The sequence below is a fragment of the Triticum urartu genome, chromosome 1A (assembly GCF_056163025.1).
Source record: "Triticum urartu cultivar PI428250 chromosome 1A, HENAU_Tu73, whole genome shotgun sequence".
Classification (NCBI taxonomy): Eukaryota; Viridiplantae; Streptophyta; class Magnoliopsida; order Poales; family Poaceae; genus Triticum; species Triticum urartu.
This window is the reverse complement of record NC_141873.1, coordinates 546,497,845-547,074,560: the sequence shown is the minus strand read 5'-3', so window position 1 is coordinate 547,074,560 and position 576,716 is coordinate 546,497,845. Positions and strand designations below refer to the sequence as shown.

Genomic DNA, 576,716 nt, shown 5'->3' with positions numbered 1-576,716 from the left:
ACCGACGACGGAGCACAAGCACGCCATTGCCAAACGCCTGGGCTTGAAGTAGACACATCCATCCAGATCCATCGTCACAGAAGGCCCCTGCCTCCTCGCCTGGCTCGAGGCGCCGCACCGGTGAGCGATGGACATGCTCACCCACTAGTAGAAAACAGGGCTTTGGTCCAGGCCGGGTCAGCCCATTAGTCCCGGTTCAGTCCAGAACCGGGACCAATATGGGCATTGGTCCCGGTTTGTGAGCCCAGGGGGCCAGCCGGGCCACGTGGGCCATTGGTCCTGGTTCATCTGGACCTTTTGGTCCCGGTTGGTGGGATGAACCGGGACCAATGGGCCTCGCTCCTGGCCCACCACCATTGGTCCCGGTTGGTGGCTTGAACCGGGACCAAAGGCTCCCCTTTAGTCCCAGCTCAAGTCACCAACCGGGACCAATGAGGTGCCTATATATACCCCTCGCTCGCGAGCAGAGCACCCCAGTGCTCTGTTTTTCTCTGGCCGAGGGGGAGAGGGCTTGGTGGTGCTCTAGCTCACCTCCTATGCACACAAGGTGTTCAATGGAATGCCCGAGCCACACTACTTAAGATTTCTTCTCTCCAAGCTGCATTTTTCATAATATTTGTCTAGGTTTAGCGGTCCGTCACGCCCTGTCCCCGTCTTCACCGCCGTTGATCACCCGCGCCGAGCTCATCGCCGGCACCACCGTGGTGAGCCTCTTGTTCTTATCTTCTTTCTGAAAGGAAAAATATTCTTACTTGTATGTTTACATAGATACTTGTATTATTTTCTTACTTTTATTATTGCATCTTATATAGTGCGATGGTTTTGGTATCCGCCCCCGTCGGCCCTCGTCCTATCTATGATTCGGATGTGGTATATATATTGTCTTTATAACTATTGGTTCATTTATTGTTTATGAAAATTATGCCGACCAACGTGACATAGATTTTATTTATGTAGGATGTATGTGAATCAGAAATGCCAACCGACCCTATTGTTGAGAGGTTAAATTTAGTTGAAGAAGAAAACAATTTGTTGAAGGAAAAAATAAAAAAAAAATTGAGGAGGAGAAGATGATATTGGAGTTGCATGTTACGGATGTCGTCGATGATCACAAGATCAAGATGGATGCAATGCGCTTGAAGATTAGAAAGATTAGAAAATATGCCATTCATACCGAGGTTTGGTATCATTATGCCGTTGGATCAATTGTTACCTTGGTTGCGATTATGATGGCATTTGTTTTCGCATTGAAATGTTTTACATAGTTTCAATGTATGGTTTAATTAATTAGATGCTCTGGAGAGCTATATGTTGTTAGATGAGAACTATGTATGCACTTCGGTTTTAATGTGATGATGAACTTCTATTAATTTGGACACTTAATTATATATAATGCACGCAGATGAACCGGCAATGGATGTACGGTGACAGACACACCCGCGAGTACATTAAGGGCGTGCATGAGTTTCTCGATGCGGCTGAGGCAAACAAGCAGAATGGTTTTATGTGTTGTCCATGCACTGAATGTGGGAATACGAGGTCTTACTCTAACCGGAAAATCCTTCACTCCCACCTGCTTTACAAGGGTTTCATGCCACACTATAATGTTTGGACGAGGCACGGAGAAATAGGGGTTATGATGGAAGACGGCGAAGAAGAAGAGTACGATGACAACTATGTGCCCCCTGAATACGGTGATGCTGCAACGGGGGGAGCTGGTGAAGATCAAGAGGAACCAGACGATGTGCCCAATGATGCTGCAACGGGTGAAGCTGCTAAAGATCAAGAGGAACCAGACGATGTGCCCGATGATGATGATCTCCACCGGGTCATTGTCGATGCAAGGACGCAATGCGAAAGTCAAAAGGAGAAGCTGAAGTTCAATCGCATGTTAGAGGATCACAAAAAAGGGTTATACCCCAATTGCGAAGATGGCAACACAAAGCTCGGTACCATACTGGAATTGCTGCAGTGGAAGGCAGAGAATGCTGTGGCTGACAAAGGATTTGACAAGCTACTGAAAATATTGAAGAAGAAGCTTCCAAAGGATAACGAATTGCCCGACAGTACACACGCAGCAAAGAAGGTCGTATGCCCTCTAGGATTGGAGGTGGAGAAGATACATGCATGCCCTAATGACTGCGTCCTCTACCGCGGTGCATACAAGGATCTGAACGCATGCCCGGTATGCGGTGCATTGCGGTATAAGATCAGACGAGATGACCCTGGTGATGTTGACGGCGAGCCCCTCAGGAAGAGGGTTCCTGCGAAGGTGATGTGGTATGCTCCTATAATACCACGGTTGAAACGTCTGTTCAGAAACGAAGAGCATGCCAAGTTGATGCGATGGCACAGTGAGAACCGAAAGAAAGATGGGAAGTTGAGAGCACCCGCTGACGGGTCGCAGTGGAGAAAAATTGAGAGAACGTACTGGGATGAGTTTGCAAAGGACCCAAGGAATGTATGGTTTGCTTTAAGCGCGGATGGCATTAATCCTTTCGGGGAGCAGAGCAGCAATCACAGCACCTGGCCCGTGACTCTATGTATGTATAACCTTCCTCTTTGGATGTGCATGAAGCGGAAGTTCATTATGATGCCAGTTCTCATCCAAGGCCCTAAGCAACCCGGCAACGAAATTGATGTGTACCTAAGGCCATTAGTTGAAGAACTTTTACAGATGTGGAATGGAAACGGTGTACGTACGTGGGATGAGCACAGACAGGAGGAATTTAACCTTAAGGCATTGCTTTTCGTGACCATCAACGATTGGTCCGCTCTCAATAACCTTTCAGGACAGACAAACAAAGAATACCACGCATGCACGCACTGTTTAGATGACACTGAAAGTATATACCTGGACAAATGCAGGAAGAATGTGTACCTGGGTTATGGGAGTCCTCTTTTTTTCTTCTTCTTCTCTTCTTCTCTTTTTTTCTTCTTCTTCCTCTTTATTTTATCAGAAACGAGGGTCGTCGAGGGTCAGGGTCGCCGAACGGTAGAGGAAACCCTAAATAGAAAGTATCATCGGTGTGAGATACATGTGGTCGTCGGTGTCGGACACTACATCCACGTCCCACAAGTGGCGCGGGCTTCGACGCCCACGTCACTTGTGGGACGTGGATGTAGTGTCTGACACCGACGGCCACATGTATCTCACACCCACGATACTTGCTATTTAGGGTTTCCTCTATCGCTCGGTGACCCTCGACGACCCTCGTTCCCGATAAAAAAAAGAGGAAGAAGAAGAAAAAAAAGAGGAGAAGAAAGAATAGAGGAGTCGAGAAGAAAGAATAGAGGAGTTCTTACTCCTCTATTCTTTCTTCTCCTCTTTTTTTTCTTCTTCCTCTTCTTTTTTTATCCTTGAAGTGTTGTCGAGGCCACCCCAAACCCTAGAGAAGCAGCGTCGAGGCCACCCCAAACCCTAGAGAAGCAGCGTCGAGGCCACTAATTAATATTAGTTCTACGTTTTTGCCACTAATATATCCATCTGTTATGTTTGAATAATAATTGACATGTTGTCAATATTTGTAGAAACTATGGACACCGCCCGAGACGAAGTACAAGAAGAGTTGTTGGGGGACATAATCGCACGAGGAAGTGATGCCATCTGCTCGTTGTTTCTCAACGACACCGATGGTCTGGAAGCAGCTGGCTATGATTATGATGGCTCCGGTGACCTAATGCTGGTGCAAGAAGGAGACCGTGAGGACGGCTCCGGTGACCCAATGCCGGTACAAGAAGGAGACCGTGATGACGTCTCCGGTGACCGAACCGAGTCCGGCCAGGTATATATATTAGTTAAGCTTCTGCTGACTAGCTAATTGATGCATTCATTGTTTTGGTATGTACACATATTAATTAAGTCTTTGTTCTTTTTTCTAGCCCTCTGGATCGAGCACAACTTCGGTAAAGAGACGAGGCCCGAAGAAAAAGGTGAGCTCAGATGAAAAGTTTGAGATCATAGCAATCGCGTCTGACGGCCAACCGATTGAACCCCTCCGGACAAAGAGCGCATTTGTTGCTCAGTGTGGGGTTTTGGTTAGGGACAAGATCCCGATCAGCATCCAGCAATGGTTTAAGCCAGCTACAGAAGACCCTGAGGTGTCTTATGTCAATGATATGCAGAAAAATGATCTTTGGACCGAGATGAAGTCAAATTTCACCCTACCGGCAGAGGATAATCCAGAGAAGCCAGTTAAAGAGCAATTAATCAAGTCTTTTGCTCTTAAGAGGATGGCAGAACTATTCAGGAGGTGGAAGAAAGAGCTGAATAAGTTTGTCGAAAATAATGAGACACCAGAATTCAAGGGCAGATATGAGAAGATCAGAGATCACTGGCCCGCATTTGTGGCCCACAAGACATCGTAAAAGAGTAAGAAGATGTCGGCGACAAACAAGCAAAATACTGCGAAGAAGAAGCATCACCATCGCACGGGGTCAGGTGGCTACCTCGTAGCCCGGCCTAAGTGGGCCAAGACTGAGAATGATCTGGTTGATAAAGGGATCGAACCAGAGACAATTAACTGGCCAGACCGTTGCCGGACTTGGTTCTTCGGGGCTGGCGGAACCTTGGACCCTGTAACAGGGAAGTGCATTTGGACGAACGATCAAATGGACATACCAGTCAGGAAGCTTCAGTAGTATATCGAAGCAGCGCAGCAAGGGACGTTCTTTCCCGACAGAGAGAACGACGAGCTCACAATGGCCCTCGGGAATCCTGAGCACCCTGGACGGACACGAGGCACGCCAGGCTCCATTCCGTGGAAGGTTGGGTTTCCAGACGCAGGCGGTTACAAATCCTATGAGAGGAGAAAAAAAGTGCAGCAGACCCAAATGCAGGCGCTGCAAGCAAGGGTACAAGCGATAGAGGAACAAGAAGCAAATCGCAGCAAACGTACTACCGAAGCTTCCCCCGAAGCCACCCCGCCATCTCAGCGGAGAAGCAGCGTGGCTTCCACCGAGCTGCTTCAGCCGGAGCATGCCTTGACGGCTCCTGCCAGCTATCCCATGGATGCTATCACGGAGTCTCAAAATTGCCACCTTATGACGCAATGGATGAATTTGAAGGTCAAGGCGGCTGTTGGCTCTGTTTATCCTACTGAACCCGGCGCAACTTTTCACTGCCGGCCGATTCTAGAAGGATATGCTAGGGTGATGGTGGATGAAATAACGGAGGGATTTGAGGACCTCCAGCTTGACCACCCTACCGGTGAAGGGGAGACTAGGCTGGGGCCTGCTCTGAAGACTCCATGCCTATGGCGGAAGGAGCTCATCAACCTTCCGAACTGAACGCCTCCGCCTCCTCCTCCTCCTCCGGCAAGTCAGGGCAATCCGCCTCCTCCACTGCCTCCTCCTCCGGTGAGTCAGGGCACTCCGCCTCCTCCTCCGGCGAGTGACGATCAGGGCACTCGACCGGCTCCTTCTCCAGCGCGTGGCGGCACTCCGCCTCCTTCTCCGCCTGCGCCGACGCGCCCGAGCAGCCAGCCTCCTCCTTCTCCGCCTCGTCAGCAAGGGCGGAAGAGACCTGCCGCCGCTCCGGCTGCTCCAGCGCGTCGTAGTCCTTCTCCTCCGCCTCGTAAGCAAGTAAAGAAGACAACCGCTTCGTCTGCTCGGCCGGCGTCTAGCAGTACAGCCAGAGGCGAGAGGAAATACAGATTTGGTCCTTCTCTGAAGATTCCACAGAAGTTACCATACGAGAGGACCCCGGAGGAGAACGCCGAGATCGCACGAGAAGAAGTGAGGAACTACTTTGAAGGGGTGAAAGCAAAGAAACATCCACCTTCGGAGGAGAAGGTAGATCCGGTGAAAGCGAAGCGCACTCTGGCTGCCCTGACAAAACCACCCAAGTCTCCGCCGAAAGGAAACTATGAGCGCATTATTGGAAAGGAATTTGCCGAAGCGGAGCGGTCGGGAAGTACTGTCAGTGATCAAAGGCTGAAAGAACGATGAGCTGGGAAACAAATTGCCCAGCTCGGCGAACAAGCGAAGAAATCGTGCCCCGCGCTCAAGGTGCCTAGCGACAACGTCGCTAATGATCTGAGGATGGTGCCCGGTTATAGCAATCTTGGCGATTACCTGCCCGATGATGTACATTATGATTTCATGGAGGTGCAGATACAAAGATACGAGTATGGGAAGCCTCTCGTCAAAGATGAAAGATCTCTATCAACGATGATGCGAAGATTGCATGATTGGTACTTGAAAATCTGCAGAGACTCTGGGGGGAGGAGTACTTTGTATGTGAAAGTTAAAAAGGAGCATGACCTCGTTGGAATTGAACTGTTGCCTGTTCCATTTGAGGAGTTCTTTCAGTTTTTCAGTCAATTGGCCCTCGATAAAACAACGGTCGCCTGCTACTGTCTGTAAGTAGTACTACATCTGTCATTAAGTCTCTCTATATAGCTCAGCTCTTTCATTGCATGTATTTATAATCATCCTCACTATATTATGCAGATTGAAGATCGCCGAATTGAAGAAAAGACAAGTCGGTGATATTGGGTTCATTAACACATATCTCATAGATGCAACTCAAGTTAAATTTCATGCCGCAGCTACCGAGGCCAACTTGCTACGATCGTTGGTAATAAATGAAAACAAAGATATAATACTCTTTCCTTACAACTTCAAGTGAGTGTTACTGTCTTGTGCGTATTTGGTTTCCCTTATATATTAGTCAAGGTTATAGTAATGTAATTGATGAGTTATGCATGCGTGTGCCGTTTCCACTATATTCTCCTAGAGATTAAGCTTGAGCAGGGACTAGTAACCGTCTTAGACTCAAGATGAAAAGATCCCCATGACTATGCAGACATGACTCAAATACTTGAGAAGTAAGTTAAATCGATCATTATCCACCATATCAACAACTTTGTTCATTTCCTGATATATCAAGTAATTGTTTTCTTTGTACGGCAGGGTATGGAGAAAATTCACTAGAAAAGCTCCAGGACTGCCGAAGGAGCTGCAATTTAGACACCCGAAAGTAAGTACTATAGTAGCATGTTCCGCGCATCTACTAGTGATTCAAGCGCTAGTTTCATCAATACCATTTGGCATTCTTGCTTATCAGTTTGATTGACCTCTATTTCTTCTAAAGTGGTTGTGGCAGGAACAAGGGAATGATTTCTGTGGATACTACGTTTGCGAGTCCATCCGCCACACGACCTGTGAGCGGGGCTACACTGACGAACAATATGAAGTACGTAAATAACAACATTCATAATTTTATTTTATTACCATCATTTGTGTTGAGTTTCATTCATTCATTCATATATATATATATATATATATATATATATATATATATATATGTATTGACCCCCTTCTTTAAATTAGATGTTTTGGAAGCGGGATGAACTCCTAGTACCAGCTCGCATGCGAGCAATTCAAGAGGAATTGGCGGCATTCTTTCTTGACCACGTGATCGCTGAAGACGGAGAATACTATGTGGACCCTGAGTCCGTATGATTATATTTGTAAGAGATAATTATTGTATATATGTAGCCGGTAGTGTCGGATAGATATACGAGAACTTGTTGTTCGACCAATCTCTCGGAGAAGGAGAGGTGGTCGATATCACTTCTCTCTGTATGCATATATGTTCATGACGATCTTCTGTTTCCTTCGTTTGCTTACTAGCTAGCTAGCGTGTCTAGTCCTCTCTATATGTATGTATAGTACGTAGCGTCGACCAAGCACAGACATAAGAGAGGACACTTCTCTCTATTAATTATAGCTAGCTAACACAATATATGAAACACCTAAATTAACCCCCCAAACCCCCCTTTCAAAACAAAAACAAAAACCCCAGCCACAGAAATGCTGACGCGTGGATGCTTATTGGTCCCGGTTGGTGCCACCAACCGGGACCAAAGGGTCTCCTGCCTGGGCTCCGCGCACAGGCCACGTGGAGGCCCATCTGTCCCGGTTCTGGATTGAACCGGGACTAAAGGGACAGGGCATTAGTACCGACCCTTTAGTCCCGGTTCCAGAACCGGGACAAAAGGCCCTTACGAACCGGGACAACAGGCCCTTTTTCTACCAGTGACCCTAGAACCTACATGAATGGCATCGCAGGAAACCACAGGGGCGGAACCAGGCGTTCCCAGCCTGCCGATGACGACTTACCTGAAACAGAGCAGCGCCAAATGCAAGAGTCCAGGCATGAAACCGGGGCGAGCTGTCGGCATGCACAAATGGGCAGCAGCAAGGGCCAAAACCAAATCTTCGGCTCGCTCGACGAGCAGAAGGGCAGCCACCGGAGGAGGGGAACCCTATCCCCTCCCGTCCTAGAGAGTCCACGGGCACCGGAAGAGCCCTGCAGCCCAACGAAGAGCACCAAACCAGCTTGACCACACACCAAGGGGGACACCGCCGCCGCTGGAGACACACTGCCGCCACTGACACACTCCACCTACACCACAACGAACCCCACAACCCATCTTTGTTCCCAAAACAGCGCCTTCAAGAAGGTTACGGCGCCCTGGGCGTCGCCGCTGCCCAACAATGTTGAGGATTTCACCCGGGAGACAAAGGGGAAGGGGGTAGGGGGGCAGGACCTGACCGGCGCCTCCAGGAAGGTGAGCGGCGCCCGCGGGCGTCGCCGCCGTCGCAACCGACACGGCTGGCTAGGGGTTTCCCCTAGTCCTGTAGCCCCATCGCCCACTCCCACCCGCAGAAGAGCGCAGTCCCATGACGAAACAGGGCGGATCTGAGGGGGGAGGCGCTCGTTGGGGAAGAGGGGAATGGAGGCGGCCAGATCTGACGTGACAGGAGACGAATCCGCCGCCGCCGCGCGCCGGCCCGCATCCACCGGGGCTCTCGCCGCCCGCACGGCCGAGAAAACACCGACCCGCGCCCACACCACCGGGAGCCGAAGCCGGCGACGCCACACCTGCCGGGGCCGCCACTACTAGGGAAAAGGCTAGCAGCAGCGCGGGTTTTAGGTGTATCAGTAGCGCGGGTACCGGCGCTACTAATAAGGCGCTACAGCTAATAATTAGTAGTAGCGTGGGAGGAACCCGCGCTACTACTAACTTTGTTAGTAGTAGCGTGTGCCACCCACGCTACTGCTACTGCTATTACAGACTCATGCTACTACTAATCAAGTAGTAGTAGCGTGCCTACAATACCAACGCTACTAGTATCCTAAATACTAGTAGGGCACTTTTTTCCCAACGCTACTAGTAGCAAATTAGGAATTAAAAAAAATAGATGCAGTATTCATGAATGGAGATCAGAGACACGTCCAGTGCAAAATAAATTTCACAGAACCATCTTAACACTTGTAGTGTTCATGGATGCATCATTCAACATCTGAACTCGAAGAGATCACGAGGACACACACAACCATCATCAAAAGGTTGGTACCTTCCCTAGCGTTTCACCACCAACCTAACCAAACCACTTCTCTAGATGTATGTACAAAGCGTCGAGGTCCTCCACCTTGAGGAACTCCGAACGGTGGCGTCGTCCTCCACCTCAGTGACGTCCGGACGGTGGCGTCGAGGTCCTCCAACCCGGGGACCTCCTGCATCGCAATCACCTGGACGATAATCTGTATGACGCGGTCGCGGGGCTTCACGGTGAAGTCTGCCTCCGAGTAGTTGAAGAGCACGACTCCCATCGGGCTGCAGTAGTCCTCGTCGATCACCCTGCACCCAGTCGAGAAAGTGAAAACTTGTTAGTTAGCTCCTGCTTGCAGGGTTCACGGAAGGGTCCGGCCACTTCCAAAGACGATAATAAGATACAATAACTATGTCCAGGCTTGGCAGATTGAAAATAAATTAAAAGAGAAATGTATTCAAGATAATAACACACAATAATTAGATTGAAAACAAAGAAAGCACCTGCGCACGCTGCCCTTGCCCCCGGTCACTGGCTATATCCCAGTCTCGCACGTCCTCAGCTAGGATTTCATGGTTGTTGAACCTTTTTGCTCTACAGGGAAGCATTATGGACAAGACCAAAGATAGTTTAAGAGACAGACAATCCCAGTTCGCCACAGGATATCATTTCAGCTTTAAATTACTGAAAATATCTTAATACAGCCGAACATGTGTTCACCTTTCTGATCTGCAGCAGCTTCACCTGCATCATATTTGGTTACACCTTCTGCCTCAGCCACACCATTGACAACATCATGACGCTGTCATTTGCAGGTGCAAGAAAACCATCAGATGAATCACAGTATGTACAGTATGAGCAGTGCAAAATAGAAACATCTCTTGTCCTAATTTACCAGTTAGCATCATGGTACATGTGAGAGTTGATTGCAACAGTCACAGGGATCAAAAGGAACAACAGAATAAAACAGTAAAGCATAAATCATATGGACACACAGAACTAAACGAGCAAGGCTGTTCATTTAGGTTCAGAGGCAATCAACAAGATTACTAGTGAGGCGTGGCCCTCTCGCATTTCCACTGATTAACACAACTGGCTAAGACGACGACGCGCACAGAGCAGCCTAGGCCCTCTCGCCACGGATGCGGCGTGCGAACTGCAGAACAAAGTCTTGGTACTGTGCATATTCACTAAAGGTTAAACATTTTTTTTACTGAAATCCCAGCTGCAGAACAAAGAAAGCACCTACTGCTGGTAGCAAAACCAATATGTTTATGAGGAATATATAGATGTTTCAAATCAAAAGACCAAGTAGAATAGATAAATTTAGTCAGGAATCTGTTGTAGCATGGCAAACCCCTTGTTTCTAAATAACATGTATGCTAGTCTGTAGAGCTAGGTCACTGGGATTATTACTATGGTTTGTATGCTGGTTCACTTTCCATGAATTTCCCTCTAATTCAGCTTATCGACGGATGATTTTTTTAAGAGAAAACTAACTTTACATATACGTCACACATAGAAAAGGTCATATGCCATAAGGTTTTTCTGTTAATTAGTGCTATCGCAAGAAAACTTAAATGGGAATGTACAAAAAGTAAAAAAAAATCCTGCAAGTCATAATATGGCTAGTGTGTACGTACTGGAACTGAACCACTTTGAATAATAAAAGCATCAGCGGGCAAAGACCAGAAGATCAGAATCTATTGTCTCTAAGGGCTTAGATCTCAAAGAATATATAAGATGCGTATGTAAAATATGGCAAAAGGGGAACATACCATGCATGGAGTCACTGTTATGAAATTTCAGTTATCTCACCAGTCCGCTGTAGTTTTTCCACTCGGCAGCGTCCACCGTCCACGTAGTTTCTCCACTCGGCAACGTCCCCCGACGGCGGCGGCCTCCTGATTTGCTACAACCTGCCATCGGTATGCCTCCTCCGCTGCATCGTCCATCACTCATCTATGAGAAATAAATTAGATGTTGGATCTTCATATGTTCAGAAAGGTTAATTGAGGTAGGTAGAAAGAAACCTACTGAAGGCTGCTGGAATGCAGTTTTGTTTTTTATGCTAAACCTGTAGTAACATATATACTGTTGGAGTTTAATGTGGCATATACTGGTGAGTCCTTTTATACAGAGATTGAATAATTTCAGTGCCATTAGATGGTAGAGAGAAGAGTGGAGTGAGCATGAGTAGTGAGTTCGTACGAGTTGAGACACATGCATGACTATGTACCTTAATTTCATTAATTAACGAGCAGGTTAATTTGTAGTATGATCTGCTTGATGGCTAATCAACACCGTTAACAGAATTGATGTGTGCTCTGAATTCTGATATATATCCTATGGCCAAACTATTATTACGAGTACTATATATGAGCTGCTCATCTTGGGCTGATAAATCTATAAAGCGCTCAAGCTCATTTGTCTATCAGAGTATACAGGCTACTTCGCCTGTGAACTTAAGAACTCCATAAAGCTGACATCAGAGTACATATATCCTATCAGAGTGAAATTGCATGCTGGCTGGCATTGGGCAGGAACTGCTCCTAGTTGCTTGCGGCCATATGATTTGGTAAGAAACTCTTTCCAGCTGAGACCAGCATAATGCATGGCAAAAAACACATAGTGCATATCAAATTCATTCATGCAGACAACAGCAACATAATATGCATATGCGTTTTATGTGAAATTGCAGTTGGACGAACCAGAGAGACTAGAGAGCTATGCTGACAATTGAGTACTAAACCGTAAAATAAGACGAACACTGCCAAATTCGATCTGTTGCGTCCACCCACATCCCACAAAAAACTTGTCTTGGCACACTAAGCATTCCCCAAAGAAGGGTTTTTAGCTGCTGTCAAGTCCTTACCACAACACAAAGTCTAGCTGCCAGTGGTCTTGTACAAAGCTACTACAAAGTAACTTACAGGGATCCTTTCTGCTTTGTAGTAGTACTTGAGGTCAAAAGGGTCAGCAAACCCAAAATCATAGTCACCTAAAAACTAATCCAATCAGAAATTCAGAAATTACCATAGTGCTAAATCCGCTAAGCCGTAGAAACATGACAATCAATCAAATAACGTCCCTCTCTCAGATCTCACCAACCTCTCTCAGATCTAACCGGTAGTTTGAGACAGAACAACAGCTATAGGAGCAACATGGCACGAGACAAAACGAAAACGGAAGGGCGTCTCCGGATCTGCGCACCTGTGATGAGGTTCATGTCGGAGGGGATGATGCACTCGTCGTAGCCGGTGTCATCGTCCTGGCCGGTCTCGGCGGGCAGGCGCGTGCCGTGGCCGCTGTAGTGGAAGAAGAGGGAGTCCCCGGGCCGCGCGTCGGCGATGAGGCGCGCGAGCTCGCGGCGGATGTTGGCGCCCGTGGGCTGCTGCTGCCGCGGCGCGGCCGGGTCGGCGTCGGAGAGGACGCGGATGGCGGCGCCGTCATCGTCGAAGCCGAAGCGGTCGACGAGGGGAGGAAGGGATATTGCTGGATCAGGGTGTGGGGGGAGGGAGGGGCGCGCTTGGGGGAGCGTTGCGCGCGGCCGGTGCTCGCCGGAACCGGCCGGCGTGGGTGGGGGCGGTGGCGAGGAGATCGTGGGGAGAGGAGCTGGGCTGGATCGTGAGGAGATCGTGAGTTCCTGAGAGAGTCTTTTCGGGATGAGAGAGAGAGAGAGGGAGTGGTGGGGTGGGAGTGGATCGGGCCAGCCGGGGTGGGGTGGGAGTGGACACGATTAGTAATAGCGTGGAGGTCATACCAGCGCTATAGCTATGTACGTAGTAGTAGCGCAGGTTTTATACCGCTCGCTACTACTATGGCCTGTACCGGGGGCATTGATGGAGATCACTTAGTAGCAGCGTGGGTTTATAACCTTCGCTACTACTATCAAGTTAGTAGTAGCGCGGGTTTTATACCCCTCGCTACTACTAATTAGCAGTAGCGCCCTTTTTTAGACCTCGCTGCTGATAAGCTTTTGTGTATAAGGTTTTTCCTAGTAGTGCGCCGCCCCGGATCCAAAGGCCCCCCGCGGGCGGCGAGGCGGCGAGGGCCCCGCCGCCGCCTTCATCAGCAGCGCGCCGAGCTTGCCCGGCAGCAGCTGCCTCAGGCGGCGGCGAGGGAAGGGCGAGGAGGGGAGGGGGACGGCGGGGCTAGGGTTTGCGCCCCTCGGGTCGCCCAAGCGGGGCGACACGAGGGAGGGGAGGGGGGGCTGGAGAAGCTTGAGCTGCCCTGTATAGAAATCTCTGTCAGGAATCCTTCTCAGCTTAACAATGTAAACTTGGATTGCATTCTTCTTCTCTGCCATGCTCGTGCCATGCTTCCATCCATTGCAGGAAATGTTGAGAGGCTTACCATGCGCTCTTTTGATGAGGTACGCCCTCTAGTACTATATATATAGTCAACAATTGTATATTTGGATGTATATACCAGTTTTATGCTGGAAAAAACAGACACATAGTTAATCTTGGGATTTTTCCTTCTTCAGAATGTCAACATTCCAGTGCTGCCGTCCAAACTCCCTTGCCTCAGACACTTGGAAATCATACTCGTATCAGAAATGGCCATGTCCCCAAGCCAATACATTTTATCTCTAGTTTCTTTTCTTGATGCTTCTCCTGCCTTGGATACTTTTATCCTGCGTGTAAGTTGATATCCATATCTCCCAGAACTATATATGTCACTATGTTGATGTATCACGCTTGGCAATGACCTACGGAAACTATGGAACGAATGTTTATGTTACATATGTATATGTAGGTACGACATTCCATATGGTACTATCCTTTCATTATAGACCATAGGGGGTGATGATGATGAAGATGACAATCATGGTGACGGTGATGGCGATGATGATGATGATGATGATGATGATGATGACGATGATGATGACGATGATGATGATGATGATGATGGTGACAATGACGATTGTGGTGGTGGTGATGATGATAATTACGACGATAGTGATAGTGATGACCATTACGACATATATCCAAGATGGAAGACAGCGTGTCAGCATGACGACCTCAAGCGGGTGACAATCACGGGCTTCCATCCCTCCCTGCTCGAGCTCACCATCCACATCCTCAAGAACGCGCCTTCGCTCGAGCGTTTGACGTTGGACACAACATACGGCTACGATAGGAGGGTGGATGACATTGGCAAGTGCCCCGCCTCAACGAAGATTGGAGGATGCTTGTGGATGAGCAATATGGCTATCGCATAAGCTCATATAGCTGTGGAGGTCATCCGCAGATGCATTGCAGAGAGGGTTCCCTCATATGTTGAGTTCAAGGTTCTCGAACCCTGCAGCCGATGCCATACCGGCAACCGCCGGCGTTAGATTGCTACATGTTTGGTTCATCATCATATTCTTTATTTGAGACAGTTCTGTCGTACTGTATCACATGTTTTGTCTACCGAATAGCATGTTTACTGCTAAAAGTGTGTCACCACAATGTTGAACTATGTAGTATTTCCAGCTTGGAAGATCTTTCTTGTGGTTGGCTTGCTGATGCCATTGTTTACTCCTGTGATTGGTTTGTGAGTGCAAAAAACAGAATAAAAAATGCTGTCATTGATAACTCCGGCAACTTCAAGTGCAAAATAAGAGGAGGGGGGGGGGGGGGGGGCATTCGCCACGGGAATACCTACCACTATACTAGAACGACTTTGGCTTCTTAATTAATGGGTCATTTGACATCGTAATAATGATATCGGATTTGCTATTTAATTAATGGGTCATTTACATTTATGCCCCTAATTTGTGCCAACTCTCAGGTTTACCCCTAAAAAACCGCGTGCTCAAATTTGCCACTGTTTCATTTGGTGCGTTTATAGAAATACCCTTTCATAAATTTTCCGTCCAGTCAAAGGCCATTGACCGTTAGAAGCGCTTATAGAAAAATTGGACGGTCAAAGGACTTTGACTAGACGGAAAATGTACGGAAGGGTATTTCTACAAGCACACCAAACATAACATGGGAAAATTTGAGCACATGATTTTTTTAGTGGTAAAACTGGGAGCGAGTGCAAATTAGGGGCATAAATGTAATATCCCTTAATGAATCATATAGTGAAAAATGTATGCAACATTTTTATGTTGAAAGAAACACATGATTGATCTTTGGGTTTGTCATTCCTTAGGATGACAATATGCCAAACCCAAAGATCAATGTCGCAAATCAGACTCGCCACCTTAAGAAGTTGCAAATCAAACTCGTCCGATCAATGTCGGCCTTCCACACAAGCTATGATGTCTTCTGTTCAGTTTCTTTTCTTGATGCCTCTCCTCTCATGGATGTGTTTATCTTGCGTGTATCACTGTCCACATCTCTTGGAGCTATCCACCAATTAGTGGGTTACACTTGTTTATCAGACCAAATGACGCTAATGATAAATATTGATTATACATATGTATGTATATGCAGTTAGGGCACTGTGCCCTTATGTCCGATCTCGACGTTAGAGATGACGACGGTGACTATGTGAGGCGAAAACTGGAGCGTCAGTATGACCGCCTTAGGCATATGAGGATCATGGGCTTTTGTGCATCCAAGAGCTTGGTGGAGCTCACGACCCACATTATTTGAGAGTGCACCTTCACTCAAGCGTCTGACGTTGGAAACGACCTACGGCTACGATACGAGGTCGGGTACCACCGGCGAATGCCCCTCCGCAACAAAGATTAGCTAATCCTCTCCTTTGACTGATATGAATCTTGCAGGAGCTCGTAAAGCCATGGAGGCTGTGGGTAGGTACATTGGGAGAGTTCCATCTACTGTTTTATTCAAGGTCCCGAAGCCATGTAATGTATGTCATTCGAGTGACCAGTAAATACTACTCCCTCTGTTTCAAAATAAGTGTTGCGGACCTTAGTTCAAAACTGCGACACTTATTATTGATCAGAGCGAGTACTTACCAATGTGGTTCATTTTGGATTAGAAATAGTCCGAATTGTGTCACATGTCTAATTTTTGCACTAGTGACAACACATTTTTTTTGTCTATAGCACAGATGGAAGATATGTAATTTATTCATGGTATTTGCATAAAACTAAAACTTTGAACTCTTCAAACCTTCATATCTAGATTGTAATATTTTTGCCTTTATTAGCTGCATGCATAGCTTTTATCAAGTGCAACAAAAGAATGCGAAAAGTGTTGGAAATATGAGAAATTTACCGAATGATTTTATTAACAAAAATACTAGATATAGCATGACTAATATAGGAGAGATAAAACAAGTCATGCTACGGGATGGGGTGTATCTCTCTGGAGAGGAGTATAGGCACAGAAGAAGCAAGCGGACAGGCAGCAACGGAAGGTGAAACGAAGAGAGGGAGACGAAGTGAATAGCCGGTAGCTCATTCCCGCAATCCGCGGCGGGCTGCAGCGGGCGGAGGAGGAGGAGCGCGCGTGATGTCCCTCTTGTTCTCATGCTCATACATGTGGAGAAACAACCTCCCTTATAAGGAGGTCCAACTCCCACCAAACTAGCAATATGGGACTAAACTTTGGTTCCACCTCTTGCCTTGCACGAATGGGCTGCGTGAGCCTCTAGGATTTATTAAAAATTTCTGAAATTGTTATTGGGCTGGCCCAAAATATAGACAAAATTCCAGCAAAAAGGCCTTGTCAGGAATTGGGGCCGGGTTAGGCGAGAATACTTACAACTTATACTACAATGACTTTGTTGTTAGTGCGATGACGAAGCTATTTACTACCAAGTTTAATCTTGGCAAGTAAAATATTAATGGTAAAAGTCATATCCGTTCGAATTAGAGACATGAAACAAGAAATGAAGATGAGAACTACCCCTGTTTCTGGCGAAAACACTAACATTATCTAAACTTGGGAAGCGAGATCGCTAGAGGTATGTGCTCAGTTTGTCTCATGAGGCAGCTGCAACTTCAATTTAGTCTCTTCGCCTCTCATGTTGCCCTCTTCGTTCCGCATAGACACTTGGCCTCTTGAAAAGATTGACAAGATTCTCATGTCCGACATTACGGACGAAGGATTATGGCTCTTCCTCTCATGTGTCAACAGTTTCAAAAGACAAGTGGGATCAACTCGCGGATACATGAAATAATTAAGTTCTAGTTTTAGTAGTAAGCATATGAGTGTGCAAAGATGTTGCTTTATACCGTGTTATATTGAACAGTCGTAAGCATTGGGACATGGATTTGGTTACAGCAAGAAAGCACAATTACTTCAGTTACAGCAAGTGAAGCTAAAGCTTTAGAACATGATTATTACAACAAGAAAGCACAAATGATCAGTGACATGTTATAAGTGAATAACATGATGCTTATGCTTAGGCAGGGAACATGTGGACGCACAAAATTATTGCGCCTATAGGTTGCATTTCCATGACCTATTGATGAACTGCAAGTGCAAGTACCTAAATAAGTAGCATTGGAACATAATTTAGTTACATATATCAGGCAAACCGTCTTAGAGAAAATAGGAAGGTGATATGCAACTGAATATTTTGAAGGGACTGGATCCTCCTATATTTCTCCTGCTGCTAGTGGTCATTTTTTTTTTCGAAAAGAGGGTCACCCCGGCCTCTGCATCAGAACGATGCATACGGCCATCTTATTAAATAGATAAGGTTGTAACAAGATCTCAAAGTCTCCAACTGAAACAAAAGCTCACTCAGAGCCAAATAGGCTAGAAATACAAACTAGCCAAATCAGGGACGCCACAACCGGCTGCTAGTGGTCATGACAGGGTATGGTATAGATAGAGATTCGATAGGAATTTGGATGCTAATTACCAAGATATGGGATGAAGAAATTGCTCGGTTTGCTCGACAGTTTGAACCTTTGCCCGATTACTGCACTTGCCATGCATGATGAAAACCGTGTGAATTCTAACTGATATGTTACTTATTTTTGACTGGTTTCTGAAGAACGTCAGTTTGGCGAACAAGATACAAAGTGAGAAAAAACAAATCGTAGTTGCCGGGGATCAAACCCGGGTCACCCGCACGACAGACCATACCATCTGCAATCTATAATCCTTGATCTTCGACTTTGTCAGATCCGTCGGGTGGCAAGAACGAGCTCCCTGATCCTGGTGAAAGAGACAAACTGTGCCTCGGTAATAAGGGCATCTTCAGCCGCGCCCACAACAGGGCCCTCCAGGCTACTTTTTCGGCGCCGGCGCCGAAAAAACGGTCCAGTCGCGCTCCCAGGACGCCGAAAATCGCCGGTTCGGACATTTTTTCCGCCCGGCGGTCATAGGCTGAACCCGGCGCGCTGGGGGGCAGTTGGGGGCTCCGGCGCTAGGAAAAAGCACGCCTGGCCCACACCGACAGGGGAAAAGTCAAGGTTTTCTTCCCCCGGCTCGCCTCGCACCCCCCCCCCCCGCGCGCGCCCTCAGCCACCACTAGTTATATCCCGGTGACGGCCGCCGCCCTACTCCGCTAGATAGCCATTCCCCGCCGGAAAATAGCAGCGCTTCGCCGCGGCAGCCCCTCCCACAGCAGCTGGGCGTTTCCGGCCGCGGAGGCACGGTTTAACGGCGGGTACACGCCCACCGAGCGCAAGGTGTTCGGCGTTTTGCCTGCCTCGGCGATGGACTCGGATGAGGAGGAAGAGCTCGCCGCGCTGCTGGAGGAGGAAGCCGCGGCCGACGTCCAGGAAGAAGAGCATCTCATGGTGCTCGCCGCCCTCGCCCAGTTGCTGGCGAGCAATGAAAAGCCGCGGCGAGGTGGCTCGGCGCCGGTGCGGATGAAAGCAAAGAACCGACATCGTCTCCAAGGCTACTGCATGCTCTACTCCGACTACTTTGCCGATGCTCCACTTCATGGCGAGAGAACATTTCGACGCCGTTATCGGATGAGCTGAAAGCTCTTCCTCAGGATTGTGAATTCCATCCGGGAGTTCGACAACTACTTCAAGTGCAAGATGGATTGCACTGGCGCTCTTGGATTCACCTCCATCCAGAAGTGCATGACAGCGATGAGGATGCTTGCATATGGAGCTCCCAGTGATTCACTCAACGACTATGGGCGCATGGCCGAGTCCACCAGCATAGAGTGTTTCTACAAGTTCTGTCGGGCAGTGGTGGCAGTGTTTGGGCCACAATACTTGAGAACACCCAATGCGGAAGACACTGCTCGGATCCTAGCCCAGAATGCAGCAAGAGGATTTCCTGGGATGCTTGAAAGAATCGACTGCATGCATTGGAAATGGAAGAATTGCCCATCTGGTTGGCAGGGGATGTACAAAGGCGCCAAAGGCGGTTGCAGTGTGGTGCTTGAGGCGGTAGCCACACAGGACCTCTGGATTTGGCACTCCTTCTTTGGTATGCCAGGAACTCACAATGACATTAATGTGCTGCAGTGCTCTCCTATTTTTGCCAAGCTTGTTGAGGGCCATTCTCCTCCAGTGAACTTCGAGATCAATGGGCACCAATACAACAAGGGGTACTATCTAGCTGACGGCATCTATCTGAGATGGTCGACATTTGTGAAGACGATCTCAAACCCTGTGGCAGGAGGCAAGAATGCCTGGTTTGCGAAGCTTCAGGAGGCTTGCATGAAGGATGTCGAGCGGGCATTTGGTGTGCTCCAATCTCGATTTGCTGTTGTTCGGTACCCCGCTCAGACCTGGTCCAAAGATCAAATGTGGGAGATTATTGTTGGAAATATGCCCTAGAGGCAATAATAAATTGGTTATTATTATATTTCCTAGTTCATGATAATCGTTTATTATCCATGCTATAATTGTATTGATAGGAAACTCAGATACATGTGTGGATACATAGACAACACCATGTCCCTAGTAAGCCTCTAGTTGACTAGCTCGTTGATCAATAGATGGTTACGGTTTCCTAACCATGGACATTGGATGTCGTTGATAACGGGATCACATCCTTAGGAGAATGATGTGATGGACAAGACCCAATCCTAAGCCTAGCACAAAGATCGTGTAGTTCGTATGCTAAAGCTTTTCTAATGTCAAGTATCATTTCCTTAGACCATGAGATTGTGCAACTCCCGGATACCGTAGGAATGCTTTGGGTGTATCAAACGTCACAACGTAACTGGGTGACTATAAAGGTGCACTACAGGTATCTCCGAAAGTGTCTGTTGGGTTGGCACGAATCGAGACTGGGATTTGTCACTCCGTGTAAACGGAGAGGTATCTCTGGGCCCACTCGGTAGGACATCATCATATGCGCAATGTGACCAAGGAGTTGATCACGGGATGATGTGTTACGGAACGAGTAAAGAGACTTGCCGGTAACGAGATTGAACAAGGTATAGGGATACCGACGATCGAATCTCGGGCAAGTACAATACCGCTAGACAAAGGGAATTGTATACGGGATTGATTGAGTCCTTGACATCGTGGTTCATCTGATGAGATCATCGTGGAACATGTGGGAGCCAACATGGGTATCCAGATCCCGCTGTTGGTTATTGACCGGAGAACGTCTCGGTCATGTCTGCATGTCTCCCGAACCCGTAGGGTCTACACACTTAAGGTTCGATGACGCTAGGGTTATAAAGGAAGCTTGTATGTGGTTACCGAATGTTGTTCGGAGTCCCGGATGAGATCCCGAATGTCACGAGGAGTTCTGGAATGGTCCGGAGGTAAAGATTTATATATAGGAAGTCCTGTTTCGGCCATCGGGACAAGTTTCGGGGTCATCGGTATTGTACCGGGACCACCGGAAGGGTCCCGGGGGCCCACCGGGTGGGGCCACCTGCCCCCGGGGGCCACATGGGCTGTAGGGGGTGCGCCTTGGCCTACATGGGCCAAGGGCACCAGCCCCAAGAGGCCCATGCGCCTGGGGAAACCCTAAAGGAAGAGTCCCAGAAGGGGAAGGCACCTCCTAGGTGCCTTGGGGGGGAAGGACTCCTCCCCTGGCCGCCGCCCCCTAGGAGATTGGATCTCCTAGGGCTGGCGCATCCCCCCTTTGGGATCCCTATATATAGTGAGGGTAGGAGGGCCTCTTGAGACACACCTTTGCCTTTGGTGCAGCCCTCCCTCTCTCCCAAGTTCTTCTCCTCTCCCGTGGTGCTTGGCGAAGCCCTGTAGGATTGCCACGCTCCTCCACCACCACCATGCCGTTGTGCTGCTGTTGGATGTAGTCTTCCTCAACCTCTCCCTCTCTCCTTGCTGGATCAAGGTGTGGGAGACGTCACCGGGCTGTACGTGTGTTGAACGCGGAGGTGCCGTGCGGTCGGCACTTGGTCATCGGTAATTTGAATCACGACGAGTACGACTCCATCAACCCCGTTCAGTTGAACGCTTCCGCTTAGCGATCTACAAGGGTATGTAGATGCACTCTCCTTCCCCTCGTTGCTAGTCTCTCCATAGATAGATCTTGGTGACACGTAGGAAAATTTTGAATTTCTGCTACGTTCCCCAACAGTGGTATCAGAGCTAGGTCTCTGCGTAGTTTCTATGCACGAGTAGAACACAAAGTAGTTGTGGGCGTTGATTTTGTTCAATATGCTTACCGTTACTAGTCCAATCTTGATTCGGCGGCATCGTGGGATGAAGCGGCCCGGACCGACCTTACACGTACTCTTACGTGAGACTGGTTCCACCGACTGACATGCACTAGTTGCATAAGGTGGCTAGCGGGTGTCTGTCTCTCCCACTTTAGTCGGATCGGATTCGATGAAAAGGGTCCTTATGAAGGGTAAATAGCAATTGGCATATCACGTTGTGGTTTTGCGTAGGTAAGAAACGTTCTTGCTAGAAACCCATAGCAGCCACGTAAAACATGCAAACAACAATTAGAGGACGTCTAACTTGTTTTTGCAGGGTATGCTATGTGATGTGATATGGCCAAAAGGATGTGATGAATGATATATGTGATGTATGAGATTGATCATGTTCTTGTAATAGATGATCATGGAGCCCCAAGATGGAGATCAAAGGAGCTATATGATATTGGCCATATCATGTCACTATTATTTGATTGCATGTGATGTTTATCATGTTTATACATCTTATTTGCTTAGAACGACGGTAGTAAATAAGATGATCCCTTACAACAGTTTCAAGAAGTGTTCTCCCCTAACTGTGCACCGTTGCTACAGTTCGTCGTTTCTAAGCACCACGTGTTGATCGGGTGTGATGGATCCTTACGTTCACATACAACGGGTGTAAGACAGTTTTACACATGCAAAAACACTTAGGGTTAACTTGACGAGCCTAGCATGTACAGACATGGCCTCGGAACACAGAAGACCGAAAGGTCGAGCATGAGTCGTATAGAAGATACGATCAACATGAAGATGTTCACCGACGTTGACTAGTCCATCTCATGTGTTGATCGGACACGGCCTAGTTGACTCGGATCATGTAATCACTTAGATGACTAGAGGGATGTCTATCTGAGTGGGAGTTCATAAGATGAACTTAATTATCCTGAACATAGTCAAAAAGGATTTTGCAAATTATGTCGTAGCTCGCGTTTCAGTTCTACTGTTTAGATATGTTCCTAGAGAAAAATTAGTTGAAAGTTGATAGTAGCAATTATGCGGACTAGGTCCGTAAACTGAGGATTGTCCTCATTGCTTCTTAGAAGGCTTATGTCCTTAATGCACCGCTCAGTGTGCTAAACCTCGAACGTTGTCTGTGGATGTTGCGAATATCTGACATACACGTTTTGATAACTACATGATAGTTCAGTTAAACGGTTTAGAGTTGGGGCACCAAAGACGTTTTTGAAACGTCACGAAACATATGAGATGTTTTGAGGGCTGAAATTGGAATTTCAGGCTCGTGCCCACGTCAAGAGGTATAAGACCTCCGGTGATTTTCTTAACCTGCAAACTAAGGAGAAAATCTCAATTGTTGAGCTTGTGCTCGGATTGTCTGAGTACAACAATCATTTGAATCAAGTGGGAGTTGATCTTCCAGATAAGATAATGATGTTTCTCTGAAGTCATTACCACCAAGCTGCTAGAGCTTCGTGATGAACTATAATATATCAGGGACATGTATGATGATCCTTGAGATGTTCTTGATGTTTGACACCCCAAAAGTAGAAATCAAGAAGGAGCATCAATTGTTGATGGTTGGTGAAACCACTAGTTTCAAGAAGGGCAAGGGCACGAAGGGATACTTCATAAAACGGCAATTCAGTTGCTGCTCTAGTGAAGAAACCCAAGGTTGAACCCAAACCCGAGACTAAGTGCTTCTGTAATAAAGGGAACAGCCACTGGAGCAGAATTACCCTAGATACTTGGTAGATTAGAAGGCTGGCAAGGTCGATAGAAGTATATTGGATATACATTATGTTAATGTGTACTTTACTAGTACTCCTAGTAGCACTAGGGTATTAGATACCGGTTCGGTTGCTAAGTGTTAGTAACTCGAAATAAAAGCTACGGAATAAATGGAGACTAGCTAAAGGTGAGCTGACGATATGTGTTGGAAGTGTTCTCAATGTTTATATGATCAAGCATCGCACGCTCCCTCTACCATCGAGATTGGTGTTTGCGTTGAGCATAGACATGATTGGATTATGTCTATCGCAATACGGTTATTCATTTAAGGAGAATAATGGTTACTCTGTTTATTTGAATAATACCTTCAATGGTCTTACACCTAAAATGAATGGTTTATTGAATCTCGATCGTAGTGATACACATGTTCATGCCAAAAGATAGTAATGATAGTACCACCTACTTGTGGCACTGCCACGTAAGTCATATCGGTATAAAACGCATGAAGAAGATCCATGTTGATGGATCTTTGGGCTCACTCGTTTTTTGAAAAGTTTGGGACATGCGAACCATGTCTATTGGTATATATGCACGAAGAAACTCCATGCAAATGGACCGTTTTGTATTCGCTTGATTTTGAATCACTTGAGACATGCAAATCATACCACATGGGCAAGATGACTGAAAGCCTCGTTTTCAGTAAAATGGAACAAGAAAGCAACTTGTTGGAAGTAATACATTTTTGATGTGTGCAGTCCAATGAGTGCTGAGGCATGTAGTGGATATCGTTATGTTCTTACTTCACAGATGATTTGAGTAGATGTTGAATATATTTACTTGATGAATCACGAGTCTGAATTATTGAAAGGTTCAAGTAATTTCAGGGTGAAGTTGAAAGATCGTCGTGACAAGAGGATAAAATATCTATGATATGATCATAGAGATGAATATCTGAATTACGAGTTTGGCACAGAATTAAGACATTGTGGAAATTGTTTCACAACTAATACAGCCTGGAACACCATAGTGTGATGATGTGTCCGAACATCATAACTGCACCCTATTGGATATGATGCATACCATGATGTCTCTTATCAAATTACCACAATAGTTTATGGGTTAGGCATTAGAGACAACCACATTCACTTTAAATAGGGCACCACGTAATTCCGATGAGATGACACCGTATGAACTATGGTTAAGAGAAACCTAAGCTGTCATTTCTTAAAAGTTTGGGACTGCGACGCTTATGTGAAAAAGTTTCAGGCTGATAAGCTCGAACCCGAAGCGGATAAATGCATCTTCATAGGACACCCGAAATAGTTGGGTATACCTCCTGTCTCAGATTCGAAAGCAATAAGGGATTGTTTCTAGAATCGGGTCCTTTCTCGAGGAAAAGTTTCTCTCAAAAGAATTGAGTGGGAGGATGGTGGAGACTTGATGAGGTTATTGAACTGTTACTTCAACTAGTGTATAGCAGGGCACAAAGAGTTGTTCCTGTGGCACCTACACCAATTGAAGTGGAAGCTTATGATAGTGATCATGAAACTTCAGATCAAGTCACTACCAAACATCGTAGGATGACAAGGATGCGTACTACTTCAGAGTGGTACGTAATCCTGTCTTGGAAGTCATGTTGCTAGACAACAATGAACCTACGAGCTATGGAGAAGCGATGGTGGGCCCGGATTCCGATAAATGGCTCAAGGCCATATAATCCGAGAGAGGATCCATATATGAAAACAAAGTGTAGACTTTGGAAGAACTACTTGATGGTCGTAAGGCTGTTAGGTACATATAGATTTTAAAAGGAAGACGGACAATGATGGTAAGTATCACCGTTAAGAAAGCTCGACTTGTCGTTAAGATATTTTCCGACAAGTTCAAGGAGTTGACTACGGTGAGACTTTCTCACTCGTAGCGATGCTAAGAGTCCGTTGGAATTATATTAGCGATTACTGCATTATTTATGAAATCTTGCAGATAGGATGTCAAAACATTGTTTCCTCGACGATTTTCTTGAGGAAAGGTTGTATGTGATACAACCGGAAGGTTTTGTCAATCCTGAAAGATGCTAATAAGTATGCAAAGCTCCAGCAATCCTTCTGAGGACTGGAGTAAGCATCTCGAAGTTGGAATGTATGCTTTGATGAGATGATCAAAGATTTTGGGTGTATACAAAGTTTATGAGAAACTGATATTTCCAAAGAAGTGAGTGGGAGCACTATAGAATTTCTGATAAGTATATGTTGACATATTGTTGATCAGAAATGATGTAGAATTTCTAGAAAGCATGGAGGGTTATTTGGAAAGTGTTTTTCAATGGAAAGCCTGGATTAAGCTACTTGAACATTGAGCATCAAGATCTATAAGGATAGATCAAAACGCTTAATGGTACTTTCAAATGAGCACATACCTTGACATGATCTTGAAGGTGTTCAAGATGGATCAGTCAAAGAAGGAGTTCTTGCCTGAGTTATAAGGTATGAAGTTAAGACTTAAAGCTCGACCACGGCAGAATAGAGAGAAAAGACGAAGGTCGTCCCCTATGCTTAAGACGTAGGCTCTACAGTATGCTATGTTGTGTACCGCACCTGAAGTGTGCCTTGCCATGAGTCAGTCAAGGGGTACAAGAGTGATCCATGAATGGATCACAGGACAGCGGTCAAAGTTATCCTTAGTAACTAGTGGACTAAGGAAGTTTCTCGGTTATGGAGGTGGTAAAAAGAGTTCATCGTAAAGGGTTACGTCGATGCAAGCTTAACACCTATCCGGATAGCTCTGAGTAGAGATACCGGATGCATATAATGGAGCAACAATTTAGAATAGCTCCAAGTAGAACAGTTATTTGGAATAGCTCCAAATAGAGCGTGGTAGCTACATCTAGGAGATGACATAGAGATTTGTAAAGCACACACGGATCTGAAAGGTTCGGACCCGTTGACTAAAACCTCTCTCACAAGCAACATGATCAAACCTAAAACTCATTGAGTGTTAATCACATAGTGATGTGAACTAGACTACTGACTCTAGTAAACTCTTGGGTGTTAGTCACATGGCGATGTGACCTGTGAGTGTTAATCACATGGCGATGTGAACTAGATTATTGACTCTAGTGCAAGTGGGAGACTGTTGGAAATATGCCCTAGAGGCAATAATAAATTGGTTATTATTATATTTCCTAGTTCATGATAATCGTTTATTATCCATGCTATAATTGTAGATAGGAAACTCAGATACATGTGTGGATACATAGACAACACCATGTCCCTAGTAAGCCTCTAGTTGACTAGCTCGTTGATCAATAGATGGTTACGGTTTCCTCACCATGGACATTGGATGTCGTTGATAACGGGATCACATCATTATGAGAATGATGTGATGGACAAGACCCAATCCTACGCCTAGCACAAAGATCGTGTAGTTCGTATGCTAAAGCTTTTCTAATGTCAAGTATCATTTCCTTAGACCATGAGATTGTGCAACTCCCGGATACCGTAGGAATGCTTTGGGTGTATCAAACGTCACAACGTAACTGGGTGACTATAAAGGTGCACTACAGGTATCTCCGAAAGTGTCTGTTGGGTTGGCACGAATCGAGACTGGGATTTGTCACTCCGTGTAAACGGAGAGGTATCTCTGGGCCCACTCGGTAGGACATCATCATATGCGCAATGTGACCAAGGAGTTGATCACGGGATGATGTGTTACGGAACGAGTAAAGAGACTTGCCGGTAACGAGATTGAACAAGGTATAGGGATACCAACGATCGAATCTCGGGCAAGTACAATATCGCTAGACAAAGGGAATTGTATACGGGATTGATTGAGTCCTTGACATCGTGGTTCATCCGATGAGATCATCGTGGAACATGTGGGAGCCAACATGGGTATCCAGATCCTGCTGTTGGTTATTGACCAGAGAACGTCTCGGTCATGTCTGCATGTCTCCCGAACCCGTAGGGTCTACACACTTAAGGTTCGATGACGCTAGGGTTATAAAGGAAGCTTGTATGTGGTTACCGAATGTTGTTTGGAGTCCCGGATGAGATCCCGAACGTCACGAGGAGTTCCGGAATGGTCCGGAGGTAAAGATTTATATATAGGAAGTCCTGTTTCGGCCATCGGGACAAGTTTCGGGGTCATCGGTATTGTACCGGGACCACCGGAAGGGTCCCGGGGGCCCACCGGGTGGGGCCACCTGCCCCCGGGGGCCACATGGGCTGTAGGGGGTGCGCCTTGGCCTACATGGGCCAAGGGCACTATCCCCAAGAGGCCCATGCGCCTGGGGAAACCCTAAAGGAAGAGTCCCAGAAGGGGAAGGCACCTCCTAGGTGCCTTGGGGGGGGAAGGACTCCTCCCCTGGCCGCCGCTCCCTAGGAGATTGGATCTTCTAGGGCTGGCGCACCCCCCCTTTGGGATCCCTATATATAGTGAGGGTAGGAGGGCCTCTTGAGACACACCTTTGCCTTTGGTGCAGCCCTCCCTCTCTCCCAAGTCCTTCTCCTCTCCCGTGGTGCTTGGCGAAGCCCTGCAGGATTGCCACGCTCCTCCACCACCACCATGCCGTTGTGCTGCTGTTGGATGTAGTCTTCCTCAACCTCTCCCTCTCTCCTTGCTGGATCAAGGCGTGGGAGACGTCACCGGGCTGTACATGTGTTGAACGCGGAGGTGCCGTGCGTTCGGCACTTGGTCATCGGTGATTTGAATCACGACGAGTACGACTCCATCAACCCCGTTCAGTTGAACGCTTCCGCTTAGCGATCTACAAGGGTATGTAGATGCACTCTCCTTCCCCTCGTTGCTAGTCTCTCCATAGATAGATCTTGGTGACACGTAGGAAAATTTTGAATTTCTGCAACGTTCCCCAACAATTATGACTTGCTGTGTCATCTTGCACAACATGATCATTGAGAGCGAGCAAGAAGACCCAGTGTTTGACACTGAACCATACTACAGGCAGGGTCCTCTAGCCGAAGTTGATCACCAGCTACCGGCAACTTGGACTGCCTATCTCAGTATGCGTCGGGAGATCCGAGACCCACAGGTGCATCATCAACTGCAGAAAGATCTGATTAAGCACCTATGGAGGCTCAAGGGGGACGCCGTGTGATGAAATACGAGTTTTATTTGTTAAACTATATAATTTGTGTTGAACTATTTGTTGTTGTACTATTTTGTTGAAGTATTTGATTTTTCTGCGATGAAATATGTGATAAGAAATAATTGTGTTGATAATTGAACGCCGAGACACGGCGAAACCACGTCGAATATGGGCCTATTCTCGCCCATATGGCCCCTTTATTTGCCGACATTGGGCTGCAAAGTGGGCCAATTTCGGCGCCTGGAGACGAGCTGGCGGCGACGACTGGGCGCAAAACCACCCCAGCGCCGATTGTATCGCCGGCTCGCCCAGGGGGCGATTTTTATGCGTCCTGGGGGGGCCAACGGCTGGAGATGCCCTAAGTCTATATAGTCCTCTCATCCACTTCTCATTCGTCATCCCACCTCTGGCAGAGAGGTTCTTTCTGGCAGCCATCTTGTAGAGCTCCAACTCGATGTCTTGATGACGCAGTATAGAAATATAGATACAGCAAAATGTAATAGGATGATCTTGGATCATAACACGGGGTCTGGTTTTAAATGGATGGAAATGCTGGTCGGTCTTGTCCTCAGCTGGATTACTGTATCCGCAATGCATCTGTGTTGTTTGTCACTGAAAATTGAAGAAGAAAAAACGAAAAAAACAACGTACCGCCGTTGCCGGGGATCGAACCCGGGTCACCCGCGTGACAGGCGGGAATACTTACTATACTACAACGACCTTTGATGCTAATTTAATTGGCTGCAAATATACGTGACCTGGGAATAATGTGAGAGCCCAAAGTACGTAAACTCATGTCCGTATTGGAGCTCGATTAGGAAGGGAGATTGGATCATTTGCCACACTTTATTTGAGGAGTTGATGATTTGTCCTGCTTTAGTTAGAGTTAGATCATTTGCTCCATTGTTCTTTAATCTTTCCATCATTTGCCCTAATTTCTGTTTTAATGAATTCTTTATTTGTTTAATTCAGAAAATTAATGCAGAATGACCTTTATGCCCCTCTACCTGGTTGAACTATGACCACTGCTCGTCATGTTTTCTGTTCTCCTCGTACGCTGGGAGGAAAGGAGGGGGCCGGGGGGCAAGCTACAACCAGGGGCCCTGTTCCCGACGGACGAGACTTGCCTACTCCCTCGGCGTGTGTCCATTCGTGCTCCTGCATACGTGGCATGATTTGATTGGAACAAAATAAGACCCAGCCCCACCCCTTTAAAATCAGGGGGAGATAATTAGATTAGAAAGAAAAAAAAGAAAAAAAAACAGTCGGGATGAAGTGGGAGTACGGATGAGAGCATGAAGAGGGAGCAGGCAAGCCGGATCTGTTCCCGACACGGCGACTCACCGTGTACTCTCCGGCAAAGCCGCAAAGGGCAAACACTACATGCAAAGCTGACTCAACCGATGCTTTTCATAGGCAGGGCAAGTCATGTAGAAGCTGGCTTTGAAGCAGCTAGGCAGGTGGATGGATTTTCTTGGAGGCTACTCACGTAGCTCACGTACGTATGCGACCCGCCGGCGGAGGAACGGACAGGACACTCACGCGAAAACACAGAACACCGATCCAGTTATCTTATTTGTCTGATCTGATACTCCCTATTTGGTTACAAGGGGATACATAGGATGTACGTAATAGCTAGCTTCATGTCCAAGCCGGACATGGACACGCGTGGTTAATTCCAACAGAGTTGCTGCTGGAGTGTACGGGAGCAGCGGCGGCGCTGACCTCGAGCTGGAGCTGGAGACAGGCGCAGCGTAATCTCGAGCTGGAGCAAGAGGCAGATCAGTGATGGCCTGAACGACGATTCCGGTGACCAAGGTGACTACAGCGACTCCGGCGAGCAGGGCATGGCACGGCAGCTTCAACTCCAACTAACACAAGGAACACAAGGACGGGATACAAGTATATATATAGCCGAAACGGAACCGCCGCCAGAGACGGCGAAAACATTGGCATATATATAGCCGAAACTTCCCAGGCTCCCACGCTATATAGATCGCGATGTCCAACTCCCCTTCTCGTCGGCACCTCCCACCACGCTATAGGTCTGCGTCAACGGCAAAGTATTTTCTACCTTTCCTTGTTCAAGTAGCTTTTTTTTTGCGAGCGTTGTTCAAGTAGCTTGGGTTCATGAGAATTCATAGTTCTATATTGCAAAGTTCGAGTTGCATAAGGAAAAGTGATGCTACATGCTTACAAGCTCCTGTTATTATTGCAGACAATTTACCGGAGGCTTCGTCTGCTGAAACATATAGTGCATCTCGCCAACAACAAGGTGCCCGAAATATGAGACCAGGGCCTGTTTTTGAGCAACTACCAGAGGTATATCTTCTTGCTGGCGACCAGATCCCGAGAAAAACTGCTATCACATGAATATATGGTGCATCTAGACCTAGGAATTTTGCTTGCTTTTCGTGCTATAATATAAGATCTCAATGTGATGTCAAGTAAATTGTAACCATGCTTGTTTCCATAGGAACCATTCATCGTCGAATCGCAACAAATTGTTATACTTATACATGTACTCCCTCGTTTCACCTCAAAAAAAAAAAATGTACTCCCTCGTTTCACCTCAAAAAAAAATGTACTCCCTCGTTGCCATATTAGATCGATGATCTTTTTTAGCTGTATGCATGAACTGTAAACTACATGCACAAATTAGCAAGTTGTGTAAATATGATTTTGTTGTTTCTATGTCAACTACGTACTAGCTAAAGTTAGCTGCTAGCTACAATCTAATTGTTGAGCTTGTGAACCTCAATTTTGCAGGAAATTCTACATTATATACACTCCCTCTTGACAGTGCAAGATGCAGCTCGTGCTGCATGCGTGTCTCACGGATTTCTACATGCCTGGAGACGCTATTCCCACCTTAAACTCAACGAACATACGCTTGGGTTTGCTGATAAGACAGTTGAAGAACATGAAACCTATATCATAAAAAAGTTGACCAAATTCTTGAAAACCATCACAACAATAGGGTTAAGGTGGAGACACTCAAACCTAAACTTATACATGGCTCTTATGGCTACATCAAAGCTTCCGGCCTCGACAGGTGGCTCCAAATCACCGTCAAGTCTGGGATAAAAAAACTTGACTTGTCAATACCTTTACAAATCAAGGAAGAATACAACTTCCCGTGTGCCGTCTTGTCAGATGAGGCAGCTGCAAGTTCAATCCAGTCTCTCCACCTCCTCGGCTGTGCTTTTATTCCCACGTCGTCACTTGGTCTCTTGAGAAGATTGACATGTTTACATTTGTTTTCTGTCCGCGTTACAGAGGAAGGATTACGGTTCTTGCTCTCAAAATCTTCTGTCCTAGAGAAGTTGGACATGTCCTTTTGCAGGGGGATAACTTGCTTGCGAATAGCTTTCACGTCGCAGCAACTCAAATACCTTAGTTTGATACATTGCACAGGGCTACAGTCAGTACAGATCGATGCCCCAAAACTTTGCTCCTTTCGCTCTGACGAGATTGGGATCCTGACAGAAATGTGTTTGAGAAATTCTTCTCAACTTAAGAATGTAGATTTGTCGAGCATTTTTTTCTCTGATGCTCGTGCCAGACTTCCATCCATTATACCTAATGTTGAGACTCTTACCCTGCACTCACGACAGGTATATGTTTCTAATTTTAACATCTTAATGACCAAACCATATCGATATATTTAAGTATACAATGTACATTAGAATGTGTGTGATTGTAACATCCTGATTTTTTTCGAGAGTTCATTTTTTTTAAAGCCAAGGGATGTTGCAACGTAATCTTTAATTATATATTTTGGAGATTGCTCAAATTAATACCAAGTTGTTTGGAATTAATTTAGCACATGTCAGGTGGAAAATATTTTCCGTAATATCCTGAGTCGATTTATTCGTTCGTAATATTTCATTTAAGTTTTTTTTATTACTTTGATTTCTTGGATTCTTGAAGACTTTTTAGTTGTCTTTGTTTCGGTTCCTCTTGTAGCAATCCTAGTAAAAGAAATCAATATTATATTATATTGATTTTCTTTTCTTCTCTTTTCTTTAGTTTCTCTTTCTTTTATTGGTCCTTGAACAATACGTGCATCCTAGCCTAGCCCTTGTTGGCCTATTGCACGTATGCACCAAAATTGGTCACACACATTCACGTATGCACTGGGCCATCTCTTCTCTTTGTTTTTTTTTTGTGTCCAGCCACCAAAGAGACTTGGCCCAAGGCCCAACCAGCAGGCCAGCGGCCCAGCCGAGTGAGCGACCGAGCGGACGGCTCGGCTCTTCTCCTTCCTCCCGCACACGTGCACGTACATGTTACATAGAAGAAACCTCCATGGTTGCCTCTTCTTTTCCCTTCAAATCCCATTAATCCCTTCACCGTTTTCATTCGTCATCAACACAAGATCTACTCCCCACTCAACGACGAGTCCGTTCAGTCTAATGGCTCCACTCATGATGCGCTTAATCTCATGCAAGTAACTGACGAAGTTATTGGCCCAACAATGGCATTCACCTCCTGATCTCTCTCCTCCGGCTACCATTCGGCAGACCCTTCGCGTCACGACGTGCGCCAGGAGCACCTCTATAAAAGCCCCATCATCCCATCCTCCAATTCCTTTCCAATCACTCGTAATCCACCCCGCAATACAGCCCCATCTCTACTGTTCTTCGACTACCATCGCCTAAGGTGAGCATCCTAGTCCAATTCCTCCCATCAACAGAATCCCCTTGCCAAAGCCTTCCTCCTAGACATCATTTCCCAGTCGTTGGCAATCATTGGCCGCGCGCACAATGGAGCCGTGCCGCTGCTCTATTCGGGACTAACGTCGACGTCACCCGCCGATCGTCTGTTATGTCCATCCGTGTCCTTGTGCCTTCTCGTCACTAGGAGCATCACTCACCACCATCTCTTCATCACCGGAGTTCGGACGACGACGACGCGCACCGGCGCTCGCTCGCTCAACACCACCGGTTCCATCTCCAACGACTACTCGGTGACCCAAAACCAATGCTAAACCCATAGGCTGTTTCGATGATGCTAGGAACGAGTTAATTATTTTGTTTGAATAGATGTTTAATTGTGTTATTTTTTTATTAAGTGTGTATGATGTTTTATATAAGTAATCATGCAAAATTGTTTATGTCTTATTGTCATGTCCGTAGCATGCTTAGGGTTTGTCCTAAATATTGTTGAGTGATTCTAGGATATATTAGAATTGGTCATAGAATTTCTAGAACTAGTTGTACAATTATTATTTTTGATGCATGTTAGTGAAGTGCGATAATTTTTATTTGTTCATAGACATAGTATATGCATGCGTACTTTCTAAATAATATTGTCATGCGTAGCAATATTTATGTTCCAGTTTAGTTTCGGAACGATTGTAGAATTATTGTTTAAATTAGTTTGATTGAGTCTAGGTGGTGTTGTGAGTTATATCATGTGCATGATTTTTGTTACAAGAGTTGATCATGCTATGACTAGATTATTGTTGATCCATTTGCTTCAAATGTATCTAGATTATTTTAATTATATGCTACATGATTTGAGTCTATTATGTTTTAGCATTTCTTTAGGATCGTGCTATTGTTTGATGTTTTGTAACTTAACAAGTTTGTTTAGGAAGTAGCTTGGTTGACTTTTAAGACGCTTGTTGTTAAATTCTATAGTTGATGTTTTAACCAACTATAGTATAATTAAGACTTTTAAGACGCTTGTTTGTTTAGGAAAGGAAACATAGTATCATTGAGAGTCCTCGTCGAACTCCCACTTGAGCTCAAGCGCGTCACCTGGAACGGAATCATCAGGCCCTGCATCTGGTTTAATAGTAATCTGTGAGCCACAGGGACTCAGCAATCTCGCACCTTCACGATCAAGACTATTTAAGCTTATAGGTAGGGCAAGGTAAAATATGTGGAGCTGCAGCAAGCGACTAGCATATATGGTGGCTAACCTGTTCGCAAAAGAGAGCGAGAAGAGAAGGCAAAGCGCGAACCCATAACTAAAGAGGGCAACCTGCGGCAAGCATTACTACAACACCGTGTCCACTTCCCGGACTCCGCCAAGAAGAGGCCATCACGGTAACACACTCAGTTGATTCATTTTAATTAAGTTAAGGTTCAAGTTATCTACAACCGGACATTAACAAATTCCCATCTGCCCATAACCGTGGGCACAGCTTTCGAAAGTTCAACCCTGCAGGGTAGTCCCAACTTAGCCCATGACAAGTTCTCACGGTCAACGAAGGAATAGACCTCCTCCCGAGACGTTCCGATCAGACTCGGTATCTCGGTTCTTCAAGACACTTCGACAGGTTAAAACAACACCAGCAACACCGCCCGAATGTGCCGACAAATACCGATAGGAGCTGCACATATCTCGTTCTCAGGGCACACTCAGATGAGCGCTCCATACAACTAAAACCAAACCTCGAGTTTCCCCGAGGGGGCGCTGCACAGGACTCTAGTTTGGACCAACACTCAGAGGAGCACTGGCCCAGGGGGGGCTAAAATAAGATGACCCTCGGGCTCCGGAAACCCAAGGGAAAAAGAGGCTAGGTGGCAAATGGTAAAACCAAGGTTGGGCATTGGTGGAAAAGCTTTAATCAAGGTGAACTATCAAGGGGTTCCCATTATAACCCAACCGCGTAAGGAACGCAAAATCCGGGAACATAACACCGATATGACGGAAACTAGGGCGGCAAGAGTGGAACAAAACACTAGGCGAGAGGCCGAGCCTTCCACCCTTTACCAAGTATATAGATGCATTAAGATAACAAGATAATATAATGATATCCCAACAAGTAAATAATGTTCCAACAAGGAACGGTCTCCAATCTTCACCTGCAACTAGCAACGCTATAAGAGGGGCTAAGCAAAGCGGTAACATAGCCAATCAACGGTTTGCTAGGACATGGTGGGTTAGAGGTTTGACATGGAAATTTGGGAGGCTTGAAAGCAAGTGGTAGGCATCGTAGCATTGGCATAGCAAAAGAGCGAGCATCTAGCAAAGCAAAGATAATAGTGATTTCGAGGGTATGATCATCTTGCCTGCAAAGTTGTCAGAGTTGACTGGATCCTCGAAAGCAAACTCAACGGGCTCCTCGTTAGCGAACTCGTCTCCCGGCTCTACCCAAACAAGACAAACAAGCAACAAGGGCACAATCAACCACGTGCAAAGCTCAAACGATATGATGCAAAGATGATATGCTATGCGGGATGCGATGCGGGATGTATATGCAAGATTTGACAAGGAATGGATGAACCTGGCCTCAACTTGGGAATCCAAGTGTGCCACTGGGAAGATGAGATGAAATCGCTTGAAAACGATATAAAGAACGCCGGAATCGGAGTTATGGTTTGGAAATGGCAAGCGATTCAAATATGACCACGTTGTGCGATTTACAGCAAGTAGCCATCTAAATGCAATGAGATGAACATGCTACAGCATTCAAACATGACAACAAAATACATGGCAGGGATGCATTCATGATGCTTAACAAAAGTCTAGCACTGAGCTACGGCCAATTCATCCATTAACAGATTCAAACAAGCATGGCAAAAATGCATATGGAAAACAGATCTCAGACTTAGTGAAATTAACACTTGTCTGGAATTTAAGATCAGATAGCACTCTTCAGAGCAACAAAACTACATGCTACAGGACCTGAACATGGCAAAGTAAAGCATGGCATGGAGCTACTCAAAGAGCTTAACAAAAGTCCCTTAGTGACCTTGAGACAAAAGGGATCAGAAAATACAATTGCAAGCATGTGAACATGGCAAAAACATAATCAGTTCTCATACTTGGTGAAAACTGGAGCATGCTGAAACAGATATCAAGTAGGCATGTTTACGAGCTCGATGCACTCACTACGGAGCAAGTCATGACAAACTAAGCATACACCCATCAAGAATACACAAAATGCAATCTATACATGGCAAGAACAATAGCATAGCATGCACGGATCAACTACAACATCCTCGGCAAAATCGCTAACAAGTAGACAATCTGCCTAGATTCACGAAGTAGCAAAAGTAGAGCTCGATTGACTCAAGCTAGGTTGCTCCATAATTGCAAACAAAGACATGGATGGATAGAGCACTATAAGATTAACAAAACATCCGTAATGATCATCCTCAAAATAGGCACGGATCACTAGGAAACAATATGAACATATGGCCATATGAGATAAACAGGTCAAGGACTTAATGGAAATGCTAAGTCTGAAATCCGCATTACCAAGTGCCTCACTTTGCAAGCCCGTGCTAGTCACCACACACATCACAAAAATACATGGGTTGCACCTCTGGAAAGATGGAAAAACCCTTAACAAAATATATGTAGAGCACCAGGGCATATCATGCACACAATAATCATGGCAAAAATGACAAATATCTAAATAGAGTAGCAGATCTGACAATTATCTCAAGTAGCACTCTTCTAACAGCATTTCGGGCATCAAGATGAACTCAAATGAAAATGATGCAATGGAATGAAATGATGTACTCTGTGAGACGAACATTTTGATATGCTATATGCCCAAAACGGAGCTCCGGATGCGGAGTTACGTCATGATGAACCTGAGCACTTGAAACTGGGAATTTTGGGGACTTGGGAATAATATACCCTCTGAAAAACAGATCTAGGGTTTGGCATGGAAACCGAGGCACTCGCCGGAGCTTCACCGGAGGAGGGCGCGGGGCGGCGCCGGGAAGGTCGGAGGAGGCGGATCCGGCCGGATCCCGCCGGATCCGGACGCGGCGGGGCCGGAGGAGCAGCGGGCCGACGAGGGGCGGCGATCGCGGCGAGGTTGGGCGGCGGGAGATGGACGGAGGCGGCCCGACACGTCGACGGGGACGAGGTTCATCGATGGCGGCGCGGCGGAGCGACCGGCCGGCGCGGGCGGCGCGCGGCAGCTCCTCGGGCGGCGCAGGCGCGAGGACGCGGCCCGGGAGGCGGCGACGAGGGCCCGCCCCGGGCTTCGGCGGGCCAGCGGCGGGGTTGCGGCCGGGCCAACGGGGGTGTGACATGTGGCGGCGGTGGCTAGCCGGACATGTCCGACTCGGCGCGGATGTTGTCCGGCGGCGCGAGGAGGAAGATGGTTAGCGTTCATCCGCGAATTTCGGGAGGGAAGCACATATTTATAGGTAGAGGGAGTTAGGAGAGTCCAAATGAGGTGCGGTTTTCGGCCACGCGATCGTGATCGAACGCTCTAGATGATGGAGAAGGTTTAGGTGGGTTTTGGGCCAAATTGGAGGGGTGTTGGGCTGCAACACACACGAGGCCTTTTCAGTCCCTCGGTTAACCGTTGGAGTATCAAACGAAGTCCAAATGGTACGAAACTTGACAGGCAGTCTACCGGTAGTAAATCAAGGCCGCTTGGCAAGTCTCGGTCCAATCCGGAAATGTTTAATCCCCACACATGAAAGAAAGGTAGAAATGACCACCGGAGGAGAACGAAGCGCCGGAATGCAAAACGGACAACGGGGAAAATGCTCGAATGCATGAGATGAGCACGTATGCAAATGCAATGCACATGGTGACATGATATGAGATGCATGACAACGATAAAAACACACGGAGACAAAAACCCAAACCCAAGAAAATAAAATAACTTAAGGCCGGAAACGACAAGAGTTGGAGTACAAATTGGGTAAGTTACATCCGGGGTGTTACACATGTTGAGTACGTAATGAACTCATGGCAATGAGGGCGTCGACTATGACTATTATGATGATCCTGAGGAGTGAGGACACATTGACTACATCGACTGCCTGTGGCTGAGATGGAGTCGCTACATATTTATATATTCCGCTGTGTTTCTGCTTGTAATAAATGTCATGAGACATTTCACTATGTATGCCTTGTGGCAAGAGTTATTAAACTTATACTTATTTTATTGTTCTGCAATGATACCATTTTCGCTATGTTGTCAAGTGGATCCTGGATTGACAAATATACACAGGAGGGTCTGGAAATAATTTTCGGGTTCTCACAGAAGTGGTATCAGAGCCGATGTCGACCTGGTAGCGTGGCCTTAGTTAGAAATGGACAGCCTTAGAAATTATTTTATAAAATATTATTTTATAAATTTTCTAGTATTTCTCTTCTACTTTCTCTTATTAAATTGTGTATTGATTCTCTTCTTATTCAAATATGTAGATGGTGATATCATCCTCACGCCGGATTGAGCAGTTTGGCAACCTCGGTCTTCAATTTCGGGACATGCTCACATGCTTAGGCTTCAACAAGGATCCAGAGGTTTCCGGACACTCGTACCGCATGATCGGGGGCGAGGAATGTTTCAAGGTCAACTTGGTGGTGTATCCGAGGATGGAAGAACAGACCAGCAGTTACCGATACACATATGATGGAGAAGACTTCTTTGATGCTGTCATTGGAGTGGTTCATCAAGCGATGCATCGGATAGCCGGACTTCATCAGGATGAGCTGAGGCACACCCCGTTCCGGTACTTCACTTTCCGCATTGGGGACGGAGCGATTCAACAGAACTTGGGGTACATGGAGGAGGATGATCCCACGATCATTCGTATGGCTTCACTTACCCTTGGACTTGAGCAAAACTTTGCTATGACTACGACTATGCTCGAGGAGAACCGTCAGCGCTTAGAGTATTACCAGGAGCGTGTGGAGATACTTGAGGAGAGATTGGTGGAGGCGAACACTTCCTTAGCCGCTGCCCATGAAGCACGGGAGGCCGCTGAGGCAGTTGCAGAGCAGGGTATCATCTCGACGAACGCTATGCTTGCCGTGGAGAATGGTGACCAACAGGAAAATGCCACCAGAGGACGCTACACCTCCTCCACGCCAGAGGCTTCATCCACGCATCAAGATAACGCGGACGAAGAAGAGCGCTCTAGCGAAGAAGCGTCGCCTGACACATCGCGCCATTGCACCTTCAGCACCGCCTGCACCTCCAGCACCACCGACTCGCGAGCAGCAGCTCGACGACACTGAGGAGGAGACTGAGCCTGAGGAGAGAGTTCCTGCTACGCCAGAGGGGACCGCATCACCACCATCCGGGCTTCACTTTGCATCAGCACCTACCCACCAGTATGATGGAGATCTCAGCGAGTAGATGGACTATAGGAACCATGAGCGATATCTTTGATGATGCGAGTGAACGTTATTTATTTTCATGTTTGCTATGTCCATGGTAGACTATACCGATATATGTGGTATAGCTACTATGTTGTCCAGTACTTTCATGCTTGAGTGTTTTAATTGGAGTTTTATCTGGAGTTCAGTTGCCGGTTTTATTTGTTCATTTGTTATCATATTGGGTTTATGGGTTAGATATTTCCCTCTCTTCTATTCTAACACCGGAAGGCCAACAGGATGGATGCTAATCGCGGAGGTCGTGGCCATGGAGCACGCGGACGTGGTCGTGGTCGTGGACGTGGACGCGGTCGTGGACCAGGTTTTGGGGAACATGTCTTTGAAGAAAACTTTGAGGAGGGACATGTCCATGATACCGACTCTGACTTTGGAGGAGATGATGTGCCACCACCACCGCTGCCACCCAATATGGCACAGGTGATGTTGATGCAAACACAGATACTTCAGCAGCTTGCAGCCAATGTTGCAAATCAGAATCAGGGTCAACCACCACAGTTGGGATTTGCTAAGTTCATGAGGGCAAAACCGCCAACTTTTGAGGGATCAGCAGACCCACTTGACGCTAATGATTGGTTGAAGGACATCAGGAAGACTCTCAACTTGGCCAATTGCATCGTGGAAAATCATGTCAAGTTTGCGGCACACCAGCTCAAGGGTGTGGCTGCAGATTGGTGGGAGAATTATTGTGAAGCTCATGAGGATGCCCAAACTATCACTTGGAATGAGTTTGCAGAAGCTTTCCGCACCGCACATAGTCCTGCCGGCATCATGGAGCTGAAGAGGGATGAGTTCCGAGCTCTTACTCAAGGAAAGATGACAGTGTCGGAATATCTTAGTCGTTTCACGCAGTTGGCACGTTATGGAAGGGCAGATATTCCAACTGAAGCTGACAAGACTGCCAAGTTTTTGAAGGGGCTAAACCCTGGGTTGAAGGACAGGCTGGTATCTCATGATTTCCTTACCTTTCGAGCACTTGTCAACAAGGCTATACTCCAGGAGAACTCAAGGAGGGAGTTAGAGGAGCACCGCAAGCGTAGAGCACCACAGAATCACCATGGGGCAGGTAGCTCCCGACAGAAGATTAGTCATCATCCTGGCTATCGTGCACAGTATGTCAAGCCATCAAGGCCCAACAACACCTATCAGCCAAATGCATATAAGACTCCACAAGCTGAAGTGGGAGGTAATCATGCTAATACAGCTGGAAAGGCATGCTTCAGTTGTGGGCAAGAGGGTCACTTTGCTGTTGCATGTCCCAACAAGAACACTGGTCCCACTCCAGTGAAGTTCAATTTGGGTTCTGCAGCTAGGACACCCTCAGCTGGACGTGGCCGAGGCATTCTCAATACACCAGGGGGTGCACCTCATGCATCAGGACGTGGAAGGGTCAATCATGTCACCATCGAGCAGGCTCAAGAGTCACCAGATGTTGTTCTTGGTATGTTCCCGATCAACTCATATTATGGTTCGGTACTTTTTGATACTGGAGCTTCTCATTCGTTCATTTCAAGGAGTTTTGCTGAAAAACATCATTTTCGAACTGAGGGTTTGAACTTGCAAATGGTAGTGCAATCACCTGGGGGTATTTTAAGGACTGGGCAGAAGTGTCCTAAAGTGGTTATAGTTATAGAAGGGGTAGAGTTCCTAGCAAATCTTATCTTGATAGACTCCAAAGGCTTGGATATCATTTTAGGAATGAATTGGTTGAGGAAACATAAGGCATTTGTAGATTGTGCTAGGACCTCTGTTACATTAACAAGCACTGAAGGGGCCACTGTGGAATACCAAGCTAGGATTGCACCTCAACCCGAGGTTGATTGCATGTTGAACAAAGTGAAGGAGTTAACTTTGGAGGATGTTCCAGTGGTGAAGGAATATCCAGATGTCTTTCCGGATGAATTGCCTGGATTGCCACCAGACCGTGAGATTGAGTTTGTCATTGAGTTAATACCGGGCACCGCTCCTATTGCGAAGAGACCTTATAAGATGACAGTGAATGAATTAGCCGAGTTGAAGAAGCAAATTCAGGAGTTAGAAGAGAAGGGTTACATTAGGCCGAGCACATCACCATGGGGCGCACCTGTGTTATTTGTGAAAAAGAAAGATGGTACCATGCGCATGTGTGTGGATTACCGAGAGCTGAATGCAGCAACTATTAAGAATAAGTATCCCCTGCCAAGGATTAATGACTTGTTCGAACAGTTGAAGGGAGCACGTGTGTTTTCCAAAATAGATCTCCGATCGGGATACCACCAGTTGAAGATTCGCCCGCAAGATGTTCCAAAGACCGCCTTTGTTACTCGATATGGTCTCTATGAGTTTTTGGTAATGTCTTTTGGACTCACGAATGCACCAGCTTACTTCATGTATCTCATGAACAGCGTATTCATGGATTGCTTGGATAAGTTTGTTGTAGTGTTCATTGACGATGTTTTGATCTATTCCCGGAGTGAAGAAGAGCACAAGAAACACCTTCGAGTGGTTTTGGAGAGGCTAAGGGCTCATCAACTCTATGCCAAGTTTAGTAAGTGTGAATTCTGGTTAAAACAAGTGGACTTTCTAGGACATGCCATCTCAGCCGAAGGAGTTGCCATGGATCCAGCAAAAGTGGAATCAGTACTCAGTTGGAAGCAACCCAAGAATGTGTCAGAAATACGCAGTTTCCTTGGACTAGCCGGGTATTACCGTCGGTTCATTGAAGATTTTTCCCGAATAGCTAGACCTATGACTCAGTTGTTAAAGAAGGATAAAAAATTTGAGTGGTCAGAAGCTTGTGAAGCGAGTTTCCAGGAACTCAAGAGGAGGTTGAAAACTGGTCCAGTATTGGTATTGCTAGATATTCAGCAAGATTTTGAGGTTTATTGCGATGCTTCTCAACAGGTTTTGGGATGTGTGCTTATGCAACAAGGAAAGGTTGTAGTTTATTCATCGAGACAGCTACGCCCTCATGAGGTTAACTATCCCACACATGATTTAGAATTAGCCGCCGTAGTGCATGCCTTGAAAACTTGGAGGCACTACCTTATCGGAAATAGGTGTGAGATATACTCGGATCATAAGAGTTTGAAATACATTTTCACACAACCGGATTTGAATCTTAGACAGAGAAGGTGGCTAGATTTGATCAAGGACTATAATCTGAACATTAACTACCATCCTGGTAAAGCCAATGTCGTAGCTGATGCACTGAGCAGGAAGGTTTATCTCAACAATGTGATGATTCAGAAGGAAGCGCCAGAACTTTATGAGGAAATTCGAAAGATGAATCTGTATGTGAGCCTTGCTGAAAATGGTGAAATGTTAGAGGTCAAGTTAGTCTCCAAGATCAAGTGCGAGAAGCGCAAAAATATGACAAGGGCATTGAAGAGATTCGAGAGAAAATCAAATTGGGTGAAGCACCCGACTATAGAGAGGATGAGAGTGGAAGCATATGGTTTCGAGACCGTTTGTTGGTGCCAGACCAAAAGGATATCAAGGACACGATCATGAAGGAAGCTCATGAGTCAGCATACTCAATACACCCTGGAAGTACAAAGATGTATAATGATCTTCGGGGTAGTTTTTGGTGGTCGAGTATGAAGCGAGAAATCGCTGAGTATGTTTCACAGTGTGACGTATGTCGAAGGGTTAAGGCGGAGCATCAGAAACCCGCGGGACTACTACAACCACTTAAGGTTCCAGTGTGGAAATGGGAAGAAATTGGAATGGACTTTATCACAGGCCTTCCAAGGACATCTTCTGAATTTGATTCTATTTGGGTCATAGTGGACAGATTGACCAAGTCATCTCATTTCATTCCAGTAAAGACTGCCTATGGTGGAGAGAAGCTCGCAGAATTGTATATGGCAAGAATCATTTATGCACATGGAGTTCCTAAGAGGATAGTGTCAGATCGAGGTACTCAGTTTACCTCGCGGTTTTGGAAGAAAATACATGAAGTTCTGGGAACTCAGTTGGATTTCAGTACAGCGTATCACCCACAGACTGATGGACAAACGGAACGGGTAAACTAAATTCTTGAAGACATGCTTCGAGCTTGTGTTTGACTTATCAACGTAGTTGGGATAAGAGTCTTCCTTATGCTGAGTTTTCTTATAACAACAGTTATCAAGCAAGTATAAAGATGGCTCGTTTTGAGGCTTTATATGGACAAAAGTGTCGTACACCTCTTAACTGGCATGAAGTAGGTGAAAACCAAGTGTTTGGACCTGACACGTTGGAAGAGGCGGACAAGCAAGTGAAAATGACTCAAGAAAGGTTGAAGGCAGCCCAGTCTAGACAGAAGGCTTATTCGAATAAGCGTCGTCATGACATATCATTCAAGATAGGAGATGATGTGTACCTGAAGGTATCTCCACTACGTGGAATGCGTCGATTTGGAATCAAGGGTAAGCTAGCGCCCCGCTACATTGGTCCGTGTGGGATTACCGCTCGATGTGGAGAATGGTGACCAACAGGAAAATGCCACCAGAGGACCCTACACCTCCTCCATGCCAGAGGCTTCATCCACGCATCAAGATAACGCGGATGAAGAAGAGGGCTCTAGCGAAGAAGCGTCGCCTGACACATCGCGCCGTTGCACCTTCAGCACCGCCTGCACCTCCAGCACCACCGACTCGCGAGCAGCAGCTCGACGACGCTGAGGAGGAGACTGAGCCTGAGGAGAGAGTTCCTGCTACGCCAGAGGGGACCGCATCACCACCATCCGGGCTTCACTTTGCATCAACACCTACCCACCAGTACGATGGAGATCTCAGCGAGTAGATGGACTATAGGAACCATGAGCGATATCTTTGATGATGCGAGTGAACGTTATTTATTTTCATGTTTGCTATGTCCATGGTAGACTATACCGATATATGTGGTATAGCTACTATGTTGTCCAGTACTTTCATGCTTGAGTGTTTTAATTGGAGTTTTATCTGGAGTTCAGTTGCCGGTTTTATTTGTTCATTTGTTATCATATTGGGTTTATGGGTTAGATATTTCCCTCTCTTCTATTCTAACACCGGAAGGCCAACAGGATGGATGCTAATCGCGGAGGTCGTGGCCATGGAGCACGCGGACGTGGTCGCGGTCGTGGACGTGGACCAGGTTTTGGGGAACATGTCTTTGAAGAAAACTTTGAGGAGGGACATGTCCATGATACCGACTCTGACTCTGGAGGAGATGATGTGCCACCACCACCGCCTCCACCCAATATGGCACAGATGATGTTGATGCAAACACAGATACTTTAGCAGCTTGCAGCCAATGTTGCGAATCAGAATCAGGGTCAACCACCACAGTCGGGATTTGCTGAGTTCATGAGGGCAAAACCGCCAACTTTTGAGGGATCAGCAGACCTACTTGACGCTGATGATTGGTTGAAGGACATCAGGAAGACTCTCAACTTGGCCAATTGCATCGTGGAAAATCGTGTCAAGTTTGCGGCACACCAGCTCAAGGGTGTGGCTGCAGATTGGTGGGAGAATTATTGTGAAGCTCATGAGGATGCCCAAACTATCACTTGGAATGAGTTTGCAGAAGCTTTCCGCACCGCACATATTCCTGCCGGCATCATGGAGCTGAAGAGGGATGAGTTCCGAGCTCTTACTCAAGGAAAGATGACAGTGTCGGAATATCTTAGTCGTTTCACGCAGCTGGCACGTTATGGAAGGGTAGATATTCCAACTGAAGCTGACAAGACTGCCAAGTTTTTGAAGGGGCTGAACCCTGGGTTGAAGGACAGGCTGGTATCTCATGATTTCCTTACCTTTCAAGCACTTGTCAACAAGGCTATACTCCAGGAGAACTCAAGGAGGGAGTTAGAGGAGCACTGCACGCGTAGAGCACCACAGAATCACCATGGGGCAGGTAGCTCCCGACAGAAGATTGGTCATCATCCTGGCTATCATGCACAGTATGTCAAGCCATCAAGGCCCAACAACACCTATCAGCCAAATGCATATAAGACTCCACGAGCTGAAGTGGGAGGTAATCATGCTAATACAGCTGGAAAGGCATGCTTTAGTTGTGGGCAAGAGGGTCACTTTGCTGTTGCATGTCTCAACAAGAACACTGGTCCCACTCCAGTGAAGTTCAATTTGGGTTCTGCAGCTAGGACACCCGCAGCTGGACGTGGCCGAGGCATTCTCAACACACCAGGGGGTGCACCTCATGCATCAGGACGTGGAAGGGTCAATCATGTCACCATCGAGCAGGCTCAAGAGTCACCAGATGTTGTTCTTGGTATGTTCCCGATCAACTCATATTACGGTTCAGTACTTTTTGATACTGGAACTTCTCATTCGTTCATTTCAAGGAGTTTTGCTGAAAACATCATTTTCGAACTGAGGGTTTGAACTTGCAAATGGTAGTGCAATCACCTGGGGGTATTTTAAGGACTGGGCAGAAGTGTCCTAAAGTGGTTATAGTTATAGAAGGGGTAGAGTTCCTAGCAAATCTTATCTTGATAGACTCCAAAGGCTTGGATATCATTTTAGGAATGAATTGGTTAAGGAAACATAAGGCATTTGTAGATTGTGCTAGGACCTCTGTTACATTAACAAGCACTGAAGGGGCCACTGTGGAATACCAAGCTAGGATTGCACTTCAAGCCAAGGTTGATTGCATGCTGAACAAAGTGAAGGAGTTAACTTTGGAGGAATTTCCAGTGGTGATGGAATATCCAGATGTCTTTCCGGATGAATTGCCTGGATTGCCACCAGACCGTGAGATTGAGTTTGTCATTGAGTTAATACCGGGCACCGCTCCTATTGCGAAGAGACCTTATAAGATGACAGCGAATGAATTAGCCGAGTTGAAGAAGCAAATTCAGGAGTTAGAAGAGAAGGGTTACATTAGGCCGAGCACATCACCATGGGGCGCACCTGTGTTATTTGTGAAAAAGAAAGATGGTAGCATGCGCATGTGTGTGGATTGCCGAGAGCTGAATGCAGCAACTATTAAGAATAAGTATCCCCTGCCAAGGATTAATGACTTGTTCGAACAGTTGAAGGGAGCACGTGTGTTTTCCAAAATAGATCTCCGATCGGGATACCACTAGTTGAAGATTCGCCCGCAAGATGTTCCAAAGACCGCCTTTGTTACTCGATATGGTCTCTATGAGTTTTTGGTAATGTCTTTTGGACTCACGAATGCACCAGCTTACTTCATCTATCTCATGAACTGCGTATTCATGGATTGCTTGGATAAGTTTGTTGTAGTGTTCATTGACGATGTTTTGATCTATTCCCGAAGTGAAGCACGAGAAACACCTTCGAGTGGTTTTGGAGAGGCTAAGGGCTCATCAACTCTATGCCAAGTTTAGTAAGTGTGAATTCTGGTTAAAACAAGTGGACTTTCTAGGACATGTCATCTCAGCCGAAGGAGTTGCCATGGATCCAGCAAAAGTGGAATCAGTACTCAGTTGGAAGCAACCCAAGAATGTGTCAGAAATACGCAGTTTCCTTGGACTAGCCGGGTATTACCGTCAGTTCATTGAAGATTTTTCCCGAATAGCTAGACCTATGACTCAGTTGTTAAAGAAGGATAAAAAATTTGAGTGGTCAGAAGCTTGTGAAGCGAGTTTCCAAGAACTCAAGAGGAGGTTGACAACTGGTCCAGTATTGGTATTGCCAGATATTCAGCAAGATTTTGAGGTTTATTGCGATGCTTCTCAACAGGGTTTGGGATGTGTGCTTATGCAACAAGGAAAGGTTGTAGCTTATTCATCGAGACAGCTACGCCCTCATGAGGTTAACTATCCCACACATGATTTAGAATTAGCCGCCGTAGTGCATGCCTTGAAAACTTGGAGGCACTACCTTATCGGAAATAGGTGTGAGATATACTCGGATCATAAGAGTTTGAAATACATTTTCACACAACCGGATTTGAATCTTAGACAGAGAAGGTGGCTAGATTTGATCAAGGACTATAATCTGAACATTAACTACCATCCTGGTAAAGCCAATGTCGTAGCTGATGCACTGAGCAGGAAGGTTTATCTCAACAATGTGATGATTCAGAAGGAAGCGCCAGAACTTTATGAGGAAATTCGAAAGATGAATCTGTATGTGAGCCTTGCTGAAAATGGTGAAATGTTAGAGGTCAAGTTTACTCTCCAAGATCAAGTGCGAGAAGCGCAAAAAGGTGACAAGGGCATTGAAGAGATTCGAGAGAAAATCAAATTGGGTGAAGCACCCTACTATAGAGAGGATGAGAGTGGAAGCATATGGTTTCGAGACCGTTTGTTGGTGCCAGACCAAAAGGATATCAAGGACACAATCATGAAGGAAGCTCATGAGTCAGCATACTCAATACACCGTGGAAGTACAAAGATGTATAATGATCTTTGGGGTAGTTTTTGGTGGTCGAGTATGAAGCGAGAAATCGCTGAGTATGTTTCACGGTGTGACGTATGTCGAAGGGTCAAGGCGGAGCATCAGAAACCTGCGGGACTACTACAACCACTTAAGGTTCCAGTGTGGAAATGGGAAGAAATTGGAATGGACTTTATCACAGGCCTTCCAAGGACATCTTCTGGATTTGATTCTATTTGGGTCATAGTGGACAGATTGACCAAGTCATCTCATTTCATTCTAGTATATGGCAAGAATCATTTGTGCACATGGAGTTCCTAAGAGGATAGTGTCAGATCGAGGTACTCAGTTTTGTTGGAAATATGCCCTAGAGGCAATAATAAATTGATTATTATTATATTATTTCCTTGTTCATGATAATCGTTTATTATCCATGCTATAATTGTATTGATAGGAAACTCAGATACATGTGTGGATACATAGACAACACCATGTCCCTAGTAAGCCTCTAGTTGACTAGCTCGTTGATCAATAGATGGTTACGGTTTCCTGACCATGGACATTGGATGTCATTGATAACGGGATCACATCATTAGGAGAATGATGTGATGGACAAGACCCAATCCTAAGCATAGCACTAGATCGTGTAGTTCGTATGCTAAAGCTTTTCTAATGTCAAGTATCATTTCCTTAGACCATTAGATTGTGCAACTCCCGGATACCGTAGGAATGCTTTGGGTGTATCAAACGTCACAACGTAACTGGGTGACTATAAAGGTGCACTACAGGTATCTCCGAAAGTGTCTGTTGGGTTGGCACAAATCGAGACTGGGATTTGTCACTCCGTGTAAGCGGAGAGGTATCTCTGGGCCCACTCGGTAGGACATCATCATAATGTGCACAATGTGATCAAGGAGTTGATCACGGGATGATGTGTTACGGAACGAGTAAAGAGACTTGTCGGTAACGAGATTGAACAAGGTATCGGGATACCGACGATCGAATCTCGGGCAAGTACAATACCGCTAGACAAAGGGAATTGTATACGGGATTGATTAAGTCCTTGACATCGTGGTTCATCCGATGAGATCATCGTGGAACATGTGGGAGCCAACATGGGTATCCAGATCCCGCTGTTGGTTATTGACCGGAGAACGTCTCGGTCATGTCTGCATGTCTCCCGAACCCGTAGGGTCTACACACTTAAGGTTCGATGACGCTAGGGTTATAAAGGAAGCTTGTATGTGGTTACCGAATGTTGTTCGGAGTCCCGGATGAGATCCCGGACGTCACGAGGAGTTCCGGAATGGTCCGGAGGTAAAGATTTATATATAGGAAGTCCTGTTTCGGCCATCGGGACAAGTTTCGGGGTCATCGGTATTGTACCGGGACCACCGGAAGGGTCCTGGGGGCCCACCGGGTGGGGCCACCTGCCCCCGGGGGCCCATGGGCTGAAGTGGGAAGGGATCCAGCCCAAAGTGGGCTGGGGCGCCACTTCCCTTATGGCCCATGCGCCTAGGGTGAAGGGGGAACCCTAAGGAAGAGTCCCAAGGAGGGAAGGCACCTCCTAGGTGCCTTGGGGGGGAGGGAAACCTCCCCTGGCCGCCGCCCCCTAGGAGATTGGATCTCCTAGGGCTGGCGCACCCCCCCCCCTTGGGCTCCCTATATATAGTGAGGGTAGGAGGGCCTCTTGAGACACCCCTTATGCCTTTGGTGCAGCCCCTCTCTCTCTCCTAAGTCCTTCTCCTCTCCCGTGGTGCTTGGCGAAGCCCTGCAGGATTGCCACGCTCCTCCACCACCACCACGCCGTTGTGCTGCTGCTGGATGGAGTCTTCCTCAACCTCTCCCTCTCTCCTTGCTGGATCAAGGCATGGGAGACGTCACCGGGCTGTACGTGTGTTGAACGCGGAGGTGCCATCCGTTCGGCACTTGGTCATCGGTGATTTGGATCACGACGAGTACGACTCCATCAACCCCGTTCACTTGAACGCTTCCGCTTAGCGATCTACAAGGGTATGTAGATGCACTCTCCTTCCCTTCGTTGCTAGTCTCTCCATAGATAGATCTTGGTGACACGTAGGAAAATTTTGAATTTCTGCTACGTTCCCCAACAGTGGCATCATGAGCTAGGTCTATGCGTAGTTTCTATGCACGAGTAGAACACAAAGTAGTTGTGGGCGTTGATTTTGTTCAATATGCTTGCCGTTACTAGTCTTATCTTGATTCGGCGGCATCGTGGGATGAAGCGGCCCGGACCGACCTTACACGTACTCTTACGTGAGACTGGTTCCACCGACTGACATGCACTAGATGCATAAGGTGGCTAGCGGGTGTCTGTCTCTCCTACTTTAGTCGGATCGGATTCGATGAAAAGGGTCCTTATGAAGGGTAAATAGCAATTGGCATATCACGTTGTGGGTTTTGCGTAGGTAAGAAACGTTCTTGCTAGAAACCCATAGCAGCCACGTAAAACATGCAAACAACAATTAGAGGACGTCTAACTTGTTTTTGCAAGGTATGCTATGTGATGTGATATGGCCAAAGGATGTGATGAATGATATATGTGATGTATGAGATGATCATGTTCTTGTAATAGGAATCACGACTTGCATGTCGATGAGTATGACAACCGGCAGGAGCCATAGGAGTTGTCTTAATTTATCTATGACCTGCGTGTCAACATAAACGTCATGTAATTACTTTACTTTATTGCTAACCGTTAGCTATAGTAGTAGAAGTAATAGTTGACGAGACAACTTCAAGAAGACACGATGATGGAGATCATGATGATGGAGATCATGGTGTCATGCCGGTGACGATGATGATCATGGAGCCCCGAAGATGGAGATCAAAAGGAGCAATATGATATTGGCCATATCATGTCACTATTTGATTGCATGTGATGTTTATCATGTTTATGCATCTTGTTTACTTAGAACGACGGTAGTAAATAAGATGATCCCTCATTAAAATTTCAAGAAAGTGTTCCCCCTAACTGTGCACCGTTGCGAAAGTTCGTTGTTTCAAAGCACCACGTGATGATCGGGTGTTAGATTCTTACGTTCACATACAACGGGTTTTCACGAACCTAGCATGTACAGACATGGCCTCGGAACACATGCAAACACTTAGGTTGACTTGATGAGCCTAGCATGTACAGACATGGCCTCGGAACACAGAAGACCGAAAGGTCGAGCATGAGTCGTATGGTAGATACGATCAACATGAAGATGTTCATCGATGTTGACTAGTCCGTCTCACGTGATGATCGGACACGGCCTAGTTGACTCGGATCATGTCATCACTTAGATGACTAGAGGGATGTCTATCTGAGTGGGAGTTCATAAGATGAACTTAATTATCCTGAACATAGTCAAAAGGATTTTTGCAAATTATGTCGTAGCTCACGCTATAGTTCTACTGTTTAGATATGTTCCTAGAGAAAATTTAGTTGAAAGTTGATAGTAGCAATTATGCGGACTAGGTCCGTAAACTGAGGATTGTCCTCATTGCTTCTTAGAAGGCTTATGTCCTTAATGCACCGCTCAGTGTGCTGAACCTCGAACGTTGTCTGTGGATGTTGCGAACATCTACATACACGTTTCGATAACTACATGATAGTTCAGTTAAACGGTTTAGAGTTGAGGCACCGAAGACGTTTTTGAAACGTCGCGAAACATATGAGATGTTTTGAGGGCTGAAATTGGGATTTCAGGCTCGTGCCCACGTCAAGAGGTATAAGACCTCCGACGATTTTCTTAATCTACAAACTAAGGAGAAAAGCTCAATTGTTGAGCTTGTGCTCAGATTGTCTGAGTACAACAATCATTTGAATCGAGTGGGAGTTGATCTTCCAGATGAGATAGTGATGTTTCTCCGAAGTTATTACCACCAAGCTGCTTGAGCTTCGTGATGAACTATAATATATCAGGGACATATATGATGATCCTTGAGATATTCGCGATGTTTGACACCACAAAAGTAGAAATCAAGAAGGAGCATCAATTGTTGATGGTTGGTGAAACCACTAGTTTCAAGGAGGGCAAGGGCAAAAGGGATGCTTCATGAAACGGCAAATCAGCTGCTGCTCTAGTGAAGAAACCCAAGGTTCAACCCAAACCCGAGACTAAGTGCTTCTGTAATAAGGGGAACAACCACTGGAGCAGAATTACCCTAGATACTTGGTAGATGAGAAGGCTGGCAAGGTCGATAGAAGTATATTGGATATACATTGTGTTGATGTGTACTTTACTAGTACTCCTAGTAGCACCAGGGTATTAGATACCGGTTCGGTTGCTAAGTGTTAGTAACTCGAAATAAAAGCTACGGAATAAATGGAGACTAGCTAAAGGTGAGCTGACGATATGTGTTGGAAGTGTTTCCAAGGTTGATATGATCAAGCATCGCACGCTCCCTCTACCATCGAGATTGGTATTAAAACATAAATAATTGTTATTTGGTGTTTGCGTTGAGCATAGACATGATTGGATTATGTCTATCGCAATGCAGTTATTCATTTAAGGAGAATAATGGTTACTCTGTTTATTTGAATAATACCTTCAATGGTCTTACACCTAAAATGAATGGTTCATTGAATCTCGATCGTAGTGATACACATGTTCATGCCAAAAGATAGTAATGATAGTACCACCTACTTGTGGCACTGCCACATAAGTCATATCGGTATAAAACGCATGAAGAAGCTCCATGTTGATGGATCTTTGGACTCACTCATTTTTGAAAGGATTGAGACATGCGAACCATGTTTGTTGGTAGATATGCATGAAGAAACTCTATACAGATGGATCGTTTGGACTCACTTGATTTTGAATCACTTGAGACATGCAAATCATACCACATGGGAAAGATGACTGAAAGCCTCGCTTTCAGTAAAATGGAACTAGAAAGCAACTTGTTGGAAGTAATACATTTTGATGTGTGCAGTCCAATGAGTGCTGAGGCATGTAGTGGATATCGTTATGTTCTTACTTCACAGATGACTTGAGTAGATGTTGAGTATATTTACTTGATGAATCACGAGTCTGAATTATTGAAAGGTTCAAGTAATTTCAGGGTGAAGTTGAAAGATCATCGTGACAAGAGGATAAAAGATCTATGATATGATCATAGAGATGAATATCTGAATTACGAGTTTGGCACAGAATTAAGACATTGTGGAAATTGTTTCACAACTAATACAGCCTGGAACACCATAGTGTGATGGTGTGTTCGAACATCATAACTGCACCCTATTGGATATGATGCATACCATGATGTCTCTTATCGAATTACCACGATAGTTTATGGGTTAGGCATTAAAGACAACCACATTCACTTTAAATAGGGCACCACGTAATTCCGATGAGATGACACCGTATGAACTATGGTTTAGAGAAACCTAAGCTGTCATTTCTTAAAAGTTTGGGGCTGCGACGCTTATGTGAAAAAGTTTCAGGCTGATAAGCTCGAACCCAAAGCGGATAAATGCATCTTCATAGGACACCCAAAACAGTTGGGTATACCTCCTGTCTCAGATCCGAAAGCAATAAGGGATTGTTTCTAGAATCGGGTCCTTTCTCGAGGAAAAGTTTCTCTCGAAAGAATTGAGTGGGAGGATGGTGGAGACTTGATGAGGTTATTGAACCGTCTCTTCAACTAGTGTGTGGCAGGGCACAGGAAGTTGTTCCTGTGGCACCTACACCAATTGAAGTGGAAGCTTATGATAGTGATCATGAAACTTCAGATCAAGTCACTACCAAACCTCGTGGGATGACAAGGATGCGTACTACTTCAGAGTGGTACGTAATCCTGTCTTGGAAGTCATGTTGCTAGACAACAATGAACCTACGAGCTATGGAGAAGCGATGGTGGGCCTGGATTCCGATAAATGGCTCGAGGGCCATAAAATCCGAGAGAGGATCCATGTATGAAAACAAAGTGTAGACTTTGGCAGAACAGCTCGATGGTCGTAAGGCTGTTGAGTGCAGATGGATTTTAAAAGGAAGACGGACAATGATGGTAAATGTCACCATTAAGAAAGCTCGACTTGTCGTTAAGATGTTTTCGACAAGTTCAAGGAGTTGACTACGATGAGACTTTCTCACTCGTAGCGAAGCTAAGAGTCTGTTGGAATTATATTAGCGATTACTGCATTATTTATGAAATCTTGCAGATAGGATATCAAAACATTGTTTCCTCGACGAGTTTTGAGGAAAGGTTGTATGTGATACAACCGGAAGGTTTTGTCAATCCTGAAAGATGCTAATAAGTGTGCAAAGCTCCAGTAATCCTTATAAGAACTGGAGTAAGCATCTCGGAGTTGGAATGTACGCTTTGATGATGATCAAAGATTTTGGGTTTATACAAAGTTTGTGAGAAACTTATATTTCCAAAGAAGTGAGTGGGAGCACTGTAGAATTTCTGATGAGTATATGTTGTTGACATATTATGGATCAGAAATGACGTAGAATTTCTGGAAAGCATATAGGGTTATTTGGAAAGTGTTTTTCAATGGAAAACCTGGATTAAGCTACTTGAGCATTGAGCATCAAGATCTATAAGGATAGATCAAAACGCTTAATGGTACTTTCAAATGAGCACATACCTTGACATGATCTTGAAGGTGTTCAAGATGGATCAGTCAAAGAAGGAGTTCTTGCCTGAGTTGTAAGGTATGAAGTTAAGACTTAAAGCTCGGCCATGGCAGAATAGAGAGAAAGGACGAAGGTCGTCCCCTATGCTTAAGACGTAGGCTCTACAGTATGCTATGCTGTGTACCGCACCTGAAGTGTGCCTTGCCATGAGTCAGTCAAGGGGTACAAGAGTGATCCAAGAATGGATCACAGGACAGCGGTCAAAGTTATCCTTAGTAACTAGTGGACTAAGGAATTTTCTCGATTATGGAGGTGGTAAAAGAGTTCGTCGTAAAGGGTTACGTCGATGCAAGCTTAACACCTATCCGGATAGCTCTGAGTAGAGATGCCGGATACGTATAATGGAGCAACAATTTAGAATAGCTCCAAGTAGAACAGTTATTTGGATTAGCTCCAAATAGAACGTGGTAGCTACATCTAGTAGATGACATAGAGATTTGTAAAGCACACACGGATCTGAAAGGTTCAGACCCGTTGACTAAAACCTCTCTCAAAAGCAACATGATCAAACCTAGAACTCATTGAGTGTTAATCACATAGTGATGTGAACTAGACTACTAACTCTAGTAAACTCTTGGGTGTTAGTCACATGGCGATGTGACCTGTGAATGTTAATCACATGGCGATGTGAACTAGATTATTGACTCTAGTGCAAGTGGGAGACTGTTGGAAATATGCCCTAGAGGCAATAATAAATTGATTATTATTATATTATTTCCTTGTTCATGATAATCGTTTATTATCCATGCTATAATTGTATTGATAGGAAACTCAGATACATGTGTGGATACATAGACAACACCATGTCCCTAGTAAGCCTCTAGTTGACTAGCTCGTTAATCAATAGATGGTTACGGTTTCCTGACCATGGACATTGGATGTCATTGATAACGGGATCACATCATTAGGAGAATGATGTGATGGACAAGACCCAATCCTAAGCATAGCACTAGATCGTGTAGTTCGTATGCTAAAGCTTTTCTAATGTCAAGTATCATTTCCTTAGACCATTAGATTGTGCAACTCCCGGATACCGTAGGAATGCTTTGGGTGTATCAAACGTCACAACGTAACTGGGTGACTATAAAGGTGCACTACAGGTATCTCCGAAAGTGTCTGTTGGGTTGGCACAAATCGAGACTGGGATTTGTCACTCCGTGTAAGCGGAGAGGTATCTCTGGGCCCACTCGGTAGGACATCATCATAATGTGCACAATGTGATCAAGGAGTTGATCACGGGATGATGTGTTACGGAACGAGTAAAGAGACTTGTCGGTAACGAGATTGAACAAGGTATCGGGATACCGACGATCGAATCTTGGGCAAGTACAATACCGCTAGACAAAGGGAATTGTATACGGGATTGATTGAGTCCTTGACATCGTGGTTCATCCGATGAGATCATCGTGGAACATGTGGGAGCCAACATGGGTATCCAGATCCCGCTGTTGGTTATTGACCGGAGAACGTCTCGGTCATGTCTGCATGTCTCCCGAACCCGTAGGGTCTACACACTTAAGGTTCGATGACGCTAGGGTTATAAAGGAAGCTTGTATGTGGTTACCGAATGTTGTTCGGAGTACCGGATGAGATCCCGGACGTCACGAGGAGTTCCGGAATGGTCCGGAGGTAAAGATTTATATATAGGAAGTCCTGTTTCGGCCATCGGGACAAGTTTCGGGGTCATCGGTATTGTACCGGGACCACCGGAAGGGTCCCGGGGGCCCACCGGGTGGGGCCAGCTGCCCCCCGGGGCCCATGGGCTGAAGTGGGAAGGGATCCAGCCCAAAGTGGGCTGGGGCGCCACTTCCCTTATGGCCCATGCGCCTAGGGTGAAGGGGGAACCCTAAGGAAGAGTCCCAAGGAGGGAAGGCACCTCCTAGGTGCCTTGGGGGGGAGGGAAACCTCCCCGGGCCGCCGCCCCCTAGGAGATTGGATCTCCTAGGGCTGGTGCACCCCCCCCTTGGGCTCCCTATATATAGTGAGGGTAGGAGGGCCTCTTGAGACACCCCTTATGCCTTTGGTGCAGCCCCTCCCTCTCTCCTAAGTCCTTCTCCTCTCCCGTGGTGCTTGGCGAAGCCCTGCAGGATTGCCACGCTCCTCCACCACCACCACGCCGTTGTGCTGCTGCTGGATGGAGTCTTCCTCAACCTCTCCCTCTCTCCTTGCTGGATCAAGGCATGGGAGACGTCACCGGGTTTTACGTGTGTTGAACGCGGAGGTGCCGTCCGTTCGGCACTTGGTCATCGGTGATTTGGATCACGACGAGTATGACTCCATCAACCCCGTTCACTTGAACGCTTCCGCTTAGCGATCTACAAGGGTATGTAGATGCACTCTCCTTCCCCTCGTTGCTAGTCTCTCCATAGATAGATCTTGGTGACACGTAGGAAAAATTTGAATTTCTGCTACGTTCCCCAACAAGTTTACCTCGCGGTTTTGGAAGAAAATACATGAAGTTCTGGGAGCTCAGTTGGATTTCAGTACAGCGTATCACCCATAGACTGATGGACAAACGGAACGGGTAAACCAAATTCTTGAAGACATGCTTCGAGCTTGTGCTTTGACTTATCAACGTAGTTGGGATAAGAGTCTTCCTTATGCTGAGTTTTCTTATAACAACAGTTATCAAGCAAGTATAAAGATGGCTCCTTTTGAGGCTTTATATGGACAAAAGTGCCGTACACCTCTTAACTGGCATGAAGTAGGTGAAAACCAAGTGTTTGGACCTGACAAGTTGGAAGAGGCGGACAAGCAAGTGAAAATGACTCAAGAAAGGTTGAAGGCAGCCCAGTCTAGACAGAAGGCTTATTCGGATAAACGTCGTCATGACATATCATTCAAGATAGGAGATGATGTGTACCTGAAGGTATCTCCACTACGTGGAATGCGTCGATTTGGAATCAAGGGTAAGCTAGCGCCCCGCTACATTGGTCCGTTTGGGATTACCGCTCGACGTGGAGAGGTAGCCTATCAGTTGGCACTCCCAGAGAAGTTGTCAAATGTGCACAATGTTTTCCATGTGTCATAGTTGAAGAATTGTTTTAAGAAACCCGAGGAAGAGGTGCAGAAGACTTCACTTGACAACATAGAAGTCAAAGATGACCTGACATATGAAGAATATCCTATCAAGATTCTTGATGAGCAGTTGCGTACAACTAGGAGAAAGGTGATCAAACTTTGCAAGGTGCAGTGGAGCAATCACACTGAGAAGGAAGCAACTTGGGAGCGAGAAGACGACCTCAGGGAGGAGTTCCCAAATCTTTTCTCTTAGCTCTGAATCTCGGGGTCGAGATTCCTTGTAAGGGGGGTAGAGTTGTAACATCCTGATTTTTTTTCGAGAATTCATTTTTTTTAAAGCCAAGGGATGTTGCAACGTAATCTTTAATTATATATTTTGGAGATTTCTCAAATTAATACCAAGTTGTTTGGAATTAATTTAGCACATGTTAGTTGGAAAATATTTTCCGTAATATCCTGAGTCGATTTATTCGTTCGTAATATTTCATTTAAGTTTTTTTTGTTACTTTGATTTCTTGGATTCTTGAAGACTTTTTAGTTGTCTTTGTTTCGGTTCCTCTTGTAGCAATCCTAGTAAAAGAAATCAATATTATATTATATTGATTTTCTTTTCTTCTCTCTTCTTTAGTTTCTCTTTCTGTTATTGGTCCTTGAACAATACGTGCATCCTAGCCTAGCCGTTGTTGGCCTATTGCACGTATGCACCAAAATTGGTCACACACATTCACGTATGCACTGGGCCATCTCTTCTCTTTGTTTTTTTTGTGTCCAGCCACCAAAGAGACTTGGCCCAAGGCCCAACCACCAGGCCAGCGGCCCAGCCGAGTGAGCGAGCGAACGGACGGCTCGGCTCTTCTCCTTCCTCCCGCACGCGTGCACGTGCATGTTACAGAGAAGAAACCTCCATGGTTGCCTCTTCTTTTCCCTTCAAATCCCATTAATCCCTTCACCGTTTCCATTCATCATCAACACAAGATTTACTCCCCACTCAACGACGAGTCCGTTCAGTCTAATGGCTCCACTCATGATGCGCTTAATCTCGTGCAAGTAACTGACGAAGTTATTGGCCCAACAATGGCATTCACCTCCTGATCTCTCTCCTCCGGCTACCATTCGGCAGACCCTTCGCGTCACGACGTGCGCCAAGAGCACCTCTATAAAAGCCCCATCATCCCATCCTCCAATTCCTTTCCAATCACTCGTAATCCACCCCGCAATACAGCCCCATCTCTACTGTTCTTCGACTACCGTCACCTAAGGTGAGCATCCTAGTCCAATTCCTCCCACCAACAGAATCCCCTTGCCAAAGCCTACCTCCTAGACATCATTTCCCAGTCGTTGGCAATCATTCGCCGCGCGCACAATGTAGCCGTGCCGCTGCTCTATTCGGGACTAACGTCGATGTCACCCGCCGATTGTCCGTTATGTCCATCCGTGTGCCGGTGCCTTCTTGTCACTAGGAGCATCACTCACCACCATCTCTTCATCACCGGAGTTCGGACGACGACGACGCGCACCGGCGCTCGCTCGCTCAACACCACCGGTTCCATCTCCAACGACTACTCGGTGACCCAAAACCAATGCTAAACCCATAGGATGTTTCGATGATGCTAGGAACGAGTTAATTGTTTTGTTTGAATAGATGTTTAATTGTGTTATTTTTTTTATTAAGTGTGTATGATGTTTTATATAAGTAATCATGCAAAATTGTTTATGTCTTATTGTCATGTCCGTAGCATGCTTAGGGTTTGTCCTAAATATTGTTGAGTGATTCTAGGATATATTAGAATTGGTCATAGAATTTCTAGAACTAGTTGTACAATTATTATTTTTGATGCATGTTAGTGAAGTGTGATAATTTTTATTTGTTCATAGACATAGTATATGCATGCGTACTTTCTAAATAATATTGTCATGCATAGCAATATTTATGTTCCAGTTTAGTTTCGGAACGATTGTAGAATTATTGTTTAAATTAGTTTGATTGAGTCTAGGTGGTGTTGTGAGTTATATCATGTGCATGATTTTTGTTACAACAATTGATCATGCTATGACTAGATTATTGTTGATCCATTTTCTTCAAATGTATCTAGATTATTTTAATTATATGCTACATGATTTGAGTCTATTATGTTTTAGCATTTCTTTAGGATCGTGCTATTGTTTGATGTTTTGTAACTTAACAAGTTTGTTTAGGAAGTAGCTTGGTTGACTTTTAAGACGCTTGTTGTTAAATTCTATAGTTGATGTTTTAACCATTAGAAATATTTAGATTTTATCTAAATATTGATTTGTGGGTAAATTTGTATTGCCATGCTATGTTGAGTCATGTCGTTCAAATGCATAGGATAGTTATTTTTTTGTGTTTGTGTCACGCCAGTCATTATTTTGTCTTTTCTTTATAGTTAGCCGAAGTATTTGTATTGGGCACTATTAAAGTTCAGTTAGCGTATTGCTATTTAGAACGTTAGACATGATGGTCGAGTTTTACTTAGTCCGGATAAACCTATACCCAACCAATCCATTCAATCCCTCTACTCATCATCAATCGATCTACCTCCTTCGAAATCTCCATATCCATCCACATCTTTCGACCAATCCTTCCTATTTTGTTATTTCATTGGATGTTATTGGATTTTATTGCTTGTTATTTATCGTGCTTCGCCGTTACTACGAGTAGGAGGCGACGGTACGGGAGAGGAGCACTACGAGGAAGAAGGAAACGGGGAACTCGACAACGAAGGCATGCCTCCTTCTTTGATCATACTTATCCTATGGTTTGGAAAATTGCATTGAGTTTTATTGTTGCTATGTGCATGCTATTTTAATTCTCGTAGCTAGCATGTCAATTGACACATTACCCTGATCTGCTTGTCGCCTATTTACTTGACACCTGAGTAGAAGTATATAATTCCGGTAGAGTAGAAATGCTTAGCCATGCTTATCACCCTGTAGGTGCCTTGTTGAATGACCTCCGAGTCATTGAAAGTTGAAACTTAATGCTAAGCTAGGCCAGTTGGCCCTTGTTGACCTTCTCTATCCTCTTCTACTCTGCGTGAAACTTACCATCTGAATACTGGTGCGGGCGACAGCTGAATCAAGGATTGAAGGAGCGATTGGCTGCCCTTCACAAGTTGAAGGGGGCAATCAGTCGTCCGTGCCGCATAAGGCCTAATAAGTCTTGGATTTGAAGATTGTGATAACAGTACAGCCACATGCTATATGGTCACTGGCTTGGTCAAGTAAGCTAGTCAGCCTTAGGTGTCGATGTCGCCGTACCGCAGATGGGATAGCTGCCTTGCGAGGAGTATCCTTGGCACAGATGGGGGGACCGGTTTGAGGACATACTCTCAGTTCCGTGCGCCAGACCCGGTGGGCATGTCACATCTTTGGGGGATCTAGTCCAAAGACCTCGTCACAATCCCCCTGCCGGTACACCAAATGGAGTACTATACCAGCGGCCACTGGTGGCAACAAGTCGGGATTGTGTCGTGTGGGTAAAGTGTACAACCTCTGCAGAGTGTAAAACTATTCGAATAGCCGTGTCCACGGTCATGGACGACACATGAATCTTTCTTGACGTACAGGACCTGTCTTGCTTATTCCCTCTTTGCCCCTATTCTTGAAACCTATGAAGGACGTGGGTTGATCGAGGATCCTCACTTGATGAAAGTTGTTCTAAAGATAAACATGTTTTCATCTAAAATTGCTTTTACCCAACTGCTTTATTTGTTAAACAAAATTAGCTTTACGCAAATGAGCCATACGGCCTTCCTTTGAAGCCACATGTAGTTATTAGGTCCTTCCCCGTGGGAGGCATGTTGAGTACGTAATGTACTCATGGCAATGAGGGCGTCGACTACGACTATTATGATGATCCTGAGGAGTGAGGACACGTTGACTACATCGACTGCCTGTGGCTGAGATGGAGTCACTACGTATTTATATATTCCGCTGTGTTTCTGGTTGTAATAAATGTCATGAGACATTTCACTATGTATGCCTTGTGGCAAGAGTTATTAAACTTATACTTATTTTATTGTTCTGCAATGATACCATTTTCGCTGTGTTGTCAAGTTGATCCTGGATTGACAAATATACACAGGAGGGTCTGGAAATAATTTTCGGGTTCTCACAGAAGTGGTATCAGAGCCGACGTCGACCTAGTAACGTGGCCTTAGTTAGAAATGGAAAGCCTAAGAAATTATTTTATAAAATATTATTTTATAAATTTTCTAGTATTTCTCTTCTATTTTCTCTTATTAAATTGTGTACTGATTCTCTTCTTATTCAAATATGTAGATGGTGATATCATCCTCACGCCGGATTGAGCAGTTTGGCAACCTCGGTCTTCAATTTCGGGACATGCTCACATGCTTAGGCTTCAACAAGGATCCAGAGGTTTCCGGACACTCGTACCGCATGATCGGGGGCGAGGAACGTTTCAAGGTCAACTTGGTGGTGTATCCGAGGATGGAAGAACAGACCAGCAGTTACCGATACACATATGATGGAGAAGACTTCTTTGATGCTGTCATTGGAGTGGTTCATCAGGCGATGCATCGGATAGCCGGACTTCATCAGGATGAGCTGAGGCACACCCCGTTCCGGTACTTCACTTTCCGCATTGGGGACGGAGCGATTCAGCAGAACTTGGGGTACATGGAGGAGGATGATCCCACGATCATTCGTATGGCTTCACTTACCCTTGGACTTGAGCAAAACCTTGCTATGACTACGACTATGCTGGAGGATAACCGTCAGCGCTTAGAGTATTACCAGGAGCGAGTGGAGATACTTGAGGAGAGATTGGTGGAGGCGAACACTTCCTTAGCCGCTGCCCATGAAGCACGGGAGGCCGCTGAGGCAGTTGCAGAGCAGGGTATCATCTCGACGAACGCTATGCTTGCCGTGGAGAATGGTGACCAACAGGAAAATGCCACCAGAGGACCCTACACCTCCTCCACGCCAGAGGCTTCATCCATGCATCAAGATAACGCGGACGAAGAAGAGCGCTCTAGCGAAGAAGCGTCGCCTGACACATCGCGCCATTGCACCTTCAGCACCGCCTGCACCTCCAGCACCACCGACTCACGAGCAGCAGATCGACGACACTGAGGAGGAGACTGAGCCTGAGGAGAGAGTTCCTGCTATGCCAGAGGGGACCGCATCACCACCATCCGGGCATCACTTTGCATCAGCACCTACCCACCAGTACGATGGAGATCTCAGCGAGTAGATGGACTATATGAACCATGAGTGATATCTTTGATGATGCGAGTGAACGTTATTTATTTTCATGTTTGCTATGTCCATGGTAGACTATACCGATATATGTGGTATAGCTACTATGTTGTCCAGTACTTTCATGCTTGAGTGTTTTAATTGGAGTTTTATCTAGAGTTCAGTTGCTGGTTTTATTTGTTCATTTGTTATCATATTGGGTTTATGGGTTAGATATTTCCCTCTCTTCTATTCTAACACCGGAAGGCCAACAGGATGGATGCTAATCGCGGAGGTCGTGGCCATGGAGCACGCGGACGTGGTCGCGGTCGTGGACGTGGACGTAGTCGTGGACCAGGTTTTGGGGAACATGTCTTTAAAGAAAACTTTGAGGAGGGACATGTCCATGATACCGACTCTGACTCTGGAGGAGATGATGTGCCACCACCACCGCCTCCACCCAATATGGCACAGATGATGTTGATGCAAACACAGATACTTCAGCAGCTTGCAGCCAATGTTGCGAATCAGAATCACGGTCAACCACCACAGTCGGGATTTGCTGAGTTCAAGAGGGCAAAACTGTGACGCCCCCGATTTGACCGTACACTAATCATGCACGCAAATGTGTACTATCAAGATCAAGGACTCACGGGAAGATATCACAACACAACTCTACAAATAAAATAAGTCATACAAGCATCATATTACAAGCCAGGGGCCTCGAGGGCTCGAATACAAGAGCTCGATCATAGACGAGTCAGCGGAAGCAACAATATCTGAGTACAGACATAAGTTAAACAAGTTTGCCTTAAGAAGGCTAGCACAAACTGGGATACAGATCGAAAGAGGCGCAGGCCTCCTGCCTGGGATCCTCCTAACTACTCCTGGTCGTCATCAGCGGGCAGCATGTAGTAGTAGGCACCTCCGGTGTAGTAGGAGTCGTCGTCGACGATGGCGTCTGGATCCTGGGCTCCAACATCTGGTTGCGACAACCAGGTAGAAGGGATAGGGGGAAAAGAGGAAGAAAGCAACCGTGAGTACTCATCCAAAGTACTCGCAAGCAAGGAGCTACACTACATATGTATGCATTGGTATCAACTGGAATAAGGCTATCATATGTGGACTGAACTGCAGAATGCCGGAATAAGAGGGGGATAGCTAGTCCTTTCAAAGACTACGCTTCTAGCAGCCTCCGTCTTGCAGCATGTAGAAGAGAGTAGACTGAAGTCCTCCAAGTTTGTAATCCTAACCGATATCCTCCCCTCGTCGCCCTGTGAGAGAGCGACCACCGGTTGTATCTGGCACTTGGAAGGGTGTGTTTTATTAAGTATCCAGTTCTAGTTGTCATAAGGTCAAGGTACAACTCCAAGTCGTCCTGTTACCGAAGATCACGGCTATTCGAATAGATTAACTTCCCTGCAAGGGTGCACCACATAACCCAACACGCTCGATCCCATTTGGCCGGACACACTTTCCTGGGTCATGCCCGGCCTCGGAAGATCAACACGTCGCAGCCCTACCTAGGCACAACAGAGAGGTCAGCACGCCGGTCTAAACCTAAGCGCCCAGGGGTCTGGACCCATCGCCCTTAGCACACCTGCATGTTGCGAACGCGGCCAGAAGCGAAACTAGCCCCCTTAATACAAGAGCAGGCTTACGGTCCAATCCGGCGCGCGCCACTCAGTCGCTGATGTCACGAAGGCTTCGGCTGATACCACGACGTCGAGTGCCCATAACTGTCCCCGCGTAGATGGTTAGTGCGTATAGGCCAGTAGCCAGACTCAGATCAAATACCAAGATCTCGTTAAACGTGTTATTCTGAAATAACCACGGACGCCGACCAGGGCCAGGCCCACCTCTCTCCTAGGTGGTCTCAACCTGCCCTGTCGCCCCGCCTCAAAGTAACAGTCGGGGGCCGTCGGGAACCCAGGCCCACCTCTACCGGGATGGAGCCACCTGCCCCTTCAGCCCCCATCTCCGAACAGTATCATAAGTAATGTAACTGTGTAAAGTATATAGTATATGCCCGTGATCACCTCCCGAAGTGATCACGGCCCAGTAGTATAGCATGGCAGACGGACAAGAGTGTAGGGCCACTGATGGAACACTAGCATCCTATACTAAGCAGTAGGATAGCAGGTAATGGTAACAACAGTAGTAGCAAGGACAGGCTATGCATCAGGATAGGAATAACGGAAAGCAGTAACATGCTACACTACACTAATGCAAGCAGTATAGAGAAGAGTAGGCGATATCTGGTGATCAAAGGGGGGGCTTGCCTGATTGCTCTGGCAAGAGAGAGGGGTCGTCAGCTCCGTAGTCGTACTGGGTAGCAGCGGCGTCAGTCTCGGTGTCTAGCGAGAGAAGAGGGGGAAGAAACAATAAATATAATGTAAACAAATGCATGACGATGCATGACATGACAAAGCGTGATGCTAGGTGTGCCCTAACGCGGTACGAGGTGATACCGGTGAAGGGGGGAAACATTCGGGAAAGAATCCCCGGTGTTTCGCGTTTTCGGGCAAAGGAGCCGGAGGGGGAAAATTGCGAGTTTGATATGTTAGGGGTGTGTGGCGGATGAACGGGCTGCGTATCCGGGTTCGTCTCGTCGTTCTGAGCAACTTTCATGTTGAAAATATTTTAATCCGAGTTACGGATTATTTTATATTAATTTATAAAGATTTAATCATTATTGGAATTATTTTATTAATTTAATTAGAAAAGCTATTATGATGTCAGCGTGATGTCATCATGAAGTCAGCAGGGTCAAAGGGGGACTAGATCAAATTGACGTGTGGGCCCCATTCGTCATAGGCTCAGACTAACTAATCAGTGTTAATTAGATTAATTACTAGATTAGGTTAACCCATTTAATTAGTTTAGTTAAACATGATTAATTAACTTAATTAATTTAGTTAGTTAATTAATTAATTAGTTAACATTTCTATTTACTTATTATTTATCTATTTATATTTATTTTTAACTCTATTTTTTATCGTTCTGGGGCGGGCCCGTTCGTCATAGGCCCCAGGGGGCCATCGCGGTTCGGGCTAACGGGCGAAGCGGCATGGGGAGACCGGTTGGACATCTGCCCGGAAGGGGACGAGGTCACGACCATCGCCGGTGGCAGCCTCAGGGCGAGTGGCCGCCGGCAACTGTGGGCAGGGGAACGGGCGGTGCAGGGCAGGGCGGCCGGGAAGCGGAGCGGTAGGTGGGCACGACGCGGCGAGCAGAAGGCGGGCCCGGCGCGCTAGCAGCGAGCGGAGGCGGGGCGAAATGGCGACGTGGGCGAGCGCGTGCGGGCGTAGTGCAGCAGCAGTCCGCGGGAGCGGGCGCGCGATGGCGCTGCAGGGGCAGGGGCGGTGCCGGGGGCGCGCGCGGGGGGTCGAGCGGGCTCGGCCGGGGCCGCGATGGCCGCGAGCAGGAGCCCGGGCGGCGGCGACTGCGCTAGCGGCAGAGACGGCGAGCACGGCGGGGAGGGAAAAAGAGGCTGGGGTTGGCCTCACCGTGATTCATTGGGAACGGGGCAGCGGGGGTCGGGGTGGTGGTCGGAGACGTCGGCGTCGACGTAGACGAAGCAGACAGGCGAGGGAGCGCTCCGGGGAGGCCGGAGTCGGTGGCGGCGTGCGGCGGCCCGAGGTGGAAGCTGAGCACGAGGCGGCGTCGTTGGGGCGGCCCCCCTCCCGATCCAGCGGAATCGGGCAGAGGAGGGCGGAGGAGCGCGGCGTCTGGGATGGCGGCCGATGACGGGGCTTGAGGCGGCGGTGGCGTCCGGCGAGGGCCACGAGCGACGAAGGTGGGGCGGGCGTGAGCACCCCGATCCCGATCTGGATCGGGGGAGGGAGGAGAGAGACGTGGGAGAGAGTGGGGGGATCGTGCGGGGTGTGCGCTAGGGTTCCGGTAGGTGGATGGATAAGGGAGCGGGGGTGGACTGGCCGGTTGGCCCTTGCCAGGTTGGGCCGGCCTGGTGGTGTGGCCGACTGGGCCGGCTGGATCGAGGCCTAGTGGGGGGGGGAAGCGGGGGTTCTTTCCCTTTTATTTTAACTTTGTTATATTTTATATTTCTGTTTTACTGTTCTTACTTTAGTTTCCTTTTGAATTTGGTTTTATAAACTACACCACTGGTTCCTAATTTAGTTTTAATAAGTATGGCAGTGCCCCATAAGTTTTTGGCAATAAAACAAATAGTTTAATATTTTATCAAATTGAAAAGGGTAGTTAGTTAAATGTTTTGCTGGTGTTTTAAATATTTTTGTGCACTTAAACCTTTTATAAAATTGTGGTTTCTCCACTATTATTATCCATGATTTATTCGACACATTTTGGACATTTTAGTTTTAATGTTTGAAAACTTTTATTGTTTGCCTGATTTGAATTTTGAATTTGGAATCGGTTTCGAACTAACTCGAGCTTATCAACAGTAACCGAGTTGACGTGGCACCATTAGCAGAGGTTTACTGTAGCTTGATTATCCGGGCGTCACAAAAACCGCCAACTGTAGAGAAGATTCGAAAGATGAATCTGTATGTGAGCCTTCCTGAAAATGGTGAAATGTTAGAGGTCAAGTTTAATCTCCAAGATCAAGTGCGAGAAGCGCAAAAAGATGACAAGGGCATTGAAGAGATTCGAGAGAAAATCAAATTGGGTGAAGTACCCGACTATAGAGAGGATGAGAGTGGAAGCATATGGTTTCGAGACCGTTTGTTGGTGCCAGACCAAAAGGATATCAAGGACACGATCATGAAGGAAGCTCATGAGTCAGCATACTCAATACACCCTGGAAGTACAAAGATGTATAATGATCTTCGGGGTAGTTTTTGGTGGTCGAGTATGAAGCGAGAAATCGCTGAGTATGTTTCACAGTGTGACGTATGTCGAAGGGTCAAGGCGGAGTATCAGAAACCCGCGGGACTACTACAACCACTTAAGGTTCCAGTGTGGAAATGGGAAGAAATTGGAATGGACTTTATCACAGGCCTTCCAAGGACATCTTCTGGATTTGATTCTATTTGGGTCACAGTGGACAGATTGACCAGGTCATCTGATTTCATTCCAGTAAAGACTACCTATGGTGGAGAGAAGCTCGCAGAATTGTATATGGCAAGAATCATTTGTGCACATGGAGTTCCTAAGAGGATAGTGTCAGATCGAGGTACTCAGTTTACCTCGCGGTTTTGGAAGAAAATACATGAAGTTCTGGGAACTCAGTTGGATTTCAGTACAGCGTATCACCCACAGACTGATGGACAAACGGAACGGGTAAACCAAATTCTTGAAGACATGCTTCGAGCTTGTGCTTTGACTTATGAACGTAGTTGGGATAAGAGTCTTCCTTATGCTGAGTTTTCTTATAACAACAGTTATCAAGCAAGTATAAAGATGGCTCCTTTTGAGGCTTTATATGGACAAAAGTGTCGTACACCTCTTAACTGGCATGAAGTAGGTGAAAACCAAGTGTTTGGACCTGACACGTTGGAAGAGGCGGACAAACAAGTGAAAATGATTCAAGAAAGGTTGAAGGCAGCCCAGTCTAGACAGAAGGCTTATTCGGATAAACGGCGTCATGACATATCATTCAAGATAGGAGATGATGTGTACCTGAAGGTATCTCCACTACGTGGAATGCGTCGATTTGGAATCAAGGGTAAGCTAGCGCCCCGCTACATTGGTCCATTTGGGATTACCGCTCGACGTGGAGAGGTAGCCTATCAGTTGGCACTCCTAGAGAAGTTGTCAAATGTGCACAATGTTTTCCATGTGTCACAGTTGAAGAAGTGTTTTAAGAAACCCGAGGAAGAGGTGCAGAAGACTTCACTTGACAACATAGAAGTCAAAGATGACCTGACATATGAAGAATATCCTATCAAGATTCTTGATGAGCAGTTGCGTACAACTAGGAGAAAGGTGATCAAACTTTGCAAGGTGCAGTGGAGCAATCACACTGAGAAGGAAGCAACTTGGGAGCGAGAAGACGACCTCAGGGAGGAGTTCCCAAATCTTTTCTCTTAGCTCTGAATCTCGGGGTCGAGATTCCTTGTAAGGGGGGTAGAGTTGTAACATCCTGATTTTTTTTCGAGAGTTCATTTTTTTAAAGCCAAGGTATGTTGCAACGTAATCTTTAATTATATATTTTGGAGATTGCTCAAATTAATACCAAGTTGTTTGGAATTAATTTAGCACATGTTAGGTGGAAAATATTTTCCATAATATCCTGAGTCGATTTATTCGTTCAGAATATTTCATTTAAGTTTTTTTTGTTACTTTGATTTATTGGATTCTTGAAGACTTTTTAGTTGTCTTTGTTTCGGTTCCTCTTGTAGCAATCCTAGTAAAAGAAATCAATATTATATTATATTGATTTTCTTTTCTTCTCTCTACTTTAGTTTCTCTTTCTTTTATTGGTCCTTGAACAATACGTGCATCCTAGCCTAGCCGTTGTTGGCCTATTGCACGTATGCATCAAAATTGGTCACACACATTCACGTATGCACTGGGCCATCTCTTCTCTTTGTTTTTTTGTGTCCAGCCACCAAAGAGACTTGGCCCAAGGCCCAACAAGCAGGCCAGCGGCCCAGCCGAGTGAGCGAGCGAGCGGACGGCTCGGCTCTTCTCCTTCCTCCCGCACGCGTGCACGTACATGTTACAGAGAAGAAACCTCCATGGTTGCCTCTTCTTTTCCCTTCAAATCCCATTAATCCCTTCACCATTCAACGACGAGTCCGTTCAGTCTAATGGCTCCACTCATGATGCGCTTAATCTCATGCAAGTAGCTGACGAAGTTATTGGCCCAACAATGGCATTCACCTCCTGATCTCTCTCCTCCGGCTACCATTCGGCAGACCCTTCGCGTCACGACGTGCGCCAAGAGCACCTCTATAAAAGCCCCATCATCCCATCCTCCAATTCCTTTCCAATCACTCCTAATCCACCCCGCAATACAGCCCCATCTCTACTGTTCTTCGACTACTGTCGCCTAAGGTGAGCAGCCTAGTCCAATTCCTCCTACCAACAGAATCCCCTTGCCAAAGCCTACCTCCTAGACATCATTTCCCAGTCGTTGGCAATCATTGGCCGCGAGCACAATGGAGCCGTGCCACTGCTCTATTCGGGACTAACGTCGACGTCACCCGCCGATCGTCAGTTATGTCCATCCGTGTCCCGGTGCCTTCTCATCACTAGGAGCATCACTCACCACCATCTCTTCATCACCGGAGTTCGGACGATGACCACGACGCGCACCGGCGCTCGCTCGCTCAACACCACCGGTTCCATCTCCAACGACTACTCGGTGACCCAAAACCAATGCTAAACCCATAGGCTGTTTCGATGATGCTAGGAACGAGTTAATTGTTTTGTTTGAATAGATGTTTAATTGTGTTATTTTTTTATTAAGTGTGTATGATGTTTTATACAAGTAATCATGCAAAATTGTTTATGTCTTATTGTCATGTCCGTAGCATGCTTAGGGTTTGTCCTAAATATTGTTGAGTGATTCTAGGATATATTAGAATTGGTCATAGAATTTCTAGAACTAGTTGTACAATTATTATTTTTGATGCATGTTAGTGAAGTGCGATAATTTTTATTTGTTCATAGACATAGTATATGCATGCGTACTTTCTAAATAATATTGTCATGCGTAGCAATATTTATGTTCCAGTTTAGTTTCGGAATGATTGTAGAATTATTGTTTAAATTAGTTTGATTGAGTCTAGGTGGTGTTGTGAGTTATATCATGTGCATGATTTTTGTTACAAGAGTTGATCATGCTATGACTAGATTATTGTTGATCCATTTGCTTCAAATGTATCTAGATTATTTTAATTATATGCTACATGATTTGAATCTATTATGTTTTAGCATTTCTTTAGGATCGTGCTATTGTTTGATGTTTTGTAACTTAACGAGTTTGTTTAGGAAGTAGCTTGGTTGACTTTTAAGACACTTGTTGTTAAATTCTATAGTTGATGTTTTAACCATTATAATTGATTTGTGGGTAAATTTGTATTGCCATGCTATGTTGAGTCGTGTCGTTCAAATGCATAGGATAGTTATTGTTTTGTGTTTGTGTCACGTCAGTCATTATTTTGTCTTTTCTTTATAGTTAGCCGAAGTATTTGTATTGGGCACTATTAAAGTTCAGTTAGCGTATTGCTATTTAGAACGTTAGACATGATGGCCGAGTTTTACTTAGTCCGGATAAACCTATACCCAACCAATCCATTCAATCCCTCTACTCATCATCAATCGATCTACCTCCTTCGAAATCTCCATATCCATCCACATCTTTCTACCAATCCTTCCTATTTTGTTATTTCATTGGATGTTATTGGATTTTATTGCTTGTTATTTATTGTGCTTCGCCGTTACTACGAGTAGGAGGCGACGGTACGGGAGAGGAGCACTACGAGGAAGAAGGAAACGGGGAACTCGACAACGAAGGCATGCCTCCTTCTTTGATCATACTTATCCTATGGTTTGCAAAATTGCATTGAGCTTTATTGTTGCTATGTGCATGCTATTTTAATTCTCGTAGCTAGCATGTCAATTGACACATTACCCTGATCTGCTTGTCGCCTATTTACTTGACACCTGAGTAGAAGTATATAATTCCGGTAGAGTAGAAATGCTTAGCCATGCTTATCACCCTGTAGGTGCCTTGTTGAATGACCTCCGAGTCATTGACAGTTGAAACTTAATGCTGAGCTAGGCCAGTTGGCCCTTGTTGACCTTCTCTATCCTCTTCTACTCTGCGTGAAACTTACCATATGAATACTGGTGCGGGCGACAGCTGAATCAAGGATTGAAGGAGTGATTGGCTGCCCTTCACAAGTTGAAGGGGGCAATCAGTCGTCCGTGCCGCATAAGGCCTAATAAGTCTTGGATTTGAAGATTGTGATAACAGTACAGCCACATGCTATATGGGCACTGGCTTGGTCAAGTAAGCTAGTCAGCCTTAGGTGTCGATGTCGCCGTACCGCAGATGGGATAGCTGCCTTGCGAGGAGTATCCTCGGCACAGATGGGGGGACCGGTTTGAGGACGTACTCTCAGTTCCGTGCGCTAGACCCGGTGGGCATGTCACCTCTTTGGGGGATCTAGTCCAAAGACCTCGTCACAATCCCCCTGCCGGTACACCAAATGGAGTACTATACTAGCGGCCACTGGTGGCAACAAGTCGGGATTGTGTCGTGTGGGTAAAGTGTACAACCTCTGCAGAGTGTAAAACTATTCGAATAGCCGTGTCCACGGTCATGGACGACACATGAATCTTTCTTGACGTACAGGACCTGTCTTGCTTATTCCCTCTTTGCCCCTATTCTTGAAACCTATGAAGGACGTGGGTTGATCGAGGATCCTCACTTGATGAAAGTTGTTCTGAAGATAAACATGTTTTCATCTAAAATTGATTTTATCCAACTGCTTTATTTGTTAAACAAAATTAGCTTTACGCAAATGAGTCATACAGCCTTCCTTTGAAGCCACATGTAGTTATTAGGTCCTTCCCCGTGGGAGGCATGTTGAGTACGTAATGTACTCATGGCAATACTTTTGTTGAACAACAGAGATCTATGAAGACGAGGGCCTCGACTACGACTATTATGATGATCCTGAGGAGTGAGGACACATTGACTACATCGACTGCCTGTGGCTGAGATGGAGTCGCTACGTATTTATATATTCCGCTGTGTTTCTGGTTGTAATAAATGTCATGAGACATTTCACTATGTATGCCTTGTGGCAAGAGTTATTAAACTTATACTTATTTTATTGTTCTGCAATGATACCATTTTCGTTGTGTTGTCAAGTTGATCCTGGATTGACAAATATACACAAGAGGGTCTGGAAATAATTTCCGGGTTCTCACAGTGATTATGTATACAACCCATTTTAATTAATATTGGGGTTCGTCCTTATTCAGATTGTCAACACCCCATTTCCAATGCTGCCCTCCAAGTTCCCCTACCTCAAGAACCTGGAAATCAGACTCCATCCAGCAACAATGCCATTCCCTCCAAGCCATGACATATTTTCTTTGATTTCTTTTCTTGACGCTTCTCCGGTCCTGGATTCTTTCATTCTTCGGGTAAGTCACTATTCATAACACTCAAAGCTATCTACGACAAATAGTGTGTTACACTTTTTTTATTGCAACAATGGCACTACATGCAGGTAGAGCGGGATGCGATTACACCCGATCTCATTTCTGGAGAGGATGATGTGTATACTAGACAAAAGCTAGAGTACCGACTTGACCGTCTCAGGAAGGTGTTGATCACAGGGTTCTCTCCATCCCGGAGCCTGGTCGAGCTCACGATCCACATCCTTGAGAGTGCAGCTTCCCTCGAGCGTCTGACATTGGACATGACCTACGGCTATGATAGGAGGTGGGGTACCTTTGGCAAATGCCCTGCCTCAACAAAGAATGGCCTATGTTTGTCGATGAGCAAGAAAGATCTCGCGGGAGCTCATAGAGGGGTGGAGATTGCTGGTCAGTACATCGCGGGGAGAGTTCCATCCAATGTTCAGTTCGAGGTCCTAGGGCCTTGCACCCGATGCCATAGTGTCGAGCGATAGATGCGGTTAACAATGAGGTTGGTCTCGGATTATAGAATTTTTCATGTGTTTCATGTCGGTATCGCGAAACAATACGCATTTTTTGATAGCACAATCGAGTTGGCTTAGTGCTGCCTCTGATTGTGACTAGTTGCCTTCATCAAGTGGCAAAGGGTTGGCTTACTGTTTCCTTTGTGACTGCCAGAAGCTTTGATCAACCGGCAACGGGGAAAAAGACAGGTGGAGTGGCAAAGCCGCGAAAGGTTGTCTTACTGCTGCCTCTAGCTGTGACTATATGCCTGCATTGCTTTGGTTAACTGTTGGCAAAAGGTTGGTTTACACCATTATGACAGTTGGAAGCTGCTCGCATTGCTTTGATCAATTAACTGAGAAAGCACAACAAAATAATATGGCAAAATATGCCATTGCCGGGGATCGAATCCGGGTCACCCGCATGACAATACTAAAACGACATCTTTTTACAATCAATACCAGATATATTTATAGTAGCAAATTGTACATGATAGAGATACATGAGCTGACTACAGCGATTACAAAATAAAGTCTAAAAGAAACGAGCAAATCTTCGATATCTTCAAACTCTTCCTTCTTCCATGACACAATCTTATAATTTTCTGAAGGCAGCCGTAAGAACATAACAAAAGTATCAAACCACAGACCTATAAATACCAACAAGGGTTCTCCCATTGTTTTAATTTGGGCCACAATGCCAAGGCTGCGATGCATGCACGCCATCAATAAAGTAATCAACCAATATCGGCAAGAGTACCAAAACCAGTATTCCAGGGACAAAAAACCGAACAACCAGGTCGATGTCGCTGGGATCTGAGAGTAAGAATCACCATTGTCGAGGAAGTAGCAATCGAGACAGATATTACGAGGACAATCCTCCTCGCGGCGACCATGAGAAAAAAAATCCAAAATCGATCTAATGAAGCAAGATCTGAAGGACCATACCTAGACAAATTTAATCTTCCAACGCCATTATTGAAGTCCTGGTGCTCGCATTATTCCTGGATTTATTTCAGACCACCAGATCTTCAACAAGGTGGAAATTCTCGTATTTCGTATGTACATGTTCATGCGGCTCGGATTCCGGCGATGCGCTTTCAGTGGAAGGAGACGTTCTCATCGACAACGAGGCGCTTATGGCGACTTCGTAAATCTCAAGATGATATGTCGGCTCAGTCTCTGAAAGATACTCATAGGGGTAGAGTGTGCGTGTGTGCGTTCATAGGGGTGAGTGTATGCATGTATGTATGAGCGCTTACATCTGTACTATGTTAAAACAAACCATCATTGAAGTCGGGAAAAAGATATCGTCGTTGAACGAAAGGACGAAGATTATTTATTGTAGACGATGCCATCTTCAATGAAGAAAACGACTACCAAAACCCTAAATCAATCTAATGAAAACACTACTATTATTAAAAACTCCACTCCTAGATCGGGTTCCCCACCCCTTCCGACACCGGCAAGGCCGGCCGGAGGAGGGGAAACCGATCTATGGTGGAGGTGGAGGTGGTGACATGGTTGAAGGATTCGATTGGTGCATTTACAAGTTTCTTAATAAAAAACGAGTCACCCTTTCCCAAATAAAAAGAAAAAAAGAATTAAACTTCTTCACATTCCATTGCGTGCCCAAGTGATCCCACACAACTTGAGCAGGAATGTCTCTGATGGACTCCACGGCTAGGCATAGATCGCAGCCGGCATGTGAGGGGGGTGGGGAGGGGGGGGGGGGGCATGGCGTAATGCTAAACATACAAAGAGTTACACGCAATTACACGCTGATTAAGATTCTTTCTTTCTAACTAACCACTCCTTTCCTGATATTCATGGGATGGACCCCTCCTCCCCCTTAACCTCCAATCACAACCCATCTGTTTGTAAAATCCATGTAAACTTATGTATGCGTAGCATTACTCGGGGGATATGACAGTCCAGCTTTTCTAACCATGTTATCCATGTTCCACAAGGTCACTTAAAAATTGTAGTAGTTTGTTGGAGGCGTAGCATACTAATTACGTGATTAGCACCGTAGCGACTCAATTTGCTAAAATGTAGTGTCTTCTTTCCTAATACTTCCTGCGTTTCTTTTTAGTCCGCATATAAGGTTTGGTCAAAGTCAAACTTTGTAGAGTTTGATTAACTTTATATTAAAAATATAAACATTCACAACATGAAATCCATATTACTAGATGCACCATGAAACGTATTTTCATACTATATATTTTTAGTATTGTAGATGTTCATACTTTTTTATATAAATTTGGTCAAACTTTGTGTAGTTTGACTTAGATCAAATCTTATATGCGGAGTAAAAAGAAACGGAGGGAGTACATTATAACGACACTGTAATGGCGAAATAGCGTGCTATTTTTTTTGTTAGATCTATTGCACTATCCATCCATTGCTCTCATAGCCGCTCATGTAACTGAATGTTGTTATTCAGGCCGAAATGCATAAAATAGAGAATGCATTGCCTGCAATAGTACAAGTCGTAAACCATCGACTCACTTTGCTCATTCCCTTTGTTTCAAATCCCTGAAACCACGGATCGGCCACGGTAACGCGGATCCGTCCATGCATAGACGTATGAAGGGCCGGAGTCGTGGAGCCTTCATCGAGCAAAAAGTACTTGATCCAAGTGGTAGATTACCAGCACGATCATGCATGGAGCACATCATACTTTCATCTCTACTGCATCGGTATAACGCACTGTGAAAAGTCTGAGCAGATAAATTGATATTAAGGGAAGAAATATCTGGATCAATGATTTTTTAAAAGAAATTTGTCAGAAAGGTTGAGTAGTTCTGAGATTTGTCAAGATTCAAATAGAAAACATAACACCCTCACGTTGTGATAACTAAATTTCTCAGTTGAGTCGTCTACTGAAGGATATGCATGCCCTAGTTCTGCATTCCACGAGCATTTTCGGATCAGGATATTTTCAGGCTGTATTTCGTCTAGTAAATAGATGGTCTATTAACGCATAGTATGTACCACCAGTGATCCATAGAATTTCCATCAAAGTAAAGCTAACGATGTTAACTTTGGACGAACTTTGTATTGGTTGGCTTGCTGCACCCATCGCCAACTCCTGCAGTTGTGCAAAAACAAGAACAAAAACGAAAAAAGAATACAAGTCGTAAACCATCGACTCACTTTGCTCATTCCCTTTGTTTCAAATCCCTGAAACCACGGATCGGCCACGGTAACGCGGATCCGTCCATGCATAGACGTATGAAGGGCCGGAGTCGTGGAGCCTTCATCGAGCAAAAAGTACTTGATCCAAGTGGTAGATTACCAGCACGATCATGCATGGAGCACATCATACTTTCATCTCTACTGCATCGGTATAACGCACTGTGAAAAGTCTGAGCAGATAAATTGATATTAAGGGAAGAAATATCTGGATCAATGATTTTTTAAAAGAAATTTGTCAGAAAGGTTGAGTAGTTCTGAGATTTGTCAAGATTCAAATAGAAAACATAACACCCTCACGTTGTGATAACTAAATTTCTCAGTTGAGTCGTCTACTGAAGGATATGCATGCCCTAGTTCTGCATTCCACGAGCATTTTCGGATCAGGATATTTTCAGGCTGTATTTCGTCTAGTAAATAGATGGTCTATTAACGCATAGTATGTACCACCAGTGATCCATAGAATTTCCATCAAAGTAAAGCTAACGATGTTAACTTTGGACGAACTTTGTATTGGTTGGCTTGCTGCACCCATCGCCAACTCCTGCAGTTGTGCAAAAACAAGAACAAAAACGAAAAAAGAAAGTGAAGCGCCGTTGCCGGGGATCGAACCCGGGTCACCCGCGTGACAGGCGGGAATACTTACCACTATACTACAACGACTTTAATGGCGCTTTTATTAATTAGCGAAATTTATGTAATCAGGTTACATTGTTAAAACTCAAAGTGTATAAACGCACGGCCGTGTTGGGGGCTTGGGAGCTCGATCGAGCAGGAAACCGAACCGCCGCCGTTTCCGGCGAAAACTTCCTTAGCGCTCCCGCAAGATGGCCATGTCCAACTCCCCTTCTCGTCGGCACCTCCCACCCGAGCTTTCACCGTCTCCGTCCACGGCGATCCATGACGCCATACGCCCCACGCTCCCTGCTACTCCTCCCGCAAGTACGTCTCCGTCCGTACTCTCCAACCCATCTCGATCGGTTCTTCTGCTAGATGTTGAAGCAGCAGATCTAGTTCTTGAGAATTCATACTTCTCTATTGCAAAATTTAAGCAGCATGCGAAAAAGTGATACTACATATTTACTACTACTATCTCCACCAAATTGCAGATAGTGGGCCAGAGGCTTCGTCGGCTGGAGCAAATAGTGCATCTCGCCAACAACAAGGCCATATTTCTCAAGGTGCACGAAATATGAGAAGACGACCTGGTTTTGAGCAACTCCCAGAGGTATACGTTCTTGCTGGCAGTGGAAACGTCTATCACATGATCCCCAAAAAATTTCTTGTCACATCAATATATGATGTATCTACCATCGCAAAATATATATATATATATGATGTATCTAGCCCTTGGAATTTTGCTTGCTTTTGCTAATAATTTCACAATGCGATATCGCGTGAATTGTAACCATCCATGCTTGTTTCCATAAGAATCACAGTTCATCGTAAATCGCAAGTTTGCAACAATAGTTATAAGTGTACCCTCTCAGCCCCATATTAGTGTACTTATTACTTAGCTGTGTTGATGAACTACTCTAATTGATTCTAGGTCTTGATGCAAACTAGATGCACAAATTAGCAAGCTATATAAATACAATTTTGTTGTTTATATTATAGTCAACTACAAACTATAGTTAGCTAACTGTTGAATTTGTCAACCTCGATTCTGCAGGACATTCTACATTCTATACACTCCCTCTTGACAGTTCAGGATGCTGCTCGTGTCGCATGCGCGTCTCGTGGATTTCTACGTGCCTAGAGGTGCTATTCCCACATTAAACTAAATGTACATACACTTGGATTGGCTGATAAGACAACCAAAGAACAAGAAACCTATATCATTCAAAAAGTTGACCAAATACTTGAAAACCATCACAAGAATGGGGTTAAGGTGGAGACACTTAAATTTAGACTTGCCGCTTATCGCAACATCAAAGCCTCCAGCCTCGACAGGTGGCTCCAAATCACTGCCAAGTGTGGGATAAAAAAACTTGACTTGTCAATGCCTTTACGCGTGAGGGGAGAATACAACTTCATGTGTGCCGTCTTGTCTGATGAGGCAGCTGCAAGTTCAATCCAGTCTCTCCGCCTCTACAACTGCGCTTTTCATCCAACGTCGTCACTTGGCCTCTTGAGAAGATTGACATGTTTACATTTGTGTATTCTCCATGTTACAGAGGAAGGGTTAGGGATTTTGCTCTCAAAATCCTTTGCCCTGGAGGAGTTGGACATCTCCTTTTGTAGGCGGATAATTTGCTTGCGAATAGATTGCGCGTTGCAGCATCTCAAATACATTAGTTTGATACATTGCATACGGATGCAGTCAGTACAAATCGATGCCCCAAATCTCTGCTCCTTTCGCTCTGATGGGATTGGGATCCTGACAGCTGTGAGAAATTCTTCTCAACTTAAAAATGTGGATTTGACAAGCATTCTTCTATCAGATGCTCGCGCCAGGCTGCCATCCATCATACGCAATGTTCAAAGTCTTTCCCTGCGCTCATACTATGGAGAGGTATATGGCTTTAGCATCTTAATGACCAAATTACATTGACATACTTAAGTATGCACTGAACAACTATTGTATGTATACAACAACATTTTGATTAATCTTGGGGTTTCTCCTTATTCAGAATGCCAATATTACAATTCCAATGTTGCCCTCCAAGTTACCCCACCTCAAGAAACTGGAAATCATACTCCATCGAGAAGCAATTCTCTTCCTTGACATATTCTCTTTGGTCTCTTTTCTTGATGCTGCTCCTGTTCTAGATTCTTTCATTTTGCGGGTAAGTCAATATCCACAACACTCCAAGCTATCTATGACAAATAGTGTGTTACACTTTTCACTGAAACAATGACACTAATGTATGTGCAGGTTGAGAATGGTGCTAGTACGCCGCATCTCGTTTCTGAAGACGACTATGAGTATTCTAGACGAAAGCTAGAGTACCGATATGACTGCCTCAGGCAGGTGCTGATCACGGGATTCTATCCATCCAAGGGCCTGGTCGAGCTCACGATCCACATCCTCAAGAGCGCGCCTTTCCTGAAACGTCTAACGCTAGACACGACCAACGGCTGTGATAGAAGGTTTGTTACCGTTGACAGATGCCCCACCTCCACAAAGAGTGGTCAGTACCAGTCGATGAGCAAGACAGATGTCGTGGGAGCTTGTAGAGCCGTGGAGGTTGCGGGCAGGTGCATCACACGGAGAGTTCCAACACATGTTCAGTTTGAGGTCCTAGAGCCCTGTAGTCACTGCCATAATGTCGACACGTAGATACTGGTCACCAATGTGGTTAGTTTCAGATTTTGAGAGAATTACATATGTATTCACATGTTTCATGTCATTAGCACAATAGTTTGGGTTAGCAGAAACGAGTGTATTCATAGGAATAAAACTTGACACAGTTAATCTGTGCGATGAACGGAGAGATTTATAGGAAAGAGAAGACGACTTATTCACCCGATCGCGCCGCCTACGTGTGAGCAGACCTACCGGCGACCGCGCCGGGGCGGCCTTGGGTCGTAGGTCACGGTAACACCGATCCGGCGATGCTATACCTAGGCCAAGATCGTGGACCACAGCAGCATGTATGCAGCAAAACCTGAAGCAGCGGATTACCAGCAACGTCATATAGAGCACATCATACTTCATCTCTACTTCTAGTGTAGTGTTGTAGCGAGCTTGCTGGCTACACTTCTTTTTTGGTACAAGCGTGCTGGCTACGGTGAAGGATCCATGAACTCTAAAAAGTCCTAGCAAACAAATTAAAAGTTGAGCAAAATGCAGGGGGGTTATTTCTTTAGAAATGATTGCAGAAAAGAAATTTTCTCACGACTCATTTAGGACAGCAAAACCGAGCGTAATCCAACCCTCTGCATCCTCAATCATGAGCTGTTAGATTTCGTGTCAGGAACGTCTATGTCCGTCGGATCTAAGTCTAGGCCTCGAACTAGCCCAACTGTCTTAATGGGCTGCGATTCCCGTAGTTTTTTTTACCTAAATCATAAGGGCCTCTCTGCCGCCGCTGCCACTCTTGAAGACGAGGCGGGCTGGGAGCATGTGGGTCATGGGCGCCGGTCCGGCGGAGGCACTCCCCTCGAGCCGTTGCGAGAAGGGCTCGAGCGTGGCCTCGCCTTCAAGCTTGGGCTCGAGGAAGGTGCTACCGTTGCCTTGTGCGTGGCCACCAAGTGAGTGCATGCCACAGGCCATTCAGATGTATTCGCTGTCGTCGCCCTGGTCATAGGGAGAGATTCTGTTGTGCTCGCTCTCCGGTTGCTCCAGATCGCTCTCCGGTTGCTCGAGATTGCTCTCCGATCGCTCACGTTGGCTCGTCGGTCACTCGCGCTCCATGCCAGCGGAGCAGCTCCCCGCCCGTCCAGGCTTGTGCTTCGCTGACTAGGAGTTGGGCAGAGGTCGTGGGCCGCTCGTCATTGCGTGTATCGGTGCCGCCAAGGTCCCAATCTGGGTGTTGTAAGGATTCCAATGTCAGTGTCTTTTTGGACTCTACTTTGGAATCCCAGCTTGCCTTGCTTCGTACGGAGCTTCTTCAGAAGATTGAGTTGTTTCGCACTGAGCTTCACGACGCATTTGCCAAACTTCAGGTTGTGTCGGTTGTGCCTTTGTTGCCCGAGCTCCCGGTTGGTTCCATTGAGGAGGCTGAATGCTTCTTCAGAGATTTTTCTCCTCGTGCTCTACATGTGACGTCGTCTTCCCCAGGGAGTGGGGTCATCTCCGAGGTCGTGGCTCCAATTCTGCAGATTATACCTGAGTTGCAGGAGCTTTGTGGGGAATCATCTATAGTGTTACCGATGGAGCTGGGCTCATTGGAGTCCTTGGTGGTGGCCATGACACCCTCGCTACCTCAACCGCCCGCCTTTGCGGACAATGGAGACTTGGTTGGTTCTATCACTGCCTCATCTATGGCCATTGGGCATGTGGTGTCTTTGAGTGGAGAGGTTGATGAGACATGTGTGTTGACACCTAACTCTGAGGCTCTGTCATGTGAACAAGTGGAGACGCCTGAGTCCATCGTGTCAGCGATACCTGTGACTGATGATGTTAAGGCGGTTGGTACATTGGCGCCCGATCCTTCTGAGTCCAACCAACCGCTCACCCCTATGGCGTGTGGAGGTTCCGATGTTGCGGGCACCCACTCGCACGTGATTGTTGGGCAGGTTTCTGTGCGTGACAAGGTTAATGAGATTCTCTTCCAGATAGAGCTTCATAGCTTGCTCAAACGTTTTGGAGAGGATGAGCCCTGGATCTGGCAAGGCGATTGTGGAGGAGGCTCTTAGGAGCAAAAGAAAAAAGAGTAGCGCCACAGAAAAGGCGTCCGCAGCTACTTGATGGATGGTTATCAGTCTCCTGGGTTGTCCTTATGGCCTGACTTGTCTTCATTGATTTGGTTGTGCGCGTGGTCTTCGGTCGAGTTACTCTTGTTGGGGTGTCTTTGCGATGTATTGATGGTCGTTAGGTGTTCGGTTTGGTTGTCAGGTTGCATGCTCTGAGAGTAGTCTACGTGTGGTTGGTCGGTATCGGTTTTCGCCCGGTTTTCCGTTAATTAACTGAGAAATTCTTTTCTACTTAATTAATCGATGAGGCAAATCTTTCGCCTCCGTTTTGAAAAAAAGTGCCACATGTGTGGCATGAAGAACTCCAGCCCGAATGCTTTATCTACCATTAGATCACTGCGTACGGATCTTGGCGGGGGGAGGGGGGCGCCACGTCACTTTTTCTGTCATTCCATGGGACGGCCAAAGTGAGCGAACGATTTCTCGACGCACTATGCTTTTTTCCCTGTTACCCACAGGGACACACACACCTCACTATCTCTCTCATTCCCCCTCCCTCCCCGCCGACCACCCACTTCCCCCGATGTCTTTCCTGGCAATTCCCGGAGAGGCGGAGACGGCGATGCGGTGACAGCCCATGGATCCGGTGTTGACTACGCGTTGGGGATCTGGCAACTTGAGGAGCACACAGCGGTGGTGCTAGAGAGGAGCCACGACGGGGAGGTGGCCGAACCTGCGGATTTGGTGGTGGCCGGTGTTGCGCAACGGCGTTGGTTGAGTATGCGCGGTGGATGGGTCACCGGTGCTGCCGAACAGCGGCGGCGGCGTGCCGGCTTCTTCCTACCCGCAACCATGGCGAGATGGTAGTCGGGGGTCTAACTATGTGCGTGGCGGCCATGTGAGATTGTGCCGCACTATCGCTGCTGCGGCAACCTCCATGGATTCGTCGATTCGCAACGCGGTGGCGAGGTATTGGCTCAAGAAGTGTGCCGCGGCGGCGGTGGAGAGGAGCGGTTGTTTTGGGAGTTGTGCATGGAGGTGCTGCCGCAGGGAGCGAGCGGCAGCGGTGTAGAGCAGTTGCGCCTGGTCTAGTGGGAGCTTGGCAGGGACTTATTGGCGGGGTGAGCGTGTGGCGGTGCTGGCGGAGAGGAGACGTGGCATCCCATTGCTACTTATGATAGGCGTTGGGATTCCCCGAAGAGAAGGGCTAAGTAGTGTACTAGCAAAAAAATGAGATTCTCTTCCAGATAGAGCTTCACAGCTTGCTCAAACGTTTGGAGAGGATGAGCCCTGGATCTGGCAAGGCGATTGTGGAGGAGGCTCTTAGGAGCAAAGGAAAGAAGAGTGGCGCCACAGAAAAGGCGTCCACAGCTACTTGATGGATGGTTATCAGTCTCCTGGGTTGTCCTTATGGCCTGACTTGTCTTCGTTGATTTGGTTGTGCGCGTGGTCTTCGGCCGAGTTACTCTTGTTGGGGTGTCTTTGCGATGTATTGATGGTCGTTAGGTGTTCGGTTTGGTTGTCAGGTTGCATGCTTTGAGAGTAGTCTACGTGTGGTTGGTCTGTATCGGTTTTCGCCCGGTTTTCCATTAATTAACTGGGCAATTCTTTTCTGCTTAATTAATCGATAAGGCAAATCTTTCGCCTCCATTTCAAAAAAAAGTGCCACATGTGTGGCATGAAGAACTCCAGCCCGAACGCTTTATCTACCATTAGATCACTGAGTACGGATCTTGGCGGGGGGAAGGGGGCGCCACGTCACTTTTTCTGTCATTCCATGGGATGGCCAAAGTGAGCGAACGATTTCTCGACGCACTATGCTTTTTTCCCTGTTACCCACAGGGACACACACACCTCACTATCTCTCTCATTCCCCCTCCCTCCCCGCCGACCACCCACTTCCCCCGGTGTCTTTCCTGGCAATTCCCGGAGAGGCGGAGACGGCGATGCGGTGACAGCCCATGGATCCGGTGTTGACTACGCGTTGGGGATCTGGCAACTTGAGGAGCACACAGCGGTGGTGCTAGAGAGGAGCCACGACGGGGAGGTGGCCGAACCTGCGGATTTGGTGGTGGCCGGTGTTGCGCAACGGCGTTGGTTGAGTATGCGCGGTGGATGGGTCACCGGTGCTGCCGAACGGCGGCGGTGGCGTGCTGGCTTCTTCCTACCCGCAACCATGGTGAGATGCTAGTCGGGGGTCTAACTATGTGCGTGGCGGCCATGTGAGATTGTGCCGCACTATCGCTGCTGCGGCAACCTCCGTGGATTCGTCGATTCGCAACGCGGTGGCGAGGTATTGGCTCAAGAAGTGTGCCGCGGCGGCGGTGGAGAGGAGCGGTTGTTTTGGGAGTTGTGCATGGAGGTGCTGCCGCAAGGAGCGAGCGGCAGCGGTGTAGAGCAGTTGCGCCTGGTCTAGTGGGAGCTTGGCAGGGACTTATTGGTGGGATGAGCGTGTGGCGGTGCTGGCGGAGAGGAGACGTGGCATCCCATTGCTACTTATGATAGGCGTTGGGATTCCCTGAAGAGAAGGGCTAAGTAGTGTACTAGCAAAAAAAATATTTTTTCCGAGATAAGAACCTAGGTTTAGAATCAATAGAAGACGCCACTTAGACAAGATAAATGGTACTTGCACACACACACACAAACAAAAAAATGCTTGTACCCAACGACAACAAAGAAGTTGTCAATCTCGTTGTTCTCGTCAATTGTAAGGATTAAATCTGGTAGTGATAAATAGATAGAATAAAAAGTAAAATAAAAATAAATAAATTGCGGCAAGGTATTTTTAGGGTTTTAGTAAATATATAAAGTGAATGGACCGGGGCAATAGTGTTAACCAGCGACCCCATCTGTTTTTGAAGCATCGTGGGCCGCTTGTGCAATCAAACCGGAAAATATTGGTCAAACTCGCCGGTTTTTGCAAAACCGGTGAACCAGGCGGCTTTTAGAAAAACTCATCAATCCACTTCTTTTTTCATGACAAGCTAGGGGTAAAAAGGGAAAAGAGGAAAACACCATGCTTTGTAGGGTTTCGGCCAAAACACTTGATTAGTTAGCTCGTTTCTCTCGTCTCCTCTCACCTAATTGGGCGCCGCCGCCACCCCAGCCCAACGCCCGCATCGCTTCCCTGCCCCAGCTTGGTCACGTCACCGCTTTCTTTGTCCCTCGCCACCCTGGCCGCCCCTCCCATCTCCCGTTGTCCCGCACCAGTGTGACACCACTGCTGACGGCAGGGGACGCCACCGCCTGGTCCAAGGCCTCCATCTGCTCCAGTCCAGCCGTCCCATAGGCCCGCTAGAGGACCAGGATCAGCACTTCCTCTGTTCCAAACGAGCACGACCAGGACGCTCGTGGCCTGATTACATGTTTTCTATCTATTGATTGGTGTATTTATTGCTAAAATATATATTATTTTAGGTCTTAAAAAACTGATAATCGAACTGGTGAACTAGCAGTCCGACCGGTAAAAACCTGAACCGGTTGCCTCACCGGTTCGATTACGAGTTCAGTTTTTTAAACTATGCTTTCATTAAATATGTATGGAGAAAATGTTTCCGATGTATAGAAACAAATATAACATGTATGGAAAAAATTGATCATGTAATTAAAAATGTAATCAAGATGTATACAAACAAATACAACATGTGTGAAAAAAGTGATCATCCATTTAAAAATATTAATCAAGCATTTTAAAAAAGTTAATATTGTATTTGAAAATTCTTAATCAAGCATTCCTGTTTTTTTCTAAACGTGTATATATAAATGTTTCTGATGTTTACAGAAATTTTGAATGTGTACTGAAAATTGAGAGAAGACGAAAAATAAAATGAAACGAAGAAGCAAGAAAATCAAGAAAGAAACAAAAAAAAGAAATGAAGAAAAACAAAAAAATCAATGAAAAACAAGGAAACAATGAAGATAACCAATGAAAAAACAAAGAGAACACAAAAACCGAAGAAAAATCGTGAAGAAACAAAGAAATCTAGTAAGAACCGTGAAAAGGATTTTGAAAAAAATGAAAATCAAAGAAAAATGTAAAGACAAACAAAAGAATACAAAAAAAATAAAAATAAACTGGGGAAACCAACGAACATCGCGAACGCAATTTAAATCCAGCGAACGGAAAAAATAACAAATATGAGCCGGCCCAGTACCTACAAGTGGGAGTGCATCCTTCAATGATACGGACGGAGCACTCCTACTAAGCGACTTATAGTTGGCACGGTCTCGCTCGAGGGGCACTCCAGAAAATCCTATTCGCCGCTCGCTGCGTCAAACTGTCGAGCGATCGCACAGGGGCAGCGCAGCGAGCGACAGAAATTGGCTGGCCCACACAAAATGCGTCCAAACCGGTTTTGGGAACCATCCAGAAGGTTCCCTGAACCGGGTTTTTTTTCTGTATCATTTTTATCTAGTTCTTTTTCGGCTTTCTATTGTTTTTTTATTTCTCTTTTTTTCGTTTCTGTTTCTTTTTCATTTTTTCGTTTTTTGTTTCTTGTTTCACTTTCTTTTTCAAGTTTACTTTTTTTTCAGAATATGTTCTTGGTTTTACAAAATGTTTATGAATTTCTTTTTTATTTCCTTTCCTTTTCTTCTCTTCCTTTAAAAAAATCAAAAATTTAAATTTTGTTCGTGCTTCCAAGAAATGTTCAGTTTTTGAACAACTGTTCTCAAAATTCAAAATTTGTTCTCGTTACACAAAAAAGTACAAAACTTCTAAAATTCAGAAAATGTACTGAATTTCAATTTTTTGTTCACATGTTCAAAAAATGTTCGCGCTTCCAAATTTGTTCGGGATTTTTAAATATTTCTCTCCGTTTCAAAAGTTGTTTTCAAGATTCAAAAAATGTTCATGCTTTAAAAAATTGTTCGGACTTCCAATTTTGTTCACATTTTCCAAAAAAAATTCATGCTTCCAAATTTATTCGGGATTTTTCAAAATTGTTCTCTATTTCAAAAAAAATTCTCGAGTTTAGAAAAAGTTTGTGCTTTAAAAAATTGTTCGCGCTTCCAAATTTGTTTGGGAGTTTTCAAAATTTGTTCTCAAGATTCAAAAAATGTTCGTGCTTTAAAAATTGTTCGCGCTTCCAAATTTGTTCTCCATTTCTAAATTTGTTCTGAAGATTCAAAAAATGTTTGTGCTTCAAATTTGTCTTCAAGATTCAGAACATTGTGTACAAAAAATATACACTTTTTTGTACAGAATATGTTCCTGTGTACAAAGTATGTTTAGAAATGAAAAAAATGGTCGCACTTTTCAAAATATACACTTTCAGAAAAAATCTACAATTTCTTTTAAGATGTTCACTACAGTGTGTAATTCTGGTTGTACGGTTGTACTAAGTTATTATAAGTGCGTGTTTGTTTGCTAGTAGAAGGAATGCTAGTCAGGTGGAGTGGCTGGGAGCATGCGCTTCGAATTTGTAGGTCGCAGGTTCGAATTTCCATCGCGTTTCCCTTCCCCATTTTTTTTTCTTTTCTTACCACCGGTACAGCACGATGGGCCGGCCCAGTCAGGCTGCGCCCCTGTGCGCGGCGACGACATTTTGACGCAAAGCGCGTCCAATAGGAGCTCCCGGGCACTCCTATGTCTGGCTATAGCGAGACCTAGGAACCCTCGCATCGAACCGAGTGCGAGATGGGCAGACCCAGCCACGCGGGAGGCCACTATCTCTTTTTTTGTCTTTCAAGTTTTTTGTTTTTTGTTTTTATTCTTTGCTTATTTTCGCTTATAATTCAAATATTGTAAATAAATATATTACCAAAAAGACTTTACATAAAGTATTTCAAAAAAATAACCAAGCATTTGAAAAATGTTAAATATGTATACAAAAAATGGTTCTCATGTATACGAAAATGTATACTAAAAATCTACCATGTGAGTACAGAAGTTGATCGTGTGTTTCAAAATGTTAATCTAAGCATCTGAAAAAAAACAATTATTTGAAAAAAAAATGAAGCATTAGAAAAATGTTAAATGTGTATAAAAATGTTGACCATGTATTCAAAAAATGTTAAACCACCATTTGAAAAAGAAAATGTTTATTGAAAAAGTGTTGACCATATATTCAAAAAATGTCAAGTGTGTATAGAAAAACTCTTGACCATGTATTACAAAAATGTTAAAGTTGCATTTAAAAAATTGTTAATCAAGCATTTTAAAAAATGTTAAATCTGTAGAGAAAAAGTGTTGACCATGTATTCAAGAAAATGTTAATCTAGTATTTTTAAAATGTTCATCAACCATTTGAAAAATGTTAAACGTGTATTTAAAAATGTATTAGATATATACCAAAAATGTGTATAAAATGTGAAACCCGAGATAAAACAAAGAAAACCGATACAAAATGAGAAACAAACAAACAAAACCGAAGAAAAATGGAGAAAACCAGCAAAAACCTAGAAAGAAATAAAGAAAACTGAAGAAAAAACAAAAAACTAGTAAAAACAGGCAAACAAAAACCGGCGATAAAACAAAAACGAAAAAACCCAGAAAAACCAACAGAGAACCCATAAAAACCCTGATATTTAGACAAAAGAGCATGTCTCTATTAGACAACGCTATTTCAACAGAGCATGTCTTGTTTGTTATACTACTATATTTTTAGGCATCCGCACAACCTGGAGGAGCTTTGTTTTAAGAACCGGAACATCTATGGTGTGCTTTTGTCTAAAATCCGTGAACAAGTAGAGCAATGGCCGACCCTGCATTACCATATGGAAAGAATTCTACTCCCTCCGTTCCTAAATATAAGTCTTTGTAGAGACTTCACTATAGACCACATACGGATGTATGTAGATGCATTTTAGAGTATAGATTCACTCATTTTGCTCCGTATATGACCCATAGTGAAATTTCTCCAAAGACTTATATTTAGGAACGGAGGGAGTAGATGGTAATACTTTTGCCACGGAGACATCCTGGAATTAAAAGGCTAATAATTGACTAATATCATGCGAGGTTCTAATATATCAATGACTAATATACTCTAGATATCTTATTGCGGGCGTCCTAGACTAGAAAACTTCTGTCCATGAGTATCCATTAGTATTTCCAGTGTATTTCTGAATTTTCTCACTATGGACTTGCCACTTTATACCTTCAGGATTCCTGTAATTTTTCAAGATGACTTGGCATAGTTAACTGGAGATGTTCCGTCATTCAAACATGCTGATGGCCAAGCAAAATATTCAGGTATACTGGAAACATCCATAGCTAGATGCCTATACCTTACAGGCACACTTTACTGTAGTAAGATGCTTATATGCAAAAGTATTAAAACTTGATATACCCAGACTATCGTAATTCATGCTTGTCTGTGCCTTCTAGGTAATATGCCCAACATGCTTCTGCATGAGAATGGCTATGGCAAGTAAGCATGAACAATATATATGTCCCTTTGATTAAATTTGGGCAATTTGAGGTGTGCCTGCTGGTTATGCAAAAAAGATAAATCTGTCTAGCAATTGTGTTCTATTGATGTGGTTATTTTTAGAAAAGGAGCAGGACCCCCGGCCTCTGCATTCTATTGATGTGGCAAAGCCTTAATCAGTCTTTGCTGTATACTCCGAAGATTTACAGCTAGATGAAGCTGGAACATTAAGGTACTTGAGTAAGATTCATAAGGATCATCAGCTATTCATGCAAGAGAAAGTCATGATCCATCTCACTTGCATGCCTGTAGGCTGGAGACGAGTCATGTTTGGTCGCACATGGGAGCTGTTCTTGTGAACGTGGGAGATGAGATTGTCGCCAAGCTGCCGAGGAAGGAGCGGGTGACATTTGTACCTAAACGGTATCGAGTTTTGTATGTTTTTTTTATCTCCTATGGTATTCCGATTACGAGTCACATTACCAATTATTCGACAATTATAGTTTTGATATTTTAGTTCCATCTCAATCATTCATTTCTGCCTGATCAGCCATGAACGTGCAACTACTTTTTTAAAGTTTGGATCAAAAAATTGTTTGCAAATAGAGGTTAGTGAAGCCTTTTCTTGGCCTCGGCAGACCTGCACCCCACACGCGCCCGACATGAGCTATAACTATTCTACATATTATGAGACATTTAATTTTGTGTGCTGCGTGTAGGCTATTCATCTAGGACATGGATTCCTTTCAAAATGTATAGTTTGGCCAGATTTCTTTACACTGAGGGGCTTAAATTCTCTGGATATTTCTCACTGTTGGGTTTGTATAGTTGCTATCCTCGATCATGATAATTGATGGTATATTTTGTGGCATAGAGATTGAGTAGTGAATGGGCTATATGTTTTTCCTTTTAAAGTCGTTGTTGTTTTGTAGAGGAACCCTATTTTCTCAATGTACGAGATATATAGACATATATGAAAATGATCATGTACAATTTTCTTCATCATAATAGCTTGAGTTTGTTACAAAGTATAGACTCTCAAAATTGGTATGAAGCCATGCCATTATATTGTACTACTTTCTTCATGTTACATGCTTACATGTCTAAAGGGATTTGTTAAAACATACCATGTACCATTTTATTTTTAGGTGGTACAATCTGTTTTTTTGGCTGCAGAGAAATGTTTTAATATACTATAACTTTGAGAGTTACATATCTCTAGCTTGTGCGTAGGATGACCAAATACTGCAGAGGAACTTTTTAATCGATGATGGGAATTCATTTTAATTTATGATCCTTGAAAATATATGAGAATATCTTTAGCACGTCATAGGAAAAACAATTTGAAAGAAAGTTGTGGTGAAATTGGCTATCATAATGTGAACTTGCTTATTTTAATCCTAATGGCATATGTGAATTAAATGTTTTGTGTCATTTGTTAATGCTTGCCTTGAGGAAGTTATGTAAATTGGTGCTTACGTATCTCAATGTGGCTGAAAAAAAACTATTTGTAAGATCAAGTGGATTGTAGTGTCTTTCGATATCAACATATCATGATTGAGTAGTGAATGGGATAAATGACGACCTACCGCGACTTTGTTGGCCACACCCATCCCCGCCTCCCAATCACTCCAAAGGAACACGGCCCTGCCGCCCTCTCCTTCCACTGGATCTCAGCCACAATGACCGGCCGCCGCAGGACACTGGCCTATCCCACGCCGCTGCCAGCCGTCTGGACGCTGCGCTGGAGTCTCTCGTGGTCGCTGGGAGCTGGGGTGCATTCCTCCACAACGCCGTGATCCAGGGCTTCGTCGACGCGGGCCTCCCGGCCGGGGGGCACTCTGGCCGCCTACCGCGGCATGCTGGACACTGAGAGGGTGTTTGACGGAGCGCCGGCCAGGGACATCGTCACATACAACTCCATGGTGGACGAGTACATGCCCAGAGGTCTCTTGGGGCGATGGCTCTATACTACTTTAGGGTGATGCACGAGTTGCAGCATGCCGGAGTTGGGATTATTCGCCGCCCTTGACGCTTGCTTCCTGGAATAGGCGTTGATGCAAGGGCATTGGCTGGAGCGAGACGTCAAGGTCGGCACCTCTCTTCTTGACATGTACTACAAGTGTGTGTCGTTGCTTCTAATGAAGGTGGCGAAGATGATTGAGGAGGTGGAGGGGACGCTCGGCATGCCGCCGGAGTATATCTCCAACGCACTCCTTGAGCTGGATCATGACCTACACGGAGACATCCATCCCAAGCTCAAGATGCTCATGAGTTACATCGACAACCTCCCACCAGTGTGAACCGTGAAGATCCCATTCCCTATTTCATCCAATCCAATCTTTATGGTAGTTCTAACATTTGTGTTCTAGGATTTTTTGATGAAACAACATGGTACCGAAAGCGATGTGTTATTTTGATGAGTTGGTCGGGGTTCTCGTTTGTCAAGCTTTGGTAACAGGCATAGTGTGATGTACTAAACAATTTATAGCAGGGATAGTCACTCCAGATTATTCCGATTTGTTCATCGTCGAACTTATCCTCTCAAACTACATCAATAGAAGTTTATCTCTGTTTTCCCTCTACCACAGAACATCTTTTTTCTAGATATTTTTGTCTCTTTGTCTTGACTTAGGATCCTTATGATGCATTCAAAGAGAGTCTATCAGTGAGATAATATTTAGCCACAAAACAACTTCCTCCTGCATGGACTTAGAAGCCAGGAAACTCAGAGTTCTGACCAATCGTATGATGCATTCAAGCCAGGAAACTTTTTCGCCTGCTTCTTTTTTGAGTTTTGAGTTATCCTTTATTTCCATGCTTATGTCATCTCTTTGATATTTGTCTCTTTCTAAAATGAGAAACAAGGGCTTTATGTCATTTTCCTTTTCCATTAATGGATTTCACACAACTCTTTGTTGTTCCTTTTCAGAGAGTGTTTTCCTCGGATGATATTATCTGACCCATGTTTTCTTTGTCAATGACAAATTGGTAAGAATTTTACATTTCAATGTCTTTTTTTTGTACATCATGGTTACAATTTGCGGTTAAACAACAATTAATTATTTTTTATTCAACTAAAAGTAACACTATTTTATTGTGACATGAATGCGTATAGTTCAACTAAATTTGTCCCAGTACTTGAAATAGCTGATGTTCAAGTTGTCAGGTAGTATTGATTTTCAGGATTTATACATCAAAGGTTTTAAAACATTACTACATTCCATAGCAAGTATAATGTTATGCATAGAAAGAATAATGAAACTAATTAGATGAGTTCCCGTGTCACTAATTTGTGATCAGATTTCATTGTTCAGGTTCTGGTTTCATTTGTTGAGTTATTTTAATTTCTTTTCATGCGAGCAATGAAAACACTTTATGACTGGTACTACGTAAAAACTTTAATACGTTGGTTGTGGAATCATGGTGGTGATTTGGATTTCTTCACTAAATTCTGATAGACTTCCATTTTGGGGGATATCTGTTTTGACTCCATGTGCTATATTTTGTTACCGAATGGAAAATACAATGTCTTACTCTTGATATAAATAGACATGAGACTTATTGAGAATTTTATCTGCAGCGTGTGTTCTCATACTTTTCACATGAAATCTTGAAGTAAAGTAGAACCAATGCTATGCGGATGGCAGCGGTGGCTCGGAGAAGAGAATAAGCGGGGGTGCGAGGAGTGATGTGGACTGCGGAACGGAAGGAAGAGGAGGGAAGTTGCGCCCATGAACTATGCCCATAGCTTGATGTCAAACTTCATTGCAACTCTTGTTAGATCCTAGAGAATTAGTATGGGGCCCCTTCAGGAATTTACAATTACCCCATTAATGAGTTTTAGTTAATCAATATTCCAGGTTTCATTGTGCCTCGGTTTCCTCTTGGGACGTTGGCCCCGAGGTGCGAACTCTGTCACCCATGTCGATATAAGGAGCCCGTGACTTAGATCTTTTCCGAGTTATCTCTCACATGACCCGATGAAGTAAACGAGAAGGTGGTGCATGTTGTGCGCGGAAAGGCAATGAATAGGAAGGACAATTGTGCCGGCAACAACAACAAACGAGTAGGGTGGGTGGGATGGGCAGGTCAAATCTAAGAGTCAGTGGTGTTAGTCCTCCGGTGGCTGCCGCACTCAGAGTAGGAAAGTGCTATGGTGGGTAGCAGGCCGCGCGCTGTGGTGATCGCCCTCGGTGTGACGGTGTGCACTCCTTGGCATCGAGAATCGACCTGGGATGGCCTTGTTATGGAGATCGATGGCGCAACAGCGCGACTGTGCTTGACACGACTCGGCTGTGGTAGAAGATCAAGCCCAACGACTATGGCATTTTCCCACCTCCTCGCCAAGCCACACAACTATTCCCGAGGTCATCCAACCCACATACAAACAGGCCAGCTGTGGATGGAACTAATAGAGAACTGTGCGCCCTTCTTCACGCCCCGTTCGGATCAGGCTGCCGAGGATGCCAAACCCATGGGTGCGCTAGCACTGTGCCGAGGCGTGGACGCAAGAGGTTGTCGGGGAGAGGAGGCGGGCCACGCCGTGGCGAGGAGAGGAGGGACGAGCGAAACCATGGAGGGGAGGGAGGCAATGTGGAGAGGAGGCATGTGATTCACCATGGTGTGGAGGGGAGGGGTAAGGGATGCCGTGGAGGGGAGGTAGTGGGGAGATGAAGGGTGTGATTCACCATGGCATGGAGGGAAGGTGCCGAGGAGAGAGATGGTGGCGGCGACGCGTGGTGGGGAGATGACATGTGTCGACACATAGTGGCTGACTGGCTGTGCAGGGAGAGCGGGAGGCGGTTGTGCATTGAGTGAGTGAGAGAAGTGGCTGCTTTTTTATTCTCCAAGAAAAGAAGAAAGGAGCATATGCTATGCAGTGACATAAATGTGTCATAGCCTAACAAGTCATCTTTAGAGAAAATACCATCTAAATTATCTATATGTACCTACAATTTATAAAAACTAGATGATGCCCCGCGCGTTGCAGCGGGCCTAGTAGTGCAAATACTATGTATGAACAATATAGCATCATGACAAAGAGAGTATGTCTTAGCCTTTCCTTCAAGATTTGCATTCCTGGTCCCTTTTTGATCAAGTTGATAGTTATTGTACGATGAAAGGTACATAGAGCAAAACTTGGGATGATATGTGGCAATAGGAATCACATAAGGGGGTGGTTTGGTTGGTATTCTACTTGCCATCCTGGTGTCTCCTATTCTAAACTACTTGAACTACTAATGTAGGGGGCATATGTTCATGTCAATGTCTACCCAAATCACATTCAAATATATCTGAAAGTCACACCAAATTCTGATATAAATAGAGAGGGAGGACGAAGGCAAAAATTGGGATAAACGATGAAACAAATGTTGTGGCCATAGCATATCGATCAACAAAGACAACTCTTTTGGCCCCATCTAGTAATGTTCTTCAATACAGAAGTGATGCCACATTTATCAGAGAACAGCCCATATGTGCGAAACTTTGTGATATTAATATAAGAAAGGTCAAATCAGCTGATGAAAGATTTCACTGTATCTTATTCTTTTAGCTCATGCAAACCTGACAGAAATGAGCAGCTTGAAGCCTTAATCACAGAACAATCTCTATGTAAGCTGAAACAACCCGACAAATGCTTCCATCTCCATAATATTCATTTACCTCAATCATCCAATAAAAGATCACTCACCGCATTTTTAGTCAACTAACTGATGTCTAGAATAAATGTGAAGCATGGAGTAAAAATAAAATGGTGTTGAGAAAGAAAGAGATCAATTGTACCTAGGCTCAAATCAGCTCACAAAAGACTTCTCTCCACATTATTCTTCAGTTATCCCAAGACTGGATTTAAATAGCGGCTGCAAAGGAACTCCTAGTAGCTCAATAAAAATCCAATTAACTAAGTCTCCTTAGAGTGATAGAATTTGCATTTCCTTAATCTGATATTAACCATTTCTGCCAGCTTAAAATTTCTGAAAAGCACAAACTGTACTAAAATTCTCGGAACAAAAACTATACCAAAATTCTTACCAGATACAATTTGCGTTTTCATAAACAGAGATTAATCAACACCATTACATGCAATAAATCTCGAGATACAAAATATCCGCACAAATGATGAGCCCAAAGCAAAAGCAAATCCAAGTCTTCATCTCTGCATTAAAATATTAGGGGTCAATATGAGTGACATAAGCATCCATGATTTAATAGACATGGATGTAGTGGCGAACATGAATAAGCAGATTGAATTCATGATGGATACACACCAAATTCTAGCACTTGTGTCAGCAATTGTTTCTGCTAAATGTGAAAGAAGAAGAATAAATATCTGCTCTCAAACACAACGGGTGCAGAATTAGCCCTAGAAGACAATGTGTTGAGTCATAAGAATCTGAGAAGAAACCTGTAAAAACATGATGAGTTTTCGGGACTTAACAATTCTATGTGAACAGGGTACGACCACATGTTGGAAATAGAACATGAAACTACTCCAAAGAAGTGGGAGGGGAAGTGCTAGATACTGCTGCCTACATCATATACACCATCAAAAGCGGCAGTATGAAAATTAATGAAAAAAACATACTTTGTCTAACAATATACCTGGAAGTAAATAGAAATACGGACGGTGCAGAAATATCACATATGCTCTGATTCTGCAAAAAAAACAATGGACAGCATTAGAAATACCATTTTTTTACTAAACTAACATATATGTGTATGTAAGTGAGAGATATATAGAGAAAGATACAGAGTTGCACGTCATAAATGGTAAGCTTCATCTGTTTATTTCTTCAAGAACACTAAAGAAAACAAATGAAGAGAATTTTTTTCACCATCTAGTGCTTCGGATTAAAACTAACCGGATTGGAAACATGATCACAAATCTGTCGTATCTTGAAAAATGCTTGCCAGCATTGCTGGAGACCAGACTTGCTGCCCCGGAGGAAGTGGCTGGAGACGGAATAGAGCTTTCTTCTAAAAAAAAAGTTAGCCTGCCACACACGAATCAGAGCTTGCAACCCAGGCTAACTGAACAAAATCACTCTTATCTGGAGAGAAATAGAGGAAGGAGAGCCCCCACCTTTGGTGCAGGTTTGTGGAGGGAGGACACTGACAGTGGCGCGTGCGGCTCATCGGGAGCTCTGGTCGACACCGGGGCGCAGGGCATTGGTCCGCGGATTACAGAATGCCCACGGGATTGGCCTCCCCCTGCACATCAGCTAAAGTGGTCGATGAACGAACGGACACGTGGTCAAAGAGGGTCGCCGGAGCGGCATCACACGCAGGGGGTCACCGGGTGGCTCACCGAGGTCACATGTGGCGGCACCGATGGGGACGCCGGGTAGCGAGGTCGGGCGACGTCGCCGGGATCGTGGGCGGCTCACCGGGGTCAAACTGTATGTCGTGCTTGGATCACCAGGGGTCGCTTGGCACTTCGGCAGCGTCGCTACGCCTCACTGGGTCACTCCATGAGGGTTCGAGTACTGGATGCACATGACCTGTTTGTGTGCATATTAGATTGACTCTTCAGTTTTTTTATCATAAAAAAGGACGATTAGATCGACTCTTCAGTTACAGAAGGTGGAAAGGCAAAGGAATGGACGATTAGAAATTAGGCGTGGGAACAAATACAAATGGGTCGGTTCACACATCTGGAAGAGGTGACGTGGTTGCATGTGCATGTGGGGGTGATGTCAACCAATCAGAAGCTTGCTGATGTGTATAGCTTGCATGTGTAGAGAAATAGGTTAGTGGGGATCATCTATTTAGTTATTATAGATTATAGATTATAGATGGGATTCACATTGTACCATGCAAATGAAGCTAAAGACAACATTTTTCACATTGAATGGAAATATCTTAAACACATCAAGCAGATCCAAGTTTGTGACTGATATTTAGTCAGATCATTGCCCTCTACGTACACAACTTTCTATTATTTTTTATCAACTTACAACACAAATGAAGTTGATTAAAATACTTTTCGATTGTTACACGCTAACATTTCTATAGATGCAAAATTTGACATGCATTATGTTTATATATGCAACTGCAGAAAAAAAAACATCTCATGGCCCGTGGTAACGCACGGGCATTCTACTAGTCTACATATAGTTGCCGCGTCGCTTGAACCAGAACTCCAACAACATCATGTACAATGTTTTTTCATAGCATCGATTTTCTGTAGGGTTAGCTATATACTTCCTCCATTTTTATTTACTTTCATATTAGCTTTGGTCAATGTCAAACTTTGTAGACTTTGATTAAGTTTATAGACAAAAATATTAACATAAACAATAAAAAATCAATATCATTAGATTGATTATTGAATCATGAATGTACTTTCACATCATGTAGATTTTTTATTGGAAATGTTCATATTTTTTTAGATACTTTGTCAAACTTTATAAAGTTTCCCTTCAGTCAAATCTAATATGCAGAGTAAATAAAAATGGAGGGAGTAGTTTGTTTGTACTATAAAAGTAGGATTAGTTTGTTTGTTTGTTCTTGCACTATTTTTTTGTTTCACTTTTATTTAATTTTATGTTTTCTCTTTTTTAATATACACAAGTTCCTTTTTAAAAATTTATTTTTTTTCTAAAACATACATGTTTTGAAAAATTAATTTAACTTAGTTTTTTTGGAAATATTAATCATACATTATTATTATTTTGTGGACAGTAAAAACTTGTTCGTGCAGTTTAAAAAATTGTACATTCAAAAGAATTTGTGACATTAAAAATTGTTCGAACATTTAAAAATATATTTATGAGATTTTTAAAAATGTTCCTAAAAATGTAAACATTTGTTCATGTGAGGTGTAAAATATGTTGGTGCCATTCTAAAAAGTGGTATGCAACTGAATTTTTTTTGAAGGGGCAGGATCCTCCTCCTATATTGCTCCGCTGCGAGTAGTCATGACAGAGGTATGGTATAGATAGAGATTCAATAGATATTTGGATGCTAATTAGCATTGCTATGGATTAGGTGGATGAAGATGGTGCTCGGTTTTCTCGTCAGCTTGAGCCTTTTGCCCGATTGCAGTACTTGCCATAAGCCCGATTGCAGTACTTGCCACGCCATGATGCAATCTGTGTGAACCGCGTGACAGACCATACCTTTTACGATCTGGGATCCTTGATCTTTGTTTTCCGAAAGGGAGGCAAAATATTTACCTCATCAATTAATTAAGTAGAAGAGAATTGTTTAGTTAATTAACGGAAAATCAGGCAAAAATCAATACAAACCCACATGTGGACTACTCATAGAACATGCAACCCCATAACCACACCATCAACCCGACAACCAAACCCAACATGCAACGACCATCAACTCTAACACTGCTACATCGCAAAGAAGACCCCAACGAGAGTACCTCGCTGAAGACCATGGTAATCACCAGAATCCACTGAGTCATCAAGCTGCTGCGGACGCCTTTCCTGTGGTGCCACTCTTCTTTGCTTTGCTCCTGAGAGCCTCCTCCACAATCGTCTTGCCAGATCCAGGACTAGCCCTCTCCAAACGTTTGACCAAACTATGAATCTCAATCTGAAAGAGAATCTCATCAACCTTGGCGCGCACAGACGCCTCTTGCCACGGCCACATGCGAGTCGGTGACCGCAACGTTGGAACCTCCACGGTACACAGAGGCGAGCGGCTGGCTGGGTGCCGAAGGATTGGGCGCCAACATACTGACCGCCTCAATATCATCAGCCACAGGTACCACCAAAACAATGGGCTCAGGCGCCATCGACACAATGGACTCGGGCGCCTCCAGTTGCTCACATGAGAAAGGTGAATCATGTCCCTCACACGAGGTCGCTGGCGCGTCGACCTCCATATGCTCCACAGACAGAGGTGAAGCAGGTCTCACACATAGCTGCTGAAGCTCGGGCATGATCTACAGCACAGGGGTGACGACCCCGACGATGGCCTCGCCCTCAACAGTAGCCGACACAAGGGGCAAGGCAGACACTGGCGAAGAACTGGCCCCAGTATGAGGGGCGAAACAACCGAAAAGCTCCGTCCCCTTGTCTCCCACGGAACCAATACTAGGAACAACAAGAAGGCGTGGCATCGGAGCAGTCGGCAATATAGCCGACACGAGGGAGAGCTTGGTCAGAGCAGCCTCTGCCCGCTCGAGAAAGCTCCCAACACGTGCCATCAAGCCTTGCATCATCTTGGACTAATCTGCCAGAGTGGATTGTAACTCCACATTAGGCGGGGTAGCCGAGCCAGCAGTACCAGAGACAACGGACGCCCAAGACCCACAACGAAGCGCCTCGGAGGGAAGCGCGGACTTCATCGGACCTTCACAGGAAGCTGGAGCTTGATGATGCTCGATGCCGAGGCGCGGCATGACAAGGCATGCCAACGAGCTGAGTGGACGCTAGGGGTTGCGGCACTCGCGTGCAAGGTGACCATTCTGCAAACATCGGAAGCACCGAAGGGGATCTCGGCAAACAGCTGCACGGTGCCTAGGAGCAAGGCATTTGCAGCATCTGCCATAAAGCCAAGCAGGGATGGGGCGAGCAGCCAATGTCAGAGCCGGTGATGCCGGATGCCGCGGACCTCGTCATGGCAGCACCTCTTGACAACCCCCTCTTGTGTCCGGCCCGTGCCCCGGATCCTTATCTTTGATTTTGTCAGATCCCACCAATTTGATTGGCGAAGGATAAATTTTCAGAATTTGTAATTTAATACACTTCCCTACTGGAGCTCGAACAGGAAACGGAGTCGCCTCCATCTCCGGCGAAAACATTGACCTAAATAGCCGAAACTAACCCTCAAAAAAAGATATAGCCGAAACTTCCCAGGCGAGATCGATGGGCTTGTTGGACTCTTCTTCTCGTCGGCACCTCCCACCACCACCAGGGCCTTCTTGCCCTCCGTCGACGGCAATCCATGAAGACGACTGCACGGCACTCTCTCCTCCTCCTGCAAGTATGTCTCCCAACTCTCCAGCCCATCTCGGTTCTTATCCACCTCTGCGTATCCTGGCTGACTGTTTTGAACTTTCAGGTTTTCTCGCACCACTTTTTTTATAGCTTTCTTTGTTCAAGTGGCCAGGATTCTTGAGAATTCCTAGCTCTCTGTTGCAAAATTTGAGTTGCGTGAGGAAATTAAAGATGATACTACATGCATATTTACAAGCTATGCTGACTTGCAGATAGTGGAACAGAGGCTTCGACGGCTGGTGCATCCTGCCAACAACAAGGCGATCTCCCAGAGGTACGTACTATATGTCCTTGCTGGCTCTAGAAATGTCCATCATGGGATCCCCAGGAAAACAACTTAGCCCGGGACTTTGCATTTTGCTAACAATTTCTCATTGTGTTGCCGCGTAAAATGTAACAATGCTTGTCTCCACAAGAATCATTGGTTCAGTTCATCGTAAATCGGCAAGAATGGTTATGCATGCATGTAGTCTCTCGTTCCCATATTAGAGTGAGTACTTATTATTAGCTCTCTGCTCTATTGGTTTGGTGTACTGTTCTCATCCATTGCAGGCCTTGATGCAAAGTACTCCCTCCGTTCCTAAATATTTGTCTTTTTAAAAAAAATTAAATGGACTACCACATATGGATGTATATAGACATATTTTAGAGTGTAGATTCATTCATTTTGCTTTGTATGTAGTCACTTGTTGAAATTTCTAGAAAGACAAATATTTTCTCTGTAAACTAATATAAGAGTGTTTAGATCTACTTTAGTATTCTAAACGTTTTTATATTAGTTTACTGAGGGAGTATTTAGGGACGGCCGGAGGGAGTACATGCATAATTAGCAAGCTATATGAATATGATTTGTTGTGTACATTACAGTCAACTACTAGCTGCAATCTAGCTATTGAGCTTGTCAACCTCGATTCTGCAGGATATTATACATTGTATACACTCCCTCTTGACAGTACAAGACGCTGCTCGTGCTGCCTGCGTGTGTCGTGGATTTCTACGTTCCTGGAGATGCTATTCCAACCTTGTACTCAACCAGCATACACTTGGATTGGCTGATAAGACATTGAAAGAACAAGAAGCCTCTATCATCAAAAAAGTAGACCGGATTCTTGAAAACCATCACAAGAATGGGATTAAGGTGGAGACACTTAAACTTACACTTACACTTCCCACTTATGGCTACATCAAAGCCTCCGTCCTCGACAGATGGCTCCAGATCACCGTCAAGTCTGGGATCAAAGAACTTGACTTGTCAATACCTATACTGAAGGAAGAATACAGCTTCCCGTGTGCCCTCTTGTCTGATGAGGCAGCTGCAAGTTCAATCCAATCTCTCCGCCTCTCTGGTTGCGCTTTTCATCCCACCTCATCGATTGGCATCTTGAGAAGATTGACATGTTTACAATTGTCTCTTATCTACGTTACAGAGAAAGGATTAGGGCTCTTGCTCTCAAAATCTTTCGTCCTAGAGAAGTTGGACATCTCCTATTGTTGGGGGTTAACTTGCTTGCGAATAGCTTGGACGTTGCAGCAGCTCAAATACCTTAGTTTTATACAATGCACAGGGCTGCAGTCGGTACAGATCGATGCACCAAATCTCTGCTCCCTTCACTGTGATAGGATTGGGATCCTGACAGAATTCTCTGTGAGAAATTCTGCTCAACTTCAGAATGTAGGTTTGTCAAGAATTCTTCTCTCTGATGCTCGCGCCAAGCTTCCATCCATCATACAGAATGTTGAGAGTCTTACCCTGCACTCACCCCATGGAGAGGTATATGTTTTTGGCTTTAATAACATCTTAATGACCAAACTACATGGACATATTTAAGTATATACTGCACTACTAAATTATGTATACAACACATTTTGATTAACCTTGGGGTTTGTCCTTATTCAGAAAGTCAATATTCCAATTCCAATGTTGCCCTCCAAGTTCCCCCACCTCAAGAACCTGGAAATCATACTCCGTCGAGCAGCAATGCCGTTCCCTCAAAGCCGCGACATCTTCTCTTTCGTTTCTTTTCTTGCTGCTGCTCCTGTCCTCCAATCTTTCATTTTGCAGGCAAGCCACTATCTGTAACACTAGAAGTTATCTATGATGAATAGTGTGGTACACTTTTTTTTAGCGGAACAATGACACACTAATTTATATGCAGATAGAGGAGGGTGCTAGCAGATCTGATCTCGTTTCTGGAGACAACAAGGAGTATTCTAGACGAAAGCTAGAGTACCGGCATGACAGCCTCAGGCACGTGCTGATCACAGGATTCCATCCATCCAAGAGCTTGGTCGAGCTCACGATCCACATCCTTGAGAGCGCGGCTTCCCTCGAACGTCTAACGATAGACACGACCTACTTCTCCAATAGAAGGTTGGGCAGATGCCCCACCCTAACAAAGAATGATCAGTGTCGGGCGATGAGCAAGACAAATGTCGCAGGAGCTCGTAGAGCCGTTGAGGTTGTGGGTAGGTGCATCGTGCGGAGAGTTCCAAAGCATGTTCAGTTCAAGGTCCTAGGGCCCTGTAGTCGCTGCCATAGTGTCGACCAGTAGATACAGCTGGTTACCAACGTGGTTAGTTTCAGATTTTGGGAGAACTACATCTATACTAACATGTATATTGTCATGTTGTTAGTACTAGTTTGCATCGGAATTAAAGCTTTATACAGAGGCGGGAGGTGGAGCGGCTTCGTCTTGCACGGAGCTTCGGTGGAGTTGTCAAGTCATGCCTAGCCGACAGGTGCTACGCTGAGTCATGCCTCGTTGGCAGGTGCTACGCACGATAGATCTTCCTGATTCTTCGCGTCTGGGTGGACGAGCGCAGGGCGGTAACGCCGTTGGGCGCCATGGTGGCGTCGACGGATGTCCGACCTGGCAGGGATGATGCGGATCTCTCTTCTGAAGATGGGTCAGTGGTCCGATAATGATGGCGCCTTCTAAAACGTGTGCATGTGGTGTGTGCGTTTTAGGTAGACCGCACCGGCTGTTGATCCCGATATATTATGTGGATGGATCTGCGACGACACCGGTTTTAGATATAAGGAGTGAGAGCACTCCACATTATCGAGTTGGTAGATGTGAATAGTGGCTTCAGGTGGATTAATGTATATTCTTGCCAGACCTTTGTGGAATAATTAATAAAAATGAATGCATGCATCGATTGATGGAGAGGCCATGGGTTTAACCTCCTGTTCCAAAAAAAGACAGTTAAAACTTCCAACTTTCCTTCTGAGACAGTTAAAACATCCAATTTTCCTCCTGGGTTGGCTTACTGCTGCCTATGACTGTTGTTAGCTGCCTACATTTTGGGAGAATACTTACTTAGTAGCGTAAAAGATTGTGTCAATTAACAAATATTCACCTTTCTCCTATTCCTTCGCACCGAACGGAGAGATTAGGAAAGGGAAGATGATGCGGCCTTGGATCATATAGGCTACGGTGTCGCCGATCCGTCGATGCTATGCCTAAGGAGGGGTCAAGATCATGGACCAGGCAGCATGTATGCAGCAAAACCTGAAGCAGCAGTTTCCCAGCAACGTATGCATGGAACACATACTTCACCTCTAATTGTAGTACTGCTGTAGTAAGAGTCCTGGCTTCCGCGCTTCGATGAAAGATCCATGAAACGCACGGTGGAAAGTCCAAGCAAATAATTGAAGAAAATGCAAGGCAGGATATTGTTGGAATTCTATCGAATATTTTGTACAAGGAAGATTACAGTTGAATTTGAAGTCATACACTATTGGCAGGGTACGGTGCAGTGTCCTAGTATGACTCTTGTATCCTAGTCCTCTTATATAATAATGAGTGGTAGACATGTATTACCGTGAAAAAAATATAATGAGGGGTAACACGCGATGTAACCTATACCAAACATAACAGCACAGACATGCCCAGGAAGCCGGAGGTGAGTGATGTCATGAGGAGAAGCGCTCATAATCAGACCATAGGGATATAGCCATGATGATGAACATCATTTACAAATCTCGATGTCATGCGTGTTGTGGTAGCTTGTTCCTCGGTAGATCGATGACGCGACTTGAATTATTTTAACAAGTGATCATGAGCAAGATTCAAGCATGTTACGAATTCGTTGATTTTGAGGGTGGATTATCGTGGAGCTTGTACGGAGGTGACATGCAAAAGAATTAATCGTCTAAGCCTAGGCTGATCGATGGGAAAATATTCATTGTGCGGAAGCCATGGAGTACTGAAGCTGTTCGACGAGATCGGTAAAGGCATGAGATGGAATTGGCCAAACGTGTTTTTTACCCGAGACGGCGCAAGGGCACGCAGCGGGCAGAGGCCCACCCATGGGGCGCACGCTTTATCCTGAGGGGCCGCCTGCCAGGTCCAAGGCTTAGCTGTTTGAGGCCCATGGGCAAGCCGAGCTGCAGAAGGCCGCCAGCGCGCTGGTGGTTGGCCCACAAATGCGCAACAAAACTTGTTGTGTTGAGGATTCAAACTCGCGCTGTTGCATTCCTGTACGTGTTCGGTTAACCACTAGACCTACCTGGTACCAGTTTTTTTCGAGAAAACTTTCGATCTATTAATCAACTATCAAAGTAGTACAAAGAACACTAAAAGTAAAATTTACATCCAGGTTTGTAGACCACCTAGCGACGACTATAAGCATTGGAGCGAGCCGAAGACGCGCCGCCGTCATCGCCCCTCCCTCATTGGAGCCGGGCAAACATTGTTGTAGTAGAAAGTCGGTAAGTCGTCTTGCTAAGGCACCAAAACAGCAACCGCCGCCGAAGAAGAGAAGCATAGACGAAAAAGATCCAACCTGCAGACACACAGACATAGACGAACGAAGGCCGGATCCAGTCGGATCCACCGAAAACAAACGCCGACCGGATCCCACGAGATCCGCCGGAGTCAGACCTCCACATGCCTTCCGACGATGCTTGAAACATCACCGGGACGGAGGCTAGGCGGGGAGGACCTTATTCCATCTTCAAGAAGCCGTCGTCGCCTCATCTTCTTGAGCATGGCACAAACCCTAACAAAACTCAGAAAAACATCTAAAAACGGAGCCTTCCCATCGGCAAGGGCCGGGATCCACCGTGCCTCCATGATCCAAGGACCATAGAAGATGAGGCGGACCGGCGGCGCCGGCGAGAGGCAATGAAACCCTAGATGGGAGTTCACACGTGGACAGGAGCGAAGGGTTACACGGGCAAACGATCTATTCTGTAGCTACGTGGTACTAGTGACCGATAGTAGCACCAAATTCATAAGAACAATTGTAGCCGCGGTGTAACAAAATTTGGAAATTCATAGATTTCAAAAAAGGCTCACGGTTATTCAAAAACAGTTCACAAATTTGTTTCAAACAAAAAAGGTTCAAGTATTCAAAAAAGTGTTGGAATTATGTGTCCTACAACTATATTCAAATTGCTTGGAATTGTTAATATTCGGAATACCTCATTATGGAATTGTACATGTATTTATACATGGAATTGATTTACATGTTTAGTATGAAATTGTTACTTGTTGGAATGTACTTAAGTAATATATGCTTAAGGAAGCTGGTCGATTATCAGTGGAATACAATATACTATTTATATTGGAAAGACTACCCGGGTACACTGATAATTGGAAGGAGCTAGATCGTATAATTAGATTACAGCCCTAATGTTGATCTACATAATTAGAGGAATTTACACTCTATTATGGCACGTTGCTCACAAGTGGGTGCTCCGGAGATATAACGGATAGAATCCATTAACAGACAAATATGATCGTGGTTGGGAATTTGATCTGGACTCTATCCCGGAAACTAGTGGAAAAACTAGAAATCTTATATATGTATAAGAGGTGGACTCTTTGAAAAAACAGTATAAGAAGGTCCCTACCCCCTAGCCTTAGACATGCGAATTGTGAGCGGCACCACGGATAAGCGCAGAGGAATAGGAGGTAGACCACAAACCCTAAATTTCTAACATTGGCATCCGAGCCGGTCAACAACGTACTCGTCAGACTCGATTCGATCCGTACTCAACTCCGCTGCGTACTCTACGGATTTCCAAACCAAGGTCAGCTTGGGGGTCGATCTGTTCTATTCTTCGTAAAGATGCCTTGCTACAGATCGGGCAATCGAGCGCCGCCGCACGCTCGGTCTTCTCTGCGCGGAGTCCGCTATTAGCCACCGCCCCAAGTCGCCGACTCGATCCGGCCGAGGCCCGATCAGCGGCACCTCTGCGACTAGCTGGCAGTCTGCGCTGGTGCCCGTCGTCGTCGTCGTCCGCTTCATCACCAGACCAGCGTTGCCAAGTCGCCGCTCGGTTCCGCATCTTGTCGCTGTGCCGAAACTCTCTCACACGGATCCGTGCTGGATCCCCTGTGCCGCATAATCTCGTGTTGGGCACTTGGGCTGATTCATGTACGCTGGACGTGATCAAGGGCAGTCCAAGCCGCAAGCACGGGCATCAAGGAATCTGTGTAGGAAAGTGGTAGTCCAAACCAAGCACTCCATCCGATCAATGAAATCCAGAGTTGCACCAAGGCCTCAATTCTTGCACGGGAGACAAGCTATACTAGCTGTTCCTGTTCTATTCATGTACGTGGATTGAGGAAGGAGAATGTTTTCTGCATGTTCAAGACCTTGTGCAAACAACGATGGAATTTACTCCTGGGAAAAAATACTAGTCCTTATGGATAATCCGGAGGACCCTGGATCATGCATGACTGGATGGAATGGCAATTACTCCGGTGAAAAGATAGCATGGAAATCTTGCATATCTAGGAATGATCTTATTTTTTGCTCTTGTTACGGAGGAAGAAAACGATCACTCGAAGAAACGGATTGTTTTTTTTTCGATGGTATGTCCATTGACAATGTTTATACTATTTTCAAAATATCTTTCATTATTTTTTCAAATAGGTGCAACCAGGGCCGGCCCGGGGGGGGGGGGGGGGGGGGGCCTCTCAGCAGGTACGTACGTACGTTAATAGCCCAGAGTTCTCCTGAAAAAAAAAGCTTTATGTTGTAGCAAGGCTTCAGGCCTATTACATGTACAGAAAAATTCTGATCTAGCCCAAGTTGGTTGCTGGGCTATCTAAGACGTGATACACGCACGATCTCTGATCTCTCGGAAAGAAAAAGGCATGCAGCATGGCTGATCGATCAGATTAGATTAGATCAGATCTTTCCCTAAAAAAAGATCAGATCAGATCTCTTGGAAAGAAAAACGCAAGCAGCACGCCGATGGATGAATTTTGCCTCGCGCTGAGCACCCTTGCCATCACCTGATCGTCGTCTGACGTCGCGCCTTCGCTTCGCTTTATCACAATATCACCTACATGCGCAGCAGCAGCCAGGGACAAGTGACAAGAGCAGACGAGTGCTGCATACAATCAATCAGAAAACAGTTTTAAATCCATGTTCTACAGCTCGAAGGTAACCTTTCTGGTAGTCCCTTTCCTAAATTTGTTTCTTGTTAATTGAAGTTGATGCCGAGATTTGTTTTTGATAATCCAATAATTGGATCGGATTAGTCCTTTGAAAACCACATTATTTGTGCTTAATTTTGAGACGACACAACAATCAAATTTGTAATGTTTATGGATTTCATTCCCATCGAACCCAATTTGTTTAGTTTGGATTAATTGTTGTTGATGTATCACAAGGACACTGTTGATGGACAAGTACTTTCAAAGTTCAGTAATCAGTATATATATTTTTAGGAAATTTTAGGAGATTTCTATTTTGCAAGAACTAGTCAATTTTTTAGGCGTAACCATTTTTTGATTACAAGATGAAACAGGTAGATAACTTCCTGTTGAACACCCGGATTTGCTTTTTCTTTATTTGGTAGACTCGATCAATATTTATAGGCTAGAAATTTGTATATGAGTGCTTTGGAGTTCATATTAAAAGGAGAATCCAAGTTGTGCTTGTAAATTTACCTAAATGTACATAGCATTTTGAAATCAAGAGCCAAAGCCATTTTTTGTATGTTTATATTAAAGGGCCCCCGGTTTTACTTTGGCCCCGGACCCCCAAAATGTCAGGACCGGCCCTGGGTGGAACACAGTAGAAACTTTATTTATATCATAAACAATTCCCAAGGAAGCTAGATGATGTCTATTTCGGCACTAATGCTAATTTTGAAATACTTGGAATTGGAAATTATGCCCTCAAACTCTGTTGTGGAGGAAAATTATTGTTGATGGACACACTATTATACTAACCTTGCATGAGATGGAAGTTAAAGAGATGTATATTATGAGCATCACTTATTTGTGGAGGAAGATGGGAACCACTCCATAAAAAAAAGTTTTTTTTCACTTAACGCTGGAATACGATAGCAATTTTGTTGGCATCACTAGTAGAAAACAGGGCTTTGGTCCAGGCCGGGTCAGCCCATTAGTCCCGGTTCAGTCCTGAACTGGGACCAATGTGGGCATTGGTCCCGGTTCGTGAGCCCAGGGGGTCGGCCGGGCCACGTGGGCCATTGGTCCCGGTTCATCTGGACCTTTTGGTCCCGGTTGGTGGGATGAACCGGGACCAATGGGCCTCGCTCCTGGCCCACCACCATTGGTCCCGGTTGGTGGCTTGAACCGGGACCAAAGGCTCCCCTTTAGTCCCGGCTCATGTCACCAACCGGGACCAATGAGGTGCCTATATATACCCCTCGCTCGCGAGCAGAGCACCCCAGTGCTCTGTTTTTCTCTGGCCGGGGGGGAGAGGGCTTGGTGGTGCTCTAGCTCACCTCCTATGCACACAAGGTGTTCGATGGAATGCCCGAGCCACACTACTTAAGCTTTCTCCTCTCCAAGCTCGACCTCCAAGCTCCATTTTCCATAATATTTGTCTAGATTTAGCGGTCCGTCACGCCCCGTCCCCGTCTTCACCGCCGTCGATCACCCGCGCCGAGCTCATCGCCGGCACCACCGTGGTGAGCCTCTTGTTCTTATCTTCTTTCTGAAAGGAAAAATATTCTTACTTGTATGTTTACATAGATACTTGTATTATTTTCTTACTTTTATTATTGCATCTTATATAGTGCGATGGTTTTGGTATCCGCCCCCGTCGGCCCTCGTCCTGTCTATGATTCGGATGTGGTATATATATTATCTTTATAACTATTGGTTCATTTATTGTTTATGAAAATTATGCCGACCAACGTGACATAGATTTTATTTATGTAGGATGTATGTGAATCGGAAATGCCAACCGACCCTATTGTCGAGAGGTTAAATTTAGTTGAAGAAGAAAACAATTTGTTGAAGGAAAAAATAAAAAAATTGAGGAGGAGAAGATGATATTGGAGTTGCATGTTGCGTATGTCGTCGATGATCACAAGATCAAGATGGATGCAATGCGCTTGAAGATTAGAAAGATTAGAAAATATGCCATTCATACCGAGGCTTGGTATCATTATGCCGTTGGATCAATTGTTACCTTGGTTGCGATTATGATCGCATTTGTTTTCGCATTGAAATGTTTTACATAGTTTCAATGTATGGTTTAATTAATTAGATGCTGTGGAGAGCTATATGTTGTTACATGAGAACTATGTGTGCACTTTGGTTTTAATGTGATGATGAACTTCTATTAATTTGGACACTTAATTATATATAATGCACGCAGATGAACCGGCAATGGATGTACGGTGACAGACACACCTGCGAGTACATTGAGGGCGTGCATGAGTTTCTCGATGCGGCTGAGGCAAACAAGCAGAATGGTTTTATGTATTGTCCATGCACTCAATGTGGGAATACGAGGTCTTACTCTAACCGGAAAATCCTTCACTCCCACCTGCTTTACAAGGGTTTCATGCCACACTATAATGTTTGGACAAGGCACGGAGAAATAGGGGTTATGATGGAAGACGGCGAAGAAGAAGAGTACGATGACAACTATGTGCCCCCTGAATACGGTGATGCTGCAACGGGGGGAGCTGGTGAAGATCAAGAGGAACCAGATGATGTGCCCAATGATGCTGCAACGGGTGAAGCTGCTGAAGATCAAGAGGAACCAGACGATGTGCCCGATGATGATGATCTCCGCCGGGTCATTGTCGATGCAAGGACGCAATGCGAAAGTCAAAAGGAGAAGCTGAAGTTCGATCGCATGTTAGAGGATCACATAAAAGGGTTATACCCCAATTGCGAAGATGGCAACACAAAGCTCGGTACCGTACTGGAATTGCTGCAGTGGAAGGCAGAGAATGTTGTGGCTGACAAAGGATTTGATAAGCTACTGAAAATATTGAAGAAGAAGCTTCCAAAGGATAATGAATTGCCCGACAGTACATATGCAGCAAAGAAGGTCGTATGCCCTCTAGGATTGGAGGTGGAGAAGATACATGCATGCCCTAATGACTGCATCCTCTACCGTGGTGCATACAAGGATCTGAACGCATGCTCGGTATGCGGTGCATTGCGGTATAAGATCAGACGAGATGACCCTGGTGATGTTGACGGCGAGCCCCTCAGGAAGAGGGTTCCTGCGAAGCTGATGTGGTATGCTCCTATAATACCACGGTTGAAGTGTCTGTTCAGAAACGAAGAGCATGCCAAGTTGATGCGATGGCACAGTGAGAACCGAAAGAAATATGGGAAGTTGAGAGCACCCGCTGACGGGTCGCAGTGGAGAAAAATTGAGAGAAAGTACTGGGATGAGTTTGCAAAGGACCCAAGGAATGTATGGTTTGCTTTAAGCACGGATGGCATTAATCCTTTCAGGGAGCAGAGCAGCAATCATAGCACCTGGCCCGTGACTCTATGTATGTATAACCTTCCTCCTTGGATGTGCATGAAGCGAAAGTTCATTATGATGCCAGTTCTCATCCAAGGCCCTAAGCAACCTGGCAACGAAATTGATGTGTACCTAAGGCCATTAGTTGAAGAACTTTTACAGCTGTGGAATGGAAACGGTGTACGTACGTGGGATGAGCACAGACAGGAGGAATTTAACCTTAAGGCGTTGTTGTTCGTGACCATCAACGATTGGCCCGCTCTCAGTAACCTTTCAGGACAGACAAACAAAGGATACCACGCATGCACGCACTGTTTAGATGACACTGAAAGTATATACCTGGACAAATGCAGGAAGAATGTGTACCTGGGCCATCGTCGATTTCTTCCGACCAACCATCAATGTCGAAAGAAAGGCAAGCATTTCAAAGGCGAGGCAGATCACCGGAAGAAGCCCGCCATGCGCACCGGTGATCACGTGCTTGGTATGGTCAATGATTTACACTACGTAATCTTTGGAAAAGGGTCCCGGTGGACTAGCTGTTCTGAATGACGCTGAGGGACACGCACCCATGTGGAAAAATAAATCTATATTTTGGGACCTACCCTAATGGAAAGACCTAGAGGTCCGCTCCTCAATCGACGTGATGCACGTGACGAAGAACCTTTGCGTGAACCTGCTAGGCTTCTTGGGCGTGTATGGGAAGACAAAAGATACACCTGAGGCACGGGAGGACCTCCAACGTTTGCACGAAAAAGACGGCATGCCTCCGAAGCAGTATAAAGGTCCTGCCAGCTATGCTCTTACGAAAGAAGAGAAAGAAATCTTCTTTGAATGCCTGCTCAGTATGAAGGTCACGACTGGCTTCTCGTCGAATATAAAGGGAATAATAAATATGCCAGAGAAAAAGTTTCAGAACCTAAAGTCTCATGACTGCCACGTGATTATGACGCAACTGCTTCCGGTTGCATTGAGGGGGCTTCTACCGGAAAACGTCTGATTAGCCATTGTGAAGCTATGTGCATTCCTCAATGCAATCTCTCAGAAGGTGATCGATCCAGAAATCTTACCAAGGCTAAGGAGTGATGTGGCGCAATGTCTTGTCAGTTTCGAGCTGGTGTTCCCACCATCCTTCTTCAATATCATGACGCACGTCCTAGTTCATCTAGTCGACGAGATTGTCATCCTGGGGCCCGTATTTCTACATAATATGTTCCCCTTTGAGAGGTTCATGGGAGTCCTAAAGAAATATGTCCGTAACCGCGCTAGGCCAGAAGGAAGCATCTCCATGGGCCATCAAACAGAGGATGTTATCGGGTTTTGTGTTGACTTCATTCCTGGCCTTAAGAAGACAGGTCTCCCTAAATCGCGGTATGAGGGGAGACTGACTGGAAAAGGCACTCTTGGAAGAGACTCAATAATTTGCAGGGACGAATATTCTTGGTCTCAAGCAAACTACACAGTTCTACAGAACTCTACCTTGGTGACCCCGTATGTCGATGAACACAAGAACAGTCTGCGCTCCAAACACCCGGAGCAGTGCGACGACTGGATTACATGTGAACACATCAGGACTTTCAGCAGTTGGTTGGAAACATGTCTCAGAGGTGACAACACTGTTTGTGATGAGTTGTACTTGTTGTCCAGGGAACCATCTTTGACTGTATTGACTTACAAAGGGTATGAGATAAATGGGAATACATTTTACACGATCGCCCAAGATCAAAAGAGCACCAACCAAAATAGCGGTGTCCGCTTTGATGCAGCAACCGAGAGTAGAAAGGACACATATTATGGTTACATAGTGGACATATGGGAACTTGACTACGGACCTGATTTTAAGGTCCCTTTGTTTAAGTGCAAATGGGTCAATCTGTTAGGCGGTGGGGTACAGGTAGACCCACAGTACGGAATGACAACAGTGGATCTGAAAAATCTTGGGTACACTGACGAACTATTCGTCCTAGCCAATGATGTGGCACAGGTTATCTATGTGAAGGACATGTCTACCAAACCGAGAAAAAGAAAAGATAAGGAAGCGAATACATCATACGATGAGCCAAAGCGCCACATAGTTCTTTCAGGAAAAAGGGACATCCTGGGAGTGGACGGCAAGACAGACATGTCTGAAGATTATGAAAAGTTTCATGAAATTCCTCCCTTCAATGTCAAGGCTGACCCAAGCATCCTGATAAACGATGAAGATTATCCATGGTTACGGCGCAATAAGCAAATGACACAAGCGAAGAAAAAGTGAAGACTTTCTCCCGCAACTATTATGATGATACCATGCCAACTTTGTAATGCTTTCATGTCAACTTTCAACTTTTTCAGAGTTCATTTGAAATGCTTTCATGTCTTATGGTTCGCCCCTGGCCCATGACCATTAGTACCGGTTTGTGCCACAAACCGGGACTAAAGGGTTGGTCCTCGTTGCGGGCAGAGTTTAGTCCCACCTCGCCAACCGAAGGGGGCTCACACCGGTTTATAAGCCCTTCCCTCTCTGCCTTGTTGAGCTCCTCTCGAAGTGAAAATAGATGCCCTAATAGAGAAAAGTTTAACCTAAATTCATAGTGAATTTCTCTGAAATTCATAGAAATTTACTAGGAATTTAGGTTGAATTTTCTCTATAAGCGCATCTATTCTCATTTTTTTAGTAAGTTAATCACAAACTTGTGATTCAAACAATTTTCAAAGAAATCAAATTTTAACTATTCAAATTTGAAAACTAATGGCACTAACAGAAAGTTTATATTTTTTCTAAAACTAATGGCACTAACAGAAAGTTTATAATTTTGCTAACCTAAAAGCAAACAGAATTAAAAATTAAAGCAAAAAACAAAAGAAAATAAATAATGCAAAAAACAAATCAAAAAAACAGGAAAAAACTATTTTTATAGTAAAGTTAATCACAAAATAAAATAAATAAAGCAACAAAAAAAACTAAAAAAGTGTTTTCAAATTTGAAAACTAATGGCACTAACAGAAACTTTATAATTTTTCTAAAACTAATGGCACTAACAGAAAGTTTATAATTTTGCTAACCTAAAAGCAAACAGAATTAAAAATTAAAGCAAAAAACAAAAACAAAATAATGCAAAAAACAAATCAAAAAAACAGGAAAAAACTATTTTTATAGTAAATTTAATCACAAAATAAAATAAATAAAGCAACAAAGAAAACAAAAAAACTAAAAAAGTGTTTTCAAATATGAAAACTAATGGCATTAACAAAAAGTTTATAATTTTTCTAAAACTGAAAGCATAAAGAATTAAAAAAAAAAAGGAAAAACAAAAGAAAATAAATAAAGCAACAAAAAACAAAAAAATGCCACGGCCTGAATACAACTAGAAACCCTACCATGGGCTAGGATTCAGGCCCGCAGTAGGCCCAGTAGGCCCACAGGCATTGCAATGACAGATTAGGCCCGAAAGCCTGTAGTTGAGAGGAGCTCGGGAGGGTGGGCGCAGCAGCGCTTATAAACCACTCCCGAGCTGTCTCAACTAGCGAGGTGGGGCTAAACTTTTGGGCGCGGGGCAGCACAAGGCCATTGGTCCCGGTTGGTGGCACCAACCGGGACTAAAGGGGGCATTGGTCATGATTCGTGGCACCAACCGTGACCAATGCCCCCTTTTAGTTCCGGTTGGTGCCACCAACCGGGACCAAAGGCCGCCGCTTCCCGCCCTTTGGGCTGCTGAAAAGAGGCCTTTAGTCCTGGTTGGTGGCACCAACCGGGACTAAAGGTGGCATTGGTCCCGGTTGGTGCCACGAACCGGGACCAATATTCTGTGTATATAAGCAGGACTTAGAAAATTTTCAGTTTCTCATCGACCATTTGCCCCCGACGCCGCCAGGCTGCCCGTGCTCGCCGTCGCCGTCGCCCCGCGCCCCTGCCCCGTGCTCGCCATCGCCGCCCGCTCCTCGTCGCCGTCGCCCTGCCCCTGCCCCCTCCCGCCCCCGCGCGCCGGCGCCCTCGCCTCGAGCTCCCCTGCTCGCGCGCGCCGCCCCGCGCCCTGAGCCCCTGCCACGGACTCGTCCTCGCCGCCCGCCCCTACCCCGACGCGCGTCGCCCCGGCCCGCCCCCGTCGTCGTCGCTCGCGCCCCTGCCCCGACGCGCGCCGCCCCGGCCCGCCCTCGCCGTCGCCTGCGCCCCTGCCCGCCTCCTCAGCTTGGTCCGGCCGCCGACGCCCTCCCTTTGCAATTTTTTTCATATATATGCTTGTTTTATATATATATATGCTTGTTTTATATATATATATATATATGCTTATATATATATATATATATATGTAATGATTTTTTATAGAATATGATGTTTTTTTCATAGATGATCACATATATGATGTATGCACGAATGTGGATGAAATATGATGTTTTTTTGTTCATAGAACATGATGTTTTTTTAATTCACATATTTTTTTTGTTCATGAGAGAGGCGGGGACGTTGAGGGATCATAGATGTATTTTTTTAGAATTTTCTATCGTGCATAGACGGATTTTAGACCACGGGAGCACCCCCTCTCTATCGTTGCAAAATTTGCTAAGTGATATTAAGAAGGAAGGAAAAGAAGTATAGGAAAGAAAGAAAATAAGAAGAGGAAAGAAAGAAGAAGAGGAGAGGAAGAAGAGGAGAAATAAATAAGAAGAAGAAAAAAGAAGAAAAAGAAGAGGAGAAGAAGAAAGGAATAGTGGAGAAGAAGAGCTTCGTACCATTCTTCTTCTTCTCCTCTAGCTATTCCTTTCTTCTTCTCCTCTTTCTTCTTCTTCTTCTTCTTCTTCTTAATTTTTATCGGGAACGAGGGTGTCGAGGATCGCCGAGGGGTCGAGGGTCGGGAACTAGGGTAGAGGGTCGAGGGTCGTTAAGGGGTCAATTGTCGAGGGTCGTTAAGGGGTCAATTGTCGAGGGTTTCAGGGTCGAGGGTTCGAGGGTTCTATAGGGTCGAGGGATCGAGGGTCGAGGGTTCCAGGGTCGTCTAGGGGTCGAGGGTTCCAGGGTCGTCCAGGGTTCGAGGGGTCGAGGATCGCCGAGGTGTCGAGAGAGGTTTCCTAGTGTCAAAGTATTGAAGAAATCCATGGCTTCATCATTAGCCGGAAGTAACCAGGGCATGATGAAGTCCTCCAAAGTTATTTTGGAATGGTGTCCCGGATAGGATAATTTGCCTTTTTGTATGAATTTCAGCAAAGGCCTTCCAAATAATGATATTTGGAAGGTTCTTGCTGAACTTTGTACCAAAAAGCGAATTATCCTATCTAGGACTCCGTTCCAAAATAACTTTGGAGAGCTTCGTACCATCATGCACCTGTTACTTTCGCCTAATGATGAAGACATGGTTTTGTTGAATCCTTTGACACTAGGCAACCTCCCGACCCCTCTGCGATCCTCTCGAACATGAGAGGAAGAAGAGGATCGCCGAGGGGTCGAGGGTTCCAGGGTCGTCGAGGGTTCGAGGGGTCGAGGATCGCCGAGGGGTCAAGAGAGAGATTTCCTAGTGTCAAAGTATTGAAGAAATCCATGGCTTCATCATTAGCCAGAAGTAACCAGGGCATGACGAAGTCCTCCAAAGTTATTTTGGAATGGTGTCCCGGATAGGATAATTTGCCTTTTTGTATGAATTTCAGCAAAGGCCTTCCAAATAACGATATTTGGAAGGTTCTTGCTGAACTTTGTACCAAAAAGCGAATTATCCTATCTAGGACTCCGTTCCAAAATAACTTTGGAGAGCTTCGTACCATCATGCACCTGTTACTTTCGCCTAATGATGAAGACATGGTTTTGTTGAATCCTTTGACACTAGGCAACCTCCCGACCCCTCGGCGATCCTCTCGAACATGAGAGGAAGAATAGGATCGCCGAGGGGTCGAGGGTTCCAGGGTCGTCGAGGGTTCGAGGGATCGAGGATCGCCGAGGGGTCAAGAGAGAGGTTTCCTAGAGTGTCAAAGTATTGAAGAAATCCATGGCTTCATCATTAGCCAGAAGTAACCAGGGCATGATGAAGTCCTCCAAAGTTATTTTGGAATGGTGTCCCGGATAGGATAATTTGCCTTTTTGTATGAATTTCAGCAAAGGCCTTCCAAATAACGATATTTGGAAGGTTTCCCCCGAAGCTACCCCGCCATCTCAGCGCAGAAGCAGCGTGGCTTCCACCGAGCTGATTCAGCCGGAGCATGCCTTGACGTCTCCTGTCAGCTATCCCGTGGATGCTATCACGGAGTCTCAAAATTGCCACCTTATGACGCAATGGATGAATTTGAAGGTCAAGGTGGTTGTTGTCTCTGTTTATCCTACTGAACCCGGCGCAACTTTTCACTGCCGGCTGATTCCAGAAGGATATGCTAGGGTGATGGTGGATGAAATAACGGAGGGATTTGAGGACCTCCAGCTTGACCACCCTACCGGTGAAGGGGAGACTAGGCTGGGGTCTGCTCTGAAGACTCCATGCCTATGGCGGAAGGAGCTCATCAACCTTCCAAACTGGACGCCTCCTCCACCGCCTCCTCCTCCGGCGAGTCAGGGCACTCCGCCTCCTCCACCACCTCCTCCTCCGGCGAGTGACGATCAGGGCACTCGACCGGCTCCTTCTCCAGCGCGTGGCGGCACTCCGCCTCCTTCTCCGCCTGCGCCGACGCGCCCGAGCAGCCAGCCTCCTCCTTCTCCGCCTTGTCAGCAAGGGCAGAAGAGACCTGCCGCCGCTCCAGCTGCTCCGGCGCGTCGTAGTCCTTCTCCTCCGCCTCGTAAGCAAGTAAAGAAGACAACCGCACCGTCTGCTCGGTCGGCGTCTAGCAGTACAACCAGAAGCAGGAGGACATACAGATTCGGTCCTTCTCTGAAGACTCCAGAGAAGTTACCATATGAGAGGACCCCGGAGGAGAACGCCGAGATCGCACGAACCGAAGTGGATGACTGGTTTCAAGGGTTGAAAGTAAAGAGACATCCACTTCCGGAGGAGAAGGTAGATCCGGTGAAAGCGAAGCGCACTCTGGCTGCCCTGACAAAACCACCGAAGTCTCCGCCGAAAGGAAACTATGAGCGCATTATTGGAAAGGAATTTGCCGAAGCGGAGCCGTCGGGAAGTACTGTCAGTGATCAAAGGCTGAAAGAACGACGAGCTGGGAAACAAATTGCCCAGCTCGGCGAACAAGCGAAGCAATCGTGCCCCCCGCTCAAGGTGCCTAGCCACAACGTCGCTAATGTACATTATGAACCCATGGACGTGCAGATACAAAGATACGAATACGGGAAGCCTCTCGTCAAAGATGAAAGATCTCTATCAATGATGATGCGAAGATTGCATGATTGGTACTTGAAAATCTGCAGAGACTCTGGGGGGAGGAGTACTTTGTATGTGAAAGTTAAAAAGGAGCATGACCTCATTGGAATTGAACTGTTGCCTGTTCCATTTGAGGAGTTCTATCAGTTTTTCAATCAATTGGCCCTTGATAAAACAACGGTCGCCTGCTACTGTCTGTAAGTAGTACTACTTCTGTCATTAAGTTTCTCTATATAGCTCAGCTCTTTCATTGCATGTATTTATAATCATCCTCACTATATTATGCAGATTGAAGATCGCCGAATTGAAGAAAAGACAAGTCGGTGATATTGGGTTCATTAACACATATCTCATAGATGCAACTCAGGTTAAATTTCATGCCGCAGCTACCGAGGCCAACTTGCTACGATCGTTCGTAATAAATGAAAACAAAGATATAATACTCTTTCCTTACAACTTCAAGTGAGTGTTACTGTCTTGTGCGTATTCGGTTTCCCTTATATATTAGTCAAGGTTATAGTAATGTAATTAATGAGTTATGCATGCGTGTGCAGTTTCCACTATATTCTCTTAGAGATTAAGCTTGAGCAGGGACTAGTAACCGTCTTAGACTCAAGACGAAAAGATCCCCAGGACTATGCAGACATGACTCAAATACTCGAGAAGTAAGTTAAATCGATCATTATCCACCATATCAGCAACTTTGTTCATTTCCTGATATATCAAGTAATTGTTTTCTTTGTCCGGCAGGGTTTGGAGAAAATTCACCAGAAAAGCTCCGGGACTGCCGAAGGAGCTGCAATTTAGACACCCGAAAGTAAGTACTATAGTAGCATGTTCCGCGCATCTACTAGTCATTCAAGCGCTAGTTTCATCAATACCATTTGGCATTCTTGCTTATCAGTTTGATTGACCTCTATTTCTTGTAAACTGGTTGTGGCAGGAACAAGGGAATGATTTCTGTGGATACTGCGTTTGCGAGTCCATCCGCCACACGACCTATGAGCGGGGCTACACCGATGAACAATATGAAGTACGTAAATAACAACATTCACAATTTTATTTTATTACCATCATTTGTGTTGAGTTTCATTCATTCATATATATATATATATATATATATATATGTATTGACCCCCTTCTTTAAATTAGATGTTTCGGAAGCGGGATGAACTCCTAGCACCAGCTCGCATGCGAGCAATTCAAGAGGAATTGGCGGCATTCTTTCTTGACCACGTGATCCCTGAAGACGGAGAATTCTATGTGGACCCTGAGTCCGTATGATTATATTTGTAAGAGATAATTATTGTATATATGTAGCCGGTAGTGTCAGATAGATATACGAGAACTTGTTGTTCGACCAATCTCTCGGAGGAGAGGTGGTCGATATCACTTCTCTCTGTATGCATATATGTTCATGACGATCTTCTGTTTCCTTCGTTTGCTTACTAGCTAACTAGCGTGTCTAGTCCTCTCTATACGTATGTATAGTACGTAGCGTCGACCAAGCACGGACATAAGAGAGGACACTTCCCTCTATTAACTATAGCTAGCTAACACAATATATGAAACACCTAAATTAACCCCCCAAAACCCCCAACCCCCCCCCCCCCTTCAAAAAAAACAAAAACCCCAGCCACAGAAATGCTGATGCGTGGATGCCTATTGGTCCCGGTTGGTGCCACCAACCGGGACCAAAGGGTCTCCTGCCTGGGCTCCGCGCACAGGCCACATGGAGGCCCATCTGTCCCGGTTCTGGATTGAACCGGGACTAAAGGTACAGGGCATTAGTACCGACCCTTTAGTCTCGGTTCCAGAACCGGGACAAAAGGCCCTTACGAACCGGGACAACAGGCCCTTTTTCTACCAGTGCATGCTAACAGTTCCAAAGGAAATATATATGTTTGTGTGCTTAGTCATTGCTGCTAAATCTTATAGACTTTGGAATTGGAAACCATGTCATTAAACTCCCTTGTGGAGGAACACCAATACTATTATAGGACACTTGTTCAACTTCAGTGAGAAGGTATTTGATTTATTGTTCTATCTTGGAATCTATTGACTATGTCATACTGTTTGGAAAAGGAAGAGTGGAAAATATTGCTCAATGGTAAAATTAATGCATTATGTTTTTTCACACAATGGTCTATCTTTTTTGATGTCCATTGGAAGTTGGCAAACAAAATTGTTTATATTTGGCAAAGGTAACTCCATATGGAGGAATACCGACAATGGGAACACATGCTTGGAATCATACTATCTACATCATCAATGACTTGGTCACATATCTTGGAACTAAATGAATTGGCTTATTGATTCTGGAATTCTAGACTTTAGTGGGAGGACTATGGTATCTTGTGAAGCATATATGATGGTATTTTCGGTTTATATACACCTTTTCTGAAGGTGGGAAAAGAAAAGGCTTCACATCATTATTTACTTTGGTAACCTTATGGTATCTTTCTTTGCACTCCCGCTAGAGGCCGGGTTATTTATTTTTATCTCATCATTGATTATTGCACTTGATATGGTTATGTTTATACTATTTCAAAATACAAGTCGGAATGTTTTATTGTGCTTGAAACATGTTATACTGAAGTGGAAAATCAGTTGATTAAATAATATCATAGTTTTAACAACTGATTGGTGGGGAATTACACTTCAAGAATATATATCATTTGTATGTAAAGAGCATGGAACTATTCACAATTGTAATATACCATACACTCCACAAATGAATGGAGGAATTGACTGTCTTGTATACTCACTTGTTTCTTTGGAAATAAGCATTGCATACTATCATTTATTGATATCATTCTCCATCTAGTACAATCACTTGACTGGAAGGAAATCTTCTATTTTGACATGAAATTCTCAGTTATTACAAAGCGCACACCTAGAAATTTTTATGGTTATTCTAGTGGATCAAAGGTTGTTTCCTTAGTTATCTGGAAAAAGAATACTGGTGGAAAATAGGAACACAATCATTTTTATGATCTGGGTGGAATTATTGACAGTCATACTAGAATATAATCTTGATCCCATGGAAACTACAAGTGACACTCCCAACATGACATGCTTAGGATAAGTGGGAGGAATAAGCTTGGAATATCATGTCTGGATAATTGTTATGTGTTGTTGGCGGATCTCACTCTAAATTTTAGAGGAATCACTACATTCTCTTAAAAAATAATCAATATCAACTATGGGTGGAAGAATTGCGGGAAGGAATAAACTCAAATGAGGAAGAGCATAGTTTGGGAACTTAATATTATACCAAATAACCGCAAGCCTATTGTCTGGAAGTGATATTCTTTTTTTTGTAAGGATATTTGGCTCACTGGAGTATTATAATACCACTCTTGTTATTCAATTGTATTCACAGAGGGAAATATACTTTGTGGAAACTCTCTCTCCTGGAATTTTGGGAAAGAGGAACTAATGACAGGTTTGCTAATTGAGTATATTAATGTATGGTCTTATAATAAGCTTCACATCAATGGAATAGCACGTCATATGGTTTTCTAAATGAAGTAAGGCGATCATCTACAAGTTTAAGTGTAAAGTATTTTGCATTATTATTGTATACGTTAACATTGTTTTGTTGTTTGCAATGATAAAGTCACATTGATGGAAGTGAAAGCTTGGTCCTCTTTTAACTTTCATATGAAAGGAACATTTGAAGCATCCTATGTTTTACGAGTGGAAATACATAGAAAATATTTTGAAGTGTTTCTCTATGGAAAATTGCAAATCTATTAAAATACCTTTGGTAAAGGGAATCACACTCAGTGAGGAATTATATTTGAACTCCTGAGGGAAAAAGGAATAATAAACGGTACTGGAATTGATATGTATCTTCATTATATTATGATACCTTAGCAATCGGAATTTATCCTGCATTCAAGCAGTGGAAGGAAAGACGAGCAGCTAAGGGAATCTCACACATCATATAAGATTATGGAAAGTGCATCACAACCTGTCACTTGTTCTGAAATTAATATTGAAGGTAAACACATTGAGGAAACTATTACTCTATCTACAAGATGAGAAATAAGTCCAGGTACGCATATTCAATTTTTTTGTAGTACTAATATGATGCAGGTTCACTAACCAAAGTCAAGAATTTCTTTCAACACATGGTTAATTATGGAACTTCATTTACTAATTGGATTTGATATTTATGTGGTTTTGAAAATTTATTCAAGATAGTTATCTTATACTTGACTCGATGTGGAATTAATCATACTATTATATATGTGGTGGAAAATAATTGATGTGGAATTTCACTTGAGGAAACAAATACTCAAGGTGCCTATAAAGGTGGAATTACACTCGAGGAAATAATACTCGAGGCGCCAAGGACAGTTATGCTGGAATAATTAGGCGGAAACTAAAGGTCTCTAGGGATCTTAAGTATCACGACAAGGAAACATACTGAGGGAAGGTATCACTATATATTTCTTTGGATTTTCAACGTAGTGTTAATTTGGTTGCTGGCCGCTTGATTAAGCCTATTAGTCATGAGGTATTTGGTAAGCATTTTAAGGCTACGGGTATACGAATATTTGAATGATCCTTTTGGACAAGTGGGAGATGTTGGAATTATGTGTCCTGCAACTATATTCAAATTGCTTGGAATTGTTAATATTCGGAATACCTCATTATGGAATTGTACATGTATTTATACATGGAATTGATTTACGTGTTTAGTATGGAATTGTTACTTGCTGGAATGTACTTAAGTAATATATGCTTAAGGAAGCTGGTCGATTATCGGTGGAATACAATATACAATTTATATTGGAAAGACTACCCGGGTACACTGATGATTGGAAGGAGTTAGATCGTATAATTAGATTACAGCCCTAATGTTGATCTACATAATTAGAGGAATTTACACTCTATTATGGCGCGTTGCTCACAAGTGCGTGCTCCAGGGACATAACGGGTAGAATCCATTAAAAGACAAATATGATCGTGATTGGTAATTTGATCTGGACTCTATCCCGGAAACTAGTGGAAAAAACTAGGAATCTTATATATGTATAAGAGGTGGACCCTTTGGAAAAACAGTATAAGAAGGTCCCTACCCCCTAGCCTCAGACATGCAATTGTGAGCGGCACCACGGATAAGCGTAGAGGAATAGGGGGTAGACCACAAACCCTAAATTTCTAACAAAAAGTTCAGTAAATTGAAAAAAGTTCGCTAATTTGAGAAAAAAGTTCATGAATTTGAAAAGTTCACGGATTGAAAAGGTTCATGAAAGTGAAAAAAGTAAAATAATTTAAGAAAAGTTCATGAATTTGGAAAAAAAATCAAAAGTTTAAAAATAGTTCATGTATTTGAAAAGGCTCATGAAAATTTAGAAAAAGTTCATGAATTTGAAAATTTTCACATAATACAAAATAGTTCAAGAAAATTGAAAAATATGATGAATTTGAAAACGTTCATGGATCTGAAAAGTACATAAATTTTGAAAAAGTTCATGAAATGGCAAAAGGTTCACTAATTTAAGAAAAGTTCATGATATAAAAAAACGAGTTTGAAAAAAGTTTATGGATTTGTAAAAGTGCATGAAATTTGGACAAAGTTCACGCATTTGAAGAAAAGGGAAAACAAAAAAAATAGAAAAATAAAATAAAATATAACAAGAATCAGTTCAGGAAAACCTGGACGAAAAAGAAAAAAGAACGGACGCCACCTGCCATACATGGGATGAACAACAAGAATGAAAAAAAAACAAATTGGGCACAACAAGTTAACTACTGAGTTGGTTATTGTGGGTGGTGCTAAATCCTGAAGTGAATAGGAAATGCCCTAGTGCCTGTTGGAGGCCAACGGGCTGGAGGGCGTACAGAAGAGCAGTTTTTTTTATGATAGAACTGTGTCAAGTGAGACCGACACACCTTTTTTGCGCGCAGGCTGGCACACCTTGGAAGTCCTACATAAAGTCTAGCGATTCCAATGAGACTAACACGCCCAGGAAGCTCACGGGTTTAGGGTTTAGGATGAATTCCATGTTGATCCACAATGTACTTCTTAAGTACCGAGACATGCTTGCAATTTTTTGTCCATTTAGGTGGATTTTGTTTACAAGTTGCACATCCCTGTTAGTGGTTATATGTAGCTCTGTTTTCTAACATGTTTCTCCTAGCAAGCAATCATTCGTAATGATGTACAGAGTTAGCTCATTCTTTTTTAAAAATTTCATATTAACCCAGATGGCCATGGATCAACGAAGATATTATTATTACAGCATGGTGAGGCAGAGAACTCTATCTGTTATAGTTCTTCTCTTGGCTCTCTTGCTTAGAAACAGAGATGGTAGAAAAATTTGAGGTAAAGGTAGGAAGTATGGTCCATTAGTTGAGAGAGACATGTACATAACTAATGTACTAATTAGGATCATTGACACATCATATGCAACATGCAGCAATCAATTAAGGATGACTCGAGCTGTATTTTACAAGCTATGTAATAGGCTTAGGTAGAAGAAATTGTTAAGTGACACATTTCATGTTTCGATAGAGGAACAAGTTGCAATGTTCCTATACATGGTCACTCAGCATCACACAAATTTACCTGTTCCTATACATATACAATTTAACATGCATGTTTGTCATTGTGTCGTTCCAACTTGGCCTCAGCTCACCATTAGTACAACATTGTTGTAGGGAAAATTTTCTTGGCTGATGCCGGGTATGCTCCAAGGCCGGGGAAATTGCCTCCTTATCCCTAAATGAATTTGCTGGACCCCATGAACCAACTACTGAAAAAGAATTATTCAACCACTGCCATTCATCACTTAGGACCATAGTTGAACGAGCATTTGGGACTCTAAAGAGTCGCTTCAAGATTCTTACTCAGAGGCCCTCCATACCTTTAAAATCTCATATTAAGGTGGAAGTTGCATGTTGTGCTTTGCACAACTTGATATAGAAAATGGCCCAGATGAATATGTTGTGGATGAGGCAACATGGTATGCCAACCTCCCAACGAGTAGTGGATGGGTTCTTGATCAAGAGGCTGACATACATGATCAATAGGATTTTGCAAGGAGGAAGTACGGAAGTTTTACATCGTGAATAATTCTATGGTTGTGATGGAACAAGTGGTTTGACAATCTTTGGCAGCTGGAATTCCCAATGTCAGGTGGTTTGATAATCTTTGTTGTGGCTGGTGTTGGATAGTACTGATTTAGTCGCTCAGTATCATTATAGGTTTGCAATTTAATCTCCCAAAGATGTGGTTGTTCAATTTCATGCAGATGGTGCCCATTGACGTTGTTACCTACGGAACATCTCCATGGTATGGATTGATGACCACAGGGCATGTTTCTTCCTTGTGCCGGTGAGCGGGAGGATTTGAAGGAGGGGCCAGCCCGAGCTAGACGAAGGGGCATCTTCGCAGGCAGAGGAGAGGTCCAACGAGAGCAGCGACATGGTGGTGTCCGGTAGCAGTGGTAGCACTCGACAAGGCAGTGCAACATGGTCACCGCAGTGGAGCATGGCTTCAGAAAGCGGCAACATGCACCTCTTGCCGCATCAATCACCTTAGGTCAGGTCCAGTTCAGGCTTTTGAATTTGTGGTCTTGATTGATGGCAAGCGTGAACATGACTGTACCAGAATTCATTAGACACGGTTACTGGTTGGGGATTCGATGCGAAAGAATTTGCAATATATTCGGTGTTCGTTTAGCCTTTGGTTTCTATATATCTTGAAACAATCGATAAAAAATGTTGTACCTACACTCACGATTCATAAAAGTGATATATACGTATTTAAGCTGCAGAAAATGGGGAAGCCTGCTTGCCATCAGTGGTACTCCCTCTGTCCCAAAATAAATGTCTTAACGGAGGGAGTACTATTTATAATGCAGTAATTTGACTAGGCGGTGGTTTGGTTGGTGGAATGGATTAAGATGAGTAGACCTAGAGTGCTAGTGATGAAATATGTTCTTGATGTACTGTTAAGCAGTTAACCAAACAACGGCAGCCTAGTGGGTTGACAATCTGGCAGCATAGAAGAACACTCTCATGTGGAACACACTCAACTGTCGGAACAGGGGGCGCCCATGTCAACCTCCACGAGTCGACCTACAACATCGTCAACACTGCTAGAGACACTTCCAAAATGCTAGGATCTCAGGAGATCCTCTTTACACCATGAGCGAGCGTCCATAGACTCGCATACGACCACTGTGGCCACACCTACAAATGTGGTCCCACACCTGGCCCTGCGATCTTGGACCTACTTGTCACCATCGTTGAGGGCCACAGCAATTGCCGCAAAGATTAATGGAGGCCACCCTGCCATGGTATCTTAGCCACGGTCAAGTTAGTTGACTCGAATTTTTTTAGATAGAGATGTATCTTGACATGTTTTAGTAGATATATCTTTATTTTGACAAATATAAGATAACTAATCTGGGGTCGAGATAATATAATTTATATTTTGTTAGCTTAATAGATGGTCAAAATTTGATTCAAAATACAAGCGGGCCTAATAAACCCGCACAGAAGTAGTACTTATGATTTATGAACCTGGGTCGCGCTATTCGTCACCCTGGGTGAGGCATAGTTATTCTTCACCCCCCACTATTTTATCATCAATGCACTGTAAATTTACGTTCCGTAAGTTTTGTCTTATTTCCGACGCAAAAAGGGACCGTAAGAAAATATATAATCGCTGTAAAAAATATTTTATGTTATGTAAAATTACAAACATAGTCTAAAATACACATAAACTGCAAATTTTCTTGTCTTATGACCTATATTTTTATTTTCTTATGTCAAATTTTACATAGTGAATCAATAGGAATGTAACTATTTGAGTTCGAAATGTAATTTAATTATGAAATGATCGTAAGATTACCTCGGGTGAAGAATAACTTATTCTGCACCCTGGTTGATGAATAATAACACTATTATGAACCTTCAATAGATGGAAGCCAACTTAAAAAAAAGATCTAGAACCTTTTTTAAAAATAAAAAAGAGACCCGATTTGATACTGACAACTCCTATTTCCACGGTCAAACTCACGTTCACGTCTCTTTTTTTTGCGTAGTAATACGTGTCTCATTAATAACATAAATATTCAGTTACAAGCCACGTAAATATCGATATTACAGGCTGAAAAGATAGGATAATCCTATGCAAAAAAACCAGCGCCTGGCCCTCTCCACTAAGGGAAAGGAGACAGATCATCTCTTCACCCGAGCTCGACGCGGCTCCATCGCTGATCAGCAGCTTTACGGACCTCCAAATTAGTTTGCCTGAAACAAAACCGTTGCCGTTGAAAGAATCAGAACGGGGCAACGTGTCTCCGGACATGCCATCGAACTTCAGAACTGACACCCCCGCACGATTACGACGTCGGAGGAGGAAACCAGAACTGTTAGCCTCCAACCACAAACCCAGCACAAGATGCACCATCTTCCAGCTGTCACTTGCGTAGACAAGCGTCTGCGTGTACTCCTAGACGACAAAACCTCCCTAATCCACCATGACGTCGAAGACAACGCCGCGGCAACGGGGACAGAGCAGAAGGAGAGACACACCTGATGGAGTCGCCGCCGCCGCCTCGCCGACACTATTCATGAACCCTAACATCGCCGATCTAAAGGATCGACAAACACACGATGCCACCAACTCCGAGACGCCGCCATGAAGGACACCCCGGTGTAATGTGGAGTTGAGACAGATTTATTCGTCCGGACGCCGCTCTCACCACCCAACGACACACCACGACTTACAAATCCAAAGCCTAACTACAGAGCCCCTAACTACAGAGCGAAGGAACGGGGTCCTCCCTCCCTCCTGCCGCCGGAGCAGCAGCCGGAAAGAGAGGGGGCCAGCGCCCTCGTCGGTGGAGATCGGTGGAAAAGATCGCCTCCCTACTCCCTAGTCGCCTCGCCCATGGCGGCGGCTAGGGTAGGGAACGCTTCGTGTGTCTCGAGTTGTTTGTGTAAACGCGAATTGATTCCGCTCACGTCCACGTCTCTGTTGGAGCTCAGACCAGAAACGAAAACAGAACAGCCGCCGTATATCCGGCGAAAACAGACGTAATCGAAAGATCCAAAGTATGTGCAGCGAGGTCGATCGCCAATTCGCCATGCCCGGCGTGCCCCTCCGTCGGCACCTCCCAGGGCCTCCCACGGCGATCCACCATGCCGCCCGCACGACTCCTCCTCCTGCGAGTACGTATACTGTCCAATGCATCTCAGATATGCTAAAACGGTTTCAGTAATTTTCATGACTTCCATGCCGCTTCCTTCGTAGATCTTGTGCCTCGATAATTCATGCATGCTGATGCTCGATTTGCTGCGTCGCAGATGGTGCACCTGCAGAGGCTTCATCGGCTGAGACAAACGGCGCATCCTGCCAGCAGCAAGGCCATATTTCTCAAGGTGCTCGCCGAAATACGAGGCAGGAACTTGATTTTGAGCAACTCCCAGAGGTAGTATAACTAATTAATAATCTCACTGGCATTCAAGTATTCTAGTCTATATCTTCTCACTAGTGCAGAACCGGGCAATAGCACCGGTTCGTAAGGCCCTTTAGTGCAGGTTCCATAACCGGCATTAAAGTGTGGGCACTAAAGCCCCCCCCCCTTTAGTACCGGTTCAGCACGAACCGGTGCTAAAGGAAAACCACGTGGCACGAGCCAGCTCCGGGGGCCGGGAGCCTTTTAGTACCGGTTGGTAACACCAACCGGTACTAAATGTTTGTGGGTTTTTGTTTTATTTTGTATTTTTCAATTAAATTTGTGTTATCAATTTAATTTAGAATTGTTTTACGTTATAATGAGTTGTAGTCGTTATCATTATCATCATCATCATCGTATATTAATAAATGAATAAACTCTAGCTAGCTAAAAATCATCGTAGTCGTCTAATTACCACTATTTAATCATCATAGTCATTATCGCTAGCTATCTAATCATCACCAACACTGGCTAGCTTAAAGAGGAAACATTCACTTTGTAACAGAAGCAAAGATATCATCGAGTTTAACATAATCATCACCAACATCGAAGTTCAGGACACGGACAAGAGACACTAATTAAGAGCATGAACTAGTGCTGCTCCCTCTCAGGTAGAATAACATAGAACATGTATAACCCTCCTGATTCATCATACTGGAGCATGCAGATGAATCTGTCTCCTAATCTTGGGTTGCTCTTCTCCTTGCTGCCCCCTAGTACTTCTCTGCGATCGTTAACAATTTTGCTCCAATCTTTCACTATTAAGCATTCTTCGCTTTCAGAAATCCTGAATGCACTCATGTGCAATGTAGGATATCTTGGCCGTAAGCTAACCATTGACATGTCACCTTTAGTCTCGATCCACTGAGGCACAACCATCATCGGAAGTCCCTGTTGAAGAACATCGTATAGTAATTAATATACTAAGCAATGAAAGTTTAGCTTCAAAAATAATGTATGCAAAAGATGCACTAATTAAGGACAAATAGTTAAAATCTTACCATCTTTCGATTATAGATGTGACCGTAGTTCAATACGATCACCATTGGTCGCACGTTTTGAGTACTAACATTTCTAAGTTCAGGAAAAAAATTGTCTTGACAGTATTAAGATCCTCAAGCCATGAAACATAATGATTTATCTCCTCGCAGTTTAGTTGAGCCCCGGGGCAGTAGTAGGTCCTGTCTACCAAGCGTCGGACATGTTTGCTTGAACCGAAATAAGCTGACAATACAAATTAGTTGTCAACTATTTTTGAATAAACTGTATCAAAGACATAAACATATGCATGCATGGTTGAGAAAAACTCACATAATGGTAGAACTGGAGGCGTTTGCACATCGACCCAGATGTCTATATTACCTTCAATATCATCTTCCGACGAATATCAAAGGTGACAACCATACCAGGCTCAAATGCATAAGCCTTGCATATTGCTTGCCAAGTTTTGCATTCAAAATGGGTGTATGTGTCTCCATTATATAATTTGACGTTGAAAGTATACCCATGCTCCGTCTTCAAGTAAACTCTCTTTACCTCCATATCATCTATAGCACTAGAACCTATCTTATCCAAGACAAAAATTCTTGCATGGCAGGGGATGCGCTGGTAGAATAGTGAAAATTTAAAATTATAAGTTGAACCAAATGAAGCATAAGTTTTGCATTCAAATAATAATTGACAAAGTGAAAATTTAAAGGATGGTCTTTAGTACTGGTTGGAGCCACCAACCGGTACTAAAGGCCTCGCGCTGCCACCCCAAAGTTTAGTCCCATCTCGCCAGGCGAAGGGCAGCCGCACTGGTTTATAAACCCAGCCGCGGCTACCTCTTCGAACTCCTCTATATAGCAGGCTTGTGGGCCTAAACTCTGCGCGCTGCCCTGTGAGTCTGCTGGGCCTTTAAGGCCTGTAATTGCACGCCTGTGGGCCTAGCAGGCCCACAGTAGGCCCACAGGCCAACGCCCCAATTTTTTTATAGTTTTTTTCTTTTCTGCTTTATTTTCTTCTATTTATTTCTGCGTAGTTTTTTGTATAGTTTTTACTTTTCTGTTATATTTATTTTCTTTTATTTATTTGTGAGTAGTTTTATTCATCTAGTTTGCCAAAATTCAACATTTTCAGAGTTTATTTTGTAATGATTTTCAATTTCACGGTCATTTTGTGAACGATTGAAAAATAGCAAATATAATTTTTTCTTTTCTGCTTTATTTTTTCTTCTATTTAGTTCTGAGTAGTTTTTTCTTTTCGGCTATATTTATTTTCTTCTATTTATTTCTGAGTAGTTTTTTTATATAGTTTTTTTCTTTTCAGCTATAGTTTTTTTTCTTTTCTGCTATTTTTTCTTTTCTGCAAAACTTGATGGTCAAAGTCTGGAGTTATAACCAAAGTTTAAAAAAAAGAATGCCGACGTGCAATTAGTTTTTGCCATAACAGAAGAAGTCCGGAGTTGTAATAAGTTATTAAAAATAAAAAAGAGGTGCAATGCTCGTTAATTTGCTTCAAGCCTTTCGGAATAGTGTAAACTGCACTGCGCGTAGCTCCGTGCAATCTACCATATTCCTGACAGCTTGAAGCTAAGCAACGTGAGCATTGAGCCTCTTCTTCATCGTCTCTGCACTCAGGGCTTATAAACCGCTCCTAGTCCCTCTCTCTTGGCGAGGTGGGACTAAAAACAGCTTGCCATAACCTCATTAGTACCGGTTCGTGATACGAACCAGCACTAAATGGTGATGGTGGGGCCATAGCCTAACCGCAGGCTGACACAGCCTCTTTAGTACCGGTTCGTGGCATGAACCGGTACTAAAGGTTCGCCACGAACCGGTGCTATTGATCGCCGCCACGAACCGGTGCTATTGTACACATTAGTGCCGGCTGAAATTCAAACCGGCACTATTAAGCTTCACGTTTGATCCTTTTTCTACTAGTGTCTAGTAGTAGCAAGTAACAATGTCGTCTATCTATCACTCCAACTGCAAGCATAGGCATACATCATTCCTAAAGGTTAGGGCATGACTTTGGGGATGCATGAATCGGCTCACGCGGTTGATCGGAAATTGTGCTAGTAAATTCTCAATAATGTAATGCCTTGGAGTAAATTGTAACCATGCCTTTGTTATAAGGAAATCAGTTTTTTCTGGACATGGCAAAGTACATGCATGCACTCGTGGTGCATAAACTTATCACCAATGTTCACTTTAGTGCCTAAACTTGAAAAATATGTCAAACTAGTTATATAACTTGGCACGAGCGTGCAAATACGATGCTAATCCAATCCGTAGACGTATAATGCATTCATGTGGCACATATTTTGATTAGCTTTATGTACATGTCCATGGCCAATGGGCCCCACATGTCAGAATAAAGGGAAAATAAACAAACAGTCCCCGCTAGTACTCGAACTTGACAGGCAAGCTAGATAACGACCAGCCTAACCAATAGATCACTGACGTATTCTTGTCAACTACGGATAATGACGCTCTATATTATAAACGAGCACGCTCGTGTGGTTTAAATTATGCTGCCCATGTTGCACTTGTCAGTTTTTTTAGTATTTTTAAAATGTACGTAAATTATAAACGTTAAACTTTTATGTGTTATTAATATTATACATACAAAAAATAACTTATTTAGGAAAACGTTCAAGTTATTTTAAAAAGTATTGGCATCTTATTTTTGAAAACATATCATATAAATATAATAGTATTTTTGATTATAAAAATGTTTGTATAATTTGGAATAATACAAATATTTTCCAAATTACAACTAATTATTGTTATTTGAAGTATACAAACATTTGAATAATCATATGCACATTTTTATAATTCATAAATTTGTCGCTTAAATTTTTAATGTAATTAAAAAATATTCATTATTATTTAATATTTAAATTTTTATAAATATATACATGTGAATATATTTAACTTATATAGAAATTAAGAATATATGCCACGAGTGAAAGTTATCACAAGTGAATATAAAGAAAAATGTTTATATCCATAATTTTGTAAATTTTAAATATAAGCCATAAGGTATTTTTTGTACATTTATTATACAATTACTATTTTTATATTTACTAAATGTTTTTAATATAATCTGCATGTAAATAATTGAATATTTTTAAAAATTACATTAACATTTTAAAAATAATTTATTTTATTTGAACGTATAATATTTATAACACATAAATACTCAAAATTAATTTAATGTGATATTAGTTTACCTACTTTTTAGAAAATTCTAAAAAATATATAATATGTGCGGAATGGGTTGCATTGGCTGCAGCCCCATTTACAAGCCACAAACGTGTTCCTATACAGGACATTAACATAGTTCTCGTTATTAGTCATTCAAAATTGTGTAGCGTATTGTCTCGCGCAGGCCTTTGCTATCCCCACAGCGCAAGTTCGAATCACAGTGATTGCAATTTTCGACATCGATTTTCCCTTTGTGCTGACATGTGGGGCCCACTAGTCATATGGACATTTATATAGCAAGCCATCTGTTGAAAGGGGTCCCATGCCACTTGTGCATACTAATCAAAATACGGTGCCACGTCAGCACATTCTACGTCCGCGGATTAAATTAGCACCGTATTTGCACGCTCGTGCCAAATTCTAAAACCAATTTAGCGTATTTTTCAAGTTCAGGCACTAAAGTGAACATTGGTGGCAAGTTCAAGCACCACTGGTGATATTACCTCAATATAAATCTGGCTCTTATTTTGTTGCATTGCCTACTAGCTACCCGTTAGATCTAACTGTTGAAACTTGTCACACTTGGTTCGCTCTGCAGGACATCCTACACCACATACACTCCCTCTTGCCACTGCAAGATGCTGCTCGTGCTGCCTGCACGTCTCGTGGATTTCTACGTTTCTGGAGATGCTATTCCAACCTTAGTCTCAATGAACGTACACTTGGGTTGACTAAAAGGAAATTCGAGGAAAGGGAAAAGTATTTCATCCAAAAAGTTGACCAGATTCTTCAAAACCACCAGTGAAAATACTTAAACTTGAACTGGCTCCATGGAGGAAAATCAAAGCCTCTTGCATCAACAGATGGCTCCAAATCAGTGTTAAGTCCGGGATAAGAGAACTTCACTTGTACATGGGTGCGTCAATTCACGGAAACTACAACTTCCTGTGTTCGGTTTTGTCTGACGAGGCGGCTGCAAGTTCGATAGAGTCTCTTCGCCTCTCTTGTTGCCCTTTTAACCCCACGTCGACACTTGGCCTCTTGAGAAGATTGACAACTTTAGTACTGCATAATGTCAGCATCACCGAAGAAGGATTAGGGTTATTGCTCTCAGAATCTTCAGCCCTGGAACGGCTTGAATTCTTCTATTGCAGTGAGATAATTTGCTTGCGGATACCTTGTGCATTGCAGAAACTCAATTTTCTAAATATAGTACTAGGAACCAAGAAGATGCGGGTGGAGATCAATGCTCCAAATCTGTGTACTTTTCGTCGTATTTGTGGTGGTGTGACCTTGATAGAAATCTCTGTTAGAAATTCTTCTCAACTTAAGGATGTATTTTGTCGTTTATTCTTCTCTCTGATGCTCGCGCCAGACTTCCATCCATCGCAGGAAATGTTGAGAGGCTTACCATGGACTCTCTTGCCGAGGTATGTGTTCTAGTAGTATGTATAGTCACAATGATATGCACTTTTATGTTGGAAAAACACATGCTTAATCTTGTGGTCTGTCCTTATTTAGAGTGTCAACATTCCAATGCTACCTTCCAAGCTCCCCCACCTCAAGAATTTGGAAATCGAATTCGTGGATTCAATAGCGGCCTTCTCCCAGCGTCGTTACATCCTCTCCCTAGTTTCTTTTCTTGATGCTTCTCCATCCTTGGATTCTTTCATCCTCCATGTAAGAGCATCTCCAGCTGCGCCCCCAACAATGGCCCCCAGGTGATTTTTCGGCCGCCGGCGCCAAAAAATCGGCCCAATTTTTGCCGGCTCGAGCCAAAATTAACGCCGGCGGACTCAACCCAAACCCGGCGCGTTGGGGGCGCTCAGGGGCGCCAGGCGAATCGTTTTTGGCGCGAAAGAGCCGCGGACCCTCCTTGCCAGCGACTCATCTCTCTTCTCGCCGCTTCGTCGTCCTCATCGCCTCGTTTCCCGCGACGAATCAATGCCAAAGCTGCCGCGCCGGTCAGCCTCCGCCATTGATGCCTCACGGGCGGCGCAGTGAAGGCGTGACGATGCGCGTCCCCGCGCATGCCACGTGTAGACGAGGCCGCCACGCGTGCTCGCGCCGCCTCCGCCTATATAAGCCGAACCCAGCGCACCGGTGGCACGCACAGAGTCTCCACCGCCGACGCGCCCTATCTCCCCTTCGTCCCTCTCCCCTCACCGTCCCAGTTCGTAGAAATGGCCGAACGATTCCCAGGCGACGGCGCGGTGACGAACGGCTTCGGCCGCCGCCACCTTCACGAAAACGAAGCTCGGCTCCTCTACGAGGCCGAGTACCCGGTCCCGCCGGACATGCGGGTGCCCGGGGCGTGGAGAATCAGCGCCGGCGGGGTCCCGGTGCCACCACCGCCCACCAGGGCGGCGCGTCGTGCGGAGATCGCGCGTATTCGCGCCTCTCCGCCGCGGGCGGCGAGGGAGGGGCCGCTCTACGTCCCCGACAGCCCGCTTTGGGAGCCCTACTTCCGCCGCCATCATGCCGAGCAGCTCGAGGCCACCAACGGCGTCGTGCCCTCCGGCAGGCTCAACTCCGAGGGGCGGCGCCGATGGTGAGGCCGTCCTCAAGTACATCGAGGGCGGCAACACGCCGAGGCTGGACCCCTCCCTGCCGTCTTTCTCTCGCCGCCGTGGGAGCTCGTGGACGCCGAGGCGCATGGACCCCGGGGCGTCCTCCACCTCGTCCGGTCGGTCGACCGGCTCTCCCAGCCTCCGCCCCATCAAGTCGGAGCCCCAGGACACGCCTGTCAGCCGGCGCACCCGCAGCTCCGGTATCCGCACCGCCGACTCCACCCCCGCTTCCGGGCGCCTCGTCCTCGTCGCGCCCAAGCCGGAGCCCAGTCTTCCCCCGGAGTACGAGGAGATAGCCCGACGCGGCTTCTCCGAGGCGGACGCCCTGCGGTGGGCGCGCGACGACTACCGACGGACGGAGATGACCCGGCAGACCCGGGCCCTGGAGGAGATCGCCGCCCGCAAGCGTGGGCGCGAGGACGAGCACGACGTCGTGATCCTCGACAGCGACGACGACGAGGACGCCGCCGGACCGTCCAACCCGCCGCGCCAACCGGGGAAGGGTTGCAGCAGGGACGGCGGCCACGACGGAGGCGGCGATGACGACGACGACGATGATGACGACGACGGCGGCGGCGACTACACGTGGTTCTACAGCCTCCTCGGCATGTAGAACTGTAAGGGCGTCGGCCGGCGAGGCGAGCGAGACGGCGGGCGGGCCTAGTAGTGTGTTTTTTTTGGTAAAATATTTTAAATATGTATGAGCGGGCGTGTTTGTGCCGTGTTTGGTCAAATTTGGTTTGAAGTCGCCGAAATATGCATGAACTCGCCGTGTTTGCGCCGTTCAAAAAAATCCCGTGGGCGCCACGACTCGGTGGCATCACGTCCCCAGCGCGCGTTTTGCGCCGGTGCGCCCTCAGGAGGCGATTTTTAGCGCCTCCTGGGGGCACAACGGCTGGAGATGCTCTAAGCTGCTATACACACCTTTCAAAGCTATTTATGCCTCTATCTTGTGTATTAGACTTGGCTATGACTCGTTAGAACAATGACATTTATATTTGATGCTACATATGTATAAGCAGGTACATAATGATTCCGCTTCGCATGATGTTTTTGGAGAGGACGACGATAATTATCCAAGACGTCTAGAGTGTCGGCATAAACGTCTCAGGCGGGTGATGATAACAGGCTTTTGTCCATCCAAAAGTCTGGTTGAGCTCACGATTCACATCCTCCAGAGGGCACCTTCGCTCGAGCGCCTGACGTTGGACACGACCTACGGCTATGACAGAGCATCTGGCGCTAACGGCAAATGCCTCACCTCAAGCAAGGTTGGCCGATGCTGGCAGATGAGCAATACAACTATCGCGGAAGCATGGAGAAAGACGCGCTCCGCTCTCGCTCCCCCACCAGCCCCTTGCCATGCGCCTCCCCGGCCGTGTCGACCACCACATCGGCGCTACTCACTCCGAGCCCGTCGACCACCTCACCCCCTGCCCGGCGCTGGCCTCTCCCCGGCGCCTCGAACTCCGCAGCCGCACAGCTGTGAATCCTTCAGCACCTACGGTCACCCCAGGCTCCCCAAGGCACGCCAGATCTGGCTGGATCTGGTTCCGGTCACCTTGAAGTGGGCGGCCCGAGCGAGGCCAGTGGGCAGTCGCCCTGCTTGGCAAGCGGGCATTCATGTCCTGCGCCGGCCTACTCTGGGCGCCTCCCCTCGCTGATCTCGATCCCGCCCTCCTCCACCATTACTGCTCTGCGCTGCGCGTCATCCCCCCCTCCTCGCCTCGCACCCACAGTCTACATCCCGCCCACCTCCTCCTTCAATGCGCTGCAGGGCACGCCTCCGCCCTCCTCCTCCCGCTCGGAGGCGCGGGATTCGCGCGATGGGCGGGCCCCGGAGGCCTCTGCTTGGAAACTGGTCGCTTCGAGGAAACGGCGGCGTGCACTGCCCGTACCATCTTCAGCCGGGCTGACTAATGGCCGCCCGCGCTCCCCAGCTGAGCTCCTGCTCGCCGAGCAACGGCGCGCTGCCTATTTGAGGCGCTTTCGCGGCAAGTGTCTTTGCTGTCTCGCCTCCGGCCACCGTGCAATTGATTGCCGAGATCCCGTGCGTTGTTCTTCCTGCTGGCATTCGGGGCACCGCTCCAGGTCCGCCCGCTGCCCCGCCCGCAAGCCCGCCCCTAGCCGGAGCTCCTGCGTTCCCCCTCCGCCTCAACCTCCCACAGCGCCTCGCCGCATCCCGCCACCACCACCACCTGCGCCTCGCCACCCCCCGCACCCAGCCACACCCCACCGCCACCTCAGGCCGCGCCACCGCCCTCTCCTCCCGTCTGTGCGCGCCCGCCTGCCCTGCCGCCTGCGCCGATGGCCTACCGCCCTGGGGACACATCCCGCCGCCCGGCGGCCGGCGCCACCTTTTCGGTGTGCTCCCAGGCCATCGAGGACGCGGCCCGCCATCTCAGGGGCACAGCGGTGGTCGTCACCCTCTCGGAGCAGCGCCAGGACATCAACCCCTAGCTCGTCGCCAAGGCCATCGAGCGCGACCTTGCCATCCCTTTCGACCAGATGCACGTGTCAAGGCATAATCCTGAAGACTTCCTCGTCCGATTCGCGCACGCGCGTGATCGCGACATTGCTGTCGACGCCGGCGTGGCGTCCTGCCGCGGGGTGGCCATGACCCTCGCCGCCTGGAGGCCGGCCGCGGGCAGGCATCAACGAGCCTGGCGCTTCTACTGTTGCCTGGCCATTGAGAACCTCCCCGTCCAGGCGTGGCGCCGTGAGGTGGTGCAGGACGTGCTCGGCCTGTCCTGCTGGGTGGACAGGCTGGAGCGCCAGACGACGTCACTGTCCAACACCGCGCTTGCCTATGCTTGGGTGTGGGCGTGGAGCCCCGATGACATCCCCCTCGGCGGCGGCCATTCCTTCCTGGATCGTGCGCCGGACGGTCGTGGTCGCCCCGCTCTCCCCGAAGGCACCCCGCGTGAAGAGGCGCTGCACGGTCCCCAGTTCCCCGTCATCATCCACCTGGACCTGACCAAGGACTACACGCCGCTGGCCGATCGCGTGCCCGGGGCCAGCCAGGAGTGGCCCATCGAGGAGCGGTTCGGCTGGACTCGTCACTTTGAAGATGGCATGGTGGCGCCCGCCCCGCGCCAGGATCACCCGCGCCCCTATCCCAGGCGTCGTGGGGGTGATGACGACGATGATGTGGCGGGTGACCGCTACCGTGGGCGTGGGCGCCGGGGCGAGTCGCGTCTGGCTCGGCGCAGCGGTCTGCTTGGCTGCCGCTCGGATGGCTCAGTGCGCGGCGCCACCTCGGATGGGCGTCGGTCGCACGGCTCTTCATCCCGCCATGGACGTCGCCACGACACGTCTCATGGCTCCTTTCACGGGCGGAGCACCTCGCGTGGCTCCAGCAGCGGCCAGTCGTCGCGCCGCAGCCGCTCGAGGTCCCATGAGCGTTTTCACCGCGGGGGTGCCCGCTCCGCCTCCCCGACAGGCGTTTTGGCGGATGCGGCCGTGCCGCCTCTCGTCTTGGCTGCGGTGCTGCCTGACGCCCTGGCGCTGCCTGTGCTGTCTGCGGATGCCGCCCTTCTCAGCGTCCCCGTCTGCCGTGTCGTTGGCCAAGAGCCTCTGCCCTTCCCCTCCGAGGCAGAGATGCTCTGGCGCGACCTCACGCGCGCTGACCCCCTCCTGCTCGACCTGGACGGTGGGACCATGCGCCAGGTGCACTCCTTCCCAGCGGATGAGACCCTGTGGCCCTACACCGACCAAGCCCCACTCCCCTGGTCTAGTCTCTCGGCTACGAAGATGGGCCTGCTGCCTGCACCGGCCCAAGGCCCGGACGAGGAGCCCTTGCAGCCCACGCTACTGCCTTGTGCGCCCCTCGCTCCCTGGCCCAACCTCGGCTACATGAACCCGGCCCCGCCCGCTCTCGAGGAGGTCGTCGTCCACAAGTCTCCTGCTGACCGGGTCCACCTGGACGACCTGGCTGACAGCCTGGCTTGCAAGTTCACCGAGCTGGAAGTCGACGAGGATGGCCCAGCGTCGCTTCTTGCCAAGCTCTTCCGCACGCCGCCGGCCTCGCTGCTTGGGCCGCCACCGCCCCCTCCGATCAAGACCGATGCTGTCTCTCCCCCCCCCCCCCGGCCCTCCGGTGATGGTGCCCACCCCCATTGCGACACCACTGTTGCAGCGTCGGGCCAGAGCGCGGATCGCCAAGGGTGCCACGGGTCTGACCCGGCAGCAGAAGGCGCAGGCGCGCCTCACGCAGCAGCTGGAGTTCATCTCGAGGCCGGAGCACTTCACGCCGGAGATCCGGGAGCGCTGCATCAACAGGTTCAAGACTCCGCTTGGGAAGCTGACGACAAAGCTGGCCAGGGCTACTGGGGTGCACGCCAAGGCCTCAATCAACTTGCCAGATGAGGAGCTCGCCGCCCTGGCCGGCGAGGAGGCTGGCCTGCCCGTCTGAGGCGGCACGCGGACTAGTCATGGGTCTTCACCTCCGTCATGATAGTTTGCCAGATCAGTAGGATTATGCTTTGTTTCGGGCCGTCCTGTGACCGCGCCGTAGTTTCGCTCTGTCCCGCGCCGTTCTGTGACCGCACTGTCGATGTTGTTGTTTTTCCTTCCCAAGCGTGCCCGCCGGCCGCTCGTAGCCCTGTACCGGCCAATGTTGATGTTCTTCAAAGTGGCACTGCTCGCTGTTCGAGCGTGTCTTCGTCATCGGGTTGCCTGTTGTTTTCCCAATGAATACGCATTTTTCCTTGCTAAACTGGAATGCACGCGGACTGAATGATAAAAACCGCCATGGCGGGGTCGGCTCGCTCATGAACCAGACACGATGCACTCTTGTATGCGTCCAGGAAACCAAAAAGGCCGCGTTTACGCCGCCGGAGCTCTGTGAAACGGTAAGCCCCGCGCTCTCAGAGCATGCCGTTTTGCCAGCGGATGGCACGCGAGGCGGGATCTTACTCGCTTGGAACCCGTTTGTCTTTCGGCTTGATTGCATTGCGGTCACCGAGTTCGCCATCACCGCCCGCGTCAATCCTCTCCTTGGTGGCCAGCCCTGGTGGTTAACCTCCGTCTACGGGCCAATGGGCGACGCGGATAAGCTGCGCTTCCTTGCTGAGCTCGCGGGTCTGCGTGCGGTGGCGCACGGGCCCTGGCTCATCATCGGCGACTTCAACCTCATCTACGAGGCGCGCGACAAGAGTAGCTCGAACCTCAACCGCCGGCTCATGACCTGCTTTCGGGACGCGCTGAATGCTAGTGAGCTCCACGAGCCTAAGCTGGCCGGGCGGCGTTTCACCTGGTCCAATGAGCAGGCTAGGCCAGTGCTGGTGCGTCTGGATCGGGCCTTCTGCGACGGTGACTGGGACCTCACCTTCCGAGGCGCCAGGCTACAGCCGCTGGCCACCGCCATGTCGGATCACTGCCCACTGCTGCTCACTTGTGAGCCGCCGGTCCGGCGGTCGCCTTGCTTCCGTTTCGAGGCTTTCTGGCCACATATCGAAGGCTTCCAAGAGCATGTCACCGCGGCCTAGAACGAGGGATGCCCGCCGATGGATGCGTTCGGTCGCCTAGCCCTCAAGCTGCGGCGAACTGCAGCGGCATTGCGCCGATGGCATCGCACTCGCATTGGTGACACCCGAGTACAGCTTCTGTTCGCCCAGGAGGTTGTGCTTCGCCTTGACACGGCTCAGGAATCCCGTAACCTCGAGGCAGATGAGTTGCAACTGCGAAAAATCTTAAAGTCCAGGATCCTGGCCCTCACGGTCATTGAGCGGATCCGCGCCAAACAGCGATCCAGGGTAACGTGGTTGCGGGCCGGCGATGCCAACACGAAATTTTTCCACCTCAAGGCAAATGCTCGGCGCCGAAAGAATTTTATCGCATCCCTGAGCGATGACAACGGCATTGCCACTGATCAGGGCCGCAAGGCGGAAGTCGCCACAGCTTTCTTTCAGCGACTTGTGGGCACACCGCAGGCTTGCCGCGCCACTGTTGACTGGGACGGGCTTGGCCTGCAGCACGCTAACCTCGATGAGCTTGAGGCGCCTTTCTCGGAGGAGGAGATCCTTGCGGCCATCATGGACATGCCCAGTGACCGTGCGCCGGGGCCGGACGGTTTCACCGGGGTTTTTTACAAGGCGGTGGCCACCACCATAATGCCGGACCTGCTCGCCGCATTCCAGCAGTTGCACCAGCTGAATCGGGCGAGCCTGCATCGCCTGAACACGGCTAACATTGTGTTGTTGGCCAAAAAGGTGGACGCGACTTCGATGGCGGATTACAGGCCGATCAGCTTACTCCATAGTGTGGTTAAGCTGTTCATGAAGGTGCTTGCGATGCGTCTCGCACGACAGATTGACGAGATTGTTGGCCTGGCCCAGTCTGCGTTCATCAAAGCGCGCTGCATCCAGGATAACTTCATGTTCTCGCGAGGGATGGCACGCCACTTCCACCATGTCAAGCGCGCCATGCTTTTCGTCAAGCTCGACATCGCCAAAGTTTTCGACAGCGTCTCCTGGCCATATCTGCTTGACATGCTCCGTGCTCGAGGTTTTGGCCCGAGATGGTGCGATTGGATCTCCATGCTCCTTGCCACCTCCTCGTCGCGTGTTCTGATCAATGGGGTGCCTGGCCGGCCCATAGTTCACTGTTGCGGATTGCGTCAGGGTGACCCTCTGTCGCCGTTCTTATTCATCCTCGCCATGGAGCCTCTTCAACGGCTTCTTGATGTCGCAGTGGACACAGGGGTCATCTCCAAGCTCTAGGGTCGGTTACCGCAGCTGCGGGCTTCCCTCTACGCCGACGATGTGGCTCTCTTCCTCAACCCCGTGAAGACCGAGCTGGCAGCTCTCCGCTCCATTCTCACTGCTTTCGGTCTAGTTTCCGGGCTCAAGGTAAACTTTGAGAAAAGTGCCGTCCTCCCCATAAGGTGCGAGCAGTTGGACGTGCACGACATGATCTCGCCTGTGAGGGCTAGGGTTGAGAGCTTCCCCTGCAAATTTTTGGGGCTGCCATTGTCGCTCCGGGCCTTGCGTAAAGTGGACCTGCAACCGCTGCTGGACAAGCTCCGCGCACGCCTGGCGCGTTGGAAGGCCAGGCTGCTCACCCTTGCGGGGAGGCTGGTTCTCCTCAACTCCGTCCTGACTACTTTCACCATATACTGGTCGGCCGTCTATGCGCTCCCGCCATGGGTTCGTAAGGAGCTGGATCGGCTGCGGCATGCATGGCTATGGCGGGGGGAGGAGGTCTGGCATGGCGGGCACTGCAAAGTCGCGTGGAGCCGCGTTTGCCGCCCGCGGGATCTTGGCGGGCTCGGTATCGTCGACCTGGAGCGGTTCGGCGTGGCGCTCCGCCTCCGCTGGCTCTGGGCGGAAAGGACCTCGGTTGTCCCCTGGCAGGGTTTACCGGTCCCGGTGACACTTGCGGAACGGCATATGTTTGCGGCAGCATGTGCGGTCACCGTTGGGGATGGCAACCGGGCCAGTTTCTGGTATGATAGCTGGTTGCCCGAGGGCGCGCCGCTCGTGATCGCCCCTGACCTATTCAAGGCCTCAAGACGCAAGGCGCGCTCTGTGCGTCAGGCACTGTGAGGGAGCAGTTGGATCCAAGACCTGCGTGGCCGGGTGACCACCGACATGCTGCCTTCCTTTGTCAGGCTATGGGTGTGTGTCAATTCCCGGCAGCCGCTCTCCCCCGGCACCATGGATTCTTTCCGCTTGAGGCTAACGGAAAATGGTGTCTACACGACGGCCTCCGCGTATAGGAGATCTGGAAGGAGATCTACACTACTTTCCCATTGCGGCAGGAGATCTGGAAGGCCTGGGCTCCGCCCAAACTCCGTACCTTTGCATGGTTGCTCGCCCAACGGCGGATCCTCACAGCCGACCGCCTACTTGCCCAGCAATGGCCAAATTCCTATTTTTGCCCGCTATGTATGCGGAGCCTTGAGACATCGGTGCATCTCATGAAGGAATGCCTTTGGGCACGACAGCTATGGGAAATGGTGGCGCACCGTTTCGCTGTCCCGGAGCTAAACCCGGCTGCATGGACGCTGGATACGCCATGGATCGACTGGATAAGCTGCATGAGTCGCGCGCCTTCCACTCGGAAGCTGGCGAAGTCGGTTATCCTTCTGGTTTTTTGGTGGATTTGAAAGGAGCGCAACATGCGCATTTTTGGCGGTGCCATGGAACGCTCGCCGCGGCAAGTTTTGCACCTCCTGCTATCGGAGGCAAGCGACTGGGCGCTGACAGGAGGCCGGCACCTAATTTTGCGAGAGTAACCCATTTATTTTCTCTTTTGCTTTCTCTGAATTTCTTGTTCCGCAAGCTAATGCGTTAGCCTGCACCCTGTACTCGGCGTTCTTTCGCCTCCCCTTCTAATCAATGAAATACGCAGCTCTCCTGCGTCTATTTCAAAAAGAAAAAACTATCGCGGAAGCTCACAGAGCCATGGAGATCGCGGGTAGATGCATCGCGACTACAGAGCACCTCGTGCCCTGTAGTCGATGTCATACTGGCACCGGCCAGTGATGGATTCCTACGGTGTGGTTTATCATCATCTACGTATGAGAGAGAATTCCATCGGGCTGTATTTCGTCTAGTAAATAGATGGTCTATTAACGCATAGTATGTACCACCAGTGATCCATAGAATTTCCATCAAAGTAAAGCTAACGATGTTAACTTTGGACGAACTTTGTATTGGTTGGCTTGCTGCACCCATCGCCAACTCCTGCAGTTGTGCAAAAACAAGAACAAAAACGAAAAAAAAAGTGAAGCGCCGTTGCCGGGGATCGAACCCGGGTCACCCGCGTGACAGGCGGGAATACTTACCACTATACTACAACAACTTGATTGCTAGTTTAATTGGCAAAGCTTACATGATCAGCCATACTTGAACTAGTCGCGTTTGATCAGCCTCACGTTGTAGGCGACAGCGCGCCGATCGACCCGACCATCAATTCCGCCGCACCGCAGCGTGCCGGCACCCCGTCTCGCGGCGGCCGCCGCGCCACTTAAATGGAAGGCGTGCGCGGGCGCGGCGACGCTGCTGCAGTTTTGCTGCGACTGTGACTGTGAGCCTGGGGCACGTCCAGCATCTCACGTCCTGTCCGCGCTGCCACGGGCCGCAGCGACGTCCCATCCTTGCTGGCTGCCTGCCACTGCGGCTGCCCCCTCCTTGCTCTGCTTTTCCTGAACTGAACCGTGCGACGCAGATCACGCACCCGCCACCCCATTAACATAACGGCCTATTTCTCCAGCAAAATACACGAGTCGCGTTGGTCTTGCTTCTGATCTCACAGGAGGAAATTGGGTACTTTGCATGGCCTGCCAGGTCAAAGGCCGGGCTCCTCCATCCCCTTTGCATGGCAGCAGTGCTCAACGGAGACCAGGCAACGTCGCGTGGCCGCAGCCTCCTCCTCCTGCCGCTGGCTACAGACGCGGCGGAGACGGCAGCCCATGCATGCAACTGCTGCGCATTTGTGGCGGCACCTGTGTGTCTAGCCCTAGCTCCTGTTCCCATTAATTAATGGCTCTGCACTGCGCCCTTTCTCCCTACAAGCCATTGACCTCTGTCACCTCACCTCTCCGTGCATGTGCCGGCCATCTCGCTCCAGCGGATCTGCGGCCATGCAAGCACGCACGATCTTTCTGGGTAGGAGGAGGATACACTGTCCGGCCCATGCACGCTCCGGCACTGAACCTACCTACCTACGCACCTAGTTTGCGCTTTGTCGCGCCATGCGTACACGTAGAGGGGACGGAACCCTCGACCACCGCATGCAGCAAAAGCCGTAGGAGTAGATTGCCAGCAACAGCATGGATGGAGTGTACCATGCTTTTCATACCAAAAAGTCTATTTTAAACCCTGAACTCGTAGAGATTTGGCAAATCAAACCCTCAAGTCCAAATTCCTGTCATTTGCGCCCTAAACTATGCAATCCTGGTCTAAATCGAACCTTCGGAAAAGCAAAGGATGGCCGGGATTTTTTTTGTTTTTTTAGACAACGCGCCTGGATTCGTTGCGGAAAAGACTGAGAGCTCCTACTCGACACTCGTTTTTTTTACGGGTAGCTCAACGCTCATTAGCGTCAAAACGAGCAGCCCGCTAAAGGTGGCGCGCAAATGGGCGGACCCAATTCGCAGGAGCCGAGCGAATCGAAAGAAATAAACGCATTTGCAATCAGAGTCAAACTCCCAACCTCGCAGCCCTAAAAAAAAACTCCCAACCTCGCGATGCTTGCTAGCTCTGCTAGCCAGCTGAGCTCGGACTGAGTACAACTTATAAGCACCACTATGTTTAAAAGTAACAACTAAGAAAGCGGCAGATCAGGGGTTTGTTTCAACATTTCTTGGAAAAATGTGAATAAAATTTCTTCAACATACGACCAATGTTAGGAGATCGTAAAAAAATTGAGTATTCATTTTTGAAGCGTGAACATTTTCATAAATTGTGAACAAATTTTGAAAACCTGAACAAGTTTTTTGAACTGTGAACAATTTTTTTTTAAAAAAGTGAATTTAGACATGTACGATGGCCCAGCAAACGCAAAAGAAAAACAAAGCAAAATTTATAAATTTGTGAGTAGCGAGATACTAACTCCAGACGTTTATGTTGATGGTTGTTCCCATTAACCACTAGGTCATCTTCATTCAGTGGTGCACTATTAGGACAACATAACTATTTCACCGTTTTTTAGTTCAGGGAAATCAAAAAAATCCGTAGAAATTTGAAAAAGTTATGTAAATGAATAGAAGTTCATGAATTTGGCAGAAAGTTCATGGATTTGAAAAAATTCATGAATTTGGAAAAAAACTTCGTGAAGTTTCGAGGAAAAAACCACATTTTTTTTAATCACGAATTTATTTTTAAATCATCAATTTTGAACAAACATGTCATAGATTTGCAAAAAGTTCTTCAATTTTGAAAAGCAATTCATCATTTTTGAAAAAGTTCATGAATATGATAAAATTTCATCGATTTTGAAAAAACCTCATCAATTTCAAAAAAGTTCACGGAGTTGGAAAGAGGTCATCAATTTAGAAAAAAAACTCTTGACAATTTTTTTTGTTGAAAAATCACGGATTTATGAAAAGTTCAATGATTTTGAAAAGAAGCTAACATATTTTCAAATGAAAAGTCCACGGATTTAAGAAAACAAGGAATTTTGGAAATATGAAAAGGTGAAAAGGAGTACGTGGATTGGAAATAAATTCATGGATTCGAAAAGGTCAACAAGTTTTGTAAATAGGTTCACACATTTTTTAGAAGTGCAACAGAAAAAAAAACAAATCGGCCGACCCAGCGTGGAGGACGGATACGCGCCGTGGTCAACACTACCGCTCCCTGGCCCACCAGTCAGACGAATCGTGGTTGACATTTGCCACGTCAGCATTTTTATGCCTCAAACGATGTCAGGGTTCGATTTTGACCGAGATTGCGTAGTTCAAGGTGCAAATGACAGGGATTTGGTCCATTTGGACTTGAGGGTTTGATTCGTCAAACCTCTACAAGTTCAGGGTTTAAAATGAACTTTTTCCTTCTCATATCGACTTCTCGAGCAGGCGCACGCTGGAGGATCAATGGATCACAGTGTACATTAGTGCAAGGAAATTGAATATATCTCTGAAGATGCAAGGAAAATAAGTTTTTTAGCAATGGCAGTACGCTAGTACTAGAAAGCAAAATCTCAAAGGCAGGGTGCGCTGTTTTCAGATGGTGCGTCTAGAACTCAGTTGCCCGAGACTTAACGAAGTCTCAGTCAAGTGACATCAGCGTAGTTATAGTGCTATGATCAGCATGCTTGGATGACGAAACTCTCCCTCGGCCTCAGCTGGATCAAGAGTTCAAGGGACGTCACCGAGCTGAACGTGTGCAGATCATGGAGGTGCCGTGCGTTCGGTACTTGATTGGTTGGATCGCGAAGACGTTCGACTACATCAACCACGTTACTAAACGCTTCCGCTTTTCGGTCTACAAGGATACGTAGACACACTCTCCCCTCTCGTTGCTATGCATCTCCTAGATAGATCTTGCGTGGTCGTAGGAATTTTTTTGAAATACCACGTTCCCCAACACGGGCACCACGCACCGGCCCGACCACCATGCAAATGGGCGGACCCATGGCGGTTCGTGTGAGATGGATTAGAGAGAGATGATGGAGAGGGGGAGAGGGAAGAGAGGAAGAAGAAGGGATGCGACATGGTCTCACCGGCAATGACGTGACGTAGCGGGGCTCCAGTGGCCAGGAAAGCGCTGGAAGGGAGGGCTCAAGATGTCGTTGTGGATGGCGGATGTCCATTCCGTGAGAGGAGTAACAACTGCTCTTTTAATTTTTAATTAGTTTCTTTGCCTTCTGCTCCCTACAAAACTCACAGCAAAGCGGCTGGGGGGCACCTGCCAAGACTATTGTAGGTGACGGCTATTACTTTTCTTTGCTGACTCGCCGGATGTAAAAGCTAACAGCAAATGCTTTGCCCATTGCCGTCTGCCGGATAGAAAGCTAGGGGCAAATTAGCTCTTTGCCGATTTATACTTTGCCGACAATGAGCTGACGGCAAAGTCTTTGGCGTCTGGTTTTTAACCTTTGTCGTCTGGTTGAGGCTAACAAGAAATTCGTCAATTCTTGTAGTGGCTGCATGTGCCTCTGATGGCTCCTCTCTCGACGCTCTTTGGCCATACAATCTCATCTACCCTAGAAAGATCATAGAAAATACTTGCGAATTACCACCGCTCTCTGCGATGTGGAACTGAGGTGCGACACTTTTTGAAGGAAATATGCCCTAGAGACAATAATAAAGTTATAATTTATTTCCTTATTTCATGATAAATGTTTATTATTCATGCTAGAATTGTATTAACCGGAAACATAATACATGTGTGAATACATAGACAAACAGAGTGTCACTAGTATGCCTCTACTAGACTAGCTCGTTGAATCAAAGATGGTTAAGTTTCCTAGCCATAGACATGAGTTGTCATTTAATTAACGGGATCACATCATTAGGAGAATGATGTGATTAACTTGACCCATTCCATTAGCTTAGCACTTGATCGTTTATTTGTTGCTATTGCTTTCTTCATAACTTATACATGTCCCGATGACTATGAGATTATGTAACACCCGTTTACCGGAGGAACACTTTGTGTGCTACCAAACGTCACAACGTAACTGAGTGATTATAAAGGTGCTCTACAAGTGTCTCTGAAGGTACTTGTTGGGTTGGCGTATTTTGAGATTAGGATTTGTCACTCCGATTGTCGGGGAGGTATCTCTGGGCCCTCTCGGTAATGCACATCACTTAAGCCTTGCAAACATTGCAACTAATAAGTTAGTTGCAGGATGATGTATTACGGTACGAGTAAAGAGACTTGCCAGTAATGAGATTGAACTAGGTATTGAGATACCGACGATCGAATCTCGGACAAGTAACATACCGATGACAAAGGGAACAACGTATGTTGTTAATTATGCGGTCTGACCGATAAAGATCTTTGTAGAATATGTGGGAGCCAATATGAGCATCCAGGTTCCGCTATTGGTTATTGACCGGAGACATGTCTCGGTCATGTCTACATAGTTCTCGAACCCGTAGGGTCCGCACGCTTAAAGTTTCGGTGATGATTGTATTATTTGTTTATGTGATTTGATGTACCGAAGGTAGTTCGGAGCTCCGGATGAGATCGGGGACATGACGAGGAGTCTCGAAATGGTCGAGACGTAAAGATCGATATATTAGACGACTATATTCGGACATCGGAAAGGTTCCGAGGGATTCGGTTATTTTCGAGGGTACCGGGGAGTTACGGGAATACGAAGAAGAAGTAATGGGCCTTGAGGGAGTGCTGGATTAGGGGGTGTCCGGATGGCTGGACTATACCTTCAGCCGGACTCCTGGACTATGAAGATACAAGATTGAAGACTTCGTCCCATGTCCGGAAGGGACTTTCCTTGGCGTGGAAGGCAAGCTTGGCGATACGGATATGTAGATCTCCTACCATTGTAACCGACTTTGTGTAACCCTAACCCTCTCCGATGTCTATATAAACCGAAGGGTTTTAGTCCGTAGGACAACATACAGAACAACAATCATACCATAGGCTAGCTTCTACGGTTTAACCTCTCCGATCTCGTGGTAGATCTACTCTTGTACTACCCGTATCATCAATATTAATCAAGCAGAACATAGGGTTTTACCTCCATCAAGAGGGCCCAAACCTGGGTAAAACTTCGTGTCCCTTGCCTCCTGTTACCATCCGGCCTAGACGCACAGTTCGGGACCCCCTACCCGAGATCCGCCGGTTTTGACACCGACATTAGTGCGTTCATTGAGAGTTCCTCTGTGTCGTCGCCGTTAGGCTTGATGGCTCCTACGATCATCAATAGCGATGCAGTCCAGGGTGAGACCTTCCTTCCTGGATAGATCTCCGTCTTCGGCGGCTTCGCACTGCGGGCCAATTCACTTGGCCATCTGGAGCAGATCAAAAGCTATGCCCCTGGCCGTCAGGTCAGATTTGGAAGTTTAAACTACATGGCTGACATCCGCGGGGACTTGATCTTCGACGGATTCGAGCCACTGCCGAGCGCGCCGCACTGTCACGACGAGCATGATCTAGCTCTGCCGCCGAACAGTGCCCTGGAGGCCGCACCCGCATCGGCTTCGACCCTTAATTCGGAGCCAACTGCGCCGATCGAGGATGGGTGGTTGGATGCCGCCTCAGGGGCTGCGATCCCAACGGCGATCGAGCCGAACACCAGCCCCGCACTCCGCGAGACTCGTGACTCCAAGGAGCCGGACTCCTCTCCGGACTCCGAACCCTCTGCGCCCCTACCGATCGAATCCGATTGGGCGCCGATCATGGAGTTTACTGCCGCGGACATCTTTCAGCACTCGCCTTTCGGCGATATTCTGAAGACACTAAAGTCTCTCTCTTTATCAGGAGAGCCCTGGCTGGACTACGGTCAGCAAGGTTGGGATACGGACGATGAAGAAATTCAAAGCCCACCCACCACCCACTTTGTAGCCATTATCGATGATTGAACTGACATGCTCGACTTCGACTCCGAAGACATCGATGGTATGGACGCCGATGCAGGAGATGATGAAGAACCAGCGCCTATTGGGCCCTGGAAAGCCACCTTGTCATATGACATATACATGGTGGACACCCCAAAAGAAGGAGATGGCGATGGAACAGCGGAGGATGACCCCTCCAAGAAACAGCCTAAGCGCCGGCGTGAGCGGCGCCGCTCAAAATCCCGCAAAGCAAATACGGCGATTCCAGCACAGGAGATAATAATACTCCGGAGAGTGCCGAAGAAAACCCCCTCCAGCAAGATTCATCATAGGAGGATGGAGAAGCCAGCCCTCATGAGAGAGTGGCGGACAGAGAGGTCGAGGACGATAATTATATGCCTCCCTCCGAAGACGAGGCAAGCCTCGACGACGACGAATTCGTCATGCCAGAGGATCCCATCGAGCAAGAGCGTTTCAACGCAGGCTTATGGCCACGGCAAGAAGCCTCAATAAAAAACAACAACAACTTAGAGCTGATCAAGATTTGCTAGTCGACAGATGGACTGAAGTCCTTGCGGCCGAAGAGCATAAACTCGAAAGCCCCTCCAAGAGCTACCAAAGCGCAGGTTGCTACCCCGATTAGAGGAGGAAGCACTTAAACCTACATCACCAGCACTTGATACGGCCGATCGGCCACCTCGTGGCCGCGACAGAGAGGCCTCTCGGCCCTCCACTCAAGCCGCACCCCGTACCAAGGCACGGGAAAATGCGCCTGACCTGCGAGATATGTTGGAGGACAAGGCAAGGCAAACAAGATCGATCTACGGATCGCGTGGGCGCCCCACGACTCGAGACGGTAACCGTCACGCCGGACACAAATCCGGTAGGGCCGAACACAGTAGACAAAGCTCATTGGAGCTACGTCGTGATATAGCCCAGTACAGAGGCGCCGCACACCCACTATGCTTCACAGACGAAGTAATGGATCATCAAATCCTCGAGGGTTTCAAACCCGTAAACATCGAATCATATGATGGCACAATAGATCCTGCGGTATGGATCGAGGATTATCTCCTTCATATCCACATGGCCCGTGGCGATGATCTCCACGCCATCAAATACCTCCCACTCAAGCTTAAAGGACCAGCTCGGCATTGGCTTAACAGCTTGCCAGCAGGATCATTCAGTTGTTGGGAGGACCTGGAAGCCGCATTCCTCGACAATTTCTAGGGCACTTATGTGCGACCACCAGACGCCGATGACCTAAGCCACGTAATTCAGCAGCCAGAGGAATCGGCCAGGCAATTTTGGACACGGTTCCTAACAAAGAAAAATCAAATAGTCGACTGTCGGGACGCAGAGGCCCTAGCAGCCTTCAAGCACAATATCCGTGACGAGTGGCTTGCCCGGCACCTTGGACAGGAAAAGCCGAAATCTATGGCAGCACTCACGACACTCATGACCCACTTTTGCGCGGGAGAAGACAGCTGGCTTGCTCATAGCAACAATATGACCAAGAACCCTGGTAATTCGGATACCAGGGACAGTAGTGGCAGGTCGCGTCGCAACAAGCAGAAGCGCCGCATTAATGGCGACAATGCTAAGGATACGGCAGTTAATGCCGGATTCAGAGGCTATAAATCCGGTCAGCGGAAAAAGCCATTCAAAAGAAATCCTAGGGGCCCGTCCAGTTTGGACCGAATACTCGACCGCTTGTGCCAGATACATGGCACCCCTGAAAAGCCGGCCAATCACACCAACAGGGATTGTTGGGTGTTCAAGCAGGCAGGCAAGTTAAGTGCCAAAAATACCGACAAGGGGCTGCATAGCGATGACGACGAAGAGCCCCGGCCGCCGAACAACAATGGACAGAAGGGTTTTCCCCCACAAGTGCGGACGGTGAACATGATATACGCAACCCACATCCCCAAGAGGGAGCGGAAGCACGCGTTAAGGGACGTATACACGGTAGAGCCAGTCGCCCCAAAGTTCAACCCATGGTCCTCCTGCCCGATCACCTTTGATCGAAGGGACCATCCCACTAGCACCCATCATGGCGGATTCGCCGCATTGGTTCTAGACCCAATTATTGACGGATTTCATCTCACTAGAGTCCTTATGGATGGCGGCAGCAGCCTGAACCTGCTTTACCAGGATACAGTGCGGAAAATGGGCATAGATCCCTCGAGGATTAAGCCCACCAAAACGACCTTTAAAGGCATAATACCAGGTGTAGAGGCCAACTGTACAGGCTCAGTCACACTTGAAGTGGTCTTCGGATCTCCGGATAATTTCCGAAGCGAGGAGTTAATCTTCGACATAGTCCCATTCCGCAGTGGCTATCACGCACTGCTCGGGCGAACCGCATTCGCCAAGTTCAATGCGGTACCGCACTACGCATACCTTAAGCTCAAGATGCCAGGCCCTCGAGGAGTAATTACGGTCAATGGAAACACCGAACGCTCTCTCCGAACAGAGGAGCACACGGCGGCCCTTACAGCGGAAGTACAAAGCAGCCTCTCCAGGCAGTTTTCCAGTCCGGCCATTAAACGTCCGGACACCGTCAAGCGCGCCCGGTGTAACCTACAACAAGACCGTCTGGCACGTTCCGAGCAGGCGTAGCAATGCGGCCCCAACCCCAGCCCTCGCAAAAATGCGACACCAGTGCTTCGCGTACATAACTACGCTCTAGAAATACCATGGGTACAGGGGAGGGGCACCATCACGGCACGCCCGAAACATGGCTTAAACCGCACCAGGGGCTGCCGATTTTTTAATTTTGTCTTACTTTCAGGACTCCATTCTTCTGAAGGCCTGTTCGGCAGTTCAATTGCCGCACAAACGATGCAAGAACCAGGGAAGCAGACAAGCCATGCCGCATTACGGAACTCCTAGGTGGTCTCTATCACGAGCAGTATACCTGTTTCGCATACCATTCCGTAGCCTGCCCCTGGAACGGACATGTTAAATAGTCCAACCTTTTGCTTATCGCATTATTTGTATCGTTCTGCTTTGATCGCATCCCTTTTTAATAAACAATGCATAGCTTTTGTCTATTTTTGCATTACTCTTTTTTTACAAATATATGTTCCTTAACGACATGTTGCACCCGTACACTTTGGTACGGCCAAAATACACCAGGGGCTTTAGTACCCCTCAATATGGTGTGAGAAGTCCGAACACTTTAACAAGTGCGGCACCCTGAACTTATAGCATTATATGCATCGGCTCCGAATCATGTCTTGGGTCAATAGTTGGGTTTGCCCGGCTCCTATGTTTGGGTGCCTTACGTTCCGCTATGTCGGCTAAGGTAGCACTAGGAGAACTACTGCAATTGTACCCCAGTTGAGCTGGGTCGAGCACCTCAGTAGAGAAAGCTAAAACTGACTGTCATGATGAAGCGAGAGCTGGTCGTTGTTCGAGAGGTTTTTCGAGTCCCTAAACCCTTATGCCGCTTAGAGCGAGGAGTCGGCTCTGTCCGGCCAAGGCGTGGATAGCACCCCAAACTTGGTCTTCCGAATACCAGGGGCTTCACCAAAATTTAAAATTATAGAATTCTATGGCTAAGTGAGAGTGTTCACGCATTATAGTCCGATTGCCTTGTTCGTTGTGCTGAGCGCCTCCCTCGAAGGACCCAAACATGGGAAAAAGAGCGCTCAGGTTTATCCTCGAACACCCCAGCACTAGCGGCACGGGGGCAGAAGCCGACGACTCGCCATCTCTCAGAATTGATAAATAGCCGCACAGAAGGTAATATTTTAAATTCCAACAGCATTGCTTAGCGCATATGAAAATGTTTTCAGCGCACAGGACAACACGAGCGAGTTTTACTCAACAATTACATCCCTGGAACATTCATCCGCCATAAGGCAGGCACCCTTCAGAACATCCTTATAATAATTCTCGGGCTTGCGATGCTCTTTCCCCGGCGGTGGCCCGTCCTTCACAAGCTTCTCAGCATCCAGCTTGCCCCAGTGCACCTTAGCACGGGCAAGGGTCCTACGGGCACCTTCAATGCAGACGGAGCGCTTGATGACTTCGAGCCTTGGACAGGCCCCCACCAGCCGTCGCACCAGCCCAAAATAGCTCCCAGGCAGAGCCTCTCCAGGCCACAGCCGAACTATGAGGCCCTTCATGGCCTGTTCGGCTGCCTTGTGGAGCTCGACCAGTTGCTTCAGCTGGTCGCTCAGGGGCACGGGGTGTCCGGCCTCAGCATACTGAGACTAGAACACCTTCTCTGTCGAGCTGCCCTCCTCGGCTCGATAGAATGCGGCGGCATCGGACACGCTACGGGGAAGATCTGCGAATGCTCCTGGAGAGCTCCGGATTCGAGTAAGTAACAAGTAACTCACGTTTATGTGTTTGCTTTGCATAAAGAATGCCTTACCCGCCGCTATCTTTTTCACCGCATCCAACTCCTGGAGGATCTTCTGGGATTCGGCCTTGGCAGACTTGGCATTTTCAATAGCCATCGCGAGCTCGAACGCTCGCGTCTTTGAGTCAAGCTCCAAACTCTCATGTTTTTTCATGAGAGCCTGGAGCTCTTGCCGCACCTTGCCAACCTGGGCCTCATACTTCTCCCGCTCGGTGCGCTCCGTGGCCGCCCTCTTCTCAGCCTCGACCAGCGCTTTTTTAAGGGTCGCCACCTCAGACATGGCCCCTACAATAGCCACGATAATCCTGCCATTTTTTGCAATTGCACCTTTTTTATTTATATTTAAACAAGGTATTTCTTACCTTCCTTGTCCTCAAGCTGCTTCTTGGCACGCCCGAGCTCTTGCTCGGACTGCTCGAGGTTCTGCTTTAGCGTGTCCACTTCCGCAGTCAGTACGGCGGACGCCAGCAGAGAAGCCTGCATACGCATATTGACTCCTTTTTGTTAGACTCCTGCGAATTTTATTTGATCCACTATTCGGCTTTTCTTCCCGAACGCCAAACAGAGCATCAGGGGCTACTGTCTATGTAGTAATATTATTTACACATTCTTTACTTACCTCAAAGCCTGTTAAAAGGCTAGCACAAGCTTCAGTCAGTCCGTTCTTGGCGGACTGAACCTTCTGGACCACCGCACTCATAATGGTGCGGTGCTCCTCGTCGATGCAGGCGCCTTTGAGCACCTCCAACAGATTGTCCGGCGCCTCCGGTTGGACGGGGGTCACCGGCACGGTGGGCTTGCTCCTCTTGGAAGGAGGTCGCCCGCCGGACTCTGGAACCTTTGAAGGTTCCGGAGCGGTGTCCGGCCTAGGGCCGGACTTGGAGCCCTGGGGGGTTTTATCCCCTTTACTCCTGGAGTCTGGGAGGTCGCCTTGCGGCGCCTCCAGGACCACCTCCTCCTGGCTTGGAACCTGTTGGGACAACACTTCGGCGTCGTCCGTAGGGCGGGGGGAGGTAGCCGCCGGAAGCGAATTCACATCCGACGAGTCCAGTGAACCGCTCGACGACGCGTCGAGCCGGTCTTTGGGTGGGCTGCATAATCATATTTGACATAAGGGAAAGCTGTGCAATAAAGGAATACTATAAATTACTCTGGTATCTGGATACTTACGATTTCGCCAGGGGCTTGGCCCTGAGCGGCCACTCCTCTCCGCCGTCGTCGGCGTTGGTGGAGTAGTCCGGAGGAAGGGTTTTCCCCTTCTTGGACCCTTCGGCATCCCTAGTGAGGGCGGCCTTCCTTTTCTTCTCTCCCCCCACTGGAGGGGGAGAGGTCTCTTCTTCCTCCTCCTCGTCTTCACGGGAGGAATGCGCCTTGGAGCTGTCGGATGATGAACCCGACACCTCCTGGCGCTGGGCACTTTTTCGAGTCCCCGTGGCCTTCTTCGTGGCCTTCTTCTCTGGCACCACGTAGGGTGCCGGAACCAGCAGCTTCGCCAAGCGGGCATCGGTTGGATCTTCGGGCAAAGGAGCCGGACAGTCGATCTGTCCGGACTTCGCCTGCCAATCCTGTCAAAGGTAAGGGAGCTTAGATCCCGCATAGAGTTAAACTATGAAAAACTAATACCCTGTAAAAGGTACAAACAACTTACCGCGCTAGCGTGACGCTGCGCGCTGAATCCGCGATCCTCGGTAGCGGATGCGGGAGCCTCGGCGCCCTTGAAAAGCACCTTCTAGGCATCTTCGTACGTCGTGTCGAAGAGCCTGCTCAGAGTTCGGTGCTGCGCCGGGTTGAACTCCCACAGATTGAAGGCCCGTTGTTGACACGGGAGGATCCGGCGGATGAGCATAACCTGGAATACGTTGACAAGCTTGAGCTGCTTGTCCACCAGGGATTGGATGCATGTTTGCAGTCCAGTCACCTCTCCTTTGCTGCCCCACGACAGGCCCGTCTCTTTCCAGGACGTGAGCCGCATTGGGGGTCCGGACCAGAACTCGGGGGCTGCGACCCACTCAGGGTCGCGCGGCTTGGTGATGTAAAACCACCCCGATTGCCACCCCTTCAGGGTCTCCACAAAGGAGCCCTCGATCCATAAGACGTCGGGCATCTTGCCCACCATGGCGCCTCCGCACTCCGCCTGATTGTCGCGCACCACCTTCGGCTTGACATTGAAAGTCTTGAGCCATAGGCCGAAATGGGGGCGGATGAAGAGGAAAGCCTCGCACATGACGATAAACGCCGAGATGTTGAGGATGAAGTTCGGGGCCAGATCATGGAAATCCATGCCGTAGTAGAACATGAGTCCCCAGACGAATGGGTGGATAGGAAAGCCCAGTCCGCGGAGGAAGTGGGGAAGGAACACTACCCTCTCATGGGGCCTTGGGGTGGGGAGGAGCTGCCCCTCTTCGGGAAGCCGGTACGCGATGTCGTTAGACAAGTATCCGGCCTTCCTCAGTTTTTTGATGTGTCCCTCCGTGACGGAGGAGACCATCCACTTGCCTCCCGCTCCGGACATGGCTGGAAAAGGTTAAGGTGGGGAGTGCGGACTTGGGCACTGGAGCTCGAGTGCACGAAAATGGATAGGCAAAGGAGGAAGAAGGCGTAGGTGAAAAGGTGGATCCTTATCCCCTTATATGGGTGGACGCAACTGCGTGTCCCCACCAGCCTGGTAAAACTCACTTATCTCCAAGCGCCATAATCAATGGCACGGTTGGGTTACCCACGCCCGTATTGATGAGAATCCCGGAATAAGGGGACACGATCTCTGCTTCGACGAGACGTGCCAAGGAAACCGCCTCGCATGACACGCTGAGGTGGGACAATAAAATGATTCGAATAAAGGCTTGGCCGCGGTGCGATGTCACACTACGGAATACGTCAGTAGATTATATTTGTGTAAATATTATTCTCTCTATGGCAATATGTGGAAACTTATTTTGTAGGGCTGGACACTATCTTTGTGTTCAAAATCTTCTATGAAGTACTGGGAGGAGGAACCCGCCTTGCAATGCCGAAGACAATCTGCGCGTCGGACTCGTCGTCATTGAAGCCTGGTTCAGGGGCTATTGAGGGAGTCCTGGATTAGGGGGTGTCCGGATGGCTGGACTATACCTTCAGCCGGACTCCTGGACTATGAAGATACAAGATTGAAGACTTCGTCCCGTGTCCGGAAGGGACTTTCCTTGGCGTGGAAGGCAAGCTTGGCGATACGGATATGTAGATCTCCTACCATTGTAACCGACTTTGTGTAACTCTAACCCTCTCCGGTGTCTATATAAACCGGTGGGTTTTAGTCCGTAGGACAACATACAGAACAACAATCATACCATAGGCTAGCTTCTAGGGTTTAGCCTCTCCGATCTCGTGGTAGATCTACTCTTGTACTACCCATATCATCAATATTAATCAAGCAGGACGTAGGGTTTTACCTCCATCAAGAGGGCCCGAACCTGGGTAAAACTTCGTGTCCCTTGCCTCTTGTTACCATCTGGCCTAGACGCACAGTTCGGGACCCCCTACCCGAGATCCGCCGGTTTTGACACCGACAGGCCTCATGGGCCAAGTGGTGGAAGAGAGGAGGCAGGGCGCGCGGGCCCCCTAGCCCAAACCGAATTGGACTAGGGGGCGGCCCCCCTTTCCTCCTTTTCCTCCTTCTCCTTCCTTCTCCTTCTCCTCCTTCCTTTCCTCCTCCTAGTAGGAGTAGGAAAGGGGAGTCCTACTCCTACTAGGAGGAGGACTCCTCCTCCTGGCGCGCCCATAGAGGGTCAGCCGGCTTCCCCCCTTGCTCCTTTATATACAGGGGCATGGGGGCACCTCTAGACACACAAGTTGATCAGTTGATCTCTCCTAGCCGTGTGCGGTGCCCCCCTCCACCATATTCCACCTCGGTCATATCGTAGCGGTGCTTAGGCGAAGCCCTGCGTCAGTAGCAACATCATCACCGTCATCACGCCATCGTGCTGACAGAACTCTCCCGTGAAGCTCTGCTGGATCGGAGTTCGCGGGACGTCATCAAGCTGAACATGTGCTGAACTTGGAGGTGTCGTGCGTTCGGTACTTGGATCGGTCGGATCGTGAAGACGTACGACTACATCAACCGCGTTGTGCTAACGCTTCCACTTTCGGTCTACGAGGGTACGTGGACAACACTCTCCCCTCTCATTGCTATGCATCACCATGATCTTGCTTGTGCGTAGGAAAAAAATTTACTACGTTCCCCAACAGTGGTATCAGAGCCTAGGTTTTATGCGTAGATGTCATATGCACGAGTAGAACACAAGTGAGTTGTGGGCGATATAAGCCATACTGCTTACTAGCATGTCACACTTTGGTTTGGCGGTATTGTTGGATGAAGCGGCCCGGACCAACATTACGCGTACGCTTACGCGAGACTGGTTCTACCGACATGCTTTGCACACAGGTGGTTGGCGGGTGTCAGTTTCTCCAACTTTAGTTGAACCAAGTGTGGCTACGCCCGGTCCTTGCGAAGGTTAAAACAACACCAACTTGACAAACTATCGTTGTGGTTTTTGATGCGTAGGTAAGAACGGTTCTTGGTAAGCCCGTAGCAGCCACGTAAAACTTGCAACAACAAAGTAGAGGACGTCTAACTTGTTTTTGCAGGGCATGTTGTGATGTGATATGGTCAAGACGTGATGAGATATAAGTTGTTGTATAAGATGATCATGTTTTGTTGAAGTTATCAGCAACTGGCAGAAGCCTTATGGTTGTCTCTTTATTGCATAAGATGCAAGAGCCAAATTATTGCTTTACTTTATCGCTATGCGATAGCAATAGTTGCAAGAGCAATAGTTGGCGAGACGACCATGTGACGACACATTGATATAGATCAAGATGATGGAGATCATGGTGTCATGCCGGTGACAATGGAGATCATGACGATGCATTGGAGATAGAGATCAAAGGCACAAGATGATGGCCATATCATGTCACATATTTTGATTGCATGTGATGTTTATCTTTTATACATCTTACTTTGCTTAGTTATGACGGTAGCATTATAAGATGATCTCTCACTAAATTTCAAGATAAAAGTGTTCTCCCTGAGTATGCACCGTTGCCAAAGTTCGTCGTGCCCAGACACCACGTGATGATCGGGTGTGATAAGCTCTACGTCCATCTACAACGGGTGCAAGCCAGTTTTGCACACGCAGAAATACTCAAGTTAAACTTGACGAGCCTAGCATATGCAGATATGGCCTCGGAACACTGGAGACCGAAAGGTCGAGCGTGAATCATATAGTAGATATGATCAACATAATGATGTTCACCATTGAAAACTACTCCATTTCACGTGATGATCGGTTATGGTTTAGTTGATTTGGATCACGTGATCACTTAGATGATTAGAGGGATGTCTATCTAAGTGGGAGTTCTTAAGTAATATGATTAATTGAACTTTAATTTATCATGAACTTAGTCCTGGTAGTATTAGCATATCTATGTTGTACATCAATAGCTCGCGATGTTGCTCCCCGTTTATTTTTTTTATATGTTCCTAGAGAAAACTAAGTTGAAAAAGTTAGTAGCAATGATGCGGATTGGATCTGTGATCTGAGGATTATCCTCATTGCTGCACAGAAGTATTATGTCCTTGATGCACCGCCAGGTGACAAACCTATTGCAAGAGTAGATGCAGACGTTATGAACGTTTGGCTAGCTCAATATGATGACTACTTGATAGCAATGTTCAGGAAATCGGTAATTGGTAACTGCTCAGTCAAATAGGGAGTAGGGATTAATCGTGAATCCGCCGATTAATCGGAATTAATCGGTCGAGCATTAATCGGTCAGTTTTTTTATAAATCTCAGAATCCTAGTGTTGGGATCAGATTTGTGTTGGGATCAGATTTTGGCCATGCAAGAATTTATTTAAATGCCCTGGAATGAGTAAGTACCTAATATGAAAAAAAATCAACATGAAAGTTATTCGTATCGGCAAGGCGAACAACTTTTATGTTTTGATTATTTTGATCCGAGGTCATATGTGAGTTGTGACATGTGAGTTCAAAAAAAAGCAAAATGTTGAATGAGTGTATGTGTGTGTGACAACAATGCTCTAAAATATGATATATTCAACAAGTATGGCAACAATCATTATGTGCTCTATCTCTAAGACTTGTAGTAACTTAATAACAAATAATCATAGTTCTTGAATTTGCATAACATAACAAGGTCCACAAGTATGTATCACATGACATAGCAAGGCCCACAAGTATCAGGTATGTATGATATGACAGTATAACATAACAAGGTCCACAAGTATGTATGATAGTATGACATAGCAAGGTCCACAGGTGACAATTCACAACAGCCATAAAACACAAATGAAATAATCATAGTTCTTGACTTCTTGCATAAGTGCATAACATAACAAGGTCCTCAACCATAAAACACAAAATATATCGTTCATGGATTCTTGCAATCTTGCATAGTTGCATTGCATGATAAGTTGAGAACTCAAACTAGGAAAATACCAAACAGCACATGTAGACAAAGTTCTCCTTCTCCCACAAGGCCACAACCAAAATAAATTACTAGGTAAATACTAAATACTAAATAGCATGAACCAAATAATTAAGGTTGTGTTGTGTCCTCGTCCTCATTTGTTTCAATCATCTCATCATTATCAGACTCAAATTCTATCTCCTCTTCCAAAGCAATCTCATTTTCTGAATCTTCATCAGCAACAAATTCTTCTACTTCATGGAGTTCTCTCACTCTTGCACTCCTACGAGGCTCTATAGCCTCGGTGGCTCCCACTTCATCATCAATGGTGGTGTCGGGATCAACCTCGTCCTCAACATATGCATCTTCACATATCCAATCTTGTGCCATGGAAGCATCTTCACCAAGGAGAACATCACGAGAGGAGGAACATTTCTTTCTTTTGTCCATCATTCTTCCATTGAATTGGATATACACTAGATTGTCCCTACGACTTACATCTAGTTTATTTCTCCTCTTAGCATCCACCTAAAAATTGCAAAGTAAAGCCTAATCAAGTAGCTATTCACATTTGTTCATAAATAAAGTAAGGAACTAAATATCAAATTTGAATAACTACAAGTTGAGATTCAAGAGTTACTTGTTCAAAAACACTTCAATTCCGTTCACATCCAGAAGAACTTGTGGTCAAGTTGAGTATCCTCAAAGCCATGTGCATCAATGTAGGAGTTTGTAGTCCATAAGTTGCCCACCACTCTCCTACATGAGAAAACAAAAAACAAAGTATTATGCATCAATCCATCAACCCATAATTTCAGAAATGCAAAATGCAAAAAGGCAAAGAGTATGTAGGAGAACAAGCTTACCGGGATTGAAATTTGCATTCGTTATAGCTTTGGAGGCAGCCAACTTTGCAAACATGCCCTCCTTATTTTTAAACCTTGGCAAGTCTACGTTAAGTGCTTTATTTTGCTTCTCATCATCATCATGATAGAAGGTCTCAATAACTTCCATCAATCCACTCATGACCTGTACATCGACAAATATGCTTGGGGTAGCATAACTATAATAGGGATTCAGTGCATATGCGGCCATGTGCAATGGCGTATCTAACCTCCCATTCATCTTGCCCTCCATGGTTGTTGTGATGATCTTATAGTCCTTCTCTGAATTTTCAACCGCAAGCAATATTGCCTTCTTTGCCTCTATTATTTCTCCATACATAGAGGTCATGGACTATCCATCACTATCAGCCAATCGAAGCACCTTCACCAATGGCTCAAAAACCTTGCATTGCAACATACGATAAGCACAACATTAGTATTTAACATATTACATATAACACAAGATGACAAGACACAATTAAAGAACATTATTGATTTTCTTACCTTGATGCAAAGAGACACATTCTTCCAAAATGTCCTACTAATTATGGTGGCATGAGCCGACTTTCCTTTCCTTGTACGTGTATGCTTGCATTGTTCCCAAGCATCACTACAACACATCTCATTTAGTTGTTTCTTCTTTGCAGCAAGACTTTGCAAGGTAAGAAATGCCGAAGCAAATCTTGTCACTCCCGGCCTAACAATGTCTCTCTTTTTTGTATGAGACCTCATCAACGCCAATGTTGCATGATGTGCATAAAGAAAAATAGTCATCTCCTTTGCTTTGGTAATTGTAGAACCAAATTGCTTTAATTTACCAACCGCTTCTACCATCAAGTTGAGGGTGTGCGTTGCACATGAGGTCCAAAATATCTTCGGCCTTTTTTCTTTCAACATCCCTTTTGCTCCCATATTGTTTGAAGCATTATCCGTGACTACTTGTACAACATTATCAGCACCTACAAACATCATGGTAAAACACAATAATCAATACATGATGAAAGCTTGAAAAGCAAAGAACGAGAGAAAATAAAAGGTCCAAGATTGATACCAATTTTCTCAATGCATTCATCCACATAATTGAAGATGTAGAGACTTGTGTGTGCATCAGCCGATGCCTCCTTTGATTCAAGAAAAACTGTCCCCAACTTACAATGCACACACAAGTTCATGATGCTCCTTCTTTTCTTGTCTGTCCAAGCATCAGTCATGACAGAGCACCCGGTGATCTCCCTCTCAGCCTCATGTGGCTTCAACAAATCCCTAGTCCTTTCCACCTCCTGCAACAACATCTTTTCTCGGATATGATGTTGTGAAGGTTGCCTCCAATCAGGACCATAACGACCAAGGGCTTCACAAAATTGTTTGAAGTCATCATCATTGATAGCATTGAAGGGTATGTTTTTCTTGTACATCCATCTAGCCAAATATTGCCCCACTTTGTAGCTTCTCTCCTTGTTGATACTATCATTGATGTTGCATTGGAATTTTTTCAATGGCACACTAGGATCAACCGGTGCCACAAATTGATCCATAGGCCCGGCATTTTTGGGATCACCTTTACCAACTGCACTAAGCTCTTCATCATCCTCAACTTATATGTTCACCGAGGCCCTTAATTCTTGTGCTTGCTTTTCCTTTTCCACCTTCTTCTTCTTTGTGGCATGAAAAGCCTCCTTGCACCGAGCTTGTTGTTCTGGAGTGGCTACCATACAACTTGTCACCGAGCCTCTGATTTGTGCTATGTGTTGCTTCATCCTATTGACCCCTCCAGACATTTCTTTTCCACATAGCTTGCACTTCACTCTTTGCAAATCATTTGGATCACACAACATAGCAAATTCCCACGCCATGTCATCAGAATTCCTTTTTAGCGACTGCGAACTTGCCACCTCAGAAGCGGCACTAGACGTAGCCATCTCCTACATACAAAAAACAAAATACAAATCAAGTAGCGCAGCAAGTTAGCAATAATTAAAGTTAAAATGTTAAACAACAAAAGTCAATTACCAATTAGGCAATTACTAATAAATTGCATACATAAAATTTTAATACAATTAAGCCACCAAACAGCAAGAAATTAATAAATTACAATTGCACATAGTACTACAGTTGTAACAATTCTACACAGCAATCATTTGAATCTTCAATTCATCATTCATCAAACATGAAGTGGAAGCAACCTCTGCTTGCTGCTATGATGATGTGTTGCTGCCCCTTCTCCTTCAACCTGGTCGCCGGCGTGAAGAGAGCAAGGAGAGGCCGGAGAGGGATGGGCGGCCACCTGCTTGCTGCTGCCCTAGTCGCCGGCGTGAGTAGGCAGCACGTACAGGCCGGAGAGGGAGGGCGCCAGGGCTGCCACCTGCTTGCTTGCCACAGCCACTGATGAGGAGGAGAGACGGGGTAGATGCGGGAGGCGGGAGGCGGCGAGGAGAGGCGGGAGAGGAAGGGCCGTCGTTGGCCGGTGGCGGAGGAACGACAGGTGGAGGCGGCGAGGAGAGGCGACAGCCACGGGTGAGGCAGGGGGCGGGGTAGATGCGGGAGGTGGGGGAGGAGGGGGAGGCGGCGAGGAGACAAGGGAGGGTGGCCGTTGGCCGGCGGCGGAGGAACGGCGGCGGCGCGGGGTGGGTAGTGCAGGCGGCGGCTAGGGCTGGGAGCTCTGCCCAACCTAACCCACGTGCCACGGGTAGGATTGAGGAGAGAGACGAGGGAGGCTACTTTTTTATAGTTCGGCCCCTGTGAGTCCCGCGATTAATCGGTCTACGGCAGATTAATCATTGTCAGGCCGATTAATCGGCCGAGTAATCCCCAGGCCGAATAACACTACCGAATACATGTAATTTACAAGGTGGATGGCCGAGTAGCGATTAATCAGCGATTACTCGGCTACTCGGACGATTTTTTTGAACAGTGCTTGATAGTTTAGTGCACCATGCTTAACAGCTTAGAATCGGGATTTCAAAGACGTTTTGAACGTCATGGACCATATGAGATGTTCCAGGAGTTGAAGTTAATATTTCAAGTAAATACCCGAGTTGAGAGATATGAAGTCTCCAACAAGTTCTATAGCTAAAAGATGGAGGAGAATAGCTCAAGCAGCGAGCATGTGCTCAGATTGTCTGGGTACTACAATCGCTTGAATCAAGTGGGAGTTAATCTTCCAGATAAAATAGTGATTGACAGAATTCTCTAGTCACCATCACCAAGTTAGTAGAACTTCGTGATGAACTATAATATGCAAGGGATAACGGAAACGATTCCCAAACTCTTTGTGATGCTGAAATTGACAAAGGTAGAAATCAAGAAAAGCATCAAGTGTTGATGGTAAACAAAATCACTAGTTTCAAGTAAAGGGACAAAGGGAAGAAAGGGGAACTTCAAGAAGAACAGCAAGCAAGTTGCTGCTCAAGTGAAAAAACCCAAGTCTGGACCTAAGCCTGAAACTGAGTGCTTCTACTGCAAAGGGACTGGTCACTAGAAGCGGAACTACCCCAAGTAATTGGAGGATAAGAAGGATGGCAAAGTGAACAAAGGCATATTTGATATACAGATTATTGATGTGTATATTACTAGTGTTCGTAGCAACCCCTCGGTATTTGATACTAGTTCAGTTGCTAAGAGTAGTAACTCGAAACGGGAGTTGCAGAATGAACAGAGACTAGTTAAGGGTGAAGTGACGATGTGTGTTGGAAGTAGTTCCAAGATTGATATGATCATCATCGCACACTCCCTATACTTTCGGGATTAGTGTTGAACCTAAATAAGTGTTATTTGGTGTTTGCGTTGAGCATGAATATGAGTTGATCATGTTTATTGCAATACGGTTATTCATGTAAATTAGAGAATAATTGTTGTTCTGTTTACATGAATAAAACCTTCTATGGTCATACACCCAATGAAAATGGTTTGTTGGATCTCAATCGTGGTGATACACATTTTTATAATATTGAAGCCAAAAGATGCAAAGTTAATAATGTTAGTACAACTTATTTGTGGCACTGCCGGTTAGGTTATATTGGTGTAAAGCGCATGAAGAAACTCCATGCTGATGGACTTTTGGAATCACTTGATTATGAATCAGTTGATGCTTGTGAACCATGCCTCATGGGCAAGATGACTAAGACTCCGTTCTCTGGAACAATGCAGCAAGCAACAGATTTGTTGGAAATCATGCATACTGATGTATGTGGTCCGATGAATACTGAAGCTTGCGGCAGGTATCATTATTTTCTGATCTTCACAGATGATTTGAGAAGATATGAGTATATCTACTTGATGAAACACAAGTCTCAAACATTTGAAAAGTTCAAAGAATTTCAGAGTGAAGTGGAGAATCATCGTAACAAAATAAAAGTTTCTACGATATGATCGCAGAAGTAAAATATTTGAGTTACGAGTTTGGCCTTCGGTTAAAACAATCTGAAATAGTTTCACTACTCACGCCACCTGGAACACCACAGTGTAATGGTATGTTCGAACGTCGTAACCGTGCTTTATTAGATATGGTGCGATCTATGACGTCTCTTACTGATTTACCGCTATCGTTTTGGGGTTATGCATTAGAGACAACTACATTCACGTTAAATAGGCCACCATCTAAATCCGTTGAGACGACACCGTATGAACTATGGTTTGGCAAGAAACCTAAGCTGTCATTTCTTAAAGTTTGAGGTTGCAATGCTTATGTGGAAAAGTTTCAACCTGATAAGCTCAAACCCAAATCGGCGAAGTGCGTCTTCATAGGATACCCAAAAGAAAATGTTGGGTACACCTTCTATCACAGATCCAAAGGCAAGTTATTCATTGCTGAGAATGGATCCTTTCTAGAGAAGGAGTTTCTCTCGAAAGAAGTGAGTGGGAGGAAAGTAGAACTTGATGAGGTAACTGTACCTGCTCCCTTATTGGAAAGTAGTTCATCACAGAAATCTGTTTCTGTGACTCCTACACCAATTAGTGAGGAAGCTAATGATGATGATCATGTAACTTCAGATCAAGTTACTACCGAACCTCGTAGGTAAACCAGAGTGAGATCCGCACCAGAGTGGTACGGTAATCATGTTCTGGAGGTCATGTTACTTGACCATGACGAACCTACAAACTATGAGGAAGCGATGATGAGCCCAGATTCCACGAAATGGATTGAGCCATGAAATTTGAGATGAGATCTATGTATAAGATGAAAGTATGGACTTTGATTGACTTGCCCAAAGATCGGCGAGCAATTGAGATTAAATGGATCTTCAAGAGGAAGACGGACGTTGATAGTAGTGTTACTATCTACAAAGCTAGAATTGTCACAAAAGGTTTTCGACAAGTTCAAGGTGTTGACTATGATGAGAGTTTCTCACTCGTATCTATGCTTAAGTCTGTCCGAATCATGTTAGCAATTGCCACATTTTATGAAATCTGGCAAACGGATAAACAAAACTGCATTCCTTAATGGATTTATTAAAGAAGAGTTGTATATGATGCAACCAGAAGGTTTTGTCAATCCTAAAGGTGCTAACAAAATATGCAAGCTCCAGCGATCCATCTATGGACTGGTGCAAGCATCTCGGAGTTGGAATATACGCTTTGATAAGTTGATCAAAGCATATAGTTTTATACAGACTTGCGGTAAAGCTTGTATTTACAAGAAAGTGAGTGGGAGCACTACTGTTGGAAATATGCCCTAGAGGCAATAATAAAAGGATTATTATTATATTTCCTTGTTCATGATGATTGTCTTTTATTCATGCTATAATTGTGTTATCCGGAAATCGTAATACATGTGTGAATACATAGACACCAACATGTCCCTAGTAAGCCTCTAGTTGACTAGCTCGTTGATCAACAGATAGTCATGGTTTCCTGACTATAGACATTGGATGTCATTGATAACGAGATCACATCATTAGGAGAATGATGCGATGGACAAGACCCAATCCTAAACATAGCACAAGATCGTATAGTTCGTTTGCTAGAGTTTTTCCAATGTCAAGTATCTTTTCCTTAGACCACGAGATCGTGTAACTCCCGGATACCGTAGGAGTGCTTTGGGTGTACCAAACGTCACAACGTAACTGGGTGACTATAAAGGTATACTACGGGTATCTCCAAAAGTGTCTGTTGGGTTGACACGGATCAAGACTGGGATTTGTCACTCCATATGACGGAGAGGTATCTCTGGGCCCACTCGGTAATGCATCATCATAATGAGCTCAAAGTGACCAAGTGTCTGGTCATGGGATCATGCATTACGGTACGAGTAAAGTGACTTGCCGGTAACGAGATTGAACGAGGTATTGGGATACCGACAATCGAATCTCGGGCAAGTAACTTACCGATTGACAAAGGGAATTGTATACGGGGTTGCTTGAATCCTCGATATCGTGGTTCATCCGATGAGATCATCGAGGAGCATGTGGGAGCCAACATGGGTATCCAGATCCCGCTGTTGGTTATTGACCGGAGAGTCGTCTCGGTCATGTCTACATGTCTCCCGAACCCGTAGGGTCTACACACTTAAGGTTCGGTGACGCTAGGGTTGTAGAGATATGAGTATGCAGTAACCCAAAAGTTGTTCGGAGTCCCGGATGAGATCCCGGACGTCACGAGAAGTTCCGGAATGGTCCGGAGGTGAAGAATTATATATAGGAAGTGCAGTTTCGGCCATCGGGAGAGTTTCGGGGGTCAACGGTATTGTACCGGGACCACCGGAAGGGTCCTGGGGGTCCACCGGGTGGGGCCACCCATCCCGGAGGGCCCCATGGGCTGAAGTGGGGAGGGAACCAGCCCATAGTGGGCTGGTGCGCCCCCCCCCCTTGGGCCCCCCATGCGCCTAGGGTTGGGAACCCTAGGGGAGGGGGCGCCTCCACTTGCCTTTGGGGGCACTCCACCACCTTGGCCGCCGCCCCCTAGGAGATCCCATATCCTAGGGCCGGCACACCCCCTAGGGGGGCCTATATAAAGGGGGGAGGGAGGGCAGCCGCACCCTGAAGCCTTGGCGCCTCCCTCTCCCCTGCTACACCTCTCCCTCTCGCAGAAGCTCGGCGAAGCCTTGCTGCGGTGACTGCTGCATCCACCACCACGCCGTCGTGCTGCTGGATCTTCATCAACCTCTCCTTCCCCCTTGCTGGATCAAGAAGGAGGAGACGTCACGCTGACCGTACGTGTGTTGAACGCGGAGGTGCCGTCCGTTCGGCGCTAGGATCTTCGGTGACTTGGATCACGACGAGTACGACTCCCTCATCCCCGTTCTTTGAACGCTTCCGCTCGCGATCTACAAAGGTATGTAGATGCATCCGATCACTTGTTGCTAGATGAACTCATAGATGGATCTTGGTGAAAATGTAGGAAATTTTTTTGTTTTCTGCAACGTTCCCCAACAGTGGCATCATGAGCCAGGTCTATGCGTAGTTCTCTTTGCACGAGTAGAACACAATTTGTTGTGGGCGTAGATGTTGTCAACTTTCTTGCCGCTACTAGTCTTATTTTGCTTCAGCGGTATTGTGGGATGAAGCGGCCCGGACCAACCTTACACGTACGCTTACGTGAGACCAGTTCCACCGACTGACATGCACTAGTTGCATAAGGTGGCTGGCAGGTGTCTGTCTCTCCCACTTTAGTTGGAGCGGATTCGACGAAAAGGGTCCTTATGAAGGGTAAATAGAAGTTGCCAAATCACGTTGTGGCTTTAACGTAGGTAATAAAACGTTCTTGCTAGAACCCTCTTGCAGCCACGTAAAACTTGCAACAACAATTAGAGGACGTCTAACTTGTTTTTGCAGCAAGTGTTTTGTGATGTGATATGGCCAAAGTTGTGATGAATGATGAATGATATATGTGATGTATGAGATCATGTTCTTGTAATAGGAATCACGACTTGCATGTCGATGAGTATGACAACCGGCAGGAGCCATAGGAGTTGTCTTTATTTTTTGTATGACCTGCGTGTCATTGAGAAACGCCATGTAAATTACTTTACTTTATTGCTAAACGTGTTAGTCATAGTAGTAGAAGTAATAGTTGGCGAGCAACTTCATGGAGACACGATGATGGAGATCATGATGATGGAGATCATGGTGTCATGCCGGTGACAAGATGATCATGGAGCCCCAAGATGGAGATCACAGGAGCTATATGATATTGGCCATATCATGTCACTATTATTTGATTGCATGAGATGTTTATCATGTTTTTGCATCTTGTTTACTTAGAACGACGGTAGTAAATAAGATGATCCCTCATAATAATTTCAAGAAAGTGTTCCCCCTAACTGTGCACCGTTGCGACAGTTTGTTGTTTCGAAGCACCACGTGATGATCGGGTGTGATAGATTCCAACGTTCACATACAACGGGTGTAAGACAGATTTACACATTCAAACACTTAGGTTGACTTGAAGAGCCTAGCATGTACAGACATGGCCTCGGAACACAGAAGACCGAAAGGTCGAGCATGAGTCGTATAGAAGATACGATCAACATGAAGATGCTCACCGATGTTGACTAGTCCGTCTCACGTGATGATCGGACACGGCCTAGTTAACTCGGATCATGTTATACTTAGATGACTGGAGGGATGTCTATCTGAGTGAGAGTTCATTGAATAATTTGATTAGATGAACTTAATTATCATGAACTTAGTCTAAAATCTTTACAACATGTCTTGTAGATCAAATGGCCAACGTTGTCCTCAACTTCAACGCGTTCCTAGAGAAAACCAAGCTGAAAGACGATGGCAGCAACTATACGGACTGGGTCCGGAACCTGAGGATCATCCTCATAGATGCCAAGAAAGATTATGTCCTACAAGCACCGCTAGGTGAAGCACCTGCTCTCCCTGCAGAACAAGACGTTATGAACGCTTAGCAGACACGTGCTGATGATTACTCCCTCGTTCAGTGCGGCATGCTTTACAGCTTAGAACCGGGGCTCCAAAAGCGTTTTGAGAGACACAGAGCATATGAGATGTTCGAAGAGCTGAAAATGGTTTTTCAAGCTCATGCCAGGGTCGAGAGATATGAAGTCTCCGACAAGTTCTTCAGCTGTAAAATGGAGGAAAATAGTTCTGTCAGTGAGCACATACTCACAATGTCTGGGTTACATAACCGCTTGACTCAGCTCGGAGTTAATCTCCCGGATGACGCGGTCATTGACAGAATCCTCCAGTCGCTTCCACCAAGCTACAAGAGCTTTGTGATGAACTTCAATATGCAGGGGATGGAAAAGACCATTCCTAAAGTATTTGCAATGCTGAAATCAGCAGAGGTAGAAGTCAAAAAGGAACATCAAGTGTTGATGGTGAATAAAATGTTGGGGAACGTAGCATAAATTCAAAATTTTCCTACGTGTCACCAAGATCTATATATGGAGTCATCTAGCAACGAGGGAGGAGTGGATCTACATACCCTTGTAGATCGCGCGCGGAAGCGTTCAAGAGAACGGGGTTGATGGAGTCGTACTCGTCGTGATCCAAATCACCGATGATCCTAGCGCCGAACGGACGGCACCTCCGCGTTCAACACACATACGGAGCAGCGACGTCTCCTCCTTCTTGATCCAGCAAGGGGGAAGGAGAGGTTGATGGAGGATGGCTCCAGCAGCAGCACGATGGCGTGGTGGTGATGGAGCTGCAGTACTCCGGCAGGGCTTCGCCAAGCACTATGGAGGAGGAGGAGGTGTTGGAGAGGGAGAGAGAGGCACCAAAGGCCAAGGTGAGAAGTCCTCCATCTCCCCCACTATATATAGGGGGGCCTAGGGGGGGCGCCGGCCCTAGGAGATCCAATCTCCTAGGGGGCGGCGGCCAAGGGAGGAATCCCTCCTCCCCAAGGCACCTAGGAGGTGCCTTCCCCTCTTAGGACTCTTCCTTAGGGTTTCCCCCACCCTTAGGCGCATGGGCCCTAGGGGGAAGTGGCGCCCCAGCCCACTTTGGGCTGGATCCCTTCCCACTTCAGCCCATGGGGCCCTCCGGAATAGGTGGCCCCACCCGGTGGACCCCCGGGACCCTTCCGGTGGTCCCCGTACAATACAGGTGACCCCGAAACTTGTCCCGATGCCCGAAATAGCACTTCCTATATATAATTCTTTACCTCCGGACCATTCCAGAACTCCTCGTGACGTCCGGGATCTCATCTGGGACTCCGAACAACATTCGGGTTACTGCATATACATATCCCTACAACCCTAGCGTCATTGAACCTTAAGTGTGTAGACCCTACGGGTTCGGGAGACATGCAGACATGACCGAAACGTTCTCCGGTCAATAACCAACAGCGGGATCTGGATACCCATGTTGGTTCCCACATGTTCCACGATGATCTCATCGGATGAACCACGATGTCAAGGACTTAATCAATCCCGTATACAATTCCCTTTGTCTAGCGGTACGATACTTGCCCGAGATTCGATCGTCGGTATCCCGATACCTTGTTCAATCTTGTTACCGGCAAGTCTCTTTACTCGTTCCGTAACACATCATCCCGTGATCAACTCCTTGATCACATTGTGCACATTATGATGATGTCTTACCGAGTGGGCCCAGAGATACCTCTCGTTTACACGGAGTGACAAATCCCAGTCTCGATTCGCGCCAACCCAACAGACACTTTCGGAGATACCTGTAGTGTACCTTTATAGCCACCCAGTTACGTTGTGACGTTTGGCACACCCAAAGCACTCCTACAGTATCCGGGAGTTACACGATCTCATGGTCTAAGGAAATGATACTTGACATTAGAAAAGCTTTAGCAAACGAACTACATGATCTTATGCTAGGCTTAGGATTGGGTCTCTGTCCATCACATCATTCTCCTAATGATGTGATCCCGTTATCAATGACATCCAATGTCCATGGTCAGGAAACCGTAACCATCTATTGATCAACGAGCTAGTCAACTAGAGGCTTACTAGGGACATGGTGTTGTCTATGTATCCACACATGTATCTGAGTTTCCTATCAATACAATTCTAGCATGGATAATAAACGATTATCATGAACAAGGAAATATAATAATAACTAATTTATTATTGCCTCTAGGGCATATTTCCAACATAAAACCACTAAGTTTAAGAAAGGCAAGGGTAAGAAGAACTTCAAGAAGGACGGCAAGGGAGTTGTCGTGCCCGGTAAGCAAGCTACCAGGAAGAAGCCAAAGAATGGACCGAAGCCCGAGACTGAGTGTTTTTATTGCAAGGGAAGTGGTCACTGGAAGCGGAACTGCCCCAAATACTTAGCGGACAAGAAGGCCGGCATCACGAAAGGTATATGTGATATACATATAATTGATGTGTACCTTACTAGTACTCGTAGTAGCTCCTGGGTATTTTATACCGGTGCGGTTGCTCACATTTGTAACTCAAAGCAGGAGTTGCGGAATAAGCGGAGACTGGCGAAGGACGAGGTGACGATGCGCGTCGGGAATGGTTCCAAGGTCGATGTGATCGCCGTCGGCACGCTACCTCTACATTTACCTGCGGGATTAGTTTTAAACCTCAATAATTGTTATTTAGTGCCAGCTTTGAGCATGAACATTGTATCAGGATCTCGTTTAATATGAGATGGCTACTCATTTAAATCCGAGAATAATGGTTGTTCTATTTATATGAGAGATGTTTTATGGTCATGCTCCGATGGTGAATGGTTTATTCTTAATGAATCTCGAGCGTAATGCTACACATGTTCATAGTGTGAATACCAAAAGATGTAAGGTTGATAATGATAGTCACACATACTTGTGGCACTACCGCCTTGGTCACATAGGTGTCAAACGCATGAAGAAGCTCCATGCAGATGGACTTTTAGAGTCTCTTGATTATGAATCATTTGACACATGCGAACCATGCCTCATGGGTAAAATGACCAAGACTCCGTTCTTAGGAACAATGGAGTGAGCAACCAACTTATTGGAAATCATACATACTGATGTGTGCGGTCCAATGAGCGTTGAGGCTCGCGGTGGCTATCGTTATGTTCTCACCCTCACTGATGACTTGAGTAGATATGGGTATGTCTACTTAATGAAACATAAGTCTGAGACCTTTGAAAAGTTCAAGGAATTTCAGAGTGAGGTTGAGAATCAACGTGACAGGAAAATCAAGTTCTTGCGATCAGATCGTGGGGGAGAATACTTGAGTCACGAATTTGGCACACACTTAAGAAAATGTGGAATAGTTTCACAACTCACGCCGCCTGGAACACCTCAGCGTAATGGTGTGTCCGAACGTCGTAATCGCACTCTATTAGATATGGTGGGATCTACGATGTCTCTTACCGATTTACCGCTATCATTTTGGGGCTATGCTTTAGAGACTGCCGCATTCACTTTAAATAGGGCTTCGTCGAAATCCGTTGAGACGACACCGTATGAATTATGGTTTAGGAAGAAACCTAAGCTGTCGTTTCTAAAAGTTTGGGGATGCGATGCTTATGTCAAGAAACTTCAACCTGAAAAGCTCGAACCCAAGTCGAAAAAATGCGTCTTCATAGGATACCCTAAAGTAACTATTGGGTATGCCTTCTACCTCAGATCCGAAGGCAAGATCTTTCTTGCCAAGAATGGATCCTTTCTAGAGAAAGAGTTTCTCTCGAAAGAAGTAAGTGGGAGGAAAGTAGAACTTGATGAAGTATTACCTCTTGAACCGGAAAGTGGCGCAACTCAAGAAAATGTTCCTGAGGTGCCTGCACCGACTAGAGAGGAAGTTAATGATGATGATCATGAAACTTCAGATCAAGTTGCTACTGAACTTCGTAGGTCCACAAGGACACGTTCCGCACCAGAGTGGTACGGCAAGTATGGACTTTGACTGACTTTCCCGTTGAGCGGCGAGCCATAGAAAATAAATGGATCTTTAAGAAGAAGACAGACGCGGATGGTAATGTGACCATCTATAAAGCTTGGCTTGTCTCTAAGGGTTATCGACAAGTTCAAGGGGTTGACTACGATGAGACTTTCTCACCCGTAGCGAAGCTGAAGTCCGTCTGAATCATGTTAGCAATTTCCGCATTCTATGATTATGAGATATGGCAAATGGATGTCAAAACGGCATTCCTTAATGGTTTCCTTAAGGAAGAATTGTATATGATGCAGCCGGAAGGTTTTGTCGATCCTAAGAATGCTGACAAGGTGTGCAAGCTCCAACGCTCGATTTATGGGCTGGTGCAAGCATCTCGAAGTTGGAACATTCGCTTTGATGAGATGATCAAAGCGTTTGGGTTTATGCAGACTTATGGAGAAGCCTGCGTTTACAAGAAAGTGAGTGGGAGCTCTGTAGCATTTCTCATATTATATGTAGATGACATACTTTTGATGGGAAATGATATAGAACTTTTGGACAGCATTAAGGCCAACTTGAATAAGAGTTTTTCAATGAAGGACCTTGGAGAAGCTGCTTATATATTAGGCATCAAGATCTATAGAGATAGATCAAGACGCCTCATAGGTCTTTCACAAAGCACATACCTTGATAAGATATTGAAGAAGTTCAATATGGATCAGTCTAAGAAGGGGTTCTTGCCTGTGTTGCAAGGTGTAAAATTGAGCTCAGCTCAATGTCCGACCACGGCAGAAGATATAGAAGAGATGAGTGTCATCCCCTATGCCTCAGCCATAGGGTCTATTATGTATGCCATGCTGTGTACCAGACCTGATGTAAACCTTACCGTAAGTTTGGTAGGAAGGTACCAAAGTAATCCCAGCAAGGAACACTGGACAGCGGTCAAGAATATCCTGAAGTACCTGAAAAGGACTAAGGACATGTTTCTCGTTTATGGAGGTGACGAAGAGCCCGTCGTAAAGGGTTACGTCGACACTAGCTTCGACACAGATCTGGATGACTCTAAGTCACAAACCGGATACGTGTATATGTTGAATGGTGGAGCAGTAAGCTGGTGCAGCTGCAAGTAGAGCGTCGTGGCGGGATCTACATGTGAAGCGGAGTACGTGGCAGCCTCGGAGGCAGCGCATGAAGCAATTTGGGTGAAGGAGTTCATCACCGACCTAGGAGTCATACCCAATGCGTCGGGGCCGATCAAACTCTTCTGTGACAACACTGGAGCTATTGCACTTGCCAAGGAGCCCAGGTTTCACAAGAAGACCAGGCACATCAAGCGTCGCTTCAAATCCATTCGTGAAAATGTTCAAGATGGAGACATAGATATTTGTAAAGTACATACGGATCTGAATGTCGCAGATCCGTTGACTAAACCTCTCCCTAGGGCAAAACATGATCAACACCAGAACTCTATGGGTGTTCGATTCATCACAATGTAACTAGATTATTGACTCTAGTGCAAGTGGGAGACTATTGGAAATATGCCCTAGAGGCAATAATAAAAGGATTATTATTATATTTCCTTGTTCATGATGATTGTCTTTTATTCATGCTATAATTGTGTTATCCGGAAATCGTAATACATGTGTGAATACATAGACACCAACATGTCCCTAGTAAGCCTCTAGTTGACTAGCTCGTTGATCAACAGATAGTCATGGTTTCCTGACTATGGACATTGGATGTCATTGATAACGAGATCACATCATTAGGAGAATACATGTGTGAATACATAGACACCAACATGTCCCTAGAAGAGTTGTATATGATGCAACCAGAAGGTTTTGTCAATCCTAAAGGTGCTAACAAAATATGCAAGCTCCAGCGATCCATCTATGGACTGGTGCAAGCATCTCGGAGTTGGAATATACGCTTTGATAAGTTGATCAAAGCATATAGTTTTATACAGACTTGCGGTAAAGCTTGTATTTACAAGAAAGTGAGTGGGAGCACTACTATTGGAAATATGCCCTAGAGGCAATAATAAAAGGATTATTATTATATTTCCTTGTTCATGATGATTGTCTTTTATTCATGCTATAATTGTGTTATCCGGAAATCGTAATACATGTGTGAATACATAGACACCAACATGTCCCTAGTAAGCCTCTAGTTGACTAGCTCGTTGATCAACAGATAGTCATGGTTTCCTGACTATAGACATTGGATGTCATTGATAACGAGATCACATCATTAGGAGAATGATGCGATGGACAAGACCCAATCCTAAACATAGCACAAGATCGTATAGTTCGTTTGCTAGAGTTTTTCCAATGTCAAGTATCTTTTCCTTAGACCATGAGATCGTGTAACTCCCGGATACCGTAGGAGTGCTTTGGGTGTACCAAACGTCACAACGTAACTGGGTGACTATAAAGGTATACTACGGGTATCTCCAAAAGTGTCTGTTGGGTTGACACGGATCAAGACTGGGATTTGTCACTCCATATGACGGAGAGGTATCTCTGGGCCCACTCGGTAATGCATCATCATAATGAGCTCAAAGTGACCAAGTGTCTGGTCATGGGATCATGCATTACGGTACGAGTAAAGTGACTTGCCGGTAACGAGATTGAACGAGGTATTGGGATACCGACAATCGAATCTCGGGCAAGTAACTTACCGATTGACAAAGGGAATTGTATACGGGGTTGCTTGAATCCTCGATATCGTGGTTCATCCGATGAGATCATCGAGGAGCATGTGGGAGCCAACATGGGTATCCAGATCCCGCTGTTGGTTATTGACCGGAGAGTCGTCTCGGTCATGTCTACATGTCTCCCGAACCCGTAGGGTCTACACACTTAAGGTTCGGTGACGCTAGGGTTGTAGAGATATGAGTATGCAGTAACCCGAAACTTGTTCGGAGTCCCGGATGAGATCCTGGACGTCACGAGAAGTTCCGGAATGGTCCGGAGGTGAAGAATTATATATAGGAAGTGCAGTTTCAGCCATCGGGAGAGTTTCGGGGGTCAACGGTATTGTACCGGGACCACCGGAAGGGTCCCGGGGTCCATCGGGTGGGGCCACCCATCCCGGAGGGCCCCATGGGCTGAAGTGGGGAGGGAACCAGCCCATAGTGGGCTGGTGCACCCCCCCCTTGGGCCCCCCATGCGCCTAGGGTTGGGAACCCTAGGGGAGGGGGCGCCTCCACTTGCCTTTGGGGGCACTCCACCACCTTGGCCACCGCCCCCCTAGGAGATCCCATATCCTAGGGCCGGCACACCCCCTAGGGGGGCCTATATAAAGGGGGGAGGGAGGGCAGCCGCACCCTGAAGCCTTGGCGCCTCCCTCTCCCCTGCTACACCTCTCCCTCTCGCAGAAACTCGGCGAAGCCCTGCTGCGGTGACTGATGCATCCACCACCACGCCGTCGTGCTGCTGGATCTTCATCAACCTCTCCTTCCCCCTTGCTGGATCAAGAAGTAGGAGACGTCACGCTGACCATACGTGTGTTAAACGCGGAGGTGCCGTCCGTTCGGCGCTAGGATATTCGGTGATTTGGATCACGACGAGTACGACTCCCTCATCCCCGTTCTTTGCACGCTTCCGCTCGCGATCTACAAAGGTATGTAGATGCATCCGATCACTCATTGCTAGATGAACTCATAGATGGATCTTGGTGAAAACGTAGGAAATTTTTTTGTTTTCTGCAACGTTCCCCAACAACTACATCATTTCTGGTAAGTATATGTGAATGACATATTGTTGACCGGAGATAATGTAGAATTATTCTGCAAAGCATAAAGGAGTGTTTGAAAGGAGTTTTTCAAAGAAAGACCTCGGTGAAGCTGCTTACATATTGAGCATCAAGATCTATAGAGATAGATCAAGACGCTTGATAAGTTTTTCAATGAGTACATACCTTGACAAGATTTTGAAGTAGTTCAAAATGGAACAGTCAAAGAAGGAGTTCTTGCCTGTGTTACAAGGTGTGAAGTTGAGTAAGTCTCAAAACCCGACCACGGCAGAAAATAGAGAGAGAATGAAAGTCATTCCCTATGCCTCAGCCATAGGTTCTATAAAGTATGTCATGCTGTGCACCAGACCTATTGTATACCCTGCCCTGAGTTTGACAAGGGAGTACAATGGTGATCTAGGAGTAGACCACTGGACATTGGTCAAAATTATCCTTAGTGGAATAAGGATATGTTTCTCGATTATGGAGGTGACAAAAGGTTCGCAGTAAAAGGTTACGTCGATGCAAGTTTTGACACTGATTCAGATGACTCAAAGTCTCAATCTGGATACATATTGAAAGTGGGAGCAATTAGCTAGAGTAGCTTAGTGCAGAGCATTGTTGACATAGAGATTTGCAAAATACTTACGGATCTGAGTGTGGCAGACCCGTTGACTAAACTTCTCTCACAAGCAAAACATGATCACACCTTAGTACTCTTTGGGCGTTAAATCACATAGCAATGTGAACTAGATTATTGAATCTAGTAAACCCTTTGGGTGTTGGTCACATGACGATGTGAACTATGGGTGTTAATCACATGGTGATGTGAACTATTGATGCTAAATCACATGGCGATGTGAACTAGATTATTGACTCTAGTGCAAGTGAGAGACTGAAGGAAATATGCCCTAGAGGCAATAATAAAGTTATCATTTATTTCCTTATTTCATGATAAATGTTTATTATTCATGCTAGAATTGTATTAACCGGAAACATAATACATGTGTGAATACATAGACAAACAGAGTGTCACTAGTATGCCTCTACTAGACTAGCTCGTTGAATCAAAGATGGTTAAGTTTCCTAGCCATAGACATGAGTTGTCATTTGATTAACAGGATTACATCATTAGGAGAATGATGTGATTGACTTGACCCATTCCATTAGCTTAGCACTTGATCGTTTAGTTTGTTGCTATTGCTTTCTTCATAACTTATACATGTTCCTATGACTATGAGATTATGCAACTCCCGTTTACCGAAGGAACACTTTGTGTGCTACCAAACATCACAACGTAACTGGGTGATTATAAAGGTGCTCTACAGGTGTCTCCGAAGGTACATGTTGGGTTGGCGTATTTCGAGATTAGGATTTGTCACTCCGATTGTCGGAGAGGTATCTCTAGGCCCTCTCGGTAATGCACATCACTTAAGCCTTGCAAGCATTGCAACTAATAAGTTAGTTGCGGGATGATGTATTACGGAACGAGTAAAGAGACTTGCCGGTAACGAGATTGAACTAGGTATTGAGATACCGACGATCGAATCTCGGGCAAGTAACATACCGATGACAAAGGGAACAACGTATGTTGTTATGCGGTCTGACCGATAAAGATCTTCGTAGAATATGTGGGAGCCAACATGAGCATCTAGGTTCCGCTATTGGTTATTGACCGGAGACATGTCTCGTTCATGTCTACATAGTTCTTGAACCCGTAGGGTCCGCACGCTTAAAGTTTCGGTGACAATTGTATTATGAGTTTATGTGATTTGATGTACCGAAGGTAGTTCGAAGTCCCGGATGAGATCAGGGACATGACGAGGAGTCTCGAAATGGTCGAGACGTAAAGATCGATATATTGGACGACTATATTCGGACATCGGAAAGGTTCCGAGTGATTCGGGTATTTTCGGGGGTACCGGGGAGTTACGGGAATACGAGGAAGAAGTAATGGGCCTCATGGGCCAAATGGTGGAAGAGAGGAGGCAGGGCGTGCGGCCCCCCTAGCCCAAACCGAATTGGACTAGGGGGTCGGCCCCCCTTTCCTCCTTTTCCTCCTTCTCCTTCCTTCTCCTTCTCCTCCTTCCTTTCCTCCTCCTAGTAGGAGTAGGAAAGGAGAGTCCTACTGCTACTAGTAGGAGGACTCCTCCTCCTGGCGCGCCCATAGAGGGCCGGCCGGCCTCCCCCCTTTCTCATTTATATACAGGGGCAGGGGGCACCTCTAGACACACAAGTTGATCAGTTGATCTCTCCCAGCCGTGTGCGGTGCCCCCCTCCACCATATTCCACCTCTGTCATATCGTAGCGGTGCTTAGGTGAAGCCCTGCGTCGGTAGCAACATCATCACCGTCATCACGCCGTCGTGCTGACGGAACTCTCCCGTGAAGCTCTGCTGGATCGGAGTTCGCGGGACGTCATCGAGCTAAAGTGCGCTGAACTCGCAGGTGCCGTGCGTTCGGTACTTGGATCGGTCGGATCGTGAAGACGTACGACTACATCAACCGCGTTGTGCTAACGCTTCCGCTTTCGGTCTATGAGGGTACGTGGACAACACTCTCCCCTCTCTTTGCTATGCATCACCATGATCTTGCTTGTGCGTAGGAAAAAAAATTACTACGTTCCCCAACACTTTTGCCCTCCGACGGAGCGATTCTGCCGGAGAAACCTCTTTGGAAAGGGTAGGAATCGCCTCGTCATCACCAACACTCTGCTCATCATCGGGGCAATCATCTTCATCAATATCTTCACCAGCACCATCTCATCTCCTAACCCTAGTTCATCCATCTTTTCAATCTTTGTATCACACCTCAGATTAATTGCTGAGAGTACTATTTTGTTTGGATTACACCTTGTAGTTGATGCATAGGAAATTTATTGGTAAAATTTGTTATGTTCAGATTGTTCATCATGTATTTATACCCACTTATCATGATCTATAATATGTCTTGTGAGTAGATTCATTAGTTCCTGAGGGCATGGTAGAAGTCGTGTTGCTAGTAATAATATGAAGTTGAATATTGTTTAATGTTTTGATGATATATTATGTTGTTCTTCCTCTAGTGGTGTTATGTGAACGTCAAATACATAACGCTTCAATCTGTGGGCAAGGGAAAGGCATTGTGGAATTAGTTTGTACTCCCTCCGGTCCTTTTTACTCTGCATATTAGAATCCTCTGAAGTCAAACTTCACAAAGTTTGACCGTATTTATATGAAAAAATATCAACATCTGCCATGCTAAAGTTATATGGTATGAAACTTTAAGTCATGACACATCTAATGGTATTGATTTCAGATTGTGAATGTTGGCACTTTTTTCTATAAAGTTGGTCAAACTTTACGAGGCTTGACTTCAGTCAAATCTTATATGCGAACTAAAAAGGATCGGAGGGAGTACGTGATAGGTTGCGGGAGTGATAGAAACCTATATTTCTATTTATGAATTATTTCGTGAGGGGTTGTTTGGATCCTAATTTTTAATGTTATAATTAGATTTATCTTAAATATTTCTCTTGAATTTACGGATGCTTGCATGAAGGGTATAATCATAAGTATGTATTTATAAAAGTAAGGACAATACCTTAGCTCGGTCCCACCCACATAACACGGATCAAATCAATGAATGGTAACTTAATGTAACATGGTGAAACTAACTTAACAAAATTTCGGTATGTCCTCAAAAGCGTTTTAGTTCCTATAAAATATACAACCGGAACCAGCTTGTCCGTAAGGATTGCGCCACTTGTTGCGCTCTATTACTATTTTTACTCTTTATCTTGTTACAAATTATCTTACAATTAAACGACCTAGGAAATTATCTCTACAGTATTTATCGTGAAACTTTACTAAAAACTGCTTGCCAATTCTTCTACTCATCGTTGAGTTCGACATTCTTTACTTGTCAAAAAGGTCATGATTGATCTCATATACCTGTGGGTCATCAGATAACACATCGACCCTAGAGATCCCACTGCTCACTCATTCAACTAGAAGTCACGGTGGACCAGGATTAGAAAATTACCCGACTCTACATTTTTGTAATTGACGACATTTTCTAGCACTGCAGCAGCTTATCCTGACCAATGATGTATACTTAGAGCATCTACAACCGGACACCTCAAAAACTTCTTAAACGTCTGAGCGGACAGCCTGGACAATGCCCGGTCACAAGAACAGCAACCCAGTCGGGTCCCTCGAAGCCTCCTTATATGTCCGGGTTGTCCGGCATACCTCAATGGGCAATGCTAGACTTACGTAAGGAAGCTATGTATGTTTACGTAATAGCCAAAATGGAAGATTAAGATTGGCTTTTAGGGGAGGATGGGGTCCACCCTCCTGAAAATCAGGGGGTATGTTCAGATTAGTTTGGCTGGTTTCATAACCTTAAGTAGTCTTAGTAGGTTTAGCATTTCCATACCTCAATCCTATGTCATATTTGCGGCATCATGAGGGCGATCGGTCGCGCCCGGACGTGCCCGCTCTGACATGGCGTAAACGAGCGAACCCCACCCACGCCCTCACATTTCAGTTTCTCTCCTGCATGGGCCCGCTCCGAGAAGCCGAGGTAGCAGCCTCGCTGCCGGCTCATCCATGTCACCACCTATCTCTCTGCGTCGCCGCTCGCCTACCCCACCACCCCACTACTCCTTCCTGCCCTTGCCACCAGTCGTTTCTATCCCCGACGGCAAGGGCCCCTGTCTGTGTCCAAGATTCGAAGGTGTGCTTGTGCAGCATCGTCTGTGTGCGTGCGTCACGCTACTTTCTGCCCATTTTGGGCTCCTCTCTCGATGCTCTTTGGCCATACAATCTCATTTACCCTAGAAAAATCATAGAAAATCCTTGCGACTTACCATCGCTCTCTCCGAGGTGGAACTGAGGTGCAACACTTTTGCCCTCCAGTGGAGCGATTCTGCCTGAGAAACCTCTTTGGAAACGGTGGGAATCGAAGCTTCGTCATCACCAACACTCCGTTCATCATCGGGACCATCATCTTCATCAACATTTTCACCAGCACCATCTCATCTCCTAACCTTAGTCCATCCATCTTTTCAATCTTTGAATCAAACCTCAGATTGATTGTTGAGGGTACTATTTTGTGTTGATTATACCTTGTAGTTGATTCATAGGAAAATTATTGGTAAAAAATTGTTATGTTCAGATTGTTCATCATATATTTATATCCACTTATCATGATTTATATGATGTCTTGTGAGTAGATTCATTAGTTCTTGAGGACATGGGAAAAGTCTTGTTGCTAGTATTAATATGAAGTTGAGTATTGTTTAATGTTTTGATGATACATTATGTCGTTCTTCTTCTAGTGGTGTTGTGTGAACGTCAACTACATGACGCTTCAATCTTTGGGCCAGGGGAAGACATTGTGGAATTGGTTTGTAAATGATGGGCTGCTGGAGTGATAGAAACCTAAATTTCAATTTATGAATTATTTCGTGAGGGGTTGTCCTAATGTCTAATGTTAATTATTTCTCTTGTATTTGCTGATGCTTGCATGAAGAGTATAATCATAAGTATGTGTTTATAAAAGTAAGGACAATACCTTAGCTCCGGTCCACCTGCATAACATTGGTCAAATCAATGAACGGTAACTTAATGTAACATGGTGAAAGTAACTTGACGAAATTCATGTGGTCCTCAAAAGCATTTTTGTTTCTATAAAAAAACGCAGCCAGAATCAACTGGTCCTTAGCATTTGGGCCACTTGTTGCACTCTATTAATTACTATTTTTAGTCTTTATCTTGTTACAAATTATCTCTGCAGTAATTATCGTCTTATGCACCCCACTCTATTTTTGTAATTGGCGACATTTGCTAGCACTGTAGCAGCTCATCCCAACAATGTATACTTACATCACCTACAATCGAACCTCTTAAAACCTTCTTAAACATCCAAGCGGACTACCCGGTCAAAAAAAGAAAAGCGACCCAGCTACATTTCTCAAAGCCTACTTATACCTCTAGACTGACCGACATACCTCAAACTCATCTCATATCTGAGGCGTCATGAGGGCGACCGGTCGCACCCGGACGTGCCTGCTCTTACGTGGCGTAGACGAGCGAACCCCACCCGCAGCCTCACATTTCTGTTTCTCTCCTGCGCGGGCCCGCTCCGAGAAGCCGAGCTAGCAGCCTCGTCGCTGGCTCATCCATGACACCACCTATCTCTCTGCGTCGCCGGTCCTCTACCCCACCACCCCACTGCTCCTTCCTGCCCTTGCCACCAGTCGTTTCTATCCCCGACGGCAAGGGCCCCTGCCCGTGTCGAAGATCCGAAGGTGTGCTTGTGTGCAGCATCATCTGTGTGCGCTTGATGGCTGTGCGTGCGTCGCGCTGCTTGCTGCCCATTTCGCCATGCCATCGTTCGTGATCAATCGAAGGATTTGACACAGTTTCGCTGTTGCTTGTGCTGTTGTGCACAGCGGAGCAAGGAGTCGCCGTGGTGCACGACGCACACACCCTGTTTGTTTGTTGAAACGTCTGACAAATGCGGAGGGCTATTTTGAGAACGTGGTTGCTCTGGCACGGAGCGCTCACGAGCCACGGAGGAGACCGCCCGTCCGGGCATCCCGGCCTGTAGCACGGGCACGCCGCGTACGCACGCAGGCGCAGGCACGGCACAGCGGCAGGGCATATGCAGCGGAGAGCGCAGAGGCACGCACGCCGCTGAGCGCTGAGGTGAGGTGAGCCGCGGGGAACAATCCAAAAGGCCAGACAGGATAGCAACAAGAGCAGCCATACAAGCGGCCCCGCCGCCGCGGTTTCCACCCGTCTCCGTCCGTCCGTCCGTCCGTCCATTCCATCCGTCCCCGAGGAGACGAGAGCAGTCAGCCAGCGGTGGGGCTGTCACGGGAACTCGAAAAGCGAAAGCGCAAAGCGCCTCTCGTCGGGACGGACGGGACGAGGGCTACCGGCTACTCGGCCGTGCCCGCCCGCATGCGGGGCGCAGAGCGCGCAGGCGCCGCATGCATGCCGCCCCTGCGCAGCCGCTGAATATTCCCTGCGCGCGCCAGCACGGTGGTCGTCTCGTCCCCGTCCGTCCGTCCGTCCGGACCGAGGCGCCGGCCGGACACGGACGGGCAGGCAGGACAAGCCACCACTAGCGGCAGCGGCCCTGCCTCCGCTGCCCGCCTTGTCCACTCTGTTCCGTGCAACGCTGGGAGCCGGCCGGGCCACGGACGGGCAGGACAAAGCCACCAGTAGCCCAAGCCCTGTCCCCTCCGCCGTTGTACACGAGACAAAAACGCAACGCCGGCCGGCCGGCGAGGATCGATGAGCACGAGACAAAACGCCCGGCTCGGCCACGCCGCCGGTGGAGGGACGGGCTCGCTCACGCGCGATCAAACGCTGAGCGCGTCTGGCCTGGCACTGGCTGGCTGGACTGTGACGAGCATCTACGCTACGCCACGCACATGGAGTACGTAGCCCGTCGTGCAGGCAGGCAGGCAGAGAGCACAGCGGCATGCATCTGATGGAGTGCGTCGCACGCATTGCCTGCTGCCTGCCTGCCTGCCTGCGTCGATGCAGTCGGGCGTGGCTGCAAGCCTCGGTCAGAGCCGGTCTGAGCCTCTGACTGGCGCCCCTCGGTTGCTCTGACTAGTCGCGCTTTCTTGAAAGAAAAAAAGCAGTGGGGGCGCTCTGGCATCCATGGAGAAATCAAGAACATCTCAGCTGAGCTTCCAATCATCTACTCCGTATCAAGAAAACATGTGGGTGTTTGGAAACATTTCACGCGTCCCCTCCCAAACCAGAGTCCAGAGATGCTGCTGCATTTGTTCGAAAATATGGAGAGAGAAAATCCAATCCTCACGGCAGGAACCCAGGATAAACGCCCAAGAAAAATATATATAGTGATGAGAAAAAGAGAGACCGGAGAGATACACGCATTACAGAGCGTAACCCACACTACTACATTGCTAGCTTGAGGCCACCTCCAGCACTGTTATTCAGTTCATCTCTCGGGACAGCAAGAAAATGGAGCACTATACTAGAGTACTACTGCTACTAAGAATCAGCTACTAATAATTTCAGATAATACTAGCTAGAAAGAGATAGAGATATACATATATCTCGGACCATGACGCCTCAATTCCCCGCAAGCTCGCTCGCACCACCTGCATGCGCCCGCCGCGCGCTAGCTCACGCCGTCTTCCTCCTCGCGGAGCAACCGGAGGGAGCCTGCCGCCGGCACGCAGTGGGAGCCCAACGCCCGGCCGCACCCGCCGGGCCTACCTCTGCGGCGGGGGCCGGCCTCTCCTCCGGTCCCCGCGCGCCGGCCGGCCGCCATTGTTACTCCTCCACCTAGAGCTCGCGCCGAGCGCCATTGGGACAGCAGGAAGGAGTGGGTGCGCGTGTGGGAGGGCGAGAACGGAGGAAGCAGATGAGTGAGCGAGCTGGACAGTGAGGGAGGAGAGAGTGGCGCTTAGTTATAGGCGGAGGCGGACGCTGGGTCACTCACATGGGGGGCACAGGAGAAGAAAGCGACTGGGTTTAACAATGGTTTGCTGCGGCCATTGAGAGGCGGGGACGGGGATGGGGACGGGACTGGGAGGCATGTTTGTGGGGAACGCAAAACGCACTTGCACGCCTCCCGAGGCAGCTTTGGGTGCGCCATGGATGGGTTGATGGATGGATTAAACGGCACTTCACTCGCTGGGGCCAGGGCTAACAGTGTAGTACTGCTGCACGATTAACTTGGTGATAGCTATTTTCTTTTTCAAAAATTTTTGATCTATTCATCTTAAATTATGACAGTACAAAAAACGCTAGACATAATAAAAATACAACTAGATCCGTGGACTAGTTAGCAATGACTACAAACACTTCCCGCTGAAAAAAAGATTACAAACACTTCCTTGAAGAAAAACGACTATAAACATTAAAATGAACTGAAGATACACCATCGTCGTCGCTCCCCCCTCATCGGAGCCGGACGAACTTTATTGTAATAGACAGTCGAGTAACCGTTGTGCTAAGATTTTATAGGACCAACGCACTAGAGTGACGGGATCAAATCTGTAAATACCAAACGAAAACGAACCAAGACCAAATCCAAATAGATCCACCGAAGACCAGCAATGACCGAATCCCTCCAGATCCGAAGGAGAAAGACCTCCGCACGCCCTGCGACGATGCTAGACGCAGCATCAAGGCACCGATAAAACGTGGGAGACATTATTCCTACTAAAGGACATCGTCGCCGCCACGCAGCCCCAATCAAGACTTTTAACTTAACAAGAACGAGAACGGGGTCCCTCCCGCCAGCAGGGGGAGGTCCTCCGCACCTCCATGGCCTCAAGGCCATTGGAGATGGGGCGGACCAACGGTGGCGCCGACTGGAGGAAAGAATCTTATAGAAAACATATTGAGAGGGCATTTGAAATGCTGCAAGCAAGGTTTACAATTGTCTGTGGGGTTACTCGTTTCTGAAATAATGATGTCTTGGCAAAATCATTACTTGACGTGTGATCTTGCACAACATGATTATATAGGTCAAGAGGCCCCTTTTTTTGCGAAAACGATCGAGCTCTATTATCAAAATTCACCAGAAGTACAAAGCATTTCAAACATAATAAAAATTCGAGATTCCGAGACCATCGAACTACCACTACCGCCGTCAGGATGACCCACCAACGCGCCGCTATCGCCGCTCCCATACCGGATCCGGCTTGACCTTATCGATGATAACCATGAAGTCTTCGTGTACGTGCCCCTAAGGACCAGCGCCCTGGAGCCGCAGTCGTCGTTGTTTAACCCCTAAATAGATCTGAAACACCTAAAGGCAAATCTCACCATATGATGAGAAACCCTAACCTCACTGTCCCAAGGAGACGGCAGAAATCTACGCCGGAGCTCCGTCCAGTGCGTCCGGATGGACGAACTCAAGGAGGACCAGAGCCCGGAAGACAAACTCGAAGAAGAAGCGCCGCACCTACGAGGACTAAAAGACCCTAACCTAAACTACTAACCAGAGCAGAGGCACCGTGATTCCCCTCCCCCACCAGCTGTCGGAGCGACAAGTATAGGGGAGGCGAATCCACGGGTGAAGCCGCCATTAACTAACTATGAAGACATTGGAACAATCATCATGCCCCGCAAACACACATGCCGCTTTCAAACATTTCTTGATCATGGTCGGAAGATTAAAGACCAGTTCTTCCATCATCAGTTCGGGAGGATTTCATTGAGCGCCATTGACGGCTAGGTGTGAGATCGTGTGTTTAATTTCGGAAATTGCTTTTGGAGGCCGAGCTTCATGAAGGCCTTTAAATGTAATATTCAAAATTCATGAAAAAACATATTTTTACATTTCAAAAAAATATATCTAAAAATACAGATATAGATGAAGGCATAATGCATAAGTGTGTAAATTTTCAGGACGAAATACGTTGAAATGAGGGATGTGCAAAAACAAACAGGGACTTTTTAACACATAATAATATTTATCCTTCCAGACCATGAATTTGTCTTTTCTGTACAGGTCGTGTTTCAACGTATTCATCCTGAAATTGTACACACATACACCTCACATCCTTATTTACTGTACACTTTTTTTTTCATTTTTTAACTAAAAATTTTGTTTTTTTATTTTTAAAATATCAGCCTCCATGGAGGTCGAGATCCAAAACACCATCCTCGTTTAGTTGTCCTTCAAATTTAGTTACTTTTACTTGAACAATTTATTTGTTTTTTATTTGTTGCATTCGGATTATTTGTTAATTAGGACTGTTTGTTGTATTCAGATTAGTGGTTTGTAATGATATTTGTCGAATTATTTGATGTATTTTTTTATAAATATGGTAGAAAGAAGAAAAAGAAAACAAAATATCAAGGCAACATTATGGTGTATGTGTTTGTGCACAGTCTCTCTCTGCAACCTCCAAAACATTATGTAGAGTGCTTCATATGTGTTATAGAGGCTGCCAGTATGGTGACTCTATTAGAGTTGCTCTAAGGGCATCTCTATCAGATCGCCATCCTATAATTTCAAATCTTATCTCTATCCTAAAAAAGCTACTCCATCCGTTCCATATTAAGTGTCGCTCAAACAGATTTATCTGCATCTAGAAGATCCCCTAAAATTTAATACCAAAAAAATTATCTCGTCAACTCATCAGATGTTTGCTCAAACAATAGGAAAACAAATCATCACATTTCAAAACTAATAAACAATTCAAATGCACCCCATTATGATTGAACTACAAGCATAAATAAAGTTCATCCAATCCAACAAACTCCTAAACATAACCACAATTTATGCCAAAAGGCATTGAATGTACCAGTTCATTTAAAAAACATCGTTGACCAAAAGCTATCATAGTTCACAAGAGCTAACACATTTGCTCCATTATTGTTGCTACCACCACCAAACATAGCCAATATGTCACCCACCAGTTAACTCCCAATATTGTCCTGTCTTCTCATCCATCTTGCTAGGATTCATGAACACGATAACACGTTCCTTGGTCACCCTTTTGTTCCTTTGCTCCTCGACGTCCAATGCATACCATTGCTCCTCCGTCCCAATCATTTTCCTTTTTTCTCGGCCTCCAATGCAAGACTTTGTACATCTAGTTCTAGTGTTTTTTTTTCTTCTTCCGCTTCAACCATTCTCTCCACGGCCACCGCCTTGGCCTTGAACTTCTCCCCCATCATCTTGATCTCATAGAAACAAAGCCATATTCTCCTACTTTCGGTCGGTCGCCAAACCCTCTCACCTCCACCATTGCCATTCTTCTTCCCTGGCTTTGCATTATTTGTCCACCCGGACGGACCTGAGGAGTGGATGAGTTCTCTACCAAGTCATCATCTTCCTTCATGCCCGCGTTTCCTTTCCATCAAGCTCTTTGTAGAAATGATGCAATGTGAAGGCTTTGCTGCTATTTCTCTTGCTCCTTTCCCTTTACAGAGCTTGAATGAAGGGCCCATACTCATGCTTGGGGATTCCACTGGCGGCGAAAGGTTAAATTGCTCGATACATTCGGACGGTCGGTTGCATTGGTCTTAAATTACACTGCAACGATGAGTGAGATACATGTAGTTGGAGAGAATGTACACACGGCTATTTGAAGTAATCCTCGACCCCCCCCCCCCCCGCGCGAAATCGCTCCTTTTTTATCGGCCCCAACCGTGGCATCAAATGAGATGTCTCTACTCTTATAAAAAACTGAGTCGATGATGATAGTGTGCCTTCCATCCTACAATATAGACCGTCCGATCTATATCTAACGGATAGAAAGTAAACTATAGCAATTTTGCAAAAAGATACCCGCACCCCTCTCTACATTTGCAGATAAGGCATTCCCTCGTTCATCTTTGTCTCCCACAAGATAAACAACTCGTATAAATGCATCTTGATATTCCGTGCAACGCATGGGCCTCTTGCTAGTTAATACAAACTTCAGACATAGCTTCAGCTTCAGCGGTCTTATAGTTGCATGACCTACTCCTCCTTTTCATTGTTTGGGTGCCCGACCCGTCCACCTCCTCGGTCTCCTCCACCAATATGGCTAAGTCCCCAGGGCAATGACTATGGGCGCTCCTCCCCGAGATACACTGGCCGACTAGACTCTGGCACACGCCGCTGGCTCCCCCGTACCTATTTCAACAAGTCATCATGTTATACAACGTGTGGCACCTCTCATTATATAAGAGAACTAGGATACGTCTCCGACTCCTACATGGCTCGTACCTATCCACACCAATTCCAACTCCAAGTTCACGTAAACTCTTGCGTACAAACATTCGACACAAATATAACATATTTCTGGCGGACATCGGTGCCAAGGATGAGAGACGGCAGCGGGTTCTGGTGCGGAAGCTCGGGGCGAGCGGTAAGCAGCACGACGCACCCCTATTTTACCGAGAACAACCCATATTAGCAAAAGTCCTATTCTCCTCCTGAGCTCAAATGCTCCCTCGTGAACAGTAAAATAAAAACAGTAATTTGAACTTTGACAAATGTTTTGTAAGCTTGCGAAATTTCAGCATGATACGACATTCGTGGAAGGCGTGGCAAAAGAAAAAACAAATCAGCACTCCAATTTCTTTTTCATAACCAGCATTTTTGGAACATTGATTTTGTTTTTTGCCACGACTTTCATGAATGTTATTTCGTGCTGAAATTTTGCAAGCATACAAAAATTTGTGAAAGTTTGCCACAATTTTTTTTGGAAATTGTTGAGTTTTTTTTTACTATTTTTCTGATTTTACTGTTCACATTTTTTTGCGAAATCAAAAAATCCATGGTATTCTTATTAAAGATAATACAATTGGGACCATACTATTCATCAAATAGTGTTTTAATATAGCTTTGATTTTGCCACAAAAATATTTTGGAAATTTTTGGTCTTTTACTTTTTTTTACTGTTCACGAGGGAGCATTTGAGCTCGGGTGTAGATTCCTCATGTCCCCATACTAGAGCATATATGGGCTAGTAGGGGGAGATTTCGGGGTAAAATGTTATACTCAAGGAACGTAAATATTAGAAAATTTGCTAGATGATGCTTAATCACCTAAAAAATCCGGCAAATATAGCTTTTAGGGAATCTGCTAGAGATGCCCTAAGCTTATGTAGACTAACCCTCGAATGTATATTGACATTGTCATGTTGTTCATTGTATAACTCCTACTCCATTAGTTCCTGCAACCTTCAATTTCTAGAACACAAAACAAATATTTAGCACTGACAGAGCATGGTTAACGAGCACATACTGTATTTAATTAGCCCATGCAGCAGAAGCATGGCCTGGCTTGGCCTGACTGTGAAATGGACCATACATTGGATGTAGAAGGACAGGGCTGTAAAAGTTTTGGAATGAATGGGCTTTCTGTTTGACTGCCTTGTCGAGCTGCTCCCTCCTTTTGCTTTTTTAATGCAGGAGGGGAAATATTCTACTTTTCTGAGCAAGCTTCTCTGCTGCACCACCATAGGATAGGAGTGAGGGGGAAGACCGGACGAGAGAGGTGCATGAGCCTGATCAGAATGATTGATGAATGAGGAAACGAAATAATTGCAGGCAGAGAAAAGCCCCCATGATTTCTCTCAAAGAATTGGACTTGTTAATTCGGGTCAAATAGGAACTGGAGTTTGAATAGTGCCCCACATGAACTGAAATCATGCACATTGCCTGCTGGTCTTGCTGTCTGATTACTGTGCAGCTAGTACTAAGCTGTTGGAGGTGAAAGTGGCGACACATTAGTAAGGAACTGCCTTTTCCTTTTGACAAACTAATAAAGGTGAAAGTTACTGGAAGAAAAATGAGCTGCCAGTGTGAGGGTTGCTTCTGGTTTAGTACTTCAGTAAACTTTACATGTAACTTTGTGCACAATGAATGGGTCGGTCGGTCACTCACCCTAATCTCCACTAACCCGGTTGGTGTAACTAATTAACTTGCCTAGCTAGCTAGCAGCTGCGTGCATGAGGGTAACAACAGTAAGTAATTCATGCTGCGCCTTGTTAGTGCAACCGGTGACCAGTTAATTAATTATGGAGAGCAACAACAGTAGGCACTAATTCATAATGCACCTTGTTGGATCAGTTAATTAATTATAGATCAGTTAATTAATCATGGAGAGGCTCGTTGGCATGTTATTAAGTCATAGCAGTAGCTTTGTTTTGCCAGATTAGTGGAGATTAGGGTTGTTAAAGCATGTTTAGGTCTAGAACACAAGAGCTCCATGTGCATGCCACTGATCAGCTCACTTGGTCATGGAAGCTTCACTCCCCTAGCTATTTTTTTCTGTCTCCCCATACTTTTGGCTTATAGGCGCATATGCAAGGAGAGGTAACACGCGTGCTGGAAGAAAGGTTCCATACGTTTTTACTGTGTGAAGCACTTCAATTAAAGCTTCACTGTCTTTGATTTGTTTGTTTATGTTTTCTCCAAAAGTGAACTGCTGGCTGGTCCTGGCATACTACAGAACAGAAGATGATTGTTTATAGATATATAATTGATGACTTTCATGTGATGCATGATGCATTGGCCAGAGAGAACCGCAAAGCGCACCTCATGTGTGTAAGTAAAATATACTCGGATTGCAGTGGAGCATTGCTTGATTATGTGCATGTCCCAATGAAACCATGAGCAGGTAGTACAGGAAAACAGTAGAGTAATCCTCGATATCATACGTGTACAGAACAAGACGGTCTGAACAGGAATATTCTTGCCAAACAAGTAAGAGATACCCTTGTTTTGGCACAACCGTTGTCAGGCTTATTATAACTTGAGTGATCTTGTTTATACTGGAGTTGCCCTAATTAAGACATCAAGGAGTACTGCCAATAGTGGTTAGCTACTTGATCACAGTACAACAACAGCACTCTACCTAGGCAGCTTGTATAAGGTTTACCCCATTTCTATGACCATCTCATCTTGCATTGCACCTGGCCATGAACTCACTCCGAGCAACTCTAACAGAGTCGCCAAAACGTGGATGGAGCGCACTGCATAACTTTTTGGACCGCGCTCCATAATCTCTAGTTTTAATTGTAGACAATCAAATTACGACTAAAAGTGAATCAAGAACAGAAGACATTATTCAAAATACTAAAAGTGTTAGGAGTAAAATTTGTCGCATTGACATATAATTTGTGACTTAAAATGTCGAGAAACGACATTTGCATTGCTAAAGATAGGCAATGCGGCCTTTTGACATTGCTAGCTAGCTACTAGTCAAGGCTAGTCCTCGTTCTCGTCGAAGGAGAGGAGCACGTCATTGACGCCGCCATTGGTGTCGTGCAACTCAACGGCGGTCGAGCTCGCATTAGTGATTTGCCTCATCAGTAGCTTCTCCTCCTGCTCGTCATGGAGGAGGGGGAGGGGCCGTTTCTTCGTTGTGTGGGCAGGGAGCTTGAGCATGCCGCCGTTGGGGGTCCTCGGGCTTGTCGGGGACGGGGATGGGGAGGAAGGGGCGAGGGGGCGACGACATGCTCTTCATCAGAGGAGCTGTCATCCCAAGCGTGCGACTCGGGTTGGGGTGTATGGTAACGAGGATAATGGCACCGTCGGCGCCACAGAGCAGGATGCGCTGGCGACCCCGGCTAGTCTGGTGCAGCAGAGGTAGCCCCATTGGCCCGAGACATTTGGGATGACATGTTGTCGTCTACGAGCAGATTCAACAAAAAGGCTATGTGGCGGCATGATAACATTAGGGTGATGAGCTCGTCGTGCAGGCAGGGGAAGAGACAGCGGTAGGGTTTGGGTTGGGCATGCCTTGCCGCCAGGATTTTATTGTTCGTGATGGTGGGCTTTTGTCTAGAGATGATGATGTGTGGCGGGCATTCAACGGCTCGCACGTGGGAATCCGAGGCACGGTGGTCACCACTAATGGCATGCATTAACATTCCAATGAATCAGGATGGAGGTAGTAAGTAGCCAGGGCTTATCAATCACATCGCTGATGTATTCTCTTCTTTTTTTGCGTCAATATGAGTTGTATGGCCTACAACGCCAATGGAATCAGAAAGGAGGCATGAGGAGGAAGTAGCTGAAGTTTTACTCTGGCCACAACAGTTAGCTTTGGTGTGCACTCCAAACCAGCTCCCCACAACCTTCAAATCTGGAGGCTGAGCAACTGTTTTTGCAGCGGCCTCCAAAAAAAATATGAAATGCGAGCTGTGGACGGAGCGTTTTGCCGCTCTAGCCCCCATATTCATGGTAATTATGGAGGGAGGGGATGTACCTGCTCGGCATTACATGGTGAGTTACTCTCACTTGGAGTTACTATCAGTGCACAAAGATGATACTCCCTCTGTCCCAAATTTCTTGTCTTAGATTTTTCTAGATACGAATGTATCTAATACTAAAATATGACTTGATGCATCCATATCTAGACAAATTTAAGATAAGAATTTTGGGACGGAGAGAGTACTACATTACATGGTGAGTTTCGATGTAGTATCATCTTTGTTCCGAGCTGTAAGACGTTTCGGATATTTGAATACGGACTAAAAAGCGTCAAAAAGTTAGAACGGAGGGAGTAGCAGGGCCGCAGGGGTTAACCACAACCTGGCTTTGGGGCTGTAGAAGGGTGCCCCCATGATCGATCGATCGGACAGAAAGCTGGAGCAAGCAGCGGTCAAAACTCAAAACTGATAGATTCTGCTACGCTGCCTTTTTAGGAAGCACCTACATGCATACCCGCTCTGCCCTGCTCCGGCCGGCGGGTGATCGTCGTCGTCTCCCGTCAATCCGCTGGCAGACGATGGACGATCGCTTTAGCCTTTAGGGTGCATGAGGCACGAGCACGACCGTGACAGGAGGAGCGAAAACCCCCCGACCCCATTGCATGCTTTTCGAGCCCAAAGCTCTCGTCTTGTCCAACGTCTTTTGCCTTTGCCTTTGCCAGCGTGTGCACCCAAGCCATGCAATGCAATGCAATGCAGCTTAAACTGGCGTCTGGTTGCGGTTCCAAATATTCTCCTCTCCTTCTCGTACATGCACTGTCGCGTGGTGCTTTGTTCTTGTTCCTTCTCTTGGGTGGGAGAATCATGGTGCACTGTGCTACATGCAGTAGTTTATCGGCATGCATGATTGCATGCGTGAGGCTGCAAAGATAGGACGTAGGACTGGTATGCTGTTGGCTTGTTGCTGAATTGTAGACAGCAAATCGAGTGCAAAAAGGAGCGAATGATGATCCGGCCAGTGCTTCTCGGTCTACGTGCTCGCAGAGGACAGCCCATGGGCCAGAGGAATGATAGAATGTGGAGCACACATGGACGGTGAGGTGCAGATCGTGCCATGCAACAGGAGCTGTTGCGTGCGTGCGTGCATGCATGATGGTCAAAATCTATCTATCCACTGATCGAAAGGAGCCATCATGCCTGTCTGCCACGCCCGGCCAGTTTACCTCAACCTCAACCACCACCGGACCTTCTCGTCGTCCCTCCCCTCCTCGACGTGTGAGAGCGGCACAGCATGCATGCATGGACCATCTATCTATCGCTGTTCGAAGATCGTCGACGGATTCAGTCTGGGTCTGGCCCGGGAACGCAGGATGTACTGCATGCACGCGCCAGGGGCACGTAACGTGCAGCGCATGCACCTATACGTTGCTTTTCCTTGGAAAGAAACGAGCCTTTTGCTCCGTGCATTCTCTTGCAAGCAAAGGTGAAAAGTCAGACCGCCGCAAATTAACTCATATTCATAATTTTATATAGCTTTAGCCTCGCTATAGTTTTCTAAATGATACCCATGTACAATAATTCGTTAATAGCCGGCTATAACGGGGAGGCGTTTTGGCTCCCGAAAGCATTTGCTCCACCCTGAACAATAACTCAAAAAAAATAGTAAAATGTTTCAAAAAAAATAGAATTTTTTTATGGATGTTCATGTTAGTGTCGCAAGCATGCTTGACAATTTTCATGCTAAACAAAGCAGTAGTCTTTCATCGATGAAAAATAACAAATTTAGGGTGACATTTAGAGTTTATTGCACATGCCAAAATGTTTAACCTTTTTGCCTAAAACTTTACAGGTATCATTTGGATGTGACTATGAATATATATTAAAAAAATGATTTTTTACATTTTAAAAATCATTTTCACATGCAGGAACACATCCATCCGGGAGCCATATTTCCGGGCTATAGCCCGTCTATAGCTGTTTTTGAGGACCGTTGCTATTTGGCATAGCCCGCGCCTTATTTAAAACACTTTGTAACTTTTCAGTTTATTTTTCACTCAAATGCGTGTAAGCCATACGTTCAAAGATCATCAACAAATTCAATCTGGCCGGGACCGAACGCAGGATATCGTGCCGTGCCTGCATACAAACTCAGGCCGCGCTCAAGCATGCTCCTGACCTGGAACGTAGTAACGTGCAGCGCATGCATGCCATGCATGGACGGTTGCACCTATACGATGCTAGCTTTTCCTAAAGAGAGGAACTGACTTTTTGTTCCATTCCGTTCCAAGCAAAGGGAGAGGAGATGGCGGGGCTGAGCGCGCGTGCGTGCGTGCAGCGCGGTGGGAGCAATGGAATAGTGCAGCGTACGTCGTCGCCGATCGATCGGAGCCGACGACGCACCGGGGGCCCGGAGAAAAGGAAGGAAAAAAGGCGGCATGGCATGGCACGGCGCTCCGGTCTCCGGCGCCAGTGCGCGAACGGCGAACGAAAGCGAGGATCGTGGGGAGTTGAGTTTAATATGCTCAATCATTGGGCACTCAACTCATCTCATCGACCGGCCGGCCCGGGTCTCCGGTGCCAAAGCGGCCGCAGGCCCTGACACGCTGCCGGCCCGCCGCGCGACACGGGACCTTGCGGCGCGTGCCGGCGTCCGCTCAACGAGGGCGCACGCGCGCCCTTTGCTTTGGCCAGTGGTGCCAAAGCGTCCTGGCTGTGGCGCATGTCGCGCCGTCCGTCGAGACCCGCAAAGCGGAGAAGCCCCCGCCGTTGCCGCCCGCTCTTCTGGCCGAACGACGGCGTGCGCACGCCGCATCCCCGCGCGCGCCGGACGCGCACTGCTCGCAGCTTTCGTTGACGCGCGGCCGTTTCGTTTGGAGGCCTCTGGGCGGCCGAGTCTCGCGTGGAAACCGGCGTCGGCGTGCGCGCGGCCACGACGGCGCCCAGCTCGGCCGACATGGGTGATGGTGACCACCGACCGGCGCCAGCTGCGAGCGCCGAGGCTATTCCTGGACCGTTTGACGGTCGGGCATTCCGCGACGAATCCGTAGGTTGGACAGCCGGCTAGCAAGTCAGAACCAGCCCCGGCCCATAGTAGTTGGACCAGCATTAATGGTGGTACCAAGCCACGCATGATTATCTCAAAAAAAAAACTTGTGGTTGGCAACGTACCCATTGTTAGGGTTTATAGTTCCTCTGCCGTCGATTTTTCATCACCAACGTGTATTTCTGATCTACTCATACCAACTCGTTGATGCGGGCGACGAGGGGGACAAGAGGGCTATTGTTGGAGCAGTGGTGCGGCTACCGCGTCCTAGTTTAGGGCAACTGTTTAAGATGGACATGTTTTCGTACTCTAAAATTTACTTCATGACATTTTTAGAGCCCTAAAATAGGGCTGTTGTCGAAAATGCTCTAAAGGCCGCTTTAGGTGCCCGATGGATGGGTTAATGAATAGATCAAACGGCAGTGGACTCATTGGAGTCAGGGTTACTGTGTAGTACTTCCTCCGTTTTTATTTACTCCGCATATTAGTTTTGGTCAAAGTCAAACTTTATAAACTTTGATAAAGTTTCTAGACAAAAATATTAACATATACAATAAGAAATCAACACCATTAGATTCATTATCAAATGTACTTCCACATAGTATAAATTTGTTATGGTAAATATTTATATTTTCTTCTATAAACTTGATCAAACTTTAGGAAGTTTGACTTCAGTCAACTCTAATATGCGAAGTAAATAAAAACGAAGGGAGTACTACGACTGCACAGTTAACTCGATAAGCTCTTGTGGTACTAACCCTAATGTAGGTTGCTTCAGATCTTGTCAGCGGAGTATACTGCATGTTAACTTGATAGGCTCTAGTCCCAACCCTCAAACATAGGTTGTTTCACATGTTGTCACGGTGTTTAAAAAAGTAGCAGCTCGATCATTAGTTACTACTCCCCCCTTTCCAGTTTATAAGGCTTAGCTCAACTTTTGTGTTTTTCCAATTTAGAGGGCTCATCTCCATCTCATTTTTAGTTTTCAATGCGCATTGAATCTTTGTATGCAAGAATTAAAGAGCAACACACCAATGCATGTAATGTTCCTACTCATCTAGTGGCCAAGCACTGCAATTAATTCAAATTAATGCATGAGTTTAATTGGGATAGTTTTATAAAGTACGAGATATATTCCTCCACTCACAAAATGCCTTGGTTGATGAGATTTGAGATTTGAGCCTTATAAACCGGAAAGGAAAGAGTACTAGTCTATGTGTACGTGCAATGTACGTTAATTTGAAAGTATATTAAGTGCATGCAGATATTAAGTAGGATATTATTTGCGTGTTATTGTGTGAGAACTATATTTGGCATGAAATTAACTGCACGCTAAACGTGTTGAGTGCTCGACATTGAAGCAGTCTAGGTCGTTAGATTGATATGATTTGATGGCCGAGATTAATTAAATCTGCCCATTTGGATCTTTTTAGGGTATACATAACACCCATTTCCAGAACAAAAAACAAACGTTTCAGCAGAAGTATGGCCTGGGCGAGTGCACCTGTGTCTTTTTTATTTTATTTCTCTTTGACGGAAACACTGTCTTTGGGCAGGGTAAAATGGACGGAGAAAAATGTCCATCTCAAACATTGGACGGGAATAGGGACTTTGTCGAGTTGCTCCCTCTTTTGCGTTTGCAATGCAGAGGGGAAATACTCTACCTTTTCTGATCAACCCTTCTGCTGCTGCACCACCATAGAAGTATTTTTTGGAATGATTGATGAATGAGGAAAGGAAATTATTGCAGTCAGAAAAGCCACCATGATTTCTCAAACTGGTCAAAGAATTGGACTTGTTAATTGGGGTCAAAAGGAGCAAAAAAAAGGAGTTTGAATAGTACCCCACATGAATTCAAATTCTGCACATTGCCTGCTGGTCTTGCTGTTTCATTACTGTGCGGCTACTGCATTGGAGGTGAAAGTGGTGACACATTTGTAAGGACCTGCCTTTTCCTTTTTGACAAACTAATAAAGGTGAAAGTTACTGGAAGAAAAATGAGCTGCCAGTGTGAGGGTTGCTTCTGATGTACTTGGTACTTCTGTAAACTTTACATGTAACTGTGTGCACAATGAATGGGTCAGTCACTCACCCTAATCTCCACTTACTCGGTCAGTATAACTAACTTAGCTAGGCTAGTACCTGCATAAGTGGAGATTAGGATTGTTAAAGCATGTTTAGGTCTAAACATAACCCAAATAAAAGGTTCCATGTGCATGTCACTTATCATCAGCTCACTTAGTCAGGGAAGCTCCACTCCCTTATTTTCTTCTGTCTCCCCATGCTTTTCCCTGATAACATGCGTGCACCAAGAAAGGTTCCATAAGTTTTTACCGGTGTGAAGCACTCCAAATAAAGCTTCACTCCGTTTGATTTGTTTGTTTATGTTTTGTCCGAAAGTGAAATAGGATGCTCACCACGGTAGGAGTACAGAAGAGAAGAAGATGATTGTTTATGGATATATAGTTGATGACTTTCATGTGATGCATCGGCCGGAGAGAACAGCAAAGCGCGCCTCATGTGTACAAGTAAAATATAACTACTCCTAGCCAGTACTCATATTTTTAGTGGAGCATTGCTTAATTATGCTCATGTCCCAACGAAACCATGGGCATGTTGTACTACTGAGACAGTAGAGTAATCCGCATTGTACTTTAGAAAACTGATAAAGTGTACAGAATAGGACAGGTTGAACAGGAACATTCCTGCAAAACAAGAAGGTGATACTCTTGTTTTGGCAGAGCCGCTGTCATGCCTATACTAACTAGTAAATGCACACGTGCAACGCACGTTAATATTTAGGCAATATACTCATTGCACGCGAATATTAGGTATGCTATTATTTGTGTGTTAATCATGTGATTAGTGCAAAATTTGGTATGATATTTATTGCACGTTAAACACGTTTAACGCTCGCCATTGGAGCAGTCTAGGTCGTTGGAATGACTTAGTTCAATGGCCGATATCAGTTGGATCTGCCCCTTTGGTTCTTTTTATATTGGTATAGATAAGAAAGCATTAGTAACCAACCATGCAGTGAACTTCCTTTGTTCCAAAATAAGTAAAGTTTTAGGTTTAATATAAGTCAAAATGCTTACGTTTGATCAGATCTATAAATAATTCTGATAACATCAACAACAGCATAGTACGAAAACGTCTTTCATAAAAAAAACAATAGACTAAAAAAAATTAAGAGAAAACTTTTGATCTATTCATCATGCCATAGGAGTACAAAGAACATAGAAATAATAAAAATTATATCCATATCCATAGACCATCTAGCGATGACTATAAGTACTGGAGCCAGCCAAAGGCGCGTCGCCGTCATCATCCCTTCCTCACCGGAGCCAGGCCAAACTTGTTGTACTAGACGGTCGGGAAGTCATCGTGCTAAGACCACACAGAACTAGCACACAAAACAACATTCATCACCCATGAAGAGAAGTATAGCTCGAAAGGATCCAATCTGTAGACACACGAATGAAGACGAACAAATACTGTATCCAAGCAGATCCGCCGAAGACCAGCAACGACCGAGTCTCGTGAAATCCACTGAAGAGACACCTCCACACGCCCTTCGATGACGCTAGACACATCACCGGAATGGGGGTTCGGCGGGGAGAACCTTATTCCGTCTTGAAGGAGTCATCATCGTCTCGTCTTTCTGGATAAGACGTAAACTCTAAAGGAACTCACAAAAACACCAAGAAACGGAGCCAGATCTCTACCGCCGGCAAGGGCTGATGTCCACCGTGCCTCCATGGCCCAAGGGTCACCGGAGACAAGGCAGACCGGCGGCGCCTGCGGGAGGCGAAGGAATCCTAAGTTTCCTTTCATTAGACTAACTTGATGTTCTATATTTTAACCCTAGGGTTAACCACTTAAACTTAACCTAGTTTTGGGCCGGGGTTGAAACAGGCGTCCACATCATCGGACAGAAAGCTAGAGCATGCTGCGATCAAAACTCAAAACTGATAGATTCTCCAACGCTGCCTTTTTAGGAAGCGCCTACAGACATCCCGGCTAGGCCACTGCCAACGGTGCTCTGCCCTGCTCCGGCCGGCGTGTGAAAGTCGTCGTCGTATCCCGTCAATCCGCTGGCAGAGGATGGACGATCGCTTTAGGATGCATGAGGCACGAGCACGACCATGACAGGAGGAGCGAAAAACCCCACCCTTGCATGCGTTTCGAGCTTAAAGCTCTCGTCTTGTCCAACGTCCTTTGCCTTTGCCAGCGTGTGCACCCATGCAATGCAATGCCATGCAGTTTAAACTGGCGTGTCGTTGCGGTTTCTTATATTCTCCTATCCTTCTCGTAGATTCGTACTACATGTACTGTCGTGTGGTGCTTTATTCTTGTTCCTTCTCTTGCGAGGGAGAATCATGTGTGCAGTGCGTACATACCTAGCTAGCTAGGCACAGAGTAGTAGTTTATCGGCCGTTTAGCCAAATGATAGTCAACTGAATTTAAAATTAGGGTCAGTCGATTTTTAAAAGTTCGTTGGAGTGAGCCGGAGGAAAAGAAGGATAAGGAAGGGGCTCGCGAGAGGGCTACCCATTATCTATCTTACGGTTTTGGGTGGGGGGAGGTGGTGCACTTCGCCGAAGAAAAAACTCAAACACGGGTGGGCCTAAAGGGATGACCAGGGCGGCGGCTAGATCGGCGGTGGGGGGCAGTTTCGGGGAGGGTGGGACGACGAGGCTGCGCGGGAGCGTCGCCGGCCGTTGGAGGTGGTCGTAGGTGGTTTGGCCGGCGGCCCGGGCGGCGGTCTGGAGGAGAAGGAGAAAAGCTGAAGCAAGAAGAACGGTCAAGCGTTGTTGGATGTGTATCGGAGGTTCACAATTGATGGACTGGCCAGTTTTAAAAACAGTCGACTGACCTGACGTGTAGCCTAACCCTTTATTGACATGCATGCGCCAGGTTGGAAATATAGGACGTAGGACGGGGTATGTTGTTTGCATGTTGCTGAATTGTAGACAGCAAATCGGATGCAAAAAAGGAGTGAATCATGATCCGGCCAGTGCTTCTTCGTCTACGTGCTCGCAGAGGACAACTTATGGACCAACGAATGATAGTATGTAGAGCACACACGGAAGGTGAGGTGCAGATTGTGCCATGCATACTGTATCCACTGATCGAAAGGAGCCACCATGCCTGTCTGCCACGCTCAGCCAGTTACCTCAACCTTGTCTTCGCGGTTGCGTTCCTGCCAGCTAAACTAAGTGCCTCCTCGGCGCTGTGATAGCGGCACAGAATGCATGCATGCATGGACCATCTATCCATCTCTGTTCGAAGATCGTCCACGGATTCAGTCTAGCCATGGGCACTTAACGTGCAGCGCGTGCACATATACGTTGCTTTTCCTACTAAAGAAACGAGCCCTTTTTTTAATATAATACAGATGCAAGCGCCCATATATACACGCATACACTCATCTTTATAAACACATACACGCACACTCTACCCCTATGAGCACCTTCGAACGGCTGAGTCGGCATATCATTTTAAAATTTTACGAAGTCACCATAGGCGTCTCTAGTCGACGGAAACGTCTCCTGCCACTAAATGCGCATTGCCGAAAATCTTGAAATAAATTCAGAATAAATGCAAGCACTAGGACTTAAATCCTGATGGGCTGGGATACCACTCTCCAACCACAGGTTGGTTCGCAGAAACGAGCCTTTTGCTCCGTGCATTCTCTTGGAATGCAAGCAAATGCAAAGAGCGAGAGACCGCCGCAAGCTGACTACACTAATATTTTATGTATGTTAAATAAAAACTTATATTCTACCTTTTTAGTTTGTTTTTCTCTCAAGCAACAATTGAAAATCACATAGGTGAACATGGTTCCACGCGCACCACCTGAATAGTAAAATAAAAAAAGTTATAGAAAAATGCAAAAATAAATAAAATTTCGGGATATCAAATTGGGTCGTCCATTCTACCCAGGTGTGAAATTTTGTTAAGTAAAGACACCGTGACATTCTTAGTGAAGAAAATACAACCGGGTCCTACTATTCATGCACACAATGTTTTCAAATGTTGCTTCAATTTTGTCATTTTTGTTCAGAATACCACAGATGTCCCTTCTTCGTGAAACCTCATTCACAAGAGTAACGAGCCGACCATGTATGTTACAATTTATTTCATTCTTTTAAGTTTCTACTCCCTCCTATCCATATTAATTATCATTATTTTGGTACAACTTTATACTAAGTTAGCGAAAATTAATATGGATAGGGGGGAGTAATAAGTTTCTGAATTTACTAATCATAAAGTAACGGATTCAGCGAGGAAGGTGCCAGCAAGTCATAGTGGGGAGTAACTTAGACTAGTAACATTCATATATTACTAGTCTATATTACTACGTCTATAGTGGGTAGTGTTATAGATGTGGTAACATACTACCATCGTCCTGGTTTTATTTGTCCCATTAGCATGTTGTGGCAAACTTTGACCATAAATTTAACTAAGAAAATAATAATGCATGTCACCAAAAGATATATCATTGGATTTGTATTTGAACATGGTTTCCAGTGATATTATTTTTATTACACAATCTAGGGTCAAATTTTAGCACAAAATGCAAAGAAGGCCAATAAACTAGGACGGAGGTACTAGACTGCTTCATGTATTACTTTGTACACTCATTTTACATCGGGAACCACTGTGTGATGGTAACATATTATGTTACTCTGTTTGCATCTCTCCTCATTGATTACTTGTCACATCATATTATTTTCCTATATGGCATGCATGGTACTACCGATGTTACTCTCACTATGAGCGCCCTAATGACTATTTACCCTAGCAACTTTCCCATATTGATTCATAGAAACTATTAATGATGATCAACTGTGTTTTTTAATTGCAACAAGGCATTGCTATCTGATTGACTGGACACCTTTTAGGAATATATGGCTTTGGTTAGTTCATAGGATACAAATTTATCATAGAAATAGAAAAAGCTATACGACATGAGATGAAAACTCCGAACATATGAGTAAGAAAAGAGATGTCATTTGGTTTGCAGAATATGCCTTTTTCTAGTGGATCTAAGCTAATGTTTCCTGTCCTTTGAAATACAAACAATATAAACCAATCTTGTACAGGAAAACGATTATATTCCTACAAACCTAAGGGTTCTACAGGAAATTTTCCTACATAAATCATATGCTATAGAATTCCTAGAAAATCATGTAAACTAAAGGGTGGCTAAAATATTGTCGGACTTTGTAATATGTGTGTTGATTTTAGAATATCTAAGATTTTATAATCTATATAGCTTTAGACATGTTTTCAATTAATAATTGTTCTTTTAAATTTCAGATCCGTCATGTCCAAGGTGAAAGAGAAGTGGGAGGAAATCATGGCTAAGAAGGAAGAGGCAAAGGCAAGCTCAATGAGCTCAAAGAGAAAAATATGGCAGAGAGATTTAAAGTGTTCCTGGAGATGCAAGAAAAGGAGGTTAGTCTCAAGGAGATGAAGCTGGCGCTCAAGCAAATGTGCGAGGAGCCGAAGGCCTTGTACGGGAAGCCCAAGGACTTGGATTCTGATGTGGCAAAGTATGCTCATTAAATGTATCATGTCATCTTTGCATCCAATGCGAAAAAAGAAGGGCAAGAATGATTCATTCGGTTGGGACATCCGGTGCTTTTCCTTGTTTGATGGATGCGGATTATGAAACTTGTTAAACATCTGATGCTTTTGCTTGAAGATTACGAAATATGACTAAGTGAAGGGAAAAAGGCCGGACATCAGGGATGACAAAAAACTCGTAACTCGTGAGCTTAATGAACACTCAATAGCTCAGCTCATTAAGCTCGCAGCTTGTTTCTTTATGAACAGAGTCAATCACGGATTTTAGCTCGTTAAGCTTAACGAATGAGCTAACGAGTTTCGCGAGCAGCTCGTAAGCTCATTAGTACAGCACGACACATTCTTATCTTGACAATATTTCATGGCACATCAACCCATCTACCCAATTTAATTTATCCATCCGAAGCCATACTAGGAATCAAACTAGCGCAGCCCCTTATGTGGTCACCATATTCCTTCATAAAAGTTAAACCCACACTCTCATCCCTTAGGGAGTAACACATGGTAGTCTGTTAACGAGCGCTCACGAGCTTTAAACGAACTGAGCCAAACATGATTTTTTTTACTCATTAAGCTTAACGAGCCGAGCCTTATCGAATACAAGCTGAACGAGCCGAGCAGCCAGTTAATCCAGCCCTAGCGGACAAGTTACGTGATTTTGCTTCAAGATGCCGTAACTTAGGATATCAAAAATGCTAAACCTACATAACCACCTACAAAGGTCTACGTAACTTCAGTATGCCCGTAAAACCAGTACGCAAACGCAATCCTTCGTGGGTCTAGCATGCCGCTGATGCTCCTGGCCATGCACGTAGCATGCGCCTATACGATGCTAGCTTTTCCTAAAGAGAGCAACTGACCTTTTGTTCCATTCCGTTCCAAGCAAAGGGAGAGAAGATGGCGGGGGCTGAGCGCGCGTGCGTGCGTGCAGCGTGGTGGGAGCAATGGAATAGTGCCAGCATACGTCGCTGATCGGAGCCGACGACGCACCGGGGGCCCGGAGAGAAAGGAAGGGGAAAGGCGGCATGGCATGGCACGGTGCTCCGGTCTCCGGCGCCAGTGCGCGAGGCGAGCGAGGATCGTGGGGAGTTGAGTTTAATAAGCTCAATCATTGGGTACTCAACTCACCGCCTGGGACTCCAGTCAGTCCGGCGCGAAAGCGGCTGCCGGCCCCGACACGCTGCCGGCCAGCCGCGCGACACGGCGCGTGCGAGCCCGCGCCACGAGGGCGCACGCGCGCCCGGCGGTGGTGGGCGCCGGCTCGCTTTGCTTTTCGTGGGTGTATTGGCCGTGCTCGCGTGTCGACCCGCGGAGCCGAGGAGCCCCGCCGTTGCTGCCCGCCCTTTTGGCCAGTGGGCACGTCCGCCGGACGACGGCGTGCGCACGCCACATCCCCCGCGCGCGCCGGACGCGCGCTGCTCGCAGCTTTTGTGGACGCGCAGCCGTTTCGTTTGGAGACCTCTGGCTCTGAGCGGCCGGTGTCGGCACGCGCGCCCGCGACGGTGCGTCGGTGCCCACCTCGGTCGGCATGGGTGACCACCGCCCGGCGGCAGCTGCCAGCGCGAGGTTCCTCCTGGAGACCTGGACCATCCGTCGCCGCGACATTTTGCGACGTATCCGTAGGCTAGGGCCGAGGACTGGCACTGGCACCTGCACTCTCCATGAATGAGCCTGCCGACGACACCTGCCGAAACTCCGACTAGGAAAATTTACCGGAGCTGGTATGTACCGGTGTTGCATCCACCGTTAGTCAGTTTCATCAAGATCTGTGCGGTCCCCAGGTATAAGTTACTAATCTCAGCAGCAACTTTATACAATGGAAATACATGTGGGACCTTTGCATGCTATTGTCAGCTTTTGTCATGAGAGAGAGAAAATGTTAAGAGAAGGCCGGTTGCATGCATGTTAAAATATTCTCTCTCCCCCCATCAAAAGACTTCCATTTAATTTCATTGTGAAAATTTGGATGATAAATATCTTTTGAATGAAAACTCCAATTTTGAATATTTTTATATATTTGAATTCATAGCGAGAAGGCCTTGAAAATAAGATCAATTATGGATACATTTGAACTAGTTTCAATTGCGCTGATTTCAAAAAACATATTTCACTCAAATTGAAAACAAATTTCACTCGTCTCCAAAAATCATTTCAGTCAATTCAAAATAACAATTCACTCATTTAAAATATACGAGCTCACTCATTTCAATTGATAGATTTCATGCATTTTTTAAAACATATTTCACCCATATCTTTAAGCTGATTCCCCTCCTTCCAAAAACTGACTTACTTGTTTCATATGATTCACTGCTTTAAAAACACACATGTTTAAAAACTGATTTCACACATTTTAAGGACATAATTTCACTCATTTAAAAATATAATTTCACTTAAAAACTAACTTCACTCGCTTCATTCATTTATGAATATAATTTCACTCATTACAAAAACTTCTTTCAATCATTAAGAGATCGATTTTACTCGTTTTGCAAGAAAAAATATTTCAATCATTTGAAAATTTTGATTTCAATAATTTCAAAAACCGATTTCAATTATTTCTAAAAAGCATTCTCTTTATTAAAAATATTTCACTTACCATAAAAAGTTTCATAATAACCCAAATTTAGATTGTTTCAAATAACTAGTTTAAAAATTCTAAATAACAAGGTTCACGTATTTTAAAGAAAATCAGTAATTCACTAGTTTGAAAAAACACATTTCACTGATTTGGAAAACTGATTTCACTCAATTTTGGATACATTTGAACTAGTTTTAATTTCACTGATTTCAAAAAACGGATTTCACTCAATTCAAAACATATATTTCATTTATATAAAAAATGCTAATTTCAACTTATTTCACTCATTTTAGATAATGGATTTCACTAATTTCAAAAGATTTCACTCATTTCAAAAATAGTTCTCAGTCATTTGACATTTCAATGATTTGTTATCTTTCCATTACATTCAAAATCCAATTTCACTCAGTTCCAAAAAATGATTTCCCTAAAAATTTAATAAGTTGAGTGAAATAACTTTCACATGTCGAAAAATGTAAGTTTCACATTTTGTAAAATAACCAATTTGAAATATTTTCACACATCGGAATAACATATTTTCACACTCAGTTCCACTCATTTTAGAAAACGGATTTCACTCATTTGAAAAAACATATTTCACTCAAATTTTAACCAGATTTCACTCATTTGAAACAACCAATTTCACTTATTTCAAATGATTTCACTCATTTCAAAAAATATATTTCACTAATTTCAATGAAAAGTTACATTATAATTACACAAAAATATATCCAATTTCACTATGTTCCTAAAAATGATTTCCCTAAAATTCAAATAAGTTTGAAATATGTTTCATAAGTTAAAAAAAACCATTTCATATATTTCACACAAACTGGTTTCAACAACTTAAGAAAACTATATTCAGAAAAGTGGTTTCAATTATTTTGAAAATTGAAATTTGAAATGAGTGAAGTTAATATTTTGATATGATTGAAATAGTAAAAAAAATAAACTAGTTTAAATATATTCAAGATTGGTCTTATTCTAAAGATTTTATGTTCATGAGTTTGAATATATGAAAAAAATAAATCATAGAGCATTACTGTAAAAAAAATTGTCCATCTAAATATGTAAACAAAAATAAAATGCATGGATTTGTTTAGGAGAGGGAGAGGGGAGAGACATTGCATGCATACGTACATCCCACTCCAAAAAGTACTGGCATGGACACTATTTATCTGACATTGATTTGACTATATACAAAACATTAACTGTCACAAATACACTCTTGTACATTGGATGTGGGCCACCACAACACGAATCACGAGCAAAATGACCGGTCGATGCTTCACCGGTAGCTACCTGAACCGGTAAAAGAGACTTTGCGGCCGAAACTCTCCTACGGATAGACTTGGCTGTGTCTAATTCACCACTCCTCCGTGAATTTCAGGTGGGGAAATCTAATGATGCCACTTCCATCCGTAACCCCCCATCCTTAAAAAACGACTGTAAGTGTAGCATTAATTGATCCTCCATGAACGGTGGCAAGATCAGCTCCAACACAACCCCAATCCTCAAATAAACGAGATTGCTAAATCTCAGCTGAACGAAGTCTCAGTTGATGCTATATTCGTTAGAACTTACGTCAAGATCTGTATAAAATTATCTTTTTATAAGGGCCTCGTGTATAATATTGATATTGAGTTTGAGGATTCTGAGTTATTCGCTGAGGCTTTGGCTGGGATGGATGTGGACAGGCATGATAAGAACGATGGCTCAGGTAACTCGGAGGCTCGACAGGGGGATGATGGGCATGAGTTGCCCAATGGCCCGGGTGCGGACCCTCAGACGCCCGGAAATGGAGTGGCTCCTTCTACGACTGTACCTATGAGTACCTTGAGATTCGGTTCTTTTCCGGCTGCTTCCGCGCCACCCAGGTTGTGGAGCGACAGGGTTGATTCTGAGGATATGTTTGAGCACACGTTGCTTTCTCTGGACTTTGCTGAGGCTATGGGCTCTTCGGTTGGGAGGGACGGTCTTCAGCAGGTGACCTCCCCCACTGCTGCTGGCTCGCTGCTTGGGAGGACTCTGTCAGGACTGAGCGTTGTGGCGGCGGCGTCGCCCTGTGGTGATGGGTCTGCTCTGGGAGGGGGGCTCGGGCAGGAGGCCTCGGCTATCTCCCCCTCTGTGATGGTCAGGATGGCCGGACCTGGGGCGTCGTCTGACATGCTGACGTAGGCTGGGTTGACGACTCGCCCCGAGTCGAGTCCGACTGTCGGGTTGGGTGGGGTGCGGGGGCAGGCAGCCCCCGCCCTCTCTCCTCTGCGTAGGGCACCTGGTGTGGAGTCTGGGCAGGCGGCCCAACCCCCACTAGCCCCACGCTTGCCAGCGGGAGGCGGCGGCTCTCCGACTATTTTTACCGGGTCATCCGTTGGAGGTGGGGCAGGTGGCCTTACCACCAACGGGGCAACCAGAGAGGCGGTCATCGCTTTTGGTGGCATACCGGATCCTGTGTCTGAGGGCAGACGGATGAGCTGTCGCTTTCAGGACAAGGCGGATGTTGATGATATACAGCTGAGGTGCTCCATGCGGGCGGCCAAGCTTCGTGACATGGAGATCACTACTGGTCATCTTCCGAGCTACTACGTTGATCCGTATGTGGTCGCTACTCACTCGGACGGAGGCCGGGGAGCATTTGGTTACTGGATCTGCCCAATGGGAGATGGTAGCTCGGGCTATATTCAGCCGGTTTGGATGGCGGTCATGTAATATGATAGGCAATTAGTTTTCCTATCTTTATTTTGCATGCCGGCTGTGCCTTTTATTATCCGCTCTTTGTGAGCCATTTGGGGACTAGTTTGTAACGGAGTTCATGACCTTTGTTGGACCTATTTGCTTTTAATAAATGTGGTCGTATGCATCTTTCTGATGCAGAGGCCAGGGCTGCGCACCTTTTCTATAAAAAATAAAATTATCTTTTTTATTTTTTTCTTTATTCTTTCTTTATATGTTTTCTCAGTCCACTGAAATCTTGCCACATCCCAAATAAATCGGTATATCGGAGAGTTGACCCAAACAAGCTCCAATCGACTACTTTCTATAATAAACTAAGAAAGAATGCCGCCAATTCCTCTTGAGTTGCTCGCATGCGAGCTGGTGCTAGGAGTTCATCCCGCTTCCGAAACATCTAATTTGAAGAAGGGGGTCAATACATATATATATATATATATATATATGTATATATGAATGAATGAAACTCAACACAAATGATGGTAAAAAAATAAAATTGTGAATGTTGTTATTTACGCACTTCATATTGTTCGTCAGAGTAGCCCCGCTCACAGGTCGTGTGGCGGATGGACTCGCAAATGTAGTATCCACAGAAATTATTCCCTTGTTCCTGCCACAACCACTTTACAAGAAATAGAGGTCAATCAAACTGATAAGCAAGAATGCCAAATGGTATTGATGAAACTAGCGCTTGAATCAATAGGAGATGCGCGGAACATGCTACTATAGTACTTACTTTCGGGTGTCTAAATTGCAGCTTCTTCGGGAGTCCCGGAGCTTTTTTGGTGAATTTTTTCCAAACCCTGCCAGACAAAGAAAACAATTACTTGATATATCAGGAAATGAACAAAGTTGCTAATGTGGTGGATAATGATCGATTTAACTTACTTCTCGAGCATTTGAGTCATGTCCGCATAGTCCTGGGGATCTTTTCGTCTTGAGTCTAAGACGGTTACTAGTCCCTGCTCAAGCTTAATCTCTAGGAGAATATAGTGGAAACTGCACACGCATGCATAACTCATCAATTACATTACTATAACCTTGACTAATATATAAGGGAAACCGAATACGCACAAGACAGTAACACTCACTTGAAGTTGTAAGGAAAGACTATTATATCTTTGTTTTCATTTATTACCAACGATCGTAGCAAGTTGGCCTCGGTATCTGCGGGATGAAATTTAACCTCAGTTTCATCTATGAGATATGTGTTAATGAACCCAATATCACTGACTTGTCTTTTCTTCAATTCGGGGATTTTCAATCTACATAATATAGTGAGGATAATTATAAATACATGCAATGAAAGAGTTGAGCTATATAGAGAGAGACTTAATGACAGAAGTAGTACTACTTACAGACAGTAGCATGTGACCGTTGCTTTATCGAGGGCCAATTGATTGAAAAACTGAAAGAACTCCTCAAATGGAACAGGCAACAGTTCAATTCGAACGAGGTCATGCTCCTTTTTAACTCTCACATACAAAGTACTCCTCCCCCTAGACTCTCTGCAGATTTTCAAGTACCAATCATGCAATCTTCGCATCATCGTTGATAGAGATCTTTCATTTTTGATGAGAGGCTTCCCGTACTCGTATCTTTATATCTGCACCTCCATGAAATCATAATGTACATCGTCGGGCAGGTAATCTCCAATATTGCTATAACCGGGCACCATCTTCGGATCATTAGCGACGATGTCGCTAGGCACCTTGAGCGGGGGGCACGATTGCTTCGCTTGTTCGCCGAGCTGTGCAATTTGCTTCCCAGCTCGTCGTCCTTTCAGCCTTTGATCACTTACAGTACTTCCCGACCGCTCCGCTTCGACAAATTCCTTTCCAATAATGCGCTCATAGTTTCCTTTCAGAGACTTGGGTGGTTTTGTCAGGGCAGTCAGAGTGCGCTTCGCTTTCACCGGATCTACCTTCTCCTCCGGAGGTGGATGTTTCTTTGCTTTCACCCCTTCAAAGAAGTTCCTCACTTCTTTTCGCGCGATCTCGGCATTCTCCTCCGGGGTCCTCTCGTATGGTAACTTCTCTGGAGTCTTCAGAGAAGGACCGAATCTGTATGTCCTCCCGCCTCTGGCTGTACTGCTAGACGCCGGCAGAGCAGACAGAGCAGTTGTCTTCTTTACTTGCTTATGAGGCGGAGGAGAAGGACTACGACGCGCCGGAGCAGTCGGAGCGGCGGCAGGTCTCTTCCGCCCTTGCTGACGAGGCGGAGAAGGAGGAGGCTGGCTGCTCGGGCGCGCCGGCGCAGGCGGAGTGCCGCCACGCGCCGGAGAAGGAGCCGGCCGAGTGCCCTGATCATCACTCGCCGGAGGAGGAGGCGGTGGAGGAGGCGGAGTGCCCTGACTCGCCGGAGGAGGAGGCGGTGGAGGAGGCGGAGTGCCCTGACTTGCTGGAGGACGAGGAAGAGGCGGAGGCGTCCAGTTTGGAAGGTTGATGAGCTCCTTCCGCCATAGGCATGGAGTCTTCAGAGCAGAACCTAGCGTAGTCTCCCCTTCACCGGTAGGGTGATCAAGCTGGAGGTCCTCAAATCCCTCCGTTATTTCATCCACCATCACCCTACCATATCCTTCTGGAATCATCCGGCAGTGAAAAGTTGCACCGGGTTCAGTAGGATAAACAGAGCCAATAGCCGCCTTGACCTTCAAATTCATCCATTGCGTCATAAGGTGGCAATTTTGAGACTCCGTGATAGCATCCACGGGATAGCTGGCAGGAGCTATCAAGGCATGCTCCGGCTGAAGCAGCTCGGTGGAAGCCACGCTGCTTCTCCGCTGAGATGGCGGGGTAGCTTCGGGGGAAGCTTCGGCAGTTCGTTTGCTGCGATTTGCTTCTCGTTCCTCTATCGCTTGTACCCTTGCTTGCAGCGCCTGCATTTGGGTCTGCTGCACTTTTTTCCTCCTCTCCTGGCATTTGTAACCGCCTGCGTCCGGAAACCCAACCTTCCACGGAATGGAGCCTGGCATGCCTCGTGTCCGTCCAGGGTGCTCAGGATTCCCGAGGGCCATTGTGAGCTCGTCATTCTCTCTGTCTGGAAAGAACGTCCCTTGCTGCGCTGCTTCGATATACTGCTGAAGCTTCTTGACTGGTATGTCCATTTGATCGTTCATCCAAATGCACTTCCTTGATACAGGGTCCAAGGTTCCGCCAGCCCCAAAGAACCAAGTCCGGCAACGGTCTGGCCAGTTAATTGTCTCTGGTTCGATCCCTTCATCAACCAGATCATTCTCAGTCTTGGCCCACTTAGGCCGGGCTACAAGGTAGCCACCTGACCCCGTGCGATGGTGATGCTTCTTCTTCGCAGCATTTTGCTTGTTTGTCACCGACATCTTCTTACTCTTTTCCGGTGTCTTGTGGGCCACAAATGCGGGCCAGTGATCTCTGATCTTCTCATATCTGCCCTTGAATTCTGGTGTCTCTTTATTTTCGACAAACTTATTCAGCTCTTTATTCCACCTCCTGAATAGTTCTGCCATCCTCTTAAGAGCAAAAGACTTGATTAGTTGCTCTTTAACTGGCTTCTCCGGATCATCCTCTGGCGGTAGGGTGAAATTTGACTTCAGCTCAGTCCAAAGATCATTTTTCTGCATATCATTGACATAAGACACCTCAGGGTCTTCTGTAGCCGGCTTTAACCATTGCTGGATGCTGATCGGGATCTTGTCCCTAACCAAAACCCCGCACTGAGCAACAAATGCGCTCTTTGTCCGGAGGGGTTCAATAGGTTGGCCGTCGGGCGCGATTGCTATGATCTCAAACTTTTCATTCGAGCTCAACTTTTTCTTCGGGCCTCGTCTCTTTACCGAAGTTGTGCTCGATCCGGAGGGCTAGAAAAAAGAACAAAGACTTAATTAATATGTGTACATACCAAAACAATGAATGCATCAATTAGCTAGTCAGCAGAAGCTTAACTAATATATATACCTGGCCGGACTCGGTTCGGTCACCGGAGACGTCATCACGGTCTCCTTCTTGCACCGGCATTGGGTCACCGGAGCCGTCCTCACGGTCTCCTTCTTGCACCGGCATTAGGTCACCGGAGCCATCATAATCATAGCCAGCTGCTTCCAGACCATCGGTGTCATTGAGAAACAACAAGCAGACGACATCACTTCCTCGTGCGATTATGTCCCCCAACAACTCTTCTTGTACTTCGTCTCGGGCGGTGTCCATAGTTTCTACAAATATTGACAACATGGCAATTATTATTCAAACATGACAGATGGATATATTAGTGGCAAACGTAGAACTAATATTAATTAGTGGCCTCGACGCTGCTTCTCTAGGGTTTGGGGTGGCCTTGACGCTGCTTCTCTAGGGTTTGGGGTGGCCTCGACGCTGCTTCTCTAGGGTTTGGGGTGGCCTCGACAACGCTTCAAGGATAAAAAAAGAAGGGGAATAAGAAAAAAAGGGGAGAAGAAAGAATAGAGGAGTAAGAACTCCTCTATTCTTTCTTCTCCTCTTTTTTTTCTTCTTCTTCCTCTTTTTTTTTATCGGGAACGAGGGTCGTCGAGGGTCACCGAGCGGTAGAGGAAACCCTAAATAGCAAGTATCGTGGGTGTGAGATACATGTGGCCGTCGGTGTCGGACACTACATCCACATCCCACAAGTGACGTGGGCGTCGAAGCCCGCGTCACTTGTGGGACGTGGATGTAGAGTCCGACACCGACGGCCACATGTATCTCACATCGACAATACTTGTTATTTAGGGTTTCCTCTACCGCTCGGCGACCCTGACCCTCGACGACCCTCGTTCCCGATAAAATAAAGAGGAAGAAGAAGAAAAAAAGAGGAGAAGAAATCTTTCTTCTCCTCTTTTTTTTCTTCTTCTTCCTCTTTTTTTTATCGAAAACGAGGGTCGTCGAGGGTCGCCGAACGGTAGAGGAAACCCTAAATAGCAAGTATCGTGGGTGTGAGATACATGTGGCCATCGGTGTCGGACACTACATCCACATCCCACAAGTGACGTGGGCGTCGAAGCCCGCGTCACCTGTGGGACGTGGATGTACTGTCTGACACCGACGGCCACATGTATCTCACACCGACGATACTTGCTATTTAGGGTTTCCTCTACCGCTCGGTGATCCTCGACGACCCTCGTTCCCGATAAAAAAAGAGGAAGAAGAAGAAAAAAAGAGGAGAAGAAAGAATAGAGGAGAAGAACTCCTCTATTCTTTCTTCTCCTCTTTTTTTTTCTTCTTCCTCTTCTTTTTTTATCCTCTTCTTCCTCTCATGTTCGACGACCCTCGACCCCTCGGCGACCCTAGACCCCCTCTTGACCCCCTCATGTCAAAGTTATCGGGTAGGGGGTATATCGACAACGACATACCCGATACATACATACATACATACATACATATCACATGCATCCATACATATATGAACAAAATTAATATCTACTAATTAACAACCTAAATAAAAAAACTAATACATATAGGAAGAAGAAGAAAAAAGAAGAGAAGAAAGAATAGAGGAGAAGACTTCCTCTTCTTCCTCTCCTCTTATTCTCCCTCTTCTTCCCCTTCTTCCTCGCCTCTCTCATGAATGTCCGACGTTCTCAACCCTTGACCCCCTAAACTAGTTCTCAACCCTCGACCCCCTAAACTAGTTCTCGACCCCCCCCCTCATGTCAAAGTTATCAGGGTGGGGGTATATCGACCCCCCCTCATGTCGAAGTTATCGGGGAGGGTTATATCGACCCCCCCTCCTGTCGAAGTTAACGGGGAGGGGGTATATCGACAATGACATACATACATGGGAAAAAATGCTATCCATCCATACATACATAGCCACATACATATATACATGGAAATAATGCTATGAAAAAAATATGAACAAAAAAATGCTATGAACAAAAAAATACACATAAACAAAAAAATACATATATGAACAAAAAATGCTCTGAACAAAAAAAATAATACACATATATGAACATTTATACATACATATAGCCACATACATATATACATTATATATACGAACAAAAAATGAAAAAAAATGATAAATCGGGGTGGCGCGCGGCGACTCACAGCGAGGTTGACCGGCGAGGGCGACGGCGGGGGTGGCGAGGGCGGCGGCGAGGGCGGCGGCGAGGGCGTCGGCGAGGGCGGCGGATGGCGTCGGGGCGGCACGGGCTCGGGGAGGAGGGCTCGGGGACGACAGCGAGATCGGGGGCGGCACGGGCTCGGGGCGGCGCGGGCTTGGGGACGACGGCGAGCTCGAGGGGCGGCGTGAGCTCGGGGAGGAGGGCTCGGGGACGATGGCGAGTTCCGGGGCGGCGCGGGCTCGAGGGCGGCAAGGGCTCGGGGGCACCGCGGGCTCGAGGAGCGGGCGGCGACGACGACGAGGAGCGGGCGGTGACGGCGACGGCGACCTCGGGGCGGCGACGGCGAGCACGGGCAGCCTGGCGGCGTCGATGAGCTCGGCGTCGTCAGGGGGCAAATGGCGATGAAATCTGAAACCGCTAAGTGATGGGTATATATACAGGCAGCTATGGTCCCGGTTCGTGGCATGAACCGGGACGAATGCCTACCTATGGTCCCGGTTCGTGCCACCAACCGGGACCAAAGGTCTCTTTTCAGCAGCCCAAAGGGCGGGAAACAGAGGCCTTTGGTCCCGGTTGGTGGCTCGAACCGGGACCATTGGTGGGCATTCGTCCCGGTACTTGCCACCAACCAGGACCAATGCCCCCCTATGGTCCCGGTTGGTGCTACCAACCGGGACCAAATGTCCTGTGCTGGCGCTATGCGGTCATAAGTTTAGTCCCACCTTGCTAGTTGAGAGGGGCTCGTAGTGGTTTATAAGCGCTGCTGCGCCCACCCACTCGAGCTCCTCTCAACTGCAGGCTTACGGGCCTAATCTGTCCACTGCTATGCCTGTTGGGCCTGCTGGGCCTTCTGCGGGTCTGAATCCTAGCCCCTGGAAGGGTTTCTAGTCGTATTCAGGCCGTGGAGGCCTAGTAGGTGGCATTTTTTTGTTTTCTTTTTTGCTTTTTATTTTTTTATTTGTACTAAATACTTATAGTTTTTTAGTGATTTCTTTTTGCTTTTAAGTCACAAAAATTATAAACTTTCTGTTAGTGCCATTAGTTTTAAAATTTGATTTTTTTTTCTTCTTTTGTTTTCTTTTTTGCTTTTTCTTTTTTATTTGTACTAAATACTTATAGTTTTTTAGTGATTTCTTTTTGCTTTTAGGTCACAAAAATTATAAACTTTCTGTTAGTGCCATTAGTTTTAAAATTTGATTTTTTTTGTTTTCTTCTTTTGTTTTCTTTTTTGCTTTTTATTTTTTAATTTGTACTAAATACTTATAGTTTTTTAGTGATTTCTTTTTTCTTTTAGGTCACAAAAATTATAAACTTTCTGTTAGTGCCATTAGTTTTAAAATTTGAATTTTTTTTGTTTTCTTCTTTTGTTTTCATTTTTGCTTTTAATTTTTATTTGTACTAAATACTTATAGTTTTAAAATGTATGTGAATCACTAGTTTATGAATAACTTTACTATGAAGTTAGATTTTTGAGTGATTCTTTTTCCTGCTACTTAATATTACAGTGTTTTATCATTATACTCTATTTGGTAATTTTAGGTTATTTTTAATATCTGTTTTAATCAAAAACAAATTTTGTTATTTTTTTGCTATTAAATTCTTTTTGCTATTAATGTGTTGAACAAAAAATACTTTCTGAATTTAAGTTGCATAAATTTTATATAAGTTTAGTTTCAAAAATACTAGAGGTTTATAAAAACTTTTTAGTTTATTCCTTTTGCTTTTTGAGTTATAAGACCCTGAAATTGAAAAGCATTTCAAATGAACTCCGAAAAGGTTGAAAGTTGGCATGGTATCATCATTTCACCCACATAGCATGTGCAACAAAGTTGAGATGGTTATGGGAAAAACTGGATGCACTTCGTGTATAAAACGGACAATCTCTTTCGAAGTATCAGGGTTCGGACGAAAGATCATCTGTTACAAAGGGATTTCATTTTCTTGAACTTATTTGAATTTCATATTTTTCTGTGTTCAAAATGCACCATTCAAAGCCACATCATCAATTTTCAACCCTTTCTGACTTCATTTGTTATTTTTCATGCATTTACTGATTTTTTTGAGCTATAAGACCGTGAAATTGAAAAGCATTTCAAATGAATTCCAAATGAACTCCGAAAATTATAAACTTTCTGTTAGTGCCATTAGTTTTAGAAAAATTATAAACTTTTTGTTAGTGCCATTAGTTTTCAAATTTGAATAGTTAAAATTTGAATTCTTTGAAATTTGTGTGAATCACAAGTTTGTGATTAACTTTACTAAAAAATGAACATAGATGCACCTATAGAGAAAATTCGACCTAAATTCATAGTTTTCAAATGAACTCTGAAAAAGTTGGCATAGCATACTCGTGTGTTACAAAGTTGGCATGGTATCATCATAATAGTTGCGACAGAAAGTCTTCACTTTTTCTTCGCTTGTGTCATTTGCTTATTGCGCCGTAACCATGGATAATCTTCATCGTTTATCAGGATGCTTGGGTCAGCCTTGACATTGAAGGGAGGAATTTCATGAAACTTTTCATAATCTTCAGACATGTCTGTCTTGCCGTCCACTCCCAGGATGTCCCTTTTTCCTGAAAGAACTATGTGGCGCTTTGGCTCATCGTATGATGTATTCGCTTCCTTATATTTTCTTTTTCTCGGTTTGGTAGACATGTCCTTCACATAGATAACCTGTGCCACATCATTGGCTAGGACGAATAGTTCGTCAGTGTACCCAAGATTTTTCAGATCCACTGTTGTCATTCCGTACTGTGGGTCTACCTGTACCCCGCCGCCTAACAGATTGACCCATTTGCACTTAAACAAAGGGACCTTAAAATCAGGTCCGTAGTCAAGTTCCCATATGTCCACTATGTAACCATAATATGTGTCCTTTCTACTCTCGGTTGCTGCATCAAAGCGGACACCGCTATTTTGGTTGGTGCTCTTTTGATCTTGGGCGATCGTGTAAAATGTATTCCCATTTATCTCATACCCTTTGTAAGTCAATACAGTCAAAGATGGTTCCCTGGACAACAAGTACAACTCATCACAAACAGTGTTGTCACCTCTGAGACATGTTTCCAACCAACTGCTGAAAGTCCTGATGTGTTCACATGTAATCCAGTCGTCGCACTGCTCCGGGTGTTTGGAGCGCAGACTGTTCTTGTGTTCATCGACATACGGGGTCACCAAGGTAGAGTTCTGTAGAACTGTGTAGTTTGCTTGAGACCAAGAATATTCGTCCCTGCAAATTATTGAGTCTCTTCCAAGAGTGCCTTTTCCAGTCAGTCTCCCCTCATACCGCGATTTAGGGAGACCTGTCTTCTTAAGGCCAGGAATGAAGTCAACACAAAACCCGATAACATCCTCTGTTTGATGGCCCATGGAGATGCTTCCTTCTGGCCTAGCGCGGTTATGGACATATTTCTTTAGGACTCCCATGAACCTCTCAAAGGGGAACATATTATGTAGAAATACGGGCCCCAGGATGACAATCTCGTCGACTAGATGAACTAGGACGTGCGTCATGATATTGAAGAAGGATGGTGGGAACACCAGCTCGAAACTGACAAGACATTGCGCCACATCACTCCTTAGCCTTGGTAAGATTTCTGGATCGATCACCTTCTGAGAGATTGCATTGAGGAATGCACATAGCTTCACAATGGCTAATCAGACGTTTTCCGGTAGAAGCCCCCTCAATGCAACCGGAAGCAGTTGCGTCATAATCACGTGGCAGTCATGAGACTTTAGGTTCTGAAACTTTTTCTCTGGCATATTTATTATTCCCTTTATATTCGACGAGAAGCCAGTCGTGACCTTCATACTGAGCAGGCATTCAAAGAAGATTTCTTTCTCTTCTTTCGTAAGAGCGTAGCTGGCAGGACCTTTATACTGCTTCGGAGGCATGCCGTCTTTTTCGTGCAAACGTTGGAGGTCCTCCCGTGCCTCAGGTGTATCTTTTGTCTTCCCATACACGCCCAAGAAGCCTAGCAGGTTCACGCAAAGGTTCTTCGTCATGTGCATCACGTCGATTGAGGAGCGGACCTCTAGGTCTTTCCATTAGGGTAGGTCCCAAAATATAGATTTATTTTTCCACATGGGTGCGTGTCCCTCAGCGTCATTCAGAACAGCTAGTCCACCGGGACCCTTTTCCAAAGATTACGTAGTGTAAATCATTGACCATACCAAGCACGTGATCACCGGTGCGCATGGCGGGCTTCTTCCGGTGATCTGCCTCGCCTTTGAAATGCTTGCCTTTCTTTCGACATTGATGGTTGGTAGGAAGAAATCGACGATGGCCCAGGTACACATTCTTCCTGCATTTGTCCAGGTATATACTTTCAGTGTCATCTAAACAGTGCGTGCATGCGTGGTATCCTTTGTTTGTCTGTCCGGAAAGGTTACTGAGAGCGGGCCAATCGTTGATGGTCACGAACAGCAACGCCTTTAGGTTAAATTCCTTCTGTCTATGCTCATCCCACGTACGTACACCGTTTCCATTCCACAGCTGTAAAAGTTCTTCAACTAATGGCCTTAGGTACACATCAATGTCGTTGCCGGGTTGCTTAGGGCCTTGGATGAGAACTGGCATCATAATGAACTTCCGCTTCATGCACATCCAAGGAGGAAGGTTATACATACATAGAGTCACGGGCCAGGTGTTGTGATTGCTGCTCTGCTCCCCGAAAGGATTAATGCCATCCGCGCTTAAAGCAAACCATACATTCCTTGGGACCTTTGCAAACTCATCCCAGTACTTTCTCTCGATTTTTCTCCACTGCGACCCGTCAGCGGGTGCTCTCAACTTCCCATCTTTCTTTCGGTTCTCACTGTGCCATCGCATCAACTTGGCATGCTCTTCGTTTCTGAACAGACGTTTCAACCGTGGTATTATTGGAGCATACCACATCACCTTCGCAGGAACCCTCTTCCTGGGGGGCTCGCCGTCAATATCACCAAGGTCATCTTGTCTGATCTTATACCGCAATGCACCGCATACCGGGCATGCGTTCAGATCCTTGTATGCACCGCGGTAGAGGATGCAGTCATTAGGGCATGCATGTATCTTCTCCACCTCCGATCCTAGAGGGCATATGACCTTCTTTGCTGCGTATGTACTATCGGGCAATTCGTTATCCTTTGGAAGCTTCTTCTTCAATATTTTCAGTAGCTTCTCAAATCCTTTATCAGCCACAGCATTCTCTGCCTTCCACTGCAGCAATTCCAGTACGGTACCGAGCTTTGTGTTGCCATCTTCGCAATTGGGGTACAACCCTTTTTTGTGATCCTCTAACATGCGATCGAACTTCAGCTTCTCCTTTTGACTTTCGTATTGCGTCCTTGCATCGACAATGACCCGGTGGAGATCATCATCATCGGGCACATCGTCTGGTTCCTCTTGATCTTCAGCAGCTTCACCCGTTGCAGCATCATTGGGCACATCATCTGGTTCCTCTTGATCTTCACCAGCTCCCCCCGTTGCAGCATCACCGTATTCAGGGGGCACATAGTTGTCATCGTACTCTTCTTCTTCGCCGTCTTCCATCATAATCCCTATTTCTCCGTGCCTCGTCCAAACATTATAGTGTGGCATGAAACCCTTGTAAAGCAGGTGGGAGTGAAGGACTTTCCGGTTAGAGTAAGACCTCGTATTCCCACATTCAGTGCATGGACAACACATAAAACCATTCTGCTTGTTTGCCTCAGCCGCATCGAGAAACTCATGCACGCCCTTAATGTACTCGCAGGTGTGTCTGTCACCGTACATCCATTCCCGGTTCATGCATCTGCGTGCATTATATATAATTAAGTGTCCAAATTAATAGAAGTTCATCATCACATTAAAACCAAAGTGCATACATAGTTCTCATCTAACAACATATAGCTCTCCACAGCATCTAATTAATTAAACCATACATTGAAACTATGTAAAACATTTCAATGCGAAAACAAATGCGATCATAATCGCAACCAAGGTAACAATTGATCCAACGGCATAATGATACCAAGCCTCGGTATGAATGGCATATTTTCTAATCTTTCTAATCTTCAAGCGCATTGCATCCATCGTGATCTTGTGATCATCGACGACATCCGCAACATGCAACTCCAATATCATCTTCTCCTCCTCAATTTTTTTATTTTTTCCTTCAACAAATTGTTTTCTTCTTCAACTAAATTTAACCTCTCGACAATAGGGTCGGTTGGCATTTCCGATTCACATACATCCTACATAAATAAAATCTATGTCACGTTGGTCGGCATAATTTTCATAAACAATAAATGAACCAATATTTAAAAAGATAATATATATACCACATCCGAATCATAGACAGGACGAGGGCCAACGGGGGCGGATACCAAAACCATCGCACTATATAAGATGCAATAATAAAAGTAAGAAAATAATACAAGTATCTATGTAAACATACAAGTAAGAATATTTTTCCTTTCAGAAAGAAGATAAGAACAAGAGGCTCACCACGGTGGTGCCGGCGATGAGCTCGGCGCGGGTGATCGACGGCGGTGAAGACGGAGACGGGGCGTGACGGACCGCTAAACCTAGACAAATATTGTGGAAAATGGAGCTTGGAAGTCGAGCTTGGAGAGGAGAAATTAAGCTTAAGTAGTGTGGCTCGGGCATTCCATCGAACACCTTGTGTGCATAGGAGGTGAGCTAGAGCACCACCAAGCCCTCTCCCCCTCGGCCAGAAAAAAACAGAGCAGTGTGCTCTGCTCTTACACGAGGGGTATATATAGGCACCTCATTGGTCCCGGTTGGTGGCATGAACCGGGACTAAAGGGGAGCCTTTGGTCCCGGTCCAAGCCACCAACCGGGACCAATGGTGGTGGGCCAGGAGCGAGGCCCATTGGTCCCGGTTCGTCCCACCAACCGGGACCAAAAGGTCCAGATGAACCAGGACCAATGGCCCACGTGGCCCGGCCGGCCCCCTAGGCTCACGAACCGGGACCAATGCCCCCATTGGTCCCGGTTCTGGACTGAACCGGGACTAATGGGCTGACCCGGCCTGGACCAAAGCCCTGTTTCCTACTAGTGCTGCACTCTCACCTGAGGACACACTTGCCGCTGCCGACCACTGCTCTCGCAGGCCGGACCGCCGCTGCCCGCACGTCGCGAGACAATCGCGCTACTGCTGCACCACCATTGTCGACCACCATACCAACCCGCCGTCACCACACTACCATCATATATCGTCGCGCCACCGTTCGTATATTGACAAGTTGGGGACATACATCAAGTTCGGTATTTGTGAAGGAATTATTGAAAATTAGAGAAAGCACCACACCTGCAACCCCGATAAATTAATTGAAACAGCCCCAGTAATCACTTATTGCAAAAGATTTATTGGGAAGTTGCACGCATGCAGCTGGTCGCATAGGTGTTAGGTCATCTCCAGCGCAGACCCTTGAACCGCTAGTATCCATTCGGATTTAGTTGTCCTGACCCCGAAAGCTATCCAACACTGGGTCCCCATCCATCCGCGGAATAGCCCGGACCACAATTTCCCCGCAAAACTAGAACCAAATGCTGCGGCGGGGGGGGGGGGGGGGGGGGGGGGAGGGGGGGCTTTGCGGGAGTTCGGACACAAGACACGTAGAACGCTGACGCCCCTGACCCACCCAAACGGAAGACGGAGCATGCGCTTTTGCAGTCGTCTGCCCTGTTTCCGCGGCAAAATCCCCATTCTCTTTAATACATTGGACACGATGCATAGCAGACGGTTTGTGCACAATACACCACTCTCTTCAAAATCCCCACTTTTTCCCCTGTGAAATGGATCGTACTACATTGGATGGCGGACGGGAAAAAGTTTGAAACGAATGGGCTTTCTGTTTGACTACCTTGTCGAGCTGCTCGCTCTTCTGCTTTTGCAACGTAGGGAGGGGAAATATTCTACTTTTCTGACCACAGGAGTATTTTTCTGAAGAGAGATGAGGTGCATGATCAGGATGATTGATGAATGGGGAAACGAAACAATTACAGCCAGAAAAGCCACCATGATTTCCCAAGCTGGTCAAAGAATTGAACTTTGTTAATTAGGGTCAAAAAAGAAAATAGAAGAAATTGGAGTTTGAATAGTACCCCACGCGAACAGAAGTTCTGCACATTGCCTGCTGATCTTGTTGTTTGATTACTGTGCAGCAACTACTACAACTCAACGGAGTTGGAGGTGAAAGTAGCGACACATTTGTAAGAACCTGTGCCTTTTCCTTTTTGACTAAATACGAGTAGTAATAAAGGTGAAAGTTACTAGAAGAAAATGAGCTGCCAGTGTGAGGGATGTTTCTGATTTACTTCTGAGATTTCATGATGCATCATGAAGTACTTCTGTAACATTACATGTACCCTAACTTTGTGCACAGTGAAATGGGTCGGTCACTCTCCCTTAATCTCCACTTACTCGGTAGTTTAACTAACTTGCATAGCAGCTAGAGTAGCTGCATGCATGAGGTTAACAAGGGTATGTAATTCATGATGCACCATGTTGGTGCAGCCGCTGATCAGTTAATTTATTGTGGAGAGGCTCATTGGCTTGTTATTAAGTCGCAGGAGTAGCTTTACTTTGCCAGGTCGTTAAAGAATGTACTATATACAGAACACAAGAATTCCATGTGCATGTCACTTATGATCAGCTCACTTGGTCATGGAAACTTCACCCCCTTAATTTTTTCCGTCTCCTCCATGCTAAAGAAAGGTTCCATACGTTTTGCTGGTGTGAAGCACTACAAAAAGCTTCACCCCCGTTGATTGTTTGTTTATGTTTTCTCCAAAAGTGAACTGCTGGCTGGTCTGGTGTAGGATAGGATACTCACCGCGATGGTACAAAAGAGAAAGAAGATGATTGTTTATCGATATATAGTTGATGACTTTCATGTGATGCGTCGGCCCGAGAGAAACGCAAAGCCCGCCTCATGCGTAGACGTAAAATATGCCTAGCCGGGTACGTACTACTTCACATTGGTAGTGTAGCATTGCTTAATTGTGTTCGTGTCCCAACGAAACCAGGAGCATGTAGTAGAGTAATCCACATTGTAGTACTTCAGAAAACTGACAAGTCTACAGAATAGGACAGATTGAACAGGAATATTCCTGCAAAACAAGAAGGTGATACTCTTGTTTTGGCACAACCGCTGTCAGGCCTATACTAAGTAAGCCACTAAGTTTTTTTTTTTTTTGATAAAAGTAAGCCACTACTCCAGCAGTACTGCCAGCAGTGGCAACTTGAGCACCCCAATAATACTATAGCTAGGCAGCTTATAGCTTCACCCCGATAATACTATAGCTTGGCAGCTTATAGCACCATTTCTATCAACAGGCCCTATGTACGGTCACCTTATACTCACTTATAACTGATGCATTGCTAATGCATAACCAACCATGCAGTGTGGTTATTAACACTAGTGTTAGCCACTTAAACTTAACCTGGTTTGGGACCGGGGTTGAAGGAGGCGAGCGTCCCCATGATCGGACAGAAAGCTGGAGCAAGCAGCGGTCAAAACTCAAAACTGATAGATTCTCCTACGCTGCCTTTTTAGGAAGCAACTACATGCATCCCGGACATGCCATGCCAATATATGGTGCTCTGCCCTGCTCCGGCCGGCGGGTGATCTTCGTCGTCTCCCGTCTATCCGGTGGCAGACGATGGACGATCGCTTTAGGATGCACGACCGTGACAGGAGGAGCGAAAACCCCCAGCCCTTGCATGCTTTTCCAGCTTATAAAGCTCGTCTTGTCGAACATCTTTTGCCTTTGCCACCAGCGTGTGCACCCATGCAATGAAGTATAGTGTATTGGCGTTGTTTTGGTTGCGTTTTACCATATATTCTCCCTTTTCTTCTCGTACATGTAATGTCGTGTGGTGCTTTATAGTCTCGTCCCTTCTCTTGGGAGGGAGCATCATGTGCGCGGTGCATATATACCAGTTTTTTTTTTCAGCGATGCATATAAACTAGCTAGGGATGCAGGCAGCTACAAGTATTAGTTTATGAGCATGCAAAGATAAAACGTACGAGGGAGGGGCTGATATGTTGTTGGCTTGTTGCTGAATCTTAGACAGCAAATCGAGTGCAAAAAGGAGTGAATCATGATTTGGGCAGTGCTTCGGGGTCTACGTACGTGCTTGGACAAGAAAACTGATGAGCCAGAGGAATGAAATGATAGATAGTGGAGCACACAAGGCGAAAGAGAGGTTGATGACGGGGAAGATTGTGCCATGCCATGCATGTACTACAGTACAGTCGTTGCATGATGGCCAAAATCAATCCACCGAAAGGAGTGGATCGATCATACTTGTCTGCCACGCCCAGTTAGTCAGTTAGGTCAAGTCGTCCCCAACAACAACCACCAGCGTCCTAAAGCAGGTATGAACGATCGAAAAGATTCAATCTGAGCTTCATGCTCCTGGCCAGGCACGTAGCAGTAACGTGCAGCTCACGCATGCGGCATGCCATGCCATGCATGGACCTATACGATGGTAGCTTTCGGTAAAGAGAGGGACTGACTTTTGTTGCATTCTGCTCCAAGCAAAGGGCGATGGAGCTAGCGTCGTGGGAGCAACGGAACGCACCCGAATCCGGAGAGAGAGAGGAAGGAGAAAAGGCGGCATGGCATGGTGCTCCGGCCTGCGGCGCCAGTGCGCGAACGAAAACGAGGATCGAGGTGAGCTGAGTTTAATATGCTCAATCATTGGGCACTCAGCTCGTCTCATCGACCGGCCGGCCCGGGTCTTCGGTGCCAAAGCCGACACGCTGCCCGCCGGCCGCGCGACACGGGAGCTAGCGGCGCGTGCTGGCGTCCGCTCAACGAGGGCGCACGCGCGCCCGGCGGCGTTGGTGGGCGCTCCGCGCTCGCTCGCTTTGCTTTTCGTGGGCTGTGCGCGTGTCGCGCCGTCCATCGGTCCGTAGAGGTAGGAGAGCCCCCGCCGTTGCCGCCCGCTCTTTTGGCCAGCGGTCACGTCCTCGCCACGCCACGGCGCCTCGCGCGGGCCGGACGCGCACTGTCACTGCTCGCAGCTTTTCTTGACGCGCCGGCGCGGCCGTTTTGTTTGGAGACCTCTGGGCGGCCGAGTCTCGCGTGGAAGCCGGCGGCGGTACGCGCGGCCACGACGGCGCCCACCTCGGTCCGCATGGGACATTGGTTTTTTTTTAGGCTAATCCTGGACCATTCGTCGGCCCGAGCTTTCACGACGCGCCGTCCCTTGCACCAGAGGGGAATGTAAGCATCAATGGTAAGCAAGCACAGTTACTGGTTCTCTCTCTCCAAAAAAAAATTGGTTCCTTCAAATTTAGTTTATACCTAGCCTAAACAAATCGAATGCATTAGGAAATTACTCAATCTAAACAGGACCTTAGGATTTATTAAGTGCTCTGGCTCAATGGCCGAGCCCTTGTTGATACCAATAGAAAAGCGTCCCGCTCACGAAAGTTTCTTCTAATCCCGAGCTCAAATACACCATCGTGACCGTAAAATTCAAAAATATTAACAAATTCAAAATATTCAGATTTTTTTACAACAAACATTGCTTTGAATTTTTTTTTGCATGCACATTTTTCATGATGGAATCGCGTTTGTTAGGTTCTAGGCAAAATTAACAAAATCGGCTCTCCAAAATGCTTTCAAAAATAGTTTCTTGGGAGCATAGGGTTTTCCAGAGCATTAGGAATGTTTTTATTCATGGAAATTTCCAGGTATGTAGAACATTCAACATTTTTGTTTGCCCAAAAAACAGAATTTATTTAATTTATTTACTATTTTTAATATGTGCGACAAGGGAGAACGTGCGCTAGATAACTATACGTGCATGTAATCCTTTATTCTTAAATAGTTGCAATCCACTATCTATTTTTTCACTTCATGCAACTATGCCACATCATCAAGCTATGCATGTGTTGCCGGAAGTTATAATTTGTGCACTAATCTATCTATGCAATCATGCCATCTCAACAATCATGCATGTCATTTTGTTTCAGAATTTTTCGTGTGAGCATAGACGCGATGACTTGGAGCAAAGATATGTAGGTCATCTTACACACTTTTGATGTAGGCACCCCGTTGACTTCAATCCAACATTTTTCTCTTTGTATACAACATTTTATCACATGATTTGTATGCCTTGTTGTTTTTAAAATATAAGCTGAGAGCAATCTTAAATTTGTTTTTCGCAATAGCTTCAGTTTTTCAGAATCTATTTTTGCATTTGTTATAGTAAGGTTCCCGCAGTAACTCGCGGGGCATCATCTAGTATGTATAATGCATGTCAACAATTTTCAGCATGTGCGACAATACCAGAGGGAAGAAAAAAGGAAGATCCTTTTTAATAAAAAAAAATAGGGAGAAAAACACACACCCGCATGTTTAGTTTTTTAGGGTACTACATGTTCGTGTTTGTTTTGTCTCTAAAGTGAAATAAAAAAGATTACCGAAAGAAACATATCTGATGGGATAAGGAAGTTGAGAGAGGCGACAGGAGTGACCGGAAGTTTCCCATCCTCCTCCTGCAGGTGAGATCGTGGATCCTTGCCTCCTTTGGTTGTCGTTCCGGTGGCTAGAGGAGGTGGGGCCGATCCTCGGCCCGCCGTGTAGGTAGGGTAATTTTCGTCCTCGGCGCTCGGCGGTGTCGCTACTGTGGAGGTGACGACAACAGCTTGGGAAAATGGATCTTGCCGCCCCTCCTTCCTCCTCCTCCTCAATAATGCTTTTGGTGGCGTTGGGATGTGGACAGCATAGTTTCAGTTTCTGTGCATGATCATCGGTGCCGGCCAACGGAGGGGATGGAGTGGTGCAGCGATTTATTCCTCCAGCTCCCTTTTCGTCTGGTGAAGTATAAGCAAAACAGACTTCATCGAGGAGCTTTGCGAGCTTGGTATCCTTCCTCCTCGGTTAGGACCGAAGGAGTGGTCGGTCCTCTACTGCTCGTGGTTGTTCTCGACGCCGGTGGTGGTTTGTTCTTCCTAGTTCTATGCAGGGGCCCATCGATGGTGGCCTCTACTCGTGTGCTGGTCCTCTTCGATCGAAGATCGGAGACTTCCCACCCGCGTAGGTGCTGCGTGAATCAAGGTCAGGCCGGCGCCCTCGACTCACATTAATTGATGGGGATGTCAGCTACTCCTTGGACATGGATATAATTTCTGGTTCCTTTGGGCGCTTATACTGCTGTTTGGTGCTTCCATATAGATCTGGCGCTTTTTGCACAAAAAAAAAGGAGAAAAAAAATCACTCGCCCTGGATGGATATTTGGGCCGCAAGAGCCCACTGGACCGGTACGTGACGGACTTCGGCCCGTACAGGCAGAGGCTCAATACCCAAGCACTAGAGAGTAGAGACTCAGCGTAGCAGCGGGGGATTGGATGATTTGTCCCACTTTACAAGGGGTTGGATGATTTGCCCTGTGATTGTCTCAATAACAGTGGCCCCGGGCCCCACCCAGTAGCCTCTCAGGGGGACAAATGATCTTATGGAAAAGTAAAGGAACCCGACGAGAAACCCTCGCCACCGATCGACGCCCAGCTCCATCGCGGCGGACGGCGCCACGAGGAGCACGAGGTCCAGCTCATGCGCAGGGTCTTCTTCGACGTGCGCGGCGGAGCGGGGGAGGCGCACGCCAGCTGCCGACCACTCTGGTAAGATAAGATCTGCTAGTAGTGTGTTTGGTCAGTCCCACATCCCGGAACAGGGTTAGCACCAGGCAAAGGTGCAGTAGAGGAAGGTAGAGACGGTATACTAGTGATCTCTCATATGCATCTAAATCTAATAGATTTCTCAGCTACTGTACAGTACAGTAGTAGCATGTTCATTTTTAAGCAACATACATATTTACTACTCCCTCTGTAAAGAAATACTAAGAGTGTTTAGATCGATCACTACTTTGGTGATATAAACGCTCTAATATTTGTTTACGAAGGGAGTAGCTTGTATATATCAGTATACTAATGATTAATATGCTGTAGAACTCAAATGGACGCTGTCGGTCAGATAATTCTGCACCCGATTTTTATAAACAATGATCATGATATGCCGTGTTTGTATATGTTTTCGATAAATTATTATTCAGCCCACAATGGCACTGCTTCTTAATCCAGGACAGCAAATCTCTGAAAACCATCACATCTGTTAAATCAGTATGTGAACATAGCATGTTTGCATCGTTCATTATGTTATTAGATAGAGATAACACTGATCATTTGGTTGCTATGATCATGCGCGGCCTTATTTCAACTTGAACATGAATTTGCAGCACATTGTACAACCACTGCAGTCAGCAGCCTCACACATATTGTTACAAGTTTTGGAATCATGCCATGCATAAGTAGCTATTATGTGTGGCAATGCTAGTATTTTTTTGCATCCGTAAGTTTGTATGTTTGTAGATGTGTGCACGATCATCTTCCATGGCTGTACTCAACAGTGAGTTGTCTGGGTATTGCGCTGTGCATGCTTTGTAGCTAAAGAAAGGTCCAATTCCTAGATCAGAGTTACTTTGTGTGTGAATTTTCCGAGGATTCTCTTGTCATGTGTTTACTTCTGTGAAGTGTTTGCATTCCAAACTCATATAAATGGCTACTATGCGTTCATGAGTGAAAGGTTCCGAGTTATGGCCGTATGTTCTTGTGCTCTTCTTCAACAAATGTGTTCTTGATCTTTTGTACATTTATTTTGGCAGCAGCAGCCATGGACGATGTAGCGGGTTCCTTATCCAAGAAGTGGAGGTGGGACGAGCTGGAATCGCAAGAGCCCCCGATGAGCGGCGGTGGCGGTGGCTGACTGGCTGTGGCAAGAATGATGCCAGCCTTGACCTCATCAGCAGCCTTCCCGACAAGATCCTAGGCAGCATCATCTCCCTCCTCCCTACCACCAAGGGCGCCGCACAGACATCTGTTCTATCCTCCCGGTGGCGCCACCTTTGGCGCACTGCCCTGCTCAACCTTGTCGTCGACCATGACCTCCTCAGCCAGGAGGGAGAGCGCACCACCATTGTCTCCAAGATTCTCGCCACTCACTTTGGCCCTGCCCGCCGTCTCTCCTTCAGTCGCCCTAGCGGCATCCGCCTCTGCCGCAAGCTCTATGGCAAATTCGATGGCTGGTTCCGGTCCCCTTCCCTCAATGGCCTTGAGGAGCTCTACTTGTCTAGAGACGACAAGTCGCCGTGCCCGCTGCCTCCGCCCGTGCTCCGCTTCGCTCACACGCTGCACATTGCCAGCATCGGTGGCTGTGATTTTACCGAGATTAATGCTGCCCGCACACATAGCTTCCCTCGGCTGAAGAAACTCAAACTCTACGATGTCTCCATCTCGGAGGCGACCCTCCACCGCCTGCTTGCCGGCTGCACTATGCTACAGAGCCTTGATCTTCGATGGATACGTGGGCTCAGCAGCATCCGGATCGTCTCGCCGACTCTCCGAAGTATTGGCGTATCTGTTTGTGACCACTATGATGAAGAGCCTGTGTTCCCGGAACTTGTTATTGAGGATGCACCTTGCCTTGAAAGATTGACCCCACATGGTTTAAATGGTAGCCCAAGGACAATCAGGGTGATCGCGGCGCCTAAACTGACGGTGTTGGGCTACCTGTCTAGGCAAATCTACGAGCTTGTTATTGGAACCATAAGGGTTAAGGTAGAACAAGTCTTATTCTTCTAGAAACTTGCATGATGAGTTTGTCCATTTCCTACTTGCATCGCATTCTGTGTTTTCTTGATGTGTCAGTGTATCTTTATTTTTTCCAGGAAATGATCTCCCCATCTTGTCCACCACGACGGTGCGCACGTTGTTGGTTCTAGAATCTATCCTAATCTGGATGCAGTTGTTGGATTTCTTAGATGCTTTCCCTGCGTGGGAAAACTATACATTCGGGTGAAAAATCTTTCTTGTTAAATGTTAACCACTACAGCAAAAGGTGTCAGATTAAAACCTAGTTTTAACTTTCATCAGTCATACATTTCTCTGGATGCCTAGTTTGGACATACAGAGACAATATTTAGTACACTTCTGGTAAAATATTTTACTTTTGTTAAATTTCTCCAAATTTTACGATGCCAAATATAATGGTCAAAACTGCACAGAGGAGACTTTGAAGGTAAAAGAAATGTGTGTTTTAAGTTTAAAAATTACTCTTTTATTTCCTGCAAGAACAATACTCCTTTTATAGCGATCTAAGTAGTAACTATACTTAAATTTGTTCTTTTGCAGTCACTTCTTAGGAAGGACATGAAAAATGCGCAGCAATATGACACGCTTGTTGATCCTCTGGAATGCCTTGATCTTCATCTCAGAGCAGTCGTAGTGAACACCTATCGAGGCTTGAGACCAGACATCAACTTTGCCAAGTTCTTTGTTCTGAACGCAAAGGCGCTCAAGGTAATGAAATTCGGTGTCTCTGCTAGTAACTTCAATGAGCAATGGATGGCTGATCAGCGCACAAAGCTGCAACTGGATAACAGCCCTTCTAGAGATGCCCGGTTCGATTTTGAGAGATATAATAGTGGTGAGGACATGCTTTTTACCGACAAGAGGCACACACATGATATGTGGATAGCTGATCCCTTTGACAGCTCACTGTGCAAATGTTGTTGATGCCCTTCTAAGAGATACTACCTTTTTATCTTGTCATCTCTTTGGCTCCAAACATTCTCATGTGTTTTATTATGTAATTGGCTTCTGCTACCTACCTTCCGGCACATTCTAGTTGAAAAATGGAAGAAGTATGGAAGAGCTATGTAAGAACTGGGTGAAAATCTGGGAACTAATTACCAGCTTGTCATGATAGACATTTCAATGTGGAACAATGTGTATTGGTTTGCTGAAGTGTTAGGCAAAATCTGTAATTATCTATGCCCATGAAAGTGTGTATCTAAAACAGCTATGATTTGTTTTGCCAAAGTGCTGGAATTTATTTTGGAACTATTACCTTCATTCCTTTGAGTTTATCACTCCAGCGAAACCTCTGCCAACTGGACAACATCGCACAGCAGCCAAACAGCGTCGCTTGCAGCTCCTCTGTTCACTGAGGTTTCCTCTGACCTTTTGCCACTTATTTTGTTTATTGATTGAAGCTTCAAGAAAAACTTATTTTGTTTTTGAACCAGGCATAACATCTTTCCATTAACTGAATAACGGAAATACAAGCATCTGAACCAAAGAGAGTTAAGGGGACGGGAAAAGGGAGAGTGAGTCGAACACACCGACGAGGGCTCGCAATCAAAACACCCACTGTGGGCGAAAACCAGACTACATCAAATACTATCCTAACAACAGTTTAAGGCTCGCGCAGGAGCAAGGAGTTTGACGCTCACAAAGGAGCAATGAGACAGAAACAAAAGAAAACACTGGGCTACAAGGCCTCCAGATGGATCCTGGCAGCTCCACGGCTCAGCTCGCTGCAGAATCCTCAGGCACCGCTGCACAGATCCCCATCATCGCACCGCGCTCCATAGCTCCCTGATCTTCCTACTTCAGTAGTCCTGCCCAATATTTAAGAAACACACAAGAGGAAAACACCACTTCAAATGGTGATCTAGGATATTTAAACTCAAAGGTTGCACGATTACGGCAATTTCAGATTACCCAGCACACTGCTGCAAGACCAAACATATAAAACTTTGCATCATCAGGTAAAAACATGTAGCACCAAGAGTAAAAATGCCATAAATTGTTAAGGACAAAGCTCAGTCCCGAAGACGGAACCTACTGTACGCCAAGCAATCCTAGCAACAGGACAAATGAAGAAGAGATCTTGGGAGGTTTCCCTCTCATTGCAAAAGGAGCAATTTGGGTTACCAGCCCAATTTCTTCTTTTCATAATACCCCTAGTCAAAACAGCGTCTTGCAATAATTGCAAGAAGAAAATCTGATTTTCTTGAAGGGATTTTGGCTCTCCAAATCCATTTAAAATCACAGCCAGAAATGAGCTCTCGAGAATTAGTAGTAAAGTTTTTTTTAACCCAGTGACAAAGACTATATGATCAGGTTCAGTAGAGAGATTTAAATCAGCAACAAAAGAGCAAAGTTCATTCCATTGATCATTCAAAGGAGGATAAAGAAGAAATTCAGATTTCTTGGTCTGTTTGGAACTAGTAGCAGCAACCACAAGCCAGTTGCAGCGCAAGCAGTACCTAACAAGTGCCCAAGCTGGGAACCTAAGGGGGTGACCCATTACCCTAACCACACTGCGAACGGATCAGCAAAGGGACCAAACTGAGAAGGAGAGAAAGGATCGGTTCCCATAAATCCATACTGGACCACAGAAGTGATAATCTCCTTTTTCATAAACCCATAAACCAATTTGGGAAATGAAGTGCCCACAAATGCTACAGTACTTTCTCTGTGTAACAATATAGACAAGTCCATAATGGCAACCAAGGCCAAAGATTAGATAACTAATGAAATCACTGCATAAGGCAGACTCGTTCGTACACAAACAATTTCTCAACTGCACACTAGCCATATGTCAATATCACCATCACCCTGTTACAACTGCCTATGATCAAAGAGATATATATGCAGATCTGTACGAAACCACCTAGAAGATTTTACTAACAGTGTTGCAACTGACAGATTTGTACTGAAACACCTAGCAGATTTACTGTTTGCTGAATGAGACACTCCAACTCAACTGAAGGCATGTGATAGCACTACTGAAAGGCATTGAACACTACAGAATAAAAGGCTCGGTACACAAATCATGCTTTAATACAGTATAATGATGATCAAAAGGGAGTATTTTCTCCTGTAGTCCGGTTGTATCTAAGGACTAGCATGATTTCTACAGCTTCACAAACCTCACGATTCTGGGTATGTTTCATGCCTATCACATCTGTCTAGCACATTTTGTATGTTCACCCTTGACAACTGACATACACAATGAACAACAAATATTGTGAGGAGACGGTCAGGGAATCATATGACTCAGGTAGGGAACATATTCAACAAAAGGAAGTTAAGACTTAGAAGCCGATTTATTCAACAAAGAACAACAAAGGTTGAGATATTCTCAAACATTAAAAGATTGTGCCGTGAAAGAAATGCAAAACAAGAAAGTTTGCATCGTCAAAGAGGAAGACTGTGATAAAATAAACGTAAAACAAGAAAACTTTAAGAATCACATATGCATGTCCGAAAGTTCATTTATTCAGAGGTTATCATACTTACTTTCCAGAACTAGCAGTCTTCTGTTTTTCTCTCAATAAATGACCAACTCGAACACAAATACTAGTAGAAATAAATTAGTCAAGGGCCTAGTAGCAAATGCAACACATCAGTACTATTCCACAGAAAGTTTGCAGCAGATCAAAATCCAATCTTCCATAAAATTCATTAGCTCCAGAATTGTAACAATAGTTTTAAAGCATCTAAGTGTTTATATGGGAATAGCCGTTACTACTTACGATGCAAAGGAATGATCTTCCAGTTTCCAATGCAACCTAGATATCATTTTGCATCAACAGAGTAATTAATAATGATTAACTCATACCCACACACTTCCTTTCATTTCCTCATATGACAAACAGCTGCAGACTTCAGTTAAAACCTTCGATTTCATGAGTCCCATCATCACCAACCAAAGAAGGAGGCCAGGCCATACTATACAGATGGGCACAACCGTCGAATTTCCCCGAGACAAGTAACTCAAGCACCAAGGTCTCCAAGGAAAGGGAGAAGAACCAGCAGTGGAGCGTGCCAGCAGGGGTCAAGCATGTCGTGGACAAGTAGATGTATCCAGACCTAACTTCCATAACCTTGAGGTCGCCATGCAAGTCGAGAGCGAACCCATGAGTGACCCGATCAATTTCTGCACTCAAATCGATTACAGTGTCCGGAACCCAAACCTCGATTCCATCACCGTCCACGCCACGGATCCAAACATGAAGGAAGAAATCCGATTCATAGACGATGCATAGTTGGCCATCCTTGGTGTCCCCGGCACTGAAACTGAATCCGTGCACCTTCACTTGAGAGGGTAGATCCACACAGGAGACATCCATGGTGGCCGTGTTTATCCTAATCGTGCGGGGTTCACCGTCGACAGGCCAGTAAATGGAACCATTCGCCAGCGTACCAGCATTGAACTTCAGGCTGCGGTTACCGCCGACGTGCACCCACGGGTGGACGACCCAATCCCACGTCTCCGACGAGAAGACGGTGGCACGGATCCTTTGCGGGTCCCAGCAGACACAGACCACGCGGAACGACGACGGGTGCTCGTCGGAGCACAGCAGATGGAAACCAAGGAAGGAGAAATGGCGCCGACTCCCGGCCTGCACATCGTCGCCGGGCATCGGGATGATGTCGACGGCCCAGGTCAAGGGGTTCACGGCGGCGAGGGAGAGCATGTTCCATAGGAGGAGGTAGCCGTCGCGGCAGTCCATGAGGCTCCAGCCCTTGGATGGGTCGGCCTCGAGCGGGAGGGAGGTGAGGAAGAAGTCGCCGCCACGGAGGGCGGCGGTGGCGTCGGGATCTGAGCGGCGGCGCAGCGGGGCGAAGGAGGGGTTGGCGCTGCCGTCGATTGGGATGAAGAGCCCGAGGAGCGGCGCCGGGTGGAGGGCGCGGAACAGGCGGCGGAAGGGCCGGGAGGCGCGGACGGCGCCGAGCCATGCGCGGCAGGTGAGCGCGGCGCGGATGAGGGCCCGGAGGTTCGGGAGGCGGAGGAAGATCTCGCGGAGGTCGTCTTCGCTGAGGGACGATATGGTGGTGGTGGCGGCGGCGGCGGCAGTGGCCGTGGTTGTGGTTGTTGTTGTGGTGGTGGTGGTGGTTGTGATGGTAGTGGTGCCATCGGCGGAGGTGGAGGTGGAGGTGGTTTTGGTTGTGGTGGTGGTGCTTCCGTTGGCGGCGGTGGTGGTGCTAGTGGTGGTGGTGGACGGGGTCGACGGGGCTTTCGCCGCCGCCGCCGCCGCCGGCAGCAGTTGACTCCCCATTGCTCGGGAGGGGAAAGAGTCTGACGGAGTGAGTGACGGAGATTCTGGATCCTGTCTGTTTTTTTTTTGAGAAATCGGATCCTGTCTGGTGGGCTAACTTTGTTGCGCATCATGGCCCAAGTCCATGATTCGTGCTTTGAGCCCATGTAGGCAAATAGACCCAAGTTTCCGTTCAGTTTGCAGGGTTTGTATGGTGATTCGGTTTGTACAGTAAACTGTTTTTAATAGGCGAAAATTAGTTTGTAGCCACAATACGAATCTATATTTTCAAAAAAATCAAATCAAGTCTAAATTTGAAACATAACTTGAAAAATAAAATAAAGACAAATTCAGTATCATGGGAATATTGTTATATTTAGAGTCCAATTTACGTTAGATATAGTCACATGAGTTAGCTCCACGCTAAAATTTCTCGCCTTGGTTTTTGCATTTCTCTTCGTTGAATCATTAGGAGTTACAGATAGATTTTTGTCCGAACACTACAAGATGAACAGGGACTTCAAGGCCACTTACACAAAATCATGTATCAAATGTTGGTGTTACTACAAAGCGTAAATAAACGCTTTCAATGCTTTTAACTTGAAGAGCTTATTGAAACACTATCTGCCTTGCTAAATTGTTTTAGAATAAGAATAATCTTTTTTTTCCTTTGGTTATCAACTTCTAAAGTTGATGTCTCGCAAAAAAAACTTCTAAAGTTGGTGCTTATTGTGCTAGTTTTATGACTTCTCTCAATCAATACCCGGTATTACAAACTTTCTATATAAAAAAATTATATCATGGGTTTGCTGCCTATTTTTTTATAGTGGCCGACACCGGTGCTTATTTTTTCTAGCTTCGTCCTGAGAACAACATACACATTTTTTAAGCATTTTCATTTGCAAGGAAGAGCCCAACAAATGGAAGCTGAAATTTGAGCTAAATTTAGACAAATGGGTTTCAAGTTTATTTTTTAACTTCCGCTTGTCTTTGAAGCATTCGACATTATTATTGGTAGCGTGATAGTAGAACTATTGTCCGTCTTGGCCTTTCAATTGCATGGCCCGAACTTTTAGGTTCTTTTCCTAGATGAAACGGAATACCTATTTATAATTAATTCCTAATTATACAAAAGCATTCCAGATAGACTGAGCAAAAAAAAGGGTTTCATTTGGATTCCCCTACTTTGAAAATCGCATATTAATTTCCTTCATATGAACAGAAAAATAGAATGACTCAAAGAAGTTCTCTACCAGGAACTTGTACCGCGCACATTACTTAGCACAACTAGGAAAATAAGATAAGATACGCAGACCAATCCAATCAATGCATCCGAGTGGGCTGTTGGACCTGGGCTGTACATGGTAAGTTGATAACAGCCCACAATAACAGCAGCAGCATGAGAGGTAATCGCGCAGCTCGCGGCGGGTTTTATGATTAGTACCATACCGCTTAGCTGCTAAGGATGGGTTGCAGGGGAGATATACAAGAAGGAATGCAGCCGCACTGTCAAAGAGCACGGAGCTGCGTGGTGAGCACAAAGCGAACTATTCTTTCGCCTTTTACTAAAGAATACCGTGTGCGCGCCACAAATAGCAGCATAAGCTAATTTTTTGAGGGTGCCCTCCTTCATTATTAAGGGCCCCAACAAAACAAAACTTAAATTTGAACTAGAAGTTTGCTTCACGTTATCTTGTTATTTGGAATCTTCCAAAAAAATTGACAGTAGTGCTCATATTGTGTTAATATAAAACCAATTAACCCATCCAGAGCAAAAAATAAAATAAAATTGGCACTTCAGTATTTCAAACAAAATTTAAGAAGAAGCAAATGACAATCAGGAGGGGAGGCCTTTTAGAGGGTGCTTGGATCCAAGGACTATTTTTAGTCTGACTAAAAATAGTCTCTTTTAGAGGCTAAAGTTCCAAGCACTAAAGAGAGGCTAGGACTAGTCTTGAGGTTAAAATTTTTTAGTCATAGGAAACCTACTAAAATATGTATTAGCCCTCTCTCTCCTCATTTAATGCCTCTCTTTAACACATGCGAGTTCTGGATTGGAGGGTTTGGAGGATAATAAATGCTCAATAACTTGATTTTAGTCTCTTTAATATTTGGATCCAAGCATGGGTGAGGTTAGCAAGTTTTAGTCCCACTACTTTTAATCATGGGACTAAAACGTATCCAAGCACCCTCTTAGCATCAAAGTTAGCTAAACTTAGCCAGCAAAGCAAATTGGGAGCTTTCTCAAGCTCTACAGCCTACATCTCGAAATACAGCGAAGCAGGGTGCAGCACCAATATGCAACTAGCACAAATCCTGTACACATCAAAACTACTGATTATGCTGCCTCTACACACCAAAAATGGCTACAGACTAGAAGACAGATTTCATCATGCTATGAACTAGAAAGACATATCATAACGATGTTAAGTACGACAAGTTCAGACATTTCGACAATCAGGACAGGATTCACCAGGTAACTACCAGAGTTCATCTAGAATCAACTTTAGATATTACAGCACCCAAAATTATGTAGCACCAACCTTGTATACTGCCTTAACACACCAGGAATTCCAATACCACACTAAGCACTAAGCATTGTCTTGTTCACTGGAAAGAACTATGCACTCTGCCATTCGGTTGAACAATACAAGCTTCAGAACTCCAACTAGAAGACACATCATAACACTGCTACAAACTAGAGGGCATATCATAAAAGAAGTCTTCGACTTCAACAATCAGGACGGGCTGATGGTAAGATTTTTCATTTCGTCAACGACATCCTCACCTATCTCTTCCTCAAGAGCTTTCAACGACTTCTGAAATCCACTGAAGGCTGCATAGGCGTTCTTGGGCGAGCCACCGAGGCCCGCCATTTCCTGGCACATCCCTGTGATGCCAACGTTCAGTCTTTTTATGGCGGACTTCATTTCAGACGGGTCTTGTGCATACACGGAGGCCCCAAGCTCGTTAACCTGGTCAGCAACGTCCCTGCAGTGGCTCAGCAAATTCTCCATGGACTCCACCTTGTCCTCAGCAGCACCCCTTTGGTTGCCAGAGCTCTTGAGCAAACTTGTGATGAAACGGATTGTTTCTTTCACCGCATCAAGCGAATCTGCTGTAACAGCAATAATCAACTTGGCGATGGCTATCTCCTCCGCAGTGAAGCCTTCATCTTCCTCAAGATCAGAGAACGATTCATCCTTATCTGAAAAGCTCATGGCGACATCTCCATTGGAAGATTTTCCAGCTTTGGTATCATCAGAATCACCAACTGGGAGTTCTTTCATCTCACGCAGGATATCCTTCAGACATACACATATCTGCGTCATAGCTCGCCCTATGGCGATACAGTTGGTTGCAGGCACCTTCTTAAGAGCAAGACAAGCTTCCCATACAGTTCCTGTCACTGGAGGTATGATTGTTTTCCGGTCAGGACTGCCAGATTCTGCATGTCACAAACAAGCGTATTTAGCCCTGATTCTGACCACTTAAAACATGAAGAAAATAATGTGGATTAAAAGCATGGTCCAAATCTTCAGTAGCCCTAAGCAGAACCAAAATCATGCACAATATATCAGAACTGTATGAACACACTAGCAACCTTCCCTTTTTTGTTTAAGGCGACAACTGATGCATTGCTATTCCACATGTCGTTTACTAATTATTACAGTATCACTTGCCCATTCATGAACTAGAATCACAACAAAACAGGCAATCAATACCACCAGATATGTAAATTACTAGTTTCCACTTTAGCTATATGAAGATTAGATCAGCAAGTTTAGTCATGTTAGTTAGCCATCACCCAAGCTGCTTCACCTTCTATAGATAAATGGCAGCATCTAGAGAAAAGCTGCATCAGGGTGTTGGATATCACATACCATAGGCAGAAACGGCTAGCTTGAACAACGAGAAGCTGGCATCCACCATGCCCTTTGCAGAACTAGTGATATACTTGTGAAGCGTAGGACCGGCACCAACCGTGCTTCCATGGCAAGCCAAAAGGAAACCCTGCAGGACGTTGAAATACGCAGCAATGTTCTCCTTGAGCGTCTCCACACCAGGCAAGTCTCCGCTCCAGACCATCCCAGCTACAACGAGAACAAGCATATATAACAACAATAAGTGAACACAACCAGAGATACATCACCGACAAGAAAACAGAATCGCACTATAAGGACAGCATGAATTGCACCAGTGAGCACTAGACAGAAGCAAAATACTATAAATAACTTTACTCTGCTGCATACAGCGGCCAAAGCATATGTACTGCAGCTAATTGGCTTCTTGAGCAAGTACAAACTACTAAATTCAGATAAAACAACTAAAAATTTCCCAATTTGTGATCCTATTGGGCGTGCCAAGCAACTGAAACGAATCAACGATCACCCAGAGAGACCCTAACAGCTCTGACTGCACGCGATGACTGTCACCCCAGCGCACAAAATTAGTCTAGGGAATTCAGCCCGGTTTCAGACTCACCGACGGTGGCCTGCCTGGACACCACATCGCCGAGCGCGACGACCTCCGACCACTCCGTCCGCTCCAGTCCCCCGGCAGCCACCTCCGACATCATCTGCGAGAGCGGGAGCGCAAGTCAAACGAGGGAGCTCCGAGCAGGATTAGGGCCGGGCGGTGAACCGGGGATTCACCGGGTACCTACCTGGAGGGTGTCCATGATGGTCTGGAGGTGCGGCTGCAGGAAGCGGGACAGCTCGCCGCCTCCTGCCGCGGCCTTTTTGCCTCCTTTCTTCGACATGGCAGCGGGCGGAGGATGTGGCGGCGGCGGCGCGGCGCCTGGGTTGGGAGGACGGCGAGGAGGAGGAGGAGGAGGCTCAGGAGAGGGGCGGCGGTCGGAGGCCCAGGGTTTATTCTGTGAAGGCTTTGGGCCGCCTGATGTCAGTCGTTTCGATGCGCTTTAAGATTCGTGCTTCCTTCTTGCCAATATCGATTTTCTTTTAGAGGTAATAATATATTGCCAGTAGTGCTTAAACTTGCCATCAATATTTATTTTAGTGCCTGAACTTAAAAAATACGTCGAACTACTTCTAGAACTTGGGACAAATGTGTAAATACGTTGATAACCTCATCCATAGACGTATAATGCGCTCACATGGCATTATATTTCTAATCAGCATGCACACATGACATGAAACCCACTTATAACAGATGGTTTACTTTATAAAAGTCTCTACGTCCAGTGGGCCCATCTGTCAGCACAAAGAAAAAAGGATAAAATTTATGCCTATCGGAATTGAACTCATGACGTTATGCTTGCAATCAGGCTGGCGATTTGGTTTCTCATATCCACCAACGATAATGACAAGACCTCCTATTTACCGCATTCTGCGGCAAACACACGCCTCTTCGCACAGAGCGTGCGCAACTAGGCCGGCACATTGGAGTAAAACTCTTAGTGATTGGTTGGGCGCAAAAGTTGATAGAAATTATGGCCTATCGGATTTGACCTCGCGATGTTATGCTTGCAATCAGACTGGTGATTGGGTTTCTCATATCCACCGGCGATAATGACGGGACCTCCTACTTACCGCATTCTGCAGCAACAGACGCCTCTTCGCACAGAGTACGCGCAACTGGGCCGGCCCATTGGAGTAAAACTCTTAGTGATTGGTTGGGCGCAAAAGATCTGAAATAGAAAGAATGTGCAACTTGGAATTCGATCTCCAGACCTTTTGTAGTGGTCGGTACCGTGCTAGCCAGCTGAACAGTCGAACTGTATACACGAATGTGAAATTGAGTAGCATCAAGTCTAAAGAACAAACTGCAGCAGCGTAAATGACCACTACTCAATGTTTTGAAAAAAAAACACAAACAATTTATTAATTCCAATTTCTTTTCAAAATGCGAACAATCTTTTGAAAACACGAACAATCTTTGAAAACTTGGAACACCTTTTTTGAATTATGAAGATATAATGAAAAATCAGAACAAAAGCTTTAAATTACGAACAATTAAAACACGATCAAAATTTCAAACTCCGAACTTCTTTGAAAACAAGAACAAATTTAGAAATTCTGAACAGCTTTTGGAAACACAATTTTTTTAAACTCTAAACATTTTACAAACATGATTTTTTTTTGAAATTCTAAACATATTTTTGAATGCGTCAACAATTTTGGAAAACATGAAAAAATTGAAACACCATTTTTTATTCAAAACACAAACAAATTTACAAATCCCGAGCAAATTTTAGAAAAACGAAAAAATTGAACACTAAAATTTGTTGAAAACACAAAAAAAATTCATTAACATCAACAAAATTTTAAAACTTCAAACATTTTTTGAAAACATGAACAAATTCCGGAATTCAGAACTTTTTTGGATGTTGTGAACAAATTTTGTAATGTGATATTTTGCGGAACTTTTGAACATTTTCGGAATTACAAATATTTGATAAAGGAACATTTTTTAAAATTGTGAACAAAATTTGAAACTATGAACATTTTTTAAATCTGATTTTTTATACAAGAATATTTCTTGATATTCTTATTAATATTTGAATTTTTTGAAAAAATATGAAAATAAAATCGTGCTTGAAAAAAAGGAAAAATAATAAATGAAAAAGGAAAAGAACAGAAAAAGAAAAAAAAGGAAGAGAAAAAGACACAGAAAAAAACCAAAAAGGCAGTAGAAGAAAATAAAAGAAAAACTCGGTTCTGGAACCATCTAGAAGGTTCCTAAACCGGTTGGCTCCTCACAGTCTAAATGGCCGGCCCAGATCCTCCGGTCCTGTCGTCGGCCTGTGCGTTGCGTCGATATTTCGACGCAACAAGCGGCGAATAAGAAATACCGATAACGATGCCTATGTTGCAATCAGTTCAACCCATTTTGCTCATGTTAGCTTATTAAAATAAATTGCAAAAAGTTTGTCAACTATAATCACAGTAATAACAATAAAATTAAAATACTTGTGTGTTAAGCATAAATAACATTATAATAACATTATAAATTGCAAAAAGTTTGTCAACTATATTATAAAAACATATATTATAAAACAACTATAGGTAAAACTGTGTCTACCATAGCTTGCCACAGAACTAGTTAAGTGTCCCTAAACTTTTAACGGTTCAAAAGTTATCAAAAAATATAAAACAAATAAGGCAGCATCTCTCTAATGTAATAAGATGATCCAACGGAGGGATTGTCAAAATATGCATCTGTGTGTCCTCGGCAAAAATAATAAGCATTTCAGCTCACTGCGACATAAATATATACTGAACTATTTGTTTTTTTGTCCAGGACACATACAGTCATATTTTTTTATTCTCTCTGTTGGATCATGTTATATTATAGGTGTGTTGGTTCAGTATTTTTTTCAGAATTTTTGAGAACTTTTGCACCGTTGAAACCCTTAACTAGTTCTGTGGCAAGCACTTGTAGAAAATCCTACTTATATATATATATATATATATATATATATATATATATATATATATATTTATATTTATATATATATATAACTATTTATCACCCAGGCTGCAGAATAGATTACTTTTCACACGAGGTAATCTTACGATCGCTTCATAAATAAATTACATTTCGAATACAAATAGTTACATTTATATTGATTCACTACATAAAATTAGGTTTAAGAAAACAAAAATATATATTATAAGACCAGAAAATTCACATTTTATGTATGTTTTACTATATGTTTTTACATTCGTAATTTTATGTAAAATAAAATATATTTTTACAGCGAGTATTATTTTCTTCTATTCTCTCTTTACGTATAAAATAAGACAAAATTTACAGAATGTAAAAATACAGTGCATTGATGTCAAAATAAAGAGGGGGTTAAGAATAATTATTCCTCACACAGGGTGACGAATAATGCGACTTCACATGATTTTTAAAAATATTCACATTTTTATTAAAATTCTCTGGTGATAACTTTGACTCATGACACATATTAATAATTTCTAAATAACTGAAAGATCATCAGATGTAAATATTCATAAAAAATATTTTCTAATTGTGCATAGTTATGAATATTTTTTAGTTATACAAAAAATTCTTAAACAGCAAATTTATGAATTGTAAAAAGTTCATATAAATATACAAATGTTTCTATAATTAAATTAATAATTATGAATTGTAATTTAGCAAATATTTATGATATTCTAAACTATACTTACATTTTATAACCAGAAATAAAATTTAATTTATATGATTTTTTTCAAAAATAATACATCATTACTATTTAAAATTACCTGAATGTTTTTCTAAACAATTTATGTTTTGTATGTATAATATTTGTAAGACACGAATATTTGAACTATTTGTTTATTACTATCATTATAATTTACTTAAATTTTACAAATTTTAAAAAGAAATAAAAGAAAGCTAACATGGGTCGCACTGACTACAGCCTATTTAAACCACACGGGTCTGTTTCTGTATAACAGATAGGACATTTACAGTTTCTCAAAAAATAAAAGATAGGACATTTACACTTACGTTAGGTTAAATCATATGTGGCAGAGTGGCTAGCACATTCTGTTCGCAATCAGCAAGAGGGTAGTTCGAATCATAGGCACTATACTTTTTAAGTGGGATTTTTCCTTTGTGCTGACATGTGGGGCCCGCTAGTCATAGAGACATGCGCACGCTAATCAAAATACGGTGCCACATCAGCGCATTCTACGTCTACAGATAGAATTACCATCGTATTTGCAGACTTATGCCAAGTTTTAAAACCAGTTAGATGTTTTTTCAAGTTCAGGGTCCAAAGTGAACATCGGTGACAAATCTAAGCACCACAAATGATATTACCTCTTTTTTTTAATTTTATAATATAAAAGGGCACTAAAATCATCATAGACCTGATAATGATCAAGGAAAACAACCAATGAAATGGAAAGATAACTGGATGCAGAATGACCAGTAAAAAGTGAAATTATAATGAAAATCACATTAGTCTTCATCCTTCGATTGATTGTCGTTCATCGGAGATAGTAATGAAAAGGTGAAGGAAATATGCCCTAGAGGCAATAATAAAGTTATTATTTATTTCCTTATATCATGATAAATGTTTATTATTCATGCTAGAATTATATTAACCGGAAACATAATACATGTGTGAATACATAGACAAACAGAGTGTCACTAGTATGCCTCTACTTGACTAGCTCATTGATCAAAGATGGTTATGTTTCCTAACCATAGACATGAGTTGTCATTTGATTAACGGGATCACATCATTAGGAGAATGATGTGATTGACTTGACCCATTTCATTAGCTTAGCACTTGATCATTTAGTTTGTTGCTATTGCTTTCTTCATGACTTATACATGTTCCTATGACTATGAGATTATGCAACTCCCGTTTACCTGAGAAACACTTTGTGTGCTACCAAACGTCACAATGTAACTGGGTGATTATAAAGGTGCTCTACAGGTGTCTCCGAAGGTACTTGTTGGGTTGGCATATTTCGAGATTAGGATTTGTCACTCCGATTGTCGGAGAGGTATCTCTGGGCCCTCTCGGTAATGCACATCACATAAGCCTTGCAAGCATTGCAACTAATAAGTTAGTTGCGGGATGATGTATTACGGAATGAGTAAAGAGACTTGCCGGTAACGAGATTGAACTAGGTATTGAGATACCGACGATCAAATCTCGGGCAAGTAACATACCGATGACAATGGGAACAACGTATGTTGTTATGCGGTCTGACCGATAAAAGATCTTCGTAGAATATGTGGGAGCCAATATGAGCATCCGGGTTCCGCTATTGGTTATTGACCGGAGACGTGTCTCGGTCATGTCTACATTATTCTCGAACCCGTAGGGTCCACACGCTTAACGTTACGATGACAGTTTCATTATGAGTTTATATATTTTGATGCACCGAAGGTTGTTCGGAGTCCCGGATATGATCACGGACATGACGAGGAGTCTCTAAATGGTCGAGACATAAAGATCGATACATTGGACGGCTATATTCGAACACCGGAAGTATTTCGGGTGATTTCGGAGAAAACCGGAGTGCCGGAAGGGTTACCGGAACCCCCCGGGGAAGTATTGGGCCTTAGTGGGCCTGAGGGGAGAGAGAGGGCAGCAGCCCAGGAGGTGGCGCGCCCCCTCCCATGGGGAGTCCGAATTGGACTACGGGAGGGGGGCGCGGCCCCTCTTTCCCTCTCCCTCTCCCTCTCTTTCCTTCCCCCTACCCTCTTCCTAGTTGGACTAGGAAAGGGGAGTCCTACTCCTATTAGGAGGAGGATTCCCCCCTCCTTGGCGCGCCTCAAGGGCCGGCCGGTCTCCCCCCTTGCTCCTTTATATACAGGGGTAGGGGGGCACCTCTAGACACACAAGTTGATCTTCGTGATCGTTCTCTTAGCCGTGTGCGGTGCCCCCCTCCACCATAATCCTCGATAATATTGTAGCGGTGCTTAGGCGAAGCCCTGCGACGGTAGAACATCAAGATCGTCACCACGCCGTCATGCTGACGAAACTCTTCCCCGGCACTTTGCTGGATCGGAGTCCGGGGATCGTCATCGAGCTGAACGTGTGCTAGAACTCGGAGGTGCCGTAGTTTCGGTGCTTGATCGGTCGGGCCGTGAAGACGTACGACTACATCAACCGCGTTGTGCTAACGCTTCCGCTTCCGGTCTACGAGGGTACGTAGACAACACTCTCCCCTCTCGTTGCTATGCATCACCATGATCTTGCGTGTGCGTAGGATTTTTTTTTGAAATTACTACGTTCCCCAACAAAAGGAACAGCTGCAAACACTCTCATCATATAAGATTTGAAGACCGCAATAGCCACTAGCCGCTTGAATCGAGATCTACGAAGAAACACAGCTTGTAATCCATCATGTAGTTTTTATTATGTGTTCAAGGCTCAACTGCTCTCTTTATCTCATGGTGAGTAAAGAGGCGCTTTTAGTGATGTCAAAGTAAATTTGATTTTTGGCAGATGAGATTTCTAGTTATATGCGGGCTAATAGACAGAATGTTGAATGACTTGATCAAATCTTTAATGATTATTGAGCACGGTCGATGTGGCTAAATCTAGTGGTGTTAGAATTATCAACTTTGTTGACCGTCATTCACTTGTAAGCAACTAGGGTGAACTCAAACCCTCCATGCTCAGCAGCTAAGGTGAATTCAACCCCTCCAGGCTCTTCTAATGATCCCATGGATCCGCCTTCCCTTTGCACGTCGCTCTGGTCATTGGTGTCGGGTGGGGAATCACGGTGCCACGCTCCGGTAGTGGAGTGGCGACATCGGCGCATCGGCGACTTGTTCTGGCGACAATAGTGGTGGTTCGGTGGTCTAAGAATCTCGATGTAATTTTCATTACTAGCAAGATGCTCGTGCATTGCACGGAACATCAATGTGCATTTTTTTTACAAAACACCTGTTGTGATTGACCCATGCAAGAGTAATCCCATGTGTAGAAACTAATGATATCTCGAGAATTTTATCGGAAAGCTGGTATCTCGACAATTTCATCAAAAAATGAAAGATGAGGTGAGGAGGAGTGGAGCGTGGTGGTGACTGGCGGTTGGACTGGGCGGAGGCATGGGGATGGACAGCGCCGGCAGGCGGCAGCGGCCACCATGCTAGATTGTTCCAGAGACTTCCTTTTTTAATTGCTCAGTAATGAGGTTGTGGGAGATAAGGATGAACGAGGCAAGGCCTTGTCTGTAAGAGCATAATTGGTTTGGTGCCAAAAATAGGCATGCCAGGGTTTGGCATTGTGTCAAATATTCGCTACTACTTGGTTGGTTACCGAGTTGTCTTGCCTATCTCACATAAAGTTGCCAATATTCGGCAAGTCTTGGTATTGCGAACATTTGGCAATTCCAATATGACAGCAAACCAATCATGCTCTAAATGTGGATAGAGGTGTAGGTATCTTTTGTAAAATTGTCATACTTTGCTTTCTATCTGTCAGATATAGATCAGACGGTCTATATTACAAGATGGCAGGCACACCATCATCACCAACTCGTTTTTTATAAGAATAGAGATGTTTGAAATGCTTTGTACTTCAGGTGAACTTTTATAACAGATCTGATATTTTTCGCAAAAAGTTATGTTTTCTTGGTAACCCAATAAGTTCTTACAAAATAAAATCATAAATTTGCCAGATGGGTAAATCATTGGTATGATTTGATAAACATTTATTTACACAATCATATTAGTATGTGCAGTAAATCATGGGCTAACGCACTAAAATATTTATATCTTATTGCAACACACAAGAAATTATCTAAAATAAAAAATAACCCCCATCATTGAGAATAGTCTCATGTCAAACATATTATTTAATTGCACATGTGTTGAAACAAGGGCATACATATTCTAGTAATTAAACAGCAATCATATCTATTTTTTAACACAGTCCAATCAAAGTCGCTCACATACACGAGAATACACTCACCCTTATGAACACATGCAAGCACACCCTACCCCTATGAGCACCTCCAAGAGACTGAGTCGGCACATCACCTTGAGATTGATGAAGTCGCCACAGACGCCTTCTTAGTCGATGAGAACGTCTCCTCCCACTGAACACACTTCGCCGGAAAGTCTGGAATAAATTCAGGAAAATGGGAGCAACAATGTCTCTAGGACTTGAACTCTAGTGGGTTCGGGATACCACTCTCCTCCTAACCGTCCAACCACATGTTGGTTCGCCCGTTTATATCTATTTAATTTGATTTGGGTATGAGCAAGGGAAGGCAAGGAAAGTTCTGATTTAGTTGAGATTTTGAAAACAATGACTTAATTTGATTGAGTTATTGTAGGACATGATTTTGAAAAGGTACCAATTTTGTTTAGATTATTCCAAGTTGGCCTATCTGCGTTGGTTTTTATTTTGTGTGGCATCGGTTGAGATTACCAAAAAATCAAGAAAAAAACTGAAGGAGGCGTGGAAAGGAGAAAACTGGGGAGGAGCTTAGGCGAAGCTAGCGACCCTCTTTAATACTAGAGATGCACATGTGTTGCAACGGGGGCATATATATTCTAGTGGTTCAACACCAATCATGTCAATTTGATTTGATTTTGGTAATTATTAAGGGAAGGCAAGGAAAGTTTTGTTTTAGTTGAGATTTTGGAAAGATTTGTTTTTGTGACTTAATGTAGGACGTGATTTTGGGAAAGTGTTGATTTATTTTATATTATTCCATGTTATGTACTTACATTGGTTTTATTTTGTGCGGCATCGGTTGAGATTGTAAAGAACTCAATAGAAATTTTGGTGGGGAGGGGGGGAGGAAAAAACCAGGGAGGAGGTGAGGTGGACCTACTAGGCAAGCTCATTGCCTGTGTGTTGCAATGAGGCATACATATTCTAGTGGTTCAACACCAATCATATCCAACATATACGTCACACATTGTATATTCTAGATCTTAGTAAGAATTGATTTGATCTGAGTTTGGATAGGAGAAGACTAGTAAAATTTTGATATAGTTGAGGTTTTGGTAAGATTTGATCTGATATGGGTATGGGTAGAGGAAGGGAAGGAAAGTTTTGTTTTAGTTGAGATTTTGGAAATATTTTATTTGATTTAATTGAGTTAATGCAATATGTGAATTTGAGAAAAACACTGATTTGGGTTAGATTATTCAAAGTTACTCTACTTACATTGGTTTTTATTTTGTGCGGCATCAGTTGAGATTACCAAAAAATCGAAGAAAACCAAGGAGAGCAGGAGTGTGGGGAGGAAAAAACCAGGAAGGACGTGAAGAGAATCTACCAACTCCCCTTTAATAATATAGATAATAGTAGAGATGAAAGTGTGGACACTAATTTTGACTGGCGTGTTAATCTTTGGATACTGACCGTATTCCCTAGGTAGTTTAAAAGATATCTATGAATTAATAGGTCGTCCCTAGTTGCATGTCAAATATATCGCATTATGGATCCTTTTGGATCGCATAATTATCTTCTACTCCATACCAGACTTCTATATTTAGATTTTGGTATCAATCTATTAAATGATTTGATCTCCAAATAGGTATATCAATAGATAAGTTGGTGAACAATAATGTCAAAATTTGGAAGATTTTAATTTTAATTGCTAGTTAAAACTAAAATCTAGAATGCATCTAAATATATCATAATTGAATATTATATATACCAAGGTCAGCAATAGGTTTCCCCAAGATCAGATCCTCATTCCATACGTATGCAACTAAGAAGCATGGCTTGTGTTGCACGCACTCTTTCCATTCCTTTCTTGCTTGCATTATTCTTCGTGGTAACTCTCTCTCTCTCTCTCAATAAATCAATTGTTGATGGAAATGTATGTTTAACCATGAGTTGCAATCATTTTTAGGCTGAGGTATCCGGGAGCATGAACGTAGAATCATACAAACCGGTATGTTTACTATACTATTTCCATGGCGTTGGTGAAATGGCAAATAAGTCGCAAGCATTATGTTGTACTTGTATCAAAACACTGATTTTGGTATTTGAATTTCTGATCTAGGCTGGTGCAGAAGGATCTGTTCCTTTAAAAGGTAACAAATCTAAGTCTACATTTGTCAAATCATTATACAACAAAATTCTAAGTCCATGCATGTCAATCATTATAAAGTCATTGTAAAATTATGAAAACATTCTTCAAATATTCCACATAACATGAGCGAGGAAAGACATGGAACTCTTTTTTGTTGAAGCATAAAAAGTAATATGCATGATCGTGTCATAATAATGTCAAATATAACTCCCATTATTTATTTTTAATATGTTGCGCACAATGAACAGAATGCCCAATGAAATGCAAGATCCGTTGCTCAGCTACGTCACACAAGAAACCATGCAATTTCTATTGTAACTACTGCTGCAAGAGGTGCCTGTGTGTTCCGTCCGGCACGGTGGGCAACAAGGAAGAATGCCCGTGCTACAACAACTTGAAGACCCAGGATGGCAAGCCTAAGTGCCCGTGATATGCTTGCAAGTCATGTGTGGCCTCTAAGTTTTACATCATCTGCGAGAGCAGGAGAGCAAGTCAAACGAGGGAGCTCCGAGCAGGATTAGGGCGGCGTCCTGGACTGGGGATTCACCGGGAACCTACCTGGAGGGTGTTCGTGATGGTCTCGAGGTGCGGCTGAAGGAAGCGGGACAGCTCGCCGCCGCCTGCTGCCGCCTTTTTACCTCCTTTCTTTGACATGGCGGTCGGCGGAGGATGCGGCGGCGGCGGCGCGGCGCCTGGGTTGGGAGGAGGAGGAGAGGGGTGGCGGTCGGAGGCCAGGGTTTATTCTGTGAAGGCTTTGGGCCGCCTGATGTCAGTCGTTTCGATGCGCTTTAAGATCCGTGCTTCCTTCTCGCCAATATCGATTTTCTTTTAGAGGTAATAATATATTTGCTTAAACTTGCCATCGATGTTTATTTTAGTGTCTGAACTTGAAAAATACGTCGAACTGCTTCTAAAACTTAGCACAAATGTGTAAATACGTTGATAACCTCATCCATAGATGTATAATGCGCTCACGTGGCACTGTATTTTTAATCGGCATGCACACGTGACATGGAACCCACTTATAACAGATGGCTTACTTTATAAAAGTCTCTACCACTACTAGGGAAAAGGCTAGCAGCAGCGCGGGTTTTAGACCTATCAGTAGCGCGGGGTGGTGCGCTACTGATAAGGCGCTACAGCTAACGAATAGCAGTAGCGTGCATCCACCCACGCTACGGCTAAATCGACTTAGTAGCAGCGAGTTCCAGGAGGAGCGCTGCTGGTAATTAGTAGTAGCGCTTCTCTCTGCCCGCGCTGCTACTATTATTTCGTATTTTATTTCTTTTTTATTTCATGTTGTATTCGTACACCTTTACACAAATTTTCATACAATAGGAATTTACAAATTGTTTTTACATCATAATGAGTTATTACGTGAAAGAACCGTGTGGACTAGTTTCAAGTGGACGGACATCCACTTGAAACTAATCCGCGGTTCTTTCACCCAATGATATAATAAATATCATCATCATATCATTAACAACTTATCATCATCATCATCATATCATTGGTCACTAGTCGTAATCACAAGTACTCCTCACATCTTCAACTCTAACACATTGTATCACATAATAAACATATTGTACCTCATAGGACTGTTGGAAATATGCCCTAGAGGCAATAATAAATTGGTTATTATTATATTTCCTTGTTCATGATAATCGTTTATTATCTATGCTATAATTGTATTGATAGGAAACTCAGATACATGTGTGGATACATAGACAACACCATGTCCCTAGTAAGCCTCTAGTTGACTAGCTCGTTGATCAATAGATGGTTACGGTTTCCTAACCATGGACATTGGATGTCGTTGATAACGGGATCACATCATTAGGAGAATGATGTGATGGACAAGACCCAATCCTAAGCATAGCACTAGATCGTGTAGTTCGTATGCTATAGCTTTTCTAATGTCAAGTATCATTTCCTTAGACCATGAGATTGTGCAACTCCCGGATACCGTAGGAATGCTTTGGTTGTATCAAACATCACAACGTAACTGGGTGACTATAAAGGTGCATTACAGGTATCTCCGAAAGTGTCTGTTGGGTTGGCACGAATCGAGACTGGGATTTGTCACTCCGTGTAAACGGAGAGGTATCTCTGGGCCCACTCGGTAGGACATCATCATATGTGCAATGTGACCAAGGAGTTGATCACGGGATGATGTGTTACGGAACGAGTAAAGAGACTTGCCGGTAACGAGATTGAACAAGGTATAGGGATACCGACGATCGAATCTCGGGCAAGTACAATACCGCTAGACAAAGGGAATTGTATACGGGATTGATTGAGTCCTTGACATCGTGGTTCATCCGATGATATCATCGTGGAACATGTGGGAGCCATCATGGGTATCCAGATCCCGCTGTTGGTTATTGACCGGAGAACGTCTCGGTCATGTCTGCATGTCTCCCGAACCTGTAGGGTCTACACACTTAAGGTTCGATGACGCTAGGGTTATAAAGGAAGCTTGTATGTGGTTACCGAATGTTGTTTGGAGTCCCGGATGAGATCCCGGACGTCACGAGGAGTTCGGGAATGGTCCGGAGGTAAAGATTTATATATAGGAAGTCCTGTTTCGGCCATCGGGACAAGTTTCGGGGTCATCGGTATTGTACCGGGACCACCGAAAGGGTCCCGGGGGCCCACCGGGTGGGGCCACCTACCCCGAGGGGCCACATGGGCTGTAGGGGGTGCGCCTTGGCCTACATGGGCCAAGGGCACCAGCCCCAAGAGGCCCTTGCGCCTGGGGAAACCCTAAAGGAAGAGTCCCAGCAGGGGAAGGCACCTCCTAGGTGCCTTGGGGGGGGGAGGACTCCTCCCCTGGCCGCCGCCCCCTAGGAGATTGGATCTCCTAGGGCTGGCGCACCCCCCCCTTGGGCTCCCTATATATAGTGAGGGTAGGAGGGCCTCTAGACACACCCCTTTTGCCTTTGGTGCAGCCCTCCCTCTCTCCCAAGTCCTTCTCCTCTCCCGTGGTGCTTGGCAAAGCCCTGCAGGATTGCCACGCTCCTTCACCACCACCATGCCGTTGTGCTGCTGTTGGATGGAGTCTTCCTCAACCTCTCCCTCTCTCCTTGCTGGATCAAGGCATGGGAGACGTCACCGGGCTGTACGTGTGTTGAACGCGGAGGTGTCGTGCGTTCGGCACTTGATCATCGGTGATTTGAATCACGACGAGTACGACTCCATCAACCCCGTTCACTTGAACGCTTCCGCTTAGCGATCTACAAGGGTATGTAGATGCACTCTCCTTCCCCTCGTTGCTAGTCTCTCCATAGATAGATCTTGGTGATACGTAGGAAAATTTTGAATTTCTGCTACGTTCCCCAACAGTGGCATCATGAGCTAGGTCTATTGCGTAGATTCTATGCACGAGTAGAACACAAAGTAGTTGTGGGCGTTGATTTTGTTCAATATGCTTGCCGTTACTAGTCTTATCTTGATTCGGCGACATCGTGGGATGAAGCGGCCCGGACCGACCTTACACGTACTCTTACGTGAGACCGGTTCCACCGACAAACATGCACTAGTTGCATAAGGTGGCTGGCGGGTGTCTGTCTCTCCCACTTTAGTCGGATCGGATTCGATGAAAAGGGTCCTTATGAAGGGTAAATAGCAATTGGCATATCACGTTGTGGTATTTGCGTAGGTAAGAACCGTTCTTGCTAGAAACCCATAGCAGCCACGTAAAACATGCAAACAACAATTAGAGGACGTCTAACTTGTTTTTGCAGGGTATGCTATGTGATGTGATATGGCCAAAAGGATGTGATGAATGATATATGTGATGTATGAGATTGATCATGTTCTTGTCAAGGGAATCACGACTTGCATGTCAATGACGAGACAACTTCAAGAAGACACGATGATGGAGATCATGATGATGGATATCATGGTGTCGTGCCGATGACGATAATGATCATGGAGCCCCGAAGATGGAGATCAAAAGGAGCAATATGATATTGGCCATATCATGTCACTATTTGATTGCATGTGATGTTTATCATGTTTATACATCTTATTTGCTTAGAACGACGGTAGTAAATAAGATGATCCCTCATTAAAATTTCAAGAAGTATTCTCCCCTAACTGTGCACCGTTGCTACAGTTCGTCGTTTCTAAGCACGCCGTGATGATCGGGTGTGATGGATCCTTACGTTCACATACAACGGGTGTAAGACAGTTTTACACATGCAAAACACTTAGGGTTAACTTGACGAGCCTAGCATGTACAGACATGGCCTCGGAACACAGAAGACCGAAAGGTCGAGCATGAGTCGTATAGAAGATATGATCAACATGAAGATGTTCACCGACGTTAACTAGTCCGTCTCACGTGATGATCGGACACGGGCTAGTTGACTCGGATCATGTAATCACTTAGATGACTAGAGGGATGTCTATCTGAGTGGGAGTTCATAAGATAAACTTAATTATCCTGAACATAGTCAAAAGGTTTTTGCAAATTATGTCGTAGCTCGCGTTTCAGTTCTACTGTTTAGATATGTTCCTAGAGAAAAATTAGTTGAAAGTTGATAGTAGCAATTATGCGGACTAGGTCCATAAACTGAGGATTGTTCTCATTGCTTCTTAGAAGGCTTATGTCCTTAATGCACCGCTCAGTGTGCTAAACCTCGAACGTTGTCTGTGGATGTTGCGAACATCTGACATACACGTTTTGATAACTACATGATAGTTCAGTTAAACGGTTTAGAGTTGAGGCACCAAAGACGTTTTTGAAACGTCACGAAACATATGAGATGTTTTGAGGGCTGAAATTGGAATTTCAGGCTCGTGCCCACGTCAAGAGGTATAAGACCTCCGACGATTTTCTTAACCTACAAACTAAGGAGAAAAGCTCAATTGTTGAGCTTGTGCTCAGATTGTCTGAGTACAACAATCGCTTGAATCAAGTGGGAGTTGATCTTCCAGATGAGATAGTGATGTTTCTCCGAAGTCATTACCACCAAGCTGCTAGAGCTTCGTGATGAACTATAATATATCAGGGACATATATGATGATCCTTGAGATATTCGCGATGTTTGACACCACAAAAGTAGAAATCAAGAAGGAGCATCAATTGTTGATGGTTTGTGAAACCACTAGTTTCAAGGAGGGCAAGGGCAAAAGGGACACTTCATGAAACGGCAATTCAGCTGCTGCTCTAGTGAAGAAACCCAAGGTTGAACCCAAACCCGAGACTGAGTGCTTCTGTAATAAGGGGAACAGCCACTGGAGCAGAATTACCCTAGATACTTGGTAGATGAGAAGGCTGGCAAAGTCGATAGTAGTATATTGGATATACATTGTGTTGATGTGTACTTTACTAGTACTCCTAGTAGCACCAGGGTATTAGATACTGGTTCGGTTGCTAAGTGTTAGTAACTCAAAATAAAAGCTACGGAATAAACGAAGACTAGCTAAAGGTGAGCTGACGATATGTGTTGGAAGTGTTTCCAATGTTGATATGATCAAGCATCGCACGCTCCCTCTACCATCGAGTTTGGTGTTTGTGTTGAGCATAGACATGATTGGATTATGTCTATCGCAATACGGTTATTCATTTAAGAAGAATAATCGTTACTCTGTTTATTTGAATAATACCTTCAAATGGTCTTACACCTAAAATGAATGGTTCATTGAATCTCGATCGTAGTGATACACATGTTCATGCCAAAAGATAGTAATGATAGTACCACTTACTTGTGGTACTGCCACTTAAGTCATATTGGTATAAAACGCATGAAGAAGCTCCATGTTGATGGATCTTTGGGCTCACTCGTTTTTGAAAAATTTGGGACATGCGAACCATGTCTATTGGTATATATGCATGAAGAAACTCCATGCAAATGGACCATTTTGTACTCGCTTGATTTTGAATCACTTGAGACATGCAAATCATACCACATGGGCACGATGACTGAAAGCCTCGTTTTCAGTAAAATGGAACAAGAAAGCAACTTGTTGGAAGTAATACATTTTTGATGTGTGCAGTCCAATGAGTGCTGAGGCATGTAGTGGATATCGTTATGTTCTTACTTCACAGATAATTTGAGTAGATGTTGAGTATATTTACTTGATGAATCACGAGTCTGAATTATTGAAAGGTTCAAGTAATTTCAGGGTGAAGTTGAAAGATCGTCGTGACAAGAGGATAAAATATCTATGATATGATCATAGAGATGAATATCTGAATTTCGAGTTTGGCACAGAATTAAGACATTGTGGAAATTGTTTCACAACTAATACAGCCTGGAACACCATAGTGTGATGGTGTGTCCGAACATCATAACTGCACCATATTGGATATAATGCATACCATGATGTCTCTTATCGAATTACCACGATAGTTTATGGGTTAGGCATTAGAGACGACCACATTCACTTTAAAGAGGGCACCACGTAATTCCGATGAGAAGACACCGTATGAACTATGGTTTAGAGAAACCTAAGCTGTCATTTCTTAAAAGTTTGGGGCTGCGACGCTTATGTGAAAAAGTTTCAGGCTGATAAGCTCGAACCCAAAGCGGATAAAATGCATCTTCATAGGACACCCAAAAACAGTTGGGTATACCTCCTGTCTCAGATCCGAAAGCAATAAGGGATTGTTTCTAGAATCGGGTCCTTTCTCGAGGAAAAGTTTCTCTCGAAAGAATTGAGTGGGAGGATGGTGGAGACTTGATGAGGTTATTGAACCGTCTCTTCAACTAGTGTGTGACAGGGCACAGGGAGTTGTTCCTGTGGCACCTACACCAATTGAAGTGGAAGCTTATGATAGTGATCATGAAACTTCGGATCAAGTCACTCCCAAACCTCGAGGGATGACAAGGATGCGTACTACTTCAGAGTGGTACGTAATCCTGTCTTGGAAGTCATGTTGCTAGACAACAATGAACCTACGAGCTATGGAGAAGCGATGGTGGGCCCGGATTCCAATAAATGGCTCGAGGCCATAAAATCCGAGAGAGGATCCATGTATGAAAACAAAGTGTAGACTTTGGCAGAACGGCTCGATGGTCGTAATGCTATTGAGTATAGATGGATTTTAAAAGGAAGACGGACAATGATGGTAAATGTCACCATTAAGAAAGCTCGACTTGTCGTTAAGATGTTTTCTGACAAGTTCAAGGAGTTGACTACGGTGAGATTTTCTCACTCGTAGCGATGCTAAGAGTCTGTTGGAATTATATTAGCGATTACTGCATTATTTATGAAATCTTGCAGATAGGATGTCAAAACATTGTTTCCTCGACGATTTTCTTGAGGAAAGGTTGTATGTGATACAACCGGAAGGTTTTGTCAATCCTGAAAGATGCTAATAAGTATGCAAAGCTCCAGCAATCCTTCTGAGGACTGGAGTAAGCATCTCGGAGTTGGAATGTACGCTTTGATGAGATGATCAAAGATTTTGGGTTTATATAAAGTTTATGAGAAACTTGTATTTCCAAAGAAGTGAGTGGGAGCACTATAGAATTTCTGATGAGTATATGTTATGGATCAGAAATGATGTAGAATTTCTGGAAAGCATATGGGGTTATTTGGAAAGTGTTTTTCAATGGAAAGCCTGGATTAAGCTACTTGAACATTGAGCATCAAGATCTATAAGGATAGATCAAAACGCTTAATGGTACTTTCAAATGAGCACATACCTTGACATGATCTTGAAGGTGTTCAAGATGGATCAGTCAAAGAAGGAGTTCTTGCCTGAGTTGTAAGGTATGAAGTTAAGACTTAAAGCTCGACCACGGCAGAATAGAGAGAAAGGACGAAGGTCGTCCCCTATGCTTAAGACATAGGCTCTACAGTATGCTATGCTGTGTACCGCACCTAAAGTGTGCCTTGCCATGAGTCAGTCAAGGGGTACAAGAGTGATCCAAGAATGGATCACAGTACAGCGGTCAAAGTTATCCTTAGTAACTAGTGGACTAAGGAATTTTCTCGATTATGGAGGTGGTAAAAGAGTTCGTCGTAAAGGGTTACGCCGATGCAAACTTTGACACTAATCCAGATTATTCTGAGTAGTAAACTGGATTCGTATAGTAGAACAGTTATTTGGAATAAGCTCCAAATAGAACGTGGTAGCTACATCTAGGAGATGACATAGAGATTTGTAAAGCACACATGGATCTGAAAGGTTCAGACCCGTTGACTAAAACCTCTCTCACAAGCAACATGATCAAACCCGGAACTCATTGAGTGTTAATCACCTAGTGATGTGAACTAGATTATTGACTCTAGTAAACTCTTTGGATGTTGGTCACATGGCGATGCGACCTGTGAGTGTTAATCACATGGCGATGTGAACTAGATTATTGACTCTAGTGCAAGTGGGAGACTGTTGGAAATATGCCCTAGAGGCAATAATAAATTGGTTATTATTATATTTCCTTGTTCATGATAATCGTTATATTATCTATGCTATAATTGTATTGATAGGAAACTCAGATACATGTGTGGATACATAGACAACACCATGTCCCTAGTAAGCCTCTAGTTGACTAGCTCGTTGATCAATAGATGGTTACGGTTTCCTAACCATGGACATTGGATGTCGTTGATAATGGGATCACATCATTAGGAGAATGATGTGATGGACAAGACCCAATCCTAAGCATAGCACTAGATCGTGTAGTTCGTATGCTATAGCTTTTCTAATGTCAAGTATCATTTCCTTAGACCATGAGATTGTGCAACTCCCGGATACCGTAGGAATGCTTTGGGTGTATCAAACGTCACAACGTAACTGGGTGACTATAAAGGTGCATTACAGGTATCTCCGAAAGTGTCTGTTGGGTTGGCACGAATCGAGACTGGGATTTGTCACTCCGTGTAAACGGAGAGGTATCTCTGGGCCCACTCGGTAGGACATCATCATATGCGCAATGTGACCAAGGAGTTGATCACGGGATGATGTGTTACGGAACGAGTAAAGAGACTTGCCGGTAACGAGATTGAACAAGGTATAGGGATACCGACGATCGAATCTCGGGCAAGTACAATACCGCTAGACAAAGGGAATTGTATACGGGATTGATTGAGTCCTTGACATCGTGGTTCATCCGATGAGATCATCGTGGAACATGTGGGAGCCATCATGGGTATCCAGATCCCGCTGTTGGTTATTGACCGGAGAACGTCTCGGTCATGTCTGCATGTCTCCCGAACCCGTAGGGTCTACACACTTAAGGTTCGATGACGCTAGGGTTATAAAGGAAGCTTGTATGTGGTTACCGAATGTTGTTCGGAGTCCCGGATGAGATCCCGGACATCACGAGGAGTTCCGGAATGGTCCGGAGGTAAAGATTTATATATAGGAAGTCCTGTTTCGGCCATCGGGACAAGTTTCGGGGTCATCGGTATTGTACCGGGACCACCGGAAGGGTCCCGAGGGCCCACCGGGTGGGGCCACCTACCCCGGGGGGCCACATGGGCTGTAGGGGGTGCGCCTTGGCCTACATGGGCCAAGGGCACCAGCCCCAAGAGGCCCTTGCGCCTGGGGAAACCCTAAAGGAAGAGTCCCAGCAGGGGAAGGCACCTCCTAGGTGCCTTGGGGGGGGGGAGTCCTCCTCCCCTGGCCGCCGCCCCCTAGGAGATTGGATCTCCTAGGGCTGGCGCACCCCCCCCCTTGGGCTCCCTATATATAGTGAGGGTAGGAGGGCCTCTAGACACACCCCTTTTGCCTTTGGTGCAGCCCTCCCTCTCTCCCAAGTCCTCCTCTCCCGTGGTGCTTGGCGAAGCCCTGCAGGATTGCCACGCTCCTTCACCACCACCATGCCGTTGTGCTGCTGTTGGATGGAGTCTTCCTCAACCTCTCCCTCTCTCCTTGCTGGATCAAGGCATGGGAGACGTCACCGGGCTGTACGTGTGTTGAACGCGGAGGTGCCGTGCATTCGGCACTTGATCATCAGTGATTTGAATCACGACGAGTACGACTCCATCAACCCCGTTCACTTGAACGCTTCCGCTTAGAGATCTACAAGGGTATGTAGATGCACTCTCCTTCCCCTCGTTGCTAGTCTCTCCATAGATAGATCTTGGTGATACGTAGGAAAATTTTGAATTTCTGCTACGTTCCCCAACAGTGGCATCATGAGCTAGGTCTATTGCGTAGATTCTATGCACGAGTAGAACACAAAGTAGTTGTGGGCGTTGATTCTATTAATTCAACTAGTTCTTACTAAATATAAACTTACTATAAATAGAAAGAAACTAGCACATCTACTACTACTAATTAACATCTAACTACCACATCTACTACTAATTAACATGTACTACTGCTAATTATACAACTAGTTTACCATCACTACTAGTAATTAATATCCACTACTTCTAAAAATCATTATCTATGAACCCTAAATTAACATCTACTACTACTAAAATCATCTACTAACTAAGCAAAGAGAGAGGGGGTTGGGGAGGGGTGGGGTGGGGGCTTACAGAGGGAGAGACGGTGGCGGGGAGGTGCTCGGCGACGGAGGGGCGGCGAGGGCGGGCTCGGGATCGGGAGGGCGGCGGTCCTGGGCGGCGGGCTCAGCGGGCTCGGTCGAGGGCGGCGGCGGTGAGGTCGAGGGCGGCGACAGTGTGGTCGAGAGCGGCGGCGGTGAGGTTGAGGGCGGGCGGCGGCGGCGGCGGTGAGGGCGCAGGCGCGCTCGGGCTCGGGCGGCAGCAACAGGGAGTAGGGGAACAGGCCGGTGGGGGGGAAAGGAGGACTTAGCGAAATTTTGATGCGGGAGGTGGTTAACTCGAACTAGCAGTAGTGCACGTACAGAAAACGCGCTATAGCTAACTTATCTACAGCGCGTTTTAGGGAAAACCGCTACTGCTAATGGAAGCAGTTATTTCTTTTGTTTAGTAAAAACATCAAAAAAATACATTGGTCATCATTGATCTTTTTGTGGATAATCTAAATAGTCAACATGAATCCTCACTGTACCTGTATAGGTACAGGCGAGGATTCATATTGCAACCACAAATCATACACATATAGTTCAATGAAGACCAAGTGCTCGAGATAGGTTGAGAAGCAACATATTTAAGGTGGTAAACACCTTGTTCGCTTAGCAGTATGGGACTAAACTTAATTAGTTGCGGTCATACTTAGCAGCAGCGAGTTTTGAGCAAAACCGCTGCTACTAATTTCTTTAGCAGTAGCGCGTCCACAGGAAGGGCGCTACTACTATATCTAGCCTGGAGGCAACACCGTGGCAATTATAGTAGTAGCGCTCTTTTCACCTAGAGCGCTACTGCTACTCAGTCATTAGCAGCGCTCTTTTCTAAAGCTCGTTGCTGCTAATTAGCAGTAGCGTCTGTTTTTAGACCGCGCTGCTGCTAAGATTCTGTGTATAAGGTTTTCCCTAGTAGTGTACGTCCAGTGGGCCCATCTGTCAGCACAAAGGAAAAAAAAGAGAAATATTATGGCCTATCGGATTTGAACTCGTGACGTTATGCTTGCAATCAGGCTGGCGATTTGGTTTCTCATATCCATCGACGATAACGACAAGACCTCCTATTTACCGCATTCTGCGGCAAACACACGCCTCTTCGCATAGAGCGTGCGCAACTGGGTCGGCACATTGGAGTAAAATTCTTAGTGATTGGTTGGGCGCAAAAGACCATAGAAATTATGGCCTATCGGATTTGACCTCGCGACGTTATGCTTGCAATCAGACTGATGATTGGGTTTCTCATATCCACCGGCGATAACGACGGGACCTCCTATTTACCGCATTCTGCAGCAAACAGATGCCTCTTCGCATAGAGTACGCGCAACTCTACAGTATGAACTTTTTCTGAAATTTTGAACCTTTTTAGATGCGGAAAGCATCTGAAAATTTTAATCATTTTTTAAACTTTGCAAAACAAGATCGTATTCTTGAATTTTCTGAAAAAAAGGAAAAAAATACATCAATATGAAAAACGAGAGCATCAGAACTTCTAGAAGGTTCCCGAAAGGGGGTGGTGGGGGTCGTACAGAAGCTTTTGGAATGTCGCTGGACCATAATCCTGCTCTAAATGGACAGGCCCACCATGATGCATCGAGAGAGCCACTTGTTGCAAGAACAAAATTGTTTGTGTATACATAAAATGTTCCTAGATGCATGAAGAACATTTTTGGAATACATGATGAACATTTCAAAGATGCATGGCTAATATTTTTTATATATGCATTAAAAACATTTAATGGGAATATTCATTTTTCTTCGTGCATGAAGAATATTTTTTATAGACACGATGATATTTTCAATATATTTTAAATATTTTTAATACATACTTAAAATTTTAAAATACAAGATGAAGCTTTTTAATACATGATGGACATTTTTAATACAATATTAATATTTTCAAAACAGACGATTTATAAAAATACATGACGAATGTTTTTAAAATATATATTGGACCATTTTTGAAACACGATGAAGTTTTCTGAAGTACATGACGGTCATTTTTAAGTAAAAGATGCACAATTTTTTTAATACACAATGAACATCTCATGAAATATTATGGGATAGAGGGAGTACATGTTTAACATTTTTCAAATGTGGTAAACATTCTTGAAGTACGGAATGAACATTTTTCTACACCAGAGATAAAAAATAAATGAATTATGTATGTTTAAAATAAAATAAGTAAGTAAAAATGAAATATATTTAAAACTAGTGGTGAATAGCAAAATAAGTAGAAAAATTAAAAGTAAAATAAATTGAATTTGCAGACTTATGGCAAGTTTTAAAACCAGTTAGATGTTTTTTCAAGTTCAGGGTCCAAAGTGAACATCGGTGACAAATCTAAGCACCGCCAATGATATTACCTCTTTCTTTTAACTTCTATAATATAAAAGGGCACTAAAATCATCATAGACCTGATAATGATCAAGGAAAACAACCAATGAAATGGAAAGATAACTGGATGCAAAATGACCAGTAAAAAGTGAAATTATAATGAAAATCACATTAGTCTTCGTCCTTCGATTGATTGTCGTTCATCGGAGATAGTAATGAAAAGGTGAAGAAAATATGCCCTAGAGGCAATAATAAAGTTATTATTTATTTCCTTATATCATGATAAATGTTTATTATTCATGCTAGAATTGTATTAACCGGAAACATAATACATGTGTGAATACATAGACAAACAGAGTGTCACTAGTATGCCTCTACTTGACTAGCTCGTTGATCAAAGATGGTTATGTTTCCTAACCATAGACATGAGTTGTCATTTGATTAACGGGATCACATCATTAGGAGAATGATGTGATTGACTTGACCCATTTCATTAGCTTAGCACTTGATCGTTTAGTTTGTTGCTATTGCTTTCTTCATGACTTATACATGTTCCTATGACTATGAGATTATGCAACTCCCGTTTACCGGAGGAACACTTTGTGTGCTACCAAACGTCACAACGTAACTGGGTGATTATAAAGGTGCTCTACAGGTGTCTCCGAAGGTACTTGTTGGGTTGGCGTATTTCGAGATTAGGATTTGTCACTCCGATTGTCGGAGAAGTATCTCTGGGCCCTCTCGGTAATGCACATCACATAAGCCTTGCAAGCATTGCAACTAATAAGTTAGTTGCGGGATGATGTATTATGGAACGAGTAAAGAGACTTGCCGGTAACGAGATTGAACTAGGTATTGAGATACCGACGATCAAATCTCGGGCAAGTAACATACCGATGACAAAAGGAACAACGTATGTTGTTATGTGGTCTGACCGATAAAAGATCTTCGTAGAATATGTGGGAGCCAATATGAGCATCCAGGTTCCGCTATTGGTTATTGACCGGAGACGTGTCTCGGTCATGTCTACATTATTCTCGAACCCGTAGGGTCCGCACGCTTAACGTTACGATGACAGTTTCATTATGAGTTTATATATTTTGATGCACCGAAGGTTGTTCGGAGTCCCGGATATGATCACGGACATGACGAGGAGTCTCGAAATGGTCGAGACATAAAGATCGATATATTGGACGGCTATATTCGGACACCGGAAGTGTTTCGGGTGATTTCGGAGAAAACCGGAGTGCCGGAAGGGTTACCGGAACCCCCCGGGGAAGTATTGGGCCTTAGTGGGCCTGAGGGGAGAGAGAGGGCAGCAGCCCAGGAGGTGGCGCGCCCCCTCCCATGGGGAGTCTGAATTGGACTAGGGGAGGGGGCGCGGCCCCTCTTTCCCTCTCCCTCTCCCTCTCTTTCCTTCCCCCTTCCCTCTTCCTAGTTGGACTAGGAAAGGGGAGTCCTACTCCTACTAGGAGGAGGATTCCCCCCTCCTTGGCGCGCCTCAAGGGCCGGCCGGCCTCCCCCCCTTGCTCCTTTATATACAGGGGTAGGGGGGCACCTCTAGACACACAAGTTGATCTTCGTGATCGTTCTCTTAGCCGTGTGCGGTGCCCACCTCCACCATTATCCTTGATAATATTGTAGCGGTGCTTAGGCGAAGCCCTGCGACGGTAGAACATCAAGATCGTCACCACGCCGTCGTGCTGACGGAACTCTTCCCCGACACTTTGCTGGATCGGAGTCCGGGGATCGTCATCGAGCTGAACGTGTGCTAGAACTCGGAGGTGCCGTAGTTTCGGTGCTTGATCGGTCGGGCCGTGAAGACGTACGACTACATCAACCGTGTTGTGCTAACGCTTTCGCTTTCGGTCTACGAGGGTACGTAGACAACACTCTCCCCTCTCGTTGCTATGCATCATCATGATCTTGCGTGTGCGTAGGATTTTATTTTGAAATTACTATGTTCCCCAACAGTGGCATCTGAGCCAGGTTTTATGCGTAGATGTCATATGCACGAGTAGAACACAAGTGAGTTGTGGGCGATATAAGTCATACTGCTTACCAGCATGTCACACTTTGGTTCGGCGGTATTGTTGTATGAAGCGGCCCGGACCGACATTACGCGTACGCTTACGCGAGACTGGTTTTACCGCCGTGCTATGCACACAGGTGACTAGCGGGTGTTAGTTTCTCCAACTTTAGTTGAACCGAGTGTGGCTACGCCCGGTCCTTGCGAAGGTTAAAACAACACCAACTTGACAAACTATCGTTGTGATTTTGATGCGTAGGTAAGAACATTTCTTGCTCAGCCCGTAGCAGCCATGTAAAACTTGCAACTACAAAGTAGAGGACGTCTAACTTGTTTTTGCAGGGCATGTTGTGATGTGATATGGTCAAGACGTGATGAGATATAAGTTGTTGTATGAGATGATCATGTTTTGTTGAAGTTATCGGCAACTGGCAAAAGCCTTATGGTTATCTCTCTATTGCATAAGATGCAAGCGCCAAATAATTGCTTTACTTTATCGCTATGTGATAGCAATAGTTGCAAGAGCAATTGTTGGCGAGACGACCATGTGACGACACATTGATATAGATCAAGATGATGGAGATCATGGTGTCATGCCGATGACGATGGAGATCATGACGATGCTTTGGAGATGGAGATCAAAGGCACAAGATGATGATGGCCATATCATGTCACACATTTTGATTGCATGTGATGTTTATCTTTTATACATCTTATTTTGCTTAGTTCGACGGTAGCTTTATAAGATGATCTCTCACTAATTATCAAGGTACAAGTGTTCTCCCTGAGTATGCACCGTTGCGAAAATTCTTCGTGCTGAGACATCACGTGATGATCAGGTGTGATAGGCTCTATGTTCAAATACAACGGGTGCAAAACAGTTACACACGCGGAATACTCAGGTTAAACTTGACGAGCCTAGCATATAACAGATATGGCCTCGGAACACGGAGACCGAAAGGTCGAGCGTGAATCATATAGTAGATATGATCAACATAGTGATGTTCACCATTGAAACTACTCCATCTCACGTGATGATCGGACATGGTTTAGTTGATATGGATCACGTGATCACTTAGAAGATTAGAGGGATGTCTGTCTAAGTGGGAGTTCTTAAGTAATATGATTAATTGAACTTTAATTTATCATGAACTTAGTCCTGGTAGTATTAGCATATCTATGTTGTAGATCAAACGTCACAATGTAACTGGGTGACTATAAAGATGCTCTACAGGTGTCTCCGATGGTGTCTGTTGAGTTGGCATAGATCGAGATTAGGATTTGTCATTCCATGTATTGGAGAGGTATCTCTGAGCCCTCTCGGTAATGCACATCACTATAATCCTTGCAAGCAATGTAACTGATGAGTTAGTTAGTTACGGGATGTAGCATTACGGAAACGAGTAAAGACCCTTGCCGGTAACGAGATTGAACTAGGTATTGAGATACCGACGATCGAATCTCGGGCAAGTAACATACCGATGATAAAGGGAACAACGTATGTTGTTATGCGGTTTGACCGATAAGGATCTTCGTAGAATATGTAGGAACCAATATGAGCATCCAGGTTCCGCTATTGGTTATTGACCGGAGATGAGTCTCGGTCATGTCTACATAGTTCTCAAACCCGGTGGGTCTGCATGCTTAACGTTCGATGATGATCGGTATTATGAGTTTATGTGTTTTGATGTACCGAAGGTGGTTCAGAGTCTCAGATGTGATCACGGACATGATGAGGAGTCTCGAAATGCTCGAGACATAAAGATTGATATATTGGACGGCTATATTCGGACACCGGAAGTGTTCCGGGTGGTTTCAAATAAAACCGGAGTGCCGGAGGGTTACCGGACCCCCCCCCTCGGGGGGGAACTAATGGGCCTAGATGGTCCTTAGTGGAGAGAGAGGGGGGCGGCCAGGGCAAGCCACGCGCCCCTCCCCCTTGAGTCCGAATTGGACTAGGAGGGGGGCGGCGCCCCCCTTTTTCCTTCCCCTCTCCCACTCCTTCCTTCCCCCTCCTAGTAGGACTAGTAAAGGATGAATCCTACTCCTACTAGGAGGAGGATTCCTCCCCTCCTTGGGCGCCCCAAGGGCTCGCCGGCCTCCCCACTTGCTCCTTTATATACGGGGGCAGGGGCACCCTAGAACACACAAGTTGACATTGTTTAGCCATGTGCGGTGCCCCCCTCCACCATAACCCACCTTGGTCATATTGTTGCAGTGCTTAGGCGAAGCACTGCGCCAGTAGCTTCATCATCACCGTCATCACGCCTCGTGTTGAGGAAACTCTCCCTCGACACTCAGCTGGATCTAGAGTTCGCGGGACGTCACCGAGCTGAATGTGTGCAGATCGCGAAGGTGTCGTATCTTCGGTGCTAGGATCGGTCGGATCGTGAAGACATTCGACTACATCAACCGCGTTGTCATAACGCTTCCGCTTACGATCTACAAGGGTACGTGGACTATACTCTTCCCTCTCGTTGCTATGCATCACCTAGATAGATCTTGCGTGTGCGTAGGATTTTTTTTTGAAATTACTACATTCCCCAACAGCGGCATAGGTTGAGATTGTAAAAAAAGTCAATAGAAATTTCGGTGAGGAGGGTGTGAGGTGGACCTACTAGGCAAGCTCATTTCCCGTGTGTTGCAATGAGGCATACATATTCTAGTGGTTCAACACCAATCATATCCAACATATACGTCACACCTAGTATATTCTAGATCTTGGTAAGAATTGATTTGATCTGAGTTTGGATAGGAGAAGAGTAGTAAAAATTTGATTTAGCTGAGGTTTTGGTAAGATTTGATCTGATATGGGCATGGGTAGAGGAAGGGAAGGAAAGTTTTGTTTTAGTTGAGATTTTGGAAATATTTTATTTGATTTAATTGAGTTAATGCAATATGTGAATTTGAGAAAAATACTGATTTGGGTTAGATTATTCAAAGTTACTCTATTTACATTGGTTTTTATTTTGTGCGGCATTGGTTGAGATTACCAAAAAAATAAAAGAAAACCAAGGAGAGCAGGAGTGTGGGGAGGAAAAAACTAGAAAGGGGGTGAAGAGAATCTACCAACTCCCCTTTAATAATACAGATAATAGTAGAGATGAAAGTGTGGACACTAATTTTGACTGGCTTGTTAATCTTTGGATACTGACCGTATTCCTTAGCTAGTTTAAAAGATATCTATGAATTAATAGGTCGATGTCAAATATATCACATTATGGATCCTTTGGATCGCGCAATTATCTTCTACTCCATACCAGACTTCTAAATTTAGATTTTGGTATCAATCTATTAAATGATTTTATCACCAAACAGGTGTATCAATAGATAAGTTGGTGAACAATAATGTCAAAATTTGGAAGATTTTAATTTTAATTGCCAGTTAAAACTAATATCTAGAATGCATCTAAATATATCATAACTGGATATTATATATACCAAGGTCAGCAACAGGTTTCCCCAAGATCATATCCTCATTGCATACATGTGCAACTAAGAAGCATGGCTTGTGTTGCACGCACTCTTTCCATTCCTTTCTTGCTTGCATTATTCTTCGTGGTACCCCTCTCTCTCTCTCTCAATATATAAACTGTTGATGGAAACATATGTTTAACCATGAGTTGCAATCATTTTTTTAGGCTGAGGTATCCGGGAGCATGAACGTAGAATCATACAAACCGGTATGTTTACTGTACTATTTCCATGGCGCTGGTGAAACAGCAAATAAGTCACAAGAATTATGTCGTACTTGTATCAAAACACTGATTTTGGTATTTGAATTTCTGATCTAGGCTGGTGCAGAAGGATCTGTTCCTTTAAAAGGTAACAAATCTGTCTACATTTGTCAAATCATTATACAACAAAATTCTAAGTCCATGCATGTCAATCATTATAAAGTCATTGTAAAATTAAGAAAACATTCTTCAGATATTCCACATAACATGAGCATTCTAGGAGGAAAGACATGGAACTTTTTTTGTTGAAGCATAAAAAGTAATATGCATGATCGTGTCATAATAATGTCAAATATAACTGCCATTCTTTATTTTTAATATGTTGCGCACGATGAACAGAATGCCCAGCGAAATGCAAGATCCGTTGCTCAGCTACGTCACACAAGAAACCATGCAATTTCTATTGTAACTACTGCTGCAAGAGGTGCATGTGTGTTCCGTCCGGCACGGTGGGCAACAAGGAAGAATGCCCGTGCTACAACAACTTGAAGACCCAGGATGGCAAGCCTAAGTGCCCGTGATATGCCTGCAAGTCGTGTGTGGCCTCCAAGTTTTACAGTCTTGTTGTATCGAACAAAGTATTGATAATAAAGTTGACTTGTTTAATACAAGATTTGTGTTATTATTGGATACAAAATAGGAGATAGGCCAAAATATCTTCATGAATTTATCATTCTATTTGTAGCAATCTATGTGTTGTTTGCTTGTCAGCCATACTTTGCCACACATCTTATAGACAAGTCTGGCAAGTTAGGTCACTGTCTGGTTCTAGCCACAGCATAGTCAAGTTCTTTTTCTTTCTTTATTTGGACAAATAAGCGCAATATGTACTTTTTTGTGGGTGACCCATATGCCATATGTACTTAAAACGTGTAAGAGGCAAATTTCGCAAATAATAATAATGATGACAAACTAAAGCAAAGTTCCAACCAAACATGCCCTTAGCGCCTGTGCATTGCACGGCGGACTACATTTTTACCATCTATGAAGGCATACTGAAACAGAGGATGGATTAATATTGTTGCAGCGCGGGTGTGTGTGTTGTCATGCGGGAGAGGGGAGGGGTGCACCAAGTAGAGACATCGAAGATCCGAGCAACAAGTTGACATGCTATGTGCCTCCTTCGATAAAGCACACCCACAAAAGGGAAGCATCTGAAATGACGTGAAAATTTAATAGGGGGATACTATCATTTTAGTTGGAAGAAAAGAAAATAATTGGGTTTACAAAACTTGGTGCGGTGATAAATTCTAGACTTGTATTTAACTTCATGGTATATCTTGCCTTAGACATCTCCAATAGATGATGTAAAAATGTTGTCGTGCACAAAAATTCATCGTTTAGGGCATTTTGGGCCAAAGGCCAGTAGATGTTGCAAAAAAAATTGGCCAGCCCCAACTGCTACAAATTTACAGCACCTCTGGAGGCTACCCAAAAGCCAAAACACCGTGGCGGAAACCCAACCGCCACGCTAAAACTTCCTTGCAGCCTGACTATTGCCTAATTCTGGTTGTTTCTCATTTTTTTCCCACTCCGACAACCACCCTCAGCCTTGCCGCCACCCCACCGCTTGGTCGAGATGACCGCCATGACCCCATCGCCTCCATAAAAGATCTGAATATCATTATCGATCCTGACAGATTTCGGTGGTTCCCTCACCCATTCGCATATAATTATATCACCAATTGCATATAATTGTTATATTAAAAACAAATAGTGCAATACATACCAGGTGGATGAAACTAATTGCAGTTTTCTCATTCATCTTCCCGAAAACATTAAACAAAGCTACAAGTCAGTTTGACAAGTTTAAAGTAAGTATCATGAAGCAAAAAAAAACACATCATCAATGTGAGTGGTAGTAAACATATATTCGTCCACACTGTATATTAGACAATGACCCTCAGTGGATAATCAAAATTAGGCACCGGTCTAAGGTTCCTTGGTTAAATATCTTTGTGTAATCTCACCTTACTTCTTAGGATTTCTTATGTACTCTGATCAGCATACTCTTCCGATCAATCCAATCATAAGGCGGACCATCTGAGTTATTTTCTCTCTAATATAGGGCTTAGGGATACTACTTGCAGCAACGATATTTAATCTGTTGTCCACATTTACTCTTTCCAATCTGAATTAATTGATGCAACCTTTATACCCGCGTCATTTTTTCGTATTAGAGGGAGTACCATTATTTTTATACCTGGAAATGGAAGCACCATTATCCGAACCTGGTGGCTAGCGATTGATTTCTTTTTGAAAAGTATCTTGGATAACCTAGATCAATCAAAGTTTACGAAAATGCAGTTAGAAAACTAGGACAAAGATGATTAAAGCTCTATTTCTAGGCAGACTAGATTGAACATGCACAAGAGGGATCCGGAGAAGATATGGTGATGTGATCTTAATACCTTGAATTCGGACTGGGATCTGCCTTTGCCAGCATGTCTCCGGTGGCCGAGCCATGGGTGAACGACTGAACGGGGAAGACGATACAGTTGTGGGGAGTCACAGAGTTAGGAAGCAAATCAAGCGATCGAGTCAAATCACGGAAAACCCTATCCGCCGCTCACTGTGTCGTAATGTCGACCCTTTGCACAGGGATGCGCGAGCGAACGACGTACGTCTATATCTATGTCTACATCTTTACAGACGTAAAGCTTACACGTACGTACATATACTCACCCTTATGAACAGGAGAGGTGCTAGTCCACAGCTGCTGGGTTCAGATGAACCCAATAAAATGTGAAACCTGAACTCATCAAAGGTCAATGCACAAGCACGAAGCCATTCAACCCGTTTAAAATATTCTAGCGTGATTAGCCCAAACAAGGGCCCACAAGTAAACTGACTGAATTGGATCGATTGATCTTTCGATTCCATGTCTCATACGCACGCAGTGATTTGAGGACCTCCTATCTGCCGCTCGTTGCGGCAAATTGGCGAAGGATCGCACAGGCGGGGAGCGTGAGTGGGCCATCCCATTTGTGGTACTGTAGCGAGCAGTGTAAAATTCGCAAAAAGAAGCGTGCAGTACCAGCGATCGAATTAGGGACCCCTCGCTACAAAATGCGGGTAGCTAGCCGCCCCACATGATGCCTGTTAGTGACTAATGGGCACCACAAATTTTTAAGAACTAACTACAACATCATATCCATATATTTTTCCACAAAAATCTGTACACTTTTCTAAATTTTGGAACTTGTTTTGGCAAACGTGATTATTTTAGAAAAAAATTGAACAAACGAGTTTGTGAACAGTTTTTCAAAACATGAACAAATTTTGAAATTCCATACTTTTTTGAATTTTCGAACACTATCTTAAAAACGTGAACAAAATTTGAAAACTTGAACAAAACTCCGACTTTCTATTAATTTCTTCTGCTTAACCCAAGAACAAATTGGATCGATTTTTGATAAATCGAATTCAGTTAAGATAGAGGAAATTCAGATAGCAATTTCTGAGCCGTATGAGGTAGGAAACTCTCAAGTACGGTTCACGAAAAAGTGAACAAATTTAAAATTTCTGATTTTTTTATAAATTGAACAGTTTTTGAAAATTATGAAAAAAATATAGAAATACCAAATCTTTTTTAATATGTATTTTATCCAAAAAAACGTGAACAAAATTCTCAAATTCCATACCAAAAAAGTGTGCACAATTTTCGAAAACTTGAACAAACTTCAAAGTTCCGGACAATTTTTGAAAAGTGAACAAATTTTGGAAAACATCAACAATATATTTAAATTCTAAACAATTTTTAAAAAAATGAACAAAATTGGAAAAAAAACATGAACAATTTTTGAAAACGTGAACAAAACTTCGAAGTTCTGTACAAAATATTGAACAGTTTTTGAAAATGTGAAGAAATTTCAAATTTTGGAACACTTCTGGAAAATGTGAATAAATTTTGAACAAAGTGAACAAATTAATAAAAACATGAACAAAATATTGAAATTCTGAACATTTTTTGAAAAACATGAATACAAATTTGGAACCCAAACATTTTTATTTAAAAGAGAAGCAATTTCAAAGTTTATATTTTTTTATGAAAATTTTGAAGTTACAAAAAACCCACAAAAGAAACAGGAAAAACGAATAAAAAATAAAAATAATAAAATAATAAAAGAAGGAAGAAAAAACCCGGTTCAGAAAAAAAAAACTGCAATTGCCACTGGGTCAGTCCACTAGATGCTATATAGCATTTTTGGCCTATTGCAGTCAAATAGATAGCCAAATACACCGGAGGTCGTCGTTGTACGCTAGATTAGATCGTTTTTCTCTAGTCCCTAGTGGCTGGAACCCTAGTCATCGTCAGGAGGGGTCATCTTTCAGTGCCGTCCTCCGACGACTCCCCTCTGCCGGCAACCTCGGTTGTTGATGGTGAGGGGATCGCCGGATCCACGCGTGTGGATCGTTTTTACTCCCTTGTTTAGGTTTTTAGGTTGTTCATCGTCTTGGCTTCGACGACAACGATGACGGTGCTGAATAAAGACTCTTCGGATCCTTTCCTGATGAGGCCATCGGTCCTATGGTTGGGGATGGATTTGGAAACCAATCTGTTCAACTAAGGATGGCGTAGCGGCGACGGCATCCTCGTGGTGGACATGTGTTCTCGGGTTCCGCCGTTGTGACGGCGTTTTCTCCAGCGTTGGCGCGGAGCTTGGGAGGTAGTCCAGGAGCGGATGCAGATTGTGGTCTGCATCGACAACATATGGAAGACGGAACGTGTGTTGGCTTCGTGGTTCGTGGATGTCAGGTATGGTTTCCTCCTTCGGTGTCTTAGTCATGGTGGGGTGTCAAATCTGGAGTTCGATGGCGTGTCCGGGGTTTTGACCCAGTCTGATTCGCTCAATGGCAATGGCTTCACTTTTGGTGATGGCTTCACTTTTGGTGATGGCTTCACTTTTGGTGAGCCACCTTGAAGGTCCACAAAGCTGCATATCAACGATGAAGCCGCGTCGAGCTCGGGTCGTCGAGCTCGGGTGAGGAGGTGATCCATCATTCTTTTCTTCAGTGGTGCTGGAGACAGATGACGTGCGTTGGTGTCAAACGCGGAGATGTTCTGCCATCTTTTCAGTTTTAACATACCGACCTTTACATGACTTGTACTTTGTTCTTATGAATGAGACATGTATTACCATACAAAAAGAAATACATTGGAGGTCCCCGCATAGACAAACCAATCTACGAGGCCCTGCAACAAGCACACACTGCAGCAACCTAGGTATTGGGTCTGATTTTCCTTTATAGCATTTTTTCAGTCGGTTTCAACATTCATGGATTATTTTTTTAACATAAACATGTTTTACAAAGTGTAAGCATTTTTCGTAATGTTGCGATTTTTTTTTGAAACAGTTAATTATTTTAATTAAAAAATTCTATTTTCATTTTTTCTTTTGTGAACCTATTTTTGGAAATTTATATTGTTTTCAAATCTGAGAACATTTTTAAAAGTATGAAAAGTGTTTAAAAGCAATTTTTTTGCCAATCCAAATATTTTATTAATTTGAGGAACATTTTCTCTACAGTATAAACTTTTTCTGAAACTTTGAACCTTTTTAAATGCGGAAAGCATCTGAAATTTTTAATCATTTTTTAAAACTTTGCAAAACAAGATCATATTCTTGAAATTTCTGAAAAAAGGGAAAAAAGACATATGAAAAACGAGAGCATCAGAACTTCTAGAAGGTTCCCGAAGGGGGGGGGGTCGTACAGAAGCTTCTGGAATGTCGCTGGACCAAAATCCTGCGCTAAATGGATAAGCCCACCATGATGCACGGAGACAGCCACTTGTTGCGAGAACATTTTTGGAATACATGATGAACATTTCATTGATGCACGGTTAATATTTTTTATATATGCATCAAAAAACATTTAATGGGAATACTCATTTTTCTTATTGCATGAAGAATATTTTTTATAGACATGATGATATTTTTAACATATGTTAAATACATATTTTAATACATACTTAAAAAATTTAAAATACAAGATGAAGCTTTTTAATACATGATAGACATTTTTTAATACAATATGAATATTTTTAAAAAAGATGATTTATAAAATACATGACGAATGTTTTTTAAATATATGTTGGACCATTTTTGAAACACAATGAAGTTTTTTGAAATAGATGACGATCATGTTTAAATAAAAGATGCACAATTTTTTAATACACAATGAACATCTCATGAAATATTACGGGATAGAGGGAGTACATGTTTAACATTTTTCAAATGCGATAAACATTCTTGAAGTACGGAATGAACATTTTTCTACACCAGAGATAAAAATAAATAAATTATTTATGTTTAAAATAAAATAAGTAAGTAAAAATGAAATATATTTAAAACTAGTGGTGAATAGCAAAATAAGTAGAAAAAATAAAATAAAATAAATTGAATTTATTTATTTAACAATGAAATCAATCTGGAAAGAAAAAAAAACAAAAGGAAAAAGCACAATAGAAAACTGGAGAATCAATAGAAAAATCAACTGCCGCTCCATGCCAGGACGAACCACTGCGCATGGGAAAGAGAAAAAAAACGATAGGTAAGGCCGGCTCAGATTGGTTCGCTGTAGAGGAGCGGATGGTGCGAGTTGTAATATAGTCGAGCTAATGTACAGCATCGGCAATCCTTACGCGTGTACCGCACTATTATAGCCGGCAAACAGTAGTGGTGCGAAGCTGCGCAAGAGTTTTTTCCCCGAAACTAAGGACCCCTGCCTCTGGCGGCGGCGATTAGGGTTTCGACGTGGAATACGACGGCGCTCGCTGATCTCGTCGGCGAGGCGCGCGGGGCTTGGATCGGGCACGATGGCATCATCTCAGCCTGTTGACGCCAACCAGAAGGATGGGGGGAAGGGCTCCCCTCGGTCAGCAAGAACACATCTGAAAGAGGCGCCGGGGAAGTTGGATATCTCTGAAGAAGAAGCCACGCCTCTGGTTCTGGATGATCGTGTGGAAGGAGGCCCGGCGAAGTGGTTGCTGGCAGGCAAGATCTTGCACCATAATCTGTACCATATCCAGACGATCACCAACACCCTTCGCCCGGCTTGGGGCAATCCAAGGGGACTACAGTTCCGCTCTGCTGGTCCTAACATGTTTGTGGCTGAGTTTGGGAATCAACGAGACAGAGATCGAGTTTGGAGTGGATCACCGTGGCACCTGAACAAAAACGTTGTGATTCTAGCGGAGTTTGAAGATTGTATGAGGCCGGATGAATAGAAATTTGACAAGCTCCAAGTGTGGGCTAGGGTTTTAAACCTCCCATACAATCTTCGTGATGATGCATGGGCTGGACCTATTGCTAGACAGATTGACCCCAAGGCGCAGCTAGCAAAGTTTGATCACATCGGGGGCTATCTGCGGGCTAGGGTTACCATTGAAGTGGACAAGCCTCTGAGAAGGTGGATATTAATTGACTCGGCCAGGAGGAAGAGGGTTGATCCCTATGATATTCAGTATGAACAAATCCCTTACTTTTGCTTCTCCTGCGGCCGCCTTGAACACTCGGAGCTGCACTGCCCTACACCGGGGACCCGAGATGCAAATGACGACTTGCCGTTCGGGGCCAAGCTGAGGGCTGCTGACGAGTCCAAAAAACCAGCCACTAGTGACAACTCTTCCCGGAGCCAGAATTCAGAGCAGAGCAGCAAAAACAATACTAGGAATTCTTGTTCTAAGGAAGATGCAGGGGTAGAGGTAACTTCACCTGTGAAGAACAGGCAACAGTATAAGAGGAAGGAGGGGCCGAATCCAGTCTACAAACCAAAACAATAGCTCCTCCTTACTTCGGGCCAGGGCTAACACAGCAAGAATTTAGAGGACCCAATCATATCTGATGGAAAGCTGGACGACAAGGAGGGGGAGGGGAGAGAGTTTGCACGTGAGCCAAAGAAGAAGAAGCCTACACCTGAAAATTCGGCAAAGACCGCGGCACGGTCCTGCCCGTCCCAATGAGATGCATGAGTTGGAACTGCCGGGGGCTTGGGAACCCCGAGGCAGTTCGAGAGCTTCGCAGTTTAGTGAAGCAAGAAGGACCCTCTCTTTTCTTCGTCATGGAGACAAAGATTAGAGGCAGGCGTGTTGAATTTCTAAAATATGGACTTGGTTTCAGTGGCTGCTATGCAGTCGACGGTGAAGGGTTGAGCGGAGGTATTGGTCTGTTCTGGACAAAGGATGTTTCAGTTGAGCTGAAGAATTTTAGTACCAGTCATATTGATGTGATGGTGAAGGATTTGAATCAAAACTCTCTGGAGTGGCGATTCAGAGGATTTTATGGCGCTCCTAGAGTGGAAAACAGACATCATAGTTGGCGCTTTCTGCGCACCTTATTCGGTATTCCACACTCGGCGTGGCTGTGCATGGGGGACTTCAACGAGACGCTTTTCGCATCAGAACACTTCAGTAGAACACCCAGGCCGGAGGGGCAGATGCGAGCTTTTCGGGAGGTTATAGATGACTGTATGTTACAAGACCTTGGCTGGTCAGGTTGTGCGTACACATGGGATAACAGGCAAGCTGGCCTGTCCAATGTCAAAGCAAGGCTGGATAGAGCCTTTGCAAATGAGGAGTTTCGGCAACATTATGAGTATATCCGAGTGAAGCATCTTGCGGCATGTGAATCGGATCACTGTTTTGTTGTAGCGGATGTGCAAGCTTCTCTGCCGAGTAGATCTCAGCATACACGGCAGTTTAGATATGAAAACGTTTGGCAAACACACAGGGATTGTGATCAGCTTGTGTCAGAAACATGGCGTGGTCATGCTCGCGCCCCGGGACTGCAAGGTATATCAGATTCGATTGATCTTCTCAGGCGCACTCTTGGTCCATGGGGAGCAAAGGAGTTCGGGTGCCTCACACGTACGGTGAAACAGCTTCAGAGAAAGTTGAATAAGCTCCGGAGTGAGTCTGTTGGACGTGGCCCGACAGATGAAGAGAAACGTACGGTCACAAAACTCCGGGAGGCTATGCATCAGGAAGAGATATGGATGAAACAACACTCGCGTGTCCGTTGGTTATGCGAAGGAGATCGTAATACTTCCTACTTTCAAGCACAAGCAGCAGTGAGAAAACGCATAAATAGAATTGCCGGTCTCAGGCGTCAGGACGACTCGGTTTGTGCAACAGAAAGAGAGGACAAGGAGGAAGTGCACGCTTTTTACCAGAACTTGTATGAGTCCCAAGGTTTTTATGATGTTAATAATTTGTTGAACTTTGTTCCGGTGAAAGTAACACAGGCTATGAATGATCTTATGAATAAACCATATGATGCAACCAAGGTGAGGGAGGCTCTATTCCAAATGGCGGCCTCCAAAGCCCCGGGCATTGATGGGTTTACGGCGGGTTTTTATCAACGTCACTGGAGTGTTATCCAGGAGGACGTGACACGAGCAGTTTTGGATTTTCTGAATGGGGGTGACATGCCTACCGGACTTAACGACACTTTGATCACTCTTATTCCCAAGGTACGGCATCCACAGACAATTCTTCAATACCGCCCTATAGCTCTCTGTCCGGTTCTGTATAAGATTGCTGCCAAGGCAATCACTAATCGCATGTGGAGTATTATGGATGAAATTATTAGTGAAGAACAGAGTGCCTTTGTTCCTGGACGCTTGATCACCGACAATGTGTTAGTTGCATACGAAAGTGTGCACACAATGAAGCGGAGGAAGAAGCGGAAGAATTATTCCTGTGCGGTCAAGCTTGACATGATGAAAGCGTACGATAGAGTCGAATGGCACTACCTGGAGGCCATCATGTTGAGATTGGGTTTCTCTATGAGTTTTACTAGACTCATTATGAAGTGTGTATCTTCTGTCAGATTCTCGATTCGGGTCCATGGGGAGCTTCTTCCTTTTTTCACCCCTTCAAAAGGTTTGCGGCAGGGAGATCCCGTATCACCATATTTATTTCTAATTTGTGCAGAGGGCTTATCTTCTTTGATCAAGTCATATGATGGGGGATATATTGACAGGGGGATCAGAGCTAGCTTCAGATCACCTTGGGTCAGTCATTTATTGTTTGCAGATGACAGTCTTATATTCATCAGTGCAAGTGGACAAAGTGTGGACAGATTGAATACGATTCTGGAGATTTATGGCAATGCCTCCGGACAGAGGGTTAATAGAGACAAAAGTGCAATTTACTTCAGTACAAACACCCCTGATTCGGTGCGGCAAACAATCAAGGCGATGCTGGACATTCAGGTTGAGGCCTTTAGCAAGCGGTACCTGGGTCTTCCTACTGTTGTGGGGCGCATCACAAGTGAAACTTTCGACCACATTGGTGACAGGGCTCGAGGGAAGATGCAAGGGTGGTCTGAACGTTTATTGGCATGTGCAGGCAGAGAAACATTGATGAAATCAGTGGTGCAATCCATACCAACGTTTAGTATGAGCACTTTTCTTCTAACCAATAAGGTATGCAAGAGTGTTACCTCCCCAATGGAAGAATTTTTTTGGAGCAGCTCTCTTGATAGGAAGGCAATGCATTGGGTCTCATGGGAACAATTGACGACGCCAAAGTGCAAAGGGGGCATGGGCTTCAGGGACATGCACCAGTTTAATCTAGCTATGTTGGGCAAACAAGGGTGGAGGCTGCTCACACAGCCGGATACATTGTGCTCAAGGGTGCTAAAAGGACGGTATTTCCAGGAAGTTGATTTCATGGATGCTACGCTGCCCAAGTCAGCTTCCAAGATTTGGCGGGCGATTATGGCGGGCAGGGAAGCTCTCCAAGCCGGTTTGATCAAAAGAATTGGAGATGGCACATCCACTTCTATATGGACTGACAGATGGATTCCGGGAATCATCTCCATGATGCCACTGCTGCAACCATCGCCTACCACACTCGACAAGGTCTCTGATCTGATAGATAGTGATAACTGGTCATGGCGACAGCAGGTGGTCCGAGACAATTTCATTGCGCCAGATGCCAGGCCATTCTTAATATTCCATTGAGGCAAGGCGGTGGTGAAGATTTTCTCGCTTGGGTGCTCGATAAGTCATGCAACTATACTGTCAAGACGGCGTACCGTGCTCTTATGACTCAGAAAGAGCGTTTAGCTCTAGAGGAAGGGGCGGATACCGGTACTTCACGGGATGATCAACAGTTGTGGTCTGCACTTTGGAAGCTCAATGTTGTCCCGAAGGTGAGGGTGTTCTGGTGGAGAGTTATCCGCGGCATTCTTCCAGATGAGCACACACTCAAGAGGCGGCATATAAGTGAGATTAGCAGATGCAATATCTGCTTAGCTAGAGATGAAGACCTCCAACATGCGTTGATGTACTATTCGCATGCGAAGAGGTTCTGGCACGAGGCTCGGTCATGGTTTGATCTTCATCTACCTCGGCTCCATCCAGACTCTTGGGTGAGGGATATATTATGTCATGATCGTTTCTCAGAGAAGGACAAGCCACTGATCATTACGATCATGTGGGCCATTTGGCACTCCCGCAACAAAATCAAACACAATGAGGAAGGAACAGATCCGACAACATCAATGCGTCTGACAAGAGAGGATCTCGCCATTCTAGATCTTCCTCGGAATCTTACTATGACCATGGCGGGGCATGGGTGGCGGCCACCTGAGTTTGATCACATTTCTATCACTACAGATGGCGCCATTGACTTCGACACAAGCACTCGAGGTGCAGGTGGTGTGGCTCGTTCGGCAACCAAGATGTTAGGAGCTTGGTGTAAACCATACATGGGAATCACCGATCCCCTCTTGGCTGAAGCTTATGCACTTCGTGACGGGGTGTTGTTTGCAAGACTTCGAGGCTTCACACATGTGATAATGGAATTAGACTGCATGGAGATGGTTGATCTCTGGAATTTTCGCCATAATTCGAGATCTATTGTGGCACCTATCTTAGTTCAGATTGGAGAGCTAGCTCGTGATTTTTCTCTTTTTGTTGTTCAACATGTAAATCGGTCAGCGAATATTCCGGCTCATCTATGTGCTAAGCGTGCTTGCACATTGCATGTAACGGAAAGCTGGCTTGATGAGACTCCCAGCTTCCTTGTGACAAGCCTTATGGTTGACTGTCCAAGGAATGCTCTTGTTTGAATAAAGCTCTCTGAATTGATTGCAAAAAAAAAACAGTAGTAGTGCTAGCGCTTCTATGGGCCGGCCTATTCACGGCTTCTTCTTCCACGTTTCTTATCCCACGGTCGCACCGGTTTTTGGTTGGTTCTAGAACGTTACCTCAATCAAGTTTTTTTCCTGTCTTTTTCGCTTTTAATTTTTTGACCTTGTGAACTTCTCAAAAATACAACATTTTTTCAAATTCACAAATATTTTCAAATTCGTGAACATTTTTCGGAATTGGGGAACTTTTTTCATATTCAAGAAAAAGTTTGCAAGTCTGGAACCATTTCTTAAAATTCAGAACAATTTTTTAAATCCAAATTTTTTGGAAATAAATTCAAAGTCATGAATACTTTTTGATATCTAGAAATTCTGCAAGCATTTTTTAAAATTCTGGAACGAAGATTTGAAATTTGGGACACTTGTTTCAGTGAATATTATTTGATATTCAGAAATTATTTTTGAAATTCATGTTTTGAATCAGGAAACACTTTTTACATTTTTGGTACAATATTTTAAAATTTGCGAACATTTTCTGGAATTAACGAACATTTTAAATTTAGAAATTATCTAATAGAGAATAAAACAGGCCAAAGTACATAAAACTGACTGAAAACTCGTTTTGTAAAAGAAAATCCATCAACAAAATAGATAAAAAGAAACACCAAAGAACCTCGTTGGTAGAGCTCGTGATGCTATGTGGGTCAGTCCAGTTAACCCTCTAGGGGGAGGGTGTGTGTTAGGTCGCTCCCAAAACCATTTTACGCGCGCATTAGGAGCTCTCTCTCTGTAGGAGCAATGCTACATCTACATATGGAGTTATGAAACTTTTAAGTAATTAGCCAGTTGGCAGAATATGATAGGGATTAGGAGAGAGGAGGGGCCCACCCCACTGAAAATCGGGGGGGGGGGGGGGGGGGGGGGGGGGGCGGAGGGGGGCAGAGAATTAGTTCGTAGGTCTAGGATTATTGCTCTCGGTAGCATCCGTTTGCCCTTTTTATCACCCCTTTTGACTTCTTCCTACTTTCTAAAACTTCATTTGCCTGCTAATTTCAATGATCCTCGGCAAGAAGTCAATGTTTGCAACCTAGCTTTTATATTCCAGTTATTAACCAAACATTCTAAAAAATATATTAATCAAACATATTCTCCTGCAATTTTTGTTACTTGAATACACTCCTGCAATTTTCATTATTGGCACAATTTATTTTGGAATGATTTGAACACGCAAATTTCATTATTGGCACAACTTATTTTGGAACGATTTTAACACGCCTGTGGCCTGCCACACAACTTAGAAGAAGAGGTGTGGCAAAGTCCAGCCATTATATTTTTTTACAGGAAAATACTAGTACAATTTTTGTGACAAAGTCTAACTATTAACCAATCATATTCTCCTACAATTTTCATTATTTAATAAGTATGCTTGGGACTTCCTTTTTTCTTAACTCCTTAAGGACTCTTTTTTTTTTACGAGGACTCTTTTCTTCTTGTTGTCCAGAATGCTTTAGTAAGCATCAGAAACTTGCCCCCCCCCCCCCCCCCCCCCCCCAAAAAAAATCATCGCAAACAGAAAAACAGCCCCAGACTTGTATGTTTTTTGTACACAAAGATTGTCCGAGCATTTTGAGACAGACCCCAATCAATGTGACAATCTCAATTTATTTGCTCGTTACATCATGCCTTGATGCATTATTGTTGATTGATCTGGAATTGTCAATCTTATGATGCTGGCAACAATGGGCTGCTGTGACAGACCAGGTTCGTGTCACTGTCAGGAGCAACATGGAATTTGCTCCCCTGAGGTTTTTAAGTTACATCATATATGTACAGCCTATGTATATAAAAAAAGCAACTATGAAGTGATTCCAGTAGAAATCATTCTTCACACCAAACTATCAGAGATTCTTTCTCCGGAATTTCTGGTGGTTCCTCCACGACCACGCGAGCAAGAAGACCACGAACGCTATCCCCGCCGACCTCCAAAAGATGATCAGCCAGGTAGGCATCGGATCATGAAAAAGACCTGGCCAGATTAATTCCGATTTCCGTATGTTAAGACACTTAAATGCCGATTTTGCAGCGCATGAAACAGCAGGGTATATGTGACGAGGTGAGAAAGGTAAGCTCACCATGCCCAAACTTCATGCAGATAAGAAGCTCCACTATGCATATGGCTACAGAGAGCCAACAGAAAGCCCCGACCTTCTTCACCGGTTTGCTGAGGTGATCAAAACAGTTCATGGCCAAATGTCAAAAGTCCATCAATAAATGCATGCTTAATTTGTTCACAGGTTTGTGCAGAGGAACTGAGAAGTACCTGTCCTGCAGGTAGGAGTTGTACTCACGGATGGTCGGGATCGCAATCAGCCACCACAGGATCAATCTGTACACAACCAAGGGATTCCTTGGAGGGATCCAGAGACAGAATTTAAGGAAAAATGTGTTGAGCTCCACCATCATGAAAACGACGCAGAGGAACAACACTTGGATGAACCGCAACGGCCCCATGAAGGGCTGCCATTGATCCTTGTCCCACTGTGCAGGAGTGAACTGGCTCAACGATCTTTTCACCTGCAAATTAAAAGGGATGCAGTAGATGGTGTAAGCAGGCTGAATCAAAACCAACTAGTCTGCACAGCTAAGCTTCAAGATTCAACGAAAAATCACACTGACAACACTGACACCAGCTTATGTTGAACTTTTTTATTAAAGTTTAGTTAACTAATATAAAGTCAGTCAAAAGTTCCCATGAATAAACTGTGAAAAGATGATAGAAACAGTATAGTTTCTTTTAAACAACATTTCCTTTTCTCAGACTCTAGCTAGCTTCCTTCCAAATCAACGTTTGTTAGGCCATACCATCATACCAATTCCTTAGCTGTACAAAGGCTGATTAACAAGTTTGGTTGTTTGTAACAGGCTGTGACTGTTCACATGTGGGTACAGTGCCAGATAAATGCATAGATAATTGGCATGCAGCAGACAAATTATGGAAGGGGAAAAAATCATGGAACAATAATGACAAAAGACCGATTTGAACAGCGCAAGACACAGCCCCACTGGGATGCCCTTGCATCATGTTGCCTGGTATCTCACATACAAGAAGTCAAAGCAATTCACTTTTTCCTCAGTAACTGGCTGACAGCAAAGGTTTCATGGAGTTACTGGTCTTGCACTACAATCTGGTCAGAGTCTGTCATAACTCAAAACATTATTCATACTGTAAATTTTAGAAAGCCAGAGGAGACCGTGGGAATCTGACAAGTACAGGATCTTGGCCATTCATTGTGGCAAAAGAACACTGATGTGCTCATTAGGGACTGTGGATGCAATTGAATCATGAGACAAGGCGGCCATTAGTCTGTTGATGTATTTTCAGTGAACATACCTTACCCATGATGCTGGGCTGTCGGCTCAGTCCAACCCATTCATATGTTTTACCATCGAAGTATCGGACCGTGTGCATTCCCGCCCAAATACCTGAATCAGAATACCAGAATTTCAGTAAAAGATTGCACCTGTGACAGAACTAGCAGTTGGTGCTCAGGCAAAATGATGAGGTGTTGCAGCAACAGATAGAAATGGTTTACTGAAGTTCAAAAGACGTCCAGGTGAAATATCATGAATTTTAAATGACCTGAACACCGTTAGCTCCCGTACACATAGCATTTGATAATTAAACTAGCCATCCCGTCAACATAAGGGCAATCAATATTCGAAATAGTGATTTGTGTATTAATTAAAGACTTGTTTCGCTAGTGGTACTTGCAACAGAAAGTCCAGTTTCTACCACTGAAGCAAATGATCAAGAGAAACTAAATTTTATTGTCAAGTAGGAAGTATCTTATGTATAGCAATCAGTAGTATGTCGATCAGGCACTACAGCTTATCCAGTCCTTCCAAATTTTGGATACATCACATCAACATTTTTAATGTTATCATGTTACAGTTGATAAGGTCAGATTCAGAGGAACTGTATCAAATCAAGCAAAGCGAGAAGTACTCGGCTATTTGAATATGCATAAATCTGTTACAGGAAATTTCTGGGTAATACAAGGCATGAAAAAGGTATGCGAAGTCATTAAGTGCCTTTAGATGTCTCACCAAACCAATTGCAGATCAAGATGTCCAAGATAATACTATCCCACCAGCACTCATTAAAGTTTGGCAACATATGTCGGAACGTAAGCTGCAAAAAGATGATAATAAGCACACTTCACTGTCAAAGACGGCAATAAGGAGACAAAAAACATAACTCCTCCCAAACAAGACGACCAGATCTAACCTCCATTAGCTCAAAGCCAATCGACAAGACCCAAAGGAGAGCTTGATTCCGTATCATTACAGCCTTGCCCCACCAGCCCAAAACATGGGCGACCACAAATTCATCAAACAATGTCTCCTATATATTGATCACGGAAGCCGTCAAATTTGGTGGAATATAATGACAGCAACAATAAAAACTAGGCCATCTTCATGAAATGGGAAGGTTCACATGGAAATCATACATAAATATTTATGAACTTGTTTTTAGGGTTTTCTGGAACATACAGACGGCAATCGGCTCCATAGGATCTCTCCGGTAACTCTGCATTTGGGTAAAAAAAAGGGGGATTATGAACAATCTTTTCACATTTTAACCACTGTTGAATGTGAAACTAACTAATTCACACAAAGACGTTACCAACTCCAAGATCAGGAGAAAGGTGTTTCATGAACCGGCGAGCATCATCACGATTCTGGAAAACGAGGGAGAAATTAGGAGAAGGCACTGTATAATCTATGATGTAGCACACATGCACGTTTGTGGCATTTACTCATGAAGTGTCAAAATCAATGTGTTAAGATGCTAACAGAACAGTAACAAATAGTGTGCATATATCTAACCTGGAAAAGAAGAAACGTGAGAGCAACAAGGTAAACAACCGCCAGCCCATGCACCAGGCGCCAGAAAGCAGGATGGGGCCGAATAAGTATCCTGTCACAATTTTTGCCAGATGGCTGAATTATTGTCCATCAAATCATCCAATGAGACCAGCACACCAAGCAAATTTACAAGAATCTTAAATCAACTGAATTTGCATAATTAAGCACTAATGTTCAGTTTCTACAGAAAAACTTAAAAACTGAGAAAAAAATAACTCACGTTGATGGTGCCTGGAGTGTGCAATAGGCAAGGAACACCGCAATCATAGCCCAGACACCCCTGGAAAGCGCCAGCAAGGCAAAAATCATGTCAGCGTCGCTCGCTCTCCCCAATCATTTTTGCCGAAAAGGCGGCATCAGAACCCATTTTTCCCCAGCCGTGTTAAACATGACAGCGAAAAGGAAAATTCAGGTTGCATTCAGCCATACTACTACTAGTACATAGTACCTCTTGATAGATGTCGAGCTGCTGTGGGAGGCAGCGCCCTCCGGGTCCAGAGCTCCACTCGCCCAGCTGAAACGGGAAACAATTGGATCTCAGGTCAGATGGCCTCCAGAGAAAGTAATGAGCAGAAGAACAGTCCACATTTCTTCAGTAGTACTACAAGTTACTGAATCCGTTGCTTGCCCCGCATGAGTTCAGACACATCTTTCTTATGGGAGATGGGATGGCTTGGCACTCAGCTCACTCAAGGGAGGATTGTCTCTGGGGTTTGTTTAGCTCCTCTAAGCTTGATGGGGGCAGTTGTCACTCTCATCCATCCATTCATCAAGCAACAGCAAGGGTGTTCTTCTAGAATGAGGCGAAATGCAGCCGAGCAGCAGAAGAATATTTTCAGATGATAAAAATTGGCATGAGATATTCGGAAAAGATTTGGATTCTCATCACCACTCCTACCCCTACACTCTCCTAGGTTAGGTTGGCTCATTATGCTTCAATCATTCATTGAAAAGTTGAATCCTTTGGCACGAAGCCCATTAAACTTGGACTGAGAAAAAAAAGTATTCTTCTCTGGAAAATAAAACAGCCATGAAGGGTGTACAACTCTGACACTGTTGCAGCACCTGATATCCCTGCACGCTCTTGTACTTGCCCCGGCGCAGAGCGCACGCTTTTTCACATCTGGTTTTGACTTTCACAGTCGGTCACACCGCACGGCCGGCGGAAGAAGAAGAAGAAGAAGAAGAAAGATAAAAAAAAAGCTCGGGAATTGCGACGAGCACGAGAGGAATCAATCGACCGGGGATGGGGATGGTGATTCGGTTGCTTACATGAGGAGGCATGCGCCGACGAGCAGCACGGAGATGGTGCGCGGCTTGTAGAGCCAGGCTGTCCACGGGTCGTACTCCTCCGCCGGCGGCGTGCGCGGCCGCGCCCTCTGCCTCGCCGCCGCCGCCTCCATGCCGGCCCGAAACAGAGGAACGGCAGAACGGACGCCGCGGACTATCGGCGGCGGCGACCGCCGGCCAGACGGAGGCTCGGGAGGAGGTGGCTAGACGCCAAGAAGGCGGCCTGCCGCCAGCGTCCCGACACGTATGGATGGATAGGCTGGCAACTGCCGCCCGAGAAATCAAGGGAGAGTTGAGGACTCCAGCTGCCCTCGTGGCCCTATCCGTAGCGCTGGCCGAGGAAGGATACAGAATTTGGCGGAAGCGGAGGCGGCGGGCGATCGGAGCCGGTGGGAGCCGAGGAAGGAGAAGGCGGCGGCGCTCTTCTTCTTTAAAGAAGGAAGGCAGGCGGAGGGAATCGGGAGGAAATGGGACGGGACGGGGGAGGAGGCGTGTGCGATGGAGTGTCCACGTACGACGCGGCGGCGCCACGGAAATCACGGAACCACCGCCGTTCCGTTTGCCCCTGGCCCGGCCTACGACGCTCCCCCTCTCTCTCTCTGGCAGGTCCCCCGGCTCCCCGGGCTCGGCTGGCACCTAGGTAGGGCCATTATTCCCGGCCCGGTTCACCAACCAATTTTGTTGGATTCCACTTGTATTTTTCTCACAGAAACACCACGAAAATTGTGAGAAACGTCAAACAATGCATAGAAATACATTGAAACACTAAAACAAAAAGGGGTACGTGTTTGTTTACGGGGACTTATTGATATAGGGACTTCAAAAAAATCCATTTTAGTCTCATCTAAACCAAACGTAAGGGACTTATAGAGACTTAAAGTGGGCATTTGAGATTTATGAAAGAATGCCCTCAAGAAGAGTCCTTTTGGGACTTTTAGGCCTCCTTTGGTTTGTAGGAATGTCATAGGATTTCTATAGGATAGGATTTGCATAGGAAAATTTCCTTTGAGGCCCTTTGGTTTGTAGGAATGGATTCCTATTCCTATGTAGGATAGAAATCAATCCTTCATATTTTGGAGGAAAAAAACATTAGCTAAGACTCAATGGAAAAATTCATATCCTATGCATTAAATGACATCTCTTTCTCTATAGGAATTGAGATGCATGTCATCTCACTTTCTATGATTTTCCTATTCCTACAATATTTCTATCCTAGGATTATCATAGGAATAGGAATTCTGTAGGAAATGAGATGGCATATATCTCAAATTATATGAGTAGGAATAGGAAACGAGATGTCATTTGATTGACACCAAAGGAATTTTTCCATTGAGTCTAGGCTCATTTTTATTTTCCTATGAAATGTGGAAGATAGGAACCAATCCTATATAGGAATAGAAATCTATTTCTATGAACCAAAGGGCTCTAAAGGAAAAAATCCTATAAGAATCCTGTCCTCTAAAATTCCTATGAAATTCCTCCAAACCAAAGGAGGCCTTAGTTGTAACATGGTCTTTTAGTCCATGTTTAGTCTCAGGAACCAAACAAATAGGGACTTTTTAGAGACTAGCAACTTTTTAGTTGGGACTAAAAAAAGTCCTAGAACTTATGAACCAAACAAGGCCGGAAAAAAAATACATAATAGTCTTCATCCATATGCTTTCTTTTATCTCTTTTTTTTAGAAAACTTTCAATCTACTCCCTCCGTCCCAAAATATAAGAACATAGTGTCAAAAACGTTCTTATATTCTGGGACAGAGGGAGTATTTATCAACTGTCATGGTACTATAAAAAAAACACTAGAAGTAAGAATTACATCCAGGTTCGTAGACGACCTAACAATGACTATACAAGCACTGGAGAGAGCCGAAGATGTGCCACCGTCATCGTCCCTCTCTCAGCGGAGTCGGGTAAACATTGTTCTAGTAAACAGTCGAGAAGTCGTCGTGCTAAGGCCCCATAGGATCAGCGCACCATAACAGCAACCACTGCCGATGAAGAGAAGTCTAGATAGGAAGGATCCAACATGGATACACATAGACGAACGGAGGCCACGAGATCCGTCAGAGACACACCTCCATACGCCCTCCAAACATCGCCGGGACGAGGGCTAGGCAGAGATGACCTTATTCCATCTTCAAGAAGCCGCCTCCGCCTCATCTTCCTGAGTATGACACAAACCCTAACAAAACTAAAAACAGAACATTGTTTTCATCTCCGTCTTCTTAGCAAGCCCGTGAAGAACACTCTTGATATCATCAAAAAAAGTGTCGTTAGAAAAGAAAGGTTGTAAAAAAATGCACCAGAATCTCCAATGACCAATACACCCCGCCATGGGTTACAAGAACCGCAGTGGAAACCTGCCACGAGAGGCAGGACAAACACCAAGTACTACATCCTTACAAAGCATGTAAATGTGGTCAATCCTGAATTTTCTTTTGAGAAACACGTACTCACCCTATGAAACCCCTATTTCTGTAAGCACCTTTCCACATGAAAAAAATGGACATTGTGCAAGCTCCATCACAAAATATCTAGCCTGTCTAAACCATGCTCAGTTCACTCGTTAACTGCCAATAAAAGATATGATGTACGTGTCGGAAAACCCACCCATCAAAGTAAATTGCAACACATACATATGCGTGCGTTCAATGGGAGGAGACGAAGACGTCTGTGGCGACTTCTCAATATTAGGATAATATGCCGGCTCAGTTTTTCGGAGATGCTCGCAGGGATAGCGTGTGCGTGCTTGCGTTCATAGGAATGAGTGTGCGTATATATAAGCATCTGTGTTTGTATTGTGTTTGTTAAAAAGATAAATACATATGTGATATGAGTGAACACATTATCGTGTTTCTCTAGCCTGCTCGACTACTCGCCGTCGTTTGCTACTCGCACCACATGTAGGCGTGTACGTACGTAGGTAGGTGGGCAGGCATAGGCAGGGCCGGGTGAGACTCTGGCACCGAGTACGTACAGAGGAATCTTGCCCAAGGCGGCCAAGGTGAATATGTTGGCCAAGGGTACGGAGTGCAGAGGAGACCGGGATGGCCACCGCGTCGTACCCTAGCGACACGTACGACGGGCGAATATGATCCGGGACGTCACGCTCAAACCCGCACGGATACACGTCGCGGCACGGCCCCTCGGTCTCCGGCACGGCACGGCACGGGCGCTTGGGTCCGACCACGGACGCGGCTCCACGCTCCGATGCCTCCCCCGCGTCGCTCGTCGGGCGCGCGCACGCTCCCGTCTTGTGCGACTCCTAATTTAATCCTTTGAGAAAAGACACAATCATTCCGGTTCAAAATGTCAACTAAGTGTAGCTCAAATGATGGTGTTGGTGATCGTATTTTTTTTGAATTTATTTTGAGTGTTTCTACAATATGCGATCAACAAGAGAAGATGCTTCTGTCGACTAAATGTAGCTCAGTCTTCCGGAGGTGTTTATAAGAATAGAGGTTTGCATGCATGCGATCATAGGATTAGTGTATGTATCAATGTTGATGTCTATACCATGTAAATGAAAAAACATTCCAGTTCAAGAAAAAAACACACAGTCATTTCATTGTCTCTTTCTCTTTACTCCGTACCGTAAGACGGAGATTTAGAAGTGTCGGTCTACAAGATAGTCCTCATGATTCCGTCATGAACAGCAAAATTTCATAAATATATATTTTAAAGAACTCTTTCTGTATTAGGCCCCTGAAAATGTGACTGATATTTGAAACATTTTAGAGTTGTTCCCTTCTCTTCTTCCTCCTGCCACAAGCCTACTTTGCCCCAACCACCGGCCTCCGACATCCACGGTCGGTGGGCGCTATCGTGCACTACCTCGCCGTCCCGCCCTCCTCTCACCTCCTCTGGCCACCTCCCTGACTTCTAAACCCCCTGACCTGCACAACCCCGATGACCCCCGCATCCTCCTCCCAATTAAGTTTCTCTCTGTCTCCACATGGGACGATGCTACTCGTTGTCGCTCGCAGCGTCGTTCCCGACTCTGGTGAGGTCCTAGCTCGACCTTGCCGTGGCCGGCGCTCCTCACACCATCCCCGCCTTCATCCTCATGCAAAACAAAAAGTGACCGACGCAAATAGTTTAGGCACATGGGATATAGCGAAAACCGATAATAGGGATGTAAGTTGGGTCTCATTTAAGTCCACATACGGTCTAACAGCTCAATAATTTTTTTCTTAGGGTAAAATGAACTATGTAACTAGCTGCAACTAACTGAACAGGACTTGCGGGCGTCATTTCTTTGCCATTTACATCCATAGCTAATAAAACAACTGAAAGTGTTGAATGTGGCTAAACAATATGTGTTTGGATGGTTAGGAGAACAGTGGTATCCTCTACCACCAGAGTTCAAGTCTCAACATTGATGCTCGTATTTTTATATATTTATTATAGCCCTTCAGGTTATGTGTCTAAAACGTCTATAATGACTTCTTCAATCTCAAGATAATATGTCGGCTCGGTCTTTCGGAGATGCTTATAAAGATAGAGTATGCGTGCGTTTATAAGGATGAGTGTGTGCGTGTATATATAAGTGCAAGCATATGTACTATGTTTAAAAAAGTGTGTTGTTTGTTTTTTTCTGGTGAAATCAGCATGCTCAATTTCGTTAATGAAAATGGTAGCGGAGCTCCTTTGCTCGATTTATTTCTGGCCACGATTCTTCTCTCGCCTACTCTGCTATTCGTAGTTGCCCTCGAACTGCATGCATGTATACTAAGACTGATCACAGTGGGAAGTAACTTAGTGCATCTTCAGCCGCGCTCCTAAGAAGGCCCTCTAGACGTCTTTTTGTTCGCCGGTGCTAAAAAATCGGCACAGTCACGCCTTCAAGAGCCTAGTTTTCGTCAGCTCAGGCCGAAATTGGCGCCGGCGGACCTAACCCGAACCCGACGTGCTGGGGGTCGCTCGGGGGCGCCGGGCGAATCGTTTTTGACGCGAAGAGCCGCGGGCCCGCCGCGTCAGCGACTCTACCCTCTTCTCGCCCCTTCGTCGTCCTCATCGCCTCATTTCCCGCGGCGAATCAATGCCAAAGTTGCCGCGCGCTGCCGCGCCGGTCAGCCTTCATTGATGCCTCACGGGTGGCGCAGTGAAGGCTGGGCGGCGCGTCCCTCGGCCGCCACGCAATCACGCCACGCGTAACGCGCCGGCCAAGCCTACCACGCGGCGCCTCCGCCTATAAAAGCCGACTGCAAGCGCGCCGGAGAGACTCACCCCGATCATCCACCGACGACGCGCTCATTTCTCCCCCTTTCCTCCTCTCGCCGTCACCAGTTGAGAAAGCATGGCCGAGCGTTTCCCAGGCGACGGCGCGGCGGCGAACGGATTCGGGCGCCGTCATCTGCACGAGGACGAGGCTCGCCTCCTTTTCGAGGCCGAGTACCCGGTCCCGCCGGACATGCGGGTGCCCGGGGCTTGGAGGATCAGCATCGGCGGCGTGCCGGTGCCACCACCACCCACCGGGGCGACGCGGCGTGCGGAGATCGCACGCATCCGCGCGTCCCTGCCACGGGCAGCGAGGGAGGGGCCACGGTACGTCCCCGACAGCCCGCTCTGGGAGCCCTACTTCCGCCGCCGTCACGCCGAGCAGTTCGAGGCCACCAATGGCGTCGTGCCCTCCGGCAGGCTCAACTCCGATGGCCGGAGCTGGTGGTGGGGCGTGCCCGGCCGCATGTTGGAGGCCGTCCTCGAGTACATCGAGGGTGGCAACACGCCGCGCCTCGAGTATCCCGCTCCCCCGTCCTTCTCACGCCGCCGGGGAAGCTCCTGGACGCCGAGGCGCATGGAGACCGAGGCGTCCTCCTCCTCGTCCGGCGGCTCTCCCTGCCTCCGCCTCCGCCCCGTCAAGCCGGAGCCCCAGGACATGTCTGTCAGCGCGCGTACCCGCAGCTCCGGCGGCTGTCCCTGCCTCCACCTCCGCCCTGTCAAGCCGGAGCCCCAGGACACGCCTGTCAGCGCGCGTACCCGCAGCTCCGACGCCCTCGTCGAGCCCAAGGTGGAGTCCAGCCTCCCCCCGGAGTACGAGGAGATAGCCCGGCGCGGCTTCTCCGTCGAGGACGCCATGCGGTGGTCGCGCGACGACTACGTGCGCGAGGAGATGGTCCGGCAGCGCCGGGCCTTGGAGGAGATCGCCGCCCGCAAACGTGGGCGCGAGGACAGGGACGGTGTCATCGTCCTCGATAGCGACGACGACGACGACGCCCCCGGACCGTCCAACCCGCCGTGCCAACCGGGGAGGGATGCAGCAGGGACGGCAGAGGCGTAGGCGGGGGCGACGACGACGACAACGGCGGTGCCTCCTCGGCATGTAGAACCGCGTGGGCGGGCGGCGAGGCGGGCGGCGAGGGAGACGGCGGGGGTAGCCCGCGGTAGTTTTTTTTCTTTTTTTTGTAAAATATGTTTAAATTTGAACGAACTCACCCGTGTTTGCGTTGTGTTTGCGCCGAATTTGAACATTTTAAAAACCCGTGGGGGGCCGCGACTGGGGGACATCACGCCCCCAATGCGCGTTTTAGCGCCGGTGCATCCCCAGGGGGCGATTTTTTGCCCCCTCCTGGGGGGGGGGGGGGGCAACGGCTGGAGATGCCCTTAGACTAGTGTTATGTATATGACACTAGTCTAAGTTACTACTACCTTTATAATGCAAAGTAACATAATAGTAGTATCTTAGATAGCTTCATTTATTAGCTTGTAGACTCATCTTGTCTTGGAAAGTGCTATGTTACAGTAACATATTATGTTATCACCTCTCATTAATTACATGCCACATAAGCAATAATTTTTTGAAGTGTTATGTTACTAGATAAGTTACTTTCACTATGACTAGCATAAGTACTTCATCCGTCCTATAAAACAAGACGCTTTTTGATATATTAGTGTAAAATGTCGTATATTATGGAATAGAGAGAGTTTTATTTAACATAGTACAGACGCAAGTGCTCATATACGTGCGCATACACTCATTCATATGAACGCACACACGCACATCCTATCTCTATGAGCATCTCCAAAAGACCAAGTCGGCATATCATCTTAAAATTTGCGAAGTCTCCTCTCACTGAATACGCATCGCCGAAAGTCCTGCAATAAATTTAGAAATAAATACAAACACCAGAAGTTGAACCTTGATGGGCCGGAGATAGCGCAATCTCTCTAACCATTCAACCACAGGTTGGTTTGGTACATAGAGGCTTGGGATGACTTGGGCACCGAGTAGGAACACTCGCCTCACCTCCGGGCTCCAGAGGACAAAGCAGACCGTACCCGGGGCGCGCGCAGGCGCAGGGGAAGGCGACACGACGGGCACGCCATACATATAACGCGGGAGGCGTCGCCGTCGCGGCCAAACGATCCACGACGGGAACCTTCCCCTCCGCGCTTGGGAAGGCCGCGCGCATGCATGCAGGGCGGGCGCTTGGGCCTGGGCGCGGACCGCGGTGAGCGCCACACGGTTCCCGCTGGGACGCGCCGTCCGTCCGTGTTGTTTGCTTGCTTGCTCGCTGACCGGCGCCAGGGGACGGGCATCGGGATGTGCACGGCGACGTACGGTCCATCCAGACCAGGCATCCACGTCGCCGGCCTGAACAGGACGACGATGCGGTGCCATGACGTGTCGCCCCGTCCGTCCTGCTAGCGGCCAGCCGGCCACCGTTTGCTTCTTCTTTCGTCGTTACAGTATCATCGACCGGTCGTCACGTACCGGTACGTGGCTGGGCTTGCTCGATGCGGGGTCGCCGGCTCGAGTTAGGAAAGTGGTACCAGCAATGAAGTGAAACATGGGGGACTGCAGAGGTGCAGACTTCACGATCCTCGTCTCCGGCCGGTTCAATCCTCGGCCGCGGCACGACACCTGGTGGTCGCTGGCCTAGTCGGATGTTTTCTTTGCTAGAATCAGCACTCTTCTTCTACATATACCCACCCAAAAGATTCTTCTCTTCATTGTTCATCTATAGTAGATTATATATTTTTTGCCACGAGCTCCTGAGTGTTAAAGACCACGAAAACTAGCACGCACCTTGCGCATGTAAGCATATTGAATGACAAAAAATAATAATCAGTTTTCTTTTAAATTTTTGTCATCATGTCAAAGCCGATCAAAATTTGGGCGGTCAAACCAGTGGAACTGGTCAAAATCTGGTTTTGGACTAAATTTACCTGATTTTCAGACTTGAAGGACCAAATGTGTATCAAAAAATCTTGAGGGACCAAGACTATACTTTTGGGAAACTCGAGGGACAAAAAACATACTCCCTCCGTTCCTAAATATAATAAGTCGTTTTTAAAGACTTCAATATGAATTACAAGTCGTATATAGTCCATATTGAAATTTTAAAAAAGACTTGTATGTCGTATGCAATCTATATTGAAATCTCTAAAAGACTTATATTTAGGAACAGATGGAGTGCTTTTCTCTTAAAATAATGTGTGATTGCAACAACATATAAATCAGCTTTTCCACTCTCCTCCTCAATATTGATATCCATCTATGACACAAATAACACATAATAAATATCATTAAATTTGGTCCACAACAAAACAAAACATTTGATCCTCAACACATGATACATGCCATTACAAATTAGTAGCAAATAGATCCACAACAATATAAACAAGTTGAAATCAATACAAATAAGTTTAGAACAAACAAAGTAGCAGAACACATGCTCTAATATTTTTGATAAATGTATCGCTTGTCCTCTTGATCCATTCTAGCCTCACACTAGTTGTCTCCTCCTTGAGGGCACTGAACACATCACGATGTTCCTTCTTCATAAACAACTGTAGAGCATGGAAATACACTTCACTTCTAAGCAGATCTTCATCATTCATCACCACGTCCTTCATCTTTTTAATCTCATCTCTCACAAGATCCTCCTTCATTTCAGATGTCACCGATTTGCGGCTAATCTTTCTCTTTCCCCAAAGGTCAGAAATACACGTAATCACTATCTTTTGCACCATCGCACGATTAGGTGAATAAGGACATGATCTCTTTTTTAGACCTTTAACTTTGATAGATGTAAGAGCAACTCTAGCAAAGTCGCTATATTGACATACTCCATATGGATTATGGAGGCTACAGAGGTTGCATGCAAACACAGAACCACCATAATATCAAATTGTGGGACACATGTACCAATGGGGCATTCCTTTTCCCCAATTATAATAAAGATCCCATGTGAGGTGGGGACCACTTGAAATTTCCTTCCCACAACAACTGCCATATGAAGTGCGCTCCAAAAGGCACCCCAAATCGCCATATATGGAGTTTGGGAGGCCAAATATGAAGGGCCTTTCCAAATCTGCTAGAGTGCCTTTTTTTACCAAAATCATCATAATGGTGGTTATCATGGAGATCAGACCAATATGACGACTGTGTGCTAGAGTTGCACCAACATGGGTAGCGTCTAATTCACATCCTGAGCCCGCCATGTTAGCATCTTCATTCTGAATTTGAGAGCCACGGACTTGCGACGAGGGAGGTGGCGCCCCTCGCATACTCATTTGTCACACTAACATCAACAAACATCTTACTCATTCTGTCCTCAACCGCTAGTGGAGCGAATCAACACTTGGCCGCCAGTTCATTTCTCTGATAAAATATATCGCAAGTTAGTGCTACAATTCCAAGAGAAAAAGGTAACCCAAATGTGAAGATACGAATACATGCATCTCACTTGCCCACCACTCATCGCTAGCCGCAATGGTCATGGTAAGAAGATCTTATCATGATGGATGACTCTTGGTCAATGTCTTCCAAACAATGTGCTTTTTTTCTAGTATATCCTACTTGTTCTTGAATTGTTTGCGTGTGTAATTTCTCTTGGTGTGCTCAGATAACTTATCAAATTGTCGTACCCAAGGTTTGTCAACCATCCATCTTTTCCACGATTATTTGCATTCACTTCTTCCACATAAATATGAAGGAAAAATCCAAGGTTGATACTATCTCACTATGCTTTCATCTATTGCTCGTCATGCCAAAACAAAAGAATTACACAAAATTATTATCAAGAAAATCACAGAGAATTTTATTCACAAGCATTGGAACAACCCCACTGCCAATACAAAAGATACTCTTTTTTGTTTCTTTGTTCATTATCAAATATGCAGTGGTTGGCGATGGCCTATCCGCCATCCATGTACACGACGTCAGAGGAATGGGAGTCGAGCAACAGGACTGAAGGGGACCGGCTGCGACGACTGCTACCCAAAGGAAGAACCATAGATTTGTACCTGCCAGCAGATGAACGCGAGAAGAGGAGGTTCACACGGATGTTTTTCTTCCTGTGGGGACGAGTCGGTTGCATTTTCACTGTAAAATGTGCGAAAAACTGGGGCGCTTCAACATACCCATTTAGTTTTAAGTGGACTTGCTCGAAAAGCCACCCTCCGCCATCGTTTATTCATTGTGAAGGGGGTGTGGGTGAAAATACGTTGAGCCTTACCTCCTCAAACGAGTTCTTTGAGGTTCCTAGATTATGTTCACATTAAGCTGCTATAATAAGCCGTAGTAGCTATATGTAAGGTGACTGAATTTGCAATTTGGGTAAGTCAATTCTCTCCCTAATAATAATAAAGCACCGGATTGATTTTGTCGGGTTCACCGTTACAATATGCTTCTTCCCGTGAATTTACGCTTTCAATTTTTTCATCTATATTATTTTCTACATCCGAGGTGGTACTATCCGTTCTTTCCATGTTTCTTACGTTCGCTGGAGTTCCAAGCCTTTCTTCTACAGGTACGTCCTTTCTGCTAGATGGGCCCCAGTGCACCACATGGCCCAACGAAACCGAGCTAGGCCTGGTGAAAAGTAAACGGCAGTCTCCTCCCCGCTCGATCGCTCCCCTGTTCTCAGGCGCACCAGCCGCCGGGGCCGAACTGGTCTCATAAACACCGCCGCAGGCGTCTCTGACACGGACTCCATCGCCCGTTCTGAACTTATAAAAAGGCCTTGAGTCCCAAGTTTAGTGCGTCCAATCTCGCCGTTCGGCTCGACATTGCCACACCGACGCGTTCAATCTTATCCGCCGGCTGCTGGGTGCCCGCGCCGCTCCCAATATCTAGCGACCCACGGCTGCCCTTCCCAGACCTAGATCGGCTCCACACCGCCACTTGCGACCCTGGCTCCGATGAATGACAACCCACGGTTGCTCCTTCCTGTCTCCGGGAACCCACTACTTTGGCCCTGCTTTGACGACCAACGAGCGTGACGACCACCCACGGATGCAACTCCCTTCTCTACCGGTGCAGGAAGCGGCTCCTCCGTCCTTCAGATCCAGCAAGGTCCCAACAATGCCAGTTCTAGAAACATTATAGCAATGAGAGCACCAGGGCCGCCGTCTCTGAATTTTGTTCGGAGTCAATACAAAGGAGAAGATGTTTCGGGTTTTCTTGATAAAGAGGCTAGCTGCTTGCCCCAAAGTTTGGTCTAAACTGCCGATGCTACTTTATATTGAAGAGAGGTTTTGAGGCAGAAGGTCCCTTTGGAGTTTGGACACTGGTTTTTTTAGTCGCGGAGGATCTGATAGAGATTGGTTGTGACCTATGAAGATGAGATTCTACGTGCATTAAGAACCTTTGAATTTCTTCAACCGTCACATATCCTTTTGTTTTTCTCTTGTAGCCCTGAAAAAGATTGTGAATTGTTAGCTTAGTGTCTATGAAAGTTGCATATCACTTGTTCTCCTGTAAAACGCTCAGTAGTCACTATCTTAGTCCATCAGATTTTGAATTATTAGCTTAGTGTCCATAAATGGTGCATATCACTTTGTCTTAAGTAAAATAGTCAGCATCTTAGTCCATTCATAATTACTAGATTCTTGCGTCTATGCATATGTTAGGTATGTCCATATATGCTAAACGTGGTTTTATTAACTGGCATGTAAAACCCTTTGGCTATGCCACGTGGTCCTGTCTTGGGGTGGAGGAGTTGCATTATTGCTGATCAAATTGGGTCTAGCAGGACATTGACATGTCTTCTCTCTATAGTTCAAAGAAAGAAGCTATGGGGATCCACAGGAACCCACTACTCATAAATTGACACCTACCGCGGAACTTCCATCTCAAGTATTTCTTGCTGATATTGTTAGTGGTTTATGATAATTTTTGTGCCATTTAACTCGGGAATAACCTGTTGAGCTCATTTTTCTTAATACAGGTCCTTCAGAATTGCAACTCAATATCAATGTTGGTTTTCAAAAGGGTTATAATATCTTAGAGGTAATTTGCTGAAATTTCCTTGCAGCTGCTCTCTACTTACATCCATGAACAACGTATTTTTGTTTTTCATTTCCATGCAGATTATTGTACCAGCAAAATTTATCTATTAAGATTACACAATTTTTCTTGCTCAATATATTATTTGAGTTCTTCCGTCCGTGAATTATTGCGTGCCAGATCGGTAAATGTATTTTTTCTTGGTTGTTAGTATTGTCTCCTAGGTCCTAGCCCCATTTAGAGGTATATTAAACATTCTTTTGTGTAGTTTGAATCTTCCTGTTGCATCAATAAATATACGCGCGTTCAGGCAGCAGTAGTTTGTTTGACCTTGAAGTTTGAGCAGTTTATGCCACGTTAACCTGTGCGAACGGTTAAAATGGCTCAGCCATTAAAAGGAATAAACATAGAGTTTCAGAAAGAATGCTTATTGTTCTTGCATTCTCCATTAATAGGTATTTCAGCATACCATAATAGGAATAGAAGTAATGTGTTACCTTGTGCTTTATTATCTTCACTCGAAGGATATTCACAATGGTCCTTTTAGGGCCCAGCCACAACTTATAGCAAATTATACAACACTATGATAATTAGCTTTAGGTTGTTGCACCTATAATTTGTACGTCATGTGGTTTTTATGTCATTGTAAAATTTAAAATGTATACTCAGGTTTTAGTGGCTACGATAATGTAGTCAGTTTCTATCATAATTATTTTGGCAGGGAAGTTTCTATCATATATTTCTTTGTGACCGAGTTCACATGCATCTGTAGTATAATTTTTTTGTTGAGCCGGCCTTGCAATCAAGAAGGGTTTCTTTTTAGTCCTGCACGTAGATACCTCAAGATTTTCTTGAAGTTGTTGTGGCCGCCATCGGCGTTGTTGAGGTTTGTAAGAAGGCTACCAAAACTAATCATAAATTATTCTATAGGTTTGTAAGAAAATGTTTATTTATTTTATGTCCATTGCAGCGCCCAAGGTCTTATCTACATATTTAATCTACATGCAATTGATGTCATGTTTTATCACAAAAATAAATATTTGGATTAATGCTTATTCAATGCATTTTCATGTGTTATTGAATATCTAACATTGTTTTAAATGAACTTATTAAGCTTGGTACATGAAAAGATTGTTTTCTCTCAATTGCAATCCCATGGGCACAATATCAAACCATATTGTATCCTAGCTGTCGGGCAACAAAGAATCACGGCACTCAGGCATACAAGAGGAATCATACCACATACAGGTGTCATACGGGTGGGAAGGTATAGTACAATCGAAGTCGCTCACATACACTCACTTCTACGAACGCACACACGCACACGCTACCCCTATGAGCACCTCCGAGAGACTGAACCGACACATCATCTTGAGATTGATGAAGTCACCACAAACACCTTCGTAGTCGACGGGAACATGCATCTACTCCCACTTCACGCACATCTATGAAAGGCCTGAAATAAATCCAGGAAAATGCAAGCACCAATGTCAAGTCTAGAACTTGAACTCTCGTGGGCTGGGGACCACAGGTTGGTTCGCACGTGTGCGGGTCTTGACCCATGCTTATTAGGCTATGGAGGTGCTATTTCTATCTCCCGTTGTAAGGCACGGCCATGTGTGCTAGTATTAGGAAAAGAGAAAGAAAGCCGAAGGTAGAAGAAAGGAGATGGGCCGTTGGATCCTTAATCTAATAGTCTATAAAATCGACTTACCCAAGATATATTTCCAGGCGGCTTACATATAGGATAAGCCTCAGAAGAACTATCCCAACATGGATGGCAAGTTCAAGCTCTCTCAAGTCGAGCTGATGAGTATTCCAAGGATAGCGTACGTCGCGGTCAACCCGCACGCACACACCACGTACGTGCACCCGGGACATTTCCGCCCTCGGCACCGCCGATCGTCGCGCCCGTGTCCCGCTGCTGTTGCCGTAGCGGCGCAGCGCTGCCGTGCAGTGCAGTGCAGTCGAACGGACGAAGGCCACACACACACGCCGGGGGGGCCGGAGCTGCGCGGCCGGCCGGCCGTCCGCCCGTCCGTGCAGTTTGCTCGTTTGACCGGCACGAGGGCCTAAAAGGCCGGCGTCAGCCCGTCCACGTCGCTGAACAGGATCGCTGAACAGGACGAGGATGCGACGACGTACGTGTCGACCGCCCGGCCCTGGTACCACTGTTGGCGGCTTCTTCACGGGGGCTGGCCGGCTGGGCTTGATCGATCTGGCGATGGATTAGCAAGTGGTACCGGTGGAAAACGTGGGGGGTGCACTCCGGCCAGTGCAATCCTCGGTCGACACCTGGACTAATGGCCTACTAAACGGATATTCTTCTTTGCTGCTTAGCATCAGGTTCTTCTCTTCGGACACTTCAGTTTTCGATCTAGAAAGATTCTTCTCCTCATCAAGAGATAGAAATAGATAAATGAGTGTGCAGTGCTGCGGATCTGCCCGCCATCGCCATGGTCAAACTGCTCACTCATCCGAGCAGCTAAACTGGAAATAGTTTAGTACATACTGCTACAATTTTAACTCAGAGAAGCTTCAGTACGACGAGCACGGTCTGAGATCCGCTCGGCGTGATCGTGGATTCCAACAACAGCGCATTAGCGCTCGGTGATTAAGCCAAGGACTACGGACCATTGGGTTAATATCTGAAATGCATATTATTTGAAAGCTGCTGCCTTGGAAAATCTTTCTGCTTACCTACTTGCTGACCTTAGGATAGAAAACACATATTACCCGAAAGCTAGTCGCTTGGATGGCATGCTATCAAAGCACTTAGGGGTGGCTGGAATAGAACCCACAAGAAACTTGTGAACTTTTCAAAGAATATAGAGACGAGGGAGATAAATGTACATTTTGTATCGTTTTCACTTTGATTCACCAATCCCAGAGGGTACTATGTGCTTAGACGGTAAGATATCAACTAAAGAAAGTAGCGAGTCCATAACCTTTCTTGAGCGGAAGGGGAGCTATTGGAACTCACGGGTGGGTGGATACCCTAGTGCTTATTGCTTCGTCGGAGCAGAGGCGAAAAGGGATTCATTAGTTTGACAACACAAAGTGTCATGTGGAGAAAGGCAATTGTGTCAATCTTATAAAATCGCTACTTGTTTACCTGGCAGACAAATGAGGCCCACGTGTCAGAAGGAGATAGAGCGAGCATGTGTGCCTGATGTTAGACGAGGACGAAAACACGATGTCACATAGGTAGGTTTGACGGATACATAAAAGAATGCACGTAATAATATACGTCCGAGCTAAATTTTTCCACCAGTTGTATTCTACAACTAGGAACATCAAAGAGAGCAAACACCAAAGTGAAAATGGATGAAAGCTCAAGCACCCTGTGAATCATATATCATACCAGTACTCGATAGCGTACGTCGCGGCGGTCAACCCGCACGGATGCAGCACGTACGTACACCCGGGAACCTTTCGGCCCACGGCAACGCCGCACGGCGCTTCGGGGCGCGTCGCTCGTAGGCCGTAGCGCCCGTGTGCTGTTACTGTTGCTGCTGCCGTAGCGGCGCCACGCCACGGTGCGGTGCGGTGCGGTGCAGGCGAACGGACAAGGGCCACACACACAACGGGGGACCGGGGCCGCGCGTCTGTCCGTGCCGTTCGTTTTCGTTTGACCGGCACGAGGTCGGCGGGAGTGGACGGCGACGTGGACGTCGGCCCATCCACATCGCCAACCTAAACAGGGCGGTGGCGACGGGAGCAATGACGTGCCGCCACCCGTTGGCACCGTCGTCCGAGTTTTTCTTTAACATCTGTATAGACACAAGCGCTCATATACACGCGCATAAACTCACTCTTATGAACGCACACATGCATATCCTACCCTATGAGCATCTTTAAAAGACTGAGCCGGCATATCATCTTGAGATTTACGAAATCATCGTAGGGGCCTCGTCGTCGACGGAAACGTCTTCTCCCACTGAATGCGTATTGCGGGAAATTTTAAAATAAATTCAGAAATAAATGCGAGCATCAGAATTTAAACCCTGATGGACTTGGGATACCACAGTCCCTCTTACCATCTAACCACAGGTTGGTTTGCCACTGCCGTCCGAGTTGCAGCGTTTGCTTCTAGTGCGGGATGGTTAGGGATTTTACCCGTCCAGATTAGCAAGTGGCACGTACCGCGGAAACGTGGGGAGAGCGGGGTCACAAAGAGAGGCTCCGGCCGGATCAGTCCCCGGTGGACACCTTGCTGGGAATAATGGCCTAATAATCGGATATTCCTCGTTGCTGCTTAGCGTCAGGTTCTATCTTCTGTACTCATCGCCCAAAAGATTCCTCTCTTCCGTCGATTCTAAATAAACGATTCTCTCGGGGACACCATTCAGTTCTAGAACTAAACAAAAACGAGTCTAATACTAGTACGAGCGATGGTCAAAATAGGCACTCATCCCAGCACGTAAGCTGGATATTTTAGTAGTACTAGTATAAGTAATTCAGAGAAGCTTCGGTACACCCCCCGCCTCCCGTGTCCGTGCGGCTGGTCTGACTGATGGTGGATTCCAACAGCTAGAGCATTACGTGCTAAGGACTAGGTCTGAGTTACTATCTTCATAGTGCAAAGTAATATAATAGTAGTGTCATAGATGGGTTTATTTATTAGCTTGTAGATTTATCTTTTCTCGGAAAGCGCTATGTTACAGTAATATATTATGTTACTCTAAACACCCCTCTCCTCATTAACTACATGCCATATAAGTAAAATTTTCTTGAAGTGTGCTGTGTTACTACCTACGTTACTCCCACTATGACTAGCCTAAGGCTGGTCGTAATGGTTAGTATCATGTACTAGTATCATGCATATGATACTAGTGTATGATACTACATTTGTAGTGCATAGTGTCATATGTTAGTATCATAGATGACTTCATTTATTGACATGCATGACACATAGTAGCACAACATTTAATATGATACAATATCATGATCCACCTCATCAAATTTGCGTAGTTATCATGTATGATACTACTTATGATACTCTCATTACAACCAGCCTAAGAGAGATTGGATTAATCTGGACCACCGTGGAATACGGATGGACACACGGACGTGCTTGCGATTTGGCAAATCGAGGAGGACTGAAGAATGAATCCTCGGCAGGACGCAACCGGCCATCACGGGTCGTTCGTCGAAAACAGTTGGCACCAAGCACACAGATTTGTTTTTTTAGACAAACCAAGCACACAGATGGGAATGGGTCCGTGGGGACTAGCAAATACACCGTCAGACTACAAATGGCAGCCCAATCCTATTGAGATCCTACAAAGAACAACGCATGGCGCGCAGAAACCGCTTAAAAAAACATGGCACGCAGAATTTTTTATACACATTGAATATAATTCAAATGCATGATGAACATTTTTTAAATACATGTTAAACTATTTTCAAATACATGTTTGCATTTTTTAAAATGTTACAAAACATTTTTAATTACTATTTTTACGTTATATTAATATTTTTCAATAACATCCCGAATATATTTTCGAAATACACAAAGATTATTTTGAAATGTTATGAATATTAGTCTAAAAGGTATTAAAAATAGAATTTTATAAGCATTTAACATATTTCTGAAATGCATCAACATTTTTGCAGAAGTCTGCAAAAAATTCTTTGAATTGTACAAACATTTTTAGAAATTACGAGAATATTTTTTGTGTTGTATTAATATTTTCTAAATTTTACTAACATATTTTTGGAACACGTGAGCATATTTGGAAACGTCAAATATTTTTTTGAATGATACAAAACATGTTTTTTACATTGTTTGAACATTCTTCGAAACAATGTCATGAATATATTTTTGAAATGGGTCAACATTGTTTTTTGCGGGTAACTTTTTTTATGACACGACACTTTTCTTGGATGGTACGGAATATTTTCAAAATTGCATGGATATCCTTTTTTTTGCATTGTGTGAATATTTTTTAAAGTCACATATTTTTTCAAAATGCATGAACTCTTTTTAAATATCACAATTTTTAATGGTTTGAAGATTTTTATCAAATTGGTCAGAACAAAATGTTTACACGCATTAACATTTTTCAAATTCTCGGTGAACATTTCTAATCTTTTAAGTAAACCAAGTTTCAAAATATATGTACTTCCAATATTTTAAAAGTAAAAAAAAAATAAGAACAAACAAGAAACAAGAGAACAAACAAACAACCAAACAAACAAAGCAACAATGGCTACTGGACCAGCCCATTAGTAATAACGCCTAAGGAGAGACGGGAAAGTATCCGGTGCTCCCGGCCTTGGGGTACTCCCGGTACTCCAATGTCAAAAAACATATTTTTAATGTTTCAAAGAATTCCGAAAAAAATTGTGAATGTTCCCAATGAATGTGACTACAAGTCCTAAAACTTTCAGATCCAAACTCGAAACACACATTGAGAAACAAAAATGTGAAATCTATTTGTCTATTTGAATAGTAAAGAAGAGACAAAAGCAACATTCACACTATTCAAATATGGATTTCTCTTTTTTGTTTCTCAATCTACACTTTGATTTTGGACCTGAAATTTTTAGGGCTTGTAGTGACACTCCTTGTTAACATTCCCAACTTTTTCGAATTTTTTTAAACATTAAAAAAATATGTTTTTTGACATTGGAGTACCGGGAATACCCCCCGGCTGGGAGCACCGGATACTTCTCCCAAGGAGAGATGTGCTTCTGTCTCGCTGCAAGCGAGACAAAGCCATGCCATTGAAGATGTGATCATAATGCAAGTTTGGCGCATATGGTCATCACGTAATGATATTGTGCATGGCAAGGAAATCCCTCCCCCAGAGGCTACGATTGACTATCTACAAAGTTATATGATTTCATTGTCGAATGCAAGGTTGTATTCAACTAAAGATATTATCAAAGGAAAGCGCCCTCCGGTGGAGGATCGTCTTGTGGTGGTCTCCATGTCCGTCTCCGCCGACAGACAATGCAACCGTCTCAATAGATGGCTCCTTCTCGGTTGAGGACAGTACCGCGGAAGGGGGCATGAATCTTTCTAGGTCGGATAAAAGTGTGATATTTGCAGCTTGCTGATTCTTGTTCAACTGCAACGATGCCTTGGAAGTATAAATTCATGCACTTATGCAAGGCATGGCTCTAGCGTTGCAGCACACTAAGGACCCAGTTATTGTGTAGTCAAATTTTCCGGAGGCTTGGCGACTTTCTCTGGGGAGGGTTTGTCATGTTCGGCTTTAGAGTCACTTGGTTGCTAATAATAAGTTCTTGATGGAAAGGAGAGAGTTTATTCCTATGAAGCTTAAATGCGTCCAAAATAGGGTAGCAAATCGTCTGGCGTTGTATTGAACATAGCACTGCTATATGGCTACGTAGAGGACCACTGTTTATTGAGGAGATTATGCCTCTCGATTGTAACCCTATTATCTTGAAATAATTTTCTTTCACCCGGTAAAAAAAGATAAAGTCATGCCTCTCTTAATCGGGTAGAAGAGTTGCACATGTAAAGATGTCTCTAAAAAAGGCGTTGCATGTATAGTTGCCCGATGATGTTTTTTTGCATGGTAAAACATGTCTTATTTATATCATAAAAATCAAAGTACAAGTCACGTAAAGACTGACATGACAAAACTAAAAAGATAGCAGATCACCTCTAAACTTGACACTAACGCCCTTATCCTGCTCCCCCCGCCCTCAACCTTGCAAACTATATCCATAGATCTGAGAAAAATGAAAAAGACAGAACTAGATGCCTCAACACTTTTTTCCAGACTTGGTCAAACTTAAGTTTTATCAAAGACAAATCAAGAGCTTTAATTTGGTATGGAGATAGTACATGTCTTATTTTATAGAACTAGGTGATTACCCTGCGCATTGCGGCGGGAATTTGAAGATTACTTACAGATGTATTATATATGACGAAAATGATCTAAATCAATAGCTACTATTTTAAATGTAGTAATATTTTATACTTGTACTATGTGGGAACAAAGAGTATGGATGTGGTTTGCATGGGTTGCAATAGTGTTAGTGGATGCTGACATGACACACTTGATGAGGTGGAAGGTCGTATGCTGAGAGAATTAGACTTGGTAGGGATCAACTTTTTAAAAATAGTAGATTACCCTATGATACAAAAATCTTATGGACCAAGTCGGCCTTGGAGGACCGGATTGGCATCAAGTGAGTTAGAAGTTATCTCTAAATGGGTACACAGTTTACACAAGTTCTATTTTAGAGGAAAACAAAGCAAAAATCAAGTGCATTTTTTTGGAATTTACAAAAGGTTAAATGTTATGTATGGACATATTTGGACCAAGAAAAGGACACCACCAGCAAGCGGCTAGGAGTGAAGGATGAAAGTACACACATTAACACTTCATATAATTCAGAATTATCTAATTAGTTGCATATAAACTTAATAGTCTTGTACTTTACAAACCTCCGCAAAGTTATTTGCTCGATTCCAAGACTTTTATATACTCTACAAACTATTCTTTGGATATTTTAGGATTCTACAAAAGCGATACATATTATACAATGACATGCTATATTGTGGAGTAATGTTGGTTTTCTTAAATTTATAAAAAGTACTAACAAGAGATTTTTGAAGAAATTTCATTGTATAAAAGTATCTTGCGATATACAATACATTCTCCGTTTCGACTAGAAAATCATAATGATGAATATTAGAAACTTATTACAATTATTTATCTTAATATATACAAAAATGTGTTCACATTGCCTAAAAATAGTATCCATGATAATATATCAAAATATGTATCCATATAAACAACAAATTTCTTTACATGATTATTTGTAACAAAATAAAAAAAATTGGTATAAATAATTTAGCTTGGAATTATGTCATCTTCCGATTTGGTTTATCGATAGAGTCGGACAACATTACAGAGTTTGAGGAATCGGGTGACGATCTCTCTGAAGGGAAAACTTACTATGGAGTTGAGGACACTATAGGCAAGGATGATGATTACCTTGGATACTATTACTAACTTTACTTACTAGATGTCTTCGTATGATTGTAACACTGCTGATGTACCTCATAGTTGGGCTGATGCTATCATTTGGTCTCGTTACGTACCACATAAGACTGTGCGTTCGGTCTAACCGCACCGATCGGTTCGGTTATTCGGGTACCAAAAAATTTTGTTTATGTCATAAGTGATGACCGATCGGTTTCTCTAAAAACAGGAAACCGGATGTTTTTGGCACAGATAATTCGGTTCGGTCATCGGTCTTAACCGATGAGCACCCAAATCTATAAGCAAAAAAATGGAACAACCGAATAGGAATCAATTAGGACATCCAAAGCACACAGAGGCTAGTGGAGGAACAATAAAAAGAAGAAATCGTTGCTGGACATGGTTGCTCGTAGGCTGGCGGCCGCTACAGGGGAGCTACGAGCGCCACCTACGACCTTGAAGAAGGATGGTCGTCGGTGCGTGGGAGCCATGGTCGCTGCCGGCTGCCATGCATCACGAGCTAAGGGAACACCTTCTGTCCGCCCATGGGGGTCGCCTAACCGCCGGTTGTGGTGACTGCAGGAGGTGCGCACGCAAATGGTGGCGGCGGCGGTGCGTGTGAAAACTGGAGCATATTAGGGTTGGGACGTAGCGTATGTTTGGGTTGATGTGTGGCTGGGAAAGGATTACTTAGATGAATATATGTATGTCTGGAAAAGGTTGAGCGGTCACGTGGATGGGTTGGTAGAATGGCTAGTGGGCATGTGTTGGGCATTTGTGCACTATTTTGGTTGATTCAGTCAACCGAGCTCGATAACCGATCTCACTGATCTAAATTCGGTTTCTGGCATTTGCTAGCCGAACTAACAACCAAAGTTTCGGTCCTCAGTTTATTCGGTTTCGGTCTCGGTTTTATCGGGTCCGGTCCTTGGTTCTCGGTTTTTTTACCCACCCCTACTACCACATGTTTGTAGCCTCCATATTGCCACGATAAAGCCTCTAACCTCCACCATCTAGCAAACCGTTGATTTACTATGTTACAGCTTGGTCAACTCCTCTTATAGTATGGTAGTTGCAGGTGCAGGATTTCCCATGTGACAACATGGATATCTTTGGGATATCATTACTATCACTGTTAAATTTGAATATAAATTTTGCTAAGGGCGGAAGGCTCAGGCCTTTGCCCCATTGCTTGGTTCCACTCATCCACCCTAGTTTCCATTATACTAACTATCATGTTCCTTCATGAGCGTATCCTACTATGTGAGGTACTATGGCCCCCCCTCGAATCCCTTTATCTAGCTTGAACTCTTCTAGAAGGGTCAACATTGTACTTACATTTGACAACATAAAACTTGCATAGGGAGTGTTCAACCCGAGGTATCTTAGTAAACACCATGGGTTAGCGCCGAGAGTGCTGGCTGCAACAGAGCAACTTGCAGCGCCACCCGGGGCAACCCGGGTTTGGCTAACCATACGCATAGCTCATTCGGCTAGGACTAGGTCTAGAGATACGTTTGGCTCTGATCGGGGCGTCGACCCACCAGGAGGTCTTCTAGATTAGTTTGGCATTAGCTAGAGGAACTTGTTAACTTTGAACTTCCGGTACACATTCATGTTAAAGCGGTGGCTGCGATGCCCATGAACTAGGATGAACGGGTTATGCGTGTGGAATCTATAATGGAGAGTTGGAAGCACCCCTGCAGGGTTAAATCTTTCAAAAATCCGTGTCCACGATTAAAGATGACTTGGAAATTTATAATGTTTTTTGTAGAGAACTTGAACTAATAGCTAAAACTTGCTCAACTGTGTGCATAATGTGACTATCTCTTTTTGAGGGCATGCAAGAAAGAAGAGGACACGATGGGGTTATGAATGACTCGTAGGTAGGTGTTCAAGATCACTTCTTGGTCAACTAATTGTGACCTCTGATGTGTATGTTTATCTTACCTTGTAGTATTCGTAGGACTAGATAGTTCACAATTCTAGATGCTTGCTGCAAGCTAACCACTTAACCACATCATACCCACAAGTGTTATTAGTCTTAGTATCCTTGGTAATGTACTTGCTGAGTCTCAAAAGGCTCACATATAGTGCAACAATTCCAGATACAGGTGATGATGATACAACTCCAGGTTTAGATGATGTCCTCAACTACGAGGGTCACTATGATGACGATAGTGGCCGATACTACATGACTCTTGGTTACGATCACGACGATCACTAGGATGGGATCCCGGCTGGCAGACTGGGATTAGCAGTGTGGACATTGCTTATTTATTTGCTGGCCCTAAGCCTATTTGCATTTTGTCCATACCCGGATCCGTGCCTTCTTGATATGTATGGTCGATGTATTGTTGGCTCAATGTTGACATCTGCTTGGTGATATTTATGTATTGACATATGCATGCCATAATGTTATCTCTTATTTACCCATCTATCTTTTTTAGTTGTACTTATTGTGAATTTCACCTTGTTACCAGTATATGACACTTGCAAGTATGATTATTAGTCATATGCTAGGGCAACCGAAATGTCCTTCTATCTTTGAGAAAGATTGCAAAGTCTTCTTGAAGCTAGGATCGCATCTCGAGCATTACAAGTTGGTCTCAAAGCATAATTTATACAAAAACTCCATGTCCCTGTGACCTTCCATGACATACTTGGGGCCTTGGAACACTTAGTAATCACATAGTAGACAATGTTGCTGCAAACATTCTCCATGTGGCCAACATCTTGGCTCTGCCGTTAGAGAAGTTTAATCCCCTCAGCTTCGTCTGCCATATTGGCGCTGATAAGTGAGGGGATCCCATATCATTAGGTGTTGTATATTACTGATCAAAGTCAGTCTTAATCGTAATTTTGTATGAATAAAGTTACTCCCATTCTATTTTTACGATGCAATGAAGTTAGAGAAGTTTGTATCATGGCAAATACGATTATTTGGATTTGATAAGTTTATGTTATTGTGTCAAGTTACTTTTATTGGTTTGATTCTTTGTGGATTTGTAATCTTTCATCGACATCTTAGTGAAGATATTGTGATTCGATAGCTTGCACTTCTAGGGGATCATCCCCGTCCCAAATTCATCGCTCAAGGATTCCCATAGTTTTTGATGCGTAACTCAAGGAGCTTTTAGAAATCTTTATTGGTAATCAAGTTTGTGTGGGTGAAAGAGTGGTAGCATCGTTGCTCTGGTCTAATTGTAACCTCTTTACTGAAGTCTTTCGAATATTTCATCTTTGCAGATATTGATACCACATAGAAGATGTTTCCAAGATATTTCATTCTATTTGTTTGTCATAGGACTTACTATGTATTTCATTTGATCTTACATCTAAATCAATGTACTATGGTTGTTACGAGTATGAAGAAAATTACAGCTGTTTCTTCGAAGAAGAAAAAGTTGTGGAATGATGGTTTGCCTTGTCAGATAACGACAATAGATGGAACAAACTTACACCCTTTATCATGTTCATGATGTAGTTCCTCCATTCACTTTAGCCCATGAAGATGTAAGCCACACCAGTATTCCCGAGCTTGAATTTTACAGTTTAGTCCAAAATAGCACATGCTGCCATGGAATGTCAACATGTCGTGTGGCATCCACGTTGCTCACCTTCAGAGAAAATATAGTTAAAGAATTTCACAAAAAATCTATGAGAGTTGGAATAGAGAGAAGAGGAACGAGACGTAAATTTATAGCCACTAGTAGCATGAGCTCCAGAAAACTTTGTGGGGGTGTACCAAACGTTGTTAATAACGTTGTAGTACTTTTTCGAAAAAACATAGTAGTACTAATATGTAGCTAAGTACTATTTCCTCGGTCCTAAAATAAGTGTCGCTGATTGCTAAATCAGCGACATTTATTTTGGACGGAGGGTGTAATTGATGAGCTATGTATTAGACTGGCTCTAGATGTCGTGAGAATGAGATAGAGCCAACGGTTATATTCGTCATGTTCTTATCAATTTATGGGTTTGCTCTCCATCTGACGCGTAAATATGGTAGGATTAGATCTGCCAGGCGTCGATTTGGTGAACTATTTGGCGCCGATCCGAAGGAATAATTCGCCGCCCTCCCTTCCCCTTGCTGGTGCTACTGCTGCCGGCATGTGGGGGACGTGTTTATCCCGCTGGTCTACGAATTGAGTGGTGGTCTGGCTACCTTCTTCGTTGGTGGCAGTGGTGGCTCGAGGCAAGATTTTTCTCCTTGTGGATCCTTGGATTCCATGTTCCTGGCTCCTCCAGAGAGTCGGCGTAGCGGCGACGACAACCTTGACATGTGAGTATTGTCTCCCTCTTCTTCGTCGTGGTGTTGTCAAGCTTCGCATTGGCGGCACGGAGGACGGGTCCAGGTGTGCTTATGGAGGTGGATCTGTGAATGTTGCAAAAGATTCATCGGAGATGGCGTTTTGTCTGATGTGCTAGTCCTTCGTGGCTGAGGTTGGTAGACTTCCTGATCGTCTTGGTTGTCTTTGAAAGGATATTTGCTTAGGCGATGGAGTGGCAGCGACGACAACGCCTGCACCCCGCTCCAGCGAGAGTGTTCTTCGTTGTGTGGTCTGTGGACGTAGTTGTAATTTTATTTACTATTGGGGTACTTTGTAGTATGGATGAATCTTTAGTATAATCCAGATGTCTTTTCATTTTTTTTTTAAATTATGGGTTTGCTTTAGGATTGTTTTTGGTAAAAACCCTTGACTTTACACAAATTCACACTAGCGAAGCTCCACGTGCCCCCAACTCATTCATGGGTAAGCTACCCCTTTCCCTTCCATTCCACTCCTCCAATTCCCGAGTCTTTCTTCGAACACGGCAAAAATTTGATGTGACATCTATTCTAACCCGGCTATGTCACCCTATTGTACTTGCTTTTAGAGTCCGAGGCAAAGATTCAAAGGCTTTTCCCATTATTACAATGCATCATGGTGCATGAATTTCATTTAGTTTGTTTCTTCAGGCTTGTTTAGTTAGATGGGATCAACCAGGACTTTGGTTTCATCCATTTGGATGAGTGGATCAGACCTCTTGCACCGTTCTCATAGAAAAGATTTTCCACATTTGGAGAAGGTCGGGGTGGGGAAGCTTTCGACCTAATTATAGTCGATCAATGCAGCTTCAACATATGGAATGGTTCTTGCTAAGGCGTTTCATCCCGGTTGAGTCGACTCTTCTTCGTCAATTCTCCGACTAAGATATGTGCCTTGTGAAAGTCCAATTAAGCGTCTTGATCTATCTCTATAGATCTAGATGCCCAATATATAAGCAGCTTCGCCGAGGTCTTTCATTGAAAAATTCTTATTCAAGTATCCTTTTATGCTATCCAGAAATCTATCTAGTTACTAAGCTCCCATAATTTCCTGGCCTCTGGTGGCTTGGGGTCGTGGAGGGCATTTTTTGGCCCATTTATGCTTTTTTCTCGCTTGACACTAACAACACGACGTGCAGCAGCCTTGTAACGTTCCTTGCCACTACACCACAAGCTGCATAGTCAATAATTAACCGCTCAATTTACCGCCCTCGCAAAAAAAAAAACCCGCTTAATTTACTGCATGCAACGCTTAATGTTTTTATTAATGCTTAATTAATTAAATAAACAACAGATTATCTTATACTTATGAGCCAATTTATAAATCGGTCAGGACGGATGCCTCAGCAAACAAAAGTGCTCTAATTACCTGCATACTATACCAGTAAGATCATGCCTTGTGTCTTTAGAGGATCTCTAATAGAAGATGTAGGTGAAAAACTAACTAACTAACTTTTGCATCTTCAAGGTCCAAAAAGCCATCTCCAATAAATGATGTAGATATAAAAAAAATACATCACCTGGCCAAGTGATGTAAAATACAACACCTGAAGATGCAAATTTGCATCTCCACCTCCAGGTGATGTAAAACAGCTGGTCGCACGCCAACCGTTTTTTATTTCTTCTCTCCATCGTGTGTCTTTTTCCTCCGACCACCGCCCGCCCACCCACCCACTGCACCATGCCACCATCGCCCCGTGCTAGATTCGGCCGCCAACCACCCCTACTGCCGTTTCCGTGACTCCGCCGTTGCAGCCCGCCTCGAATCAGGCTCGATTCGCCACCTCCGTCATCGCTCGATTCTCCAGCACCGACATCCGATTCACCACCGCCAAGCCCCCGCCCCGAGCCCTCACCCTATCGCCGCCCGCCACCAAGCCCCCGCCCCGACCCCCACCCCACCGCCTCCGTCGATTCGCCACCGTGAAGACCCCGCCCCACCGTCGCCTGACACCAAGCCGCCACCCCGAGCCGCCACCCCACCGCCGTCGCCTGATTTTCCACCGCAAAGCCCCAGCCCAGAGCCCCCACCTCACCACCGCCCGCCAGCAAGCCCCCGCCCCACGCCGCCCATCACTAAGCCCCTGCCCCGAGCCAACCAATTGTCACTGCTATAATTTAGCAATGATGCAATCCTTTTCACTGGATACTTTTATAAAATGCTTAAACATGATTGTCACTTCTATACTGCAATCCTTTTTTCCTGAAAAAAGGCACAACTAAATGACAATTACACACAACGAGCCAACCAATTGAAATAGACCACATACGAAATAAGCATAGGAGATTAACCCATGACCGAAGAATAGGCGCGGCAAAGCGCGCGTCATGCTCTAGTTCTGTATTATTTCCAATCAACAATATGTCATCCACATATAATATTAGAAATGCTACAGAGCTCCCACTCACTTTCTTGTAAATATAGCCTTCTCCAAAAGTCTGTATAAAACCATATACTTTGATCACACTATCAAAGCGTATATTCCAACTCCGAGAGGCTTGCACCAATTCATAAATGGATCACTGGAGCTTGCACACTTTGTTAGCACCTTTAGGATCGATAAAACCTTCTGGTTGCATCATGTGAGTATTTTCTCCCTCTTCTTCGTCGTGGCGTCGTCGAGCTTCGCATTGGCGGCACAGATGACAGGTCCAGGTGTGCTTATGGAGGTGGATCTGTGGATGTTGGAGAGGATTCATCGGAGATGGTGTTCTGTCCAATGTGCTATCCTTCGTGGCCGAGGTTGGTAGACTTCCCGATCGTCTTGGCTGTCTTTGAAAGGATGTTTGCTCTGGCGACGGAGTGACAGCGATGACAGCGCCTGCACCCTGCTCCGGCGAGAGTGTTCTTCGTTGTGTGGCTTGAGGACGTACTTGTAATTTTATTTACTATTGGGGTCCTTTGTACTATGGATGAATCTTCAGTATAATCCTGAGGTCTTTTCACAATTTTCTTATAAAATTATGGGTTTGCTTTAGGATTTTTTGGGCAAAAACCCTTGACTTTACACAAATTCACACTAGCCAAGCTCCAAGTGCCCCAACTCATTCATGGGTAAGCTACCCCTTTCCCTACCATTCCTCCAATTCCCGAGTCTTTCTTCGAACATGGCAAAATTTTGATGTGACCTCTATTATAATCCGGCCATGTCACCCTATTGAACTTGCTTTTAGAGCCTGATGCAAAGATTTAAAGGCTTTTCCCATCATTACAATGCATCATGGTGCATGGATTCCATTTAGTTTGTTTCTTCGGGCTTGTTTAGTTAGATAGGATCAACCAGGACTTTGGTTTCATCCATTTGGATGAGTGGATCAGACCTCTCGCACCTTTGTCATAGAAAAGATTTTTCACATTTGGAGGAGGCTGGGGTGGGGAAGCTTTCGACCTAACTATAGTCGATCAATGCAGCTTCAACATATGGAATGGTTCTTGCTAAGGCGTTTCATCCCGGTTGAGTCGACTCTTCTTCGTCAATTCTCCGACTAATGGTGGTCTCACGTCCTTCAACGACCAGTTGAGGCAGGCATCTCCTTTTCCCGTGATGTTCCCGTCGCTTACTCTGCTCCAGAGCGAGCATCCGATGCCCATCCTCTCTTCATGCAGTTTTTTCTTGAGAAAACTCTCTCCATGTCTCTCCCTAATAATAAAGTACGGATTGAGTCTCCGGGTTCACCGTTGCGGGGTTCACCGTTGCAGCGTTTTTATAAAAAAAGTCCCTTTGCTTTTCGAAAATAGAACCCGCAGTCCAAAAATAAGTGAGAAAAATGATTCGATTGTGCCTTCTGGTTGCTCGGCTGTTTCAGTCCCCTATCGACTAAGTAGAACGGAAAGGAAAAAAAAGTCCGATCCGACCTGATCGGACCAGCAGCGCTGGTGACGGCCATGGGCGCCGGTGGCCGGATCGGACCAGCAGCGCTGGTGATGGCCATGGGCGCCGGTGGCCGGAGGGGAGGTACAAGGAGAAGTGGCGCAAGAGGGAGATATGGAATGAAGGGAAGGGCTGCCCTGGCAGCGGCGGGTGCGCGCGTGTGGGATCGAGGCAGCAGCCCTCACCGGTGAGACCGCGGCCATGGCGCCAGTGGCCCAGCGATTGGCGGCGGCGGGGTGCGCGCGCGCGTGGGAAGTGGGGATCGAGCAGGTGCTCATCCCCTCTCGCTAGGTTAGCGGTTAGCGGGGAGAACTGGGCCTGTCCTTGGGACCGGCTGCTGTTGCTGCTGCGCTCATTGGGCCGACCCACTGCGACTTTTTTTAGAGAATACCTTAGATGCAAAACGCTTGTGTTTGGACCAAGTCAAAATAATGCCAAAAAATACATTTCAATATTTAAAAAATTTATATAAATGTTCAATAAATCATAAAATGCTTATGGATTCAAAAATGTTTGTAATTTTTTAAAATGTTAGAGTATTCAAAAAATGTTCGCATATTTTGAAAACAAATGTTTGGGAAAAATATTCATTATTTTTAAAAAATCATGTATTAAAAAATATTAATGAAATTGAACAAAATGTTCGGCAAAATGTTATCGGTGATGCAAAAAAAAAGTTGTCATGGTCATTGGAGATTATGAATTTTTTTTCTCCCGTTGCAACGTTAGATATATTGCTTACCTAATCTAGGGAATGGCTGTATTTAATTATTCATGATTCAAAATGTTATATATTTTGTTCATGTAAATGTTTATTTTGCATTCTGCTCTAAAGCTTAGGAAATGGTTGGCAATAGTTTTTGTGTCTAGGGTTCTTCTCCTTAGATTTTGATTGATATGTAAGGGCATACAGATGCATCAACTATTTAGATGTTTTTTTTTTTTGAGATTCTGAACTTCAGGGGTGGGGTGTCTTTAGCCATGCTTATTGGATAAGGTTAGGACCATGGGCTATTTTTTAAAACTCCCGCTGCAACGCACGGGCATGTTTTCTATGCTATAAAAAACACTAATCTGCTTAACCTTATTATCGATGTTTATTAAAATTGGATATATAAAATGGTGCATAATGGAAAATGAAGCCGGTTGTGTCCCTTTTTCGCCCGGTGCAACGCACGGCATTTGTGCTAGTAGTAATAATATTGGTCAGCATTCTAGTGTTATATTAACAGAAATCCTATCTAGCAATCGTTCGCTGAGAGAGGGGTGACAAACGAACTTTTTTTATGGCAGTTTTAGTACTGAGAAGAGAACAAATGGTGGCAGTTTAAAAAAAATTGTCTTCTCTAACAAAAACTGCCATGTCGCTCTAAAGACTGTCACCCCTCACAAACTAAAAATGACAGTGAAATCATTCGCAAGTGAACATTCGCTAGCTAAGGGCCAGATTAAAATTTCGCCTTTGGCCCCCGAAATCTCCGGACCGGTTTGTATCTCGTATGGCGCCCCAGGCCCGGACGTCATGGAAATTGGCCATTTTGTGATGAAAATTTGAATTAGATTCATTTTATGCCAAAGTTTTAGAAAAGTGCCAGGTTTATCAATTTTCGCGGGTAGGGAAAGCAGCCCAGGAGGAAAAGAAGATAAACACGCGCGAAAGCCCGAAACCGCGAGACGGTTGCAACCTCCACGACGCCACCGCGTGCGTCACGAGGCTCTCCCTCGCGGCCGCGTCCACGAATATTCTGGACTCCTCCAGCGCTTGAAACCGCCATGACCAAAACTTTCCTCCATGTCGATGCTCCGCAGTATATAAGCCGGGTCGCGTCCCCTCTCTCCTTTCACCAACCCAAGCAAGCAAGCAAGCAAGCAAAGGCAATCGATTGATTGAAGCAAACTCAATACAGCGTGCGTGCAAGAAAGCATCGGCCACCGGAGCAGCTGCCGGAATCATCCCCGTCTCCAACCGATCGAGTATGGACAAGGTGCTGGCCTTCTCCATCCTGAGCGCGTCGCCGGCCGACATCGCCCCCGACGCCGGCTGGGCTCGGTTCTCCTGGCAGGGGAGGAAGCTGCGGGACGACGGCCAGGCCAGAGCAGGGCAAGAGGGGAAGCAGGGCGGTCCGCCGGCGGGGGCGGAGCAGCAGCCGGACAAGGGGAAATCGCCGGCGTTGCGGCCGCGGTTTGCGCCGGAGTTCGACGGGATCGACTGCTTCGAGACCATCGTGTGCCACTGATGAGCGAGCGAATCACGAGCTGCTCGTGGTCTGGCCGCGCGCGTGTGTGAGACCAATTCTTTCTTGGTCTGATCACCGTATGATCGGCGTGTTCATTTTGGTTGTTAACTCCTGCTTCTGACTGAAGCCGCGTGTTGCACAGAGTACAGAGAAAGAAAGAAACCCATTTCGCCGTGATTATTTGGATAAGCTTGCTGCTTTGTTTTTGTTTTTGGTTTTAAGGCTAGAGACGTCATGACGGAGCAGAGATGCTCAGTCAAATAATCCGAAAAGTGGTGGACACGTGTGAACTACAACCTGCTACACCACCCAACAACCAGCACACGCGTCACGTAGAGGGCTTGCTGTGGTACACCTGCAGCTCGGCCCCGCATGGCAGTGAGTTGAAAGCGGCAAATAGCCTCACGAGACTCGCAGCTAGCCACGCATAAAAAGGGTTCCAAGACCAACTTTGGGCGGCCCCGCATGGCAGTGAGTTGGAAGATCTATATTTTTGCATCACCATCGTTTGTCCCCACCTAGCACAGCACGGGGACTAAATTTGAAGTAGACTTGATGATCATTACCCTCTTTAATTTTCTTTTATGAATCATCAAAACTATGGGTCAACAATACCTCGAAAAACTTAGGGCGGAAGTACGACTTTCTTGTCCACCCCTAACCTAAGACAGCTAGAGCAAACTTTTCTCCTTAGACATCACCGGCGAGTCCGTGGATTCGCCCTCCCTCTACCTGCAACTCCGACGGCCGGTGGCGGGGAGGGGAATTCTGGTGCCACCGCCTCGGTTATTAGTTTATATTAGGGTTTATTAGTGCTTGCAGGTGCGGCACTCAGGCAGATGGCGGTGTTTTTTTTGCGAGTTTGTCTTTCGAGCTTTGATCCCCCTCGAGTTCGTCCGTTTGAAAGTAGTCGATGGAGTTTCGGCATAGATTCCTGTTGTGTTATTGAGGCGATGGGTTTAGGGTTTGTCTTCGTGTACTTGGTGTCAGGTGTTTTAGATCTATGCAAGAGTTCAATAGCGACGACTGCGGCTCCAGGGTGTTAGTTCTTAGGGGAACGTGCACAAAGACTTTTCTACTGTCATAAATAAGGTCAAGCTGGCTCCGATAGAGCAACAACAACAACAGTGACGCGTTGGCGGGTTTTTCTGATTGCAGTAGTAGTCGTTCAGTGGTCTTGAAATCTTGATGTAAGTTTTATCATGTTCGAAATGCTGCTGTACTTACCGTCAACTTTTATAATTGATCTGACCTTTTTCTGAAATAAAAATAATACCTTGAAAATCTTATTCCATGCGTTCAGGTTGTTCCTTTATAAGAAGACGCCGGTGTTGCTGGACCTAACGAGCTCGCTAAGTACTCCCTCCTGTTCTTTTTACTCTTTGCATATTAGATTTGTCTAAAGTCAACCTCATCTAATTTTGATTAAGTTTATACAAAAAATTATTAACATTCACATAACAACACATTTATTATTAGATCCATCTCGAAATATATTTTCATATTATATTTATTACATGTTATAGATTTAATATTTTTTAATATAAATTTGGTCAAATTTAGCAAACTTTGACTCCAGTCAAAGCTAATGTGCGGAGTAAAAAGAACCGGAGGAAGCCGCCGATCCTGGAGGCCAAACAGGCGGTGAACTGATTGCCGCTCGTCTTCCGTGAAGGTGACGGATCAGATCGACCACGTGTCTTCTGCGAACGGTTACAGTGCTGTCTAACAGATCGGCCAAACGATGACAAGCTACTTGATTTGTTTGTTCCATGCCTGGAGTGGAGAGATACTGTGCTCGCTTTTTAATTCTGTAATCGTGCTTGCTTTGCTTATTCTATCGACATTAAGCTATATGTTTAGTATGGAGCATGCAGCTACGCTCAAGACCAAAATCTCGATCTGCTTGATTCCAACAGCGCATCAGCGCACTGTGATTATGCTAAGTCGGGGTCCTTATCCACAATTCTACATGCAAATGGACAAGGTTCTGTCATAGCAGGTCTAAGCAATATGTATTATAATAAAAAAATATTTTTATATTATGGGACGGAGGGAAGGCAGGATTCAGAAAGTCCGATTTCATTGAGCAATGATAGACTGGAAGAAAGTCTTTGTGAGTACGCGTTTTGTAGGACCGGCCACGAGATGGCGTGGTGGCGCCCCTCCCTTTGGTGTGGTCGTCCAAGCATTCCTCCTCGCCAGCAAGGTGGTGGTTCGTCCGTTTGTGGGCTGTCATGGGGGCTGTTAATGTGGCCTGCCTTTTCTCGAGGTTTGGCAGGGTGGTTGTGGGCGGCTTTGCACGAAAGCTGAAGCCTTTGACGGTGTTTGATGTCGGCGGCGGCAGCCCACACGTGTGCCTCCAAGAGCTCGCTAACTTCTCTTCGGTCTGTGGGCTTGTTGGTAGTGGGATTCTGGTTTGCCGGCGGCAACATAATTGTGCTTTTTTTTGTACGATCGTCCCTTAAGCAATCGTGTGGTTCATTTTTATTTTTTTTACGTTTGTTCCTTAATCAATCATACGATGCGTGGGTTTTGGCCTATTTTCCCTTATAAACCAGGCCACTCATTCTTGTTTTTCTATCTTATTAATAAAATCGACAGAGCTCCTGCCATGCACTTCAAAAAACACGCACACAGAAAAAGATATCCGTTGTTTTTGCTAGTTATTCTTCCTTGTTTAATGCTTTTTAACTGTTATGTGCATGAACGCATTTGTAACTTGAAGTTCTTGATTAATTATGTATATCAAAATTTCGGAAACACATATTTTATCTTCAGTCTAAGCTTGGCAAACAACATATTTCCTGTTTAATTTGCTACATGGTATTTTTTATTTATTTTTATTATTAGACTACGACGGTAGTTCCTTTGTTCAATTCCCGTGAGTTATATTCTAGCTCAATGCAATAGTCATCTAACTCAGCTCCCTTTCTCATAAAGTATGGCACCATTTTCTATGATTGATCTAATGTTCAGATTCAGATACTACTTTTTTTTTGGTTCGGTTAGGTGATTAATTTCTATACACCCTAGGCAACTCTGGAAAGTTAAACTACATGAGAAAAATCTTCTGTTCTACAGACTTTTCTTGTATAGTCTATAGACTTGGTCAAACTTTAAAAAGTTTGACTTAAGGCAAAATTATAACAACAGTTAATTTGAAACGGAGAGAGAGTACGTGATCTTTTATAAAAGAGAAAAGTATGTTTTTGGTCCCTCAAGTTCTCAAAAAGTATAGACTTGGTCCCTCAAGATTTTTTGGTATACATTTGGTCCCTCAAGTCTTAAAGCCGGACAAGTTTGGTCCTAAACCAGATTTTGACCCCGTTGACCAGGTTTGACCGCCACAAAACTGCCGATGAACAGTAAATTCGAACAGGTAGGCTTTGGAGGACTGGATTGGTTTCAAGTCAGTTAGAAGGTATATGGGTACACGGTTTAGAGAAGTTACACGAGTTTTTGTTTTGAGGAAACCAAAGCAAAAAATCAAGTGCAAATTTTCCAATTTACAAATGTTTAAATTCTACATATTTCCACAATTTGACCAGAAATGAGTACCGCCAGCAAGCGGTTGTGATAGTAAGATTAAAGGACAACATTGGCACTTCATATAATCTAGAATTATCGAATTAGTTACACATAAATTTAATAGACTTGTACTTTACAAAACTCTGCCAGATTCAAAGACTCCAAAGCACTTTACCAATTGTTCTTTGGATATTTAAGGATTCTACAGAAATGATACATATAATACACGCACATATTCTTTCGCAAAAAACCATGTACATATTATATTGTAGAGTAATGTGGTAATGTTGATTTTCTTATATTTTTTATGGAAAAGCTATTGTAACAAGAGATTTTTCCAGGCTTTCCATACTAAAAAAATCCTTTTTATGCAATACATTTTATTTCATTGGCCCTAGAGAATGTATTTTCAATTATAAATATTGGAACAACATGAAAAATGTGTACCTTAATATAAGTAACTGTGTTAAATTTGTGACTTCGCTAGTTATACCAAAAAATATTATTAAAGACAATATATCAAAGGTTGTATTCTGAATTTTCATCACATCATTATTAAACAAAGTAAAAAAAATTGGCATAAATTAATTAGCTTGCAAAATTTTCATGACATTGTTATTTGGAATCCGCCACCAACCAGTGCAGAGACCTCACCTATGAGCTCAACGAGAACGAGTTCGCCGATCTCGACCAGGAGGAGTTCCTGGCCAGGTATGCGTTGTCCTAAGACGACGTCGGTGATGGTATGGACATCACGGTGCCCGCAAGCAGCAGTGACGTCAAATTGTGGCCATTGGCATCGACGACGATAACATCTTGAAGGCTCCGCCTCCGCCCAATATGAAATGCAGAGCCAAGGTTGCTGTCACACCGGTTAAGTCCAAAACCTTATTCATTTCAACCATACCTTGTAAAGCATTCACAGTGGGTTTTTGCATGGTAATATGTGCCTCATTCATATCATAAAGATCAAAGTACAAATCACGTCAGGACTGACATGACAAAACTGAAAAGATAGCAGAACATCTCTGAGCTTGACACCAACGCCCGTCACCTGCCTCCGGCACCACAACAGCAACCACCGAAGAAAAGAATGGTGGATCACCTCCTCACCGTAGCTCGATGCGGCTCCATCGTTGATATGCAGCTTTGCGGATCTCTAAGGTGGCTCAACAAAAGTGAAAACCTTACCGTTGAACAAATCAGACCGGGGCAACACCCCAGACACGCCATCGAACTCCAGATCTGGCACCCCACCACGACTAAGACGCTGCAGGAGGAAACCATACCTGCAATCCACGAACCACGAATCCAGCATCCGCTCATGGACTACCTCCTAAGCTCCGTGTCGACGCTGGAGCAAACGTCGTCGCAACGACGGAGCACGAGGACACAAGTCCACCACGAGGATGCCGCCGCCGCCACGCCATCATTGCTTGAACAGACTGGTTTCCAAATCCATCCCCAACCATAGGACCGATGGCCTCGTTAAGGAAGGATCTGAAGAATATTTATTCAGCGCCTTCATCGTCGTCGTCGAAGCAAAGACGATGAACAACCTTAGAACCTAGATTATGAGGGAGTAAAAATGATCCACACGACCCCCTCACCACCGACGACCGAGGTTGCCGGCGAGGGGAGTCGCTGGAGGACGACGCTGGAAGATTGGCCTCTCTTGGTGGCTGTTAGGGTTCCTACCACCAGGGACAAGAGGAAAACTATTTGACAACATTCATTGTGGTTAACCATTATTATTTTTCCTTGGATGAATGGATGCAGCTAGCTATTGGGCGTTCTTGACAATTGCCACGATCGAGACTCTGAAGTGGAGGACGAGGAAGCTTTTGTCCCTCTCGAAGCAGCAACCAGTGGACTGTGACCAGTACGATGGCGGGTGCAACTGCGGGTCCTTCCACAGAGCCTTCAAGTGGATTATGGAGAACGGCGGCCTCATCATGGAGGTGGAGCACACAAATGGTGAAGAACAAAAACAGCAAGAGAAAAAGCAACCCATTTATCCTTCTCACCACGAGGAAGACAACGACAGTGGACGTACATACTAGCACCGCTACCGACGCACTTCGAAGCGCATTGTGAGACACAGACCGCCCCCACCCTCGGCCCGCGTAGAAAACGCCGGATGAAACCAACCACCAAACCTCATCCACAACCCAACTCCGCTTGGAGCCACCATCATCGTCAAGCAAAAGAGCATGCCACACGATGTAGGGTCACCACCTTAAAATCCCTGTAACAAGCAACGGCAGAACCTACGCAAACCAAGACCAATCTAAGACGATGATGCCTCCAGGAAGGACCTCGACATTGGAGCACCGCCATCACCTGTTCCAAGAACCTACAACAAAGGTTCCCCTGGAGTGCAAGAGTGAGGGTGTAGGCCCTCCAATGATGATGCCTCCAAAAAGGTGAGCAGCGCCACGGGGGCTTCTGAAGGTTTTAAGCAATAGGCAATCGTACCGTGTTGCTGCAAAACCGACCTTGTAAGATTAGTATGCATAAAAAGAGTGCTTAGGTAACTCTCCCAATTACTTCAAAAACCCCACTCCAAAAGTAACGGTTATCTCAAAAGTGTTATTCTGAGCTCACACGCACTTGGTGAACAGTAAAATTCAAAAAAACAATTACCTTTTTTGTGATATATATCGATGAACGCTTTCACCTATGTGCAAAAAATCGTGATGGAGCGACATTCGTGGAGGCCCGGACAAAAAAATGATGTTTTCAAAATGCTTTCAAAAATAGTCTTTTTGAAGCATCAATCTTTTTCAGATCTCCACAAATGCCATTCCATCACTAAATTTCACACGCACTAGAAACATTTATCAATGTTTATCACAAAAATCAACTGTTCCTGAATTTATTTCCTTTTTTTCGGATTTACTATATTAACCAGGCTGCACGGGAGCTCGGAATAAACTCCATGTCCTGTGAACTATGAAGTTCTAAGCATTGTATAAGACCATCCTGCCACAGCTTTATCCTTGACCATATGCTACATTTGATGCAGCTCAGTGTATTGACATCTTGCGATGTCACCGCCTATGAGAGTACAGAACTACCACTTCCGACATCGGCTGCATCAACTGCATGTTCACAAGAACATGGTTATCACCTTGGCCAAGAAGACCAAAGAGAGGAAAACACATGCGTGATGCGAGACTAGGTAAAGATCATTGACCTCCATGTCATTGGCCTCCCCTGCGCGCATTACCAAATGGCGGTAGTCGTCTGTCAGGCGGCCGAGGCGAAAACCAGCCTCCTCTGGCCGTCCAATCCCGCTTAAACTGTGATTTTGGTCCATCATAACTGAAACTATGAGTCATAATACTTATTAATGTTTTCCTCTACGGCAGCAACATTGTTGCAACATTTGTGAACTTATTACTGGATTTTTGAAATATGTACGGAATAAATGAACTTGAAATTTGTGTTTCTCAAACGCACGTCCCTTGTAATTATCTCAAAATGTCAGCGCCCCTACTCCAGCTGACCCTGCACCAGCCGCTGACAAGAAGGACCCAGACGGCAGCGACCCGATCGCTGCCTCTCGACCCATCAGGGCCAGGAAGCCCAACCCAGCCAACACCGGGCCGCAGTGGGTCCACTGAGCCCAACTGACCGGCTGGCTACTTAAGGCGCGTCCCACGAAGACCCCGTCATCCAGTGGATCACGGCGGCGGCACTTCTTCTCCCCGATCCCCTTCCTCCAAATTCTTGTATTAGTGCCTGTAATTCTACCTCTGGGACTCGAATTCGTGAGCAAGTGTAATAGATCGGGCGATCACTACTTAGATCCTAACATCTGGTATCAGAGACCAATCCCACTCCCTTCCGCCGCGTCGATCTGGCCCAGTTCGTGGAGACACGAGCTGTGCGTCAGGCGCGATCTCGCCTCATGGCCATGGATCCGTCGATCCAGTCCTTCCTGGAGCGTCTGGAGACCACACTCAAGGAGCACACCGCCGCGATCCAGGCCTCCAACGCCAAGGTCGACGATCTCGTGGCGTGGCGCCCCGATCTCGAGCGACGCGTCGCCGATCTGACCGATTCGGTGGCGACCCTGCAACACGCGCCTCCACCGCCGCCACCATCGTGCTCGGAGGGTGTACAACACCAGGCGCCAGGGGCGAGTCAACCACAGCCTGTGACGACCGGTACCCACATCGGGGCCGTGTTTGGCGCGGCCGCAACTGCACCAGGGCCCGATGGCCACGGCGTCTTCAACAGCACACGGGGGCTACCCGCGGCGTCCTTCCTGATGCCGCCGCCGCTCCCGGCAAACGGTCAGTTCGACGCCCCCTCTTCACCCCCTGCACTTTCTCCGTTCGCGCATGCCAGTCAGCTGCTCAGCGGCTTGGGCCAGGCACACCCATCCATCCAGTTTCCACAATTCGCGGGGGACAACCCGAAACTGTGGAAGACTCTTTGTGAACAGTACTTTGCTATGTTTGTGATCCTGCCTTCTTTTTGGGTGCCAATGGCAGCGTTGAATTTCTCTGGTTCTGCATCTATTTGGCTACAGTCGATTCAGAAAAAACTTGCTGAATATGATTGGGAATCATTTACCACTCTCCTATGTACACGCTTTGGGCGTGATCGGCACCAGACACTTTTCGTCAGTTTTATACCGTGCGCCAAACATCCACGGTTGCTGATTATATTGAGCAATTTGAATCCATCATTAATCATCTTAGTTCATATTCTGACACAATTCACCCCTTCTATTTTCTCACTTGTTTCATGGAGGGGCTGCGGAAGGATATCCGTGCAGTGGTTTTGGTGCAACGACCACCGAACTTCGATACAGCGTGCGCGCTATCACTCTTACAAGAGGAAGTCGCGGACGGGGCCTTTGGCTCACTACCACGACCGCCCGAGACGCACCACCGGCCAGGCACGGCGCTACCCCTACCCCTGCCTCCACCGCGCGCGGTCCCACCGAACGGCACTGCCGATCGCCGTGGCACGGAGGCGGCGCGTGCGGACACGTCCAAGGTGAAGGCGCTCCGCGACTACTGCCGGGCGCGCGGACTCTGCTTCAAGTGCGGAGAGCGCTGGGGAAAAGACCACGTCTGCCCACCACGGTCCAACTGCACGTGGTGGAGGAGATGCTCGAACTCTTCGGCGTGGACGCCGTGTTGGGGAACGTAGTAATTTCAAAAAATTTCCTACGCACACGCAAGATCATGGTGATGCATAGCAACGAGAGAGGAGAGTGTGATCTACGTACCCTTGTCGACCGATAGCGGAAGCGTTAGCACAACGCGGTTGATGTAGTCGTACGTCTTCACGGCCCGACCGATCAAGCACCGAAACTACGGTACCTCCAAGTTTTAGCACACGTTCAGCTCGATGACGATCCCCGGACTCCGATCCAGCAAAGTATCGGGGAAGAGTTCCGTCAGCACGACGGCGTGGTGACGATGTTGATGTACTACCGTCGCAGGGCTTCGCCTAAGCACCGCTACAATATTATCGAGGATTATGGTGGAAGGGGGCACCGCACACGGCTAAGAATATGATCACGTGGATCAACTTGTGTGTCTAGGGGTGCCCCCCTGCCCCCGTATATAAAGGAGCAAGGGGAGGAGGCCGGCCCCTATAGGCGCGCCAGGAGGAGTCCTCCTCCTAGTAGGAGTAGGACTCCTACTAGGAGGGGGAAAGAAGTGGGGAGGGAGAGGGAAAAGGGGGGGCGCCGCCCCCCCTCTCCTAGTCCAATTCGGATCAGGGGGGAGGAGGCGCGCAGCCCACCTCTGGCTGCCCCTCTCTCTCTCCACTAAGGCCCATATGGCCCATTACTTCTCCCGGGGGGTTCCGGTAACCCTCCGGCTCTCCGGTTTTCTCCGAAATCACCTGGAACACTTCCGGTGTCCGAATATAGCCGTCCAATAGATCAATCTTTATGTCTCGACCATTTCGAGACTCATCGTCATGTCCATGATCACATCCGGGACTCCGAACTAACTTCGGTACATCAAAACTCATAAACTCATAATATAACTGCCATCGAAACCTTAAGCGTGCGGACCCTACGGGTTCGAGAACAATGTAGACATGACCGAGACACGTCTCCGGTCAATAACCAATAGCGGAACCTGGATGCTCATATTGGCTCCTACATATTCTACGAAGATCTTTATCGGTCAGACCGCATAACAACATACGTTGTTCCCTTTGTCATCGGTATGTTACTTGCCCGAGATTCGATCATCGGTATCTCAATACCTAGTTCAATCTCGTTACCGGCAAGTCTCTTTACTCGTTTCGTAATACATCATCTCGCAACTAACTCATTAGTTGCAATGCTTGCAAGGCTTATGTGATGTGCATTACCGAGAGGGCCCAGAGATACCTCTCCGACAATCGGAGTGACAAATCCTAATCTCGAAATATGCCAACCCAACATGTACCTTTGGAGACACCTGTAGAGCACCTTTATAATCACCCATTTACGTTGTGACGTTTGGTAGCACACAAAGTGTTCCTCCGGCAAACGGGAGTTGCATAATCTCATAGTCATAGGAACATGTATAAGTCATGAAGAAAGCAATAGCAACATACTAAACGATCGGGTGCTAAGCTAATGGAATGGGTCATGTCAATCACATCATTCTCCTAATGATGTGATCCCGTTAATCAAATAACAACTCTTTTGTTTATGGTTAGGAAACATAACCATCTTCGATTAACGAGCTAGTCAAGTAGAGGCATACTAGTGACACTCTGTTTGTCTATGTATTCACACATGTATTATGTTTCCGGTTAATACAATTCTAGCATGAATAATAAACATTTATCATGATATAATGAAATAAATAATAACTTTATTATTGCCTCTAGGGCATATTTCCTTCAGTCTCCCACTTGCACTAGAGTCAATAATCTAGTTCACATCGCCATGTGATTCAACACTAAGAGTTCACATCACCATGTGATTAACACCCATAGTTCACATCGTCATGTGACCTATACCCAAAGGGTTTACTAGAGTCAATAATCTAGTTCACATCATTTATGTGATTAACACCCAAAGAGTACTAAGGTGTGATCATGTTTTGCTTGTGAGATAATTTTAGTCAATGGGTCTGTCACATACAGATCCGTAAGTATTTTGCGAATTCTATGTCTACAATGCTCTGCACGGAGCTACTCTAGCTAATTGCTCCACTTTCAATATGTATCTAGATCGAGACTTAGAGTCATCCAGATCTGTGTCAAAACTTGCATCGACGTAACTTTTTACGACGAACCTTTTGTCACCTCCATAATCGAGAAATATTTCCTTATTCCACTAAGGATAATTTTGACCAATGTCCAGTGATCTACTCTTAGATCACTATTGTACTCCCTTGCTTAACACAGTATAGGGTATACAATAGATCTGGTACACATCATGACATACTTTATAGAACCTATGGCTGAGGCATAGGGAATGACTTTCATTCTCTTTCTATCTTCTGCCGTGGTCGGGCTTTGAGTCTTACTCAATTTCATACCTTGTAACACAGCCAAGAACTCTTTCTTTGACTGTTCCATTTTTGAACTACTTCAAAATATTGTCAAGGTATGTACTCATTGAAAAAACTTATCAAGCGTCTTGATCTATCTCTATAGATTTTGATGCTTAATATGTAAGCAGCTTCACCGAGGTCTTTCTTTGAAAAACTTCTTTAAAAACACTCCTTTATGCTTTGCAGAATAATTCTACATTATTTCCGATCAACAATATGTCATTCACATATAGTTATCAGAAATGCTGTAGTGCTCCCACTCACTTTCTTGTAAATACAGGCTTCACCGCAAGTCTGTATAAAACTATATGCTTTGATCATACTATCAAAGCGTTTATTCCAACTCCGAGAGGCTTGCACCAGTCTATAAATGGATCGCTAGAGCTTGCACACTTTGTTAGCTCCTTTTGGATTGACAAAACCTTCCGGCTGCATCATATACAACTCTTCTTCCAGAAATCCATTCAGGAATGCAGTTTTGACATCCATTTGCTAGATTTCATAAAATGCGGCAATTGCTAACATGATTCGGACAGACTTAAGCATAGATACGAGTGAGAAACTCTCATCATAGTCAACACCTTGAACTTGTCGAAAACCTTTTTGCGACAATTCTAGATAGTAACACTACTATCAGCGTCCGTCTTCCTCTTGAAGATCCATTTAATCTCAATGGCTCGCCGATCATTGGGCAAGTCAATCAAAGTCCATACTTTGTTCTCATACATGGATCTCATCTCAGATTTCATGGCCTCAAGCCATTTCGCGGAATCTAGGCTCATCATCGCTTCCTCATAGTTCGGAAGTTCGTCATGGTCTAGTAACATGACTTCCAGAACAGGATTACTGTACCACTTTGGTGCGGATCTCACTCTGGTTTACCTACGAGATTCGGTATTAACTTGATCTGAAGTTACATGATCATCATCAGTAGTCTTCCTCACTAATTGGTGTAGTAGTCACAGGAACAGATTTCTTGTGATGAACTACTTTTCAATAAGGGAGAAGGTACAATTACCTTATCAAGTTCTACTTTCCTCCCACTCACTTCTTTCAAGAGAAACTCCTTCTCTAGAAAGGATCCATTCTTAGCAACGAATGTCTTGCCTTCGGATCTATGATAGAAGGTGTACCCAATAGTCTCCTTTGGGTATCCTATGAAGACATATTTCTCCGATTTGGGTTTGAGCTTATCAGGATGAAACTTTTTCATATAAGCATCACAATCCCAAACTTTAAGAAACAACAACTTTGGTTTCTTGCCAAACCACAGTTCAGATTGTGTCATCTCAACGGACTTAGATGGTGCCCTTTTAAACGTGAATGCAACTGTCTTTAATGCATAACCCCAAAACTATAGTGGTAGATCGGTAAGAGACATCATAGATCGCACCATATCTAATAAAGTACGGTTATGATGTTCGGACACACCATTATGCTGTGGTGTTCCAGGTGGCGTGAGTAGTGAAACTATTTCACATTGTTTTAACTGAAGGCCAGACTCGTAACTCAAATATTTTACCTCTGCGATCATATCGTAGAAACTTTTATTTTCTTGTTACGATGATTCTCCACTTCACTCTGAAATTCTTTGAACTTTTCAAATATTTCAGACTTGTGTTTCATTAAGTAGATATACCCATATCTGCTCAAATCATCTATGAAGGTCAGAAAATAATGATACCCGCCACGAGTCTTAAGACTCATCGGATCTCATACATCAGTATGTATTATTTCCAGTAAGTCAGTTGCTCGCTCCATAGTTCGGAAGAACGGAGTTTTATTCATCTTGCCCATGAGGCATGGTTCGCAAGCATCAACTGATTCATAATCAAGTGATTCCCAAAACCCATTAGCATGGAGTTTCTTCATGCGCTTTACACCAATATGACCTAAACGGCAGTGCCACAAATAAGTTGCACTATCATTATTAACTTTGCATCTTTTGGTTTCAATATTATGATTATGTGTATCACTACGATCGAGATCCAACGAACTATTTTCATTGGGTGTGTAACCATATAAGGTTTTATTCATGTAAACAGAACAACAATTTATTCTCTTACTTAAATGAATAACCGTATTACAATAAACATGATCAAATCATATTCATGCACAACGCAAACACCAAATAACACTTATTCAGGTTCAACACTAATCCCGAAAGTATAGGGAGTGTGCGATGATGATCATATCAATCTTGGAACCACTTCCAACACACATCGTCACTTCACCCTTAACTAGTCTCTTTTTATTTTGCAACTCCCGTTTCGAGTTACTAATCTTAGCAACTGAACTAGTATCAAATACTGAGGGGTTGCTATAAACACTAGTAAAGTATACATCAATAACATGTATATCAAATATACTTATGTTCACTTTGCCATCCTTCTTATCTGCCAATCACTTGGGGTAGTTCCGCTTCCAGTGACCAGTCCCTTTGCAGTAGAAACACTTAGTCTCAGACTTAGGACTAGACTTGGGCTTCTTCACTTGAGCAGCAACTTGCTTGCTATTCTTCTTGAAGTTCCCCTTCTTCCCTCTACCCTTTTCTTGAAACTAGCGGTCTTGTCTACCATCAACACTTGATGTTTTTCTCGATTTCTACCTTCGTCAATTTCTGCATTACGAAGAGCTTGGGAATCGTTTCCGTTATCCCTTGCATATCATAGTTCATCACGAAGTTCTACTAACTTGGTGATGGTGACTAGAGAATTCTGTCAATCACTATCTTATCTGGAAGATTAACTCCCACTTGATTCAAGCGATTGTAGTACTCAGACAATCTGAGCACATGCTCACTAGTTGAGCGATTCTCCTCCATCTTTTAGCTATAGAACTTGTTGGAGACTTCATATCTCTCAACTCGGGTATTTGCTTGAAATATTAACTTCAACTCCTGGAACATCTCATATGCTCCATGACGTTCAAAACGTCTTTGAAGTCCCGATTCTAAGCCATTAAGCATGGTGCACTAAACTATCAAGTAGTCATCATATTGAGCTAGCCAAACGTTCATAATGTCTGCATCTTCTCCTGCAATAGGTCGTCACCTAGCGGTGCATCAAGGACATAATTCTTCTGTGCAGCAATGAGGATAAACCTCAGATCACGGATCCAATCCGCATCATTGCTACTAACATCTTTCAAGACAATTTTCTCTAGGAACATATCAAAATAAACACAGGGAAGCAACAACGCGAGCTATTGATCTACAACATAATTTGCATAATACTACCAGGACTAAGTTCATGATAAATTTAAGTTCAATTAATCATATCACTTAAGAACTCCCACTTAGATAGACATCCCTCTAATCCTCTAAGTGATTACGTGATCCAAATCAACTAAACCATGTCCGATCATCACGTGAGATGGAGTAGTTTCATTGGTGAACATCACTATGTTTATCATATCTACTATATGATTCACGCTCGACCTTTCGGTCTCCGTGTTCCGAGGCCATATCTGTATATGCTTGGCTCGTCAAGTATAACCTGAGTATTCCGCGTGTGCAACTGTTTTGCACCTGTTGTATTTGAACGTAGAGCCTACCACACCCGATCATCACGTGGTGTCTCAGCACGAAGAACTTTCGCAATGGAGCATACTCAGGGAGAACACTTCTTGATAATTAGTGAGAGATCATCTTATAATGCTACCGTCAATCAAAGCAAGATAAGATGCATAAAAGATAAACATCACATGCAATCAATATAAGTGATATGATATGGCCATCATCATCTTGTGCTTGTGATCTCCATCTTCGAAGCACCGTCGTGATCACCATCGTCACCGGCGCGACACCTTGATCTCCATCGTAGCATCGTTGTCGTCTCGCCAATCTTATGCTTCCACGACTATCGCTACCGCTTAGTGATAAAGTAAAGCATTACAGTGCGATTGCATTGCATACAATAAAGCGACAACCATATGGCTCCTGCCAGTTGCCGATAACTCGGTTACAAAACATGATCATCTCATATAATAAAATTTAGCATCATGTCTTGACTATATCACATCACAACATGCCCTGCAAAAACAAGTTAGACGTCCTCTACTTTGTTGTTGCAAGTTTTACGTGGCTGCTACGGGTTTAAGCAAGAACCAATCTTACCTATGCATCAAAACCACAACGATAGTTTGTCAAGTTGGTGCTGTTTTAACCTTCGCAAGGACCGGGCGTAGCCACACTCGGTTCAACTAAAGTTGGAGAAACTGTCACCCGCAAGCCACCTATGTGCAAAGCACGTCGGGAGAACCGGTCTTGCGTAAGCGTACGCGTAATGTCGGTCCGGGCCGCTTCGTCCAACAATACCGCTGAACCAAAGTATGACATGCTGGTAAGCAGTATGACTTATATCGCCCACAACTCACTTGTGTTCTACTCGTGCATATAACATCAACATATAAAACCTAGGCTCGGATCACACTGTTGGGGAACGTAGTAATTTCAAAAAATTTCCTACGCACACGCAAGATCATGGTGATGCATAGCAACGAGAGGGGAGAGTGTGATCTACGTACCCTTGTAGACCGACAGCGGAAGCGTTAGCACAACGCGGTTGATGTAGTCGTACGTCTTCACGGCCCGACCGATCAAGCACCGAAACTACGGTACCTCCGAGTTTTAGCACACGTTCAGCTCGATGACGATCCCCGGACTCTGATCCAGCAAAGTGTCGGGGAAGAGTTCCGTCAGCACGACGGCGTGGTGACAATCTTGATGTACTACCGTCGCAGGGCTTCGCCTAAGCACCGCTACAATATTATCGAGGATTATGGTGGAAGGGGGCACTATACACGACTAAGAATATGATCACGTGGATCAACTTGTGTGTCTAGGGGTGCCCTCCTGCCCCCGTATATAAAGGAGCAAGGGGAGGAGGCCGGCCGGCCCCTATGGCGCGCCAAGGAGGAGTCCTCCTCCTAGTAGGAGTAGGACTCCTACTAGGAGGGGGAAAGAAGTGGGGAGGGAGTGAAGGAAATATGGCCTAGAGGCAATAATAAAGTTATTATTTATTTCCTTATATCATGATAAATGTTTATTATTCATGCTAGAATTGTATTAACCGGAAACATAATACATGTGTGAATACATAGACAAACAGAGTGTCACTAGTATGCCTCTACTTGACTAGCTCGTTAATCAAAGATGGTTATGTTTCCTAACCATGAACAAGGAGTTGTTATTTGATTAACGGGATCACATCATTAGGTGAATGATCTGATTGACATGACCCATTCCATTAGCTTAGCACCCGATCGTTTAGTATGTTGCTATTGCTTTCTTCATGACTTATACATGTTCATATGACTATGAGATTATGCAACTCCCGTTTGCCAGAGGAACACTTTGTGTGCTACCAAACATCACAACGTAACTGGGTGATTATAAAGGAGCTCTACAGGTGTCTCCAAAGGTACATGTTGGGTTGGCGTATTTCGAGATTAGGATTTGTCACTTCGATTGTCGGAGAGGTATCTCTGGGCCCTCTCGGTAATGCACATCACTTAAGCCTTGCAAGCATTGCAACTAATAAGTTAGTTGCGGGATGATGTATTACATAACGAGTAAAGAGACTTGCCGGTAACGAGATTGAACTAGGTATTGAGATACCGACGATCGAATCTCGGGCAAGTAACATACCGATGACAAAGTGAACAACGTATGTTGTTATGCGGTCTGACCGATAAAGATCTTCATAGAATATGTACGAGCCAATATGAGCATCCAGATTCCGCTATTGGTTATTGACCGGAGACGTGTCTCGGTCATGTCTACATTGTTCTCGAACCCGTAGGGTCCGCACGCTTAAGGTTTCGATGACAGTTATATTATGAGTTTATGAGTTTTGATGTACCGAAGTTAGTTCGGAGTCCCGGATGTGATCACGGACATGACAAGGAGTCTCGAAATGGTCGAGACATAAAGATTGATATATTGGACGGCTATATTCAGACACCGGAAGTGTTCCGGGTGATTTCGGAGAAAACCGGAGAGCCGGAGGGTTACTGGAACCCCCCCGGGAGAAGTAATGGGCCATATGGGCCTTAGTGGAGAGAGGGGCTGCCAGAGGTGGGCTGCGCGCCTCCTCCCCCCTGGTCCGAATTGGACTAGGAGAGGGGGGCGGCGCCCCCCCTTTTCCCTCTCCCTCCCCACTTCTTTCCCCCTCCTAGTAGGAGTCCTACTCCTACTAGGAGGAGGACTCCTCCTTGGCGCGCCATAGAGGGTTGGCCGGCCTCCTCCCCTGGATCCTTTATATACGGGGGTAGAGGGCACCCCTAGACACAAGTTGATCCACGTGATCATATTCTTAGCTGTGTGCGGTGCCCCCTTCCACCATAGTCCTCGATAATATTGTAGCGGTGCTTAGGCGAAGCCCTATGATGGTAGTACATCAAGATCGTCACCACGCCGTCGTGCTGACTGAACTCTTCCCCGGCACTTTGCTGGATCGGAGTCCGGGGATCGTCATCGAGCTGAACGTGTGCTAGAACTCGGAGCTGCCGTAGTTTCGGTGCTTGATCGGTCGGGCCGTGAAGACGTACGACTACATCAACCGCGTTGTGCTAACGCTTCCGCTGTCGGTCTACAAGGGTACGTAGATCACACTCTCCCCTCTCGTTGCTATGCATCACCATGATCTTGCGTGTGCGTAGGATTTTTTTTGAAATTACTACGTTCCCCAACAGTGGCATCCGAGCCTAGGTTTTATATGTTGATGTTATATGCACGAGTAGAACACAAGTGAGTTGTGGGCGATATAAGTCATACTGCTTACCAGCATGTCATACTTTGGTTCGGCGGTATTGTTGGACGAAGCTGCCCGGACCGACATTACGCGTATGCTTACGCGAGACCGGTTCTCCCGACGTGCTTTGCACATAGGTGGCTTGTGGGTGACAGTTTCTCCAACTTTAGTTGAACCAAGTGTGGCTACGCTCGGTCCTTGCGAAGGTTAAAACAGCACCAACTTGACCAACTATCGTTGTGGTTTTGATGCGTAGGTGAGATTGGTTCTTGCTTAAGCCCGTAGCAGCCACGTAAAACTTGCAACAACAAAGTAGAGGACGTCTAACTTGCTTTTGCAGGGCATGTTGTGATTTGATATGGTCAAGACATGATGCTAAATTTTATTGTATGAGATGATCATGTTTTGTAACCGAGTTATCGGCAATTGGCAGGAGCCATATGGTTGTCGCTTTATTGTATGCAATGCAATCGCGCTGTAATGCTTTACTTTATCACTAAGCGGTAGCGATAGTCGTGGAAGCACAATTTTGGCAAGACGACAACGATGCTACGATGGAGATCAAGGTGTCGCGCCGGTGACGATGGTGATCACGACGGTGCTTCGGAGATGGAGATCACAAGCACAAGATGATGATGGCCATATCATATCACTTATATTGATTGCATGTGATGTTTATCTTTTATGCATCTTATCTTGCTTTGATTGACGGTAGCATTATAAGATGATCTCTCACTAATTATCAAGAAGTGTTCTCCCTGAGTATGCACCGTTGCGAAATTTCTTCGTGCTGAGACACCACGTGATGATCGGGTGTGATAGGCTCTATGTTCAAATACAACGGGTGCAAAACAGTTGCACACGCGGAATACTCAGGTTATACTTGACGAGCCAAGCATATACAGATATGGCCTCGGAACACGGAGACCGAAAGGTCGAGCGTGAATCATATAGTAGATATGATCAACATAGTGATGTTCACCAATGAAACTACTCCATCTCACGTGATGATCGGACATGGTTTAGTTGATTTGGATCACATAATCACTTAGAGGATTAGAGGGATGTCTATCTAAGTGGGAGTTCTTTAAGTAAATTAATTGAACTTAAATTTATCATGAAACTTAGTACCTGATAAGTATCTTGCTTGTTTATGATTGATTGTAGATAGATGGCTCGTGCTGTTGTTCCGTTGAATTTTAATGCGTTCCTTGAGAAAGCAAAGTTGAAAGATGATGGTAGCAATTACATGGACTGGGTCCGTAACTTGAGGATTATCCTCATTGCTGCACAGAAGAATTACGTCCTGGAAGCACCGCTGGGTGCCAGGCCTGCTGCTGGAGCAACGCCAGATGTTATGAACGTCTGGCAGAGCAAAGCTGATGACTACTCGATAGTTCAGTGTGCCATGCTTTACGGCTTAGAATCGGGACTTCAATGACGTTTTGAACGTCATGGAGCATATGAGATGTTCCAGGAGTTGAAGTTAATATTTCAAGCAAATGCCCGGATTGAGAGATATGAAGCCTCCAATAAGTTCTATAGCTGCAAGATGGAGGAGAACAGTTCTGTCAGTGAGAATATACTCAAAATGTCTGGGTATAATAATCACTTGATTCAATTGGGAGTTAATCTTCCAGATGATTGCGTCATTGACAGAATTCTCCAATCACTGCCACCAAGCTACAAGAGCTTCGTGATGAACTATAATATGCAAGGGATGAATAAGACTATTCCCGAGCTCTTCGCAATGCTGAAAGCTGCGGAGGTAGAAATCAAGAAGGAGCATCAAGTGTTATGGTCAACAAGACCACTAGTTTCAAGAAAAAGGGCAAAGGGAAGAAGAAGGGGAACTTCAAAAAGAACGGCAAGCAAGTTGCTACTCAAGAGAAGAAACCCAAACCTGGACCTAAGCCTGAAACTGAGTGCTTCTACTACAAGCAGACTGGTCACTGGAAGCGGAACTGCCCCAAGTATTTGGCGGATAAGAAGGATGGCAAGGTGAACAAAGGTATATGTGATATACTTGTTATTGATGTGTACCTTACTAATGCTCGCAGTAGCACCTGGGTATTTGATACTGGTTCTGTTGCTAATATTTGCAACTCGAAACAGGAACTACGGATTAAGCGAAGATTGGCTAAGGACGAGGTGACGATGTGCGTGGGAAACGGTTCCAAAGTCGATGTGATCGCAGTCGGCACACTACCTCTACATCTACCTTCGGGATTAATATTAGACCTAAATAATTGTTATTTGGTGCCAGCGTTAAGCATGAACATTATATCTGGATCTTGTTTGATGTGAGACGGTTATTCATTTAAATCAGAGAATAATGGTTGTTCTATATATATGAGTAATATCTTTTATGGTCATGCACCCTTGAAGAGTGGTCTATTCTTATTGAATCTCGATAGTAGTAACACACATATTCATAATGTTGAAGCCAAAAGGTGCAGAGTTGATAATGATAGTGCAACCTATTTGTGGCACTGCCGTTTAGGTCATATCGGTGTAAAGCGCATGAAGAAACTCCATACTGATGGACTTTTGGAACCACTTGATTATGAATCACTTGGTACTTGCGAACCGTACCTCATGGGCAAGATGACTAAAACACCGTTCTCCGGTACTATGGAGAGAGCAACAGATTTGTTGGAAATCATACATACAGATGTATGTGGTCCGATGAATATTGAGGCTCGTGGCGGATATCGTTATTTTCTCACCTTAACAGATGACTTAAGCAGATATTGGTATATCTACTTAATGAAACACAAGTCTGAAACATTTGAAAAGTTCAAAGAATTTCAGAGTGAAGTAGAAAATCATCGTAACAAGAAAATAAAATTCCTACGATCTAATCGTGGAGGAGAATATTTGAGTTACGAGTTTGGTGTACATTTGAAAAATTGTGGAATAGTTTCGCAACTCACGCCACCCGGAACACCACAGCGTAATGGTGTGTCCGAACGTCGTAATCGTACTTTACTAGATATGGTGCGATCTATGATGTCTCTTACTGATTTACCGCTATCGTTTTGGGGATACGCTCTAGAGACGGCCGCATTCACGTTAAATAGGGCACCATCAAAATCCGTTGAGACGACGCCTTATGAACTGTGGTTTGGCAAGAAACCAAAGTTGTTGTTTCTGAAAGTTTGGGGCTGCGATGCTTATGTGAAAAAGCTTCAACCTGATAAGCTCGAACCCAAATCGGAGAAATGTGTCTTCATAGGATATCCAAAGGAAACTATTGGATACACCTTCTATCACAGATCCGAAGGCAAAACTTTTGTTGCTAAGTTCGGAAACTTTCTAGAGAAGGAGTTTCTCTCGAAAGAAGTGAGTGGGAGGAAAGTAGAACTTGACGAGGTAACTGTACCTGCTCCCTTATTGGAAAGTAGTGCATCACAGAAAACTGTTTCTGTGACACCTACACCAGTTAGTGAGGAAGCTAATGATGATGATCATGAAACTTCAGAACAAGATACTACTGAACCTCGTAGATCAACCAGAGTAAGATCCGCGCCAGAGTGGTACGGTAATCCTGTTCTGCAAGTCATGGTACTAGATCATGATGAACCTACGAACTATGAAGAAGCGATGGTGAGCCCAGATTCCGCAAAATGGCTTGAAGCCATGAAATCTGAGATGGGATCCATGTATGAGAACAAAGTGTGGACTTTGGTTGACTTTCCCGATGATCGGCAAGCAATTGAGAATAAATGGATCTTCAAGAAGAAGACTGACGCTGACGGTAATATTACTGTCTACAAAGCTCGACTTGTCGCAAAAGGTTTTCGGCAAGTTCAAGGGATTGACTACGATGAGACCTTCTCACCCGTAGCGATGCTTAAGTCTGTCCGAATCATGTTAGCAATTGCTGCATTTTATGATTATGAAATTTGGCAGATGGATGTCAAAACTGCATTCCTGAATGGATTTCTGGAAGAAGAGTTGTATATGATGCAACTAGAAGGTTTTGTCGATCCAAAGGGAGCTAACAAAGTGTGCAAGCTCCAGCGATCCATTTATGGACTGGTGCAAGCCTCTCGGAGTTGGAATAAACGCTTTGATAGTGTGATCAAAGCATTTGGTTTTATACAGACTTTTGGAGAAGTCTGTATTTACAAGAAAGTGAGTGGGAGCTGTATAGCATTTCTGATATTATATGTAGATGACATATTACTAATTGGAAATGATATAGAATTTCTGGATAGCATAAAGGGATACTTGAATAAGAGTTTTTCAATGAAAGACCTCGGTGAAGCTGCTTACATATTAGGCATTAAGATCTATAGAGATAGATCAAGACGCTTAATTGGACTTTCACAAAGCACATACCTTGACAAAGTTTTGAAGAAGTTCAAAATGGATCAAGCAAAGAAAGGGTTCTTGCCTGTGTTACAAGGTGTGAAGTTGAGTAAGACTCAATGCCCGACCACTGCAGAAGATAGAGAGAATATGAAAGATGTTCCCTATGCATCAGCCATAGGATCTATCATGTATGCAATGCTGTGTACCAGACCTGATGTGTGCCTTGCTATAAGTCTAGCAGGGAGGTACCAAAGTAATCCAGGAGTGGATCACTGGACAACGGTCAAGAACATCCTGAAATACCTGAAAAGGACTAAGGATATGTTTCTCATATATGGAGGTGACAAAGAGCTCATCGTAAAAGGTTAAATTGATGCAAGCTTTGACACTGATCCAGACGATTCGAAATCGCAAACCGGATACGTGTTTACATTAAAACAGTGGACCTGTCAGTTGGTGCAGTTCTAAACAAAGCGTCGTGGCGGGATCTACGTGTGAAGCGGAATACATAGCTGCTTCGGAAGCAGCAAATGAAGGAGTCTGGATGAAGGAGTTCATATCCGATCTAGGTGTCATACCTAGTGCATCGGGTCCAATGAAAATCTTTTGTGACAATACTGGTGCGATTGCCTTGGCAAAGGAATCCAGATTTCACAAGAGAACCAAGCACATCAAGAGACGCTTCAATTCCATCCGGGATCTAGTCCAGGTGGGAGACATAGAGATTTGCAAGATACATACGGATCTGAATGTTGCAGACCCGTTGACTAAGCCTCTTCCACGAGCAAAACATGATCAGCACCAAGGCTCCATGGGTGTTAGAATCATTACTGTGTAATCTAGATTATTGACTCTAGTGCAAGTGGGAGACTGAAGGAAATATGCCCTAGAGGCAATAATAAAGTTATTATTTATTTCCTTATATCATGATAAATGTTTATTATTCATGCTAGAATTGTATTAACCGGAAACATAATACATGTGTGAATACATAGACAAACAGAGTGTCACTAGTATGCCTCTACTTGACTAGCTTGTTAATCAAAGATGGTTATGTTTCCTAACCATGAACAAGGAGTTGTTATTTGATTAACGGGATCACATCATTAGGTGAATGATCTGATTGACATGACCCATTCCATTAGCTTAGCACCCGATCGTTTAGTATGTTGCTATTGCTTTCTTCATGACTTATACATGTTCCTATGACTATGAGATTATGCAACTCCCGTTTGCCAGAGGAACACTTTGTATGCTACCAAACGTCACAACGTAACTGGGTGATTATAAAGGAGCTCTACAGGTGTCTCCAAAGGTACATGTTGGGTTGGCGTATTTCGAGATTAGGATTTGTCACTCCGATTGTCGGAGGGTATCTCTCGGCCGTCTCGGTAATGCACATCACTTAAGCCTTGCAAGCATTGCAACTAATAAGTTAGTTGCAGGATGATGTATTACAGAACGAGTAAAGAGACTTGCCGGTAACGAGATTGAACTAGGTATTGAGATACCGACGATCGAATCTCGGGCAAGTAACATACCGATGACAAAGGGAACAACATATGTTGTTATGCGGTCTGACTGATAAAGATCTTCATAGAATATGTAGGAGCCAATATGAGCATCCAGGTTCCGCTATTGGTTATTGACCGGAGACGTGTCTCGGTCATGTCTACATTGTTCTCGAACCCGTAGGGTCCGCACGCTTAAGGTTTCGATGGCAGTTATATTATGAGTTTATGAGTTTTGATGTACCAAAGTTAGTTCGGAGTCCCGGATGTGATCACGGACATGATGAGGAGTCTCGAAATGGTCGAGACATAAAGATTGATATATTGGACGGCTATATTCGGACACCGGAAGTGTTCCGGGTGATTTCGGAGAACACCGGAGAGCCGGAGGGTTACCGGAACCCCCCCGGGAGAAGTAATGGGCCATATGGGCCTTAGTGGAGAGGGAGAGGGGCTGCCAGAGGTGGGCTGCGCGCCTCCTCCCCCTGGTCCGAATTGGACTAGGAGAGGGGGACTCCTCCTTGGCGTGCCATAGAGGGCCGGCCGGCCTCCTCCCCTGGATCCTTTATATACAGGGGTAGAGGGCACCCCTAGACACAAGTTGATCCACGTGATCATATTCTTAACCGTGTGCGGTGCCCCCTTCCACCATAGTCCTCGATAATATTGTAGCGGTGCTTAGGCGAAGCCCTGCGACGGTAGTACATCAAGATCGTCACCACGCCGTCGTGCTGACTGAACTCTTCCCCGACACTTTGCTGGATTGGAGTCCGGGGATCGTCATCGAGCTGAACGTGTGCTAGAACTCGGAGGTGCCGTAGTTTCGGTGCTTGATCGGTCGGGCCGTGGAGACGTACGACTACATCAACCAAACGCTTCCGTTGTCGATCTACAAGGGTACGTAGATCACACTCTCCCCTCTCGTTGCTATGCATCACCATGATCTTGCGTGTGCGTAGGAATTTTTTTTGAAATTACTACGTTCCCCAACAGGGAGAGGGAAAAGGGGGGGCGCCGCCCCCCCTCTCCTAGTCCAATTCGGACCAGGGGGGAGGAGGCGCGCAGCCCACCTCTGGCTGCCCCTCTCTCTCCACTAAGGCCCATATGGCCCATTACTTCTCCCGGGGGGGTTCCGGTAACCCTCCGGCTCTCCGATTTTCTCCGAAATCACCCGGAACACTTTCGGTGTCCAAATATAGCCGTCCAATATATCAATCTTTATGTCTCGACCATTTCGAGACTCCTCGTCATGTCCGTGATCACATCCCGGACTCCGAACTAACTTCGGTACATCAAAACTCATAAACTCATAATATAACTGTCATCGAAACCTTAAGCGTGCGGACCCTACGAACAATGTAGACATGACCGAGACACGTCTCCGGTCAATAACCAATAGCGGAACCTGGATGCTCATATTGGCTCCTACATATTCTACGAAGATCTTTATCAGTCAGACCGCATAACAACATACGTTGTTCCCTTTGTCATCGGTATGTTACTTGCCCGAGATTCGATCGTCGGTATCTCAATACCTAGTTCAATCTCGTTACCGGCAAGTTTCTTTATTCGTTTCGTAATACATCATCTCGCAACTAACTCATTAGTTGCAATGCTTGCAAGGCTTATGTGATGTGCATTACCGAGAGGGCCCAGAGATACCTCTCCGACAATCGGAGTGACAAATCCTAATCTCAAAATACGCCAACCCAACATGTACCTTTGGAGACACCTGTAGAGCACCTTTATAATCACCCATTTACGTTGTGACGTTTGGTAGCACACAAAGTGTTCCTCCGGCAAACGGGAGTTGCATAATCTCATAGTCATAGGAACATGTATAAGTCATGAAGAAAGCAATAGAAACATACTCCTAATGATGTGCTAAGCTAATGGAATGGGTCATGTCAATCACATCATTCTCCTAATGATGTGACCCCGTTAATCAAATAACAACTCTTTTGTTTATGGTTAGGAAACATAACCATCTTCGATTAACGAGCTAGTCAAGTAGAGGCATACTAGTGACACTCTGTTTGTCTATGTATTCACACATGTATTATGTTTCCGGTTAATACAATTCTAGCATGAATAATAAACATTTATCATGATATAAGGAAATAAATAATAACTTTATTATTGCCTCTAGGGCATATTTCCTTCACGCCGAGCAACACGAAGCTACGACAACTGCATCAACCCGCGACACCGTCATGGCCATTTCTCGCTCCGCGCTGGACGGCAGCGTCTCGCCCAAGGCCTTTCAACTGCTCGCCACGATGCAGGGGCGCGAGGTGTTACTCCTCGTTGACAGCGGCAGCTCTACATCCTTCATCGACCAGAAGCTCGCCCAACAAATGTCGAGAGCCGTGCCTCTCAAGCAGCCGTGCCGTGTCCGTGTTGCTGATGGGGGCGAACTCACCTGCACTCCTGCGATTCCCTCTTGCCAGTGGTCTTCTCAGGGCCACGATTTCAACACCAACATGAAGATCCTTCCACTGGGCACGTACGATGCCATTCTCGGTATGGACTGGCTCGAACAACACAGTCCTATGACTGTCGACTGGCGCGCCAAGTACATCCAATTCCCCACTGCCCTGGGACGAGCTCACCTGTTCGGCCATGAAGCCAACTCCACGACATGCCATGTGATCAATCGGGTTCAGCTCATGAACCTGCACCACCAAGGCTCTCTCCTTCACATTATTTTGCTCTGCCCGATCAAGGAGGGGTCACCTGTTTCAGAGGAGTCGCCTGAATTGCAGCAAGTGCTAGCTGAATTTGAAGACGTGTTCCAGAAACCCACAGGTCTGCCACCTCGCCGTGCGTACGACCACACCATACCACTGATGCCCGGCGCACAGCCAGTTAACATCAGACTGTATCGACACAAGCCTGAGCACAAGACAGAAATTGAGCGGCAAGTGGCTGAACTGCTTCAGTCAGGGGTCATACAGCGCAGTCACAGCAGTTTTTCGTCACCGGCAATCCTAGTCAAAAAGAAGGACGGGATGTGGCGGCTGTGCATTGACTACCGCCATCTTAATGCCATGACACGCGTCAGCAAATTTCCTGTGCCAGTGATCGAGGAGCTGCTTGATGAATTACATGGAGCGAAGTGGTTCTCCAAACTTGATCTGCAGGCAGGTTATCATCAAATCTGACTGGCAGAGGGGGAAGAATTCAAGACCGCCTTCCAGACGCACTCGGGCCATTATGAGTTTAAAGTGCTCTCCTTCGGATTAGCAGGCGGACCAGCAACTTTCATCAGTGTGCTAACGGACACCCTGCACCCTCTCCTCCGGCACTGTGTGCTCTTGTTCTTCGACGATATCTTGGTGTTCAGCCGTACCTGGGAAGAACATGTCTCTCACATTCGTCAGGTTCTCGAGCTGCTGCGCAAGGATCAATGGAAGGTCAAGAGATCTAAATGTGAATTTGGTTAGCAATAGCTCTCTTACTTGGGCCATGTCATCAGCGAGAAGGGTGTGGCCATGGAACCAAGCAAGATCCGTGCGGTGCAAGAGTGGACGACTCCGCAGGACGCCAAACAGGTCCGGCAATTCCTTGGGCTTGCGGGTTATTATCGCCGTTTCGTTCGCGGTTTCGGCATCATCGCAAGAACGCTGTTCAATCTTCTCAAGAAGGGCACCCCTTTCGTCTGGACCGACAACACTGCTCAAGCGTTCCAACTGCTCAAACAGCAACTAATCACAGCTCATGTTTTGGCATTGCCGGATTTCACCAAGACATTCACGATCGAAACGGACGCTTGCGACAAGGGAATCGGGGCAGTGTTGCAGCAGGAGGGGCATCCGATCGCTTTCATGAGCAAGAGCCTGAGCCCCAGGTACCAAGGCCTCTCAACTTATGAAAAGGAATACCTCGCCATAGTGGTTGCAGTGGACCAGTGGCGGCCATATCTGCAACACAATGAGTTCGTCATTTACACTGACCAGAAAAGTCTGATACACCTTGAGGAGCAGCGCCTTTCCACCCCATGGCAGCAGCGTGCTTTCACCAAGCTCTTGGGGCTGCGTTACACCATTCGATACAAGAAAGGGACCGAAAACACAGCCGCGGACGCGCTGTCGCGCGCATGCTCGTCAGAGATCCTTTCAGCTGTCACTTCTTGGCAGCCAACATGGCTTGAAGATGTTGTGGCGAGTTACAATTGCAATCCTCAGGCGCAGAAACTGCTAGAGCAACTGGCAATTAAAGAAGACTCCAAAGGGCGTTTCACTTTGCAGCAGGGCATAATTCGCTTCCGTGGGCGTATCTGGCTAGGAGGCTTGACGGCGCTTCAACAGAAGATCATGGGGGCATTTCATGATAGCCCCCTGGGTGGGCACTCTGGGTTCCCAGCTACCTTCCGGCGCATTCGTCGTCTAGTTCGCGTGGCCTAAGATGAAGACGCATGTGCTGCATTATGTGCGATGTTGCCCGATCTGTCAGCAAGCTAAACCGGACAGAGCAGCGTCTCCAGGTCTACTCCAGCCCCTTCCAATTCCACAACAACCGTGGGAGATGATTGCGATGGACTTCATTGACGGACTCCCACAATCCGGTAAACACAATTGCATCTGGGTCATTGTTGACAAACGCACCAAAATTGGTCATTTCCTCCCTCTGGCGCATCCTTATACTGCAGCCAAGGTTGCGCTCCTCTACATGCACAGTGTTTACAGGATTCACGGTTTCCCAGCCTCGATCGTGTCAGATCGTGACCCTGTCTTCACAAGCCACTTCTGGCAGGAATTGTTCAAGTATACAGGCACCCAGTTGCGACTGAGTACGGCAAATCATCCGCAAACAGACGGGCAAACTGAACGGGTCAATCAATGCCTTGAAACTTATCTCCGTTGCTTTGTGCATGCCTGCCCAACCAGATGGAGTCAATAGATACCACTAGCATAGTTCTGGTACAATACTTCACACCACTCCAGCATCGGCATGTCGCCGTTCAAAGCGATGTTCGGACATGAACCAAGACACTGGGGAATCACTCCGACCAGCGAGTGCACGGTTCCAGCACTGCATTCTTGGCTGGAAGAGCGCGCCGTCATCCAAGACTTGTTGCAGCAACACTTAAACAGAGCGCAGTAGTACATGAAAGCTCAAGCAGACATGCGTTGATCTCCGCGCACTTTCTCTGTGGGCGACTCGGTTTATCTCAAACTTCAACCTTACATTCAAACTTCAGTCGCAACGCGCGCCAACCACAAGCTGGAGTTCAAGTATTATGGACCGTATCAGATCGTCGCCAAGATCAATGATTCGGCTTATAAACTGGAGCTACCACCGCAAGCTCAAGTGCATCCTGTCTTCCATGTCTCCCAGCTACGCCATTGCCTGCGCCGGGGTACACTGCCTTGCGCCGGGGTACACTGCCTCACTCTGATCTCCCTCGCCGTACTGATGTTCCAGTTGTTCCAGCCGCAGTTCTCCAACGACGTTGGCGCAAGAGGAATGGTGTCATGATCGAACAAGTTTGCATCCGTTGGTCGGATGAAGCAGCCCTAGAAGACACTTGGGAAGACCGAGTGGCTCTGCAAGCCCGCTTTCCCGCAGCAGAGGCTTGGGGGCAAGCTTCATCGCAAGGAGGAGGGGATGTCAGCGCCCCTACTCCAGCTGACCCTGCACCAGCCGCTGACAAGAAGGACCCAGACGGCAGCGACCCGATCGCTGCCTCTCGACCCATCAGGGCCAGGAAGCCCAACCCATCCAACACTGGGCCGCAATGGGTCCACTAAGCCCAACTGACCGGCTGGCTACTTAAGGCACGTCCCACGAAGACCCCGTCATCCAGTGGATCACGGCAGCGGCACTTTCTTCTTCTTCCCGATCCCCTTCCTCCAAATTCTTGTATTAGTGCCTGTAATTCTACCTCTGGGACTCGAATTCGTGAGCAAGTGTAATAGATCGGGCGATCACTACTTAGATCCTAACACAAAAGTTGCTGAAATCGTTGAAGGTTTTTTAACACAACAAAGCCAGAAAATATAGCAACCTCAGGGAACCCACAACATGACGGCTCTATTACGTCCGCAGAGCTGGATTCTTTTGCTTCTCTTCTGTTTCCAGGTACTTGCCGGTATATAGAGCAGCTTCAGGAAGCTCCTCGGCTGGAGGAAGGCCGCGACAATCGCTTCACCCTCTTCACACGTTGCCAGGATGCCTTTGCACTACTGTTGCATGGACTCAGGGGGGAAGACCCACGTCGGGCCCTCTCGATGATATCGGGGCTCGCGCCGAGCCTAAGCACCCCCAGACCGGCGAGAGGCTCTGCGACATGGACAACATTGCGACGGTCTTTGCTGCAGAGGAACTCAAGGGCGACTTCATAGCCATCCACAAAATGAGGAACATGCATGCTCCCCAGTCCCCCAAGTCGGTTAACATCAGCAGCAACCACAGGGCTTGGATCTACCTTCATCGACTCCAGCGCAACGGAATCTCTGAGGATGTGGAGCACAAGCTCCAGCCGGTCCTTCTCGCCGTAAAACCCCGTGATATCGACCGACCTGAGATGGGAGTGTGGCTGGGAAGGAAGGCTCCGGAGACTCCCGTCCTCGGCTCTATACCGTTCCCGACCCCAGCGCAGCCACATCTGTAGATAAAATCAAGGATGTGAATACTTTGTGCTTACTCCTTAGCAATCTGAAGTAGCTCATGTATAATCGATAAAAGGCAAACTATCTGATACATGCTTCTGATAGATAGTTGTCATATTTTTATTTCAAAGGCATAAGCAGGGTCGGCTAAGAACAATACTCGGATTTCTAGTGGTTACTTGAATCAAAGTTGAAAATGCTAAACTTACATGAAATTCAAGCTTTTCTAAGGAAGGAGAAGCAACCAGAAGGCAGGCAAATTGAAGGATATCAGTCTTCCCTCTCTGACAGCTCTCAAAAGTTAACTCCAATATCAGGTGCTTCAAATAAACAAACTCATGCAGCTCTCCTGGCAATGTAGTCATCTGAACCACACAGACAAATAAGAAAACAAACAACAAAACCGACATTGAAAACTGATGGAAAGAAACAGAGAATCCCAAACCTTATACTCCTGGCATTTTAGATTCAGAACCTCGAGACGAGGCACATTATCACGAAGTTTGGTGAAGATGTATTCAAGAGAAGTACAAATACCCTCCAACTTTATGCACATATTTGTTAGAAGCAAGGTTCCAGGAGGCGATAACACAATCGGCAGACCTCTGTACTCAAGTCTTACCAGACCAAAGTTTAACTCCATCCCTTGAAGCAAACAGCAGTCATATACATGCAAATGCTTAAGTGTGTTTGAAGGATGAGATATTTGCAACGTTGTAAGCATTGCACAACCTACAATTCCAAGGAACTCTAGAACACTGCAGTTGGACATCAAATGTTGAAGACCATCATCAGTAATATTTGTGTCTGCTAGGTAAGTCGATTTAAGGTTCTGAAAACCCTTGAATCCCATGGGCACCTTTAGAGAAACAGAGCAGAGTTTTATAGACCGCAAGCTTAAACTTTTACTATCATCAAGAAGATGCAAATCGAAGTTACATGGCCGGCTTATGTCGCTGGCGGTCAAGAAATCGAAAATAATCTGCTTCGCCTTCGAGGCAGTAGCAAAGTTCACCCATCTTTCTATCTGGTCTCTATGCTTATTATCAAATGGAGCACGAAACTGAATCCTGTCAACCCCTGCACCACTGTGTCTCTCTAGGACTGCATCAACTCTCTAAATAAACTCTTGCTTCCTCAGTTTATTATCATCAAGTTTTAGCGCTCCAATGATACGATTACGAGGAACTGCTGGCAACATTGATATAAGACTGAATGCTATATTCGAGTGGCAACGCCAAAGACATCTCCACTGTTCCTACAGTATGCTAGTCCGCACAGCTTCTTTTATCGGCAGTTGCGACAAGATACAACAGAGAATTTCCTACATCAATGAAATTTTGGATTGAGCAACAATACATATTTTGCCATGTTATGTGGAAGATCATGCCGACGTAGGAGAATGTTCGAGAAAGAAAAATGCTGAGGAAGGAGAATAGCAGCACATTCCTAACGTGATTCTAACTTGATACTCCAATACAAATTTCCCATACCGTTGGCAGGCTAGTCAGCTGAAGCCTCGGTCCCTTTCTTTTCACCGTTTTTCCACGTATGTCCTCTTCTGAACCCATCTTTCTCTTTGCCATTTAACAATCTCAGCCTGTCTCTGCAAGAAAAGTTCCATCGAGCATTCAAGAAAGTCAAAACAAGAGTTAGCCACCAGCCATAGAAGAAGAAAAAGCAAACCAACAAACTTGTTCAATTTGCAAACATGACTACAGAATATTATGATATATATCATGGTTATGTAATAAGATACCCATTTAAGCATATATTTTCAGCTTCGGCAACACAAAAACTATCAAAGAATCAAAAACATAGACATACTAGTTCAGCTCAAATCACAATAGTGCTCTGGTCAGACTCACAGTACTAGACTGGAAACAGAGGTTAGTAGTCACAGTTTCAGACTTCACGGTTCAGATCGTTCACATATTAGGCCTGCTTTGAAGAATCATGGCTAGCATAAGTACAAATAAAATCCTGACCTATTGTATGTGTTGGATAATAATTTTCGGGTGCAGAAGTCGGAGGCGTGCAAGACTACAGGGTGCCGTCGACGGCGGAGAGGGTTGTTGCCGTGGAGAGCTTCGGCGGCGGCAGAGGGGCGTAGAGGACGGCGGCGACGGAGGGCGTAGAGGACGGCGCCACGGCCGCAGCGTGAGGGCTGGGCTGCCGGCGATGTGAGGGCAGCGCTGAACCGGCGCGGCGGCGGCGGCGGCGTGCTCGATTAGGCTAGGCTATATGGGATTAGGTTTAGTATTCTTTTCAGATCTAGCGTAGTGGTTCTGTAGTGTTTTTTAGAGCATGGTTAATAGGGGGATTGAATATTTTGCCCCATTTTACTTGGGGTTTGATGATTTGCCCCATACCTGTCCAAATGGCAAGTGGTCCGAAATTTTTATGGGCAATGATAGGTAATGGCGCACCGGATGAAATTTTCGCCGATCACACCGCGCACGTTGATACGTCTCCAACGTATTTATAATTTTTGATTCCTCCATGTTATATTATGGGAAAAGCTCTCCTTCACCCGACCGATCACTTGCGCCGCATCCGCCGGCTCCGCGTCCATCGGATCGCCTGTTGATCGGACGGACGACAGCCTCCCCGTCGCGTGACGCGCGTGCGTTTCTGAAACAGAGCCATTGTTTCAGTACAGTTATTCTTGCAACTGACCAGCTCTATAGACTCTTGTCTCTGAGAGGGCTAGGGATACGCGGCTGGATTCAGGAGGGCGGCGGCGGGCGGCGCAGGGTGTTGGGTGGCAGGAGCGGTGGCGCATATCCTCCGCGGTGGCGACGACGATGATGGGTTCGGCGGTGGCCGACATGTATGGATCGGGCAACCGCCCCCCTCCCCATGAACAAGATGCTCCGGAAGACGGGCGGCGGCCGAAAATTAGCATGTTTTTCCTGCACTGATTGATTTTGTTTCCTTGTTCGATTTCTTGAGCATGCATTTGGCCGAAGGAACGAAACAGCGTCAGAATTGTAGGTTTCCTTGTGCGGATGGATTGTGTTCCCCAACTGTTGATGTGATTCTGTTGCGGCTGTTGTTCTACTGGAAGGCATTCTGTTGCCGTCCTGATGAACTGGATTGTTGATTTGGAGCATCTTGTTCGTCTGGTTTTGCTAGCTGAGATGGAACCATAAATGAGTGAACTTGTTCATTTGTTGCATTGGATATCTCTGTTAGGTTGCTGAAATGGTAGTTCAGTTATTTGCTGCTACAAATTAGCGGACGTGCTCTCACCTAGTTTGGAGGTTTTCTTATAATCAACTCTAGATCTTGGCAATTTGGATGCAGATGGTTTGATTTTTTTACTAGGGAACTGTTAAAAGAAACAAAACATAACCGAAATAGGACCCTCTTAGTTGGTGAACGATTCGCTGGGAGGAGGTGGGCCGGTGGGGATGTAAATGGCAAATAAGTGGCGTCCATAAGCCCCGTTTAGTCAGTTTTAGCTACCTTCATAGTTCATTTTCCTTAAAAAAATAAATGGCATGTCACCATGATGGAGACGATGGCGCGACAAGGAGCAGAGCGGTTGTAGGTAGTTCGGCGGCGTTGTAGGTAGTTCGACGGCGCGACAACGAGTTTCAGGATCATTTTTTCAGTTTTTATGCTGCTGAAAATTTGTGCACTGGAGCGCATAGTTCTGAAAACTCATAGGTGTGTTTCTGAATTTTTGGGGCGTGCAGTTTCTGTAGGATCCCCTTGTTTCATTTTTCTGAAGCTCATAGTTTATGATGTGATACAAATTTGTGTACTGGATCCCCTTCTGCTGAAAATTTGTGCACTGGATCCCATTTGTGTGTTTTTGAATTTCCGGAGCACGCAGTTTCTGTAGGATCCTCTTTGTTTTATTTTTTTGAAGCTCATAGTTTATGTTGTGATGCAGAGAGAACTTAAAGTTGCAGGATCTCATTTTTGTGTTAGTTTCTGAATTTTTGCAGCTCATCGTAGCGGTGCTCTGACGTAGGGAGATGCTCTCGTCGTCGGCACCAAGGTGGATGGTGTAGATGATATAGGTGGTGTAGACGTGTAGATGTGTAGTAGGGATTTGGATGTTGCAGATCCAGTGTTGCAGAATTGTTTATTTGACTTTCAGAATACGCTGATGGAGCTCATGCTATCCCCTTGATGTGATGTAGCCGATACTATTCTTTTCTGAATGTTTGTAGCTCAAAACTTCTGTAGCATTTTTTACTTGGAAGTTAGTGATGCAGGATTTTGATGTGTTGTATGGAATTAGTGGTACAGACTTGATGTGCTGCAGGAAACTAGTGATGCGGTATTTTTCTTTTTAGTTCAAAGCTTCTGTAGCTCATGCAGTTATCCAGTTTGTAGTCTCAGAGAAACATATATGTAGTTTCAGAGAAGGGAAGGAAACATATATGTAATTTCAGAGAAACAGTAGCTAAATTTAAGAGAAACTTACCTTTCTGAAACTAGTTTGTAGGTTATGTCTGTAGCTTATATTTCTGAAACTAGAGGAATGTTTGTACTGCTAGCTTATAGCACAGGGAACTCAGTTTTTGCTTCTGAAACTACATATATCTTTTCTCTGAAATTTAGCTACTGTTCCAATACTTTTCCATGAATTTTTAGCTCATGTTTATCTGAAGTTAGTTGGATTAACTAATGTTCTTTCAAACCTGCATTTTATCTGCAGTTATATATACAATCTTCAACTTTTGCTTAAGTACTTTTCATTCTCTGATAAGTAGATATGCATTGTTGATAGTTTCCATGTTTTCATTTTTGCTCTTGTTTTGCAGCATGCCTATCTTCCAAACTCGTTGGTCGGCAAAGCAGCTGCGCGGAATATTAATCTTTTCCATGTTTTTTGTATTTCTGCCTTTTCTATGCTCAGGACACGAGGTCGTTGCTCAATTTTCAGACATTCGTATCACCGAAGCTTTTCAAACACCCTTAGAATACTCTCAACTCAGCCGAAGAGTTCCATAAACTGCTGAGAAGCTCGTAGAAGATGACAATCGGAACAGAAGCTCGCTAGCTTAGTTTTTATTTTTTATTTTGTGAGTCCATGTGTCCGAAACATCCATTTATGTAACTGAAAACAACAAGTATCATGCCGGAGCTACCTAGATGTTTTTTGTTGAACTCAGAGCATCTATCATGCTGGGCATGTCCTCTTTTTTTTTTACCTTTTTAGTTTGTTTTGAAATGCTGGAGCATCATCCATCATGATTCATGCTGACCCATGTGAATGTGAACTAGAGATTGATGGAGAGTTGGTAATGAAAATGACAGGACTTTTTTGCAGCTTGGTATATTTTTGTTTTCATTGGTTTTTTTGTGCTGAAACAGTGAAATCACACTTCATGTGCCATGTATATTTACTGGGATTATATTGCCGAAACACTTCATTTTTTAACTGAAACCATCTTGCATCATCATGTATGTATGTAAATTACTGGAGGGAGGACAAAATGTGCTTAGCAATACTGGGAATATGTCAACATTTGCTGAAAGCATCATTCATGTTCTGGATCAGACCTCAAAAAACTGTTCAATACACAAGATGTTTCAAGTGCTGGAAACATGTTTTGTCGTAACATGAAAACAAAAATATTGTAAGGAGGACAAAATCAAGAAAACAACAAATTGAAAACTATTTCAAGATACAAAATGTGAGCCTTTCTTGCCTGTTTTCTTGCAGGATAGTGCTCTGTTTTCCTCCGTTTTCAGGCACACATAGGTATCAATTTCAGGCACACATAAGAATATGAGATCTTTTTATTTCCTCTGTTTTCCCGTAACATAGTTTTTGCAAAATGGAAATATATATTAAATGCATCATCAATGTTGCAAAATAGAAACTATGAATGTTTTTTCCTCAAGCACAATGTGAGGATCAAAAGAAAATGGAAAACATTTTATGGAGCATTTCTTTGGAGCATTTTTTCCTATAGGTTGAGTTGTATTGCTTGGGCATTTCTCGGAGCATTTGTCATCACCGCTCTCAAGTACAGACAGTTTGGTACAGCATGTCCAACCTCTGAGCAAAATTGACATTTAGGTGGTGCTGCCGCTGCCTCTGTCGCAACTTTGAGTGGTCCACATGCCTGCACAAGCCGCTTGCTGGTGTTGCTTGCTTCTGTTGCAATGATCTCCGAGGTGCTACTTGTTTCCGGTTTATCAGCTGTTCTAGCGTGCACACACCCAAAGACCCTCTTGATCATTACGACATCCTCTCGCTTCCGTCCCTTCTTCTGGTTGTACTTTGTTGAAGATATGTGTGTCCCGAAACCCAACTTGAAGGCATAGTCATTGTAGAATTTCTTTGCATCCTGAATTGTGTCAAAGACCATGCCAACATAGGGTGGTAGTGGCTGCGATGAAACATCTCCATCATCCGAATCATCTTGCATTGCATCATCAGCATGCAACAAACCATCTGAATCTTCATTATCATGGACAGAGAAGTTCCTTGGACATAGCTCCCTTCCCCTTCAGTCGCAGCTTCCTGAAATGAGGCACAAGTTTTTATTTTCGTAAAATATAGCAGGTGTTGTGCAATAATCACTTTTTTCATCTACAAGGCATCAAGAGTTATATTTGTTGTTTCAAAATTTTCAGAATTGCTGGAACTTCAAAATTTCATCTACAATGCATCAATAGATACATGGCCTAGATAGATACATGGAATCAACAGTTGTATTTTGCTGTTTTAGAAATTCATGCAATCCATTCCATTCATAAACAAAATTGAAACCAGAGACAACAACTAGCTATGTGTTTCTTATGTTGATAAACAAAAAAATGAGATGTTTCAGATACATGTTGCAGAGATACAAGAAGGAGGCAGGGGTTTAGGGTTGTGCCTTGGCTTCTCCCACATAATTCTAAAACTTTTTTTAGCTGCCACACGCATGAATCCAAACAGCCCGCTTCTGATAAATAGGATCTACAGCAGTTACAGTGACACGCAACTCAGGGATTAAGATTCAGAAACTTACCCAGCTGCCCTGATTTGATCTTGTCGAAGGAAGCCCCCCGGCGGCGGTCGGAGCTGAGAACGACGGCCACGGTCCCTGTAGCGCCCCGGCAGCAGCGCTTTCACGGTGGCGGGGCTTGGCGCCGCGCTGCGCGCAGGTGTGTCTGGATGGCAGACATGGTTTTTTATTTCTGAAACAGAGCGGTTGCTGCAGGAATAGTCATGCACGCCGTAGTTGGATCGGACGGTTGTCGGGACGCGTATCGGACGGTGGTACAAGCGATGGATGTTTCCAACACATCCGCCGGCCGACGCGTAGCGGCCACCTTATATTATCTACTGATTTGGACATTATTAGGCTTTATTATCCACTTTTATATTATTTTTGGAACTAACCTATTAACCGGAGCCCCAGCCCAGAATTGCTGTTTTTTTGCCTATTTCAGAGTTTCACAGAAAAGGAATATCAAACGGAGTCCAAACGGAATGAAACCTTCGGAAACGTGATTTTTGGAATGAACATGATCCAGGAGACTTGGACCCTACGTCAATAAATAAAGGAGGAAGCCACGAGGTAGGGGGCGCGCCTACCCCCCCTCCCAGGCGCGCCCTCCACCCTCGTGGGCCCCCTGTTGCTCCACCGACGTACTCCTTCCTCCTATATATACCTATGTACCCCCAAACGATCAGATACGGAGCCAAAAACCTAATTCCACTGCCGCAACCTTCTGTATCCACGAGATCCCATCTTGGGGCCTGTTCCGGAGCTCCGCCGGAGGGGGAATCCATCACGGAGGGCTTCTACATCAACACCATAGCCTCTTCGATGAAGTGTGAGTAGTTTACCTCAGACCTTCGGGTCCATAGTTATTACCTAGATGGCTTCTTCTCTCTTTTTGGATCTCAATACAATGATCTCCCCCTCTCTTGTGGAGATCTATTCGATGTAATCTTCTTTTTGCGGTGTGTTTGTTGAGACCGATGAATTGTGGGTTTATGATCAAGATTATCTATGAACAATATTTGAATCTTCTCTGAATTCTTTTATGTATGATTGGTTATCTTTGCAAGTCTCTTTGAATTATCAGTTTGGTTTGGCCTACTAGATTGATCTTTCTTGCAATGGGATAAGTGCTTAGCTTTGGGTTCAATCTTGCGGTGTCCTTTCCCAGTGACAGTAGGGGCAGCAAGGCACGTATTGTATTGTTGCCATCAAGGATAACAAGATGGGGTTTTTATCATATTGCATGAATTTATCCCTCTACATCATGTCATCTTGCTTAAGGCGTTACTCTATTTTCATTAACTTAATACTCTAGATGCATGCTGGATAGCGGTCGATATACCTGGCCATTCCTCGGGCCGGGCCGGGCTTCGCGCCGGGCCAACCAAAGCCCGACGCAAAAAACCAAGGCGCGAGCCCGGCCCGGCCCGGCCGTCGGGCCTAAAAATCGGGCCCGAGCCCAGCCCATCACACTAAAAGCCCGTCGGGCCTCAGGCCACGGGCTGGGCCTCTTCCTTAAATGGCGAAATCGGCGGGCCCGGGCCCGCCCCGGCCCGGGCTTCAGGCTCAAAACCTAGGCCCGAGCCCGGCCCATGGACAAGGTCGGGCCGGGCCGGGTCGGGCTTTTTCAGGCTGGGTCGGGTCGGGCCGACCGGGCCGGGCTGCCCATGGCCAAGTATAGCGGTCGATGAGTGGAGTAATAGTAGTAGATGCAGGCAGGAGTCGGTCTACTTGTCTCGGACGTGATGTCTATATACATGATCATACCTAGATATTATCATAACTATGCTCAATTCTGTCAATTGCTCAACAGTAATTCGTTCACCCACCGTAAAATACTTATGCTCTTGAGAGAAGCCACTAGTGAAACCTATGGCCCCTGGGTCTATCTTCATCATATTAATCTTCCAATACTTAGTTATTTCATTTGCTTTTATTTTACTTTGCATCTTTATCACAAAAATACCAAAAAAATATTATCTTATCATATCTATCAGATCTCACTCTCGTAAGTGACCGTGAAGGGATTGACAACCCCTTATCGCGTTGGTTGCGAGGAGTTATTTGTTTTGTGCAGGTACGAGGGACTCGCGCGTAGCCTCCTACTGGATTGATACCTTGGTTCTCAAAAACTGAGGGAAATACTTACGCTACTTTGCTGCATCATCCTTTCCTCTTTAAGGAAATCCAACGCAGTGCTCAAGAGGTAGCAAGAAGATTTCTGGTGCCGTTCCGGGGAGGTTCGTGCAAGTCAAGATTTGACTCCCGACAATGAGCCATTTCTGGCGCCGTTGCCGGGGAGTTGATGTCTACTACACAACCTTATTCTTGTAGACGTTGTTGGGCCTCCAGGTGCAGAGGTTTGTAGGACAATAGAAAATTTCCCTCAAGTGGATGACCTAAGGTTTATCAATCCGTAGGAGGCGTAGGATAAAGATGATCTCTCTCAAACAACCCTGCAACCAAATAACAAAGAGTCTCTTGTGTCCCCAACACACCGAATACAATGGCAAATTGTATAGGTGCAATAGTTCGGTGAAGAGATGGTGATACAAGTGCAATATGGATGGTAGATATAGGTTTCTGTAATCTGAAATATAAAAACATCAAGGTAACTAATGATGAAAGTGAGAGTAAACGGTATTGCAATGCGTTGAAAGAAGGCCTAGGGTTCATACTTTCACTAGTTCAAGTTCTCTCAACAACAATAACATAATTGGATCACATAACTATCCCTCAACATGCAACAAAGAGTCACTCCAAAGTCACTAATAGCGGAGAACAAACGAAGAGATTATGGTACGGTACGAAACCACCTCAAAGTTATTCTTTCCAATCAATCCATTGGGCTATTCCTATAAGTGTCACAAACAGCCCTAGAGTTCGTACTAGAATAACACCTTAAGACACAAATCAACCAAAACCCTAATGTCACCTAGATACTCCAATGTCACCTCAAGTATCCGTGGGTATGATTATACGATATGCATCACACAATCTCAGATTCATCTATTCAACCAACACATAGAACCTCAAAGAGTGCCCCAAAGTTTCTACCAGAGAATCACGACGAAAACGTGTGCCAACCCATATGCATAGGTTCATGGGCGGAACCCGCAAGTTGATCACCAAAACATACATCAAGTGAATCACGTGATATCCCATTGTCACCACAGATACGCACAGCAAGACATACATCAAGTGTTCTCAAATCTTTAAAGACTCAATCCGATAAGATAACTTCAATAGGGGAAACTCAATCCATTACAAGAGAGTAGAGGGGGAGAAGCATCATAAGATCCAACTATAATAGCAAAGCTCGCGATACATCAAGAACATATCACCTCAAGAACATATCACCTCAAGAACACGAGAGAGAGAGAGAGATCAAACACATAGCTACTGGTACATACCTCAGCCCCGAGGGAGAACTACTCCCTCCTCATCATGGAGAGCACCAGGATGATGAAGATGGCCACCGGAGAAGGATTCCCCCTCCGGCAGGGTGCCGGAACGGGTCTAGATTGGTTTTTGGTGGCTACGGAGGCTTCTGGCGGCGAAACTCCCAATCTATTGTGCTCCCGGATGTTTTTAGGGTATATGGATATATATATATATATAGGAGGAAGAAGTATGTCAGGGAAGCCACGAGGGGCCCACGAGGGTGGAGGGCACGCCCCCTGCCTCGTGCCTTCCTTGTTGCTTCCCTTACGCAGACCCCAAGTCTTCTGGATTGCTTCCGTTCCAAAAATAAGTTCCGTGAAGTTTCAGGTCAATTGGATTCCGTTTGATTTTCCTTTTCTGCGATACTCTAAAACAAGGAAAAAACAGAAACTGGCACTGGGCTCTGGGTTAATAGGTTAGTCCCAAAAATCATATAAATGCATATAAAACATCCAAGGTTGATAATATAATAGCATGGAACAATCAAAAATTATAGATACGTTGGGGACGTATCAGCATCCCGAGCTTAATTCCTACTCGTCCTCGAGTAGGTAAATGATAAAAACAGAATTTTTGATGTGGAATGCTACCTAACATATTTATCCATGTAGTTCTCTTTATTGTGGCAAGAATATTCAGATCCATAAGATTCAAGACAAAAGTTTCATATTGACATAAAACTAATGATACTTCAAGCATACTAACCAAGCAATTATGTCTTCTCAAAATAACATGGCCAAAGAAAGTTATCCCTACAAAATCATATAGTCTGGCTATGCTCCATCTTCACCACACAATGTATTCAAATCATGCACAACCCCGATGACAAGCCAAGCAATTGTTTCATACTTTTGATGTTCTCAAACTTTTTCAATCTTCACGCAATATATGAGCGTGAGCCATGGATATAGCACTATAGGTGGAATAAAATGGTGGTTGTGGAGAAGACAAAAAGGAGAATATAGTCTCACATCAACTAGGCATATCAACGGGCTATGGAGATGCTCATCAATAGATATCAATGTGAGTGAGTAGGGTGAAGGAAATATGCCCTAGAGGCAATAATAAAGTTATTATTTATTTCCTTATATCATGATAAATGTTTATTATTCATGCTAGAATTGTATTAACCGGAAACATAATACATGTGTGAATACATAGACAAACAGAGTGTCACTAGTATGCCTCTACTTGACTAGCTCGTTAATCAAAGATGGTTATGTTTCCTAACCATGAACAAAGATTTGTTATTTGATTAACGGGATCACATCATTAGGTGAATGATCTGATTGACATGACCCATTCCATTAGCTTAGCACCCGATCATTTAGTATGTTGCTATTGCTTTCTTCACGACTTATACATATTCCTATGACTATGAGATTATGCAACTCCCGGTTGCCGGAGGAACACTTTGTGTGCTACCAAACGTCACAATGTAAATGGGTGATTATAAAGTTGCTCTACAGGTGTCTCCAAAGGTACATGTTGGGTTGGCGTATTTCGAGATTAGGATTTGTCACTCCGATTGTCGGAGAGGTATCTCTGGGCCCTCTCGGTAATGCACATCACATAAGCCTTGCAAGCATTGCAACTAATGAGTTAGTTGCGAGATGATGTATTACGGAACGAGTAAAGAGACTTGCTGGTAACGAGATTGAACTAGGTATTGAGATACCGACGATCGAATCTCGGGCAAGTAACATACCGATGACAAAGGGAACAACGTAAGTTGTTATGCGGTCTGACCGATAAAGATCTTCGTAGAATATGTAGGAGCCAATATGAGCATCCAGGTTCCGCTATTGGTTATTGACCGGAGATGTGTCTCGGTCATGTCTACATTGTTCTCGAACCCGTAGGGTCCGCACGCTTAAGGTTTCGATGAAAGTTATATTATGAGTTTATGAGTTTTGATGTACCGAAGTTAGTTCGGAGTCCCAGATGTGATAACGGACATGACGAGGAGTCTCGAAATGGTCGAGACATAAAGATTGATATATTGGACGGCTATATTCGGACACCGGAAGTGTTTCGGGTGATTTCGGAGAAAACCGGAGAGCCGGAGGGTTACCGGAACCCCCCCGGGAGAAGTAATGGGCCATATGGGCCTTAGTGGAGAGAGAGAGAGGGGCAGCCAAAGGTGGGCCCCGCGCCTCCTCCCCCCTGGTCCGAATTGGACTAGGAGAGGGGGGGGGGGCGGCGCCCCCCTTTCCTTCTCCCTCCCCACTTCTTTCCCCCTCCTAGTAGGAGTCCTACTCCTACTAGGAGGAGGACTCCTCCTTGGCGCGCCATAGGGGCCGGCCGGCCTCCTCCCCTTGATCCTTTATATACGGGGGCAGGGGCACCCCTAGACACACAAGTTGATCCACATGGTCATATTCTTAGCCGTGTGCAGTGCCCCCTTCCACCATAATCCTCGATAATATTGTAGCGGTGCTTAGGCGAAGCCCTGCGACGGTAGTACATCAAGATCGTCACCACGCCATCGTGCTGACGGAACTCTTCCCCGACACTTTGATGGATCGGAGTCCGGGGATCGTCATCGAGCTGAACGTCTGCTAAAACTCGGAGGTGCCGTAGTTTCGGTGCTTGATCGGTTGGGCCGTGAAGACGTACGACTACATCAACCGCGTTATGCTAACGCTTCTGTTGTCGGTCTACAAGGGTACATAGATCACACTCTCCCCTCTCATTGCTATGCATCACCATGATCTTGCGTGTGCGTAGGAAATTTTTTGAAATTACTACGTTCCTCAACAGTGGCATCCGAGCCTAGGTTTTATATGTTGATGTTATATGCACGAGTAGAACACAAGTGTGTTGTGGGCGATATAAGTCATACTGCTTACCAGCATGTCATACTTTGGTTCGGCGGTATTGTTGGATGAAGCGGCCCGGACCGACATTACGCGTACGCTTACGCGAGACCGGTTCTCCCGACGTGCTTTGCACATAGGTGGCTTGCGGGTGACAGTTTCTCCAACTTTAGTTGAACCGAGTGTGGCTACGCCCGGTCCTTGCGAAGGTTAAAACAGCACCAACTTGACAAACTATCGTTATGGTTTTGATGCGTAGGTAAGATTGGTTCTTGCTTAAGCCCGTAGCAGCCACGTAAAACTTGCAACAACAAAGTAGAGGACGTCTAACTTGTTTTTGCAGGGCATGTTGTGATGTGATATGGTCAAGACATGATGCTAAATTTTATTGTATGAGATGATCATGTTTTGTAACCAAGTTATCGGCAACTGGCAGGAGCCATATGGTTGTCGCTTTATTGTATGCAATGCAATCGCGTTGTAATGCTTTACTTTATCACTAAGCGAAGGAAATATGCCCTAGAGGCAATAATAATGTTATTATTTATTTCCTTATAATCATGATAAATGTTTATTATTCATGCTAGAATTGTATTAACCGGAAACATAATACATGTGCGAATACATAGACAAACAAAGTGTCACTAGTATGCCTCTACTTGACTAGCTCGTTAATCAAAGATGGTTATGTTTCCTAACCATGAACAATGAGTTGTTATTTGATTAACGGGATCACATCATTAAGAGAATGATCTGATTGACATGACCCATTCCATTAGCTTAGCACCCGATCGTTTAGTATGTTGCTATTGCTTTCTTCATGACTTATACATGTTCCTATAACTATGAGATTATGCAACTCCCGTTTACCGGAGGAACACTTTGGGTACTACCAAACGTCACAACGTAACTGGGTGATTATAAAGGAGTACTACAGGTGTCTCCAAAGGTACATGTTGGGTTGGCCTATTTCGAGATTAGGTTTTGTCACTCCGATTGTCGGAGAGGTATCTCTGGGCCCTCTCGGTAATGCACATCACATAAGCCTTGCAAGCATTGCAACTAATGAGTTAGTTGCGAGATGATGTATTACAGAACGAGTAAAGAGACTTGCTGGTAACGAGATTGAACTAGGTATTGAGATACCGACGATCGAATCTCGGGCAAGTAACATACCGATGACAAAGGGAACAACGTATGTTGTTATGCGGTCTGACCGATAAAGATCTTTGTAGAATATGTAGGAGCCAATATGAGCATCCAGGTTCCGCTATTGGTTATTGACCGGAGATGTGTCTCGGTCATGTCTACATTGTTCTCGAACCCGTAGGGTCCGCACGCTTAAGGTTTCGATGAAAGTTATATTATGAGTTTATGAGTTTTGATGTACCGAAGTTAGTTCGGAGTCCCGGATGTGATAACGGACATGACGAGGAGTCTCGAAATGGTCGAGACATAAAGATTGATATATTGGACGGCTATATTCGGACACCGGAAGTGTTTCGGGTGATTTCGGAGAAAACCGGAGAGCCGGAGGGTTACCGGAACCCCCCCGGGAGAAGTAATGGGCCATATGGGCCTTAGTGGAGAGAGAGAGGGGCAGCCAAAGGTGGGCCCCGCGCCTCCTCCCCCCTGGTCCGAATTGGACTAGGAGAGGGGGGGGGGGGCGGCGCCCCCCTTTCCTTCTCCCTCCCCACTTCTTTCCCCCTCCTAGTAGGAGTCCTACTCCTACTAGGAGGAGGACTCCTCCTTGGCGCGCCATAGGGGCCGGCCGGCCTCCTCCCCTTGATCCTTTATATACGGGGGCAGGGGCACCCCTAGACACACAAGTTGATCCACATGGTCATATTCTTAGCCGTGTGCGGTGCCCCCTTCCACCATAATCCTCGATAATATTGTAGCGGTGCTTAGGCGAAGCCCTGCGACGGTAGTACATCAAGATCGTCACCACGCCATCGTGCTGACGGAACTCTTCCCCGACACTTTGATGGATCGGAGTCCGGGGATCGTCATCGAGCTGAACGTCTGCTAAAACTCGGAGGTGCCGTAGTTTCGGTGCTTGATCGGTTGGGCCGTGAAGACGTACGACTACATCAACCGCGTTATGCTAACGCTTCTGTTGTCGGTCTACAAGGGTACATAGATCACACTCTCCCCTCTCATTGCTATGCATCACCATGATCTTGCGTGTGCGTAGGAAATTTTTTGAAATTACTACGTTCCTCAACAGTGGCATCCGAGCCTAGGTTTTATATGTTGATGTTATATGCACGAGTAGAACACAAGTGTGTTGTGGGCGATATAAGTCATACTGCTTACCAGCATGTCATACTTTGGTTCGGCGGTATTGTTGGATGAAGCGGCCCGGACCGACATTACGCGTACGCTTACGCGAGACCGGTTCTCCCGACGTGCTTTGCACATAGGTGGCTTGCGGGTGACAGTTTCTCCAACTTTAGTTGAACCGAGTGTGGCTACGCCCGGTCCTTGCGAAGGTTAAAACAGCACCAACTTGACAAACTATCGTTATGGTTTTGATGCGTAGGTAAGATTGGTTCTTGCTTAAGCCCGTAGCAGCCACGTAAAACTTGCAACAACAAAGTAGAGGACGTCTAACTTGTTTTTGCAGGGCATGTTGTGATGTGATATGGTCAAGACATGATGCTAAATTTTATTGTATGAGATGATCATGTTTTGTAACCGAGTTATCGGCAACTGGCAGGAGCCATATGGTTGTCGCTTTATTGTATGCAATGCAATCGCGTTGTAATGCTTTACTTTATCACTAAGCGAAGGAAATATGCCCTAGAGGCAATAATAATGTTATTATTTATTTCCTTATAATCATGATAAATGTTTATTATTCATGCTAGAATTGTATTAACCGGAAACATAATACATGTGCGAATACATAGACAAACAAAGTGTCACTAGTATGCCTCTACTTGACTAGCTCGTTAATCAAAGATGGTTATGTTTCCTAACCATGAACAATGAGTTGTTATTTGATTAACGGGATCACATCATTAAGAGAATGATCTGATTGACATGACCCATTCCATTAGCTTAGCACCCGATCGTTTAGTATGTTGCTATTGCTTTCTTCATGACTTATACATGTTCCTATAACTATGAGATTATGCAACTCCCGTTTACCGGAGGAACACTTTGGGTACTACCAAACGTCACAACGTAACTGGGTGATTATAAAGGAGTACTACAGGTGTCTCCAAAGGTACATGTTGGGTTGGCCTATTTCGAGATTAGGTTTTGTCACTCCGATTGTCGGAGAGGTATCTCTGGGCCCTCTCGGTAATGCACATCACATAAGCCTTGCAAGCATTGCAACTAATGAGTTAGTTGCGAGATGATGTATTACGGAACGAGTAAAGAGACTTGCTGGTAACGAGATTGAACTAGGTATTGAGATACCGACGATCGAATCTCGGGCAAGTAACATACCGATGACAAAGGGAACAACGTATGTTGTTATGCGGTCTGACCGATAAAGATCTTTGTAGAATATGTAGGAGCCAATATGAGCATCCAGGTTCCGCTATTGGTTATTGACCGGAGATGTGTCTCGGTCATGTCTACATTGTTCTCGAACCCGTAGGGTCCGCACGCTTAAGGTTTCGATGAAAGTTATATTATGAGTTTATGAGTTTTGATGTACCGAAGTTAGTTCGGAGTCCCGGATGTGATAACGGACATGACGAGGAGTCTCGAAATGGTCGAGACATAAAGATTGATATATTGGACGGCTATATTCGGACACCGGAAGTGTTTCGGGTGATTTCGGAGAAAACCGGAGAGCCGGAGGGTTACCGGAACCCCCCCGGGAGAAGTAATGGGCCATATGGGCCTTAGTGGAGAGAGAGAGGGGCAGCCAAAGGTGGGCCCCGCGCCTCCTCCCCCCTGGTCCGAATTGGACTAGGAGAGGGGGGGGGGGCGGCGCCCCCCTTTCCTTCTCCCTCCCCACTTCTTTCCCCCTCCTAGTAGGAGTCCTACTCCTACTAGGAGGAGGACTCCTCCTTGGCGCGCCATAGGGGCCGGCCGGCCTCCTCCCCTTGATCCTTTATATACGGGGGCAGGGGCACCCCTAGACACACAAGTTGATCCACATGGTCATATTCTTAGCCGTGTGCGGTGCCCCCTTCCACCATAATCCTCGATAATATTGTAGCGGTGCTTAGGCGAAGCCCTGCGACGGTAGTACATCAAGATCGTCACCATGCCATCGTGCTGACGGAACTCTTCCCCGACACTTTGATGGATCGGAGTCCGGGGATCGTCATCGAGCTGAACGTCTGCTAAAACTCGGAGGTGCCGTAGTTTCGGTGCTTGATCGGTTGGGCCGTGAAGACGTACGACTACATCAACCGCGTTATGCTAACGCTTCTGTTGTCGGTCTACAAGGGTACATAGATCACACTCTCCCCTCTCATTGCTATGCATCACCATGATCTTGCGTGTGCGTAGGAAAATTTTGAAATTACTACGTTCCTCAACAGTGGCATCCGAGCCTAGGTTTTATATGTTGATGTTATATGCACGAGTAGAACACAAGTGAGTTGTGGGCGATATAAGTCATACTGCTTACCAGCATGTCATACTTTGGTTCGGCGGTATTGTTGGATGAAGCGGCCCGGACCGACATTACGCGTACGCTTACGCGAGACCGGTTCTCCCGACGTGCTTTGCACATAGGTGGCTTGCGGGTGACAGTTTCTCCAACTTTAGTTGAACCGAGTGTGGCTACGCCCGGTCCTTGCGAAGGTTAAAACAGCACCAACTTGACAAACTATCGTTATGGTTTTGATGCGTAGGTAAGATTGGTTCTTGCTTAAGCCCGTAGCAGCCATGTAAAACTTGCAACAACAAAGTAGAGGACGTCTAACTTGTTTTTGCAGGGCATGTTGTGATGTGATATGGTCAAGACATGATGCTAAATTTTATTGTATGAGATGATCATGTTTTGTAACCGAGTTATCGGCAACTGGCAGGAGCCATATGGTTGTCGCTTTATTGTATGCAATGCAATCGCGCTGTAATGCTTTACTTTATCACTAAGCGAAGGAAATATGCCCTAGAGGCAATAATAATGTTATTATTTATTTCCTTATAATCATGATAAATGTTTATTATTCATGCTAGAATTGTATTAACCGGAAACATAATACATGTGCGAATACATAGACAAACAAAGTGTCACTAGTATGCCTCTACTTGACTAGCTCGTTAATCAAAGATGGTTATGTTTCCTAACCATGAACAATGAGTTGTTATTTGATTAACGGGATCACATCATTAAGAGAATGATCTGATTGACATGACCCATTCCATTAGCTTAGCACCCGATCGTTTAGTATGTTGCTATTGCTTTCTTCATGACTTATACATGTTCCTATAACTATGAGATTATGCAACTCCCGTTTACCGGAGGAACACTTTGGGTACTACCAAACGTCACAACGTAACTGGGTGATTATAAAGGAGTACTACAGGTGTCTCCAAAGGTACATGTTGGGTTGGCCTATTTCGAGATTAGGTTTTGTCACTCCGATTGTCGGAGAGGTATCTCTGGGCCCTCTCGGTAATGCACATCACTTAAGCCTTGCAAGCATTGCAACTAAATGAGTTAGTTGCGGGATGATGTATTACAGAATGAGTAAAGAGACTTGCCGGCAACGAGATTGAACTAGGTATTGGAATACCGACGATCGAATCTCGGGCAGGTAACATACCGATGACAAAGGGAACGACGTATGTTGTTATGCGGTCTGACCGATAAAGATCTTTGTAGAATATGTAGGAGCCAATATGGGCATCCAGGTCCCGCTATTGGTTATTGACTGGAGACATGTCTCGGTCATGTCTACATTGTTCTCGAACCCGTAGGGTCCGCACGCTTAAGGTTACGATGACAGTTATATTATGAGTTTATGCATTTTGATGTTCGGAAGGTTGTTTGGAGTCCCGGATGTGATCACGGACATGACGAGGAGTCTCGAAATGGTCGAGACATAAAGATTGATATATTGGAAGCCTATGTTTGGATATCGGAAGTGTTCCGGGTGAAATCGGGATTTTACCGGAGTACCGGGAGGTTACCGGAACCCCCCGGGAGCTAAATGGGCCATGATGGGCCTTAGTGGAAAAGAGAAGAGGCAGCCCTACATGGGCCGCGCGCCCCTCCCCTCCCTTGGTCCGAATTGGACAAGGAGAGGGGGCCGGCCCCTCTCTCTCTTTTCCCCCTCCACAAGTCCTATTCCAACTAGGATTGGGGGGGGGGGAATCCTACTCCCAGAGGGAGTAGGACTCTCCTGGCGCGCCCTATGTGGCCGGCCAGCCTCCCCCCTTTGGTCCTTTATATACTGAGGCAGAGGCACCCTAGAACACACAAGTTGATCCACGTGATCTATTCCTTAGCCGTGTGCGGCACCCCCAGCCACCATAGTCCTCGATAATACTGTAGCGGAGTTTAGGCGAAGCCCTGCTACTGTAGTGCATCAAGATCGTCACCGCGCCGTCGTGCTGACGGAACTCTTCCCCGACACTTTGCTGGATCGGATTCCGGGGATCGTCATCGAGCTGAACGTGTGCTAGAACTCGGAGGCGCCGTAGTTTCGGTGCTTGATCGGTCGGATCGTGAAGACGTATGACTACATCAACCAAACGGTTCCATTGTCGATCTACTAGGTATGTAGATCACACTCCCCCCCTCGTTGCTATGCATCACATGATCTTGCGTGTGCGTAGGAAATTTTTTGAAATTACTACGTTACCCAACAGTGGCATCCGAGCCTAGGTTTTATATGTTGATGTTATATGCACGAGTAGAACACAAGTGAGTTGTGGGCGATATAAGTCATACTGCCTACCAGCATGTCATACTTTGGTTCGGCGGTATTGTTGGATGAAGCGGCCCAGACCGACATTACGCGTACGCTTACGCGAGACCGGTTCTCCCGACGTGCTTTGCACAGAGGTGGCTTGTGGGTGACAGTTTCTCCAACTTTAGTTGAACCAAGTGTGGCTACGCCCGGTCCTTGCGAAGGTTAGAACAGAGTCAAATTGACAAACTATCGTTGTGGTTTTGATGCGTAGGTGAGATTGGTTCTTACTTAAGCCCGTAGCAGCCACGTAAAACTTGCAACAACAAAGTAGAGGACGTCTAACTTGTTTTTGCAGGGCATGTTGTGATGTGATATGGTCAAGACATGATGCTGAATTTTATTGTATGAGATGATCATGTTTTGTAACCGAGTTATCGGCAACCGGCAGGAGCCATATGGTTGTCGCTTTATTGTATGCAATGCAATCGCGATGTAATGCTTTACTTTATCACTAAACGGTAGCGATAGTCGTAGAAGCACAAGCTTGGCGAGATGACAACGATGCTACGATGGAGATCAAGGTGTCACGCCGGTGACGATGGTGATCACGACGGTGCTTTGGAGATGGAGATCACAAGCACAAGATGATGATGGCCATATCATATCACTTATATTGATTGCATGTGATGTTTATCTTTTATGCATCTTATCTTGCTTTGATTGACGGTAGCATTATAAGATGATCTCTCACTAATTATCAAGAAGTGTTCTCCCTGAGTATGCACCGTTGCGAAAGTTCTTCGTGCTGAGACACCACGTGATGATCGGGTGTGATAGGCTCTACGTTCAAATACAACGGGTGCAAAACAGTTGCACACGCGGAATACTCAGGTTATACTTGACTAGCCAAGCATATACAGATATGGCCTCGGAACACGGAGACCGAAAGGTCGAGCGTGAATCATATAGTAGATATGATCAACATAATGATGTTCACCAATGAAACTACTCCATCCCACGTGATGATTGGACATGGTTTAGTTGATTTGGATCACGTGATCACTTAGAGGATTAGAGAGATGTCTATCTAAGTGGGAGTTCTTAAGTAATATGATTAATTGAACTTAAATTTATCATGAACTTAGTCCCTGATAGTATCTTGCTTGTTTATGATGATTGTAGATAGATGGCTCGTGCTGTTGTTCCGTTGAATTTTAATGCGTTCCTTGAGAAAGCAAAGTTGAAAGATGATGGTAGCAATTACACGGACTGGGTCCGTAACTTGAGGATTATCCTCATTGCTGCACAGAAGAATTACTCCTGGAAGCACCGCTAGGTGCCAGGCCTGCTGCTGGAGCAACACCAGATGTTATGAACGTCTGGCAGAGCAAAGCTGATGACTACTCGATAGTTCAGTGTGCCATGCTTTACGTCTTAGAATCGGGACTTCAACGACGTTTTGAACGTCATGGAGCATATGAGATGTTCCAAGAGTTGAAGTTAATATTTCAAGCAAATGCCCGGATTGAGAGATATGAAGTCTCCAATAAGTTCTATAGCTGCAAGATGGAGGAGAACAGTTCTGTCAGTGAGCATATACTCAAAATGTCTGGGTATAATAATCACTTGATTCAATTGGGAGTTAATCTTCCAGATGATTGCGTCATTAACAGAATTCTCCAATCACTGCCACCAAGCTACAAGAGCTTCGTGATGAACTATAATATGCAAGGGATGAACAAGACTATTCCCGAGCTCTTTGCAATGCTAAAAGCTGCGGAGGTAGAAATCAAGAAGGAGCATCAAGTGTTGATGGTCAACAAGACCACTAGTTTCAAGAAAAAGGGCAAAGGGAAGAAGAAGGGGAACTTCAAAAAGAACGGCAAGCAAGTTGCTACTCAAGAGAAGAAACCCAAACCTGGACCTAAGCCTGAAACTGAGTGCTTCTATTGCAAGCAGACTGGTCACTGGAAGCGGAACTGCCCCAAGTATTTGGCCGATAAGAAGGATGGCAAGGTGAACAAAGGTATATGTGATATACATGTTATTGATGTGTACCTTACCAATGCTCGCAGTAGCACCTGGGTATTTGATACTGGTTCTGTTGCTAATATTTGCAACTCGAAACAGGGACTATGGATTAAGCGAAGATTGGCTAAGGACGAGGTGACGATGCGCGTGGGAAACGGTTCCAAAGTCGATGTGATCGCGGTCGGCACGCTGCCTCTACATCTACCTTAGGGATTTGTATTAGACCTAAATAATTGTTATTTGGTGCCAGCGTTGAGCATGAACATTATATCTGGATCTTGTTTAATGCGAGACGGTTATTCATTTAAATCAGAGAATAATGGTTGTTCTATTTATATGAGTAATATCTTTTATGGTCATGCACCCTTGAAGAGTGGTCTATTCTTATTGAATCTCGAGAGTAGTGATACACATATTCATAATGTTGAAGCCAAAAGATGCAGAGTTGATAATGATAGTGCAACTTATTTGTGGCACTGCCGTTTAGGTCATATCGGTGTAAAGCGCATGAAGAAACTCCATACTGATGGGCTTTTGGAACCACTTGATTATGAATCGCTTGGTACTTGCGAACCGTGCCTCATGGGCAAGATGACTAAAACACCGTTCTCCGGTACTATGGAGAGAGCAACAGATTTGTTGGAAATCATACATACAGATGTATGTGGTCCGATGAATATTGAAGCTCCTGGCGGATATCGTTATTTTCTCACCTTCACAGATGATTTAAGCAGATACGGGTATATCTACTTAATGAAACATAAGTCTGAAACATTTGAAAAGTTCAAAGAATTTCAGAGTGAAGTGGAATCATCGTAACAAGAAAATAAAGTTTCTACGATCTGATCGTGGAGGAGAATATTTGAGTTACGAGTTTGGTGTACATTTGAAAAATTGTGGAATAGTTTCGCAACTCACGCCACCCGGAACACCACAGCGTAATGGTGTGTCCGAACGTCGTAATCGTACTTTACTAGATATGGTGCGATCTATGATGTCTCTTACTGATTTACCGCTATCGTTTTGGGGATACGCTCTAGAGACAGCTGCATTCACGTTAAATAGGGCACCATCAAAATCCGTTGAGACGACGCCTTATGAACTGTGGTTTGGCAAGAAACCAAAGTTGTCGTTTCTAAAAGTTTGGGGCTGCGATGCTTATGTGAAAAAGCTTCAACCTGATAAGCTGGAACCCAAATCGGAGAAATGTGTCTTCATAGGATATCCAAAGGAAACTATTGGATACACCTTCTATCATAGATCCGAAGGGAAGACTTTTGTTGCTAAATTCGGAAACTTTCTGGAGAAGGAGTTTCTCTCGAAAGAAGTGAGTGGGAGGAAAGTAGAACTTGATGAGGTAACCGTACCTACTCCCTTATTGGAAAGTAGTACATCACAGAAAACTGTTTCTCGACACCTACACCAGTTAGCGAGGAAGCTAATGATGATGATCATGAAACTTCAGAACAAGATACTACTGAACCTCGTAGATCAACCAGAGTAAGATCCGCGCCAGAGTGGTACGGTAATCCTGTTCTGGAAGTCATGCTACTAGATCATGATGAACCTACGAACTATGAAGGAGCGATGGTGAGCCCAGATTCTGCAAAGTGGCTTGAAGCCATGAAATCTGAGATGGGATCCATGTATGAGAACAAAGTATGGACTTTGGTTGACTTGCCCGATGATCGGCAAGCAATTGAGAATAAATGGATCTTCAAGAAGAAGACTGACGCTGACGGTAATATTACTGTCTACAAAGCTTGACTTGTCGCAAAAGGTTTTCGGCAAGTTCAAGGGATTGACTACGATGAGACCTTCTCACCCGTAGCGATGCTTAAGTCTGTCCGAATCATGTTAGCAATTGCCGCATTTTATGATTATGAAATTTGGCAGATGGATGTCAAAACTGCATTCCTGAATGGATTTCTGGAAGAAGAGTTGTATATGATGCAACGAGAAGGTTTTGTCGATCCAAAGGGAGCCAACAAAGTGTGCAAGCTCCAGCGATCCATTTATGGACTGGTGCAAGCCTATCGGATTTGGAATAGACGTTTTGATAGTGTGATCAAAGCATTTGGTTTTATACAGGCTTTTGGAGAAGCCTGTATTTACAAGAAAGTGAGTGGGAGCTCTGTAGCATTTCTGATATTATATGTGGATGACATATTACTAATTGGAAATGATGTAGAATTTCTGGATAGCATAAAGCGATACTTGAATAAAAGTTTTTCTATGAAAGACCTCGGTGAAGCTGCTTACATATTAGGCATTAAGATCTATAGAGATAGATCAAGACGCTTAATTGGACTTTCACAAACCACATACCTTGACAAAATTTTGAAGAAGTTCAAAATGGATCAAGCAAAGAAAGGGTTCTTGCCTGTGTTACAAGGTGTGAAGTTGAGTAAGACTCAATGCCCGACCACTGCAGAAGATAGAGAGAATATGAAAGACAAGTTCAAGGGATTGACTACGATGAGACCTTCTCACCCGTAGCGATGCTTAAGTCTGTCCGAATCATGTTAGCAATTGCCGCATTTTATGATTATGAAATTTGCAAATGGATGTCAAAAGTGCATTCCTGAATGGATTTCTAGAAGAAGAGTTGTATATGATGCAACCAGAAGGTTTTGCCGATCCAAAGGGAGCTAACAAAGTGTGCAAGCTCCAGTGATCCATTTATGGACTGGTGCAAGCCTCTCGGAGTTGGAATAAACGCTTTGATAGTGTGATCAAAGCATTTGGTTTTATACAGACTTTTGGAGAAGCCTGAATTTACAAGAAAGTGAGTGGGAGCTCTGTGGCATTTCTGATATTATATGTGGATGACATATTATTGATTGGAAATAATATAGAATTTCTGGATAGCATAAAGGGATACTTGAATAAGAGTTTTTCAATGAAAGACCTCGGTGAAGCTGCTTACATATTGGGCATTAAGATCTAATATAGAGATAGATCAAGACGCTTAATTGGACTTTCACAAAGCACATACCTTGACAAGGTTTTGAAGAAGTTCAAAATGGATCAAGCAAAGAAAGGGTTCTTGCCTGTGTTACAAGGTGTGAATTTGAGTAAGACTCAATGTCCGACCACCGCAGAAGATAGAGAGAAAATGAAAGATGTTCCCTATGCTTCAGCCATAGGATCTATCATGTATGCAATGCTGTGTACCAGACCTGATGTGTGCCTTGCTATAAGTCTAGCAGGGAGGTACCAAAGTAATCCAGGAGTGGATCACTGGACAGCGGTCAAGAACATCCTGAAATACCTGAAAAGGACTAAGGATATGTTTCTCATATATGGAGGTGACAAAGAACTCATCATAAAAGGTTAAGTTGATGCAAGCTTTGATACTGATCCAGACGATTCTAAATCGCAAACCGGATACGTGTTTACATTAAACGGTGGGGCTGTAAGTTGGTGCAGTTCTAAACAAAGCGTTGTAGTGGGATCTACATGTGAAGAGGAGTACATAGCTGCTTCGGAAGCAACAAATGAAGGAGTCTGGATGAAGGAGTTCATATCCGATCTAGGTGTCATACCTAGTGCATCGGGTCCAATGAAAATCTTTTGTGACAATACTGGTGCAATTGCCTTGGCAAAGGAATCCAGATTTCACAAGAGAACCAAGCACATCAAGAGACGCTTCAATTCCATCCGGGATCTAGTCCAGGTGGGAGACATAGAGATTTGCAAGATACATACGGATCTGAATATGGCAGACCCATTGACTAAGCCTCTTCCACGAGCAAAACATGATCAGCACCAACGCTCCATGGGTGTTAGAATCATTACTGTGTAATCTAGATTATTGACTCTAGTGCAAGTGGGAGACTGAAGGAAATATGCCCTAGAGGCAATAATAAAGTTATTATTTATTTCCTTATAATCATGATAAATGTTTATTATTCATGCTAGAATTGTATTAACCGGAAATACATGTGTGAATACATAGACAAACAAAGTGTCACTAGTATGCCTCTACTTGACTAGCTCGTTAATCAAAGATGGTTATGTTTCCTAACCATGAACAATGAGTTGTTATTTGATTAACAGGATCACATCATTAAGAGAATGATCTGATTGACATGACCCATTCCATTAGCTTAGCACCCGATCGTTTAGTATGTTGCTATTGCTTTCTTCATGACTTATACATGTTCCTATAACTATAAGATTATGCAACTCCCGTTTACCGGAGGGACACTTTGGGTACTACCTAATGTCACAACGTAACTGGGTGATTATAAAGGAGTACTACAGGTGTCTCCAAAGGTACATGTTGGGTTGGAGTATTTCGAGATTAGGTTTTGTCACTCCGATTGTCGGAGAGGTATCTCTGGGCCCTCTCGGTAATGCACATCACTTAAGCCTTGCAAGCATTGCAACTAAATGAGTTAGTTGCGGGATGATGTATTACAGAACAAGTAAAGAGACTTGCCGGCAACGAGATTGAACTAGGTATTGGAATACCGACGATCGAATCTCGGGCAAGTAACATACCGATGACAAAGGGAACGACGTATGTTGTTATGCGGTCTGACCGATAAAGATCTTCGTAGAATATGTAGGAGCCAATATGGGCATCCAGGTCCCGCTATTGGTTATTGACTGGAGACATGTCTCGGTCATGTCTACATTGTTCTCGAACCCGTAGGGTCCGCACGCTTAAGGTTACGATGACAGTTATATTATGAGTTTATGCATTTTGATGTACCGAAGGTTGTTCGGAGTCCCGGATGTGATCACGGACATGACGAGGAGTCTCGAAATGGTGAGACATAAAGATTGATATATTGGAAGCCTATGTTTGGATATCGGAAGTGTTCTGGGTGAAATCAGGATTTTACCGGAGTACCGGGAGGTTACCGGAACCCCTCGGGAGCTAAATGGGCCATGATGGGCCTTAGTGGAAAAGAGAAGAGGCAGCACTACATGGGCCGCGCGCCCCTCCCCTCCCTTGGTCCGAATTGGACAAGGAGAGGGGGCCGGCCCCTCTCTCTCTTTTCCCCCTCCACAAGTCCTATTCCAACTAGGATTGGGGGGGGGGGAATCCTACTCCCAGAGGGAGTAGGACTCTCCTGGCGCGCCCTATGTGGCCGGCCAGCCTCCCCCCTTTGGTCCTTTATATACTGAGGCAGAGGCACCCTAGAACACACAAGTTGATCCACGTGATCTATTCCTTAGCCGTGTGCGGCGCCCCCAGCCACCATAGTCCTCGATAATACTGTAGCGGAGTTTAGGCGAAGCCCTGCTACTGTAGTGCATCAAGATCGTCACCGCGCCGTCGTGCTGACGGAACTCTTCCCCGACACTTTGCTGGATCGGATTCCGGGGATCGTCATCGAGCTGAACGTGTGCTAGAACTCGGAGGTGCCGTAGTTTCGGTGCTTGATCGGTCGGATCGTGAAGACGTACGACTACATCAACCAAACGCTTCCGTTGTCGATCTACTAGGTATGTAGATCACACTCCCCCCCTCGTTGCTATGCATCACATGATCTTGCGTGTGCGTAGGAAATTTTTTGAAATTACTACGTTACCCAACAGTGGCATCCGAGCCTAGGTTTTATATGTTGATGTTATATGCACGAGTAGAACACAAGTGAGTTGTGGGCGATATAAGTCATACTGCCTACCAGCATGTCATACTTTGGTTCGGCGGTATTGTTGGATGAAGCGGCCCAGACCGACATTACGCGTACGCTTACGCGAGACCGGTTCTCCCGACGTGCTTTGCACAGAGGTGGCTTGTGGGTGACAGTTTCTCCAACTTTAGTTGAACCAAGTGTGGCTACGCCCGGTCCTTGCGAAGGTTAGAACAGAGTCAAATTGACAAACTATCGTTGTGGTTTTGATGCGTAGGTGAGATTGGTTCTTACTTAAGCCCGTAGCAGCCACGTAAAACTTGCAACAACAAAGTAGAGGACGTCTAACTTGTTTTTGCAGGGCATGTTGTGATGTGATATGGTCAAGACATGATGCTGAATTTTATTGTATGAGATGATCATGTTTTGTAACCGAGTTATCGGCAACCGGCAGGAGCCATATGGTTGTCGCTTTATTGTATGCAATGCAATCGCGATGTAATGCTTTACTTTATCACTAAACGGTAGCGATAGTCGTAGAAGCACAAGCTTGGCGAGATGACAACGATGCTACGATGGAGATCAAGGTGTCACGCCGGTGACGATGGTGATCACGACGGTGCTTTGGAGATGGAGATCACAAGCACAAGATGATGATGGCCATATCATATCACTTATATTGATTGCATGTGATGTTTATCTTTTATGCATCTTATCTTGCTTTGATTGACGGTAGCATTATAAGATGATCTCTCACTAATTATCAAGAAGTGTTCTCCCTGAGTATGCACCGTTGCGAAAGTTCTTCGTGCTGAGACACCACGTGATGATCGGGTGTGATAGGCTCTACGTTCAAATACAACGGGTGCAAAACAGTTGCACACGCGGAATACTCAGGTTATACTTGACTAGCCAAGCATATACAGATATGGCCTCGGAACACGGAGACCGAAAGGTCGAGCGTGAATCATATAGTAGATATGATCAACATAATGATGTTCACCAATGAAACTACTCCATCCCACGTGATGATTGGACATGGTTTAGTTGATTTGGATCACGTGATCACTTAGAGGATTAGAGAGATGTCTATCTAAGTGGGAGTTCTTAAGTAATATGATTAATTGAACTTAAATTTATCATGAACTTAGTCCCTGATAGTATCTTGCTTGTTTATGATGATTGTAGATAGATGGCTCGTGCTGTTGTTCCGTTGAATTTTAATGCGTTCCTTGAGAAAGCAAAGTTGAAAGATGATGGTAGCAATTACACGGACTGGGTCCGTAACTTGGTAACTTGAGGATTATCCTCATTGCTGCACAGAAGAATTACGTCCTGGAAGCACCGCTGGGTGCCAGGCCTGCTGCTGGAGCAACACCAGATGTTATGAGCGTCTGGCAGAGCAAAGCTGATGACTACTCGATAGTTCAGTGTGCCATGCTTTACGGCTTAGAATCGGGACTTCAACGACGTTTTGAACGTCATGGAGCATATGAGATGTTCCAAGAGTTGAAGTTAATATTTCAAGCAAATGCCCGGATTGAGAGATATGAAGTCTCCAATAAGTTCTATAGCTGCAAGATGGAGGAGAACAGTTCTGTCAGTGAGCATATACTCAAAATGTCTGGGTATAATAATCACTTGATTCAATTGGGAGTTAATCTTCCAGATGATTGCGTCATTGACAGAATTCTCCAATCACTGCCACCAAGCTACAAGAGCTTCGTGATGAACTATAATATGCAAGGGATGAACAAGACTATTCCCGAGCTCTTCGCAATGCTAAAAGCTGCGGAGGTAGAAATCAAGAAGGCGCATCAAGTGTTGATGGTCAACAAGACCACTAGTTTCAAGAAAAAGGGCAAAGGGAAGAAGAAGGGGAACTTCAAAAAGAACGGCAAGCAAGTTGCTACTCAAGAGAAGAAACCCAAACCTGGACCTAAGCCTGAAACTGAGTGCTTCTATTGCAAGCAGACTGGTCACTGGAAGCGGAACTGCCCCAAGTATTTGGCGGATAAGAAGGATGGCAAGGTGAACAAAGGTATATGTGATATACATGTTATTGATGTGTACCTTACCAATGCTCGCAGTAGCACCTGGGTATTTGATACTGGTTCTGTTGCTAATATTTGCAACTCGAAACAGGGACTATGGATTAAGCGAAGATTGGCTAAGGACGAGGTGACGATGCGCGTGGGAAACGGTTCCAAAGTCAATGTGATCGCGGTCGGCACGCTGCCTCTACATCTACCTTCGGGATTAGTATTAGACCTAAATAATTGTTATTTGGTGCCAGCGTTGAGCACGAACATTATATCTGGATCTTGTTTAATGCGAGACGGTTATTCATTTAAATCAGAGAATAATGGTTGTTCTATTTATATGAGTAATATCTTTTATGGTCATGCACCCTTGAAGAGTGGTCTATTCTTATTGAATCTCGAGAGTAGTGATACACATATTCATAATGTTGAAGCCAAAAGATGCAGAGTTGATAATGATAGTGCAACTTATTTGTGGCACTGCCGTTTAGGTCATATCGGTGTAAAGCGCATGAAGAAACTCCATACTGATGGGCTTTTGGAACCACTTGATTATGAATCGTTGGTACTTGCGAACCGTGCCTCATGGGCAAGATGACTAAAACACCGTTCTCCGGTACTATGGAGAGAGCAACAGATTTGTTGGAAATCATACATACAGATGTATGTGGTCCGATGAATATTGAAGCTCCTGGCGGATATCGTTATTTTCTCACCTTCACAGATGATTTAAGCAGATACGGGTATATCTACTTATTGAAACATAAGTCTGAAACATCTGAAAAGTTCAAAGAATTTCAGAGTGAAGTGGAAAATCATCGTAACGAGAAAATAAAGTTTCTACGATCTGATCGTGGAGGAGAATATTTGAGTTACGAGTTTGGTGTACATTTGAAAAATTGTGGAATAGTTTCGCAACTGACGCCACCCGGAACACCACAGCGTAATGGTGTGTACGAACGTCGTAATCGTACTTTACTAGATATGGTGCGATCTATGATGTCTCTTACTAATTTACCGCTATCGTTTTGGGGATACGCTCTAGAGACAGCTGCATTCACGTTAAATAGGGCACCATCAAAATCCGTTGAGACGATGCCTTATGAACTGTGGTTTGGCAAGAAACCAAAGTTGTCGTTTCTAAAAGTTTGGGGCTGCGATGCTTATGTGAAAAAGCTTCAACCTGATAAGTTGGAACCCAAATCAGAGAAATGTGTCTTCATAGGATATCCAAAGGAAACTATTGGATACACCTTCTATCACAGATCCGAAGGCAAGACTTTTGTTGCTAAATTCGGAAACTTTCTGGAGAAGGAGTTTCTCTCGAAAGAAGTGAGTGGGAGGAAAGTAGAACTTGACGAGGTAACCGTACCTACTCCCTTATTGGAAAGTAGTACATCACAGAAAACTATTTCTTGACACCTACACCAGTTAGCGAGGAAGCTAATGATGATGATCATGAAACTTCAGAACAAGATACTACTTAACCTCGTAGATCAACCAGAGTAAGATCCGCGCCAGAGTGGTACGGTAATCCTGTTCTGGAAGTCATGCTACTAGATCATGATGAACCTACGAACTATGAAGGAGCGATGGTGAGCCCAGATTCTGCAAAGTGGCTTGAAGCCATGAAATCTGAGATGGGATCCATGTATGAGAACAAAGTATGGACTTTGGTTGACTTGCCCGATGATCGGCAAGCAATTGAGAATAAATGGATCTCCAAGAAGAAGACTGACGCTGACGGTAATATTACTGTCTACAAAGCTCGACTTGTCGCAAAAGGTTTTCGGCAAGTTCAAGGGATTGACTACGATGAGACCTTCTCACCCATAGCGATGCTTAAGTCTGTCCGAATCATGTTAGCAATTGCCGCATTTTATGATTATGAAATTTGGTAGATGGATGTCAAAACTGCATTCCTGAATGGATTTCTGAAAGAAGAGTTGTATATGATGCAATGAGAAGGTTTTGTCGATCCAAAGGGAGCTAACAAAGTGTGCAAGCTCCAGCGATCCATTTATGGACCGGTGCAAGCCTCTCGGATTTGGAATAAACGTTTTGATAGTGTGATCAAAGCATTTGGTTTTATACAGGCTTTTGGAGAAGCCTGTATTTACAAGAAAGTGAGTGGGAGCTCTGTAGCATTTCTGATATTATATGTGGATGACATATTACTAATTGGAAATGATGTAGAATTTCTGGATAGCATAAAGGGATACTTGAATAAAAGTTTTTCTATGAAAGACCTCGGTGAAGCTGCTTACATATTAGGCATTAAGATCTATAGAGATAGATCAAGACGCTTAATTGGACTTTCACAAACCACATACCTTGACAAAATTTTGAAGAAGTTCAAAATGGATCAAGCAAAGAAAGGGTTCTTGCCTGTGTTAAAGGTGTGAAGTTGAGTAAGACTCAATGCCCGACCACTGCAGAAGATAGAGAGAATATGAAAGACAAGTTCAAGGGATTGACTACGATGAGACCTTCTCACCCGTAGCGATGCTTAAGTCTGTCCGAATCATGTTAGCAATTGCCGCATTTTATGATTATGAAATTTGGCAAATGGATGTCAAAAGTGCATTCCTGAATTGATTTCTAGAAGAAGAGTTGTATATGATGCAACCAGAAGGTTTTGTCGATCCAAAGGGAGCTAACAAAGTGTGCAAGCTCCAGTGATCCATTTATGGACTGGTGCAAGCCTCTCGGAGTTGGAATAAACGCTTTGATAGTGTGATCAAAGCATTTGGTTTTATACAGACTTTTGGAGAAGCCTGAATTTACAAGAAAGTGAGTGGGAGCTCTGTGGCATTTCTGATATTATATGTGGATGACATATTATTTATTGGAAATAATATAGAATTTCTGGATAGCATAAAGGGATACTTGAATAAGAGTTTTTCAATGAAAGACCTCGGTGAAGCTGATTACATATTGGGCATTAAGATCTAATATAGAGATAGATCAAGACGCTTAATTGGACTTTCACAAAGCACATACCTTGACAAGGTTTTGAAGAAGTTCAAAATGGATCAAGCAAAGAAAGGGTTCTCTCCTGTGTTACTAGGTGTGAAGTTGAGTAAGACTCAATGTCCGACCACCGCAGAAGATAGAGAGAAAATGAAAGATGTTCCCTATGCTTCAGCCATAGGATCTATCATGTATGCAATGCTGTGTACCAGACCTGATGTGTGCCTTGCTATAAGTCTAGCAGGGAGGTTCCAAAGTAATCCAGGAGTGGATCACTGGACAGCGGTCAAGAACATCCTGAAATACCTGAAAAGGACTAAGGATATGTTTCTCATATATGGAGGTGACAAAGAACTCATCATAAAAGGTTACGTTGATGCAAGCTTTGACACTGATCCAGACGATTCTAAATCGCAAACCGGATACGTGTTTACATTAAACGGTGGGGCTGTAAGTTGGTGCAGTTCTAAACAAAGCGTTGTAGCTGGATCTACATGTGAAGAGGAGTACATAGCTGCTTCGGAAGCAGCAAATGAAGGAGTCTGGATGAAGGAGTTCATATCCGATCTAGGTGTCATACCTAGTGCATCGGGTCCAATGAAAATATTTTGTGACAATACTGGTGCAATTGCCTTGGCAAAGGAATCCAGATTTCACAAGAGAACCAAGCACATCAAGAGACGCTTCAATTCCATCCGGGATCTAGTCCAGGTGGGAGACATAGAGATTTGCAAGATACATACGGATCTGAATATGGCAGACCCATTGACTAAGCCTCTTCCACGAGCAAAACATGATCAGCACCAAGGCTCCATGGGTGTTAGAATCCTTACTGTGTAATCTAGATTATTGACTCTAGTGCAAGTGGGAGACTGAAGGAAATATGCCCTAGAGGCAATAATAAAGTTATTATTTATTTCCTTATAATCATGATAAATGTTTATTATTCATGCTAGAATTGTATTAACCGGAAACATAATACATGTGTGAATACATAGACAAACAAAGTGTCACTAGTATGCCTCTACTTGACTAGCTCGTTAATCAAAGATGGTTATGTTTCCTAACCATGAACAATGAGTTGTTATTTGATTAACGGGATCACATCATTAAGAGAATGATCTGATTGACATGACCCATTCCATTAGCTTAGCACCCGATCGTTTAGTATGTTGATATTGCTTTCTTCATGACTTATACATGTTCCTATAACTATGAGATTATGCAACTCCCGTTTACCGGAGGAACACTTTGGATACTACCAAATGTCACACGTAACTGGGTGATTATAAAGGAGTACTACAGGTGTCTCCAAAGGTACATGTTGGGTTGGCGTATTTCGAGATTAGGTTTTGTCACTCCGATTGTCGGAGAGGTATCTCTGGGCCCTCTCGGTAATGCACATCACTTAAGCCTTGCAAGCATTGCAACTAAATGAGTTAGTTGCGGGATGATGTATTACAGAACGAGTAAAGAGACTTGCCGGCAACGAGATTGAACTAGGTATTGGAATACCGACGATCGAATCTCGGGCAAGTAACATACCGATGACAAAGGGAACGACGTATGTTGTTATGCGGTCTGACCGATAAAGATCTTCGTAGAATATGTAGGAGCCAATATGGGCATCCAGGTCCCGCTATTGGTTATTGACTGGAGACATGTCTCGGTCATGTCTACATTGTTCTCGAACCCGTAGGGTCCGCACGCTTAAGGTTACGATGACAGTTATATTATGAGTTTATGCATTTTGATGTACCGAAGGTTGTTCGGAGTCCTGGATGTGATCACGGACATGACAAGGAGTCTCGAAATGGTCGAGACATAAAGATTGATATATTGGAAGCCTATGTTTGGATATCGGAAGTGTTCCGGGTGAAATCGGGATTTTACCGGAGTACCGGGAGGTTACCGGAACCCCCCGGGAGCTAAATGGGCCATGATGGGCCTTAGTGGAAAAGAGAAGAGGCAGCCCTACATGGGCCGCGCCCCCCTCCCCTCCCTTGGTCCGAATTGGACAAGGAGAGGGGGCCGGCCCCTCTCTCTCTTTTTCCCCCTCCACAAGTCCTATTCCAACTAGGATTGGTGGGGGGATCCTACTCCCAGAGGGAGTAGGACTCTCCTGGCGCGCCCTATGTGGCCGGCCAGCCTCCCCCCTTTGGTCCTTTATATACTGAGGCAGAGGCACCCTAGAACACACAAGTTGATCCACGTGATCTATTCCTTAGCCGTGTGCGGCGCCCCCAGCCACCATAGTCCTCGATAATACTGTAGCGGAGTTTAGGCGAAGCCCTGCTACTGTAGTGCATCAAGATCGTCACCGCGCCGTCGTGCTGACGGAACTCTTCCCCGACACTTTGCTGGATCGGAGTCCGGGGATCGTCATCGAGCTGAACGTGTGCTAGAACTCGGAGGTGCCGTAGTTTCGGTGCTTGATCGGTCGGATCGTGAAGACGTACGACTACATCAACCAAACGCTTCCGTTGTCGATCTACTAGGTATGTAGATCACACTCCCCCCCTCGTTGCTATGCATCACATGATCTTGCGTGTGCGTAGGAAATATTTTGAAATTACTACGTTACCCAACACTAAGCGGTAGCGATAGTCGTGGAAGCATAAGATTGGCGAGACGACAACGATGCTACGATGGAGATCAAGGTGTCGCGCCGGTTGTCGGGTGGTAGGTGCGACATATGCCAACGGGTGGCTTATCATTGTGGGAGCCAGTAAGACATCGCCGGTGCCTGGAAACGGGATAAGGCGAAGACATGCACGCCGGCAGATCTTACCCAGCTTCGGGGCTCTCCGTGGAGATAACACCCCTACTGCTGCTCTGCGGGGTCTCCGCATGATCACTAGATGAACAAGTAGCTACACAATGCTCCTTGAGTTGTTTGGTGGGAGGAGGAAGAAGGGCACGGCTAGCCTGCTTCCTCTCCTTGTGTGGTGTCTAAGACTAGCAGGGGGTCGAACCCTTTGCATGGGTGCCCCGGGGGGTTTATATAGGCCCACCCCCCGGGGGTACAATGGTAATTCGATTGGGCCCGGGGCCCAGCCGTCTGTGACTGCGCTCGCCGGCTTCTGCGCCGGTTGCTGGGGCCCGCCGACTGGTGGGTTCCACCGGCTGCCGGCCCCTTGGTCGACAAGCAGGCCCCACTGTCCAGGGCCTGGTCGGCGGCTGGTTACTGTGGCTTCATCTTGGTGACGTGGGCTTCGTCGTGGTAGGCGCGACTACAGTGCCGCCGCCCGTCGAGCGATCGATGTAGCCTCACCGCGTCTTGTCTCCTTAATGGGGCGTCTCCTTCGAGGGAGGCGGCAAGCCGGCTGCGGGGAGCCGGCTCTGTCTTGGGCCGAGTGGTTGGAGGCGTGGCCGCCTTCGGGCGTCTCACTGCCCGAAGGGGCCCACCGTCTGTGGGCCGCGCTGGCGGCCCGTCGTGGGTGACATCAGGGTCAACATGGCAACAGTGCCGCGCCGGACGGGTCATGGCTACTCCGTACGGCGCACTGTGCCAGGCGTGCTCCGGGATACGGGGGTGGCAGGCTTCACTGTAGCCACGCCCCGTCACACTGCCGTTAGGTGGGTGCAAACTTTGAGGGTACGGTCTTGACCGCTTTATGGGAGCCGGCTTCTTGGAGTCGGCCTTCCCCTGGCCGGCTTCCCGAAGTCGGCCCTCCCGTGGCTTCCTTCATGAGGGCTAAAGTCGGACCGCCTTCCGAAAGCCGGCCTGGGTGGCAGCCAGCAAGGGGAAGGCGGCTCCATGTCTTGGATTCTTGAGAGCCGGACGGGCTCGTGATTTTTTCAGAAGGGCCAGGGGAAGCCGGCTAGGCTACCCATGGCTATTTACTCCGACAGTAGTCCCCAAAGCTGATCGAGCTTCGAGGCGGACAAAGGGACGAGAAGCTTGGTCAGCTTCCTATCCTGAAGTGCTGGCTTTGCTGATGTATGCCGATTTCGGGGAGCCCTGCGTCTTGCAGGCGGGAAAGTGGTCGACCCGCGTGCTGACCGCGGGCCCTCCCGCGGGCCACGTGGCAGCGAGACCCTGCCGTCGCACGCGCGCGACGGGACGCCGCTGCAGGCCCGGGCCCGCCACTTCTAGGCCTCGGCCCAAACGCTGATCTTCTGCAGCCCAGGTGGACCGCTCGCCTTCCCGTGGCGATTTTATTTCGCCATCAGGGCGCAACAAGCGTAGGACGTGGGGGAGTGGGCACGATCGATCCCCACGTTTCCCCACGCCGCGCCTCCTCGGCTCCGCCACGCGAGCCTATAAGTAGGGGGAGGAGGGGGAGCGACAGAGGTTCGCACGCTTCCTCTCGCTTCGCCCCCTCTCGTCCTCGTTTCTTCTTCTCATTGCCGCCGCAGCCTCCCGTCTCAGCGCCGCCGCGCCTCCCCATCGTCTCGCTCCCATGGCGCTGTCAAGCTCGTGGGACGGCTCCAACGTCCATGAGGACCACGTTGAATTCCTCCGCCAGACTCGGCGCCTGCCCGACGCCAACCTCTTGCGGGTCCGCCTGGCGCCGAAGACGGAGATTTCGCCGGCGCTGGAGGAGGGCGAGCGGGTCGTCTTCCGCTTGCACTTCCTGCGCGGCTTTGGCCTTCCGGCGAGCGGATTTCTGCGCTCCTTCCTCGAGTTTTTTACAACCTTCAGCCGCATCACCTCACGCCCAATGCGGTGATGCTGCTGTCGGCCTTCGTCTCCCTCTGCGAAGGTTTCTTGGGGCTGCTCCCCACGCTGGAGCTCTGGGGGGAGTTCTTCCAGAGCAAGCTCGGCACCGTCGTCGCAAGCGTGCCCGCCCCCTGCGGGGCCTTCATCGCCATGAGGAGGGCGAGCGAGAACAACCCATTCCCGCCCATCCCCCTGATCCAGTCGGTGAAGATCTGGCAGAAATCATATTTCTACGTGAAGAACGTCACCGAGCAAGGGGATCACGTCAACCTGCCGGCTTACATAGCCGGCCCGCCGGCTGGGAGGCAGCCCTCATGGAGTTTCCGGTCCCGGTCACTGTCTCAAGCCGGGAACGCCGCCGTCTCCCGGCTTCGGGTGATGATCCAGTCGGAAAACCTGAACGGGGCCGACTTGGTGGCCGCCTTCGTGGAGCGCCGGATATCTCCTCTCCAAAGCCGGCCCCACATGATGTGCCAGATGAGCGGCCGCTTCGACCCAAGCCGGCTGAGCACCAGGGAGATGCCTCATGCGGAGGTATCGTAGATGGTAAATTACATCTCAAATTGCAAGCTCGCCGAAGACTGGCGATATGGCAAGGCGCCGTATTCTCGCGCCAACCCTCCGCCCGTGGTAAGTTTTCTTTTCTTCCTTCTTTTCGTTGGTAGCCGGCTTTATGACGGCCGGCTTCTGATCAGTCGGTTCTTCTTAGCAGAACCCCCTTCTCCCGCCGACGACCGGGTCAGCGGGGATAGAACGCCAGTATGCCCCCGACCGCACGGCGGACGACGTCGATGATCCGGACTTGGGGGCGGCCGCCATGGAAGACGCCGTCGTGGGGGACGATGCCGAGCCCAGGGGCTCAAGGCTCACCGCGAGCTTCGAGGACTGGCGGACGATGCTGAAGCCGAAGTCGCCCCGCGTCGCCAGCCGGCGGCCGATCATCAGGGCGCGGGCTCGTCCATCGCGCCGGCTGCCGGTGGTGGCGGACAGAAGCGCCGGGCCGCTTCAGGCCTCTTCGGCAGTCGGCCGAAGAAGTCCAAAGCCTCCACCGCAGCGACCAAGCGAGACGAGGCGGCCGCGAAAGCGGCCCGCTTCCGCAATGCGGTGAAGCAGCCTCAGGCGGTCTCAGCGTAAGTCATCAATTGCCTTGTCGCATGCTCTTCATCATTCTCTTCTTGTTCGAGCATTCTTCTTAATTTCTTCCGCTTGCTGGGCAGGGCACCGCTTTCCCTTGAGCGTGGTCCGGGCGGCTCCGTAGTTGGGCCGACTGGAGGTTCTTCAAGCTCCCGCCGCGTGGACCCCCACGCCGACCTCAGGGAGGCCACAGAGCGGAACGCCCGTGAAGCGCAGGAGGAGCGCGAGGCGGCGGAGAAAGCGGCCGCCCAGGCGGCGAGGGAGCAGGCCAACGCGGCAGCCAAGGCCCAGACGGAGGCGGCGACCGCGGAGCCGGAGGTGGAGGGTTCGCGCAACCAGCCTCCGCTGCTCGCCATTCCCCTCCGAGCCATGGCCCCCGACACCCCATTGCCCTTGGCGGAGGAGATCGTCCAAGACCCGCCGCTGATGGAAAGGGGGAAGGACCCCGTGGCCTTTGCAAGGAAAGCGCCGCCAGCAGCGCCAACCGGAGCGGGCCAAGGCGGCCAATCGTCAGCGGCGCCAGAGGGGCCGACCGGGGGTGAGCCGGAGAACAGAGCCGGCCTCGAGGTGCAGCCGGCGTCGGGCCGGCGCGCAGGGGGAGGCGCCGCTCCGCCGGAGTTGCGCCGAATCGCGGGCGCAGGCTAGTCGGCGGAAGATCTGGAAGCGGCCAGCACTACCACGTCCGAGTGGTCTCCCAGCGGGGGGACTGGCGAGCTGAATGTGGCGGCTCAAGGGGTCCGGAGCCGGCTGCAAGCTCAGGCCGCCCTGCTGCAACAGTTCACCCAGGAGTTCTTGTCGACGCGAGCCACCATCCGGGTGAGTCCTTCATTCTTGGCTGCTTTGCTCTCTTAATTTCTTCCGTGGGGGCGCGTCAGCGCACCCACTGGGTGTAGTCCCCGAGATTCGGGCCGACTGCTGCGCAGTCGGGTCGGATCTTTCTTGACGGCTACCTTATTTTTGCCTCTTGTCTGAATTTCCAGGAATATCACAACCTCCGTGCCGCCGCCTTCAACTCCCAGGCTCGGGAGTTTAGCCGGAGGACCGACGACCTGGCCGACAGCCGAAGTAAGTACTCGATCTTGTCTGTCTCCTGTGGGGGCGCATCAGCGCACCCACTGGGTGTAGTCCCCGAGATTCGGGCCGACTGCTGAGCAGTCGGGTCAGATCTTTCTTGACGACTCTTTCCTTATTGGTTTTTCTTTTTCTTTGTCTTCAGGGGCCAACGCCGACTTGAGGAAGGAGCTCGGCGAAGCGAAGGCTGCCCTTCATACCAAGGACGCCGAGTACGCTGCCTTGGTCCAGGAGCGTGATCGCCTGGCCAAGAAGCTGGGCGACCAGGAGAAGAGCCACAGGGCGGCCCTGCAGGCGGCGCAGGATAGCGAAGCCGCCCTGAAGGCAGAGTATGAGACCGAGGCGGCGAGCTGGGCTGAGACCCGGCGAGCCCTGGATGAAGGCTTTGGCCGGATCGAGGATTTGATCGATGGTAAGCCGCCTTCCTCGCCCCTCTCCTGCCCCTTGCCGCCTGGGTTTTTGGCTTAACTTGAGCTGCTGCTTGTTTTTTGGTGCAGACTACTTCCCCGGCTACTCCGCCTTCGCCGCCCAAAGCATTGAGGCCCATCGCGAGGCGCGCCGTCAGGCGGGGGCCAACATCGCGCCAGATGTGAACCGGACGCTTGAGGAGCAGCTCTTGGCTGTCCAGGCGCGATTGCAGCCAGCTCATCGGATGCTTCGCCGGCTTCAACGTGCCGGGGCGCAAGTGTTGGCCACCCTCTGGCCCGGCGAGACGATCCCCCACACCCCAAGCCGAACTGCCGACTGGCTAGAGGTCGCAGTCGGTCGCTTTGAGGCTTGGAAGGCATCGGCGGCCCGCCTCGGAGCCGGGCGGGCGTTGGAGTTCGTTCGGGCTTGGTACCCAGGGCTGAGCCTGGACCAGCTGCGCACTTGGCGGATGGAGGCCGACGCGGAGCTGGAGGAGGTGAGGCCGGCTATCGCCCAGCGGGCTTCGACGATCGCCGAGTGCACCGACATCAGCATTTTCGCACCCGAAATCGATGATGACGGTGTTGCTCAGCCGGAGGAATGGTTCGGGCTGAACCCGGCGGTGGGCGAGGACTTGGCGGAGGAGATTGCCTCCAGCGACGAGGGCGAGGATGACGAAGAGGAGGATGGCGAAGACGTCGAGCCGGCTGGTGGAACAACCGGCCGACCTCAGGCCGACCGTGCCTCCAGCAACGAGGCGTGTGGAAGCGCGCCCTCTACGGGAGGCGGTGACCAAGCCGAAGTTCGCCAGCCGGCCGCTCCTTCAGCCGGCACGACCATCTCCGCCAACCAGTCCGGCTCGTCGGTCGCTCCGCCAGCTTGACTTGCCGTCTTTATCTTTCCTGCTTGTTGTCTTTTGAACAATCTTCATTAAGTTTTCGCAGTTCCACCCACTGGGGGTGTATCCAAACTATGTTGAATGCTGGCCTCTCGGAGGTCTTTTATGTAAATATTATTATGTGCATGTTTGGTTTCCATTCGCGTATGCTTTTTATCCTTAGGCCTTTTCCTTTGCCGCCTTCCCTCTTTGGGGAGGCAAGTACTTGAGCTTTCTTGGATTGAAGTGAAGTGAATGGAAACCAGCTGGCCGGCTACTCTGGTAGCCAGTCGGCGGTGGGAGAAAAAACTGGCTTTTGTTATATTAGTCCGTTAGTCCCTAGCCATTTTTCGTGTGGGCGCCCGTTCCTGCCTTTAACTCTTGCCAGCCGGACAGCCGGTTCTTCGAACTGCGACTTTTGGCAAGAGAAGGCTTGGGAGCCGGCACACTACTTGTCTGACTGCAGGTAGGACTTCTAAGATAACTCCAGTCGGCCAGTCCCCGAGCCGACTAGTCGAACCCGGTGCCGGACGGAACAAGTAAATGAAATGACAAGGTCATAAGCATGATACTTTTCATTCATAAATAAGGGATGGCAGTCCCCGAGCCCTCCTCGGGGGGCCTATTGTCTCGTACTTAATACAAAAGTTAGCGTGATACATACTGCGTTTCAACTGTAAAATCTTCGAAGGAGGTTGGCGTTCCATGGTCGTTCCGACTCCTTGCCGGAGTCATCTCTCTTGCGTGCCTTCGGCTTCTGTGCATCGATCAGGTAGTAGGAGTCGTTGCCTAGAGCTCTGCTGATGACGAAGGGGCCTTCCCAAGGGGCCGAGAGTTTGTGCTGGTCGGCTGTTCGCTGGATCAGCCGGAGCACAAGATCGCCCTCTTGGAAAGATCTTGGCCTGACCTTCCGGCTGTGGTAGCGGCGCAAACCCTGCTGGTAGATGGCAGACCGGTTGAGGGCTAACAGCCGGCTTTCTTCCAGCAGGTCGACGCCGTCTTCTCGTGCTTCCTTGGCCTCCGCTTCCGTGTACATGGTTACTCGAGGCGAGTCGAACTCGATGTCAGTTGGGATGACCGCCTCGGCACCATACACAAGGAAGAAAGGGTGAAGCCGGTTGACTTGTTTGGTGTAGTGCGCAGACTCCAGAGGACAGCCGGCAGCTCATCGAGCCAACAACCGGCTGAGCGCTCCAGAGGTACGACCAGTCGGGGCTTGATGCCGGAGAGGATGAGGCCGTTGGCTCACTCGACCTGGCCGTTTGACTGCGGGTGGGCGACGGATGCTAAGTCCAGTCGGATACCTTGGGCTGCGCAGAAACGTGCCAAGGCTCCTTTGGCAAAATTCGTGCCATTGTCAGTGATGATGCTGTGTGGCACGCCGTACCGAGTTGTTATGTCTGCAATGAACGTCACAGCAGTCGGCCCATTCAGCTTCTTGATCGGCTTTGCCTCAATCCACTTGGTGAATTTGTCCACGGCGACGAGCAAATGCGTCATGCCACCGCGCGCCGTCTTGAATGGGCCCACCATGTCCAGTCCCCAAACGGCGAAGGGCCAAGTGAGGGGAATGGTCTTGAGTGCCGAAGCCGGCATGTGTTGCTTGGAGCTGAAAAGTTGGCACCCCTTGCAATGTTTAACTAATTCTTTGGCGTCATCCAAAGCAGTTGGCCAGAAGAAACCATGGCGGATGGCTTTGGCGACAAGTGATCTTGAGGCCGCATGGTGTCCGCATTCTCCTTGGTGAATGTCTCTGAGGATTGCAATGCCCTTCTTTTGCTCGACGCACCGTTGGAGGATTCCAGTGACACTGCGCTTGACTAGTTCTCTGTTGACGATTTCGTACGCTCCGGCTCGACATTGGACTTGTCTTGCTTCTGTTTCGCCAGCCGGCAGATCTTGGTTTACTAGGAAGTTGAGGATAGACCGAGCCCATGACGGAGCCGCGACTTCTTCTACCGCCAACGTGGCTACCGCCACTAGGGTGGGCGGGCTGGGTGGTGAGATGCTGGAGTCGGTCGCCGGCTGTTGTGCTGGTGCAGTCCCCGAGCCGGGTGTGGCAGTCCCCGAGCCGGTTGCCGAAGTCCCCGGGCCGGCTGCGGGAGTCTCGGGGTCGCCTGCTAGGTTCTTCGAGCCGGACCCGGGCGCATCGGGGTCAGGCGGCACGAAGATGGAGTCGGACTCTGGAGACGGCTTGATGGACGGCTTGAGGAGGCGTTGTAGAGCGACGCCGGTTGGAATTGCTTGCCGAGTGGAGCCTATTCGAGCCAGGGCATCGGCTGGCTCGTTGTCGGCTCGCGGTACGTGGAGGAACTCGCATCCTTCAAAGTATCAGCTGAGTTGTTGAACCAGGAAGCGGTAGCTCGCCATGTTTGCGTCCTTGGCATCCCAGTCGCCGGATGATTGCTGGACCACCAAGTCCGAGTCGCCATAGCATAGGATCCGGCGAATGCCGAGTTCTTTGGCAAGCCGGAGCCCGTGTATGAGCGCCTCGTACTCGGCCACGTTGTTGGAGGTGGCAAAGTGGATCTGTAGTGTGTATCTGAGCTTGTCGCCTTTGGGAGAGGTAAGGACGACGCCGGCTCCCAAGCCGGTGCGCATCTTGGATCCGTCGAAGTGCATGCGCCAATGGGTGGAGTCGGGAGCTGGCGGCAGGTACTGGGTCTCGGCCCAGTCGACGAGGAAGTCGGCCAGTGCTTGGGACTTGATGGTGGTGCGGGGCTGGTAGAAGATCGTGTAGGGGGCCAGCTCGATGGCCCATTTCGCCACCCGGCTGGATGCGTCCCGGCTGCCTATGACCTCGGCCAGCGGGGCGGTGCATACGACTGTGACGGGATGCTCTTGAAAGTAGGGCTTCAGCTTCTTGGCGGTGAAGTACACGCCGTAACACATCTTCTGGTAGTGCGGGTAGTTCTGCTTTGAGGCGGACAGCACCTCGCTCAAATAATACACCGGCCTCTGGACCGGCTGGGCTCGGCCTTCTTCTGGGCGTTGGACTACGATGACGGTGTTGACCACCCGGCTGGTTGCGGCAATGTAGAGGAGCATGGGCTCTTTCTCAGTCGGCGCCGCTAGAACGGGCGGCGTGGCCAGCATCTTCTTCAGCTCGTGAAAAGCTTGGTCGGCCTGGTCGTTCCACTCGAAGTGAGTGCTCTTCTTCATGAGGCGGTAGAGGGGGAGAGCTTTCTCTCCGAGCCGGCTGATGAAGCGGTTCAAGGAGGCCAAGCACCCGGTGAACTTCTGAATGTCTCGAAGCTTGGTGGGGATCGCCATTCTCTCGATGGCCTTGATCTTCACCGGGTTGCATTCGATGCCGCGTTCGAAGACCAGGAAGCCTAGGAGCTGGCCGGCTGGCACTCCGAACACGCATTTCTCGGGGTTGAGCTTGATTTGGAACTGGCGTAAGTTCTCAAACGTTTCCTTGAGGTCTCCCAGCAAGGTGCCGCGCTTCTCCGTCTTCACCACGATGTCATCCACGTAAACGTGAGTGTTTCGGCCGAGTTGCTTGAGGAGGCACTTCTGCATGCAACGCTGAAAAGTGGCACCGGCATTTCTCAAGCCGAATGTCATAGTCAGGTAGCAGAAGGCTCCAAATGGCGTGATGAAGGCGGTCTTCAGGCGGTCGTCCGGATCCAGCTTTATCTGGTGATACCCGGAGTAAGCATCCAAGAAACTCAACAACTCGCATCCGGCTGTGGAGTCTATCACTTGGTCAATCCTTGGCAGGGCAAAGGGATCTTTGGGGCAAGCCTTGTTGAGGCTCGTGTAGTCTATACACATGCGCCACTTGTTATTCTTCTTTAGCACAAGGACCGGGTTAGCGAGCCACTCTGGAAAGAAAACTTCCATAATGAAGCCGGCCGCCAGAAGCCGGGCTATCTCCTCCCCTACGATCCTGCGTTTCTCCTCCGACAGCCGGTGAAGGGGTTGTTTGACTGGCTTTGCGTCTTCTCGGACGTGTAGTCTGTGCTCGGCGAATTTCCTCGGAACACCCGGCATGTCCTTGGGGGACCATGCAAAGATGTCTCGATTCTCACGGAGGAAATCGGCGAGCTCGCCTTCCTATTTGCTGTTCAGACTTGCCCCGATGACGGCAAACCTCTCTGGATGCTCGGGGTCAAGAGGTATCTTCTTTGTCTCCTTGGCCGGCTGGAAGGATCCTTGAGCATCGTGCTCCTTGGGGTCAGGGGACACGGCCGACTGCTTGCCGGCTATGGCCACGACTCGGTCCAACATCTTCTTTTCCTCGGCAATCACAAGGGACTCAGCCAGCCGGCTGCTGGCTGCAGCGCACTCAGAGGACTTCTTGTAATCGCCGGCTATGGTAATGACGCCTTGGGTGCTTGGTATCTTCATCTTGAGGTACGCATAGTGGGGAACTACCATGAATTTGGCCAAGGCAGGTCGGCCAAGCAATGCATGGTAAGGGCTCTCCAGGTCCACCACTTCAAACCAGATCGCTTCCTGGCGGAAATGCTCCTTGTCCCCAAAAAGTACATCGATCTTGATCTTGCCAATGGGGGCGCAGGATAAGCCGGGTACGATGCCATGAAACACTGTCCGAGTAGGCATGAGCTGCTTCGTCTTGACGTTTAGCTTCTCCAGGGTGTCACGGTACAGGATGTTGATGCTGCTCCCGCCGTCTATCAACACACGGGAGAAGCGGGCAGCGCGTCTGTCCGTTGCGAGGGTGGCTTCCAGGACCAGGGCATAAGAACCGGGAGACGGCATCACCTCTGGATGGCCGGCCCGTCTCCAGCTGATGGGCTTTTCTGACCAATGCATGTGTCTGGCGGGGTCGGCAGCGACCACGCTAACTTCCTGGCGCTCTCGGCGCTTGCTGTGCCGGTCTTCGGGCTGGCTTGTAAAGATGATGTAGGTTGCTTGCTCGTCAGGGAACTCGTCATGCACGGCTCCGACCGCGGGCCGAGCTGCCGGAGGCGGCGGAGGCGGAGGCGGCGGGCCGGCAGGCGGAGGCGGCGCGAGCCCCTCGCCTTTGGAGATTCGGGTGAGCCAATGGCACTTCCGGGTTGTGTGGTTGGGCGGCTTCGTGCCGCTGTGGAACTTGCACGGTGCGTCGAGAGTTTGCTCGTAGGAGAAAGCCGGTTGCCAAGCTGGCCGGCCGCCCTGGGGTTTCTTGGGCGCGGGCCGCCCTTCAGGCGGCACGTCTTCAACTGTGGCCACCTGCCGACTGGCGGGAGGCGGCACGGGGCCCTTGCGCTTGTGGTCGTTCGAGTGTGGGCGTCGGCCGGAATCCCCAGCCGGCGTCTTGGGGGCCGGGTTGAGTACTTTTCCAGACGCGTCTACCCGAAGCTCGGTCTTCATCGAGGAGTCGGCGGTGGCGTACTTGTCCGCTATGTCCAGCAGCTCGTCGAGGGTAGCCGGCTCGTCGCAGAGGAGCTTGTGCTTGAGGAGGGTGCCTTCTCGGCATCCGGCTGTAAAGTACTCGATGGCTTGCACCTCGTGCACCCCCTCGCAAGAATTGCGGAGCTCGGCCCAACGCGTGAGGTAGTCGCGAGTGGATTCGGCGGGGCCTTGTACGCACAAGGAGAGCTGTCTGGGCTTGGGAGCCCGCTTGTAGGTGCTGGTGAAGTTGCGGATGAAAGCTTTGGTGAAATCTAGCCAGCTGTTGATGCTGAGAGGCTTGAGGCTGTTGAGCCAGGTTCGCATCGTACTTTGCAGCATGAGGGGCACGTACTTCACGGCAACGCGCCGGTTGCCGTTGGCTATGCTAACCGCCGTGGAGTAGTCGATCAACCAATCTTCCGGCTTCACGGAGCCGTTGTACTTGGGCGTGTCTCTTGGGAGCGAGAACCCTTTGGGGAAGGGCTCGTCGCGGATGCGGGGGCCGAAACAAGGCGGGCCGACATCGTCTTCTTCTTCCAACGCCAGGGATCGCGCCAGGCGGTCGATCCGATGGCGGGCGTCGTTCTCGCCGACTCCTTCGCAGCGACCTAGTCAGCCACTGAGAGTCGGGTGCGCCACTGGCGGCGGGGTGGGATATCTTTTTCCACAGGGTCGAGGCGGAGGCGGGTTGCCCCGCCATTCCATGGCTCGGGGATGGCCGTCCGCGTCTCGCTTGATGGAGATTCGGGTCCGGCTGCGACTGGCAGCCGGCTCTTTCTCGCGCCGCGCGCGGGTGTTGCTCGTAGCCGGCGTCCGGGACGTCGCGCCGTGATCTCGGCGCGGGGGAGGGCTTCCCGCGCGGGCGTCTGCTTCGTGCCGCTGCGCGGCTGCATCGATTAGTTGCTGAATGCGCCAGGTCATGTGGGGGAGGTCTTCGGCCTCCAAGCCGTCCAACTCGTCTACGGCCGCCTGGGCGGCACGCAAGTTCTCGAGCGGAGTGGCATAGACCGGGCGGTCGACTCCCAGCGTGTCGGCGATGACGGCGCCGCGTTGCTTGACAAGGCCGGCCCGGCTTGGCCCGCCCGGGGCCGGTGTGCCGAAGGCGGCGCGGTCAGCTTCGCGCTGATAGGCCTCAGTGAGGCGTCTCATGGAGGCCAGCCTCCGGCCCTCTGTGAGGAGGGCGAGGCGGTGTGCCTCCAGTGCTTCGTCGTCCACATTGGCCGGGAGGGGGGCGGACAAGTCGTGGGCGCTCTCGTCGGCCGGGCCGCCGTGGCCAACAACCATCACTTCGGTGGTGGCCGCATCGCAGCCGCCGGCTCAAGGAAGCGGGTCGTTGTAGATCGTGACGTTGGTGGGGAAGGTGTCGTAGGAGGCCGTGTCGGAGTCGACAGGCATCGGGTCGGTGGAGCCAACCGACTCCAGATCCGCAGCGGGCTCGCTGGAGACATGGAGCTGACCGAGAAGGTTCGCGAGGTGGTCGGTGCCCGCATCGGAGGCGAGCTCGTTGGAGATGAGGGTTTCGTCGAAGAGATCGGCGAGGCTGCTCGCCGCGCAGATGCTGGTGACGCCTTGTAGCGCGTCATGGCAAGCGCCATCGGGCGTGCCGGGCTGGCTACGCTCGCTGGGGAGGAAGAGGGTTCCCGTCCAGAACAGGTCTCCGGACGACGGTGCACCTGGCCCCACGGTGGGCGCCAAATGTCGGGTGGTAGGTGCGACATATGCCAACGGGTGGCTTATCATTGTGGGAGCCAGTAAGACATCGCCGGTGCCTGGAAACGGGATAAGGCGAAGACATGCACGCCGGCGGATCTTACCCAGCTTCGGGGCTCTCCGTGGAGATAACACCCCTACTGCTGCTCTGCGGGGTCTCCGCATGATCACTAGATGAACAAGTAGCTACACAATGCTCCTTGAGCTGTTTGGTGGGAGGAGGAAGAAGGGCACGGCTAGCCTGCTTCCTCTCCTTGTGTGGTGTCTAAGACTAGCAGGGGGTCGAACCCTTTGCATGGGTGCCCCGGGGGGTTTATATAGGCCCACCCCCCGGGGGTACAATGGTAATCCGACTGGGCGCGGGGCCCAGCCATCTGTGACTGCGCTCGCCGGCTTCTGCGCCGGCTGCTGGGGCCCGCCGACTGGTGGGTCCCGCCGGCTGCCGGCCCCTTGGTCGACAGGCAGGCCCCACTGTCCAGGGCCTGGTCGGCGGCTGGTTACTGTGGCTTCATCTTGGTGACGTGGGCTTCGTCGTGGTAGGCGCGGCTACAGTGCCGCCGCCCGTCGAGCGATCGCTGTAGCCTCACCGCGTCTTGTCTCCTTAATGGGGCGTCTCCTTCGAGGGAGGTGGCAAGCCGGCTGCTGGGAGCCGGCTCTGTCTTGGGCCGACTGGTTGGAGGCGTGTCCGCCTTCGGGCGTCTCACTGCCCGAAGGGGCCCACCGTCTGTGGGCCGCACTGGCGGCCCGTCGTGGGTGACATCAAGGTCAACATGGCAACAGTGCCGCGTCGGACGGGTCATGGCTACTCCGTACGGCGCACTGTGCCAGGCGTGCTCCGGGATACGGGGGTGGCAGGCTTCACTGTAGCCACGCCCCGTCACACTGCGACACCGGTGATGATGATGATCACGACGGTGCTTCGAAGATGGAGATCACAAGCACAAGATGATGATGGCCATATCATATCACATATATTGATTGCATGTGATGTTTAACTTTTATGCATCTTATCTTGCTTTGACTGACGGTAGCATTATAAGATGATCTCTCACTAATTATCAAGAAGTGTTCTCCCTGAGTATGCACCGTTGCGAAAGTTCTTCGTGCTGAGACACCACGTGATGATCGGGTCTGATAGGCTCTACGTTCAAATACAACAGGTGCAAAACAGTTGCACACGCGGAATACTCAGGTTATACTTGACGAGCCAAGCATATACAGATATGGCCTCGAAACACGGAGATCGAAAGGTCGAGCGTGAATCATATAGTAGATATGATCAACATAGTGATGTTCACCAATGAAACTAGTCCATCCCACGTGATGATCGGACATGGTTTACTTGATTTGGATCACGTAATCACTTAGAGGATTAGAGGGATGTCTATCTAAGTGGGAGTTCTTTAAGTAAATTAATTGAACCTAAATTTATCATGAAACTTAGTACCTGATAGTATCTTGCTTGTTTATGCTTGATTGTAGATAGATGGCTCGTTCTGTTGTTCCGTTGAATTTTAATGCGTTCCTTGAGAAAGCAAAGTTGAAAGATGATGGTAGCAATTACACGGACTGGGTCCGTAACTTGAGGATTATCCTCATTGCTGCACAGAAGAATTACGTCCTGGAAGCACCGCTGGGTGCCAGGCCTGCTGCTGGAGCAACACCAGATGTTATGAACGTCTGGCAGAGCAAAGCTGATGACTACTCAATAGTTCTGTGTGCCATGCTTTACGGCTTAGAATCGGGACTTCAACAATGTTTTGAACGTCATGGAGCATATGAGATGTTCCAGGAGTTGAAGTTAATATTTCAAGCAAATGCCCGGATTGAGAGATATGTAGTCTCCAATAAGTTCTATAGCTGCAAGATGGAGGAGAACAGTTCTGTCAGTGAGCATATACTCAAAATGTCTGGGTATAATAATCACTTGATTCAATTGGGAGTTAATCTTCCAGATGATTGCGTCATTGACAGAATTCTCCAATCACTGCCACCAAGCTACAAGTGCTTCGTGATGAACTATAATATGCAAGGGATGAATAAGACTATTCCCGAGCTCTTCGCAATGCTGAAAGCTGCAGAGGTAGAAATCAAGAAGGAGCATCAAGTGTTGATGGTCAACAAGACCACTAGTTTCAAGAAAAAGGGCAAAGGGAAGAAGAAGGGGAACTTCAAAAAGAACAGCAAGCAAGTTGCTACTCAAGAGAAGAAACCCAAACCTGGACCCAAGCCTGAAACTGAGTGCTTCTACTGCAAGCAGACTGGTCACTGGAAGCGGAACTGCCCCAAGTATTTGGCGGATAAGAAGGATGGCAAGGTGAACAAAGGTATATGTGATATACATGTTATTGATGTGTACCTTACTAATGCTCGCAGCAGCACCTGGGTATTTGATACTGGTTCTGTTGCTAATATTTGCAACTCGAAACAGGGACTACGGATTAAGCGAAGATTGGCTAAGGACGAGGTGACGATGCGCGTGGGAAACGGTTCCAAAGTCGATGTGATCGCAGTCGGCACGCCACCTCTACATCTACCTTCGGGATTAATATTAGACCTAAATAATTGTTATTTGGTGCCAGCGTTGAGCATGAACATTATATCTGGATCTTGTTTGATGCGAGACGGTTATTCATTTAAATCTGAGAATAATGGTTGTTCTATTTATATGAGTAATATCTTTTATGGTCATGCACCCTTAAAGAGTGGTCTATTTTTATTGAATCTCGATAGTAGTGACACACATATTCATAGTGTTGAAGCCAAAAGATGCAGAGTTGATAATGATAGTGCAACTTATTTGTGGCACTGCCGTTTGGGTCATATCGGTATAAAGCGCATGAAGAAACTCCATATTGATGGGCTTTTGGAACCACTTGATTATGAATCACTTGGTACTTGCGAACCGTGCCTTATGGGTAAGATGACAAAAACACCGTTCTCCGGTACTATGGAGAGAGCAACAGATTTGTTGGAAATCATACATACAGATGTATGCGGTCCGATGAACATTGAGGCTCGTGGCGGATATCGTTATTTTCTCACCTTCACAAGTCTGAAACATTTGAAAAGTTCAAAGAATTTCAGAGTGAAGTTGAAAATCATCGTAACAAGAAAATAAAATTCCTACGATCTGATCGTGGAGGAGAATATTTGAGTTACGAGTTTGGTGTACATTTGAAAAATTGTGGAATTGTTTCGCAACTCACGCCACCCGGAACACCACAGCGTAATGGTGTGTCCGAACGTCGTAATCGTACTTTATTAGATATAGTGCGATCTATGATGTCTCTTACTGATTTACCGTTATCGTTTTCGGGATACGCTCTAGAGACGGCCGCATTCACGTTAAATAGGGCACCATCAAAATCCGTTGAGACGATGCCTTATGAACTGTGGTTTGGCAAGAAATCAAAGTTGTTGTTTCTGAAAGTTTGGGGCTGCGATGCTTATGTGAAAAAGCTTCAACCTGATAAGCTCGAACCCAAATCGGAGAAATGTGTCTTCATAGGATATCCAAAGGAAACTATTGGATACACCTTCTATCACAGATCCGAAGGCAAGACTTTTGTTGCTAAATTCGGAAAATTTCTGGAGAAGGAGTTTCTCTCGAAAGAAGTGAGTGGGAGGAAAGTAGAACTTGACGAGGTAACTGTACCTACTCCCTTATTGGAAAGTAGTACATCACAAAAACCTGTTTCTGTGACACCTACACTAGTTAGTGAGGAATTTAATGATGATGATCATGAAACTTTAGAACAAGATACTACTGAACCTCGTAGATCAACCAGAGTGAGATCCGCGCCAGAGTGGTATGGTAATCCTGTTCTGGAAGTCATACTACTAGATCATGATGAACCTACGAACTATGAAGAAGCGATGGTGAGCCCAGATTCCGCAAAATGGCTTGAAGCCATGAAATCTGAGATGGGATCCTTGTATGAGAACAAAGTATGGACTTTGGTTGACTTGCCTGATGATCGGCAAGCAATTGAGAATAAATGGATCTTCAAGAAGAAGACTGACGCTGACGGTAATATTACTGTCTACAAAGCTCGACTTGTCGCAAAAGATTTTCGGCAAGTTCAAGGGATTGACTACGATGAGACCTTCTCACCCGTAGCGATGCTTAAGTCTGTCCGAATCATGTTAGCAATTGCCGCATTTTATGATTATGAAATTTGGCAGATGGATGTTAAAACTGCATTCCTGAATGGATTTCCGGAAGAAGAGTTGTATATGATGCAACCAGAAGGTTTTGTCGATCCAAAGGGAGCTAACAAAGTGTGCAAGCTCCAGTGATCCATTTATGGACTGGTGCAAGCCTCTCGGAGTTGGAATAAACACTTTGATAGTGTGATGAAAGGATTTGGTTTTATACAGACTTTTGGAGAAGCCTGTATTTACAAGAAAGTGAGTGGGAGCTCTGTAGCATTTCTGATATTATATGTGGATGACATATTACTAATTGGAAATGATATAGAATTTCTGGATAGCATAAAGGGATACTTGAATAAGAGTTTTTCAATGAAAGACCTCGGTGAAGCTGCTTACATATTAGGCATTAAGATCTATAGATATAGATCAAGACGCTTAATTGGACTTTCACAAAGCACATACCTTGACAAAGTTTTGAAGAAGTTCAAAATGGATCAAGCAAAGAAAGGGTTCTTGCCTGTGTTACAAGGTGTGAAGTTGAGTAATACTCAATGCCCGACCACTTCAGAAGATAGAGAGAAAATGAAAGATGTTCCCTATGCTTCAGCCATAGGCTCTATCATGTATGCAATGCTGTGTACCAGACCTGATGTGTGCCTTGCTATAAGTCTAGCAGGGAGGTACCAAAGTGATCCAAGAGTGGATCACTGGAGAGCGGTCAAGAACATCCTGAAATACCTAAAAAGGACTAAGGATATGTTTCTCATATATGGAGGTGACAAAGAGCTCATCGTAAATGGTTACGTTGATGCAAGCTTTGACACTGATCCGAACGATTCTAAATCGCAAACCGGATACGTGTTTACATTAAAGGGTGGAGCTATCAGTTGGTGCAGTTCTAAACAAAGCGTTGTGGCGGGATCTACATGTGAAGCGGAGTACATAGCTGTTTCGGAAGCAGCAAATGAAGGAGTCTGGATGAAGGAGTTCATATCCGATCTAGGTGTCATACCTAGTGCATCGGGTCGAATGAAAATCTTTTGTGACAATACTGGTGCAATTGCCTTGGCAAAGGAATCCAGATTTCACAAGAGAACCAAGCACATCAAGAGATGCTTCAATTCCATCCGGGATCTAGTCCAGGTGGGAGACATAGAGATTTGCAAGATACATACGGATCTGAATGTTGCAGACCCGTTGACTAAGCCTCTTCCACGAGCAAAACATGATCAGCACCAAGGCTCCATGGGTGTTAGAATCATTACTGTGTAATCTAGATTATTGACTCTAGTGCAAGTGGGAGACTGAAGGAAATATGCCCTAGAGGCAATAATAAAGTTATTATTTATTTCCTTATATCATGATAAATGTTTATTATTCATGCTAGAATTGTATTAACCGGAAACATAATACATGTGTGAATACATAGACAAACAAAGTGTCACTAGTATGCCTCTACTTGACTAGCTCGTTAATCAAAGATGGTTATGTTTCCTAACCATGAACAAAGAGTTGTTATTTGATTAACGGGATCACATCATTAGGTGAATGATCTGATTGACATGACCCATTCCATTAGCTTAGCACCCGATCGTTTAGTATGTTGCTATTGCTTTCTTCATGACTTATACATGTTCCTATGACTATGAGATTATGCAACTCCCATTTGCCGGAGGAACACTTTGTGTGCTACCAAATGTCACAACGTAAATGGGTGATTATAAAGGTGCTCTACAGGTGTCTCCAAAGGTACATGTTGGGTTGGCGTATTTCGAGATTAGGATTTGTCACTCTGATTGTCGGAGAGGTATCTCTGGGCCCTCTCGGTAATGCACATCACATAAGCCTTGCAAGCATTGCAACTAATGAGTTAGTTGCGAGATGATGTATTACGGAATGAGTAAAGATACTTGCCGGTAACGAGATTGAACTAGGTATTGAGATACCGACGATCGAATCTCGGGCAAGTAACATACCGATGACAAAGGGAACAACGTATGTTGTTATGCGGTCTGACCGATAAAGATCTTCGTAGAATATGTAGGAGCCAATATGAGCATCCAGGTTCCGCTATTGGTTATTGACCGGAGACGTGTCTCGGTCATGTCTACATTGTTCTCGAACCCGTAGGGTCCGCACGCTTAAGGTTTCGATGACAGTTATATTATGAGTTTATGAGTTTTGATATACCGAAGTTAGTTCGGAGTCCCGGATGTGATCACGGACATGACAAGGAGTCTCGAAATGGTCGATACATAAAGATTGATATATTGGACGGCTATATTCGGACACCGGAAGTGTTCCGGGTGATTTCGGAGAAAACCGGAGAGCCGGAGGGTTACCGGAACACCCCCGGGAGAAGTAATGGGCCATATGGGCCTTAGTGGAGAGAGAGAGGGGCAGCCAAAGGTGGTCCGCGTGCCTCCTCCCCCCTGGTCCGAATTGGACTAGGAGAGGGGGGCGGCGCCCCCCTTTCCTTCTCCCTCCCCACTTCTTTCCCCCTCCTAGTAGGAGTCCTACTCCTACTAGGAGGAGGACTCCTCCTTGGCGCGCCATAGGGGCCGGCCGGCCTCCTCCCCTTGATCCTTTATATACGGGGGCAGGGGGCACCCCTAGACACACAAGTTGATCCACGTGATCTTATTCTTAGCCGTGTGCGGTGCCCCCTTCCACCATAGTCCTCGATAATATTGTAGCGGTGCTTAGGCGAAGCCCTCCGACGATAGTACATCAAGATCGTCACCACGCCGTCGTGCGGACGGAACTCTTCCCCGACACTTTGATGGATCGGAGTCCGGGGATTGTCATCGAGCTGAACGTGTGCTAAAACTCGGAGGTGCCGTAGTTTCAGTGCTTGATCGGCCGGGCCGTGAAGACGTACGACTACATCAACCGCGTTGTGCTAACGCTTCCGCTGTCGGTCTACAAGGGTACGTAGATCACACTCTCCCCTCTCGTTGCTATGCATCACCATGATCTTGCGTGTGCGTAGGATTTTTTTTGAAATTACTACGTTCCCCAACATAGGGATTGCCATGCAACGGATGCACTAGACCTATAAATGTATGAAAGCTCAACAAAAAAACTAAGTGGATGTGCATCCAACTTGCTTGCTCACAAAGACCTAGGGCACTTGAGGAGGCCCATTGTTGGAATATACAAGCCAAGTTCTATAATGAAAATTTCCCACTAGTAAATGAAAGTGATAACATAGGAGACTATATCATGAAGATGATGGTGCTACTTTGAAGCACAAGTTTGGTAAAAGGATAGTAGCATTGCCCCTTCTCTCTTTTTCTCTCATTATTTTATTTTATTTTATTTTTTTATTTGGGCCTTCTCTTTTTTTGGCCTCTTTTTTTATTTGGGCTTCTTTGGCCTCTTTTATTTATTTATTTTCGTCCGAAGTCTCGTCCCAACTTGTGGGGGAATCATAGTCTCCATCATCCTTTCCTCACTGGGACAATGCTCTAATAATGATGATCACCACACTTTTATTTACTTACAACTCGATTCTTAGAACAAAATATGACTCTATATGAATGCCTCCGGCGGTGTACCGGGATGTGCAATGACTCAAGACTGACATGTATGGAAGAATTATGAACGGTGGCTTTGCCACAAATACGATGTCAACTACATGATCATGCAAAGCAATATGACAATAATGAAGCGTGTCATATTAACGGAACGGTGGAAAGTTGCATGGCAATATATCTCGGAATGGCTATGGAAATGCCATAATAGGTAGGTATGGTGGCTGTTTTGAGGAAGGTATTTGGTGGGTTTATGATACCGGTGAAAAGTGCGCGGTATTAGAAAGGCTAGCAATGGTGGAAGGGTGAGAGTGCGTATAATCCATGGACTCAACATTAGTCATAAAGAACTCACATTATTATTGCAAAAATCTATTAGTTATCGAAACAAAGTACTACGCGCATGCTCCTAGGGGGATAGATTGGTAGGAAAAGACCATCGCTCGTCCCCGACTGCCACTCATAAGGAAGGCAATCAATAAATAAATCATGCTCCGACTTCATCACATAATAGTTCACCATACGTGCATGCTACGGGAATCACAAACTCCAACACAAGTATTTTTCAAATTCACAACTACTCAACTAGCATGACTCTAATATCACCATCTCCATATCTCAAAACAATTATCAAGTATCAAACTTCTCATAGTATTCAATGCACTTTATATGATAGTTTTTATTATATCCCACTTGGATGCCTATCATATTAGGACTAAATTCATAACCAAAGCAAATTACCATTCTGTTTAGGACTCCAAAATAATATAAGTGAAGCATGAGAGTTCATTAATTTCTATAAAATAAAACCACCACCGTGCTCTAAAAAGATATAAGGGAAGCACTACAGCAACAACAAACTACTCCGAAAGATATAAGTGAAGATCAATGAGTAGTCGAATAATTATGCAACTATATGAAGACTCTCTAACATTTAAGAATTTCATATGTTGGTATTTTATTCAAACAGCAAGCAAAACTAAATAAAATAAAATGACGCTCCAAGCAAAACACATATCATGTGGCGAATAAAAATATAGCTCGAAGTAAAGTTACCGATGAACGAAGACGAAAGAGGGGAAGCCTTCCGGGGCATCCCCAAGCTTAGGCTCTTGATTGTCCTTGAATATTACCTTGGGGTTCCTTGGTCATCCCCAAGCTTAGTCTCTTGCCACTCCTTATTCCATAGTCCATCGAATCTTTACCCAAAACTTGAAAACTTCACAACACAAAACTTAACAGAAAACTAGTAAGCTCCGTTAGTATAAGAAAATAAATAACCACTTAGGTACTGTTGTGAACTCATTCTAAATTCATATTTGTGTAATATCTAATTTATTCCAACTTATCTATGGTTCATACCCTCCGATACTACTCATAGATTCATCAAAATAAGCAAATAACACATCGAAAACAGAATCTGTCAAAAACAGAGCAGTCTGTAGTAATCTGGATCAAACGTATACTTCTGGAACCCCAAAAATTCTAAAACAAATTTATGGACCTGAGGAATTTATCTATTAACCATCTGCAAAAAGAATTAACTAAATATCACTTTCCAAATAAAAATGCCAGCAATTCTCGTGAGCGCTAAAGTTTCTGTTTTTACAGCAAGATTAAAAAGACTTTCCCCAAGTCTTCCCAAAGGTTCTACTTGGCACAAACACTAATTAAAAGCATAAAACCACATATAAACAAAGGCTAGATGAATTATTTATTACTAAACAGGAACAAAAAACAAGGAACAAAAATAAAATTGGGTTGCCTCCCAACAAGCACTATCGTTTAACGCCCTTAGCTAGGCATGATGATTTCAATGATGCTCACATAAAAGATAAGAATTGAAACATAAAGAGAGCATCAAGAAGAATATGACTAGCAGATTTAAGTCTAACCCACTTCCTATGCATAGGGATTTTGTGAGCAAACAACTTATGAGAACAAGAATCAACTTGCATAGGAAGGTAAAACAAGCATAACTTCAAAATTTTAAGCACATAGAGAGGAAACTTGATATTATTGCAATTCCTACAAGCATATATTACTCCCTCATAATAATTTTCAGTAGCATCATGAATGAATTCAACAATATAATCAGCACCTAAAGCATTCTTTTCATGATCTACAAGCATAGAATTTGTATTACTCTCCACATAAGCAAAATTCTTCTCATTCGGAATAGTGGGAGTATCATAAAAGACTCTAATACTATAAATTGTTTCCATATTAAAAGAGTAATGTTAAGAAAAGGGGTAATCATAAGCATGACAAGTTTTATAAATATAATCACTACTTTTTATAGCATAAGTATCACCACAATAATCATCATAGGTAGGAGGCATGCTATCATCATTGTAAATTTGCATATCCAAATTTGGGAGACTAAAAATATCATCTTCATTAAACTTAGCATCCCCAAGCTTGGGACAAACATTAATTGCAGCAAATATATTCTCAAAAACATCATCTTCATCAAACATAGCATCCCCAAGCTTGGGCCTTTTCATATCATAAGCATAATCACTCTCATCATTAATAGTATGGATAGCACCAATAGTATAGCAATTATCATATTCTTCCAAGAAAGTGCCAAAAAGATTTTCAAGATCATAAGAAGTATCATTATCTTCCACAATTATATTTTCATGAGGCACAATAGTAATAGGAGCAACATTATTTGGGGGAGATATCTTTTTACCTCTCTTCCTTTTTCTTTTCTTCTTCTTCACCACATCATGTGTGGGTTCAATCCTCTTTTTGGAGCTCCTTATTAATGAGATTGGTTGAATAGGAGGCTCTTCCTCGTTACCTGATTCATCATAAGAAATAATAGGAGGGTATTGGGAAGTCTCTTCCCTTTCATTAGTATTCTCTTCATCTTCTATTTGTTTTGTTTCCTTTATGTAGTTGGCAATATAAGGATTTTCAATACAATTCACCGCACAATACATATAAATTTCCTCTAGATCAAAACCAAGAAGTTTATAACGGGCAAATTCTGGAAGATGCTTAGTTATACGTTTCATTTCTTCGTAGCCCATAAGCAAACTGAGTTCATTATAATGTGCAAGGGAAATCAAGTCATCACAATTTTTGGACACGATTAGATCATGAAACAATTTGCATCGGATAGCTAAATGACCATGTTCATTGCAAAGTTCACAAGTACGGCCAAGAAAATTTAAATTTTCAGCACAATCATCTAGCCTTTCTTGCAACAATTTAGTTTCTAAGTACTTATGCCTCATGCAATATCTATCTTCCCTATTTGGTGTGTACTTACAAACCCAATGCACTCCACAAAAATTGACATGTTTATAGGAGACTGATACGTCTCCAATGTATCTATAATTTTTGATTGCTCCATGCTATATTATCTACTGTTTTAGACATTATTGGGCTTTATTATCCACTTTTATATTATTTTTGGGACTAACCTATTAACCGGAGGCCCAGCCCAGAATTGCTGTTTTTTTGCCTGTTTTAGGGTTTCGAAGAAAAGGAATATCAAACGGACTCCAAACGGAATGAAACCTTCGGAAACATGATTTTCTCAACAGATAAGACCCGGGAGACTTGGACCCTACGTCAAGGCACGTAACAGGAGGCCATGAGGTAGGGGGGCGCGCCCTACCCTACCAAGCGCCCCCCACCCTCGTGGGCCCCCTATTGCTCCACCGACGTACTTATTCCTCCTATATATATCCACGTACCCCCAAACAAACAGGGCAGGAGCCAAAACCCTAATTCCACCACCGTAACTTTCTGTATCCACGAGATCCCATCTTGGGGCCTATTCCGGAGCTCCGCCGGAGGGGGCATCGATCACGGAGGGCTTCTACATCAACACCATAGCCCCTCCGATGAAGTGTGAGTAGTTTATCTCAGACCTACGGGTCCATAGTTAGTAGCTAGATGGCTTCTTCTCTCTTTTTGGATCTCAATACAATGTTCTCCCCTCTCTTGTGGAGAACTATTCGATGTAATCTTCTTTTTGCGGTGTGTTTGTTGAGACCGATGAATTGTGGGTTTATGATCAAGTCTATCTATGAACAATATTTGAATCTTCTCTGAATTCTTTTATGTATGATTGGTTATCTTTGCAAGTCTCTTCGAATTATCAGTTTGGTTTGGCCTACTAGATTGATCTTCAATGGGAGAAGTGTTTAGCTTTGGGTTCAATCTTGCGGTGTCCTTTCCCGGTGATTGTAAGGGCAGCAAGGCACGTATTGTATTGTTGCCATCGAGGATAACAAGATGGGGTTTTCTTCATATTGCATGAGTCTATCCCTCTACATCATGTCATCTTGCTTAAGGCGTTACTCTGTTTTTAACTTAATACTCTAGATGCATGCTGGATAGCGGTCGATGAGTGGAGTAATAGTAGTAGATGCAGGCAGGAGTCGGTCTACTTGTTTCGGACGTGATGCCTATATACATGATCATGCCTAGATATTCTCATAACTATGCTCAATTCTGTCAATTGCTCAACAGTAATTTGTTCACCCACCGTAGAATACTCATGCCCTCGAGAGAAGCCACTAGTGAAACCTATGGCCCCCGGGTCTATCTTTATCATATTGTTCTCCTACTACTTTGCTATTTACTTTGCCTTTATTTTACTTTGCATCTTTATCATAAAAATACCAAAAATATTATCTTTATCATATCTATCAGATCTCACTCTCGTAAGTGGCCTCATAGGGATTGACAACCCCTATTTGCGTTGGTTGCGAGGATTTATTTGTTTTGTGCAGGTACGAGGGACTCGAGCATAGCCTCCTACTGGATTGATACCTTGGTTCTCAAAAACTAAGGGAAATACTTACGCTACTTTGCTGCATCATCCCTTCCTCTTCGGGGGAAACCAACGCAGTGCTCAAGAGGTAGCAGAGTCATTTTCATCATAACTAGTGCAATCATCATTAGTACCATGGATATTCAAGGAGTTCATACTAACAACATTGCAATCATGCTCATCATTCAAAGATTTAGTGCCAAACATTTTAATGCATTCTTCTTCTAACACTTTGGCACGATTTTCCTTTCCATCATACTCACGAAAGATATTAAAAAGATGAAGCGTATGAGGTAGACTCAATTCCATTTTTTTGTAATTTTCTTTTATAAACTAAACTAGTGATAAAACAAGAAACTAAAAGACTCGATTGCAAGATCTAAAGATATACCTTCAAGCACTCACCTCCCCGGCAACGGCGCCAGAAAAGAGCTTGATGTCTACTACACAACCTTCTTCTTGTAGACGTTGTTGGGCCTCCAAGTGCAGAGGTTTGTAGGACAGTAGCAAATTTCCCTCAAGTGGATGACCTAAGATTTATCAATCCGTAGGAGGCATAGGATGAAGATGGTCTCTCTCAAATAACCCTGCAACCAAATAACAAAGAGTCTCTTGTGTCCCCAACACACCGAATACAATGGCAAATTGTATAGGTGCACTAGTTCGGCGAAGAGATGGTGATACAAGTGCAATATGGATGGTAGATATAGGTTTTTGTAATCTGAAAATATAAAAACAGCAAGGTAACTAATGATAAAAGTGAGCGTAAATGGTATTGCAATGCGTTGAAAGAAGGCCTAGGTTCATACTTTCACTAGTGCAAGTTCTCTCAACAATAATAACATAATTGGATCACATAACTATCCCTCAACATGCAACAAAGAGTCACTCCAAAGTCACTAATAGCGGAGAACAAACAAAGAGATTATGGCAGGGTACGAAACCACCTCAAAGTTATTCTTTCCAATCAATCCGTTGGGGTATTCCTATAAGTGTCACAAACAGCCCTAGAGTTCGTACTAGAATAACACCTTAAGACACAAATCAACCAAAACCCTAATGTCACCTACATACTCCAATGTCACCTCAAGTATCCGTGGGTATGATTATACGATATGCATCACACAATCTTAGATTCATCTATTCAACCAACACATAGAACCTCAAAGAGTGCCCCAAAGTTTCTACCGGAGAATCACGACGAAAACGTGTGCCAACCCCTATGCATAGGTTCATGGGCGGAACCCGCAAGTTGATCACCAAAACATACATCAAGTGAATCACATGATATCCCATTGTCACCACAGATACGCACGGCAAGACATACATCAAGTGTTCTCAAATCTTTGAAGACTCAATCCGATAAGATAACTTCAATAGGGGAAACTCAATCCATTACAAGAGAGTAGAGGGGGAGAAACATCATAAGATCCAACTATAATAGCAAAGCTCGCGATACATCAAGAACGTATCACCTCAAGAACACGAGACAGAGAGAGATCAAACACGTAGCTACTGGTACATACCCTCAGCCCCGAGGGAGAACTACTCCCTCCTCATCATGGAGAGCACCGGGATGATGAAGATGGACACCAGAGAAGGATTCCCCCTCCGGCAGGGTGCCAGAACGGGTCTAGATTGGTTTTTGGTGGCTACGGAGGCTTCTGGTGGCGGAACTCCCGATCTACTGTGCTCCCGGATGTTTTTAGGGTATATGGATATATATATATAGGAGGAAGAAGTACATCAGGGAAGCCACGAGGGGCCCACGAGGGTGAAGGGCATGCCCAGGGGGGTGGGCGCGCCCCCTGCCTCGTGCCTTCCTCGTTGCTTCCCTTACATAGACCCCACGTCTTCTGGATTTCTTCCGTTCCAAAAATAACCTCCGTGAAGTTTCAAGTCAATTGGACTCCGTTTGATTTTCCTTTTCTGCGATACTCTAAAACAAGGAAAAAACATAAACTGGCACTGGGCTCTAGGTTAATAGGTTAGTCCCAAAAACCATATAAAATATCATATAAATGCATATAAAACATCCAAGGTTGTTAATATAATAGCATGGAACAATCAAAAATTATAGATACGTTGGAGACGTATCAGGAGTCTACACAAAAGTCAACATACCAAGTGCCCATCACAGCCCTTATCTCCCGCATTACATTATTTGCCATTTGCCTCTCGTTTTCCTCTCCCCCACTTCATCCTTGCCGTTTTATTCGCCCTCTCTCTATATCCTCCCTCTCTTTCTCTATTTGCCTCTTTTTGCCCACTTGCTTTTTGTTTGCTTGTGTGTTGGATTGCTTGATTGTCACGATGGCTCAAGATAACACTAGATTGTGTGACTTTACCAATACCAACAACAATGATTTTATTAGCACTCCGATTGCTCCTCTTACTGATGCTGAATCTTGTGAAATTAATGTCGCTTTGCTGAATCTTGTCATGAAAGATCCGTTTTCCGGCCTTCCTAGTGAAGATGCCGCTACCCATCTAAATAGCTTCGTTGATTTGTGTGATATGCAAAAGAAGAAAGATGTGGACAATGCTTTTGTTAAGTTGAAGCTATTTCCTTTTTCGCTTAGAGATCGTGCTAACTCTTGGTTTTCGTCTTTGCCTAAAAATAGTATTGATTCTTGGAACAGGTGCAAAGATGCTTTTATCTCTAAGTATTTTCCTCCCGCTAAGATCATCTCCCTTAGAAACGATATTATGAATTTTAAGCAACTTGATCATAAACATGTTGCACAAGCTTGGGAGAGGATGAAATTAATGATACGTAATTGCCCTACTCATGGTTTGAATTTGTGGATGATTATACAAATTTTTTATGCCGGATTGAATTTTGCTTCTAGAAATCTTTTAAATTCGGCCGCGGGAGGCACTTTTATGGAAATCACTTTAGGAATAGCTACTAAACTCCTAGATAATATTATGGTTAATTATTCTCAATGGCATACTGAAAGATCTACTGATAAAAAGGTGCATGCGATAGAAGAAATTAATGTTTTGAGTGGAAAGATGGATGAACTTATGAAATTATTTGCTAGTAAGAGTGTTTCTTCTGGTCCTAATGATATGCCCTTGTCTACTTTGATTGGGAACAATAATGAATCTATGGATGTGAATTTTGTTGGTAGGAATAATTTTGGTAACAACGCGTATAGAGGAAACTTTAATCCTAGGCCTTATCCTAGTAATCCCTCTAATAATTATGGAAATTCCTACAACAACTCTTATGGAAATTTCAATAAGATGCCCTCTGGATTTGAGAATAGTGTTAAGGAATTTATGAATTCGCAAAAGAATTTCAATGCTTTGCTTGAAGAGAAATTGCTTAAAGTTGATGATTTGGCTAGGAACGTTGATAGAATTTCTCTTGATGTTGATTCTTTAAAGCTTAGATCTATTCCTCCTAAGCATGATATCAATGAGTCTCTCAAAGCCATGAGAATTTCCATTGATGAGTGCAAAGAAAGAACCGCTAGGATGCGTGCTAAGAAAGATGCCTTTATAAGAGCGTGTTCTTCTATTTCCTATGAAAATAAAGATGAAGATCTAAAAGTTATTCATGTGTCCCCTATTAAATCTTTGTTTTGCAATCTGAATCTTGATAATGATGGGACTGAATATGATCCACCTTTTGTTGGGGATCGTAGCAGAAATTTAAAATTTTCTACGCATCACCAAGATCAATCTATGGAGTAATCTAGCAACGAGGGGAAGGGGAGTGCATCTACATACCCTTGTAGATCGCTAAGCGGAAGCGTTGCAAGAACGCGGTTGGTGGAGTCATACACGCAGCGATTCAGATCGCAGTCGATTCCGATCTAAGCACCGAACAACGGCGCCTCCGCGTTTAACACACATACAGCCCGGTGACGTCTCCCGCGCCTTGATCCAGCAAGGAGAGAGGGAGAGGTTGGGGAAGACTCCGTCCAGCAGCAGCACGACGGCGTGGTGATGGTGGAGGAGCGCGGGACTCCAGCAGGGCTTCGCCAAGCACTACGAGAGACGAGGAGGGAGAGAGGTAGGGCTGCACCAAGAGGGAGATCTAAATCATGTGTTGGGCAGCCCCATACCTCAAGTATATATATATAGGGGAAGGGGAGGGGCTGCGCCCCCATCTAGGGTTCCATCCCTAGGGGTGGCGGCAGCCCCCAAAACCCATCTAGGGTGCGGCCAAGGGGGGAAGAGAGGGGGGCGCCCCAGGGTGGGCCTTAAGGCCCATCTGGACCTAGGGTTTGCCCCATTCCCACTCTCCATGCGCCTTGGGCCTTGGTGGGGGGCGCACCAGCCCACCTGGGGCTGGTCCCCTCCCACACATGGCCCACGCAGCCTTCTGGGGCTGGTGGCCCCACCTGGTGGACCCCTGGGACCCTCCCGGTGGTCCTCATACGTTACCGATAGCACCCGAAACTTTTCCGGTGACCAAAACGGTACTTCCCATATATAAATCTTTCCCTGCGGACCATTCTGGAACTCCTCATGACGTCCGGGATCTTATCCGGGAGTCCGAACAACATTAGGTAACCGCGTACATACTTTCCCTATAAACCTAGCGTCATCGAACCTTAAGTGTGTAGACCCTACGGGCTCGGGAGTCATGCAGACATGGCTGAGACAACTCTCCGGTCAATAACCAACAGCGCGATCTGGATACCCATGTTGGCTCCCACATGCTCCACGATGATCTCATCGGATGAACCACGATGTCAAGGATTCAATCAATCCCGTATACAATTCCCTTTGTCTATTGGTACGATACTTGCCCGAGATTCGATCGTCGGTATCCCGATACCTCGTTCAATCTCGTTACCGGCAAGTCTCTTTACTCGTTCCGTAACACATCATCCCGTGATCAACTCCTTGGTCACATTGTGCACATTATGATGATGTCCTACCGAGTGGGCCCAGAGATACCTCTCCATTACACGGAGTGACAAATCCCAGTCTCGATTCGTGAAGGAAATATGCCCTAGAGGCAATAATAAAGTTATTTTTTATTTCCTTATATCATGATAAATGTTTATTATTCATGCTAGAATTGTATTAACCGGAAACATAATACATGTGTGAATACATAGACAAACATAGTGTCACTAGTATGCCTCTACTTGACTAGCTCGTTGATCGAAGATGGTTAAGTTTCCTAGCCATAGACATGAGTTGTCATTTGATTAACGGGATCACATCATTAGGAGAATGATGTGATTGACTTGACCCATTTCGTTAGCTTAGCACTTGATCGTTTTGTTTGATGCTATTGCTTTCTTCATGACTTATACATGTTCCTATGACTATGAGATTATGCAACTCCCGTTTACCGGAGGAACACTTTGTGTGCTACCAAACGTCACAACGTAACTGGGTGATAATAAAGGTGCTCTACAGGTGTCTCCGAAGGTACTAGTTGGGTTGGCGTATTTCGAGATTACGATTTGTCACTCCGATTGTCGGAGAGGTATCTCTGGGCCCTCTTGGTAATGCACATCACATAAGCCTTGCAAGCATTGCAACTAATAAGTTAGCTGCGGGATGATGTATTACGGAACGAGTAAAGAGACTTGCCAGTAACGAGACTGAACTAGGTATTGAGATACCGACGATCAAATCTCGGGCAAGTAACATACTGATGACAAAGGGAACAACGTATGTTGTTATGCGGTCTGACCGATAAAAGATCTTCGTAGAATATGTAGGAGCCAATATGAGCATCCAGGTTCCGCTATTGGACCGGAGACGTGTCTCGGTCATGTCTACATTATTCTCGAACCCGTAGGGTCCGCACGCTTAACGTTACAATGACAGTTTCATTATGAGTTTATATATTTTGATGTACCGAAGATTGTTCGGAGTCTTGGATATGATCATGGACAATACGAGGAGTCTCGAAATGGTCGAGACATAAAGATCGATATATTGGACGGCTATATTCGGACACCGGAAGTGTTTTGGGTGATTTCGGAGAAAACCGGAGTGCCGGAAGGGTTACCGGAACCCCCCGGGGAAATATTGGGCCTTAGTGGGCCTGCGTGGAGAGAGAGGGCAGCAGCCCAGGAGGTGGCGCGCCCCCTCCCATGGGGATTCCGAATTGGACTAGGGGAGGGGGGCGCGGCCCCTCTTTCCCTCTCCCTCTCCCTCTCTTTCCTTCCCCCTTCTCTCTTCCTAGTTGGACTAGGAAAGGGGAGTCATACTCCTACTAGGAGGAGGACTCCCTGCTCCTTGGCGCGCCCCAAGGGCCGGCCGGCCTCTCCCCCTTGCTCCTTTATATACAGGGGCAGGGGGACACCTCTAGACACACAAGTTGATCTTCGTGATCGTTCTCTTAGCTGTGTGCGGTGCCCCCCTCCACCATAATCCTTGATAATATTGTAGCGGTGCTTAGGCGAAGCCCTGCGACGGTAGAACATCAAGATCGTCACCACGCCGTCGTGCTGACGGAACTCTTCCCCGACACTTTGCTGGATCGGAGTCCGGGGATCGTCATCGAGCTGAACGTGTGCTAGAACTCGGAGGTGCCGTAGTTTCGGTGCTTGATCGGTCGGGCCGTGAAGACGTACGACTACATCAACCACGTTGTGCTAACGCTTCCGCTTCCGGTCTACGAGGGTACATAGACAACACTCTCCCCTCTCGTTGCTATGCATCACCATGATCTTGCGTGTGCGTAGGAAATTTTTTGAAATTACTACGTTCCCCAAAAGTGGCATCCGAGCCAGGTTTTATGCGTTGATGTTATGCACGAGTAGAACACAAGTGAGTTGTGGGCGATATAAGTCATACTGCTTACCAGCATGTCATACTTTGGTTCGGCGGTATTGTTGGATGAAGCGGCCCGGACCGACATTACGCGTACGCTTACGCGAGACTGGTTCTACCGACGTGCTTTGCACATAAGTGGCTGGCGGGTGTCAGTTTCTCCAACTTTAGTTGAACTGAGTGTGGCTACGCCCGGTCCATGCAAAGGTTAAAACAGCACCAACTTGACAAACTATCGTTGTGGTTTTTGATGCGTAGGTAAGAACGGTTCTTGCTAAAGCCCGTAGCAGCCACGTAAAACTTGCAACAACAAAGTAGAGGACGTCTAACTTGTTTTTGCAGGGCATGTTGTGATGTGATATGGTCAAGACATGATGCTAAATTTTATTGTATGAGATGATCATGTTTTTTAACCGAGTTATCGGCAACTGGCAGGAGCCATATGGTTGTCGCTTTATTGTATGCAATGCAATTGCGCTGTAATGCTTTACTTTATCACTAAGCGGTAGAGATAGTCGTGGAAGCATAAGTTTTGGCGAGACGACAACGATGCTACGATGGTGATCAAGGTGTTGCGATGGTGACGATGGTGATCATGACGATGCTTCGAAGATGGAGATCACAAGCACAAGATGATGATGGCCATATCATATCACTTATATTGATTGCATGTGATGTTTATCTTTTATGCATCTTATCTTGCTTTGATTGACGGTAGCATTATAAGATGATCCCTCACTAAATTATCAAAGTATAAGTGTTCTCCCTGAGTATGCACCGTTGCAAAAGTTCTTCGTGCTGAGACACCATGTGATGATCGGGTGTCTTAGGCTCTACGTTCAAATACAACGGGTGCAAAACAGTTGCACACGCGGAATACTCAGGTTTAACTTGACGAGCCTAGCATATAACAGATATGGCCTCGGAACACGGAGACCGAAAGGTCGAGCGTGAATCATATAGTAGATATGATCAACATATTGATGTTCACCATTGATACTACTCCATCTCACGTGATGATCGGACATGGTTTAGTTGATTTGGATCACCTGATCACTTAGAGGATTAGAGGGATATCTTTCTAAGTGGGAGTTCTTAAGTAATATGATTAATTGAACTTAAATTTATCATGAACTTAGTACCTGATAGTATCTTGCTTGTCTATGTTTGATTGTAGATAGATGGCTCGTGCTGTTGTTCCGTTGAATTTTAATGCGTTCCTTGAGAAAGCAAAGTTGAAAGATGATCGTAGCAATTACACGGACTGGGTCCGTAACTTGAGGATTATCCTCATTGCTGCACAGAAGAATTACGTCCTGGAAGCACCGCTAAGTGCCAAGCCTGCTGCAGGAGCAACACCAGATGTTATGAACGTCTGGCAGAGCAAAGCTGATGACTACTCGATAGTTCAGTGTGCCATGCTTTACGGCTTAGAACCGGGTCTTCAACGACGTTTTGAACGTCATGGAGCATATGAGATGTTCCAGGAGTTGAAGTTAATATTTCAAGCAAATGCCAGGATTGAGAGATATGAAGTCTCCAATAAGTTCTATAGCTGCAAGATGGGGGAGAATAGTTCTGTCAGTGAACATATACTCAAAATGTCTGGGTATCATAATCACTTGACTCAACTGGGGGTTAATCTTCCTGTTGATAGTGTCATTGACAGAGTTCTTCAATCACTGCCACCAAGCTACAAAAGCTTCGTGATGAACTATAATATGCAAGGGATGAATAAGACTATTCTTGAGCTCTTCGCAATGCTAAAGTCGCGGAGGTAGAAATCAAGAAGGAGCATCAAGTGTTGATGGTTAATAAGACCACCAGTTTCAAGAAAAAGGGCAAAGGAAAGAAGAAAGGGAACTTCAAGAAGAACAACAAACAAGTTGTTGCTCAGGAGAAGAAACCCAAGTCTGGACCTAAGCCTGAAACTGAGTGCTTCTACTGCAAGCAGACTGGTCACTGGAAGCGGAACTGCCCCAAGTATTTGACGGATAAGAAGCATGGCAAAGTGAACAAAGGTATATGTGATATACATGTTATTGATGTGTACCTTACTAATGCTCGCAGTAGCACCTGGGTATTTGATACTGGTTCTGTTGCTAACATTTGCAACTCGAAACAGGGGCTACGGATCAAGCGAAGATTGGCTAAGGACGAGGCGACGATGCGCGTGGGAAATGGTTCCAAAGTCGATGTGATCGCGGTCGGCACGCTACCTCTACATCTACCTTCGGGATTAGTATTAGACCTAAATAATTGTTATTTGGTGCCAGCGTTGAGCATGAACATTATATCTGGATCTTGTTTAATGCGAGACGGTTATTCATTTAAATCAGAGAATAATGGTTGTTCTATTTATATGAGTAATATCTTTTATGGTCATGCACCCTTGAAGAGTGGTCTATTTTTGATGAATCTCGATAGTAGTGATACACATATTCATAATGTTGAAATCAAAAGATGCAGAGTTGATAATGATAGTGCAACTTATTTGTGGCACTGCCGTTTAGGTCATATCGGTGTAAAGCGCATGAAGAAACTCCATACTGATGGACTTTTGGAACCACTTGATTATGAATCACTTGGTACTTGCGAACCGTGCCTCATGGGTAAGATGACTAAAACGCCGTTCTCCGGTACTATGGAGAGAGCAATGGATTTGTTGGAAATCATACATACAGATGTATGTGGTCCCATGAATGTTGAGGCTCGTGGCGGATATCGTTATTTTCTCACCTTCGTAGATGATTTAAGCAGATATGGGTATATCTACTTAATGAAACATAAGTCTGAAACATTTGAAAAGTTTAAAGAATTTCAGAGTGAAGTTGAAAATCATCATAACAAGAAAATAAAGTTTCTACGATCTGATCGTGGAGGAGAATATTTGAGTTACGAGTTTGGTCTACATTTGAAAAAATGCGGAATAGTTTCGCAACTCACGCCACCCGGAACACCACAGCGTAATGGTGTGTCCGAACGTCGTAATCGTACTTTATTAGATATGGTGCGATCTATGATGTCTCTTACTGATTTACCGTTATCGTTTTGGGGTTATGCTTTAGAGACGGTTGCATTCACGTTAAATAGGACACCATCGAAATCCGTTGAGACGACGCCTTATGAACTGTGGTTTGGCATGAAACCAAAGTTGTCGTTTCTAAAAGTTTGGGGCTGCGATGCTTATGTGAAAAGCTTCAACCTGATAAGCTTGAACCCAAATCGGAGAAATGTGTCTTCATAGGATACCCAAAGGAGACTATTGGGTACACCTTCTATCATAGATCCCAAGGCAAGACTTTTGTTGCTAAATTCGGAGTTTCTCTAGATAAGGAGTTTCTCTCGAAAGAAGTGAGTGGGAGAAAAGTAGAACTTGATGAGGTAACTATACCTGCTCCCTTATTGGAAAGTAGTACATCACAGAAACCAGTTTCTGTGACACTTACACCAATTAGTGAGTAAACTAATGATAATGATCATGAAACTTTAGATCAAGTTACTACCGAACCTCGTAGATCAACCAGAGTAAGATCCGCACCAGAGTGGTACGGTAATCCTGTTCTGGAAGACATGCTACTAGATCATGATGAACCTACGAACTATGAAGAAGCGATGGTGAGCCCAGATTCCGCAAAATGGCTAGACGCCATGAAATCTGAGATGGGATCCTTGTATGAGAACAAAGTGTGGACTTTGGTTGACTTGCCCGTTGATCGGCAAGCAATTGAGAATAAATGGATCTTCAAGAAGAAGACCGACGCTGACGGTAATGTTACTGTCTATAAACCTCGACTTGTTGCAAAAGGTTTTCGACAAGTTCAAGGGATTGACTACGATGAGACCTTCTCACCCGTAGCGATGCTTAAGTCTGTCCGAATCATGTTAGCAATTGCCGCATTTTATGATTATGAAATTTGGCAAATGGATGTCAAAAGTGCATTCCTGAATGGATTTCTAGAAGAAGAGTTGTATATGATGCAACCAGAAGGTTTTGTCGATCCAAAGGGAGGTAACAAAGTGTGCAAGCTCCAGCGATCCATTTATGGACTGGTGCAAGCCTCTCGGAGTTGGAATAAACGCTTTGATAGTGTGATCAAAGCATTTGGTTTTATACAGACTTTTGGAGAAGCCTGAATTTACAAGAAAGTGAGTGGGAGCTCTGTAGCAATTTTGATATTATATGTGGATGACGTATTGTTGATTGGAAATAATATAGAATTTCTGGATAGCATAAAGGGATACTTGAATAAGAGTTTTTCAATGAAAGACCTCGGTGAAGCTGCTTACATATTGGGCATTAAGATCTAATATAGAGATAGATCAAGACGCTTAATTGGACTTTCACTAAGCACATACCTTGACATGGTTTTGAAGAAGTTCAAAATGGATCAAGCAAAGAAAGGGTTCTTGCCTGTGTTACAAGGTGTGAAGTTGAGTAAGACTCAATGTCCGACCACCGCAGAAGATAGAGAGAAAATGAAAGATGTTCCCTATGCTTCAGCCATAGGCTCTATCATGTATGCAATGTTGTGTACCAGACCTGATGTGTGCCTTGCTATAAGTCTACCAGGGAGGTACCAAAGTAATCCAGGAGTGAATCATTGGACAACGGTCAAGAACATCCTGAAATACCTGAAAACGACTAAGGATATGTTTCTCGTATATGGAGGTGACAAAGAGCTCATCGTAAATGGTTACGTTGATGCAAGCTTTGACACTGATCCAGACGATTCTAAATCGCAAACCGGATACGTATTTTTACTAAACGGGGGAGCTGTCAGTTGGTGTAGTTCAAAACAAAGCGTCGTGGCGGGATCTACATGTGAAGCAGACTACATAGCTGCTTCGAAAGCAGCAAATGAAGGAGTCTGGATGGAGGAGTTCATATCCGATCTAGGTGTCATACCTAGTGCATCAGGTCCAATGAAAATCTTTTGTGACAATACTGGTGAAATTACCTTGGCAAAGGAATCCAGATTTCACAAGAGAACCAAGCACATCAAGAAACGCTTCAATTCCATTCGGGATTTAGTCCAAGTGGGAGACATAGAAATTTGCAAGATACATACGGATCTGAATGTTGCAAACCCGCTGACTAAGCCTCTTCCACGAGCAAAACATGATCAACACCAAGGCTCCATGGGTGTTAGAATCATTACTGTGTAATCTAGATTATTGACTCTAGTGCAAGTGGGAGACTGAAGGAAATATGCCCTAGAGGCAATAATAAAGTTATTATTTATTTCCTTATATCATGATAAATGTTTATTATTCATGCTAGAATTGTATTAACTGGAAACATAATACACGTGTGAATACATAGACAAACATAGTGTCACTAGTATGCCTCTACTTGACTAGCTCGTTGATCGAACATGGTTAAGTTTCCTAGCCATAGACATGAGTTGTCATTTGATTAACGGGATCACATCATTAGGAGAATGATGTGATTGACTTGACCCATTTCGTTAGCTTAGCACTTGATCGTTTAATTTGATGATATTGCTTTCTTCGTGACTTACACACGTTCCTATGACTATGAGATTATGCAACTCCCGTTAACCAGAGGAACACTTTGTGTGCTACCAAACGTCACAACGTAACTGGGTGATTATAAAGGTTCTCTACAGGTGTCTCCGAAGGTACTTGTTGGGTTGGCGTATTTCGAGATTAGGATTTGTCACTCCGATTGTCGGAGAGGTATCTCTGGGCCCTCTCGATAATGCACATCACATAAACCTTGCAAGCATTGCAACTAATAAGTTAGTTGCGGGATGATGTATTACGAAACGAGTAAAGAGACTTGCCGGTACCGAGATTGAACTAGGTATTGAGATACCGACGATCAAATCTCGGGCAAGTAACATACCGATGACAAAGGGAACAACGTATGTTGTTATGCGGTCTGACTGATAAAAGATCTTCGTAGAATATGTAGGAGCCAATATGAGCACCCAGGTTCCGCTATTGGTTATTGACCGGAGACGTGTCTCGGTCATGTCTACATTATTCTCGAACCCGTAGGGTCCGCACGCTTAACGTTACGATGACAGTTTCATTATGAGTTTATATATTTTGATGTACCAAAGATTGTTCGGAGTCTCGGATATGATCACGGACATGACGAGGAGTCTCAAAATGGTCAAGACATAAATATCGATATATTGGACGGCTATATTCGGACACTGGAAGTGTTTCGGGTGATTTCGGAGAAAACCGGAGTGCCGGAAGGGATACCGGAACCCCCCGAAGTATTGGGCCTTAGTGGGCCTGAGGGGAAAGAGAGGGCAGCAGCCCAGGAGGTGGCGCGCCCCCTCCCATGGGGAGTCTGAATTGGACTAGGGGAGGGGGGCGCGGCCCCTCTTTCCCTCTCCCTCTCCCTCTCTTTCCTTCCCCCTTCTCTCTTCCTAGTTGGACTAGGAAAGGGGAGTCCTACTCCTACTAGGAGGAGGACTCCCCCCTCCTTGGCGCGCCCCAAGGGCCGGCCGGCCTCTCCCCCTTGCTCCTTTATATATAGGGGCAGGGGGCACCTCTAGACACACAAGTTGTTCTTCGTGATCGTTCTCTTAGCCGTGTGCGGTGCCCCCCTCCACCATAATCCTCAATAATATTGTAGCGGTGCTTAGGCGAAGCCCTGCAACGGTAGAACATCAAGATCGTCACCACGCCGTCGTGCTGATGGAACTCTTCCCCGACACTTTGCTGGATCGGAGTCCGGGGATCGTCATCGAGCTGAACGTGTGCTAGAACTCGGAGGTGCCGTAGTTTCGGTGCTTGATCGGTCGGGCCGTGAAGACGTACGACTACATCAACCGCGTTGTGCTAATGCTTCCGCTTCTGGTCTACGAGGGTACGTAGACAACACTCTCCCCTCTCGTTGCTATGCATCACCATGATCTTGCGTGTGCGTAGGCATTTTTTTGAAATTACTACGTTCCCCAACAATTCATGCCAACCCAACAGACACTTTCGGAGATACCCGCAGTGCACCTTTATAGCCACCCAGTTACGTTGTGACATTTGGTACACCCAAAGCATTCCTACGGTATCCGGGAGTTGCACAATCTCATGGTCTAAGGAAATGATACTTGACATTAGAAAAGCTTTAGCATACGAACTACACGATCTTGTGCTAGGCTTAGGATTGGGTCTTGTCCATCACATCATTCTCCTAATGATGTGATCCCATTATCAATGACATCCAATGTCCATGGTCAGGAAACCGTAACCATCTATTGATCAACGAGCTAGTCAACTAGAGGCTTACTAGGGACATGGCGTTGTCTATGTATCCACACATGTATCTGAGTTTCCTATCAATACAATTCTAGCATGGATAATAAATGATTATCATGAACAAGGAAATATAATAATAACTAATTTATTATTGCCTCTAGGGCATATTTCAACAGTCTCCCACTTGCACTAGAGTCAATAATCTAGGTCACATCACTATGTGATTGCAATGAATCCAACACCCATGGGGTTTGTTCATATCTTGCTTGTGAGAGAGGTTTATTAGTCAATGAGTCTGAACCTTTCAGATCCATGTGTGCTTTACAAATCTCTATGTCATCTTGTAGATGCAGCTACCACGCGCTACTTGGAGCTATTCCAAATAACTGTTCTACTATACGAATCCGGTTTACTACTCAGAGTCATCCGGATTAGTGTCAAAGTTTGCATCGACGTAACCCTTTACGACGAACTCTTTTACCACCTCCATAATCGAGAAAATTCCTTAGTCCACTAGTTACTAAGGATAACCTTGACTGTTCTCCTGTGATCCATTCCTAGATCACACTTGTACCCCTTGACTGACTCATGGCTTAGCACACTTCAGGTGCGGTACACAACATTGCATACTTTAGAGCCTACGTCTAAAGCATAGGGGACGACCTTCATCCTTTCTCTCTATTCTGCCGTGGTCAGGTCTTGAGTTTTACTCAATACTCATACCTTATAACTCAGCCAAGAACTCCTTCTTTGCCGGTCTATTTTTGAACTCCTTCAAAATTTTGTCATGGTATGTGTTCGTTTGAAAGTACTATTAAGCGATTTTGATCTATCCTTATAGATCTTGATGCTCAATGTTCAAGTAGCTTAATCCAGGTTTTCCATTGAAAAACACTTTTCAAATAACCCTGCATGCTTTCCAGAAATTCTACATCATTTCTAATCAACAATATGTGAACAACATATACTCATCAAAAATTCTATAGTGCTCCCACTCACTTCTTTGGAAATACAAGTTTCTCATAAAATTTGTATAAACCCAAAATCTTTGATCATCTCATCAAAGCGTACATTCCAATTCCGAGATGCTTACTCCAGTCCTTAGAAGGATTGCTGGAGCTTTACATACTTGTTAGCATCTTTCAGGATTTACAAAACCTTCTGGTTGTATCACATACAACCTTTCCTCAAGAAAAACATCGAGGAAACAATGTTTTGACATCCTATCTGCAAGATTTCATAAATAATGCAGTAACTGCTAACATAATTCCAACAGACTCTTAGCATCACTATGAGTGAAAAAGTCTCATCATAGTCAACTCCTTGAACTTGTCGGGAAACATCTTAACGACAAGTCAAGCTTTCTTAATGGTGACACTTACCATCATTGTCCGTCTTCCTTTTAAAATCCATCTGCACCCAACAGCCTTACGACCATCAAGTAGTTCTTTTCAAAGTCTATACTTTGTTTTATACATGGATCCTCTCTCGGATTTTATGGCCTCGAGCCATTCGTCAGAATCCGGGCCCACCATCGCTTCTCCATAGCTCGTAGGTTCATTGTTGTCTAGCAACATGATTTCCAAGACAGGATTACGTACCACTCTGAAGTAGCACACATCCTTGTTGACCTATGAGGTTTGGTAGTGACTTGATCCGAAGTTTCATGATCATTATCATAAGCTTCCACTTCAATTGGTGTAGGTGCCACAGGAACAACTTCCTGTGCCCTGCTACACACTAGTTGAAGTGACGGTTCAATAACCTCATCAAGTCTCCACCATACTCCCACTCAATTCTTTCGAGAGAACTTTTCCTCGAGAAAGGACCTGTTTCTAGAAACAATCACTTTTGCTTCCGGATCTGGAATAGGAGGTATACCCAACTATTTTTGGGTATTCTATGAAGATGCATTTATCCGCTTTGGGTTCGAGCTTATCAGCCTGAAACCTTTTCACATAAGCATCGCAGCCCCAAACTTTTAAGAAACGACAGCTTAGGTTTCTCTAAACCATAGTTCATACGGTGTCGTCTCAACGGAATTGTGTGGTGCCCTATTTAAAGTGAGTGCGATTGTCTCTAATGCCTAACCCATAAATGATAGTGGTAATTCGATAAGAGACATCATGGTATGCAGCATATCCAATAGGGTGCAGTTGTGATGTTCGGACACACCATCACACTATGGTGGTCCAGGCGGTATTAGTGTGAAACAATTTCCACAATGTCTTAATTGTGTGCCAAACTCGTAACTCAGATATTCATCTCTATGATCATATCATAGATATTTTATCATCTTGTCACGACGATCTTCAACTTCACTCTGAAATTACTTGAACCTTTCAATAATTCAGACCTGTGTTTCATCAAGTAAATATACTCAGCATCTACTCAAATCATCTGTGAAGTAAGAACATAACGATATCCACTGCGTGCCTCAACACTCATTGGACTGCACACATCAAAAATGTATTACTTCCAACAAGTTGCTATCTTGTTCCATCTTACTGAAAACGAGGCATTTCAGTCATCTTGCCCATGTGGTATGATTTGCATGTCTCAAGTGATTCAAAATAAAGTGAGTCCAAACGATCCATCTGTACGGAGTTTCTTCATGCATATCTACCAATAGACATGGTTCGCATGTCTCAATCCTTTCAAACGAGTGAGTCCAAAGATCCATCAACATGGAGCTTCTTCATGCGTTTTGTACCAACATGACTCAAATGACAGTGCCACAAGTACGTGGTACTATCATTACTATCTTATATCTTTTGGCATGAACATGTGTATCACTACGATCGAGATTCAATAAACCATTCATTTTAGGTGCAAGACCATTGAAGGCATTATTCAAATAAACAGAGTAACCATTATTCTCCTTAAATGAATAACCGTGTGGCGATAAACATAATCCAATCATGTCTATGCTCAACGCAAACACCAAATAACAATTATTTCGGTTTAACACCAATCCTGATGGTAGAGGGAGCGTGCAATGTTTGATCACATCAACCTTGGTAACACTTCCAACACATATCGTCATCTCACCTTTAGCTAGTCTCCGCAGCCTTTTATTTCGAGTTACTAACGCTTAGCAACTGAACCGGTATTTATTACCCTGGTGCTACTAGGAGTACTAGTAAAGTACACAATAATATGACGTATATCCAAAATACTTCTGTTGACCTTGCCAGCCTTCTCATCTACGAAGTATCTAGGGTAGTTCTGCTTCAGTGACCGTTCCCCTCATTATAGAAGCACTTAGTCTCGGGTTTGGTTCAACCTTGGGTTTCTTCACTAGAGCAGTAACTGATTTGCCGTCTCATGAAGTATCCCTTCTTTCCCTTGCCCTTCTTGAAACTAGTGGTTTAACCATCAACAATTGATGCTCCTACTTGATTTCTACTTTCGCGGTGTCAAACATCGCGAGTAGCTCAAGGATCATCATGTCTATCCCTGATATGTTATAGTTCATCACTAAGCTCTAATAGCTTGGTGGCAGTGACTATGGAGAACTATCACTATCTCATCTGGAAGATTAACTCCCACTTGATTCAAGCGATTGCAGTACTCAGACAATCTGAGCACATGCGCAACGATTGAGTTTTTCTCCCTTAGTTTGCAGGCTTAAGAAACTTGTCAGAGGTCTCATACCTCTTGACGTGGGCACTAGTCTAAAACTCCAATTTTAGTCTTTGGAACATCTCATATGTTCTGCGACGTTTCAAAACGTCACTGGTGCCACAATTCTAAACCGTTAGTATTACGTACTGAACTATCACGTAGTCATCAAAACGTGTATGTCAGATGTTTCCCAACATCTACAGACGACGCTCGAGGTTCAACACACTGAGCGGTGCATTAAGGACATAGCCCTTCTGTGCAGCAATGAGGACAATCCTCAGTTCACGGAGTCAGTCCGCATAATTGCTACTGTCAACTCTCAACTAAATTTTCTCTAGGAACATATCTAAAACAGTAGAACCAAAGCGTGAGCTACGACATAATTTGCAAAGACCTTTTGACTATGTTCATGATAATTAAGTTCATCTAATCAAATTATTCAATGAACTCCCACTTAGATAGACATCCCTCTAGTCATCTAAGTGATACATGATCCGAGTCAACTAGGCCGTGTCCGATCATCACGTGAGACGGACTAGTCATCATCGGTGAACATCTTCATGTTGATCGTATCCACTATATGACTCATGTTCGACCTTTCGGTCTTCCGTGTTCCGAGGCCATGTCTGTACATGCTAGGCTCGTCAAGTTAACCTAAGTGTATTGCGTGTGTAAATCTGGTTTACACCCGTTGTATGCAAACGTTAGAACCTATCACACCCGATCATCACGTGGTGCTTCGGAACAACGGACCTTAGCAACGGTGCACAGTTAGGGGGAACACTTTCTTGAAATTATTGCGAGGGATCATCTTATTTATGCTACCGTCGTTCTAAGCAAATAAGATGTAAACATGACAAACATCACATGCAAATCATAAAGTGACATGATATGGCCAATATCATCTTGCGCCTTTGATCTCCATCTTCGAGGCGCGGCATGAACACCATCGTCACCGGCATGACACCATGATCTCCATCATCGTGTCTTCATGAAGTTGCCTCGCCAACTATTACTTCTACTACTATGGCTAACGGTTAGCAATAAAGTAAAGTAATTACATGGCGTTTTCATTGACACGCAGGTCATAAATAAATTAAGACAACTCCTATGGCTCCTGCCGGTTGTCATACTCATCGACATGCAAGTTGTGATTCCTATTACAAGAACATGATCAATCTCATACATCACATATATCATTCATCACATCCTTTTGGCCATATCACATCACATAGCATACCCTGCAAAAACAAGTTAGACGTCCTCTAATTGTTGTTGCATGTTTTACGTGGCTGCTATGGGTTTCTAGCAAGAACATTTCTTACCTACGCAAAACCACAACGGTGATATGCCAATTGCTATTTACCCTTCATAAGGACCCTTTTCATCGAATCCGATCCGACTAAAGTGGGAGAGACAGACACCCGCCAGCCACCTTATGCATCAAGTGCATGTCAGTCGGTGGAAACAGTCTCACTAAGCGTACGTGTAAGGTCGGTCCGGGCCGCTTCATCCCACAATGCCGCCGAATCAAGATAAGACTAGTAATGGCAAGCAAATTGAACAAATCATCGCCCACAACTACTTTGTGTTCTACTCATGCATAGAAACTACGCATAGACCTAGCTCATGATGCCACTGTTGGGGATCGTAGCAGAAATTAAAAAATTTCTACGCATCACCAAGATCAATCTATGGAGTAATCTAGCAACGAGGGGAAGGTGAGTGCATCTACATACCGTTGTAGATCGCTAAGCGGAAGCGTTGCAAGAACGCGGTTGGTGGAGTTGTACACGCAGCAATTCAGATCGCGGTCGATTCCGATCTAAGCACCGAACAACGGCGCCTTCGCGTTCAAGACACGTACAGCCCGGTGACGTCTCCCGCGCCTTGATCCAGCAAGGAGAGAGGGAGAGGTAGGGGAAGACTCCGTCCAGCAGCAGCACGATGGCGTGGTGATGGTGGAGGAGCGCGGGACTCCAGTAGGGCTTCGCCAAGCACTACGAGAGACGAGGAGGGAGAGAGGTAGGGTTGCGCCAAGAGGGAGATCTAAATCATCTGTTGGGCAGCCCCATACCTCAAGTATATATAGGGGAAGGGGAGGGGCTGCGCCCCCATCTAGGGTTCCATCCCTAGGGGTGGCGGCAGCCCCCAAAACCCATCTAGGGTGCGGCCAAGGGGGGAAGAGAGGGGGCGCCCCAGGGTGGGCCTTAAGGCCCATCTGGACCTAGGGTTTGCCCCCTTCCCACTCTCCATGCGCCTTGGGCCTTGGTGGGGGGGGGGGGGGGGGGGTTGCACCAGCCCACCTGGGGCTGGTCCCCTCCCACACTTGGCCCACGCAGCCTTCTGGGGCTGGTGGCCCCACCTGGTGGACCCCCGGGACCCTCCCGGTGGTTCCGGTGTTGGGGAACGTAGCAGAATTTTAAAATTTTCTACGCATCACCAAGATCAATATATGGAGTCATCTAGCAACGAGGGAGAGAGGTGTGCATCTACATACCCTTGTAGATCACGAGCGGAAGCGTTCAAGAGAACGGGGTTGATGGAGTCGTACTCGACGTGATTCAAATCACCGATGACCTAGTGCTGAACGGACGGAACCTCCGCGTTCAACACACGTACGGTTGGGAGACGTCTCCTCCTTCTTGATCCAGCAGCACGACGGCGTGGTGGTGGAAGCAACGGTGATCTCGGCAGGGCTTCGCCAAGCGTTGGGAGATGGAGGAGTGTCACGGGAGGGAGAGGGAGAGGCCAGGGGCTTGGGTGCACAGCCCTCCCTCCCCCCCACTATATATAGGGTGCCTAAGGGGGGCACCGGCCCTAGGAGATCCAATCTCCTAGGGGGGCGGCGGCCAAGGGGGTGCCTTGCCCCCCAAGGCAAGGGTGGCGCCCCCACCCCTAGGGTTTCTAACCCTAGGCGCAGGGGGAGGCCCAAGGGGGGGCGCACCAGCCCACTAGGGGCTGGTTCCCCTCCCACTTCAGCCCATGGGGCCCTCCGGGATAGGTGGCCCCACCCGGTGGACCCCCGGGACCCTTCCGGTGGTCCCGGTACAATACCGGTGACCCCGAAACCTTCCCGAAGGCCGAAACTGGACTTCCTATATATAAATCTTTACCTCCGGACCCTTCCGAAACTCCTCGTGATGTCCGGGATCTCATCCGGGACTCCTGACAACTTTCGGGTTACCGTGTTCTAATATCTCTACAACCCTAGCGTCATCGAACCTTAAGTGTGTAGACCCTACAGGTGCGGGAGACATGCAGACATGACCGAGAAGCCTCTCCAGTCAATAACCAATAGCGGGATCTGGATACCCATGTTGGCTCCCACATGCTCCACGATGATCTCATCGGATGAACCACGATGTCGAGGATTCAATCAATCCGTATACAATTCCCTTTGTCAATCGGTACGTTAATTGCCCAAGACTCGATCGTCGCTATCCCAATACCTTGTTCAGTCTCGTTACCGGCAAGTCACTTTACTCGTACCGTAATGCATGATCCCGTGATCAATCACTTGATCACTTTGAGCTCATTATGATGATGCATTACCGAGTGGGCCCAGAGATACCTCTCCGTCATACGGAGTGACAAATCCCAGTCTCGATTCGTGCCAACCCAACAGACACTTTCGGAGATACCTGTAATGTACCTTTATAGTCACCCATTTACGTTGTGACGTTTGGCACACCCAAGGCACTCCTACGGTATCCGGGAGTTGCACAATCTCATGGTCTAAGGAAATGATACTTGACATTCAGAAAAGCTACAGCAAACGAACTACACGATCTTTGAGCTAACCTTAGGATTGGGTCTTGTCCATCACATCATTCTCCTAATGATGTGATCCCGTTATCAATGACATCTAATGTCCATAGTCAAGAAACCATGACTATCCTTTGATCAACGAGCTAGTCAACTAGAGGCTCATTAGGGACGTGTTGTGGTCTATATATTCACACATGTATTACGATTTCCGGATAACACAATTATAGCATGAACAATAGACAATTATCATGAATAAAGAAATATAATAATAACCATTTTATTATTGCCTCTAGGGCATATTTCCAACAGTCTCCCACTTGCACTAGAGTCAATATTCTAGTTACATTGTGATGAATCGAACACCCATGCAGTTCTGGTGTTGATCATGTTTTGCTCTAGGGAGAGGTTTAGTCAACGGATCTGCTACATTCAGGTCCGTATGTACTTTACAAATTTCTATGTCTCCATTTTGAACACTTTCACGAATGGAGTTGAAGCGACGCTTGATATGCCTGGTCTTCCTGTGAAACCTGGGCTCCTTGGCAAGGGCAATAGCTCCAGTGTTGTCACAGAAGAGAGTCATCCGACCCGACGCATTGGGTATGACTCCTAGGTCGGTAATGAACTCCTTCACCCAGACTGCTTCTTGTGTTGCCTCCGAGGCTGCCATGTACTCCGCTTCACATTGATACGTCTCCAACGTATCTATAATTTTTGATTGCTCCATGCTACTTTATCTACTGTTTTGGACTATATTGGGCTTTATTTTCCACTTTTATGTTATTTTTGGGACTAACCTATTAACCGAAGGCCCAGCCCAGAATTGCTATTTTTTTGCCTATTTCAGTATTTCGAGGAAACAGAATATCAAACGGAGTCCAAACGGAATGAAACCTTCGGGAACGTGATCTTCTCACCGAACGTGATCCAGGAGACTTGGACCCTACTCCAAGAAGTTTCCGGGGAGGTCACGAGGGTGGAGGGCGCCCCCCTGGGCGCGCCCCCTGCCTCGTGGGCCCCTCGGAGCTCCCCTGACGTACTTCTTCTGCCTATATATCTCCATATACCCTAAAAACATCCGGGAGAAGATAGATCGGGAGTTCCGCCGCCGCATGCCTCCAGAACCACGAAAAACCAATCGGGACCCCTTTCCGGTACCCTGCCGGAGGGGGGATCCATCTCCGGTGGCCATCTTCATCATCCCGGCGCTATCCATGACGAGGAGGGAGTAGTTCACCCTCGGGGCTGAGGGTATGTACCAGTAGCTATGTGTTTGATCTCTCTCTCGTGTTCTCTCTCGTGTTCCATCTATGGCACGATCTTGATGTATCCCGAGCTTTGCTATTGTAGTTGGATCTTATGTTTCTTCTCCCCTCTACTCTCTTGTGATGAATTGAGTTTCCCCTTTGAAGTTATCTTATCGGATTGAGTCTTTTATGAACACTTGATGTATGTCTTGCCGTGCTTATCTGTGGTGACAATGGGATATCACGTGCCACTTGATGTATGTTTTGGTGACCAACTTGCGGGTTCCGCCCATGAACCTATGCATAGGGGTTGGCACACGTTCTTGATTCTCCGGTAGAAACTTTGGGGCACTATTTGAAGTACTTTTATGTCGGTTGGATAAATCTGAGATTGTGTGATGCATATCGTATAATCATGCCCATGGATACTTGAGGTGACATTGAAGTATCTAGGTGACGTTAGGGTTTTGGTTGATTTGTATCTTAAGGTGTTATTCTAGTACGAACTCTAGGGCTGTTTGTGACACTTATAGGAATAGCCCAACAGATTGATTGGAAAGAATAACTTTGAGGTGGTTTCGTACCCTACCATAATCTCTTCGTTCATTCTCCGCTATTAGTGACTTTGGAGTGACTCTTTGTTGCATGTTGAGGGATAATTTTATGATCCAATTATGTTAGTATTGTTGAGAGGACTTACACTAGTGAAAGTATGAACCCTAGGCCTTGTTTCCTATCATTGCAATACCGTTTACGCTCACTTTTACCACTCGCTACCTTGCTGTTTTTATATTTTCAGTTTACAAAAACCTATATCTACTGTCTATTTTGCACTTGTATCACCATCTCTTCGCCGAACTAGTGCACCTATATAATATACCATTGTATTGGGTGTGTTGGGGACACAAGAGACTCTTTGTTATTTGGTTGCAGGTTTGCTTGAGAGGGACCATCTTAATCCTACGCCTCCTATGGATTGATAAACCTTAGGTCATCCACTTGAGGGAAATTTGCTACTGTCCTACAAACCTCTGCACTTGGAGGCCCAAAAACGCCTACAAGAAGAAGGTTGTGTAGTAGACATCAAGCTCTTTTCTGGCGCCGTTTCCGGGGAGGTTAGCGCTTGAAGGTATATCTTTAGATCTTGCAATCGAGTCTTTTAGTTTCTTGTTTTATCACTAGTTTAGTTTATAAAAGAAATTACAAAAAATGGAATTGAGTTTGTCTCATACGCTTCACCTTTTTAATATCTTTCGTGAGTATGATGGAAAGGATAATTGTGCTCAAGTGCTAGAAGAAGAAATCTATAAAATGTTTGGCACTAAATATTTGAATGATGAGCATGATTGCAATGTTGTTAGTACAAATTCCTTGAATATCTATGATGCTAATGATATGCAAAGCCACAAGCTTGGAGAAGCTATGTTTGATGAAGATGATATTTTTTGTCCCCCAAGCTTTGATGAGCAAATTTACTATGATGAAAGCAAGCCTCCTATCTATGATGATTATTGTGATGACACGTATGCTTTAAAGAATAATAATAACAATGAAACTTGTCATCTTGATCTTGATTTTCAATCACATGATAGTTATTTTGTTGAGTTTGCTCCCACTATTATTAATGAGAAGAATTTTGCTTGTGTGGAGAGTAGTAAATTTTCTATGCTTGTAGATCATGAAAAGAATGCTTTAGGTGCTGGTTATATTGTTGAACATTCATGATGCTACTGAAAATTATTATGAGGGAGGAATATATGCTTGTAGGAATTGCAATAATATCAAGTTTCCTCTCTATGTGCTTAAAATTTTGAAGTTATGCTTGTTTTACCTTCCTATGCAAGTTGATTCTTGTCCCCACAAGTTGTTTTCTCACAAAATACCTATGCATAGGAAGTATGTTAGACTTAAATGTTCTAGTCATATTCTTAATGATGCTCTCTTTATGTTTCAATTCTTATCTTTTATATGAGCATCATTGAAATCATCATGCCTAGCTAGGGGCGTTAAACGATAGCGCTTGTTGGGAGGCAACCCAACTTTATTTTTGTTCCTTGATTTTTGTTCCTGTTTAGTAATAAAAAATTCATCTAGCCTCTGCTTAGATGTGGTTTTATGTTTTTAATTAGTGTTTGTGCCAAGTAGAACCTTTGGGAAGACTTGGGGAAAGTCTTGTTGATCATGCTGTCAAAAACAGAAACTTTAGCGCTCACGAGAATTGCTGCCATTTTTTATTGGAGTGTGCTATTTAGTTAATTATTTTTGAAGATGATTAATAGATAAATTCCTCAGGTCCATAAATTTGTTTTAGAATTTTTGGGGTTCCAGAAGTATACGTTTGATCCAGATTACTACAGACTGTTCTGTTTTTGGCAGATTCTGTTTTGCGTGTGTTGTTTGCTTATTTTGATGAATCTATGGCCAGTAAAATAGTTTATAAACCATAGAGAAGTTGGAATACAGTAGGTTTAACACCAATACAAATAAAGAACAAGTTCACTACAGTACCTTAAAGTAGTCTTTTGTTTTCTTTCTCTAACGGAGCTCACGAGATTTCTATTGAGTTTTGTGTTGTGAAGTTTTCAAGTTTTGGGTGAATTCTTTTGATGGATTATGGAACAAGGAGTGGCAAGAGCCTAAGCTTGGGGATGCCCATGGCACCCCCAAGATAATCCAAGGACACCAAAAGTCAAAGCTTGGGGATGCCCCGAAAGGCATCCCCTCTTTCGTCCACTTCCATCGGTAATTTACTTGGAGCTATATTTTTATTCACCACATGATATGTGTTTTGCTTGGAGCGTCTTGTATTATTTGTGGCTTTGCTTGTTAGTCTACCATAATCATCCTTGCTGTACACACCTTTTGAGAGAGCCATGTATGAATTGAAATTTGTTAGAATACTCTATGTGCTTCACTTATATCTTTTTGAGCGTGATAATTTTTGCTCTAGTGCTTCACTTAGATCTTTTAGAGCACGGTGGTGGATTGTTTTAAAGAAACTTGATCTCTCATGCTTCACTTAGATTATTTTGAGAGTCGTTAATAGCATGGTAATTTGCTTAATGTTAATATACTTGGTATTCAAGATATGTGAAACTTTCTTTTTAGTGGGTTGAATACTAAGATAAGTTTGATGGTTGATAATTGTTTTGAGATATGGAGGTGATAATATCATAGTCGTGCTAGTTGAGTAGTTGTGAATTTGAGAAATACTTGTGTTGAAGTTAGCAAGTCCCGTAGCATGCACGTATGGTTAAAGTTGTGTAACAAATTTGAAGCATGAAGTGTACCTGGCTTGTGCATCCTTATGAGTGGCGGTCGGGGACGAGCGATGGTCTTTTCCTACCAATCTATCCCCCTAGGAGCATGCGCGTAGTACTTGATTTTTGATGACTTCTAAATTTTTGCAATAAGTATATGAGTTCTTTTGACTAATGTTGAGTCCATGGATTATACGCACTTTTACCTTTCCGCCATTTGCTAGCCTCTTCGGTACCGTGCATTGCCCTTTCTCACATTGAGAGTTGGTGCAAACTTCGCCGGTGCATCCAAACCCCGTGATATGATACGCTCTTTCACACATAAACCTCTCTATATCTTCCTCAAAACAGCCACCATACCTACCTATCATGGCATTTCCATAGCCATTCCAAGATATATTGCCATGCAACTTCCACCACCATCATCATCATCATGACATGCTTTACTTTTGTCATATTGCCATTGCATGATCTTGTAGTTGACATCGTATTTGTGGCAAAGCCACCATGCATTATTTTTCATACATGTCACTCTTGATTCATTGCACCATCCCGGTACACTGCCGGAGGCATTGATATAGAGTCATATCTTGTTCTAGTATCGAGTTGTAATCATTATGTTGTAATCAATAGAAGTGTGATGATCATCATTATTAGAGCATTTCCCAATCAAAAAAAGGGAGAGAAAGGCCAAAAAGAAAAAAAGAAAGGCCCAAAAAAATAGAAAATAAAAAGGGAAATGCTACTATCTCTTTTTCCACACTTGTGCTTCAAAGTAGCACCTTGTTCTTCATGTAGTGAGTCTCATATATTGTGCTTCAAAGTAGCACCATGATTTCATATAGTGAGTCTCATAAGTTGTCTTGTTCATACTAGTGGGAATTTTTCATTATAGAACTTGGCTTGTATATTCCAACGATGGGATTCCTCAAAATGCCCTAGGTCTTCATGAGCAAGAAAGTTGGATGCACACCCACTAGTTTTCTTTTGTTGAGCATTCTTAGCTCTAGTGCATCCGTTGCATGGCAATCCCTACTCCTTGCATTAACATCAATTGATGGGCATCTCCATAGCTCATTGATTAGCCTTGTTGATGTGAGACTTTCTCCTTTTTTGTCTTCTCCAAACAATCCCCATCATCATATTCTATACCACCCATAGTGCTATGTCCATGGCTCGCGCTCATGCGTGAAGGTTGAAAAAGTTTGAGATTATTTGAGTATGAAACAATTGCTTGGCTTGTCATCGGGGGTATAGAAGTTGGGAACATCTTTGTGTGACGAAAATGAAGCATAGCCTAACTATATGATTTTGTAGGGATGAACTTCCTTTGGCCATGTTTTTTTGAGATGACATAATTGTTTAATTAGTATGCTTGAAGTATTACCATTTTATGTCAATATGAACTTTTCTCTTGAACCTTTCGGATCTGAATATTCATACCATGATTAAGAAGATTTACATTGAAATTATGCCAAAGTATCACTCCGCATCAAAAATTCTCTTTTTATCATTTACCTACTCGAGGACGAGCAGGAATTAAGCTTGGGGATGCCTGATACGTCTCCAACGTATCTATAATTTTTGATTGCTCCATGCTACTTTATCTACTGTTTTGGACTATATTGGGCTTTATTTTCCACTTTTATATTATTTTTAGGACTAACCTATTAACCGGAGGCCCAGCCCAGAATTGTTGTTTTTTGCCTATTTCAGTATTTCGAGGAAACAGAATATCAAACGGAGTCCAAACGGAATGAAACCTTCGGGAACGTGATCTTCTCACCGAACATGATCCAGGAGACTTGGACCCTACTCCAAGAAGTTTCCAGGGAGGTCACGAGGGTGGAGGGCACGCCCCCCCTGGGCGCGCCCCCTGCCTCGTGGACCCCTCGGAGCTCCCCTGACGTACTTCTTCCGCCTATATATCTCCATATACCCTAAAAACATCCGGGAGAAGATAGATCGGGAGTTCCGCCGCCAAAAGCCTCCAGAACCATGAAAAACCAATCGGGACCCCTTTCCGGTACCCTGCCGGAGGGGGGATCCATCTCCGGTGGCCATCTTCATTATCCCGGCGCTATCCATGACGAGGAGGGAGTAGTTCACCCTCGGGGCTGAGGGTATGTACCAGTAGCTATGTGTTTGATCTCTCTCTCTCGTGTTCTCTCTCGTGTTCCATCTATGGCACGATCTTGATGTATCCCGAGCTTTGCTATTGTAGTTGGATCTTATGTTTCTTCTCCCCCTCTACTCTCTTGTGATGAATTGAGTTTCCCCTTTGAAGTTATCTTATCGGATTGAGTCTTTTATGAATACTTGATGTATGTCTTGCCGTGCTTATCTGTGGTGACAATGGGATATCACGTGCCACTTGATGTATGTTTTGGTGACCAACTTGCGGGTTCCGCCGATGAACCTATGCATAGGGGTTGGCACACGTTCTTGATTCTCCGGTAGAAACTTTGGGGCACTATTTGAAGTACTTTTATGTTGGTTGGATAAATCTGAGATTGTGTGATGCATATCATATAATCATGCCCACGGATACTTGAGGTGACATTAGGGTTTTGGTTGATTTGTATCTTAAGGTGTTATTCTAGTACGAACTCTAGGGCTGTTTGTGACACTTATAGGAATAACCCAATGGATTGATTGGAAAGAATAACTTTGAGGTGGTTTCGTACCCTACCATAATCTCTTCGTTCGTTCTCCGCTATTAGTGACTTTGGAGTGACTCTTTGTTGCATGTTGAGGGATAATTTTATGATCCAATTATATTAGTATTGTTGAGAGGACTTACACTAGTGAAAGTATGAACCCTAGGCCTTGTTTCCTATCATTGCAATACCGTTTACGCTCACTTTTACCACTCGCTACCTTGCTGTTTTTATATTTTCAGTTTACAAAAACCTATATCTACTATCTATTTTGCACTTTCACCATCTCTTCGCCGAACTAGTGCACCTATACAATATACCATTGTATTAGGTGTGTTTGGGACACAAGAGACTCTTTGTTATTTGGTTGCAGGGTTGCTTGAGAGAGACCATCTTCATCCTACGCCTCCTACGGATTGATAAACCTTAGGTCATCCACTTGAGGGAAATTTGCTACTGTCCTACAAACCTCTGCACTTGGAGGCCCAACAACGTCTACAAGAAGAAGGTTGTGTAGTAGACATCACACATGTAGATCCCGCCACAATGCTTTGCTTGCAACTGCACCAGCTTACTGCCCCACCATTCAAAATATACACGTATCCGGTTTGTGGCTTAGAGTCATCCAGATCTGTGTCGAAGCTAGCATCGACGTAACCCTTTACGACGAGCTCTTCGTCACCTCCATAAACGAGAAACATTTCCTTAGTCCTTTTCAGGTACTTCAGGATATTCTTGACCGTTGTCTAGTGTTCCATGCCGGGATTACTTTGGTACCTTCCTACCAAACTTACGGCAAGGTTTACATCAGGTCTGGTACACAGCATAGCATACATGATAAACCCTATGGTCGAGGCATAGGGGACGACACTCATCTTTTCTCTATCTTCTGCCGTGGTCGGGCATTGAGCCATGCTCAATCTCATACCTTGCAATACAGGCAAGAACCCCTTCTTTGACTGATCCATTTTGAACTTCTTCAATATCTTGTCAAGGTACGTACTCTGTGAAAGACCAATGAGGCGTCTCGATCTATCTCTATAGATCTTGATGCCTAATATATAAGCAGCTTCTCCAAGGTCCTTCATTGAAAAACACTTGTTCAAGTAGGCCTTTATGCTTTCCAAGAATTCTATATCATTTCCCATCAACAGTATGTCATCCACATACAATATGAGAAATTCTACAGAGCTCCCACTCACTTTCTTGTAAATGCAGACTTCTCCATAAGTCTGCATAAACCCAAACGCTTTGATCATCTCATCAAAGCGAATGTTCCAACTCCGAGATGCTTGCACCAGCCCATAAATCGAGCGTTGGAGCTTGCACACCTTGTCAGCATTCTTTGGATCGACAAAACCTTCCGGCTGCATCATATACATGTTGGGGAATGTAGTAATTTCAAAAAAATTCCTACGCACACGCAAGATCATGGTGATGCATAGCAACGAGAGGGGAGAGTGTTGTCTACGTACCCTCGAAGACCGACTGCGGAAGCGTTGACGCAACGTAGAGGAAGTAGTCATACGTCTTCCCGATCCGACCGATCCAAGCACCGTTACTCCGGCACCTCCGAGTTCTTAGCACACGTACAGCTCGATGACGCTCCCCGGGCTCCGATCCAGCAAAGCTTCGGGGATGAGTTCCGTCAGCACAACGGCGTGGTGACGATGATGATGTTCTATCGACGCAGGGCTTCGCCTAAGCACTACAACGGTATGACCGAGGTGGAATATGGTGGAGGGGGGCACCGCACACGGCTAAGGAACGATCACGAGGATCAACTTGTGTGTCTATGGGGTGCCCCCTGCCCCCGTATATAAAGGAGTGGAGGAGGGGAGGGCCGGCCCTCTCTATGGCACGCCCTAGGGGAGTCCTACTCCCACCGGGAGTAGGATTCCTCCTTTCCTAGTCCAACTAGGAGTCCTTCCATGTAGTAGGAGTAGGAGACAACGAAGGGGAAGAGGGAAGAGAAGGAAGGAGGGGGCGCAGCCCCTCCCCCTAGTCCAATTCGGACTAGGCCTTGGGGGGGGGGGGCGCGGCCTGCCTCTCCCTCTCCCCTAAAGCACAATAAGGCCCATATACTTCTTCTCCCGTATTCCCGTAACTCCCCGGTACTCCGAAAAATAACCGAACCACTCGGAACCTTTCCGATGTCCGAATATAGTCGTCCAATATATCGATCTTTATGTCTTGACCATTTCGAGACTCCTCGTCATGTCCCCGATCTCATCCGGGACTCCGAACTCCTTCGGTACATCAAAACTCATAAACTCATAATATAACTATCATCGAAACCTTAAGCGTGCGGACCCTACGGTTCGAGAACAATGTAGACATGACTGAGACACGTCTCCGGTCAATAACCAATAGCGGGACCTGGATGCCCATATTGGCTCCTACATATTCTACGAAGATCTTTATCGGTCAGACCGCATAACAACATACGTTGTTCCCTTTGTCATCGGTATGTTACTTGCCCGAGATTCGATCGTCGGTATCTCAATACCTAGTTCAATCTCGTTACCGGCAAGTCTCTTTACTCGTTTCGTAATACATCATCTCGCAACTAACTCATTAGTTGCAATGCTTGCAAGGCTTATGTGATGTGCATTACCGAGAGGGCCCAGAGATATCTCTCCGACAATCGGAGTGACAAATCCTAATATCAAAATACGCCAACCCAACATGTACTTTTGGAGACACCTGTAGAGCTCCTTTATAATCACCCAGTTACGTTGTGACGTTTGGTAGCACACAAAGTGTTCCTCCGGTAAACGGGAGTTGCATAATCTCATAGTCATAGGAACATGTATAAGTCATGAAGAAAGCAATAGCAACATACTAAACGATCGAGTGCTAAGCTAACGGAATGGGTCAAGTCAATCACATCATTCTCCTAATGATGTGATCCCGTTAATCAAATAACAACTCTTTGTCTATGGTTAGGAAACATAACCATCTTTGATTAACGAGCTAGTCAAGTAGAGGCATACTAGTGACACTCTGTTTGTCTATGTATTCACACATGTATTATGTTTCCGGTTAATACAATTCTAGCATGAATAATAAACATTTATCATGAAATAAGGAAATAAATAATAACTTTATTATTGCCTCTAGGGCATATTTCGTTCAGTCTCCCACTTGCACTAGAGTCAATAATCTAGTTCACATCGCCATGTGATCTAACATCAATAGTTCACATCTTTATGTGGTTAACACCCATAGTTCACATCGATATGTGACCAACACCCAAAGGGTTTACTAGAGTCAGTAATCTAGTTCACGTTGCTATGTGATTAACACCCAAAGAGTACTAAGGTGTGATCATGTTTTGCCTGTGAGAGAAGTTTAGTCAACGAGTCTGCCATATTCAGATCCGTAAGTATTTTGCAATTTTCTATGTCTACAATGCTCTGCACGGAGCTACTTTAGCTAATTGCTCCCACTTTCAATATGTATCCAGATGAAGACTAAGAGTCATCTGGATTAGTGCCAAAACTTGTATCGACGTAACCCTTTTACGACGAACCTTTTGTCACCTCCATAATCGAGAAACATATCCTTATTCCACTAAGGATAATTTTGACCGCTGTCCAGTGATCTACTTCTAGATCACTATTGTACTCCCTTGACAAAATTAGTGTAGGGTATACAATAGGTCTGGTACACAGCATGGCTTACTTTATAGAACCTATGGCCAAGGCATAGGGAATGACTTTCATTCTCATTCTATTTTCTGCCGTTGTCGGGTTTTGAGTCTTACTCAATTTCACACCTTGTAACACAGGCAAGAATTCTTTCTTTGACTGTTCCATTTTGAACTACTTCAAAATCTTGTCAAGGTATGTACTCATTGAAAAAAAAACTTATCAAGCGTCTTGATCTATCTCTATAGATCTTGATGCTCAATATTTAAGCAGCTTCACCGAGGTTTTCTTTGAAAAAAATCCTTTCAAACACTCCTTTATGCCTTGCAGAATAATTCTACATTATTTCCGATCAACAATATGTCATACACATACACTTATCAAAAATGTTGTAGTGCTCCCACTCACTTTCTTGTAAATACAGGCTTCACTGCAAGTCTGTATAAAACTATATGCTTTGATCAACTTATCAAAGCGTATATTCCAACTCCGAGATGCTTGCACCAGTCCATAGATGGATCGCTGGAGCTTGCATATTTTGTTAGCACCTTTAGGATTGACAAAACCTTCTGGTTGCATCATATACAATTCTTCTTTAAATCCATTAAGGAATGTAGTTTTGTTTATCCATTTACCATATTTCATAAAAATGCGGCAATTGCTAACATGATTTGGACAGACTTAAGCATCGCTACGAGTGAGAAAATTTCATCGTAGTCAACACCTTGAACTTTGTCAAAAACCTTTTTCGACAAGTCTAGCTTTGTAGATAGTAACACTACTATCATCGTCCGTCTTCCTCTTGAAGATCCATTAATTTCTATGGCTTGCCGATCATCGGGCAAATCCATCAAAGTCCATACTTTGTTCTCATACATGGATCATATCTCAGATTTCATGGCCTCAAACCATTTCGCGGAATCTGGGCTCATCATCGCTTCCTCATAGTTCGCAAGTTCGTCATGGTCTAGTAACATGACTTCCAGAACAGGATTACCGTACCACTCTGGTGCGGATCTCACTCTGGTTTACCTACGAGATTCGGTAGTGACTTGATCTGAAGTTACATGATCATCATCATTAGCTTCCTCACTAATTGGTGTAGTAGTCACAAGAACAGATTTCTGTGATGAACTACTTTCCAATAAGGGAGAAGGTACAATTACCTTATCAAGTTTTCTACTTTCCTCCCACTCACTTCTTTGGAGAGAAACTCCTTCTCTAGAAAGGATCCATTCTTAGCAACGAATGTCTTGCCTTCGGATCTGTGATAGAACGTGTACCCAATAGTCTCCTTTGGGTATCCTATGAAGACATATTTCTCCGATTTGGGTTTGAGCTTATCAGGATGAAACTTTTTCGCATAAGCATCACAACCCAAAACTTTAAGAAATGACAACTTTGGTTTCTTGCCAAACCATAATTCAGATTGTGTCGTCTCAACGGATTTAGATGGTGCCCTTTTAACGTGAATGCAACTGTCTCTAATGCATAACCCCAAAACGATAGTGGTAGATCGGTAAGGGACATCATAGATTGCACTATATCCAATAAAGTACGGTTATGACGTTCGGACACACCATTATGCTGTGGTGTTCCATGTGGCATGAGTTTGTGAAACTATTCCACATTGTTTTAATTGAAGACCAAACTCGTAACTCAAATATTTGTCTCCGCAATCAGATCGTAGAAACTTTATTTTCTTGTCACAATGATTTTCCACTTCACTCTGAAATTCTTTGAACTTTTCAAATGTTTCAGACTTATGTTTCATCAAGTAGATATACCCATATCTGCTCAAATCATCTGTGAAGTTCAGAAAATAACGATACTTGCCGTGAGCCTTAACACTCATCGGACCGCATACATCAGTATGTATTATTTCCAATAAGTCAGTTGCTCGCTTCGGAGAACGGAGTCTTAGTCATCTTGCCCATGTGGCATGGTTCGCAAGCATCAAGTGATTCATAATCAAGTGATTCCAAAATCCCATCAGCATGGAGTTTCTTCATGCGCTTTACACCAATATGACCTAAACGGCAGTGCAACAACTAAGTTGCACTATCATTATTAACTTTGCATCTTTTGGTTTCAATATTATGATTATGTGTATCACTACGATCGAGATCCAACGAACTATTTTCATTGGGTGTGTAACCATATAAGGTTTTATTCATGTAAACAGAACAACAATTTATTCTCTTACTTAAATGAATAACCGTATTACAATAAACATGATCAAATCATATTCATGCTCAACGCAAACACCAAATAACACTTATTCAGGTTCAACACTAATCCCGAAAGTATAGGGAGTGTGCGATGATGATCATATCAATCTTGGAACCACTTCCAACACACATCGTCACTTCACCCTTAACTAGTCTCTGTTTATTCTGCAACTCCTGTTTCGAGTTACTAATCTTAGCAACTGAACTAGTATCAAATACTGAGGGGTTGCTGTAAACACTAGTAAAGTACACATCAATAACATGTATATCAAATATACTCATGTTCACTTTGCCATCCTTCTTATCTGCCAATCACTTGGGGTAGTTCCGCTTCCAGTGACCAGTCCCTTTGCAGTAGAAACACTTAGTCTCAGGCTTAGGACCAGACTTGGGATTCTTCACTTGAGCAGCAACTTGCTTGCTGTTCTTCTTGAAGTTCCCCATCTTCCCTCTGCCCTTTTCTTGAAACTAGTGGTCTTGTCTACCATCAACACTTGATGTTTTTCTTGATTTCTACCTTCGTCAATTTCCGCATTACGAAGAGCTTGGGAATCGTTTCCGTTATCCCTTGCATATCATAGTTCATCACGAAGTTCTACTAACTTGGTGATGGTGACTAGAGAATTCTGTCAATCACTATCTTATCTGGAAGATTAACTCCCACTTGATTCAAGAGATTGTAGTACCCAGACAATCTGAGCACATGCTCACTAGTTGAGCGATTCTCCTCCATCTTTTAGCTATAGAACTTGTTGGAGACTTCATATCTCTCAACTCGGGTATTTGCTTGAAATATTAACTTCAATTCCTGGAACATCTCATATGGTCCATGACGTTCAAAACGTCTTTGAAGTCCCGATTCTAAGCCGTTAAGCATGGTGCACTAAACTATCAATTAGTCATCATATCGAGCTAGCCAAACGTTCATAACGTCTGCATCTGCTCCTGCAATAGGTCTGTCACCTAGCGGTGCATCAAGGACATAATTCTTCTATGCAGCAATGAGGATAAACCTCAGATCACGGATCCAATCCACATCATTGCTACTAACATCTTTCAACACAATTTTCTCTAGGAACATATCAAAATAAACACAGGGAAGCAACAGCGCGAGCTATTGATCTACAACATAATTTGCAAAATACTACCAGGACTAAGTTCATGATAAATTTAAGTTCAATTAATCATATTACTTCAGAACTCCCACTTAGATAGACATCCCTCTAATCCTCTAAGTGATTACGTGATCCAAATCAACTAAACCATGTCCGATCATCACGTGAGATGGAGTAGTTTCATTGGTGAACATCACTATGTTGATCATATCTACTATATGATTCACGCTCGACCTTTCGGTCTCCGTGTTCCGAGGCCATATCTGTATATGCTAGGCTCGTCGAGTTTAACCTGAGTATTCCGCGTGTGCAAAACTGGCTTGCACCCGTTGTAGATGGACATAGAGCTTATCACACCCGATCATCACGTGGTGTCTGGGCACGACGAACTTTGGCAACGGTGCATACTCAGGGAGAACACTTCTTGATAATTAGTGAGAGATCATCTTAAAATGCTACCGTCAAACTAAGCAAAATAAGATGTATAAAAGATAAACATCATATGCAATCAAAATATGTGACATGATATGGCCATCATCATCTTGCGCCTTTGATCTCCATCTCCAAAGTACTGTCATGATCTCTATCGTCACCGGCATGACACCATGATCTCCATCATCTTGATCTATATCAATGTGTCGTCACACGGTCGTCTCGCCAACTATTGCTCTTGCAACTATTGCTATCGCATAGCGATAAAGTAAAGCAATTATTTGGCGCTTGCATCTTATGCAATATGGAGACAACCATAAGGCTTTTGCCAGCTGCCGATAACTTTAACAAAACATGATCATCTCATACAACAACTTATATCTCATCACGTTTTGACCATATCACATCACAACATGCCCTGCAAAAACAAGTTAGACGTCCTCTACTTTGTTGTTGCAAGTTTTACGTGGCTGCTACGGGCTTAAGCAACAACCAATCTTACCTACGCATCAAAACCACAACGATAGTTTGTCAAGTTGGTGCTGTTTTAACCTTCGCAAGGACCGGGCGTAGCCACACTCGGTTCAACTAAAGTTGGAGAAACTGTCACCCGCTAGCCACCTTTGTCCAAAGCACGTCGGGAGAACCGGTCTCGCGTAAGCGTACGCGTAATGTCGGTCCGGGCCGCTTCATCCAACAATACCGCCGAACCAAAGTATGACATGCTGGTAAGCAGTATGACTTATATCGCCCACAACTCACTTGTGTTCTACTCGTGCATATAACATCAACACATAAAACCTAGGCTCTGATACCACTGTTGGGGAACGTACTAATTTAAAAAAATTTCCTACGCACACGCAAGATCATGGTGATGCATAGCAACGAGAGGGGAGAGTGTTGTCTACGTACCCTCGTAGACCGACTGTGGAAGCGTTGACGCAACGTAGAGGAAGTAGTCGTACGTCTTCCCGATCCGACCGATCCAAGCACCGTTACTCCGGCACCTCCGAGTTCTTAGCACACGTACAGCTCGATGATGCTCCCCGGGCTCCGATCCAGCAAAGCTTCGGGGGTGAGTTCCGTCAGCACAACGGCGTGGTGACGATGATGATGTTCTACCGACACAGGGCTTCACCTAAGCACTACAACGGTATGACCGAGGTGGAATATGGTGGAGGGGGGCACCGCACACGGCTAAGGAACGATCACGAGGATCAACTTGTGTGTCTATGGGGTGCCCCCTGCCCCCGTATATAAAGGAGTGGAGGAGGGGAGGGCCGGCCCTCTCTATGGCACGCCCTAGGGGAGTCCTACTCCCACCGGGAGTAGGATTCCTCCTTTCCTAGTCCAACTAGGAGTCCTTCCATGTAGTAGGAGTAGGAGACAAGGAAGGGGAAGAGGGAAGAGAAGGAAGGAGGGGGCGCAGCCCCTCCCCCTAGTCCAATTCAGACTAGGCCTTGGGGGGGGGCGCGGCCTGCCTCTCCCTCTCCCCTAAAGCACAATAAGGCCCATATACTTCTTCTCCCGTATTCCCGTAACTCCCCGGTACTCCGAAAAATACCCGAACCACTCGGAACCTTTCCGATGTCCGAATATAGTCGTCCAATATATCGATCTTTACGTCTCGACCATTTCGAGACTCCTCGTCATGTCCCCGATCTCATCCGGGACTCTGAACTCCTTCGGTACATCAAAACTCATAAACTCATAATATAACTGTCATCGAAACCTTAAGCGTGCGGACCCTACGGTTCGAGAACAATGTAGACATGACCGAGACACGTCTCTGGTCAATAACCAATAGCGGGACCTGGATGCCCATATTGGCTCCTACATATTCTACGAAGATCTTTATCGGTCAGACCGCATAACAACATACGTTGTTCCCTTTGTCATCGGTATGTTACTTGCCCGAGATTCGATCGTCGGTATCTCAATACCTAGTTCAATATCGTTACCGGCAAGTCTCTTTACTCGTTTCGTAATACATCATCTCGCAACTAACTCATTAGTTGCAATGCTTGCAAGGCTTATGTGATGTGCATTACCGAGAGGGCCCAGAGATACCTCTCCGACAATCGGAGTGACAAATCCTAATCTCAAAATACGCCAACCCAACATGTACCTTTGGAGACACCTGTAGAGCTCCTTTATAATCACCCAGTTACGTTGTGACGTTTCGTAGCACACAAAGTGTTCCTCCGGTAAACGGGAGTTGCATAATCTCATAGTCATAGGAACATGTATAAGTCATGAAGAAAGCAATAGCAACATACTAAACGATCGAGTGCTAAGCTAACGGAATGGGTCAAGTCAATCACATCATTCTCCTAATGATGTGATCCCATTAATCAAATAACAACTCTTTGTCTATGGTTAGGAAACATAACCATCTTTGATTAACGAGCTAGTCAAGTAGAGGCATACTAGTGACACTCTGTTTGTCTATGTATTCACACATGTATTATGTTTCCGGTTAATACAATTCTAGCATGAATAATAAACATTTATCATGAAATAAGGAAATAAATAATAACTTTATTATTGCCTCTAGGGCATATTTCCTTCAATACAATTCTTCCTTAAGGAAACCATTAAGGAATGTCGTTTTGACGTCCATTTGCCATATCTCATAATCATAGAATGCGGCAATTGCTAACATGATTCGGACGGACTTCAGCTTCGCTACGGGTGAGAAAGTCTCATCGTAGTCAACCCCTTGAACTTGTCTATAACCCTTAGCGACAAGCCAAGCTTTATAGATGGTCACATTACCATCCGCGTCTGTCTTCTTCTTAAAGATCCATTTATTTTCTATGGCTCGCCGATCAACGGGCAAGTCAGTCAAAGTCCATACTTCATTTTCATACATGGATCCTATATCGGATTTCATGGCTTCCAGCCATTTGTCGGAATCCGGCCCGCCATCACTTCTTCATAGTTCGAAGGTTCACCGTTGTCTAACAACATGATTTCCAAGACAGGGTTGCCGTACCACTCTGGTGCGGAACGTGTCCTTGTGGACCTACGAAGTTCAGTAGCAACTTGATCTGAAGTTTCATGATCATCATCATCAACTTCCTCTCTAGTCGGTGCAGGCACCTCAGGAACATTTTCTTGAGCTGCGCCACTTACCGGTTCAAGAGGTAATACTTCATCAAGTTCTACCTTCCTCCCACTTATTTCTTTCGAGAGAAACTCTTTCTCTAGAAAGGACCCATTCTTGGCAACAAAGATCTTACCTTCGGATCTGAGGTAGAAGGTATACCCAACAGTTTCTTTAGGGTATCCTATGAAGACGCATTTTTCCGACTTGGGTTCGAGCTTTTCAGGTTGAAGTTTCTTGACATAAGCATCGCATCCCCAAACTTTTAGAAACGACAGCTTAGGTTTCTTCCCAAACCATAATTCATACGGTGTCGTCTCAACGGATTTCGACGGAGCCCTATTTAAAGTGAATGCGGCAGTCTCTAAAGCATAGCCCCAAAATGATAGCGGTAAATCGGTAAGAGACATCATAGATCACACCATAACTAATAGAGTGCGATTACGACGTTCGGACATACCATTACGCTGAGGTGTTCCAGGCGGCGTTAGTTGTGAAACTATTCCACATTTTCTTAAGTGTGTGCCAAATTTGTGACTCAAGTATTCTCCTGTTGGGGAACGTAGCAGAAATTCAAAATTTTCCTACGTGTCACCAAGACCTATCTATGGAGAAACCAGCAACGAGGGGAAGGAGAGTGCATCTACATACCTTTGTAGATCGCTACGCGGAAGCGTTCAAGAGAACGGGGTTGATGGAGTCGTACTCGTCGTGATCCAAATCACCGATGATCCTAGTGCCGAACGGACGGCACCTCCGTGTTCAACACACGTACAGCCCGGTGACGTCTCCTACGCCTTGATCCAGCAAGGGGAGAAGGAGAGGTTGGGGAAGACTCCATCCAGCAGCAGCACAACGGCATGATGGTGGTGGAGGAGCGTGGTACTCCAGCAGGGCTTCGCCAAGCACCGCAAGAGACGAGGAGGGAGAGGGGTAGGGCTGCGCCAAGAAGGAGATTGAATCCGTGTCTCTGGCAGCCCAAAACCTCACGTATATATAGGGGGAGGGGAGGGGCTGTGCCCCCATCTAGGTTTCCACCCCTAGGGGTGGCGGCCAGCCCTAGATCCCATCTAGGGGGGCGGCCAAGGGGGGGAGAGGGAGGCGCACCACTAGGTGGGCCTTAGGCCCATCTGAGCCTAGGGTTTGCCCCATTCCACTCTCCCTTGCGCCTTGGGCCTTGGTGGGGGAGCGCACCAGCCCACCTGGGGCTGGTCCCCTCCCACACTTGGCCCATGCAGCCCTCCGGGGCTGGTGGCCCCACTTGGTGGACCCCCGGGACCCTCCCGGTGGTCCCGGTACGTTACCGATAAAACCCAAAACTTTTCCGGTGACCAAAAAAGGACTTCCCATATATAAATCTTTACCTCCGGACCATTCCGGAACTCGTCATGACGTCCGGGATTTCATCCGGGACTCCGAACAACATTCGGTAACCACATACAAACTTCCTTTATAACCCTAGTGTCATCGAACCTTAAGTGTGTAGACCCTACGGGTTCGGGAACCATGCAGACATGACCGAGACGTCCTCCGGTCAATAACCAACGGCGGGATCTAGATACCCATGTTGGTTCCCACATGTTCCACGATGATCTCATCAGATGAACCACGATGTCGTGGATTCGATCAATCCCGTATACAATTCCCTTTGTCTATCGGTATTGTACTTGCCCGAGATTCGATCGTCGGTATCCCGATACCTTCTTCAATCTTGTTACCGGCAAGTCTCTTTTACTCGTTCTGTAACACATCATCCCGTGATCAACTCCTTGATCACATTGTGCACATTATGATGATGTCCTACCGAGTGGGCCCAGAGATACCTCTCCGTTTACACGGAGTGACAAATCCCAGTCTCGATTCGTGCCAACCCAACAGACACTTTCGGAGATACCTGTAGTGTACCTTTATAGCCACCCAGTTATGTTGTGACGTTTGGCACACCCAAAGTATTCCTACGGTATCCGGGAATTGCACAATCTCATGGTCTAAGGAAATGATACTTGACATTAGAAAAGCTTTAGCATACGAACTACACAATCTTTGTGCTAGGCTTAGAATTGGGTCTTGTCCATCACATCATTCTCCCAATGATGTGATCCCATTATCAACGACATCCAATGTCCATGGTCAGGAAACCGTAACCATCTATTGATCAACGAGCTAGTCAACTAGAGGCTTACTAGGGACATGGTGTTGTCTATGTATCCACACATGTATCTGAGTTTCCTATCAATACAATTCTAGCATGGATAATAAACCATTATCATGAACAAGGAAATATAATAATAACTAATTTATTATTGCCTCTAGGGCATATTTCCAACATCTCCCCCATGATCTGATCGCAATAACTTGATTTCCTGTCACGTTGATTCTCAACCTCACTCTGAAATTCCTTGAACTTTTCAAAGGTCTTAGACTTGTGTTTCATTAAGTAGACATACCCATATCTACTCAAGTCATCAGTGAGGGTGAGAACATAACGATAGCCACCGCGAGCCTCAACACTCATTGGACCGCACACATCAGTATGTATGATTTCCAATAAGTTGGTTGCTCGCTCCATTGTTCCTGAGAACGGAGTCTTGGTCATTTTACCCATGAGGCATGGTTCGCACGTGTCAAATGATTCATAATCAAGAGACTCTAAAAGTCCATCTGCATGGAGCTTCTTCATGCGTTTGACACCTATGTGACCAAGGCGGCAGTGCCACAAGTATGTGGGACTATCATTATCAACCTTACATCTTTTGGTATTCACTCTATGAATATGTGTAGCATTACGCTCGAGATTCATTAAGAATAAACCATTCACCATCGGAGCATGACCATAAAACATATCTCTCATATAAATAGAACAACCATTATTCTCGGATTTAAATGAGTAGCCATCTCGAATTAAACGAGATCCAGATACAATGTTCATGCTCAAAGCTGGCACTAAATAACAATTATTGAGGTTTAAAACTAATCCCGTAGGTAAATGTAGAGGTAGCCTGCCGATGGCGATCACATCGACCTTGGAACCATTCCCGACACGCATCGTCACCTCGTCCTTCGCCAGTCTCCGCTTATTCCGCAGCTCCTGCTTTGAGTTACAAATGTGAGCAACCGCACCGGTATCAAATACCCAGGAGCTACTACGAGTACTGGTAAGGTACACATCAATTACATGTATATCACATATACCTTTCGTGATGCCGGCCTTCTTGTCCGCTAAGTATTTGGGGCAGTTCCGCTTCCAGTGACCACTTCCCTTGCAATAAAAACACTTAGTCTCGGGCTTGGGTCCATTATTTGGCTTCTTCCTGGCAGCTTGCTTACCAGGCGCGGCAACTCCCTTGCTGTCCTTCTTGAAGTTCTTCTTACCCTTGCCTTTCTTGAACTTAGTGGTTTTATTCACCATCAACACTTGATGTTCCTTTTTGACTTCTACCTCTGCTGATTTCAGCATTGCAAATACTTCAGGAATGGTCTTTTCCATCCCCTGCATATTGAAGTTCATCACAAAGCTCTTGTAGCTCGGTGGAAGCGACTGAAGGATTCTGTCAATGACCGCGTCATCCGGGAGATTAACTCCCAGCTGAGTCAAGTGGTTATGCAACCCATACATTTTGAGTATGTGCTCGCTGATAGAACTATTTTCCTCCATCTTACAGCTGAAGAACTTGTCGGAGACTTCATATCTCTCGACCCAGGCATGAGCTTGAAAAACCATTTTCAGCTCTTCGAACATCTCATATGCTCCGTGTCTCTCAAAACGCTTTTGGAGCCCCGGTTCTAAGCTGTAAAGCATGCCGCACTAAACGAGGGAGTAATCATCAGCACGTGTCTGCCAAGCATTCATAACGTCTTGGTTCTGTGGGATGGGTGCGTCACCTAGCGGTGCTTCTAGGACATAATCTTTCTTGGCAGCTATGAGGATGATCCTCAGGTTCCGGACCCAGTCCGTATAGTTGCTGCCATCGTCTTTCAGCTTGGTTTTCTCTAGGAACGCGTTGAAGTTGAGGACAACATGGGCCATTTGATCTACAAGACATATTGTAAAGATTTTAGACTAAGTTCATGATAATTAAGTTCATCTAATCAAATTATTAAATGAACTCCCACTCAGATAGACATCCCTCCAGTCATCTAAGTATAACATGATCCGAGTTAACTAGGTCGTGTCCGATCATCACGTGAGACGGACTAGTCAACATCGGTGAACATCTTCATGTTGATCGTATCTTCTATACGACTCATGCTCGACCTTTCGGTCTTCTGTGTTCCGAGGCCATGTCTGTACATGCTAGGCTCGTCAAGTCAACCTAAGTGTATTGCGTGTGTAAATCTGTCTTACACCCGTTGTATTCAAACGTTAGAATCTATCACACCCGATCATCACGTGGTGCTTCAAAACAATGAACCTTCGCAACGGTGCACAGTTAGGGGGAACACTTTCTTGAAATTATTACGAGGGATCATCTTATTTAAGCTACCGTCGTTCTAAGCAAATAAGATGTAAAACATGATAAACATCACATGCAATCAAATAGTGACATGATATGGCCAATATCATTTGCTCCTTTGATCTCCATCTTCGGGGCTCCATGATCATCATTGTCACCGGCATGACACCATGATCTCCATCATCATTATCTCCATCATCGTGTCTTCTTGAAGTTGTCTCGTCATCTATTACTTCTACTACTATGGCTAACGCTTTAGCAATAAAGTAAAGTAATTGCATGACGTTTATGTTGACACGCAGGTCATAAATAAATAAAGACAACTCCTATGGATCCTGCCGGTTGTCATACTCATCGACATGCAAGTCGTGATTCCTATTACAAGAACATGATCAATCTCATACATCACATATATCATTCATCATTCATCACAACCTTTGGCCATATCACATCACAAAACACTTGCTGCAAAAACAAGTTAGACGTCCTCTAATTGTTGTTGCAAGTTTTTACGTGGCTGCTATAGGTTTCTAGCAAGAACGTTTCTTACCTACGCCAAAACCACAACGTGAATTGCCAATTTCTATTTACCCTTCATAAGGACCCTGTTCATCGAATCCGATCCGACTAAAGTGGGAGAGACAGACACCCGCCATCCACCTTATGCAACTAGTGCATGTCAGTAGGTGGAACCGGTCTCACGTAAGCGTATGTGTAAGGTTGGTCCGGGCCGCTTCATTCAACGATGCCGCCGAATCAAGATAAGACTAGTAATGGCAAGCAAATTGACAATATCGACGCCCACAACTACTTTGTGTTCTACTCGTGCATAGTAACTACGCATAGACCTAGCTCATGATGCCACTGTTGGGGAACGTGGCAGAATTTTAAAATTTTCTACGCATCACCAAGATCAATCTATGGAGTCATCTAGCAACAAGGGAGAGAGGAGTGCATCTACATACCCTTGTAGATCACGAGCGGAAGCGTTCAAGGGAACGGGGTTGATGGAGTCGTACTCGACGTGATTCAAATCACCGATGACCTAGTGCCGAACGGATGGCACCTCCGCGTTCAACACAAGTACGGTTGGGAGACGTCTCCTCCTTCTTGATCCAGCAAGGGGGAAGGAGAGGTTGTTGAAGATCCAGCAGCACGACGGCGTGGTGGTGGAAGCAACGGTGATCTCGGCAGGGCTTCGCCAAGCGCTGGGAGATGGAGGAGTGTCACGGGAGGGAGAGGGAGAGGCCAGGGGCTTGGGTGCGCAGCCCTCCCTCCCCCCCCCCCCCACTATATATAGGGTGCATAAGGGGGGGCGCCGGCCCTAGGAGATCCAATATCCTAGGGGGGCGGCGGCCAAGGGGGTGCCTTGCCCCCCAAGGCAAGGGTGGTGCCCCCACCCCTAGGGTTTCTAACCCTAGGCGCAGGGGAAGGCCCAAGGGGGGGGCGCACCAGCCCACTAGGGGCTGGTTTCCCTCCCACTTCAGCCCATGGGGCCCTCCGGGATAGGTGGCCCCACCCGGTGGACCCCCGGGACCCTTCCGGTGGTCCCGGTACAATACCGGTGACCCCAAAACCTTCCCGAAGGCCGAAACTGGACTTCCTATATATAAATCTTTACCTCCGGACCATTCCGGAACTCCTCGTGACGTCCGGGATCTCATCCGGGACTCCGAACAACTTTCGGGTTACCGTGTGCTAATATCTCTACAACCCTAGCGTCATCGAACCTTAAGTGTGTAGACCCTACGGGATCGGGAGACATGCAGACATGACCGAGAAGCCTCTCCGGTCCATAACCAACAGTGGGATCTAGATACCCATGTTGGCTCCCACATGCTCCACGATGATCTCATCGGATGAACCACGATGTCGAGGATTCAATCAATCCGTATACAATTCCCTTTGTCAATCGGCACGTTACTTGCCCGAGACTCGATCGTCGGTATCCCAATACCTTGTTTAGTCTCGTTACCGGAAAGTCACTTTACTCATACCGTAATGCATGATCCCGTGATCAATCACTTGATCACTTTGAGCTCATTATGATGATGCATTACCGAGTGGGCCCAGAGATACCTCTCCGTCATACGGAGTGACAAATCCCAGTCTCGATTCGTGCCAACCCAACAGACACTTTCGGAGATACCTGTAATGTACCTTTATAGTCACCCAGTTACGTTGTGACGTTTGGCACACCCAAGGCACTCCTACGGTATCCGGGAGTTGCACAATCTCATGGTCTAAGGAAATGATACTTGACATTCAGAAAAGCTACAGCAAACGAACTACACGATCTTTGAGCTAAGCTTAGGATTGGGTCTTGTCCATCACATCATTCTCCTAATGATGTGATCCCGTTATCAATGACATCTAATGTCCATAGTCAGGAAACCATGACTATCCTTTGATCAACGAGCTAGTCAACTAGAGGCTCACTAGGGACGTGTTGTGGTCTATATATTCACACATGTATTACGATTTCTGGATAACACAATTATAGCATGAACAATAGACAATTATCATGAACAAAGAAATATAATAATAACCATTTTATTATTGCCTCTAGGGCATATTTCCAACATCCGGTACGTTACCGATAGCACCCGAAACTTTTCCGGTGACCAAAACGGGACTTCCCATATATAAATCTTTACCTCCGGGCCATTCTGGAACTCCTCGTGACGTCCGGGATCTCATCCGGGACTCCGAACAACATTCGGTAACCACGTACATACTTTCCCTATAACCCTAGCGTCATCGAACCTTAAGTGTGTAGACCCTACGGGCTCGGGAGTCATGCAGACATGGCCGAGACAACTCTCCGGTCAATAACCAACAGCAGGATCTGGATACCCATGTTAGCTCCCACATGCTCCACAATGATCTCATCGGATGAACCACAATGTCAAGGATTCAATCAATCCCGTATGCAATTCCCTTTGTCTATCGGTACAGTACTTGCCCGAGATTCGATCATCGATATCCCGATACCTCGTTCAATCTCGTTACTGGCAAGTCTCTTTACTCGTCCTGTAACACATCATCCCGTGATCAACTCCTTGATCACATTGTGCACATTATGATGATGTCCTACTGAGTGGGCCCAGAGATACCTCTCCGTTACACGGAGTGACAAATCCCAGTCTCGATTCGTGCCAACCCAACAGACACTTTCAGAGATACCCGCAGTGCACCTTTATAGCCACCCAGTTACGTTGTGACGTTTGGTACACCCAAAGCATTCCTACGGTATCCGGGAGTTGCACAATCTCATGGTCTAAGGAAATGATACTTGACATTAGAAAAGCTTTAGCATACGAACTACATGATCTTATGCTAGGCTTAGGATTGGGTCTTGTCCATCAAATCATTCTCCTAATGATGTGATCCCGTTATCAATGACATCCAATGTCCATGGTCAGGAAACCGTAACCATCTATTGATCAACGAGCTAGTCAACTAGAGGCTTACTAGGGACATGGCGTTGTCTATGTATCCACACATGTATCTTAGTGTCCTATCAATACAATTCTAGCATGGATAATAAACGATTATCAGGAACAAGGAAATATAATAATAACTAATTTATTATTGCCTCTAGGGCATATTTCCAACACCTTTACCTAGAAAGCGTTCCAAAAATTCAGAGTTTTTATATCTTGATGCTAAATTTGATGAAAGTGGGATTAAAGAAATTTAATTATGGATTCCAAGGAATTTAATTATGAAAACTGTTCTTTGATTCCCTTGTTACAATCCGTGCTAAATTCTCCTCATGTTTATAGTCAAAATAAAGCGTTTACTAAACATATCGTTGATGCCTTGACGCAATCTTATGAAGAAAAACTTGAGTTGGAAGTTTCTATCCCTAGAAAACTTTATGATGAGTGGGAACCAACTATTAAAATTAAGATTAAAGATCATGAGTTCTATGCTTTATGTGATTTGGGTGCTAGTGTTTCCACGATTCCAAAGACTTTGTGTGATTTGTTAGGTTTCCGTGATTTTGATGATTTCTCTTTAAACTTGCACCTTGCGGATTCCACTATTAAGAAACCAATGGGAAGAATCAATGATGTTCTTATTGTCGCAAATAGGAATTATGTGCCCGTAGATTTTATTGTTCTTGACATAGATTGCAATCCTTCATGTCCTATTATCCTTGGTAGACCTTTCCTTAGAACGATTGGTGCAATTATTGATATGAAGGAAGGAAATATTAGATTCCAATTTTTGTTAAGGAAATGCATGTAACATTTTCCTAGAAATAAAATCAAATTACCTTATGAATCTATTATGAGAGCCACTTATGGATTGCCTACCAAAGATGGCAATACCTAGATCTATCCTTGCTTTTTATGCCTAGCTAGGGGCGTTAAACGATAGCGCTTGTTGGGAGGCAACCCAATTTTATTTTTATTCTAGTAATAAATAATTTACCTAGCCTATGTTTTGGTTGTGTTTTTGTGTTTAATTAGTGTTTGTGCCAAGTAGAACTGTTGGGAAGACTTGTGGAAAGTCTTGATATCTTGCTGTAAAAAAACAGAAACTTTAGCGCTCACGAGAACTGCTGCCATTTTTATGTGGAAAGTGCTATTTATTTAATTCTTTTTGTAGATGATTAATAGATAAATTACTCACGTCCAGAAATTTATTTTATAATTTTTGGGGTTCCAGATCTTGTGCTAGTTACAGATTACTACAGACTGTTCTGTTTTTGACAGATTCTGTTTTTCGTGTGTTGTTTGCTTATTTTGATGAATCTATCGCTAGTAAAATAGTTTATAAACCATATAGAAGTTGGAATACAGTAGGTTTAACACCAATTTAAATAAATAATGAGTTCATTACAGTACCTTGAAGTGGTCTTTTGTTTTCTTTTGCTAACGGAGCTCACGAGATTTTCTACTTTAAGTTTTGTGTTGTGAAGTTTTCAAGATTTTGGGTAAAGATTTGATGGATTATGGAACAAGGTGTGGCAAGAGACTAAGCTTGGGGATACCCATGGCACCCCCAAGATAATCTAAGGACACCTAAAAGCCAAAGCTTGGGGATGCCCCGGAAGGCATCGCCTCTTTCGTCTACTTCCATCGGTAACTTTACTTGGAGCTATATTTTTATTCACCACATGATATGTGTTTTGCTTGGAGCGTCTTGTATGATTTGAGTCTTTGCTTTTTAGTTTACCACAATCATCCTTGCTGTACACACCTTTTGAGAGAGCCATACATGATTTGGAATTTGTTAGAATACTCTATGTGCTTCACTTATATCTTTTGAGTTATATAGTTTTGCTCTAGTACTTCACTTATATCTTTTAGAGCACGGTGGTGGATTTGTTTTATAGAAACTATTGATCTCTCATGCTTCACTTAGATTATTTTGAGAGTCTTAAATAGCATGGTAATTTGCTTAAATAATCCTAATATGCTAGGTATTCTAGATTAGTAGAAAAATTCTTATGAGTGTTTTGAATACTAAGAGAAGTTTGATGCTTGATGATTGTTTTGAGATATGGAGGTAATAATATCAAAGTCATGCTAGTTGAGTAGTTGTGAATTTGAGAAATGCTTGTGTTGAAGTTTGCAAGTCCCGTAGCATGCACGTATGGTAACCGTTATGTAACAAATTTGAAACATGTGGTATTCTTTGATTGTCCTCCGTATGAGTGGCGGTCGGGGACGAGCGATGGTCTTTTCATACCAATCTATCCCCCTAGGAGCATGCGCGTAGTGCTTGGTTTTTGATGACTTGTAGATTTTTGCAATAAGTATGTGAGTTCTTTATGACTAATGTTGAGTCCATGGATTATACACACTCTCACCCTTCCATCATTTCTAGCCTCTTCGGTACTGTGCATTGCCCTTTCTCACATTGAGAGTTGGTGCAAACTTCGCCGGTGCATCCAAACCCCGTGATATGATACGCTCTTTCACACATAAACCTCCTTATATCTTCCTCAAAACAGCCACCATACCTACCTATTATGGCATTTCCATAGCCATTCCGAGATATATTTCCATGCAACTTTCCACCATTTCGTTTATCATGACACATTCATCATTGTCATATTGCTTAGCATGATCATGTAGTTGACATAGTATTTGTGGCAAAGCCACCGTTCATAATTCTTTCATACATGTCACTCTTGGTTCATTGCATATCCCGGTACACCGTCGGAGGCATTCATATAGAGTCATCTTTTGTTCTAGCATCGAGTTGTAATCATTGAGTTGTAAATAAATAGAAGTGTGATGATCATCATTTTCTATAGCATTGTCCTAAGTGAGGAATTAAAAAAAAGAGGGGAGAGAAAGGCCATAAAAAAGAAGTGAAGGCCCAAAAAAAGAGAGAAAAAGAGAGAAGGGACAATGCTACTATCCTTTGCCACACTTGTGCTTCAAAGTAGCACCATAATCTTCATGATAGAGAGTCTTTTGTTTTGTCACTTTCATATACTAGTGGGAATTTTTCATTATAGAACTTGGCTTGTATATTCCAACAATGGGCCTCCTCAAGTGCCCTAGGTCTTCGTGAGCAAGCAAGTTTGATGCACACCCACTTAGTTTATTTTGTTGAGCTTTCATACATTTATAGCTCTAGTGCATCCATTGCATGGCAATCCCTACTCCTTGCATTAACATCAATCGATGGGCATCTCCATAGCCCATTGATTAGCCTCATTGATGTGAGACTTTCTCCTTTTTTGTCTTCTCCACATAACCCCCATCATCATATTTTATTTCACCCATAGTGCTATGTCCATGGCTCGCGCTCATATATTGCGTGAAAGTTTATAGGTTTGAGATTACTAAAGTATGAAACAATTGCTTGGCTTGTCATCGGGGTTGTGCATGATGAGAGCATTCTTGTGTGATGAAAATGGAGCATGACTAAACTATATGATTTTGTAGGGATGAACTTTCTTTGGCCATGTTATTTTGAGAAGACATAATTGCTTAGTTAGTATGCTTGAAGTATTATTATTTTTATGTCAATATGAACTTTTATCTCGAATCTTTCGGATCTGAATATTCATACCACAATTAAGAAGAATTACATTAAAATTATGCCAAGTAGCACTCCGCATCAAAATTATCTTTTTTATCATTTACCTACTTGAGGACGAGCAGGAATTAAGCTTGGGGATGCTTGATACGTCTCCAACGTATCTATAATTTTTGATTGCTCCATGCTATATTATCTACTATTTTGGACATTATTAGGCTTTATTATCCACTTTTATATTATTTTTTGAACTAACCTATTAACCGGAGGCCCGGCCCAGAATTGTTGTTTTTTGCCCATTTCAGAGTTTCGCAGAAAAGGAATATCAAATGGAGTCCAAACAGAATGAAACCTTTGGGAACGTGATTTTCGGACCGAACATGATCCAGGAGACTTGGACCCTACGTCAAGAAATAAAGGAGGAAGCCACGAGGTAGGGGGGCGCGCCTACACCCCCCAGGCGCGCCCTCCACCCACGTGGGCCCCCTGTTGCTCCACCGACGTACTCCTTCCTCCTATATATACCTACGTACCCCCAAACGATCAGATACGGAGCCAAAAACCTAATTCCACCGCTGCAACCTTCTGTATCCACGAGACCCCATCTTGGGGCCTCTTCCGGAGCTCCACCGGAGGGGGCATCCATCACGGAGGGCTTCTACATCAACACCATAGCCTCTCCGATGAAGTGTGAGTAGTTTACCTCAGACCTTCGGGTCCATAGTTATTAGCTAGATGGCTTCTTCTCTCTTTTTGGATCTCAATACAATGATCTCCCCCTCTCTTGTGGAGATCTATTCGATGTAATCTTCTTTTTGCGGTGTGTTTGTTGAGACCGATGAATTATGGGTTTATGGTCAAGATTATCTATGAACAATATTTGAATCTTCTCTGAATTCTTTTATGTATGATTGGTTATCTTTGCAAGTCTCTTCGAATTATCAGTTTGGTTTGGCCTACTAGATTGATCTTTCTTGCAATGGGAGAAGTGCTTAGCTTTGGGTTCAATCTTGCAGTGTCCTTTCCCAGTGACAGTAGGGGCAGCAAGGCACGTATTGTATTGTTGCCATCGAGGATAACAAGATGGGGTTTTATCATATTGCATGAATTTATCCCTCTACATCGTGTCATCTTGCTTAAGGCGTTACTCTGTTTTCATGAACTTAATACTCTAGATGCATGCTGGATAGCGGTCGATGAGTGGAGTAATAGTAGTAGATGCAGCCAGGAGTCGGTCTACTTGTCTCGGACGTGATGCCTATATACATGATCATACCTAGATATTCTCATAACTATGCTCAATTCTGTCAATTGCTCAACAGTAATTCGTTCACCCACCGTAAAGTACTTATGCTCTTGAGAGAAGCCACTAGTGAAACCTATGGCCCCCGGGTCTATCTTCATCATATTAATCTTCCAATACTTAGTTACTTAATTTTCTTTTTACTTTGCTTTTATTTTACTTTGCATCTTTATCACAAAAATACCAACAAAATCTTATCTTATCATATCTATCAGATCTCACTCTCGTACGTGACTGTGAAGGGATTGGCAACCCCTTATCGCGTTGGTTGTGTTTTGTTGAGGTACAAGGGACTTGCGCGTAGCCTCCTACTGGATTGATACCTTGGTTCTCAAAAACTGAGGGAAATACTTACGCTACTTTGTTGCATCATCCTTTCCTCTTCAAGGAAATCCAACGCAGTGCTCAAGAGGTAGCACATGTAGAATTAGCGTCGTGATAGCCGCACCCGCACGATGACTTTTCTTTCCTCAGCCGCTTCATTAGAAAACAAGGAAAGCCATGGCGCATGTCTGCAGCCCGTAATCCACCCGTCCACGGAGTGAAGCTCGTCGGCCATCCTCGCGCCGATTGCCTCGTCGCCAACGCTCACTGCTGGTCGCTGCCCTCATCGCCGGTGGTCACCCTTGCAGCACTTGCCCTTGCCGATTCCAGCAGGGGACTGTCGCCCTCGTAGTAAAAACACCGCGGCCTTGCAGCACGCCCGATGTCTCTGTCATGGCAGCATCTAGTCGTCTCTGTCGTAGCACGTCCGCCGCAACACCAATGTGTCGTCGGCCGCAGCACTCAGCGTCGCCACTTACATCATCGGCCGGTTGAAGCTTTTTGTCACACCGGTTGAAGTTTTTTTACACGCCGATTGAAGCTTTTTCCACATGTTGAAGCTTTTTCCCGATGCCGGTTGAAGCTTTTCCCACCGTTGCTTGAAGCTTTTCCACCGCCGGTTGAGGCTTTTTCCATGGTTGAAGCTTTCTTCCACAAGTTGAAACTTTTCTCTCATGTGGGTTGAAGCTTTTCCAATCAACAGTTAAAACTTTTCCTGCAAACCGTGGTATCGTAAGTTTCGTTTCCGGTTGTGATACCGCAGACGGTGGGAAAGAAGATCCGGTAAACACATACGAGATAATTAAACTAGCAGTTCACGCCACATTACATCACCGGAATTCATATGAAAGACAGAGTTCATACTATAGCTTAACATAATAAAAAAACTAAATCTATGCATCATCATCATCACTGGGCTTCTTAACTTGGAGGTGGCACTTCATCAGAGAGTTGGAGAGGACCAAGCTAGCAGTGGAGTTGCCAACATGCTCAAAGTGCTTGCAACGTTGAGTAGAAAGAAGCATGCCCAGGAAATTAATGCGTGCTTAGGGAGGCCCTTTGCTCAAAGAGCAAGTACTCTTTCTGTTATACTATAAGGCCTCCTTTGGTTCATAGGGTAGGAAAATCATAGGAATAGGAAAGTCATAGAAAATGAGATGACATGTATCTTAAATCCTATGAGTAAGAATAGAAAAGGAGATGCCCTTTGATTCACATCATATGATTTTTTTTCCATTGAGTCCAGGCTAATTCAACATGACAATGTGTACCCAAAACCCGCGAACCCGGCGGGTAAAAACCCTATTAAGGTAACGGTTTGGGACAAATAAATACCCATGGGTTTATAATGGAAAAAAATTGTATCCATCGGGTAAACCGGGTATGGGTATGGAAATGCAATATCCATACCCGCGCACCCGCGTACCCGCATACCCATATATTAGTTTCTTCTAACAGTAGGCTCCATGTGTCATTCACTAAAGAACTTAGTAATTGTATCCTAGACTAACACAACCACTAACCTCGACCCAAAATCCTCTCCCTGACGCATGTGCATGATCTTGTTTAAATGCGTTGATCTTGTTTTCTGAACTGACAGTTTTGTTAATCTTATTATATAGTCTCCTTCGGTTGATTAGTTCAAAATAGGGGATGCAGAAGTACCTTCAATAAAAGAAAATTGTGTCCGTCTTATTTGTCTTGTAATTGAAAAAAAAGAATAGGTGAGAATGTTTTTCTAAAAGTTCACGTACAGGCTACTCATTTAGAGACATTAAAACTGCACATTTTTCCAGCCCTCTCAGGCCATCAACGTCCCTTGTTGTCCGATCGTCCAATTAAGCATTTTCGGTCATCGGATTAGGTGTGAATCGTGCCTAATCTCATTTCGTTCGCTAATATCGATCCCACACCGTACTGGGCCGCTGCTCCGATTAGGTGTGAAGCATGATTTTACCGCTTGTATATGAGATTTCCTCATACTACAGACTAATTTATGGTTATGTTTATGCAAATTTAATATATTTCATGTGGTAATATATTTACGAAAATTCCTATCATTTAGTTGTACAAATAGATAGGCGCCATCAGTGATCTAGTCCATGTATATAATTGGACATTGTTTAGTGTGATATATTTCATGATTATTGCTATCCATTTCTGAAAATCAATATCATTCTTTTTATTTCATCGCGCAACAAATCATCATCTATATGTGCTCAAATGCTAAAATGTGGTATATATGTACTGAAATGTTGAAGACTACATGCTGAAAATGTTGCGTATATATGTGTAAATGTTGAAAAAATACATGATGAAGTGTGAATTGGGTAAGGTCATCGAGATGGGTATTTTTTACCCGTGGGTATTACCCGCACCCGACCGGGTACGGGTATGGGAGAAAAATAATGAGACGGGTACGGGTTTGGGCAACCATTACCCGCACCCGAACTCGGCGGGTGCCATGTTAAAGGCTAATGTTTATTTTTCTATTATGAAGGATAGGAAGAATTTCTTCATAGAAATAAGATTCCATTCCTACAAACTAAAGGGCTCTAAAGAAATTTTTTCTATAGAAATCATATCCTATGAAATTCCTACAAGATTCCTCTAAACCAAAGGAGGCGTTGGGCTTCTCGCGTGGAGTACAAATGATGGACAACAGATGCTTGCCAAGTGCTGTCTCCTTCACCCACCATGTCGTATGTTGTGCAACTAGGAGAAGGAGTTGATGGACCATCTAGTCACCGCGCCGTTTGATAGTGGGTCCTTTCCTGGATTCAACCGACCGTTCATCACTCCTGAAGCTCGGGTCATGGACTGACGACATGAGGCTAGCTACCCACTTCGCACCCACCGTTGGATGTAAGAGGGCATGTCCACGGTGATCATGCCGAGGGGTGGTTTTAGCACAGGTGAAATTTGAAGATTCTTCTCAAAACGGCTAGGAAGGTATATGTGGGTGCAATATGTATTTTGTGTACGTGATTTGGTTTCACCTATATTTTTTTTGATGCAGAACCTCTTTTAATAGTACAGATTTCTTACAGTCAAAGAAATAAAAAGCATCAGCAATGTTGTCTTCGATCTTTTCTTCCCATCTTGTGTCATATAAATATGCTTGTATAGCTCAAGCACACAGTTAGTCCATAAATTACGTTGCCATCAATACCAAAACACTTAAGGCGCAAAATGCCCTTTCAGCGTCCTCATCGGCTGGAGGTCGATGCCTATCAACTATCATGGTGATGGGACTTGGACTTATTAGTACGTCGGGAAGCCGTACTACCCAGATTACTGGAAGTTGCGATATTACTCTTGGATTTGGCGTAAGTCTTGTGCTAGTGTGCCGTTAATTTGAGCGCATGCATGCGGATTTCCCACCACTTCCTGTCTAAAAGCCCGTGAGGTATAACTCTGCCGAGCTCCCGGGCAGCCGCATGCAAATTCTTTGCCCGTGTGCAGCGAGAAGTCGTATTAGGCTCTGCAGTCCTCTCGATGTCCTGCTTCGCCCATGTGCCTCCAAGGCGAGCTCATTCCTTGCTGCCATCAGCATGAATGTACTCTTCAGATTCTCCTTTTGTCTAATGATTTCATTCTTCACTTGATACTTTTTAAGATCTCTATGAAACTAACATGCGATTGGTAACTATGTTTGATTCTAGGTTGCCATATTCTACATATATAGTACTCCCTCCGTAAACTAATATAAGAGTGTTTAGATCACTACTTTAGTTATCTAAACACTCTTATATTTCTTTACAGAGGGAGTACAATAAAGAGAAAACGAATTATTATTTGAAGAGTCCGTACATTGTTCATTTTGTCAAACATTGTTAATTGCCCGTAGCAGCACACGGATATTATGCTAGTTTTAGTGTTAAAACTTGTATAGTTGAAACATTTCTAAAATCTAAAGGTACAATGTCAGTTGCTTCAGATCTATCAAAGGGTCCAACGCCGATGAATATGGCCCCCGAGCACTGGTCCTTAGGAGCATATGCACGAAGACTTCCCATCTTTCATCAACATGGTCAAGCCGGCTCCGACGAGGGAACGACGACATTGGCGCGTCGACTGCTCATTCTACTAGCAGTGGTGGTTGTCCGTTGGTCTAGAGATCTGGATGTAATTTTTTTATCATGTTTAAGGTGCCTTTTTACTTCTGATGAATTTTATAATATATCTAAATCTTTTTCGCAATAAAATAAATTATATCGTAGGTGTGCAATTGAGGGTACTCAACTTAAACAGTGAACCATTGATACAAGCTGCAGAGGTACCTTTGTATAGGACAATTAATGTGGGGCAGAGGTAGTAGAAATGTCTTCTATACAATTATAGCCAAACAGATTTCTCCCCTCAATTTTATCACAAAATATAAAAAGACAGACTTGAACCTAGGGATAGTTCTATATTTTTCTATTTTAGGGGTCTATCTGCAAAGTTTTCAGGATATTCGTGCTTTTTCTGGTCAATCTTTTAGCTTCCATCGTGTGTTTGGCTATGTAGCTTTATTTTCTATCAGTGAAATGAATTACGTGGTTGCTCTAAATAAATGCACTTGAGGCGGAACTAAGTGCCTGTATGGAAGGCATGTCCCTTGCACTGGAGTGGAGTCGGCAGGATGCCCTTGTTGAAACAAATTCCATGGAGGTCGTTAAGATGATTAATAATCTATCTCGAGATAGCTCACAGCTGGGTCATCTAGTTGAGCACGTGAAGCATCTCATGAAGCAAGGGAGGCGTTTCGTTGTCAACAAAATCTCCAAGGAAATGAACCAAGCGAGCGATCTACTTGCTCGTTTTGGTCGTCTAGAGGAACGAACAGTAGTTTGGTTAGGATCAATGCCTGATGAAATATTAGACCTCATCCTACCAGATTGTAATGTGACTATTATTTAAACAATACAATCCCTTTACCCCGCAAAAAAATAAAAAAAATAAACGCACTTTGACAAAGTCCAAACTCCTTTTGCTCATATTTTTTCCAAGCAACTCTGCAAAACAAGTAGTATACGATAGGATTTCCCTAAAAAGAAGTAGACGGTAGGATTCCTGAAAAAGAGAAAAGGCCGAGGACCAGCAGGCGAAAAACCCCCTAAGACCTCCCTCAGAAAAAAAAAACACTACGACCCAACCCCGTCCCCGTGCAGTCGAGCCGTCCAGATCGCTGCCGCCCCAGACTCTCCGCCCCCAAATCTCGCCCGGAGAAAAGAGAGATTTCGCGGCGATGGCGGCGGCCGGCGGCACCTCCTCCGACGATGTCCCCGTCATCCAGGCGGAGAACCTCACCAGCAACGTCAGGTCCATCCTCTACAGGTACGCGCCCCTCTCTTCCGCGCACCCCCCTTCTCTTCCCGTTGGGTTCGGCGGTGAACTCGATCTGATCTGGACTCTGGAGGTGTGCTCAGTTTAGGATTTTTTTAGCTTGTTCAGGTTTGATCCGAGCGTATCTCGTGGATCATTAGCGTAATTGCTGGCCGCTGGATGTTCTAGTACAAGTATTCGAGGGAAGGGACGAGGGGAGTGGAATTTTTTTTTTTCGTTTTTGAGCAAGGGGACGACGACTTTGGAATTAGTGGTTCTCCTGGAACTATGATGCGCTAACAACTTTACACAGTGAATTGGAACCTTTGGTAGCTGGGTGGTGGGCTGATTTAAAAGGATTTGCTTAGATTTTCCTGCTAGGTTGAGATGCACTGTACCCGGAACAGCCTTAAAATTGGTGAACAGCAAAGCTAAACTGGTGAAGTGATTTGATCTGGTGGGCATGCCTCTTAGATGGTAGATCCACTAGGTGTATCTAGTTTTCAAGCGGTATAGAAGTGATGCTCTTGTTGGTTCTCTGTGCTTGAGACTCGTATGGAAAGCTGTTTATAGACAATCTAATTACAGTTCAATAACTATTTTAACTTGTTTGGTTGGTGGTGGACATACATAATACTGTAGTTACAGGCTTCAGCACTGATTGTTTTCTGTGTGATGTACACTATCCAGTTTCCTGTTTCCATTTTGGTGATAACACCTTTTCGACTATAAGGAATTACCCTAGACGTTATCTGCTATTTAACCAAACATGGTTTGTCCTGAACATGATGATTTGTTCGTTTTACAGTCGGACATTCTTGTCGATCATCAGTGGAGTTGTTGCTGGTATCTGGGGGTTCACGGGTCTGACGGGCTTCGTCTTCTACTTTCTGATAATGATGGTAGCATCTATTGGGCTCTTGGCAAAGTCAAAGTTCTCAGTCCACACGTACTTTGATAGTTGGAGCAGGATTTTAGTCGAAGGGGTTTTGGCCGGCCTTATGGTAAGCATTGTTGCCATCATGAGTATTCTGTGGTTTACACCCTAACTGCATAAACATTTTGACCCTTGGATGCTATTTTATATACTGTTGAAATATGTCATGTACAAACACTATTACCCGTCTTTGGTTTTAGTCTAAATTAATCTAGGAAGCTATTGAATATTGAGTTGGATCCAGATGAGTTCTTATTTGGTACGGCTGTAAAAGCCTGAAGTTAGGACTAGGAGTTATACAAGTATATACAAGTCTAATTTGACACTATGTTGAAAGATTAATTGTAGCTTTAGATAATGCAGTAGGGCCACAATCATGAATAATAGTGAAACTTGGGAGGAATATTATCTATAGTATCTATGTTATAATGGCCACTCATGTCCGTCGATAGATGTTTCAAAATGATCCAAACACAACTGTTCATTCTACTCAATTGCCATTTGTATTCTTTATGTTCTCGTTTTCAAGTTTATCTTATAATATTTGCTCACTACAATGAGCTTTTGCTTTGCGTGATGTTCTAACATCGTGAATTTTTCATTTGCAGTCCTTCGTGCTGTTCTGGACGTATCCTTGATAAATTAATATGTGCTGTTCTTTTTGAATATATCAAGCCCTTTTACTGCTTTTGTGTACCCACCCCCATCCTATTTTAACCGTTCCTCTGTTGATATATTTTTGCTTGAGTTCATCCTTGACATGTACAAGATTTGCGTACGATATCGTCCACATTTTCTGAGTTCTGATGGAAGGAGAGTCTGATGAACGCAACATGCTGCATCTTCTGATGGAAGGAGCTAATGTCAGATGAACCAAGCATATGCAAGATTTCCCCTTAACATGATGGAACAATGGAGTCTCATCGTTATCCGTTTTTGTTGTTAGTTATTACTATTACTGTCTAGTTTGGTGAACTGCAACATTGTATATGCCTATTTGATGGCCAGTGTATCAGATATCACGGTGTAAACACCACACTTAAATTCATTTACCCATGTCGTAGCTCGCCTGATGATCCAAAACAATTACATCACATCATTTCCTGCGTTCATGCTGTTGAATCACTTGCGATGAAAATGCTATTAATCTTATAGGCAATGGCTTCTAAATGTGTCCTCATTTGTTGTATATAATTCGGTTCACTTGCTTCTTAAAAACAACATATAATCTGTCTTGTGTTTTTAATCCTTTTTTGTCAAAATCTTGTGTTTTTTAGCTGATTTTGATTGATTTATTTTCAATTTTTTGAGATTATATACTACTGCTGCTTTAATTTTTGAGAGAGAAGCATGACCTCATGTAACATAATGGGCTCATTGGGCTGGGTTTACTACATGGGCCTAAGTCCAGATCCAAAGTCACAGGCCATGGTTTCATTTCCAAAACCCAATTCCCACAGAGCATCGCTCCCACTGGACCCAGAACCCTAACCTCCCTCTCCACTATGGCCTCCTCCCTCCTCCGCTCCGGCCAGCGCCTCCTCCGCCACCACCGCGGCCGCCTCCCCGCGGCCTTCTCCACGGCGGCCGCCGAGGAGCTCATCGACGTGCGCAAGCTGCCCACCGACTACGACCCCTCCACCTTCGACCCGACCGCGCCGCCGTCCCGCCCGCCGCCCTCCGACCGCGTCTGGCGCCTGGTCGACGACGTCTCCGCCCTCACCCTCGCAGAGGCCGCCGAGCTCTCCGCCCTCCTGCTCCGCCGCCTCGACATCCCCTCCGCGCCGCCCATCGCCATCCTCAACTCGGCCGCGGGCCTCGGCGGCGGCGGCGCGGCGGCCGCCGGCGCGGCCGGCGACAAGCCGGCGGCCGCGGCCGAGAAGACGGTCTTCGAGCTGCGGCTCGACTCGTTCGACGCGGCGAGCAAGATCAAGGTGATCAAGGAGATCCGGACGTTCACGGACCTCGGGCTCAAGGAGGCCAAGGAGCTGGTGGAGAAGGCCCCCGCCGTGATCAAGGGAGGGTTGTCCAAGGAGGAGGCCGAGAAGATCGTTGAGCGGATGAAGGCCCTCGGCGCCAAGGTCGTCATGGACTGATCGGCCCCTGCATTTCGAGGTGAGATGAGATCTCTCTCGCGGAATTGGGAACTCAGATTAGCTTGAGCCGGCACATTGATGACTTGCTGTAGTGAAATTGTCGAGAAACTGATGGCCCTTTCACCTATATGGTTGTTGCTACCTAGGATGTTGCCCATCACATTTCATTATGATGCAATGCCCTTGCTGTCTAATCCAGTAATGTACCCACAATTGCATTTCATTATGATGCAATGTGTGACATTTGATTGCATTATTTCGCTGTGATCCTAGTAAGCAATGTGTGACATTTGATTGCATTGTTTCGCTGTGATCCTAATAACCCTTGCTGTTTAATCGCAACTGCACATTTCTGGATTTACAACTGTCCATTTGTCAGCAAGTCGAGTTATCGATTTCAGATGTATATGCAAATGTCTACTTTCTGCTGTGTTCCGTATGGATAAAATAAAGGCCGCTCTACCTTGAATGGAACTGAATCCTTGTGTGTTGGTGTATATTAATTTTCTTATTCGCACATATATCACAAATGCTGCGTTCCACTATTCCATAGAAAGAAGGAAGTAATTGTGCATTATGTATGCAAATTTAATTCTGCTCCTCATATCTGCAGGCACTGCTGAATGTATGAACCATATGACCACCATGGTTGATTGCTGCGAGCATTGTGGGACTGTCAGTGCCAATTGAACCTTTTCAGGCTCAAAGGTCACAATGCTGGATTCTCTTAGTTGCCTTCACTCCTATTTTGTTGATGAATTTTCTGTCCCTAACACGAAATGTGGAATAAAATATTTTGAAAAATCAGATAAGAAACATGTGCTGAAATGACTTGTGACTGCAATGGAGCTGCCTTTTATTTCATTTTGAAAACTCAAGTTATACTTTGGCTGACATGCATTTGGTTTCTTGTTAGAAGTACTATGGTGCACTGCCCTTCCTTGGCTCTGTGATCTGCTTGTGTTGTGGCAAAAGATTCAATTTTGGTGTAATGTGGTGGCCAGTTAACCAACTACAGATTTGTACACTGGATTATTATGCAGTTATAAAACATGGTCAACCAATTGTTACCATACATTTGAGTTTGTGATATCATGCTCCTGGCTTCCAACCAAACTGCAACTGTGGCAACTATGAGCACCACTAGTCTCCAGCAAATTCTTCTCTTTATGTATACATTGACATCTCTCGGAGCAAAAAGGAGAAAAAGAGTCCCCTCCGCAATGCCAAGGATGCTTTTGTTGTTCCTTTTGGTGTTTCATGTGGAGTAGCTAGCCTGAGATAGGGGTTCAAAGCAGCCTGACATTAATATGCAGGGTTCAAAACAGTCTGAGAGGCAGAAAACGTGGGTTCAACAGAACAAGAGCTGCCTCCCAGATTGTTCAGGATGCTAGCTACTTCGACATGAAACAACAAAAGGATGAAGACGTACTAATCTGCTGCTGCTGTAATTATCACTGTAATTACCCTTACACGGACTACGTGGACACGTCTGCCTGCATCCCTACAGGTGGTTCAACTATCACTGTCTCCGCTATCCGCTTAACCTCTCACTCGTGTAGGAAGCAATCATCAATGCTGAACTGGGCGATGAGTTGTTCTTCTGCTGATTGGTTCAACGCCTGCAGGTCAATCCGAGAGAGTGTTATTTTAAATAAACAAACCATCCATGAAAAAAGGAGGGAGCACCTAAGAAATAATTTAGAGGCCAACGACCTGCTGGTGTAGGGGCCCTGTTGGAGATGCTCTAAGAAAACAAATGACTAATCCTTCCATGCAAAGCCATATTATATGCTGGCGTAGTGCTACTAGTAGCTGTTGCTTCCTCTGTTAATGATGTAACCAATTCATTAGCCATAAAATAGACACAACCTGCCTCGCCCGTTGACCTCCTAACCACGCTCCTCAGCCTTACTTGGTAGTCCCATCGACATCTCTGATCTCGTTTCTTGGTGTTGTATCTTTGGCGACTCCATTCTTCAATGCGGCTGAACAAGAAGTGGTTGTTGATTTCTATCAAGGTCTGTTCTTTTTTCCCCTTCTCTCCCTTGGGTTGAGCTTTTGAATTGGAATTTGTGCTTTTCTGGTCTGATTGAGTACTTGATCAATTGTTGTTGTTCCAGACTTGTGATCGAGCCAGCTTGCATTTGGTTGCAGAAATATTATTTACCTGCAGATCGACCGAGCTGCTACAGCTCTTGTTTACCTAGCATCGCAGCAGGTAAATCTTTTGAGCTAGTTTGGTTGTTTTAGAGTACGATGGTATGGTTCACCAATAGTAAGAACTTCAATTTTCACCTCTCTTAGCGATGGGCTAGCCGGCTGTGGGCATCCAGGAGCTGGTGGCCTGTCGAGCGGGTGTGCCCGAACTGATTCACCTGCTCATCCTTGGGAAACAGAGTTGACTTTTGAAAGATGTAAACGCTACCACATAGATGGAACAGATCCAGATGTTTCAAGTCTGAATGAACGTGCAGCACAAACCAAAGGTAATGCCTTACGTACTTACACGGAATCAAGTTATGGTTGATGTGCTTTGGCATTTTCATACTAAGAAATGCCAACGAAAATTAACATGGCAGATCGAGCGACTGTGATGGAGGCCGTGGTGAGCGCCTCCCACGGCGCCGTGCAGATCCTGTTGAGGAAGCTCGGCAACATCCTCGCCACCAAATACACGCTTCTCCGCGGCATTCGTGGGGAGATCCAGGAGCTCAAGGATGAGCTCGAGAGCATGACTGCGTGCCTCCGCGACCTCGCAGACGATGATGATCACAACGAACAAGTACTGCAAATGCTAGTTGATGGATCTTTTTAGTTGAACTCTTTGATAGCAAGGAAAACATGTCTCTTGTAATGAGACGAGACAAACACTGGCATGATTAACTGATGTGCTCATTCATATACGTGCAGACTAGGACTTGGATGAAACAAGTGAGGGAGGTCGCGTTTGATGTGGAGGACTGTATGGACAGGTTCTGCCATCACCTCAGCGAGAATCATGGAGACCGTCAAGGACTCCTGGAATACCTCCATAGGATGTTCAACATGGTGCGAACATTGAGGGTGCGGCACAAGATGGCTACCGATATCCAGGGCCTCAAGTCTCGTGCCCAGAAAGTGAGCGACCGGAAGCTCAGGTACACATACACTCCAGACGACTTGGTTGGGCGGTCGGGCAAGGTGCTTGATACGTCGTACAGCCACCTCGACGGCTTGGACCGCTGGCTGCCAGCAATCCATGGTGACAGGTCCGGGCTAGTCGGGATGGGCAAAATGACTGATGCCGTGGTCAGGCTGCTCAACGAGCAACGCCTGGCGGCGGCAGGTCCTCGAGTTTTGTCCATAGTGGGGTTCGGTGGCCTTGGCAAGACCACCCTCGCGACGACCGTCTACAACACCCCAAAGTTGGGTAGCATCCAGTGCCGTGCTTTCATTCCGGTGTCCCAGACATACGACGTCCGTTCTCTTCTCGAGTCCATGCTGAAGCAGCTTTCAGCTTCGGCTAAAAAAGATAAAAATGATGATCCCCTCAAGAACATTAAAGACTGGGATAAACGGGAGTTAGTTGACAAGATTAAACAACATTTGGATGACAAGAGGTATGTAATGATACACTACTGCTTTATTGATCATTAAGTCTTGCGTTGCTGATTGCTCATACATTAATGAAGCACTTTTTTTACACTATTATCTGGTTTAATTAGTTTCCTCTTATGCCATACTCCCTCTGTTTCTTTTTACTCTACATATTAGGTTTTTCTTAAGTCAAACATTCTGAAGTTTGACCAAGTTTATAGAAAGAAATACGAACATTAACAACGTCAAATCAATATCATTAGATCCATCATGGAATATATTTTCATATCGTATTTATTTGGTATTGCAGATATTGATACTTTTTATTATAAAAAAGTTTGGTCAACTTTACAAAGTTTGATTTAAGACAATAATAATACGCGGAGTAAAAAGAAACGGTGGGATTATAAAGATGTTAGGCATGTATAGTGGTTGATAAGACAGTATTTAATGTTATGAGATCCTAAAATTATTGAGTGAATAAATTAAAGCCTGAAAATTATGTGAATAAGAGATTACATCTCGTATAATGGAGAAAAATGGGTTGTCTTTCTTCCTAAGAGATCATCTCTCAATTAAAAGAAGTCAAGAATTTTTCATTTCACTCTTCCCTGCCATCAGTTATCCGGCACTAAGATGGCAGTATTGTACACGCCCTAAATCAACTCTAGCATATTCCCCAAATCTTGGGCCAGGGGCCCGTCTCCTCTTGGTCCATGTGCCCTAGCCCAAGGGCAAGACCTAGAAGAAAGGAGCAGCAGGTCGTCTCCCAGTGAGAGCTGCCACACACACACACGACAGAGCCACAGGATTCTCAATAAAAAAAACACAACAGAGCCACAGACAGGGTGAGCCCGCGATTCAACATGGTATCAGACGCAGGCGAGGTGCGGTGGACAACAGCGACGGCGACGGTGGCCTAGTTGCCGGCTAGCAGCGGGTCCGGCGAGGAGGCGGCGGCGCATCTGGACGGGCGCGGCTGTGTGTGTGTGCGCATGCATGCGGCTGAGCGTCACGGCGGCTGGCTGGGTGCTGCGAGAGGAGCTGGGCGGGTGACGGCGGCTGGCTGGTTCCGGCGAGCTGGAGGCGGCAAGCTTGGTAGGAGAGGAAAGAAGAAAGGGCTCTACTGCTGCACACTTGAGTGCGGCTCCTGGAGCAGAGGAGGTGCAGCTGGCTGCGGTTGCTGAGGGCTGCTGCTGGCTCTGCTACTTCTGCTCTCGGTTGCTGATTGCTGCAGATTGGTAAAGGAAGGAGAGGTGACAAACTGCTGCTGTTCTGAACTACAGTTGCTGCTGCTTGCTGTTGGTGCCGCAGAGGGTGCTCTTTGCACTGCTGCTGATGTTTTTTTTTGAAATGGAACACTATGATTCCATACCTCACACGGGTTCAGCATGAACGCCTACCCTTAAAACGTTTACATCATCAGGCAAAGCATTTGCCCAGTGCTGCCTAACAGCTTGTCCTCTGGCTTCTAGAGCAGCCAGTGTATGGACCAACTTATTACAACCCCCTGGGGCGAAAATAAAACAACAGGAATTGAAGTTCTGCCGTGCAAATAGTTTTATTTCCTTGAAGAGGATTCCTTCAGGCTGCTGCTGTTTGCAGAGGAGAGGAAGGTCGTGCTAGAAGAAGGCTGTGGAGGTTGCTCGTTGCTGCTTGCCAGAGGCGAAGGTGGCTGGCTGAATTGCAGGTGTTGGTGTTGTGCTGCTGCTGACTATCCCGAGCAAAGATGGGTGAACCAAAAGGGAAATACAGCATGTCTGTGGCAGAAGCTGAGAAGACAAACTGGTGAAGGAATTGGAGAGCCTCAAGAGGAAGGTGGAGGAAATCCAGGCTATCAAGGAAACAGCCGAGGGGGCGACACATGAGAAGGATGCTCAGATCGTTAAGTTGAGGGCTGAGTTGGAGGAGCTTCATGCTTTCATATCACAGCTCCAAACTGCAGGCTTGAATGCTCGCTATGGAGATTGTGCTCACTGGGCCTCCACTGATGACGATAATCCGGAAATGACATCTCTTGCTACTGACAAGAATGGTGCAGAATGGGTTCTAGACTCTAGAGCATCTAGGCATGTTGCGGGTAAATCCTGCGTGTTCGAGTCTTACAATAAGTATCCTCCTCACACGGGCACTATGCAAACTGCTGATGGCACAAAACAACCTGTCTGAGGGGTTGGTACGGTACAGTGCACTCCGACCATCTCCCTATCCTCAGTTTTACATGTGCCAACTTTCCCTGTCAATTTGGTCTCTTTCAGTGCTCTCTTTGATCAAAAAGACTGTCGTGTGATTCTTGACCAATTCAGTTGCGAGATTCAGGAGTGACAGACGAGGAAGACGGTTGGGACTGACACTAGGCATAGGGGGCTCTGGTACATGGACCAGGAGGTGCAGCCAGACTTGGTGTGTGCTGCGACCATGGAGGACAAGGAGAAGCAGGCGATGATCCATCACTGTAGGATGGGACATGTATCTTTTGATAAGATGAGCAGAATATTTCCGGATGTTATGTGTGGAATAGGCAAGGGCAAGCTGACATGTGATGCTTGCGAATATGCAAAACACACAAGAGCCACATATGTGACTAAGGGGCTTAGGAGTATATCTCCTTTTATGCTTATTCATTCGGATGTATGGAAGAGCCTAGTTGTGTCATTGCATGGAATGAAGTACTTCGGTACCTTTATCGACTGTTATATTCGTATGACTTGGATTTATTTGATGCGTCACGAGGATGAGGTGTTTAACCGTTTTTAGAATTTCCATGCCTTGGTGAAGAATCAGTTTAAGGTGCAGGTGCAGGTGATCAAGACTGACAATGGCACAGAGTATGCGAACAACACCTTTGGGGCCTTCTTGTCTGACCAAGGGATTCTTCATCAAACTTCTTGTCCGGACACCCTCCCTTAGAATGGAGTAGCATAAAGGAAGAATCGACATATTCTTGAGGTTGCTCGGTCGTGGATGTTTACCATGAATGTGCCCAAGTTCTAGTGGATTTAAGATGTCATGACAGCCACATACCTGATCAATCGGACACCTTCAAGGATACTTGGCATGAAATCTCCGTGTGAATTGTTGCTTGGAGAAAATAAGTTTGTTGTTCCCCCAAAGTTGTTTGGCAGTACCTGCTTTGTTCGTGACCATCGACCTTCTGTTGGGAAGCTAGATTCGCAAGCAGTGAAGTGTGTTTTTCTGGGTTATGCTTCTAGTCAACAGGGGTACAAATGTTGGTGTCCCTCTGATAAACACAGATTTGTAAGTATGGATGTCACCTACAGGGAGTTTGAGCCATTCTATGGTGAGCCAATAGACCTGAGTTTGTTGTTTGCAGAGCTTGACCACCTACACTCTATGGAAGATGATCAAGAGGGTACTAACACTGATGGTGATTTGCAGGCTCATGTCCCTAGTTGGTACTCCCATTGATGATGATGTGCAAGTTCAGGTCCATCCAATAGTGACGATTGGTACTCTTCATGTTCCTATTTTGGATCGGTGGCTGAAGAGTCCCTTAGTGTACTCACGACGACAACCGTAAGTGCCACAAGTGCGTAGCTCATCTGACACTCGTCTGGTATATTCACGACAGTAGCCACAAGTGCAGGGGAGCAGTCAGTGAAGGGGGAGCAGCCGATGCAGGGGGAGCAACAATGCAGTGATGCAAGCTCATCTGATACAATGGGACTGCCTATTGCGTTGCGGAAGGGGATACGTGAAGCAGCAAAGAAGGCTTTACCACCCGATGCTTTTGATCATCATGACATTGGAAATTTTGTGTCCTATGAGGGCAAAATTTCGTGTTTTGACCCTTTTCTGAAACCTATTCGAAATCTGACCCTAGATTGAATTTTTTTCGAGATCTGACCCTTTTGCTACCGCCAGAGTCCATGGCGGTAGGGTCTAACAGCCTACCGCCAGGGACTTTGGCGGTTGGAAACATCGCTACCGCCAAATGGGCTGGCGGTAGCCTGCATAACCCTATCGCCAAGGTGCTTGGCGGTAGGCACGAGCACGCACTGTATTCAATACTTAGGAGGTTTTTGGCGGTAGAGCATGCAACCCTACCGCCAGGGTCCTTGGCGGTAGGCTGTTATACCCTACCGCCATGGTCCCTGGCGGTAGCAAAAGGGTCAAATCTCGAAAAAATAATTCAAACTAGGGTCAGATCTCGAATAAGTTTGGGAAAAGGGTCAAAACGCGAAATTTAGCCTCCTATGAGGCTCTGTCTCCTTCCTATAGAGCGTTTGTTGCCTCTCTACAAACAATGTCGATCTCAAAGGATTGGAAGGCTGCAAAGCAAGATTCGAAGTGGCGTGAAGCGATGATAGAGGAATTGGAAGCTTTGAAGAAAAACAAAACGTTGGTGCTAATTAACCACATTGCCGACAAAAAAGAAAGCAGTGAGTTGTAAGTGGATCTATACCGTGAAGCAACATCCCGAGGGGAAGGTGGAACCATATAAAGCCAGATTGGTCGCCACAGGGTATAGTCAAACTTACGGAATTGACTATGATGAGACGTTTGCTCCCGTGACAAAGATGAACACAGTAAGAATATTGGTTTCCTATGCTGTGAACTTTGGGTGGAAGTTGCATCAATTAGATGTCAAAAATGTCTTCTTGCATGGTGACCTGCAAGGAGAAGTGTACATGGAGATACGACCAGGTTTTGGTACCTCAGAGACCACGGGGAAGGTATGCAACCAAAGAAATCCTTGTATGGACTAAATCAATCGCCGAGGGCTTGGTTTGATAGGTTCAGACGTGCTGTCTGTGCTATGGGGTATGGTCAATGTAATGGTGACCACCCGGTGTTCTACGGACACTCACTATCTGATCGAAAGGTCACCATTCTTGGTAGTTTATGTGGATGACATTATCATCATCGAAGATGATCATCATCGGAGATGATGATGAGTAAATAAAGAGATTGAAGGGGTGTCTGAGCAATGAATTTGAGGTGAAGGATTTGGGCAACCTAAAATACTTCCTTGGCATTGAAGTGGCCCGGACAAAGAAGGGAGCATCTTTGTGCCAACGGAAATGCACCTGGGATCTCTTGAGTGACATGGGCATGATGGGATGTCGTGCATCCCCTACGCCGATTGAACAAAATCATCAAGTGACAGCTCAGTCAGGTGAGTTGGTGAATAAGGAAGATTATCAGAAACTGGTTGGGAGGTTATTGTACTTGTATCATACCAGGCTTGACATTACGTATGCCATGGGTGTGGTGAGCAGATACATGCATGAACCAAGGAGTGGGCATCTGGATATTGTGCACAGAATTATGAGATACTTGAAGGGGACTCCGGGTAAAGGGATGTGGTTTGTGAGGAGTGGACATCTTGAGGTGGATGGCTATAGTGACTCTGATTGGGCCAGTTGTAAGATGATAGAAGATCAACTTCTGGCTATTGTGTGTTTGTGGGAGGAAACTTGGTGTCATGGAGAAGCATGAACCAGACTATTGTGTCTAGATCAACAGCAAAAGTCGACTATAGAGCATTATCTCAAGGGTTGTGTGAGATGCTTTGGGTTAAGTACCTACTGAGCGAGTTGAAACTTCTAAGGAAAGGACCCTTGAAGGTGTGGTGTGACAATCAGTTAGCTATAGCCATTGCTAATGACCCAGTTCAACCGATAGGACAAAACATGTGGACATTGACCGCTTCTTCATTTAGGAGAAACTTGGTGCTGGGATCATCAGCCTTACTCATATCAGCTTTGGGCAGCAATTTGCAGATTGCTTGACAAAGGGACTGGGAACAAATAATTGTAACTTGGCATGTGATAAGATGGGGATGCTAGATATCTACCACCCATCTTGAGGGGGAGTGTTGAACCGGTATGGGCCAGGGGCCCATCTCCTCTTGGCCCATGTGTCCTAGCCCAAGGGCAAGACCTAGAAGAAAGGGCCACACACACACATGACAAAGCCACAGACAGGGTGAGCCCGCAATTCAACAGAACGTCAGAACCAAATGGTGTCACCCACCAAGTGAATCAACTTATTCCACCATGGCTCGCACAAAGAAGCCTCAGTAAGGGGTAGATCTCTACAAATTGGCAATCTCCTTGGCTTCACAAATTCTAAAGTCCGTCACACATAGTAGGCGAAGGCTCTGAAGTGACTCCTAACCGTCTAGGAGGCCACACCCTCCAAAACTGACAAGCAAAGCAAAGTCACTTGATAGAAACTTCTCAAAAGATCTTCAATCAAACATCTCTTAAGAACCCATAGGATCACTCTCTCACAAAGATAGGATTATGGTGAAAGAGACAAACTTGATGTGTAGGGGTTCATGAAAGGGTGGAGTTCTTGGCCTTCAAGAATCAAGAAGTGTTCATGGAATCAGCCAACACTTTCTTCTTTCTTTGTCTTGGATCTCTCTTCCTCACTTGCTTAGGTAAGGTGGATGAAATGGATTGACTTGAGTGGTATGCACATGGATGGGATGGATGAAAGGAATGCTTGAGTTACTTGCAGCCACAAAGGGGTATAGGAGGATATATACATATAGTCCAAGAAATCTGATTGTTGCTTGAAAAAGTAACTAGCTCGGAAATACTGGAGGAAAAACTTGAGGAGGCTTTTGAACAAGTTCAAACATTAAAACAACCAGAGCATGTTCAAGAACCAGTACTCAGAAGTACCGGGTAAAAATAGAGTGGTGGTTCCGAACATGAAATGTGGCTCCTTTCTGCGAGATTTTAACTGGCTCAAATGAACCGGTAAATCCAATTGCTCGGAAGTACTGTAGTAGACAGAGCAGCTCTCAAATGGGAAATGTGCAGAAATGGCTTAAGTCACAGCTCGAAAGCACCGGATCGAAACCCGCGTGGTACCGGGACCTATACTGGGACCACATAAAGGAGCAAACCGAGAAGGGCTTGGAAGTGCCGGGTAAAATGTTTTGCTCGGAGGTGCGAGAGCTTGGTCGCGAGATCTTATGGGTTTCACCTGTAGCCTACCCCAACTTGTTTGGGACTAAAGGCTTTGTTGTTGTTGTTGTTTGTTGGAGGTGTGAGAGCTAACAGAGAGATGCCTCAAATGGATAGGTTCAGTAGCACCTGAACAAAAATGTGCGGCAGTTCAGACACTTGAAAAGTTGGGTTTGAACTCTATGAAGTCAATAAACCTAAGTGCTCGGTAGTACTGGAAGAAAAATCTTCGGAGGTACCAGGGCTTAGAGATACTGAAGAATGAGGTGGGTAGAGTGAAATTTTGTGGATTTTGGGTTTATGTTCCATACCAAAGTACCATTGAGGGACTAATGTTCATGAAGTTCCATACCAACGTACCTTCTCTTGTGGCCCTCTTCATAGCACTAGTAGAAAACAGGGCTATGGTCCAGGCCGGGTCAGCCCATTAGTCCCGGTTCAGTCTAGAACCGGGACCAATGTGGGCATTGGTCCCGGTTCGTGAGCCCAGGGGGCCGGCCGGGCCACGTGGGCCATTGGTCCCGGTTCATCTGGACCTTTTGGTCCCGGTTGGTAGGGTGAATCGGGACCAATGGGCCACGCTCCTGGCCCACCACCTTTGGTCCCGGTTGGTGGCTTGAACCGGGACCAAAGGCTCCCCTTTAGTCCCGGCTCATGTCACCAACCGGGACCAATGAGGTGCCTATATATACCCCCTCGCGCAAGAGCAGAGCACACTGCTTTGTTTTTTCTGGCCGAGGGGGAGAGGGCTTTGTGGTGCTCTAGCTCACCTCCTATGCACATGAGGTGTTCGATGGAATGCCCGAGCCACACTACTTAAGCTTTCTCCTCTCAAAGCTCGACCTCCAAGCTCCATTTTCCTCGAGATTTGTCTAGATTTAGCGGTCTGTCACGCCCCGTCCCCGTCTTCACCGCCGTTGATCACCCGCGCCGATCTCATCACCGACACCACCGTGGTGAGCCTCTTGTTCTTATCTTCTTTCTGAAAGGAAAAATATTCTTACTTGTATGTTTAGATAGATACTTGTATCATTTTCTTACATTTATTATTGCATCTTATACAGTGCGATGGTTTTGGTATCCGCCCCCGTCGGCCCTCGTCCTGTCTATGATTCGGATGTGGTATGTATATTATCTTTATAACTATTGGTTCATTTATTGTTTATGAAAATTATGCCGACCAACGTGACATAGATTTTATTTATCTAGGATGTATGTGAATCGGAAATGCCAACCGACCCTATTGTCGAGAGGTTAAATTTAGTTGAAGAAGAAAACAATTTGTTGAAGGAAAAAAAATTGAGGAGGAGAAGATGATATTGGAGTTGCATGTTGCGGATGTCGTCGATGATCACAAGATCAAGATGGATGCAATGCGCTTGAAGATTAGAAAATATGCCATTCATACCGAGACTTGGTATCATTATGCCGTTGGATCAATTGTTACCTTGGTTGCGATTATGATCGCATTTGTTTTCACATTGAAATGTTTTACATAGTTTCAATGTATGGTTTAATTAATTAGATGCTCTGGAGAGCTTATGTTGTTAGATGAGAACTATGTATGCACTTTGGTTTTAATGTGATGATGAACTTCTATTAATTTGGACACTTAATTATATATAATGCACGCAGATGAACCGGCAATGGATGTACGGTGACAGACACACCCGCGAGTACATTAAGGGCGTGCATGAGTTTCTCGATGCGGCTGAGGCAAACAAGCAGAATGGTTTTATGTGTTGTCCATGCACTGAATGTGGGAATACGAGGTCTTACTCTAACCGGAAAATCCTTCACTCCCACCTGCTTTACAAGGGTTTCATGCCACACTATAATGTTTGGACGAGGCACGGAGAAATAGGGGTTATGATGGAAGACGGCAAAGAAGAAGACTACGATGACAACTATGTGCCCCCTGAATACGATGATGCTGCAATGGGGGGAGCTTGTGAAGATCAAGAGGAACCAGACGATGTGCCCAATGATGCTGCAACGGGTGAAGCTGCTGAAGATCAAGAGGAACCAGACGATGTGCCCGATGATGATGATCTCCGCCGGGTCATTGTCGATGCAAGGACGCAATGCATTAGTCAAAAGGAGAAGCTGAAGTTCGATCGCATGTTAGAGGATCACAAAAAAGGGTTATACCCCAATTGCGAAGATGGCAACACAAAGCTCGGTACCGTACTGGAATTGCTGCAGTGGAAGGCAGAGAATGCTGTGGCTGACAAAGGATTTGAGAAGCTACTGAAAATATTGAAGAAGAAGCTTCCAAAGGATAACGAATTGCCCGACAGTACATACGCAGCAAAGAAGGTCGTATGCCCTCTAGGATTGGAGGTGGAGAAGATACATGCATGCCCTAATGACTGCATCCTCTACCGCGGTGCATACAAGGATCTGAACGCATGCCCGGTATGCGGTGCATTGCGGTATAAGATCAGACGAGATGACCCTGGTGATGTTGATGGCGAGCCCCCCAGGAAGAGGGTTCCTGCGAAGGTGATGTGGTATGCTCCTATAATACCACGGTTGAAACGTCTGTTCAAAAACGAAGAGCATGCCAAGTTGATGCGATGGCACAGTGAGAACCGAAAGAAAGATGGGAAGTTGAGAGCACCCGCTGACGGGTCGCAGTGGAGAAAAATCGAGAGAAAGTACTGGGATGAGTTTGCAAAGGACCCAAGGAATGTATGGTTTGCTTTAAGCGCGGATGGCATTAATCCTTTGGGGAGCAGAGCAACAATCACAGCACCTGGCCCGTGACTCTATGTATGTATAACCTTCCTCCTTGGATGTGCATGAAGCGGAAGTTCATTATGATGCCAGTTCTCATCCAAGGCCCTAAGCAACCCGGCAACGAAATTGTTGTGTACCTAAGGCCATTAGTTGAAGAACTTTTACAGCTGTGGAATGAAAACGGTGTACGTACGTGGGATGAGCACAGACAGGAGGAATTTAACCTTAAGGTGTTGCTGTTCGTGACCATCAACGATTGGCCCGCTCTCAGTAACCTTTCAGGACAGACAAACAAAGGATACCACGCATGCACGCACTGTTTAGATGACACTGAAAGTATATACTTGGACAAATGCAGGAAGAATGTGTACCTGGGCCATCGTCGATTTCTTCCGACCAACCATCAATGTCGAAAGAAAGGCAAGCATTTCAAAGGCGAGGCAGATCACCGGAAGAAGCCCGCTATGCACACCGGTGATCACGTGCTTGCTATGGTCAATGATTTACACTACGTAATCTTTGGAAAGGGTCCCGGTGGACTAGCTGTTCCGAATGACGCTGAGGGACACGCACCCATGTGGAAGAAGAAATCTATATTTTGGGACCTACCCTACTGGAAAGACCTAGAGGTCCGCTCCTCAATCGACGTGATGCACGTGACGAAGAACCTTTGCATGAACCTGCTAGGCTTCTTGGGCGTGTATGGGAAGACAAAAGATACACCTGAGGCACGGGAGGACCTGCAACGTTTGCACGAAAAAGACGGCATGCCTCTGAAGCAGTATAAAGGTCCTGCCAGCTACGCTCTTACGAAAGAAGAGAAAGAAATCTTCTTTGAATGCCTGCTCAGTATGAAGGTCACGACTGGCTTCTCGTCGAATATAAAGGGAATAATCAATATGCCAGAGAAAAAGTTTCAGAACCTAAAGTCTCATGACTGCCACGTGATTATGACGCAATTCCTTCCGGTTGCATTGAGAGGGCTTCTACCGGAAAACGTCCGATTAGCCATTGTGAAGCTATGTGCATTCCTCAATGCAATCTCTCAGAAGGTGATCGATCCAGAAATCATACCAAGGCTAAGGAGTGATGTGGCGCAATGTCTTGTCAGTTTCGAGCTGGTGTTCCCACCATCCTTCTTCAATATCATGACGCACGTCCTACTTCATCTAGTCGATGAGATTGTCATCCTGGGGCCCGTATTTCTACACAATATGTTCCCCTTTGAGAGGTTCATGGGAGTCCTAAAGAAATATGTCCGTAATCGCGCTAGGCCAGAAGGAAGCATCTCCATGGGCCATCAAACAGAGGATGTTATCGGATTTTGTGTTGACTTCATTCCTGGCCTTAACAAGATAGGTCTCCCTAAATCGCGGTATGAGGGGAGACTGACTGGAAAAGGCACTCTTGGAAGAGACTCAATAATATGTAGGGACGGATATTCTTGGTCTCAAGCACACTACACAGTTCTACAGAACTCTACCTTGGTGACCCCGTATGTCGATGAACACAAGAACAGTCTGCGCTCCAAACACCCGGAGCGGTGCGACGACTGGATTACATGTGAACACATCAGGACTTTCAGCAGTTGGTTGGAAACACGTCTCAGAGGTGACAACACTGTTTGTGATGAGTTGTACTTGTTGTCCAGGGGAGCATCTTTGACTGTATTGACTTACAAAGGATACGAGATAAATGGGAATACATTTTACACGATCGCCCAAGATCAAAAGAGCACCAACCAAAACAGCGGTGTCCGCTTTGATGCAGCAACCGAGAGCGGAAAGGATACATATTATTGTTACATAGTGGACATATGGGAACTTGACTACGGACCTGATTTTAAGGTCCCTTTGTTTAAGTGCAAATGGGTCAATCTGTTAGGCGGCGGGGTACAGGTAGACCCACAGTACGGAATGACAACAGTGGATCTGAAAAATCTTGGGTACACTAACGAACCGTTCGTCCTAGCAATGATGTGGCACAGGTTATCTATGTGAAGGACATGTCTACCAAACCGAGAAAAAGAAAAGATAAGGAAGCGAATACATCATACGATGAGCCAAAGCGCCACATAGTTCTTTCAGGAAAAAGGGACATCCTGGGAGTGGACGGCAAGACAGACATGTCTGAAGATTATGAAAAGTTTCATGAAATTCCTTCCTTCAATGTCAAGGCTGACCCAAGCATCCTGATAAACAATGAAGATTATCCATGGTTACGGCGCAATAAGCAAATGACACAAGCGAAGAAAAAGTGAAGACTTTCTCCCGCAACTATTATGATGATACCATGCCAAATTTGTAACAGACGAGTATGCTATGCCAACTTTTTCAGAATTCATTTGAAAACTATGAATTTAGGTCGAATTTTCTCCATAGGTGCATCTATGTTCAAATTTTAACTATTCAAATTTGAAAATTAATGGCACTAACAGAAAGTTTATATTTTTTCTAAAACTAATGGCACTAACAGAAAGTTTATAATTTTGCTGACCTAAAACCAAAAAGAATTAAAAAGTAAAGCAAAAAACAAAAGAAAATAAATAATACAGAAAACAAAACAAAAAAACTGGAAAAAAATAAAAATAGCAACAATAAGTATTTTGTTGTAAGTAGAAACAAAATAAAATAAATAAAGCAACAAAGAAAACAAAAAAACTAAAAAGCAAAAATAATTAAAAAATAAAGCAAAAAACAAAAGTTTATAATTTTTCTAAAACTAAAAGCAAAAAGAATTAAAAAAGAAAGTTTATAATTTTTCTAACAAAAAGTTTATAATTTTTCTAAAACTAAAAGCAAAAAGAATTAAAAAATAAAGCAAAAAACAAAAGGAAATAAATAATGCAGAAAACAAAACAAAAAAACTGGAAAAAAATAGGGCTCACCCCTATAATATTTGTTATGACTAACTAAAATTACCAAATTGAGTATAATGATAAAACATAGTAATATTAAATAGCAGGAAAAAGATTGACTCAAAAATCAATTTTTATAGTAAACTTATTCATAAACTAGTGATTCACACAAATTTTAAAAAAAATCAAATTTAAACTATTCAAATTTTAAAACTAATGGCACTAACAGAAAGTTTATAATTTTTGTGACCTAAAATAAAAAAGAAATCACTACAAAACTATAAGTATTTAGTTCTAAGTAGAAACAAAAAAAACAAAAAAAAGTGCCACCTACTGGGCCCCCACGGCATGAATACGACTAGAAACCCTACCATGGGCCAGGATTCAGGCCCGCGGGAGGCCCAATAGGCCCACAGGCACAGATTGCAGTGTTAGGCCCGAAAGCCTGCTTTAGAGAGGAGCTCGAGAGGGAAGGCGCACCGCACCTTATAAACAGGTGCGCCTCCCTCTCAACTAGCGAGGTGGGACTAAATATTTGGGTTCAGGGCAGCACAGGCCTTTGGTCCCGGTTGGTGGCACCAACCGGGGCTAAAGGGCGGCATTAGTCCCGGTTCGTGCTACGACCCGGGACTAATGCCCCCCTTTAGTCCCGGTTGGTGCCACCAACCGGGACCAAAGGTCGCCGCTTCCCGCCCTTTGGGCTGCTGAAAAGAGGCCTTTGGTCCCGGTTGGTGGCACCAACCGGGACTAAAGGAGGGCATTAGTCCCGGGTCGTAGCACGAACCGGGACCAATGCTCTTGCTATATATACAGCACTTTGCAGTTTTTGCCAAAATCCATCTGTTTCTTCTCGCCCCGACGCCTTCTGCTCCTCGTCGCCGTCGCCGCCGAGCCCTGCCCCGATGCCGTCAGGCTGATCCACCTCGCCGCCGCCGCCGAGCCACTGCCCCGACACCGTCGCCACGCCCGCCGCCCCTGCCGGCCCCGACACCATCACCGTCGCCGCGCGCGCCGCCCCTGCCCCGACCCCGTCGCCGTCGCCGCGCGCGCCACCCGTTCCCTGACCCCGTCGTCGTCGCCGCGCACGCTGCCCCTTCCCCGACCCCGTCGCCGTCGCCGCGCGCGCCGCCCCTTCCCCAACCCCGTCGCCGTCGCCCCGACCACATGCCGCCACCTTGGGTCCGGCCGCCGGCGCCCTTTCCTCTTATTTTTTTCATTATTATAAAAATGTGCATATATGTATATGTTCTCTGTGTATATATGTTCATATATGCAAAAGTTAGATTTTAGAAGAACTTTATATATGCAAAAATTTATACATATATGCAAGTATATATGTATTTTATATATGCAAAAATTTATATATCTAGCTAGGAAGAAGGAAGAAAGGAAGAAGAAGAAAAACTTATATATGAGAAATGTATGTATGTATAGATGTATGTATGTGGATACACGAGGGGGGTCGATATACCCCCTCTCCGATAGCATTTTTGTGCATTTTAGGTTAGTGTATATATATGTTGATGTATATATGCAAAAGATAGATTTTTAGAAAAAATACTATTTTTTTCTGTTGATGATATGATGGTGTTTTTTTCATATATGTATTAATTTTTTTAAGTTGTTAGTAGATATCGATTTTAGGTTAGTGCATTTTATCACTGATTTTAGGTTAGTTGATCGATTTAGTGCATTTTATGTTTGTTGCATTTTAGGTTAGTGCATTTTATGTTAGTGGAGAGGAAAAAGTAAAATAAGGAAAAGGGAAATAAGTAGAGAAAGAAGGAGAAGAAGAAGGAGAAGACAAGGAGAGGAAGAAGAGGAAGAAGAAGAAAAAAGAGGAGAAGAAGAAGGAATAGAGGAGCTTCTTCTCCTTTTTTTTCTCCTCTTTTTTCTTCTTCTTCTTCTTAATTTTTATCGGGAACGAGGGTGTCGAGGATCGCCGAGGGGTCGAGGGTCGGGAACTAGGGTAGAGGGTCGAGGGTTGTTAAGGGGTCAAGGGTCGAGGGTTTCAGGGTCGAGGGTTCAAGGGTTCTATAGGGTCGAGGGTCGAGGGTTCCAGGGTCGTCTAGGGGTCGAGGGTTCCAGGGTCGTCGAGGGTTCGAGGTGTCGAGGATCGCCGAGGGGTCGAGAGAGGTTTCCTAGTGTCAAAGTATTGAAGAAATCCATGGCTTCATCATTAGCCGGAAGTAACCAGGGCATGATGAAGTCCTCCAAAATTATTTTGGAATGGTGTCCCGGATAGGATAATTTGCCTTTTTGTATGAATTTCAGCAAAGGCCTTCCAAATAATGATATTTGGAAGGTTCTTGCTGAACTTTGTACCAAAAAGCGAATTATCCTATCTAGGACTCCGTTCCAAAATAACTTTGGAGAGCTTCGTACCATCATGCACATGTTACTTTCGCCTAATGATGAAGACATGGTTTTGTTGAATCCTTTGACACTACGCAACCTCCCGACCCCTCGGCGATCCTCTCGAACATGAGAGGAAGAAGAGGATCGCCGAGGGGTCAAGGGTTCCAGGGTCGTCGAGGGTTCGAGGGGTCGAGGATCGCCGAGGGGTCGAGAGAGGTTTCCTAGTGTCAAAGTATTGAAGAAATCCATGGCTTCATCATTAGCCAGAAGTAACCAGGGCATGATGAAGTCCTCCAAAATTATTTTGGAATGGTGTCCCGGATAGGATAATTTGCCTTTTTGTATGAATTTCAGCAAAGGCCTTCCAAATAACGATATTTGGAAGGTTCTTGCTGAACTTTGTACCAAAAAGCGAATTATCCTATCTAGGACTCCGTTCCAAAATAACTTTGGAGAGCTTCGTACCATCATGCACATGTTACTTTCGCCTAATGATGAAGACATGGTTTTGTTGAATCCTTTGACACTAGGCAACCTCCCGACCCCTCGGCGATGCTCTCGAACATGAGAGGAAGAAGAGGATAAAAAAATAAGAGAAAGAAGAAAAAAAAGAGGAGAAGAAATAATAGAGGAGTTCTTCTCCTCTTCTTTTTCTTCTTCTTCCTCTTTTTTTATCGGGAACGAGGGTCGTTGAGGGACATAGATGTAGTGTCGTCGTTGTCGATATATACCCCCTCCCGATAGCTTACTATGATTAGGTAGCTAGTTCTACGTTGGCACTAATATATCCATCTGTCATGTTTGAATAATAATTGCCATGTTGTAAATATTTGTAGAAACTATGGACACCGCCCTAGACGACACCGCAAAAGAAGCGTTGTTGAGGGACATAATCGCAGAAGGAAGTGATGCCGTCTCGTTGTTTCTCAACGAAACCGATGGTCTGGAAGGAGAGGGTGAACAAGGTGGCTATGGTGACCTAATGTCGGTGCAAGAAGAAGAACATGAGGACGGCTCCGGTGACCCAATGCCGGTGCAAGAAGGAGACCGTGATGACGGCTCCGGTGACCGAACCGAGTCCGGCCAGGTATATATATTAGTTAAGCCTGTGCTGACTAGCTGATTGATGCATTCATTGTTTTGGTATGTACACATATTAATTAAGTCTTTATACTTTTTTCTAGCCCTCTGGATCGAGCACAACTTCGGTAAAGAGACGAGGCCCGAAGAAAAAGTTGAGCTCGGATGAAAAGTTTGAGATCATAGCAATCGCGCCCGACGGCCAACCGATTGAACCCCTCCGGACAAAGAGCGCATTTGTTGCTCAGTGCGGGGTTCTGGTTAGGGACAAGATCCCGATAAGCATCCAACAATGGTTTAAGCCGGCTACAGAAGACCCTGAGGTGTCTTATGTCAATGATATGCAGAAAAATGATCTTTGGACTGAGCTGAAGTCAAATTTCACCCTACCGCCAGAGGATAATCCAGAGAACCCAGTTAAAGAGCGATTAATCAAGTCTTTTGCTCTTAAGAGGATGGCCGAACTATTCAGGAGGTGGAAGAAAGAGCTGAATAAGTTTGTCGAAAATAATGAGACACCAGAATTCAAGGGCAGATATGAGAAGATCAGAGATCACTGGCCCGCATTTGTGGCCCACAAGACATCAAAAAAGAGTAAGAAGATGTCGGCGACAAACAAGCAAAATGCTGCGAAGAAGATGCTTCACCATCGCACGGGGTCAGGTGGCTACCTCGTAGCCCGGCCTAAGTGGGCCAAGACTGAGAATGATCTGGTTGATAAAGGGATCGAACCAGAGAAAATTAGCTGGCCAGACCGTTGCCGGACTTGGTTCTTCGGGGCTGGTGGAACCTTGGACCCTATAACAGGGAAGTGCATTTGGACGAACGATCAAATGGACATACCAGTCAGGAAGCTTAAGCAGTATATCGAAGCAGCGCAGCAAGGGAAGTTCTTTCCAGACAGAGAGAACGACGAGCTCACAATGGCCCTCGGGAATCCTGAGCACCCTGGACGGACACGAGGCACGCCAGGCTCCATTCCGTGGAAGGTTGGGTTTCCGGACGCAGGCGGTTACAAATCCCATGAGAGGAGGAAAAAAGTGCAGCAGACCCAAATGCAGGCGCTGCAAGCAAGGGTAGACGCGATAGAGGAACGAGAAGCAAATCGCAGCAAACGTACTGCCGAAACCTCCCCCGAAGCTACCCCGCCATCTCAGCGCAGAAGCAGCGTGGCTTCCACCGAGCTGCTTCAGCCGGAGCATGCCTTGATGGCTCCTGCCAGCTATCCCGTGGATGCTATCACGGAGTCTCAAAATTGCCACCTTATGACGCAATGGATGAATTTGAAGGTCAAAGTGGCTGTTGGCTCTGTTTATCCTACTGAACCCGGTGCAACTTTTCACTGCCGGCCGATTCCAGAAGGATATGCTAGGGTGATGGTGGATGAAATAACGGAGGGATTTGAGGACCTCCAGCTTGACCATCCTACCGGTGAAGGGGAGACTCGGCTGGGGTCTGCTCTGAAGACTCCATGCCTATGGCGGAAGGAGCTCATCAACCTTCCGAACTGGATGCCTCCGCCTCCTCCTCCTCCGATGAGTCAGGGCACTCCGCCTCCTCCACCACCTCCTCCTCCGGCGAGTGACGATCAGGGCCCTCGGCCGGCTCCTTCTATGGCGCGTGGCGGCACTCCGCCTCCTCCGCCTGCGCCGACGCGCCCGAGCAGCCAGCCTCCTCCTTCTCCGCCTCGTCAGCAAGGGCGGAAGAGACCTGCCGCCGCTCCAGCTGCTCCGGCGCGTCGTAGTCCTTCTCCTCCGCCTCGTAAGCAAGTAAAGAAGACAACCGCTCCGTCTGCTCGGTCGGCGTCTAGCAGTACAACCAGAGGCGGGAGGACATACAGATTCGGTCCTTCTCTGAAGACTCTAGAGAAGTTACCGTATGAGAGGACCCCGGAGGAGAACGCCGAGATCGCACGAACCGAAGTGGATGACTGGTTTCAAGGGTTGAGAGCAAAGAGACATCCACCTCCGGAGGAGAAGGTAGATCCGGTGAAAGTGAAGCGCACTCTGGCTGCCCTGGCAAAATCACCCAAGTCTCCGCCGAAAGGCAACTATGAGCGCATTATTGCAAAGACATGGGCCGAAGCGGAGCGGTCGGGAAGTACAGTCAGTGATCAAAGGCTGAAAGAACGACGAGCAGCTGGGAAACAAATTGCCCAGCTCGGCGAACAAGCGAAGCAATCGTGCCCCCCCTCAAGGTGCCTAGCGACATCGTCGATCCGAGGATGGTGCCCGGTTATGGCAATGTTGACGATTACCTGCCCGACGATGTACATTATGATACCATGGAGGTGCAGATACACAGATACGAGTACGGGAAGCCTCTCGTCAAAGATGAAAAATCTTTAACAACGATGATGCGAAGATTACATGGTTGGTACTTGAAAATCTGCAGAGAGTCTGGGGGGAGGAGTACTTTGTATGCGAGAGTTAAACCGGAGCATGACCTCGTTGGAATTGAACTGTTGCCTATTCCATTTGAGGAGTTCTATCAGTTTTTCAATCAATTGGCCCTCGATAAAACAACGATCACCTGCTACTGTCTGTAAGTACTACTACTTCTGTCATTAAGTCTCTCTATATAGCTCATCTCTTTCATTGCATGTATTTATAATTATCCTCACTATATTATGCAGAATGAAGATCGCCGAATTGAAGAAAAGACAAATCGGTGATATTGGGTTCGTTAACACATATCTCATAGATGCAACTGAGGTTGAACATCGTCCCGGAGATACCGAGGCCAACTTGCTACGATCATTCAAAAAAAATGAAAACAAAGATATAATACTCTTTCCTTACAACTTCAAGTGAGTGTTACTGTCTTGTGCATATTCGGTTTCCCTTATATATTAGTCCAGGTTATAGTAATGTAATTGATGAGTTATGCATGCGTGTGCAGTTTCCACTATATTCTCCTAGAGATTAGGCTTGAGCAGGGAGTAGTAACCGTCTTGGACTCTAAACGAAAAGATCCCCAGGAGTATGCGGACATGACTTAAATCCTCAAGAAGTAAGTTAAATCGATCATTATCCACCATATCAGCAACTTTGTTCATTTCCTGATATCAAGTAATTGTTTTCTTTGTCCGGCAGGTTTTGGAGAAAATTCACCAGAACAGTTCCGGGACTGCCGAAGGAGCTGGAATTTAGACACCCGAAAGTAAGTACTATAGTAGCATGTTCCGCGCATCTCCTAGTGATTCAAGCGCTAGTTTCATCAATACCATTTAGCATTCTTGCTTATCAGTTTGATTGACCTCTATTTCTTGTAAAGTGGTTGTGGCAGGAAAAAGGGAATGATTTCTGTGGATACTACGTCTGCGAGTCCATCCGCCACACGACCTGTGAGCGGGGCGGGTACTCTGACGAACAATATGAAGTACGTAAATAACAACATTCACAATTTTATTTTATTACCATCATTTGTATTGAGTTTCATTCATTCATATATATATATTGACCCCCTTCTTCAAATTAGATGTTTCGGAAGCGGGATGAACACCTAGCACCAGCTCGCATGCGAGCAATTCAAGAGGAATTGGCGGCATTCTTTCTTGACCAAGTGATCGCTGAAGACGGAGAATACTATGTGGACCATGAGTCCGTATGATTATATTTGTAAGAGATAATTATTGTATATATGTAGCCGGTAGTGTCGGATAGATATACGAGAACTTGTTGTTCGACCAATCTCTCGGAGAAGGAGAGGTGGTCGATATCACTTCTCTCTGTATGCATATATGTTCATGACGATCTTCTGTTTCCTTCGTTTTCTTACTAGCTAACTAGCGTGTCTAGTCCTCTCTATACGTATGTATAGTACGTAGCGTCGACCAAGCACGGACGTAAGAGAGGACACTTCTCTCTATTAATTATAGCTAGATAACACAATATATGAAACACCTAAATTAACCCCCCAAAACCCCCAACCCCCCCTTTCAAAAAAAACAAAAACCCCAGCCACAGAAATGCTGACGCGTGGATGCCTATTGGTCCCGGTTGGTGCCACCAACCGGGACCAAAGGGTCTCCTGCCTGGGCTCTGCGCACTGCCCACGTGGAGGCCCATCAGTCCCGGTTTTGGATTGAACCGGGATTAAAGGTACAGGGCATTAGTACCGACACTTTAGTCCCGGTTCAGGAACCGGGACTAAAGGCCCTTACGAACCGGAACTATAGGCTCATACCTCCCTCTATCTTCTATTTTTTAGAGTGCACTCCAAGAAGAGGGGTGTACCCTCTGTTTTGGTGCACTCCAAAACCAACCATTGTGGTACCACTACAGTTTCAACTCTGAAAGTGCATCTCTTAATTACCCTAAGTGATTTTGATAATTCATGACACAACCATTGAGGGACTAATGTTTATATTGAGTTTATTTCAGATTTAGTCCCTTGCCTATAACTGGAACATCAATAGTCACCCCTACCTACAAGCTCTTAGAATGTACTCCTTTCAGAAATAAGCGGCGTGGTTTTAGTTCAATTTTGAATTAAAACCACACCACTTATTTCTGAACGGAGGGAATATTTTATAAATTTTTGTGCATCCAAGATTCATACTGAGTTTAGGATAGCCGTACTACACTGGTAGAAAAAGGGCCTATAGTCCCGGTTTGTAAGGGCCTTTAGTCCCGGTTCCTGAACCGGGACTAAAGTGTCGGTACTAATGCCCTGTACCTTTAGTCCCGGTTCAATCCAGAACCGGGACTGATGGGCCTCCACGTGGGCAGTGCGCAGAGCCCAGGCAGGAGACCCTTTGGTCCCGGTTGGTGGCACCAACCGGGACCAATAGGCATCCACGCGTCAGCATTTCTGTGGCTGGGGTTTTTGTTTTTTTTAAAGGGGGGGTTGGGGGTTTTGGGGGGTTAATTTAGGTGTTTCATATATTGTGTTAGCTAGCTATAATTAATAGAGAGAAGTGTCCTCTCTTACGTCCGTGCTTGGTCGACGCTACGTACTATACATACGTATAGAGAGGACTAGACACGCTAGTTAGCTAGTAAGCAAATGAAGGAAACAGAAGATCGTCATGAACATATATGCATACAGAGAGAAGTGATATCGACCACCTCTCCTTCTCCGAGAGATTGGTCGAACAACAAGTTCTCGTATATCTATCCGACACTACCGGCTACATATATACAATAATTATATCTTACAAATATAATCATACGGACTCATGGTCCACATAGTATTCTCCGTCTTCAGCGATCACTTGGTCAAGAAAGAATGCCGCCAATTCCTCTTGAATTGCTCGCATGCGAGCTGGTGCTAGGAGTTCATCCCGCTTCCGAAACATCTAATTTGAAGAAGGGGGTCAATATATATATATATATGAATGAATGAAACTCAATACAAATGATGGTAATAAAATAAAATTGTGAATGTTGTTATTTACGTACTTCATATTGTTCGTCAGAGTACCCGCCCCGCTCACAGGTCGTGTGGCGGATGGACTCGCAGACGTAGTATCCACAGAAATCATTCCCTTTTTCCTGCCACAACCACTTTACAAGAAATAGAGGTCAATCAAACTGATAAGCAAGAATGCTAAATGGTATTGATGAAACTAGCGCTTGAATCACTAGGAGATGCGCGGAACATGCTACTATAGTACTTACTTTCGGGTGTCTAAATTCCAGCTCCTTCGGCAGTCCCGGAACTGTTCTGGTGAATTTTCTCCAAACCCTGCCGGACAAAGAAAACAATTACTTGATATCAGGAAATGAACAAAGTTGCTGATATGGTGGATAATGATCGATTTAACTTCTTGACGATTTAAGTCATGTCCGCATACTCCTGGGGATCTTTTCATTTAGAGTCCAAGACGGTTACTACTCCCTGCTCAAGCCTAATCTCTAGGAGAATATAGTGGAAACTGCACACGCATGCATAACTCATCAATTACATTACTATAACCTGGACTAATATATAAGGGAAACCGAATATGCACAAGACAGTAACACTCACTTGAAGTTGTAAGGAAAGAGTATTATATCTTTGTTTTCATTTTTTTTAATGATCGTAGCAAGTTGGCCTCGGTATCTCCGGGACGATGTTCAACCTCAGTTGCATCTATGAGATATGTGTTAACGAACCCAATATCACCGATTTGTCTTTTCTTCAATTCGGCGATCTTCATTCTGCATAATATAGTGAGGATAATTATAAATACATGCAATGAAAGAGATGAGCTATATAGAGAGACTTAATGACAGAAGTAGTAGTACTTACAGACAGTAGCAGGTGATCGTTGTTTTATCGAGGGCCAATTGATTGAAAAACTGATAGAACTCCTCAAATGGAATAGGCAACAGTTCAATTCCAACGAGGTCATGCTCCGGTTTAACTCTCGCATACAAAGTACTCCTCCCCCCAGACTCTCTGCAGATTTTCAAGTACCAATCATGTAATCTTCGCATCATCGTTGTTAAAGATTTTTCATCTTTAACGAGAGGCTTCCCGTACTCGTATATGTGTATCTGCACCTCCATGGTATCATAATGTACATCATCGGGCAGGTAATCGTCAACATTGCCATAACCGGGCACCATCCTCGAATCGACGATGTCGCTAGGCACCTTGAGGGGGGGCACGATTGCTTCGCTTGTTCGCCGAGCTGGGCAATTTGTTTCCCAGCTGCTCGTCGTTCTTTCAGCCTTTGATCACTGACTGTACTTCCTGACCGCTCCGCTTCGGCCCATGTCTTTGCAATAATGCGCTCATAGTTGCCTTTCGGCGGAGACTTGGGTGATTTTGCCAGGGCAGCCAGAGTGCGCTTCACTTTCACCGGATCTACCTTCTCCTCCGGAGGTGGATGTCTCTTTGCTCTCAACCCTTGAAACCAGTCATCCACTTCGGTTCGCGCGATCTCGGCGTTCTCCTCCGGGGTCCTCTCATACGGTAACTTCTCTAGAGTCTTCAGAGAAGGACTGAATCTGTATGTCCTCCCGCCTCTGGTTGTACTGCTAGACGCCGACCGAGCAGACGGAGCGGTTGTCTTCTTTACTTGCTTACGAGGCGGAGGAGAAGGACTACGACGCGCCGGAGCAGCTGGAGCGGCGGCAGGTCTCTTCCGCCCTTGCTGACGAGGCGGAGAAGGAGGAGGCTGGCTGCTCGGGCGCGTCGGCGCAGGCGGAGAAGGAGGCGGAGTGCCGCCACGCGCCGGAGAAGGAGCCGGCCGAGGGCCCTGATCGTCACTCGCCGGAGGAGGAGGCGGTGGAGGAGGCGGAGTGCCCTGACTCACCGGAGGAGGAGGAGGAGGCGGAGGCGTCCAGTTCGGAAGGTTGATGAGCTCCTTCCGCCATAGGCATGGAGTCTTCAGAGCAGACCCCAGCCGAGTCTCCCCTTCACCAGTAGGGTGGTCAAGCTGGATGTCCTCAAATCCCTCCGTTATTTCATTCACCATCACCCTAGCATATCCTTCTGGAATCGGCCGGCAGTGAAAAGTTGCGCCAGGTTCAGTAGGATAAACAGAGCCAACAGCCGCCTTGACCTTCAAATTCATCCATTGCGTCATAAGGTGGCAATTTTGAGACTCCGTGATAGCATCCACGGGATAGCTGGCAGGAGCCATCAAGGCATGCTCTGGCTGAAGCAGCTCGGTGGAAGCCACGCTGCTTCTGCGCTGAGATGGCGGGGTAGCTTCGGGGGAGGCTTCGGCAGTACGTTTGCTGCGATTTGCTTCTCGTTCCTCTATCGCGTCTACCCTTGCTTGCAGCGCCTGCATTTGGGTCTGCTGCACTTTTTTCCTCCTCTCATGGGATTTGTAACCGCCTGCGTCCGGAAACCCAACCTTCCACGGAATGGAGCCTGGCGTGCCTCGTGTCCGTCCAGGGTGCTCGGGATTTCCGAGGGCCATTGTGAGCTCGTCGTTCTCTCTGTCTGGAAAGAACTTCCCTTGCTGCGTTGCTTCGATATACTGCTTAAGCTTCCTGACTGGTATGTCCATTTGATCGTTCATCCAAATGCACTTCCCTGTTACAGGTTCCAAGGTTCCGCCAGCCCCGAAGAACCAAGTCCGGCAACGGTCTGGCCAGCTAATTCTCTCTGGTTCGATCCCTTTATCAACCAGATCATTCTCAGTCTTGGCCCACTTAGGTCGGGCTACGAGGTAGCCACCTGACCCCGTGCGATGGTGAAGCATCTTTTTCGCAGCATTTTGCTTGTTTGTCGCCGACATCTTCCTACTCTTTTCTGATGTCTTGTGGGCCACAAATGCGGGCCAGTGATCTCTGATATTCTCATATCTGCCCTTGAATTCTGGTGTCTCATTATTTTCGACAAACTTATTCAGCTCTTTCTTCCACCTCCTAAATAGTTCTGCCATCCTCTTAAGAGCAAAAGACTTGATTAATCGCTCTTTAACTGGGTTCTCTGGATTATCCTCTGGCGGTAGGGTGAAATTTGACTTCAGCTCAGTCCAAAGATCATTTTTCTGCATATCATTGACATAAGACACCTCAGGGCCTTCTATAGCCGGCTTAAACCATTGCTGGATGCTTATCGGGATCTTGTCCCTAACCAGAACCCCGCACTGAGCAACAAATGCGCTCTTTGTCCGGAGGGGTTCAATCGGTTGGCTTTCGGGCGCGATTGCTATGATCTCAAACTTTTCATCCGAGCTCAACTTTTTCTTCGGGCCTCGTCTATTTACCGAAGTTGTGCTCGATCCGGAGGGCTAGAAAAAAGAACAAAGACTTAATTAATATGTGTACATACCAAAACAATGAATGCATCAATCAGCTAGTCAGCACAGGCTTAACTAATATATATACCTGGCCGGACTCGGTTCGGTCACCGGAGCCGTCATCACGGTCTCCTTCTTGCACCGGCATTGGGTTACCGGAGCCGTCCTCATGTTCTTATTCTTGCACCGGCATTAGGTCACCCTAGCCAGCTTCTTCACCCTCTCCTTCCAGACCATCGGTGTCGCTGAGAAACAACGAGACGGCATCACTTCCTTCTGCGATTATGTCCCTCAACAACGCTTCTTTTGCGGTGTCGTCTAGGGCGGTGTCCATAGTTTCTACAAATATTTACAACATGGCAATTATTATTCAAACATGACAGATGGATATATTAGTGCCAAACGTAGAACTAGCTACCTAATCATAGTAAGGAATCATATATATTAATTAGTGGCCTCGACCCCCCCCACGTGTTGAAGCTATCGGGAGGGGGTATATATCGACAACGACGACACTACATCTATATGTCCCTCGACGACCCTCGTTCCCGATAAAAAAAGAGGAAGAAGAAGAAAAAAAGAGGAGAAGAAAGAATAGAGGAGAAGAACTCCTCTATTCTTTCTTCTCCTCTTTTTTTCTTCTTCCTCTTCTTTTTTTATCCTGTTCTTCCTCTCATGTTCGACAATAGAGGAGAAGAAAGAATAGAGGAGAAAGAATAGGGGTCGGAAGGTTGCCTAGTGTCAAAGGATTCAACAAAACCATGTCTTCATCATTAGGCGAAAGTAACATGTGCATGATGGTACGAAGCTCTCCAAAGTTATTTTGGAACGGAGTCCCAGATAAGATAATTCGCTTTTTGGTACAAAGTTCAGCAACACCTTCCAAATATCGTTATTTGGAAGGCCTTTGCTGAAATTCATACAAAAAGGCAAATTATCCTATCCGGGACACCATTCCAAAATAACTTTGGAGGACTTCGTCATGCCCTGGTTACTTCCGGCTAATGATGAAGCCATGGATTTCTTCAATACTTTGACACTAGGAAACCTCTCTCGACCCCTCGGCGATCCTCGACCCCTCGAACCCTCGACGACCCTGGAACCCTCGACCCCTAGACGACCCTGGAACCCTCGACCCTCGATCCCTAGACCCTATAGAACCCTCGAACCCTCGACCCTGAAACCCTCGACCCTTGACCCCTTAACGACCCTCAACCCTCTATCCTAGTTCCCGACCCTCGACCCCTCGGCGATCCTCGACACCCTCGTTCCCGATAAAAATTAAGAAGAAGAAGAAGAAGAAGAAGAAGAAGAAGAAGAAGAAGAAGAAGAGGAGAAGAAGAAAGGAATAGCTAGAGGAGAAGATCGAAGAAAAAAAGAAGAAGAAAAAGAGGAGGAGAAGAAAGGAATAGTGGAGAAGAAGAGAAAATAGAATATTCTATTTTCTCTTCCTCTCCACTATTTCTTTCTTCTTCTCCTCTTCTTTTTCTTTTTTTCTTCTTCTTAATTATTTATTTCCCCTCTTCTTTTCCTCTCCTCTTGTTCTTTCTTTCCTCTTCTTATTTTCTTCTTTCCTATCCTTCCTTTTCTAAATTTGTAACTTTTGCATATATAAAACTTTTCTAAAATTGTAACTTTTGCATATAAAAAGGAATAGAGGAGAAGATCGAAGAAAAAAAAGAAAAAAAGAGGATAAGAAGAAGAAAAAATAGATTTTTTTCTATTTTTTCTTCTTCTCCTCTATTCCTTTCTTCTTCTCCTCTTCCTTTTCTTCCTCTCCTCTTCTTCTCCTTTTTCCTCTTCTTATTTTCCTTTTCCTCTCCTAAATATATAAAACTTTTCTAAAAATGAAACTAACCTAAAATGTACTAAATCAGAGAACATATATAGATAATCCTTTTCTAAATATATAAATCTAACTTTTTTGCATATATGAACATATATACACAGAGAACATACAAACATATATACATTTTTATAAAAAAGCAAAATACAAGCATATAATATATACACAGAGAACATACAAACATATATACATATATATATATAATCTGAAGCAAAAACAAGCATATAATATATGAAAAAGCAAAAAGCAAAACATATATACATATATACACAGAGAACATACAAACATATATACATATATATATAATCTGAAAAAAACAAGCATATAATATATGAAAAAAGGAACAGGGGAGGGGCGGCGCCGGCTGGACCAAGGGAGGGGCAGGGGTGCGGGTTTGGCGGCGAGGACGGCGACGGGGCAGGGGGCGCGCGTTCGGCGGCGAGGAATGGGGCGGGGCAGGGCGACGGCGATGACGGGGGCGCGCGGGCCGGGGCCGGAGATGGCGCACGCAACGACGAGGAGGAGGCCGGCGACGGCGCAAGCAACGACGGGGACAAGGCCTGCGGCGGCGCGGGGCGACGGCGACGGGGAGCGGGCGACGACGGGCTCGGGGCGGCGACGACGATGACGAACGGCCTGGGGGCATCGGGGCGAATGGGAGCGGTTGGCGAAATTTTCACAAGTGCTACCTTATATACCCAGAGCAATGGTCCCGGTTCGTGGCACCAACCGGGACCAATGCCCCCCTTTGGTCCCGGTTGGTGCCACCAACCGGGACCAAAGGCCTCTTTTCAGCAGCCCAAAGGGCGGGAAGCGGCGGCCTTTGGTCCCGGTTGGTGCCACCAACCGGGACACCAACCGTGACCAATGCCCCCCCTTTAGTCCCGGTTGGTGCCACCAACCAGGACCAATGGCCTTGTGTTGCCCCACGCCCAAAAGTTTAGTCCCACCTCGCTAGCTGAAGGGCGCCGGCACTTGTTTATAAGCGCTGGTGTGCCTCCCCATTCGAGCTCCTCTCTTACGCAGGCTTTCGGGCCTAAACTTGCTACTGCCTGTGGGCCTATTGGGCCTTCTGCGGGCCTGAATCCTGGCCCATGTAGGGTTTCTAGTCGTATTCAGGCCGTGGAGGCCCAGTAGGTGGCATTTTTTTTGGTTTTTTCTTTTTTATTTCTACATTTTTTGGTTTTTTATTTTTTTATTTCTACTTAAAACTAAATACTTACAGTTTTTTTAGTGATTTCTTTTTGCTTTTAGGTCACAAAAATAATAAACTTTCTGTTAGTGCCATTAGTTTTAAATTTTGAATAGTTTAAATTTGAATTTTTAAAATTTGTGTGAATCACTAGTTTATGAATAAATTTACTATAAAAATAGAATTTTTTTTCTATTTATTTTTTATTTATACTTACAACTAAATACTTATAGTTTTTTAGTGATTTCTTTTTGATTTTAGGTCACAAAAATTATAAACTTTCTGTTAGTGCCATTAGTTATAAAATTTTGAATATTTTTAAATTTGTATTTTTAAAATTTGTGTGAATCACTAGTTTATGAATAACTTTACTATAAAAATAGAATTTTTTTTCTTTTTTGCTATTTATTTTTTATTTATACTTACAATTAAATACTTATAGTTTGATTTTAGGTCACAAAAATTATATTCTTTTTGCTATTGAAGAATATTATAGTTTTATTTTAGTTGATCATAACATAATATTTTAATTGATTGTTTTTATTTTCATAAAAGTTTTGTACTTCATTCTGTTTGCTATTAATTCATTCTTTGAGCTAAATGACCCTGAAATTGGAAAGCATTTAAAATCAACTCTGAAAAGGTTGGAAGTTGGCATGGTATCATCATTTCACTCACATAGCATGTTCCAAAAAGTAGAGAGGGTTACGACAAAACTTGATGCACTTCGTGTACAAAATGGACAATCACTTTCGAAGTATCAAAGTTTCGGACAATAACTGCGCCACATCATTGGCTAGGACGAATGGTTCGTCTGTGTACCCAAGATTGTTTAGATCCACTGTTGTCATACCGTACTATGGGTCTACCTGTACCCCGCCTCCTGACATATTGATCCATTTGCCTCAACACATAAAACCTTGAACCATAAGACATGAAAGCATTTCAAATGAACTCTGAAAAAGTTGAAAGTTGGCATGGTATCATCATAATAGTTGCGGGAGAAAGTCTTCACTTTTTCTTCGCTTGTGTCATTTGCTTATTGTGCCGTAACCATGGATAATCTTCATTGTTTATCAGGATGCTTGGGTCAGCCTTGACATTGAAGGGAGGAATTTCATGAAACTTTTCATAATCTTCAGACATGTATGTCTTGCCGTCCACTCCCAGGATGTCCCTTTTTCCTGAAAGAACTATGTGGCCCTTTGGCTCATCGTATGATGTATTCGCTTCCTTATCTTTTCTTTTTCTCGGTTTGGTAGACATGTCCTTCACATAGATAACCTGTGCCACATCATTGGCTAGGACGAACGGTTCGTCAGTGTACCCAAGATTTTTCAGATCACTATTGTCATTGCGTACTGTGGGTCTACCTGTACCCCGCCGCCTAACAGATTGACCCATTGCACTTAAACAAAGGGACCTTAAAATCAGGTCCGTAGTCAAGTTCCCATATTTCCACTATGTAGCCATAATATGTATCCTTTCCGCTCTCGGTTGCTGCATCAAAGCGGACACCACTGTTTTGGTTGGTGCTCTTTTGATCTTGGGCGATCGTGTAAAATGTATTCCCATTTATCTCGTATCCTTTGTAAGTTAATACAGTCAAAGATGGTCCCCTGGACAACAAGTACAACTCATCACAAACAGTGTTGTCACCTCTGAGACGTGTTTCCAACCAACTCCTGAAAGTCCTGATGTGTTCACATGTAATCCAGTCGTCGCACTGCTCCGGGTGTTTGGAGCGCAGACTGTTCTTGTGTTCATCGACATACGGGGTCACCAAGGTAGAGTTCTGTAAAACTGTGTAGTGTGCTTGAGACCAAGAATATCCGTCCCTACATATTATTGAGTCTCTTCCAAGAGTGCCTTTTCCAGTCAGTCTCCCCTCATACCGCGATTTAGGGAGACCTATCTTGTTAAGGCCAGGAATGAAGTCAACACAAAACCCGATAACATCCTCTGTTTGATGGCCCATGGAGATGCTTCCTTCTGGCCTAGCGCGATTACGGACATATTTCTTTAGGACTCCCATGAACCTCTCAAAGGGGAACATATTGTGTAGAAATACGGGCCCCAGGATGACAATCTCGTCGACTAGATGAACTAGGACGTCCGTCATGATATTGAAGAAGAATGGTGGGAACACCAGCTCGAAACTGACAAGACATTGCGCCACATCACTCCTTAGCCTTGGTACGATTATTGGATCGATCACCTTCTGAGAGATTGCATTGAGGAATGCACATAGCTTCACAATGGCTAATCGGACGTTTTCCGGTAGAAGCCCCCTCAATGCAACCGGAAGCAGTTGCGTCATAATCACGTGGCAGTCATGAGACTTTAGGTTCTGAAACTTTTTCTCTGGCATATTTATTATTCCCTTTATATTCGACGAGAAGCCAGTCGTGACCTTCATACTAAGCAGGCATTCAAAGAAGATTTATTTCTCTTCTTTCATAAGAGCGTAGCTGGCAGGACCTTTATACTGCTTCGGAGGCATGCCGTCTTTTTCGTGCAAACATTGCAGGTCCTCCCGTGCCTCAGGTGTATCTTTTGTCTTCCCATACACGCCCAAGAAGCCTAGCAGGTTCACGCAAAGGTTCTTCGTCACGTGCATCACGTCGATTGAGGAGCGGACCTCTAGGTCTTTCCAGTAGGGTAGGTCCCAAAATATAGATTTCTTCTTCCACATGGGTGCGTGTCCCTCAGCGTCATTCGGAATAGCTAGTCCACCGGTACCCTTTCCAAAGATTACGTGGTGTAAATCATTGACCATAGCAAGCACGTGATCACCGGTGCGCATGGTGGGCTTCTTCCGGTGATCTGCCTCGCCTTTGAAATGCTTGCCTTTCTTTCGACATTGATGGTTGGTCGAAAGAAATCGACGATGGCCCAGGTACACATTCTTCCTGCATTTGTCCAGGTATATACTTTCAGTATCATCTAAACAGTGCGTGCATGCGTGGTATCCTTTGTTTGTCTGTCCTGAAAGGTTACTGAGAGCGGGCCAATCGTTGATGGTCACGAACAGCAACGCCTTAAGGTTAAATTCCTCCTGTCTATGCTCATCCCACGTACGTACACCGTTTTCATTCCACAGCTGTAAAAGTTCTTCAACTAATGGCCTTAGGTACACATCAATTTCGTTGCCGGGTTGCTTAGGGCCTTGGATGAGAACTGGCATCATAATGAACTTCCGCTTCATGCACATCCAAGGAGGAAGGTTATACATACATAGAGTCACGGGCCAGGTGTTGTGATTGCTGCTCTGCTCCCCGAAAGGATTAATGCCATCCGCGCTTAAAGCAAACCATACATTCCTTGGGTCCTTTGCAAACTCATCCCAGTACTTTCTCTCGATTTTTCTCCACTGCGACCCGTCAGTGGGTGCTCTCAACTTCCCATCTTTCTTTCGGTTCTCACTGTGCCATCGCATCAACTTGGCATGCTCTTCGTTTTTGAACAGACGTTTCAACCGTGGTATTATAGGAGCATACCACATCACCTTTGCAGGAACCCTCTTCCTGGGGGGCTCGCCATCAACATCACCAGGGTCATCTCGTCTGATCTTATACCGCAATGCACCGCATACCGGGCATGCATTCAGATCCTTGTATGCACCGCGGTAGAGGATGCAGTCATTAGGGCATGCATGTATCTTCTCCACCTCCAATCCTAGAGGGCATACGACCTTCTTTGCTATGTATGTACCGTCGGGCAATTCGTTATCCTTTGGAAGCTTCTTCTTCAATATTTTCAGTAGCTTCTCAAATCCTTTGTCAGCCACAGCATTCTCTGCCTTCCACTGCAGCAATTCCAGTACGGTACCGAGCTTTGTGTTGCCATCTTCGCAATTGGGGTATAACCCTTTTTTGTGATCCTCTAACATGCGATCGAACTTCAGCTTCTCCTTTTGACTAATGCATTGCGTCCTTGCATCGACAATGACCCGGCGGAGATCATCATCATCGGGCACATCGTCTGGTTCCTCTTGATCTTCAGCAGCTTCACCCGTTGCAGCATCATTGGGCACATCGTCTGGTTCCTCTTGATCTTCACCAGCTCCCCCCGTTGCAGCATCACCGTATTCAGGGGGCACATAGTTGTCATCGTAGTCTTCTTCTTCGCCGTCTTCCATCATAACCCCTATTTCTCCGTGCCTCATCCAAACATTATAGTGTGGCATGAAACCCTTGTAAAGCAGGTGGGAGTGAAGGATTTTCCGGTTAGAGTAAGACCTCGTATTCCCATATTCAGTGCATGGACAACACATAAAACCATTCTGCTTGTTTGCCTCAGCCGCATCGAGAAACTCATGCATGCCCTTAATGTACTCGCGGGTGTGTCTATCACCGTACATCCATTGCCGGTTCATCTGCGTGCATTATATATAATTAAGTGTCCAAATTAATAGAAGTTCATCATCACATTAAAACCAAAGTGCATACATAGTTCTTATCTAACAACATATAGCTCTCCAGAGCATCTAATTAATTAAACCATACATTGAAACTATGTAAAACATTTCAATGCGAAAACATATGCGATCATAATCGCAACCAAGGTAACAATTGATCCAATGGCATAATGATACCAAGCCTCGGTATGAATGGCATATTTTCTAATCTTTCTAATCTTCAAGCGCATTGCATCCATCTTGATCTTGTGATCATCGACGACATCCGCAACATGCAACTCCAATATCATCTTCTCCTCAACTTTTTTATTTTTTCCTTCAACAAATTGTTTTCTTCTTCAACTAAATTTAACCTCTCGATAATAGGGTCGGTTGGCATTTCCGATTCACATACATCCTAGATAAATAAAATCTATGTCACGTTGGTCGGCATAATTTTCATAAACAATAAATGAACCAATAGTTATAAAGATAATATACATACCACATCTGAATCATAGACAGGACGAGGGCCGCCGGGGGCGGATACCAAAACCATCGCACTATATAAGATGCAATAATAAATGTAAGAAAATGATACAAGTATCTATCTAAACATACAAGTAAGAATATTTTTCCTTTCAGAAAGAAGATAAGAACAAGAGGCTCACCACGGTGGTGTCGGTGATGAGATCGGCGCGGGTGATCGACGGCGGTGAAGACGGGGACGGGGCGTGACGGACCGCTAAATCTAGACAAATCTCGAGGAAAATGGAGTTTGGAGGTCGAGCTTCGAGAGGAGAAAGCTTAAGTAGTGTGGCTCGGGCATTCCATCGAACATCTCATGTGCATAGGAGGTGAGCTAGAGCACCACAAAGCCCTCTCCCCCTCGGCCAGAAAAAACAGAGCAGTGTGCTCTTCTCTTGCGGGAGGGGGTATATATAGGCACCTCATTGGTCCCGGTTGGTGACATGATCCGGGACTAAAGGGGAGCCTTTGGTCCCGGCTCAAGCCACCAACCGGGACCAAAGGTGGTGGGCCAGGAGCGACGTCCATTGGTCCCGGTTCATCCCACCAACCGGGACCAAAAGGTCCAGATGTACCGGGACCAATGGCCCACGTGGCCCGGCCGGCCCCCTGGGCTCACGAACCGGGACCAATGCCCACATTGGTCCCGGTTCTAGACTGAACCGGGACTAATGGGCTGACTCGGCCTGGACCATAGCCCTGTTTTCTACTAGTGAGGAAAGGAATGCTGAGTTACTTGCAGCCAAGAAAGGGTATGGGAGGACGTATATAGAGAGAGTCCAAGAAATCTCCTCACAGCACGGAAGTATCAGGTAAAACTAGAATGGTGGTTCCGAACAGCAAATGTTATTCCTTCTTGCGAGATTTGAACTGGCTCGGAAGTAATGGTAAATTCAATTGTTTGGAAGTGCCGTAGTAGACAGAGCAACTCTCGAATGGGAAATGTGCGGAAAAGGCCTAAGTCACATCTCAAAAGTACCGGACGGAAAACCACGGTGGTATCAGGACCTATATCAGGATCACATAAAGGAGCAAACTAAGAAGGGTTTGGAACTGCCGAGTAAAATGTTTTGCTCGGAGGTACCAAAGCTAACAGAGGGATGTCTCAAACAGATAGGCTCGGTAACACCTGAACAAAAATGTGCGGCCGTCCGCAATGAGAAGCTGGGTTTGAACTCTATGAAGAGAACCACCCTAAGTGCTTGTTAGTACTTGAAGAAGGGGTTAATTTGATAAATGCCACTCCAAATGTGGCGATTCCGGGAAATGCCACTGCAATTTCCAAACTTTGAAAAATACCATTTCATGCCATTTCCAGTGGTATTTTTCGAAGTCTGGAGTGGCGTTTTTCAAAGTTTGCAAAAATTACAGTGGCATTTTTGTGAATCGCCATAATTGAAGTGGCATTTATCTAATTAACCCTTGAAGAAAAATCTTTGAATGTACCGGGGCTTAGAGATACTGAAGAATGAGGTTGGTAGAGTGATTTTTTGTGGATTTTGGGTTTAGGATATTTCATGAAGTTCCATACCAAAGTACCTTTGCTTGTGGCCCTCTTCATAGTACATCCTAAAAGCTTGAGATTGACAACAACTTGAAAACTTGTAGGTAGGGGTGACCATTGATGTTCGAGTTATAGCCAAGGGACTAAATCTGAAATAAACTCAATATAAACATTAGTCCCTCAATGGGTGTGTCAAATTATCAAAATACCCATTAGGGAATTTAAGAGAAGCACTTCAGAGTTGAAACTTTAGTGGCGTCACAATGGTTGTTTTTGGAGGGCATTTTTGGACCCTCGGCCTCTACATTGGCACTTCTTTAAAGGGAGAGGGTGTGGGAAATCTGCTAGTTGCTCTTGTAGTTTTCTCTTCACGTGATGCTTCTTCAAATTTGGCCAAGTTTATGTATAAAGGGGGAGATTTACAATTTTCTACCTATCTGCATTGCCGATTACGAGAACCTATAAATTTATTTCTGTTCGCAGAAGTTGAAGCTCATTAGCATTATTTACATATTTGCACCTCCGAGATGTTTTCTGCCAGCCCTACTGTCAAGTGAACGAGAAAAGGACCCCATTTCCTGTCTCTCTCCCCTGGAATGTTAGACTAGCGGAAAGTAAGTTACGGACGTGGTAGACGGAGTAATGTTCTCTATGATTTCATATTAACCCCTCCCTGATCCCCCCCCCCCCATTATTTCACCGTGGGCCTCCACATCACCCCGTAGATTGGATCCGTTAGAAATTCCCCATAGATGTAGCATTGCTCCTATAAGGGCAGATAACTTTCTTTTTTGTGCTTTCACTTTTGCTAGATGGTGAAGATCTTATTGTTTTAAAAAAAGATGATGAAGATCTTTATGGTTAAGGTTTAACAATAACAAAAGTTTATTGAATTAGAGTTACATGTTTTTTCTTTATGGTGGTTACAACCCCAGTTTTGGACCAAATTTATTACTATAGGCATGACTGCATGAAATCAAGTCACAAGTAACAAGCCAGTACACAACTCCCACTTGCATGTCCTAACATGGCTTCCCTGTCCCTGTTTGATTCTCGTTACTAGCCTACTCATAAGAACGCGGGTCATTTTTTTAGGTACTTGATCGTTCTGGATGACGTCTGGCGAGCAGCTGCATGGGATCAGCTAAATGTAGCTATTCCTCGTGATAATAATAAGGGCAACATAATAATTACTACACGCAGTCATGAGGTAGCGAAAAATTGCTGCACCTCTCCCAATGATCCTGTCTATGAAATGAAGCGGTTACAGGAGGATGACTCAGAAAAGCTATTCTTCAAGACAGTGTTTGAGTCAGGGAAATGTCCGACCGACCTGCTGAATGTCTCCAAGGACATATTGGCAAGGTGCAATGGTCTACCTCTAGCTATAGTGAGCATAGGACAAATGCTAGCTCGGAGGCAAAACCAGACATCGGAAGAATGGAAAACAGTATGTAACAGGCTGGGTTCTGAACTAGAGATAAACCCCACTTTAGAGGGAATGAGAAGGATACTTGCTCTCAGCTACAATGATCTGCCGTACCATCCGAAAGCATGTTTCTTATACTTGTGTGCTTTCCCTGAGGGTTCTGAGATCAGAAGAGGCTCTCTGATTAGACGGTGGGCAGCCGAAGGCTTAATCGTTGGAATGTACGACCGTAGTTTGGAAGAGATTGCTCAGATTTATTTGGACGAGTTTGTCAGTAGAAACATTGTCAGCCCTGAACAGATTGGCTGGAGTGGCAGGATTAAGAGTTGTAAAGTCCACGACATAATGCTAGAAGTTATCATCACCAAATCCATGAAGGAAAATTTTCATCTCGTTCTTAGGGTGCAGCAAATACAACACAACAGCAGGCCATGACAAGGTAAGACGGCTCTCCATCCATCCTGGTGGCGCCAAGGAGAAGAGAACTTTTTCAAGTAAGAACATAGTCCATACTCGTTCACTGACAATTCTGCACTGCACTGAGAAACCTGTACCCATCAAATTTGCTGATTTGACACTTTTAAGGGTTTTAGACCTTGAAGGATATTTATGGCTAAACCATCAAGATCTCAAGGACATTTGCAAACTGTCTCTGCTGAGATACCTCAGCCTTAGAAACACAGCCATATCCCAACTACCAAATGCAGTAGGGAAACTTAAAGAATTGGTGACATTGGATGTGAGGGAAACGTCAGTCATCGAATTTCCCAAAGGCATTACTCGGCTCCAGAATCTGAATCATCTACTTATAGGCCGTTATGCATATTTCACAAGGACCCGAAGTGTCAAAATTTTTGGGTGGAATGATGGAGCGAAGGTGCCGCCTGGATTAGGGAATATGGGTGCCCTCCAGAGAATCTCTCATCTAGACATCTCTACAGAGAAAAGCTTCCGTGCAATGGGTGAGCTGGGAAAATTGTGTCAGTTAACCAGACTTTGTGTAATCAACAGGAAGGAAGCAAAGTTTTGGGATCCCTTTGTTGAGTCGTTGAATAAGCTTAGCAACTCTCTTCGTTATCTATCGGTTGTGGACAGGTCAGAGAATGAAGCAGAGCTGGAATTTCTAGTAGACCTGGAGAATGCCCCTGTGTTTCTGCAGAGCCTGAATTTGGGGGGGGGGGCGGGGGGGCTGAGTAAGCTGCCTCAATGGGTTTCATCGCTCAACAACTTGGCCAGTCTGTCGCTATGAGAGACTCGCAACTTGGCTGAGAAATCCCTTGAGGTTCTAGGGAACCTCCCCAGTCTTGTTTCTTTGAAGCTGTACTACAAGGGGTATGCGGGGAGTGCCTTACGTTTTGAAATGGGCAGGTTTCGCCGACTGAAGCAGTTGGTCGTGGATAATCAGGAAAAGCTCGAGGAGCTCAGCTTCCATGGGGGTGCACGTAATCTTGAGAGGCTCACATTGGCTTTCCAGAGGGAGGGAGGCGTTAAGGGCATTGAGAAACTGCCGCAGCTGAGAGAAGTTGAGTTTTTCAGTCACATTATAGATTCTATATTCAATGATGTGCTTACGGCGGCCAAAATACATCCAAATCGTCCTAAGGTCACCAGGGACGATCGACCAGCATCCACCCAGGAAATGAACAACACCGGCCCAGGTTTGCAATTGGTTCTTTCTTCTTCCGGCCTTGCTTTGATTTTACCAACAACCTTCTTCTAATCCCAAACATTTTACCCATTCTGTGCCAATTATGCAGGGGTGGGATGCAGTGAGCAGGAGTCAACCGACCAGCAGGTGGATAGGCCTACACTACAGTTCATAGAGGATGACGAGGCAGGGCCATCTCAGCGTCTGTCGCCTTCAATGTGACGACAGTGTCAGTTCTAGCGCTGCTGAGACGTGTCTCCTCTCGTTTGTTGCTACTCCCTGGGATGTAAAATACTGTAACATATATCACTGCATGCTCTGTATTTTCTGAACTTAGGTTGAATGATCGATGTCGCGCCAGGTTTTTCGTCCCATAGGTTGTATTATTACAAGTGGTAACACAACTAGTGGGTTTTCCTGGCGTGCATCGAACTCGGGTGCCTATTCTGTTCTACCTTATATTATTATATAGTACATCGTTTTCGTGCTTTGTTAATGAAAATTGAGTGTTGCCTATAACACTTGTGCAATTGGACCTTGATTTGGTAGGAAGTTTCTTCAGAAGGACTACATACAAGGCAGTCGATCTGCAGGACACTGCAAGAAGGCAAGAGATGTGTTCTGAGGTACTCCCTCCGTAAAGAAATATAAGAGCGTTTAGATCACTAAAGTAAGCTGCCTCAATGGGTTTCATCGCTCAACAACTTGGCCAGTCTGTCGCTATGAGAGACTCGCAACTTGGCTGAGAAATCCCTTGAGGTTCTAGGGAACCTCCCCAGTCTTGTTTCTTTGAAGCTGTACTACAAGGGGTATGCGGGGAGTGCCTTACGTTTTGAAATGGGCAGGTTTCGCCGACTGAAGCAGTTGGTCGTGGATAATCAGGAAAAGCTCGAGGAGCTCAGCTTCCATGGGGGTGCACGTAATCTTGAGAGGCTCACATTGGCTTTCCAGAGGGAGGGAGGCGTTAAGGGCATTGAGAAACTGCCGCAGCTGAGAGAAGTTGAGTTTTTCAGTCACATTATAGATTCTATATTCAATGATGTGCTTACGGCGGCCAAAATACATCCAAATCGTCCTAAGGTCACCAGGGACGATCGACCAGCATCCACCCAGGAAATGAACAACACCGGCCCAGGTTTGCAATTGGTTCTTTCTTCTTCCGGCCTTGCTTTGATTTTACCAACAACCTTCTTCTAATCCCAAACATTTTACCCATTCTGTGCCAATTATGCAGGGGTGGGATGCAGTGAGCAGGAGTCAACCGACCAGCAGGTGGATAGGCCTACACTACAGTTCATAGAGGATGACGAGGCAGGGCCATCTCAGCGTCTGTCGCCTTCAATGTGACGACAGTGTCAGTTCTAGCGCTGCTGAGACGTGTCTCCTCTCGTTTGTTGCTACTCCCTGGGATGTAAAATACTGTAACATATATCACTGCATGCTCTGTATTTTCTGAACTTAGGTTGAATGATCGATGTCGCGCCAGGTTTTTCGTCCCATAGGTTGTATTATTACAAGTGGTAACACAACTAGTGGGTTTTCCTGGCGTGCATCGAACTCGGGTGCCTATTCTGTTCTACCTTATATTATTATATAGTACATCGTTTTCGTGCTTTGTTAATGAAAATTGAGTGTTGCCTATAACACTTGTGCAATTGGACCTTGATTTGGTAGGAAGTTTCTTCAGAAGGACTACATACAAGGCAGTCGATCTGCAGGACACTGCAAGAAGGCAAGAGATGTGTTCTGAGGTACTCCCTCCGTAAAGAAATATAAGAGCGTTTAGATCACTAAAGTAGTGATCTAAACACTCTTATATTTGTTTACAGAGGGAGTACAAGGCCATAAGTAGGCTGTCGACATGAAGATGTGTTTCCAGTTAATTAGTTTCTGAAAGTCGGTATGAAGATCGATTGACACGCTTTCATGGTAAGTAGTGGCAAACTGTGGGGGTCTGCAAATTCCATCTGACCCTTTTTTTAGTTCAACCAGTTGAACTAAAATTTCAAAAGCTACATCACTGCCGAAATTTTAGTTCATCTGACTTTTTTTTCGATAAAAGGGTCACATGGCCCCCGTTTTCATTAAGAAAATAGAAGTCTAGATACAACCACCACAGCACTTTTTTCCATCAGACCTGATGCATCACCTCATCAACTGATAAGCAACCTACATCCTAGACATATAACCATATCTATAGGATGCCAAATCACCCACTACCGGAGAGAGAACAGACTTTTAAACATCTTTTACAATTTGCACATCAGCCAAAACAATAGGCAAAACATACTACAGAACCGCCCAATTTCAGATAGACACAAAACCCAATCTTAGAGCAGAAGGATTCCACCCATATGATCTTCTGTAGACTTCATTTGCTACCCGAGATAGCCTCTTGGAAACCTCCCTAAGCATTTTTTGCACACCTTTTCTCTGTAGAATCATCCATGAATCCAACAAAGAACACAGGGTAAATATTACATTGATAGGATTTGAAAGGAAAACACGTTGAAAACAGGATTTGTTCCTTGTTTTCTAAATTGTCCATATCAAAGCAGCAGCACCAATAGAAACAATAGCCCTATCCTTTCCAGAATAAGATGGTATCCAGTTTTGACAAAGATCAAAGAAAGATAAAGATAATTTCGGGTTACCTAGTGTACCACATATCACATTCCTAAAAACCTAGCACAAGAGCACGAAAAGAATAGATGATCAATGCTCTCAGAAACGCCACAAAACTCGCAGAAATTTGGTCCTTTCCACCCTCGTCTAGATAAGTTATCCTTGGTTAGGATCCTCCCTAGTTAGTTCATCTGACTGAACTAGCTAGGGAGGACTGGTAACCTGAAATGACAAACTGTGCATGCATCAAGATTCTGAAAGTCCCCGAGACATTCCGGACCAAACAGAACAGGTTTTGTTATCTGAATTTTTACTCTTAAGCCAACTATGCTCTCTGCAGTCAGTCTGTATATCACATCTACTTGAACATCTGAAGCTATCCACGCCTGGCACACGGACCTTTACTGCCTCTGTTCATTGTCTTGGTCTTTTGAACGGTCCAGATGAAGCCAATGGGGGTGAGCCTCCTTTTCCAAAAAAAAAAAAGAGATGAAGCCAATGGCACATGTGGCAACTCATCAGTGGCCGAAGGCCGACAAACGCAGAGCATCAGTTTAATCACAGTAGTTTTTGTATGCTCATCGATCAGTTACTGAATATGAAATTCAGTTCAGAATTTTAGACATGATACTACTTGTGTCAAACAAGTTGGCTAACCAACGCTCATCAGTCTTATTTAGTTTGTACACCCAACAGAGAATGGGCGTCTGAACAAGTGGAAGAAGTCACCCATGAGCTACTCTGCTCTCTGTATATCAGTTCTACTTGAACATCTGTAGCCATCCACGCCTGGCACACGGGCTTTACTGCTTCAGTTCAGTTTGTTTTGGTCTTTTAGACGGTCCAGATGAAGCCATTGGCACACATGGCAACTCATCAGTGGCCGATGTCCCGCAAACGCAGAGCATGAGCTTACTTACACAGTAGTTTTCTGCATGCTCATCGACCAGTTACTGAACATGAAATTCAGTTCCAAATTCGATATGCAATAGTTGTGTCAAACAAGTCGGCTAACCAATATTAACCTAGGCAACCAACTGAAGCAGTGGTGTTCAACGGTCATCGGTGGAGAATGAGAATGAGAGCGGCTAAACATGAAGCCCATCCCACATCTAAACAAGTGGAAGAAGATCATAAGTTCTGAACGTTGGTGCACTTTTTTCAGGTGGTGGTGGAGCTATCGTAGGTGCAGCAACGGCAAGACTCGAGCAGGTTGCTCATGTCGTCTCGGCAGAGGTTGCAGCTCTCCGAGAATGCTTGCAGCTCCTAGCCCGCAAATTGGGATGCAATAGCCCCTAGGCCCTAGCTCCATAGTCAGATTTTTAGTGGATGATGTAACAATAATTTGAAGTTGATAAAGCTAGCCATACGAAGGTCTTTCCCTTAAAAAACAGAGCATGGGAGCAGGTTTTGCTCGAGCGCTCATACAATACAAGTGCCCAGCGTGTGGGTCCGTTGAGCATAAGCAGATGGCGATTTTGGCTCCCAAATGAAGGAGACAACAAAAGTAAGGAGGACCTCAACTCATTTCCCGATGGACTACTGGCTATTCCAAGCCACATCGATACGCCAGTGGTGGCCATAATGAAATGCTCAACAGCAAATACAACATGAATGGTTGCATACATACATATAAACTACGGTAACGATTTCACCAACATCAAACTATACCCAAGCTAGGCATCCATATGAAAGGTCCAATACTACATCAAATTAAGACTCCATATAGCTTGTTCATCAATACTAATCCAGGCAAGCTCCACATCACACAGATAACGTACAGGCTAATTAATTCCACATCAAATTAAGGTCCAATACTAGGCAGATTAAGTGGTAGGAGATCCATGATCAAGTTACTACTACGTACAACTACTCATCAGTCGGACGTACGTGAGTACCTCATGAGCTGATCCATGGAGATATATGGAGCTCGCGGCTTGCCGATCAGCAGCTACTCCTCCTCGCCTCCGAGGAGGAGGGCCAGGAAGCTGAGGAGGTCACCCACCGCGAGGGTGAAGATTACCGCCGAGTAGCCGATCAAGAGGATGAGGAATGCTGTGTCGGCGGCGAGGGCCAAGCTGGCCAAAATACAGAGGCCGACGATGGCGAGCGCGAGGTGGGCGAGGGCACGGCGGATCCGGAGGGAGAGGCACGGGAGCAGCTGCGCCAGCGCCGCCGCGGCGCAGACGAACAAGACGATGAGCAGGAGGTATCCTAGCCCTGGCCCTGGGTAGGCAGCGACAACAAGGGGGACGAGGCTGGCCATCAAAGAATGGCCGACGATGGCGACCGAGACGGCGAGGTAGGCAAGGGCACGGCGGATCCGGCGGTGGCGGGACGGGAGCAGCAGAGCGAGCGCCGCCACGGCCGCCTGGAGTGCGGGGCAGCACCACAGGCCGATCCAGAGGGCGCTGTCTATGGGCCGGTCCCACTCGCGCTCCAGAAAATGGCACCACCCCAGCTTCAGGAAGACGAAGACGAAGTTGGCGCATGGTCGATCGACTGGGAAATGGGAAGTGGGAACTGAGTCGTAGTTAATTATTACGTACCTTGCTGCAGAGTAGAAGGTCGATGAGGGAGCCGAAGGCGATGGAGACGGGGAAGAACCAGGCGCTGACGAACGCCCAAGCGCTGGCCAGCCGGTGTGCATCCGGGAACGGAGAAGCGGCTATCGCCTTCTTGGCCAGCTGGGCCGCAACCTCAAGCAGCAGAGGAGGCGTCTTGCCGCCGTCCATGGATATGGAGCCAAGCTTCTTCTGCGGGGAGTCCATGCCCATGCTCATGGATCCAAGCTACAGATTGGAAGAGATGAGCAAGAAAGAAACACAAGAAAGAAGAAGAAGAAGAAGAAGAAGAAGAAGAAGAAGAAGCCCCAACAAGAGGGGAGGGGAGGGGGCTCACCGTACGTGCGTCAACTGGTCAGATGATGAGATAATGGGAGGCCCTTCCTTGCAAGCTTGGTGTGCTTCTTGAACCTTGGTGTGCTCCTAACATATACTGTACGTAGTACTGAGCAGCGCAGTGGCGAGCCTGCATGCGATGAGACGTGTCGAGCAGGCGCAGGCGTGCGGCCCAGCTGAGCTGCACTGGCTGTTTCTTTCTCGTCTCGTCTAGGGAGAGAGGGAGAGAGGAGAAGGTCCGGTCCGGCATGTGATCTCGTTTCCGTTTCGTCTCATGGTCATGGCCTCATGGGCTTCACACAGGAGGAAACCACGCATCTTTGGCAATGCATACATGGCAGTGAAAGGCTGGCTCGGTAGCTCGTTTTAGCTCCCGCGTCCGCGTGCATGCATTTCCACAGTAATTATTGGATGCCAGCTACCACCCACACCCACACCCACACGCCAGGCCATTCCATTTGCGGCACTGGTAATTGCTGCTGTGGACGTGGAATCATTACCACAATACTGCCTAGTTCATGCATGCAACCAAAATAACACTCCATCCGTTCTAAAATAGATGACTCAACTTTATACTAACTTTAATGCATGCCAGCTAGTGGCACAACATTTCGGTTAGGCCAACTCTACCGCGTGACCCTATCCTGTCCGCCCCCGTCCATTTGGGGTAAAAGGGACAAACGAGACGGTCCAGCGCGCGGGTGCAAACGGACTTTTGTCCGCTTTGTGTCCGCTTTCGACCCATCCCCGGCCCAAAATTACGCCGGTTTTGGGGTGAAACGGACAGCGCGCGGACGGGCGGGACGCACGCGCTTGTCCTCCCCTGGCCCGCCTGTCGGTGGGAGAAACCAACCCCCCCCCCACGCCCATTTGGCGCCATTTCCCCCAAACCCTCCCACATCCCTCCCGCCGCCCTCTCTCTCCCCCGTCCATGGCCGATGCCCCTCCAAGTTTCGGCGGCCTGGCCGTCGACCCGACCGCAAAGGTGAAGAAGAAGGCGCCAAGGAAGCCGCGGTCGGAGTGCACGCCGGAGGAGATCGTCAAGTTGGACACGGAATCGGCGAAGAGGAGGGAACGGAGAGCGGCCGTCAAGATCAATGCCGCCGCGGCCAAGTTCGCCGCCCAGCGCGAGGAGCTGGAGGCCGCGCGGCGCAAGGCCACTGCCGACGAGAAGGAGGACCTCGTCAACAAAGCGCACGCCATCGTCATGCTTGGCATGGGCCGTCCGGCGGGGTTCCATGTTGATCATGTGGTGTAGGCATTTCAATCTTTGGAGGCATTCAAGGCCCGGCACAATGACAAGCCATTCACTCTTACGCATTGTTGGACGCTCATCAACAATTGCCCTAAGTTCAAGGATCAATACCGTGAACTTCAAAGGAAGAGAGGCAAGAAAACGGCCAAGTTCGCCGGAGGTGGGGATGGCGAGGCGTTGAAGAGGCCGAGGGGCAAGACCAACTCCAAGGTGGACGACATACGTGGCGCCTCAACCATGGCCTTGCATGAGATTTTGCATGGCATGATGTCACATAAGGATGTGAGGGACGAGAAGAAGCAGCAAAGTAAGGACGAGCAAATGAAGCAATACCTAGACCTCCAAAGACAGAAGCTTGAGATGGAGGAGGCGGCCAAGAAGAGGAAGATAGACATGGAGGAGGCGGCCCGGCAAAGGCAGCTCGACATGGAAGAGGCCGCCCGGCAAAGGCAGCTCGACATCGAGGCCGACAACGTCAAGGCCAGGCAGAGGCAGCTCGACATCGAGGCCACCAATGCCGCCACCAAAGCGAAGGAGGTGGCCCTTGCGATCATGAGCGTGGACTTGTCGAAGATGAGCGACAAGACGAGGGCCTGGTTTGAGGCCAAGAAGAAGGAGATGCTCGACGCCGAAGGCCTGAACTAGGTTGTCCGATCGGCGTGGCCGTTCTTTTTGGAGGCTGGCATGGGTGTCGCCCGCCCGCTGGGCCGCTGGCAGTGTGCCGGCGAAAAAACATTCACTTTGGAGGCCGGCTGTGTTGTCGGCTGCTGGCTGTGTTGCCGGCGAGGACAACTATTCATTTTGGAGGCTGGCTGTGTTGCCGGCCGCTGGCTATGTTGCCGGCGATGGTCGTGTAGGCCGCTGGCTTTGTTGTCGGCGTCGGCGTGATGAACTGGGGTCGTGAACTGGGGCTTGGCATTTGAAACGTCCCTTTTTTTAAAATAGACGCGGACAGGATGGGGCAAAAGGATGCGTCCGCGCGGTGGGCGCACGGCCACTGTATCCCAGGACAGGCCCGGACATGACCCCAAATCCCTACCCAAAGGGACAAAAACAGGACAAAACGGACGTCCGTTTGGGGTCGCGCGGTAGAGTTGGCCTTAGAGGAGTATAAATTTCAGTTTGCTTCTCTAATCAACACGTAGCCAGTGGCGAATCTTGGAAGAAAATGAAGGGATGGCTCAAAGTTAATTGTGCGTAAAAAAAGTCAAAAACTCTTAATTCTTTAGTCCAAATAAGGTCAAAATTTTGATACGAATACTAGTGAATTTTCTTTCCCAATTTTTGGAGGGGGGGCTCGAGCCTGTTGAAGCGCCCCCCCCCCCCCCTGCTAGATTCGCCACTGCACGTAGCCAAACATGTATAATGGTTAGAGAAGTAAAAATTATACTCCTCGGCACCCGTGGGATTCTATATTTACTAGGCCGCCCACCTGTCAGAGTACGTAAGACCCCCCCCCCCTCTCTCTCCCATTAGGGGACAACAACTCGTTGGCTCGCAGCTGCCGCTCATCAAGTGTGACCACTGCCCACGGCTGGTGCTGCGCCGAGTTTCAAGCATGCTGAAACATCTCGTATGAGTGTTCTTCATGTGCGAAAATGACGGGATGAGTGCTTATTTGTACGGTTGTTCTTCGGATTCATCACAATTTGTAACTTATTATTTGCTGAAAATTATATGTAGGATGGATGCAAGTTTTTGTATTGAAAAGAAGAGTACATCGATTTGCTAGATGCTTGTGCACTACTTGCTAGAGTAGAAATTAAAGATGAGACTAGAGACGACGCACTGTCCAATTATGGGAAAGCGTTGAAGAAAGAAGTGTGCAAGCTCTAGAACCTAATTGAGAAACCAACAATGTAGGCAATGAAGACATAGAAAAGGTATTAATATAATTAGTGAGAGCAACTATGGAAGTTGAATTTCTATTAAAGTGTGTAATTTTTTTTGTGGTTTTCTTTGGATCATTTCTCTTAACAAAGAATTGGTGAAGTATGTTACCAATGCATTCGTGTGTTGTATGCCAAGGTGCTGGCCGGGCTGTTGTCGTCCTCAATTCTCCGGACTCTGGATGACACTAGCTGTGGTGCGCTTCACCACCTGCTATGTTTGGGCGGCTCAACCCCGCTCCTCTCCCATAGTGGCTTGTTTTCTCTCCCTCCATCGGCGGTGGTGTTCGTTGGGTTGTCATTGTGTGTGGTGGTCTATTGTTCTCGAGTTCCGTCGCTTTGGCGACCGGCGGGGTCTTTGTGCCCATTATATCTATTTTTCGCCCAATTTCCCTAATAAATCAGGAAACTGTCCTTTTTAAGGAAATGCAGGAACCCCCTGCCCCTCTCGAGGCTTACTAAATAAAGTTGTTATTGATCAGATAGAGAAACTTAATGCACCGGGACCTAAAGCAATTCCTATTGGGTCCTATCCTGGCTTCTGATAGGTGAACAAGGATAATGAGGTGAGATTGATCGATGATTTCTGTGAGCACAAACTGGATCTATGCAAAACTAAATACAAACCTACATCTAAAAGAACATACCTACACTAGTACACATGGGGCCTATTCATACGGTTCGGACCCCCAATCGCATATAGTTTTCAGAACCGTCTGCTCGAGTGGGTTGCTGATAGGGAGGGGGGAGGGTCCATCACTAACGAAGGGAAAACGTTTGCCATGATAAAAACCGCCCCACATGATTTCTGAAACAAGAATCGTCTGCGATGACTTGTAGAAGCCGCCCGGCCAAAGAAAGAGTGAAGTAAATTTTAAACCTTGAAGTCATAGAGCTCGTCGGAGTCAAACCCTCACGTCTAAATCCCTGAAATAGGTACCTTGAACTCTTAGATCCCGGTCAATATCAACCCTACATCCGCTCTAGCCTTGTTTGGGGCACTGAAAAAAGATAATCCTGGCCGGGATTCTAGGTTCCCTCACTGACTCTTGAAATAGGCTTTCACCCCGCTTTATAAATAAAGCAACGGTCCATACGGTCCATGTTCAAACACCCGATAGAGAACGGCTGGGGCCACAACACAGTCAAGCCCAAGAAAGCATAAAAGAAATAGAAAAAAAGCCACCTAGTGGCCGCCGCGTAGCGGCACTACAAGGACGATAGCCGATGTGCCGAAGCTAGAAGCCCATCCGTCATCAAGCCAAGTCGATCGCGATCACGCTGCCTCGAGAGCGGGTGTCAGTGCTGCAGGAAAGCAAGGAATTTGAAGAAGGAGTCAGATGCCTTTCTCGAAAAAACCTTCTCTATCACCATCTTATTCCTAGTCCTTCAAAGAGTCCATGACATCGCCGCAAAAATAAGCCAAAATAAGCGGCGATGTCGTGACGACTGTAAAGCTCTATGTTGGAGAAACTCTGCAAGATTTACGGCCTCCCATTCAGGCCCCAATGCCTCGCGGACGTATGTCCATAGTACCCTTACCGTGGTACACGAGAAGAGAATATGTATCCCGGTCTCTGGTACCGCATAGAGAGGACATAGACCATCAACCAGATCCGTGCCGCTTAAGTACCTCTCACTGACTTAGCGGCCCTACACGTCGTATCCATCTTCTTTTCTGTTACTGTCTTTTCGAGCTGCCCGGGCGATGATGCTTGCCTCGTTGTGAGCACCTGCAGCAACCGACACTGCAGTGTGTGGCAAAATCCAAGGCATGCCCCCAACATCTCTGATGTGTGTCGTGCCGGCACAGATCGATCAAGCTAGTGGCGTGCAAATTGCTACGTAGTGTACGTGTGAGCTAGCTCCTGAAGAATCCATCGGCTTGCTGCTTCAAAGCCAGCTTCTACGTGAAAGCACACTGCCTAACCAAAAGCATCGCAGCATCATAGCTTCCGTTGCTATGCATCATATCATAGCTTCCATTGCTCACAATCAAGGAGCACTTCGAGCACGCGCCTGTACATATTGCCGTGGCCGGCCGCACGACATCGTTGCAACGATGTGATTGCCGAGGGACTGGAACACGAAGCCGAGCAGGCCGTGTAGCCATTGTACGCGTGCGCCGTGTCGCACAGCTCGCAGCTTCGGTTCTTCCTCCCACGTCTCATCGCCAGCGCTGGCGCCGGCCACATCGTCCTCTGTGTGGAGCTAATCTCAACGAGCCAAGACCGGAGAAGAACGAAGAAAAGAGTCAAGATTAGGGAGAGATTGTTAAAAGTAATCTTGAGCAGTATGGTACGAAGGTATGCATGCATGTACATGTTGATGTCAAAGTGTTGTACATGCTAGTTGTCTACGTACTAGCTAGCAGATTAGTAGTAGTAGAGTTGCATTAGAGTGTCCTTGTAATATACGTGAGATCAACGTGGTAGTACTAGTTGGAGTCGGTTTGGTTTCCTAGTGTGCTTGGACGTGAATACCGGTTAGGATTCTATTAGACTTGTCCGTGTAGGAGATGGTCAAGTATATATATATATATATATATATATATATATATATATATATAGAGAGAGAGAGAGAGAGAGAGAGAGAGAGAGAGAGAGAGAGAGAGAGAGCACCGGCTATGAAGTTGTATCACCGAGAAAACAAGAAAAGAAATAAAGAGAAAAAAAGAGAGGCACGACACGTGCCTTTGGCAAAAGTTTCTTGTGCGTGTCTCTATCGTGATTTGATGTGATCGATCCCGTGAGCGAGTTCCAACAGAGCGGGCCACCATGAATTCCCCCGTGCAGGCCAAGTAGACCAAGAAAATGACAGAACCGGGAGCCCTCCATATGTGCCTTCCGCAGCCGCAGGTTTTGATTATTTCAGAAGACAGGGAAGGGGATTGGGATAGAAGATGGAAATGAGATGTGGGGTAGTTATGTCAGTGAGTGTAGGCTGTGATCCCAAGCGGGATGGATCTTTTCCCGGTGCACCAAATAGGTCCAGGTTGATATTGACCGGGATCATAGAGGTTAGGATACCGACTTCAGGGATTCAGAGGTGGGGGTTTGATTCCGACGAGCTATACGAGTTTAAGGTTTAAAACAGACTTCACTCCCAAAGAAATGCCCCCGAGACGTTGTCAGCCCGCCCAAAGAAATGCCCTTCGGATCTTGTCAATGGCTTGTAGAATCTCAGCCGGAATGACGAGCGCCGTGATGTGGTAAATTGCGATGGTGGTGAGGACCGACTTGACCAAAGCGGTAGAAAAAAAATATCAACCCTCACCGACAAGGGGAGCCCAAGCTAGGTAGCGCAAGGGGAAAGCCCCTCACGCCGCCGGCCGGCTAGCCGGCACTGCATGATATCATCAAGGTCCAGTCGTTCGCACCGGAGGGAGTAGTTCATTTGGCTGAACTAGGAGGACTGGTAGCTTGAAATGGTAAACTATACTCCCTTCGTTTGGAATTACTTATCTTAGATATGGATGTATCTAAAATGAAAATACATCTAAATACATCCATTTCTGCGACAAATAATTCTGAACGGAGGAAGTACATATTATCAAGATTCTCAAAGTCCCCTGAGACATTCCGGAACAAAACAGAACAAGATTTGTTACCGGAATTTTTACTCTTAAGCCAACTAATTAAGCTCTCTGCAGTCTGTATATCACTACTTGAACATCTGTAGCCATCTACGCCTGGCACGCGGACCTGACCCTCTCACACTAGCATGTGAGAGGGTCCGGTGCGGCATGTGATCGATCTCGGCAGCGCGTATACCATTTTTGGCAGTGCATACAGCGCAGCCAAAGCCTGGCTCCGTAGCTCGTTTTAGCTCACGCGTCCGCGTGCATCGTGCACTACTGATGCCACAGCCACGGGGCCAGGCCGTTCCATTTGCGGCACTGGTGTACTTGCCGTGCTCGTGGAATCATTACGGCAATATTGCCTAGCTCATGCAATCAAAATAATAATAATGCATGCATGCCAGCTACTGGCACAACATTAATTTCTACAGCATCATGTATTTACTTTTAGGATCTGACTAGGTCTCAGTCGACTGAGACCTACTCAAATCTCAGTCAAATGAAAAAACATATATGAAAAAAAAGAAAACACTAAAAAAAACTTTGCACAAATCTTCAAGCAAGATTTTATGAATATAGCATCGGCTGAAACATAACAAAGTCTAAGTGGACTGAGACTTGGCAAAATTGTTACTTTTACATTGGATGCCGTCGTTAGCCGGTAAACCTCGTCTGTGAGTTACATTGTGTTTTACTTTACGTGAAAAATCATCCGCTAGTTTTTGTTTACCAGATCAATGGAACGCATTCACCGGCTTATTTTTGGTCTCAATCCATCACGTACATAGTGGTAAACTACTTGCCCGGTAGTTAGTTAGAGTCATAGTTTTCTGTTTATGTGAAACACACTACAAATCCAAGCTACCGGCATGTAACATATGTATATTATTAAGTATGTTACCGCAGACCACTTGTCCGTTTTGCAACCCCGAACATGTATTTAGCGTGCCATTGCAGATTTGACTACACTGCTCTTTATATCTTTGTTGAGAGTGGGACCCATATTATCTGCTCCAAAGGTCCAAGAAAAGAAAAAAGGCGGCGAAGATAATTACATTGGCACACGCGCCCCTCCATATCACCTTAACCCCCCTGAAGGAAAGAAATGAAACCAATCTGCTATGGGAGCATCCGACCTAGTTGTTTTAACAAAGTGAGAGCCTCAAATGTTGAATGGGAGTCCGTTCTAAACACGTGCGAAGTTCATTGATCAAAAGTCCAAAGCTCTCAACTCATGAAACATGTTGGCAACGAGAAGAAAACTCAATACCCTAGCGAATTAGTCCGTCGGTCATATGCTTGTAGCTTACTGAACAAAAACTGCCATGCTCGACAATTTTTGTTTATCACAGCTATCATCAACATAAAGCTTGACCACTAAGTGAAAAGCAGCTTGCTCCAGATGGGACTCCATATGCAATCAAGTTCTAGATATGCTTCAGAATTGATCAAAAGGAGCATTGACATGTGAAATCAAGTGAAGATTGGCTCCTTAGGGCATCCATAATGTATGGCCAAATGGTAGTGCCAAATGCTAAAATAGCTTTTGGCATTTGGTTCTCAACATTGTGGATGTGTTGCCAAATCAAAGAAAAAAAATGCCAAATCAGAGAAAAGAGGGAACCGGAGACGCTAGTAGCGCCTATGCCAAACCCAAAGTGACAATAAACAAACATTTGCTTTGCATGCTACCTCCACTTCATGGCTGAAAAGGCTCATGATTCATGTGCATGGGGAAGAGGGAGAACCGGATGCATACATTTTAAGAGAGAGAAATGTCATTTTTTTACTCTGCAGTGGGTCCCATCTTACAAGTAAATTTGAAATCAATGCTATATACGGTTGTGTGTCAGATTTGGCTATGGCATACATTATGGATGCTCTTAGAGGCTATAACAACACTCCAGAGGTGCGAATGGCAGAAGAAGGAGAATCATCATCTTTTGTCGGAAACAAAAACACAATATTATCTAGGGGACACCTAACATCTTGGAGCATGCTACCTTATGTTACAAAGTTTTCTTTTTGACCAGGTTTTATTTGTAGACTTAGGGAGGATGTATGGAACAATGGTGAAAAACTAAATGAGGATCGAATATAGGGATAAAATGGACAAACCATAAACTAGAAGTTATTACTGAAGACACCGCACATGCGCTGGGGCGGCTGCCCAGGTCTTAGCGGCTGCGGTGGTCCCTCTCTTACGCTGGGATGCAGATCTGGTGTAGGTGAAGGGCCACATTGTGGCGCAGATCTGGTGTTCTCGAGTGGATGTGGCTGTGCTGGGAGGAGTGCTGCACTCGTCCTGATGGAGGTGCCGTGTTCAGTGTGGTGTGCAACGAGGCTTCATAGTCGGCGGCAGAGCAGCGCGTGTAGGGTGGCAGGGAAGGCCGGACAGCAGACAAAAGCCTAGTACCGATAGTCGTTGGTGCTGACCATGATGGCACCCTTGGGTGTGGTTTTTTCCTTGTTAGAGGTGTTGTCGTGGTGTTTGTTCCTTCCTCTTCCACGGGGTCTTGTGTTTCGAGTGAAAACCCAAGATCTGTTGGAGCGGGCGGCGGCGTCGTGTGCGTCGCTACACCTTCTTGGCAGTATCGCCTCGCAAGCAAGATTTTTGTTTTCTTGAGGATCGTCTATGTGTGCTTAGTTACTCTGCCAACGAGGGGGGTGGAAGCCGGGGCGACGGCCTCGGATGGTAGTTGTATGCCGAAGCAGCGGCCTCGGCTTGTCATACCGTGATGCCCCCATGGGGCCGGGGTTGTGGCTTGCATGGCATGGGTGGTGAGTTCGTCGACTTGGTCGTCGTGTGCCTCCAGCATGGTCTGACTTGTACATCAGTGCGGCAGCCTCGGATTTTGGCGCGACGGTTGTGGTTTGCGAGCGCTCGACCAATGCATCACTGGCTACAAGCAGGCGGTCGTGTCGTGCAGCTTTGCGGCTCATGTTGAGCTAGGGATGTCGAGGCAGCAGCCTCAGATGGTAGTGCTAGTGGTGCGTGCATTGCGCATATGTACGTTGGATGCCGAGGTGGCTGCCGGGCTGCTGTTGTCCTCAATTTGTCGGACTCCTAGATGACACTGGGCTCTTGTGATACACTTCACCACCTCCTATCCTCCCATCGTGGCTTGGTTTCTCTCCTCCATCGGCGTTGGTGTTTGGGGTGTGGTGTTGTAGTGCCTTTTGGGGGTATTCGTTGGGTCGTTGCCGTGCGTGGTGGTCTGTTGTTCTTGGGTTCCATCGCTTTCGTGACCAGTGGGGGTCTTTGCGCCTTTTGTATTTGGTTTTCGCCCGGTTACCCCTGATAAACCAGGTGACTCTCTTCTTCTATATATGGAAATGCACTGGGACCTAATGCAATTCTTATTGGGTTCTACCCAGTCTGCTGACAGGTGAGCAAGGATGATGAGGTGAGATTGTTTGATGATTTCTTTGAGCACAAACTGGATCTAAGCAAAACTTAGTAGGAACCTATATCTAAAGGGTTGTTGTTGATATGATTGAAAAGAACATACCTACACTAATATATAAGGGGGCTATTCACACGGTTCGGATCCTCAGTTGCATAGAGTTTTCGGAACCACGTGCTCGAGTGAGTTGGCAGTGTGTCCGGTCAAATTGTTTCTGAAAGTCGGTATAAAGATCGATCATTGTGCTTTCATTGTAAGGAGTGGCAAATTGTAGGGGTCTGCAAATTCCATCTGGACCTTTTTAATTCAACCAATTGAACTAAAATTTGAAGAGCCACATCACGCTGAAATTTTAGTTCATTTGACAGAACTAGGGAGGACTGGTAACCAAAAATGGCAAACTGTACATATATCAAGATTGTGAAAGTCCCCTGAGACATTCCGGAACAAACTGAACATGATTTGCTATCTGAATTTTTACTCTTAAGCCAACTAAGCTCTCTGCAGTATGTATCACTTCTACTTGAACATCTGTAGCCATCCCACGCCTGGCACATGGACCTTTACTGCCTCGGTTCAGTTTTTTTTGGGTCTTTTGAACGGTCCAGATGAAGCCAAGGGCACATGTGGCAACTCATTAGTCTCCGAAGGCCCACAAATGCAGAGCATGAGCTTACATACACAGTAGTTTTCTGTATGCTCATCAATGTTATGGAATAAGAAATCAAGTTCAGAATCTTATACATGATACTACTTGTGTCAAATAATTTGGCTAACCAACGGTCATCAGTGGAGACCTCTCTTATTTCGTTTGTACACCCAACAGAGAATGGGAGCAGCTAAACATGAAGCCCATCTCACGTCTGAAGAATTGGAAGAAGCCACCACCCCTGACCATCAAATTCTGAACGTTGATGCAGCCTTTTAAGTTGAACTCTTTTCAGGTGGTTGTGGAGTTATTGTCAGAGATCATAGCGTGATTTCATAGGTGCAGACACGGCAAGACTCGAGCAGGTTGCTGAAATGCTCATGCCGTCTCGGCAGAGGCTGAAGCCCTCCGAGAAAGCTTACTCCTAGCCTGCAAATTGGTATGCAATAGCCCGTAATTCACCGCCGAATACTCATAAGGTTGGGACGGCACGGTTAGTTGTTTAATTTTATGTGGCGTAAGAAACACAAGATGGAAAGAAGAAGCAGCCCAAGATGAAGATGGCCTATGTACATTAGCATGTTACCACGGACCACTTGTCCATTTTGGAAGGCCGAACATGCACGTAGCATGCCATTGCTGATTTTACCCTGCTCCTCACTTCATGCATGTCTTCTGAAAGCTACATGCATGCATGTCAGCATGTGCACTGAAATGACTAGTCATGAAGACATTTCCCTCATACAAGTGCCCAGCGTGTGGGTCTGTTTGACCATAAGCAAGATGGCGATTTTGACTCCCAAGTAAACCAAGACATCAAAATTAAGGAGGACCTCAACTCATCCCTGATGGACTGGTTATTCCATGCAACATTGATACACCAATTGTTGCCAGCATAATGAAATGCTTAACGCCAAATACAACATGAGTGCATGCATACATAGACGATTTCAGCAACATCAATTATACCGAAGCTAGGCATATACCGGTGATCATGCAGAGAAAAAGGTCCAATATTACATCAAAGCAGACTCCATATATGTAGCTTGTTCATCAATACTACGAACTCAATACTAGCATATCTCGATCACACAAATAACAGGCTAATTCAGCATCAAATTAAGGTCCAATACTAGGCAGATGAAGTGCACCACATCAATATTAATATTCCCCGGAAGTCGATCGTTACGTACGTACGTGAGTACCTCATGAGCATGAGCTGATCCATGGGCATGAGCTTGGGGCTGACCAATCAGCAGTCCCAGGGGAATTCCCCTCCTAGGAGGAGGGCCAGGAAGCTGAGGTCGCCCACCGCAAGGGTGAACATGACCGCCACGTAGACGACCAAAAGGATGAGCCTGAGCCTGCCTAGTCCTGTGTCGACGGCGATGGGGACGAAGCTCGCCAAAATACAGCAGCCGATGACGACGGCCGCCACCGCGACCGCAAGCGCAAGGTAGGCGAGGGCATGGCAGATCCGGCGGCAACGGCACGGGAGTAGCAGCACCAGCGCCGCCACGGCGTAGACGATCAAGGGGACGAGCAAGCCTAGTCCTGCGTCGGCGGCGAGGGGCGCGATGCTGGCCAGCAAACAGTGGCCGACGATGGCGACCGCGACCGCGAGGTAGGCAACGGCAGGGCGGATCCGGCGGCGACGGCACGGGAGCAGCAGAGCCAGCGCCGCCACGGCCGCCTGGAGTGCGGCGCAGTACAACTGCCCGATCCAGAGGGCGCGGTGCATGACGTCCTCCTGCTCTCATGAATCGCGGCACAGCAGCTGCAGGACGACGAACTTAATAGCGCATCCAGCATCCGTCCAGCCAAGGGCCGGGGTAGTGGAGGTAGAGCTAGAAGCACGGGCCGTAGGTGTTACCTGCAGGTAGCAGAGTGCGTAGAAGATGGCGGAGCCCAAGGCGTAGGAGAAGGGGAAATGTCCGGCGGTGACGAGCGCCCAAGCGCTGGCCAGCTGGGTAGCTTCCTGGAGCTGACGAGCGGCCATCGTCTTGGCCAGCGTCACAAGCAGCAGAAGAGGCGTCTTGGCGTCCATGGATCCAAGATTTTTGTGCGGGGAGCCCATGGATCCAAGCTGTAGCTAGGAAGAGATCGGCAACAAGAAGGTACGGCCCGTGAGTTGGTTGGTTCCCTTAATCTTCTACCGCGAAAGAAAGAAACACATGATCGAGCTCAACAAGAAGAGATTTTTTTTCAAAAGTAGCACGTTTTTTATAGCAATTTCGGAAACTAGCAGTGTCGATACGTTGTTTGCAAAACTAGCAGCCCGTCGGTCAACGGTTGGCCGAAGTGGACCTTTTCGGCCTACGGAAGCCCGAAGACACGTCTTCGGTTAAGCCAGGCCGAAGCGTGCGCGAACTGGGCCGAAGACGGGCCTCTTCGGCCAGCCAGCGACCGAAGATGGGCCTCTTCGGCCAGCCAGCGACCGAAGAGGTCTTCGGCTTACCAGTGGCCGAAGAGTAGCGGATAAGGCCCGAGCGGCATCTTCTTTCTCCTCTCGCTGTTCTTCCTCTGTCTCTCTCGTTCCTCTCTGTACATCGCCCCCCTCGCTGATCTCTTCGTTTCTCCACCTATTTTCGAATCCAAAGCACAGAAACGATAGATCGTAGCCATCTCCACCGGCCTACGGTCATTTTTTCCCAATGGGATAGCTATTTGTGCGTACAAGTGAGGTGGAGTCATGATGGGGTGAGGAGGAGAGGCCATGGTGGGCTGAGGAGGAGGAGGCGGTTTGGCTGGTGAGGAGGAGGTGCAGCTTCGTGCCGCCGAGGGGGTGGCGTTGGTGGTGTCTGTTGGTGCAAGTTCTTCGTGAGGTGGCCACACGCGTCGAAGGTATAATCACGCGTCACATTTTATTAGTGTTAATTGGTTTGTGTTGGCATTTTAGCGGATATTTAGTGTAGCCGATAACAATTTGTTCATTGCGATTAATTGGAAGGTGGCAATGTCTGACAGGTGAAAATGTCAGTATCAGTAAATTTGACTGTTTACTATGGCCCTGGTAATGTTCGATATAATGAGTTGGGGGTTGATCTTAGCGAGTTTAAAAATGGCGTCATGACACTTTCAGACCCGGACAGAGTGGACATTAGACAGTTGAAGCACTGGTTGACTACTAGTTTTGGGTTGGATTCTGAAGTATGTTCCGTCAGTATTCATGCATTGTGGACCAAATCCTGTAAAAATGTCAAGTGGGAGTTGATGCCGATAGATAGGAGCCAGCATTGGTTGACCCTGTTAAGTCGTTGCCGAGACCGAAGAATCCACCCATATGTCCTAGTGCAGCCAGTGGCGAAGGAGGAGAATACCGTACAACTCCATGTGGGGTATGAACCCGGCCAGGGTAGTCGAGTTGCTAACGAGATTCATTTATCCGGGTCACAGCCACCGGATGTGGATCCTAGCCAAACCGAGAAGGATTCAGACTACATGTTGGACAATGTTTGTGGTCATGATACTGGGCAGAATATTCAATCGATAATATTAGCTGGTTCTGGTGTTGCTGATGGGGATGAGGAAGGCGATGAAATGCAGAGGGTGATGGAGGAAGATAACGATGATGGATATGCAGAGGATCTGGATTCTGAAAATTCTGAGGATGAAGTGGAGGTACCGATTCCTTCTGCATGGAATCAGGACATATCCACCGGCCTTACTGTGAACGATGGCCATGAGACTCCATGGCAATATAATCTGAACCAAGTCCAGATAGGGGCTATGTTTGATACAAAGAAAAAATTGAAGTATGCAGTGATAAAGTGGGCTATGTCTACTCAGAGGGTTTTCCGGACAGACAGATCAAACCCAACAAACTATACCGTGAAGTGTGTTGAAACAGGTTGTCCTGCGAAGGTGCACGGGCACGTGCCGAAGTATAACATCCACTGGGTTGTCACGAATGTGGTCCCACATAATTGTGTGAGGAAAAACTTGTTGGTTCGTCATCCAAACCTGACTTCAACTCTCATTGCGCAACTCATGTATACTGAGATAGTGGAGAAAAAAGATATGGAAGCAAAACACATCCAGACAGCAGTGAAGGTCAGATGGAATTATGACATTCGTTATGGGAAGGCTTGGAGGGCTAAGCAGAAGGCTATGGAGGAAAGGTTTGGGACGTTCTTTGACTCATATGATAATGTTGTCCGTCTCCTGGATGTACTGAAGGAGAGGAATCCCGGCACTTATGTTAATGTACAACATACAAGGTTGCTGAGTATATCAGGTTTCAAGGTGTTGAAACGAGTATTCTTCTCTTTCGCTATGTGCATTGAAGCTTTCCGGCATTGTCCTCCTGTGATGTTTGTGGATGGTACATTCCTGACTGGTCAGTACAAAGGGCAAATCCTGACTGCCATTGGCGTGGATGGAAACAATCAAATCATTCCACTTGCCATGGCATTTGTGGAGGGTGAGAACTTTCTGAGCTGGGTGTGGTTCTTTCGGCAAGTGAAAATTGCCATCGTGAAGGATCGACCAAACGTGTGTGTCATTCATGATAGGCATGCTGGTATATTGAAGGCTGTGAAGACACTAAGGAATCCAACAGTAGACGAACCAACACCTTGGAAGGATTTGCAGAGCCGGTGGTGCATGCGCCATCTTGGGGCTAACTTTTTCTCACAGTTTAAGAACAAGCGGTTGATGAACTTGTTTAAAAAATTGTGCAAGCAGAACCAGGAGCGTAAATACCAATTTATTTGGTCAAAACTTGATGAGTTTACTAAGAAGCAGGTCCGTGCCAGGAAGAAAATGGAAAAGGACCAACAACAATTAGCAACACTCATGGCGGAGCTAGAGGAGCCAGTTGGTCTCTGTGACTTGCCAGCAATTGACCCTCCTAATACTAAGAGAAAGAAGGGGAGGGCAATAAAGGATTTTTCAGAGTGGATAGAGAAAGAGCCTCCCGTGAATTGGTCTTTGTTGCATGGCACCCATGGAGCTAGGTATGGCCACATGACAACCAACCTTGCAGAGGTGTATAACTTTGTACTCAGAGGGAATAGAGCATTGCCACTCACAGCTATTGTGGAGGCTGTATTCCATGGCACTTTGAGATATTTCAGAGACCGACACGAGTTAGCAAAGAAGCATATTATAGATAATCAGAACACACCTTACTGTACCCGTGTCATGGAGTATATGGCAGAGAAGATAGAGAAAGCAAAGAAGCACACTGTGAGACTCGTAGGTAATCAGGAAAGGAGGTATGAGGTTCGGCTACCTACCGATGGTTTTAGTTCTGCGAATGAGGTGAAGACGCATGAGGTAAAAATTGGAACGGAATTTTATCCAACGTGTGAGTGTACATGCAACAAACCAAAGTTGTTGTACCTGCCTTGCTCACATGTGTTGGCTGCCTGTGGCCAGATTGAGTTGGCTGCCGTCTCCTTTGTGTCGCCATACTACTTAAAAGAGGCTGTACTGAACACATGGACCGGTGAGATGACAGGGTTTAGAGTCGTTGACAATTTCAACAAGGTTAACGACGGTGAGAGAGTATACATCCCGGATCCAGAACTTCGGCGAACAAGCAGGGGTCGACGTAAGGCCCGTCGAATCCGAAATGATATGGACCAATCTGAAGCTGGTGGAGCAACCAGACAATGTTTGCTATGCGCGGCTTATGGGCATAGGATGAAATATTGTCCTGACCTGAACAAAGATGGTGCTTCCACATCGACGAGTGCTTCCACATCGACGGCTGCAACAACAGGAGCAAGAGGCGGACGTGGCAGTCGAGGCCGAAGGGGAGGACGAGGAAGGAATAACTCAGAAGCTATATAATGTGGGGGAGAATGTTTTAATTTGTAATATCGTCTGGACTATGTTTTATTTTGCAATGTCTGAACTATGTATTAATTTGTAATGTCGGCTGGACTATATTTTACTTTGTATGTCCGAACTATGTATTAATTTGTAATGTCGACTGAACTATGTTTTACTTTGTATGTCTGAACTATGTATTAATTTGCAATGTCTGGACTATGTTTTGATTGCAGATATGTCTTTGTATCCGTTGCTTAATGGTACGATTGATAGAGGTCACCAGGCTGCACTTATGCAAGGGGGCAAGAACTTAGACGTTTTGGTCACTCGCACCCCGAAGACTAACTGGATGATACACCCTTCATGGGTTGATAGGTATTGATACATATAGTGCCTTACATGTTTGACATAGGTATTGAAACATATAATTACTTACTTTTCATGCTATATTCTCTTTTTTTGTAGGTTAAGTTGGGCTGGACTTCTACCCTTGGCTGGTTGAGGGTACGTTGGAAGAGTGGGTTGACCATCCGAACTTGGATGAGGCAGGTGAACCAATGCAGTTGAAAAAGAGGCAAGTGAAACAATTCTCTTACGACAGGTCACTCCTTACTTGCTTAGTAGATAGATGGAGACCAGAGACACACACCTTTCACTTTCCCTGGGGAGAGATGGCGCCTACTTTACAGGATGTCTCCTACTTGTTGGGATTACCTTTGGCCAGTGATGCCATAGGTCCTTTAGAGGCAGAACCTGGCTGGCTTGCAAATATGCAGGCCCGTTTTCTAGCTGCGGTGCCAACTGCTACGGGCTTAAACGATGATCCTCACGGGCCACGTTTTAGGTGGTTGAGCCAGTTTCAGGTAACCTTCGTGGCCACATGACTATGTTTTTTTAGTTACCAATAGTACATCGTTCACACAATTGTATGTTTTCTATGTAGATTGTCTCATTAGGATACCCCGCAGTAGATTTGTCAGACGCACAGATTGATCGATCCCTAGAGGCATATATTCTATGGTTGTTCGGCAAGACGATGTTCACGGAGAACCACGTGACCACTGTTGATGCACGATTCATCGGTATTGCACGAGAGATAGCTGACGCACGTTGCCCTGCGGATATTGTCTAGAGGAGTTTTGGTTCTGCCGTGTTAGCAGCTACGTATAGAGGCTTGTGCAAAGGTTGCTTATTGAAGTCTAGAAAGTCAGGTCTGGTTGGATGTCCACTATTGTTGCAGCTCTGGTCTTACGAGAGATTCCCTATTGGACGATCCTATGTCTCCATTGACACACCGTTTGGGTTGGAGGACATGGCAGGGGCTTACGTGCCTGCTATCGGCGACTTGCCTACTATGGGATCTGTTTGGGCACGGAGAGAGGTAGTTTTAAATTATGTAATTCCTTCGATTATTTTTGCCGTGCAATAGTATTACTAATGTAAATTTTTTGTCATGTACAGAGACAGTTTGCACATACCCAGGTGAAGGGCTGCTACCCGTCCTTCACGGTGCAGTTTGATAGTTTGCATGAGGATCAAGTTATCTGGGAGCCCTACTCGTATCAGACTATAACATCCAGGTATCCAGTTGGGATCTCTGCCTTATGCACTAGAGATCGGCACTACTGGATGACCAAGGCAAAGTTGGTGTTCGACGTGACGGTTGAGGAGATGGCTCTTCATAGGGTGATGAGACAGTTTGGTCTATGTCAAGAGCCTGCAATTCCAGATATTTCACGGATACCAGACCACGTTCACAAGTAAGTAATAATATTAAAGTTGTCAGCAATACATTCAGAATATATCTAACCATGCAACGCGCATGTCAATCTGATTAATCTGTCAATCTCAGGTACAGTCGCGTAGGAGGAAACAAGTCCATGGCTGTTTGGCTTCAGAGCATTAGCCCTTACGTTCAAGAATGGACTACGGCACCGACAAATATCTGGAATGAGGTTGGGCCCATTGACTGGGACAAGTTTGGGTTGTATTTACAAACTTACCAGCATACAACGAGGATCTACTTGGTTCCATCAGCTGCTCCTGATCAGATTGAAGCCCCTCTGACCAGCGATATGTACCCAATTACCTCTGTTGTGGGAACGAGACACCACGCGGTACGTGTCATGCTTCTCATATGTGTAGTTCTATCATAACCTTATCATATACAATGGGTTAACTCTTCATGTGCAGAGTGACTTGACAGTCCAGGCGCGAGAGGAGGTTTCCGCTTTAATGCGGCAGGTTGAGAGGGGGGATACTATCCCACAGCCAGAGCACCTCTCATGGTTGAGGCGTATGGATGAGAAGTTAAGAGGGATTTATGCATCACTTACATGTAGGCGATCTACGGATGTTGTCGTTCCTCGTCCCGCACATCGGCCCCCACGTCCCTCTGTCCATCGTTCAGAACCACGACACTCTGTGCAGCGTTCAGAACCACGACACTCCGTGCAGCAACCACGCCTCTCTGTGCATCAACCATCTCCTTCACAACCAGGGAGCTCTTCCTGGAATCAGCCATCGCCTTCTCAACCAGGCACCTCTTCCTGGTCTCATCAAATGGAACTAGGTAACACTACTTTGTACATTCTTTTCAACATTGTAGGTTCGCAAATTAATTTTACCCGTTTTACTATATTGCGGTAGGCAACCAGTCGCGACAGTTCATGCATTCAGTGCAATCACCGATACTTAGTGGTGCTGGATGTGGATTAGAGGGCTATGGCGATGACGATGACCAAGCTGAAAACATTTATGACTTCTCGCACACGGTGTCTCACACTCCACCACCACCACCGTCGCAGGAGACACAGACAGTGACAGACGAGGTTATCTATGGTCGTGGTTTTCGTGAGCATCGTCCACCGCCTCAGCGCTTATCGCCTTCCGGTCCTCGCCCGAGGAAGACCCAGATTCGTCGTCGACCCCCGCAGTGATATGATTATCTATGTATGAGTCATTATCTATGTTAGTTTCAGACTATTCGCATACGTGAGTCAGTATTTATGTATGAGACATGCTTCATGTATGTGTTACTATTGCACTTGCTTCTATCTGATCAGGAGACATATATCGTTTTATGTATGCGAGAGACATATTACTATTAATTCGCATTGTTATTCCAGTTACATTTTCAAAGAGACTACAACCGATAATTAAGATACAGGCACATCTGAATTAAACGGTGCGGTTGAACTTAATAAATACAGCTTACATACTACAAAATGAAATTAACGTAGAACATAATGCCCTACTTGTTGAGGTACAACTGGAATACAGCTTACATACTACATGAAGTCATCATCGTCATCCTCCGTTGATGCAGAACTCTTGCCCTTCGACGATGCAGAACTCTTGCCCTTCGTGGATGCAGAACTCTTGCCCTTCGACGATGCAGAACTCTTGCCCTTCGTGGATGCAGAACTCTTGCCCTTTGACGATGCAGAACTCTTGCCCTTCGATGATGCGGAACCCGGGAGCGGCGGCATGAAGATATCATCTTCATCCTCGCTCTCCTCAGTCCATAAAAATGGATGCTTTTCTAAAGTCCTTCTAAAAGTTTCACTCTTCGGCTCCACTACCTTCTTCCACCTTTCATTCAACCTAAGAAGTTCTTTACGTACCTCCGCATAAGTCCTTTCAGGCCACCCAACCCTACGTAATTGGTGAGCCAACTCATTCATTATGGTGTCACTACCGGTGAGTTCTTCCCATGGAACTATCCTATTGTCCATCCTGAAATCGGTAGCTAGCCTCAAAAGAGTGCTGCTCATCTCAGGGTGAAAACTACGATCGAAAGGATAATGGGACATCTCGACTACATTGGACTGCTTATTCACCTCCGGGTCAAGGGGGTTTTATAGGTAGAGAGGAGAGAAAATGGCGGGAAAGAACGACTGGGGTATGGAGGGAAAGAGTTGGCGGGAACATATGGCGGGAAAGGGTTGGCGGGAAACGGGTGGCGGGAACATATGGCGGGAAAGGGTTGGCGGGAAACGGGTGGCGTGAACATATGGCGGGAAAGGGTTGGCGGGAACATATGGAGGGGAAAGAGTTGGCGGGAAAATATTTACGGAAAGGGCTGTGCAATTTTTTTTCATTGCAAAATGGTTACACAACATTCGTAAGTCATCATAAAAAACCCTTTTCGGCCTACAGTAAGCAGAAGAGCGCGACCATGCAACTTCGGTCACCTGTTCACGCGAAAAGGTGGGGCCCGGGGACTCTTCGGCCTACGGTTGACCGAAGAGTGCTCTTCGGCCTATGGGAAGCTGAAGAGTCCTTTTCGGCCTAGTTGGGGCACACTTCGGCCAACGGGAGGCAGAAGTGCTCTCTTCGGTCAACGGCTGGCCGAAGAGCCACTCTTCGGCCAATGGAAGGCCGACGGGGTGCTAGTTTTGCAAATAACTTATTAACACTGCTAATTTCCGAAATTGCTGTAAAAAACATGTTAGTTTTAAAAAAAAATCATAAGAAGAAGCCCAAGATGAAGATGGGGAGAGGACTCACCGGCCGTCAGTCAGCTCTTCCTGGCCCGCTTGATTGCTTCCTACTGTAGCTTGCGAGCTTGGTGTGCTCCTCCCATTTACCGAGTCGAGCAACGCAGTGGCGAGCCTGCGATGAGACGCCCAACACCCACGACGCAGCGTGCCGAGCAGGTGCAGGTTTCTCGTCTAGTAAAAGGCTGTCTCCGTAGCTCGTTTTAGCTCCCGCGAGCATCGTGCACTACTGACGCCGCACCCACAGGACAATCCATTTGCGGCACTCGTGTACACTTGCTGTGCCCGTGGAGTCATTTTGACAATAATGCATGCCAGCTAGTGCCACAACATTTCGACAGCATCAGTACCATATTTATTTTTGCGCTGGGTGCCACCGTTAGCGAGTAAAACCCCGGCTGTGAATTTGTGTATTCCCTTCGTTTCTAAACATAAACCCTTTTAAAAATTCAAAATAGACGACATACAGATGTACATTCGTATATAGTTACAGATGTTTGAAGTGTAGATTCATCCATTTTACTTTGTATATAGCTATCTCTAAAATGTCTTATATTTAGAAAGAGAGGGAGTATTTGACATAACAGTGGTTAAGGTTTGTTTTTTACCAAATGAAATGCATTCAACCGCTTATTTTGGTCTCCTCGAATTGTATATATAGTGGTCAACTACTTGCCCGCTAGTTAGTTAGAGTCGTACTCTCCCAACAACTTTGTACTCAATCAGCGACACTTATCTTAGGACGGAGGGAGTAGTCTTTTGTTTGAGAAAATTATGTTTTTGGTCCTTCAAGTTCCCCAAAAGGATAGAATTGGCCCCTCAAGATTTTCTGGTATACATTTAGTCCTTCAAGTCTCAAAACCGGATAAGTATGGTCCAAAACCAAATTTTAGGCACGTCGACCGGATTTGACCAGGTTTGAACGATGAACAGTAAAGTCAAAAAAATAGCAAAAATATTCAAAAAAAAAACTCTGTGGCAACCAAGATTCTTGGATGCATAAAATTTCTGTGGTGTTTCGACATCTGAGGAGCTCGTGTAAAAAAACTAATTTTAGCTTACAAAAAAGCCAAATTTAGTTTTTTGCTAGAGCTCCTCGGTTGTTATTTGACCACAAAATTTACACGCACCAAGCGCACCCAAGCATGTTGGTTGTCGCAAAAATTCAGATATTTTTTGAATTTGTTTGCTATTTTTCTAAATTTACTGTTCATTAGCTAAAGCTGGTCAACATGGTCAAAACCCGTTCAAGGTGCCCAAATTCTGGTTTTGGACCAAACTTATCCGATTTGAGACTTGAAGGCCAAATAATACCAGAAATCTTGAATGATCAAATCTATACTTTTAGGGAACTTGAGGGACCAAAAATATAGTTTTCTTTGCTTTTTTCTTTGAAACGAAATACAAACCCAAAAGCGACCAGTACGTTACGTAACATATGTACATTAGTATGTTACCGCGTACCATTTGTCCATTTTGCAAGCCTGAACATGTATTTAGCGTGCCATTGCCGATCTGACTACACTGTTCGTTATATATTTGTTGACACTGGGTTCAGTTTGACCCAATTATTGCATTGACACACGTGCCCCCATCATCTATATCACTATAGCCCCTTAAGGCACCTCCAACACGGACCTGTAAATCTTCTGCAACTGTCTGGACACGCGGTCCGGACAATGGAAGCTATCCAACACGATCATGTATCGGTGCGCGGCGCGATTCGAACGTTGTTTCTTCCGCAAATCGGAGACAAAAGTGAGGAAGGTTTACGGGAGTTCGGACCGATCCCAAGCCCGCTTCTGACCACCCTGACCCACCAAAAATCCCTTCCCCCTCCAGTATGTTTTCGGTCAGCACCGTTCCAGAGCGTCAGCGCCCGCATTCATTCCTGGCCAGAGCAGATGCGATCGCTCACTGGCGCTTTCATTGAAGCGGTGCGCCGGACGCGAGAGCGCCGCTCGCGTCACTTCCTGATGCAGGCAACTGTCGCGCGTTCAAAGAACACAATGGCCGCCCGTCCGTCTGTCTGCCGCCCGCATTGATGGCATGCGGTTGCCGAGGCGTCTCCTCCAGCGCCACCTGTCCGTCCCTCTGCCGCCCACAGGTGCTATATAAACCGCTACCCCGATGCCCCGGCCGTAGCCACAATCATCCCTCTCCGCACCACTCCCCACCATGGATCCCTTCGCCACCAAAGCTCTTTGGGACGGACTGACATCGGAGCGGAAAAAGGCCATGGCCGCCATTGCTGCCGACTGGCAGGCCGGCAGGCAACCGGAGGACGCCTCTGACGACGAGCCAACACCACCCTTCTCTTCCTCCATGGCACCCTCCTCATCTGCTCCACCCTCATCGGTGCACCATGACCATAGGCGGTGCTCGTGCCCATTATATGGACATGGTACAGGAGGAGCGAAAGGACTAGTTCGGGAGGCGCAGGCCGACGCCAACTACCACCACAACCTCCTCCAGGAGCATCTGCCGGCGGAGGAGCTGGTCGCGGCCGGCAGGACGGTCGCTCCTGACGCGGACCTGGCGGAGCAGGAGACGCTAATCGAGTCCTACTGCTCCGCCCACGAGATCCGCCTCACCCGCTGGCGGTACCGATAGTGGGTGCCGGAGGTCGCGACAGCCGGCAAGGAGTGCGACGACGAGGCGGACGAGGCGTTGTTCGGCGAGACCGATGATGAAGTGGCCGTGCCCCGGCGCCACGATCACGAAGAAGCCAACACGTCTGTGGGCGCCGCCGGCAGCGAGGATACACTACTAGGGAAAAGGCTAGCAGCAGCGCGGGTTTTAGGTGTATCAGTAGCGCAGGTACCGGCGCTACTAATAAGGCGCTATGGCTAACACGTAGCAGTAGCGCGTGCTCACAAGCGCTACTGCTACACAAGTGTAGCAGCAGCGCTCCTAGTGGAAGCTCGCTACTGCTAATAGCTATAGCGTGCTTCTTCTGTACGCACTACTGCTACTACCGCGCTGCTGCTAACTTTTCTCCACTCGCTACTGCTAATTTTAGTAAAAAAATCGGCATATTTATTTTGTATTTGAACAGGCTTTATAGAGGAATCTTTAGCACATACAAATGTCATCATGATACACATACAAATGCATGCGAGATCACAAATGTAATCATAGCATATACATACAAATAGTCTCATCATAATCATCATCCAGCACAAAGTGGTATCTTGTCATCATCTCGAAAATAGCGATACATGCAAGTATCGAATACTTGCAACTACAACGTCATCCATCTAAACAAAGGTATACGTGAGAAGAGCTATCACTATGAGTGAGAGCGGAACTATGCAGTACATGAGGTGGCGGTTACGAGTCCTCTCTCGCGCTAGCGTGAACCTCAAGTAACTAGCTTCTCCTTCTTGTCTACTTTTGAAGCCTTTATGGCTGGCGCCCGGGAACCCATTCACTTGCGCCTGACACTGATGCCACTCGTTGTACACCCTCGGAACCTTCCCTTTGTACACGACATAGCACTTCTATCTCGCCATCAAGAAACTAGGTACCTGTTAGAGATGCATGTTCATGAAGAGGATGTACAATCATATATATGCAACAAAATATACTAGAGCAACACCGAAAAAAGAAAGGGTTAGCAACTAGATGCATCATACAGTACAAAAATTAATTAACTAGGGGTACGCAGGTCATCGTACGCAAACTAACAAAGTAGCGTTACGCAAGTTCGGCAGGGACCGTGGACATCACAAAGTTTCATCGCTACAAAAGTATACAAGTTCAACCGACACATGTCATCATCATCGGCATCATAAATCACTAGAAGTTCCATCCTTCCATATCATCGAGGATGGACCCTAGCTTCTTGAACGGCGTGAGGTATAGACGTTGCATGCCTATGCGAGTTCGGACGTCAGCTCGCAATATAGGGCCGTGGTGGAACATCCCCTTCTCATCGACAACTTCTTTCATGATGATCGTCGCAATGTCGCTTTGGATGCGAAAGAAGTCATCTCTAAGTTTATAATCCGCTTCTCCATGAGATTCTAGCCACTTGTTGATATGATCATCATTTCTGCTTCTCATGCGAAGCTTTTGGTGATCCGTGTTGAACTGAATCATGAGATGGACGATGTAGAATCCATCCTTCTTGCTTGGTTTTGGGACATGGATGAAGGAGAAGTTAGTTTTATGCGCGAAACCCATCTTCTTGTTGCTTTGTTTCCTGATCTGCATGTGGCCACCTCTAATGCTGAAGCCTTGGAGAGCATCATCTAGAATATTCATTATGTGGGTGTAGTCTTTTTTCTCGTAGTCTCTGGAAGGGTCAAAATACACGGCGTGGGAGACTTGCGGATAAAGAATGATAAGGACGGTGCGCCCGTTGCTGCGGGGAAAAGACACCTCAAATTATTCCCCATAGAGAGAGAGAAGGAATGATTGAAATGTATGAAAGGGTTGTCCGGAACTGACTTACTTTGGATGATAAGGCACGAGGACAATTTCCCGGTCCTTATTCTGTACCATGAAGTTTTGGAGGTACTCCCTAACGGTTTCACGCTCAAAGTCGCCGAGACTCAAGAAAGACTCGTGCATGTAGTAAGGATCCGCCACACAGATTTACGAGACTTCTTCACTCTTCATGACGGAGCTCATATGTAGCGCAAAAAGGCGGACGATTGTAAAATCGAGCCGCCTTGTCAGAAACATCTCAAAGATATAGTCAAACCGCAGGAAGAACACCTCCGCAGGCCGTGTCTCGACGTAGCACTTCCCCTCAGGCACACGAGCCGCGTATGTCGGATATCCTGGATCCTTTGAGGCTAGTAGGCTTTTCTCAGACGACAACACATGGTCATGCACTCTCCTGAGATCCCCTGATAGTACCTCCAGCGGTTTCGGTGGTAGCATCGGCTCGCCCGTGAGATGGAACATGGCCGCACCTTTCATGGATACACGCTCTTCAAAATGCATCGTCTGGCTGCTATGTGCTCTGGCTTGTTTGGAGGCAGCTATCTTCCCCGATCTCTTTCTCTCCTTTTTTCTTGGGCACACCTTCTAGACCCTTCCTTAACCCCTGCCCCAATGTTCCCGGGCTAAGTACTGTATGACCCTCGCGCCCGGCTAGTTGAGCCTGTGTTGAGGCGGCATCTTCAGGCGTGTCCTGTGAGGGTTTCATGAAGAGAGACTTTTTGCAATCCCTGCTACGACCTTCCTGCCCGGGCATATCATCCATATCCTCATTAGTAAGCTGATAGCCCGATTCGTCGTATGGTTGACTCATCGATTCTATGTCACAATCATACGCGTTTGTATTGAGGAAATCCATAGGGTCGACCTCCGTCTCATCATCCATTCTCCGTTCTACAGGACAAATTACATCAACCAGTACTATTGCACCCCCTTCATCATGTCGTCCGCTGCTCTCACCCGGCACTACAGGAGCTGGTAATTGCGTAGGCGGGGTGGTGGTCTCCGCATATGCTTGTTGATGTGTGGTTATTGGTGTGCTCTCGGCCGGCTCCAAACGAATAAGATTCTTCGGCCATAGCAGCACCCAACCCTTGCAGCTTCCAATCCGCGGCGGGGTCTCGTCGTCCGCACCCACATGTTGTACTGGAGGAGGCAAATCCTCGTGCCCCGATTTCACACTGGACAAGCTAACCCTGAAGTGCCCAGCGGGGATCGGCTGGTTGTGGAACTTGGGTTGCAGGGGGTCCATTATCATCCCGTTTCCCACGTCCACCTTTTGGCCTTTGATCAAGTAGAGTATGGTGCACGGGGTTTCTTTCGCCTGCAAACACATATGTCTGTGGCGTAAAACATCCGAAAGGCAACAAAATGGAATATTATATATATATATATATGTTGGTGCGTGTAAGTGCATCTAGTGCCACCCCTGGTTGGTTTTGGAGTATTGACGACAAACCTGGTTGAGGGACTAATGTGTTTGTGAGAATTGTAGGATAACACAGGTAGAAGTCCCTCATTGATTCGGTTTTCCTACCAGAGATGACCCCTAAAAATGTATGAAGACGTTGAAGTCAAAGGTGGTATGTGAAGACATTCACATTGAAGTCTATGACAAGAGAAGACATCGCATGAAGACTATGGAGCGCGAAGACTTAGTTGTTTCATCGTTCTTCTTCTTCTTTGTTGATTCATAGGAACCACCGTACTGTGTTAAGTGGGGTCCTAGTGAACCAGTCAGAATGACTGAAGTGATACTTAACCAAATCCTATGTCCTTGAGTGAAGACTATGAGAGCAAATCTTGTCCACAGTTGGATAAGTCAGCTTTGCTTGTAGCCCAAGTAAAGTTGTCGTGTGTGTTTGAAATCTGACCGTTGAAACACGTGTCAGTTCCTTAGTGACCAAGGGTCATTTCGGACAAATCAGGCTGGGTTGCCTAGTGGCTATAAATAGCCCACCCCCTACAACCATAAACGGTTGGCTGCTCAGAGTTAGTGCACGGCTTTTGTCGTTTGAGAGCAACCCACCTCGAAGCCTTTGAGAGAGAATTCCTTGCAAGGATAAAGCCCTAAACACCCAGAGCCAAAGAGTGTTAGGCATCACTTAAGTCTTCCTGTCTATGTGATCTGAAGACTTATTACACTTGAGGACTGTGAATCCTCCAGCCGGTTAGGCGTCGCGTTCTGAGCATCCAAGAGTCATTGTGGATCGCTGGTGAACGAAGTCTGTGAAGGTTTGGAAGTCTACCTTGAAGACTTACCAGAGTGATTGGGCGAGGACTGGGTGTCCTTAGCTCAAGGGGAATAAGGTGAACACGAGGTCTTCTGAGTTGAATCTCAGCCTCCCTAACCAGACGTACAGTTGTCACAGCAACTTGAACTGGTCCAGCAAATCATTGTCTTCAACGAGTCACTGGTTTCATCCTTCCCTTCCCTTTACTTACTGTTGGTCCTTGTGAAGTCATTGTATGATAGCTTTATCTTTTGTCTTCATTGAGTGACTGCTTGTTCTGATTGGCTTCACAATATCTTCCTACCTGATCTTTACTGCCTAGCTGCTATTAGTCATTGTGCTTTCACTCTATTGAATACTTGACTATGGTTTGCCTAGTGTAGTCTACATTCCATTGCATGGTAATAGGTTTATTTCTATCGTTTGTCTTCGAAACTTCCATGTTTTGAAGACTTTCATAAAAATCGCCTATTCACCCCCCTCTAGTCGACAACTAGCACTTTCAGTGCGACATGTAATTTACCGTGATGGCGTCGAGCTCAGCCAAAGACGAAGGCCCACCGAGCGCACCAGAGACTGAGGACGGGCTGCTATGAGCGGGAGCGGCTGCGAGAGGAGGCCCGGTTGCGTGGGCAAGTGATGGTGCAATGGTGTTGTTGTTCATGGAGTTTCTCCCAACGAAACTGGGCAACGGGAAATCATGTACCGTCTTGTCTGGATTTTCCTTCGTCCAGTTGATGATAACTGGAACCAAGTTAGTAGCGAAATCATTTCTGCAGGCAGTTACAGCTGCATTGACTGCCTGCTATAGCAACTCATATTTGTCCTCAGCTGCTTTTTTCGCGTCCTCGGCTGCTTTTTTCTCGATCGCAAGCTTCACCTTCGCGTCGATGTTCGCCTGACTAAACGTCTTTTTCTGCTTCTTGGCCTCCGAGCCCTCGTTGTAAAACACCTTCCACGTGGCGCCGTCTCCAGCGCCGTGCACACGACCATATTGCGGCCGCTGGCCCAAAGGGAGTCCCTTAAGTTCATTCAAGGCCCGGTTGAGAGGGGTGTCCCACTTGGGCCTCATCGGAGAAGTAGGGCTTTCGGCTGCAAGCTGGTGTTGCTTCTCCAGTAGTCTAATCAATTTCCTCGTGATCTGGTCCATGTAAAAAACCTTTTTCTCCTTGTCCCACTTGTAGCGGGCCCTGATGAAGTCACGCTCCAAGGGGTTGGTGAACTTCGCAAAGGGGTCTGGGAGACCCGGGCTTCACGTTTCGCGTCCTCCTTATCCCATATGGGCCTTTTACCAAGGTAGCCACGGCTTCCGAGGCGATGCTTCCCCGTGTTCCTTTGCTGAAGGCTCTTGAATTTCGCAGCCTTAGCCTTGGCGTCCTCGGTAGCGCAAGTGTCCTTCAACTTTTCGAACTCCTCTTCCGTAAGTGTCGGATTTTTCTCTAGAATCTTGGACAGGGGTTCCTCAGCCTCAATAGCTCGTTTCACCCTCCCTTTCCAGGAGGCCAAATCATTGCTGAACATGCCCATGGCGTGATTGTTAATCTTTTTCATCTTCAGATCATCCCACGGTTGTTCTATGTTATCATCCCGGTCGGGGAACTTGAATCTCTTGTGCAACTTCGTTAGGAGCAACTGCGTCAAATGTTCTTTACTCCTTAAGTCATCGTCATTGATGCTCGCGCATTCCCGTAGGATGCATCCTACTTGGTTCCCATAGCACTTGCGAGGTTCTTCCGGCTCTAACGACTCAAACTTGCCAGGTGCCATCTTTGTGATCACAAGTCGTCCAATCCCTAGTTTGTTAGGTTTTCGTATCCTCTGCTTCTTATGCTTCCTCCTTTCGGTAGCGGCATCGGCGCCGGTACCTTCCCCGCCGGTATCTTCCCTGCTAGTACCTTCCCCACCGGTCTCGGCGCCACCATCGGTGCCGGCGCCATCGGTGTCGATGTCGGCGTCAGTACCATCATCGAGGCGGACCTGCAAACCTTGCTTAGCAGTCAAAAAGTCGAGGTAGTCTTGTTCACCCTGATAATCCATCTCGTATGCATCTTGGTCAGAAGGCCCAGTTTCTTCATTGTTCGACATGTTTCCTATGATTAAGTGTCCTCATTTATTTCTAAAAGTATGAATAAATGAGAAATGACATAAAAAAGAAATCTATGTGCCAGCACTCGATATGCCAACTATGTAGCACAAATCATGCCTTTATTCACGGAAAATTTCGGCATGACCTTTGCTAAAAAATGGACATATCGAGCGCCTGAAATTCACCGGAACGGAAATGAATCAACATTCCAGCGTAACATAGGCCACTCGGATCATTTACCAAAACATGACATGTCCAAAACATGACATATCCACATATCACATGTCCAGTTCAAATTTGCATATAAATTCAGCTAATTTTGAAACCTATCTAAATTCATTACTAAATAGATAACCTAATTAACATAACTAAAACCTAAGTAAATTAACCGAAGAACCCTAGCTAGCAGAGAGAGAGGGGGTGGTTTACAGAGGGTGCAGGGGCGAGGAGGCAGGCCCAACGAAGGCTGAGGTTGGGAGGGGAGGAAGCAGAGGAGGGAGGCGAGGGCCGATGGGTCAGGGGCGAGCGCGCCGGGGTCGGGGGCGAGCGCGCCAGGGTCAGGGGCGAGCGCCTGGGTCAGGGGCGAGCGCCTGGGTCGGGGGCGAGCGCCTGGGTCGAGGGCGAGCGCCTGGGTCGGGGGCGAGCACCGGCGCCGGGGGCGAGCGCCGGGGCCGGGTCGGGCGCGGCGGTGCGACGGGGGGAAGAGAGTGGGAATTTGGAGAAAAAGAGGTGGGATGAAGCAGGGAGAGTGAGAATTTTGGGTTAAGTGGACGTAGCAGTAGCGCGTTTAGACAAAACGCGCTACTACTATTAAAGGCAGCTATAGCGGTTTTATACAGAAACCGATACTGCTACCTTGACTAGCTGTAGCTCTTTTTCAGTAAAGCGCTACTGCTATAACCAGTTTCCCTTTTTCTTTTCCTTTATTTTTCTCACTTTTTTTCCGAGAGCAGTGAACAAAGGGAAGGCGATATATATTGCATCATTTGACGGTTAAATATGTATGCAAAATAGGAACATATATATTACATCATTGGACCCATGCATAATAATGCCTAAGTGTGTATACAAAATATGAACATATATATATATATATATATATATATATATATATTACATCATTTGACCGATTCCTCAGCGCTGACGTTTTCGTTTTTGAGTCAGCTTCTTTCCCTTCTTGTTTGTCAAAGAATAATTGAGCCCCTCATTGTGAATTTGCCTTTTTCATGGAGTACGATTTTTCTTAGGTAATGTAGTATTGATTCTTCTTTTGACGTATACTTCATCATCATCGTCATTTTCCCTTATTGGGTTGTCGTACTGATCATAGTCTTCCTCGTTGGCGACTCCATCCATTCCAATGATGTTCCTTTTGCCTCTCCTCACGACAACATGACTGGGATTGCATGGGTCGGTTATGAAGAAGTATTGTGTCACGTGCTTATGAGCGTAGCAGCAGCGCGCTTTCCTATCACGCCGCGCTACTGGTAAACTTAGGTCGTTGTGTACTGTCGGTGGATTTTTGTAGCAGCGCGGTTTAAATATCACGCGCTACTGCTAAATTTGCACTAGTAGCGCGCTTTCCGTAACCGCGCTGCTACTAATTAGCAACAGCGCCTCTTTTTATGCCGCGCTGCTGCTAAGATTCTGTGTATAAGGTTTTCCCTAGTAGTGATAAGTAGTGCACGGTTGGACGCCGCCGCTCGTGTCCCAGGAAGGCCACCGCTCCTCGCCTCCCGTCAACGCCAAGCTTGGTGGGCTGAGCATCTTCGGCCGATTAGTCGCTTGGCGACGACGTGGATGTGGATAGCTTCATTTCCTCGGCCTCCGGAGGCGGAGGCAACAGAGACAGAGTTGGAAAGCGCCGAGGCTGAGCTGGAAAAGACGAAGCTTTTGTTCTCTTGGTTCATGGCCGGACACGGAGAGCGGACGCCGGTGATTATTTAGATTAGGTATTAATTATACTTCAGAGCCTGCCTAGCACCCCTTTGATGTAGTTATAATGAAATGCGGTATGTTTATATGAAATTCGGCCGTATTTATATAAAATTCAGACTTGTTTGAACAAATTTCTTACGATTGGTTTGAGTTGTTGTGAAAATATATACGGTTACAATGGGATGCCTGCCTTTCGCATCCGTGTCCGCGGACTGATCCACCTGTACACAGACGAATGCGGGAGAAAATTTACGGATTACTGTTGGGGACGCTCTAAGGAAAGAAATAAAAACCAATCTTATTTTAAAAAAAGAAATAAAAACCAATCTGATATGAGCAACCGAGATGATTTCTTTAACGAAATGAGGGGCTCATTGTTGAATGGGAATCCGTTCTGAACACGTGCGAAGTTCATTAATCAAAAGTCCAAAGTCTCAATAAATAAAACATGTATGGTGTCGTGGTGGCCCTCCCGCTCGCCCTGTTCATCCCGCGCCGCCCTTACGCTCAGAGCATCTTCAGCCACGTTCCAAACAAGGTCTTTCAGGCGATTTTTCAGCCGCCGGCACTAAAAAATCGACTCAATCACGTCCTCAAGGGCGCAATTTTCGCCGGCTCGGATCGAAATTGGCGCCGACGGAGCCAACCCGAGCCAGGCGCGCTGGGGGCGTTTGGGGACGCCGGGGGAATCGTTTTTGGCGCGAGAGAGCCGTTGGTCCTCCTTGCCAGCGACTCGTTTCGCTTCTCGCCGCTTCGTCGTCCTCATCGCCTCGTTTCCCGCGGTGAATCAATGTCAAAACTGCCGCGCACTGCCGCGTCGGTCAGCCTCCGTCATTGATGCCTCACGGGCGGCGCAGTGAAGGCGTGACGACGCGCGTCCCCGCGCATGCCACGCATAGACGAGGCCGCCACGCGTGCTCGCGCCGCCTCCGCCTATATAAACCGACCCCAGCGCGCCGGTGACACGCACAGAGTCTCCACCGCCGACGCACCCTATCTCCCCTTCATCCCTCTCCCCTCGCCGTCCCAGTTCGTAAAAATGGACGAACGATTCCCAAGCAACGGCGCGGCGGCGTACGGCTTCGGCCGCCGCCACCTTCACAAAAACAAAGCTCGGCTCCTCTTCGAGGCCGAGTACCCGGTCCCGCCGGACATGCGGGTGCCCGGGGCGTGGAGAATCAGCGCCGATGGGGTCCCGGTGCCACCACCGCCCACCGAGGCGGTGCGTCGTGCGGAGATCGCTCGTATTCGCGCCTCTCTGCCGCGAGCGGCGAGGGAAGGGCCGCGCTACGTCCCTGACAGCCCGCACTGGGAGCCCTACTTCCGCCGTCGTCACGCCGAGCAGCTCGAGGCCACCAACGGTGTCGTGCCCTCCAGCAGGCTCAACTCCCAGGGGCGCCGCCGATGGTGGGGCGTGCCCGGCCGCACGCTGGAGGCCGTCCTCAAGTATATCGAGGGCGGCAACACGCCGAGGCTGGAGTACCCCTCCCCGCCGTCCTTCTCTCGCCGTCGTGGGAGCTCGTGGACGCCGAGGTGCATGGACCCCGGGGCGTCCTCCTCCTCGTCCGGTCGGTCGACCGGCTCTCCCTGCCTCCGCCCCGTCAAGCCGGAGCCCCAGGAGCCCCAGGACACGCCTGTCATCAGCCGGCGTACCCGCAGCTCCGGTATCCGCATCGCCGACTCCACCCCCGCTTTCGGGCGCCTCGTCCTCGTCGCGCCCAAGCCGGAGCCCAGTCTCCCCCCGGAGTACGAGAAGATAGCCCGGCGCGGCTTCTCCGACGCGGACGCCCTCCGGTGGGCGCGCGACGACTACATTCGGACGGAGATGAACCGGCAGACCCGGGCCCTGGAGGAGATCGCCGCCCGCAAGCGTGGGCGCGAGGACGAGCACGGCGTCGTGATCCTCGACAGCGACTACGACGAGGACGCCACCGGACCGTCCAACCCACCGCGCCAACCGGGAGAGGGTTGCAGCAGGGACGGCGGGCATGACGGAGGCGGCGACGACGACGACGACGACGGCGGCGGCGACTACACGCGGTTCTACAGCCTCCTCGGCATGTAGAACTGCAAGGGCGGCGGCCGGCGAGGAGCGGCGAGGCGAGCGAGACGGCGGGCGGGCGTAGTAGTGTGTTTTTTTTTGTAAAATACTTTAAATATGTATAAGCGGGCGTGTTTGTGCCGTGTTTGATCGAATTTGGTTTGAAGTCGCCAAAATATGCATGAACTCGTCGTGTTTGCGCCGTTTAAAAAAATCCGGTGAGCGCCGTGACTGGGTGGCATTACACCCTCAGTGCGTGTTTTGCACAAGTACGCCTCCAGGAGGTGATTTTTAGCGCCTTAGGTAACTCGGGCGGCAGCCAAACCCAGCCGCCAGGCCCTCCGCCGTAGCTCTCTCCATCCCCTCCACCGCCATTAGAGGAGGCCGCCGGATTAAGCCCAGACGGCTGACGGCGGTGGCGAAGAAGCTCCTCTCTCTCGCGACGCAGAATGTGCGGGTCATCTTGACAAGCGGGAGCGCGTGCCCCGGATCTGGGTCTCCGAGACACGTCGGGTTTCCTGGCGGCAGGCCATCCATCGGCCCCTTCCATTTTTACCGAGCAACGCAGTGGCATGCGACGCTCGCTTCAGCCCGCGCAAACACCCACGACGTGTCGAGCAGGCGCTGCCCAGCCTGAGTTGCACGGTAAGCAATTCTGTTCCTGTTTCTCTAGAGTCTTGGCCAGCATACCGATGAGACGTGTCGAGCAGTTTCCGCGGTCTAGAGTCCGGTGCGGCGGCATGTGATGTCGTCTCATGCCAGCGATGCTGCAGGGGCACAGGAAAGCACATGCCAGCGACGTTGCAGCCTTGCAGGGGCACATGAAAGCACGGGGGTGTTGCACCCGGGCTGCGCGTAAAAGGCTAGCTAGCTCGTTTTAGCTCCCTACTGCCTTGTTCACTGCTGATGCCATTGCCAGCCACCGCCCACCCATAGCCCAGTCTTTCTAAAAAAAAAAAAAAAAAAACAGAGGCCGGTCCATTCCTAGTCCACGTAAAAATAACAACAATGCTAGCTGGTGGTTCAACATCTCCACAAAATCATGTATTCTCTCCATCCGTGAATAAGTGTACATCTAAGTTTTGTCCTAAATCAAAGTTTTAAAATTTTGGTCAACTTTATGGAAAAGAGTAGTAGCATATATGACATCAAATTGGTACATTATGAAACTACATTTCGAAAAGAATCTAGTGATACAAATTTTAGTGCCATAAATGCTATTACTTTTCTCTATAAAGTTAGTCAAAATTTTAAAACTTTAACTTAAGACAAAACCTAGATGTACTCTTATTCGCGAACGGAGGGAGTATTTACATTGCGTATTACGTGACAGCTCGGCGGCTAGGTTTTTCTTTTACCCGATCGAATGCATTCTTTTTCTTTTCTTGTGAGATTTTTTTTTGATCTATTCATGTTTAATCATGGCAGTACAACGAACACCAGAAATAATAAAAAAAATATCCAGATTCGTAAAGCACCTAACGACGACTACAAGCACTGAAGCGAGCCGAAGGTGCACCGCCGTCATCGCCCTTCCCCGTGCCGGAGCCGGACAAAAAGCCGGTTGTCGTAGATAGTTGAAAAATCGTCGTGCTAAGCCTCATACGACAAATGCACCAGAACAGCAACCGCCGCTGATGAAGTGGAGCGTGGATGGGAAGAATCCAATCTAAAAACACACGAATGTAGACGAACGACAACCAAATCCAAGCTTATTTTTTGTCTCCATCGTGTAGTGGTGTAAACTACTTTGCCCGGTAGTTAGTTAGAGCTTGGTTAATGCTGCCCGCCCCTAGGAGCGACGTGCGGTGCGGTTCGTCTAAAGTGGCCAAGCTCCACACTTGTGTCCAACAAGTCGGCTAAAACAGAGAACGGGAGCAGCTACGGAGCTATGCAGGCGCAAACATTCTCGTGTTTTCAGGAGTGAGCACCATTCAGGTGGCTGGGTAGGAACAGGGTGTAGGATAGTGTCTACTTTTTTGTCTCTGTAGCTCTCTGTTTCAAGAGTTAGTTTTGTCTTTGGTTTGTGGGGCACTTTTGCCGCCTCTATCTGTACCATGTAACTCTATATCTCCTCCCATCTATAATGCAAAGGCAGAGCTCATGCTGTTCTTTCAAAAAAAAAAAAAAAGGTCGGCAGACCAATAATGCTCTCTCACGCATCTACCCAAGAAAGTGTTTAAATCACTGAGTAGTGATCTAAATGCTCTTATATTTCTTTACGAAGGGAGTAATTTGCAAGTCATAAATCCCAAATATGCAAACAGAACCTTGCGGAGATAAACACAGCCGTCCATATACTTTCAATTCTGAATTGAATTCGGAATCTAAAAAAAAAGACATATCCTAAGGATGTCTATGGCAAAGTCGTCACTTTTTATTTATTTTTAAAGAGGTTGGTACTCTGCTTCAGGATCCGTTAGCAACATCTTTTCAGAAGATGGCTACCGAAACTACGCCCGTGTTACTTTCTCCATTGAATATCTGCTATCATTCTTCCCGACCTCAACAAAATTGCAACATTACAACTACGGGCACCAGTTAGTTCTTGATTTCCTCGGTTCTTCAGCAAACTCGCCTCTCTATACACTCACATCTCTGAGACTGTCATCTACAGCCACAAGATTAAGCTGCCGTGTCGTCTGCTTCAAGTTCGGGTCAAGGGATTGAGCAACCCGCGACAAAATTAGGCAGCGCCCGTTACATCAGACATCAAAGGCTCCTTCTCTGCCAGGGTTCCGCCGAAAACGCTCTCCCTCGCATTGTCAGACTGCAAAAGCATCAAACAGCTCAGTGGCATATAAATCAGGCTTTGTCTTTCATGTACGATCAACACTGGCATGGAGAAACTGCAAAGTTTGAGATGAAAGAGCGAACCATCTTTTGCCAGTTGCTGAAGAACACTATGCCGGACAGAAGTAGGAATTGCATTATGGAGCCGCAGGAAATGCCCATCCAAAGCCCTTTCCCTCCCATCTTCAGAACAAACCCAAGAAGGAGGGACATCGGAATCCCAAACAGATAGAACGAACCGAGGTTCACATAGGCGCCCAGGTGCTGCGACCCACACCCTCGAGCAATACCTAAATGATTAACACACAATGTGTGTTAGCACTTAGCACTAGACATGAATGCATCTGGTGCTAAAACTATGTAGAAAGAACAGAAAGAGCGGATTCTTCTCTATTGGAGTTTAGCGATATGATGTCAGTATACATGAGGATCTTGCCTGTGTCTAAATTAAGCTTATGTTGGAAATGCCAGGCAAGAGCATATGTTTGAGCAAGTATAGTTCATAATTTTTGCCTGTCCAGAACTGTCAACAAGCATGAATTTGCACATCTAGTGAAACAGACCTGTGAAGGAAACAACAGTTCCACTAGCTAGAAGAAAGGTGCAAGTGATTGCATACTTAGTGAGGTGGCGCCCACTTAAGGTTACATCCCAGCCAGATGTGTGTGGACGTAAACACCGCCATCCATGTTCACGTAAGAGCACATGTTTGAAAGAACAAACAAGTAACTCCCCAAGTAACAATGTCGGCTTCCACAACACAAAATAGCATTAGTATAGCGAAACATTAACAAATCTAATAAGTGGCACGTTACCTGGTAATGTCTTTGCGAAATCGGCATGACTCACAGATAATAGTTTCACTTGCTACCTAGCAAGGCTTATTACCAAACTGGATAAAAGCTACATACTGAATTATCGAAATCAAACTACAGGGTGAAGATATATATATCACAGTATGGTGTCATGGCTGGAAACAAGTATAGCTTATGGCTGCCGAAATCATTATAACATCACACTCTTTTGAAGGGACGGTAAAATTGACAGATCAATTGGTAGTTAGAAAGTTTTAACCTGAGAGAACTCCTTGTAGGCTATCAGCAGCAACTGAGATGCAGATGAAGGGAACCATTGCATTGACATAATCAACAACCTCCTTATCACTGCTGTATGCATAGCCCAAGATGTGCTGGGATGCTAACAGTGCCCCAGTGATGACAACTGCCTCAGTCACAGCAATACACATGACAACGCGGACAGCCAGTCGAGCACCTTCAGGATTCCCGGCACCTAATTCATTTGATACCCGAGTGCTGCCCATTGAATAAAAATACAGAATTCCGTCATCAAATGATAATTCCATCCAGAAAAGAAGTAATATCTAGAAGTATCTTAAGCTTCTACTTACCTTCCAGCAGCACCAATCCCGTATGCTATAGTATACATCAGTGTGATTGTTGTCATGCTGCACAAAAAGACGCATGTGAATATGATGCAAATATTACCATCAGTGCATATTACCTTACATGGGAAATTCTTACCATGTAGACAGAACTGAAGTTTGCAGCTCTGGATTGGGTAGAAGTCCAGACAGAAGAATAATGACCTCAAATGACCACCATTCAAAACTGGAAGATTCACACGGAAACTCGTTAGCTCAACAGGGAAAAGTAACGTGACACGTGGCCATTCTGAATCACACTGCTGTGCTTACCATAACATTAGTGCAGACGGCAGAGCTAGGCGCATGAACACACCCACTCCACTGAAAGCATCGAGTGTAGGACGCGAGAATGTCTCCTTACAAGAGTTTGAGCATCCGATGTACGCGACAAGCATGAACACGTTCAACCAGTATGATACGCTTATCGCCAAAGCGGCTCCAATGTACCCAAGGCTGGTCTTGAACACTAATAACCAGCAAACAGGAATGTGCAAGAGCAACGTCGCAATGGAGGACCAAAGCATAGGGATTATCAGACTCTGAGACTGTAAGAACTTTGTTAAGGGCTGGCTGACAGCGTATGCAAAGAGGGCCGGAATCAACCACATTATGTATCTTCCGGCTTCATGCGAGATCATGGGGTCCTGGCCTATGAGGGTCAGGAGTTTTCCCATGAATACCCAGAGAAGTGAGATTGGAATGCTGACAGCCGTCAGGGTGACCATAGCTCTGTAGGTTTGCACTCCCAATCTGCCGTACTGTTCGGCCCCGTAAGCTTGACCACACAGAGTTTCTAAGCCGTTTGACATTCCAATCTGTTATACAAAGCAGAGTATTCAGATTACTGGTGTAAAAAATGTGCAACTCAAAGAAAACAGTTTTGCTAACACTGTTCAGAATATTAAATAATGATGTGCGGTAATAGCGTATAGTCTTGAGCCCTTAAGCCCACACATGGCCAGACTGGTGCATCAAAATAACAAAGTGTTCTTGAACTTTGAACACGCCAGATAACAAAGTTACTCTTGAAAGTTTCATGGAACAACATAGTTAGTCCCATTCCTGCATTCAACCATTCGGTGGAGCTTTGTCCCAGTTAGTGGGGAAAAAATGAGAAAAGACTAAACCCCTCCTAATTCCTTCTTAATGATGGCTACTACTTGTAACGACAATATGCCTTTTCTTTAATATGTGAGGTTTGAATAATTTGACCGATCGCACCATGGCGTGGTAATAAACAGCCGATGTCCAGCGGCAGAACGCACACAAGTTTGTTATTTTTTTGAAACGGAACACAAGTTTGTTATGATACATATCTTTTTAATAAGTTTAATAAGGTATATAAACGAAAGAATGCAGTACTTGCCTAGAAAAAAAGAGAGAATAATTTGCTGCTAGTGAGGTCACTATACACTTTACAGTAAGGTGTTGGTGTTCAACTCGAGATTGGCCACCTAGGCCCGTACACCGAATGAGCACGGCACCACAAAACCCCAAACTAAACCTACGCTGGACTCGTTCACAGAGTTTCTAAACCGCCTGCCTTTCCAATCTGTCATGCAAAGCAGAGCATTCAGATTACTGGGGTCAATATGTGCAGTTTTAAAGAAAACAGTTATATTTAAACTGTTCAGAATATTAAACAAAGATGTAGAGTAACAGCCCACGCCCGTTGTAAGATTGTTGCATCAAAATAACAACGTGTTCTTGAAGTTTGACCACGCCAAGTGACAAAGTTCACTTGAAAGCTTGACGGAACATGGGTGGTTCCATTCCTGCATTAACCCTCTTCAGTGGAGCGATATCCCAGTTATTGAAACAGGGACAAAATACTAAACCCCTACTGACTGATTCCATTTAAATGACATTATAGGATTATATGCTTGAGAGACTTAACTATGGCTTAAACTTGCACTTTTCCGGTTTCCAGCACACCTCTTTTACCAAACAGGTTAAGGCAGACTGAACACATGTAAGCTTTGCATAATTTAATTGATCGCGCCATGCCGTGGTAAACTTGTACTAATACACTGATGCTAGCAGTAGCAGCCAATGTTCAGCGGCAGAACGCACACAAGTTTGTTATGATATACTCCTTCCGTTTCTAAATATAACACTTTTTTTTTAGAGATTTCAACATGGATTACGTACGGAGCAAAATTTTAGAGTGTAGATTCACTCATTTTGCTCCGTATGTAGTCCATATTGGAATCTCTAAAAAGACTTATACTCCCCCGTCCCAAAATAAGCGACTCGGTAAAAGTTAGTATAAAATTGAGTCATTTATTTTGGGACGGAGGGAGTATTGCTTTTAAGGCTAGAACACAATAATTGACTGGAAAAAAAGGAGAGAATCCTATTTTGTTGCTAGCGAGGTCACTTTACACTTTACAGCAAGGTGCTCGTGTTCAACTCGAGATTGACCACCTGGGCTCATACACTGAATGACTGAATGCGCACCGCACCTCAAACCCCCCAAACTGAATCTGAGGCCGACTCGTACCGATTGCTTCTAGCAAGATCGTGCAATAGCAACAGTGAATCACTTGTTGGTTATTAAGCCGGCAAATCAAGTTTGCAACAGGGCAATGCGGCGATCAATTTAAGCCGGAACCAAGGCGTGTGTTAGAGAGAGAGAGAGAGGTGGGTGTGAGGGGTGACGTACGAGGAGGCTGAATCCGGAGACGGAGGCGAGGGAGGTGGCGATGGCGGAGGCGGAGAGCGCCAGCACGCCCCCGGGGAGGTGGCCGACCATCATGTTGGAGGCCACCTGCACGGTGTACTGCGCCACGCTCACGGCCGCCATCGGCAGCGCCACGTGCGCGACCTTCCTGGCCTCCGCCGCCGCCGCCCCGCAGCGCCACCCGCCGCTCTTGGCCGCCGCCGCCGCCTCTTGGTGCCGGGGCAGAAGCGGCGCTCTGTCCTCCATGGCGGGCGTCGTCGCGCTTCTCCGTCCGTGCCTCGGTCGGCGATTGCGGGCGTGGTCTGGCGGTGGCGGTGGACGACGCGGCGGCCGGGCGGGGGGGTTTAATGGGGGAGGACTCTGTCACGCTCGCTATCAGCGGCGCGGCGGCGGGTGGGGACTGGATTCTCTTTCTCTCTGGGGAATATCGTTATCGCGGGTCGACAGACGTCCATATATGGTCCCTCTCTATCGGGGGGTCCCACCCCCACCCCCGCCCCCGCGTCCAGCGCCTTGCCTTTTCTGGTCTTGCTTTTCTTGCCCGCTTTCGAACGCCAAATGATTTGGAAAATGGGTGCATGTTCAAGTGCCCTGGTGAATAAAAAACAATCCTGCCCATCCTCCCAGACAGGTTTGCCTGGTGGCTCATCGTCGCATGAGAGCATCTACAGTCCAATTTGGCAGATCTGACCCCTCAAATTGCCGACCGATACTGATCGGTCAAGTCTCAAATTTATCTTCTCATAATCGGACATCTCAATTATTATATCTCAAATTTATGCAACTACGTCGCTGCATTATATACATCGTTCCGGCTACTACATCACTAGCATGCCATCGGATTACCAAAATCTGGCATGTTTGACTATAGTGAAGAAGATCATCCACGGCTGCCCTTGCCTTTCCTGACGCCCTTGCCATCCTTGTTGCGGAAGTACCAGTCGAAGATGTAGCAGGGATCGAGCTGGACCTGCTTGTCGCCGGAGCTGTCCTCACCATCGATGTCCTCCCTCTTCTTTTTTGGTGGCAGACCGGCCATGGCACGAACCACTCGATTCTTCTCTTGGGCGAGGGCGCACGTGTTCCTCCGCTACCGCTTCTTCACAATGCGAGCGCAGATGGCTTCCTCCTCTGCGGCCGCCCGCGCCGCTGCCATGTAGGCAGCGAGTCTGGCCTCGGCGCCCCTTATCCTCTCCTTGCCACGACGAGCACTCCGGTCCTGATGGGACTCATACTCCGCCTGACCGGAGATCGGGAATGAGGGATTTGAAGGCCGCCGAGACCGCGATGATCTAGCCCTAGAGGATCCGAGTGCGAGTTGAGCCGACGCTATGGAGTCGCGCCGGACAGATCCTACTGTCGGTCGGGCGTTGTCCTCCCGGGAGCAACGGAGTGCAATGCGGACGGCCATTGCCTCCTCCAACCCGCACGAGATGACACCCCAATCGACGGATGCGGACTAGTTGGAGTCAGATTCACTGCTCGCCATGCCGGAGACGGTCGGAGATCACCGGAGGTGAGCTTGGGTAGCGGAGGGGGGGAGGGGGTGGAGTGAAGTGGCTAGGGTGGTCCGACAAGTGGATGGGGATAAATATATGTGGGGTCGGTGGGCTAGCATGGGCCGGGTCCGACGTGGTGGACACGTCAGGGGCGCCCCATACCCACCCTATGTTTGGGCTGGATATGAGAGGTGTCTGTCAGCCCGAGCGTTTAAGGCACCCGTCTGGGTCGAAATTTCGTGAACGGGTAGTGACATGGTCGTCCGTGCGGGCATTTGAGGCGGATTTGAGGTGCCCAACTATAGATGCACTGAAGCCTCTAACCTTAATTTGAGTCGGAGCCGGGCCTGACCTCGTCATTCATAATCAAAAAGTATTTGTATTCGTGCATGCGCCTCTAAGAAGGACATTAGTCATCGCCGTTTTAGCTCTTGGATCAATTTAAAACACCTGACATCATATATTGCAGTCACGAACGCAAAGCAAAAAAACATGACCTCGCTGTCCCAAGAAAACGATAGTAATCTACGCTGGAGCTTCGTGTTGATGGATGGGCTTGTGCAGTGGCGGAGCCAAGGGGGGGCGAGCAGGGGCGTGGCCCCCCCTAATGATCGAATGATGCTGTGTAATTAGCGATAGGAACGCATGTATTGCTCGCGCTTATACGTACTTGGCCCCCCCTATACGGCGTTAATTTAAGAAAAAGGGAGAAGGCCTATGTCAAGCCCACACTAGTGCCGTATGTTCTCGCGTGATCAGCCTGTACGTACGTTTAGCTCCAAAAAAGCTCAAAAAAAGATTAGCATGTACGTGGAATAGGCTCATAAAAAAACATGTACGTGGATTAGTCCCCGCTGTTCGGTGCCCTCGCCCGCCCGGCCGGCGGCCGCCTCTTCTCCCTGACCTATTGCTCCCGATCCTATTCATACAGCGTAGCGCAACTGCGACGGCGCGACGCAGGCTCGCAGCCTGATTTCCAACCAACAGAAACTAGCCAATGATCCAAAGGTTTAGCACATCGCACCATGCATCTAGTAATCTCAATTCTCATCTTGTATCATTGTTGGACATATATACATCAGATTTTACTAGTTTACATGTTCTGGTTGTCTGACTTGTAATGCTATGATTCTATGAAGAATTCCTATCATATACATGTTCTAAAAATTATAGTGACTGTGATGCAAATTATCTTGTATGAGTAATTATTTGCGATGCAAATTTTCCCTGTGTCAAACTTATCCAATATAGCTAATTGTCACACTGCAATTCAGCAGCTATGAAGAGAAAAGCGTTGTCAAACACTGTCCACGTTAATTCATTATTTAAGCAGGTTGCTTCCAGTTCTTCACTGAAATTGTTAATAAGGCTGATGTGCAAGTCATAAATCTGGTCCAATTGACACCCATGATCAGGATATGCCGGACATGGTAAGTGTTGCAGAACAAGCAAAAACATGTTAAATTGGGAGCTGCCACTAGACAAGCAAGTTGAAGCTCTAATAGAAGTGCCTCCAAAATATTGATTTTATTTTAAGCGCCAAACGAGAGACTTACTTGGGTTAAAAGTTAAAAAAATTTGACAGGTAAGTTCTCTTCCTGTGAAATTATTATTTTTTTGTCATGTTATTGGCAATTGTAAAGATAAATTTGAACTTATACAACTGTATCAATGTTTTGTATCGTGTGGCATATATTACAGTATGATGATTGTTATTTTTTGGTCTAGAAAAAGTTTAGGAACTTGACTTGGCCCCCCTATACCAAAATCCTGGCTCCGCCCCTGGGCTTGTGGAGAAGCGGAACCTAGAAAACCATCTTCAAGATGAGAAGCCGTTATCTGCCTAAACACCGTCCCCGCGAGAAAGAACCCTAACCTAATGTGATGGCCGGTGGAGCCAGAAGGAACTAGATATGCTGATACCGCGGCCGCCGCTTAGCGAGATCATAGGAAAAAAATTCGGTACACCCTTCACGGCCTTAATGTTAGGTCCTCTTCTACTACCATGTCATTGTTGATCGCAAATAGAAAGTCATCAAGGATGCGGTCCTGTCAAACCAACGCCATGGAAAGAAAACCTCAGCACTAGAAATGTATAGCTTTGTACTTGCAATTATATAACAAAATTTTGATGCTCCAGAAAAAACAATAAAAAAAACTATGAGTATGTAGTTGAAATTGTTGGACATCATCATTTTCATCGGAAAAAAAATGTTGGACACCATTCCGCCCGAGTCTAGCCGATGCGGAGCAAGACATCACTATTTAGAAGAAAAATGTCAGGCATTATAGGTGCTCTAGAAATACCTTACTACTATCAAATAGTAGAGATATTTTTTTTGTGAAATAAACTTTCAATCTATTCATCATCTTTTAAAGCAGTACAAAAAACACTAGAAGTAAAGTAAAATAATAGAGATATTTGACGATTTCGATCGAGGTAGGCAGGAAGGCTAGCAGTAGAATGGTAGCACCACCAACTAGCTTATGAGATCATGGCACGGAACCGCCTGCCTGCTTTTAGGGTTTCGAAAAACGAAACAGATCAGCACGATATTGCTGTGGCCTTTTTTGGCTAGCCGGATTATTCCCTGGGAAAAGCCATGCCTTTTACGAACAGCTTTCACACTTGACGCGCCACATGTACGTGTTGCCGACAGCACGTCAAAAGTTGAGAACTGAGAGAGTGATCTAAATGCTCTTATGTTTTTTTTATAGAGAGAGTATACACAGTGACCGTCTACGGCCATTGTACTGACCACCTTAGAGCATCTTCAACAAGCGCCCAAAAAGATATTTTTTTGGCGCCGCACAGCTCCAGCAGATGCTGTAGCGCTAAAAGTTTTTGGGCGCGCACAGCATATTTTGGGTTTCAGATTACGCGCGCTTCACAATTTGCACTGTGTGTTTTTTGTGCGCGTGTATTTTGGGCGTCTGCAAAAGCGATGTTGGTCCCGGCACACTAAAAGTGTTAAAGTGGCGCGCTATAACTTTTATTGGACGCCAAATTTTTGTGTTGGAGATGCTCCTAGGCACGCGGAATCGAGTATCGCGTCGCTAATAACCAAACTGACTCTCCGGACTCGGCGCCGATTTGTTGTCTGTGGATCGTGCGATCGCAGCAGTGAAACGCTTGTTAAGTTTGGTGGCAATCGCAGCAATGAATGACAAGACAACAAGCCGCCTGGCCAGAAGAAGCCTGCCTGCCTAGCATTTGGTGTGCAGCGACAAACCGAGAGCAAAAACCGCATATGCCTACCTGCCCATCCATGACCATGAGTCGAGTAAGTGGTGTCACTACTTGTGCCGTGGTGTCTGTCATAGCTGACGGCTGAGCAGAGGCGCGCGCACACACGCTCTGCTCCACTTTTGGGCCTTCCAAAAGCGAAACCGCCGGAGACGGTCAGAGACATGGGTGCACACAACGGACGGTGCGTGCCACCTTCGTCTCCACGGTTCTTTTCTTTCTCCTCGTCCAGTTTTCTTATGTTTGATTTGGTTTTTAATTTTTCTGGTTTTCCTCTTTAAATCCTACTTATTTTTTTCCCTATTTTCCTTCAGCACTTTTTATTCTTTCTTTTTTGTTACCTTTTCTTATCGTTTCTTCTTTTTCAAATTCATAAAAAAATCATGAACATTCTTCAAATTTTTTTTGAATTCATGGACTTTTCTCATTCGTGATTTTTTTAATTCATATCAACATTTCCTGAAAAGGTTTATTGTACATTATTTTATTTCCAGTATGTATAAAAAAAGTTGTCAACCTATAATAGAAAAGGTTTTCCGTGTGTTAAAAAAATTACAGTTCGAATAAAAAAGGTTAACACATACTAAAAATGTTCAATGTGTGTTAAGAATAGTTTTAAAAAGTTCAGTTTCTATTGAAAATAAGTTTATCGTAGCAAACATTTTTCAAATCTACAAAAAGAACTTGAGTTTACAAAAAATAAGGGTCTCTATAAATTTCGAGGACCACGCTACAGATCTGTGTCTAATATGAAGTGAAGCAAAGCTAAGGTTAACAGTTATTGTGCACTTAAGCTTGATATGATGAAGGCTTATGACAGGTTGGAATGGGAGTACTTGGAAGCAATGATGGGAAAACTCGGTTTTGCCCCCCTTGGATAAAAATAATCATGGGTATGGTACGGTCTGTATCCTTCTCAGTGCTTTTTAATGGTGAAAGGCTTGATCATTTCATGCCGAGCAGAGGTATACGGCAGGGAGATCCGATATCCCCCTATCTCTTCTTAATTGCAGCGGAGGGCCTTTCGTGCCTCCTGAAAACCAGTTCTTCGTCATCAAATATTGTTGGACTAAAGGTAGCACCAACGACCCCGGCCGTTAGCCACCTCCTTTTTGCAGATGACAGCCTGCTGCTTTTTAAGTCAGGGAATGAGGGGGCAGTAGCGGTATCAAACCTGCTTGAAACGTACCGCTTGGCTTCGGGTCAGAGGATAAATCATGATAAGTCTTCGATTTTCTTCAGCAGAGGATGCCCACAAGTGGTGAGAGACGATATGAAAAATGTTTTGAATGTGCATAACGAGTCCCTCAGTGACAGGTATTTGGGAATGCCAACGGAGGTCGGTCACTTGAAGAACGGGACTTTCAAATATTTGAGGGACCGAGTTTGGGAAAAGGTTAAGGGATGGATGGAAAAGCTATTATCTTCAGCAGGGGAAGAGGTTCTTATTAAATCAGTGGCTCAAGCTATTCCAGTATATTCGATGGCATGTTTCCGGCTGCCACGGGGACTATGTGAAAGCATTATTTCGCTAATCAGACAATTCTGGTGGGGAAGCAAGCAGGGGAAGCGGAAACTGAGTTGGGTGGCATGGGATGTGGTGACCCTGCCAAAGTATCTTGGAGGTCTTGGTTTTCGGGATATGGAGATGCTTAACTTGGCCCTCTTAGCACGGCAGTCCTGGCGCATGTTACAAAACCCACCATCTCTGAGTGCGAGGATCCTGAAAGCAGTATACTACCCTAACTCGGACATTTTTGGTGCAACGCTAGGGTCTCATCCCTCGCAGATTTGGCGGGCTATTTTGGATGGCCGGGATATCATGGTTCAGGGGCTGGTGCGCAAAATCGGAGACGGTGAATCGACACAGATATGGGAGGATAATTGGTTGCCGAGACAAAACATGAAGAAGCCGATCACTTCTTTGGTGCAGAACCCTCCAACTACAGTGGCTGAGCTGATAGACCATACGTCTTCATCCTGGAAGGAGGATCTAGTCCGGAAGGTGTTTATACCAATCGACGCAGCAGCCATATTGCAAATACCCCTCTGTACACGACAAACTGATGATTTTTGGGCTTGGTCAGAGGAGAGGAAGGGCACGTTTACCGTTCGATTGGCGTACCGGATGATCCAGCAAACGAAGCTAAGTCGCTAGGCGTGGTTGTATGAAGATGGGTCCTCTTCCGACTCCACGGGTGCTGACCAGGGATGGACCGAACTGTGGCGGATAAAGGTTCCCTCAAAACTGAAATTCTTCTTATGGAGACTCGCCAAGCATTCTGTCCCCATAGCAGCGCTACTCCATCATCAAAATATGTCAACCTCACGAGCTTGTCGTCTTTGTGGGGCTGTTGATACCTGGCGCCATGCCATTGTGGATTGCTCCGTCTCAAGGAGCACTTGGGCGCTGTCTTTCGAGGCGATCCTTGACAAGATGAGTACATGCATTGAGGAAAACGCAAAGAGATGGTTGTTTGTCATGCACGAATCGCTTAGCACGGATGATTTCCTTGTCTTCGTCGTCACCCTATGGGCGTTATGGGGCGCTCGAAGGCAGGCAATGTACGAGGACATCTTCCAGACACCTTATGCCATCAACGGGTTTGTAAACTCCTACATAGCAGAACTCAAGGCTCTCCAGAAGCCGCAAGTCGCTGGGGTGAGGGGGTCACAAACTTGAGTTAATCGCTGGATTGCACCGCCATTGGGGATGGTCAAGATCAATGTCGATGCCGCAGTAGGCCGGGCGCGAGGTGCAGTGGGAGCTATCTGTAGAGACCAAGACGGAGCCTTCCTGGGAGCTTCGGCGGTGGTTTTCTCCCATCTTTGGGACCCAGGCACTTTGGAGATGCTTGCAATCCGGGAGGCTTTGGCATTGGCAGATAACATATATGTCAGAAGGGTACATATTGCTTCGGATTGTAAAATGGCCGTCGATGACATCCAACAGCAAAACAAAGGAAGCTATTGGGCAATTGCACATGAAATCATACAACACCGGACTGAATTTGAGGCTTATAACATACTTCATGAATTTAGGAGCTCGAATGTAGAGGCTCACAAGCTAGCAAAGCATGCTTTATCTCTCGGGGTTGGCCGCCATGTTTGGTTAGGCCAGCCCAACGAACTTGATTTCGTCCCTGTAAACATTGTGACGACGTAATAAAGCTTTGCAGTTTGTCTAAAAAAATGCACCGACTCTTTTTCTGGTGACCTAGCCAGGCTGGGCCACCGTTCAAGATCGCCACGCTAGATCACCAACGCCGCCATCGAGGATCGCCTAATGAAGACCACCACTCGAGCACACATCTGCTTCGCCATCAGTAGCAACCCTCCAACTCTTCCACAAGCAGGACTTCGCAGATCATGACCTCCCCGCCTCCACCAGCGCCACAAGGGCTTTGCCCGGCGACGCTCCGTGGCGACGGTGAGAAAGGGAGTAGATGGGGCGGTGCCTAGGGTTTCAGTCGCCTCAGGTCCTTTCTCCACGAGACGTTATGAATGGTTTCTCCGAGATCGGAGCTTTGATATTAAGAAAGTCACCATAGATGATTCACTATTCACGAAAACGTTTCCTTGCATTGAAAATTATTTATTCCATTTTACCCACATTCGGATGGTAAAAAAATTCCGAATAAGTAAACAGTCTAGTGCCCTAATACTGTACCATAAAGCATGCATGAAACTTTTCATGAAAATTTATACCATGTGTTGGAAAACTCTGAAATAATTGGGGTGTTCTAGAAATCTTCTTTTTATTCTTTTTTCATAAATTGTTGCGGGACTCGTTAATGACCCGAGTCTGAACAGTACAAAGCAAAATGTGAAAAAAGTTCAAACTTCAACCGTTAAAAAGTTCTACGATATATTCATGTGTAGTTACAAAATTCCAATCATCAAAATCGTACCTTTTAATATATACAGGTCACAAGTTAATCCAGGGTAAACTGAGCAAAGCTTGAGACGTCTTCTTTTTTTCATTTGTCAAGGGTAGGTGTGCACATCGCGGGACAAATGCATGAATCTCTATTATTAAAAAGGTGTTGATTTGCGAACAAATCTGTGGTTGGATGGTTAGGTGGATAGTGGTATCCCCATCTCATTAGGTTTCTAGTCCCGGTGCTTACATTTATTCTGAATTTATTTCAGGATTTTTGGCGATACGCGGGAGGAGATTTTCTCGTCGATTACGGGGCGCCTACGGTGACTTTGTAAAATTTCAAGATGATATGCTGGCTCAGTCTCTCGGAGATGCTCACAGGGGCAGGATGTACATGTTTGCGTTCATAGGATGAGTGTATGCGCATCTACTATCTACTATCTACTACTACATCTACTATCTACTACAACTATAAAAGAAAAAGAGGAAGCAGATTCAAACAATCTGACCCATCTATTAACAAAATCTAATGGCTCTTAATCTTTCTGTGATTAACGCTACCAACCACGCCTCCCGTTGTTAATCGATCGCTAACCCGCAACGCCGTTAAAAAAACAGTATGCACGATCTCTTGCCCCCGTCCGCACGACCCTCCTCCTCCCGTGTGGTTCGCTGCCCGCTATTCCTCCAGCAGTGGGAGCCGCTGCGGGAGCCGCGCCCTTCGCTGCGGGAGCCGCCGTAGGTCACCACCCGTCGCGCCCTTCGCTGCGGGAGAGCCGAGCCGCCGCAGGTCGCCGCCCTTCGCCGCGGGAGAGCCGGAGCCGCCGCCCGTCGCGCGCCGGGGGAGCCGCCGCAGGTCGCCGCCCTTCGCCACGGGAGAGCCAGAGCCGCCGCGAGCGTGAGCAGCCGCCCGCCCATCCTTTTATTGTGATGAACTATTTCTTTCGCACGTGATTAGTGTTTCAGTTCTAGATCATTCAAATGTTTTGGTACATTCAGTTTTTAATTTCTTGTGGAATTAACTTTGCATGTCTCACCTTTTTTGCCCGTGGAGAGATAAGATCATAAATATGAATCTGTGATATTCTAAGAATCTGCGTTGTGTTCCAATTGTCTCAACTTTCAAATATCATTTTTACAGGACAAAGATATACTTCTAAAAACATTGCATGGTGTTCGAAGATATTATGCATACCGCAAAGGCCTTCTGCAACTTGACTTTATCAAGGTACATGTCAGTTTTATCATTTGTGCTTTCCTGGATTGAACTTGCTGTATTCAGTTTGAACATTTTGCAGTGGAACAGTAACCCCGAGGAAGTTTTAAAACAGATTAAAGAGTCAACTAGATGGTCTGATGAGCTGGATGATTATGAGCTACAACTTGGTTTAAAGGTTTCTGTTACCATTTTTTTCTTATTCTGAAGACAACTGCCAATTTATTCAAGTTATATAGTTATTCTCTCTTAACAGGGTCATATGAAACTTTTAAAGAGACATATCAGTGAATTGGACACAACTTCCACAAGCAGCAGCATGCCTGAGGTTAGATTAGTATTAATCTTTGTCTTGATAATTAGAGTCAGACATACATCTGCTGCTCCCTGGCTTCTCATCTGGTTCTTTTGTCCTCGATTTCTTTCTGAAGGCCATGCTCGTAGTTTTTTCTCAGCTACTCAAGATGTTAGCACTACTCTTCTACATTTAGCCTGAAATGGGAAGTTGTAGACATAGGTTGTGGAAACTTGAGAAATATTTGAATGGTACTTACTAAGTTCATTTGAGCACTAGCTCTTCAAATTGAGGAGGGAGAATAAGTGATTGGTTTGGGACTATATGTGCATTGCAAAGGGCTTCTCTAATTATTTTAATTCCTAGATCTGGTCTGAAGAGAAGCTTAGTTCTCTTATAATCATTTTCTATTCTGTACTGAAATGGAACCTTCATCTTGCAGTATTCTGTAGTAGTTGATGGAAGTAGAGAAAGGTTGGTTGATGATGTATCAAATATTAAATAAGTAAAAAAATTGTGCACATTATAGTACTGATAACATGGTATTAGACCGACAAGGTTTTACAGCGCAGATAAAACTGATCTCCGTTAGGATGTTTTCCCCAAATGAGGTATCGTCCTTCAAGTGAGTTATTTCTATTGATCTCTATGATAATTTTTCATAAATCATATATTAGTCGAATTTAATTGGTTTGTACATGTACAGGTGCCACTGATTACACCATTCGATGAGTTCGATTTGGTAGGATCAATGTTGTTTGTTGTTCTGTTCCATGATTCCTGCGATTTTTTGTGTTTCATCAAAGGTGGTGTGGCTATGATACTAAGGGAGACTTTGTGGCGGTGTTTCAGGATCGATATCATTCAGTAGTGCCTGACCAACAAAGTGTGCTCAACTTTTGGCTTTAAGAGATTAGCTTCAAGAGAGCAAATGAGTATGACGAGCACTGATTGGTGAATTCAGAAGAACAAAAGGTTTTCCATGTGTAGTTGTAAACAGAACTCCCTCTGTACTGATACATATTTTTTTTCAATTATTTTCAGACAGGTCGGGCTTTCTAGATCGGAAGGATTTTTTTTAGCTTGGCCTTTGAGTTTCATAAATTCAGAATAAGTTACTACACCTGCCGTAACTGGACAAATCATGCATGTACGACGCCATGCTTGTGCCCTTATTCCTAGAGTATTTCCAGCTGTTTTCTTAGTCGTTCATGCTCAATCAGGTGAGTCTATTTTTCTCCTTTTTTACAACAATTTGAACCTCTCAATCAGGGAAAGATATGCCCATCATCAATGCACTTTTATTCGGTTTTGAGGAGAAATGAGTAGTAAGTGCGCTAACTAAATTTGTCTTCTGTTCTATGCATAGATGCCGTGCGAAAATCAGCTGCAGCAACTATTGTTTTTCTTTTGCTGTTGGGGTATGTGTCCATATGTGTTAAAAATTTAAGTAGTTCTAATTTGTGGCCTAACAATACTTTTGTTAATAGTTGCAATATTCTCTCTTTTCTTATTATTTTATATTAATAATAGCTCCTGAATTAATCTGTGATTTCCAATCCCCCTTGGAGAACAATCAGATTTTCATGCATAAAGAATAACCATGTTCTTTTATTTTTAGGAATGAGGACTCTAAAATGGATGGAGGAGGAGCTGTAGTTCAGCAGCCAAATACAGCAGGCATGCACAACTATATCATATTACAGTGCTTAATGGAAGCACTTCTCTTTAACCTTTTTCCATGATTTTCATTATGTGAATTTGATTACTATGATGCCAGGTAACTTGACTATTCAGTATCTGTATTTGAGGTCTACACCTAATAATTTCTCTCTAAATAACACCTCTGAAGTTTCATTACACATGGATGAATCACTATTGTTATCATACAAACTCGAGTATTTAGTGTTTGCAGTTCGCGATATTTCCCCCTATATCGTCCTCTTATACCTCAGTTGCTGACTAAATATAGTAATTGCTATGGTCGTTACAAAGGACTAGCTTGATATGCATTCCGAAATATATCCTTTTCTATGATTTTGTGATTGCTTTCTCAGTTTAATGATACCTACTCATGTGAATGTACAGAAGTTTGGCCTCAAACAAGATAGAATTGCAAACTGAGGGGTTTAGAGCAAGGCATGGAAATTAGGAGACCACTAACCATAAGGAGGAGGATTGGCAATGAGATTAGTAGGTGAAGCACCAAACCCAATCATATAGACATCCTCAAAAGGCTAAGGTAAAGACTTGTACTGTGAATAGATTTGGATAAAAGTTAACTGTTTGTTCACTTGATATTATGTTTCTTGATGGTTGGTTCATACAACATGATTATGTGTGGGAAGAAGCGTGAGTTTCCTGCCACTGTCGAGGACGTGGGAGTCTCGGTTCCGCTACGCATCGACACGGGTATCAAGTGCATCTGCAGTAGGCGGGGACATGGGAGCCCCGTCTAAGCTGGTGAGGACGCGGGTGCTGCCGCCATTTGGACCGCTCCGCAAAACTAAAACAATTTTTATATTACATAGTTTACATATCTCAAATTACACAAATTTCTGATTACACAGTTTATTTTTTCAGAACCGAACGAGTTAGGTTCCAATTGCTATCTTCTACTTTTTTATATTCTTATTCGAAGTTCGCATCTTTGCCATGTTCAGTTGGACAATGCCTACACCTATTATAAGTCCTTTCAACTTCACACAAGAAATTAGATATCCTGAAATCTTTACTATAGGATTGTTATTTCTTCATGGATTGGGATTTCTTTTTGGTCTGCTTGAGCTTCACATGCCATAGTAAAAAGACAACTCATTGGGGTTCGCTTTAAACTCGACCTTTGGAGAGGCAGGGATCATCACACGCTATAGATATCCTATTATTTTTCTGAATATGAATTCAAATTCAATACTCACATGAATTTAATGGGCTGCTTCGATTGAGACGTGCGTTGCATGGGCATGCTTCCCCGTTTTGCCCGCCTCCCCCGCGCACGGGATTGACTCTGCCCCTGCCTCCGCGTCCCGCCTCCCCATGCGTCCCCTGCCTCTGCCTTTGCCTCCGCCTGTGTATACCTCGCCCCTACCTGTGTACTCCTCGCTCATGCCTGCTTGCAGCTCTAGGGGGGAGGTGTGGAGCCAAGGGAGGGGAACGGGTGAAGAAGGGAGGATGAGATGGTGAGAGCGAGCAAAACAAGAGGACGAGAGATATGGTGAATCGAGACACGACGGTGAGACACACGATCTCTCATGATCCAACGACCCCGCGCGCGATCGGTTGACTCGGTCGGTCGGTCGGGTAGAATCGTTTGCCTAGAATTAATGTATTGTAGCTGAGACGTGCGTTGCACGTGCAAGCTTACTAGTATATATAAGTGCTTGTGTTTGTAGTGATGTTAAAAAAAAGGAGTTGGTTTCTCTAAAAAAGAGTTGTTGTTTTTACTCATGCCTCCTTCCTTCCCTGGTTTTTTGTTGTTAACCATGTCATGCATTAACTTAATCAAATCAAATCTTACCAATATCTCAACTAAACCAATTTTCCTTGCCTTTCACTACTCATACCCAAATCAATTTAAATCATGCCAAAACCTCAACTAAATCAAAACTTTCATTGCCTTCTCCTATCCATACTCAAATAAAATTAAATCTTACCAAAATCTAAAATTTTATGGATGTCTCCATATTAAATCTCTATTATCCCTACTATTCCATGTTGTTAAAAGACGTCGTGTGTGTTTCACTTCGTAACACCACTATTGATTAAAGGAAAAAAAAATCCACCCTCTCGCTCGACCCCACCAGCATGCAAAAAAAAGTAAAAAAATGAGTCAATTACATCACTGGTGCAACAACTTGGCATGAAAAAATAGTTTAGTGCTAAAATCTGCAATGTACATTGAACTGGTGTCACAACTTGGCTTTGACGTGCATACACGATGTAAATCACGTTTCTATACGAACAAGGTGCTGACTAGACGCGCCAACGTGGCATGGGGCCCGCTGTCAGCGACTGGACAGCAAAAAGGACGTGTGGCCTAATATTTTGCAAAAAAAACTCAAAATTGGATCTCACAAAAGAGCCCCTGCTACAAGGGTCCACTTGACAGCGCCACAGAAATAATTAAAATAGCGCCCCTGGGGATACAAACCGCTGACCTATAGCGAGCAGCTGCGCTCGGCTAACCACCTAGCCCATGATCATTTCACATTATTTGTGGATGCCTCTGTCTTAGCAGGCTCGAGTAGCGGCCCATTTTGCACTGTTATTTTGAAAAAAACTTTATAAAATAAATGTAAATTGTAACCATGTGTTATATTTAAAATAAATTTCAAAATAACAATGAACACTTTTATATAGTACATAAATATTTTTAATTATATAGATATTTTTTGAAATAATACTAGAATATTTTTATAATGTATTATTCAGGGGGGGGGGGTGTAAGAGGGAGCATGTTAAAATTTTCCATATTATTATTATCATTTATACCATAAGAATATAATTTACATATATTTTATAAATTCCCCCAAAAGTAACGCTGCTGGGTGGTGTGGTGGTCACTCGCACCTGATGACTACATGGAGCTGCTTTGAATCCCAGCCAACTATTCATACATTATATGAATATATGTTTCTTAAAGCATGAACACTTCTATATACTACATGAATATTTTGACAAAACAGTGAATATTTTAAATTTTACATAAGAATTTATGAAAATGTATAGAGAAATAAAAAAATTCTTAAGGCATGAACACTTTATATACTACATGAATATTTCTTTAAATTGTGAACATTTTAAAACTTATAAAAGCATTTATTGAAATATATGAAAAATAAAGGCTTTCTTAAACCATGAATACTTTTATATATTACATCAATCTATTTTCTAAACTGTGAACAATTTCAAAATTATATAAGCATTTATTGAATATGTGAATTATTACATGAACAATTTGGCAATTTATAATTTAATTATATGGTTATATGCTAAATTAATACATGATTATTTAAAATGTATTTTATTCATTTTATGTTTACATTATTTATAACGCAAGATTATTATTTGCATACATTGTACAAGTTTCTAAAAAAATATGGAAAATAGGCCTCCTTCCTCGCCGCTCTCTCCCCTCTGGCTCTTCCCCATTCACACCGGCGGCGGCGACCACCGGAGCTCTACTCCGATTGGATCCAAGACGGCGGCAACCACAGGAGCGCCTGCAGACCTCCACCGGAGCGCATCGGCCATGGCGGTAAGTCCCCGTCCTCTCTGTAGATTAACTGCTTTCGACTCAGGCTAGATTAGATTAGAGCACGCGATTGAAGAGTTAGGGAGGGGATTGAACACATCGGGGGTGGAGGATTGCCATCAATCGATTCTGCATCAACGGCTACTAGGGTTCATAGGTTTTTTTGATTACATCGCGGGTGGGGATTGGGGTACAAACTTTCTTGTCTAGCCGCGGCGACCCTAGAGTCGCGTGGAGCGGCGGGAGGGGGGGTAGCCATCTTCTTTTCTTCCTCATCATCTTCGTCCGCATCGTCTTCGTAAAGAACGATGGGTCTTGCACGGTCGCCTGCCACCGGCGTCCTAGCCACCATCTGCACCTCGTCATTGTTTGCCTCCAGCGACCCGCACGTCCTACTCCAGTATGCGCGCGGAACGCTGGTCTTGAGGCGCCTTGTACTGATTGTATTTGGCCCATCCTGCCCGCTGTCTAGCATCGCCGGAGTTTGCATGATTCATGGCCATGTGCAGGATGTCCACTGACATTGCACCCTTGGCTGGGTCCGGTATCAGTGTCTTGACGTCTGACATAGCCTTCTTCACCACAACATCGGCCTACTTGTGCATGTCATCGATGCTGCTGAAGTTCAAGCACACTTCCATGGTGTGCTGGAACTTCTTGCAGTCACCGAACGAGCACCCAAGGAAGAAGGCCCTCCATATCCAATGCCCCAGGGGAAAGGGTTGGGGTTGGAGTTCATGGCGAGGGAGAGGTGATGAAACAGAGAGGTGGAAGAGGAGAGGTGGTGACCCCGCAAAAAAGAAGAAGAGGAGAGGTGGTGAAACAGAGAGGTGGAAGAGGAGAGGTGGTGAAACAGAGGGGGTTTAAGTGCAGTGCTTGGTTAGTATAGGGTGGGTTATTATAGGAGAGTTAGGCCAATATGAATGAATGTTGACCATTGAACTGCGTGCTTTTCATAATGCACATGGACAAGGGAAAGGAGGTCGTGCCACCATTGGTTGAAGTGCCGGTGCAGGATCACCCAAGCGCCAAGCGGAGGAATTATGGCCACTACCATTAGGAGTCAGGACCAAACCACTTCTGCAAGGTTATCCTTGGTCCAAAACTAGAGAGTCTGCCATTGCCTCTAGACTTCACGAAGTACTTCCCCGCTATCCCTACAGAGTTCAAGCTCAAGATGAACACCGGCTGCGCATGGAGGGTGACGGTGAGGGTGATCAACGGCAGGGTCACCTTTGATCAGGGTTGGGCCACCTTCACCGCCGTTCACCAGATCATGATCGGGTACATTTTGATGTTCAAGCTGCTGACCTCCGACACCATGAAGGTGATCGTCTTCAACGACGAGGGCGTGGAGGTGGTCAACAAGTGCAAGGAGTATGATAACGCCTTCGCCGTGACCGCCTGAGCTCCTGTTTCCCATTCCTTGTTGGTTCTTGGTTTAAGACTCGGGTTTCGTTTAAAACTTATCATACTATGTTCGTTTAAAACTTGTGATGCATGGTTAAGACTTGTGTTTGTGTCTAAGTTTGTTTTGCAGTTTAGTTCTTTCCATCTGTGTGCCTCTGGTAACCTCACCACATTGAGGAGGAGGTTACCACACAACTATCCTGGATGTAACCAAACAACCGGAGTTGTGTTTCCCCTCAAACAAGTC

The 576,716-nt window shown here is 45.6% G+C and overlaps 14 protein-coding genes, 4 long non-coding RNA genes, 3 other non-coding genes and 5 pseudogenes across 27 annotated transcripts; 13 read left to right on the top strand and 13 right to left on the bottom strand.

Moving 5' to 3' along the window:
• Positions 1-9,456: 9,456 nt before the first annotated feature.
• LOC125538476 (uncharacterized) lies at positions 9,457-10,713 on the bottom strand. Its single transcript, XR_007296352.2, has 3 exons — positions 10,066-10,713; positions 9,849-9,939; positions 9,457-9,653 (listed from the first exon to the last, which is right to left on the bottom strand). It is a non-coding gene; the product is annotated as an uncharacterized LOC125538476 (long non-coding RNA).
• A 19,969-nt stretch (positions 10,714-30,682) lies between these two features.
• On the top strand, positions 30,683-35,061 carry LOC147992502 (uncharacterized). Its single transcript, XR_015615365.1, has 3 exons — positions 30,683-30,717; positions 30,873-30,976; positions 31,424-35,061. It is a non-coding gene; the product is annotated as an uncharacterized LOC147992502 (long non-coding RNA).
• Positions 35,062-45,336: 10,275 nt separating this feature from the next.
• On the top strand, positions 45,337-46,119 carry LOC147992501 (uncharacterized). Its single transcript, XM_087539039.1, has one exon. The coding sequence runs from the start codon at positions 45,337-45,339 to the stop codon at positions 46,117-46,119; it is 783 nt and encodes a 260-aa protein (XP_087395165.1).
• Positions 46,120-77,356: 31,237 nt separating this feature from the next.
• On the bottom strand, positions 77,357-77,428 carry TRNAD-GUC (transfer RNA aspartic acid (anticodon GUC)). The gene has a single exon. It is a non-coding gene; the product is annotated as a tRNA-Asp (tRNA).
• A 21,582-nt stretch (positions 77,429-99,010) lies between these two features.
• On the bottom strand, positions 99,011-100,192 carry LOC147992499 (uncharacterized; annotated as a pseudogene).
• Positions 100,193-100,271: 79 nt separating this feature from the next.
• On the top strand, positions 100,272-102,955 carry LOC147992498 (uncharacterized). Its single transcript, XM_087539038.1, has 5 exons — positions 100,272-100,389; positions 100,616-100,677; positions 101,323-102,174; positions 102,301-102,465; positions 102,560-102,955. Exons 1-5 carry the CDS (start codon positions 100,272-100,274, stop codon positions 102,953-102,955), a joined length of 1,593 nt encoding a protein of 530 aa, XP_087395164.1.
• Positions 102,956-128,502: 25,547 nt separating this feature from the next.
• LOC147992497 (uncharacterized) lies at positions 128,503-137,203 on the top strand (annotated as a pseudogene).
• A 7,170-nt stretch (positions 137,204-144,373) lies between these two features.
• Positions 144,374-144,445, bottom strand: TRNAD-GUC (transfer RNA aspartic acid (anticodon GUC)). The gene has a single exon. It is a non-coding gene; the product is annotated as a tRNA-Asp (tRNA).
• Positions 144,446-161,583: 17,138 nt separating this feature from the next.
• Positions 161,584-162,192, bottom strand: LOC125537264 (uncharacterized; annotated as a pseudogene).
• A 61,150-nt stretch (positions 162,193-223,342) lies between these two features.
• LOC147992487 (uncharacterized) lies at positions 223,343-509,118 on the bottom strand. The gene is made up of 3 exons (XR_015609288.1): positions 508,969-509,118; positions 223,782-223,839; positions 223,343-223,694 (listed from the first exon to the last, which is right to left on the bottom strand). It is a non-coding gene; the product is annotated as an uncharacterized LOC147992487 (long non-coding RNA).
• Positions 232,144-234,056, top strand: LOC147992496 (F-box/LRR-repeat protein At1g48400-like; annotated as a pseudogene).
• On the bottom strand, positions 234,545-238,440 carry LOC147992495 (uncharacterized). The gene is made up of 2 exons (XM_087530698.1): positions 236,953-238,440; positions 234,545-234,943 (listed from the first exon to the last, which is right to left on the bottom strand). Exon 1 carries the CDS (start codon positions 238,391-238,393, stop codon positions 236,999-237,001), a length of 1,395 nt encoding a protein of 464 aa, XP_087386824.1. The 5' UTR covers positions 238,394-238,440; the 3' UTR covers positions 234,545-234,943; positions 236,953-236,998.
• On the top strand, positions 239,895-240,016 carry LOC147992494 (U5 spliceosomal RNA). Its single transcript, XR_015614442.1, has one exon. It is a non-coding gene; the product is annotated as a U5 spliceosomal RNA (small nuclear RNA).
• Positions 240,841-243,263, bottom strand: LOC147992493 (uncharacterized). Its single transcript, XM_087530692.1, has 4 exons — positions 243,039-243,263; positions 242,858-242,951; positions 242,257-242,466; positions 240,841-241,820 (listed from the first exon to the last, which is right to left on the bottom strand). Exons 1-4 carry the CDS (start codon positions 243,132-243,134, stop codon positions 241,111-241,113), a joined length of 1,110 nt encoding a protein of 369 aa, XP_087386818.1. The 5' UTR covers positions 243,135-243,263; the 3' UTR covers positions 240,841-241,110.
• Positions 252,538-253,309, top strand: LOC147992492 (peamaclein-like). The gene is made up of 4 exons (XM_087540685.1): positions 252,538-252,618; positions 252,697-252,738; positions 252,850-252,880; positions 253,128-253,309. Exons 1-4 carry the CDS (start codon positions 252,547-252,549, stop codon positions 253,307-253,309), a joined length of 327 nt encoding a protein of 108 aa, XP_087396811.1. The 5' UTR covers positions 252,538-252,546.
• LOC147992491 (peamaclein-like) lies at positions 271,161-272,237 on the top strand. The gene is made up of 4 exons (XM_087540681.1): positions 271,161-271,260; positions 271,341-271,382; positions 271,494-271,524; positions 271,776-272,237. Exons 1-4 carry the CDS (start codon positions 271,204-271,206, stop codon positions 271,955-271,957), a joined length of 312 nt encoding a protein of 103 aa, XP_087396807.1. The 5' UTR covers positions 271,161-271,203; the 3' UTR covers positions 271,958-272,237.
• LOC125528268 (CDP-diacylglycerol--serine O-phosphatidyltransferase 2) lies at positions 285,106-290,357 on the bottom strand. Its single transcript, XM_048692765.2, has 12 exons — positions 289,742-290,357; positions 288,918-288,983; positions 288,690-288,749; positions 288,431-288,521; positions 288,228-288,282; positions 288,052-288,131; positions 287,829-287,945; positions 287,648-287,732; positions 286,932-287,023; positions 285,861-286,114; positions 285,673-285,761; positions 285,106-285,566 (listed from the first exon to the last, which is right to left on the bottom strand). Exons 1-12 carry the CDS (start codon positions 289,870-289,872, stop codon positions 285,439-285,441), a joined length of 1,248 nt encoding a protein of 415 aa, XP_048548722.1. The 5' UTR covers positions 289,873-290,357; the 3' UTR covers positions 285,106-285,438.
• Positions 320,991-321,567, top strand: LOC125538496 (uncharacterized). The gene has a single exon (XM_048701779.2). It carries the CDS (start codon positions 321,127-321,129, stop codon positions 321,385-321,387), a length of 261 nt encoding a protein of 86 aa, XP_048557736.2. The 5' UTR covers positions 320,991-321,126; the 3' UTR covers positions 321,388-321,567.
• LOC125528280 (uncharacterized) lies at positions 350,997-353,965 on the bottom strand. Of its 2 annotated transcripts, none has more exons than XM_048692774.2 (5): positions 353,639-353,965; positions 353,144-353,256; positions 352,096-352,974; positions 351,860-352,015; positions 350,997-351,646 (listed from the first exon to the last, which is right to left on the bottom strand). In XM_048692774.2, exons 3-5 carry the CDS (start codon positions 352,501-352,503, stop codon positions 351,146-351,148), a joined length of 1,065 nt encoding a protein of 354 aa, XP_048548731.1. In that variant the 5' UTR covers positions 352,504-352,974; positions 353,144-353,256; positions 353,639-353,965; the 3' UTR covers positions 350,997-351,145. The 2 variants fall into 2 exon arrangements, with proteins under 2 accessions (XP_048548731.1, XP_087386796.1); XM_087530670.1 differs by having other exon boundaries at positions 352,096-352,509.
• On the top strand, positions 469,356-471,572 carry LOC147992490 (Rab5-interacting family protein). The gene is made up of 4 exons (XM_087530710.1): positions 469,356-469,584; positions 470,381-470,576; positions 471,118-471,137; positions 471,279-471,572. The coding sequence occupies exons 1-4, from the start codon at positions 469,496-469,498 to the stop codon at positions 471,307-471,309; spliced, it is 336 nt and encodes a 111-aa protein (XP_087386836.1). The 5' UTR covers positions 469,356-469,495; the 3' UTR covers positions 471,310-471,572.
• Positions 471,974-473,469, top strand: LOC147992489 (uncharacterized). The gene is made up of 2 exons (XM_087530705.1): positions 471,974-472,624; positions 473,219-473,469. Exon 1 carries the CDS (start codon positions 472,015-472,017, stop codon positions 472,603-472,605), a length of 591 nt encoding a protein of 196 aa, XP_087386831.1. The 5' UTR covers positions 471,974-472,014; the 3' UTR covers positions 472,606-472,624; positions 473,219-473,469.
• LOC147992488 (disease resistance protein Pik-2-like) lies at positions 473,842-484,538 on the top strand. The gene is made up of 7 exons (XM_087530703.1): positions 473,842-474,626; positions 474,729-474,826; positions 474,913-475,094; positions 475,188-475,390; positions 475,519-476,207; positions 484,196-484,253; positions 484,341-484,538. The coding sequence occupies exons 4-7, from the start codon at positions 475,202-475,204 to the stop codon at positions 484,446-484,448; spliced, it is 1,044 nt and encodes a 347-aa protein (XP_087386829.1). The 5' UTR covers positions 473,842-474,626; positions 474,729-474,826; positions 474,913-475,094; positions 475,188-475,201; the 3' UTR covers positions 484,449-484,538.
• Positions 509,119-517,555: 8,437 nt separating the features above from the next.
• Positions 517,556-519,144, bottom strand: LOC125528162 (uncharacterized). Its single transcript, XM_048692672.2, has 3 exons — positions 518,933-519,144; positions 518,581-518,823; positions 517,556-518,492 (listed from the first exon to the last, which is right to left on the bottom strand). The coding sequence occupies exons 2-3, from the start codon at positions 518,812-518,814 to the stop codon at positions 517,983-517,985; spliced, it is 744 nt and encodes a 247-aa protein (XP_048548629.1). The 5' UTR covers positions 518,815-518,823; positions 518,933-519,144; the 3' UTR covers positions 517,556-517,982.
• An 11,510-nt stretch (positions 519,145-530,654) lies between these two features.
• Positions 530,655-540,196, bottom strand: LOC125538446 (uncharacterized; annotated as a pseudogene). The gene is made up of 3 exons (XR_015615364.1): positions 540,005-540,196; positions 531,585-531,797; positions 530,655-531,488 (listed from the first exon to the last, which is right to left on the bottom strand). The product of XR_015615364.1 is annotated as an uncharacterized LOC125538446 (transcript).
• Positions 540,197-555,104: 14,908 nt separating this feature from the next.
• On the bottom strand, positions 555,105-560,109 carry LOC125528150 (protein DETOXIFICATION 14). Of its 2 annotated transcripts, XM_048692661.2 has the most exons (7): positions 559,648-560,106; positions 557,253-557,797; positions 557,080-557,166; positions 556,947-557,003; positions 556,613-556,851; positions 555,623-555,828; positions 555,105-555,515 (listed from the first exon to the last, which is right to left on the bottom strand). In XM_048692661.2, the coding sequence occupies exons 1-7, from the start codon at positions 559,909-559,911 to the stop codon at positions 555,432-555,434; spliced, it is 1,482 nt and encodes a 493-aa protein (XP_048548618.1). In that variant the 5' UTR covers positions 559,912-560,106; the 3' UTR covers positions 555,105-555,431. The 2 variants fall into 2 exon arrangements, 1 of the variants encoding a protein (XP_048548618.1); XR_007292333.2 differs by lacking the exon at positions 555,105-555,515 and having other exon boundaries at positions 555,630-555,828; positions 556,158-556,851; positions 559,648-560,109.
• Positions 560,110-568,946: 8,837 nt separating this feature from the next.
• Positions 568,947-572,550, top strand: LOC125533090 (uncharacterized). 4 transcript variants are annotated; one of them, XR_015609283.1, is made up of 11 exons: positions 568,947-569,192; positions 569,436-569,522; positions 569,593-569,688; positions 569,767-569,838; positions 570,248-570,430; positions 570,512-570,547; positions 570,658-571,028; positions 571,175-571,226; positions 571,427-571,485; positions 571,894-572,047; positions 572,154-572,548. It is a non-coding gene; the product is annotated as an uncharacterized LOC125533090 (long non-coding RNA). The 4 variants fall into 4 exon arrangements; XR_015609282.1 differs by having other exon boundaries at positions 569,767-570,430; positions 570,658-570,759; positions 570,850-571,028; XR_015609284.1 differs by having other exon boundaries at positions 569,767-570,430; positions 572,157-572,550.
• The last annotated feature ends 4,166 nt before the right edge of the window (positions 572,551-576,716 follow it).

Coding starts and splice junctions, on each gene's coding strand:
- LOC125528150 (XM_048692661.2), bottom strand. CDS start 559,911: ATGGAGGACAGAGCGCCGCTTCTGCCCCGGCACCAAGAGGCGGCGGCG. Junction 557,167..557,252: donor CCGTCTGCACTAATGTTATG/GTAAGCACAGCA, acceptor TGAATCTTCCAG/TTTTGAATGGTGGTCATTTG. Junction 555,516..555,622: donor TCAGCAACTGGCAAAAGATG/GTTCGCTCTTTC, acceptor ATGCTTTTGCAG/TCTGACAATGCGAGGGAGAG.
- LOC147992488 (XM_087530703.1), top strand. CDS start 475,202: ATGGAGGCCGTGGTGAGCGCCTCCCACGGCGCCGTGCAGATCCTGTTG. Junction 475,391..475,518: donor ATGATGATCACAACGAACAA/GTACTGCAAATG, acceptor ATATACGTGCAG/ACTAGGACTTGGATGAAACA. Junction 476,208..484,195: donor CAACATTTGGATGACAAGAG/GTATGTAATGAT, acceptor CATCTTATACAG/TGCGATGGTTTTGGTATCCG.
- LOC147992490 (XM_087530710.1), top strand. CDS start 469,496: ATGGCGGCGGCCGGCGGCACCTCCTCCGACGATGTCCCCGTCATCCAG. Junction 470,577..471,117: donor GGGTTTTGGCCGGCCTTATG/GTAAGCATTGTT, acceptor TTTCATTTGCAG/TCCTTCGTGCTGTTCTGGAC. Junction 471,138..471,278: donor TCCTTCGTGCTGTTCTGGAC/GTATCCTTGATA, acceptor GACATGTACAAG/ATTTGCGTACGATATCGTCC.
- LOC125528162 (XM_048692672.2), bottom strand. CDS start 518,814: ATGAGCATGGGCATGGACTCCCCGCAGAAGAAGCTTGGCTCCATATCC. Junction 518,493..518,580: donor ACCTTCTACTCTGCAGCAAG/GTACGTAATAAT, acceptor GTCTTCCTGAAG/CTGGGGTGGTGCCATTTTCT.
- LOC125538496 (XM_048701779.2), top strand. CDS start 321,127: ATGGACAAGGTGCTGGCCTTCTCCATCCTGAGCGCGTCGCCGGCCGAC.
- LOC147992492 (XM_087540685.1), top strand. CDS start 252,547: ATGCAACTAAGAAGCATGGCTTGTGTTGCACGCACTCTTTCCATTCCT. Junction 252,739..252,849: donor ACGTAGAATCATACAAACCG/GTATGTTTACTA, acceptor TTTCTGATCTAG/GCTGGTGCAGAAGGATCTGT. Junction 252,881..253,127: donor AGGATCTGTTCCTTTAAAAG/GTAACAAATCTA, acceptor CACAATGAACAG/AATGCCCAATGAAATGCAAG.
- LOC125528280 (XM_087530670.1), bottom strand. CDS start 353,236: ATGGCAAAGAGAAAGATGGGTTCAGAAGAGGACATACGTGGAAAAACG. Junction 352,510..353,143: donor AGCTGACTAGCCTGCCAACG/GTATGGGAAATT, acceptor GTTTCTCTAAAG/GTGCCCATGGGATTCAAGGG. Junction 351,647..351,859: donor TAGAAAAGCTTGAATTTCAT/GTAAGTTTAGCA, acceptor TTTTATCTACAG/ATGTGGCTGCGCTGGGGTCG.
- LOC147992495 (XM_087530698.1), bottom strand. CDS start 238,393: ATGGGGAGTCAACTGCTGCCGGCGGCGGCGGCGGCGGCGAAAGCCCCG.
- LOC147992489 (XM_087530705.1), top strand. CDS start 472,015: ATGGCCTCCTCCCTCCTCCGCTCCGGCCAGCGCCTCCTCCGCCACCAC.
- LOC147992493 (XM_087530692.1), bottom strand. CDS start 243,134: ATGTCGAAGAAAGGAGGCAAAAAGGCCGCGGCAGGAGGCGGCGAGCTG. Junction 242,952..243,038: donor CCATCATGGACACCCTCCAG/GTAGGTACCCGG, acceptor CCGCTCTCGCAG/ATGATGTCGGAGGTGGCTGC. Junction 241,821..242,256: donor GCTAGCCGTTTCTGCCTATG/GTATGTGATATC, acceptor TGTGACATGCAG/AATCTGGCAGTCCTGACCGG.
- LOC147992498 (XM_087539038.1), top strand. CDS start 100,272: ATGGGCTTGTTGGACTCTTCTTCTCGTCGGCACCTCCCACCACCACCA. Junction 102,175..102,300: donor TGCACTCACCCCATGGAGAG/GTATATGTTTTT, acceptor GTCCTTATTCAG/AAAGTCAATATTCCAATTCC. Junction 102,466..102,559: donor TCCAATCTTTCATTTTGCAG/GCAAGCCACTAT, acceptor ATTTATATGCAG/ATAGAGGAGGGTGCTAGCAG.
- LOC147992491 (XM_087540681.1), top strand. CDS start 271,204: ATGGCTTGTGTTGCACGCACTCTTTCCATTCCTTTCTTGCTTGCATTA. Junction 271,261..271,340: donor TGCTTGCATTATTCTTCGTG/GTACCCCTCTCT, acceptor TCATTTTTTTAG/GCTGAGGTATCCGGGAGCAT. Junction 271,525..271,775: donor AGGATCTGTTCCTTTAAAAG/GTAACAAATCTG, acceptor CACGATGAACAG/AATGCCCAGCGAAATGCAAG.
- LOC125528268 (XM_048692765.2), bottom strand. CDS start 289,872: ATGGAGGCGGCGGCGGCGAGGCAGAGGGCGCGGCCGCGCACGCCGCCG. Junction 288,750..288,917: donor AGCTCGACATCTATCAAGAG/GTACTATGTACT, acceptor GGCGCTTTCCAG/GGGTGTCTGGGCTATGATTG. Junction 287,024..287,647: donor CTTGATCTGCAATTGGTTTG/GTGAGACATCTA, acceptor ATTCTGATTCAG/GTATTTGGGCGGGAATGCAC.
- LOC147992501 (XM_087539039.1), top strand. CDS start 45,337: ATGGAGCTGAAGAGGGATGAGTTCCGAGCTCTTACTCAAGGAAAGATG.